We start from the raw sequence: 576716 nt of genomic DNA, 5'->3' as shown, positions 1-576716 counted from the left end.
GAGTCTAAGATGCACACACGAACACAGACACACGCAAGACAGGGAGCATCTCTCAGAAGCGAAGAAGCAGGCTTTTCTATATTTTAAATGAAGCAGGCTTAGAGATATCAGATTGCTTTCCATCATAAGGGGGACTGTCGTCGCTCTTGTGTGCTTGGGAAAACATTGAACATTTTCAGGGAGCCTTTCTACACTGCCTTTACACAAAAAAAAAAAAAAGAAAAGGCAGAAGACGACAGGTTTTCTGGGTAGTCATACTAATATTCATGTGCAGAGGATATTTACTGCATTTGTTTAGATACTAAGCTGTACACAATTCAAACATTCAGAAGCGGAATGTGTCAAATTAACGTAAAAGAATATTAGAGAGAACATTATTTTGACTTCATAATGTTTTCATACATAATGTTTTCTTTGGTCAACTCACCTAAAATAGTAGTTTTGTTTATTCATTTTTATGATATACAGGGCTATGGGGTTATGTGATGGTTAGCTTTGACAATGTGTTAAATCTGTTTGTGGAGTGGTTAATTCTTTTCCGCGTCCATCGTTTAAATTATTTTTTTTCAATAACAGATTTGGTTTAAAAAAAAAGAATAGAGAACGATTAAGGAAGTTGTTATTGGTTTTCCATCTCTACAGTGTACAATAGGGGTGTAATGATTCCTTTTAACACTGATTCAAGTCTATCATAATTTGTGGTTGCCAATACGATCAGGATGTTCCGATTCAATCTGATGTGCCGACACAAAATCGCTCTTGTGGCCAAAAATTCCACCAGTGTGACTCAGAAATAAATACACGGGTACTGAAGAGTGCAGGTGAAGTAAACAAGAATTAATGGCAAATCCATTTACATTGTAGTTTCTTACAGTTCAGCCCCCTGTTGTATTTCCACATAAAATAATCCAAAGGTACATCAATATAATTGATTTATTTCATTCTATAATGGTATAATTTGATTCAATCAACAACTTGCGTTAAACAGATTAATCTGGTTGGATCATAGGAATATAAATCCAATCATTGATAAAGTTGAATAATTGTTACACCCCCCAATACAATAGTATGACAATCATTTAAAAAGAGTGTATTTCATTTTACACTGCGATGGTCCTTAAAAAAAATCAGTTTAACCTTTATAAACACTTTTATATAAATTCATTACTGCTAAAGTGACTTCTAATAAAGCATTTTAAAGTTCTAGAAGTTCCACATATACCACATTCGTATCAGCCCCAGAGGCCTGGATATGAATGGGATCAGTACACAGTGGGTGAGAATGACTCTGGTCCAGAAAAGGGCACAAGTCTCCATACAGGTAAAAGTATTTTTGAAGCGCCTATAAACACAATTCTCAAATAATGTCAAGTTTTAGAGGACAAGCATTTGCAACAATAGTCAGTGGAATCTCAAAAACACAACCTTGTGTTTGGCACGTCCCATCTCCACCCCTTTGTCTTTGCGTCCCCGTCTCTTGCACATTCACTGCTTTTGACGCCCATGATTCAAAGGTCATGGGCGCCCTGGAGCGTGTAGTATCTTAGCACACCTCAGTGGTCCAATGCAGCTCCCAGGTGAGAAGAAATGCTGTGAGCTCAGCATGCTGAAGCAGGCAGGTCTAAAAGTACACAGCGATGCAAGCTAACTTGTTTTGGTGTCATTTTCTTCCATTTTTTTGGATTCAGACCTATTTTTTATCTGCAGGCTGGACCACTTTTGCAGCTCCACAGGACTTTATCAGCAGATATGACTTTTATACTTGGAAACTTCCACGCTTTTTCTAGATTATTGTTGGTAGACCTTTAAGAACTTTAAAGTTGTCCCATAGAGCATTTGACAGAAAACACAACATTGCAGTGTGCTGAAACGATGATGAAGTGACTTCTCTGCCGACCCAGTTGTGTAATGACCTTCCTTGGCTCTGATCCCAGACCCAGTGAGATTAATCTTTTGTCTTCATGTCTGTTTCTCTTACTGGCTTTCCTATGACTCAAAAAATGAATTAAAATAATTGCGCCACAATTGCCAGAGATAACAGATGCGTCCCACATTTTATGATCAGTAAATACCTAAATCATTTAATCTTATGTTATCTTTGCCAAATCTACAGAGACCCCCACCGCACAAAGATTCAAGTCAATTCATGACCAGGGCTGGGAAGGGATTCAGAAATGGAGTTGACCAAAATTAATGTAAAATACAGCAAGGTTAGATTATGTTTTAGAAGGACAGACACCAAAATATTCTCATTCAGTTTAGATGCCACAGAAAAAAGTGTGTTATTTTAACAACTCAGCTTTGGTTGATCTTTATTTCAAACCAATCGATACATTTTTTGATTCACACCTTTTTTTGTCATAACAACATAGCAATCAGACCAATCACAACTAAAGAAAAAACACAAAAGAAAGCAGTGAAAAAAAGAATACATAACTAAAAACAACAAAACTATTTGGAGACCTTTTATCAACTTCATTAAGTCCCTAGACTCACTCATTTACTCACTCACTCACTTATTTACTCACTCACTCACTCACTCACTCACTCACTCACTCACTCACTCACTCACTCACTCACTCACTCACTCACTCACTCACTCACTCACTCACTCACTCAAACTTTATATTGCCCTTTTTAATACTTGGTAATACAATGTGCTTTACATCAACATATGTAATGTCAGCAAATTAATCAAATTAATTTAAAAATAGAGCCAACACATTCCCCAGACCCATACTCAACCTCCAAAACCCCCCACCCATGATTCAACTGATTTTTCTTGTTTTGGTGTTCCATGACTCCAACCTACATGCAAAAAAGGTTAAATATTGTTGTAGGATTATCTATCCTATTGATATGAGAAGCTAAGTTCATTGTCAATTTTCAAGTTTCCTTAAATAGATCTACTCTATATAACTTGTAAGCAGACAATGACTAGACTTGTTGATGGATTAGCCTAGAAAATTAAGAGTGAAATTGCCAGACCATTGATTGACCAGCAATCATGCCCTTGGTTTGTATTGGAGGAGTGAGCTGCCAGTGACTGATTGAAAGTTTTTCATAGATATTAGTCCAAGGGAGGTTTTGAGTTCCAGGCTTGGTCCAAGGATTCTAAGCCTCGTGAGTGATTATTTCAACACTGAAGAAAGACAAAATTTACTGTTGGCTGAGATAAGAGAGTGGTTTAAGAATACTCCCCTGATGACAAATTAGCTGTAGATGCACAGGGTCCCGGGTGGAACCCGCTAGGACCCAATTACACAGGAATTGCGCTCACACGGACACACATACACAAAAAGAAGAAGGAAAGAAAGGGCATCAAAACATGCTGTGAAAAGGTTCAGTAAACAGTTTTTGGTTTGATCAGAGCCGAAGAAGAAATCGTTCATGTCAAAATTTCCCAAGTAACAATTTTTCAATATGAAGTCTATCAAGGGAAGAATGAATTGGATGTGTTGTTAATGGCTTACTATGAAAACTTCAACACAATATTTCATAGTGAAACTCATAGCTTTACCTATTGCTTAAGTTATCATTACAAGAACTCCATCTTCTAATTTTCCGTATATACCGTAATTTCCGGACTATAGAGCGCACCCGATTTTAAGCCGCACCCACCCATTTTCACGCAGTTAAATTCTTTTGTACATACACAAGCCGCGTCAGTGTACAAGCCGCATGCATTACGCAATATGGTCAGCCTGACAAATCGCGTTCTGACTCACAAATTGTGTGCATTTCATTAGCACACTGTGGGAGGACACAGCCTTGCCTCAGACTCATGTTTTTGACTACACCCACATCTGCCAAACACCATGCACCTCTATTCTGTTCACAAGTTCCTCAATTATGGTTTTTTTATTTTATTTTTTTGTTTTTCTTTTACTTATTGACAATCTAGGTATGATACATAAAATTACAAACAGTAACCATATAATCAACATTACATCCCTCAGTTATGATGAGGAAATTTACATCCGCGATCCCCCATTTCCCATGAGTCTTAGGGGCTAAAGGCGGGTCTAACCCGGCTCGCCATACTGTTGTACGTGTTTAAGAATGAGCAAGGAGCAGCAGTGGATGGAGGGGCGAACGGAAGAACAGCTCTCCTTCCGCTTGTGTCGCGGCAGCATTATGGTGGTAACGGGGCTGGTTAAAAAAACACACCAGTAAAATGAAGCAGCGGCGACTGAAAAGCGCGCGCCTCAGCGCGATACGCGCGCCTCCGCGCGGCGCATGCGTCAGAAGTTTCCTTCCACAACAAACACTGTTGCTCCGCGGACGCCTCGAGTAAGCCCTGGCTGCAGCCTGCAGAATGACTCGACGCCTCTGCGCTCCTTGTCTCCCCTTCCTATCTTCTCCGACACCTCTGGCCAGGGCGGCTCCAGGGAGTAGCGCTCCGTCCCCATTGCGCCGGTGGACGGAGCAAATCGTGTCTGTGCAGAGCAATCGGACTTAATACTACACGTTTTGTGTATGAGGGGCGGATGCGTTGTTACGCGTGGGAGCCATCAGACTGCCATCGGCCCCGCAGGTCTATGTGAACGACGAGCAGCAGAACATGTCCCCAGCTCACACAGAGGCTGTGAGCTTTTTAAGCAAAATTCCGCTCAGTCCTTAGAAACAGTTAAAACGACCACGTCAATTTGTGTTTCCAGTCGTGTCCCGACAAAATAAAGGCTGATGTTATTCCCACATATTTACGTGCAGCCCAGCTGCAGATTGCAATTTTTTTCGTCAGCAGCTGACCGGCTTTTCCAAACCCGTTGGTGATGGTGGATTTTTTTACGCTGCCTTCAACAATTGCTTTTAACTTGAAAGCTGCATCATAATGTAGTGGCGATCACGTGCACGTTGGGTCTAATGGCACCAAAGGATTCTGGGATGCGGCCGGGCATGCGTGTTTCTTTTTGTTGAACCATGACTGAAGTGTCTAAGACCTGAACTCAAGTCCATGCTCTTTGGCTGCTTGGCGGTGTGTTGAAAAATAAATGACATTTTGCTTGGAGTTGGATAGAGAATTCGAACCATGCACTGAATCCGAAAGTACGTACATGGCGGCCGCCAATTAAATCCATGAATTAGCCGCGTCACTGAATAAGCCGCAGGGCTGTAAGCGCAGGCAAAAAGTAGCGGCTTATAGTCCGGAAATTACGGTAATTTTTATTATTCAAAGCTTTTGATAGAAACTTTTAGCGGGGCAAAAGGTGTACACTTTATTGTAAACAAATATCATTTAAGCTTTATGTCTCATCATAAGTCTGTTAGCCTTGATTGTTGTAATTCTACTATCCTTTCTTTTCCTGCATCTTTATTAACCTCATCAACTTTATCCTGCCCCAAACTTTTCTTAGACTCATCATGTACCACACAAATAACCACACAAAAAGGTGTTTAAATCCACTCACACAAACTGAGACTCCACAAAGACTTTGTTAAAGGAAACAATTCTTTGCTTGACCTAGCTCATGGGTTGTATTTTCCCAAAAAGCACATAAACACAAACCGATCTACATAAACTGATCCTGTGGACTTTTACAATGTACAAAGTTGCACACTGGGTTGAACTAATCAAAAAGCATGATTACTTTATGCAGGTAAATTATGTATCTCAGTGTTGCTTAAATAAATCTTGTCGGACAAATAGACGAATTCCGACCAATTGTGGTCAATGGTTGATAAATCAGTAGATATCACTGCTGAGTTGCTCTTCCTTATTCCTTTCATCTTTTCCTTCCAAGCTCCTCTCACCTTTTAACAATGGTAAAAGAAGAATGCAGGTTCAAGAAGCTTAAGGAGTTCTAATGTCAGTCCTGGCCATGATGTCCTCTGAAGGAAGTGCCGAGCACCCTACAGTCTGATTAGCATTCCACCACTATCTCCCCAGCTCCTTTTACTTTACACATTTTTGTCTCTACCATTTGTTTTTATACTTTTATATTTTTTATACAGTATATCCATCCATCTCATGTCAATAATGAAGTCAGCAAATATCATTGGCACACTTGTTTGCTAGAGCGGCCTTATTAGATTGAGCCAATTGCTTTTTTTGTATAGAATGATTGTCACTGATTTAAAAGGCTCTCCCCTCCACCCCAAAGTGGGAGTTTTTTTTCTATTCCTCTTTATTGTGACATTGTAGCGACTGTTGGCCCAACCCCAAGACAGTAAACTCTGAACCTGTGATCGCCCTGAGAGCGCTTGCCAAGCTCCTTGGCAGCGAGGCCCCTCTGTGCAACTCTTAGGTTTGAAGATTTTCCTTGCACTGGATGAGACAGCCGTAATGATTGGCGTGCCAATGCATCGCAGCAACATCGATCGGAAAGAAATAACCAGATCGCTCCCTCTTTGAGTCTGGCAGTATAGACAAGCCACAGACTTGGGTGTCAAGAGGAATTGGACTAAAAGATAAATGAATCGGAGTTTTAGATGGATATTTGACTTCTCGTGGCTGAAAAATGCAGAGGAATGATAGTAAATCAGGGGAAATAATCTTGGAGGAGGCAGTATACTTTTTAGAGGCATTGTTTGCTAAAATTATATGGATTTTAATACAGTTTTCCCTTATCTGCAAACTCTATCCAAATAGATTGGTGATGATATTTTTTTCCTTCTGACTATAAACCTTTTCTTGAGTGATGGACAAAAAAGGTGTTCTTCTAACAACAGATCATTACAAGTTGTACTGGATATATCTCATGGGCAAATTGATGCAGGGAATTCCTTTATTGAACTAAAGCGGCAACAAACTTTGGGTTTATTGAATACACCCCAGGTGCTTTATAACCGTCAGACCCCATCAGACAACTGAGGCTCTGAGTCGGGCAACAGAAATTAAGTTTCTTGATTTGAATCCTCTCCAGCTGAGAACAAAGATATATACCTGAATTATGCTGAGAAGAGAGGAATATTGGAAAATATGATGGAAAAGAACGCAAAGACAGCATATGTTAGCATCTTACAGGACTTGATTATTAATATAGGCATTGACGTGGTGCATTGGCTTATGCAAATAATACAAATGCAAAGTCTAAATATTTCCATGTTAGTTTAAAGAACAAGCTTTATGGGAAGCCTCTGCAACACAAGTGCAAGCGACCACTTCGAATGAAAATCTATGCAAGTGCGCGTAAATGCACATTTTAGACTTCCTTGGTCAAAGTCTTTGGTTCACACGTCGCTACTTTTAAGTCAGTTATCAGGCTCTATACGAAAAAACACAGATCTATTGAACACTGGTTGACAATTAAACCAGTTGAACTTTGGCCAATCAGGGTTTGGTAGTGATGTATGAGTAGCCTTTTTAAAGGTGCCAACAGTTTAAAAATTGATGGAGGAGAAATTAGTAATTATGGTTTGTGTCCAGCTGGAAATATAACACCAAGTCGATCATGTATTGATATTGAACTGTGAAAGAAAAAGCCTGGAGCAAGATTTGCAAGATTTGTGCCACTTTGACATTGTGCACCAAGCCTCTTCCAATTGTAAATACATGAGCTAGTATCAGGAAACGACAGTCCAGTGTGAACACCGCATGCTTAAAGCAAATTCAAGAACTCGCGTTCAGAGAGTTTTTGAACGTTCATCACGTAGCATTTACATTTTCCTGAAACTAGTCTTGGTGTTTACAGGTGTTTGAATAAAATATACAATATCCTGACAGACATTAATTTACCTGGGCATTGTTGCTTTATTGTTTCATATATCAAAATAACAATAAATTGTTGTCCTTTTTTCTGTCTGCAAGTTTATATTTACAAATGAGCCCTTTTAATTTAAAAAAATGACCCAATTTGATGGGGACGTCAAAGACATGATGACTAATGCTTTGCCTAGAGACTGCTGCAAGTGATTGGTTTTCTATTGCTTCAGAATCAGATTCATAGATCATGATAAAGTGGTGTGACCAGGACAATGTTTCATTAAAGGCCAGAAAGGGACGGCAGCTCCAAAGTTTTCCTGAAGAGCCTTTTTTTTTCATCTGCAGCTTAATAAGGCTTTCAGATGAGGCTTGGCAGAAGCAAATACAAGGTCAGTGACAAATATTGTCAGAAATAGTGGAAAACTTTTTTTTTTGTTGTTGCCGTTTTTCCAGTGTGGTTTTTGTCCTTCATCTTTCTGCCAACAGCAGCAAGGGTTGCTTGCCACAAGAAGAAAATTCTCAGTTTATCTGTACCTTTACTGTCTCTTGGTGTCTTTAATAAGACACTGTCTTAAGTTCCTGTGTACTCCCTCCTGATCCACATCTCTATTTGAAGGTCCTGCATGGCCTTGCCAAATCAACATCCCTCAAATTGGGTAGTTAAAGGAGCTGCGAGTGCACAAGGGCATTTTATCACCAGATATGCCTGAAATCAATGCCCCCTCTCAAATGGCTGTCTCTTTATGGAACGTCAGGGAAATATGAGTGGAAATGGAGAAGCAGAAGGGGTAGTGGTGTGATATGAGTGAAGGCTTTCATTCCTGAGTCTAACCTCCCTGGTTTAAAATAGACATTAACACAAAGAGCCCCTTTGGTTAAAACTCCCCTTTTCATGGAGTATATTGTGTGCAGTCATGCGAGACGCTGTAACCGGTTTCTGGACATTACAACAGAGAAAGCTCACAAAGTTGAGCTAAGCTTGAGTTTTGCAAACAGCACAACTGAGTCCATGAAGCCTTCTGCTCTTCTTTTGTTTCATAGTGAATCTAGTTACTGAATTAAAAAGAACATAATTTATTTAATGGATTATTAATACATATAATAAGAGACATACTTGAATAGATGGTTTTATTCTCTTCATGTTTTTCGAACATCTCCAACATATAGTGTTTTATGTAAGTAGTCATATGCCACATACACAAATATACACAGACTATTAACTCATTTCAATAACACCAAGAAATTAAGTATTTATATAGCAGCACAACAGAAAACGACTTAATAAAAGAATTGGAGAATGAATAGCTAATTAAGGCCCACCCCAGTAAGAATCTTATATTAAACAATAGTTAATTTATTATCCTAGTTAATTTATTATCAAAGTCTTTTATTGAACCAACATTACCAAATAGAACCAAACATGCAGTCATAAAACAACCTCCCTTATATATTTTCTGAAACAAAATCTTTTAATATTTTTTTAATAGAAACCTTTTCATAATGCATTACCCTAAATTTGTTGTTTTCAACAGCTTAGCCCCACATGCTGAGATAGAAAAACTTCTTATTGTTTTCCTTACCTTATGAATTGAGCTGCTTATCCATTGTCATTATTAATTCAGTCATTCATTCATCTTCTAAACCCTTGTTTGTCCCTTTCAGGGTCACGGGGCTGCCGTTGCCCATCCCGGCCACTCTTGGTCAAAGGCAGGGGACGTCCTGCCTTTGACCAGTCTGTAGCAGGGTCATAAGTTAATAGTTTTGCTGCCCTCTTTATAAAACTTTTATTCACATATACAGTATATACATATACACCTTTTATCTGCAGGAGTCACAAACACAGAGCACTGGATTGCCTCTACAAGTTACACATGTTCTCCACAGTTGCTATTAGATTGTGTGTACTCATGTTGTGCTCAGGATAGCTTACCTTGCTGTTTATTTATTCTTAATTTTAGTTTAGTATAGTTATAGTTTATTTAATCTAAATATTATTTTTATTTATTTAGACTCATTCATTTTCTGTTTTTAAAAAGGCTTTGTAATATGAATTTTCCTTTCTAGTATCTTTTTGTAAGACACTGGTCATCCAATGATTTAAGATATCCTTAGGCCTCTTTCTAATTAATGTTAGGGGACAGGATTTATCAAATAAAATCACAGATCCAATCCTCTTATGGTACATCAATGTATAATGCTGTCTGGTAGTACCTTGGTCCCAGGTTCTGCAGGGCCCCCTATCCAGTATCCAGGCAAGGTATTTGGTGGTTAGTTTGGAGGATCCAAATGGATCCAACACAGAAAATGCTTAATTAAAAGACGCAAGAAAGCAATCATGTCAGCGTTTGAAGTGGCATAGAAATTATGGGCAATATTAAAATTGATCTATTACTGATACAAATCAGACTTATAAAGCAGAGCAATGCAAAAGCTGTTAGTGGTTCTAATTTGTTTTTAAATGAGGCAAAGATGAAGATGACATGAAATGACAATAGTTACAAATCAAAAGATAAATATGATGATTTGAGAAGGTGCACAATCCAACTTAAAACCGGATTGAAAACTGAAGTAGCTGTCGCCGTACCTGTTTTTATGTGCTCAGTGGTGTTGCTGCTACCTGAAGCCTTTACCCTCTGGCCTACAGAGAAATATGTTGACTCATTAAAAACCCATTCTTTATGTAGAGGCCAGTCCCCTAATCCAAGGTCACTGCATGGACTTCGACTGTCAACAAAGTCGCCTATCAGTCATCAGCCTTAATGAATAGGGGGCAGCTTAAAAATAGACACAAAGACATGCAGTTAGAATGCAGCTTTCACAGGCAAAGGTGGCATTGGCACTTGGCAACTTGCACCTCTTATCAGTTCACATGGCAATGCTTTTTCATGTCCAAAGAGTTATCTTTAGCTTGTTGAAGGTTAATATAGTAACCGCGTTTTACTGCATGGAGAACACTATCACCAGTTCATTGGACATTAATAATAGGTACATGGTTCATGCTCAATTTAGGCCAGTGTACAACATAAAGTATACTATTATGTGTCCTGTACTTTAACTGCACATAGAATAGCTCAATCAGTATGCCATTAGTAATATGTATTTACCTATGTTCTTTAAGTGTCATGCTACATTCACACTAGGCTTGGCAAAGCACCTTAATGCTGCCACTTCTAAAGAAAAAGGCTACGTAAACACGCCTGTGTTCATAAACTCTGGCGTTAACGTGTTTTTTAAGTCTGTTTTTGAACTCTACTTACAAAATACACGGCTATTGAATGCAGATTAAAAGTTTAATTAGTTGGACAAATTTGGTAGTGACGTACACGTAGCGACCTTTTTAATTCGCAGAAGTGCCAAGCGTTTGAAAATAAATGGTGAACGAGAAATTAATAATTGCATTTTGTATCTGCCTGGAATTATATGACACCAAGTCTTTCCTATATCGGAACAGAGCTGTGAAAGAAAAAGCCTGAGCCTAAGAGATTTTAACGCTTCAATATTTTGCACCAAGCCTCTTTTGACTACACGCATTCAAGAACCCTCGTTCAGCATATATAGAACTATCTTACTCATTCAATACCCCAAAGAAGATCTCTTTTATGAAAGTCATACAATATCAGGCAAAAACGTTAGCTTTGTTTTTTAAATAAACTGTTTTTTCCCCCAAAAGTTAAGGAAATCATTTAGCAATTAATGGGAATAGCAACTGGTTTTTAAGGGGGCGATACATCCCTTTTGGCACACTTTCTATTTAGAAATGTATGATTACTAAAATTATAATCACTTTGGTCTCTGTATTCATGGTCAGACCATGCCCATTTTTGCACTTGACCTTCATTTTGATCTAGTCTAAGCAAGTGCTGCTACCTGTGTTTTGGGCATTGAATTGCATTATGCCTGTAGACAAAATGATTTCAATCTTGCTATCAAATATGAATACGTTTTTACACCATTCAGAAAACTGTACTTAAAAACTTTCTTTCTTTATCTTTAAATATTGGAATCAAGGCAAACAGAAGTGTTAGAAGCATACCAGAAGCACCAACTAGCACTGCTGAGTTTGGGTTTCTGCCGCACGAACAAGTATCCACTACATATTCAAAATAAAATACCATGTGCTGACCCAGTGTGGATCCCACAATTCACCTCGGGAGAAACTGTTGATCTCACAAGCCCTGCCAAATGGACAGAATTCAGTCCTGCTATCCCTCTGAAACTGGTGGAGCCTAAAGTTGCTCTGCAGGTCTTGCTAAAGCCTGCTGCTTAAGCTAGCGCGCACCCACTGTGCCCGGGCATTAATTCAGAATTCATTATTAAAAAGTGGGCAGCCCTCTTTTTTTTTTTTAAACACGTTTACTCTGCTCACCTCTGGCTACACATGGAACTCACCTGAAAAGGAATCATTCATGGAATGAGGAAATGTCCTTAGCAAGTCTTTTCCTTTGCTGAAACCAGATTGCTCTGTGGGCTTTAGAGGTACAGGGCAGCAGATGGCTACCCCCCTCACAGAGCTGAACCGCTAGCTTGGACCAACAAACATGTTCCCTTGGTGCAATTAAGTCTAGCTGACCCCTCAGAGCCCTCATCGTCAGCAGGGTACATCCGTCACGTACTATCGTGCAAATGCTAACGCCAGTAAATCCTATGTGCGAACCCCTTGCCACATGTGTCACACAGCGCACAAATATCAGCTCCATGTTGATGTGTTTAAAAGTACTGGTTGATAGCATACTGACAGAAGGACATCTAAATAACAGCTCGGAAACAGGCTTGGAAACACGCATTCAAGTGACCAAGTTCAATTAAAAGTCTATGTAAACCTGAACATGTGCGATTCTAGGTTTCCGCATTTAAATCTCTTGAATTCATATGTTTCTCACAAATGTTTTTAAGTCTGTTTTTATGCTCTGCATACAAAATATACATTGAAAATTAAACCAGACCAATCAGGTAATTAGGGTAGTGACGTATGGGTAGCATCCTTAATACACGGAAGTGTCAGCCATTTGAAAATAAACGGTGAAAAAGAGATTGATAATTGCAGTTTGTGCCCGGTCAGAATTAAATGATACCAAGTCTTTCATAGATCGGAATAGAGCTGTGGAAGAAGAAACCGGAGCAAGAGTCATGTGATTTGCATCGGTTTGACAATTTGCACCAAGCCTCTTCTAACTGTGAGTACACACACTAGTGTCGGGTAGTGACAGATCTGTATGAACACCATATGTTAAAAGTGCATACAAAAATCCATGTTCAGTGCATTCTTGAACATGCCTAGTGTGTACAGCTTAACTAAAGTAAAGCAGTTTGCTGTTGGTGAGTCTATATGATAAAAATATGCTGCAAAGAGAAGCACCATGAGAAATGTTCATGTACAATCTAATATTGCCATTTGTCAAGTGCTTTTTTCCCTCATACAGCCCCTAAATCAAATTCCTGCTTTAGATTACAAAAACAAATCACTCAACATTTGCAATCTGACTCTCTCCATATGTACAGCAAATACATCTCTTTATCTGCATGTGCAGACAGCACTGAAGCATGACTATAAAAGAAGCAGCTTCATTTATCAAAAAATCTGTCCTATTTATTGGCATCTCAAGTGTTTGCTAGCAACAAAAATCATCCCCATGCCAAACAGTCCCTGTAAGGCTTGACTGCTATTTACTGTCATGCGCCTCATTTTAGTGTTATGGGTGATTATGATGGGGAGGCCGTGCAGTAGTATATTAGCATGCACTGAATGAGCTGTAGGGCATGATGCCCTGTGACTGCGGGGTAAATGAAAGCTGCTTGCTTATGCAGCTTGACATGAAGTGTATGTGTGTGTGTGTGTGTGTGTGTGGGGGGGGGGGGGGGGGGGGGCTGATATTATGCAGAAATGTAGTCCTACTAAGAAATCCACACGTATTTAGTGTATTTATCAAGCAATATTACTCCATCCATTTTGCATAACTGCACATCAACCTATCAGCAAGAATCTGCCTGGAGTAGGTTTTTATCCTAGTCAATCTTTTTACCCCAACAATCAATCTAAGCCTCTGCTGTCTGACTGAAGCAGAGGAACCTGAGAGCATCACTATGGCTGTCACTCTGTGGCTAAATTACTTTGGTTCCTACTGTCCTGCAGCAAGGCTCGGGTCAGGCGAGGTTATATCTTGCGCCTCTCATCCAATTAGGAAATGAGTTAAAACCCCTCACTTGTGCTGACAGACACAGAAACACACACACACACACATGCACGCACACAGGTTCCAGCCACAACATCTGCCCCATCACCCGCACTATTTCTTAATTTAGATCTCGAGCAGGATAACCGTTCAAAGCACACATACAAACACACTGAAGGATAAATAGACCGTCTGTCTCCCCACTCCCCTTCTGTATGCCACATGGTGAGGACACACATCAATTGATTTGGCATCTCTTCCTCTCCCCCCCCCACCCCTCTCTTTCAGACACATGATCACATACACAAGCCTGAAGTCCCTCCTCTGGGACAAAATCACTTACACACACACACACATATGAATATCGGGTGGCTCGTTGCTGAAGTGGACAGGCCTGTGTGAGATAATGGGCAAACGCAGCCTGACAGACTGGGTTTGGCCATTATTGAATTGCAGTGAAGACTATATTACTTTAGAGTGAGATAAAAGACTACATACAAGACGGATGGGTGGGAGACATCAAACAAGTCTGCGTCCGGATTGTGCCAAGAGTAATCCGGCTGAGGGCAGTGGAGATTTCCCACAGGCCAGGTGCCATTTCTTCTTGAATAACACATATGAGACATCTAACATGAGCTCCATGACTTGTTCCATTTCTCCTGTTTTACCACAGCACATCCTGTGTTTTTTTAATTTATTTCTCCTAGAGGTTCTTTCTTGTTTTAGAACTTAGATGTTATGATTGGAATTCTTCAAAATCGTTTAACTTCATGTGGCGCGCCCTTGACTTCGGGATGTTTTCTCGACTATGAATAGTGAGGGGTCGATCCTCGGGGGAAATACTTGTGATGTTGTTTGGAAGATTTGGCCAGGAATGCAATATGTATCGCAACAAAAGCCATCTGACGCTGCGGGAACATTTGGCACCTTTTGTCATCTGCTGAACTTGTTTGCTGTTAGAGGCGTCTTTGATCTCCAGACAAAAAAACAATGTAAACAGATGCTTTGTGTTTGTTCCCTCCAAACATCTTAAGCTGCAAAAAGGCTGACAGGTGTGATCATGTTGTGAAGTAAGGTGATCATTACTCACTTCAAAGGAGATATTAACAATTATAGGACAATGCACCAAGTACTAGCTGGACCACAACGCTGTCACGGATTTTCGTCTGCACTGCTATGTGCTGTAAGGCGACAGAAATCTTTTTCAGCTGCCAGTGCTGAATGGCATTGGACTTGACAGTGATGCTGGCATGTCATTAATCAAATATATATGCATGAAAATCATCTAGGCATTCCGCCACAGGTTATGCTCAGGTGGCTAAAAACCCTGAGGGAAAATAGGCGTTTTCCACTGAGGTATAACGCAGTACCTGTAGAATGACAGAACAAGGCTGATTCTAACAGAGATGCAGAGTCTACATTAATAAAACATTACTGCTCAACGAGAACATTGATCTATTTAGCATGGTTTGTAGAATTATAATGCAGAATTGTTGCAATTTTAGAGTCTTCCAGCTGTGGATGTGTCAAAATCATTGACTAGGCGCCCTTTAAGAGACACAGTTATGATGTGGATGGGTTTAAGAGGCCGCCCGACATGATTGAAAAAAGATCTTTATTTCAGATGGGCACAGATAAAAAATTCATGCAAACTTTTATGGCCTCAAGAAACAAAAAATGCCATTTGCCCTGTGCAAAGGAGAAATACTTCATGTGTGAAAATCAAGGAGAGTACATGCACATTGAAGCATAGATCTACTTTGCTACTGAGCATTAGTTAAGGTAAATGTCCATTGGTAGGCTTAACTACAACCCACAAGTGTTATTTTATAGATTTTTATAAAGAACTAATAAAGTAAGTAACTTTGGCATTGTTTGACAAGTTATTTTGATCCAATTAAACCTAACGTTGATATGTAGAAATGAAATTTCTGCTGGCTTGTTAGACATGGATTATTAAAGTCCCAAGTAACTCAGAGCCTTATGGTGGATTCAGACTGGAAAAGTCACCTGGGCCTGTCAAAGTCCGCCTAATTCGGTCCGGATTAAGTCCTGAGACCTTTGGTCTGTATTCAGACTGCCTTCAACCAACCTTTCTGTTTTGAATCAAAGCTTCTAAATGAAAGCATGTGACTAAAGATCTGATCAGTTATTGGCCAGGAATTACGAGGGCGTGGCAAAGCAACGAGAGAAAGTTGTAATCCTTCTCGGCATAGTTCCCTTATTCAAACTTATATTTCGCTGACCAATGTTAAACGCCTGTATCGTCAGGTACAACACTTTTATTGCTACTCTGGTATGGCGGAGGCATGCTGCCAGGCGGTAACTGTGGTGACAACGGCTAAGAAGGTACGCTGATAAGTGTTTATCAAATCAAATCAACCTTTATTTATATAGCACTTTTACAACAACATATGTCACTCAAAGTGCTGTGCATAAAATACAATAAAATTTAAAAACAAGATGACAAGACAAACAGTGCGACAACAACCCCCCCCCCCCAAACACACACACACTCAGACATACATATGCACACCATGATAAAAAAAGTGATAAAATGATAGAATGTAGAGACCTGGCTTTGTCCTGAAGTGGGGAAACGATATTTTGGGGACATGTCCACATCAGTGACCCCCCACCCAAGTTCACAGAGAACACTACCACAGAACCCCCCAGTTCCGATCAAAAGAGTGAGACCCGGGAGATCCCATTGCAGCGACCCCGTTCACTGAGAAGGGTCAGTCACCGATGTGGAGGATCCCTCAAAGGAAAACACTGGAGTTACAAATAAAATGTAAAAGGAATAAAATTAAAATATATTTAAAACATGAACAAGAAACAAATAATTGTATAAACCTTAATAGACATATGAAATGGTAAGAGTGACTAAAAAATTATAAATAAATAAATGTATTTATATACACATATAAAACCAATAAAAAGAAAAAATAAATAATTAAAATATCAAATAAATTTCCTAAAATTCAACTAAAGGCTAAATTAAAAAGGTAGGTCTCTTAAGCCTTCCTTTAAAAACATGAACAGTCTCTGCAGCCCTGAGGCTCTCTGGGAGGCTGTTCCACAGGCGGGGTCCGTAAAAACTGAATGAGGCCTCGCCGTATGTTTTACTTCTAACTTTTGGGATAACCAAAAGTATCAGAGGACCTCAGGGTCCGCGAGGGCTCATATTTTAAAATCATGTCAGATAAATATGAAGGCCCGAGACCATAAAAACATTTATAAACCAATAAAAGAACTTTAAAATCAATTCTGAATTGCACAGGGAGCCAATGCAGCGATTTTAAAATCGGTGTAATGTGTTCCCGCCCCCTGGTCCTCGTCAATATGCGTGCTGCTGAATTTTGCTGCAGTTGAAGGTTTGCTATCCTTGTTCTGGGAAGACCATAGAGCAGGGCATTACAATAATCTAGTCTTCTGGTAATAAAAGCATGCATTAGCACCTCTCTGCTGGCAAAAGAGAGACATATATTATGACATATAGATTTTTGGTAAAACAGTGTAGGAAGCAACGTGTATCATGTTAAAAATGGTTTTATGGATTCTGCATTTATCTAAACTAATTTCAATGAGTTGCTGTGTCTCATTGTTGTGGTTGCTACCGCCCTACTCTGTTTATGTAATGCCTGGTTACAGTGGCCGTTTTGGTCCAGTTAGGTTATCCAGGATCATAGAAGGTAGTAGACAGCAGCGGCTCCGTCTTAAAAGGAGCCCATGTGTGTCATACCAAAAGACAGCAAAAGTACCACATGCTTGTGTTTGTGCTCCAACTGATAGTCTACCTCCACACAGAAACTAAATGGTTAAACTATGGAGTTAATTATTAAACTTTGACTACAGAGCAGTGATAAAGACGTACTCATTGAACTCATTGAAAAAAATTGCAGAGAGCTAGGTACAAGTTACATTTGGTCTAAAAGTAGAAATATAGAAAAGGTGCACTACAAGAATGTGTATGAGCACAGCCAGGCTCAGGACAAACAACAAATCTGTGGATTAAAAAAAAACGAAACTTTTCTTTAAAGTGGCAGCTTTTGGGAACAACACTGATGTCCAGCACTTACTAAGAATATTTTTTTTTTAATTCCCTGGACTTTAAAACTGCCATTTGTATGGATTTTAATTGTCTATCCTATTTCTTTGGAACATAAGGCGCTACACTTAATTACTTAATTATTAGGGGAATTAAGTAAAACAAAACAGTCTCATAATGTGGTATGATTACACTACCCAAGAAGCCTAGTGGTGCCAAGAAGCAGGAGATTGTACAACAGGGTTGATGGGAGGTTTTTTACCCAAACTGTGTTTTTCTCCATGTGTGCCTTTTAATCTGTCATATAAGCAGCCTTTGCAGTGAGTTTTAGGCGAAAGATAAGTCCAACTTTATTGACAATAACTCTGAACATTATTCACAAAGAGAACAACAAACAAAACTCGATTTTTTTTAGATCCATATTTTAAATCATAGTATATTTTACTTTACAAGGGCCCTGACTACAGTGCCCAACTTGCTCCAACAATCCATCAAGTGGTGTGGCTTCATAGTTTACCAAAGTTATGCTTAACCATTTGGACAGATTTTTGAACCCAGTATACAAAAAAAACAGTTCCGGGTCAGAAAGTTCAATCAGAATTCGTACATTAGGCTTACGGGCTTATTAGATGAACTGTCCATTTTTGAGTAAATTGAAGGATTTTAAGTGTGCCCCATTGTCTAAAAAAATATGCTAATGTGCCACTATCTTTCATGAGTGCACAGCCGCATGGGATTCAAATTAAGCATAGATAAGACTATTTCTTTGACTTCCCAAATTGTCCTGCAGTTTGTGCCTGACACATTGTGATAGATACATTTTCTGACTGAAACTAAGCTGTGCCTCAACCCATCCTATAAGTGTTGCTCCTGTTAGGACTTTTTGAGGCAAGCGAGTTTCATTGTCATATTTATTTGCTGATATGATTCACTTTATGATAATAATAATTAACTGAGGTTATTAATTTTTAATGAGAGACCTAAATGGTGTGCCCCAAGGGCCTATAACCTCTGCTTTTAATTAATATATGGTGGGTGCACATTAGGCTTTCAATTAGAGTGGGTGGAATTGCTGGGCGATCACTGAACACTTTTAATCCATATGCTCATCAAGAGTGCAAGACTTGGCTTTAATCAAGCACTCCAGACCTTAAAAGAGCAGAACCATGTCCATCAGTCATCCAACGATACTCATATGGCATCAAATAGAAATAACTCAACAAAAGAGAGTATAGAGTGTTTTCCCCAGAAGAGCTTGAGGGGAAGGTGGGAATAATGAGATGCAAATTAGTCATGCTGACAGCCGTAGCGCTGCTTTTACAGAGGACACTGTCAGTCCAACAAGCCAGAGTAAACAGCTCAGTTTCAGCACACAAACAAATGGCTTCCTTTCCGCCAAGATGTGTCTCATTCTGCTGGCTTGCCGCAGGTGTCTTGGTGCCTTTTGTGAGAATGAGAATCCTCTTCAAAAAGGAGACACTTAGTTTACATTAATCTTGGACAAGAGGGTTTGTACATCTTGTAAAATAAGCCCTTTAATAGCATTCAAGGAAGACACAGCACAATGCAGGTAGGTTTTTCAGTCACATATATTTCAGTTGAAAAGATTCCCAAAATGTGTATTTCTGAATTAAAATAAATTATTCTAAAAATATATTATGGTTAATACCAATTAAAAGAAAATGGTTGACTTTTTTATTATTATTTTTAGATGGAATAGCAATCTGACCACTTTGAACCACACTATGATAGCAGGGATAGACTCCAGCAATTCCTCTGACCCTAATCAGGAATATTATTAATTGATAGATGGATTTATTTTGTCTAACACAAATAGGTAAACCTGTTTGATGCAACTTGTATCTGCTATCAGTAGAGCCTTTTAAAAGAGTGTCAAAGTGACTCTAATTTACCCAAAATAGAAGAAACTGAAGAACATATAGAGGATGAAAGGGAAATTTACAGGCATGGCTAAAGCCAACAAATACATGGACAGATAGATGGAAAGGTCTGGGGGGTGTTGTGTAGCCCTTAATGCACACCACCAATTATGGGCCATCATAATCACAGCATCTAGTGACAACATAATCATAGCACAATCAGCTGGCAAATCAGAGGCACTCTGCAGAGTATTGCTGCAACTTAGAGAAGCTGAAATTCACCTATTGTGTGCATCAGGCTGAGAAAGCATAATTATTCTGTTGGTTTTGAGGTACCAACAACCAGGAGATGCTTCATAGTACCCATTAAAAAGGGCAACTGCGATTATTGCCTATAAGCACTTGGTCATGGAGTCTGTCTGGGTTCCAAAAAATGTCTATAGTGATTTGGATGTAGGAGCTTCCAGAAAAGAGCCCTAGAGGGGGAGGTTCATGCATGTAGTCTAGGCGGACCTGATGGCAGTTGGAGTGAGCACCAAGAGTCCAGAGAGTAGGGTTAGATGAAGGTGAATTTGCTTGATTTACCCTAAAGGGGGCATCTAAAAGACAAAGACATTCAGACATCAATTTGATACTGATTTAAGTGAATCTGTATTGATGATTATTCTAATTTCTTTACCACTACTGGTGTTTTTTTCCATACATTATATCCCAATCTCAAAGTCTCTTTCCAATTCTCTTTTGAGTTATTTTGAAAGTGTTTCCAGTGGTTTCTTAACTATGATTATACACGTTAGGTTATTTAGAACATTATTTCTGCAGAGTTCATTAGAAATTCACCTCTGAGTTGAGGGTGGGACTGTTGGTATGGAGTAAGCCCGTCCCCTTCTCATCATCCATCTGTTTACGTGCTCTCCCCCCTAGTTTACAGCTCCTCACAACCCCTAATCTATCATTACCGGTGCAACAAAAAAAGGCAGAGGGATTTTGGAGCTATCCAACCATACAGTTTTGAGCCAGATACCAGCACGGGCGAGTAAAAGAAAGATGTACATGGATCTATTTCTCTACAAGTGAATGCATCGGTATATAGCGGAGCAGGTAGCTTGTGGCCCTCCAACTGTAGGCCCTGTATCACAGCTGCAAGATTTCTCCTACAACATTTTTTCGGCTGCTCCTGATTCACAATGATTTGAATGAATAAATACTCAGAAACGCAATTTTAAGCTTAATTTTCCTAATACATGACCTTCATCGTCAGAAAAATGCCACAAGAAAATGTCAAAAACACCAAAAACATGATTTTCATTGAAGTCGGTCTATAAACGCAAAAAAAAAAGTTTTCATGCTTTTCTTAACCATGCAACTCCTGGTTGCAACTGTTAGAATTTTTCTTTATTGTTATGAAGATTCAGTACCCAGCCGAGATCTGAAAACCATCACAACCAAACACTTAGTTATGTATTCATGCAGTGGGAACGAAAAAAACAAAAAGAAATCTACAAAGAAACAAAAATAACTGTACAAGGATTTTAGTGTTCAGAGGAAAAAAAAAATCTGGTTTTGTGATTCAACTTTGAAAAGGATGGGTTAATTTCCACCATAAAGTAAAGCAACACAACTCCATCTGATCTGAGTGAACTAGAATGTAAATGTTAAGGAAGATTCTCATGTAACTCTGTGCGTCATAGCTCCAAAAAAACTGTCTCCGCCTCTCCATTCACTGCTCAAATGTGTGGATAAGAACAAAATTAATTACACACATTAATTCCAGCTTGCCAATTTTACACACGTGAATCTCTCAGAAAACGTCTCTCTTCAAAAAGCACCCGTCTAGAATTTGAACTAACTAATCTCCAGATGCCTGGGAGAGAAAACAAGCGCTTTGAGGGAATAAGTTACATTCCGTTGCTGCGTTTACACGTATGGCTGAACACAGAACTTCAGAGCTGGCATTTCAATCAGGAGCCATCAGAGGCATCCGTGGCAGATAAGAGGAGCTGCACAAAGCTGCCCTGCTTAAATCTATCAGTGTGTTTATACGGGAAATACACTCAGAAAAAAGTAGAACAAATCAGAGGCTTCACTGGGGTTTAACACAGAAAGTCAGCAGCATGCTTTTCTAATTAGAAAATAAACATGAATGGTGTTTAATGAGTTTGTGGTAGTTCACATTTTGTCAAATCTATTTCCTGTTCGGCTTACATCCGTTTGGTACAAGTTACAGGCATAATAAAAGGAGTCATGGATTGTTGCTCTTACAGAATACCCTCAAACAAACAGTTAAAGTGAAGGGCAAACATTTACATTTTTCATTGCTTCAATAGTAAAATTACCATTCAGAGACTTCCAAATCACTGCAACTTTTGCATTCTGATTCTTGTTTCCAGCAAAGCAAAAATGTGCTTTAATATTGTTAATGTTGAAGTAATATTTGTGTAATAAAATTGACCCCAATTAGAACTTTAAAACTAATGTTGTAAGTGTTATGAAAAGCCCTGTGTTTATTTGTGAATTAACAACTATGGGCAGTGCATGTAGGTGCCATTTAATCACCAAAACATTTGCAGACATTAAACCTTATAGAGGTAGGCAAACCTGTTGCACGTAATGTGTGTTTGCCTGACTTGACACATGAGTTTCTACTGAGCAGTACGGTCCAGTCCTGTATTTTGAGTGTTTCCATTATAAAATGGACACATTATGCCAATGTTTCCAAACATTTAATTTTTGTCTTTCAGTCGGCATGTATCAGTAAAACAAGCCTGCAACAAACAGCAAAGGTGTGGTTGGCACTGGAAATACAAGCGTTCCTTGCCATCTATTCTTGTTGTTAATAGCTTTGCTTTTGCTGTAGATGGACTACTAAGATACGCAATTGCTGTGACGGTCCAACTCTGAGTGGAAACAATAGCCTGAATGACCTAAACGATTCTAAACCAGACCATACCGTATTGTACCCCTCAGTGGAAACAAGACTGTAGTGTTCCTTCGTCCATCGCAGGAAGTTACATTCTAAAAATAACTTGTGATAGGTAAAATCTGCTGAGTTGGCTTATCAATGTTTTAGGTCTGTAAATTCAGCATGACACACTTTATACACTTTTCTTTGACAGGCATGGACATTTTGACACTTTTCTCTTTTGTTTCAACTCTCAAAGTTAAAACCTTCGTAGAAAATAAGTCAAAGATCTGCTTGCGATCAAAGGCTTGTGTAAATTTGGCAAACTGAACGTATTCTGCACAGGAGACACAGCACAAAAAAGTTTGTAAAATGCAGTGAAAAAGTAAATGAAACTGCAAGATCGCAAAAGGTGAACTGGGATATAGCGAAGGAACACTGTAAATCAAACCGACAATTCCCTTTTTCCATGGGTAAAACATTTTAGTTCTCATCTACCATCCTGTAGTGATGAGATGTTTTCCGTAAGACCCATAAAGACATTCTAAAAAGGCTGGCAATGTTTACCTTTGTCATGTGTTGTCTCATGACTGGAGACGCTGAAGTAAAAGGCTATATGTGGTGTTGTTTCCCCCTCCCCTCCTATCCCAAAGCATTAAGCGGAGTTGATTTTGATCCCATCTACATCCTGGTCTACTTAGACTTGCACTCTAACACATTTCTCAATAATAAACACACAACATGCGGCCTCATCTCATTTGGTTTTAGAGAGACTCCCCACATCACAGGAATTTAAATGAGAGCCTCTTTGATGTTCCTTCAGAAATGGTTTCTCTCTCTTAACACAGTTGATGCTGATGGAGAAATTACTACAAGTCTTTGAATGTTTGATATAATCAGAACTTCCACCAGGGATATGGAAGTGCGGGGAAAATAGCCAGATGTTCTTTATTGAACATTATAGCCCTACTATGTTGACATAAGAAATGGAGAGCTCTGGGTTTTTGCTCTCATTAAAGAATAACTTTTGTTTATTTGTTTGTGATGGTGTGCAACACAAAGAACTTTTTAAGGTTTCAGTCATAACTATGTTTCTAAAAGAATCACCCAGACAGTAAAGATTAAACCAAAAGATATTAAAGTATGTTGAGATCAAAACCATATATATATATATATATATATATATATATATATATATATATATATATATATATATATATATATATATATATATATATATATATATATATATATATATATATATATATATATATATATATATATATAACAAAACAAATGCATATTTACAAGAAGCTGTATGCTTAGTATTGCATAAGTGTCTGTTAACACTTTATGTAATAGTAATTATGCATTATTAACAATAATAAAGGGACTCTTATTACAATTTTTTATCCACAGTCCTGCATTAGCAGGACACAGGAACGAACCAGTCTCTGAAGCAAAATATACACCAGAGACAGTTACAACTTCAGTGCTGTCAAGGCCGTTTGAATTTGCTCCTCAAAACTCTTTTGTTATGTCAGATAGATTTCCTGGATGCCTCCCAATATCCTTAAGGCTTATTGGAGTGCTGCATCCATCCATCCAGCCTCACAAAGGACACCCAAAGATATAACAGCTAAGACTGGACGTCTTCTTAAAAAGAGCTTTCACTGAGGCTAACCATGTTCTGTGCTGAATGTTTGCATCTTAACAGGCTTAAATCTTCTTGTGTAACAGTTCATTGATGCAAGCTTGGGAATGACTTCTAAAGTGACTCACTTGCTCATTAAAAACAGGGGCCTAATTATGGGGAGTTGCAAAAGTGTCAACTTTGAGAAAATAACTAATCTGTTGATGCCTTCCTCTTAGTGAAACGTTTGACCTTTGCAAGTCTAAGTGTGCAGCAGGATGATTATGTTTCAATCATAAGTGTGCTCTTCGGTGTTGCTGCAAGGCCGAATCATTGTTTTTCATTTGAAAACTAACACACCCTAAAAATGTATAGTTTATTTTTTAAATTTTGTAGCTGCATTGCTTTATTAGAAGTATTTTTAAAACTAAGAGCAATTTTATAGCTGAACAAACTGCTTCTGGCTATCGTGTGTTTAAAAAAAATAGCATTGTTTATTTCTAAACTAAAGTAAAAAAATCTTTGTGCCCTCATTTTTATGACAAACAATGAATTGTTTTTTGCAGAAAAAACTAACTTCAGTGACTACAATATTGTTTTACTCTATTAGGGAAAACATATATGTTACAAATGGCAGTTGCTGATCTCCTGTGCACAATGTTGGCTTTAAAGCAGGCGTGTCAAACTCATTTTGGTTCAGGGGCCACATTCAACCCGTTTGATACCAAATGGGCTGGACCAGTAACATAAAAGCAAAAATCAGCTTTGTTTTTTGTTTTTTACTCAGTTGGAAAAAAATACCTCAACCAACATGGTAGCCTAATCATTATCATTACAAATTCATTCACAGAGGCCAATGGATCTCAAATAAAATGAATTTCACTTAAAAAAATTGGTTTATTCAATTTTAAACAGACTGAATACATCTGACACTGAAGCAATCTCGATAATAAACTCATGAGGGGCTACGGAAAAAAATGAAACACCTGCCTAAAATGTAAATGTACAAATCAATGAAGAATTAAACTAAATTACACTTGCAAACATTTCTGAACATAAGAATTTTGAGTTAACCTTTCCTTTCTCTCCTGAAACTTCATCAATGTCAGGATTCAGATCCTGTGCAGAAACACATTTACTGTCAAAGCACAATGAAATGTCCAAGAATCTTTTCCTAGTTTGCTGCCTGAATTTTGTGGAAACACCTGCCTTCTTCCTGACCTTTGATGGGGTGTCACAAGTGACCAGACTGACATCACATGACAAGTTCACTTCAACATAGTCTGGCACGTTAACAAAAGAGCTGGCTATGTCATCACCTGTTGTTGTGTCCATCACCTCAAGAAACTCCACTGTGATGGTCTCTTCATCACCTCTTACAAATATGCACAGCTGTATGTATTTGTGATGTTGGTGCTTTCATCAACAGTGACCGAAAATACAATAAATGACTGGAATCCTTCATTTGGCGCCCAAGTCTCCTCAGAGATGTTGTATCTGTAATCGTAATCCTTGACAGACCCATGTTAGCAAAGGTCAACTACTTTTTGGGGTACAACCCTTCTGCAGCCTTCAGCATTTTTCAACAAGTTCACCATCCGAAAATGGTTTGGATGTTTGTTCCAACTTGTTTGCAATCAGGTGTCTGTCACTGCTCCCATCACTGACGTCACGGCTGCAGTAAATGCAGATGATTGTTTTTTCAGTCCAGCTAATAGTTGGTAAATCTTGTCTTTTCTTAACTGCAAATGGTGAAACTTTTCTTAATGGTGAGTCTCATAATGGTGCTGAATGTTATATTCGTTGAGCACTGCAACCTGTTGATGACACACCAAGCATGCAGGTTTGCATTCAGCTCCGTAAACAAATACAACTCTGTCCAATTTTCCTGGAAAGCTTAGCACTCCACTTCAACCTTTTTTTTTCTTTTTGACAACAACTTGGTCATTAGTGTGTCACTACTGATCATTCTTATAGCAATGTAACAGTGGTGATGCTCACTGGGAACCAAATTGCATCTTACCCAGACACAGAGCGCTTAGGTTTTGCTTTTGGCAAATGCAGAGATATGCTGTTTCACCTGTTTAGCTTTTCCTTTGCCCCCCTAGTGGTGGAATTGCGCATTTCGGTTATTTCTTTAAAAAAACACAACTCGCCACAGCAATGGAGTAGAAACGTTTTTTTTTTTTTAAACATCCTTATAATTTTTACTCTTCATGACTGGGCTGGATTGAACCATCTGGCGGGCCGTATCCGGCCGTATGTTTGACACTCCTGCTTTAAAGTGTCCATTTGTTAGAATTAGTTCATGACTATTGCAGAAGAGAAATGCTTCAATCAAATCACAAATTCATTTTATGGACATTTTTTACTCTATTTTTCTTTAAAGTCGAAGCCAAAGTAAAGGGTTTGGTGAGTAAAACAAGTTTATCAGGCATTTCCTGTTCCTCCCACACTCCAAAAGAATCTTTTATAGGTGTCAGAAGTCAGAGCTCTGTCTCCGCCTCTGGTCACCAGCGGGAACTTTTCCTGAGTTTTAACCAGGCTCCCAGCATCCCCAGTGCACACTTCCTGGATGCGGCACAGCTGAGTCACTCATCCATCAACCACAGCATACTTAAGCTCTACACTGAGTGAAGCTCAGTGCCAAGTATTGTTTGTGCCACTCTGCCTTCATTACCGAGCGTTGTATTTGGACCTGATTGTCTGTCTCCTGCCCCTGTTTCTGACTTTGTCTGCCTGCCGCCTGCCCGACCGTCGCCTGGATTTTGATTACCCTGCCTCTCCTTTGAATATCTTATGCCTGTTATTGACCTCTGCCTGCCTGGACCTGATTTAGCTTTGTGGACATTTAGCTGAGCTACTACACCTGATGCATTTGTAGTCAGCCATCTGCCTGTTCTTGTGACAATAGGTCAATTGGTGACTCTAAACTGCCCCTAGGCATGCATGTATGTGCCAGTGTGTGGACCTGTTCAGGGTGTACCCTAACTTTGCCCAATAGTAGCTGGATTGAATCTGTGATCTCAAAAGTGACCGCCCTCAGGTTCCAACGAAATGAAGTCAAATCAGTTGCCATTTTGTTCGCGATATGGACGTCGCCATCTTGGAACCAAACAACGTCAGTAAGCAGGAATTGGTCCGAGTTGGACTGAGTCAACATTTCTATGGCAGCCACTCTCACCAATCAGGAGTGAGTTTAGTTGGAGGGCCACACCCATACCACTTGAAAACCGGGCTACACGAAATCTGTCAAATGTTTCAGCGCTCAGCGTGGGACTACATGCTTTTATCGAGGCATCTGATTAGTCAGTTTATAACTTGAATAACTTACAATCTGAACAGCTTGATTGGCCGGGTTTTGAGTGGGTGGGGCTTGTTTCCGAACTTCTGAATATACAGAAAAACTAATTATGAAAAAATAAATAGAATTAGCAAGAACAAAAAGAAAGTAGCAGAGCAAGAAGGGTTATTCTGATAAATATGACTGAGTAATAGCTGTCAATTTTCAGGCGAAGTCTATGGTATTTTGACTTCTTGGAAGCAGTGGGTACTTCCTATTTGGAATACCAGGGGGAGGGGTCTCTCAGTCCAGTTCTCATATACAGTCAATGGTAAAAACAGAGTTTTTGAAAATTAATAAAATATTATTTTGAGAGCCACACATATAGCAGACTGAGACTGTTGATCCAAAAGTTATTTTTACTGTCCCTTAAGAACTGAATTTATGTATCATTTTCATAGGAAAATGTATATGAGAAGCTTATATGTTGTGGATGTGCATTAAAACTGCTCCAAGATGCTCTGTGCTCCCAAAATAATAGTTGTAGTATTACCATGTCAGCTTTAAAAACTGTGACAGGCCAGTCGAGACTCTGCAGGCTGCAATAATGATAATCAGGAAAAATATGGCTCACCTTAATATTCTCCCATACACAAGTACATAAACTATTATGGCAACTCAGCTTCCCTAATAAATCTACAAGCCCCCAGTCAGTGGCCACCATCATTTGAATGACACTTCCGTGTTCAGGCAGAAATCACATCTACCTCAGCCAAATTGACGTAGAGCAGTTTTCCATATCAGAGGTGTTCTCCAGCCGTCAAGCATGTGTGCATCTGTTTGTGTGTTTGTCGGCGCCGCTTTGTGTGCGCGCGAGAGATCTCATTTCTGTATCGTTTCGGTGGTCTGATGCGTGCGTGGGACTCAAGCCCACAGCGGCGAGTCAATCTGAGACATCTATTATGCACTTCATCAATCTTTTTGGACTCTTGACATTTCACTAGCTGAACAAATTGTCAGTTATCAAAACTCAATTTCAGAAATGACATGTCGAAATACACTCCTCCACCATTCCCCTGAGCCCCTCCTCCTCACTGGCTCACCCTTCCTCTACCCATTCTGTTTTATGCATATATGTTTTAGCATATATCTTTATTTTCCTAAAACAAATTCACACTTATAAGCATGCATGGTTACAAATTAAGCTGATTTCCTGCCGCCTCATGTTTATCCTACCTGGTTAAAAAAGCTTAGAGATGGCAGCTATATGGATGCAAAGATTTCAAAGCTGTTGAAGTTAATCACTCTTGAGCTATCTTTGTTCCTGCGAGCAGATAAGACTGTTTCTAAATTGATTCCGTTATGCTCCGTTGATATTAAAAGGAGCCTGGCTTTGTTTGCCGAACAAAACACACAAATAACCCAGCAGCCGTTGTTTGGATTTTTTAGCTAAATGTGCATGTGTGTGTATATCTAACAAAAGATATGTGTGTGTGTGTGTCAGTGAGGAAGAAAATGAATGAAAAGGAATCAACGAAAGCAACCGAAAGAGGGAAAAGAAGGGGTACTGAAGTGACAGGGTCAACCTTGAGGAAGGATGTGGGAGAAAATCATTAGCAAAAAGTAAAGGTGAAAAGCTGGCAACACTGAAGGGGGCCTAATCCTTGTTCACTTCCGTTAATGAAAGTCATCAGTCATACAGCTATGCATACAAATGACACATGCAAGTGCAATGAAACATGCCCAAAGTATCAAGAATGTGCGCACCTTTGCAGATTCCAGATGTCAAATTCCATCAAAAGTTGAAAAAAAAGGCACCTGCAGCATCATATCCTCTGCAGGTGAGAAGAGCTCTGTTGTTTGTTTATCCACAAAGAAACATTTAGGAAATATTCATTAACATCAACATGAGTTTGATTTTTTTGAATATTGGAATCTGTGTGTTTTTGGGTTCTAAAATAATAAGAGTTTAACTCAGGAAGCCTTAGTACTTTATGCTTTTTTTTTTTTTTTTACAGTCAGGGATTTCTTTGTTGCAAATTTACTATAAACATTTGGTCTTTTGTAAAAGCGTTCCCAGTGGACCTTTAATTATGATTATGCCGTCCTTAGCAAAAACCAGAAAAAACCTGTTTCTAGGACATAGTTTCTGTAGAGTGACGCTAGTTAATAATAATAATAATAATCCATTTTATTTAAAGCGCCTTTCAAGAAACCCAAGGACACTTTACAAAACAAAGGTTAAAAATAGACATTAAAAGCACAATAAAAATAATAGATAAAATAAAAAGTGAATCAGGATGGGAAGGCAGAAATGAACAAATGGGTTTTTAGTTTAGATCTGAAAGTAGGCAGAGAGTCTATGTTACGGAGATCAGGAGGGAGGGAATTCCAGAGTTCGGGAGCCGAGCAGCTGAAGGCTCTGCTTCCCATGGTGACGAGTCGGGCCGGAGGGACAGAGAGCTGAACAGAGGAGGAGGACCGAAGAAAACGAGAGGGGGTTTTGATACGAAGGAGGTCGGAGAGATAAGGAAGGGCCAGGTTATGGAGGGCCTTAAAGGTGAACAGGAGGAGTTTGAATTGGATTCTGGAGGTTATTGGAAGCCAGTGCAGCTGGTGGAGAACCGGGGTGATATGACTGAAGGAGGGGGTTCTGGAGATGATGGAGTTCATTAAAAAGTGTTGCCTTTCAATCATGGGTGGGAGCATCGGCGCAGAGCAAGGCATCAGTATACCTTTGTCCAGGACATGCATGCATAAATAGAAAAGGGGAGGTCATGCTTTGCTCCCACTCCTCAAAAATGGGGTCTCCAACCCTGTTCCTCATGAGCTCCTGCCCTGTTTGTTTTTTAGCTAACTTTGCTTCAGTAAAAACTGGAATAGGTGTGTTCAATCAGTCGAAAACTGTCCAACTAATCAGCAATTACTGAAGTGGGGTTAGCTTCAAAAGAAGCAGGACAGTAGCTGATGAGGAACAGGGTCGGAGATGCCTTATCTTTAAAATGCTGATCAAATCTTCTCTGAAGTCCAACTCTTTGGTCGTCATTAAATTGTTTGTGGAGGCTGGAGACAAGATGGTTTGGAACTGTGGAACTGTGTGGAACCTTGGTTTACTAAATAAAATGTATATGATGACAAAAAAAAACAACTTCTAAATAATAAACCAAACTGAATCATAAGAAAACGTAAACTTGAGCAAACTAAAAGATGGCAAAAAAATCTATCTGAAGATGGACTAAGTAAAACCCAACCCACTCTGATCATCTTTTAATCTAAAAGCCTTCCAATTGGTCTTTTCATTAGGATTTTTGGCCTAAATAAAATAACCTGTGTCATTTTTTTAGAACATAGTCTCTGCAGTGCGTCAGGAGATAATGAAAAATTCACTTCTGAGTTGTGTGTAGGATGGTTGCTAAGGAGCAATGCGATCCCCCCCTTCCCCTCCCTTCCCATCCTTGAAACACATCTAATCCAGGTAATCAGCTGCACATAAGGCAGGGTTTCTGAAAAATCGTCAGGAGGCGGGCCCTCGAGACCTGGAGAAGAATCAAACCAAAATGCATTTGCTGGACATACTGTATGCATCGGTAAATAGAGGAAAAAGAGTATTTATTTTAACACACTTAAACTGTCAAACAAAATATTGTAAGAACATTGTGCAATCTCACGTTTTTTCCCTGTAATAGACTATGGGTAAACCATGCCTTCAATCAGTGTTAAACAAGAGAAACTAATTCCTTGCAGGGAAGAACTGAGATGATCCCAGCAGCTGCTTACGGAATCAACTCCATTTTGTGTTTCTTAATTTTCCCTCAAGCTGCGACAGTGTGAAATTTAATTTAGCATTGCATCTGTCCGTGTAACCTTGACAAGTTTTTGGGATCATTCGATTACTGTAGTCCATTCGATATTCGCCTACTGATCTAAGGACATTTTAATATCTGCAGTCCAAACACGCTGTGTACAAAATGTTCAAGAAAAGCTGCTCAGGTTTTTTTTGTGGTCTCATTTACTTTATGTTTAATTTCAGTTTTCTGTCCTTTTTTGACCGGATTTACCCAATAAAAGGGAACAAAAGACAGTTTTCTGTCTTGTCTCTTTTAAGTATTTCTTTTTTTTTTTTAACACCAAAAATTGGTGGCTCCTGAAGTAAACAACTAGATCAGTAGCTCTGCTGTGGGGACATTACTGTCAGAAGATTTATGATGATCAGAAACCTCATCAGAGGGAGAGGTTAGAAGGGGAGACGGAGAAAAAAAAAAGACAACAAGAAACAGACAGAGAGGAGAAGTTCCAATAATCAGTAGCATCCAGCTTGTATTCCCTGAACAGAACGCCCCGTGCGAAGCTCATTAGCATTCAGTGGACCCACCAGATTACTTGGGGCACTCTGTAATTTGCAATAAAAAATAAAGATGACGGCAAAACAAAAACAAATCTGAGCTGATTTAAATTAGTGAGTCTTCGCTTGGTTAGCCTGTCAAAGCGGTAAATTTCCTCGCACTGTGTGGAAAACTCAGGTTCGAGCACAAGCGGGCGGGGGGGACGACAACGAAATTAATGAGCTGTCTGTTTGTGTGACTTTATTCCCTTTGTGTTTTCACTATTTTGCCTAGACAGAGTATCAATCAGCCTTTGCATTAATGACACTTTGATGCTGAAAATTACTGCATTTAAATGACGCGTCTGCCTTTGAATAAAACGGAAAGGCATTTTTTCTAAACTGCAGATCCCAGAAGGTCTTTTCCCGCCTGAACATTTGGATTGACAACGGTAGTCTTGGACTGCATTGGCCATGTTGTTTTCACAATTCTTCTTTACTGCGCATTTGAGCAAAAATTTCACCCCTGCAATACACTGGAAAACTACCCAAAATTTGCACACTCCTAGTGCCTGGTAAAAGGGAATTTTGGGCAAAGTGACACCCCACCCCTACCCCTAAAATAAAAAACAAATGACATCATACCTTGCAAAACTACCAAATAAATGAATGGGGCCTAAATGTCTTACGGGATAAAAAACAAACAGAAATTCTAAAAAAACTGACGAAACCAAAACGCAAAGGAAGTTCTAAAATCATCATGGCCATTTTGTGGCAAAGTTTGAAATTGTTCAATTTTCACATTTTTGCATAATATGGTAAAAGAAAACGTTTGTTCAAGCAATCTTAAAAAAAAATTCACACACACGCCAAAAGGTTGAGTTTACAACTTCATCCCACTCCTTTTCAAGCAATAAATCAAGCTCTACTTGACTTTATGAAGCAAATGTGATTCAAGTGTCTTTTTTTAGTTTTATTTCGTTTTTTTTATCTATGCAGTTCATCATTTCTGTAATGAGTTTGATAAATCTATGTACATTCTTAATTGCTTTGACTACAATGCTTAAAAATCAATCAAACAATCAACCAATTAATCAATCAATCACAACAAAAGTTTTGTTGGCCTTTTATGTCAGGAAAAACCTTGAGTACCAGCTACAATTTTAAACACATCTTATGGATTTTGATCTATCACCTCCTAACACCTTGAGCATCATTGCAAAGCTGTTTGGGGAAAAATATGTTGGAATTAGACATTTTAGATTTAGAACACCATTAGCAGGACAAGCTAACAAAAGTGACATTTCCCTCTTGCACGCACATTTTTTACTGGAATATTGTAAAAAAGTAATATATGAGTCATTAGGTCAAGCTGAAAGAAACAATGCAATAGACAAAGTGAAGATATTAGGAATGTGAGTGGTTTATAAAAAACCTCAGTTGCCAAGGAAATCCAAAAGTTTACTTTTTACAATTGTAAAAATTACATAGACCTGTTTGTCACCCCCAGAGGATCAATACAAAAAATGGTTGCTATGGAGATAAAGCCAACAGAAAAGTCGGCATTAAAAATACAATGTACAATTTACTCCAATCATACTTTTAATCCTAACCCTTACCTAAAAGTGTTCCAAATTGCTTCCATTTTTTTTATGAAAGCTTAAATGGTAAAAAACGTAACATTTAGGGTTTATAGATGAAATAGTTTTTTAAGTTTTTGTTCGAGCAATATGGGGGGACTTCTGGTTCTGTTGAAGAACTTCTAGTTCTGGATCTTGGTGTCTGCAGCATCGTCCTCCTGTTTTTTTTTTCCATCAATTTGTTATGTCCAGCTCTGATGAGGGTTGCAGGGGGACAAGGAGAAGAAAAAAAGCGTATGCAGCAGCCAGAGAGGTCGGGTGGCGAGGGCAGGGACGGGTAGCGCCTCTGGCCCATAAAACGCCGCTTGCAGCTTTATTCTTGATGGCTTTTTATCTAAATTCTCCTGTTTGAATCAACTTGTTTATCAGAAAAAAACATAGACGCTTCACTTTGTCAGTTTCCCAGCATGCTCCTGTAAACCACACCTTTCACTCCAACATCGCACACCACTCTTGCTGACTCATCAGTCTTTGAGATTAAAAGAAAGCTCAAGTGAGTTTTTGCTATACGGAGGGCTAAACACCACCTGCCTGGTCTAAAACCTGCATAACCTCTTTTTACACTGATGGAAACATGAGACATACCCAGAGGGGAAAACAGTTTTGGAACACAAACCCTCCCAGAATAAAGTTTGCGAATGAAATGTTTGCTGATGCTGCACTAATGTGGCAGATGGTGAGTGAAATTTTTCCCCCTTTTCTGCTGTTTTGTTTGTTTGTATCCCATTCAGCCGTCTATTGACATCAAAAAGTGGTAAAAGTTCCACATGAAGCTTTTTAGGCGCAAGTCACCTGAGACTCTACCCTGCAACAAGGACAGGGTTATACAGTCCAAAATGCCAGCATCAGAAAGCAAAGAGAGGACACACGGTATTCACCGGAGACCTGTGTCTAACCTCTCGGCACGCATTCGTATTAAGCAATTTTCTGATGCTTGTCACATTGTGGAAACATGGGTGTCTGTCTCTCAGCGCTGCATTTTAACCTGCTAAGCTGTTGTTCTCATTTCTCCCCTCATGTTTCACTGGAGGTCGATAAAACCGGTATTATGGTTCACCGAGGGAGACACAAAAGGCTATAAAAATGAAAAAGCTACACAACACAGACAGTAACTGTACAACATCAAGGAAAGGTGTTAGCAGATTAGTCATACTGTCACTTGCTTTTCATGGGCCTGTACAAAAGAACAAAAATGAAGCGTGCTATGTCCTGCAGCACCTTCTTATTTGGGGTGAAAAATGTGTTGGTCCCTTTAAGCAATGGTGCAGAATTCCTGCCCTTATGGCCAAGTTATGAATATCTCAATTTTTCATTTGCAAAATGCTTTTCCTGCCTCAGCTGCTACATTCTAACTTTGTATTTTGGATTCAGAGTAGAGAAAAAGAACATAAAAGGGTAAGTGCAACACCATTACCTAATTCCACTTATGTTAGCTTTGTGTAATTACTGCCATGCATGGCATTAATCTGTCTCTACATCTCAGCAGTAGAGAACAACCAACAAAACCTGCATTTAGAGGATTAAGTCATAGGACCATTAGTATGCAAGCCTCACACTGGGGGTGGACCGACACATTTTATGCTCTTTTTTAGCCATTTTGCCAGATTTAACCATCAGTCAGATTCAATGAGGAAACACAAGAGACAAAAGATGTTTTTTTGTTGTAGATGGGTTAGTTAGATGGTGAGTTAACCTTAACCCTATTGCATAAACGGTCGAAGACTCACGGTATGTCAAAGAGCATGTGTTATTTAGATGTCTCAGGTGTTAAAGGGTTAAAAACAATACTAGAAGTTTTAGACAAACTTGACACTGTGGCCGTTCGCACAAACTGAATGTCGATCACATGTTTTTTACTGACCATATAAACTAAACACCTGAAATAAAAATAAAAAATGCTCGTCAGACGCTTCCAGTTGCAGATTTCAATGTATTTTCTTAATATGTTATACCCGACAATATTATTAGGACTCAAATTCTACATTTAGCTTGTTTTAGGTCATACTCCGGCTTTTCGTACAGTAAGCTTATATCTATTTTCGAATTGATGTATTTTCTGTTTCCTTTCTTTTCACACAGCTCTGATATGGAGCTGACTGAAACAGTTGGACAGCTAGTTCTGGCTTTGTCACCTTCACATAAATCCCTGACATAGCTGTCTGGAGATATTTACAGACAGAGACAGCACCAGGGGACAGCAAAGTGCTGAGGTGAACCTCCTCTGGCCCCCACCCACGTTTTCTATCTGAAAGCGCCAGTATAAACATATACATCCCTATTTGCCAAATGGTAGCTGAGGTGCATGGCTGGCAACAAGAGGACGAGATGCATGAAACAATCCATCATGCCTAGAAACTGAAATAGCAAACCCAAACCTCAGTGGACCTTCTTTTCTCTGGCTAGAAGCAGGACTGTAAGAATGCCATATAGAACCCAGGAGAACCTGGAAGAGTATAGGATGAGAAACAACAAAAATGTGCTTCTTTCTTGTTCCCCAGACCTGGCAGGGATTGTTATTGCCAAATATGTATCCATTACGGCCTTCCTCTGTGCCCTCACATCAATACAGCCCAGAAGAAATCTGGTAAGGTGGCACCTTCCATTGACAAAGCATGTCCAGGTGGGTCGATAGTGTATTAATATGGGACAATGGCGCTCGCCATGAGCCGCTCGCACCAGTAGGCCATGTCAGAGTCGGTAGCACGCCCAAGAGCTGCATGAATGGCCTTGAGCTCCACCGGGGCAGCAGATGCTTCTCGTGTGTGTGTGTGTGTATGTGTGCTGGGACTGTTATCAAGCCCACAAGTCCCAATAACTGACTATCAGACCAAAGAGAGAAGGCGACAGAACAAGGGAGGAAGAAATTGTCCTCAGCTAACAATATTACAATCTGCCTGGGAACACTACAGCAAAACAAATACATCTGGGAAAATGGCCTGCCTGTTCATGGCGATGTGGAGTCAGACACACTTTTATGCTTTAAAAGAAGTTTACTGAATACATGCGCACAGGAGTTTTGTGTTATGCAGCAGTTGCAAGAAATGAATAAAACAGTTGGAGGCTAAATACTACATAACTATAAAATTGCAAACATTCTGCAAACATTATTTTTTAATGATTTTTCCTTTTAAATACCCACTCTGACCAGCTTTTGATCTATTTTCAAAGCATTCCCAGTGGTTTTTCATTTATGATTATTGCGTTTTTAGCTAATAGAAAAAACCTGTATATATTTTTCTAGGAAATAGCTTCTACAGAGCGGCAGAAGTCCATTAGAAAGAAATGCACTAATGAGTTGTGGGTGGGACCTTTGGGATGGAGCAGCCCGCCCCGTCTCCCTGTTACTGCGACTTCTCCGTTGACGTGCTCTCCGGCTAGCTTACAGCCCCTTTCAACCCCGACCTAACATACAGGTGCAACAAAAACGGTGAGCAATATTGAAGCTTTTCAGCCAACCAGTTTTGTGCTAGATGTCAGCTCGGATGAGGAAAACAAGACATACATAGATCTGGCTGGAGCTTGTGGTCTGCCCACTGTATTTTCTTTGACAAAAATATGTTCCTTTTCAAACTGCATTTTTTCATTCCTGATTCACAACAATTTTATTTAAGAAATACTCAAAAATTCTTTTTCAAGCTCAAACTTCTGCAGATCTGTGTGTTCCATCATCCACCAAAAACAAAATTTTCATTGTAGTGGGTCTTAAAAGGGCCTATATCATGCAATATCACTTCTTTTTAGCTTTTTGTGTATTATAATGTTCCTCATTTCTAAACAGTATTTGGATCCATTCACGCATTTCTGAGGCTTAATCTAAAAACCTGCGTTCTAAACACACAAATTCTCACATTGTGACGTAGATAAGTGAGAACAGCCCCTTCCGAGAAGAGTTTGCACTGCCAGCACCGCCCTCAGGCTAACACACACACACACACACACTTTCACCATGGAGCTATAGTGGTGATCGGCAAAAACTCTTTCCCTTTGTATGCACAATATGCACATCCATCTTTGCAAAAGTTCGGATGTTGTTTGTTAACGTAGGTGAGACGCAGAGGCCGGCTCTAGGTTGACATCATGCAATGGGCGGCACCTAGACGGAGCGAAAGGCGGTGCCTCAGAGATCAAGTTGTCTTAATTCCGGGTAGGAAAATGAACTGCAAAAATAATTCTATTTAATAAAAAAATCATTCTTTTAGGTGCCAACGGTGATATGTTATCTTATACACGGATATTGTTTACTGAAAAGGGCTTAAGAATAGCACGGCATAGGCTCTTTTGAATAAAATAAAAGGCTTTATTTTTCATCAAAAGTGTGAAAAAAACTTTAAATAAATTAGCTTAATTGTGGAACCTTTTTTTTTTTTTACACAATATTACTCTCAAGGTCAGTTGTTGTCATTTTTTGTCAGTTCTCTGTGTTTGTATTAGACAATCACATTTGTCCTTGCTTTAACTGACTAAAAGTACTATAAAAAAAACCTGCTTCTCTGATTTAACAAACTGATGTAAAATATGAATCTATTTGCATTTCTTGTACATTTCCATTTTTTTGTAAAACCTCAAACAACAAAACAAATGCTACTTTGTGTAAAGTAATTATCAGCACACTTCTAAATCTAGAAACCTGAACTGACACCCTAAACCATAAACACACATTTTCAGCCCTCCAGTTAAATGTTCTGTCTTGTGTACACATGTCCACACACATGCACGCCCACACACGTGCGGGTTGGGTGATTTACTACTGCAGATGAGGCCCTGGGAGTACCTGTGCCACCACAGCACTCAAATCAAAGCTGTCAACAGGGACCCTGGAGGACGGGAGGCATCAGAAAATATCTCCATGGTTTTCCTCCTCACCATGACCTGTGTGTGTGTGTGTGTGTGTGTGTGTGGAGACGAGATGGTATGAGTGCATATATCTTTTTTTTTCCTTCTAAGGGAGTGTGTGTGGGAAATGTTTGAAAAGATGTGCAAAACCCTATCAGCTGGCTATGTGAGAGATTGGCGGGACGCCAGCAGAGCCCGATTCAACCTCTCTCCCCCTCTGCTCGGCCGTTATATCTCAGGAAATATACGCCTTTGAATGCACGGTGGATGCCGGCTTGTTTACTTTCTAAAAAACCTTAGTAGCTGAGAGGTGTTTTCCATGATACGGCCAGGAAGATTGACTGTCGGTGCTGGTCCACAGTCCAGGTGCATTCTTTACAATCTCTGCTAGCTCGCTGGCCTCCTTTCCCAAACAAAGTCGGACGCAGAAATGCACAGATGCCATTTGCGTATTCATCCGCGGGCTTACATACACATATGCAAATCCACACACACAACTCACACTCCAGCCCATTTTCATCATAATGAATTGGCTGCTCCTCGTGTGCATGATATCTATCCCACTGCTGGATCCAATTTCCATGTTGATGAAACTGAATTTACAGTATAAATTCATCAAGGCATGCCGGTGTGCGAGGTGTCTGATAATACATCTGATGAGTGATTGCACGGGCTTTACTGTGGCATCATCGTTGTAATCACTGTAATCATTTGACCCTTATTTTCGGCTGTTTCGCTAGAGGTGCAACCTTCATGCCTGGCACTATCTGTTTGCATACAGGAGCGACTCAGGCGATGGTGCAAATTGATTTAAAGGAGGCTGGGGGAGAAATGCCTGCCGAGATGCCGTCAAAGTTGGTGCATTGTGTTTGCCTGAGTCGCATCACCTTAACAAGCCACATGTATCGCATAATTAATCCCAAAGATTATCATCAAAAATCCATAAACCAGTAACATGCTTCCACACTTTCCTATGCTAATTATATTTGAAAAAAGAAGACTGAGAACTTTGCAAAATAAAAAAGAGCTGTGATACTGAGGGATTGCAATGAATACATTTGGTTTTTTGGAGGGATAAACTGATATGGTTTTTAGACATCACGGTATGAGAATGTGAGCATGATGGATGACAGGGAGATTTAAGTTGGATCAGATTCTTCAAAAATTGCAAAAGAGGTCTTCCGGTTACACAGAAGACTGCATAGCATATGATGCAACGGATATATGCAGCTTACCCTATGCTGGGATCTAATTTGAAAGAAAGAAAAAAAAAAGAAAGACTGACTACTTTATTACTGATCAGTTTTGTCAGACTGTATGAAATCCATCTCAGCCGATTGAAGTTCCAAGGCTCAATTACTAATTTCTAAAGCCCATTATTTTCTGCCTGACATATATAGACATTGTCAGCCAGACATTTAGGCCTTCAGGCGTAGCTGGAGGACGGTATGAGAATCGACTGCCTGACTTTGATTCCCCTTCAACCAACTTGCTCTTTCTTCCAAGAGCTCTTCTTTTTTTTTTCCTTTTGGCCCATCATTGTGTTTCCGTATCTCAAGAAGGAGCACTTTAATATGAGCATTCATCTTTAGAATGTGTCTGCTAGACTGTGTAACATATTATCACTGTTGGGGACCAACTGTTTTTTTTTTTTTAGCTTCGCCTGTGTGGGGGTTGACACAAGAAAGAGCTATATGTCGAGAGGCCCCAATCTTCAACAGAAAATAGTGCAAATACCAGCAAAGAAATCATCAACACCACAAAGATTTCATTTAATATGAACCACTTCTTCTCTTTAAATTATTGAATGCAATCGTTTCAGACTGTTCTGATGTCTAATTTTGTTCAATTTAACTCTTTCCACCTAAACATCCAGATTTTGGTCCTATCTCTGTTGTATTGCGAGTGTCTTTATTTTATTTTTTTGTTGTTGTATGATGGTGATAGATGGGGCCTATGGATGAGCGGGTTGGGAGAGGGGATGTGACGAAGACTGGCCTTGAAGGAAAGAAAGCGAAAGGAAGATGTGGTCAGGGCAACGTGAACGAGAGGGAAAAGGGAGAATGCATTAAATAAAGGGATGACTATAGTAGTTCGCCTTGAGCTTGGGACCCAACCCAGGCGATAGATTTATCCCTGGGTGGATCCAATGCCAGTTATAAGACGTAAAGGTGACTTTTGAAAAACTGGCTTCCAACAAATCTTTCTGAGTCAGAGATAAGTTTGTCAGTCAGACTTTATGAACTGTGTACCGCTAAAATAGACACTATTGTGACTACGCTAACTCCCAACTTTGTTTGTAAGACGTAAAAAAAATAAAACATAGTCCAACACCATTACATGTTAGCCCCATTAGCGTATTCACTATACCTGTAACTCCCCACCTTGTTGGCAACACATAAAAAAACAGACTGAGACTGCTAAAACAAACATTACTGTGACTGTGCTAATTTCCAAACTAGTTAGTTAGAAAGAAAAAAAAAAAAAACAGTCTTACATGGCTAAACAGCTGTGTACCTCTCAGAATCGATTTGACATTAGTAAGCACAACCAGAATCAATCCATATAAAAGGGGCTCTTGATTTTAAACCACATTGTCACTTTTTAAAAAGAATAAAAGATTTAAGTGTGACTGAAAATACTGTATAACTAATAGGTTTTAAAAACTATTATCTGAGTTACGTTTGCCTGATAGAGTCGGTTATCGATAGTTTTCGGCTGATAGTGGACAGTCATGCCGATAATTCAGATAAGAAAAAAAAAATCGCATTTAAAATGGACCGATAACTAAAAGCTTAAAGTGTCGTCGCTTTCTCACTCCCCCACTCTTTTTACTTATGTCAGCATGGGTGCCTACAACTTGTCAGCTCACCCCGGCCATTCTGCAAGCTTCTGTAGCGTGTAAGTGATGTCATGTCTCTGCGCCTGTGCTAGAGACCTCTGTCTCCAACATGGTGCAGCTCTCACCCATGTGGGCTTATTTTACCATGTCTGAGACCAACGACTCCCTCGCTGTTTGCAAAGTTTGTCTGACAAAAGTGTCACAAAGAGGGAAAAAAAAAAGTCGCTTTAAATATCGGATGAGTATCGGTATCGGCTACAACAGCCAGGAAAATAATCGGGTATTGGTATCGGTTTTAAAAAGTCATTATTGTGCATCACTAATCTGAGTGTTTACCAGGGAAAAAAAACTTGCAAAAAACAGATTTTACAAACTAATGTTTACCATATTTGAAATATTCTGGCATGATGAAAATCATGGGATTTTTTTCAAGGCACGTTTAACAGAGAAAAAAGCGTAACTGCTTGAGCAGAGCTGTCAGAGCACACCATATATCTTTACATCTCATTGGATCCCGCAGATAAATGTGGGGATCTTGAGATGATGGCCCAATTGTAAAAGGGCCTGTGATTTTCTATAAGCATAACAAATGTCCCTCATCTCACCCTGTCAGTGAGGAACCTCATCCATTCAAATCCACTAGCATTTCACTTAAAGCCAAGGAAATGAAGGATCCCACTAGAGATCCTGAAAGACATCCATTACGATGAAAGGTTAGAGGTACATCAGGAGATGTTGACCCCTTCACCCTTTTTTTGTCTTGAGGGAGTGTTAGAGGTCACTGATTTGAGCCCCACTCAGAGGCAGGTGGGGGTCCAGACAGCAAGGTGACAAACATAAAAGAGAAGAATGTCAAGGTTCCTGGTGACAGAGGCAATCTTGAAATGCCATGAGTTAAACACAGCTGGGATGCTGATGGAAGGTTTAGGAGTTATATAAACGTATAATTGATTTGGAGTTTGTAAAATTAAAAAAATACATTTTAACTTTTTTCCCTAAAATAAAATGGGTGTAAAGTCATTTAATGACTATCTTTAGACAGTTTTAAAAACTCTAAACAATTCTAAATATCTGGTGACTGGTACATTTCCATTCACTCATGCATCCATGTTTGAACTGCTACCATCAGGGCGACAATTCAGACACTTCAAGCCACAGAAAGACTAAAAAAACAGTTATTATCCATCATCCATAACCACACCAATAAACCAACAAACTACGGTACTTTTTTTTTAGAAGGGATTAGGTGTGACTAAATGCATCCGTTCTTGAGATTTTTTTTTTTTTTGATGAGCTATCAATTTTTTTTTAGCTGTTTTAAATTGTACAACTGAATGTACTGATTAATTGACACAAAACTGTTGCTGTACAGTGGTACCTTTTCTTGGCTTTTGACAAATGTAAATCAATCTCCTCCATGCCATATCTCCTTTACAGTACACAATGCTTGCAAAGATGATATTTGTTTCCATTCTGTAACACTGGACTTATTGTTCCAAGAGGGTTTAAACTTTGAGTTTTAAAAACAAGAGAGAAAGTGGGAAAATGTTTTTGTCTGCCAGAGGAAACTGTAGAAAGTGTAGCGAGGGGTTTCACAGCCTTAAAACATATGTAATTGTAAAAAATAAAGCTGGCTATTTCACTCATTGTGATATATTTTCAGAACGCCAGTTTTTCACCCACTTCCTGAAATCAGTTTGAGAGTTCAAGTTCATTTAGATAGCTCTGAAATATGTCTTACTAATTATTCTTGGGCTGCACAGTGGCTTAGTGTTTGGCACTTTTGCCCAACAGCTGATTTGAATTCCGGTTGTGTTGTTTATGTGTGAAGTTTGGAGGCAAAAACATGCCTCATAGGGTAATTGGTGACCATTATTTGCATATTAGAACTGGACAGTGTGTTCCAAATAGGAAGTACCCACTGGTTCCAAGAAGCCAAAATCCCATAGACTTCTATTGAAAAATTAACTATATGTGCAAAGCTATTCCTAAGTCATTATAGTTGTCGGAATAACCATTTTTGCTCAGCTACTTTCTTTTTGTTGTTGCCAATTCTAATTTTTAGTGATAGTTTTTTTTTCGGTAGCACGAGTTCAAGTTATAAACTGATCAGTCAGATGCCTCAATAAAAATATTTAGTCTCACATTGATCGCTGAAAATTTTGACAGATTTCGTGTAGCCTGGTTTTCAAGTGGTACGTGTGTGGCCCTCCAAACAAGCTTAATACTGAATGGTAAGAGTGCTTGCCATAAAAAACGTTGACTTAGACAAAGTCGGACCAACATAGAGAAATAGACAGCTATTACTCAGCCCTTTTTATTGGTCAGAATAACCGTTCTTGCTGTGCTACCTTTTTTTAACAAGTTCTTGCTAATGCTCTTTTTTATTGACTTTTTTCTGTGAGAAACTGACCAAACAGATGCCTCAATAAAAGTATGTGGTCTAATTTCCAACTTTCTCAATGTTTGATTGACCAGATGACAGTGATTGGTCCGAGTCGCTCTATGGCAATGGCGACAGTAGTTGCCATAGATATGACTCAGAGCGACTTGGACCAATATTGTCGACTGGTTTCAACATGGCAGCACCCGTATCAGGAAGCAATGGTACTTCCTATTTGCAAGAAAGGAGGGGCTGAGCTGTCCATTTTTTTTTACAGTCAATGGGTGCAGCCTTCCAAGGTGGTCACTTCTGATTGGCGAGAGTGTTCCCCATAGAAGTGATGACTCAGACTAACTGTGACCAATCACTGCTTACAGATGATTTTTGGTTCCAACGCGACAAAATGGCGACTGAATTGACTTCCTTTTGTTGGAGCTGGATGTCAGTCATTTACTATGGAGGGGAAGTCTGTCATCTACTATGGATGACATCACAATCACTTGGTCCAGTTCTCATATAAAGTAAAAGTTGGTGTCTCTAAAATGTTCCTAGGTGTTTGTGGCCCTGCAACTAATTGGAAGAGTAAGGAAAAGTTCATTCGTGCTGAAAAGGTCATCCAAAGTTTGTTTGCACATAACCTTGGAAAGCGTTGGTTATCTGTGCACATGCTACACAAGCAAATCACTTAACTGAATATGCAAATGACAGTAAACAGGATGTTAGTGTCAAAGGGGTGGTGGAAATATGTCACCCAGATGGCAGGTGTTGTAGCATCACAATGACTAACATTTTACTTCCTGTACAAATATGAGGGTTAATCTTCTCTTTTTGATAAAAAAAACATTTGTGTGTGTTTAGAAAAAAAAAAAAGATGAAACCTTTGGGGGAAGGAGAAATCTTTCCAACTCACCCAACCAATAAGCCGACGTCTCTTGGTCATCTCACAGAAAATAGAATTTAGTGGGTCATTTGGTTTGTCTGCTTTGCAACTTCTTACACTTTGCTACAAAATGAGACGAAGAGCTTCGGCACTCTCTGACCTGGTGTCAGCGCTTCTGTGCGTGTTGTCTGATCACTCACGTTAAAACGGGGATGTGCCCTTTCAAATGGGAAAAAATCCCACTCAGGGAAGTCACCCACTGCTTCTCATGCTCCCAACATGATCCAACACAGGTAAGCCCATTACGTCGGGAAAAGGTCACTTTGAGAAGTGGAAATCAAATACAGGGATTTGGGCAGGACCATTAAAGCCACAGATGTTATTAGTATTCATGCAGGGTAGTTTAATGGGGAAAAAAAAGAGCGCTCAGATGGACCATAGTTTAAAATTTGATAGGAGTTGATGTTTCCCCTCAACCCATCTGTTTTCCCCCAGCCTTTAAACTGTTTCCTTTTTATTAAAATGAATGATCAAATATATGATTTCTCATTTTAAGCCCCAACACTGTCAGATTACAAGGTTTTGTGACTCAGCCAACTGATATGGTTTTGATTGGCATAGTTGTGATTAATAGTCAAGCAGGGGAGCTAGCCATGCTGGCCATATGAGACCCTGTCACAAACTAACAGTAACTAAATATCTTCATATTCAGAAATCATGAGGTTTTACTCTCTCCATATGGTTCAAAAATATATAGAGATCTTCAAGAAGGCAAAAGCCCATAGACTTCTATTGTGAAATAACCAGCTATTACTCATTCATTATATTTGTCAGGATAACCATTCTTCTCTGCTACTTTTTTTTAGCATATTCCCTGCTAATCCTAATGTTTTTTCATTAATTTTTTTTTCTTTAGTGCAAATTTTTCAAGTTATAAACTGACTAATCTGATCCTTAAATAAAATTATGTGATCTCACATCAAACGTTCCAAACATTTGGTTTACAGATTCAGATTCTGGGTGTGGACTTCCTACAAGCTCTCTCCTGATTGAGGAGAGTGGTTGCCATAGAAACGATGACTCAGACTGACTCAGGCCAATCCCTGCTTACTGATGATTTCTAATTCCAACATGTCCGTATCGCGAAAAATGGCGTCTGAATTGACTTTGTTTTGTTAGACTGGAAGTATGTCCTTTTCTATGGGGGAAGTCACACTTACTAGGTCCAGTTGGTTTATACAGTCAATGATTTGGAGTGGCAAAAAAAAGCCTGTTTTAGCTTTGTTTTCCAATAAAGTTTTGTTTTTTTAATTCATAGTTTGTGGCCACTAGTTCATAGAAGTTTATGTTAATTTTTCTTTTTAAGCCTTGTGCTATCTTACATGACCCCTCCCTTACATTGACGTGTTCTCCCTACCATGACAAAGGTGGATAAAGGTGGAAAGATTTCATGTGATCCATGGACACCAGTGAAGATCACAAATCATTGAAGAAAAAAGGTTCAGAGCACTGTCTAGTGGGTCTAGATGACCCAACTCCCAATGTTAAAGTGCCTAGGATAGCACAAGGGTTAATATACAGTGTTCCCTTTTTTATTGCAGGAGTTACATTCTAATACTAACACGCAATAGGTGAATTTAGTGTACTACACTTTTCTCAGACAGACGTGGATGTTTTTACCCTCGTCTCTCGTTTAAAAGTTTAAATCGTCATATTTAAAAAAACTTCCAGTATTACAGAATGAAAAAAAAGATCTGATGATGGTATTATTATTATCGGTAATTTGAAAACTCCCGTACAGGAGACGTGGCATGAAAATGATCAGTTGACTGGACTGTGAAAATTGAACCGCGAGATAACGAGGGAACCCTGTGAACAAGCTATTTTATTTATAGCTTTTTTTTTTACATTAAAGTTTTTTTGTTTGTTTTTTAGATGAAAGAAGTCCCTTCTGCCAGATCCAATCCCCAACAACTTTTAGCGCTCGCCCCTATCTTCTCCACCTTCCACCCCTCCACCCAACAATCATCCCTGCGCCCCCCGCCTTCCGCTCCATCTGTCGGCCAATAACCTGCTGCAGCCTGCCATGCCGTTAGCGCACCTGTGCCTGCCACCTCAAATAGAGCTGTTTGACGCAGGCAGGCGGCATGCAACCACACACAAGAACATACACGGTGTCCCTGCACACATACTCTGTGTTCATATGCGTCGGGCAAACAGACGAGCTCAAGGGTGAACCAAATGTCGGAGTGGGACTTTGTTCATGGACTGAGCCGTGCCCTGAGAGTTCCACCGAAAACGTTATTGTGGAAGACGGGACTTTCACAGACCTCTCTGGTGGGCTTGCTTCTCGGTCCATGACTTCAAAGGTACAGGAGAAGTGCTTGGGGCTGCAGCCCTGCTGTGCCATCATTTCGCATGGGCGATGCTTTCACCCACACAGGGCACACGTCCCACAAGGGAAATGGACAGCTTTTCCTTTATTTGTTACAAAGTAATAGCTACAGTCCACAGAGATTTGCCTTTGATTCTCCCTTTCAGGGCCACACACCAACCCGCCCCTCCGACCTTTCTTCAGCCCTTTCCAACTTGAAAAGACTAACCGCAAAAGGTAAACAGATGGAAACATCAGCAAAAGTATTTTCATCAACAAAAATATCTTAGATTGTCCAAATGTTTGAGCAAATGTATGACCTATGATGTAATTGGAAAACATAAGACTATTCTGAACTGTAATATTTCAACCTGCCTTGAGTGAATGCATCCCAGCTGGAATTGAGTGGCACTCTTCCAAAAATGACTGCTCCTTCAGTCAGGGCAAAAGCCTGCCGTTCAAACATCTGTCATGCAGCTCTAGTTGGAAATGATAGAACAGCTTTGAAACTATAAAAACGAAAGAAAAAAAAAAACATCTTTAAATTTTTGGCTGACCACACAAAAACATGTAAAAAAAAGTAGAGCAGAATAAACCACACAATTGTACTAAGATCTGAAATGGTTGGCACACTTTTATTTTGAAAATACAAATTGAAATTTGTAAAAGGACAAATGCATTTAGGATATCAGCTTGTTAATTATTATATGTATTAGTTTATTTTGCGTTCAGCAAATATTTCATCAAAATAAAAGATATTCCTAATGGTAAAAAATTCATGGAAAATATGTCCTCTTGAAGACCTGCAAGTGGTGCATTTCAGTTTCTGCATATTTCCTTTATGGTGTTGTCCCAAAAATGCCAATATATATGGACCTTTCAGACCACAAACTTTATCTTTTAACGTTTTTAAATTTTTCTGTTCTTCAGAGCACAGCAGAATTTCCTTACGCCCTTTATATGTGTCCATTTCTCTACATTCCTGTCAAAAAGATACATTTTCTGAAGGTTTTTGTGAAAAATATTAGTTTTAAAATTGTTAATCAGATTTATATTATAAAGTTTATGTTTTTGTTTTTTGTGATTCAAAACAAAGTAGTCAATTTTTGTTTTTCACAACTTTGTTTGTGTTAAGAACCTCATAGATTTCAGTAATATCATCACTTTTAAGTATTTTTGGAATGTGTTTTAAGATAATCAGTAAAATATATAACAAAAATCTGTTACTTTTAGAGAGACAATAAAAAGATTTTTACAGACTACTGCAGAGAAATTACTAAATCATTGGGTTTAAAAAACAAATGATCCCTTATCCTTGGTAAAACAGTTAAATGTTAAATAACAGATACTTTATCTCTGTGCCTGTTCATACGATCAACAAGAATCAGCTGATTGCGATGCGGAAAAAAGCTTGTTTTTACATTGTCTTTGCACGAGCAACACAATTGCCCAAGTAAATATGTCACTTTTGTAAAGTCAGTGAGATATATTTTAATAAAACTGTTTTGAATTTACTTGCTCAACAATGACATGCATATGTTTAATGAAGAATCATGTTAGCTTGCTGGATTTATTACTTTTGTGTATTAATAGACAGAGTGGGCGTGTCATTTTTGTGTGTGTGTCCTGATTGGATGCAGATGTTTTAAAGCGTCTATTTTTATCATGACGAAGATGCTGGAGAGGTGCTGGGTGCAGAGGTTGAGGAGTGCGGTCCCACAAAGCCATGCACTTTAGTGCAAAGCTGCTGTTTTTTACGCTTCAGAACCTGCTGGAATAACAATAATTGCGGTTGAAGAGTTATGGTGGACAGATTTAAAAGAACACTAGAGACAGAGAAACTAAATGTAAAAGGGTTAAACAAAAATTTTAAAGTATGGTTGCAATCATACACAAAAAGAAAATTATTATTGGTGGCTTTTTAATATTTTTCTTTTTAGGAAGGATGTAAAAATTAAATTAAGTCCCTGACAATTTGTTTTTGTCTCTTGATGAAATATTTATAAAAAAAAAATCAAAAATAATATAGCGCTCTAATAGAAAAAGCGGAAGTTTCCTAATGGGGTCATGGTGAAACTAAATTTAACTGTGCAGGTTGTGGGCAGAAAGAACATGAAGGACAAAATTGAATCACTTTTTTTTCTTTCCTAAATGTTTTTTGCACAAAACCAAATAATGCTCCAAACGGAAGAGTCTGGTTTCTACCTGTAAAAAGTCTGCTGGTTGTTGTCCAGACTGGTCAACCTTCAGCATGGTTTAGTGACCTGAGAGCATCTTTTGACCCTTTAACAATTATCTCACTTTTGAGCTTTGAGGAAATGGGCTGTCCGAAGACGGACACGTCACAGAATCCAGTTGACAGTGACAAAATTGTACTGTCAAACTTTTGTAGGATTGTACAGTTTGGCAGGACCGTGGGTCTGTTGTGTCCCCGTGAGAAAAAAAAAAGACACCTACCTCCAGCTCTCTAGTAGTCTTTCAACTGTGATGTTTCAAAGCTCAGTACTGATCTGGTATCTAATAAATAGAGGGCTAGTATTGTTAAAAGTAACAGTAATACAGGCCATTACCATTATTAAACCTTCAAATCTCTTGGGGAGTTGGGGGATTTGGGGTCTCAAATATAATAGGGACCCGTTCTACCAAAAAGAGATATGATTCAATATACAAAAAGAATAATTCATACAAAATGCTAAACATGAACTGAATAGTTGCATCAAAATACAATTTGCTATCTGAGTAAAAAAAATATTTCTATACATTTTTACAGCTTAATATCCTTAAATTCAGTTTTAGAGACTGGTTTTTTGCTTTTATTGAAATTTTTTTTTTAATAACTGGTTTTATCAATATTTCGATTGTATGATCACTCCCCTCCGCAAGAAGTAGGTCTATTTAAGTTTACTACAGGTGTATGCTGTATAAATTAAACTTTAATGCCTATTTAGTACCCATTTAGTCTTATGAAGTACTTTTAGTATACTTCCTACGTGTACTTGATCTATAGTATACTTTTTTATACTTACTTAAGTATACTAATTGAAAAAAACTTCAAGTGTGCTACTTTTTGCCAAGGGATTATTTGTTCTCTTTTTTTTATTTTTCAGATGTTTCTTGCCACTACAAGAAATATCAATATTTGCATATTAGGAAATCTGATTTAAGCTATAAAGCTACAATAGATAATATTGCTCATTTGTAGGAGTAAAATAACTAACTTGAAGAAGTGTATCAAAATAAAAAAACCTTTATGTTGTCCAGAAAAGGACAACATAAAAATAATGGTGAACTCATAGATGCTATGCGGAGCTAATTGTGTGTTTGAACATGAAACAGCACCGTCCACCACCTTGTTTATCCTAAAAGTAGTCGAATGGGTCTCAGTCAAATTTTCCTTCATGGACAAGATAATGATTTTCAACGTATTGCTGTCTCTGGAGAGTTGTGCCATCCTTCCCTTGAGCTGCGGTGCATCTCTGCGATTGAGTTGTGACAACTTGAGGCCCAGGCCTTGTGCGGACTGTCAAACAGATAATGAAAAGCAAAAGAGTAATGCTTGTTACTCTTGAAACGGCAGTTGGGAGGACATGTCAAAAAAAAAAAAAAAAGTGCGATGTGGACCCATGGCCCCAGCAGCAGTTTCCACACCATTTATGTCTTAGATTAGAAATGTTCTTAAAAGTAAAACACAATTATCAATTGTGGAAATAAACAACAAATAAATAAATTATTGCTAAAAAGGACCCCCCCCCCCCCAGCTGCAATGAAAGACATCATCATCCAATAAGCGTTATCCCATAATACCTGCTCTGCCCTTTCTGGTTTCCGTAAAAAAGAAAAAACAGTTTCAGAAAAGAAAAGTTATTTCCGGAAATTAATATGAATTGTTACAAAAGGAAACAGAAGAGTAATCTGAAGCAGGTAGGTAGTATGGGAAATCGCTGATTGTCGTTGTGATCTTTAATAGGTTTTTGCTTTGAGTGGTTTGTTGGTGTGATTTTGGCTTCTTTAAAAAAACGAATGGCCTTTCTCATCAGAAAAGGAATAAATAGAATTCTTTTCAGAAAGCCAGGATTGTCTCCAAACTTTACTTGATGATGTAATGTCTTCTTCCCTTGTCTTTCTCTTCTGTCTGGGACAGGAAGTGCAAGTGCTCCATGATGAAACCTCCAGGGTATTTTCTTTGCTAATCTCTGTTCCCTATTTACTCTCTTGTTCCCTTTCATCCACTTTGCGTAGTTAAGTGCTCATTGATATTCTGTTAGTCACATGAACATGAAGACCAATAGACTTTTTTTCTCATGGGGATTGGTAAAGTGGTCACTTGCAGATTGCTCCTGACACTGGCTGATGATTATTTAACAAAGCACAGGGCTGATGAAAAGCCTTATGAGTTGGAATGAGTTTTCTTCCTCCATGTGCATCATGCCCAATACTGATTGCTTTTGACATCTTGGTTATTTATTGTGCCATGGCAACATGGAATTACTTCAAACTTACTTTATTGCCTGAATTATTCAATACATCAGCTGCAGGAGTGACACTGATTTTAATGAAGCAGCAGCGTAAACATCCATGTTTACTAAATGTTAATTGATTCTTTAGTAAGTAAACTGATCAATTTATTGTACAAAATATGTGCAGGTTCTTCTAGTTTAAAAGTTGAGAAGACCAACGTTACAATTTGCAGAAAGCTAACAAAAACATTGCTGGATACAAGAGATATTGATATTATTGCAATATCGTAAGAATCAATTTTGTTTCATTTTGAAACAATTTTATAATGTATAAGTTGATTTGTTTACCAACTAGTCTTAGACAGATTGATCTGTCTGGATCATAGGAAAATAAATCGAGTAACCCTTGTGCTATCCTAGGCACTTTAACATTGGGAGTTGGGTCATCTAGACCCACTAGACAGTGCTCTGAACCTTTTTTCTTCAATGATTTGTGATTTTCACTGGTGTCCATGGATTAAATGAAATCTTTCCACCTTTATCCACCTTTGTCATGGTAGGAAGAACACGTCAATGTAAGGGTGGGGTCATCTAAGATAGCACAAGGGTTAAGTTGATTCATCGTTATACCCTTAATATCCTATTCTAGCCGTTTAAAGATTACTGTTGCGCAATAGAAGAAGAGGTCAACTTTTAGAGTCAAATAAATAAATAAAATGCCCCAAACTTTTTTTTATTGCAGACATACTGTTGCATCTATCTAATCTGATAGATTATTTTTTTTTATGGATTCAGAGGAATCTTGCATTAGATACTGTTGACCTGAATCTGAGCAGCAAAGTTCCCTCTGAAAAAGCAGCATGTTACAAGTTATAGAGTACACTTTGTCCCAGTTTACAGAATGCTGCCAAGAGGCTGCAGTATTCAAAAAAGAAAAAAAAAAATATTGGTAATGTCTGGGCAATCCCCAAACTCCTTACTCCTTCTGTCAATCAATACTCTCTTTCATTGGTAGAGGTTGAGCTATCATTAATAATAGCTGACATGCTCTTATAGTGGTAATAAACTTGGGGAATCTGGTATGTAATGGTACAGTAATGGCACCAGGGCAGGGTGTTACACACTCGACAGCTGTTGATGGATAAACCCTAGGTAAATGGATTTGGGCTCATCCAGGAAAGAGGCGCTGCTTTACGTTTCGTGAGCCACTCTGGGTGAACGAGGAAGGCAGAGTTGGCAACGAATAAAAGTGGACATGTAGATGCTGGCTTATCAGATCAGAGACTTGTGGACGCACGAGCAGATTTCACATCGCTTTAGAAGTTTGTGTAAAAAAACAATGAATCTGTCATGGTAAACTGGGACAGCTATTGTCACTGCCATGGGGAGATCAATTTGCTGGTTGGCATATCGTTTTTTGTTTGTTTGCTTGTTTTTTATAACATAGACGATTGGATTGTGAACCTGGGGAATTGTTTAAAAAAAAAAAAGGACTAAACTTTCTCCATCTTTTTAGAAACAAGATAAACACATAATAGTTTGATTGATTTTTGGAGTGATGAGTTGTCTCTTCAGAAAGCAGGAATAAAGCAAGAGGAAAAGTTGAGCATAAGATCAGAGGTATTTTTTACTCTTCTAACTGACAAGCCTGAAATATGGTCTATTCTGGTTAACCAAAAGGAACACATACATTTCTACATTAGAAAGAATTCCCATTATTTCTCTCTGAGCCATGAAAATCAATTCTAAAATGATTGCTTTCAGTGACGATGGGGAGAGGGTGAGAGAACATGGTTGATGTGCCTTTGGCTGGTCCAATAGATAGAAATAGAGGTTGTTTTTTCTCCTATTCCATTTTCTCATGAGACATTGTTGAAATAGCAACTTTTTGACTGTTTTGCTTGACTTTTTTCCCCTCTAGTTCCTGTCTGCATTCAGTGCAGCTGTTGGATTTGTTTTCTCAATGCTTGGACCCAAATTTTGGATCAGGATATGTGCATATCCTGCAGTACCCAATCCTGTGGTTTGTCATATTATGTTTTTTCTGTCCTAAACAACTCCATTTTTCCATACTATTATGCTAAAACTCATTGAGTTTCTCTGTCATTTCATTGAAAACTTCAATCAGCGAATTGCTCAACAAGTCATCTATGTCTTTCTGCTCCTATCGTAACCCTTGTGCTATCCTAGGCACTTTAACATTGGGAGTTGGGTCATCTAGACCCACTAGACAGTGCTCTGAACCTTTTTTCTTCAATGATTTGTGATCTTCACTGGTGTCCATGGATTACATGAAGTCTTTCCACCTTTATCCACCTTTGTCATGGTAGGGAGAACACGTCAATGTAAGGGTGGGGGTCATCTAAGATAGCACAAGGGTTAAGGGGTCGCCACAGCTAATCCTTTGCCTCCATCTAATCCAATTGTCGGTATTTCCCTCATTCACACCAACCACCCTTATGTCCTCCTCAACTACATCATTAACCACCTCTTTTGTCTTCTTTTAGGCATCTTTCCTGGTAACTTCAGCTTGTTTTTTATCAACATATTCACTGTCCTTCCTCTCAAAGTGTCCAAATAATATCAATGTAGCTTCTAAAGCTAGAGACTCAAAAAGTGGCAATCCAGGAATATAGCAATTTTGACACTTTTTAGGTCTTTGAGCCTTTTGACTTTGATCATTAATTTAAATTTTTTCTTGTACAAGAACTGTGCCCTGTTGCTGTCCAACCATTCCTTTTTTTAGGTAAATGTAAAACAAAGGCCTGGGTTTAAATCCCGGACGAGCCCCTAATTGTTAAAACAAAACCCAAGTCCATGACACACACAACTGGATGGATAACAACAAAGTAACAAAGCATAACGATACCAGGGTTTAAAAGTTTATTTGTTTGACTAGAAAATTGCAGCCTTTCTCTTTCACATCTTCTACTTTTTATCAATATCAGCTTCTCCTGTCAATCAGCTGTCTGGGTGACAGCCCTTCAATCAGCTGATTCATTCCAGCTGTTCCTCCCTTCAGCTGATCGTGTCACCTTGGTATGAAGTTTGTCTGTGAAAAATGCCATTCAGGACTTTTCATAACGGGAAAAAAACAAGTAAAAAGGGTCATCTGGACTTAGTTTTTTAAAGTAAATGTTGCATCCTATCCAAGAGGTTTTTTCAATTTCAGAAGATTTAAAAATTGAAAGAATTGGGAATTGGAAAGGAGGTGAAACATTTCCAACTCAGACTTTAACCACACAGATAAAGCCTAATGATGGGTGAATTGAAAAGATAGAGGCAGGGTGGGTTGCTGTGGGGCAGCGGTCGACCTCTGATCAGAAGATTGCATGTTCGTTTCCCACCTGGCCTGCCAATGTGTCGAAGCCCACATTGACCCTGATGCCACAGCGGAGCCGCCATCAGTGTGTGAATGTGTGTGTGAATGCAACTGAGACTGTAAAGTGCCATGGGCTTTCAATGAAGTTAGAAAAGGGCTATCCAAGATTTTCAGTCCAGATGCCATGGCTCAACTTCAAGACATCAACTGGATAAGTGCGAACCTTCACCAGCTTCTTCAACTTAAAAGCTTAGCCCAGATGAACCTTTCTAAACATTTTTCTACTTTGGAGTTCTTTAACAGCGGACTTTTTCACACAGTGATAAAAGAATGGTTCATTCGCACTACACATGTTGAGGCCAGAATTTCCTTTGTTCGGGCAGTGGGTAAAGTAATCTGAATATCAGTGTCGACCGAATAAATCTGGTTAAATTGAAAACCAATGGATAGTTTCTCTTGTATGGGTGCTTTCATACTAGAATAGTTAGATTCATTCAAATTTTAAATATTTGACACTCTCATATGATTTGGTTTAGTTTAGTTTCACACACTGGATTTTCAATATAAAGCCATAAGTAAACCTAACCATGAATAAAAAGTCCTGCAGCTTCTAATCTGGGAGTGATAGTTGATGGACGAGACATTTTTCCACTTGACTCAATAGTGTAGTAGGTTGGTTTTCCTCTTAGCTTTCTGCACCTTCTTGGTGTTTCTTTTGTGCAATGTTCCTTCCAAAAACACAGTGTCAAAAGCGTATTGTACAAGCAAACTGAACCAAATAAGGCGGTGAAAATTGTCAGCAAACTTCATCAATTGAGTCAAGTCATCCGACCATAAGAAGATAAGAAATGTTTGCAAACTGGAAAGTGCGCACAAAAACAGGTTTGCACAGTTGTCAGAGGCAGAGCTACAGGAGGGCATGGGGGGGGGGGGGGGGGGGGCAGTGGGGAGCATCAGCAACAGGCTTTGCCCCCACTTGCCCCTGCAAATTCTGAGTCAATATCATTTTTGACAATGAATGAAGAAATCATAAATACAAGCATTAATAATAGCACCTCAGCTAAGAACTGCTGTTTTATCAATCTTACCTGTGATAAGCATGTAAAAAGGTATTGGTTTGTCAATTTACTATTAGTAACAATAATAAAACTGTCGAAATTGTTTTTATCCTTTTATGAAGACCTTAGTAAAACAGGTCTTTATGGAACCACTTTCAACCAAAGGAGACAGGTGACTACTAACTGACTTCACTGAATGATCATTTTAGTCCTGGATTGGATTTCGTGACTCTGTCCTTCATGTAAAGTAACCCTACCTTGTGCTGCAGAGCCAAGCTGATCTATAATAAGCAATAGTGAATTGCATTTAGAAAAATCACAAGAGACTCCCCTCAGTGAACTCTTTATATTGATACTCTCTCCAGCAGACAATAAGAAATAACGAGAAAATGTGCCAATGAGAAAAAAGTCTTTGGGTTTTGCAGGCCAAGTGTCCTAGAAATCAACAAGGAAGGATTTTGCAAAACACAATTTACATTCAGAGCAGTCGACACAGTTTAAACTGCAGAGGGGTCGTAAAAAGGACAGGCTGAGGACAAAATATAAACCATTTTTTAGGATGTTTTCTTTTTTATAAGGATCTTGGTTGCATTTCTCTCTGTAGTTTCCTATAAACTGTTGTGCCGTTCTGCTTTCTTTTTGACAAAAATGTATTCACTATGTTTTCTGATAATATAACACAATCACATTATGCATACATGTAGGGATGTACGGCTTTGATATTTGAGAATGTTGGTTTTTACACGCCTCCATGCGAGCAAGGTGGTGGCCAATTATTCTGCTACTTAAGCCTCATCTGTCTGAGCATCCCTGGCCCCCGAGCACACTCCAGATACTCTCATCTGTTACACTGCTGGCCACTGACACCCTGAAGGAGCTATTTCTGCCTCGCCAAGGGGGGCATCAAAATAAAAGAGGCCCTGCCAAAAGAAAGAGAAATAAGTGGCAGCAAAGAGATATACACTCTACGTAGATAAAGACACGCTTCAGAAATGCATGCCGTTAAAAAGGGGAGCATTTATTTTGTCAGCTCATGGGGACAGATGTGCCCCCTGTTGAGGGAAATTTTAGGAGATAGTAATGACCACTGTGCAGAATGAACACAAAAACACACATGAGATAGGCTCAATATCCCACCCATGGTCTGTAGTCTCTTCTCCACAGCAGTCTTTCATTCCGAAACTCCTTTTTTTCCTCTCTTTGTAATGAACAGTCAAGGTTTTTTACTTTTAAGGAACACTTATGATGCACAGTACATGTATGTTGCCTCACCTCCTTGGTGGAAGAGAGTTCGAGTGAATTTGTAATTCCCTGGCGGCACGGTTCACTATATATGAAGCTGCGGCGTGTGCCTTTCAGTAGACCTTAGGGAGGAGACATTTATAAACTGAGTACTCGGACGACAGGAGGGGTACCTGCCTTCAGACGCATCACGGTGAAGGGAAAAGCCATCTGCGCTACTATATTATACATTAAAAATTGAGATGGGGGCAACTTTGGTCTGTAACTGACCCCTTTCAATATTTGATAGCAGTGAACTAGGAAACAATAGAGAAAAAAGGAGAAGGTCAGGAGGAGAGGCGCCCAAAAAAACTGCACGCTTTAAGGGGGCTTGGGGTGTTCAACCATACTTTGACTTTACGAGAATAGCAATGATAAAGTACATTAGGATGAAATCAAGCAAAGTATTGTTTAAGTGAGTAATTTTTCATACTTATCATGTAGTTTAAGACCCACTCCAAGGTGTTTTTGGTGATTTCACCATGCTCTTGTAGCATTTCTCTCATGAGTGAGGGTATGTGTGTGTGTATTCCTGACTATGAAAATTGTACAGTCACACTGAAGGCATCAAAACTGTAAATTAACACATGTGGAGTTATATACATAACAAAAAAGTGTGAAACGACTAAAAATATATCATATTGTAGGTTCTTCACAGTAGCCACCTTTTGCTTTGATTACTGCCTTGCACACTCTTGATGAGCTTCAAGAGGTAGTCACCTGAAATCAGAATCAGAAATACTTTATTGATCCCACATGTGGGAAATTTGTTCGTTACCATAGATAATGACAGCATTGTAAACAGAAGAAGAAAAATGAACAAGAATAATATAAAAAAACAAAAAAATGTAACATAAATGTAAACAATAAGGTGGTAAAATTTAAAAAGCTATTTACAGACAGTTCAGATAAGAAAGAAAATGTGCAAAAAATAATAAAGAAAAAAATATTTGCAAAGGTTATTTGTTGCATTGTTAGTTATTGTAGAGTTGAATTGTGTTGGGTATGAAAGATTTCCGGTCTCTGGCAGTTTTGGAGCTCCGCTGTTTGTCCAGAACCGGGTGGAGAGGATGGTCTGTGTTGTCCATAATGGATAAGATCTTGTTCAGTGACCTCCTCTCCATCACTGCTTCAAGTTCCAGTTTGCAGCCAATGACAGAACCCGCTTTCCTGATCAGCTTGTTCAGTCTGTTGGCGTCACTGACTGCAATGCTGCTTCCCCAGCAGACCACAGAGGAGAACAAGGTGCTGGCCACCACAGGTAGAAGATCTCCAGTATCTTGCTGCACACATTAACCCTTGTGCTATCTTAGATGACCCCACCCTTACATTGAGGTGTTCTCCCTACCATGACAAAGGTGGATAAAGGTGGAAAGATTTCATGTAATCCATGGACACCAGTGAAGATCACAAATCATTGAAGAAAAAAGGTTCAGCGCACTGTCTAGTGGGTCTAGATGACCCAAATCCCAATGTTAAAGTGCCTAGGAAAGCACAAGGGTCAAAGCTTCCTTAGGAAGTAGAGTCTGCTGCAGGCCTTTTTGTACACAGCAGTACTGTTGCTCCTCCAGCTCAGTCTGCTGTCGATAGTCACTCCCAGGTATTTGTACTCCTCCACCAACTCTACATCCCTGCCCAGGATGCAGAGAGGCTGCCAGACTGTCCCCTTCCTTCTGAAGTCGATCACCATCTCCCTGGTCTTGTCCTCGTTGAGCACCAGGTTATTCTCTCCAGCCCACTCCACAAATCCGTCCACCAGCCTCCTGTACTCTTCCTCCTGTCCACCCCTTATACACCCCACAACCACAGAGTCATCCGAGAATTTCTGTAAGTGACATGACTCCAATTTGTGCTGAAAATCAGTCGGACAAACTTTGGCCTGTCTGTCAGATAGTCAGTGATCCAGGAGACAGTGGACACACCAGCACCCATCAGCCGCAGCTTCTCACCCAGTAAAGAAGGCTGGATGGTGTTAAAGGCACTGGAGAAATCAAAGAAGGTGATTCTCACCATGCCTCCACCACCATCCAGGTGTGAGTGAGTGAGCTGCAGCAGATGGATGACAGCATCATCCACTCCCAGGCGCGGTCGGTAGGCAAACTGCAGGGGGTCCAGAGAAGAGCTCACCAACAGTCTCACCTGAGCCAACGCCAGCCTATCCAGCACCTTCATCACATGAGAAGTGAGGGCAACTGGACTGGAAATGGCCTTCCAACTGTCTTGAAGGAGTTCCCAGAGATGCATAGCACTTGTTGGCCCTTTGCCTTCACTCTGTGGTCCAGCTCACCCCAAAACATCTGGATTGGGTTCAGGTCCGGTGACTGTGGAGGCCAGATCATCTGGCGCAGCACCCCATCACTCTCCTTGGTCAAATAGCCCTCACACAGTCTGGAGGTGTGTTTGGGGTCATTGTCCTGTTGAAAAATAAATGATGGTCCAACAAGACGCAGATGGAATAGCATGCAGCTGTTAGATGCTGTGGTAGCCATAATGCTTCAGTATGCCTTCAATTCTGAATAAATCCCCAACAGTGTCAACAGCAAAGCACCCCCACACCATCACACCTCCTCCTCCATGCTTCACAGTGGGAACCAGGCATATAGAGTCCATCCGTTCACCTTTTCTGTGTCGCACAAAGACACGGTGGTTGGTACCAAAAGTCTCAAATTTGGACTCGTCAGACCAAAGCACTGATTTTCACTGCTCTAATGTCCATTCCTTGTGTTCTTGATCCCAAACAAGTCTCTTCTGCTTGTTGTCTTTCTTTAGCAGTGGTTTCCTAGCAGATATTCTACCATGAAGGCCAGATTCACACAGTCTCCTTTTAACAGTTGTTGCAGAGATGTGTCTGCTGCTAGAACTCTGTGTGCCATTGACCTGCTCTCTGATCTAAGCTGCTGTTAACCTGCCATTTCTGAGGCTGGTGACTCGGATGAACTTATCCTCCGCAGCAGAGGGGACTCTTGGTCTTCCTTTCCTGGGGCAGTCCACACGTGAGACAGTTTCTTTGTAGTGCTTGATGGTTTTTGTGACTGCAATTGGGGACACTTTCAAAGTTTTCCCAATTTTTCAGACTGAATGACCTTCATTTCTTAAAGTAATGATGGCCACTTGTTTCTCTGTACTTTTTTTTTGCCATAATACCAATTCTAACAGTCTATTCAGTAGGACTATCAGCTGTGTATCCACCTGGCTTCTGCACAACACAACTGATGGTCCCAACCCCATTTATAAGGCAAGAAATCCCACCTATTAAACCTGACAGGGCACACCTTTGAAGTGAAATACACTTCAGGTGACTACCTCTTGAAGCTCATCAAGCAGTAATCAAATCAAAAGGTGGCTACTATGAAGAACCTACAATAAGACATATTTTCAGTTGTTGCACACTCTTTTGTTATGTATATAATTCCACATGTGTTAATTTACAGTTTTGATGCCTTGAGTGTGACTATATATATATATATATATATATATATATATATATATATATATATATATATATATATATATATATATATATATATATTGGTGCGCTAAACCTTTTTTTTTCAATGATTTGTGAACGTCACTGGTGTCCATGGATTACATGAAATCTTTCCACCTTTGTCATGGTAGGGAGAACACATGAATGTACGGGTGGGGCAATCTAAGATAGCACAAGTGTTACTTTGTGGTTCATGCAATAAGGCTACTTAATTTTTCCCCCTGAAAGGAGGAGGTCTACAGTCAAGGACAGGAGCAGGAGCAGAGACAAGCCAGAGGCGAGATAAAATAAGTTAAAGGGTTTTAACAAGTGTTTTAAAGGGTGAATGGAGATTTGAAATAATGTATAGAATTAAAGACTTGTGAATCAAAATTCAAAGGATTCCGTACTTTGCCCTGTTTTGTATCCAGTGATAACTTATCATATCATATTAAGCTAAAAACCTTCTTGTACTGTAGACTTCACCGTAAAGTATGAGTACTAGCCCAGAATGATATTAATATACACTTTTTTTTAACTGTATAAAGCAGGTCATAGAATTTAATGGGAGTAATAACTATATTAAGCTTGTTTTTTATTCATTTATTTTAATTCAAAGAGATTTTAGAACATTTTCTTGGCAACTGGAGGAAACTATTCTGATTTTCATCCTAAAAGAGCCTCAGATTACTTTACCAGCTAAATGGACTCAACGAGGTTGGTCTGTGTTTTAGCCTGTCACACACAAACTCAAACATGTGCTCCTGTCTAATATGTATGACTAAATTAGAGATCAACTGGTTGCACGTGGGGAGAAGGAGCCAGGAATGTGGGAGACAAGTTAATCATCTCTGAGAAGCTTTTTCCATCAACCAGCGGTGACTTTAATCAAATTATGACCTTGTAAAGCAAGCACTTGTCATTTGGGACCCTAATCTCTTCACTAATGACTAATTAGCCCGATCACCTGTTTTTCTTTGCTTCCATTACACCCCCAAGAAAGCTTTAAGCTAATGGAACAAACAAAAGGTGGAGTGAAAAGCATTAAGACTTGTTACATACCAAAGAAACAAAGAAGACAAACATCGATCAAAACCAAAGCGATCTCTTAGACACTGGCAAAACTGCTTTTCAATGTATTTCTGCTATGAGTCACAATGAAGACACCACAAGAGAATAAACCCCTTTATTAGTAAGTAATTAACGGAAAACAGCTGCCAAACCCAGCTGGGGAATGTAGAGATTCACTCCACAGATCCTGCCCACATTCTGCAGTTTTCTCTACAACTACACCTTCAGTTGAAACAAAGTCTTCTGGCACAAAAAAAACTAAAGGCATTTGTTTGTTTCGGTGTTAAATCTTGTTTTGGATTAATTGCTCTAGTTGAAGATTAGGCCGTGCACGTGCAGCATCTTGTCATTTGCAGCCGTTTGCTGAAAAGGTTGGGGAGAGGCTTTTGTTTGTGCCATCCAGCGCTCGTGCAGCTGCACTACTTGGCGGTGGGTACACAAACAGGGAGCTCCCATTCATTAGTCCTTTGGATATCCGAATCATTCTGTTTTTCTCGGGGCCCAAAGCATCTGCCTTCACACCAGTGAGAATGAAGGAGAAGGGAAACACAAGACTTGTAAAAATGGGAGGGAGTCAGCCGGCACAAAAGAGTTGGCTCCTAAGTAAAGCTGAACGCTGCATGCAGAAACAGACTAATCTGATGCAACAGACCTCAGCTTTTCATTGTTTCCTCTGAGATATCTGCGTTTGAAAATGTATGAAAGAAGGTTAGACACACGTGGCAGTTAACAAAAAATATTGGCTGTTAGAAATACATTCATCATCAGTCAGCTTAATTGATCAAGTGCTCACACTGGGAATTTGACTTTAACTTATGCTTAAGCATACAAATTCAAAGCATAAATAGGTGTAAACATGAAGATAGAAAAAAATAAAGACATATACAACATGTAACCCTTGTGCTATCCTAGGCACTGTAACATTGGGAGTTGGGTCATCTAGACCCACTAGACAGTGCGCTAAACCTTTTTTCTTTAATGATTTGTGAACCTCACTGGTGTCCATGGATTACATGAAATCCTCTTTACCTTTATCCACCTGGTAGGGATAACACGTCAATGTAAGGGTGGGGTCATAGGATATCACAAGGGTTAAACTGGTTTAAAAAATGTTATGTGTGGTTTCTTGCTCTGTAACTGGTCAAGAGTTCCTCAGAGTGACAGCTCAGGGGAAGAAGCTTTCTTTGTGGTTTACAGAGCTCTGAAAAGCCAGGTTGAGGGAAGGAATCTAAACACATTGTGACCGGGGCGTGAGAGGGCTTTTGAGATTTTACCAGCCCACTTCCTAACCTTGGAACACTACAGGTTCTTGATGGAGGGAGGGTTGGTTCTGGTGGTTTCTCTGCAGTTTATCCCCGTCGTGTCTGGTTGCAGATCCAGACCGGGATGGATGTGGTCAGGACAGACTGGATTATTGCAGAGTAAAAGATGGTCCGCAGCTTCTGAGGCAGGTTGAACTTCTTTAGTTGAACCTCTGCTGGGCCTGTTTCCAGATGGAGTCTACGTGGGAGGTCCACCCAGGAACCTGTGTGAGTCTGTTGAAGGGACTTTTCGTTTGAGAATTGTAAGTGAAACAGGTGGAGGGGGGTTCTTCCTAAAGTCCACTGCCATTTTCACCTTAGCGTCCAGTTCCCCTCTGCAAGCAGACTGTATGCAGACTTGTCGCCATCATGAATGAGTCAATAAGGGTTTCCACTTGACAGTGTCCAATTTGTATTCAGCAAATTGTCAAAAAACAGGCAAAGCCCTTATACAGTATTTAACCCTTGTGCTATCCTAAGCACTTTAACAGTGGGAGTTGGGTCATTTAGCCCCACTAGACAGTGTGCCAAACCTTTTTTCTTCAATGAGTTGTGATCCTCACTGGTGTCCATGGATTACATGAAATCTTTCCACCTTTATCCACCTTTGTCATGGTAGGGAGAACATGTCAATGTAAGGGTGGGTTATCTAAGACAGCACAAGGGTTAAGTACTTTCATGCTAAGTACACACTATGTGATGCGTATTCAAGAACATGCTGAACATTCTAGGCATGTACAGTTGGAAGAGGCTTGGTGCGGAATGTCGAAGCGGTGCAAATTTCACAAATCTTGCTCCAGGCACCTTCTTACACATCTCTGTTCTGATATATGAAAGACTTGGTATCATCTAATTGTGCTGAACCTTTTTTCTTCAATGATTTGTGATCTTCACTGGTGTCCATGGATTACATGAAATCCTCTTCACCTTTATCCAACTTTGTCATGGTAGGGAGAACACGTCAATGTAAGGGTGGGGTCATAGGATAGCAAAACGGCTAAAGGCATGGACATCATTGGAAGTGTTCAGTTTTCCAAGAGTAGTATTATCAGATTACTCTGGAAAAAAAAAGAAGTACCACACTGGTCCACCTTCATTGAATTGATACAATTTTTTTAGCTCTGTTTATGATCTGATTTGTGTAAGTAGGGTTTTATTGAGCTGATAAGTTTGAGGGGCCGCCACCAATAAGACATGTAATGGTTGAGTCTAAAAATCAGAATAAAATAAGATTGGCTTACTGAATCAAAAATGACTTTTTTTTAACCCATTTCAAATCAAATCAAACTTAATTCCTAAAGCACTTTTCCAACCAAACTAACGCAAGGTGCTATACAGAAAAAACAATCTTGCAAGCTTAAAAACAAAACAAAGACCTTTTCATTAGCCCTTGTGCTATCCTATGACCCGTACCTTACTTTGACGTGTTATCCCTACCATGACAAAGGTGGATAAAGGTGGAAAGATTTCATGTAATCCATGGACACCAGTGAGGTTCACAAATCATTGAAGAAAAAAGGTTCAGAGCACTGTCTAGTGGGTCTAGATGACCCAACTCCCAATGTTAAAGTGCCTAGGATAGCACAAGGGCTAAAAAAGAAGAAAACAAATATAAAACCCACACTGTGCCCTCTAGCTCCCCAATAAAAATGATAAAAATAACACGATTAAAAAAGAAAATCATTAAAACAAAACCCAAAACTTTGCTCTACCTGTCAGATTGCTCCTTCATCTATTCACTATAACTATAAAACATCATAATTCTGCTGGAACTGCACGAAAATCCTTTTCTAAAGCAGTTTTATCAGCAAAATAGACAAATCCAAAATTTAGTTCATTTTCTGGCAAATAAGCCAAAGAGCTAAACTGATGAGTCATGATGGAGTTCTTCAGGGCATGAAAAACCATGTCTCATCTTATAACTTTAATGTTTATATTAAACAGCTGAACGATAATTTGAATTATATTAGTTAGACAGAAAAATACATTTCAAGTTTATACATTTTAGGTTTTCTAATCCATTGCTAAGGCTTTAAGTGATTTTAATTTGTCAGCACCGTCAAAGCACCTCAGGCAGTTGATGGGATGAGATGCTGAAGATCCGGGGATAAAAGTAGATGTATACAACAAAATTTGACATTTTTTCTGAACAAACCATGGCCTTTGGTTCTTTATCTTATAGTGATGAATGAGGTATGTCATATCCCAAACGAAGATATCCCACAGGCCACCACCACTGCTGTAACTGCTGTAATGAAGCACTTCAGAATGATATGGCCAACCCTGATAGAGGTTGTGCAAAATTTCATCTCGCTGAATTTCATTATAGTGCTCGCCAGCAGGTACAAGGACAGGGGCTGTCTTTTTTTTTTTTTTTTTTTTTTTGGTGTGCCTGTGTGTGTGTTTTTGCTAGGTATGTCTAAATCATGACACCCAGAGGGTACCTGCGGGCTGTCTCAGAGGGCAAAAATAAATAAAACATCAGCTTTATCTTCACAGATATTAAATTTGATGAGAAGTAGCAGGGGAATGTGTGGCAGAAACATGTCAAAAAGGATTGTTTGGGGTTCTTTCTGTGGAATAGGGATTAATGATAAAGTTACATAAAAAAATTAAAGATTAAAAAAATGTTTTTATTTTATTTTTAGAGTGTCTGTAAAAATGGGTATTTTTTTACTAGAATGTCTGGGCATCATTTTTTTTAGATCACTTAGCATTTAAGTTTCCCCTTAATTATCTTTAGTTCTTTTGTAAAAGCTTTCTCTGTGGTGTTATAACCCTTGTGGTGTTGTAACCCATCCTAGGCACTTTAACATTGGGAGTTGGGTCATCTAGACCCACTAGACAGTGCGCTGAACCTTTTTTCTTCAAGGATTTGTGATCTTCACTGGTGTCCATGGATTACATGAAATTTTTCCACCTTTATCCACCTTTGTCATGGTAGGGAGAACATGTCAATGTAAGGGTGGGGTCATCTAAGATAGTACAAGGGTTAATTATGATTGTGCCATTTTTAGCCAAAATCACACTTTCTAGGACATAGTTTCTGCAGAGTTTCAGTAATTCATTAGAGTTTGCCTAAATTGTCGGTGGGACTGTTTGCATGGACTAAGCCCGCCCCTGTTATCCATGTAATTACACTCTCGCCAGCTAGCTTACAGCCCCTTATGCTGCATTCACAGCAAGCTTGGAAATGCGCATTAAGTGACCGCTTTCAATAACAAGTCTATGTAAATGTGCATATACATGCGTTTTTTGGGCTTTCGTGTTTAGAACTCTCACGATCGGGCCCTACATACAAAATGCGCGGCTATTCAATGTGTGTAGAAAGTTAAACTTTGACCAATCAGGGACTCAGATTTGGTAGTGATGTAACACGGAAGTGCCAACTGTGTGAAAACTAATCATGGAGGAAAAATTAATAAATTGCTGTAAATATAAGAATAGAGATGTGAGAGAAAAAGCCTAAAGGACGTTTCACAAGTTTTGCCCCACTTAGACATTTCACACCAAGCCTCTTCTAACTATGAGTACATGCCCTAAGCATCAGGTTGCGGCAGTCCAGTGCGAACACACATGCTAAAAGTGTGTTCAAGCTCCCTCGCAATACATCGCAATACATTCCTCAGATCAAAATCTTTTAAAAAATTTTAAGAGCAAGTATAAAACCAGAGGTGACCGGTCATTCCAGGGAATAGCCCCCAGACTCTGGAATGCCCTCCCTCTGTCCCTTCGTGTGGCCGACACCGTCGATTCTTTTAAAAGTCAACTGAAGACACTTTTATTCAAAAATACTTTTAGCTGACTGGTTTTATTGTTACTTTTATTCTATGTTTATTTTTTGTCAATTTAGTTTTGCTTTACATTATATCTAATTGATTGTTTTTCTGCTTTTACTGGATTGTATATTGTTTATTGTTCAGCGCTTTGTGATTTTATCTGTGAAAGGCGCTATATAAATAAAAATTACTTACATGCCTGATGTGTAAGTAGCATTAAAATTACCAACCTAACGTTACAGGTGCAATAAAAATGGCATGCACTACTTAGGTACAGTTTTGAACCAGAAGCCAGCTCAGACGAGCAAAACGAAGACATTCATGGATCTAACATTGTATGCATCAAAATGAAAAAGGATCAGACGTATCTGGGATTTTGTGGCGTGCCAATTGTAGCACCCGCTACAAGCTTTTTCAATTGGCACTTTATCGTCTGCTCCTGATTCCCAAAAATTTGAAAAAAGAAATACTCAGAAATACATTTTTTTAATCCTAATCTCTTCCATCATGAGAGAAATGATACAAGAACATGTTTAAAAGACCAAAACCACAATTTTCATTGGAGTGGGACTTTAAAGATGTTCAAAACATCAGTTGCTTCCAAAACCGTTTTGAAAAGAGGGAACATTATGCCACCTGGAAGGAAATCCAGCTTTAGTGTGCTCACAATCAGTGGAAATTAATTATCTACAATTAACCTTTACCTACTGCAGACAATGTACCTCTGGCCAGGTCACATGACCCATTTGCATGACATTTAAAATAAAGTATCCTGAAGCAAAAAGCTGTGATATGTTAGAAACACCACTTCAAATCTAAATGGAAATCAGGCAGGCACAAGAGGTGGGAAATAGTCTTGTTGAACTGGACCCAAAGAATACAGATATATGCTGGAAAAAGGGGGTCTGCTGATACAACAAACAAAATGATTACACATTTTACAACAATTTCTGGGTCCTGTGGTCATAATCATTTTATCAATAGCCTTCCAGTGGGCAGGTGCGCTGATACAGATGGTTTTATGAAGATCCATTAAAAATAATTTCGCTCATCACCAAGCCCAGGAGGGGCCCAACCTAACAACTGGGAGATGAGCCCAGATGCCTGCTCCGGCTACACCTCACACCCACCCACTATTCCTGATGTGGAACAACCTGTCACCATGGGAACCCAGTGAAAGTGGTACAACCTGTCAAAGTAGCGCTTGTGTACACATGCACAGACACGTGTGCAAGCTCAAAAAAACATGCACTGGTTGTATTTATACATCTTCAGGCTCGAAGCTTCACTGGAAAAAAGCAACCAAAAAAAAAGTTTTGAACATTTGCGAGAATGATGACAGGTGAAAGGTGTTTGATAAATGCAAATGCTTTAAACTCGTGTTGAGTTTATACAGGACTGCTGATCTACGGTTACAGCGATAACAGTTGTGTTCTCCAAAGCCCAAAACAAGAAGTAAAAAAACTATTTCAATGCGGTTGACCTTGGTAGCAAACATCTGATGCGGTTTGATTAGATGTTGCTGAGGGGGTGGGATTATCAAAGGCTACAAAAAAAAAATCAATGTTCTTTTAATAAAGATAACTTGGGTGGGAGGAAGACAGTTTTGCTTGTGACAGCACCTGTCTCTACCTTATCTTCTGCTCCTCAGATCCTGGAGACAGGCAAATATTTTAACTGTAAACACCCGTGGCTCAACAGTCTCCTGTCAGGTTGCTGCTCACTAAAGCACAGGAAGATAAAAAAGAGACGAGCAGGGACTTCTGTTGATTTATTTCAGATTACTCCTGTTTGTCTTTAATTGAGTTTAAATTAGGCATCCTAAAAAAAAGATTTTGCCAGTAACTGTTTTGTCTGATTTCTTAGAGGTCGGCTTCAGACCAGAGCGTTTTTAGCTCAAGCTAATGGGGGGAGTTCAATCCATGGCTGCCTCAAGGGTCGGCATCCTGCTGGTTTTTAACCCTTGTCCTATCTTAGATGACCCCACCCTTACATTGACGTGTTCTCCCTACCATGACAAAGGTGGATAAAGGTGGAAAGATTTCATGTAATCCATGGACACCAGTGAAGATCACAAATCATTGAAGAAAAAAGGTTTCAGAGCACTGTCTAGTGGGTCTAGATGACCCAACTCCCAATATTAAAGTGCCTAGGATAGCACAAGGGTTAAATATTTATATTTGGTGAAAAATAAAGTGGCTATTTGCCTGTGATTAGGGTGGGGTTAGGGTTAAATACGTGTGGGGACAACAGCAATATGCATTTTGTCTGCATAGATTACATGAGGCCAACATGAATTCGTTTTTTGTGCAAATACCATCTCCCCAAAACGAAAGATTTTTACAATAGAAGTGAGCGGGAAATTTTTCTTTGTGAAACTTGCTTCTTGATAAAGTGCAATATTTTATAATTGTCCCAGATGGGGGTTTGGTTTGAACTCAAATGAAATCCCTTGTGCTATCCTAGGCACTTTAACATTGGGAGTTGGGTCATCTGGACCCACAAGACATTGGGCTGAACCTTTTTTCTTCAATGATTTGTATGTTCACTGGTTTCCATGGATTAAATGAAATGCTCTCCACCTTAATCCACATTTGTCATGGTAGGGAGAACACATCAATGTAAGGGTGGGGTCATCTAAGATAGCACAAGGGGTTTTTAGCAGTATATGAAATTAAGTAAGATGAAAATACTTTTTTTTATAAAAAAAAAATAATAATAAAAAAAAAGGTAAACATGTCTCTCCTATGATTGCTTTTTCCTGTGTGTGTGTTTTTTTAAATGTTTGTTTGGTAAAGAAGTTGAAAAATTCCTGTTCAAATACACGAGGAAGTGGCAGGTGAGGCACCAGCACAGACTGCAGCTGATATATGCGCTTTCCTGTTTCCGTCTTTCTATCACCAAAATACGCTTTATTTTAATTACCGGTACTTCCTTCTTTACTTTTTACTTTGAATTTTTCTTTACTTTCTGATTGATGCCAGTTTGTGACTCCTTTAGCCTATTCTTTTTATCCACTAAAAATGTGTATTAGAAACACACTAGGTGAGGCATGTGGTAAATGTCCATGTGTTTCTACAGAAGGAGCGGCAAATGGACTTCCTTTATAAGTAAAAACAAGTGAATAATAGCAGTATTGGTGATTTTTTTCAATGCTACAATTTGTAAACGGAAGGAAAATGTTGAAATGAAATTTTTAACAACACACTTTAATCAAATGCTGAATAAGCTCCTCTGTGGGGTTCATTTGTTTGTAAATCTGACTGATGATCTCAGTTCCTTACCAGTCAGGAACATCACTGCATGTCACTGGTATCTAGTAAACCAATCTGAGGAAGCAATTTAGTTGCAGTGATTTTTCAGAACTAAAATAAAAAAGACGTGACAATGTTGAAAACAACTTATTTTTTTTTTACCCATCTGCCTGGATAAATGAGAATCTACAGACTTCTGTTCAGTTCAGTTTATTAGGAAGAAAGGATCAAACAAAAAAAGAAAGCATTATTTTTTCTTCTTCTACTTCTGCTACATGTCTGGTAATTTGAGCCATCAAATGTTTGAATCCAATCTGGATTTTGGCCCTTGGTAACCATTATAAGACACTCATGTTATCCCAAAAGCTAATTGATTTTAAACCATTATTTTGATGCTATTAGCTTGGGAATGTTTGCTTTAGCTGGACACGCTGAAGGCAGTATTTTGCTCAGGGTTGCTGCAATATGGCAAACATGTTAAAGTCTGTTCCAGGCATACAAGTTCACTTCTGTCAATACCAGTAATTGCCTTTTCATGCAATTTTCTGCCATACTGACATTGTGCTTTTACAACTTTGTGTTCTTACTTGCCTCATGTCCCAGTCATCTTCTTTTTTAGTACTACTTTCTTCCTTCCTAAGTAGTGTTTTTTCCTCCAAAGCTGTATCGCTACATAATTTTTCTTTATGGTTTGCTTTGTTAACCCTTTAACATCTGAGCCTTAGCTCCAGTGTTGACATTCTTTCGATTATTGTAACTCTTCAAACGTTTACACAATTCTAGCGGATTCTGTCGCAGAGAAAAACGGCTTTGCGCTGTCATGCAAAACTTCAGTCAATGGACTAGACTAAGTAGTCTATAAAACCCCTTCATTGGAAAAAATGGTGGTCTCTTTGATGTTGAGGGTCAATGGTTGACAGGTGCCAGGGGCCAAAACACGAGCACAGAGGTCTTTTGAGCCAGTTTACTTTGGATTAAGGTGATGGTGATTTTTTTATTTAAGAAGAACGTAGTTTATGAGCCTGTTAATAGATAGAGCAGTTTCTCCAGCACCCGACAAGGACCTCTTATTTTGCAAGTCTTTCTTTTTTTTGCGTATATTTTTATACAATCACATCATCTTTCCAGTTTCGCCATCTGAAACTTACTGGCAAAATGTCAGCGAATGGCATTCAGAGTGCAATGTCCCCATCCGCTTTGAAAGCAAGCCAAGAGTCTTTGAATTAAGTCAATCATTTAGTCGTAGCAAATTAATTAAAAGAATAATTAAATCATTAACACGTTAAATATGGCAATTAGAGATCTTGTCCTGCATGAGCAGATTTAAGTGAATTTAATGGGGAAGCAAATGGAGCATTGGCGTATGCCAAAAACAATATCTTTATTTAATGCTTTATTCACATTTACATACACTTTGGGAAAATATCTCCTAAATAAAAGCTTGATTGATGTTATGTTCCAACGATTTATTTCAGAAAATGTTCACGGGGAATTTCAGCAAACATTAGGAGTCTCCGTTTAGCAATAATGCATAGAGAAATTTCTGCTCCGAGTATCTGCATATCATTAGAGTTTTTATAATAACTTCGCACAGCACAACTGGCCTTCATAATGGCTGCTGCCCCTCCCTTGCCTGTTGCCTAGCAACTGCAGCATTGCCTCCGGGAGAAAGAGAGGGGAGGAAGAAGGGGGTCAGGAGGGCATCAAGGAATAAAAAGGTTTCTCTGCCCCAACTGCCTGTTAGCTTATGAGCAATTCCCCCTTCGTAGCCGAGTCATAGGGAGTGTTGTGGAGCTGGTTAATTCCATGCTGTGATGGCCGCCATATATCGCTTGTCAACAGACAGGATTCTAAGGCCCCGACCTGCTGATGAGAGATCATTTGAAGAATGGAGTCCTGGACAAATACTGCAATGGTGAAAGTTGAGGTGTGAGCAGGATGCAGATCAGTAAAATTCTTAGGGACATTTTTTATTGCCACATGTTCCACATGCTGCTGAATCCTATTTTACCGAATGGACTGGTGTGCATTTACTTCTGCAAAGGTTAGCCTCATCCTAGACATAGTTTTGTTTCAAATCCGATTGTCTTTGCATTTATTTATCTCATATTTTGGTCCTTCCTTTTATCTAAGATTTCCTATTTTTGTTTTTTTCCTACACCATTGGTTTTGCTAAATGTGTGGTCTAAATTATTTGGAATTTTGTTTGTGTTTACGTCGTCCAGTTCTTTTACTTCCTGTTTTGTTTAATTCAATTTTTTCTTTTTCTTTTAACTTGTTCTGTCCAACAGCTGAGCAAACAGATTACAGCTGAAGGCTTTTTGTGTTGGACAGGTTTTACAATCACAAAAAGAGGTTATATAGCTTTGAGAAACCAGAGTGTAGATTTGTATAAACCCCTTTTTGTCGTATTTTTTTTAATTTTATTTATTTGTTACATTTAGTGTGTGTGGGGAGGGAGAGGGGAAGAATGTGAAGGGGGAGGGGGGGTGGAAGAGAGTAAAAGGAAGAAAGGTGAAAAGGTGGGGGATACAAGCACTGATTTGAATAAGTTATTGTTTTAAGCTGTAACAATTATACCTGATCTGCTGGAAAGACAAATATTATATCAAAGGTGAAAATATGACACTAAGATGAGCGAAAAATATCTGTCCATCAATACACTGTAGGTAAGGAGGAGGGATGAAGCAGACAGGGAGCAGTGTGGTAGTGTGCACGTGCACATGGGGGTGGAGATACATGCATGCTGCCGACGTGAACCGTGTGTTCATAAGGGGAACCAGATCCTACCCAGCCAGACCAGGAGAGGGGAGGAGAGCCCCCCCAGCATCCGGACCCAGGCAGCCCGGGAGGAGGGGAGGAGGGGACCGCCCACCCCACCAGCCAGGCACAGAGAAGGCCCCCCTACAGGGCCCCCCCCAATGCCCAGAGGCATAAGCGAACCTAGTGTCCGGCCCCCAGGCCACAGGACAGGAGCGCTTAGCCGTACCAGGCGGCAGCCATGGGGGCCACCGGGTGTCGGGCACCGAAACAAGGGCCAAGGACGAAGCCAGGGCCCCCAGAACCCATGAGCTGCCCACCACCCGACCGGCGCCCCGTCTCCGCAAGCCAGCCCAGGCACACGACCCGAGCAACCCAGGGATCGCCACGCACCCACAGCCACCCCCCATAACCCTACGACTCTACACACTACACCCCCCCCCCCGCCATTATATCTGAGCCCCCCTCCCCAACCCTCTCAGTGCCCTCCCCTCTCTGTGATGGGGAGGGAAAGCCCCAGAGGGTCCCAGCGAGCCAGCCCCCAGGTCCGTCCCACCCATGCACTCACGCACACATACTCACAATCATCTGGTTATCTTCCCCACCCCCTGCCGCCACGCAGTAACCCCCCCCCTCCCCAGCTGGCCGACCCACCAGCGCCGTATGCCCGACCATTCCCGCAGCCGACAGGATACCCATAAGCCCGGCCGCCCTGAGAGGACCAGGCGGGTGAAGACCGGAGGTGTGGGAGTGCTGTGTGTGTGCTGCAGGTAAAATAGGAGGTCTCCAGTGTGGGGGGCCCCACCGCTGCCAAGCCGCAGAGCCCCCCACTCCGGGGTCCCTCTGTGAGTGGTGTGTATTTGCTGTGTGTGTGCTGCTAGTATGCAGTGTGTGTGTCTACAGAGGAAGTTAAAATTGTGGGGGGGGGGGCAGTGAAAAGTGAGCACGGATGTTTCACGTGCCCCCCTCCCCCCGACCCTCTCCACAAGGCCCTAGATGAATCAGAGTGTCTAATATGCAAGTAAAAAGCGGGGTGGAGGGCGGGTGCCAACGCGAACCCAGAGAGGGGCATCCCCAGTGAGCCCCGCCAGCATTCAATTCTGAACTTTGTGTTCGTTGTTTCTGCATTTCCCACATCTTATTTTGGTGAAGCTCCCAGCACTGCCCCAGTACGGTGGCCCTGAAGTGCAAATTACATCAACAAATCACTCTGTGCAATAAACATGTTAAAGATCAAACAACAATTTAAAAAAAGCAATAAATAAATAAAACATCATTAGGAAATCAAAACAAAATTGTAGGAACTGAACATTTTTTGAAGACAAAATCAATTTATAGAAAAAAAATTATGCTTGAGTTTTGAAGAAGAGGAAAAGCAGAGGGGGGTTTTGCCCAAACAGCGGTAAAGAGTTGTCGCAAAAATTAACAAACTTTTAAAGTTGGTGTGGCCACAAACTTAAAGATATATCTTTTCTGTGAAGATGTTGTGGTGCCAAAGAACTTCTGGTTGATAAGATGAACAAACTTAAACATCCTATCAGTAATGTCCAACAATACCAATCATTTTATTTTATTTTTTGTAAAATTTCATAATTATTTTTTGGAAATTACTTTTGCTTTACCAAGTGTTTTTTTTTACATCTTAGTCTCTGGAATTTTGGTTCGATTTCTATAGTGTCCTGTTCTTTTTTTATTCTTTGTTTTGCTTTTTAACCCTTGTGCTATCTTAGATGACCCTACCCTTACATTGACGTGTTCTCCCCATGACAAAGGTGGATAAAGGTGGAAAGATTTCATATAATCCATGGACACCAGTGAAGATCACAAATCATTGCAGAAAAAAGGTTCAGAGCACTGTCTAGTGGGTCTAGATGACCCAACTCCTAATGTTAAAGTGCCTATGATAGCACAAGGGTTCCTGTGTTTTGCCCTTCAGGGCCACCGTACCACAGAGTTGCTGCTCATTCCCTCTTGAATAGAGATCTTCACTGCTATCATACGGAGAGTAATACAGCAGCCAAACCCCCTTTGCTTTAGCCAAGAGGCTCAGAAATTCACAGAGTGGGTCAGAGATGGTTCTTCCAGCTCATGTTCAGAAATCATATTTTATTATTAGAATAAACTTTGGAAGCCATTTAGACTCAGGTCTACCCAATCCCAACCACGAAATCATACACACTGTTTTTAGAAAGTCCTGGAGTCCACATATTATTGATTTTATGACAGGAGTCTACGGGCCAGTAGAATTTTGAACAAGAGAGGCATTTGGCCCATGGGCTGGACTTTGGACGTGCCTGTTCTAGTAGAATGTCTTTTAGTCAGATAAGAAAAAAATTTAACTTTATGCCCCATCCTTAGGGGTCAAAAAGTGAAGCACAAGATAGACTATGGATTTAATTACCATGAACTCATAAAGTAAGCACTCGTAAACTGAGCAACAAAGTCTGCGTTGTGTGCAAGGTAAAGAAACAGAGAGAAGGGAGGCAGATTTGGACATCCTTTAAAAGCCACAACTTTACAAGATTCTTTAACATGCAGCGGAAATCAGAAATCAAACAAACAGTTTCCAAAAGAATTCCGACACAACAAGGTTTAACTGCTAGGTTATTAGGTTCGGCATGAGACAGTGGATAGAAAAATGCATTCTTTGTCGAAAGCTCCAGGGACAGAAAAATCTCCAAGCGTAATCACATTGCAAAGAAAAGCATCTCTGACAGGGCACGCAGCGCTTTTCACAGGCATTAGTCTAAGCCCGAGGTTTTATATGCTCCGAGACAAGCTCAACCTTGCATTATGAGATGTTAAAAAGCTCTCTGTGCGCCGGGAAGAGGAGCCAGATATAGTAATAGACGGTATATGTATAGTCTCTGGCAGCAGCATCTCCTCGACAGCAAGGCAACATAACATAGAGCATTACAGGCACTCAATACCATCAATGGTCTATTTGTGTAAACATATCAGAGTCAAATGGGAATGATCTCTCCCATCGATCCCTCTCTAGTCTAAATATTTTTAGAAAGGCATTGATTGTATTGGCTGGAGTGTTCTGGGAAGCAGTAGCAGAAAAAGTGGCTTTAGCTCTATAAACATTGGAGAAATTTATAGCAGGGCCTAAAAACAATGCTCAGGTATCAGACAGGTTTGATAAAGGTCTCATTTGAAATGCAAAGAAGACACGTTGTTTACATGAGCTAACATATGAAGGTCTACAAAGACGTTTGACAAAACCCATGTGACATATTTGCAAAACACGGATTCAGCTCCTCTTCAGGCCATGATCTTTTGCTATGTTCTCACTACCCTCAGCAAGGCGCGTTCAAGCAAAAAGTCTGTTTCAGGCTTCCACGTTTAATACTCTGGCATTCACACCTTGCTACACAAGATATTATGACCGTGTTCGGTCTCTACGTACAAAAAACACGCGGCCATTAAATGTGTGTCAAGAGTTAAATTAGTTGAACTTTGACAACTCGATTACTTGAATTTGACACACGGGTAGCTTTTTTTTTTTTTCAAATCATGGAAGTGCCGACCGTTTGAAAATGATAATATAGAAAAGATTATTAATAGCAGTTTGAGTCCGGACAAAATTACATTAAACCAAGTATTCCATACATAGGAATCAGCATCTCCACCACATTTCCTCCATACATGGGAAACGGGTCGGAAAAATGCAGGAGACAGAAACTTCAACATTTAACCCTTGTGCTATCCTAGCCACTTTAACGTTGGGAGTTGGGTCAGCTAGACCCACTAGACAGTGCTCTGAACCTTTTTTCTTCAATGATTTGTGATCTTCACTGGTGTCCATGGATCACATGAAATCTTTCCACCTTTATCCACCTTTGTCATGGTAGGGAGAACACGTCAATGTAAGGGTGGGGTCATCTAAGATAGCACAAGGGTTAATAAATAAATATAAATGTCACAAAGACCAGGGAGCAAGAAAAGATTGACAAAATAGATGACCTGACCACAAAGAACTGAAAAGCAGACACTTGAACACAAATCAAGATAGCTGTGGATAATTGACAACCTAAACCTGGTTTGACTGACAGGAAAAAAAGCTTGAAACACAACCAATAAAAAAAACTCGAGGTACAGTCATAAAACGCTGAGATTTTTTTAATCTCATTTGCAATAAAAACATTTGATACAAGTTGGAGGAAACCACATTTTGCAATATAAGTACCTTCAGTTTGACTAAAAATAGACAACTGATCATGTCTAATACGCTGAGCTCACAGCAAAGGAAACCTGAAGTGATGTAACAGGAGACCTTTTAATGTACGATTTTAATTCTGCAAGCTCAAGGACTCCAAATCTTTTGCAAGAGCAGAGAAAGTGTGTGTTTTCGTAAAGTTGAAGAAATGTTGGTACTTTATGTGATGGAAAAAAGAAGTGAGAATAACACTTGTGCTATCCCAAGTACTTTAACATTGGGAGTGGGGTCATCTAGACCCCACAAGACAGTGGGCTGAACCTTTTTTCTTCAATGATTGTGATCTTTACTGGTGTCCATAGATCAGAGTTTTTCAACCTTTTTTGAGCCACGGCACACTTTAACCTTGATAAAAATCCGGCGGCACACCAGCATCGAAAAAAAAAGAAGGAGAAATTCATTGTCTTTATTGATGTACAGCCCCTCCACAATCTCACAAGCACTTTTGTGACAATTGTGGCAGAAAAAGTTGGAAGTTGCAGCTGTTTTTTCTAAAAGATGTAATACAAGTTAATTTAGAAGATTTAAAAACTGTTTGATTTGTGTTCGTTGTTGTTTTAAGATTTCAAAGGAAGACTCATTGTGCGCTAAGACGCTGTCACTTTAACCCAATGCATCATGGGAGATGTAGTGCAAACAGCCGCCGAACGCCAGACAGACTCTCGTCTCTGAGCTTCATTATTTTGTTCACTCCTTCCACGGTCTGACACCAGATCCCGCGGAAAGCTACACCGCTAAAGATGAGCTTTAGCTGGTATTTTTGTTGGAATAAAGCAACTTTATGAGCATAATCGAAACAAGGAAGTGAGGACTTTAACCACTTCTGATTGGTCAGACTGATGATGTGTGATTAGGCCTCCAAGAATGATTGAAGGAGACAATTAAAGGGGCGGGACTTTTCCGAAAACAGCTGACGCTACAGCTAAATCGCGGTTCCGTAATTCTTATCAAAATGTCTTTAATAGAATCAAATAAACACAAAGAAAAAGTATTTTACGATCTTTTATATTCCTAACTACTCAGTGCTTATCAGGGCCTGTTTGGATGAACACAGAGCTGATATCCTGGAGATGGAAAATGTTTTTAGATCAGTTAATGAAGGCAATTTCTCAGGGCACACCTGAACCAGGGAACACTGGTTGAAAAACACTGCCATTGATTACATGAAATCTTCTTCACTTTTATCTACCTTTGCCATGGTAGGGATAACACATCAATGTAAGGGTGGGCTCATAGGATAGCACAAGGGTTAAGAAATGAACTTATTTGGTATGTTCCACAAGTTCAGAACAGGAAGTGTAGTTGTTATTTGACATAGGCAGAGCATGTCAAAGTTTAAGTCCTATTAGTTATCTTTTACCTGGGGGAGTATATTTGTCTGACATGTGAGATGGGGTCACAACAGCACTCTGGAGTCCTTTGAAGGTCTAAACTGCCAATCCATTCCCAAAAGGCTGAGTGTTCGGCGGTTGGCCCGGATTTCAGTGTCTTTAATGTCACCCAACCATGAAACTAAACCCCCTCCATGTCCCAAGGCTTACACTGGCCACATTGAGGGGCTGAAAATAAGGGCAGACCTTTTCCTTAAAACCAGTCTGAAGTCTTTGTTGACAATTTAAGTCAAGATTCAAGTCTCTAGCTGTCATTTTAAGGCTAATTAAGATGTTAATGCTCTTTAATCTAAAGTTCTGTTTTGGTTGAAATAAGTTGAGCATAGATCGGTCTATGCGGCTTTTTTAATTTTTTTTGACAGAGCTGGCAGTCATTTCACATACACAGAAAACCTTCTTTTCTTCACATAAAGACTTTTGTGATATTCAACAGGACATTTGTAATCTGAATGTTAATGGAAATATTAGTTAATTCCAGTTTTTTAATTGTTTCTTTAGGTGATACCGCTTTAAACCAAATTATAAAGCTAGCTGGCAAAAATCCTTAAGTCTACAAAACACAGAGACCAGCCAGCACTGAAAGCAAACACAATCCCCCCAACCCCACACATACACACGTTTCAATACTACACTAAACAGCCACAGGTACACAAATGATAATGCATGCAGGGAATCAGCAGGACCCTCCAGCTTTAATGAATGCTTTAAAGAAAGAATGTCTGTGCAGGTTATCCATTACCTCCCATTACTATGAAAGTATCACAAACTGGTCATTCTTAACCCTTGTGCTATCCTAGACACTTTAACATTGGGAGTTGGGTCATCTAGACCCACTAGACAGTGCGCTGAACCTTTTTTATTTAATGATTTGTGATCTTCACTGGTGTCCATGGATTTCATGAAATATTTCCACCTTTATCCACCTTTGTCATGGTGGGGAGAACACGTCAATGTAAGGGTGGGGTCATCTAAGATAGCACAAGGGTTAAAGTCAAAATGAATGACTTCAGCATCTCACATTGTCCCACAAAGCCATGGTCAGGATCTAATTGCAAAAAAACGTAACTGATGGCATAGCATTTGTTGTGGGTCACATTTGAAAATACTGGACAAATACCTAAGCAGAAATGCAATGTAGTCAACGTGGTTCATACAATTTGATCATCAAAAAAGGAGCTTTAAAGAGGCAAAGAAAACACTTTCCTGGCAAAATGGAATTTGTTTAGACATAGCTGAAACTAATATTCATAAATACAGCAACAGTGCGCAAGGACCAACTATTTTTTCTATTTTGATTTAAAATAAGAATATACGTTTTTTTTTTTTTAAATGGTGCCTTCAATTTTAGCATTATTATATTTATTGACATTTACAATCTGTAAATGAAACAAAAGATGCCATAAGTGATCATTAATGTTATATTCTAGCTTCCAACACTGCATATTATAACATGCACAGATTTATCATTTTATTATGCTTCTATGACCAAGAGTCATTCGTATGATAAAATGTTATTAACATGCTTGTGAATGACAATAGGGATTAACTTATATAATATCTCAGAAAAACTGTATTCTGCTTCACTGAAGTGTGATGATTAGATGAGCATTTTTTTCTAGAATCCAGTATTTTTTAAACTAATGGTTTGTTACTTTCACTTAGGAGCTCAGAAACACATAGAAAATTAGATTTTCCAGTATGCATTAGGCAACAAACAATAAGACTGTTGGAAGTCATTAGAAAACCTCAACTGCATCATTAAAGTTGAATCACATCTTGTGCATGTGGGTCAAAAATAATGGTGCTATCTGTTTTACTGTAAATATTTTGTATGATGTTTACATTTAGTAAAAGAGTAATACCGAACTGGTGTCCTTTTTTTCTGCCATTTATTTGACTAAATGGTTTAGTGAAACCGTTGGCTGCATGTAGGACGGATTCATAGTAAAGCAGGGACATTTCCCAGGGGGCATTTGCAGGTCTTTGGAAAAGACTCTTCATGCTTCTGCCTGACTATATAGTCACAAGTCTATGGTCTATATATAAGTCTGGTTCCCTCTGTGCTGGTCCCCAGCGCGGATAAAATACAGGGTTGTGTGTGTCAGAAAGGGCATCTGGCGTAAACTTTCTGCTAAACCAACTGTGCGATTCAGTGAAAGCTGATTTTTGCTGCGACTCTTAAAGGCGTTAGGCCGAAACGTGAACAACAACAACAGAATGAGCAACAATAGCAAGAACAGCAACATGGAAGAGAAAGAAAGTCAGAAATTCTAGTGATTTATTTTGTAGCAGATAGTGTGACTGTAAACTATTCCATGACCAAAATAACTAAACTGAATATTTCTAAAGTAGAGAATGAGTATATTGAAGGTTTTCACCTTGTGCTATCCTATGACCCCACCCTTACATTGATGTGTTATCCCTACCATGACAAAGGTGGATAAAGGTGAAAAGATTTCATGTAATCCATGGACACCAGTGAGGTTCACAAATCATTGAAGAAAAAAGGTTCAGCGCACTGTCTAGTGGGTCTAGATGACCCAACTCCCAATGTTAAAGTGCCAAGGATAGCACAAGGGTTACGTCAAAAATTCAACCAGTGTGACTCAGACAAATACCTGGGTGCTGAACTGTACAGGTGAAGTTTCTTGGATTTGTTGCAAAGTAAAAAAGAATTAGTAGCAAATCTGTTTTCATTTTAGTTTCCTGAAGTTCAGCCCACTGTTGTTTTTTCCCACATCAAAATAATACAGAACTTTATTAGTACAGTCTATTTTCACATTGGATTTGAATGATGGACTGATCACTTTTTGCTGTCATCACGTGTGGGTTGTCTGCTGTGATGGAACTTGGTCATTTTATGTTATGGTAAAATAAACCTAACATGTCCATATGGTATTTTCCAATTTTGATTAGATTTTCAATCTCATTTTGAAATCATTTTTTAATGGTATAGGCCTATTCGATTCGATTCTCCCTCAGACGGATCCATCTGGTCAGATCTTAGGAATAAAAATCGATTCATTGTTACACCGCTAATGTTTACATTCAGTAAAAGATTAATACAGAACTGTTTTTCTTGTTTGAAAATGTAAAATTAGTATGCACACCTTTTCTTCCACCAAATGACTGAATGGTCGAGTGAAATGAACAGACTATTTTTTAAATCATCACAAAAAGATCAATTATAATGGGAAGAACCTCTGAAATTCTAATTGTTTATTGTTTTGTAGCAGATAGTGTGACTGTAAATTATTTACCAGAGATGGGACCAAGTCATTGTTTTGCAAATCACTCTTCCAGAGTCAGATATACAAACATTTGAACCAAATATATTTTCCAATTACTGACAGTGTTTCATATCTTATATCAGCATCTTTTTATAAACATAGTAGAAAGACATTGGACTGAGGAAAAAGGTCAAATGTACAGCGGCTCAATTTGACTCCAAAAAAACAAATATTTTACGTTCAACAGTTGTGTTGTGAATACAATTTGTCTTTGCTTTAAATATGACTTTTCCTTGTCTTGAATACAACATTCCCCCTGTTAACTACCAGTAAAAATTCATCATGGGTCACAGGCATAAATGCCTCACAGCAAGAAGGCCCCCGGTTCAAGTCCCGGCTGGGGGACCCGAAACAGAACACCAGTGGGGGACCTTTCTGTGTGGAGTTTGCATGTTCTTCCTGTGCATGCGTGGTTATTCAGGGGGGACTTCCTCCCATCGACCAAAAACATGCTCCATAGGTTAATTGGTCACTCTAAATTGTCCCTAGGTGTGAATGTGAATGCATGGGTGTGGCAGACTGGCGTCCTGTCCAGGTTGGCCCCTGCCTTCGCCCATGAGTGGCCGGTATAGACTCCAGCAGCCGGAGAAAAATGTGACAAAACAGGTTTAGAAGATGAATCGACTCGATTACCAAATTGCCTCAGACAGATATCAATCTGTTTGGATTGCAGGAATATCCATTTCTGTAACGAGTAACGTTACAGTAACAAGTTCATCATCACTTAAATGTAGCTTCTCAATAAAATGCCTTTTTGATCCCGGTATATTTACACTGATGAACCTCCAGAAGTTGGCAAATATGCACCCACTTTTGCATATTTAATAAGCATATCATTTCTAAAGGCTGTCATGAGAGAGCGAGCCTGGCACACTGATGGACATTGACATACATCCATGAGGATTATTTTGGGTGTTGGGTTTGATTTTGTCCCATCCCACCCAGCCACACATACCCACGAGATGAACATCTGAGAAGCCCATCATTGGTTGTAAAACAGTGGAGTCGTAATGTTTGCCAGCCTTGGGGGCTTATTAGAAGGCATAAAAACTGTATGCTACCTTCATTCATATTCTCCATAAACACCCTGCCACATCACAGTTTTTTTTTTACTGCTTCCCAACTCTGTGCAGTTAGAAAATATAAGTCTCCGTGCCACTATTTTGTGCTGCATGATTGATCTGAATAAGGCTGGGATTTGCCTTTCTGTGTAAGTGCAAATTGCAGCGTCAGCTCTCCGCTTGGATGTTGTTTGTCAGGCATAAACTCAGCATGCCGGCAATTTTTATTTCTCTCTTTAGAACAATGTCTGTGTAATGTACAAAAATAAGAGCTGCCGTTGATTACAGTCAAGGGGAGAGAGGAAATTAGGCAAAATGACATTTGCAACTCAGAAATTCCTGTTAAGAAGAAAAAACAACAACAACATATGGTGCTTCTGAAACATTTTTCCATCATAAGAATATATATATATATATATATATATTTCAATTATTCAGTTAGAAGTTCAAGTGCATTTGTAGTCAATGAAGGATTCTGATTTTCTAGCTTCCAACACTGCATATTATTACATGCACAGATTTATCATTTTATTATGCTTCTATGACCAAGAGTCATTCGTGTGATAAAATGTTATTAAAATTCTTATGAATGACAATAGGGATTAACTTATATGATATTTCAAAAATACTGTATTCTGCTTCACTGAAGTGTGATGATTAGAAGAGCATTTGTTTCTAGAATCTAGTATTTTTTAAACTAATGGTCTCAGAATAATGTAGAAAACTATTTTTTCAGTATGCATAAAGCAACAACCATAAGACTGTTAGTAGTCATTAGAAAACGTCAAATGCAGCATGAAAGTTAAAGTTTAATGACATAATAATTGATGATGTGACGTAACAACTCAGCGTACCTTGAACTGAATGCCAAAGCTTTACAACATGACCAGAAAAGAGGGGAAAAGGACAGACAACCCAACATGGTGATATCAAATGAAAACAAAGACTGAGAAAATTTAGAGATTAAATATACTTGCATGAGAAAAAAACCAATAATTTTCCTTCTGGCGTAAAAAAGTTGAAGAACCAGAGAGGCGCACGAGGCTGTTAAGACATCATGTAGAATTACATGCACAGATGATCATGGAAAGTTCAATTCTGCATTTTTTTTACACCATGGAGACTTTTTTATTAAACAATACTAAAAGATTTTGAAAAAATTTAAAATGTAATTATGAAGTTACTTCTCATGAAGTCCAACTGTTCTCTCCAAAGAGTTTTGACAACCTCCTTCTCTTACCACTTCATTTCAGAACTCTGAAAGTCTCATGATGACCAGATGACATTTTTATAATTTTAAACATTTTAAAAATAACTCTTCACATAAATAAATCCTCCACGAATCTTTAAGAACTTCACGTCTCAGTACTGACTATTTATGTGAACTGGAGTGAACATTATAGGAGCCAACAGGTACGTTAGTAACATTTTAGTGTGTGTAGACAGGCCGCCCCTTTTAGATTTGTTATACATAAACCTGACAGTAATGATTATTAACATCCAGCAACTTGTAGCTTTATAATCACCCTCCTACCCCCCCCCCTCTAACATCCCTCTCTCTTCTTCCCTCTTTCCTTTTTTTTCTCGTCCGATCCAACAAAAAACTGTCACAAATATAATTAATATTAATAAAGCTTAGTATAAATTACAAACGGGGTTTATATAAATATGCACCTTGTGAGTCAGAAGATTAATAACCCCTGTTGTAACAGGAAATATGTCCAATACAAGAGACCTTTAGCTCTCATCTGTTTGCTCAGCTGTTGGACAGGACAAGTAAAAAAAGAAAAAAGGTGTCAACATTTATGTGATAACCACTCTTGCCAATCAAGACTGAGCTTGTTTTAAAGACCACACCCCTACCACTTGAAAGGGGGCTCTGTGAATCAAATGATTAGAGATTTTTGTAAAGGCATCTGATTGGACAGTTTAAAACTTGAATAACTAGTAATAAAGAAAGAATGAACATATTAGGATTAGCAAGAAAAGGTTAAAAATTAATTACCTTTTTTTTCCTCAAATGTATGACTTGTGATTAGTCATACATACGTCATAATAACCTATGTTATTTTTCTTGTCCTCTGCATTAGGTTGCAATAGTCACCAGGGTTGAAAAATATTAGGTCTATGATTGTGAAAACATGTATATTAAATCAAAGTTAAGGGTTGAAATGTATAAAACAGTAAATATGATGAAAATCAAAACAGTTTTTGAAAAATAAACAGAACAAATTCAGTTTTTCTGAAGGTCTTTTGTCCCGAATCTCAAGAATCAGTGAGTTCCTAAAAATATTAGAACGACAATCATGAAAATTATTGAAGAAGATCACCTTGGACGTATCAATACGCTATTTGGTTTGATTAAGCGGCACCGACTTAATAGTCTGACTGATGTGTTTATTTTTGGTTTTGGAAATTCTGTGAAAGGTTGTAAAAAAGGTCTGGAAAAGTTATGGAAAACCATTGCTAAAAAAAGTCAGTTGAGATAAACTACTTCCCCTCCAGAAAATCTCCTATTGACGAGAAATAAAATATTGTTACAAAATCTGCTAAAAGGAAACTCAGTCAGAATATTACACTTTTTTTCCCTTTATGAAAAAAGCAGAACATCACAGTTTAATAATAATAAAAAATATATACAAGTTTAACATCAATGCAGCATTCAGTTGCTCTGTTTCCACTAAACAGTGTTTGTCTAAGACTAAAATGCTTTGTAGAAACAACATGATTGAAACTGTGCTGTGCTGCTGTCAAAGTGACAAGTATTTGACACCCACCTGTCAAAATGAAGTGGTGTTGTCACACTACACTACTGTCACGTGCCATGCTAACCAGATTAAGAGTTAGGAGTTAACCCAAGCACGTATTCAGAGTCATTCAGGTCTGCAGATTCAATATTACTATTAAAACAATCACCAGTTGAGTTCTGCATGGGGATAATCTTTAGAAGTGGTGATAAAAAAAAAAAAAAAATGACAGCCCCCATGAAAGATGCAATAAGTACATGACAAGTAGTAATTTCTTCCCCAGTTGCATCATGTGCTAAAAAATCCAACAGGCAACCAGAAAGCAACAACTCCTCATTTGCATTGGAGCTCAGTGCCTCAACAGTCCCTGCTTCCAAAGTAGGTCAGCACAAATGGATGCCTTGAAAATAATAACAAAAGGTGAGCCCTCTCTCGGAGGTTAAAGCTCCACCTTTGTGCTTTTCAGATACTCCCACCAGAAAATATACAGCATCAGCATTCTCTGAATCAGTTTAGCCATGGCATATGAAGGCGTACCTTTGCATTCAGTTTGTGGTGGTCGCCCGCATTCAATGCGAAAACAAATAGACAAAAAAAAAAACGGTAAATATGTAGAGTTTTTGTTGGAAGGCAGTGAGGCTGAAACCGTCATAATGTTAGCGTGACGGCGGCTTCTGTGAAGACCGAGCGCGCGGCGCGGCGCCTCATCCTTTTTCATCAGTGGGTTTTCCCAACCTGAAAAGTGACTTGGAAAACACACTCTATTCCTTCGGGACGTCGTGGAGCTTCGAGCAAAGTGAGCCTCACCTACAAGAGCAAGTCAGGCCACTGCATAGAACACAAGCACTCTGCCATTACACACTCACACACACACACACACACACAAAATTACATTACAGAGTGTCCTCTTTTACTCCCTGACTCACACATAGCAGCACTGTGCCCTTCCTTTCTCTGCCTCCAAATCTCACACATCCATAGAACTTGTGTCAGAACTTCAACAGTTCATGCAACGTCCAGAGACTGAGCTTCATGCACAGTTAACGTCTCCGCTGTCCAGATGATTAACGTTACCCAATTCACATTCCCGAGCGCTGCCTAAATTCCACTCTCCTCCTGGTTCACCTTCTATGCTGAGCTCACTCCTGGGCTTCAGGTAAAAATAGCCGCTCTACCCTGTTCCTCGCTGCTGTCACACAATGTGCCATGCCTCCACTGGGATATAAGACCAGTTTTTTTTTTCTTCTTTCTTTTATATTGAGAGAAAAGCTTGCATGTCGCACAAAGCGCACTGCACTGCAAAATTCTTGGATTTGAAGGGGTGTGCACATACCCATACGAGGACATGACTTTTCTCCTGCTGCTGGAATGAATTCAACATCAAATGATGTGAGAAGTCATCTGTATTCTTTTTAGTCAGCACCATAGATGGAAGAAATCATGGAAGAAGTTAAAAATACAGCTACACAAGCTCTGACTCCTTCGTGGCCTTTGCCGCGCTGGGAAGCCAACAATAATTCATCAGGAGTGGGTTGCGTGCCAACGTTGTAATCGCAACTGTCGCCGTTTTTTAATCAGTCGATTGAAAATGTAGGCTTCGTGTAGCACTCAGATCCATTCAGTTTTTGAATTAAAAAAACGATACAGGAATTGAAGGAAAAAACTGCACGGAACTCTCTTTTTAAACAACAATTGGCTTTCAACAGTTTGACTTTGACAAAGCGAATACTCTGCAGTTTTTCCTCCTTTCTTTTCGGTATAAAATTCCCTCTTTGTGCTGCTGTTCTCTTTCTGGAGCTCAGTAAGACACATTGTCCAGGAAAAGGCAAAGGAAGGAAGTCGGCCTTTTGAACAGCTCCCTTTTGATTCGACAAATTCCAACTGCTGAAGCCTGGAGTAAGCCTCAGCTGAGCATGAATGCATTGTATCGAGGACTGCAGATGGTATCCTTTTATTACTTATGTTGAAATCACCCCACTTCCAGCGAGTACATCCTCCACTGTACTTATTGATGTGTGACTAATCTAGCTTGATGAACTGGAGAAAATGCAAACCTATCCTTTAACGTGGAGAAAGTTGAAGACTCCCACATTGGTGCTCCAATGCTTTCTTGTGCTTTAAACAGCCTTTAGGCTTGAATTTTGGCCCACCAACCCACTCAGTAAATCCTGGGACCCCTCCCAACAAATCTGAGCTAAAAACTGCTTTGAGCTCTTTGGGGCTCACACCAGAAACACACAGAACAGAACAGAACAGAGGTGAGAATTGGATTCAAACATTTCAAAACATCCACTTATTAACATGTTTGCCTAAAGCGTGTGACACGATTATGCATATTAAAGCATTTATCCCTTCAATCTGATTTCTCCTCCAGTTGTCACAAGAAGCAACTTCAAGCAAACCTGTCTCAATTTCACCTTCCATGAGGGATGAAAAACAGCTTTGGGAAGCCGTCCGGAAATCTTGGTTGTCATGACAGCAATGGAGGTGGATGTAAAGCTGTAGACTGAGCAAGCATATATAACGATATAGTCTGCCAAAAAAAAGGAACAATCACAACTAATTTAGAAATGAAAGAAACAGCTATTTGGTTCTTTTTTTTGGAAAGCGGTCCACTAAAAGAAATAAAGATAACAAAAATTCCTTTATTGATGGTCTGTGAATTTACAGCTTTGAGTCACTGTATGCAGGAGTGCACCATTTTTAAGGGGAAACAGTTTACTGAGACTTAAGGCCTAGGTGAAATCAAAGGAAGCAGTAATTCGAGACCAAACAAACAACAGGGGACAGATTTTCAATTAAGCCGCACAGATTTGCAGAACGTGATGTTCAGTGTGGCGCTCCCTACTGTGGCTGAAAACCCAACAAGAAGAAAACCCCAAAAAACAACCTAAAGATTGTGATTACGTAGGGCCCTCTTGCCCTACCCTCCACAGATGTTTAAGATAATCTACAGCATATTAAGAGACGAAGATACTTCTGATGATTGCTTTCACCTTCTTCTGCAGAGCTGCATGGAGACTCCTGTCAGCTGTGTTGTGCATGCAGGCATGCTGCCACTCTAATCAACACTGATTGAGTCCAGGTGCGAGTTTGTCCTTCCAAGTGAAACGATACAAACTTACCAACCAAATTTGTTCCTGCCAGCAAGCACATATTTGATTCCTTTCTTGTTCATTTTTGTTACAAATGTGAATCTTGCATCAGGGAATGTTTCTCTGCTCGTTTCATCCATACTGTTAGTATCAGGCAGTGAAAAACCTTTGGGGAACAATTGCTTATAAACTGACCTCAGGATAAATTGGTAATAGATGAGACAATGAGAGGCGTTGTGTTTTCTGGAGTATAAGTCGCATTGGAGTGTAATTCACAGGAACCCAAAAAATGCGTAATAAAGATGAGAAAACGTTAAAAAGGACTTATGAACAAATCAGCCAACCCTGGCTAAATGCTGCTTCCACATGGAGAGATCAGGTTTATTTATTTTGAAAAGCTGTCCAAAAGCATCGGGAATCACGTCTTCATGTCTGGGTTCAATTGGTCTTTTTAATTTTTTTTAATCTTTACCTTATACTGGCTTTCAGCGATATTTTCGTCTCTCTGTGATCCAGTTTGATGACTTGCTCTCTGCATTAGTCTGACGAGGGAAAAAATAAAAACAAGAATATTAGTGTCTCCTTTTAAATAGGATAAGTACATTGTTCCCCCACTCATTCGCGTTGCAATATTCGCAGTTTCACGTATTCACATTTTTCTTTTCAGTCACGTGACTCCTCCAGTTCATCTCAAAAACTCAGACACCTCAAGACGTATTAGACCCTTGCGTCCAAGTAGGTGTTGCAGGAATTTCTGAGTTGGGAAGCGGAGATACAATATCAGCTTCCATGTCGGCTGCTAAAGAATATTTCACAGTGAGGAAGAGCTGGTTCCACTGGTTCCTCAGTCACTACCAGCAGAAGTTTGTGCCCCTGCATCGAGAAATGGCATCAGCCGATTCAGAAGCAGCCGGAGAATAGTCTGATACGCCAAGGAAGATAATCGCGGAGAATAATTATCATCTGTATGAATGATAAAGTGCCTAGGACAGCACATGGGTTACTACCATTGGGAGTTGGGTCATTTAGACCCCACAGGACAGTGCGCTTTTTTCTTCAATGATTTGTGATCTTCACTGGTTTCCATGAATTACATGAAATCCTCTTCACCTTTATCCACCTTTGTCATGGTAGGGATAACACATCAATGTAAGGGTGGGGTCATAGGATAGCACAAGGGTTAAGTAAAGGCGCTTGCGTATAATACTTACCTGAATGACAGCAGTGGGAATCTTGGCTCCACATTCGATGCTAGATCAGGCTTGGCCTATGACCGTCTTTGAGAAAACACAAAAAGTCTGCTGAGAAGGAGTCTGTTGGGAGAACCAAACAGCTGTGATTAAGTAGAGGGGGTTTCATGGGTGTTTGGGTCAGGAGTCGTCCAGCTCTGGGTGTGTACTTGAGATCATTTTATGTCTTCATGGGTGCATCAAGATTATGTAGGAGGAACACAGAGCATTCTTCATTTTAAAAAGTAACCATAAATTTTGATTTAATGAACTTGGAAACTTTATGTCATTATATACTTCATTATGCAGTTCAAAACTGACTGACCATCATGGGCAATGAATACAGTTTAGCATTTTTGCCCAAGGACGCTTCGACATGTGGGAATGCTGCGATGTTAAACGCAGATCTTTTGCTCTAAAAGCTGAGCTGCACATCAATAGAAACAAAGTCCAATCTTCACACCAAATGACAAAACTATCATTTTGTTGGAAACCAGATAAAAGAATTTCCCCTCTAGGCACCCTGCTGGAGAAGAACAGCTCCTATCCCCTTGGAAATCATTGCTCCACTGACAAACATTTGATAATTTTAGAATTTCTTTTTTTTTACCAGGCATAATTGTGGCAACTGAAGTAAGTTTAAAGCAAATTAGCCTTGCAGGAAGTTGAAACAAAGTGTTAAACGGGGTTAATTGAATCCTAAGCCTTGTCACAGAAGATTACCAAGTCCAAGAAACACCACTTTAATTGCGTTATTACCATGTGGATTAAGGCGTGGGATATTTGTGTCCATTAATTATAGCTTGAAAGTCGGATGATTTTAATGCACTTAAGTCAAGACGATTCTGAACCAAAATTTTAAACTCTAAAGATGATTCACACAATATTTATTCTTTTTGCCAAAACCTATTTAGCCAATTGTGTTCACACTGGACAAGCAGGAAGGGGATTGTTTTTATTCTTCATCGATTGTTTACTAGTACATGTCCGCCATCTACAGTTGAAAAAGGTGTGAATCTTGCTCCAGGCTTTTTCTTTCACAGCTCTATTCCGATTTATGAAAGACTTGTCATACTTCCGACACAAACCGGCACAAACATCCATCCTTCCATCCATCCATCCATCCATCCATCTTCCTCCGCTTATCCGGGACCGGGTCGCGGGGGCAGCAGTCTAAGCAGAGATTCCCAGACTTCCCTCGCCCCAGCCACTTCCTCCAGCTCCTCTTGGGGGACCCCGAGGCGTTCCCAGGCCAGCCAAGAGACGTAGTCTCTCCAGCGTGTCCTGGGTCTTCCCCGGGGCCTCCCCCCTGTGGGACATGCACGGAACACCTCTCCAGGGAGGCGTCCAGGAGGCATCCGGACTAAATGCCCGGGCCACCTCAACTGGCTCCTTTCGATGTGGAGGGGAAGCGGTTCTACTACGAGCTCTCCGGCGTTGACCGAGCTTCTCACCCTATCTCTAAGGGAGCGCCCAGCCACCCCTTGGAGGAAGCTCATTTCAGCTGCTTGTATTCGGGACCTCGTTTTTTCGGTCATGACCCATAGCTCATGACTATAGGTGAGTATTGGAACGAAGATCGACCAGTAAATTGAGAGCTTTGCATTTTGGCTCAGCTCTCTCTTCACCGACACGGACCGATACAGCGACCGCATAACTACGGATGCCGCTGCAATCCGCCTGTCAATCTCACGCTACAGTCTTCCCTCACTCGTGAACAAGACGCCCCAAGGTATTTAAACTCCTCCGCCTGGGGCAGGGGCACTCCACCCACCGGGAGATGGCAAACTACCTTTCTCGGGTTCGAGAACCATGGCCTCAGATTTAGCGGTGCTGACCATCATCCCAGACGCTTCGCACTTGACCGCAAACAGCCCCAATGCACGCTGGTGGTCCTGGCTCGATTACACCAACAGGAGAACATCATCTGCAAAAAGCAGAGAAGAAATCCTGTGGTCCCCAAACCAGACCCCCTCCGGCCCCTGGCTGCACCTAGAAAATCTGTGCATAAAAATTATGAACAGAACCGGGGATAAAGGGCAGCCCTGCCGGAGTCCAACATGAACCAGGAACAGGTCTGACCAAGCTCCTACTCCAGTCATACAGAGACCAGACAGCCCTCAATAAGGTTGAACGGTTAAACGGTTGCCACTTCCGTGAATTATAGGGGACGCCATCTATACGTCACTACCAAATGACTGGTCAAAGTTTGACCTAGTTTAACTTTGAACTTGCATTTTGAGCCCCAAGACATAAAAATATACGCAGCTATACATGAATGTGACAGTTTGAACTCAGAAGGCTGTAACTGGCATTTATTTGTTTTTAACATAGACTTTTCATTGAAAGTGGCCGCTTGAACGTGCGTTGCTCAGGGCAGTGTGAACGTATCTCGAGGGTAACTCAAAGTGAGGATTAAGTGGTTGTGCTGTTTATTTCACCTTTATGACAAAATAATTTTTTCAAAGGGGTTTGTTTAGGTGTACACGTTATAAATAAATATCTGACAGAAATCTGACAGATTTAGAGGTTTGCTTTAGCTCTCAACAAATATCTCCAATTCCTCGTATTTTCTGTATACATCTTTCTTGTTGAGTTTTATAACCTACTTCCCAGCAGGTATGTGTCAACCAGCACACTTCAGACAACTCTCCTCTAGACTAAGCTTACAAAAAGCATTTGAAACTATCTGTTTTTGAATAGATATTTGTAACCAAAAGCAATTGTTGCTGCCAATCAATCTAAAAAAGCTAAGGAAAGTATTTCAACAGTAAGTAGTGTAGTTTCATGAAATGGCAGGTGTTCATAAATGGAAAGCACTCAAATAGTTGCCAAACTTACTTTTAGATTCAAAGTGAGCATTTCTCACAAATGGAAAAACAAAAATGGCTACTTCAAAGAGGAGAAAGCTGAAAAATATGAGCAATGATTTGCTTATGACACAGGGACATATGCACAAACAAATACTGTAAGTCCATAAATCTTTGGCAGTTAGACACTGGGTTGATGACATCTTGCATGTGTTGGATAAGCTCCCAAAAGGCCATTTGGGAGATAAACCCTACAAATATAAATGCACAAATATGATGGAGATTTGTTAAGAAGAAATACAGGAAATTTTGTTATTGGGTTATAATAATAAGACAGTAGTGTGTTGAAGTAACTGAAGTCCAAAGTTCCTGGAAGCGAGGTAGATCTTCCGCATTGAACTGCACCAAAGCTTCACATCTGATACCTCTTTAATTATATTAAACATTAAAACCTATAATTAAACAAAAACTGCTTTTACAGTTCAACCCTAACCGAAAAAGAGAAGATTATATAAAAAAGCGAAACTGCTTATTTGATCATTATATTTCTTTTTTTTTTATTTCAGCACGTTTATTTCTGAGAATACCTTTATTTCATCTTTTCTGTTATTGTTTTTAAATGATAGATGAAAATAGACTTAAGAATTAGGAACTTGGCTTGGTTAGTCACAGAAATGTTTTGTTTTTCTCTCTCAAGGTTAAAATAATTTAAAGAAGCCAATTGAAAAGTCCTTCCATTACGTAAGTATTAAATCTAATCATAGGGGTGGAAATGTCGTGTTTGGGCACAGTGTTAGCCATCAGAACTGGACTAAATGACCCCTCTCAACTCTCGTTCCAAACAAGAAATACCCACTGGTTCCAAGAAGCCCATTTATCAAGAAATAAACCACTATTACTCGATCACTATATTTGTCCCAATATCCACTGACTTTTTTTAAAGTCCCACTAAAAATGGAATAATCATGAGTAGCCCTAGTGCTATCCTAGGCACTTTACCATTGGGAGTTGGGTCATCTAGACCCACTAGACAGTGCTATGAACCTTTTTTCTTCAATGATTTGTGATCTTCACTGGTGTCCATGCCACATGACATCACATCACATGACATGACATCTTTCCACCTTTATCCACCTTTGTCATGGTAGGGAGAACACGTCAATGTAAGGGTGGGGTGGTATTTCTTGCGATAAAACTAATTCAATTTATAAACTGGCTAATCAGATATCTCAATAAAACGACCCCCCCACCGTGCGGAGAGAGCACGGTGGGGGGGTTCATATTACACCTGAGCCGGGGGTGTTCGTGTCCCTGGGAGGTGGGTCCTGGTCCTTGCCCCTGGGCGCTGGGCCCCGCCAAACTTCCAACATGGCCGAGCCTGGTCGGGCCATATTTATAACATCCCTTGTGGGCCGCCCTTTTTTCCCCGGGGTTCCCCCCTCCTGGGCGGGGGCGGCGGGCCCCTGCCTTGCTCCTACCTGGACCAACCGTGGGCGGGGTGGGTGGCTGCCTGGAGTGCGGAGCGGGTCTCCCTTGGGGGGTCCTGGCTCGTACCTGGGGTCGGGGCGGGGGGATGCCCGGAACTCCTGGGTGGTGGTGGGGTGCTCGTCTGGGGCTGTGGGCGTCCCTCTCCGGTGGGGCCCTGCGTTGGGCTCTTCCGGCGCGGCGGGGGGCTGCTTTCCTGGCTGGGCTGGGGCGGCGCTCTCTTTCCCTCTGCGCCTCCCTGCTCTCTGGCTCTGGGGGCCTCGCGGCGGTCCGGCTGGCCCTGGCCTGGGTGGCGGTCTTGGTCGCCCGGGGGGCGGTTGTTCCCTGCCTGTTCCCGTGTGGCGTTGGGGGAATTCCGGCTGCCGCTGCTGCTGCGGCGGGGGTATGGGTGTGGGGGTGGCTGGGCGCTCCTCCTCCTTCTTTTCACATTCCACCATCCATTTTAGAAGAACATAAACACTCACCTGAGCACAGGTGTTGGCTCACCTTTGCACTAATAGTTTGCATGATTGAATGAATGAAAGATTTCACACTAGTTGGTTTAAAGCCATAGGTATGCGTTCGTGAACACTATCTGTTTTGTGTGCATGTTGACATGTGGACATTTTTGCGGCTAGCAGGTGTGTTGATAAAATTTGAGTGTGTGTGAACAGGCCCCGCCCCTTTTTGTACTACATTTGAACCGTACCGTAACGATAAACAACCAGTAAACCTGTCTGCTCTATGCTGCTTCATGGTCTTACCCCCCTTCCCCTCCTATTATCACCCTCCTACCCCCCCCCTCTCTCTAACGTCCCTCTCTCTTCTTCCCCTCTTTCCTTTTCCGTCCGGTCCAACACCAAAGATTTTCAAACATGATTGAAATTAATAAATTTTGGCCTCAATTACAAAAGGGGTTTATTCAGACATACCTTTGGTTTGTCTGAAGATGAATAACCCCTCTTGTTAAAATAAAATATGTCCAACACAAGAGGCCCTCAGCTCTCATCTGTTTGCCTAGCTGTTGGACAGGACAAGTTAAAAAAAAAAAAAAAAAAAAAGATATCTCAATAAAAGTATAAGATGCCCGCAGGCCCCCACGTCGAGCGTTCGAACGGTATAAAAGAGAGATTCTCCTGACCTTGCTTTCAAGTGGAAAGAGTGTGGCCATCCAAAAAACTTACTCCTGATTAGCGAGAGAGAGTGGTTGCTGTAAAACTGCTGACTCAGACTAACTCGGACCAATCAGTGCTTAGAGACGATTTCTGGTTCCAATATCGCAAAAAAATGGCAACTGAATTGACTTCTTTTGGTTAGAGCTGGAAGTAGCTAATTTTCTATGGATGACATCACACTCACTCCATCCAGTTCTTTTATACAGTCAATGCTGTGTTTATTTCAACTATTAAGTCGAGGCAATGCTGCATTGGGATGGGACTTGCAAATGTTAAAACCCACCTATGGGTTTTTTTGGGTAACTGATCTGGTTCCAGTTAATTCCATTTTCAAAACACCAGCCAGAAAAAGGGGTTCACAAAGACCGTAAACATACAATTTTTGTTTTTGTTTGGGAGGGTCCAATAATGACTTACAACTTCGCTCATAATTTTTTTTTTAAACTGCTTAGTGTTATTAATCCAGTCTACAGCAGACTGTAAATACCTATTTATGTGAAGGAAATAATCACGTTTGATTTGTCGGTATTTGGAATGAAGCCATTAAGTACAGAAGTCATGGAAATTATGCTAATTGTTATTGATGCTATTCTATGATTGCTTTATAATTACCATCGATGTGCTCCTCACATCATCTCCACATTTACATGCTGCTCTCTGCATCAGCTCGTTTGTGATGTTGCTACGGAGCTGGGACTGTCAGGATCAACTCTCTTCACCACCTGCAAACTTTGGAGAAGGGGAGCGGTGGGGGAGTATTCACAGGGAGCCATCACAGTTTTGGCCCAAAGAATACCATCAAAGCCTTGTCATGCCGATTAAGTACCGCTTCGTCTCTCTTCTCTATTCACCTTTCCTTTTTTTTTTTCTGTTTCTTTTTTTGGTCAGGTGATGCCCCCTCTGAAAAAGCTCGACCGTCTGCATCCAGAACCTTAACGCTTTCTGTCAGCTGGCTGTCCCTGCGGTCACAGTGGAGATTCATCTTTCTGCTGATGTCCCGTCTGTGTGGCATAGAGTTGCCAGCCCCAGCATTCTTAAAGGCCTGTCATGGCCCGCAGGCACAGAAGGCAGGTAAGTGAAAGTGCCTCAAAGCGACAGTGATCTGTTAGCAAATGGCAAAAAGGCTAAATTAACAAATGATTTCCTTCTGGATCGGATTCCTGCGTTAATCCATCAACAAAATCTATGAACACAAGCCCGCCGTTAAAAACACTAAAATAATGGAATCTTTTAAGTTTTCCCCAATTTTTTTGTTTTTCTAATTAATATGCCACATCTTGGGCACACTCGAGGTAATTAACATTGTTTTTTGCCGGCAACACACAGCAGATGGTGATTGAAAATAGAGGGATGAGTCGCTCAATCAACCACCATTTGTCTGTAGCCATTAATTATCTAGCGAAGAATACATTCAGTCCCCAAAGTTGATAGTTTGTGAAGATGGGAAGGTGGGGAGGGGGTGGAGGGGCACTGTCCTTCTGTTCCTCATTACTCTTTAACGGCAAAAAGTGCTGAAGCTAGAATGCTGAATGGGGGAGATTGCAATCCTAAAAGCACTGCCATCATTTTCTCCATAAGGTGGCTTATGAAAGGCGGCTGGTGGAAACACTAACAAAGAGATTTTTTACTAAATCAAGAGGTTCATTCAGCTCAGATTGATCTTAAAGCGCTTTTGTACACATCAGAAGCAGCAGAAGCTTTAATATGTGGGAGAGGTCCAGATTTAGCTTTGTTTTGCTGATCAAGTCAGATGTGGAAACAGCTTTGAGGGCTATAGCAGGAGGATGCCACAAGCCATATGACTGGAGGCTGATTTACACTGGTCTGTTTGCGGTGCACTCCATTGCGTTAAGTTGACAGAATTATAGAACCTTCATTAATAAATCAGAATGTTTACATCGCCTCAGTCATGTCTGCGTCTAACATCCATCTCTCTGAAACTTAACGCAAATTTTACGTAGGAGTTTTATTTCGAGTCCGTTGACGCATCAATGTCCCGACAAAAAGCCAGAGAACTGGAACCAGTGTAAGGTGTACTTTCAAAAAAAAACCTTATGAAATGTTATTTTAGTTTTGAGATGATAAGGCGATAACAGACTTTAACACCTTTGAAAACACCATCAAGTTTAATCTTAAGGTTCGGACAAGCGCAGAGAGCGTTTGTGGGGTGGCAGGACAAACCATGCCTCTGGGAGCCAGGGGGGACAGCAAAGCCACAAAGACACAAAGCAGAAAATATAAACTAACAGACAGTCTGCACCGCTGAGGGGCCAGTGTAAATCCAGGGTCAGCCATACATACACTTTGAATGAAACAGCAGCTTCCTGCTTACAGCCATCAATGTCACAAAGTTCCCCATTAATGTTCTGGTTCAGGTCCCCCAGCCGGGACTTGAACCGGGGGCCTTCTTCGTTAACCACTGCGCCACCGTGCAGGGGTTAACGAAGATAAAAAGCAAATAAGAACAATTACCTAAAACCAAGTTTCCCAGAACATTTCAGTCTGATCAAATAAAAATATATTTTGTTCCAATTGTAGTTTAAGATCCCTTTCTTTCAGTTTTAACTAGGTTTCGTAAGTTTTGCTCCAACTTTGATTAGTACCTGAGTCTACCAGGTGAAACAACTGGATCTTAATAATAAAAATGAACTACATGTGTATGCTACATACTATATACTATACTACAAACAGACTATTTAAACATATACCCTTTTATAGTATAAATTAATTCCCGAAATTACAAGCCAAGTTGATCCTCAAAGTAAGGACAGGCACTGTCCTTCTGTTTTAAGTCTGCCACGGACAGACTTAGAAAGTCTTTTGTCCCACGAGCCATCAGACTGTACAAGACACTGTCTTAGCACCAGAGAGCTTTTACTATATAGTTGTGGAGATTCCAATGTTCCACCGTATTCCAAAGTGGGATTACATGAAGAGAATGTGGGAAGTACATAGACTAGTGTCTATGAAGATCCTCATTCATCCAGGTTGGTTCCATTGTAGTAGGTTTAGGGGATGTCATCTGGACTTGGTTTTTAAAGTTAGAAGACGTTTCGCCTCTTATCCAAGAGGCCAATATCAATGGCCCTCCAATGGGCTCTCCAATATCACCCATTGTGGCCAATTTGTACATGGAAGAAGTCGAGAGAAGAGCCCTGGACTCTTTCCCAGGTACTACTCCAAGCCACTGGTTCAGATATGTGGACGACACTTGGGTCAAGATAAAAAGCCAAGAAGTGGAGACTTTCACAGATCATATCAACGCAGTTGACAAGAACATAAAGTTCACCAGGGAAGACACAAAGGACAACACCCTAGCCTTTCTAGACTGTGCTGTGATCACTGGACAGGACAGACAGCTCCAGGTTGAAGTGTACAGGAAGCCTACTCACACAGATCAGTACCTTTTATTTGACTCAAACCACCCTTTACAGCACAAACTAGGCGTCATCAGGACATTACAACACAGAGCCCAGGAGGTGCCCACAAGCTCTGACGGAAAGAAGAAGGAAGAGCAACATATCCACCAAGCCTTCCGAACCTGTGGATATCCCAAGTGGGCATTCACCAGATCCCAACATACAGGAAAACAAGACAAGAAGGAACAAGATTTCAATTCCGTATATCTCAGGTCTGTCTGAAAAACTTAAAAGGATTTTCAAACAACATAACATCCCAGTTCATGTAAAACCAGTCAATACCCTCAGACAAAAACTGGTTCATCCAAAGGACAAAATTCCCAGCTACAAACAGAGTAATGTTGTGTACTCTATCCACTGCAAAGAGAACTGCAATGAACAGTATATAGGAGGAACCAAACAACCTCTACACAAGCGGCTTTACCAACATCGCAGAGCCAACCCAAGTGGACCTGAGTCTGCAGTGCATCTCCACCTAAAGGCCACAAACCACTCATTCGAGGACAGTGAAGTCCGAATTCTAGCCAGAGAGAAAGGATGGTTTGAACGAGGAGTGAAAGAAGCCATCTTTGTCAAGAAGGATAAACCTTCTCTTAATAAGAATGGTGGTCTCAGGTTTATTCTTCCATCCATCTACGGCAGTGTTTTGAAACCTAAACAAACCAAACCAGTTCCACCTGAGTCGTTAACCGCTGAAAGAGAGGACCAATGTGGAGAGCGAGTCACTGGCTCTCCAACCCCCAGCTGAGGACAAAGGACTATTAACGACCCGAAACCATGTAGGCTAAGTGGACAATACCGCCAGTTTCAGGTCCGACTCCTCCCCCATGGACGCATATATATACCAGCTCTTAGACCAGCTAATTCAGAATTGACAAAGCCTCTTGGATAAGAGGCGAAACGTCTTCTAACTTTAAAAACCAAGTCCAGATGACATCCCCTAAACCTACTACAATACCTAGAATAGTGTTTCCCAACCCCGGTCCTCGGGGAACACTGTTCTGCATTGTTTCGATCCTAACTTGGTCAAACATACGTGCCTTTGATGACTGTCACTATCAGGCTTCTGCAGAGACTGATGATGATGAGCTAAATCAGGTTTGTTTAAGCAGGCCAACATGGAAAACATGCATGACAGTGTTCCCAGAGGACTAGGGTGGGGAAACACTGACTTAGATAGTTGAAATCTAGTGGGAGCAACAACTTGAAGAGATGAACAAATAGAGAAGCAGTATCTATGCTCTTCCTCATGAAAAAAAGACAGTCCTATCGGAACTGCAGAAAGGTGTCATGAAAAGTTGGTTGTACCTAAGATGTACAGCCAACTTTATACAGCTTTGGCTGCCCGCTTGAAGAGATAGAAGCCTGTTCTCCACCAAACCAGATCACAGATCAGCCGAAAATAGCAAAACCTAAGAGGCTAGCAGGCAGGGCATACATTACACTCAATAACCAAGTGGCTGATAGAGTATTGAGAAACATCAAAGAACGGGCTGTCCCATGGTAACGGTGGAAAATACCTCCCGAAGTAGTTGAGAAGGACAGAATGGTAAGGGCTAAGATAACACATTTTAGCCCTGGAAAAGAAACCCGTTGTGACATCAACGGAACAGAGAGATTGAGAAATTGCAAGAGCTGAGAAGAGAAGGAAAAAACATGGATGGGGAGGGCAACAGTGATTTCAGTGGTAATTGGAACACTTGGGGCTGCAGCCCCCAAAGTGGGAGAATGGCTTCAGAAGATTTAAAAAAAAACAAGAAAAACTGGGATATCTGAGGGTCCTTTCTAAGGACCTCAAGCTGGTTGATGATGATCCTACTTCAATTCTCTTAAGGTTAGTGTACACATGAATAACGTTTTGTACACCTGATGAGAAACCTGAAAGGGTTTGATTTCCTTGCATATAGTAAGTGTATCGTTAAGTGTTTGTAAGGCAAATGTAAGTTCCATGCCTATATGACACTTACGCCACACTAGTAAGGTGGGAGTACATGCGAGAATTCCAGGAACAGAGTTGACACTGATTAAAGGGACTATATCATGTAAAATCAGCTTTTTGAGCTTTTAAGTGTATTATAATGTTCATTCTTCAGCATAAACAACCCCAAAGCAGTGTTTTTGATCCGTTCACGCATGTCTGTTTTCGTGCGCGAGATACAGACATACTGTAGGGACCGGCTCTATGTCGATGTCATGAAATGGGCGGCAAGGAGCAAAACCGGTGCCTCAGAGATCCAGTCGTCTTACTTCCGGGTAGGAAAATAACTTGTTGAAATATCTAAGATTTAATAAAAAGTTCATTTTTTTTGTGTGCCAAATATTATCATATACATGGATATTGTTTATACGGAGCCCGTGCCTTGACATGGAAAAAAATTAATATCTTGTTCCCACAAATTGATATCTTGTTCCCACAAGTTAATATCTGGTTCCCATAAAATAATATTTCGTTCGCAAACTTAATTATTTTGTGGGAACGAGATAGTATATCGTTCCCACAAAATAATTTTCCCTTCCCATGAATTCATTAATTTGTGCGAACGTAATAATTATTTACTTCATAAGTCATTAATGAACACAGATTGCTGGTTCGCCTACCGGACTTAGTTCCTAGCTTTATGAACACAGATGTGAGCAATAGTCAGATTTACAATAGATACCTTTACATTTCTGCCTGTGTGTGTTCAAATCAATTAAATTTTGTCATCTCGATGGGCTTCGTATAGATAATTGAAAAAGTTAAACATAAAATCAAAAGGATCATGAATACAAAGAGTTCAATAGGAAAATACTAAAATGAACTAACAAAAAGACTAAGCTAAACTGGACACCCCTGCCCTTAGACCCCCCCTTCGCGGTAAGGAAAAACTCCTAAAAAAAACGGATTCTGGAAAAAACGAAGAAACCTCAGGGGTGCCCACATGAAGGAGGGATCCTCCCCCAGGACAGACAGGCGATTTACCATAACTCATAGAGAATAATTAACTTATCTAACTCTACAACTGCATATTTATAGTCCAGCAGACGAGCTTCATCCAGCCGGAGTTGGGGGGACAGTTGGGGGCGCGAGTCGAGCCGGAGACAGGATCCACAGCCAGGTGTAGGACCAGGAGCAGAGACGAGGTACACGGTCAGGTACAAGAGTACGGATGAGTCAACTGCAATCTGGAAGCACTCCCACGAGGGGAGTGGGAAAGAGGGACAGTACATGAATCGCACTGCACCAAACGGAGAACTAAATGATAAATAATGATCAAGAATAGAGTGTGTCTCATTACATTGCATGAAAGACATGGAGGATGTTTAGAGATTTATTTGTTTAAAAAAAGCTCTACAAAAGCATCATACTTGTTAGTAGTCACTTTACATCCGTAGGCTAGTAGGCTACATGCTACGTATCCCATCATGCATCACACATACCACATAATGCATCTCAACCAATCACCGTGCCCCTCTAACTGTAGTGAAACAACAGGGCAAACCATTGGCTAATGTAACTGATGGTGCAGTCACTGATGTAAAGTGACTGCTAAAGAGTATGTTAATAAAGACAAGTCCTGAATATTATTATTTCTATTCGACCCTAAACTACAATATTCCATGCTGCCCGAATGCCGGCATGACAAGGAAAAGAGCTCTGCGGCGGAGCTAGGAGCTATGTGCGGTTGGTGAAGCAGGAAGCTTGGGCATCCAAAATCTTTTTTTCTGATTTTCATTGAGACAATAATAGATCGATCATTCTTGTTTTTATTTTCCCCCTCTTGAACGAATGTGGGTCACAGAAACACGGAAGTAGCAACAGAAAGCAGCTTTTGCAGCAGGATGGACGGAGAGCGTACCGGGATGTGAATGAACCCAGATATAAAAATGTGATTACTGATGCTTTTGTGCTTTTTAAAATAAATAAATGTAACCTCTAAACCAGTGTTTTTCAACCTTTTCTGAGCCACGGCACACTTTAACCTTAAAAAAAATCCCGCGGCACACCAGGATCCAAAAATTTAATAAAAAAAATAAAAAAAACGGAGAAACCCATAGTCTGTATTGATCTACAGCCCCTCCACAATCTCACATGCATTTTTTAGATAATTGTTGCAGAAAAAGCTTGAAACTGCAGCTGTTTTTTTCTAAAAGATGCAATAAAAGTTAAGTTAGAAGATGTAAAAACAGTTTGATGTGTGCTCGTTGATTTCAAGACGTTTAACAACAGATCTCCTTGAGCGCTGTCACTCTCACAACCCAATGCATCATGGGAGATGTAGTGCATTAAACGGCCGGCGGAGATCGCGTCTCTGAGCTTCCTTGTTTTGTTCACTTGTTCCACGGTCTGAGATCGGATTCTGTGGAAAGCTGCACCGATAAAGACGAGCTTTAGCTGGTTTTTTTGTTAGAACTGAGCGACTTTACGAGCTAAATCGGGACAAGGAAGTGAAGACTTTAACCACTTCTGATTGGTCAGACTGATGACATGTGATTAAGCTCCCCAAGAATGATTGGTGGAGACAGTTAAAGGGGCGGGACTTTTCCAAAATACAGCCGGAGTTGCAGCTGAATCGCGGTACGTCATTCTTGTCAAAATGTCTTTAATAAAATAAAATAAAAGCAAAGAAAAAGTATTTTACGATCTTTTATATTCCTAACTCCTCAGTGTTTTATCAGGGCCTGTTTGGATGAACAGAGAGCTGAAATCCTGGAGATGGGAAATGTTTAATTTTTCAGTTAATGAGGGCAATTTCCCACGGCACACTTGACCATCTCCCACGGCACACTAGTGTGCCGCGGCACACTGGTTGAAAAACACTGCTCTAAACATCATCCGTGTCTTCCGTGCAATGTGATGAGACACACACAGACGTGAAGGTATCTGCTGTAAATCCAAATATTGCTCACATCCGTGTTTATGAATGCCTTTATGAATGCCTAACGAGTATGTTAATAAAAGACAAGTCCTGAATATTATCATTCCTATTCGACCTTTAACTACAATATACCATAACGCAGCTGGCTGTCCGTCTACCGGCCAGCCAGCTGCCCGAATGCCGGCATGACAGGCAAAAAAGTTCTGCGGCGGAACTAGGAGCTATGTTTGGTGAATCGCTGCGGTATGGCACAGCACAAAGCTTGAGCATTTTCTTTTTCATTTCTTGAATGAATGTGGGTCACAGAGACACGGAAGTTACCGCTGAAAGGGGCTTTTGCGGCAGGACAGAGAGCATTTCCGTGTTTATGAATGACTTATGACATGAATAATTATTTCGTTTGCACAAATTAATTATTTCGAGGGAACAAAATTGTATTTCGTGGGAACGGAATATTAATTTGTGGGAACCGAGATTTATTTTATTTTTTTCATGTCAGGACACGGGCTCCATATATTTACAATAAAAGGCTTAAGAATAGCATTGTATGGGCCATTTAAAGTCTAAAGTGAAGTTTCCAAATTCAACAAATTCAAGTGCCAAGTGTTTTTTGAAGTCCTCAATATATACAGCTGTTTTTTTTTTATTTATAAATTTGAGACCACTTCATGCTACTTCTGCTGACAAGCTGTATGGAGATACTTATTATTTTATGTTCCAGCAGGACTTGCCACCTCCCCATATTGCCACAAGGACCAAGAGCTGGTTTAATGATCATGTTGTCCCTGTGCTTAAATAGAAAATCTAAGGGATGTTGTCAAGAAGATGTGCAACCCAAGACCCATTAACGACATAAAGGCAGCATGGGCTGATTTCCACCATGTCAAAGTGCATTGACAGAGTAAGTCACAGAAAAGGAGGCTCAACCGAGCATTGATGTAGACGAAGTACTAAGTAATATTGGCCATAGTTATCCGAAGCCTGATGTTTAAACCGAGCAGGTTTTTTTGTTTTGTTTTTTAGGTCCCATGAAGCCCATTGATCTCAATATTGTTGTAATATTGGGCTATATAAATAAAATTAAATTTAATATCATATGCTAGTTTTATGAGATACCAAGATTTTGGTTTTCATTAGTTACTGGCTATAATCATTAAAACCACAGCATAAAAAAGGCATAAAATATGTCAGTCGATATGTACTGATTCTGCACAACAACCCAAATTCCCTTTTTGATATGACAAATACTATTGGAACCTTCTCACAAAATTCAACATTTCTAAAAGTTATAGCATACTTTGTCTGCATTTGCTGATTTACTAGTATATTTTTTTATACTTGTAAGAAATATTTCTTAAATAACCGCAAACTTTATAGGGACCAATAAACTTCTGAAGACTAATGGGAAAGAATTAGTTTTATACTAAATAAACAGATGGTTAAAAAGACATGACTCATTGGTTTAGTGAGCCAATTAAAGCTAAATTTTTCAGCTTTAAGGTTCTTACAATCAGAACCAGGGTTGTGTCTGAATTTCCACCCTAACCCTGAATTACTAAAAAAAACTATATAGTGCGACACTATGTAGTGCCGTGAATTTTAACCCTTGTGCTATCTTAGATGACCCCACCCTTACATTGACGTGTTCTCCCTACCATGACAAAGGTGGATAAAGGTGAAAAGATTTCATGTAATCCATGGACACCAGTGAAGATCACAAATCATTGAAGAAAAAAGGTTCAGAGCACTGTCTAGTGGGTCTAGATGACCCAACTCCCAATGTTAAAGTGCCTAGGATAGCACAAGGGTTACAAGCAATTCTGACACCATACTCACTACTTTCTTTTTTTTTAATGGTGGATATGACGTCATAGTTTTCACGAAGTTAAAATTAAATTAAAATGAGCGTTTTCTGACGATTATTTATGAGTCGACGGTCTTCGGAAGATTAAAATGTTAATGGTTTATCAAAATAATAAATTGAAATACATTTTTTACCAAAAAATGTTCCAACGCATTGCATTGTGATCTATATTCGCCGATCGAGTAAGCATCGATGCACACTGGTTTTTCACAGAGATTTCTGGGAAATTTCCAGGGCACTGGATTTGGAAATTGTAGATTTGGACAGGACTACAAAATCTACATCCCCCCAGATCTATTATTCCTGGCCTTTGGCCTTTTCCAAAAAAAAGAACGTTGACAGGACGAACAGGCTGCTCCAAAGCTGACAGTTTGACATACCTGTCAATTAAAAAACTATTTGACAGCATTTCTAATCTTTAACATACAAAAATATGATACGATTGAAATAAAATCCCTCTGAGAATATTTTTGCTGGACATAAAATTTAATCCCAGATATAGAAGAAATTGTATTTAAAAACAGAAGTGTAGTTTTATTTTATGTCAGTTGTCCATGACGACAACTTGAAGTGGAGTCATGGTATCTGGACTTCCTGTCTTCTCCTCCTGAAAGATTTTGCCACTCATCCAAATAGCTTCATCAGTATTTGTTTCATCTGTCTGATTTCTCACACCAAGAAAAGGACACAGGAAGGGTGCCAATACAGAAACAAGAATGCTGTTATTCCGTTTGATGCATATTTCTAAAAAACTAAAGAGGACTTGAAGCCCACAAGCCCATTTCACACCCACCAGCACTCTGAGGGAGATGCTGGTTCACCCCAAAGATTCTACACCTTTCTTTTCTTTTATTTCAGAGGTGTCTGGGCTTTTTCTTTTTTTACATTGTTGTAAATTGTTTCTGACATGCACCGAGTCACCTTAAGGCTGATTTACACTGGTCCATCTGCAGTCTGTCTTTGTTGCGTTGACCCAAAAAGTAGAACATTCATTAATAAGTCGGAATGTTTACATCGCCTCTGTCATGTCTACGTCCCTCCATAAAGCAAGCTATACACAGGAGTTCTATTTCCAATCCGTTGACGTGTCAATGTTGTGGCAAAAAGTCAGAGAAACAAGAAACAGGTCCAGGTTTTGATAAGAAAGACTTCTTTTGTATCTTTAGAATAATAATTATTAAAGTGACATGCCCACGCGATAACACCACCGTCCAATTTCATTATGGACAACAAAAGCTTAATTTTCAGTCATATATGGCATAAAATGCCTTTTACAAGGTCTCAGGAAGGGAAGGGCACGGGGCCTAGTTAATTTCGTTAACTATTCTCAGGTAGGTTTCAAAGTCCACTCCCCCTTGTCTTATTTCCGTGATATTGAGAGAGGCATGTAAAAAAAAAAGGTACACTAGGAAAACATGATTGTTAAAAAAAAAAAAAATTAAAGGAAAAGAAATGTGAATGCTTTTTATCTTAAAATTGCTCTCTGCTTCTAGGCCACTAAATCACAAACAATTTGCACTTTCTTGTCATTTAGCAGGAAACAAAAGCTGCATAATTAGTGCCATTTTTAGGATTTCAAGAGTTTTCAACAACGCAGCTGCAGCTAAATGTCAGGAAAAGAATAGGAAAAACAAAACAGAGCCACAAAGCTCAGCAGCAACATCTGTGTCTGTTTGTCCCAACAGAGAGCCCGGCAACATCAATTCAAATTATCTCCAGGGCTACCACTTACTTCCAACCGGAGAGGAGATAGCTGCTTATCTGCTAGTTAATATGATAATAATAAAGACATATAGCAGATTTAAAAAAAAAAAAAAGTGTTCCTATCGAGATGGGAAGAAGAGGGAGGTGGGGGAGAAAAGGCTGACAGCGAGCAGAGGGACAGTTTCATTTCGTAAAAAGGGCAAGCACAGGGAGACCTCCTGCTGTAATACGTCGGCCGAGCTGAAATGAAAGCCGGCTGCTCTCTTCTCCGGGGCTAAACAGAGCCCTTAATAAAAAAACACAATCACACCCCCAACCTTAAAGTTTAATGCACATTTCGCCCATATTTCTCTTTGCACCTGTTTGGTGGAAGCTCCCTGTCTATTCCCGGCTCCCAGGCTCCGTCGCGTGCCGCAGGAAGCGGGCCTTGATTCAGCCCTAATAAAGCCCAACCGAATATCAAGCACACCATCAAGTCACTATGTTGCCTTAATGAAATCGCCTGCCCCCCCCCCCCCCCCCCCCCAACTTTAGTTTTAATTAACTCGCATATTTACAATGCCGAAGCGAGTCGGGGACGCCAGCAAATGACTGCAGGGTTTTCTCCCATCAGATTTCAGAAGAGAAAAGCTCTAAATTAGGAGGGATTCTTTATTTATTTCCAGAGAGAAACTACAAAGAAACAGATGTGCTGATGCACTCGTGTCATTTCTCCTCGTCAGTCAGCGTTCTCTCTATACTTTGATATGAAGCGACTGCGGGGGGGGGGGTGTCACTTTTGAAGATTTCTTAACTTTTAAATTTAACATTCTAAGGCCTTAAATGCTGTCTGATAGTAATAATTTCCCAGCATCACCTGAAAGAGGTACAACATTGCCTGATAAAGGGACATTCATCACTTCAAGGGATGGAAGATAACACAGAGGCACTCAAAGGATACGCATTTCTGTTCTTTTTTTTTTTTTGTTCAAACACATTTCCCTTTATTGGCATGGTGAGGCTGATGACAATTGCACATAAAAAATAAAGTTCACAAAAAAGTCGTACAATAGGTAGAACCACAAAGGCATTGGTAAGGACTTGGCAGAAGGCAACGTGGAGAGGACACAAACAGGTAACAACCCAAAGCGACAACCCCCACCCCCACACATCCAGAAACGCACACATACCAACCAAAACACACACACACACACACACATATATTATTTGCCAATAAACATTTTGTCCTTCCAAAAGGAAACAAGATTACCCAACAAACGTTTAAGCAGTGGCAAAGTACTCAATGGGTCATATTATTAAAAAGTCTGCCACAGCTGAAATTGGAACCAGGAGGTGTTATAATATATTGCTACTCTATGCAATTTACAAAGCTTTTTTTTTTTCTTCGTTTATTACAATGATTAAAGCCACATCTATCAAATGGGACACGACACCATTACCCAAACGCTATACAGACAGCAAAACAAAGGAGAGAGAGGATAAAAAAAAGAATAAAAAAGTAAAACAATGTCTAATACATAGGTAAAAGGTTTTTTTTTTGTTCTGATTATTCCCTGAACCAATTCCTACCTCTTTGCATCATAAAAATTAGCATTTTCTTGTCTCCTTAGTCAAACTCCATGAAAGGAAGTCTGTGATCAGCAAAGCTTTTACACAAAAGACTTTTTCTTCCTGTGATGGAAGCTGGTTCTCTCATTACTTGGCCTGAGCTAGAAACGGGATATTAATTGAACCAGAAACCGCAAGGTTACCTTTTATGTCACGTTGACGGCGCTGTGATATCTGGAGTGTGAGCACTGTGTGTGTGTGTGTGTGTGTGTAGTGGAAGGAGTGGGGTGCGGCATGCGATACATTGTTGAGTAATTTTTTTTTTTTCCGTCTTCTAGGCTAATAGAAAGTCATTTAAGCTCTGCCAGCTCAGATGGCTGAGAGGCAGATATCCAGAACGGTTTAGGCTGTACTGACTGCTGTCCCGTAAAAGCCATGCACTACACAACAAACAGTTTCAACTCGACACATTTTTACACACAGGGTGGAGTAAAGAGTCAGTCACGTTTGCACAGATGTCACAAGGTAATGCGTGCATAACAATCACATGGACTCAGCTACTGTACATCTTAAAGGGGAGAGCGGGGAGGGGGAGTGGGGACATTCAAGTGTTCACCGCACATGACGTGGGGGGGGGAAACCGCCGACATATTGGAATGGAGGAATCCTAACTACCAGCGACTGGGTAATGGGTCAAGTCCAAAACTCACACAATAGGAGCTAAAATGCAACTCTTAAAAATAATTTATTGCTTTTTATATCCTTATTTTTCTGATTTATTTTATGAGCGCCATTATCAATAATCCTTTGTAATTGTGAATAATAATAATGATTTATATATATATATATATATATATTTATATATTTATAAGTATTGTACATCAAATACAAGATCTTTAAAAAATTCTGGAAAAAGAAATTGTAAACATTTGTTTGGCATTCACGTAATCAAGCATGAGCGGAGTGATGGCAACATGTTTACACGACGCAGCAACAAAATTCCTGCAAAAATAATTTTATTGCTTTGTGTCCTGTGTCTATATGTACGGAAGAAAACCCAGTTAGGTGCTGATGATCGGACTGATAGTGGAGACAAACTGCCAACAGGATAAAGAGTCCAAGGGCCAAACTGATTAGCTGAATGTTTTCACTGTTTCGAAAGGCATAGAAAGTAATACTATCCCAACCAAATCATTTACTGTACACCCTGTCTAGTGATTGCAAGTTAAATAACAAATCAAGACATATAACATAAATAACAAAAAAAACAACAACAACTGAATAAAATCTCATGAGGTACACCATAAAAATGGGGACCATAAATATTTAGATTTGAAATAAATACATAAATATGTTTGTACTGATTGAAAATACTTGACAGCAAAATTGTCTTTTACAGGCAATAAATCAAAAAATCCATAGACTAAATCAAACTATATATATATATATATATATATATATTACTGCATATATTCTGATTGTTTGAGTAGAGAACTTAATTACAAGTGTGGGGAAAGATGGAGTAACCTTTGTTTTTTTTTTACAATCATGAAAAACATGTTAAAAATGCATTTTACATTTTTTTTTATGCAAAAACATAACACAAACACTGATTAACAAACTTTAAAAATGGTTGAATTTTCTTTTCTCCAAGAAAATAACGTAAAAAAGACACTTGTTCATATGCTCCCCCAAAACTGAGCAATCAGACATGACGTTTTTTTTTCTTTTCCCCATTTCTACAATCATAGCATGTCTTCTAAACATCATGTAGGTGTACAATATGTTTTACAGTATTGTAACTACTACAGATCAACATTCTGAATTAAGAAATTTTCTCTTCATTTTAAAAAAGGCTGTGTTTTACAGTGCATAGCTGTAACAAATAAAGAACTTTCATATGTACATAAAATAAAAATATTCTTTTTTTTATTATTTGTAAATACACGGCTACATTTCTCCTTAAATGTAGAGAACAATTTTACCTTGAGAATTTTTCCTCCAATGAACAACTCTTCATACTCTTTGCTTGTAATGTAACAACCAGATTCCAAGATTCCAAACAGCGGATTCCAAAGGAATATATATATATATATATATATATATATATATATATATATATATATATATATATATATATATATATATATATATATATAAATTAACAGCAAAGAAAAATAATCTGGCTAAACAAGCTGCTTGTCTTCCCCCACAAAAAAGATTGTGGGTACTGTAGTGCTTGGAAAAAAACAAATAAAAAGTCCTTTTTTTTCTTCTTTCACTGGTGGTTCTACAGCAGTAGAGTGCATCAAACCCCGTGCACCATGTTTTCAGGTTCCACTGGCTCTCCCAGAATGAGATGTCCCTTTGCAGCTCTTGAGCAGCTATGTTCATGTAAACTTCATTTTCAATATATTCATTTATAATGATATAGGTCTATAGACTTATTCTTACATACTCTATGACAGAGCGTAGAACTTCTGGTAGTCTCGTCTCATCATCAAAGGAGCGAGAAACAAGAGTGAGGTATACAGAGTCCCTCTTTGCGACAGACAGCAGACGCCACTCGACTGGTTACTACCTTCGCAGGCTGCACTGAGCCTCCCTCAGCAAACTGTCAAAATCCATGGAGTCATACTTGCTTTTCGTGGAGGCTGGATCAAAGTCATCCGTATGGGAGTCTGGAAAGGACAAGCAGGGTGGTTAGTGTTAAGCAGAACGGTGTTTCCCTGAAAGGGCAGAAAAGCATACGGTTCACCCTGGAATTCCGAGTGAACCGAGTTCACGGAATATCCTGCCCTTGCTATCAGTGCCCGGTCATGTGTAGCTCCGGTGTTAATCGGACAGTTTCTATGCTGTTATTAAGCCACGGCGTTCTCCTGACACACAAAAGTATTTGTCTTTGACTCTACAGTACGTGCAGCAGTATCAAACTTCCCCAAAATCATTAACAGGAAATTGAAAAGTTGACAGAAATTGCAGGTTAATGCACAAGCCGGTATAGCTGTCAGACTTAAAGGGTTAGCCGTTATGCGTGAGTTGGTGTCATGTGAACCAATAACGACATGCTAAAAAAATATGTCAATAAATAACTGCATGCCTGAGCAGCAACCTCTGGAAAACAAAGCAGGCTTTTTGAACCTGTTCTAGAAGATAAAGTTCTATTTTAATGCTTCACTCTATTACTATTACTATTTGTTTTTACATGTATGTAATTACCATAATGGAAAATAAAAACAAAACAATTCACAAACAAGTTTATCCCAAAAGCCTTGGTTAGGGTTTAAAATGTCAAAATTCATGAAATAACCATTTCAAGTAGTTTGCAATAAAACAAGCAAAGGAAGCTTGACATTTGAGGGGCAGCGGCGGGGGCTAGAACATTTTTAACTAGTATAAAGCAGTAGCAAAAAAAAAAAAATTTATAGAAATTCCTAAAAGATAATGCTAACGATGATAATTCTTGAGAGAAATATGCACTTCTAATATGGAGTTCAAAGAACTATAATTAATGATTTGTTAATCTTTGTTGTTTATTTTACTAATATTGACTCAAAAGTTGGGGGCAAGTGGGGAGGAGGTAATCTTTTTGCTGCGTCTTTGCCCCTGTTGAGAGGCCTTCCAGGCTAGCACATCTTGGATATAAAAAAAGAACAGTTGAGTCTCCATGACTCCCCAATTGATCTTGATTTTTTTTTTCTAGTTCACAAACTCTGAGATATTTAGGGGAAACATAGCAAAACTGAAACCCATGCAGCAAAGTTGCATGAATATAATTTGCTGCATGCCAACTTTCCAAATTCAAACCCCATCAGTTTTCTCCACTCTTGATGTCCATCTCGCAAACGCTTCCTGGTCCATCGAGCTTTTGGGCCACCATTTTAACTGTGGGCTTCCATTAAAAAAAATAACTGAACTAACTGACTAAATTCCCTGACTGGTGAGGGATGTTTGAGAGGGACTGACATCCGTCTCTCTTCTTCCTTCTTCTTTTCTGCCCGGTCCAACAAAAAACGGATACAAATACAATCAATATAAAAAATAAAGTTTAGCCTAAATTACAAAAGGGGTTTATCAAAATATACACCTTGTGTGTCAGAAGACTCATAACCGCCTGTTGTAACAGTAAAATGTGTCCAACACAAGAGGCCTTTTCTTTTTTTCTTGGAGTTACCGATATTGTTAATACTAAAAACATGGTTTACCCTTCTAATGATGCTAACGTGTAGTGTGTGGCAAACAACTTCTACAACTATCGTGAATAAAGTTAATGTAGTCTCCCTTACGTACGAACTTATCTCTGATTCTTTTGTCTCGCTTAATGAGCCTCATATTCTTTGTGTTCAAAAATAAACTATTCATTGGCAGTGCACCTCATAATCCAATGCGCCATATAGTGTGGAAAACATGGTAACCCACTAACCATTAATAATATAAAATGAGATTTTAGGCTATGTCCTTAATGCTTAGCCCTTTATGTATAAAGCAACAAGACAATGGCCCTCAAAACACTGTTAAAACTGAATAATACTTGAAAAATGAGGAAGTAATGGCTCGGCTCAGATGTCAACTTGACTATAATGAGCCAAGGTTGTATACATCTCAGCACCATCCTTAAATGACAGTCGAAAAGCCAAACTCTGATTCTTGTTTGCCAGCCTTCCCTGTCCTTCTTGCTTGTTGATTCCTTGAATCACATGTGTTCAGTCAATCAGAACCTTAAATACCCTGAATCAGCTAATCAGCAGCCAGTAAGGCTGGGGTAGCTGAAAAACAAGCAGGGTGGGTGATCGCAAAGAGTAGTCCTGACAGCTGGGAAGTCTCCGTTGTAGCAGCCTAGATGTGCCTGTAGCTTAAAAAAATCCTTTAACTCTCAATGTATAAAATGTATTTACTCAGAACAAAACATGCATATATATTATAGAGGCAATATAAACGTATGAAGTAAAGGGTAAGGAATTCCAGATGCAGTGTTGGTGTAAAAAGAAGTGGTGTGAAACTGCGTTGCAGAGTCTGTCCGTCTTTCATGTGTCCCGTTTTTCTTGATCAACGTGATAATGCATAAAGAGTGTCTTATCTGAGCCAACAGACAGCTTCACAAATGGGGCCCCTACAGGGCCCAGCAGCACACTCCACAACCTTTGAGAAATGGGAATGACCATGGCAGCCAGGAGACGCCAGTTGTGATCTAATGCAATGGCCGAGGGCTGGATTGTGTCTCGTCGCACACCTTGAGGGATGAAAAATACCCAGGTGCTCTGCTTAAAAGTAATGGACAGTGTCTCAGAAAAAAAAGAAAGGATAAAAAGAGGTTTGGACACCACGCTGTTCAAAAACGCTCCTCTCAATCTTTTTATCGTATGCTATCAGTATAGTGGCGACTGAGATAGCCTGTTTCTGACAAAGAGGCAGCTGAAAGACGCCTTACTATTTCATGAGATGGATTAGTCAGTCCGAGTATAATGTCTGTCCTCAAGGCTTTAGGATTAGCAACAGTTTCTCTGTGTCACATACTCTTTAAAAAGGCTAACGGTTTTAAGCACGTACTTAAAAAACGTGTTGCTACAGCTTCATTTATTGGAAAAAAGTGCACTTTGTCTTGCAAGATAACCATTGACCTTCACCAAACTGTACATTTTAAATGTCTGACCTCACATACTACTGATGAAATGCCAACATCAGAGCCTATATTAAGAGCCATCATCCATTATTTGGAGAAGATGATCTTTTGTGGCTGCACAAATACCTGAAATAATGGGGCATTTTATATCGGCTTTAATAATTGCGAAAAAGACAAATGGGAAGAGAATACTTGGTGTCATCTTTATGTCAAATGTGAGCATCACGCCAGAAGAAAAAGCCTTTATGTCACTGATTTGCTTGCATTATTTATCAAATCTATCACTTCCTCCAACCTACCGTATTTTCCGGACTATAAGTCGCTCCGGAGTATAAGTCGCACCAGCCCAAAAATGCATTATTAAGTAGAAAAAAACACAGATAAGTCGCACTGGACTATAAGTCGCATTTTGACTGGAAATTTATTTGACAAAATCTGAGACCAAGAACTAATAACTTGCACAACCTCACATGGCACAATCATAGCAGACTGTTTATCTCATAATTTCACAGTAATTCTCTCTCATACTTATTTATTTATTCCTTTCAAGGAAGCATCATTGGCCAACTAATACTCTGTTTTCATCCTGTATTTGTAGAAACAGTTGTCATTTTTATTGCATTTCTGAATCTATGAAATCATTGGAAAATAGAATATTATGTTTTTAGCCTTCAAGATCTTACTGTAAAAAAAGGTTTGCTGATTCTCTGAGTCACTTAACATACTCTTGACACCTAACTTACCTCATACATCAAATTGACCCAGGAACATCATCTCTGTTCCTCACAAATGAACATAACAGGAGGGTTAACAATGTATTTATTTCAATTTAGTTCTAATATAAGACGCTGCGGAGTATAAGTCACACCCCTTGCCAAACTATGAAAAAAAGGGAGACTTATAGTCCGGAAAATACGGGTAGTTGGATTTTACTTCAGAGTTGTACATGTCTGGCCAATTCAGTAACTAAGAAGTAATAGTCTACTGTAAATCTGCCATAAGGGTCCTTCTATATCTGAATCCTCTGGAAGATTTCCATTAGACTGGTGGAAACACATCAGTGTCAAGTCTGAATAAACCTCATGAGAAAATCCTCTTTACTTGGAGACGTGCCTACCAAGAGGACAAAATGAAAATAAATGGATTTGTATCGTGTGCTTAAATACTCCTTTGCGACAGTGAATACAATTTAAAACATGTCTGTCTTCACTCCAGTGATTTATTACATAGTTTGCATTTGATCACTTTAGACAAACAATACAGTTTAAAAACTGAAAAGGATGAAAGACCTCTGGTGCAATGGAAATGGCTAAAGGTAAATGTTAAAACATGACAAGAAGGCGGGGCATCCTTGCATGTGGTAAGTGTGTCGTCTAGTATTTGTAAGGATAATGTAAGTTGCACGCACTTATAACATACGAGTAATGCTGTCGTTACACCAAACTGTAGTCCGGTAAAGTGTGTATACTGGTGCAAATGCTGCATGCACAAGTAGTCCAGGTGATATGTAATTACCCGAGGGATCCCTGTAGGATGTCCATACGAACTACTCTCTCAGGCCGCACGTAAGGAGTACGCACTTGTACAGTACACAGGGTTTAGAAGGGTGGAAAAAAAACAAAACTGTCCAACACACCTGCGTCTTATCTAATTCACTTTACGTGTTGTTTAAGTGTTCACTACGCCCAGAGACATGCATGCAGCATGCTCATATAAAAATTGTGCATGAACAATATTACTTTACAGGCTATATCCACCATATGGACAGTTGTGACTAAGGGCTTATTGAATAGGCGTTCTAAAAAAATAAAATAAGCTGAGATAAACAGAATTTTAGGATCAAATAAAAACTAATTTTTATCTTCAGGGGTTTGATCTCATTTGAAATTCTGTCTCTTAGGATCATCAATTCTAGTGGAGACTGCCTGGTTGTCAAGTGAATACTTTGGTTGTTGTGGCTTTGTCCTGAGCAAAATGGGTTCAGATAAAGTGGACTTCCTCAAAGGTAAAGTAGACTCACGTTTGATGAATATCTTAGTTGGCCAAATAAACCTTCATTTTTATCATTAAGACTAGAGAAATTTTTGGCTTTTATGTCCTTTTATTTATAACTACTGAGAATTTAGCAAACTAGTAAATCAGTCAGTACTACAAAGTAAAATTTCATCAGAAGGCACAAATACCACCAATCTCTTGTGGATTATGATTTCCACCACTACATCTCAAAGATTCCTGGTGGAACAGTAATGCACATTATCCGCGTTGCAACATCTAAAGATGTTCTGTCCCCATAACTCGATTAATCTTATGTAGCAAAGTGTTAAATATAAATTCCCAACGGTAAATGGCATCTATAAGTACATACAGTGGTGCTAATGCTTTGAAGAGCAGCCTTCCTTCTGGCATCCTACTCTTAATGTAGAAATCATTCATCTGAAGCACAAAACAGAGTCATCTATATTTCTTTTTATCACAAAGTATCATCTCTAACTTTCATTTTTTCCCAACAACAGGCCTCAAGAGAAACCAACACACAGAACAGACGTTCGCAGGAAGCTGGCGGAAAGACCAGCCGGCGCCACACCTACCCAAGTCTGTGTAATGTGATTTGCAGAACTGCTTTTGTCCACCGAAGCACAGCTCGAACTGAGGATCGTTTGGCCTGCGTAAGGTGTGTCCGTTCTCAAGGGCGGCAAAGGCGTCACAAGTATAGCGGTAGGTGATGAAGCCAAAATTGTCCCTGGTCCAGGAGAGAAGAATTAGATTGTCAGCGTAGCTGCGGGACGGCAGTGACTCAACAGAAGGGCTCGTCTTTGACGAAGATCATGCTATTTATATGCAAAAGAGAATCAATGAAAGCGTGTCTTTGGGCGCAGGAGATGCTCCTTGCCCGAAAGTTTTGTTGTTACAGCAGACAGTTTTGCTCCAGTGCAATCTAGACATTAAGAATACCTGATCCCCGCCCCCCCGCCCTATAAATTATCATGCAAAACCACACGCATGCAAAGTCCTCGGGCCTTACCCATCATCCCTCAAGTTCACTGCACATTCTTCAATTTCTCCGAAGACTTCAAAGCGGCGCTTCAACTCGGTCCGGGTGCAGTCGGACCTCAGTCGCCCCACATACACCACCCTCCTCTCCTCCTGTTTATGAGAAGTGACAACAGACCAGAAGCAAAGGTTTTTTTCTTCTCATCACATCTGTGAAACTGATGCTGATTTTAAGGAACTATTTCACTGCCTGTCTGTCTTTTAACTAGGCCGACTTTTTCTTAAATGTCTATTTTTATCTGTTTTTTACTTATTCGCGCATTTATTTATTTGTGAGCTATTTTTGAAAGAAAAAATGTCTGTTTTACGAAAGTGTCCAGTGGCCCTGAAGGGCAAAACACATCAACAGATCACTCAAGGCAAAAACATACCACAAAATTAAAAAGGAAAACATATAATATTGCATTATAGAAATCAAAACAAAAATCCTGAAAATATAACGTAAAAAAAACCCAAAAAATGAAATTCCAAAATATGAATCAAAATATAAAAAAAACATTTCAGGAAACCAAAGCAATTTCCAGAAATCAAAATGAAATGTTAAAAAAGAAAACAAACTGAGAAATTGGAAGAGGTCGGAATTATGGGACATCACTGACTGGATGATGATGTTTATTTGGTATAGAACTATCATCCAACAGAAGATATTTCTTTAAGCTTCTGGCCACACCCACTGTGAAAGTTTGGTGCTCAACTCTTTACCACAGTTCAGGTAAAACATCCTTCTGCTTTACCTCTTCTTCATCTAATCAGTGATGTCCCATAATACGTACCTGTTTTGATTTCAGGAAAGTACCTTTTTTCCTGATTTTTGTTTGTTTTTTTGTTTCAGGAATTGTATTTTAATTATTAAAATGCAATGTTCCTTGTTTGTATTATTCATTTTCCTCTTATAATTGTCATTGTGATCTTTATTATGTTTTTGCATTAAGTGATTTGATGATGTGATTTGCACTTCAGGGCCACCTTCGTTTGTTTTCAAAACATGGTTTTTGAAATCCTTGAATGAAAATAGAATTGTTCTGTAATTGTTGAGCTCTTTTTGAAAAAATAAAAAAATAGCAAAAAAATAAAAAGTCTGTTTTTACTGGAACAGTTTCTGAATACGAACGCCCCGTCACTCTACATTCATAGTGGTTTTCTTCTGTCTCTGTTCAGCTCACCAAGCAGAAGCAGAACCTTTGATCAAATAATGCCCCCTGTAAAGTTTGGAGCTCCTTTTTGAAGAATCCTCCTTATGTGAGTCTTAAAAAAGCAGGATGGGGACTCAGTTTAAAGCCAGAAAACCTTTTCATTTTTACAGGCCCACAACATAGAAACTGCTCTGATGGTTTGTTAAGGACCCACTCTGAAATAAAATTGTGTTTTTTGTGTTTTTAACATGTTCTTTTGGCATTTCTTCTGATAATAGAGGGCATATGTTAATTACTGAGTATTTCTTTATCATTGGGAATCAGAAAAAGGCAAAAATACTGTTGGAAAAAGCTTGTTGTGACGTAGAAGCTACAGACGGCGGGCCACAAGCTCCCTGCTCTGCTGCATTCTGATGCATCCACTTGTAGACGCAGACTGGAGAGAGTGCAAACAGATGGATGACGGGAAGTGGAGGTGGAGGTGGGCTTACTTTTTGAACCAACAACTCAGAGGTGAATTTCTAACAAACTCTTGCCGCTCTGCAGAAACTGTATCCTAAAAAAAACGTTGCAAGTTTTTGGATTTTGGCTAAAAAGTGCAGAATCATATTTAAAACACCGCTGGGAACATTTTACAAGAAGATTCAAAAGATGATTGGAGTAGGACATCATTATGAGTAGAAAAAAACCCAGATTTCCATGAACCGACCTGAGAGTCATGTTAGAATAATTTAGAAGCCACCTGCACCGGGCTGCAGTTATTGCTTTTGAGCATTTTAATTGCATTGGCTAATCATATAATATAGTTGAGTCCTGGGGCCATCGTCTACCTCTACTATTGTTTATTTATTCATTCATTTACTTGCCATTACTAGGGCAAGTCCACTGAGGCCTGTAGCAGCTTTGAATGCTGCTTTGAGAATAGCAGGAGCATGTATGTAAATGAGTTGCCTTGTGTTAAACTCAAAGTTCACCTTTGCTCATTCGGCTTATATTGTAGCTGAGAACAATACAATTTAACTCCGGATTACCGTTGTGCTTTTTCCATTCGCTGTGTTTGTTTGTTTTTTTTGTACTGCTTGAGACTAAATAAATGCATTTGCTGAATAAGAGGTTTTGTTGCTGACAAGTGATAAATAGGTGGTCTTTTCTTGACGGCACCCTGAGGGCTGCTTTTGTGCAAAGAGGGAAGCTATGGACGGGGAGGGGCAGAGCCAGAGGCTTTCATATCCGTGGCCTCCCAAACCTCGTCTGACAGCTCGACTGCTCATAAATGTTTGACTCCTTGGAAGACGCGTGCGTGCCGAGCCACGTTTGCATTGCTGCATCATTTAATGTGGGCTTTATCAACACGTTGTCGCAGCCTCGCCCCGCTGGAAGTCCTCAGAGACAAAGAGAGCGGCGATAAGGGAGAAACGCGATAGTCTGGATTTTGGAATGCACACAGAAGAAGGGGAAGGATCTCAACACAATCAATGGCCATTTCCTTTTTTCTTTTTTAGCTTATCTTCCTCTTGCTCTGCTAGTTTTCTATTTCCCACTATTTTAACGCTTTACCCCGTGGCGTGATTAATAGGAGTCGACAGTGTTTCCAGTCGACAGATATGTTAAAAATACCCAACCCAGAGATAAAGAGGAAGGGCCTGTAGCCTGAATCATTCAGGAACTCACTTTGTGCGTTTCAGCTGAGAGATGCTCTGGCACATTGAAGGGGGCTGCAGGCTGTCTCGTCCTAAATAATCTGTGTGCGTCTGTGGGAGGTTTCTGTGGGTTGTGCCATGGCAGTGATCAAATGTGGTCTTTTATCAGTGTTTGTGCGGGAAGATGAAGTCAAGCATCAAAGAGAAAAAGAAAAAAAAACTAACAGTGATGGTGGTGGGGTGTGACTCACTATGGCTTTTTGCCGTTGCTTTTCTCTCTGCTCAGCCCTTTCAAACTCCCGCTTCTCGTAATCCAGGCGGTACTCCTCCCTCTTCAGCCTCTCATGCTGGTACTCCTCATAGCTGTCATACCTGTGGAGGAGAAGATAAATATCTGGCATCAATCAACGTCCTCCTTTCCCCCCCCTTCCGTCCCTTAAATGCAACACTTCTGTCCGCGCTTATGAAGAACAATTGCTAGTATCCACCAAGGACTTGTTCCCCGATAGCTGAGAAGTTTGTTGCAAAAGCAAAGGAGATGGACGTGTTAATAAGATGTCTTTCCGCCGGTGCTATGATTACGGAGCCTGCAGGAGAGGCCCGCGGGAGCGCCGGCGAACGGGAAGAGCCAGGCAGCTGCATCTGTCAGCACAACTTCACATGTCATTACTTTCTGCTTAGTTAGGGATTCATCAAGAAGGAAAAGTGCTACTTTCTTTCCCCCCCTCACCACCACCGCTCCGGACCAGCACAAGACGTGTCCGTTAAGTTTTCTACTGATGTGCGACTCTCTGGCTTGTCGGGTGTCATTAGGCACGTGGGTGCCAAATCAGCTCGGAGCGCCGAGGCGCTGTCAGTACTTCTCTGCATACCAAATCGTCCCTTCAAACAGTGACTCGTGGAAAAACTACAGACAGTTGAAGATGCCTCACGACGAAGCCAAAGCATCAATTTAGTACGCAGTTTGAATAAGAAGCTGCAGGATTTTGATCCCTCTGTCACTAGTTCCTATAAAACATGATCAATTAAACATGTTTCCTTTGAATGCTTTGCTACAGTCCCCGTGCTGGTGCAGTTGTCTGAGAGGAAACTTCTTTTTTCCGGTTTTTGCTGGTGACAGGGGAAACTTTCTTTCTTTCATCGACTCTCTTTTTGTTTGACTTCACTTCCTACCATCAGAAATCTGGAGAAATTTGCAGGATATTTTACATTGGTTTCATATCTGAAAAGCAAATTTTAACCACATGTATTGAGGAGGATACTAAAGTCTCAATTTGATCATCATTTTGATCTATTTTAAAAGCATTCTCAGTGGTCTTTTATTTACGATTATGCCATTTTTAGCCAAAAAAAAAACCTGTGCTGTTTTCTAGGACATAGTTTCTGCAGAGCTGCATTTATTCATTATAAATTCCCCTCTGAGTTGTGGGCGGGACAGTTGGTACAGAGCCCACATTCACTTCCCATTATCCATTTAAAAAACAACGATGTGTGTGGACCAGCTAGTCTATAAGTGGAATTTGAATAAAAAAAATACTCAAAAACACAGTTTTAATCCCAATTTTCTTTCGCTTTGTCTTCCATCATCAGGAAAATGCTACAAGAACATGTTAAAAACACATTTTTCATCAGAGTGGGTCTTAAATATTTCACTTAAGTCTACTCACCTTGGCCTGCGGCTGAGAGGAGAGCGTGACTGGGGGCGGGGACTCTTGTGGGTTCTGGAGCGAGAAACATTCAAATCTGTGCTGTGACGCGACCTGACAAGAAATAAAATAAAAAAACGGTATTATTTTTTGGATTTGTTTTTTTCTCAAAAACATGTTTAATCTTTATTTTAGAACTAAACTAACATTTTGACACGGTAGGCTTTTACAAAGCAGCTTAATTCCACATCCTAAACAACTATCTGTGTTGCATAAAGAAGTGGTCAATAGTTTAAATCCTCGTGGCCTGGCTGTAGAGGTTGTACAGCTTGTACTCCTTGAGCCTCTGATGCTCAATTATTGAAGTGCTGCTGAAGAAGGAAGACCTGAATAATGGAATGACAGAAGTTTGAGTGAAGCAAAGGAATGCCAGTTCAAAAAAATAAAAAAAAAGGACAGAAAACTGTAGGGTATAAACACAGAATGGTGCCGTTGGAGAAATATTCAGTTAATATTATTTTTTTATTTATTTTCTGCTTCTTGCAAACTGAAAAAGTCCATGTGGTATTTTGAAAAGCTTGTAGATTTCTGCGTTCGATTCAAGGGCTTCAGGCTATTACAGCATCATTTGCTATCAAGTTGCTGCAAAGTAAAGAAAGAGGTTCTGAATAGAGTGATTCTATCAGCTCGCTGGAGTATCGTGACCTTTCAGTAATCATGTAAACACAGTGAATCACTGCAGTGGAGTCCTACACAGTGAGGCACTCAAAGAACCACTACTGACAATTTATTCACATCATGCTCTGCAAATAGTGTTTGTTCTTTTACCAAAACCTCCCCCGAACCCCTCGACAACAGAACTTTCCAGGGCCTCCATCAAAATCAAAGGGGAGCATGGGAAATGTAGTTTTTTTAGTGTTGTGACTAGGTTCCCAAAGCCTTGTGCTCTCAACTGGGAATAAAAAAAGGAGGTGGGTTTGCCGTGTAGAAAAAAAACAAAACAACTGCAGCTTAAAATAATCATCTGACAAAAAATGTGTGAAAATTAGTGATTTTATGCTTCTCTTTGCCAAATGTAATATACATTATGTTGAAATGTTGAAATGAAGAAAATGAAGTTTAACCCTGTAAAGCCCAATACATCCAAGATTTGACAGATATTTTAACATTTTAGGACCAAAGATGTTTTTTTTACCCTTAATTATAATAATTCTCTAGATGAAATATAAATCCTATCAATTATGATATATTAAGTGATTTGGTCATTTTTTTGCTCACAAACACAACATGGGTGTTCAGGAAGAAGGCACCATATTTAGCCATTCTCTCAAAGTCAATCACATATTTTTAACGCATTTTAACTGTATTATAAAGAATTATTTATCAACAAATGTTGCGTTCTTTTGATGCAAAAAATAATAATAATGAAAAGATGAGTTATTCTCACCATAAACTTGAAAATTTGCTACAACTGCCCCTAGTGGGATGAAGGTGAACTACAGGGAAGAAAACATGGTCCAACTTAATATTTTTAAGGAATGTGTGTCAAATATGAAATTAATGGTTATATAGGATTAAGTTTTAGACATGTATAAGCTTTAAAGTCCCATTTAAATCATCTTTTGATCTATTTATAAAGAGTTCTTAGTGGTCTTTTTTTAATTATGATTTTGCTGTGTTTAGCCTAAATCGAAAAACTTGTGTCGTTTTCTAGGACATAGTTTCTTAGTTCATGTGAAAATTGCCTCTGACATGTGGGCAGGACCGATGGTGCAAAACAACCCCACCCCCTCTTCCCCTCCCCGTTCCTAACAGCTCAGAGCAGGGAGCTTGTAACCTGCCCAGCATTTGTTCTTTTTCAAAAATAAAGTTTTATTTGAATTGGAGATTTCATTTATCTGCTCTTGATTCACAACAATTTGAATCAACACAAATTTTAAGCTTAATTTTCTTTATCATGAGATAAAAATGCCGGTAGAAGATGTTAAAAGCAACAAAAACATGATTTTCATCGGAGTACGTCTTTAGGGAACTTAAAATTCCATTGCGTTTGAACTGCATGTTTATAAAGTAGCTTAAGTGTGTGTGGTCTTGTGCTTTGTTTGTCATCTGAAAGTCAGGAGTCCACTGTATTTGAGTTATCCATCAGCTTAATCACATTCTAAGTGCTGTTTACCTGTGATTAAAGACATGTAAACATCACTCTGTGGGTTTAGTTTTAGAATAAGCCTAATGCTAGGAAAACTGAATTTGACATGTCAGTGGACGGTTCTCACAAACACAACAGCTTAAAAATGCAACACAAACACACAAAGGCAGACAGAGAGAGAATTTACCAGGAGGGGGGGCGTCTATCAGGGGAGCTGGACAGGGAGCGCCGGCGATACCGTGATGACGAGCTGCGGGAGCCGGAGTGGGAACGGGAGCGGGAGCGGGATCCGCTGGTGGTCCAGCAGAAAGGTCTATTGGGTGACAGGAGAAGGGAGGAAGGCGGGGAGAGGGAGCCTCGGGAGGGGGAGCAGCTGGATGGTGGGGAACAGGAGGGAGAGCTGGGAGAGCAGTCAAAGAGTAGGTCCAGAGGGGTTCCCTCCCAAGGGTAGACAAAGCGACTGTCACGGCCCTCGCCCAGCTCTATCTCATCATGGAAAGGCAGAAACCCTGTGTGCAGGTAGCTGGAGCCAAGCAGCTTCTGGGAGTAATAGTCATTTTCTCCCGCCACAGCAGGCTGAGGGGCTGTAGCCTTGTTCCGTTTGCAGTTCGCCTCTTTTTCCTGGCCACCCTGGCTGTGGACGGCTTGTGGGTGGTGGCCAAAGTGCTTGTTGAGCTCTGCTCTGATTTCCTGGTCGCACAGGGGCTTCCGGCTCGTGGCACAGAGTTGTGGTTGGTCCCTCATGGAGGCGGCCCCGAATGCGGGGATAGGACTGGCTTGTGTGAGGGTTTGCTCCCCCGAGCCCCTGCAATGACCTGCTTCTGCTTCCAGAGACACTGGAGTCTGCTCCTTAGTCAAAGGGCCAGGTGAAGCTGAAGATGGAGAAAAAGATGGTGGTGAAAAGGGTGCTGGCATGGCCGAGTCCTTACATTCCAGACGCCCGTTCTCTACTTTGCCAGAACTGGGCATTGAGGCATCAGAAGCACGTGGGGTAAATGTCATTTCCACTGTGGTCACAGTGGCTGTGCCCCCTGCCGCCTTGGAACGAGCTGATGCCTGGCAATAATCATGGTCACTGTGGCCGCGGGGACAGGCCCGCTTGTTGTTGCCAGGGCTGCGGTGCTCCTCAAGGCCGCCCCCTACTGCATATGGAGCAATAGTGTAAGGGAGGGCGGTGGACGCTTTGCTCAGCTGCGCGTAAAGCTCAGTCTGTTCGGGACCCTTCCTGGCGGGGCCCCCAGCTGAGGCACCCGGGGCCAGGGCCACAACGCAGGCGCCTAACTCACTCAACCTGCTTCTTTTGCATGTCAAGGCCGAGGAGGAACATGAGGACAACTTGGTTTTGAGAGATGCTTTGAAAGGATTCTCTTGACTGGCTTTGTGTGGGGGCGTGGTTGGTGGTGTCAGACCTGCACGGGGGAGGGAGAGGCAGAGGTTGTGTGGAAGCAATAAAATGAAAATAGAATCATAATGCAACCTTCCCCCTTGTATTCTCCATCTCCCATCTAGCCTTATTCATCTATAACCTCCCAGGTCAGTTTATGGACAGTGGACACAGATTCATGCATGATTAAAATATTCCCTTTTCGCTGGGCCTAATCCTATTTTATTGCAATCTTGACAGATTAATGTAATGCTTGGTGTAACTTAATACAGCAGTTCTTTAATACAGATGGCTTGCCATTCCCCTATTCTCTGACCTTGAAAAGATCAATTTTGAGAAGAAAAAAACAACAACAACACACAAGGATGGAAAAGGAAAAAAAAAGAAGTCAAGGTAATGTATCAGATGGAAAAAGGAAAATTAAGTGAATGTACTGTCTGCTTCTGTCTGGGACACAACCTCGTTATGGAGAGTTTTTCATAATTGAAAGAACAATTCTGAACCAAACACAGTTTTTCCAGAAGCTTCTGTAATGTTAATTGCATCTGAAAGTCCCACTCTGATCATGTTTTTTTTAAAAGCATCCTCAGTGCTATTTTAATCGTCATTATAATGATTTGATCCAAAAAAATCAATGTCGTTTTCTACGACATAGTTTCTGCAGATCAGCAGGAGTTCATTCGAAATTCACCTCTGATTTGTGGAAATGTTGGTACAGAGTGAGCCTGCCCTCATTTCGCCACATCCCTTTGTTTACACTGTCTCCCGCTAGCCCAAGAATCAGGCAACTCCAAACCTTGAGGGCCGCATCATACCCTGCTCTGGCATGTTCTAACTGACTGGACACACCTGAACCAGGTAGTCAGTCATGACTGGGGCTTGGATGTCTGGAAATCTTGCAGAAACACCAGCCCCCGAGGCCTGGAGTCGCCCATCCCTGAGCTAACCCTCTCACATCGCCAAGCTAACATTAGAGGTGCAACAAAAATGGTAAGCAATATCTGAGCTATCCAGCCTTACAGTTTGGAGCCAAATGCCAGCTTGGACGAGGACAACTAAGTTGCACATGGATCCTCAAGTGGATTCATCAAAATGGAGTGGAGCAGGGAGCTTGTGGCTTGATGACTGTAGCTTCTATGTCACTGCTACAGGCGTTTTTTCAATGATTTGAATAAAGAAATGCACTTTGAAGTGTAATTTTCTTCGAGGTGCATCTTGAAGGACGCCATGGTTTATGTTCAGTTTTGCAGACCTGGTGAGGCTACCATAGCAGGACGGATGCTGTGCAGGCAGGGAGAGGATTTGTTGTCGGTTTGACATTCTCGTCAGATGGCATCCCTACTGCTTTTGCCCTACATCCCTCCATCTCTTCCCCAGATTCCTACAGATTTATAACCAGACAGATGGCAGTTATATGGGAAGTCCTGAGATGAGCCCATTTTATAGCATTGTTAACGCGCTCACACAAACAGCCGCCGCCATTACTCTCATTCCCCCTTCCCCTCCCTCTTTTTGGGTCTCATTTTTTAGTTGAGTCTAGAGTTCTTGCCTTCCCCCCCCTCTCTTCCTTTTGTCTGCTGTCTTCCCCCGGATCAATCTCCATTTCCCTCTTTCTGTCACTCTTCATCTTTCCCCGTTTCCTTGCCTTACACAGAACAAATGTGCCCACACAAAGAGGCACACTTGTCACTAACAGTCTCTCACTGGAGTCAAACTCAGGCACTTTGAAACACCTACGCTTTCCCATCTTCTTTGCCATCCTTATAAAGCACATCACTCTTCCCTTGCCAGTGAATTGCACCAAATGACAGCTATTAGTATCAAATCCAGTGTTAGAATATGCTCTGGAGAGACGACTTGGCAAAGAGAGTGCAAGAGCCTGGCACATAAATTGTGTAACTTTCTGAAATGACTTGCTGTGTTTGGGATGCACGAGCCAATGGGTTATCATCATATTATCTATTATAGATGTGTAAGTAGGACTTCAAGCCCCCTTTTTTCCTCTGTCTCATTGCTCTCAGAGCTCGCGTCGTATAAAACATTCTGTCAAGTTGGGGAAAAAAAAGAGACAGGAGAAAGGGACAGCGGATGGGAGACAATGCCGGGAAAAAAAACTTCTGTTTCAGCAATGAAACGCCATCTGTCCAAAACAATTTGCGTGTGGGATCATAAACTAGCAGCCATTAGCAATAAGGGTGAAATAAATCAGAGTTGGATAAATATGTGCCTCTCAGTTGCAGGTGATGGATGTTGTGCTCACACAAACACCAATCATGGGAGAAAACAATGGAATACCAAAGTGAAAGAGAAGGGTTTTAAAGCTGTTCTTTTTTTTTTTCTCATGCAGCTACGTTGCTGGGACACCATGGAGCGAATAACAAGTCTTGGCTTAAAGAGTTGATCCGGCGGTAAGCTATGCAAATAGCAACACTCAGACCACCTCAGTGTCATGAGATACAGTAATTAAAGACAACACAGCAGCGCAGGATAAATCTATTAGTTTGGCAGAGATTAGGCCTGAACAGATACAGTACAGCCCATGGGGTTGTCGGTGCCATCTGAAGAGGATATTTCTTTATAGAAACTAGGGTGTCAAAATGCTCATAGACAAAGGTGTGCACACTTGGAAAAAAACTGAAAAAGAAAATATGAACACATTTTGTTATGTCTGTTTTAGATACGACTTTAAGTTACTGTCAAAAAAATACATCACAGGGTCATGAAACATCGATTCAACACAGTTCACGTGTGTACTGACTACCACTAAAGGGAATGTCACTGATGCATGTTTTATGAATAACCTTAGTAGGGGAAAGCGAGGTAAGTAGTGCCAATTTCTACTTAAAACGCCTCTAAAGTGAGGGAACTACTATACAGCCCCCAGGTAAATTTTGTGTATATAGTTTAGGATCTTGTGGATCCCTGGAGATAATCACTTTAAATCTCAAATAAACTTTAGGAGAAATATAGCTCTAGCAAAAGAAATAATAGTGTTTTGCCCCTGGCATGGGGCAATACACTGGAAATACACTGTGTGAAATTGTGCCATAGATGTTTAAGAGATCTTCTATATCTCACAAGGGATAATGCTGAAAATGTATTTAATCAATTGCTTTCTTGTTTATTTAGAGTTTCAAAAACATCACAGACCACATTTTTTGGTAATGCTGTATGAAAATATGAACTTTTGTTCCCCTATGATTGTATAAGTAAGTGTGGTGGGTGGTTTAAATAAAGATAGTTTACAACATTAAAGGCCAAAGTACTTCAACAATGGCAGGGCCATGTGAACATGTACTTAGAACAAAATAAAACATTTGCAATTCATCTGGATCGGAATCTCTTCACAGATTGCTGCAAGGGAAAGTCAGCTTATAGCTGCTAGCTGTACCACCAAGTTTGTGAGGTATAGGTAGCTTTTTGAGCACATCCTCTAGGCATGACTCCATTATTTTTCTCAAAATGTGAAAATGGGCTTTCCATTAACAGACCTCTTGAAGGTTTTCTTCAACATTCTCCAGTTGTGCCAGTGGGACCAACTCACCTCAACCCCACCATTTTGAAAAAAATGCCCCCCCCCCCCCCCCCACTGTTTTAACCTAGCATCATGCTCACTGCATAAACTTGTGATGTGGCTTACTAAACCACTAAGTTTTTATAATTGTTTAAACATAGCAATGAAAAAACCTCGGCCATAGAATTCTTACTGTTTAAATGTTTTTTGTGCTTTCCTCTCAAACCATCTGTCTCCCTTTCCTTGGTGGAAGAGTGAAATAGGTGCCTCTTCAAGTCACATTCTATGTCTGTGTTTTTTTTTTAACCCTTGTGATATCCTATGGGGTCCAAATGACCCGATCCTTACATTGACATGCTATCCACATCCTTGTGGATATGCCTATCTATTATCCAAAAAGGTGGATAAATGTGAAGAGGATTTCATGTAATCCATGGACACCAGTGAAGATCACAAATCATTGAAGAAAAAAGGTTCTAGTGGGTCTAGATGACCCAACTCCTAATGTTAAAGTGCCTAGGTAAGCTTAAGGGTTAAATAAGAGGGGTGGCACTAATTGCTCCACACTTTCTTATCTTTATTTTTTGGCATTACTTTATTAATTTCTTGTGGGGATCCATATTTTTGGAAGAGATTTCATAATTCTTTTATCATCAACCTTTTTTGACAAATAGGGACCTTTTCTTTTTTAACACCTAATGAGTGTGGTGGCATGTTTGCTACTCCTGTTTGCAAGAGGACAGACATGCCTGCAGACATCAATGTCCAGAACCAGAAATCCTCACCTGGAACCAGAAGCCCACCAATTTCACTCAAATCTTTTTTTAAAGCATACATTATTTAAGAAATGCATACAAACATAGATAAAAATAAAGTTTAGCCTTAAATTAAAAAAAGGGATTTATAAAAATATATATCTGTCAAAAAAATCATAACCCCCTGTTGTAACAGTAAAATCTTAAAACCTGTTTAGCAGTTGGACAGGACAAGTTAAAAACAAGTAAATAAAGAAGAAATTTTATTTTAACTGGTAACCCTCACACTTACGGTTTTAATAAAAGCTTTTTCAACAACTTAACACTTTGGGGTTAAGTTTAGGGTAAGTTGTATAAATTCCACTTCTGGCTGATGATGTCAGACACCATCTTGGTGTCTCAGCCAGGTCTCTCTCACTTTTTGGACTTTTTTCCACTACTCTTGGGTCTGAATTGATGTGCGAGTGCATTGTTTACACCAGGAGCGGAGGTAGAACAATTTATATGGAGTGGCAAGAGGGGGCAAAAGGGTGGAGCAGAGTGAATAGCCATAACAAATGAAAAGATCAAAAATATGAATTTTATTACAGTTTAATTATTATTAATGTTTTTATTTCATTTAGAAATGTTGCTATTGTTATTTTTGTAATGTGTAAAGAAGCTCGTATTGAAAACTTCTTAAACTTTGTCAATAATGGTACTAACATTGACTCAAAAGTAGGGGGGCAAGTGTGGGGCAAAGCTGTTTGTTGGGGGCACCAGCCCCACCCTCCTTTCCCCCTGTAGCTTCGCCCCTGGTTTACACCATCAGCTGTTGTCACTTGGCAACAACAACTTGACACTGTGGAATCGATGGAAAAAAATAGTTTTTATTTTCTATTTTTTATTTGTAAAAACAAATTATTTCCCTGCTGTGGCATCCAAAAAGTGGAATTCTATTCTATTTTAGCTTTTTAAAAATGAGCCTCAGTATGCATGCGCACTTATTGAATCAAGGTTTCGTGACAGTATATACGCCTGTAACCACATGATGTAGTTTTGACAGTTAACAGGGGAAATTCTGGATTCATAACAAAGACAAATCAGAATCACAAAGGACATATTTAACGTAAAACTAAATGTTGTTTTCAAACTTTTTGCAAAGTTGTGTCCAAAGTATTAATTTGAGCAAAACTTTGCAAAAGTTTCCTTTTGACAGCTATCTTACCCCCTAAACGTTTTTCTTTTTTTTTTTTTTATCTACCCTACATATTTGTGCAGGACATGTTGTGCAAGTCTCTACAACTACTACTACAACCCACCATAAAAGAATAAACTCATTTGCCTGGCAGCACTTGGCAAAAAAAAAACCATCACCGGGTTGTCAAGACACACCAACTGAACTATGTCCCCTAATAACTTTCTTCTGATTATTAATACTGACATTGTTATCTTTATTTGCATTTATTTTACCTGCGCTGACTGGGATTCATCTGTCAAATATGGCCTGAGCCTTAAAAGCTAATCTTTAACTACGATCAGGGCTCAACACCCCAAAGCGTCCAGACTAATGACTTTTCTGCAAATATTCAGTGGTAGATTTGCCCAGGATTGAGTCGTCAGGTGGACGGCTTTATTGGACCGTGCTTGTAAAACGGACCCGGTGGAAAAGAACGAAAACGCGGATTTGGCTATAGGTCAGCAGACTCGCTCGCGTGCAGCAAAACAGGAGGAAATATTAACCGTGCCTGATTGCCCCCGAGCATAACGAGTCCTGCTCTTTCTCTCCTGTGACCCTGAAAGCTTATCTACACAAAAGGGTTAAAAAAAACACTTCAAACAAAGTCAAAAGGACAGACGGATACCTGTTGGGGTTGTTTTTTTTTTTCTCCCAAGAAGTAGAAAGTGCAAAGGACAAACATGAGGTTAATACAAGAATCATTTCGCCTGCTGGTAAATGAATACCCAAAAGTCCCAAATGACTAAAGGGCATTTGCTTTACTTTTACCAACCTTTTTCTTTCTTTTTTCTTAGCAATTTTCAAATATGTAAGTCTTTTTGTTGGCTTTTTCCAATCTGCCACTCAAAAATAGCAGTATGTAATATTTAAAATTAATTTAATTTTTTCCCTCCTTACACTGTCTATGTTGAATCATTTAGCTGCTGATTCCGATTCCTTGTCACGTGTCAGCTGAGTAACCTGCTGGTCGGAACCCATTAAGATCTGATGAAAAGAAGGCATTTTAACTCTCCAGTATCCTAAGAACAGGGAACAATGGGGGCCTTTGCCAACAAATCACGAGGGGATCAGAAAGCCTAATCGATACTCAGGCACATAAAAGACATCTCGTTGTTCTTCACCTTGAACTCTGAACTCTACCAAATCTATCAAGATGCTGGAAATATAAGCATTAACCCATAAAGTGCAATTCATAATTAGTGGCATCAGAGGTTTAGGAAATTAACCCTTTAGCTTCAGCTCTAGTCTTGACATTCTTTGGACTACCTTCACTCTTCAGCCGTGTGAAAAACGCAATTCTAGCAGATTTGGTGTCTTTATGCAACGCTTTGCAATGATAACGTTTTGCCTATTGGGGCAAAGCTGATATGAAAATCTGTTTTTCTCCGCGTCAGAATCAGCTGATTTCCGTTGATCGCATAAACAGCTGAGGTTGAAGAACGTGTTATTTGGGGGTCGCCGGCGACATCTTCAGTGTCAAGGGGTTAAACTGTTGGCATGGAGTAAGCCTTCGCGCACTACCTGTCATCCATTGATTTAATGCATCCCCGCTAGCTCACAGTTCCTAATAACCTTAAACTAAGATTACTGCTGCAACGAACATGGCGAGCAATAATCCGAGCTATCCAGCCAAACAGTTTTCGTCAGATGCCATCTCAAACGTGGAAAACAAAGACATACATGGATCTATTTTTCCACAAGTGGATGAATCAAATGGACCAGAGCAGGGAGCTTGTGCCCTGCCGAATGTAGCACATACGTCACACTTACAAGTTTTTTTCAAACTGCATTTTTTCGTCTCCTGATTCACCACGATTTAAATAAAGACGTACTCAGAAATGTCATTTTGAGCTTAATTTTTTTTTATAGGTGTCCTCCATCAGGATAACAATGCCACAAAAACACGTTAAAAACACCATTCTCATCAGAGTGGGTCTTTAAAGATAGTGAAAAAAAAGGCGGTCTCACCTGGGGTTCCAGCAATCTCCACACTTAATGTGCGTTCAATGGTTTTGTTCTCAAAAGGTGATCCCTTGTAGTCACTGGAAGACAAAAAGAATTAAAACAATTTATTTTTGACTTTTTTGGTAGAAGACTGGTGAGTTTTTGTGATCAAATAAAATGGAAATGAGTTACAAGAATGCCTCCACTGAGAACATAATTTTTTTTAATAGTTTCTGCTAATATAAGTTTTTTTTTTGCTGTGGTTTGGTATTACGTCTTTGCCTAGAAGAACGTGGAAAAACTTCTCAAACTTACTTTGGAGACTCTGGGGTCAAAGGAAGTGGCAAGGTGGTTGGTTTGGCTGCAGAACACAAAGGAGCATGGGTAATTATTAATCTAAGAATGACACTCATGGCAGAAGAGAAAAGGTCCACATTCTGCAACAAGTCAATCTCAAATTGGCTCAACAAATGCATATATTTCTACAAAGACACCAATTTTTAACTGGACACTGTTAACCATTACATTTTTTTTAATTGACCCCATTTAACAGTTTACTCTCTGTTTACTCTGTGAGGCAGGATGGAGTGATGGTTTAAAACGACTCTACACACAGACAGAATGCGCTTGAGACACACACTGTAATGGAGTAAAAAAAAAAAAAACATTGCCACAAACAAGACATATGAAAGTGGGTGAGCCCTTCCCTAGACAATAAAGTCATAATTGCATGCACCAACAGCAGAGGAGGGGGGGAAAAAAAAGAAGGAAGGAAAGGAGAGTCAAGGAAGCTTGTGCAGTTGCCCGAGGCTTTGGCCGACTTGTGCTCCAGCTAAGCGAATGTGGCTTTGGTAGCACGATGGATGCACCCGGGCTCTGAGTCTAAATGTACATAATCAGCACACTCAGCTCAATATGCCAGATGGCTCAGGAATAAACTTAGTGAATACAAGATGTATAGCAGCAAGACAAGGCTCACCCCTTTTCCCACACCCTCCTTTTGGTTCTCAATAACACTGTCTTAGAATCTGACGGTAGCCTCTAGGACTAGCAAAAAAGCATTGGCGAGCAGGCTGTTTGCAGTCATTGGTGTTTATGTTCTCAGAATGACTGTTAGATTTAGGGGTTAGTTGCGGAATCAAACTTGGAAGTGGTTAAAGCAGGAAAAGGAGAAGAGAGAGCACAGATAAGGCCAGTGGGGGGGGGATGCAGTCATGATTACCTAACAACGGGAGGCCCTGGTCATCGGGGTGCTGGTTGAGTGCCTGCCTGTGTGGGTGCCCTTGCCCTTGTATGTTGCAGGGAAGGTTGGGCTCTGCAATGCTAGTATCTGGAATGAGCGGGCTCGGTGGGCCCTGTGAGAGCACCGCTCCAGGGCTGCCCGTGACATGGTCATCATCATCATCAACAACAACACCGTCATCATTCTGGTCAACATCGTCCCCATAGCCTCCCTGGTTTGTCCATCCCAGGTCCAGTCCAAAGCCCATGTCTAGGCCTGAATCTAGCTGACTGACCCAGCTCTCTAGGTCTACCATAAGAGGTGACAACGTTAGCCCCGAGTCGGGCTCTTTGGAAACATTTAATCTATGGTTTCCATGACCAGAGGTCCTTTTGGGCTCCTCGTTTTTCACTTGGGAAAAAGCCTGCCCTTGGCTCGCAGAAGTCTTACCTGCCAAAATGCTCTTATTTTTACGTAAAGGGGTAAATGTGGGTGGAGGGACGTAGGCCCGAAACTGAGAAGGTCTATTTTTGGAGGTGAGCAACTGGCTAAGCAAAGGGTGTCCCAACTTTTCCTCCCTTTTTTTAATTGTCACAGTGACGTGTTGTTTTGGTGCACGGCTGGCGTCGCTACTGTTACTGCGGCCTTGCCTGCCAAAGCCCTCACTAGCCTGAGTGGCACATGCAGCCTCTCGGCAACGCTCACAGCTGTGACTCGCCTCTCGGGGAGGGAGGGAATAAGAATGCATATACCTAATAAACCTAGCAGCTGCCAGCCGGCCCACATCGCCCGGCGGCCTTCCTTCTTCACTGGGAGGCCCGTGCTCCAGTTTGGGGCGGGCATGGCTGCAGGTGTAGGTTCTGTGGCCAACATGGGTGGAAGCACTCTCCAAATCCTCAACCTCGTCATCGTGACTGCAATGCTGCCACTTCCCAGCCCCAACACCAGCCATACTACAGTCACCTGCAGCCCGGCTCTCACCTCGCTGGTGATGCTGCTGCAGTGGCTGCTGAGATGGCAGAGCTGACTTCTTCTTTGTGGTGGTGGTGGAGGAGGAGGAGGAGGATATAGACGACAGGGAGGAGAACGAGGAGGTGGAGGATGAAGATGGCGATGAGGAGGACGAAGAGGCACCAAGACCCAATCCGCTCTTGTCTTTGCTACTAGCACCTCCCCAGGCGCTCTTAGGTTCACTGCCTTTGGTGTGGAGTAGGATGTCATCAGTGGCTGTTAGGTATTTTAGCAGCTCAGTGCAAGGCCGCCTCACCGGGCGGTTCTGTTGGCTGGAGCCCCCTCTTGCCTTGCCATTCCAGGGGCTCTCCGTCTGTAACAACAACAAAAAGACTTTAGAGACTTTTTAAACCGAAAGTTTCAGTTTATAACCAACAACAGAGCTAATTTAGGAAAAAGTAAAATAAAACTAGACAAAGACGGAGGCTAAACGAGTGGCTCAAACAGCCTTAAGCAAAGTAGTAGACTTGGGATGCAATGGTGGGAGTGCCGTCCGCCCATCATCCTAATTGCATGCCCCCCCCCCAGCAGCATCGCGCCACTCTGTACGTGCACCGTGTCCTCTGGGAGTCCTTATTCACTCTGCTCCAGAAATGGATGATTCAAAGACTCGATATGAAAATAGACTGTGAGGAAGGTTGACACACTGTATGTGCAAACATGGCAAGTAGAGGACACACAAATCTGTCTGCGCCAGGTTTTTTACCTCACACAAAAGCAAATTCGGATGCTTTTCATATTTAGAAGATTTTAGGTATTTAGTAAAGCATAACAAATGGAGATTAGGGACATTTTTGCCAAGCGAGAGAAAACAAGAGCTATATCTCTTATGTGGTGGTGACTGCATGATGTGGATTACTGAAATATGTTGGGTAAATGGGCAAAATAAACATGTAGTAATGGCCATAGTACAGGGGTAGAGTGGTCAACCCTTGATTGCAGGACCGCAGGCTCGGTTCCCGCATTGGATAAACAAAACAGACGATGAACAGATTGTTTGAGCTAAGCACAAGAAACGTGCAAGAACCAAAATCGAGGCACAGGTCGACGCTGGTGTGTGCACGCATACCTTGACGACGGCAGGTGGTGGTCTGATCCGATGGTTGCTGCTGGCTGCATGGTTCTGTGCCTTGCCACCTGTGTATTGATTATAGCTGAGCTGGGAGTTTGCAGGTGCCAGAAGGAGCTTCTTCAGCTGCAAATGGACCCAAACAGAACAAGAGAGGTGGAAGGGGGGAGGAGGGAGAGTGTGGGTTATGCAAATGACCATTTACTTTCAATTAGCCTGCGCCTTGTAAGAGTAAAATCTGTAAACTGAACCTGCAGTTGTGGGGAAAAAAAGAGAAAAAAATCAATTACACATTTAAAAGATGCGACAGCTGGAAGGAGTTTATAGTATGCATTAGAAAAAGTATTTTCTTCTTTATTGAACAGGTGTTTGTGTGTACACACAGCTACTCTTCTGTAATGTGATTGAATAAACAATCTCGTGCGTTTTACTAAAGGTCGTTTAGAAGAAACCAGCATGAAATAAATGAGCTATAACGTAAAAAAACACAACTTTTTAGGTCAAAGCCTTAGAAGTGCAGAAGTGCCCACATTTTGGGGTTGCGAGTGCAAACAAAAGCTCAAATAGTGCTGAACTGACACTTGTTTCCCTTTTTTGGCATTAAGATGACTTACACATGGGGGGGTTTAGTGGAAAACCACTAGGAGAGGCAGAGAAAAGACCAATTTTTGTATGTGCGTACACTACAGTATGGCAAAAAAAGATTTAGTCAGCCACCAATTGCGCAAGTTTTCCCACTTAAAAAGATAAGAGAGACCTTTAATTTTCATCAAAGGTATACCTCAACTATAAGAGACAAAAAGCAGAAAATCACATTCTTTGATTGTGTCAACCCTATTTAGCTTTGACATCAAAAGTTTTTAGCCTCATCACTACATGAAGGCATTGACTTTATCTCATTTACATTAGCTTAAGAGACACAGATGACATTAAGAGATCAGGTTTAAGCTTAATTTAGGTTAGGAACGTGCGAAAAAATGAAACAGGATCAACATTGACCAATCAGGGACTTGGCTTTGGTAGTGACGTCCTTTTCAAAACCAGAAGTGCCAAAATGCAAATTGATCACGAAGAAGAAATTAATAACAGCAGTTTGTGCCCAGCTGGAATTCTGTGACACAACGTCTTTCATGTACCGGAATAGACTGGGGCAAGATTTCCACCGCTTGGACATTTTGCACCAAGTCTCTTCCAACTGTAGATGGTGGGTGTGTGCTAGTATCAGGTAGCAACAGTTCAGTGTGAACACCGTATGCTAAAAAAGGAAGTTCAAAAACCTGCGTTTAGCGGGTTCTTGAACGTATCACACATGCTCGATGTGTGCACAGCATGAATGACAGCCGCTTTCTGTCTTTTCTGTTTCTCCGTGATCCAGATTGATGACTTTCTGTCTCGCATTAGTCCAAGGAGGAAAAAAAAATAGAAATAAAATCAGTGGACCGTTTTATTATTGTTTTTTTATGGAAAAAAAGGAAATATCATAAAATTCAAGAGGGGAATGATCCGATTCTCCTCTGTGATGGTTTTGGACTCCACCCGCTGATCGGGTTATCAACATGTCACAGGCCAAAGCTGAATCACTGATTCGGTCTTCACCAAAACTCAGATTTTTGGTCTCCAGAGGCGCCACAACACGAAACAGGCCGCAGCCGATGCCTGAAATGCGCTGCATGACCTGTGATCGCATCTGTACGTTGACTTTACATTAAAACTGGACGCTCCAGATGCACAAATCACGTTGGGTGTGAACGCAGCTTTAGAAAGAAACACAATTATCAGTCGTTTACCTTTATGTCAGCTTTTGCACACTGTGTGAAATAGAAAAATGTAAGAAAAGCCAAACCGATAAAAACGTCCATGTTTGATGGTAATCTGTCATCAAGCTGCAGCAATAACCAGGTAGAGTACATGTGGAAAAGACTGTTTGGATAAGAGTGCGGTGGATGTTACCAAGGAAGGCTCCTCGGGCTCCGGGGTGCGTGGCGAGCCGTCGGGAGAGGAGGGACAGCTCCGATCACTGGCATTGGTCACGTCCCCATCTGCCAGGGCCTCAAATGAAGGCAATCCGTCCTCATCCACCGGGATGCTGTCCAGGGTCTCTGTGAGCACTGCCAGCAAGTTGGCCTCATTTTCTTCATCTATCTTCTTAAGAAGGAGGCAAGAAAGAAGAAACAGGCATAATGAATAAAAATAAATAAATATGGCCAAATAAAATAGGGCATTTAAGTCAGGAGGGAAAGGTGCTAACATGGAGGGAAGGTGGTAGCTGCATGCAAAAGCTTTCATTACTAATTTGTTAGGAAGACTTTTTGCTCTTATTCTTTTGAGTCGAGAAGTCGGACAGTCTTCAGAGGAACCATATTCTGCTCATTCCGTGAGTCAAGCATGTCTCTTACATTTTAGGCACGCAGCTTACTGGGCCAAAATAATATCTCTAGCAAGAAACCCATTACGAGGACTGACAAGTAGCAAAGAAGACAGAATGGGTTGGGGTGGGGTGGCCTTTGTTGTTGTTTAGGGGGAGAAGACGGAGAAACCCAAAAAAAAAAAAAAGAGAAAAAAGTGGAACCTGTCACTCCTCTTCCTGTCATTGCTGGATGAGTGGACTGCCAAGGAGATATTTGCAAGCAATTCTCAGATAAGGAGAATTACGGCCCGCTAATGCTAAATAAACGCCCCATGTTTGAAAACGACGGCTTGACAGCTGATCTTCCGGGCAGGAAATTGCCATCAACATCTCGTGAAAAATAAAGCTTGTTCCTGTCACTAAGCCTCTGACAGAAGTTGCAGCTGTCTGTTTTTATGGATAAAATTACAACTCTGAGTGAGACAAAAAGCAATAAATGTATAGAGGGATTTTCAGGGGAAGCTGTGTGTTGAGTGTTATATGCAGGATAATCGCCGTCCGTTTAGATATAAGGGACAGAAATACATGAAAAATGCTGTCATAGTCCCACACGATCATCTTTTTTAAAAGTGCTCCCGGCGGTCATTTATTTAGGATTATGCCAGTTTTAGCCAAAATTAAGAAAAACTGTGTTGTTTTCTGGGACATAGTTTCTGCAGAGCGGCAGGAGTTGATCAAAAATTTGTCTTGAAGTTGTGGGCAGAACTGTTGCTCTAAATTGTGAGCGGGAACAATTGTAAGCCTGCGCCATTTCCCATCATCCATCTATTTACACCTTCTCCCGCTTGCTTACAGTCCCTAACAACTCCATCCTATCTTTACTGGTGCAACAAAAATGGCGAACCATTTAGCTGTACAGTTTTGTGCCAAATCCTAGCTCGGACGAGTAAAATGAAGACGTACGAGGATCTATTGGTCTACAAGTGGATGCACCAAAATGAATCATCTACATCGACTGTACCATCTACGTCACGGCTACGAACGACATATTTTTGCTCCGGATTCACAGTGCTTTGAGTAAAGAAATGTTTAGAAATGTAATTTCAATCTCAATTTTCTTGAAAAATGTGTCCCCTTCATGAGAAAAATGCTACAAGAACATGTTAAAAACACCCCAAACAGGCATTTTCATCCAAGTGGGTCTATAGGAGTTCGATGAGGGAGCGCCTCACTTGACCGCTCTAGCTTTCATGCACTGACAGCTAACAACAGGGAGGCACGCTTTCGAGCCATAAAAGAACAGTGGACTTCAAGGCAGCACAAAGATAAACTGTGTTTGCACCGCGGGATGTTCTGTGGTCAGTCCAACGAGAACAAATCCCTCTATGCACACGAGAGGATTATCATCACTCAGTGACGGTGTGCCTATCATTATGTCACCGGGGGTAAAACTAGTCAGAAACTTTAAACACAGACAATTGCCAATTCTGCAGGCACGCCCTTTTTGGCCCTGGATACCCTGCTGGATATCAATGCCTTTTTAGAAAAACTGTATTGCTATTTTAATACTTGTTTCATCCAAAAAAACAAACAAAAAAAAACAGGATTAGCTGCCTATCAGTAAAAATGATGTAAATCTGGGGCTAACTGAGCACATTTTCTCATCACATCGTAAGCATTCAGTCATTATTGAAAAAAATAATGATAAAAGATACATATTTCAAAGAGATAACACGATGCCGACTGGGGCCATGCTGCATTGGAAAGCAAATGCCTTGCAGGAAATTGCTCTGTAAGAGGCGGCATGCTGTTTAATTACTTGCAAGAAGCTTCCAAATCTACTGCGCTGCAACCCAGTGCCATAGCAATGCTCACCATTCTCTATCTTCCCAAATCATTACCTGAGCACTAAGCGGGTTGGTATTAACTGCAGATAAAGCCGGAGCCTTGGCTTAGCAAAAGCACATATCCTTTGTGAGAAATTGAAATTTAGGATCATTTTAGATGATCACAAATGAGTCTTTAATGAGCCAGCCATCTGTCTAGGTCCATACTCATCAACTATCCAATCAACAGTGTATTTAGCTGCAGCTTTATCCACCTCTCACATCCTTCTTAGACCTATAAATCTAAATTCAGTAGAAATTGCGGTCTGTGAGAGCCACAAAACGGGGAAAAAATGTGCAAGCTTCATTGTTGTGCCTTGGAAAGGGCTAAGGAAGCTCAACTGTAGCAATGTCAGTTTAAAAAACAAAACAAAAAAAAGTGCCAAAGCTCCCTAAAGAACACCATTCGCAAAGAAATCCCAGAGGGGACTCTAATATTCTGAGAGACACATGTAAAACCTTTAGTTGTCGAGTAGCAACTGCTGCCGTGGCTCTAGTAGAGGCACTCAGGGCCAAGTGGGGATTTGGGAAACTGGGGTAAGAAGCAAACGTCAGTGATGGTTACTACCCAGGAGAGGAAATGATCTAACACTTTTGTCCACCAGGACAAACCTTTCCATGTCAGCCTAGGAGCCCGTGCGACAAAAATCAATCTGCTGCCAATAGCTCGCCCTTTCTATGTAAATTTCTCAACAAGATCCCGCCAACAACAAAAGCCACGGTTCCGAAGGGGCAGGAGAAGCTGCTGATGGCCCGTTTATTATTGATTACAGTAGCTGCTGAAATCAAATAAATAAATGAGGGAAAAGAGGAAAAATTATCTCAGAGGAAGCCACTTTACTCGGCCATCCCACTTAATGGACCTCACAGAATTCAAGAGATCTTAACAGTCCTGGGCTAATTGTGAGATCACTATATATTAACCCCACTCCCATTCTAAAGGGTGACATTTTGCATCGGTTCTACTCCGAATGCTTCAATTAGCTATAAAGCGCGCTGGCAGTGCTTCCATCTACCAAGCTGCAGAAAAGAAAGCAAAGCCCTGTTGTTCATTATTAGGTGAGGCCCCTTTGTTATCAGCCTGGCAGCTTTTGAGAATGTCCTTGCCTTTTACCCCTTTTATTGGGTTCTCCAGGACACCATTGTACTCAAGGAGATACTGTTCACAGAGCTGATAACGGAAGGTGAAGGTGATGGTTTAAGCAAACACTCAGTCCTGCACACTGAGGAAAATAACCAAATTAGATCTACTAATTGCTTCTTAAGGATTTTAATCTCCAGAGCAATTGGTGGTTCTTCTAAGTAGTTATTTATTTATTTATATGGGAGTGAAGGATCAAAGTTTTCTTGAATGTGACTGAATGACAGACCTGATTACTGATTATGGTGAAGCTTTAACTAACTCTAACAACCGATTGCTATTTTTAGGTGAGATACTGCAAGCAACACACCTTTATAGGGGGTGTAACGATTAATCGATTCATATTCTTACTATCCAATCAATCTGGAAAACTGTCCAGTAGCCAGGTTTTTATCTCCGAGTCACACTGGATGAATTTTTGGCTAAAGATGTCCTGGATCTATTTTAGGTCATTGAATCCGGATTATTCAAAATGAACCAATATCGTCTATAAATCGTATCATCAACCGAAATTCATGATATGAATCGAATTGTTGTTAAAATGGATTGTTATAACCCTATTTAAACAATTTTGCCCCGATGAGGTCAAACCTTTCCACATGTCCTTCTGATTCTGTGGGTGGGGGTGGGATGGGGGTGGTGGGGGGTTGAGGTAGGGGCTCTGTGCGCTGTGAGGGTGCTGGTATCAAGTCATCACATCTTGCCAAGAAACGCTGGCCTTGGATTTGATAAACAAATAATGTCATTCTGCGTTATTACCCCCAGCCCCTAGATTTCTAAAGAAATAAATCAAAGTCAGCCTCGCCGTTAAGGCGTTAGTCAGGCCTGACACGTTGGCCGGTCACACAGGCACAACATATGGTGGCGGGAAAGGAGGGAGGAGATGGAGGCGAGGGGAGGGGAGGTACGGCACGATGCGCGGCGGGGAGACAAATCACGGCAGCCGCCTGAGACGTCTGGTCATTTAGCATAAGCTTACTGAGATGGAGAGAGGGTGATTATGGCTTATACAGTGTGATGAAACCATACATAATGCTGTTAAGATCCTCCATGTGATTGTGTGTGTGTGTGTGCACACGAGGCAGCGGGCGCACATCTCTTAGTGTTTCACATCATGAAACTGAACACGCAACCTTCACTCTGGTCAGGATGTAAACTAAACCCACCGATTATTTTCCATGTGGGTACAGAATCAATAAGGCGGTATTCTTAAATAATGTCTTGTGAAAACAGTCCCATGGACTCGCTTTTTATGTTCTTGAAAAAACTGGCCCACAGACTGGCAGTCTAGGATCAATTTTCTGCATTTTGAAGGTTCAAAGATTTATTTTCCACAGTCTAGACCAGTGCGGGTGGGCAAACTATGGCCCAGGAGCCATATGCTGCCTGATAAACTGTTTAATCTGGTCAGCCAAACTGGAATAAATTATATTGATTATAATTATGCTTCCTGTAATTCCGGTGTGTCTCCATAGGTGCCACTCTACAAATAAATGTACCCTTGTCTTGATGCAGTAAAGTTATTTACTTTATGTTCAGGTGGCGTTGGAAGATTTGTTGTTTTTTGTATTTTTCCGAGCCGGTCATTCCGACACTACACGAACGCAGCATCTCTCTAAGTTTTTATTTTTCACTAATGGTAAAAACATACATAACAAAAGCCACCATTTTTAAATAAAAACTCCAAAATGTTCTGTTTTAAGTTATTTTCAATCCAAGGTAGAGCATGTTTTCATCCAAATTCCAAGTTATTGCTTTCTCTTATGAGGTGAAATACCAGAAGTATCTACTTTTGTCAAATTAGAACCCTATGTGACCCACGGGTCAAATGGTTTGCCCGGCCCTGCGCGTGATTAACGTTTAATGCTTGACACGATTATAAAATCAGGATTTTTAGAGACCTTATTTTCAGCTTGTTTATCCGGCTGCAGCACAACTTTGTGCAACAGGATCAGCACTTTGTACCTCACGTTAACCAAAATTGGCAGATCTGAGGAGCTCTTAGAAGTAGCCTCATTAAAAGCAAGCCTCAAAATCTCAGTTTAGAAGAATCTGTGAGTCAGAAGTCAGTGTGGAAGCGGTTCGGCTCGTCACTGAGGACCGGGATGTGTGGGTGGGAGCAGATATCTCTCGAGAGCCATTTGAGGATGTTACAGCGCTATAATAGCAGTTGAGGGTGGGGGTAGAGGGTGGAGAAATGAGGTTAGACTGAACCAAACAGAGAAAGAAAAGTGTTGTTACTCTTGCTGACACAGGGTAGATACGATCGAGACACCTACTCAAGAGATGTCTAGCTTTCAATGGAAGTTAAAAGCTTTATACCTATAACCCTGCGCCAAAACCAACCAAATAATACCAACCGAGGTCAAAAATATTTTTCTCTTAACTTTTGCGCTATAATTTTTGGACAGCTATTAAACTAACTGATCGCATTGGAGGAGGCTCCGTTGTGTCCTGGTGGAGCCTCCCCATCCTCGGTCCTGCTCCAAGCTCCTGTTGTTTTGCTCCTCCAGCCGTTAAACAGATGGTCTGAGCAACCATTTGCTAACACCACCAAATCACACGCCACCGTAATGACTGGACACTCACTCTTTTGTTTTGGCAGCTTCTTCCCAATCTGCTCGGCATGAGGAAACACTGATTGCTGTGATTGCTCCGACTGTGTTTTGCTCCGACGGTCACAGCAGGAGGGGGAAAAAAAACAGAGGTAGGGAGGCTCGGATAAGGAATATTCAGCTAGATGCAGAGATGGGATGAGGAATGGTGCTTCCCTCTGCTTTTTTTTCTCCTCCTAATGGAATGCAAATAGCTATTTGCTTAAGTCGGCAGCTCTGAATGTGCACTACTAAGCAAGAGGCCTTTGAACCTACTGTTAGACTGCTGATAATGTGCTGGTGGAACGCGGGGACAGATTGAGCTCAGAAAAAAAAAGAGGGCTTTTTCCGTAACATTTGCTGGATGAAACACAGGGACGACTTCAGAAAGCAGCTTTTCATTTAAAAAATACACACAGAGAAAAGCTGATCACTTTGATTCTGACATTTACATAGATCTGCGACACCAGTCGAATGGACCAAAATTTCTTGTTATTATCTGCCGCTGACATTGCCTCGACACACACTTTCGTCCGTACGCGCACCTGCACAATGGAGCTCCTGACCTTTTAGGCCGAGCCAAGCCCATTGAGGGTTTGTGGTGTTTCATTTGTCAAAGTAATGTCTTCCTCGGAACAATGCCAAAGCAAGGAGAGCCGGGACAGGATCTACTGGACTACAGTGTTTCCAACAAAAGACACATAAAGCTGTCTTTCTGGAACACTGTCTTATTAAAGTTTCAGTTCTTACAATGATACGAGACGAGGAAACCAATTTCTGGAAAGTGAACAGTTTGTGGGGGATAGGAAGTCAATTCGTAACCAAAAAAATTACCTTTTTCAAATTCTACTTATTATGCAGGCTTCCTGGAACAAGTGAGTGTGACCTCATCCATAGATAATGACTGGCTTCTGGTTCCAATGAAATGAAGTCAATTCAGTCACCATATTTTCACCCGAGTCGGTCTGAGACAACGTTTCTATGGCAACCACTCTCACCAATCAAGAGAGAGTGTATTAGAAGGCCACACCCCTTCGACTGAAAGCGGGGCTAGGGGGAATCTGTCAAACGTTTTGAACAATCGACAAGACCCCCAGCTTTTACTGAGCCATCTGATTGGTCAGTATATAACTTGAATAAGATGATCTACAGAAAAAGTATCATAAAATTTTTAGAATTAGCAAGAATGTGTTGTAAAAAAAAAAAGACAGACTGGTGACCTGTCTAGCGTGTACCCCGCCTGTGACCCCGAAAAGAATACAGCGGGTTAAGGAAATGGATGGATGTTAAAAAAAAAGGTATCAAGGCTGTGTCACACAGCCACTTCATACATTTTCCGCATATGATACAGATAACATTTTGAGCTTTCGTGATACATGCTAGATTTTCATGAGTGTTTCTTGAGTTCTTAAAAATGTATGGGCCGTTGAGAATTACACAGTTTACATGTATTTCAAGATTTATATTTATAAGCAATTATTACGTAAATCTTACTCAACTGTGCCCTGATTCTGCGAGATTCATACGCACATTTGTGGCTTTCCATGACCGTACCACATTTCTTTAACAAACTTTTCATGCATATACTACCAATTTACAACGTTTATCTCGCGTATACGGCGCACGTAACACTAATGAATTGCATAGAAACACCACAATAATCCCACACAGTTCTACATTGATTTACGTGTTCTTTGCGTGGTTTATTCATAGTTCTTCTGTGATTTTAGAACCACGACTTTTCTTACTATTTCCATGTATATTCACTTATAACCAATTTTCATCTGTGCAATATGCACAAAATGTTCGTAGTGGCTGTGTGACACGGTTTATGGGATTTTGGCTTTTTGGGACTTCCAGTTTGGAACGCCAGGAGGGAGGAGATACTCAGTCCAGTTCTCATATACAGTCAATGGATGCAACATTGGCCCTGTCGTGGCACCGACCATTTGCACGAAGACAGTTTGGTGATTAGAGAGTAACCCGTTACTTCTGTGTGTGTGAGAAAAAGCTGCTTCTAGATTAAGGCAGAAGTCAGTCACTGGAGTGTGTGTGTGCTTCTCCTTCGTGTCCTGACTCTCAACATTTTTGTCTCAGCTTTGTATTGTTTATCTTTTAGCACACCTTGAGAAGTAATATATGTTCGTGGGAGGCTGAATGCGGAGGACTTCTCAGGTGTGTTGTGCAAGCGTTACCAAACGTTAGGATGCATACATCTTTAAAAAATGAAAAGCACATCAAAGGAAGTGTACACATAAGTCAATACAATTCCTGCTGGTGGGCATAAGGCTGGGATACAGTGAGAAAGGTGAGGTGGGGAGGTGGATATGAAAGCTCTCCAAGCTTTGCTTTGTAGCACTGTGCTTTGAATCTTGAGCTGTACTTCACTGTAATCTGGGATCTGCTGTCTCCAGAATACTGATATAGGCTTGCTTTTTACAGCTTACCCCCATTTGTGCACTTCCACCTCACCTAAACGCAAAACTGCCAAGCCTGCCAAAACAAACATTTTATAAATTTGCTGTTGATCACTTGAAATTATGGATCGACTGATGTTATATCCAACCATTCAGAGCCTTACAATATTTTACAGGGAAGAAATCTGGATTACAAAAGGAAGTTCTGTGAGCCTGAAAAATGTATTTTTGAAGAAGAAAAAAAACGAAGTTACAGTGCGTACACACCGGACGTGATCCATCCTCATGAATGGGCTTTTAGCAAACAGTGTTCACAATGGGTTTGTTGCTATGCAATACTAGCACATGTACCTACAACTTGATAGAAAATTTAAAACTCTCACTTAAAATCTCGTGAAGCTATATGAAACGATACATGAAAAACTTGGTGTAATATAATTCCAGCCGGACACAGACTGCACTTAAGTTACTCCAGTTAATACTTTCTCCTAGATGATGTTGGTACTTCGATTTTTTAAAAAGGTTGCTGCCCGTACGTCACCACCAAATCAGAGTCATTGATTGGTCAAAGTTAAACTGGTTTAACTTTAAATGCACGTTCAATGGATGCACGTTTTGCATGCTGAGCACGAAAACTGACTTAAAAACATAAATGGCGCCATGTGAACACGGGAGAAGCCCCCACAGAAAACACAGAAGCCCAAAATGAACTCAGACAGTTGTGGAGCTGCTGACATTTCCCCTTTAAGTACGGTAGTCATAAGCTTCAATACTGAAGCTAACGCTCCAGTGTTGAAGCTTTCGACTACCGTACTTTCCAACCGCTTACACAATTGACATATATCAGCTAATTCTGTCGCAAAGAAAAGCGGCTTTGTGCTGTTATCAGTGCAAAACTGATATGAAAAATCCCTTATTTCCCGCGTCAAAATCTGCTGATTCACGTTGATCGTGTAAACGATAGAAGAGTTACGGTCGGTCAAAGACGTTGTTATTTAGGTGTCACCTGTGACGTCGTCTGTGTTAAAAGGTTAACAGAATAAAGGGTTCCCCATTATTTTGAAAGGAAATTCAAATTTATAATCATTGAGTCCAAACCTATCCGCTATTTAGAAGTTGCATTTCCACCTTCTTTTCACATCAAACCAAAAGTTTTTAAGCAATTTTCGTGTTTATGTAAATGCAAAACTTTTTTTTCTATTCAACAAAATCCTAGCAAAGGATTTCACTTTAGACTCTAGAGCTAATGATTGGGCAGCAGGTGACTCATCCAAGCATGAAGTCCCTCATGCAGCAGCCCAGCCTAGGAGAGCCTCTTGAACTATTTGAAGCCTGTGCAGACTTAAATGCTTCGGGGGGTGGGGGTGGAGGGGGGGCGAGCTGAAGCTATAGGCATGGATGATAACACTCGAACTAAGTCTAAACCAGAGGATGCACATGCCCGGACTGCAATATGCACAGCCAAAAGCAATGATCTCAATTACAAAAGTTTGAAAAATTAAGACAAAAACAGATGACAAAACCTTTTGAGGTCCTTACAGCTAGAAATATAGCATGTCGTTGCCCAATTATATACAATAAAAGGCAAACAAAGATATTTTGAGCAAATGTGGATTCATCATCGCTATTAGCAGCGTCACATACCAATATAAAAAAAAATATGTGTTAGTGACATGAAGAAAGGAATCTTCAAAGAAGTAGTTGGATGGTGGTTCAGAAATCAGTTAAAATGAACTCTGCAGGAACAAGATGTGCCAACGATATTCAAGTTCAAAGTCTAAATCCTCCTGAATTGTATGCCATTAGTGTACAACAAGGAGCGTAGAGCAACTTATCAATTAACACAGATAAGATCCACTGTAACACCCCCATGAAGCATTTTCCTGTTAAAATGGCTTTGAGCCAGCGAAAGAATTAACTTCTATGGCGTAGAAAGGTTTTCTAAGGAAACCAGATAAACCAATATATTTGCAGAAGAAAAAACATCTATAGACATCGAGGCAAAAGCCTCTGTCTACAGCCTTAGTCACATGCACCTGTATGGGGGTTGACTTATACAGGTACTGCAGGTTTTTGGGTTGTCGAGGCCCATGGAGGTCGTAGAAAGTAGTAGGGGCATCTGATTCTACATTCACCTTGCCCTCGGTAACACGCATTCAAGCCGCCATTTTCATTGAAAAGTCTATGAAAATGCGTAAATGCATGTGGCAGGCTCACGTTTTAAAAATTCTCACATTCAAGCGGAGCTACGTAAGTTCGTTTTCGGGCTCTACGTACAAAACATGTCCATTTTTGAATGTACATACCCGGTATGTACATAGTAATAAAGGGATTACAGGTGTGTCTTGCAGTTGATTTGAGGCTCTTACAGCCACCTCAAGAGACGTCATGAGAATGGAATTGTCCCTCATGTGGTGAGTGTATCATGAACTATTTGTGTGAGGATAATAGAAGCTGCATGGACTTGTGATTTTTTTGGTTTGTTTTTTATCAGCCAGCGTTTTCTGTTCTCTTTTTACCTTTCCGTGTTTCTCTTTTATGTGTACATTTCATTCATTCAATTGTAGCGCCGGGCATTTCCTTCATCTTTTCCCTTGCATTAGAAAAGGCAGAATCAAAGTGTTCTAGCAATATTGTGTTTGTTCCAGAGCCACCGGTGTGTGGCTTTGGTGGGATGAGAGAGATGGCCATCCACTGGGAGCATGGGATCAGCTGGGGCAGCAGCACCAAACCATGCCTCAATCAGCAGCAGAGGCCCACTGGGACCATGCTTTGAGTGTGCACGCGACTGAGACAGACAGGCAGCCAAGCAGCCACCACCAGACCAAAAGATGTTCCTTTGCTCTTTTTCCAAAAACTCCCCTGAGCGCCCCCCCCCCCCCCCCTCCTCTTTTTTTTCTTCTTTTTTTGGCCACATCACCCCTCTACTTACTACCCTTTTATTTTCTCCCTTCAAATTCTCTCTGCTTCCTTGCAGGCGTTTATTCCAGAAGCGACTGCTGTTGGCCAAAAATATATTTGTTTAGCCGCTGCTGCTTCAACTTCCGATCATCCAAGAACACGTGCTTCGCCTTGGGAACGGGAGGACAGAGAGAAGGGAGGCGGGGGGTGGTGGTGGTGGTGAAGAGAGCCCACAGCAGGTTGAGAGCTCTTGTAGCCGAGTGGATCTGACAGACGCTCCAAGATGACACAAGCTTGGACAGCCTGTATCTGCATCTCTCAACCATGCATCTGCGCCTATTTGTCTACACTCCCCCTCCGTTTTTTTGTACCTTGACACAGCATACTGTTGCTGTGTAAAAGCGCCTCGTGAAAGTAATTGAGGATTTTCTTTCTACCAGAGAATGCAAACAATACATCAGTGCGATAAAAGTGAAGGGGACTTGAGATGGGAGAAAGCACGCGGTGTCTTCTAATAAGACTCACTTGTGGAAATCATATTATACAGCCGAGTATGATAATTCATACACCCTTTGCTGGAACAGTGAACTGGTGCGGGTGGTGTACTCTCAAATGTCAGCATAAATTTGCAAAATAAATGCAACCGACATTCAGCAGTGAGTGGGAGCCGGGACAATAAGGGTTTGGGCTGTTTGTGTGTGTCTTTGTGTGTGTGAGGGCATGACGACGCCTCTAAGAGGGTGTGTGACTTTCCACTCATTTGTATTTTGACTCTCAGGAACAACAGCCTTGTGTAAACATCTATACTCACTACCATAAGCTCAGGTGCGTTTCAAAGAAAACTTAACCCAAACTATCTACTGTATTTTCCACATTAAAGGGCGGAAAACTGATGCCATATATAAGAAGCACCGAACGATAACGCTACATGCACACTGGGTATGTAATGCGCAATCAAGAACGTGCTTAATGGGCATTTTTGGATGCGCCTTTGGCCTAAGGTATTAACACTTGACCATCTCTATCCCATACTAGTGCATGCACCTACAGCACAGTGCTTAACTTGAACCAACACAAATAGTTGGTCTTGTTTTGAAAAGGATGCTAACTATATGTCACTACCCAGTCCGAGTCCTTGATAGGTCCAAGTTCAACTGGTCTAACTTCCAACACACATTCAGTGGCTGCAAGTTTGGTAGGTAAAGCCCAAAAGCAGAAAAACTTGTGTAACGAAGCACAAACACAAGAGTTTTGAATGCAGAGCCATATACCCACGTTTACATGGACTTTTCATCTGAGGTGGTCGCTTGAACACGTATTTCCAAGCCCGTAGTGCAAGCCGTAGTGAATGTAGCATAATGTATCATGAGGTACATTAAGAGTGAGAGATAAGTCGGTCTGCCATTCTACAACTTGTTTGTGACACTGCTACACGTTAGCCATGTTAGAAATGTTAGTATATTCTCAATACCTGTTGCTCCTACTTTTGTTTGCAAGACCTAAAACAAGATACGGCTAAAATAAACATTACTGTGACTACGCTAACTCTCAACCTTGTTATTAACAGACAAAAAAAAATAATTAAATTTCGGCACTGCTGCTCGTTGGTTTTGTTAGCCACGTTAGTGTTTTCACAATACACGTAACTCGCAACTTAGTTTACAATACGTAAAAACACAGACTGATACCGGTAAACCAAACATTGCTGGGACTACTCCAACATCCAACCTTGTTAATAACATGTAAAATAACATGGCCTGACATCGCTACCCTTTCGCTGTGCTAGCGGTCTCACAATAACACCCAACCTTGTTTGCAACAACACAACCAAAATTAATCCATATTTAAGGTGTTTAGATTTTAAGGCACATTGTAATTTTAGCCAAATATAATAAAAGCTTTTAAGTGTGCCCAGATATTGAGGAAAATACAGTAATCTTGTTTTACTCGACAACAGGCGCTACAGCATATGTCCAATAACACACAAAATAAGTAAATCTAAGCGGTGTACTGGCCTTTAAAGACTGAAAACATTGCATCCTGTTTGAGCATAGCTGATATAAATCAAGAACTGCATATGTGTACTCACATGCATGCAGTCTATGTTGAATATCAGCAATGCTTTAAGCCTTGGCATCTTTTTTTACTGCCTACTAAGCCTACAACCTTTTACTTCCAATCCATGGGCTTTGGTTTAGGCTGGCTTCAGTCCAAGCTTCTCCTCGTCTATTTGATGGTCTGTTTCACTACCCATCTGTCCCCCATGCTTCTCCGTCGGTCTTACTTGTCATTTGTTGGCCTTTTCTGTCCATGCGCCTCCCTTTCACTCGTTCTCCTCTATCTGCTCTTGTCCATGTGGTCCACCTGTCCATCTATCATCGGTGTATCTCGCCAAAGGACAGCCACAGCAGCAGCATGTCAAAAGGTACACGAGTGCCAGTTTTCTCTCAGAATCATGCAGACTGACACACAGCCTGCAACAGCTGTAAATTCCTTCATCTGCATATGTGCAATGTGGCCATGACACATAATTGTGCGACCGCCATCAGGGCCGCCACAGAAGAATCTGTATCAGCCAAAACTGAAGAGTCGCTCTTCCATCGTTCAAATATTTGCAACTCAACATGAAATCTGAAAAGAAACCTGTGGTCAAAAAGACATTGGGTCACACTTGTTTGCTATTATCTTTGGCTGAACACTGGGAACTTATTGGACTTACCACCCCTTAACAACTGTAGCCTTAAATAGATCATGGTCTTTCTGGGTTGGCCTGTTTTGAAGAGGTGTCAAAAACGCCAGGCAAGGGGCAATGGCTTCAATGCATTGGTGAGCACGAGTGTGTGTGGGATGTCAGCTATAATACAAAACCGCAGTGCGGTGTGTCCTTCAAATTTGTGCCGGGGACAGTTTAGAGCAGTTAGAGGCCTCAGAAGAAGCTAAAGGCCAGTCAGAGGACAGTGTGGTGATCTTGCAGAAGGGAATGCACATAGATCAAAAAATCCTCCTACAAGCATTTATACGCACTTTCACTGCCTAGGCATAGTGTCAATTTGCAGTATTACCTTGGTGATCAGCTAAGGACGCTTTTACACTAGGATAATTAGCAGACTTGGTTTGACTGCACAGGGAACACCAACATTTTTCACACCTTGCTTTGGTGTTGCTTTCTGAACTGCACTCTGGAAAGCAGGCCAAAGTGCCTGGAAAAGCCATGCAGTTACAAAAACTGGATGTTGGGGGACGTATCACCTGAAAGTAGCTCTGACCAAAAAAAACAACAAAAAAACCAAAAGGAGCATACTAAGCCTCGATTGTCCCTACAACGTGTGTTCATAGCACTAGTTCCAATGAAAAGTCTATGTAAAAAAAGCCTAAGTGTTGAGGTCTTCTGCATTTACAACTGACGTGTTCACATGTCGCTCTGTATCTAGAGCCCGAAAATGGGCTCTAGATACAGAGAGTTAAACCAGGTCACACTTTGACCAAACAGGGACTCAGATTTGGTAGTGACGCATGGATGGCATCATTTTTACTTGAGGAAGTGCCAATCATTTCAAAATTGATGATGAAGGAAACATTAATAATGGCGATTTATGGAATATATCGGAATAGAGCTTTGAAAGAAAAAGTCTGGAGCAAGATTCCCGAAATTTGCACCGCTTTGACATTTCGCACCTCCAACTGTAGGTGACGCACATGCACTAGTATTGGGTGGCAACAGTCCAGTGTGAACACCATATACTAAAAGCGTGTTCAAGAACCCCGGATTAATGGTCTTGACACATGCCCAGTGTGAACGTGGCATAACACTTGCCAAAAGAGAAGTTCTAACGTTTTCGAGATTTTTGTTCATTTGCTCTGTGGACTATTTTTTTTATTATTATTAATAAACAGTAAAAAAAAAATATATAGAAAAGAAACATCAGGTGTCTGACCGTCAAGTCAACTTTAGAGGTTCCCGATATTTTAGAGGACCCAACGACTCAAGCAGGGACATTTAGAAATCAATGATCGGGATTCGTGCTGATCAAAACGGACATAATTTTCTGCTAAATCGCTCAGAACAGGTATATGCAAGACAGGCACAGAAACAAATGCAAAATAAAGGACACACTTTCTTTAAAAGCTGTAAAAGTTGGCTAGTTATTAGCGTTTTCTCTAATCTTCAACTTCTGAACGGATGCCTCTCTGTTATGAGCTGAGGCCAGTTGTGGGGGCTGATGAAGTACAGCTGCAGAGTTAGACCTCTGATCCCTGCCAAGCAGCAAACTTTCCTGTCAGATTAGGCAGGATTAGCCGAGTTCTGCTGTATGATGAACTGAGAACTTCATGTGGTGACTGGTTGGTTTCCAAAAAAGGGAAAGAAAAAAATATGTATTACTTGCTTTGAAACCCCGATTTTGACTGTTTAATTGGAAGCCTTTCCGTACCCTTGACATTATACGATAGCTGCTGGCTTACTGAGTGTGTGAAAACATCAGCCGCTTACTGCAACACACAGAATTCGTGTGGGGGGCAGACACGTGCTGTGGTGTGGCGAAGCATGTGCGCATGCAGACGCAGTCACACACACAGATCTGCAGTGGGTGCTAAGTTCCATTGTGTTTTAAAATGAAACACAAGCACATGCATACATTCTCATTGGTATTTTTATCCATCCCCAGAGCCAATTGGTGGCTGCAAGCCATATCGCTCTTAGACAACAGAGGAGCCACCAGCTAGTACTTAAGGTTCTTTTTTCTTTCTGTGTGTGTGTTGGATGCATGATGATATACGGAGACTCTGGAAAAGGTGGTGGTAGGGAGGGGGTCCAAACATGGAAAGAATGTAGCATCTTATCAACTGTTGCCTGCATGACCACTGAGGGGACAAACACACACACAAAACAGAGAAATATGTGGCTAAACGACAGGGCCAAAGGCATGCACTGCCTCCTTGGACAGGATCTTTTCTCCTGAGGCACAAGCTAAAGCATCCAATCTCAGTCTTTCTTGTCTATCTCTGGCCCTGATAATGGCTTATAATGAACTGGGGACTGGAATTCAGTCCCAAGACCGATGGCTTTATGGCCCTGGCCAGATCATCACCCTCTGTGGACCTGGTTTGCCACCCAGTGAGAACAGAAAGATGAAAACGGAAGAAGCAAAAAAGGGATGGGAGGGCAAAGATTAAAGATCCACACTCCAACCTTTGAGAAGAATTTTGCAATACAGCCTCCACGTCCAGAGTTTACTAAGGCTCATTGTCTCAGATCTGTGCCGCGTTACTGTCTTCAGGCTGCTCAGAGTTTTGATAAGGTAGCCTTCCATCACGGCTAGGAGTAAAACCAGGGGACAAAGGTCCTCATGGCCTTATCAGCCTTCGCCTTATCTCCTCTTTTATACTTTGCGGCGATGTATAGTGCTGTTTGTAAACTGGTTGTACAGTTTGTTTGGGTCGTCAACAAGGATGTGATAAGATGTGGTGTTTGCTCGAAGGATGTTTTTATTTCTTGCTCACCCCTGCGAGTAATGATACCACCGAAGCACATTCCACACAAGCAGCCACTTCCCAAAAGAAAAGCATTGAATGAACTCAAAAGAGCTACTTACCTCAAAAAGATTCGATGCTTCATTCCCATACTGAGTGGAAACGATCTCTGATTGGTCACTGTACCATTTGAGGCCGCCCAGGAAGCTGTCTGCATCTAAATCACTGACGTCCAGCTCTGAGAGGTCAAGTTCAGGGAGGTCCGGGCAGAGGGGCTGATCTTCACCAACCAAGGCAGCACACTGGACAACAATAGAACAAGGGTGATCAGAGGGGTCATGTGCAAATGTAAAACTCAAACTTCCATTTATTTTTAGTCTCCACCGTAATCCACTTCTTATCTCACAATCTTATTGATAAATCTGAACATAAATGAAGCTTTTACGTGACGAGCGCATCATCAAACAGTAACATATAACTTATCTTAATAATTGATTATCAACTGATAACGTTTGGCAAGCTGCAGCTCAGCTGGTTTTGAGGAACAACTTGCAAATGTGCAACCTGTTTCCACTTAGCTTCTGCTCGACCTCCAGTTGGCCACCCTGTGCAAACTGTGATTGGTGACGGCCTCCCGGCTACTAAATATTGCCTTCTGACATTTTGTTATTCACCCAGCCAATGTGTACTGTTTGTAGCAGCTGTTCCTGCTTCCTCCAAACACAAATCATCATCTCCAGTTTGGCTGCGAGGCAGAGGTGTGGACTGGGTTTACAGCCATCAGCCCTGCTCTGTCGTTTTCAGCATCCAACCACACTCTGCAAAAGATTTTTTTGAGAACTTCAAGAGCAAGGGATCAATAAAAGACACCACAGAGTGGAGGCATGTCTGTGCACTCATGCACAAATGTGAATCCAAGCCTGATAAAACGGCTTTATTGCTGCTGTCTGAGATAATGCACGCTCGTAATTTAGTTGACAGCGGATGCAAGCGCCACAGGGAGGCCTTGAGAAAGACATAAGATGGATATCCTCGGGCGAAGCTGAGGGGTATTTGTCCCGCAGACTGAGCAGGCTTGAGAGTCGCTTTCGGCTCAGCTGAGAGAAGGATGCTGTGCCAAGCGGGGTGGGGGTGGGTGGCGCACCCAGACACAGGTGTCATGGTTCATCTGTTCTAAGAATCTGCCAACTTGAATACAGGATGACTTAGACTTTGATGAGGCAAATCCGCAACAGGGTAGAGGGAACAGATTCACTGCGTCTTAGGCTTCCTCCTGAGATGATCCAGTCAGACAAGGCACGACGTAACAGGACAGCAACGCAGCTGTTCGGATATGCAACGGCTGGACTTCCAGTGCTCGATTATAACATTGCTCCCCCCTGGTAATCTAATGAAACAGCGCCGCCAGTCTGACAATCAGGATGCACCCCAGCGCTCCGGTGATTTACGCACGCGTCGCGCGCAGAAAAGCACCTGCTCGGATGGAATTAGAAGAACAGTGCTATGCCCCTGATTTCTGCTCCAGTGCGCGCAGACTTTCTTTCTTTCTTTTTCATATGTGTGAACATGCAAGCGTTGTGAGGATGCGGTTAAACGGAGAGCACCTGCACATGCGCCACCACTTGCAACTGGATCAAGTGGAACAGGGAACGTCCCCGACATTTTTAGAGAAAACAGGGTTCTTTCCCCCTCTTTTCATATGCGATCTGCAGAGCACGCGCGCATGAAAGACGGAATACATGTAGTTAGACCACATACACAGACTCAAACTGAGGAGCCGAGAAATGAGGAAAATGACACTTAAGTCAAGAGATGCGTCTTCGTGTCTGCAACCCAAATAACGAAAGAGAAATATAAAACGAAATAATGATAAGGAGAGCATTAAACGTGCAAACATTGACTAGTCTCCGCTCCAGCCTGCGCTCCTCCGGCCGGTGCCGTTAAGAGATTGTCCTGCGCAATGCCTTCTGTGTTTGGAAAAGCTCTGCTTCTGCCTCAACGCCGCACATCACAGGAGTCCTTATCTTCCGAGGGTTTAGGTGTCAGCCGAATACCTGACTCTGAGACATTTCAGTCGTCGTGAAAAGCCTCTTTGCCGCTGAGCGCACACAGTCCGCGCCTGGACAACTATTCCGACAGAGCAGATCCTCCGTGGGGAGCGCTGCTCCTGAGCCCCACGCACGCACACAACTACACCTTTTAACTCGGAGGAAAAGGAATAATCCGCTTGTCATATATCCCTGTGTTGTGGGTTAGATTCCTTGCATCCACAACCGTGCCCAAGGCGCGCGCAACGCCGGCGAGCCAGCGGACCGCACCGGCGGCAGAGCAGACAGCGGAGAGCGTGGACTCCTCCGACGTTCCGAGAAAAAGAATTGGGGAGGAAGGAAAAAAGTCCAGAGGGATAACAGGATCATGAAAAGAGTAGATTTTTTGTTTTGTTTTGTTTTAAGATGCGCTCACCTCTAATTCTGTCCACACCGAGTCTTGGTTACACCTGTCCCACGCCATCCAGACACTGAATGACGGTCCGAGGGGAAAAAAAGGAAAAAAAAAAGAAAAGAAAAAAAAAGAAGCAAATCAAGTAAAAAAGAAATCCACACACGCTTCCCACTCGCTCGCACACAGGCAACTGCTGCCCCTCGCCGAGAATGAACCGAGGGCACCTGTCTTACAACTGCTTTCCATCACATGACAAAGCTATTAAAAGTAGGCAGGGGAGTGACTCCGCGTCCACTCTACCCGCCAGTGACGCGCGCGGAGCAGGCGGGGTCTGGCTGCTCACATAGTAAAATCCTCTCCGCGCGCACTGCAAAAAAAAAAAACGCCGCTCCAAGCCAATTCTCCATGCGATACATTAAACAATCTTTTTGTCACACAAAAATACTTGAATTATTTTTTACTTTTATTGTAAAAAAAAGAAGAAAAAACATGTTTGCAAAGCTCAGATTGAACCCTTTGACGCTTGAATTCATTTATAAATATGAGAAATAATAATAAAAAAATCCTTATGTTTTTCCTTTATATACTAGATGATAATTTAAATACATTTTGCACTCCAAGTGGTTTAATGCATCAATGGGTGTCAAGGGGTTTTATGATTTCTTTCAGATGCTGGACTTTTAGCTCACCATGATTTTTTCCCCCTTTAAATTTCAGGAAAAAAATGCATCCAGATTTCTTGGAAATGATTTAAAAAAATAAAAGCGCTAAATTTAGGATTCATCTGCAGATGGAGAAAAGGAAAGCACAAAGCAAAACTGATTGAAAACTCCTCATCGACTTTAATTTACTACTGCAGACCGTTATATGATCTGTACCTCTGCTTTTCTGCTCATCAAGGCAACATTTTCAATCATCTGGTAATAACTCTTACCTAAAAATTCACATTTTCAGTGTGAAAAAAGGGTAATTCGGCTCATTTCTTTTTCTATTCAGAGACAATAAAAGGGCAGGTGGGAGTATCAAGCATGTGTACAGTGTCAACAGGATGTGTATAGGCAACAGCCCCTGAGTGAAATGACAACAGAAGCTCTGTGGACATTTTAAACAGAGTGGTTTGTCTGTTGGGGGGCCTGTCAGGTGAACCACATGAGTCACTTCATTACTATCTCTGTATAAGCCTCAGTTATTGTCATCGAGTGATTCATAACTATACGAAACTAGCAGAAAATAATGTCCTGCATGAACATTGTTTTCATAAAATAATCAAGTTAAATCCTGACAATACATTTGTGTAATGAGAAACCCGCTCCATGGAATATGCTAACCCCAATCCAATTTTTAGTCTTGTAAGCCCATTAAGTTCACCTGAGCATGCAAAGAGCAATTGTCTCCCCAAATTAGTCAACCACATACAGTAAGTCTCATTAAACACAAAATTGCATGGAAACCTATAAAAAGGTACTGGGACTGGAAATGTAAATTATGCCCACTGCGCGAGCAAGCCAGCGTGCCATCGTGATAATACATCATGCGAGTGTATGTTTTATGTTTATGGAGGACATTTGTACGGCTAGATCCATACATTTGGCTGATCACACAAAGATGCCACCCAGTGAAGCCAGAGCAGGTGGTGTGTGCAGTGACCTCACACAGCCCAGATGGACGGGCTCGGTGCGGTTAGTAAAATAAGGGCAAACGTAAGCATCATATGGAGCTCGATGGTTGGTGGCTTTGGGACTGTGGCACAGATGAAGCGCTACAGAGTCTTGCAATCAGACCTGGATTTATCCAGCCTCACTGGGACACAGGTAGAATATCAGCCCCTAAAATGTATTGAAAATGTATTAGAAAGCCATCATCATGTCAGTTCATCTCAGGAGCGGAGCTACAGGGGAAGCAATGGGGGGAAGCTGCCCTCTATAGCAAAAAGCCCCCCCTCCCCAATATGGAGTTCATGTTACTATCACTACTGACAAAAATTAGGAAATCACCAATACAAGCTTTTTTAAGTATTGCTAAAATGAAAAAAGGAAAATAACAATATATATTAATGACAATAATTTTCATAATAAAACAGTTTAAATCATTTAATCTCATTTCCACTCTGCTGTTCTCAATAGCCCCCCTTCCAAAGTTTTCTGCCCCCCTATAAAACATTCTAGCTCCACCATTGGGTCATCTATCCATACACCTTTGTCTTATAAATTTTATATTGAATGCTATTCCTGATGCTACCCTCTGCATTTACCGGGATTGGGACAGGCACAAGCGGAACACAGGTCTGTACCCTGTTGAGGCTGCATTTATCTGTTTTTTTCTTTGAATGTCTGTCCGACCATCGTAACGTTTATTTATGTATTTTATTTTATTTTATTTTTACAAGGCAAGACCCTTCACGCTACTGCCAAACTATGTAGCCACAAGAGGGCTCAAGTCGGGGATCCCCTGTGCTCGTCCCCAGCCTGGATAAAATACAGGGCTGTGTCAGGAAGAGCATCCAGCAAACCACCTGTGCAAATCAGTGAATGTGCTGAAAGGCTTACATTTACTTTTCTTTTTATGTTGTTGTTTTTTGTTTTGTTGTGAGGTTTTTTGTTGCAATTTTTACCTCTTTAGCCAATTGTGGATTTTTGCAGGCTGTCACATTATTGGGCATTTAGCCCCCCCATGCGCATGTCTGTACCCGGCCATGCTTGCAATCTCATTAAACTTGTACAACACTGCAGAAGAGACCGTAAATATTGGCATAAAAGGATAAAAAAAAAATCATAGGAGACATATGTATTTAGCTGCATGAAAGTCGAACCACTTATCAGATTGTGCAGTTCATGGTAATTAATACAAAAAAACTCAATGTTAGTTATTTTTTAATTCTTGTATTCTTTGATACTTTTTTCCTTGGAGGCTTTATCCTTATGTATGCAAAAGAGATTTGGAGATAAAACTACAGGTAATCTTTGAAACGCTATAGCTTTTGTTTAAGATGCACCAAGCTGATAATAGATTGCTAAATATGGTGCCACCGGACTGAATGAGAAATAGGTCATTTTTAGCCCAGCCGGCATCAGAGGATAGAGAGGCCAAAGCACTGCAAGCTACAGGACCAACATCACTGAGTGTTCGATCATTCTGCTCTCATAAATGGCCTGGAGTCTTGCTTTCACACCGGCGTTACATTTAGCCCCTTATATAGATATCACCTCTCAAGGGGGCCGAATCTATGGGATGGAGTGTGAAAACTTGTTCGCACTCATTTTTAACATGGCATGCTGTCAAAATGCAGGATGGATTTACCTTTCCCAATCCCTGCTGGGGTTTGAAACATCACAAATACAGTTCAAGAGGAACCAACCAAACTCGACATTTCTGTAACTCAGTATCTTCAAATTAAAAGAATAAATCCACTGTTTGGTTTGGCACAAAGTCTAATGTTTAGGGTTAGACTTTCAACCCAGCAGACGAAAAAATGTAATTTGAAAAAGAGCTTATTTGTGACGTAGAAAATATGCTAGTCGGTTCACAAAGATCCCTGCTCTGAGCTCTCTGCAAAGTGGAGGGGAAAGGGGGCGGGCTTACTCTTCACCAACAGTCCCGCCCACAACTCAGAGGTGATTTTCGAATGATTTACCACTGCTCTGAAAAAACGATGTCTTAGAAAATGAGACAAATTTTTTACATTTTTACTAAAAATGGCACATTCATATTAATAGAACACTGGAAAGCTTTTAAAGTAGATCAAAAGATGATTGAAGTGGGACTTTAAAGGGTAGCAAGGCTGGATAAAAGCATGGGCAATGGGGCGTAATGTCCCCACAAATGTGATGGCCCCCCAAAAAAGGAAAATTAAATGAGGAAATCTTAAAACATAAAAACCAAATAAATCCCAAAATAAACAGGCAAACCAAAAAAATAAATACAACAACTAAATAAAAAAAAGTACAAAAAAGCAAGGATGGACGGACGAGCAAATAGAGACATAGAAAGAAAAAAAAGATACATACAGACTCAACAGGGTTCAAACCAGTGTCCTGCTTGTCCCAAGCCCGGTAAATACAGAAAGTAGTGTCATGAAGTGCATCCAGCGAAAAAAATGTTTTAGAACATATCAAAGGAGAAGTTATATAGACAGATGAACAGCTTTGATGGTTTTCTAAGCATTTTGGGGGCTTGGAGGGATATGACACTCCAACCTCTCAGCAAATCCCCCCCCATGGAGGGGCTGGCTAAATCCAGACCTGAAGGGTAGACTCTCTAGTGATGCCGCAGTATAAAGAGAATATGTAATAGTTAAAAAAAAAAGGTTTATATTTTTATTCTTTCAATAAATGGTGCCGCCCGGCCCTTGTGGAGCATGTGTGTGTGAGCGGAGTGTGATTCATATCACTTGCTTGCATGTCATTGCTCCCAACAGAATCCATCCTAGCATCTGGGCATTTTAATACATGGTGGCTGAATTCATGAAAATTAATTGAGGGCAGAGGTAAAACAGAGAGATCCATCTATTCATGTCTCTTTCAGGACTATAATAAGACAGCTTCTGCTTCATTGTCTGGGTTGTCATTTAATGTGCGTTCATATCTTTGGCGGACAGGTCATTCTTTGCTTTCGCCTGGGACAGCATATAGTCATCGCTGTTGGGAGGCGTGTAACACTAGAAGCGGATATTCAGCTGCTCCTTTCCCACTATATGTTTACATTGCCCTGCACGGTTCTGATTTCCCGCCTCCCTAAGTTTCTACATACCCTCTCTTTGTAGTGCCCTTTAAAGAACCCGTCGCTTTGTCACCCTGCGTGTAAGCGTGTAATCCTTTTCATCAATGAACTCAACTGTGCCATTTAGCTGCTCCCAGGATGGCGGCCACTCATCCCGCAGAGAGTCCGGCCCACATTATTAAGGCAAATGGCATGAAGAGGCTATAGGGCCAGTTAGCCACGGCTGGGACTAGGAATGGAAAATAGCATCAGCCCCATGCAGCGACGGGTAAACACAAAAAGTAGCCTTGGGGGGACGCAACGCTGGAACCCCCTCTTTGCTTCCCTTTTCTTGTTCCAGCTTTGCTTTGAGATTGGTGAGAGTACCTTCACTTATATATTCGAATATACTACACGGCAAAGTGGACGTGGTTTCTCTGTGGAGCCATGAGTTGGATGACTGTTTGGGAAAACCAGCCAGTCATGGAAAATGCATGTAGAGAGTGGCAGAGGAGATCGAGGGAGGGTCTGTGTGTGTGTGTGTGTGTGTGGGGGGGGCAGGCAGAGAAAGCAAGCCTGGTGCGTAACGCATCTCAGTAGCGCTTAACTGGTGCTCCGGGCAGAGACTCTATACGAGGCACTTTCTGCTTTGCTTGGGTATAGCACTCACAAGGATTATTAAAATTCATGGACCAGGAGGGTTTGCACATGCATAAACAAGGCATTGCACACTCCCCATGCTTTGAAAAGCTGCAAACCTCAACTCCGAGACTGCCGTAACAGATGTCCCGGCACTGTAACCAGAGGACACGAGAGGCACTTGTGCACAGCAGTTAAAGCAGCTAAAAGGCCACACGAATGAATCTGTTCTGTTTCACGTTGGATATCCCATAAAGTATGTTTTTAGGTTAAAGACTAAAATTTTAACGCATGACTCACCCAATTAAAATGGTCTTTTTGTTTTGTTTTTTAACACGTTGTGGCAGTTTTCACACCATAGAGTACACATATAAAGAAAATTAAGACTAATATTCTGAGCATTTCATTGTTCATATCATTGTGAATCAGGAGTAGACAAAACAATGCAGTAGGTGTGACGTTGGTACTACGGTCGGCAGGCTATTTGCAGACAGACAGATCCATGCACATCTTCATTTTCCTCGTCAAAACTGTACTGCTGGATAGCTATGATATTGCTCAACATTTTTGTTGCACCGCTAAGGCCAGGTTGGGGTTGTGAGGGGCTATCAGCTAGCAGGATAGTGTGAACAAAAGGGTTGATGGGAAATGAGGGCAGACTTACGCCAACAGTACCGCCTACAACTCAGAGTTGAATTTCTAATTAACTACTGCCAAAAATTCAGAAAATATGTCCTAGAAAAGTTTATTGGTTTTTCTTGAAAAACAGCAAAGTCATAATGAAAAAATGAGTGGGAACGCTTTAAAAATTGATCAAAAGATGATCAGAGTGGGACTTTAATTAATATTTTTACAACATTATTGAAAATAAAATACACAGATAAAAATACTTTTTATTGCTTGGAGCATCAAATTAATAGCGCAAACTTTCATGTGGATATATTTTTTAATAATAAAAAAAAAATCAAATTTTAGTTAAATTCAAAAAAAAAAACTACTGAGATCTCATCACTTGCTGCAGGCGGAAATAGCTGCACCTCTCTCCAAACTGCAAAAATCTCTAGCGAGTCACGAGGACGGCCCAGAGCACAGCAGATGTTGCTTGATTTCTAAAATAATATCGAGGCAGGGCTGAATACCTTGACAACACAGTCCTTGTGTACTCTTAGCACTGGAAGAGTGCCAGGGAAGAATTAGGTCAGCTAAAGTGCATTGTGCCTGGTGGAACTCCATGTTAAAACAGCATCAGGGGAAGGAGAAGGGGATGGGAATGGGAGGGGGGGGTGTTTGGTGACACACAGGTAGAAATTTCTGGAGCAGCACAACCTGCTCCTTTCATCTTTTATTGTTGTATCATGGAAACGTGAGCAGAAACGTTACACCCCTGAGTTCAGACTGCAGCCTAATTATTTTCAGCAATGAAAAAAAAAGGACAAAATAGGGAATGAGGGAGGAAAAATGCATGCGAATTGCAATTCTTTCATACGGCCTGCATATGGGGTGTATAACCACAAGCCTGAAAAAAATCCTTACAGCACAATAAAACTGATTGTATCATCACCTTTTTCCCCTTACAGGCTGCATTTCTACTACTCGTCACATCACCTCCTAAAAGAAGCATGTACTGCTAAAGTACAATAAGAAGGGAGGATAAGAGAAAAAAAAAAGCAGGTCAAGAATGAGAATGCACAGTCGATACCTATTTTGTCCGAGACATCCTAGAGAAAAAACAGCAAAGAGACAAAAGGAGCAGATGGATGGAGATGGGGCAAACGCTGAAAGAGAGTCTGACAGCGACTAACAAAAGCAAGAGAGAGCTGGTGTGAATGATAGAAAGAGTTGGACAAAGATGGAGCATAAATTAGTGGCAGATATGGCAGGAAGGGAGGGAAGATGGAAGCTAAGTACAGGAAGGAGTGATTAGGGACAGGAAGTGGCAGGTTTAACAAAGGGGATGGAGATTGGGGGGCCAGTTACCAACTGAAGATAAACCGCCTCTACCTCAACAAAAAAAAAAAAAAAAAAAAAAAAAAACGGAAAAAAAAGCTGGCCCAACCACAACCAGCATGTCAGATTTCATGCCACTGTATCCACCTTCCCCTCTCCCGTACAGCTTAACATCTTTCTGCTTATGACTGGAATCTGCGTCACATGTACTGTGTTTTCATTCACACACGGCCCCTCCCAGTGAACTCGTTGCCCCCTCGTAACTCGCATTTTGGATGCAACATTGAGCGGTAATTGCACTGTCCTGATAACGATTACAACTGCAAGAGATAATGAGATGTTGCAGGGACGATGACAGACGTGTGTGAGGACGACGTTTGAACTGGACATGATCTTTACATGACCTGGCAGCCGTCCACCAACTCGTGAGCGCGTGTAAGCATAATTCAGATTGTGCTGAGCAACAATGCTGGCTTTTCCTTGTGAGTGGACAACCTTATTGTTTTTGGCAGCTGCACTTTTTTTTCCACTTTTAAAAACCCACTCTGATGATACGGAGGCCCCAGAGGGACATGAAAAATTGTACTGGTCCACACGGAAAGGTCCCCCAGCCAGGACTTGAACCAGGGCCTTACTGTGGGGCAAGAGTGCTAACCATTGCTCCACCAGTGGTTAGCTGAAAATGACATTACGTGAGAAAACGTCCATCATAAAACACTGACCAAATTGATTGAAGGAGAACAGTTTATATGCAAGTTATCTCACAGTCTTTAAAGCAATCCTGGATTGAGTCTGAGGCTCAATGAGCATGATGAGGCCCTTGTCCATTTCAATGGACCAAAGGCTCAAATAGGGGGCCATCGCGACCCCAACCCTCAGCAGATTCGTCCTGTTTGTTTTTCTTGCTCTGCGCAGAGGTCATTCTTGGTTCACCGTCCCCTGGCCCTGTCTGGGGCATCAGCTGATCGCATGTGCCCACCTTCCCAGTTATGCGCTTTGTTTATGATGCTTCCCCCGGATTGTCCTTCGTAGGGCTGGCGGTAGGTTGCACGGGTGTGCACCAAAGTTGGAAAAAGATCATATTAGCCCTTGTGCTATAGATGACCCCACCCTTACTTTGATGTCTTCTCCCTACCATGACAAAGGTGGATAAAGGTGGAAAGATTTCATGTAATCCATGGACACCAGTGAAGATCACAAATTATTGAAGAAAAAAGGTTCAGAGCACTGTCTAGTGGGTCTAAATGACCCAACTCCCTACGTTAAAGTGCCTAGGATTGCACAAGTGTTACTGACGTTGAAAATGCGCTGGGCAGCCCACAAGTTCTCTGCTCGGTTCTGTTTGATGCATCCCCTTGTAGACGAATAGATCCATGTACGTCGTTGTTCTGGCTCAAGACTCTACAGCTGGATTGCTCCAATATAGTGAGGGGCTTTAACCTATGGGGTGTAAACAGAGAGCTCTCAGATACGAGGGGAAGGGGGGCAGGGTTGCCACCCACCAGTGCAAGGGGAATTTCTGATGAACTCCTGCTGCTCTGCAGAAATTAAGTCCTAGAAAACGACATAAGCTTTTATATTTTGTCTAAAAAAAGGCCTTTAAAATAACTCAGAAGATGACCAGAGTTGGTCTTCAACAATTTTCCTGACGCTTGGAAAGAGATTGCTTTCTAAAACTTTATTTTGTTAACGTCTGGTCATCAGGGGCTAAAATCAAGAGTAAGTTTGACTGTCAGGTAATCACTTGAAGCCTGATCCTTTCTGGACCAGTCCCCAGATTCTCTTCACAATCCCTTGTTGTGTGTTTTGTTTGTGCTGCGCGTCCACTGGGACAGTCATCACTGCCACAATAAACAGGATTAATCAGCTCTGGCATTGGGCACTTTGGTCCAGATGACGCGTGTAATTAAGGAGTAATTGGCATGTCATCTGTACATGAGGAAATATGACATGTGCGAGCCAGATGCACACGCTTGTGCAGCCCTACAACAAGCGCCACACCAACAACCGCATCCTCAAAGGCTTTCAGAGAAGAGATAACTTTCATCACACTGCTGACACTCTCACTTTTCTTAACGTCTTTATTCACCGTGCAAACACTCCTTTGCATTGTAATTCCCTTGCCTATTCATTTATTTACATGCTAACACACTTAAACACTAATTTGCTAACTTATTCATTTATTTACATGCTAACCCACTTACTGCAGCTCGTATTCTAAAACTTATTCATTTATCTACATCCAGGATGACACAGTGGCTTCCTTGAGTATTCATTTATGCACGTGGGAAGTCACTTTAACGCTCCCTTGCTTAATTAGGAGGCTCTGTCCTTTCACTTTACACAAAAGAACGGCTTCTTGTTGCAGCATATACATGGTGCATTTGCACCATGGTAGATGGCTAAGATGACTTTTCATGTTTGGTGTCAGCCAGGATGCGGCAATAGATGCGATACGCCCTTATCTCGGCATGTAAACTGCAAGCTACGAGACGCGGAGAACTGAGTTTCACGGCTCACATAGACAATTCTGGGACAAAAATAGAGAGAGGATTTAGATTTTTATTGTTTTTTGGGTGTTTTTTTTAGGGAGCTATGGATTTAAGGCAATTTAATCATAAATGTTTACATGTTTTACTTTTCATCCTATTGTCTTTTCTCCTTTCTATACAATAATGTTTTAGATGCAAACCACTTAATGTATTTTCTGCACTAGAAGGCACACAGAAAGCCTTTATTGTTTTCAAAACATGACAGTGGATGTCTTATAATACGGAGCGCCTTATATATGGAATATTTCTGCTGCAAACAAGATTGGGTGTTATTGTAAAATATGCTAACACGGCTAGCATCCAGTGGTGTTAGACTGTGTTTTTTTTACGTTACTAACAAGGTTAGGAGTAAGTGTACTCGCTTCTTTTTTTTTTTTTTTTTAGAGGTATCACTGTTTTTTTGTATGTTTGCAAATAAGGTTGGGAGAAATTTGACTCTTAATTGTGGGCAGGACTGGACTGTTGGAGCAGCGTAAGCCCGCCCCCTTCCCATCACCCATCTGTTTATGTGGTCAACCCTAACCCCAACTATACATTACAGGTGTAAGAAATATGATGAGCAATGCCAGCTCAGAAGGGGAAAACAAAGACGTACATGGATGTATTCTGCTCCAGATTTCAAACAATTTGATATGGCGCATTTTTCAGATTATTCGTAGGGTTTTTAATTTTACATAGATTGGCCAGGGGTGTGACAAGCAACTGCTAGAGGGCATGTTATGCATTTTTTTTTTTTTGCCTCCAGTGTTTTATACTCTGGAGCGACTTATACACCAGAAAATACAGTACTTGGAAATAAGCTTAATTGTCTATATGGGTTCTCCATCATGAGAAAAATGCCACAAAAGCATGTCAAAAACACAGTTTTCATTAGAGTAGGTCTTTAATAAATCCATTTTTCTTTTATTTTTTTTAGTCTAAGTGCATTTCTGCTGTTTTTAGTCTGTGTAAATGTAGTTCAAGATTATATATACTGTATGTATCACTACTGTTTTGAATTTAATGAAATCCAGATTACCTAAACAAGTAGAGCGAATAAAGAGTGTATGACAGATTTTAAGTTGATAAACCAAAGCAAAAAGATGGAGCTGAAAAGTTTGGGTGTGGAGCGGGTTGCAGGACAAGTGCATCAGCAAAGGTATGACTGCAGCCACAGACACATGGCTGATAACCTCAGGTAGCTGCTGACTGATTTGCAGTTTGCTCTCAACGGTGACAAAAAGCCCAGAGCTTCGCTGAGGGGAGAGAGGGCGGCCATCATGGCAAAGCAAATGGCTCATGGAGCTATCTCGATTGTATTTCATCACGTCAATTTCACGCCTGCGTCGCCAGTTCTTCCGTAATGTGACAAGATAGAAAGCAAAAGGAGAAAGTCGGTGGGGGAAAAGAGATGAAGAAGATTGCCAAGATGAACAAAACAATGACAATAGAGACACATGAAACTGGCAATGATGATCTCAACCGTGGATCTGCTGTCACAGCGAGGAAACAAAAAGGAAAGAAAAATCCTAAAAAGCTTGTATCAAACTGACAGCGCTGCATACTTTGAAAATAGAGTTAATGTGTGTGATATTTTTGCAAATAACGGAATAATTTGATGCTTTTAGAGCTCCACTTTATAAACCTGGCGACGAACAGATTTGTGCCTTTTTATCTTTTACTCCCAACGAACAGTAAAAGAAATAAAAAAGTGGTTTGGAATATTGAAAAAAAAAAAAAAACGTTTCTGATGCACCTTTGTCAGAAATGTTACATCTGTTGGTCAGTGAAGCATTTTAGATCAATTTTATACTAGGAGTGTATGAAGTGATTTCTGTGCAACACTCACTGTTTTGAGCGTAAAACGTACAAAAATGTGTGTGCTCAAAAAATCATTTTGCTCTTGAAAACTTTAAAATACGAGCAGGGAACCTTGTTAGAAATGTGCCACAAAAAGCCAACCGATCACAGACATGGACATGATGGTTGACGCTAATTATTCAGAGATTCTTCCAATCAGGTTAGTGCGCCAGTAAAATAGTTTTGCCTGCATGAGCTTTAAGTGCACTTTTTTGTGTTTTAAGTGCAAACTAATTAAATAAATAAATAAGTTTTACACTCAAAACTGGGAGTGTTGCTTGGAATAATGACACAAAAATCACTCCATAGGGCTTCCAAATTGTCATGTTAATCGCGATTAACTATTTACTGACAAATTAGCGCTTTTTTTTTTAATCGCGTTAATCTCTATAACTATTATGCAAGGGAGAATTCTGGAAGAGGTGTTCGTTATCAAAAATTAAAGGACAAAGCGGAGTCCCGATTGCGTGGGACGGTTGGTTCAGTAAAGTTTATTCATTTCTGATAATGGACACCTCAAACGGCATTATCCCACCCATACCACGGTGACTTAAAAAAGAAATAAATAATACATCAATTATATATTATTTATCAAATATACATTATTTGATTAGTGAGGCAATGCGTTGTCATGGTAATGGCTACGGAGCCTGCAGCGACCTCAAAATAACCAAACAGCTGAAAGGACACTATAGAATCATTCATGTTTTTTTTTACTGTATTGCTGTTAGGATAAACTGTGGTTCATGGTCACTATTTTTTGGATTGCTCATTAAAGTCTTCCTACTGTTAATAGATGTGTTAAATTTGAGCACTCAGGTTTGAGTTTTTTCTTTTCTTTTGCTTAATTGTTTAAGATAAAAAAATACCCCTCGGTGGTACAAAAGTAAGGGTTGGTAGCAGTTAAAATACAAATATCTTGTATTTTGATCTTTAACTGCGCCACAATGTCACAAATTTAAATGAAAATGTCTCAGAATAAGGCATTTCACAGCACATATTAAGTTATATTTAAAAAAAAAATATTTAGATGAATAATTATAAGTCATAATTATTTATTTGAATCACATGACTCTACTTGCTTCTACTTTTTCAGTTTTAAAATGGAAAGTACCTTGCTCTAAAGAAAAAAAAAAAATCAAAATTTTCCCAAAGGTGTTGCAGCTTTTTATCTATTGTACACACAAGTCTGTTTATGTTAGCTGACATAGCAGATGTTTAACCTGAGAATTACTTTATGGCCTAAAGACAAACACATTTTACAGCAGTTTGCATAACTTCCGTCTTTCATCTGGATGTGTTTGAGACAAGCGGCGGATCGACGAAGCAGTAAGACATCAAGGCCTTTTCTGCAAGTAAAACTAGTAACAAAAAAAGTTGATGTATAAAATGAGTTATGTATAAAGACCTAACTTTGAATTCCACAGTCTTATTTTGTTTCTTGGTTGGTTTGAGACTAGACAACAAAGCTCCAACTCATTGGACAACCTTCCAAGCGATATAATTAATGGCAGGGCATTTTTAATTACCCCTATGCGGCACCAGGCACTACAGCTTTTGTTTATCGAGCCCCACTGATACCCATATTAACAAAGTTAGGTTAATGATAGAGGTATTTTACTTAATAGCATTTTTATTACTCCCACTAAGAATGAAGCAATTAATTAACAATGGGCGAATTAAGTTCCCCTTCCTGTAATGGCCTACCAACACAGGACATCATTACCAATCGTCAATATAATTCATAAAGCGATGGCTCAGGTGGCGGGACAGTTACGGGGGGGGGATGAATACCATACGTCTGATTTTTATTTTATTTTAGGAAGGAATAAATTATGGATACAAGCTGTCAGTGGACATGCTGGTGGTGCTGCATGCAGAGTGAACCGTAGGATCAAAGACGCCGAGTCACATAAGTGATTCTGTAAAAAAAAAAAAAAAAAATTAATAAAAATAAGGAAAATAGGAAAAAAGTCTTGGCGCAGGATATGAACAGGTTCCTCTCATTTGAACAGATAAAAGAGTGAATTAAAGATGCACAGAACAACTACAGAAGAGTTAGAGATGGGAAATTGGAGGAGAGCACTGATTGTTGAAGAAATAATGTTGAATAATGGACCTCAAAGACATAGATGAAAGCGCATAATCTTTTAAGCTTGCATTTGAAGGTAATCTCCCATTAAAGAACACTAGCTATTTCTTTGTGCAGGATAAGTGCAAAGACAGCAGAACTGATGTGGGACTATTGGTGTGACTTTGGAACAGAGGGAACCCTGAAGTGGCGCAAGGTGCAATTTCCCATGCGTTGGACTTGGATGTGAACTGCTTTCTTTTTTTTTGTTGTTTTTTTTTTTGAAAGAACTACTAAAAACAGTGACTGCGGAGAAATATAATCCCCCCCCTGCCACCAACCACCCACCACATAAACACACAGAGCCCAAGTACACATGCAACAAAGAGGCAGAGATTAAAGCATTAATTCAGTGAGAGGGAATGGGATCTTGGCATAAATTTAGAGTGAATGTTTTGGGGTTATCTTCTCTGCTGACTGCCGTTTTTACTCCATTGCACGCCACATGCTAATGTTAATCAGGGTCACACCCTGTTTCCTGCAACATATAAGGCTCGAAACTCTTGTTTTTCCCTCTGATAAGCTTCATATTTGCAGCAAAAATAGGTGCGCTTCCGTCGATGAACACGGAAAACTATCAAATGAGTCGTGTGCACGAGTGTATTTTTGTGAATACGGGCGTGTCTCTGAGTCTGGCTGTTTGCAGATCAGACAGTTTGTTTCGAGGAAGAAGCAGAAGAAGGGAGTGCGTCCGCCTGTCACTGCCGCTGGGTGGGGCGTACCTTATCGGGCGCTCTCTTGGCTTTGCGAAGGATACCAGCTGGCAGGCACCGGGGCGCCACAATGCGCCGTGCTAGCATCACAAACCAAGGGGAACGTGTGCTTCGTCGTATAGAAAGCTACACTGGCAGCCTCCAGTCCTCATTAAAAATGCACTAATGCTGAACGCTCCCATTAATTTAAGCATGCTGTATTTAGTGAGTGTAGCCTCGTGTACAGTCTATAAAACACAGCAATTAAAACAGGTACTTTTGGCTTCATCAAGGCCTAGCCGAGGGTAATGGGCCAGAAATGTGAAAAATACCTTAAGCAGCCAAAGGCTCATGTGGCAGCAGCCAAGACACTACATATATCATCAAGCCAAACACGGAGGCGACTTCATTTTTCTTTCTTTTTCAGCTTGATAGTGAAACGAAAATCTGTTTTAGCTGCGATATAAACAAAAACTATCTGTGAGATAGTGGCTTTTCCTTTTAGAGTCATCCTAAAAAAAGGAAATCCATTCAATGTGAGCAGGTGTGACAAATCAGTGAATATGCTGACAATAAAACCGCAAGCACGAGGTTTATTTCTGTTCCTTTGAACGAGATTCCGGCCTGTCCAATGCGAGGTCGAGGCCGCAAACAGCATCTGTCATGACATAATTATGACAGTTGCATGAACTTCTCCAGAGGCTGGGGGTGGGGTGGGGTGGGGGGAGTGCTAAGATGCGGCCCACTGAGGCACGCTTTCAACTGAAATGCGAGTAGGTTACATCGTGGAGCGATCACATGAGGGGCACACCCTCTGAGACTTTGAGGGGACGAAGAAAAGCTGGAGTTACAACTTTTTTTTTTTTAACATCTCTAATGTCTGAAGCAGCACAAATACACCGTTGTGTTGCTTTATTTATACTGCTGTCTCCCCACAAAGATAAATAAATGACAACATGTTCACTTTCATGCTATAAATAATTAGTCTGCTTGTAAAGAATGGCTAAAAAGGATCCAACTGAAATCATGAGTAAGATATACATGTAAACTTTTAACAGGAAGGGTGAAGGGTGAAAACTTTCCGTTTGCACAACCACAAGGAGAGGAGAAGTGGGGTTGGGTCTTTTTTTGAGAATTGCGTTGCTGTGTTGTTAAATATAAGAACTGGAATTTAACAATAAAAGTCAGACGCTTTTTTATAATGTTTTTTGTTGGACTCTATTCAAAGTAGCACATTTCCTGGCAAAAAAGGTCCGGCCTTTGCAAGTAATCACTAAAGGAACAAAAGCAAAAGTCCTGACTTCTTAAAATGGTGAATGCATAGGGACTATGAAGAGACACTTAAAGTCGGCATCACAAAAAGAAACTTGTAAAAACAGGTAAACAGTCAGCCGTATAAGCAATATTTCCTAATGTTTAACTCTGAATCTTTTTGACCAAACACACAATAAAGGAGAGGCAGTTCAGCTGAGGATTCTTAGGGACTTTTGGTAAAGTTACGCAATTTAAAGACCCACTCCTAGGATAATTGTGTTTTTGACATGTTCTCATGCCATTTTTCTCATGATGGAGGACATCTACAACTCTACAGGAGAGAGTTTAAACAAATGGATGACGGCAAGTGGTGGCAGGCTCACTTCAAACCATCAACTCAGAGATACATTTCTCACGAACTACTGCAGCTCTGTCGAAACCATATATCCTGGAAAATGACACAGGTTCTTTAATATTGTCTAAAAACGGCATTATCCTAATTAAAAAAAATAAAAAAACCCGGGAACATTTTTAAATAGGACAAAAAATGATCAGAGTGGGAGACAATTTTGATTTAAAAGACACTTTGACTTAATGACAAGTCACGATACAATGATGAGAAAAGAAAGTTTAGGAATGTGGTCCTCAAAAATGTGCTCAAACATGAATATGTAAAACTGGTTATACTCTAATAATAATAATAATTACCCTTTGTTTACCCTCTACCCCACAGGCAACTGATGTAAACACAGAATTCTGCATCTGTTCAAAAAGCGATTTCACAACAAGAGGTGGCAACACGGCTCAGAAGATAAATCATTTTCTGTATACATGTCCTGCCAAGCAAGATAAGGAGCAAACTTAGTCCACTGTTGTTTACAAGGCTCCTCCTTTATTCATTTTATTTATGCTGGATCATGACCTTGAATGAGATTACTGAGTCAATAACACAAATTCACCAAATTGCAGGCACTGATAAGACCACACTGCAGCGTTGTTTTATAATAAATACTTCCGATGGATAATGAAACTAGGGTGTGATTATGTTTAACAGTAAAACTGTAATGTCTAACTGCTGTATAATGACTAATGGCAGTGTGATTTTAATGAGTGCTCCTGCCGCTGCCATGCACTAATTCAAAAATGATTAGTTACTTCCCTTACTTGCCTGAATGGAAATGCGCGTGATCAAATGAGCGAGTGTGTTTGTATAGTGGAAAAAAGGGCCAGCTGACCAGCATGAGTTCATGGAAAAAAACTTTAATAGTGGTGACAACTTGACACCTTTTGCTTTTTATCAAATAGTTGTTTAAAATACTTAAAGTTAACATTTTAACCAACAAAAGACAGTTTTGATATATGTCCATAAACATAAATGTAGTATGAACCTTTTTTTTTTAAATTATAAACCAGTAATTTAAACAACCAATGTCCAGATATGTGAACAATTCACTGGAACTGATCCATTTAAGTGAACCAAGAACTAAAAGGCCACATATTTTAGTTCAGAATTACACACACACATACACATTGTAAAAGGATGGTAGAATGTTTCCATGTTGGGATTGTCCAAATGTTTGGACCATCTTAATCTATATATCTTGATTATACCAGTGTACCTATAAAAGTGCTGAATGTTTACTTCCACATTCTGGCAAAACTATTTTTCATGCTGGTTTTGCAAGTGACATGCAAGGAATCGATCCTTCTTGTTACTTTTGAAGATTTATACAAGAACACTATGCTAAAAACATATGTAAAACACCTCAGCACCTGTTTAAGCATTTGTCCCACGCATCCGTTCAGGGGTTAACCCATTGAGGTATTTGGGTTGTCTGGACCAGTGAAGGGTCACAGAGAGGAGTGGCTGCATCTTAAAGGAGAGAGCAGGTATGGCTTGAGGCTCGTGCGGCCACCTAAAGGGACGTCATGAGAGTGGAACGTACCATTGTCGTGCAAGTGGAAATTTGTAAGGACAATGTAAATGCACTTATGACGTACAGGTGATGCCGTATTCACCCGTGAGAGCAGTTGTAGCTAAAGCCATAGTGTGTAGATTTTATCTGTCAGTTCTGCAATATTGAGATAATCTAGTAGTCTATATACGCCAGGCCTCCATCTACTATCTCCCGATTTGACACCAGCCCTGAAGTGCCAAATATTGCAGTTCTTCAAAGTACCACTAGAAGCAGGTTGCAAAATGGAGCAATTTTCCATTAAAGTTCCATGTTCAAAAGTTTAACTTTACATCAAAAACAAACATGCAGTTGGCACTGATGAATCTTTTTAACATGTATTGCTTTACTTCCTATCTATGACAGAGCTTCAAACATGACTATGCATTGCTTAATTTTAGTCTTTAAAAGTTCATTGAGCTTAAATGAGTAAACTAGTCAATGTGCTCATCTGACTGTAAATTTCAGTTTTTGCCAAACAGAATCCAATGATAAAAGTCAAAGATGATCTATCTAGTACATACAGTGTTCCCTAGCTATATCCCGGTTTAGCTTCTGCAGTCTCACTGCTTTGTAGACTTTTTTGTTTGTACAACATGGATTTTATTTTAATTTAACACACCGAATTGTGTTCTGCATCCTGATAGACCTTATCAATCAATCTCCTCTGTATATTCTCAACAAAATGCATTGAGTTTACCAAATCTTTTTAAATCTTTGATCGCGAGCAGATGCTTGTTTTCATTCTATTATACTGGACTTATTTTTCTGTGAAGGTTTGAACTTTGAGAGTTTAAACAACAGAAGTGTGAAAATGTTTGTGTCTGTCTGAGAAAAATGTTTAGTGTGTAGTGTGTCGTTTTGCAACCTAAAAACATTTGTAATGTTACTTTGCGAATTTTACCTGTCCTGGGATATTTATGGAACATGTGCCTGTGATAAATGAGAAAACATTGTATACGTGTATAAATATTGATTAAAATAAACTTAGTAACCCTTACTAGACAGCCATCCTTTCAAAGAGAAGTAAGATCTATGTTAAAGTAGAAACACTCTTGAGACTTAATGGTCTGCACATTGGTCTGGTAATTATCTCAGTAAATTCAAAGTAAAGTAAGTTTTGAGTTCCAGAATTTTGTATTAGGAAACATCAAAATACACTTTGTATTTAAATACACTTTGTATACTTTACCTGCCTTGCTTGTATTCAAACCGCCAACCAAAATGTCAGTGAAGGTTTTCATTTATCCAGGTGACATTGTCTTGAAGTTGAGTCATGACATCTGGAGGTAAAATCTTCTATTTTGAAACGTTTCACCACTCATCCAAGTGGCTTTACCCCTGATGACAAGCCATGACTCAACTTCAACACAAGCCGCCGAACGAGCAGCTACCAAGTGAAATGCTTTTGTTTTCAAATCTACTGTTGGAATAATGTATTTAAGTTATCTCATATTTGGTTGTATGCATTCCCTAGTTACATATATAGGTGATATAATAATGTTTGTAGAAATGTGTATGTCCAACTCTGTGTCACAGGAAGGTAAAAGTGAAACTCTTGGGGGAAACCGACTACCGTATTTTCCGGACCAGAAGTCGCCCTTTTTTTCATAGTTATGCAAGGGGTGCGACTTTTTTTTTTTTTTTTTTTTTTTTTTTTTTTTATACACTGTATTTTATCCCACGAAGGGAAATTCTTTCTCCGCATTTGACCCATCCCCTTGGGGAGCGGTGAGCTGCAGCCGAAACCGCGCTCGGGAGGCAGTAGCGTTAAGGGTCTTGCCTAAGGACCCTCACTGGGTGATGTTAACTGCTCGCCATTGATATGGTAATTGCCCCCAGTACCATTGCTCATTCCCCTCCGGGAATCGAACCCTGGTTTCCTGCATGGTAGCTTCCCACCTTACCAACCTATACTCCGCAGCTACTTATATTAAAAATAAATTGATATAAGTACATTGTTAACCCTCCTGTTATGTTCATTTGTGAGGAACAGAGATGATGTTCATGGGTCAATTTAATGTATGAGGAATGTTAAGTGTTTAAGAGTATGTTAAGTGACTCAGAGAATCAGCAAACCTTTTTTTTACAGTAAGATCTTGAAGGCTAAAAACATAATATTCTATTTTCCAATGATTTCATAGATTCAGAAATACAATAAAAATGACAACTGTTTCTACAAATACAGGATGAAAACAGAGTATTAGTTGGCCAATGATGCTTCATGAAAGGAATAAATAAATAAGTATGAGAAAGAATTACTGTGAAATTATGAAATAAACAGTCTGCTATGATTGTGTCATATGAGGTTGTGCAACTTATTATATCTTGGTCTCAGATTTTGTCAAATAAATTTCCCGTCAAAATGCGACTTATAGTCCAGTGCGACTTATCTGTGTTTTTTTCTAATTTATAATGCATTTTTGGGCTGGTGTGACTTATACTCCGGAGCGACTTATAGTCCGGAAAATACGGTATCTTTGTGTCTTCCCAGTCTTCAGCATGAGAACTACGCGTTAGCTGTGTCTAGACCTGAATCGATGGACGCTCTGTGTTAGTTATCCGTGAGAAAAGGCTTTGCAGGACAGAAGATGATGTGGGAAGGCTAAGATAGACATGTCGCACTTAATGTTTTCTAATCGTGCTGCAGGTGTGCTTTCTTGCCCCCCCAGAGCACAGCGCATGTGTAACTTAGGGAAAATCCAACAAACTTAATAAAAGAGGGAGCGACAGAATATGCTCCTGAGCAGAGAGAGATTGTTGCTGGGTGTTACCTCTGTTCATTCTCCTCAAAAAAGGTACATTTGGTCTGTTGCCTTTCTTTCCTTATGTAGTCATTCTGATGTTGCAGGTTGTTCTAACCCGACATCTGCCTCCATCAGAAAGTCGAAGTTATCTTTTGGTTTTCCACAGGCATTTTGGCTTCATTGGTGGGTTGGTTTGAAAGAATAGGGGGGCATTTGAAGTAGTTTGTCTGTGTCAAGGATTGATGTCCTGTATTGGGTTTATGCTGACGTAGCTTGGTGACACCTGGGAGAAGCAAAGACAGATCCCTGTGACCCTAAATAACAAAAGGATTCCTAAATATAGGAATTCTTAAATCTTTTATATTTGTATTTGACAAATTATAATAAGAAACGTGATTCTTATAGGTACAGATTTGTCATTATTCAAAAAACTACATACATTGTTCTTGAAGTCACATTCCAATCATCTTTTGATCTATTTAAAAAGGGTTCCCAGTGGTTTATGAATTATGATTATGCCAGTTTTAACCTAAGTCTGAGTCGTGGGTGGGACTTTTGGCACAGAATGAGCCTTCCATCATTTCCCATCATTCCTTTGTTTATCCTCTATCCCACTAGTTTATAGCCCCTTCACAAACCCAACCTGACATTACCGATGCAACAAAAATGGTGAGCAATATTGGAGCTATCCAGCCGTACAGCTGTGATCCAGATGCCAGTTCAGACGAGGAAAATGAAGACACACGGGAATCTAGTCGTCTACAAATGGATGCATCAGAATGGAGCAGAGCATAAAGCTACAAAGAAATGGTTTTTTAAATGTAATTTTCTTTATATATGTCGTTCATCATGAGGAAAATGCCAAAGGAAAATGTTGGAAACACCTTAAACACCATTTTCATTGGAGTATGTCTTAAAATTAAAGATTCTACAATAGTTTTGGATTTGAAGGCCTTAAAGTGCAATATGTTATAAATGTTCTTGTGTGTTTTAGGTTTAATAACTTCATTTCCACAGACGCTCAAACCAGAACTGCGCCTCAATAGTTTTCAGATTTACTTATCCTGGACTGGGGCAAGGCAATTTGGCTCTCAGTCCATCTGTGCAGTCCCTTGTCTGGGAATGGATTTAGCGATTCTGATCTTTTTTTGTGCCCACGTTCTTTGTGTCCATTGTGAAGACTCAGAAATAGAGAGAAAAAGAGAGGGGGAGGCGGGGAAGGAAAAAAAAACACGTTTGACCGAAGCGCAGTCAATTATCTCCCAGGTGTTTGACTGAAGTGATTGTAAGTGATCGCAGCAGTTCCCACGAGCCCGGGACTGAGACGGGTTGGAATTAGCTACGAACAAAACCCCAATTCAGCAGAAGTGAAGAAACGGCAGTTTTGAATAAAACCAGGCGGAGAATGCAAAAGAAAAGGTTCTCCATCGAAGATAAAGTTGAATCGTCACCGCCCCCATCTTCCTTCATTCCCGTTACACACAGCCCATCGTATAGCCTCGTCTTTTAAACAAACTGTGGGTCTGGAATTGTGTCTGTGGCTCTTCCAATACCTTATTGTCCAGAGGTTAATTACTGGCAAGGCATGAGAAAATTACATTCTCAAAATAAAGCATTATGGCTGAGTCTTCTGCTGGCTTTTCTGTGTTACTCACGGTTTCCACTTAAGATAGGTGAGAAACCAGCCTGTCCGATATCAAGTAACCCCGTTTCAAGTCCTTTTATTAAAGCCACTATTCTGATTCGCAAATTACCTTTCTTTCCCATGCCCCAAACACTATTTCCACACAAAGATTAAGTCAAAGCCTGTACATGAGTTCACACCGGACACTTCTCTATTGATAGCAGAGAATTTCCTTGTGTCTTCTCACATCTCCCCCCTGGAAGAATTCAGTCAGGCTGAAGGGCAGCATTTCTGTGCCGAGAGGCTGACATTTAGAAACGGAGGGGGAGGAAAGTGGTGGATTTCTCAATCGCAACCTGCAGTGGTGTAAGGTAACAAAGATATTTCTAGTCTAAGCTCCTGGAGACAGGGCACATTCTCCAAGTGAATTCTTAACCCTCTGAACAATAGTTAACTGGGCAAGAATTCAACCTCGGCGACCAGTCGGAGTATTAGGCTGCTTGGGTTTGAGTGAACTGCATGATGGGAAGCTCCAGTTCCCAGGAAATGGTTGTACATTTTCCTCCTTGCTGGAATCGTATTTATTCTCGCCTTCCACATGAGATGGTCACGTCAAGCATGGTTTGTGTATGCCGTGCTTTCGCTTGGTCGCTCATGCTGCACGCCAGCTCACACACATCAGGGTTAATAAATATGAAGCTGAGGGAAACTGGCTGGAGGTATCTGCTGAACTGGCAACCCGGAGTCAAGGACCACATCACGTGTGAGCCGGAGCTGCTTTGGATTCTGATTAGCATGCAATTGCGGGCAACAACTCCACGAGCTATGAAGCTTTGACACTGCACAGCATATGCACCCAACCTTGACCAAAAACAATTTCATTTAGGTGGCGGAAAGATTATAAAACACAAAAGAAAACCTGTCTTTTCCTTTTCTGGTTATATATTTTAGCCTTTAAGACAATCCACGTGACTCCCGGTTAACCGTGCAGCCAGTATCATCCACTTTATTGAATTAAAGCAACAGAGATGAGAACCGTGAAGCCCAAAAAAAAACCTCTCCTTCCTCACGAAAAGATCTCAAGGTGCTCTGACTTTAAGCTCCATTTATAAAAAGAGGGGAACGACGGTGATGAGATTTTCATATGTCCCAGGCAAACACCTTTACAGGATGAATGTGAAGCTCCCTTGAATGGTGAATGCCAGGGACAGGCGACACCTCAAGCTGTTGATGGAGTGTGACATGCTGCAAGAGATGGAGTTCCTTTTTTTTTTTCTCCCTTCTCCCCAATGGCGCACGCACTCATTTTCAGACCAGTCTCCTTCATCAAGCTTATGTGTAGTGTCACCTCCCACCATCAGCAGTATCATCCCCTGTCCTCGCCTTTCACACATTAGGAACCTTAATACCATGGCCCACTGATGGTTGAAAATGTGAAATTTACACTTTATTTGTTTCAAAGATTTGATGCAATCTGGCATTAATCCTTTAAAAAGGAAGCGTGAAATTAGATGAAATATGACAATGTGTGCTCACAAATATAGGCTGCTATGTATAGGTTATATAGTCGTTTTGAGTGACCAAAAACTTTTCCCAAGCTTTTTTTTTTTTATGGGTTGTGTTTGAATTTCAAAATCCAGAAATTTACCAAAAGTATCTGCAAAAAAAACAGTGTGCATTAGTGCCCATTACACCGGCAAATATAGACCACAATGTATTGTGTTTTAACATTTTTGCGAAAAAATGTATTTTGATTTCTTTAATTTTTTATAAACCATCTACATTTTCATCATCAGAACATAATGAATTCACATAAGGTCTTTGTAAAATGCTCGTATTTTTTTGGTTTTTGCTTTGCAAAATTGGTTACAGTAGTGAGCATGGTTTCCAAATTGCTTTAAAAATCCAGGGTACTAGATAGTCCTGCAATATATAGGTTTTAGTAGCTAGGGATCAGCGAGGGAATTCTTTCATAGCCCTCTTCTCCTGTCTAACTGATCTTTTCATTGTGGGGTAGCTTAGTTTGAAATATATTCATCCAAATTTCCCCTCTTACTGTACATACAAAAAAGAGAGTGTATACATTGATTTTGTACTCTGGAATATTTTAAATAATCATAAAATAAATGTATAGACAATTTTATGCATTTTCTGTGCACACACCTAGCTCTAAACATTCAACTGTTGACCAATAAATTTATGCTTAACCCTTAAACACCAAAGCTTTAGCTCCAGTGCTGACATTTTTTCTAATGCTGTAACTTTTCAACCATTTACACAATCAACTTAACTCCAGCAGAGAAAAGCAGCTTTGAGCTGATCTGCAACACTTAACAGTAGGAAAGTAGTTGCGCAATCGCCGTAAATCAATTGAATCTGTCACAGAGAAAAGCGGCTTCGAGCAAACGTAAAGTGATATTGGTGTTTATCGGTTTGATATGGTAGTAACGAGTAACGTATTGTTTCCAAGCCAATGTGCAAAGCTATGCAACACTTTACGCAAGTAAAAACTTCTTATTAAATGTTTTTTACTTTATGTTAGTAATGTGTTTCATAATGTTTTGGAGCCAATATGCAAAGCCACGCAATACTTTTTACATTTGTAAAAGTACTTTATGTTAGTAAAGCAAAAGTGTTGCTAGCAATAAATGTATGTTTAATTATATAACAATAAATATAGTTCTCTTGTGTATTTTTTTGCTGATAAACACTCTTAATTCTGTCCTGCAAGTTGTATTATTGCTCTGCCAATTTTTTTTTTATTTAATCTTTGTCACATTGATGGTCAGACTTCACCAGACTCACCGGTTTGAATCCTAAAATGTTAAATAGAAGTTTAGCAGCCTGGTTTGGCACCTCAGATTTCTACAAGCTAGCAAATATGTAATCACCCAAAGAAGAATAAAAGAGTTCTGACATGATGAGATTAAACTACAACTAATCATAGGAATGAGCTTCAACAGCTCAGCTTCTCTGTTCGTTAGTACGGGATCAGCCCTGTCCAATATCTGATCAATTCTGTGATTGGTCCAACTGGGGTGAGACTAGGTGGAAGTAAAGGACCCATGAGCTCTCAGGCCAAAAAAACAAAACAAAAAAAAAAACACGTGTGCAGGATTCACAATTACTGCAAGTGGACTCTTAATTCTGCCCCTGCACTGCCACAAAGAGCTATCTGGGATGTACGCTTTACATATTTTGACATTTTGAGGGAATAATCTTGGACTAGTTAACTCCCAAACCATTCTTATTTACGTGACATCTTTAGTAACCAGCACCCGCTATATTAAACATCTGCCGGTGATTAATATTGAACAGTGTTAGCGGTGCTCGAACATAGACGAGGAAGAGGGAAGGATCCACAGAGACTTGTGAATCAGCTTCAAGCAACAGAACAATGCTCTTTCTTTTGGGCCCTTTGAGCATTTAAGACGACACTTAAAGCGTATACATTTCATGTATAATTGTTTATGCTAATTCTATGCAACTAGATAGCTTGCAATGAGCCTATGTCACATACAAATGAGTTCTCTCAGCATTATTTGCCTGCTTGAAGCTAAAACTAATGCGCAGAGAATAATAATGCAGATTGTGAGCACACTATAATATTTAAACCTGTGGCTTTGAAGCCACAAAGCAAAACCAACTTTCTTCAATTTCTCTTAGCTCATTATGTCCCGCAGCTGTCCTGGACAAAAACAACCAGATTGTTTTCTCAATTCTTCATTCTTACTGCAACATTGAGTAAAAATCGCCCCCCCTCAATATATTGAAAAGCTCAGCAAAGTTTGCACACACCTAGTGCCCACTGAAAATGAATTTTGGCCACAGAGAACGACCCATCCCCAAAAAATATGATGTTATCACAGTGAGAGAAATAAATGAACTGGGCTAAACAAGGAGAACAAGTAGCAAAACCAAAACACACATGTTGGGGATGTCCAAAGAAAGTTTTGACATTTTTATGGAATGGCCACGGGACCCAGAGATTAGCAGCCATTTTGCCCAGGTGTGAAATGCGACAATTTTCACATTTCTGTATGGAAAAGGAACTTTTTTTAAAGCGATCTTCACAAAATTTCACACACACGTCACCAGGTTTAGGCTACCACCACAACTAAAGTTTCGTTGACCTTTGACATTGGTTAAAAGGCTGCCACTTTGAGTAAAAAAAAAACAACTTTTAGTTCCTTTTACAAATTTAAACTCCTCCTGGGGATAATAATCTATCTCCTAACTTCTCGAGCATCATTGGGAAGCACTTGGGATAAAATCTTTGTTTTAAAGTTTGTAGATTTTTAACGCCGCTCACCAAAAGCGGCCTTCCCCTGTCGCTTGTACATTTCTTAGCGGAATAGTGTAAAAAATGTATTAAATAATTCTCAGGCTCTAGCTGAATTAAATTAAATGATATATGCAAACAACATATTAGGAAGGTGGGTGTGGATAACATTAAATCTCCGTTGCCAGGGAAATCCAACAATTTATTTTGCCAATTCTTCTAAAAATGTCATAGACCTTTTCGGCACCCCCAGGACACCAAAAAACCAAATGGTTGCTATGAGATCAAGCTAAGAGGAAAGCCGCCATTTTGGTTTGGTTCGTCTTATTTGTTTCATGCAGGTTTGATCAAAGTAGCAGGGGCAGAGAGGCAGAGTGAGGGGCATGTAGCAGCCAGTCAGCCAGTGAGGGTAGGTCAAAGGGGGGCAGGGACGGGTATGTTTGCACCGCAAAAAGCCTTTTTAATTAGTAATAAATGGACAAGTGTACATTTGAGCTGGATTTCTTCACATAAATGTAAGAGTTTTGTTTTTGTGTAATATTTCCCACATCTTTGAAATGCAAGAACTAAGTTTAAAGCAAATGTTGTTGTTCCCATTTGTGTCTTTTCTGACTGTGATAGTGTGCGTCGTCTCCAAAGAAACAAGAAAACCTCTGCCACGAAGGATGATTGCAACCCAGTGAAATCTGCAGTTTTATTTTGACATTTGGCTGACAGAGATGCGGTGACAAAGACATCACCGAGTAAAACTAAGAGCTTTCACAGCCATCCCCCAAACCTGCTTGTAACATCTTATTTCCAGCATGACCCCAGCGGCAACTTCTGTGTGCTTTAGAAAGCTGCGCTTTGCAGCCACGACAGCGTGAACCCCAGTGACGTGCAGTCAGGAGAGGCAGGTGAGGCTGTGCCTCACCTGTTATTATGGGAAGAAAAGAGAAAAAATAAATTCAATTATTATATTTAATCAGTAATTTCTGCTTTGCAGTCATTTTCCATTTAAATGTACCATTTTTGGGTGTTTTTTCTTTTCAAAATCGCTGAATTTCCGCATTTGCCGTTCAGATACTAAAAAGTGACGTGCGATGAGGCACCAGCCCGCTGAGCCTCACCTTGGATTGCGCAATACCTATGCAGTCAGAGGGTACTGCTGTCTCTCTGTATGTCGGTTCAATCACTTGTACTATATGAGCTGAGTTTACATAATTTAGCAGATGTATATGATGTACAGTGTTTGTTTTTATAAATAACTGTATGTGAGGGACGTGTTTCTTGTGCTGAGCGCTAAACGCCGGCAAAAAAGCCGCTGGGTGAGGCCAGACATTCTTGTGACTCATGTTAGGGGGCGCCGGTGAGCCCTGAGATTATGACGCTAAAAAACAATAGACTAAGTGATAGCAAGCGGCAAGTCATTTTCTTCAGAAGGAGCGGCGTATGGACTTTATTTACAAGTAAAGGTAAGATGATAATAACGTTTGTGCTTTTTTCTATGCTGCAGTTTGTATATGAAAAAAAAACACGTTGAAATGATATTTTAAACAACACACGTTAACTGTTGTCAATTAAATGGTGAATAAGTTACTCAGTATGGTTCATATGTTTGTAAATCTGACTGATGACGTCAGTGCCTCACCAGCCATTAACCTCACCGCACGTCACTGGTGAACCCCCTGATGGCTGGCAGAGCCCTCTGATCTGGCTGCTCACACTCCAGTCCACACTCTGGGGATTGAGGATAAAGGACCTTTTCCTCTTGTCAACCCTGCTTTTTCTTTCTCTCCTCCAACCCCCCCCCCCCCCCCCCCCCCTGCCTGTCCTAACATTCCTTTCGCAGCCTTTGTCTTAACTGCCTCCCTCCATCACTGACTCTTTTTTAACTCCTTCCCTTTCTGCACCTCCTCGCACTCATCCTTCATCATCCCTTGCTTCCCACTGCCAACTGCAGCCAAAGATTTTGTGTGCAGCACCACTCTTTCTCGAGTGTCACACCGGTCAATATTCTCTGTTCAGCAGTTATCGGCCCTCCACACCAGGCCAGTTAATTAGGATTAATAGTCGAGGAGGCAACTTTTAAAGATGCACTTGAATTGAAATAAGGTGCGGGTTATAAGATGCCACTTGTTTGCCTTCTACTTCAAAGAGTGCTTTATTTTTATTAGTCCTCGTGTCCAAGCTTTAGCATTTGTTAGCTGAGCTTATCAGGGCAATCTGGTTGTAAGTGGCGTGTCTGTGGTTTATCTAGCCAATGATGTGGCAGGTCAACAATGGTGCCAGAAACAGAGAGCAGAGAGGGGGCGTCAGCCCAGATTACAAACATCTCAAGGAGCCACGAGAGCCCTTAAGGATGTCAGATCACTGCTTTGTAAGGCTACACACACTGTAAACAAAAGTATCGTTAGGGTCGCTGTCTGTGAAGGTCACTATGAAGTGACACACAATGTTGTGCTTCAGGGATCTGACCAGCTTTCTGAAGATATGGTGCAAAGATCACCTGGTGGCACTATTTGCAGATTGCAGATGTGGGGATTTCTGATTTTCCAATTAAAAACACACGCCGATTATCTTTTGATTTATTTTCAGAACGTTTGAAGTGGTTGTTTTAATATGATTACATCGTTTTCAGCAAAAATGGAAAAACCAGTGTCGTTTTCTTGGACAGAATTTCTGCAGAGTGGTAGTAGTTATTCAAAAATTCAACAGGTCTAATTATTTTTTTTAACCACAAAAAATAATTCATTCCAATATTTAGTTTTGAAGAATTAAATTGCTTTCTTTTTTTTTTTTTTTACTTGTCCGGTCCAACAGCTGGGCAGGCAGATGAGAGCTGACAGCCTCTTGTGTTGGACATATTTTACTTTAACAAGAGGGGTTATTAATCTTCAGACAAACCAGAGGTATTTACAGGTTGTTTATCATTATGGTAAGGTTCAAATGTAGTACAAAAAGGGCGGGGCCTGTCCACACACACACTCAAATGTTATCAACTCACCTGCTGGCTGAAAAGAATGTCCACATGTCAACATGTACACAAAACCGATGTTCACACACGCATACTTATTCCTTTAAACCAACTAGTGTGAAATATTTCAGTCATTCAATCATGCAAACTGTTAGTGCAAAGGTGAGCTAACACCTGTTACAGGTGAGTGTTTATGTTTTTCTAAAATGGACGGTGGAATGTGTAAAGAAGGAAGGAGAGTGCCCAGCCATCCCTACACCAAGACACCCGCTGCAGCAGCAGCGGCAGCCGGAACCCCCAACGCCACACGGCAGCAGGCAGGGAACAACCGCCACCCAGGCTTTCTTTTTTTTCCCCTGACGTTTGTTGACAATTGACCCAACTTTTTTAAAGCTTTTGCTCAATATCATAATTCCACATCTTCTGTTGACCTCAACTCTTTGAAGTAAAACACACTGAACATTAATATTTTTTTACTTAAAAAGCAGTAATCCGACTCCATTTTTGTTTCATGTTCAGCAGGCCCATAGGCAAGAGAGTTATTAGATTTTAATAATTTAAATTTAATCTACTTGACTAACCACAACATACCAAATCTTTGGTTTAGAAACCTCATATTGTTTACATTTCCAATATTGTTCCAGCGAGTCATAATTTAAGTTTTTCACCATCGCTCTAAATTCCCACAGGCTTTTTTTTCTAAAAGAGCTAAAAATGAAAGGAAGCCCAAATATTTATGCATGGCATCAAAAAGGGCCAACATTGCAGACAGCACGTTCTCAAACAAACATTGCTGTAAATGTTGGGGAGGGATTTGGTTAATTGATGTTGTCCTCTTCCCCTTTTAATCACATAAGCCTTGGATGAATCTTAGTTTAATTCGCTGATAGAAGGCCTCTTTTTCCAGCCGTCCTCCAGCTCATGGTGGAAAGCCGAAAGGATCAGGTCTAATCCAAATAGCCCCCCCCCAACACACATAACCATCGTCGGCGCCTCACCCAAGAGTCAGTGCTAGAAACGAGCGTACTGCTCTGGAGGACAGAGAAAGAGCAGAAAAACTGGAAGGTGGAGGTGGGGGACTGTTTGTCGGACCTGGTTATTCCGCTCAGTGAATCCGATCTGGCGAGCGGTGACATGTTTGGTCCGGGGCCATGTCCCATCTGAGCATGGTGAAGAGGGTTGGACTCGGTGAAGGGAACAAGTGTTACAGCTGTCTTATCTGGTTACGTTCAGTTTGCGCTTCTGAATCAGATTGTTACATGAGGGCGGGGGGCTTCTAATTCTTCTCCAATAGTGCAACACCTCAGATTGACCTTTTTTAGTGGTTTCATTAAAACTTAACCCCCCCCCCCCTCATTTAAAACAATGGCTGCTTCTCATTCAACTGTTTAAACATTTTATCCCATCATTATTTAAGGATTCCTTGTTTACTTTGGTCATCAGGCCCCCACGCCTACTCCTTCCTCACTGAGTCATTGTAAAATGCACATTTTGTGTCATAAATTATGTTATGCTTTTGTACTTCCAAAAATCAAACTTTCGTCAGCCAAGGCAAAAAAAAAAAAAAAAAGCCACGTCAGACGCAGACATGACAAGGGTGATTTAAATATTCCCATTGATTATTGAACTTTCTATTGTTCAAACAAAAATAGATTCCAGAAATGAAAAAACATCCAGCTAAAGGCACTATGGCGAACTTTTGATTGGATGATGATGTTTGTCCATCATATTAATTAATTAAATAACTTTTATTAGTAGGCGGACATTGAAGACGCATTTGAAAAAACATCCAAATCAGTGATCTCCCATAATTCCTACCTTTTCTGCTTTTTTATTGTGTTTTATTTTAAACATTTAATTTTGATTTATGAAAATTTGCTTTTGCTTTCTGAATTGATTCATTTCATTTTTTTGGAATTGTGTTTTGATTTCAAATATGTAATGTTGTCTTTTCTATTATTTATTTTCCCTTTGAAATTGTTGCTGTGACCTTTAATTTGTTTTTGCATTGAGTGAATTGTTGGTGGGATTTGCACTTCAGGGCCATGTGGATGTTATCAAAGTGAGTAAATAAAAAAAGAGGTATTTTTTTTTGTGTTTACGGAATGCAAATGTACTTAACGTAATGTTCTCTGACAATACGTCAACACTAGCAGGTCATAACTTTAAACTACTATTTGGTCGCTCAAGTCCACAGACAAACTGTAAGATGCCTGTGATGGTGTGTGTGGTTTACATTTAAAGAACATGTCTTTGTTAGTGTGTGTGCGTGTGTGTGCATGTGTGTGTGTGTGTGTAAATGTGCTAAAATTGAAAAGGTTCAAGTTGACAAACTGCAGACGCCAACACTACGAGAGTGAGAAAGCAAGAGTGAGGTGTAGGGAGGCAAAGCAGAAAGGGTGGAGGAGCAGAGTAAGTGGGGGTGGTGTCTAAATCTGTGAGAAAACGTCTAATCCCTGGATTGCTGAAGCTTCGGAAATCCTGGAAATAGATTAGGGGCTTCGCTGGCCCAGCAGCCTTTAATAAAAAGGCCCGTTTGGCTCCAAAGTCATGGCACAGCACTTGCATAATGTGCAGAGCCGCCATTTCTTGTAATTATCGTTTACCCTATTTGGGAATGATTCAATAAACACTGATCCGCTGTGTTCCACGCATACTGACAAGCCATGGATGGGGCACGCCGAAGCCCCCATGCACGTATGAAGCCCGCTTTTGTCCAGCCACTAATCCAAATATAGAAGGAGGATGATGGACGAACTAATCGAATGAGAAGTGGCCGTATCGATGGGAGAATCTTTGTACAGTGTCTCCCGTGCCGGACAGCCACTGAGCCAGGGATGTTTCTGATAAATTTAGAAAGCTTTACCATCTGATTAAAGAGAGTTGCGACATTACTTCAGACTTTATCTGCTTTCACACATCAGCAAACTTTTTCTTTTCGTTTTCTCCTTCTTGCAATCTGTGCTACCAATACTACAAAGTAATTTTTTTTTTGTGTTTTTGCCCGCCCAAAAGGCTCCAGGAGAGGAGATCCTATAGATTACTGCACCTTCTCAGCGGGGTGGGCCACACATGCAGTGGTAAATCTTTTTTTTTTTTTTTTTTTAAAGGCATGTCAAAGCAAATTCCTTCTTTATGAAAACATGACTAAAAACTGCGGAACAGTTTCCGCGCGGCATACGTGGAGCGCTTTACACACCAAACCAACACCAGGAACCAGTGGTGACGAAAGCGCCCCGCTGAGAGCTTTCACGTCTGAGTGAAAATATAGAACTCCAACATCCCACAAAGACGACATTCAACTGCCAACCTGGATGTACAATCCATGCCTGTGGGAAAATTTGCAGCGCAAAGAGAGAGCATATAAATTATTCAGTACAGTCAAAAAAAAAAAAAAGTTAAAGAAAGCAGGATTTGAGGGAATATCAGCTCGTTTTATTTTTTTTTAAACAGTTGTAGCCCAGGTTTGTTTGCAAAAGTTATAAAACTCAAACAAACGTATGATGGACAATGGTGGTGTGACAGTTTGCTCTTTAGATTTCCAAATTAAATCTCCAGCTGAAGTTTTTCTAGTTGGGGCGTCTGTGGTAGATGGAGAGCCTAATTTTATTTATATATCATGAGGAAAAATGCCACAAGAACATTTTAAAAACACCAAAAACACAATTTTCGTCCTAGGTGGGTCTTTAAGTTAACAGGCCTACTCTGTTGCAAATGGTGACTCTTATGCTACGTTTACACCCAGGCTTGAAAACGTGTGTTCAAGCAACCACTTTCAATGAAAAATCTATGTTTGTGTTGCGCTTCTGCGTTCAAAACTCTCACGTTCGTGTTTTGCTATGCAAGATTTTAGGTACATTTTTGGACTCTATTGTATGTCCAAATCATGCAGTCATTAAAAGCCCGTTGAAAGTTCAACTGGTGGAACTTTGACCAATCAGAGATTCGGATTTGGTAGTAATAATAATTGTGGTTTGCGTCTGGCCAGAATTATAAGTCTTTCATATATTAGAATAATAAAAAAATAAAATAAATAATAATAATCCTAAAGCAAGATTTGCAAAATTGAGAAGCCCCTGGCTTCGGTCTGCAGACCGAGGCGTGTCTCAACGTGGGCGGAGTTAAACGCAATGAAGCACGCCCACTGTTTGTGATTTTCGTCACAGTAAAGATTGACATTCCAAATAAATTAAGTGTCTCAGCTTGATGAAGCTGATCTGGTTTCTTCAGTCAGTAATGATCTGCTCTGTTTAGGAGAAGATTCTCTCAGTTCTCAGGTGCAGCTTCGTTATTGAGCCGGTTCATGATGGAATCGCTTTCTTGCAGACTCTAAATTCTCTTTTCACATTATCAATTAAAGTGAAGTAGTTCCAGATTTTTCTTCTTTTTCCAGTGTCCCTCATGTCTGTATGTTTTTGTGTGTTGATGTTGTCTCTTCTATTCTTTTGTTGCACCTGGTGCTCTATTCCATTCACGCGCTTCTCTGCTGCGTGAAAAGCCAGCTTTTGCTACCCCTTTCCTGCTCAGGACAAACACTTATTGACCAATTATGAGCGGCTTGAAGGGAAAGATGAGTTAGAAAGAGTGAAGGAAGTTTAAAAAGAAAATGGTTCCCAGGAAGAAGCCGGTGTTGTCGTTCCCTTTAAAGAGCAAATCGATCGTTCGTCGCACCAGTCGTATCCGCAATCACATGTCTAGTTCATACTAATCTGTACCTGTTTATGAGAACTGCAATTAACTTCTGAGCGTACTTTTCAAATAACACAAATGTCTCAAGGGTTTATTAATAACATGAACCACATCCTGCTCATTGACTTGCTGTGTCTGCGAAACACTATAATGACGCAGAACAGAGTGGTGTGTTCATCCACTGAGCAGAAGCACGGAATACAAAGGTGAAAAAAAAGAAGTGAATTGCATTCTTTAGTCTAGCGCAAAATATAAGATATCTTTATATGAGATAAGAGCTGTTCTGTTTGAGATCTACACATCACGGTTTTGTTCAGTCTGGCTTTCTTGTTCCTGTAGCCAAAAATAAAAAGGGCTGTGTTTTTTTACTAAAGAAAAAAATAATTCTTCTTAAAGCAGTAGTACATATCCTAAAATCTTATGATCAAAATCTTTTCCTGAGTTAAAACAATGTACATGGCGAGCCTTAATTTAATCATCTCAGGATAAACTCCAGATTACGGTAGGTGGCAATATTGCACGTCGAATGATAAAATTGCGAAGAAAGACCCGGCAATTGTGGTGACGAAGAAGAATCACATGCAGCGGGCGTGCCTCAACGCGTTTAACTCCGCTCACATTAAGCCACGCCTCGATCTACACACTGCAGCAAGGGGTAGTTTGCGAAATTTGCCCGGTGTTGACATTTCACACCAAACCTCTTTCAACTGTGAGTACAGACAGTCCAGTGTAAACACAGTGCTAAAAGCACATCAAAGAGAATCCCTGTTTAGTTCTTAAACGTGCATCACATGCCGTTGTGGAGCTACAGAGTAGCTGCCCCCCCCAGTAAAAAGCTTTGCCCCAAACTTGCCCCTCGCAAATATTTGAGTCAATAATAGTATCATTATTGACAAAAATCAAGAAATAATCAATATAAGCTTCTTTAAGCATTAAAAATAATAAAAGCAATAATTGTAAATAAAATAAAAACAATAATAATAAAATTGTTAAAGCTACATCTATTTAATTCTTTTTATTTGTAACGGCCTTCCACTCTTTTGCCCCCCTTCCAAAGTCTTATGCTCCCTTTCCAGCCCCCACCTATAAAATGCTCTAGCCCTGCCCCTGGAACGTAGCATAGTTACAGTAAAAATGCATGTCAACACTCCTGGCTTACAGTAACAACGGGACTTCTTACATTTAATGGCCAAAGCCCTTGGTAAAACTGGGTGAACTCATAAAAATTGCCCTGTAAGACCAATTATCAAAGAGTGCCACTAAATTTATTTCTTGTCAATCGTAATTGTAGGGACTTTTGTGTTTCTTTTGGCTATACACAGATTAGTAACTCCAGTGGACAAAAAAAAATACTATTTCCAAATTGGGCCCCCCTAAAAAGATCAATCATATTCTTCTCATATTCTTCAGTCAATTTAGAAACCTAATCAATGAGAGACAGGTCACATCAGCGACAGGACTCATAACCTAGAAATAAGTGATTTCTCTTCAGTAAGAGCAGGTGCCTTCCTCCTGTTTTGCTCTCCTGGCTCCGTCCTGTCTTTCACTTTTGGCCAAAACGAGAAAATGTGCTATAAAAGGTATCCCAGATTTCACACCTTCTGGGCCCCTTGGAGATGGAGCGACCAGCTGTCCGTATCACAGCACCCGTGTTCCTGACTACCCCCTACCAGAGAGAGCCGCAAGCAGCCAAAGAGGAAGCTTCAGACAGAAAGAGACAAAAGGGTGGGAAAACCGAGAAAGGTTAAGAAAAAAAGTGAATAAAATAAAACTTTATCATGGAGAAATGCAATTTCCAGTGAAGTATTTAAAAATATATACTGCTTTTGTACTATATGGTGGCAATATAATGGATCAGGGTAACTAAGCCTTGGCTTGTGACCATTTTGTGATATTACCTTTGCTCAAAAGGTTGTTTAAAATAAGACATTCCCTCCGATGTCTTGGTTAAGCTGCCCATAAAGCTCTCCACCATCGGCACACTTCCGCCAATCATATATGCAGGTGCCATAACATTACAGCAGTGTACAGCTCTAGGGCACAATTTTCCATGGACTTGCTGTACATTGGCAGGTGTGAGAGTTGGACCAAAATGCCATAGTTTCAGCTGGGAAGCTGGATATATTATTGTGAAGAGACTCATTACAGGGATTTGGACAGGTGTCCAATGTTTTCAGACAGTGCATGTGCAGAAACAGTCATGAGGAATAATATTCTAAATGCAAATTGCACTAAAAACCAAAGGGAGTTTGTGAACAAGGAACTAAAAAATGAAAGTAGACGCACAATGAGCATTACTTTTGTTTGTTTTTCTGACCAAGTCATTATGCTCATGGTCATTCTCAGAACAGAACCTGGTAACAGGTATTACCCCCCAAAGGACATATGTTATGTTTGTTATTGATTAAGATGTTGGGTACTGCTACCTCTTCAAGATTAAAAGTGTCTCTACTATGCTTCCTGGACACATAATTCCAAAAGTTCTTGAATTTTTTTAGATACAATAATCCCTCGCTATGACGCAATTCACCTTTTGTGGTCTCCCTGTTTCTATAAATCTTTAGTGCAATCAAACTTTTTTTTCTTACAGAGCTTTGTGTGGCTGTGGAGCATTGTCAATCATTTTCCTTCATGCCATAAATCTTTGATTGCGTGCAGATCTTTGTTTTCATTCTATAGTACAGGCTTATTTTTCTTTAGAGCTTTGAAAGAGAAAAGGGTACAAATGTTCATGACTGAGAAAAATGTAAAAAGGGATTTTACAGCTTTGAAACATCTATAATTATTGTAAAGAAATAAAGCGTACTTCATGGACTTCACATATTCTGGGTTATTTTTTTGTAGATAACATCTAAGATAATTGAGGGACCACTACTCAAAGTATAAACTAGCTAGAAGTGGATACACTGTCTTATTTCAAGACAGATGTATCTGTGAAAGCCAAGTGATGTTTTGTTAAAGTTTTATGCAGATCAAGCAAAAAATTCACAACCACAGTGCGAAGTTGACCAATTGGAGGACATCCCATAATAATGGAGAGAGGACATAAATTAAGACCACTTCAAACAGACAATGGTGAGAAGCCAGAACAAAAAGAAAACAGACTGATATCACTAAAGCAAATGTTACTGTGACAAGGGGCGGCGTTTTTTGGCTAAATTTTAGCGTTTTTTGGTCCGATTGTTCCTGCACGTATGAAAGAAAAACTGCGACAAAAGTTTTTAAGTATTCATGTCATCACACTAGTATCGATACTTCGCCTTGGTATCGATGCTATCGATACTCAGATCGATTCGCCCACCCTTAAATGTGACTACGCTAACTATCAACCTTGTTAGAAACACGTAAAAAACACTTTCCCACACCGCTACATGTAAGCCATGTTAGCATATTCACAAAAACAAGAAATCTTGTTGGCGACTTGTAAAAAACCAGATTGACATTCTGACAGAGCGTCGTGTACCTCTCAAAATCGCTTGGCATCAGTAAACACAACCACTCTGAGCAGTGCTTTCAGAGTGTATTTTAATTAACATTTAAACTTAAAATCTTTTTATTTAACACCTAACTCTAAGCGGATGTTTGAGCTACTTTCAAATCAAATATCCCAAAGCTGTGAGTTGGCAGATCAAAATGGATTTTCACAAGGTTTGAAGGATCATGATCCTAAAATAAAACACTATAGAAAGTTTAGTCGCCTGCTTCAAAAAGCTTCTTCTACTGAAAACTAGGTTCATGCTTTAGGTGAAAATGCAGTCAACAGGTTTTCTCAGCATTAACTGAACAGTACTCCTTTTTGTTTATTAATGATGATTTGATCAGTAAGTTGCATTGAAGTTGTGCCCAAACCTGATATCTACTTAATAATTGGAGCAGCTAAGTGAGCAGGCAAAATAGTATGGGAAAGTCAGACAAAACACAGTCATTTGTGACCCAATACAGAAGGCAGCACATATTGTTACGTAGTAACCTCATTGAAGTCTTTACAACACAATTCTAATTCACTTCTTCACCCATACTCATAACAGAGCTGAACTTTGTCTCTATAATTTCCCTATAATGAACATGCTGGAGCCAAAGGGGCAGTTAAGTGTCTTCTTAGTAATTTCCCAGACAACAGCCTCTGCAGTCTTTTTGTGATGAGAAGCTAACCAGTTTCATATTCACCACACACTCACAGGAGTGGCTTTTCTTATCTTAGGCTTGGCAAGAAAGTAAATGAATGGATTTCCCAGAATGTTGGATTATTACTTCTTTGTCGCTGCTTTAAATCTTGAATAACCTTTTTTTTTGTGTGTGTGCCGTGGTGTACCATGGAGAATAACTCTGGCCAAATCAGCGGAGCTTGACGAGATAACAGAATACAAGGGAACAGTCAAATATGTCAATATGTTTCACAGCAACCTTGAACACCTAGATAATAGTTCTTAGTGCCATTAATATTGTTCCTGGTCTATATTAGCAACAAAATGGTTAAAATAGGTACGTTTTCATGCTTGAAAATATGTTTTGCTTCTCTCGCTTTCAAAATAAAAGGTCTATGAAAGCCATTGAGCATGAAAGGCTTCTAATGCTATTTAAAGTCTTGGTTTCAAAGAGGGTTTGACATTTAACTGGGTGATGAGGTCAGCACAGGTGGAAGCCCTAAAAGTTTTAACCTGAAACGAGCAAGGCCATTTATTGATTGAGGAGTGCTCATTGGACTATATCAGTGAATGATTGACTGCATACTAATCCCGCCCATGATTGTGGTTCAGTTGCTTCATTTTACCCTTCATCGCTTTCTGCTGGTGATCATTTATGCTTCATTTCTGACAACAAATTTTCTATGTGAGAAAATGAGGAAAAAAAGGAGGGAAACCTATTTGCCACCCTTTAAATCACGAGGATTAAGTGCATAAATGTGCGAGTGAGTTAAAGGGAAAGTGATAGAAATAGAGAACACAATGCTATTCCAGTCGCATGTGCCAGAAACACTGAGAAATAAAAACAAGAAAAATCTTGTTCTTTTGGTTTCATCTCTGGATGCCAGTCTTTCACTAACATACGTTTTTGAACGCCGTTTATTCTCCGGCGTCCACTGGGGTACCTGAGGTGGTTGTCTCGTTGGATGAGGCTAAAGCCTTCGAGAGGATTAATGGGACTATCTATTTGAATGTCTAAGAACATTTGGATATGGGCCAAATTTCATCTCCTGGATCCGGCTCTTGTATACTTCTCCTGTAGCTTCTGTGATCACAAATGGCAAACAATCTAAGTATTTTCAGTTATTTAAAGGAACACAACAAGGCTGTCCAATTAGTCCTCTCTTATTTGCTTTAGCTATAGAACCTTTATCTATTATCCTTAAATCATCACTTTCTTAAAAAAAAAGCGTCCACAGGGGAGGGGAAGAGCTTAGAGTTTCGTCATACGCAGATGACCTTTTAGTGTGTATTTCTGACCCTGCCCTAGCTGTTCCCCACATTGTTGATGTCCTACTGAAATTCAGGGCTATATCTGGATATAAATTAAACTTCAATAAAAGTCAGTGCTTCCCTCTCATCAACTTCAATTACAAGACACTGCTTTACCGTTTCAGATGTCCAGAAATGGTTTTAAGTACTTGGGAATTCATATCACAAGAGACAGGCAAAGTCTGTACCAAGAAAATGTCCTTGCCTTACTGGAGAAGGTTAAGACAGACCTGAAGAACTGGGAAGTTCTTAACCTATCTCTTGCAGGGAAAGTAAACAGCATAATAATGAATATACTTCCCAGATTCCTTTACCTGTTTCAGTGCGTCCTCTCTCTACGTCCCTAAAAAAAAAAAAACTGGATAAGTTGTATTAAAAATATGTAACTATTTCTTTGTTTCGTTGTATTACATGTATGTAACAATTCTCTTTTTGTTTGCAATTATAACAAATGAAGTAAAAAACCTTTTTTTTAAATAAAAACAGAATTTGTTTGGCAAGTGAAAAAGAAAAATAAAGAAGTCAGAAGGCAAGGATAGAGTGCCAGCATCCCTAATTGTACACTATTAATGTATTCCCTTTACTTTGCAAAGAAATTGAGAGCTGATGAAGCTGTTTTATGGACGGGTAATTGTGGGAGCAACCGTATGTGCTGCCAGTTCATGAGAGGCTACTGATGTGTTGGAAAATACCCTAAAATGTCTGTGCAAAGATTTAAAAACCTGGATGGCAATTGGCATAAGCCAGCTTGTTAGCTTAAGCTTTGAAGCACATCAGTTGATCAGAGCACAAAGTGAATGTTTGTTCCAATCACCTGAGGTGCTTTCTTCAAAAGGCCAGCGGTTCCAGAAGCTTTTCTTCCACACTTGCACTGATTGTAGAGGCTATTTGGAGTTTCTGTTGCTGAAGCTACCCAACTCTGCTGATTTAAGTTGTGCACTCTTCAAGAAGCAGCTAAATTAAAGTGTTCAGTTTCAGGCTTAAAAAAAGAAAACATTAAAACTAGGGGGTTTAACAGTTCATTGATGAATCAATTTATATTCCTACAATCCAACCAGATCGATCTGAGGCAAGTTATAAAATAAATCGACAAAACAATTATAAAATTGTTTCAAAATATATTGGAAAATACCATTCGGATTGAGGCAGGGAAGGTTTATTTTACTATAAAGTAAAAACAACAGAACGGACAAGACACATGTGATGGCAACAAAAAATCATCAGTCCATCATTACAGTCCAATGTGGGACAACACTGAATTTGCAAAGACACGTGACCGTACAGTGTGTTATAATGTTCCATTCAAAATGATTGAGTATCGACTATGAATCCTGTACTGAACCACGAAATATGATAAGAATCGAATCGTTGCTAAAACCCTACTTTAATCCTCCTTTTGTTGACTTTTGTGTCTTTCCATTCTTGCTAAGGTGTCCGGAAAAAGTTTCTGCATCTTTAAAGTCAGTGTTCTTCTAAGACAGGCTACTCCTGCAGTGTGATGTGGTTCAAGATCCTGGGTCCTAACCCAAGACTGCCAGAGTCTTTAAGTGGCTTTCAGATGGAAGAAGGGATAAAGGCTAAGCCCTTAATAGCCATTTCTCTGTAATCTTTCCTATGAAAAGCTAAACTATGGTGGTATTGATTTGTTAGGATGGAGGGGTAAAAACGGACGAGTTGATGAGGAAAGTCCTCCATCAGGATGGGGCATCTCAAAATGTGACAAAGCTGTTCGCCGGTCGGGCAGATAAACTCAGATTAGGCCCATTTTATCCGATAAACGCTGCACAGGTTGCTCCAAGAGCAAAACAAAGACAAACTCATCAAATGCAAGTTGACAAGACACTAACAGTGCTTCTCCTTCTCCCTTTCTCTGCCTTTCTGTTTCCAAATCATACCCAGCACTGATCACATCAAAGAATTTTTTCTCTGCCTCCTCTGCGTTGGCTTTGTGTTGTAGTCAGGCGCTTCTTTTAACAGGCCCTCTATTGTCCAACTTTTGCATAAAATCTCTGAGGAGGTTGGGGAGCTGGTGTACCAGTGGTGTTGGTGCTGGGGATGGTAAAGCGTTGTTGTTCTGTTTGTTCTACTTTTCTTCAGAAACTTGCTTTCATTTGACAGCGGGCTTCATGTGCATTTCCTCACACACATTTCCCCACAAAGACAACACAGCTATTTTGCCTATTTTAGTTATTGTACACGCTAGATTGGTCAAAGTTTAAAACAATGATTGGCAGTACTGAACAAGCTTTGCTGATGAATACACAGTGAGACGCTGTAGAAGAAATGGTAGGACTGGTAGTGTAGAAGAAGAAACATATACATATCAGGAAGACAAGAGCATAGGAGGATGTTCTGCTAAATGTAGTCTGGTTCCATTTCCACAGAGGAAATGTTTCTTCCCTCTACTAGCAGCTATTTATACATTTATCTCTATTTGCATCACAAAAACGAAACATATTTTCACTTGAAAACAATGAGTAACACAACAAACTAGATGGGCTGCCTATTACACATCTATCATCCTGCTACATTTATTTTAACCGTCTTTCTGCTAAAATCATTCAACAATTGGAATATAATTACAGATATGTTTAACAGAGAGATGGTAAGTCTTAAGTTAGGATCAATGCTTGTGACCCACTAGAAGAGAGGGTGAGTTGGTAGAGAGAGGGTTCAAGTCAGTTCGCTGCGATGGACTGCTCGATCAATCAATTGATTAAATGATGCATGAAAGAACAGACAGAGGGAAACATGGATGGATGGATGGATGGATGGATGGATGGATGGATGGATGGATGGATGGATGGATGGATGGATGGATGGATGGATGGATGGATGGATGGATGGATGGATGGATGGATGGATGGATGGATGGATGGATGGATGGATGGATAATTTTTTTTTCCCGGTTCTCAAAGAAGACGCCACGCAGGCATAGAGCAGCTGCACTTCTCAACTCTATTTACCGCATAAAAGCGTAAATATTGAGAAAAGCAATTCCTAAACATGCCACTTAAAAAAAAAAACAGTCATTTCATTAATGAGTTTGATAAATATGTGTGAATTCTTTATTGCTTTGACTACAATGCTTGAAATAAATCAATAAATCTAATCGAATCTAATGAATGAATGAATGAATGAATAAATAATTGAATGAATGAATGAATGAATGAATGAATGAATGAATGAATGAATGAATGAATTCGTAGAATAATGAAATTATTGTGGGGAATTTGATGGCTAAATCGATAGAAGGATAATTATGTATGTATTGATGGATGGATGCATGGATCGCTGGTTGGACAAATGAACAAATAAGATGAATAAATAAGATGAATCATATAAGCACAAATAAAGAACAAATGGACAGATGGATTGAATAATCAATCAAAAGATGGATGGATGGATGGATGGATGGATGGATGGATGGATGGATGGATGGATGGATGGATGGATGGATGGATGGATGGATGGATGGATGGATGGATGGATCAATTGATCAAATGACTGATGGATGGATGATTGATATCAGGGTGGATGGGGGGATGAATACATGGATGGATGATTGATCAAAATATAATAAGGAAGGAAGGTAGGATGAATGAATTAATTAGATGAATTATCTTAGGATACATTCAGAGAACAAATGACAGATGGGTTAATCAATCAAAAGATGGATGGATGAATGGATGCCATATTTCATTGAAGAACTGCTTCCTACTGTGGGTTTTATGCCTGAAAAAATGAAAATATCACCTTAATAATGAATGAGCAGAAAATCTTTCATAATGACCTGAGTAATGAAACATTACAACTTACATTTTGTTTTGTCTTAGGCTTCAGGGTCGATAAACTAAAAAAAATATATTTGTCTTTCAACTTCCAAATGAAATGTCAACACTGCCCAGGGTTAAAAAAAAAGGGTTTGCTTCTTTGTTTCAAATAAATAATCTGTACAAGTATTATATCAGCTGTTTGCACCTCACTGTTGGCTCAAAGCCGAAAACCAAAGGCAACCTACTTTGGTCAGCACAATCTACCAAGCAACAGTGTTGGGGTTTCTACGCAAAGAACCCCTCAAACACACACAAGGAAAGACTGTGATGAGCTTAACACAACCCATAAATTCCAAAGGTAGTAATCCATCAAAGGACAAACAGCATTTACAAAATGACGTTTAGCCAAAAAGCATTACATGTGCTCTTCCTTCACCTTTCCTCTCCTGTCCTCTTTCCCTCCAGCAGTCATTAACCCCCGTCCTGCGTTTATCTTCCACACATAAAGTTCTTGACTCCCTGACCACCAGAGTTTACTCATTACTGCCTGTGTCTGTGTGCCTGCCTGTGTGGGAGAGGCAGGATCCGTCAGAGGGGATCGTCTTTCCAACAGCCAGCAGACCATTACAGTCAATTGACTCGAATCAAAGCCACTCAGTAGACCAAGAGGAGGATTAGCAATTAGCTACCTATCATTTAAAGCTTGTACTCTAATGGACTACACAATGCAATGCAAAAATCTCACAGTTAGTTACAATTGCACTTTAAATCTTTTGGATTAACATATGTGATGGAGTTTGTAGTGGGTTATGAAGCCTCATAATAGCTGTTACTGTTTGTTTTCCATGATGCTAAGATGTTTCCTAAATCAAAAAATGCAAAAAAAAAAGAAAAGAAAAACTGGGACAGAAAAGGAATAAAAATCAGCACATGGAGCAGAGGATCAGGAGTTGTAGGCTCTCATTTATGCACAGTCATGTATTCAACGTTGCGATTGGTCAGGGGTTGAATGCCCCTGTGGTGAAAGTCCACACTAACCTTAGTGCCTCTGAGTTATTGGCTAACGGGGCTGTTTGGCCTCACAGATCTGACCTCTTCCGGACGTCACTACTACCAGGCTTATGCAAACATTGGAGTGGAGCGATGAGCACACAGTCATACCATGCCCTCATACCAGCCGGTTACACAATCGCACACTGATGGACATGAGGGGAGACACGCACGTGCTCAGTAAGAAAGGACAGAAAATCAATAGTGATTGTAAAGCCAGCTGTTTTGGGGGCTCTCACTCCATTGTGAAGTGGAATGGGAGGCTATGCTTTCCCACTCCCATGCCTCACAGAACAACTGACAAATTCAAAGTCTTCCAATCGCTCTTCCCTCTCGCCTGGTCCCAGATGATGACACAACACAGGAGGGGGTCCTTATGCAAATGAGTTAAGCAATCCTGCCACACAGACTCCCTCCACCACACTGCTGCCGCTCATTTGCAAATCCACCCATTATGGAATGATTGCTAAACCTGACCTGAGCCGGTGGGCCGGAGAGCAGTGCTTAATGCAGACGAAGTGAAGAATCTTATGGACAGAGAGGGATGACCTGCCCAACCCCCAACAGCAACCATCTCACAACTTGTTTAAAAAAATGTTAGTTTCAAACAGAGAACACAGCCGAAATAGGAAATATAGTGTTGGAAGTACCAAAATAGCTCAGACATCCGCGACTGAAACCTTCGTTAATACCGTATTTTCTGCGCCACAAGGCACATTTAAAAGCCCTAATTTTTTTTCCAAAAAACAGTGCACCTTATAATCCAGGGTGCCTTATATGAGGTTTGATTCTGGTTGAGTTTACTGATGTCAAAGCAATTTTGAGAGGAACCCGGCGCTCTGTCAAAATGCCACTGTTTTTTAAAAGTTGCAAACAAAGTTGGGTGTCATTGTAAATACAGTTACATGGCTAACGTGTCAGACTGTGTTTTATTTGACATGTTACTAACCAAGGTTGGGAGTTAGCGTAGTCACAGTAACAATTGTTTTAGCTGTGTAATTCTGCCTGTGACTCCGCCCACTCTTCTGGTGATTGTATTTAAGGATCTCTCTCTGAGCCCTTGCTCTTGGCTTGTCTTGTGTGTTGTCTAGTCCGTTGAGCCTATGTTTCCTCTAAGTTCACCTTGAAAACAAAACCTTGGGAATGCTTCAATGTGCCTGTGTTTCTTCCCTGCATCTGGGTATCCTCCTGCTTGTCTAACCGTGACAATAATGTTTTTTTTTTAGCGGTATCAGTCTGTTTTTTGACGTGTTATAACCAAGTTTGGAAGTTATATTTATGATGAATACGCTAATGCGGCTTGCATGTACCATGTTACAAACAATTTCTAAAGTTTCTGTGGACAAAGTTAATAAAGTCTGATTGTTTTTCAGATTTATAACTAACTCTTTTGTCAAGGCACACCTGCACCCTTTGTCGCTCAATGCGCCCTATATTGCTATAAACTGTATATGACATAACAAAAACATGCTGAAAGGCACTACAATATTGCTGCAGGGAAATCACAACACTAGCATTGTTTTGGGGTCAGAGGTTTGCATTTTTCGGATGTCAAACAAGATTCTCTGACAAACAGCTGAAACATAGGTTGTTGATCCTCTTAAAAGAAAGTAATTTTCCAGGCTGTGTCTATTATCGAGCATTACAACAGCAAAAGGGCTGAGTTTTTGTTATGCATATGTCTGTGGAACATAAATACAGGCCTTGAGCTATGCTTGTGAAAATGTCATGATATGGTAGAAGCGGAAAAAAAACAGTTACGTGAAGAATGGGGGAGAACAAAACAATAATTCCAGCTGGCATTTAGACATATGAACTCAAACTGCCTTAAAGAAGTTGCTATTTCGTTTATGTGTTTTGACATGTGCCAATTTTGTTGGACTACTTTAGGCAACAACTCTACCTGTGGCAATGACTCTGTTTTGGGTCCTAACTTGTCGCACTGTGCAAGAGGCATCAGGTGAAGTGCTTGAGGCAGAAATTGGCCCTGTTTAGCCCCGCAGTATGCCTGTTTGTAATTGGCCAAACCACCAGGCGGCCTGTGGCCATTTGTCATTTTGAATAATTGATACAGGGAATGGCCACACCAGCAAACACACTTGGAAGCTGTACAGTGGCACACATTTACATGCATGCTACGCCTCTGCCGTACAGTGGAGCGTTCGCCTGCAGTTCTGTGAATCATGCATGCAGTTTCACTCCCATCAAAACTTGAAAACACAGCCTGATGAACCATTAGTCCAACTAATCAATTTTGAAATGTTAGAAGTGAAAAAAGATACATGCAAATGGAGATTAAACTGCTGAGATAGTCAGTCAAATTAACTTCTCCTTGTTAGGGAGGAGAAGATGAGATTCTTGTCACTTTCCTGATACTACAGGCTCCTTTAATGATTTCCCCACTCTTTGAAAGAGATAATGAATTTTTAAAAGGGAAAGAAGTCAGTTAAAATTTGGGTTCAGCCCACCCTTAGGTATAAATGGTGACATGCCCTTTTCATTGTGAAAAGAGGACGTTTCTGAGTTAATGTTATTTATTTTTGTTTTCCATTTTTTTCCTTCCTTCCTCTGTGTCCTAATTAAGCCCGTTTTGTTTTACCATGTTTTCCAAATGAATGCTGTGATTCTCTATATTGTTATTTTTGTCTCTGATTAAAAAAACACACACACAAAAAAAAGAAAGGTTCAGCGTTGCCTTGTAATTAGTCGGTGAAACAATGCATGACTGCATTATTTTTGGCCTTGGCTTGATTTGGTGTGGCTCGGAAAGCGAGGAAAACCAAACAGACTGATTCTGAAAAGAGGGGGGAGAAAGGCACGGCCAGAACCCCATGTAGAGAGAACATAAGCTGCGTTGCAGGACTGCAGAATTTACTGGCTGGCTTCTAATGCCAGATTAGTGATGGCAAACTATTGCATAGAAATAGCATGGCATCGACATAATATCAGTTTGCATCTATAATGATTTTGTCAATAAGCTGGGATACTTAAAAGGCCTCTGAAAAACCAAAATAAGTTTTGCACTGACGAGGCAAGCATGCTTTGAAAATTTGGGGCTACTGTTTGCACAGTGTACCCCTTATTTGGAGCTGCATTCTAATAATAACTCACTATAAGTGAAAACTGAAAATGTTTTAAGGCTGTAAACCCCCTCACTACACACTTAATACACTTTTGTCAGACAAACATGAATATTTTTACCCTTTTCTCTATTGCTTTAACTCTCAAAGTTCTAAACTTCGTAGAAAAAAAGTCCAGTATTAAAAAACTAAAACAAAGATCTGATCTTGATTAAAGATTTATGTAGATTTGTTAAACTAAACGCATTCTGTGCAGAAAACATGGCACTGGGGAGATTGATTGACAAGTTCTACTGCCAATCCGGATGCAGAACACAGTGCCCTGTCAAAAAAATAAATAAAAAATAGCACGAAAAACTGCATTGGAAAAAAAAAAAGTGAAATAGCGAGAACGTGAAAAACTGGAAACTGAAAAAAAATAGTGTGTTTTTTTTCCAAATCAAACCATACTTATTTTTAAGTTTAAGCCTTTTGATAATGAAACTTGAGCTTCTTTGCTTTAAAATCAAAACAAATTTTGTCAAGGTGCATCAAAAATGCAAATATTTCCAATCCCTGGTTTGTATTATCAAGAATTTTACTCTTAACTTTTACCTAAACCTCCAGAATGGACTGTAGGATAAAAATTCAAAGAGATTTATAACTTCACATTATATGAAACTGATGTTTCAGTCTATCACATAACAGTGACGGCTACAAAAAGAAAAAGAGAAGCATAAAGCAAAAGTGAAAAAGAGGCATAACACTTCACTGATAAGCAACTGGTTGTCCAGAGTAAGGCAGCAAACACAGACAAAACCAAAGCTACATTTGAAAAAATATATAAATTATGAAATCAACTCTTTCAAAAAAAAAAAAAAAAATCAGGTTTCTTTCCTGGTATTATTCCAAAAGGCATCATTTTCTTCTTAACAAGTTTCAGCAAAACAGACTATAATTATGCTTGTTTAGAAATCTTATCACCCAGTGAAAGGTGGGATTTGATCAAACATGCAGAAAAACTGCTGCTACGAAACCCAGAGTTCAGTCTTTGCTCCACAAAAACCTCCAACTGAGCTTAATTACGTGTTGAAAGAGCTGTCCGTTTTTTCCCCCCTAACAAATTTGACCATTAGTGCTGGCCAGTTAGGGCAGTAATTAATGATTACTTTCAATGTCAAGGAAAGTTTTTCTTTAATTAGAGAACAGTTTAATTTAAATGAAAAATCTCTGGAACAGAATAGAAGAAAAAAACACAGCATGTTTTTTATTTACTCAGTTATTAAATTAATGGATTTTAAAGTTGACTGTTTACTAGATTCTACAGCATTGACATAAAAAACACAAAGATAGGATTTTTTGATATGCCTGAAATGCTGTTTTCACACCGGGCATGTGAACTCGCGTTCAGCATGTTCTTGAACGCACCTTAAGCACACAGTGGACTGTTGCTACTGGATACCAGTGCATGTACCTACAGTTGGAGAGGCTTGGTGTGGTGTTTATGCAGTGTAAACCTTGCAAATCTCACTCCAGACTTTTTCTTTCACAGATCTATTCCGATATATGAAAGACTTGCTGTCATCAAATTCTAGTCGCGCACAAACTGCAAGTATTAATTTCACCTCCATGATCAATTTTCAAACAGTTGGCAGTCCCTGATTGGTCCCTGATTGGTAAAAGTTTGACTGGGTTTATCTGGCAACAGTGTTTAAATTTAGAGCCTAAAACCGGTTGTAAAAGCTTGTGTAGCGATGCATGATCCCAAGAGGTTTGAATGTGGAAGTCTAAAACATGTGTATACTTTGACTTTTCAATAAAAGTGGGACCTTGAACGCACATTGTAAAGGCCGGCATGAACACACTGTAACATTGAAAAGAAAACGTGTATATATATATATATATATATATATATATATATATATATATATATATATATATATATATATATATATATATATATATATATATATATATATTTCTAACACTGACTTTATGAATGAACTGGACCAATGAGTGTCATGTCATCTAGAACAACCTGCTTCCAGTTCCACTGAAAGGTTGTCAATTCAGGCGCCATTTTTTTATGATTTGGGTGCCGCCATGTTGGAGCCAGATGATGTCAGTAAATAGTGATTGGTCCGAGTCGGTTTGAGTCAACGTTTCTAGGGCAACCACTTCCGTCAATCAGAGTGAGCGTGTTGGAAGACCACACCTCTACCACTTTAACCCAGGCTTGAGAAAAATCTGTCAATCAAAATTTTTGAACGTTCAATGTGAGACCACATGCTTTTATTGAGGCATTTGATTGGTCAGTTTATAACTTGACTTTTTAGAACTACAGAAAATTTATCATGAAAAGCAATTAGGATTAATAAGAACATGTTAATAAAAGATATCAGAGCAAGAATGGTTGGTCTGACAAACATAATAACTCAGTAATCGCAGTTTTATTTCTCAATAGAAGTCTATGGGATTTTGGCTTGTTTGGAACCCGAGGGGTCACTCAATCCAGTTTGAATATACAGTCAATGATTTCTCCCATGTTCTCCGAGTCCATGTTACAGATGTGCCCGTCTTTCTTCATGTATGAGGTGACATTTGTGTTGACACAGCCGCGCAGCAGCATGCGTGCCACATTCCTATCATGTCGTTGCGAGGGTGTATAAATTTCAGCGTGTGTTTTCTTGACGCACGTCAACACCCCGGCCACATTTGCAATTCCCAGCAGCCTCCCTGGCACATCGTCCCAATCTCTGCCTACTTACACCGCTCTTTTTGTTTCCCTCTGTGCATTGTTTTGGCCTGCAGCTATTGTATCCGTTTAGATTGACTGCTGGTTTGGCTGCACTGCTTGGCTTCAGGATGGGGAGCGGGGTAGCGGAAAAGGCAGAAGATAACACAGACAGACAAGGTCTTGATCATACATCCCACACAACCAGCACCTCTCAAATATTACTTCACAATGAGCGCCTCTTACCAAAACAAATAGGACATGCTAATTTCATTTCCCTTTCATCTTTCTTGTCGGTTGCAATCTTTTTCTCCTGTTTGGAAGTGTTCCCTGTCATTCATTCCTGGTTTTCCCTCCTTTTTTTTAACTTTTATTCCATTTCCTCCCTCTCAAGTTTAGCAGAAAGTAGGACTGCCAGTGATTAGGAGGCGTTAAACAGAATGGACATGCTGTTCCCAAAAAGCGCTTTGTGCTGTCAACACCAGCTTTAGTGCAATGGAATCAGATAAAAAAAAATTAAAAAAAAATCAGTGTGTGGGTATGTATGTGTGCAAAGAAGGAGGAGGGGGTCAATTATAACTGTAGCTTGGCAGCTCCAGCGAGACACATGACTCTCTATCCTACTATTGTAAAGTCAGTGTGCCCTTCAGCTGAACTTTGGCTCATTTGAGCACAGCAGAGTCAGACAGAGCTGAAGAAAGAGGAGAGGAGAGATCAGGCAGCAAAAGGACTGACTCGCAGTGTCAGAGTTAATACCCCACCTCCCATCACCACCACTTATACACTCAAACATGTGCTCCCAAATATTTGGCCACGTTCGTAGCCAGCGATGTGACACTTTGGCAGGGGACAGTGATGCAGGGGGAGTGCGGAACAGTCTGGCAGAGTTGAGGAGAGCAAAAAGGAAGCACAAGAGTTAGACTCTTCATCAGCTGCACACTGATTCCTCTTCCACTTATCGTATTTTTTTTCTAAACAGATTAGCAACTACAGTGTGAAAGCAGCAGAGAATGTGCAAACCGAGGAGGGAAAAGAAAAAAGCCACCGCCTCGGTAGACGTTTCGGAGATTTTTTTCCTAAAAAAAGGATGAAATGTAATAAGACCAACAGTTAGACCTTTTTTTGAAATGCAGCTCATTAGTTTTTCCTCAGTAGATGCACTCCTCACAGCTCCGTTTGTGAGTTTTTTGATCAAGGAGGACACACATGTGAAGCACATTTAAGCTGTCATTTGTTCACTTTTGGACCCCATGGAAAAATAGGGGGGGGGGGAGTGTTTTTCAATAACTTTTGAAATCGATGTGAAATGTAAACTTTCAAACCTGTCTCTATTAAACCTTGGATTACTTCTAATATGAAATAATGATCACGCTAGACTGAAAAAAACATGGAATTTGTGGTGGTTTCAACTGTTGCAGAAAAGCAATCTGGTTAAATAATTTGAATTTCAATGTGCTTTGCAAGATTAAAACTCTAAAAGTAAAAGTCAGTTTCCTGAAACTTATAGCGTCCTCCATCAGCACTCATGCAAAAGTAAACCTATTAAGTGTGTTTGGGAAATCAGTGTCCTCCCTTATGAGTGAAAAATGGATAAACCTGTACGGGGCACACAGGTGGACCAGAAGAAACATCAATTCTTGGAGCGATTGGTGAATCTGTATCAAAATATCCATACACGTTTTTTTCAGTTGGCATGCAGTGGGCAACATGCGAGGGTATAAAGTAAGGGTGAAGTAGGTGAGATGTAGGCGGATCCTGCAGATTTTTCATTTTTTTAACCCTACCCAAATCCTGGGGACTGGGATCCTCCTAGTTCTGGGAAGTCCATGCACCTTGGAGGCTGCTTGCAGTGCAGCCTGACTGTTAGAATTGAGGAAATTAGGCAATCAGAGCAAAGTTTGGGGACCTACGTATCACCTTCACACCCCTTTCGCATTCGTGTGCAGTCAGTAAAGGCCCAGTAGTGGCCCCTTTGCTAGCAACTAGAATGTGGCCTAAGGACACCACACGACAGCTTCACCCGTAGATATAACTTCAAGATACATCTACCAGACGTACATGTTCCCTTTTCAAAAAGTCCCTTGAAGTGGCCATAGGTGCGACAAGGAAACCCCTTGTACGAGGGTCCACTACAGGTGTTGTGGGTTTTTGGGGTGACCGGCTCTGCTAAGGGTCGTAGACATGCAGGTGTGCCTTGCAATTTCTTTGAGGTTCGTATAGCCACAGTAAGGGACGTCATAAAATTGTCATGTGTGTGGTAAGTTTACTGCAAATTATTTATAAGGATACTGTAGGTTGCACACACTTATGACATCATGTAGGTGATGGTGTCATACAGTGACCTTATGCCACATTCTAGTTGTTAGTGAGGTGCATGTACTGGGGTGTGCAGGTGATACGTTGGTGTGCATAGGACACCCTTTGGTCCACATATACTACACTTTGTCTAATTTTCCTAATTCTAACAGTCAGGCTGTACGAAAAGAGTGCACAACTATCACTTCAGCAGTGCGCAGGATTTGGAGGGGGGGGGGGGGGGGGGGGGGGTTGAAAACAGAAAAAAAACAATACAACACGACTGGATCTCCCCAATTTTACCCTAACTTAGTCGAGCTGTGTAAGTGTTTGCTACGACCTGTCACCCACAGCGTGCCTGTAGAAAAATGTCCATAAACATTTTCACTCTACGGGCTCACCAAGCGATCTACAAACTACGTACAGGTTTGCCCATCTTTCACCTGCAGATAGCCCGTATCTACACACAAGGGCAGTTGTGATTAAGGGGACTCCTGTCTACGACCCTCCACAGGCCCAGACAACCCAAAAGCCCCCATAGGGGTGCATGTGACTAAGGCTTAAAGGCACAAATAGGAAGCAGAGGCCCTGACGTTCACAGTTCACTCTAATTTTTAACCAACACTCGTTTTAATTAACATCGTTTTGAAAATCCACTGCTTTAAATTACAGAGGATGAGTGCAACTGATTTCACTAAAACTTTAACAAAGGTTAGAGATTTGTATGGAATTCCTAAATGTATTCAGTTTTGATAAAGAGTTCAACTCAAAGTTGAAAGTTTCTACAAAAGGCCTCAGGGGCAACACATATCAACCATGTCATGTGTCTTTCTGTGCCTTTTACGTGACTCCCCTAGCACATGCTTGCAAAACTAGAGAAATTCTTCCATTCCCACTTTAAATCCGTTCCCCACTTTTCAGTTTGAACAAAATATTCTGCTTTCCTAACATGCTCCAGACTTCATATGACAGGCTGCGAGGTGGCTAACCTCACAGTTTCTTCCCTCCACTAAATTTAATGGGACAAAGAGAAAACTGCATGCATTTCATGCGACATATTTGCAATGTCCATGCATCATCCGCTTAGAGAGAAATCAGGGCAGAGGCATCGAAATTTTAAAGAGGCTGACATTTACTGGGAACGCAGCTGTCGTAAGTGTCTAAATAATCACAGTGCTTGCCTGTTTTCACCGGGGTTTTCTTTCGGTGTGCCTTTTCTCCACGCTCACGAGCAGAAGCAACACGGCTATTAACGGTGCACTTTAGGCTGCCTGCATTTGCAGACACTGGAAGTCTCAGCGATGGGGAGATGGGGAGCAAAACAAGGAAAGACGGGACAAAGTAAAGACTTGACAGTGAGAGTGAGTGGCTATTCTCTCATGCTGACTGACTGGAGTGTCAAAACAGAAGTGAAGTGAAGCAGTACCATAAAAGATTGAATGCTCAGACTCCATATTCCACATGGCGTGTACAGACAGACAGGAACAAACTGAGAGAGTCGAGTCACAGATAATGTAGTTTAATACACCACAGAAAGCCCGCTTCAGGGAGACATTGCTGAGGGAAAATTTCATGCTGCAATGAAGAAAGTAGCTAATGTTCTTTATCATTGGGTTTTTGTCCACTCTGATCAACTTTTGATCTATTTCCAAAGTGTTCCTAGTTGCCTTTTCATGATTATGCTTTTTTTTAGCCAAAATCTTAAAACCTGTGTCATTTTCTGGGACATACTTTCAGCAGAGCGGCAGGAGTTCATCTGAAATTCAACTCTGAGTTATGGGCGGAACTGGTGAAGAGTAAGCCTGCCCTTGTTTCCTATCATCCCTTTGTTTGCATGCTCTCCCACTAGCTCACAGCCCCCAACCTAACAAAAATGGCGGAGCTTTACAGCCATGCAGTTTTTGAACCAAATTCCAGCACAGACGAGGAAAACTGGATCCATGTTTTCTTCGTCTGTGCTGGTTCACAATTTTCATTGCCTACTCCGATGTAAACGGTGGTTTTTATGTTTTTATCAAGTTCTTGCAGCTTTTTTCTCATGATGGAGGACTTATACAAAGAAAATAAAAAGAGCAATTCTGAGTATTTCTTTATTCTAATTTTCATGAATCAGGAGCAGACGAGACAATGCAGTATAAAAAGTATTGCATTTGTTATATATAAAAATACACCACGGACCAGGACTACATCAATGTACGTGTTCCTTTTCCTCATCTGAGCTGGCATCCGGTTCAAAACTACGGCTGGATCGATCCAATTTTGCTTGCCATTTTTGTTGAACTGGTAACGTTAAGTTGGGGTTGTAGGCTAGCGTGTTAACCCTTGTGCTATCCTAGGCACTTTAACGTTGTCATCTGGACCCCACAAAACAGTGCGCTGAACCTTTTTTCTTCAATGATTTGTGATCTTCACTGGTGTCCATAGATTACAGGAAATCTTTCCACCTTTATCCACCTTTGTCATGGTAGGGAGAACACGTCAATGTAAGGATTGGGTCATCTAGACACCAAAGGGGTCCAGATGGATGGATGAGATGGATGATGGAAGTGGAGGTGGGCTTACTTTCACTGAAACAGCCCTGCCCACAACTCCAAGGCTAATTTCTAATGAACTACTGCCACTCTGCAGAAACTATGTCCTAGAAAAAAACACCGATTTTGGGAAAAAAAAAAAAAAGACCAGTAAAATCATAATTTTATGCGCCAACATAAAAAAAAGCCCACAGCGCCAAGTTTAGAAGATGATCGGAGTGGGACTTCAAGTCAAAGCCTTCCTGCCACACTCTGCAGCTAGCGATTCCCAGGCTCTCCTCTATCTACTTCATGTTAGTACCCAATAAAGCAGCAATGCTATAAAATAATCTTAAAAGGGATCATCAAATCGTTATTGAAACTCATAAGCTTGGAATTCTCTGAAAGGACTGAGAATGTGAAGCACAAATTTTCCGTCATTCCACCTGTTCTGCTGTGATGGATGCTCATGCCTTTGGTCACTAATTGGCACTTATGGGGAAATCCTCCTCCACACATTTGGCGCATCACTTCTTCCATCACTCCTCACATGCGCGCTTGTACAAAGCTAGGAAGTGGATTGACCTCATTCGCGGGGCTTGTGGGGCTACATTAAAGGGTCTCCCACTCTCTATCCAGCAGATTGTCAAAAGTGGGTGGTCAGTATAAGTGAGAATCATGACCTAGTTTGGCTCGATCTGTTGGGAATTAAGTGGCCTTTTGACAAGGTTTTTAATGAACAGGACTGTTCTGTGTAGATTTGAACCCCTGCACAATACTTAAACAGCTTCCTGGAATTTCATCACTGAAGTTAAAATAAATGTGTGGTTTGTGCATAGCCCCCTGCTTGAACCTTTGGGAACATCTTACATTCTTTCATTGTTTTTTTTTGTTGTTGTTTTTTTTCAAAACCCTGCAGTAGAATCAAATTCAGGCTACGCCTCTCCGTGTTATCTACGTCCAAACAGCTATACTTTAATCACATTCTACGTTTCAGAGAGCGAAAAGTGTTGCAGAGTTTCAAGTTAGCATGCATGAAGCAGTGCCAAGTGTACGCAGATACCCTCACTCAAAGAGCACACAGCTATAAATCATTTAAAGATCAACTCTTCTCTGAGAAATGCTTCAGATAAAACACAGCCCACCTGAGTCCAGCAGTGCATAGATCAATCATGTATCACAAAAAAAGTGAAGGCAATCGTCGGATAACTGAGGGAGTAAAAAATAGGAGTGTGTGGCTGTCAATGCATGCACTGCATTATGCATTAGGTGTGTAACACAGTGTACAATTAGTAGTTCTTACAAGCGATTGGTAAAAGCACTGAACAATGCCTGTGATGCTGCTAGAACTTGAACATTTCATTCTCCCTATTCTACATTTTCTTATCCTTGGTATTTTTTCCAAAGTAAAAGTGAATCTAAGGATGCGCTAAGGCTGTTTATTCGGTGTTTAAAAAGAAGAAATATTCAAGTAATTAAATAACAGAGAGGCTTAAAAAAGGTTTCTCTGGTTACTGAAGGGTGCACTTGTGTTTAGCTCTCTCATAACCTAATAAACAAATCAATTCAAAGTACAATAAAATATATATTTTTGTTTGTCCTATTAAAACCTGAGTTCGGAAAAAGTCAGAGCTTTTTGAATTTGCGGAGTATAAACATAAAAGGACCTTCAAATCACAGAAGCCATTGTTTTGTTCAGAGCAGAACAGAAATGTTCATGCTGAGAGATTTTATAGTTTCATGCATTAGACGATCCAATAAATAATTTGATTTGCTTCTAGACTTTTTGTCTGGTAATTTTGTGCCACTTATGTTTGAAGTAAGTTTTTGTGAATTTAGTAGGTTCAGAGAGTGTCTATACTACTTCCCTCTTGGAGACCTGATATTAGCTCCCTTCAGGGGCGGTGCTATATCATTTATATAGGGGGGGGGCAGAAGACTTTGGAAGGGCAAATGAAAGCAGTAGAGTAGAAGCCATTACAAATGAAAGGATCACAAATACAAATTGCAAACATTTGTTATTAATATTAAACAGCTGTTCTTTTAGCTGAGGTGCTATTATTAATTATTGAAGAAGCTTGTATTGATGATTTCTTATACTCAGACAATGAAACTAATATTGACCCAAAACTTCTGGGCCCCCTCCCACCTTGCTTCCCCTAGCTTTGCCCCGGATTCCCTATGGATTTGGATGTTCATCCAGCCGGAGGTTATTATAATCGCCATTTCAGCCATTTGATCCCCTTGTGCCAAATATTTTAAGATCTAAAGCTGGCATCAAATTGAATTTTTTTTTTGGGGGGGGGGGTCGGAGAAATTTGCAAAACCTGTTATCTTAAATATTTATTAAGTTACCTGTTTTTTTTTGTTTGTTTTTTTTTTAGTATAAGTTGACATTTATTGCATAGTTTGGCAGGGGATTTCTTGTGGTTTCTTTAAAAATAACTGGCAACCACCACTAGAAGGCGCTGTAGGTGTATGTATCAGTGTTTGCTACATGCAGAAACAGAAGAAAAAGTGCCGCTCAGTTCTAAGAGGATAAAGAATTCAATGGATTAAGCTATTTAAAGTCATAAGAGTTTAGTTGACTTGTTAGCCTTTTCTTTAGGTTATAATTATCTGAATTATTGTTAGAATTTCACACAAATAAACTAGACTCCTACTATGCTTCATTAAGCTAAATATGGTTACGGTGTCTAATCAGTTATTATGATTTGCCTTTCAAGATGAAATGCCCGTTGTTGATCCCTTATTTTGTGCTTATAGAGAGACTAATAGTCCGAAAAATTCTGTATAACTATATAATCTGTTATGGATACAGTTTCGGTTTATGTCATTTGAAAGCCTTTTATTTTCAGTTCAACCGTATTCTGCAGTTATTTTCCAAAAGTAATAATCGTTGTTCCTTTTTTGGAATTTGGTATCGAACACCTGAAAGTAATGCTTCTCTGTTTGTTGACTCAAAAGGAAGCAACTTTTCAACAGTCCTGAAATTAGTTGCATGAAATCTATGGACTTGCTCAGTTTGGACCTGGAGATAATGTTAAAGTGAGTTATGCTGTAAGTGGCAAAGTAGCATCTTCCCTTATCCACTGATGGATGTGAATAGCAGCAGCTTTAATCCTAGACTATCAGGCAGTTTTCAGTTCTTCGATTACTGCGTAGTAAAGAAAAATAACCCATGGAGCCAAATTTAGTGTTTCTTTGATCCTGAAAGAACCAGTGGTCTCATACGGGAGTAAATGTCTACTGATATGCATGTGATAACAGCAAACAAGTATAAGAATAGATTATAAGACTTCAGTTTTATTTATTTGTTGTTGTGGATATAAATTTAACCATCCATCCAAGCATCTTCAAAACCTGGTTAATCCCTATTGGGGTCTTGGGGTTGCTGGAGCCTATCCCAGCTACTGCTAGGCGACTGCAGGGTACACCTTGAATTGGTTGCCGGTCTGGGCAATCAAGCTACATTCACACTTGGCATGTGATGCGCGTTCAAGAACACGCTATATGAACGCCTATTCAGTCTGTGATGTTGCGGTTTAGTTTAACTGATTAAACTTTCAGCAAGCGATCAATGAATGCCAGATTTGTACAAAGGGCCTGCGACCGGACTCAAAAAACTTGCATAGCTACGCGTAAACATGAGAGTTCTGGACGCGGATGCCCAAAATTTAGGTCAACGTCTGCTTAAATAGACTTTTCATTGAAAACGACCGCTTGAACGTAAGCTAAAGCGTGAACACAGCTTCACACATCCACATCTAGATACAAATTATGCGTCACCAATCAACCAATAAAAAATGTTTTTGTGGAAGGATGCAGGAGAATATCCTAACTCCAAGAAGATTGGCCACAGGCAGGATTCAAACCAGGGCCTTCTCACTATGAGGCGAGGGTGCTGACCGCTACACCCCGCAAACTAAATTCAATTATAACCTTAGCGAACAATAACACTTACTGAATAATACTGGTACATCGTATGAGTTGTTGTATTTCCTTATAAACTTTCGTTAAAACATTAAAGACTCAGTCGCAATCTTAAAAGAAAATGAAAAAACAAACAAAACTTATTGATCTTGCATATGTTGCCCTCTTTCGATTTAGGTATTTTTAAAGGTATTTTCTTTATTTAAGTACCAGTTTATAAACTAAGTTTTAAATGTTGACCATTTCCATCCCAGAGTGATGGCGTGATGGTCCAGACCTCCCTGATAATGACCATCAAGCCCTAATGGCTTGATGGTCATTATCAGGGAGGTCTCTATTTAGATCTTAGTTTTTAAGCTCAACAGAGAAACATCAAAGAACAGGTACTAAAGAATTCCATAGCATGGTATTCCAGCTGCATCCGTCTCTCAAAAAAGGAATTCCTGTGAGGATCTTCTTTTTATGACAGTCCACAGCTGCTTGAAATGTGTTCCCCCCCTTGACACTTTGAATGTCAAGCTTCCCTCTGTTTATGAAGACATAGGGTGTAAAGCACACATTAGCATGTTGGACAGACAGCAACAGGTTGTGGGTTAACTTGAAGCTTTGGCTGAAACATAAGATGAGATTGGAAAGAGAGGTTTGGAAGAAAGGGTTCGTTTAGAGAGGTTTCTTGCTTTAGGCTACTATTTTATACTTTTCTTCAAACAACCTAGATAATTGTGATGTTGCGATGCTGAATGCATACTGTTCCTTAACTGCTTTATCTGTATGGGTTAATTAAAATATGATTAAGGTGAATGCGTTAATGTATATCCTAAATCTTAATGAGAAAAAAATAAATCACTTCAGAGCGTAATTATATAAGTCTGCCAATCCCCCTGAGAGGAAATAAGTTATTAAAAAGGGTCCACTTTGGTGGCAGCCATGCTCATATCATTGAAGGTGACTGTGCCAACCTGCGCTGGCATCTTGCCCTTTATCTCTAGGGAACACATTGATGAGCTATTACATGCCCGTGCCAACAAGTATACCACCTCCGGACTCGACCCGAAATTATACCCCCTCAAGCGCAATCCCTTGCCAAAATGCCCTCACGCACAGCTGCCCACGAAGCCCATCGAGAACCGCCCTGTCATCTCTCCACTTCACCCTAGAGGGCAATAAATGAGAAAAATATACATTTTCATTGAGCTACTTAGAGGACCTTGTGCCCTTGCAAAGGCAAAATGAGTGGGACTTCTATACGCACACAATGTACCGTGTTCCGGATCATCTATCTCTGCTCCCAATGAAGGTACCTTGCCTGAGGGTGCAGCTGGGTACTAGAATGGCTTCCTTTGGGGACAGAGCTACTGACACTTCAAGTCACCTTTTCTAGTCCTAATTCCACTTCTCTACTTTCCTCTATTCTTCTGAAATCATTTTCACCCTTTGTATTGCTTCAGATACACAGCAAAAAAAAAAGCTTAATGCTGCATTCACCCTGGCTCGGAAAAGGCGCGTTCAAGCGAGCGCTTCCAATTAAAAGTCTATAAACAAGCGAATATGACCGTTTCTGGCTTCCCCGATCAAAATTCTTGTGTTCATGTGTCACTACACAAGTTTTTAAGTCTGTTTGTTTTACAGCACATGCAGCCATTGAACGCGCACTGAAAGTCAAACCAGATTAACTTTGACCAATGGGGGACTCTGATTTGGTAGTGATGAATGGATGATATCTGTTTTTATTTCATGGGAGTATCAACCGTTAAGGTTAGGGGGTTAGAGATTTGGGAGGGAGAAATTAGTTACTGCAGTTTGTGCCCGGGTGGAATTTATGTCACCAAGTCTTTTTTTAAGATATTGGAATAGAGCTGTGAAAGAAAAAGCCTGGAGGAATATTTGCAAGATTTTCACTGCTTTGCCATTTTGCCCCATGCCAATTATTAGGTAGCATCAGCCCTGTGTGAACACTAGTGAGTATGTGCTAAAAGAGCGTTCAAAAACCCACATTCAGCGCGTTCTTAAACAAGCCCGGTGTGTACGAAGAATTCACTTTCTTCCTATTTCCTCCAAAGTTACGGTCGCCAAAAATGGACTTTAATGTGAAACCGAGGACAACCTAAATGGAGACTTTATCTGACCATCAGTTTGGCACTTAGAACTGCTGTTGAGAGGGCTTTGAAATCTCCTAAACGTAACTCTAAGGTGGTGAGAGGAAGGGAGACAGAGAGGTGGAGTCAAAAGTGAAAGAAAAAAAATGAAGGAAAGATAAGGCTAGTGCACCAGAATACAGAAAGGATAGCGAGAAAGAGATTGATGTTGATGGAAGACAAGGCCGGCTGAAATGACTGTATGGGTTGAGCATGTGGGGCACAGACGGGAGGAAGAGGTGAAGAAATGATCGGTCAGTGAGGACTGGAGGAGGTCAGAGTGTGATTAACCTGCATAGGGATTAGACAACACTTTGAGGGAAGTCTTACAGCTACAGCAGCTGTTTGTCAGGGTGCCGGCTATTTTTCTCTGCAAGATGCTTGTGTTTGTTAATTTAGCTCAACAGATCATATTGACTTTGTGCATTTGTGAGTGTGTGTGCTTGTATTTCTGGGGTATGTACACAAACAAACAAAAAAGTAGTTTTTTCCTATACAGTACATCGTGTTTCCCTAAAAAAATCCTTTATCTTAAATGTGCAGGAAAACGTCAAGCTTATAGCAACCAGATAGTTTGGGGTTTAATGCCCTGACTTAAGGCAGACAATTCAGTTTGCTACTCACAGAGACCATCTAGAAAGTTGCAGATAATTCAATGAACAAAAAATTGAAAATTCCGTCCTGGATTGATAAGGGTTAGCCCAGGACTAAATTCTAGATCATACAACAATAGGTAGGGCTTCAGGTAAGCTCAAAGGCCTTTTAAGCACGGTTATCTTCTTTTCAAGGTTGGGTGCTGTAAAGCAGTGTTGCCAACAAAGCAGATGACCTGAGACGTGTCTACCAAAAATATATCCTAACAGGCAGGCAGGAAAAGACGCATCATATAGACCTCCTTTAATCAGGCAGGAAGATAAGACGCTAGACGCTCCGTCTAGGGAACCACTTTTAACCAGTCAAGAAGAGGAGCACCCCAGAGACCTACATTAACCCTTGTGCTATCCTAGGCACTTTAAAGTTGGGAGTTGGGTCATCTAGACCCATTTTTTCTTCAATGATTTGTAATCTTCATTGGTGTCCATGGATAACATGAAATCTTTCCACCTTTATCCACCTTTGTCATGGTAGGGAGAACACGTCAATGTAAGGGCGGGGTCATCTAAGATAGCACAAGGGTTAAACAGGCAGGAAAAGGAACATCCCAGAAACCTTCTTTAAAGAGTCAGGAAGAGGAGAACCCCAAAGACCTCATCTAATCAGGCAGGAAGTGGAGCATCCCAGAGACCTACTTTAAACAGGCAAGAGAAGAGCATACAAGATCGTCTTTAAGCAGTTAGGAAGAGGAACATCCCAGAGACCTTTCATAAATAGACAGGCAAGAAGGTAAGCAAACTGAAACTTTGGAACAGAGAAGCATAATGTGTTGTTGAATGAGGTTGGCGGCCCAAGTGCAGAAACTGATGTCAAAGTAATTTTAATAATAATGAAGCAAAATACACAAGACTAAAAAGTCAAGGAACTGTATCTAACTGTGAATAAAGGTAAAAGGCAGAAAAACAGAAAATTGACAGGACAAAAGATTTTTTTAGAAGCAACAACATCGATTAGACTAAAATACAACAAGGGAATCCAAAACTGAGATAGCTTCAGAGTTTTACTGCTTCATACAGTTGTTCAAAAAATATGACAGGTTTTCTGGATAACCAACAGGTTCCCATGTACTGCAGCACTTAAGCCCACTTAGAGACAAGTTTATTCCCCCACTTTACTATTCCAACCCAGCTAAGATTTTATGTGATTGTAATGTCTAAAACTACTGTAGGTTTTAAGTAACTAAATAAACTCTATAGTTATTTAATTTATGCACTGAACAGAATAAATCACCTTGTTCTAAAGTCAGAGTGAAGTGACTTCAGTACTCTTTTGCATTTGACTTTAAGCTTCTGTCAAAATTTTTGTGCTTTAATATGCATAGCGATGCAAACAAGTGTCATCCTTTACACATATAAACACGCAAATTCTATCAACAGAGTCCTCCACCATCTGTGGAGCTGCCCATTTCTCTCTTCGTCTTATGTTTTAAACCTGCTGAGGGGCTCTGTGCGATGTCATCTAGTCTTTTAAGACACAGACACACACACACACACACAAACAGAAATTCCCTCCATCACAGTAGGAGACAATGGGCTTGGCTTCCACTCTGATCTCTCCACGTAGCCTCCGTACCTTGGAGATAGGGTTAGCCTAGTATGAGACGGCCTTCCAATCCTTGCGATGCAAACAACACAAGTTCAAAAAACACCTGAGGATGCACTGTCACAGAAACTCACACACAGCATGGGTCAATAACCAGGGTTTACTAACAGCGATCACAGGACTGCTGGATGTGGGAGTTGTGTATTTGTGTGACATTCGATCGGATGGATTCACCTTGTTCTTTGCCAGGTTCCCAGGGGAGAAAGCAAAGGGAGGAGAACAAATCTTTGGCATTCTTTCAAGGATGATTCTGTTCTCTGTCTCTGATTATGATGGTGTTGGCTAACAATGGGCACACCATGTGTCCTGCATTGAAACAATTGCTCTTCCACAGACTCCTGGTATTTTCCATAGACGCAGTGGTGGTGGTTGGTTTTTTTTTTTTTTGTTCTCTTTTCCACAGGAAAAGATTTTCAGTTGGTGCATTACGGTGCCTGTGTCTTTGAAGAATGTGTTTGAGAAACAAAGGAAAAAAAAGAGGAAGCTTTTATTTGTATTGTCAGGGTATAATCACACCACACACAGCTGAATATCCCCTGTGATAAAATCTGATGTGACACCATGAGATAGCAGGGATGATTGAACTCTTGTCTTAAAGAATCAAGTAAATCCATCACCCTTCTGCTTGAGATGGATACAGCACAACAATGTCAAATGACAATGCTTAGGCTATGAGGTGGAGGGATAAGTAAGGCCAGCATGTCTACGTCTATGTCCCTGAAACCTTTCTAATATCAAAGATGATTTATCTCATCCATTCTTTAGCAAAATAAATCTCAGATTTTCTTATCTCTTACTGTGTGTAAGATAACTATACCAATAAAATACATCAAGGCACACTAAAATGACTCATGGGAGTTGGACTAAAAACTCGTTTTTGCTTTTATTTAAGAGTAAACAAAATGACATACAGATTTGGAGATTTATATTTTGTTCCCTTCTTTTAAATCAGAAACTATTAAGTGTTTAAAGTCCCACTCTAATCATCTTTTGATCTATTGTTAAATTGTTCCCATTGATCTTTTAATTATGATTAAACAATTTGTAGCCAAAATCCAAATACCTGTGTTATTTTCTAGGACATAGTTTCTGCAGAGTGGTAGCAGTCAACGAGAAATTCACCTGGGTTGTGGATGGCACTGTTGGCAAAGAGCAAGTCCTCTTCCCGTCATCCATCGTTTTACAGGTTCTACTGATAGCGCACAGCCCCTCACACGTCCAACCTAACATTACTGGTGCAACAAAAATGGCGAGCGATGAAATTCAATGTATAAAAGTATGATTCTCGTTAGAGGTGGATTGTAAGATTAACAAAGTGACGATACAACTCACCATCATAGAATAGATTTCTCTGTCCTGGTATTGTCCTGTCTAAAAAACCCTTCCTAGCATTTGGTTTTGGTTTTAAGACCAGTTCAAAGGTTTGATGTTTTTTTTTTTTTGCATAGGCCAGGGTTGTGACTTACACAACGAAGTGGCTTATATGTGTTGTTTTTTTTCTTCTTTATAATGCAATTTTTTGGCTCCTGTGACTTATAGATCAAAAAAGTACTGCAGATCCCTTTCAATCTTTCCGTGTGGCATCCAGTTTTGAACATTCACTGAGTTTTATGAGTAGTGACAAATTGCTTAACCCCATTTGCTGCTCCATCGAAAACATGAGCTTGTATAAATCCAGCATCTCGTGAACCACAAACAGCCCAGAAAACAGCAGCCTGCATCCATTAGCATGCAATCCATGGTCTATGCAGATGAGAGAAAAGCAGAGCCCATAAAGTCTTGCTTCTCTGGAAGATTCTCCATGCTTGACCTTATGGGTAAAGCTTCCACTAGATTTTGGAGTGCTTAATAAGTAATATTCAGCTAAAGGCCAGCAGCAGGTATTTGGAGCAAGAAATCATTATTGAATGAGGCTCAGACCAAGTTTATGGTCCCAATTAGGCTAGGCTTTAAAAGTCTGTTACTGGTTGGGTGAAAAAGTTTCATTGAGTTTCCAGGCTGCTGGGGAGAGACACTCTGATTAGATATTCATTAGAGAAATGAAATGAGCGATTACCATGGTGGGACGGTGCAAGACTTTGCATCATACTTACACCAGTCTTTATCTCTGGTCTAATCATGGCTAATATCTGATTAAATATACAGTTTTATATACTGAAAATGACATGAATTAGACTTTTTGTACTTAAACATTGAATTTTAATATATGCTGACATTAACACACTTTCTAAAGCTTTCTAATTGTTTTTTCTTTTAAAGAATTTAAATTTCCATCTTATTATGTATAAAGATCTTCTCCCCCTAAAGTTAAAATTTCTCTGATTAACTTTTAATTTTTAAAGAGAATTCTCTTGAAGAAGTTAAAATTTTCTTTATAATTAGAAACATTGGGTAATCCATTTTCTCTTACTGTAGAAAATTAAGAAAACCACTTTTTTATTTTTACAGACTTTGAGTCCACACCTGCACCCCTTTCTTTTATTCTTTCATGGTGTCATTTGTCTTTTGGCGTCTCTCTTTGCCGGTCTTTGTCATACTTCCGATTCTCTCATCTCCTCAATCCCCCATCCACCCAGGAACGGATTCAGTTGAGCCAATTTCATCTTGGTCATGCCTGTTGTTTGCACCGGTCAATTCTGCTTCTCAGGAATGGCCCCCTCTCTTCATCGAGGGCCTTTTCATTTGGACAACTTGGCTTCTTTGCCCTAACCCTGAAATTACTTTTGGGAGTTTGTGAAAGGGGTGATGGGTTAGTGTGATATGGTGCTGTCTTTTCATATTGGACCGATATCCCTGACCAGTGGTAATTCTCTGCTGTTCTTTTTTCTTTTGGTTTTAGGCAGGGATCTGTGAAAGTGTAAACCCACTTAAGTAATTATAAAATGGCAGAGGTTTCAAATGCAACCTTGTGTGTGTTTGTGGTGTGAGCAGACGTTGAAAACCAGTTGCTTCTATGTTTGATTTAACATAAAGGTCAGACTTTTTCAAAGCATGTAGATGATGAGTGAAAGAAAATTAAAACTGTGAAGATACGTTCACAGCACTCTTGGCAACACACGTTCATACAATCACTTTCAATAAAAAGTCTAGGTAAATATGTAAACGCTCATTTCCGGTTTTAGCTCTCAAGACTCTCGTGTTCACGCTTAGCTACCCACATTTTTTAGAGCATTTTTCGTGTTCAATCAATATCTGACACGTCATCGGACTCACGGACAGCCAATCACATAATGTGACGTCAGCACTAATCGAAGGATCCGAACTGTTGTTGCAGGCCGAATGGTTATAATACCTACACCTGCATGGGTACATTTAGAATCTGTTTATTCCAGGAAACTCCACTGGTCAACTTCCTTGGTCCAAAAAGAGTGTATACATGTCTGTTTGGTTGGATTTGTTAGGTTCAATCCCTCTTTTAATGGCACATTATTTAAGTGGAATAAAATCTGTAAACAGAAGCATGTGTGTGATAATCGATGCACCCAGATCATAAAGCTTGGGGGCCTGGCATCCACCACCAGAGGTACTGTGGGTCCTTGAACACACTTTTAGCATACAGTGTTCACACTGGACTATTGCTACAGACAATAGCTTATGTTGCTCCAGACTACCCCCCCCCCCCCCCCCCCATTGTTCCAGATCCAGGTCCACATCTTCTGGGTGTGGCGTCCACAGCTGCTTAATTCTTCGACACTCAGTTTGGATAATTTGTTTACTTCTGTAAAGGCAGATGCCGTTTGGAGTTAGGCTAGATTGTTACTAGTTTTCATGTTCACATCAAAAGCCAACAGAGGCAAATCGTACGAACACCATTTAGACGGAGACCAGATTTTTTGAAGGTGCTTGATCTACCTATTTAGTCCAGACAGGAGTTTGGATCAGTGTAGTCACCCTTGGTCCTAATTGATGCCAAGAACCAAACAACAATTGTATCCTTCATCAGTAAAATCCCACATTAATCTATAAAGTACAAAGATCGGGAAGTCAACACTCCCAGGAGACGTCACTACCCCAAAATATGTCGCTTGAGCTTGTTTTTCACGCTTAGTTTTGCAAAGCAATTAAGCTGCACGCACAAAATGGAGGAAGCTTAAACTCTTGATTTAGTCTGTTGTAGCGATAAACTTATCAGGTGTTTAGTGAAACTGATTTTCTGAGGAAATGTTGCTGCACAGCACATTATGCTCAGAAGACAACAATGGCATACAAAGTGGGACTGGATGTTCCCTTGACATAGTGCTTTAAAGTGAGGACGATGCAGTCAGCAGCTCATTAATGCTTTGTTAACATTTTCCATAATGGGAAATAAATTAGGCGCAAGCAATATGGCAACCTTCTATCTAAGAATATTCTCTCACCTGCTCATAAGCCTTGACATTTTAAAAAAGAGAGACCTTTAACTCACCAATCAAATTTTGCATAAGGAAATAGCATGGGTCGGAATCAGTGACGCTGATCCAAGTGAGTAACACTTCTTTAAAAACACTTCTTTAGGTATTCCAGTGTTTCTCTTTTTTTCCCCCCTTTTGTCTCTAAGATCGCAAATTCAAAACACGGTAAAAAGCTGTCACAATTTTAGATTACAATTTGTGTATTGATGAAACCTTTTATGTGGGAGTTGGAGTACAGTGATCCCTCGCTATAACGCGGTTTACTTTTCACGGTTCCGCTACTCCACGATTTGCTTCTTCTCTACCTGTGCGTCAATAACGTTGCAGTTTAATATGTTCACGTACGGAAAACAGCTTGCCAAATTTACAACCCGTACGTGCAAATCATTTTGCAATTTCGAGTTTCTCTAAAACCCATAGAAAAAAGACAGACAAAAACTGCCAATCACTATGTTCTTCTCCCGAACAAACACAGCTGCACCGCGGGCTTCAAAAGAAGAAAATACTGCAGAGCGGAGCCGGGATGCAGCGGCTCAGTCTGAAGAGCAGTGAAATACACCCGAGTCTCTATTTGTCCCACTGTACTTTGTATTTTTTTCAAAATCATTTTACATTTTCTCCTGTTTAATCCAATCCTCGGGTTGCGGTGGGCGGGGCTAATCTCCGCGATTTGAAGCCTTCTGTTCACATTGATGATTAAAATTATTATTTGACAGTAAAGTACAGAAGTTAATTGTTGAAAAAAAATTTTCTAAAATACTTTGATTTGTGAAACAAATGCTAGAGCCTGTAATTTGATTTGTTCTTTCTTTTTTCAATGTATAATAGAGTATTTAATTGTATAATAATTGTAAAAAAAATAGAAGATTCTTCTTCACGGATTTTGCCTATCACGGGTTCTTTTTGGAACGTAACCCCCGCGAAAAACAAGGGTTTACTGTATTCTAAAAAGGCAGCTGACTGTTCCTCCTTCGTTCGTCATTGACTGTTGGAAATGAGGAAGGGTCACCTCTCGAGAAATAAGAGCTGAAGGGTGAAAAGTTTACACCAGAGCCAAATGCCATAAGCTTTGATGCCTGTTCACACAGAGCTCGAAAACGCATGTTTTAGCTATCACTTCCGATGAAAAGCCTATGTTAAGACATGTATATGTGTATATGCCTGTTTTAGGATTCTGCATTCAAACTCCCACCTTCATGCATCGATTCGCAAGTTTGTTAATCGGTTTTGGGCTCTACGTACAAAACGTGTTGAGAGTTAAACCAGGCTAAACTTTGACCATTCAGGGACTCGGATTTATAGTGATGTCAACATTTCGCACCAAGCCAACTGTGAGTACATGTGCTAGTATCTGGTAGTGACAGTCCAATGTGAAATGTGAACACCGTATGCTAACATTCTTGAACACGCATCAAATGCCCATTGTGTAAGTAGTTAAAGTCCCACTCCGATTATCTTTTTTTAAATGTTCCCACAATAGGATTATGCTGTTTTTAGCCAAAATTAAAAAACACTGTCTTTTCTAGGACATCGTTTCTGCAGAGCAGCAGGAGTTTATTAGCCGTACAGTTATAAGCCAGAAGTCAGCTCAGATGAGGAAAACAAAGACGTACATGAATCTAGTCGTCTACAAGTGGATGCATCGGAATGAAGCGGAGCAGGGAGCTTGAGGCTTGCCGTAGTGCCCTCTATGTCATGCCTCCAAGCTTTTTCCAACTGCATTGTTTTGTCTGCTCCTGATTCTCAATAATATGAACAAATAAATACTCAAAGATCAGATTTTAAGATCAATTTTCTTTAAATATGTCCTCCGTCAACAGAAAAATGCCACAAGAACTTGTTAAAAATACATTTTTCATTGAAATGAGTCCTTATACTTAAACAGGAAGAAGAGCGTAAACACTCGTATTTGCATTTAGGTAAGTAAAGAAGCTAAGGATAGTGATCAATGATATACTTCACGTGGCCTCAACTGGTATTCAAACTCCTAAACAGGGTGTTATCAAGGGTGAAATGTCCTCAAAATGTTATTGGCTGCTACGCCTTGTCATAATCAACTGATTAGCATGCAACAACCATGCTGCACATACAGCCGTTTACCAGTTTACCATATTTTGCATGTGCATACATAAATACCAACCGGTAAAACTGCGCACACTCAAGGGAAATCCGGCCATTGTAGGACCTCCATATGTCATATGCTGACATTATTTTCTTATCATTCCTTGATGCACAGGCGTGGAATTAACACAATTTCCCTCCTGAACGTCAGACTTAGCCTTCTGCAAATCCTGAAATAAACAAACAATAAAGATCTTAAAAGAATAGAGAGGCGGGCTGCAAGGAGTGAAGACCATCTCTCCGTCTTTGATAGGATCCCAATCAGATAGCACACCTGCATGTTTGTCTGTTCCCATCCTCCCACCTGGATGGCTGATTGTTTCAGTAAAGAAAGAGGAAGGAAGTGGGGAGAGACATGGGGAAAGGAGAAGTGTAAGGGGGAGGGAGGGACTAAGGGAGGAGCAGGATGGCATTATGTCCATGGGTGTGGGTAATTGAATGTTAGAGAGTTTTTCTTCAAGCCTTTGTTGTCCAATCAATACAGCAGCTCCCGTGGGAGCTAATCTGAATTAGCCGAAATAGCCTGCTGGCTAACTCAGATGTTTCAACAGAGGGCTTCTTTTTCTTGTCTGCTTGATGCAGGACTGCAGCGTGAGCTCGCTTATGTGTCTATAACAAAGTCTGCTTAGGCAGTCATAGATTTCATCGTTGACTGCAAGCGTAGATCAAGTATACAGTCAAGTGCACAGTTAGACAAGGCGAAATTAGCCTTAAAATCAGTTTTTACTTAAAGACAAAAACTGTTTTTGTGTGTGTTTTGTTCTTGTATCATTTTTCTCAATATAGGAGGGCATATATAAAGAATTTAATAATAAGATCAAGGCTCTAAGTGATCCGGCAACTAAAATGGGCGGGCCAGCATCTCCCTGCAATAGATTCATGTACAACTTCGTTTTTCTCGTCCGATTTGGCATTTGGCTCAAAACTGGACGGCTGGGTAGCTCCGATATTGCTTGCCATGTTTGTTGCACCTCTGATGTTAGCTTGGGATTGTGAGGGGCTGGAAGCTAGCGGGAGAGAGTGTATACAAATTATACAAAGGAATGATGGGACAATAGCAGAGGCTTACTTCCACGCCAACAGTTTCGCCCACAACTCAGAGGGGAATTTTCTGATGAACTCCTGTTGCTCTGCACAAACTCTCTTTATAAATAAAAAACCAAATAGGCTTTTAGCCCTCAAAACGGCATAATCATAATGAAAAGACCATAAACACTTTTAAAATAGATCAAAACATGATCGGAGTAGGACTTAAAAACAAGATTTGTAACTTCTGAAAGCTTATATAGCTACGGTGGCCCTGAAGTGCAAATCACACTAACAAATTCCTCAATGCACAAACTTACTAAAGATCACAACAACAATTGAAAAAAAAGCCATACAAATAAAAAAATAACATTACATTTTAGAAATGAAACTTCATTCAAAAAACCAAAACACAGAAGTTTTGAAAAAACAAAAGTGAATGAAAGAAAAAAACAGAATAGGTAGGTCCCATGCATGGGACATCATTGATCATATACTGACGTTTGATCTTCAAAATCCCCCTTATAATACTTACAGTAGTACGGAACATGTCCACTTTCACGTTATGACCAAGAACCTTCGGTAGAAATGACAAACAAACATCAACATCCAATCAGTAATGTCCCATAGTACCTACCTTTTCCGCTTTTTTCGTTTCATTTTTAAATATTTCATTTCATTTCTGGAAATTACTTTTGTTTTCCAAAATGTTATTTTTTACACAAACTGGAAATGAATCCAAAAAGCAATGTCTAACTGGACCTGCAGTACATTAATAATTTCTTATGTGTTTCTGTCTTTTAACGTTTCATTTTGGGTCTCTGGAAATTATTTTAATTTTATTTCATTTTAATGGAATTGTGTTTTGGTTTCAGAAATTTTGTTTGGATCTCTTAAATGTAATGTTGCTATTTTTTTAGAGATTTGTTGCTTTTTTAATTGTCGTTGTGACCTTCAGTGCGTTTTTTGTTGTCATTTGTTACTGTGATTTACCCTTCAGGGCCACTGTATAAAACAGATCCACAATGCAAAGTAACATGCATCAATATGGAAATCTGTGAAATACTCAGAAAATAGTCGACATCCTCATAAATCTGACTTTACGGCTTAGATAAAGTGTTTATCATTCCTGACTTAAGCCAGAAATTTAACTGCTTTGGTAGTTAAACATCACCCTGCAATAGCAGAAAAATAAACGATACAGATTGTAAGTGATTCCATGTAAACCTCTAATTCTGAGCCATACGGTTCTGTGCAAAATTCTTTTATATTTTCCTCCCAGGAAACCAGGTTTTGTGGTGATGAGAACTATTTATCCAGGACTTATTAAAGTTTTTCTTTGGATGTCGCCCACTTTCTCACTCGTTATTGCTTTATTTCTTTCAATTAAATATCTTCAAAGGACATTATATTGTTTTAGGTTAGATTCCCTTTAATTAGCTGCCTTTTATAGAGCTGTATTTAGTCACAAACAAACAAAAAAAGTTCTAAAAAAGTTAAGGTGAAAAAAGATGAGGTGAAATTGAGTGACAGTTAACTGTAAAACTTTCAGACTCGGTTCAATCCTTTCTTTAGACCAATTATAAAGATAAGAAACGAGGCGTGTCTAAGACTTTTGCACCACACTGTAACTATGATTATGAATGATGCAAGATAGTTTATCAGTGGCAAAGGGGGAAACTGCAGTCACAGAGCTCTACATGGAAAACGTAAGAATTAGCAGGTGTGTTGGAGCACTTGTGTTTGCTTCTTATGGGTTTATATGTGCTTTCCACTCCATCTTTGTATATGCGTGAGCATTAGGAATGAGGGGCCTGCTCGTGCTAATGAGAGGTGCTGGGAGACAGTAATTGAAACCCTGAGGAGAGCGGGAGATGGAATCTGGGCAAGGTGGAGCCATAGCAAACGGAAAAAAACATACTCCCTGTGCTCCTTTATTTGCACCACGGATCTAGGCAGCATGTTTTTCTGGAGGACACGGCAGGAGTGGGAGAGCTTGCTTTCGCTTTTCACTATTCATTTTATCAAGTCACAGCAGCACTGCCAAAAAATAAAAAATAAAAGGGCAAAACATAAGAAACAGAAGCTTGATTTGGACAAACAATTTGGATTATTACTTTGCAAGCACATAATGTAAAACTTTGTTAGTGTGGCAAAAATGTAAGAACAAAACTACTTATAACCCTTTAACACCGGAGATGTTACCGGAGATGTTAACAAAAGTTTTCACTTTTGTAAAGTGTTACATATCAGCAGAAGGCTGCTTTTCTCTGCTTCAGATACAAAGGGAATTACGTTAATATCATAAACAGGTGAAGACTTAAGCTAGTCAAAGTAATGTTAAAGTGCTAAAGCTTGAGAGCTGACAAAGAAGAAAAAGTGATCAAATAATACTAAAAGTTGACAGTGTTGGTATAAAATATTACTCAAGAGTTACTTTAAGTATTTATATGGGACATTTCCTAATTATATCATTCTCAAGCTACTACCCGCGGTCCAGATTTTGTTTGATCCGGCCCCCAATCTCTGGTTATTTTTAGAACGTAACTCCCACAATAAACGAGGGAACACTGCACTGGTACTGCAGATATATGCTTAGCTGCAGCAGAAGACAAAAGAATTGGACATTTTTTCAATATCACTGGATGAGAAACAGATGTGCGGGCACAGAGCAGCTGCTGAGTTTTATCTGTGAAGTTTAGCCCAAACTGAGAGATGTGTGAGGAGCAGCAGTCCTCTTAAAGTCTCACAGGGACTATGGTGGGAGAAGAAAGACTATTTATTAGTTGTATATATTTTATTGGTATTTTTCCTAATTTTTTTCAGTGAGCATTTATTTGTGAATAATGTGCAACATTTCATAGGAACCCAGATTTCATGTTGACTAAATGTTTTTTTCTAGACCGACTTCTTCTTTATATATTTTATTTCTGGTCTATAGATATGAAATTAGTAGTTATTTGGGTAACAAATGCATTTAGATGTAATTCTGTTCCAAGTGAAGAAATGAAATCTATCCCATTGTATTATAATTGTCTTTTAGTAGATTATTTACATTTAATGTTTTTTAAAAGGGTTCAAAGAATACAGGCTGATGGATTGGCCCTTACACCTTTTCACAAAATCTGACCCTCTTTGCAAAAAGGTTTGGATACCCCTGCCTCATACCTGTCATTGGTTTTAAAACTGTATATTATAACTTTATGCAACAAAGGCCACACTCCTCAGTTTATAAAAAAAAAATAACAACCTTGTTCAAATTCATAGGGAGTCAAAACCTTTCAGCCTTTAAGGTGTCAAAAATAGCCCAAACTACTTTTCCATCCAAAAAGAGGCTACATGTTCTCTGTGTACTATTTCAACTTGGCTTTGATAGACACAAGTATGGGTTTACTTGACCTCGGCTGGATCTGGACACTGTGCTGCTTGCTATAGAAGGCTGGGCTGTTGTAACACTGTCACCATGTCATAAGTCACGTCCCTGCATGATGACAGCTTAGCTGCTTTACACACACTCGCACAAATCTGGGAAAGGCCTTGGAAACCATACCTGCTGAGGTTATTTTTGGTCAACGGGTCGGGACTTCTGCTCTTTTTTTTTATATGATGAAAGGCGTGGGAGGAAAAAAAAAGTAAATAAAGCGATTGAGCAGTTAACTAATCAGTTGGCACAGTTCACACTTTAAAAACTGTGTGCACTGCATGTGTGCAATGGATACACATTGCACAAGCACACTCACTCCTGGAAATCTTCCCGGGAAGCTTCAATTGATACTGTTCCCTCTGGCCTAATAGCCTACAAAGTACACTTAGATGCAAACACTGAAACTCAGTGTCCAACCAATACATTATACCTTTCCCAAGGCTGTGATATAGACTAAAGGTAAAACCAGGATCTTCAAAGCAATGCAAATCCACATTTAACAGAAAAAAGTATGAATTTTTTTTTTTTTTTTTTTTTTTTTTTTTTTTAACTTGTCCTGTCCAACAGCTAGGCAAACAGATGAGAGCTGAGGGCCTCTTGTGTTGGACATATTTTATTTTAACAAGAGGGGTTATTCATCTTCAGACAAACCAAAGGTATGTCTGAATAAACCCCTTTTGTAATTGAGGCCAAAATTTATTAATTTCAATCATGTTTGAAAATCTTTGGTGTTGGACCGGACGGAAAAGGAAAGAGGGGAAGAAGAGAGAGGGACGTTAGAGAGAGGGGGGGGTAGGAGGGTGATAATAGGAGGGGAAGGGGGGTAAGACCATGAAGCAGCATAGAGCAGACAGGTTTACTGGTTGTTTATCGTTACGGTACGGTTCAAATGTAGTACAAAAAGGGCGGGGCCTGTTCACACACACTCAAATATTATCAACACACCTGCTAGCCGCAAAAATGTCCACATGTCAACATGCACACAAAACAGATAGTGTTCACGAACGCATACCTATGCCTTTAAACCAACTAGTGTGAAATCTTTCATTCATTCAATCATGCAAACTATTAGTGCAAAGGTGAGCTAACACCTGTGCTCAGGTGAGTGTTTATGTTCTTCTAAAATGGATGGTGGAATGTGAAAAGAAGGAGGAGGAGCGCCCAGCCACCCCCACACCCATACCCCCGCCGCAGCAGCAGCGGCAGCCGGAATTCCCCCAACGCCACACGGGAACAGGCAGGGAACAACCGCCCCCCGGGCGACCAAGACCGCCACCCAGGCCAGGGCCAGCCGGACCGCCGCGAGGCCCCCAGAGCCAGAGAGCAGGGAGGCGCAGAGGGAAAGAGAGCGCCGCCCCAGCCCAGCCAGGAAAGCAGCCCCCCGCCGCGCCGGAAGAGCCCAACGCAGGGCCCCACCGGAGAGGGACGCCCACAGCCCCAGACGAGCACCCCACCACCACCCAGGAGTTCCGGGCATCCCCCCGCCCCGACCCCAGGTACGAGCCAGGACCCCCCAAGGGAGACCCGCTCCGCACTCCAGGCAGCCACCCACCCGGCCCACGGTTGGTCCAGGTAGGAGCAAGGCAGGGGCCCGCCGCCCCCGCCCAGGAGGGGGGAACCCCGGGGAAAAAAGGGCGGCCCACAAGGGATGTTATAAATATGGCCCGACCAGGCTCGGCCATGTTGGAAGTTTGGCGGGGCCCAGCGCCCAGGGGCAAGGACCAGGACCCACCCCCCAGGGACACGAACACCCCCGGCTCAGGTGTAATATGAACCCCCCCACCGCGCGGAGAGAGCACCGCCGGGCCCAGGGAGCCGGCACCCAAGGGACACGGCCGCCATCGCCAAGGGGCCCGCACCCCCCACCAGGGAAGGGGTAGGGGACAGATGGACCCAGGTCCCACCTTCCTTGTAAAATGTGTGTGCGTGTATGGGTGTTTGAGAGGGTGTTTGTGTGCATGTGTGTGTGTTTATGTTTGAATGTATATATTGAAGGGGGAGGGGTGTGTGTACTAAGGGGGGTGCAGTTAAAATTGGCGAGTAGGGCACTAAGGGGACATCTCCTGATTACTCACAGTGATGTCCCCTCACCCTCCACACCAAGGGGCCCTAAATGTCTAAGGTGCGGTTAAAATTGGCGGGTAGGGTGCCAGGAGGACATCTGCTGCTTGCTTGCAGTGATGTCCAAGCACCCCCCCTACCAAGGACCCTACATGTCTAAGGTGCAAATAAAACCGAAAGAGGGGGGGCCCACTCCATACGGCAACCATAGGAGGGGGGCCACTCCCAAGTAGCCCCCCCCCAAGGCGTATCGCAGGCTAGACCCCCCACCCCCTCACCCTAATATGAGGTTATATAAGGAAGGGGGTAAGTTGGGGACAGCTGGTAGACTGTCCCCCGGTGGTCAAACAGCAGAAAAAGTATGATTGATGTTAGGTCTGTCAATAGTCTCATACTTGTGGGTTGATTCCATTGAGGTTGTAATTATTATCTTAGTCATAACTGCCCTTGCAGATGGATACAGGGCGTCTGTGGGTGGAAAATAGGCAAACCTGTACGGGGCAAAGATCGGATTAGGATCATAGACCACTCGGTGAGCCCATAAAGGAGGGCTACACGGTATGAGAAAAACTTGCGATTTGCGATATTAGTGATCAATATTGCAATGACAGTATAACTTGAGATATATGAACAAATAGCAAAACAATTAAATACATCATTTCCATTTCACTGCATCAGTTTAACTCATATAAGAGTCAACTTAACTTAAATTGCACTCCAAATGAAGTTCATCTACATAGGAGGCGGGCATCTAACATAAAAGGTCTCCATCTGACAGGTCAGTGATGTAAAGGGCTCCATCTGATTGGTCAAATGCATAAAGGGATTTATTTGATAGATTAAATACTTCAAGCTGCCATAAGATTGTTTTAGCACAGTTAAGGCTACCATTTATCACAATTTTCTCCAACATTTGTGATATGCGTGTTGCACAGAATGATATAGCAATAACAATAAATTTGAGCTTTTTTGTGCAGACCTACCACACAGCGAAAATATTCGGTCACATTTTTTTCCATGGGATTGTTGCGAGCGACAGGTCGTAGTGACACTTAAACAACACATAAGGGGGAAGTAGGTGAGACCCAGGCGTGTGGTACAAATCTTTTTGTATGACAAGGAGTCTGTTAGTGCTGTTTAATTGATAAGTGCGTTCTTCGTGCACGCCGACTGGTTAGACAATGAGTGCATTGTTTTTGTGTGGGTATCCAAAGGGCATCCTTTAGGCTTTAGTCACTTGCACATCCTGTTTGTGCAGCACAACATACAGTCAGTGAGGAGCCAGCACGTTCGCTATATGTGTGTGCAACTTACATTTGCCTTATAAATACTTCACTACATCAGTATCAGGGAGGCATTGTCTTGACGATAAGTCTTGTCAACTGGACTTAGGGTGGACTTAAGTGGTGCAGGATTCAGTCCACATTTGTATCCTCCAGGTGGGACACCCACATTCCTGCAATTGACTCATGACTATGACTTCAACTTCAAGACACATCACGATAGACTGTAAACCTGAAAAAGTTAAGTGAATTAAAAATTTATGAGGAAACTGATTACATACGAATTTTTAAGTCATCTTAACCTCAAAATGATAAGTTAATCAGAACTTAGAATGTTTGAGATGAATAAAATAAAACAATTCAACTAAATTTAAACTACAACTTTTTATTTAACTAACTTATAGATTCTTTATTTACTGAACTAGCACGTCTAAGCTAAGTCTTATTACGGTACCTCTTCTTAGTCAGGGTCATTCTTACAAAAGAAAAGCTGAGGCAGAATTCCAATGCAAGTTTATTTTGTGTATTTGAACACGATGTGAATGCTAACCACACGTATGACGATGTTACGTCCCTTTTTTTATGACGTCCTTTAGGGTGAGCGGATAAGCCACAAGGAAGCTGCATGATCATACACCTGTGCTCCCTTTAGGGTGTGAACACATCTCTCTACATCCCTCCATCGGCCCAGACAAGCCAAAAACCCGCGCAGGACGCACGCAGATTTTTATTTTTTTTAATTGTGCATTTTTTGATACAAGCACCAAATTTGGCATGAATGTACCTTAGGGCTTTTTCTTTCAGAAAAGCATATAAGCCACAAGAAAAATCCAAGATTTTCAAATATATATAATAGGTAAATAATATATATATATTAGTATTCTGTAGGTACCCCTCAAGTTGAAAGACTGCATTTTGTGCATAAACAGCTCAATTGTTGAGACTGGGGCAAACAGATGTTAAATGTTTTGGAACAATTGAGTGTATGGGCACCATCTTTACAAAAAGGATTTTTCTCCTGGTCGACATACTTTTCTGAAAGAGGGGATCCTAAATCACACTCATGCCAAATTTGATGCTGGTACCACAAAATGCACAATTTGTCTAAAATATCAACCTGACCGACTATGCTAGTATGGGTGCATGTGGCTAAGGCCTTAAATTTGGTCATCCGGCTGCTTTTCTACCAGCTAATTTGATATTTGACATTCATTTTTCAATTCTTTACATCAAATATTTATCACCTAAAGTCATGCCACAAATATTTCTGTTGAGAACTGTTAGTTCTTGAGTCATACTGTACGTTTTTTTAAAAACAATGGATAAACGACGTATAACAATGATAAAAAAAAAAGAAATCAATCAACTCTGGTCAAAAGAGAAAGTGAAATTTTCATTCTTATTTTTCTCATTTCTCCATTGCTATTATCCAGTTAGACATCAAAATTGTACAATCGAATACACCAGGATGTTCTACACATAAGTCCTTTACTCTTCCAAAAACACATAGAAACACCAACACAATGTAAAGGATCAAACTGGGTGCTTCAACACTACAAGCTACACAAATATGTCTAAATAAGCGACGATATGATGTAACTCAACTCCTATGGTCACAAATAAGTTGTACACATAAAGTGTCTTGAAATTACCGCACAAGTGCTAATAATAAAAACGCAATATGGTTTGGAGCAATCGATTTAGCACACGTTGGTCGAAAGACTCTATATTAAGATACTCCAAAATAAAAAAACAGAGTTGCACAACCAGGACACGGAAAGTGCCTACCATATCTGTAACGGTTTCATTTTCAAAAGAAGCTAAAATGACAGGATGAAATATGACTTGTTTCATGAGCAGCAAGACCTTTTTGTTTCAACCACCGTGGCCAAGGACACCAAGTGACTCGCTGGCTCTATCCGGCAGGAGCACGACAACTGCAACACTGTACGAAAAAAAAGACTCATAAAACGGTGACACTGCAATCAACACAAGGGTTAGCCAGCACGTTAAAGGTCTTATGTTCAGAGGACATTTCATGAGTCATAATTCTAGAGATATTTTTAGGAAAAAGGGAGGGGGGGTGCTGGCCAATGTTAGATCCTGACACGGTCACATAAAAAAAAAAAAGCAGACAAAAGGGCAAACCCGCTGGCATTTTTATCACACAAGATGCTTCTGCATTTGTACTGACAGCTATACTGCTGCACGAAGATGTAAATATAGGTTCAATCAAATACCAAAACAGTTGCACATGCAGGAACCTTTGAAAGCTATGGGGGCCAAGTATGAACCAAGCAGTCAAGTCACACCAACAAACCTGGCCCGTGTCCAACAGAGGGGTGAGTGTCTTCCACGCGCAGAACTAGAACACACATTTCTTCATGTAAGTTGATGCATGACGCGAGATGGTGGCCGGCAGCCATCCTCTGAACTCCGAAGCCAACATTCCGTTATGTCTTCTGGGGTAATTTAGGAACCTGCCAGGTGACTGGAAAAGTTGAGGATGAGGACAGCAGTTCAAATCAGTGACACGCACTGAACTCACCCCGCAAAGGTTCCTATGTGAGTAATATACTTCAAATAAATTAACAAATCGGGTGAAAATATTGAAGTATCGGCAAAATGGAAAATAAACATATAGTATCCTTTAAAATATCCACAGTTTTGTGGTAATTTTGTCATAATTTCATTTTGACTTTTAATTAGCTCCATTTGCATGAGCAATATGTTCAGACTACAGTATTTCCTCACTATGTTACAGTTCACCTTTTCGCATTATTGCTGTTTTGCACATTTTTTTCGGTGACATGTAGCATGCTTTTAATTTTTTTTCAAACAACATACTGTATCCCGCCTGATTGACTGCTGATCATGTCAGTCAATCTCCGTGCCATGTCTCCTGTAAAGAACATGTGGAGATTGTCACATTTAACTTAATAGCGAGACAGATCAATCCATGTTTTTTAAGACAACTTCAGTTTGTGATACCAGCACAAAATCTGAGCATCTTACAGAACCTAGTTTTATAAAACTTTAGGAGGGGGAGCTAACGGGGGCTGCTCGATGCTCCATCAGAGGTGGCTGATAGAATAAGCCTATTCAGAGACAGAACAAAATCCCACTTTTATTTTGAAAGTCCACTTGCATGTTAGCTAAATATTTAATTTCCAAACTAAATATTTAATTTTATAAAATTAAATATTTAAATCAAATCAAACTTTATTCATAGAAAAAAAACACTTTTCATACATTGCTCAACTTGTTGCGCTTAAACATTTAAAACAAAAACAAAACAAAAAACAAAAACACAATGTTACAATAAAACCCAACCCACGCTTCACCCTTCCCACTTCCCTCTGTTAAAACATACAACCAACGACATCCAGGATAAAGCTTGTCAAAAATCAGGTAAACAGAGCCTGGTCGGTTTACTAAGTACTGGGGAATTGCTACACACAAAAGGCAGTCCCCATTCAATGCAATTGACAATAATTCAACCCAAACCTCCATCTTGCTTCATTTGAGGCAACCAGGAGTGCCACAGTTTGACGTTCCTTCAGTGGCCACTGGACGCAGGTTTCAGGAAAAGGAAACTCTCCATTGTTTCCATCCTCAAAAGTCAAACTTTACAAAAGTTTTCCAGGCTTTTTTTAAACGTTTACAGCTCTACATTTTGTTTATGAGAACTCTGGGTAAGGGGTCTGTCAAATTATAACTTATGTACCGTAATATTCAAAATGACAATTATAGTTTATTTATTTTTATCTTTATTTCTATGTAGAACCAAAGACGGGTGGAGAGTAAAGAGGGCGGAAAGAGCAGATGGTTCAGCTTTTCTTGGCCGCCTCCTCCTCTTCCTCGATTACGCCATTTCTGCCCGCTCAAAACTGATGAAGAACCTAATCTTTGCTGCTACCTCATCAGTCCAATAAACTAATTAGGGGGAAAGACGGGGTGTTGGGATGAATTTATATGTTTGGCTGCACCACGCCTCCTGACCTGCCCCTGCTGCCACTGCTGAGTACATTAATCAAAGAAAAGGAACATCCTCAACGTCGCCTACTGAGAGAAAGCAGGAGTGGAAAGAGGGAACGAAGAAGACACACTTTCCAAAAGGACCAGTTTACATATTTCATGGCACATTACGGATGTCTTGCCTCAGCTCCACCGACAACTCATTAGGGCCTTTATGAAAGAGGAGAGACGAGACGGGGAGAGACCAGAGAGCATTTCTAATATGCATCTGCAAATTTGCTTTTCTTTGAGATCGTTCTTGAAGCAGTTAAACTCAAAGTTTAAAAAGATTTCCCAGGAGCAACTTTAAGTGCAGCTTTTTTCTCGGAATTCCGACTTTATGTACATTTCAGGTTGTTCTCCTCTCAAGCATGCATATGACTGCACATTCCATCCAATGCATATTAATATAGTGTTCTTATTCAAAGAAGAGTTTGACCCGAGGTTTTCAGTGTTCACACACAGCTTCACACCTCTGCACCCACATTTCAAATCATAGAAATGTCACTGACAGTCATGGTTGTGCTGCAGACAAACAGGAAAAAAAGAAATCACAGAAAAATCCAGGTATACATATGCCATCTAAATATTAACAGGAAATGCATTAATTTTGTTTATAGGAAATTTATTTTTTAGTTGATTAAAATCGGTTTACTGTCTCTCTTTTATGTAAATACGTTAAACAAAATATGTGTGTTTTAAATGAAGGCTTTATTCTTGCAACAATAAAAACTAAGAAAGATTATTAAATATTTGTGCAATTTACTGTTTATTTTAGTTTAATGCTACTATACATATTTTATTTTCAAGTTATGTTGTTTTTTCATTTGAATGTTTATATTATTATTAATATTATTATTGTTAATATTATTATTATTATTACATTATTTTAAATTTAAACTAGCTTCATTTAATCTATAATAAATGTAATACTCTCACTTTTTTGGTGTTTTATAAGTTATAAATGTGAAGATATACCAGAACATTTTGTACATAATGAAAACAAAATAAAACTGCCTTTATGAATGAAAGTCTCAGAAATTAAAAAAAAGAAAGTTTTTTTATATATTCTTTAATTCTTATTTTAATTTTTAAAAACCCACTCTAACAAAAAATATATTTTTGTTGTTTTTAACATTTGATTTGATTTGAAATGGTTTATTTCAAGCAATCAAATAGGAATAATACACAAAAAAAAAAATCCAATCGTCAGTTATACATTCAAACAATAACTAATCAAACTTAGTATAATTAGACATAAAATTATAAAATTAAGTATTGCTTGAAAGGGAGTGGAAGGAAGCGAACTTATATAATCCCAGCCCTGTTCTACTGTAACCATTTTATTATATGATTTATCATTATCCGGTTCCTAGAAAGCACATGACAAAGATGAATTACTTAAATTATTTTGTAAAAAATAACTTTTAGAAATCAACATGGCAATGAAGTATCCAAAATAAATCCAGATTATGTTACTTATAAAAGTCATTGATATGATTAGAAAATAATACTGTATCAGTAAAATAGACACTGTTTCAGGAATTTTCATAGAAAAATGTGGTCAAATATCAAAAGTTAATAATGTGTGCAAAATTATGTTTCATTAGGAAAAATTCATGAATCAGCTTATCAATTTTTTGAAACAAGTGAAGTAATATCATTAAAAGTCAATCAATTTGACAATTTTCAATAATTGATTCATTGATATGATCAAAAAATAATACTATATCAGTAAAATAGACAAAACATTTTCAGGAATTTTCATAGAAAAATTTGGTCAAGTATCAAAAGTTAATATGTACAAAATCAAAAGTTAATATGTACAAAATCATGTTCTCTTAACATTTTCCCGATGACGGATGATATGTTTAAAGAAAAATCTGATTAAAATTATATTTCTGATTATTCCGATTGTTGTGAATCACTAGAAAAAAAGCCTCAAGCTCCCTGCTCTGCTCCATTCCGATGCATCCACTGATATAGCTCGCCATTTTTTAAGCACCACTAATGTTAGATTAGGGTTGAGAGAGGTTGTGAGTTTCCTTTTAAACAGATGGATGTCGGGAAGTGGAGACAGACTTACTCCGCTCCATCAGTCCCACAACAACTCATAGTTGCATTTTTAATTAACTCCTGCCACTCTGCAAAAACTATGTCCTAGAAAATAACACGGGTTTTTGATTTGGCTAAAAACGGCAGATTCATAATAAAAAAAAAAAGACCACCGGGAACGATTTTACAAGTGATCAAAAGCTGATCAGAGTTTTTTTGAAGAACACATCTTCATTCTAACGTTTCAGTTTTTGTGCGGTTGCACATAGTCTGAATAAAACCCCTGTTTTCACAAGTCCATGAAGTCAACACAAATAAAATCCTCTCTAACACGTAAAATAGGGTTTTCACGCCTTAACAGGTCTTGTTTACCGAGAAGTTTCAGGAGAGACATATTTCCACTGTCCTGGCCACCCATGTTGCTTGTGTTGCGTTAAAATGTCAGGTGTGTGGATCGCCTGCGGTTCCACAGAGTTGCAGAACTGCGTGCGCGTGGTCGTAGTTATGGCAGAGGTGGGTGATGCAAACGGAGGGCAGAGAGCTCAGCTGATAGCTTGCTGGTGGCGTGATTGCTCTGGCCTCTTGGCCCACTGAGCAGTGATTGCCACAGCTGGGGCCTCCGGGACAGATTTCTGCAGGACTCCCATAGCTCAAAGCTGACACCTCCCACTAAGTACTGTCTGCCCAGACCAACCTCTCTCCATGCCATTTGTCCTGAGAGATGGAAAGACAGAGGTTTGAAACTAACCTATATCTTCTTCCAGTGATATATCCTTTCTTTTGTCTCCCTTGGCGCATCCATCAATCATTTTCCCTGCTCACTTATTCACTTTGTGTTTCTATCTTTTGCCATGTCTTGCCCTACAATCTTTCCCTACCTCCTGTGCTGTCTTTTTCCATTTGATCCACTTGTCCGTATCAACACCAACCCGCACATCTGCCGTTTCCCCCTCCAACCCTTCCAACCCCTCTGCCCCGGCACTCACATTCACTTATTCGCATCCCTTTCACCACAGAGGGAATAATCCGCTAACTGGTCCATTCATACACATGACATCATCAAATCCCTTCGTTGCCGTTGGCTGGCTTAATCCTGCTCATTCTCTCCGCAGTTCATTACGGAGGCACAAATCCAGTCTGTTTAAAGAGAGTGAAGAGGCCAGGGCTTGGATTGAAGCTTCAGGGAAGGAGAGTGGCAGCAAGAAAAGACAAATTGATAAAAGAAAGAGTATGTGACTTTACTTTCATGGTCAGACACAAGACTTGAACAAACAAAAAAAAGTATATTTGTGGATCTGCGTCGACAGAAGGCTGAGACAATTTAAGTCAATCACATCAAGGGCATTGTGGTAGGTGATACTTTGCTCTCTCTAGAGGATCACAGGCTCCTCTTTGCATCAAATGCAGTGCTGACATGTCGCTCTGTAATAAGTTCTTTGAAGTAGAAGGACTTATTACAAAGGGCAAATCAACTTCACATATTATTAAGCATTGATATTCAAACATCTGAGCCTTTTTCTTTATTTTTTTTCATCTCTAAAAGCCTAAAAAAAACACGTCTTGTCTAAAGTGATTACACGCGGGAGAAAAGGTTGTGACAGCGCTTTCTTTAATAGATGATAGGCTACCAGGTTGGAGAAAAACACTTGGTTCAGATTAAGGGCAATAAATGAAAAACAGCTATTACCAACGGACATGCGTGACATTTGGAGTGGCTCCACAGCTCAGAGGAACCGTGTTTTCTGGGGTCAACAAAACATTCAATCGCAGGTTGACTGTTATTGCTTTCAAACCCATATGAGTGCGCATGGTAATGAATTCATCTGCACCACGTTCAACCAAAACATAGACATGAATTTGTCTCCCCTTAAAGCATACAATGAAGGTACAGTGGAGATGCTGTTCAAAACATCCAAGAACAACTTGTGCCATAGTCACATCCACCAGCAGGGGGTGTTGACCCGTCTGCATGTTTTTGGGTTGTCCGGGTCCATGGAGGGTCGCAGAGAAGAGCGGCTGTACCTTAAGGGCGCCAGAATGTCTTTTTCTTTCAGTTCTCTAGAGGATTGTGTGGCCACCTTAAGAGTAGTCATGGAAATAGAACATACAATTATCGTGTGAGTGGCAAGTGTATCGTGAAGTTTTTGTAAGGTTAATGTACGTTCCACGCATTTATGACATATGGGTGCTGCTTTCATACGGTGCTCTTATGGCACACTCTAGTTGTTAGTAAGGTGTACGTGGCTGCTTCCTGACCAACTGACAATGCTGCACACACATTGCAGGTGATACGTAAGATCCTCGTAGGATGTCAACACAAACCTCACTCTGATTGTTAAATTTCCTCATTTCTAACGGTCAGGCTGCAAGCACACAGCCCGCAACAGGCACACAAAGTTTCTACGACACTTTGAGCTCAACGTACAAAATGCGTGTCCACTGAATGCGTACTGCCAGTTCAACCAGGTCGAACTTTGACCAATCAGGGACTCGGATTTGGTAGATATATGTGGATGGATGGGTTAGAGCACATGTGTAAAACTCAGGGCCCGCGGGCCAAATGTGGCCGGCCATGTCATTTTATGTGGCCCGCAAGAGCATACAATTTTTTAATTTCTTAAAATAAAAAAATAAAAATTGGTGTGTATTTATTCATATCTTGGGGGAATTGGACTTGAAATATCGGATTGGGCAACTCTACATTAGGACTTAACAACTGTCCATATAACCTAAACTGACAGAAACAAATTTAAAAGGATTTATGCTAGAGTGACAAGCAAACATATGTTTTGTATGTAGCTGTAATTGTCACTTAAAAAAGTTATAATAAATAAATATTGAGTTATTTAACATTAAGGAGTAGTTACATTTATTTTTCATTACATTTAGTTACATGTATAAGTTATATCTGGCCCTTTGAGGACAACTGCTATGCTGATGTGGCCCTCAGTGAACATGAGTTTGACACCCCTGGGTTAGAGTATGGACAGTCTGTTCAGAGTGAACACCATGGGCTAAACAGGTGTTCGTGAACGCACGTCAAATGCCTGTTATGCACAAAGCTTTACATGCCTGTAGGAAAAAGGGCATGAACATTTTCTCTCTACAGGCTCAACAAGCTATCACAAAATTGCATGTGGGCCACCCACCTACCCCGTACAGGTTTGCCCATTTTATTTTACACACAGACAGCTTGTATCCACACATAAGGGTAGTTTATCAATTTTAAAGGAAACTGGGCAAGAAACTACGGCAGAGTTCAGTGCAAGACTGGATTGTTTATTTCCTCGAAATGTGCACTCTCAGGGTTTATGCAGCCACATTGTTAACTTCACCCACTTTATCTGCAATTTATAGAGTAGGGGAGGAGAGCATGAAAGGAAATAACTGTAAATGCTATGGCTCTGCATGTGCTGTGTAACAGAAATAGCACTAGTCCAGCCAGATCCAGGTTAGCTATTGTAGGCAAGTACATAGCCTTGGGAATACTAGAAACCTTTGCTTGGGGAGCTGAGTGCGGGGAGTGGAGGGTTTCTTTCTTTCTTTCTCTCTCGTCCTTGCGTGTCATAACTGATGGGATTGCTTTGACTAACGGGCATTAAAGGGGTATTGTGACGCATTGCAGGATCATGAGGTCAACATTCGGTCATGCTGCGGTCAATGATAGGATAAATACAAGTCTTGGCATTCTGTAGATGCATTATGAGTCCTGGCCTGCAAACATGCACTTAGAACGATGTTGTGTGCGTAGATTGGTGAAGGATGTGAGCATGCACTCAGTGATTTGTCTCAAGTTTCGCTGCAAGAATGTGGTAGATAAGACAGAAACCACCACAAAGCCAATACAGTATAGAGATTTAAACGGAAATGTTATCAATGCAGGCTCCAGGTAAACGGTGAAACTCGACAGGTACAAACCGCAATTATTCGTTTCTCCTTTATGATCAATTTTCAAATGGTTGGCGATTGTGTGTTTTAAAAAAGGACGCCACCAATACGTCACCAACGTCCCTGACTGGTCAAAGTTGAACTGGTTTCCCTTTCAGCACGTAGAGTATTTATGCAGAGCCTGCAAAAGGACTTGAAACCTTGCATATGAACGCGAGGATTTTGAATGTGGAAGCCGGAAACACGCTAATGCGCGCATTTTCATAGACTTTTCAATGGAAGGGGTTGCTCGAAAGTGCGTTTCAGTACAATGACATGTAAAAATGTTCATATAGACTGCATGAATCACCTATTGCACAAAGACAGAACAGATTATGTAATTAAAATAGTGAACGGACATATTTTATTTTCATGAAAACGTACAATCGTGAGCACAATATGAAGAAAATGTTTTTGATTTTCATCCAGAATTTATTTCTCTTTCTGTGGTTTGTATGGATCTTTCTGCTTTAGTAAAAAGTGTGTGGACTAGTTGTGCATTATGTCCAGTCTCAAAGAAACTGATGGCTATAAAGGGGGCAAACAATCTGCAGAATGTCTTGGGCCATCACTTACCTTCCATTTTTATGACATCCAGTCAAATGGAGGGGTAAATGCTTGTTAACAAAACAATAGACGGCACAAAAACAGTCTTCGTCATGTTTTGAGTCCATCTCTGAAAGTGCAGATGGTACATTTGTCTGCGGCTAAACTGGCAAGTTGATGGCGAACGGAATAACGTCTATATGTTCCTCACGCCAGCCTCCTTCGTCCCCTCCTCCAGCCAGATGACACACATTGAGGCTGATCTGTCAGTGCGCTGGCATCATCGGGGCAGGACATGCATGATGTGTCAGAGATAGAATGTCACGCTAGGGGCTCTGGGATGGAGAGGAGGATAAAAGAGGGGAAAGATGACAGATGAAGCGAGATCAACAAAAGAGAGTGGTACACAAAAGTGAGATGGGGGGAAACAGGTGGGTTGAAGGTGTTAGGCAGAAAGAAAGAAAGACAAGGATAGAAAGGAGGGATCAAGAGAGGTAAGGATAAGCACACAAAGAAAGATTTTTGAATGCCGGCGATGGCGGCGCAGGAGCAGCAAGGTTCCCGTTTCCCTAGATCACAAAGATTTATAGACGCGCATAAACAGACTCACTGGCACGGCAACATGTTGCTGTGAAGTCCTGCTGGATGTGTGCAGAGGCATGAGTCACAGTGTCCGTATGGCTACGCCACAACACATGTGAACATATTGTGCTGCTTGACTACCTCCATTACAGGAAAGCTGACATTTTCCTGACATAAAAAAGAAGAAGATCTGAGGTTTCTGTCTGGTCGTGTTAAGGGAGTGAGAGAAGCGGCAGCTTTGCATCGCTCCGCTTGGTACAGTACAAGAAAGCAGCCAGCTACAGCTCCTCAACAAAGGTAGACCCTGAAATGTACTCCATGTGGGCTGTTGTGTTTCGCTGAAGACACACAAACCTAGTGGCTGTGTTTGCTAATGTGTGTTAGCAGAGGATATAGTGTGTTAAAGCAAGGCAGAGCGCACGCCAGAGTGTGCGTGTGAGCCGGACCGAGGATTTAATGGGATTTCCAGCTCAGCAGAAAGCTTGTCTCACACCCTCAACATGCTCCGATGCGCGCGCACGCACACACAAACACACACACGGTATCGATCCGACCGCCAGCTGCAGGGTCATTCATCAGATGGCTGGACACACCCAGGTGTGTTTTACTGTTGCCCAATGCTCAGCAGCGTAATCGAGGAGCAGACAAGCATACCACCACAGAGGACTGAGACACAGACATGAAAAAGTAGACCAAACTTTTGCAAAATTTGAATATTAAAATAACATAAAATAAAAAGATTTAGTGAGACAAAGAAAAGGGGGGCAAAAATAATATTTTAGAGTCTAAAAGAAGTTTAAACATGTTGCTTCTTTAACATAAAAAAAGGCTTGAAGTTTTAGAATAATCAAGCTTACAACCAATTTACAACAAAAAGAAAAAAAGTGTGGATAAAAAGGTTTTGGTGGTCATATAATTAGTAACAATTAGTTTTAGCCAAAAAGCAAGAGATTCAAATTTAGCTTGCAGCCTATAAATGTAAGTTAGCATTGGCTTTTAGGACATTTCAGAATAATCAATTTAACAAACCAATTTACAACCAAATAAAAAGAGAAAAGTGCTGATAAAAAGTTTTTAGTAGTCATACAGTGAAGTAACAAATCTAGTGAGGCAAATAACTATTTGAACACCCTGTGATTTTGCGAGTTCTCTCACTTACAAATCATGGAGGGGCTGGACATTTTCATTTTAGGTGCATGACCACTATGAGGCATAATCTAAAAAAAAACTGAAAGACATGGCATGTTTTTTTTCATTTATTTGTTAGCTGCTGCTGCAAATACGTTTCTGAACACCTGTCTAAAAGCTAGAATTCTGACCCTTGAAGACCTGTTAGTCCGCCTTTAAGTGGTCCATCTCCAATCTACTTATTATCCTAAATTCGAAGCATCTGTTTGAGATGGTTAGCTGCATAAAGACACCTGTCCACCCCATTTAAACAGTTGTACTTGGCCAAGATCAAAGAGTTGTCCAAAGACACCTCAGACCCCATTGTAGACCTGTACAAGGCTAGAAAGGGTCACGGGGGCAATTGCCAAGCAGCTTGGTGATAAAAGATCTACTGGTGGAGCAAATCTTTTAGAAAATGGAAGAAGCTAAACGTGACGGTCAATCTCCCTCGGACTGGGGCTCCATGCAAGGTCTTACCTCGTGGGGTGAGGATTCAGGAGCTGGTCGATGGACTGAAAAGGGCCAAGGTTGGTAACACATTAAGACGTCATGGTTTGAAATCATGCATGGCACAGAAGGTTTTAACCCAGCACATCATGGGAAAAAGGGTTAGGGTCAGTTGAGACTTAAATAAAACATTTTGGTCTGAATTCCAATCACCGTGTTTGGAGGAAGAAGAATGATGAGTACCATCCCACGGACTCCATCCCTGATGTGAAGCATGGGGGTGGTAGCATCATGCCACGGCGGTGTTTTTCTGCACATGGGAAAGGAAAACCGCATGGCATTAAGGTGAGGATGGCCGGGGCCATGTATTGCGAGATTTGGGGGGAAAACCTCCTTCCCTCAGTTAGAGCATTGAAGATGTGTGGTGGCATGACAATGACCCGAAGCACACAGCCAGGATAACCGAAGAATGCCTCTGTAAGAAGCATATCAAGGTTCTGAAGTGACCTAACTAGTCTCTAGACCTCAACCAAACAGAAAATCTTAGGTGGCAGCTCAAACATTGTGCTTTTCAGCAACAGCCCAGAAATGTGACAGCTCTAGAGGAGATCTGTGTGGAGGAATGGGCCAAAATCTCCCCTGGAGTATGTGCAAATTGGGTGAAAAACAACAGGAAAACATTTGACCTGTGGAATCGCAAACAAAGGCTACTGTATCAAATATTAAGATAGATTTTCTCTGGTGTTCAAACACGTATTTGCAGCAGTAGTATACAAAGACATTATTTTAAGACATCATGCAATGTGATTTCCAGATTATTTAGACTATATCTCTCACAACAGACATGCACCCAAGATGAAAATGTCAGACCCCTCCACGATTTCCTAGTGGGAGAACTTGCAAAATCACAAATACTTTAGCTAAAAAGTTAGACTTTCAAGCTTAGCCTGCAGCCTAAACTTATAAGTAAGTCATGTTAGTACTGTCTTTTGATGAAAGAGTGAAAAAAAAATCAAGGTATTTTAAGATAATCAAGTTGGTTTTTTTTGTGTTTTTAAAAAGTATTTTTAACATGGAAAATAAGTCAAACAACTGTTTGGTTTATCGCCTGACAGATAGTTAGCCAGGCTGCTGTCTTTGAAGATGACAGTTACATCTTTGAGATGCAACAATGCAACATGACACCCGGCAAGCTCAACCTCTAACCCGGTGGCGAGTTAACAGTTGCCCCTGATTTCAGAGCAGCCATTTCTTGGCCCTGTGATCGTTTTCCCTCTGATTCAATTACCTTGACCTCAACCGGCAATGCAAGCCTCCTCCTCCCAGTCTTGTTCCTGTAGCTAGGGAAGGTTAATTGAAGCGTAATGCAACATTAATTTTCTTATTAATGAGAGTAGGCGACTAGCCGCTAACTGTGAAGAGGGTGACCTCGCAGAGACACTTTATTTTTTATTTAACTTTTTCCTGTAAGACATGCCAAATGATGGATTATGATGTGTCGCAATTTATTATTGTGATTTGAACAGTAGGTGCCCATAGGTGGGAGGTTCACCTGACTTGTTAGCTAAGATTTTATTTAAAAAAAAAAGAACAACAAGGTTGAAAGATATTGACATACTTCATGATGATATTAAATATATTTTGGTAAACTTGACTAGTCTAACGAACATTTTTGGTAATGAAAATCCTGCTTTATAGACCAAATTTGATGAAAATCATGTTTTTGGTGTTTTTATCACAATTGTTGTTTTTTTTCTGAACTTGGAGGACATAAATAAAGAAATCAAGTGTAAAATTGCATTTCTGAATATTTCTTTATTCAAATTGTCAATCAAGAGGAGAAGAAAAAATGAAGATAAAAATGATTGTAGTTGTTACGTAGAAAATAGGCTGGATGGGCCAGAATCTCCCTTCTCCACTACATTCTGGTGCATCCATTCATAGATGGCTAGGATCCACGTACGGCCTCGTCTGGGCTGGCTGCATCTGGTTCAAAACTTACGTTAGGTTGGGGGTGTGAGGGGCTGTGAGCTCAGGGGAGACAGTGTAAACAGAGAGCTCTCTGCAAGGGGGACAGAGGGCAGGATTCGATCGTGCCAACCGTCCAACCCAGGATTCACAGGGGAATTTCCAATTAGGTATTGCAGCTCTACAAAAACTATGTCCTAGAAGAAACAGATTTTTTTTATGGGTCAAAACGGCCTAATCAAAATAAAATAAAACTGGGAACACTTGAAATTGATCAGAGCTTGATCGAAGTGGGACTTTTAACACAACTTGTGTTGCTTATTTGTTCTTCATGGTGCTTATCTTTCAAAAGTTAGATGTTATACTCTGGTGTGTGCAGAACAAGTTGCCTTCTCTTCAATTGAACTAAACAAACACTTGAAATAAATGAATTCTAAAATATTTCCCTTTTATTAAAATTCCTGCTCCTCCATCTTGTGATCCAAAAAAAGGTAAGTTGGCCAAATAATATTCTGCACTCCACAGCTCATCCACTAGCAAAGCTCAACTTCCTCGTTTAATCACAGAGTCTATTAAAAAGGCAATTAAACATCATGCAGGTAATATGTATAATCCATTGAACAAATCCTGGATCAAATATGCAAATGGAAATAATGGAATGTTGATTAGAGCACCATTTTGCTTGCACTATTGATTCAGGAGTGTTAGAGAGACCTGAAGTGGCATCTTGCCTGATTTTTAGGTCTGTATGTGGAGCACAGAATATATATTCTTTCTTCAACTGACACAACATGGGTTTTAAGGCTATTCCATTTGCTCCTAGGCTTTCTGCACATTTAGCAGGGACAGGGGGTTTTGTAAGCAGAGAGAGTGTGAAGGGAAGGCTTGTTGTCTTTATCTCCCCTAAGGGCAAAACCCTCAAAGAAACATAAACCTGCTCTGACACACCCATTTTGGAAAGCATCGGTTTTGCAGAAGCATGACTACAATTTTTGTTTATGTGTCTGTGAAAATCAGGGCAGTAAAAAGGTAAAAAGCAAGGGCTTTTGATTTAAAAAGAAAAAGATAAGTAAAGGTAAAATGGTTTTAATAATTTAGCCTAAAGGCCCGTTCACACCGGGACGAATTTCGCCGGCGATTTTCGCCGACGTTTAACGCCTCGTGACTAAACAAAGGGCACCATTGAGAGTGTGCACACCGATGCGAAAAAACGCCACGCGTAAAAAGCGTCCAAAAAAAAAAACGCCTCAGGTTCGTTTTTTTTTTTTCGACGCGTCGTGTCGAAATCTATTCGACCAATGAGAATGGCGCTTTTGCACACGTGTCTGGAGCTTCTGAAGTTACAGTAAAACACAACTTGGGGGCGCTCAAACACAAAACTGCCTTGCTGAGCACACATACCAGCGAAGAAGATAGACGCCAAGTAGCGTCAACACTGCCGCGAAGAAATAATGACGGACATTCTAAAATATCCCCTTACCAAGTACCAGTTGGAGCTACTGATGCTTGAAATATTCATGTTTTCTTTGTATTATTCTGACAAGCGCGTAAATACTTGCTCTCTTCTTCTGAGTGAAAAGCGACTTTAAGAAGCGTAAAGTTGCGCAGCGCCACCTTGTGTACAGGAGTATTTCTGTTTACATTAAGCGCCATCTAATGTCAGGGACTGAAATTGCATGTTCGCTCGGCTCATCGTCAGCGAAAATCGCCTGGGTGTGAACACAAAAAACGTGGCGAATAACGCCTGGCGAATATTCGTCCCGGTGTGTACGGGCCTTAAAGCTTAATTTTGACTAAATACAAGACACAGAGATCAGACAAGCTCAATGCAATTAGCCAAACTGGGTAATTTATATACTATTTCATAAAGAAAATCTTGGGAGTAAAATCAAAATGACACTCTTGAGCAAAAAAGTAGACAAAGAAAGACAGATTTCTGAGAAACTGACATGTCAAGGTGCTCATTTTCGGTCTATTTGCGGAATCGGATTTGACAGACAGAACACAAAGAAGCTCAACAGGTTAAAAGCAAAAAGAAAATAAAAAAGCAATGGAGACATCTTTTTTCATCCTCCACCTCACTGAAATGGAGAAATAATTTCCACTAGTGCAACCTCATAAAAAGAAAATGAAAAATTAACCGGTATTTTAGTACCTTCGGCTTTGCCGTTTTGTTTTTGTTTGTTTTTTTTAGAAAAAAGATTAAAAGTATGAGAGTGCGTGTTTGAGGGAAAGAAAGAAAAGGAGGGCAAGGCTGGGCGGTTTGGCGACAGAGATTGTACGGGTGGGGGGGAATGGGAGGGATGCTGGTGTTTGTGTTATTGATGTGCAGCACTGGCTCAGATAAAGGATTGGTGGGAGCCAACCAACTCCTATCTGGCTCCCCCAGCCAAAGGCCTGTTTGCTTTTTAGGAGTTGCCATCCACCAAAGTTTGCGTGGCGCGTGTGTGTTTGTGTGTGCATCCCAGTGGTGGGAAGGCGGCAGAATGGAAAGACAGATAGCGCGGGAGCGTAAGTGTGTAAATGCTTTTTTAGAATTAGATTTCGCTTCTCTAACAGCACAATTAATGTACGATTGCAAGGAGAGAAGATAGTCTCTGCCTTAAACAAGGATTGTGGGTAGTAATGGACCAAGTGCAGTGTCACAGATGGAATACAATTACCATAGATCCATGTTTGTCTTAGTTGAAATTAATAAGAAAAATACGTTTAAAAAATGGCCATATTGGCAAAATCTGGGTCTCAAATAGCACCCCTAAATAGCACTTAGGGTGTGCTATTTGTAAAAAAATATATATTCTTTTAAAAGCAACAATGAAAAAAGTACAACTGAGTACTAAGGATTAAAAAAATACAACAAACCGGAAAGCTACATTTAATGTGTTAGTTTGAGAGTTATACATCTAAGCAACTTAAAAGGTCAGAGATCTGGGGCCTCATTTATAAAACTTTGCATAGGATTTGTGTCAGAAGTGGCGTACGGATGAAACATAGGACGTGCGTACGCACAGAAATATTCGGATTTATAAAACCGTGCGCACGCACATCCTACGCATCTTTCCATTAATAAATCACAACCGATTCTAAATGCAGCGCAGCTTTTGCGGCTTCATGACACGCCCATAGTTGCCCATAAATAGTCCGTGAAACGCCCACAAATTAATATTCATGTCTTGCGAGATCATGGCAAACACAGAGATGAAATCAAAAAAACGTAACTTCACTTAAAGTGAAGTAGAAGTTATCGTTGGTGAGGTGGAAAAGAGGAGAAAAATGTTGTTTGGAGGGCACAGTGTGGGCATTACCAATGCCAAAAAGGCACTTGAGTGGCAAACGGTGGCAGACGCCATAGATGCCTTTAGCCTCACAACCTCGGACCGTGGCCGAAATGAAAAAGAAATGGTCGCTTTGTGAAGTCTTAATGTTATTTATGAGAGGCAGTATTGTCATTTTCACTTTCACGTGTTTCTTCCATCTGCCGACGGCGTCGCCGTTTCTCATTTCACCCGTTTTTGTGCGTACGCCTGGGTCAGAGCTTGCGTGAAGGACCACACATTTTCCCGTCAAGTTTGCTTTTTATAAATCTCAACTATTGCGTAGAGAGTGGCGTACGCCTTCTTTTGTGCGTACGCAACGTTTATAAATGAGGCCCCTGGTGATTGGTGTATTGTTCTAACAGAATCAGAATTTCCTTTAGTGTAACAATGAAATTAGGATGCTTTCAGCGTGTTTAAAAGTCAGGATTAGAAAAAATAAAGACATAAAATGTAGAATATAAAAAAGCTGTAATACGTGAAGTTAAAAGTATGTTTATCCATTGTGCTGGTGACGATAGAGTGATGTACCATTGCACGTGTTGATAATTACCAGGCATATTTGCACCTATATAACCATATGCTGAATAATTGGATATTGGACTCTCCTGAAATAAATATTGCAGATGTTGGTAAAGATACACAGTGTTTTTTGTTTTTTTTTAAGTTTTTATTTTTTGTTTAGTAGACTAACAACTCTGTGAAAAAAACACTGTCATAAAAAGCACATCTTGGCACCAAATCTTAACCATTGAGAAACCATTCCTTAAATTTCTATTTGTGTATACTATTTTGTGATCACAGTGGTTAGCCCAAGTTTGGTGATTCAGCATCTCAGATTTGTCTGTTCTGGAAAGGGCCAGTGGAAACTTCTTGTTCAATTGACCCATGTTACCAGAGCTGGCTACTGAGTTAAACACGTTTTAGGAAAAACCAACCAACATCTCTTAAATGGTAAATGGCACAATCTTACATAGCACTTTGGGACCTTCTTCGAAGGCCCAAAGTGGTTTACAGTCACAGTCCCATTCACACACATATTGATGGCAGCTTTGCTGCCGTACACTGGCGCCAACCTACAACCATTGGGAGCAATGTGGGGTTCAATGCCTTACCCAAGGGTACTTCAAGACATATGCAGGAACCGAACCAGCGATCCTCTGATCAAAGGTCGACCACTAATTACTATATATCAAAAAACTACCTTTTTTTATCAATATCAAATTTCAATACCCCATAGAATACTTTTGTCAGTGTTAGATGGCTGGTAAAAGCAACAAGCATAATAGTTTATTTCTTGAAGAGATACATGTTCCCCAAATAAAGCAAGTTGCCAAATCCTTTTCTGTGAGCCCTACTATCACTGCTGAAAACAAAGTTTCATCTAAAGAGTATGAGAGGTGCACATCCCACATAGAAAACTTCCCCAGAAGTTACTTTCCTTGATTGTCTGGTCTTAGAAAAACAACAATTCATTTTCTCCAGGCAGTCGGGCTGTACAGGATGATGCGGCCAGTGTTGTTCTGCCGAGACAATCCCGAACAGACTGAATGCAGCCAATCCCTCCTCCCACAGGGGTGCCAGGAGGCCTACCATTTTTTAGCTTCATAAACAGTACTAACAATTTATTTGGGGCCAAACTCTGTTTAAGAGTGAAGAAGATCGACCAGCTTGTCAGCAGCCGTGACCTCATTCCATGAAACACTAGTGGGATCAGCTTGGGTGTTCTAGTTTGTTCTGGGATGACCAGCTAAACATGACTGATTCATGAAAATGGCTGGTTAAAGGAGGGGGGTGAGGTCCCACAGCAGTGTGACATAAGACCATGACCAGCATGAGAAAAAAGTACCAGCGTGGCAATGGCAGCCAATTTAAAAACTCTTTCCTCGAGTGCAGAATTGCATTCCTATTGATCACTGTAGCAAGGCACATGCAAAGAATCCTCTATTTATAGCAGAAGCCAAGAAGCTGCCATTGATGTTTGAGATTCATTAAATCTTTCATGGGTGCAACCCATATTCCCAGCTCTGTAGCTCAGGCCGCACATGAATGTTCTTTACAAAGGAACCATTTAAAAGGAAAATAGATTTATTATTACCAAGAAGCATTATTACAATAAATAAGGTATAAAAAACACACAAGTTCAAGTTGATTAATGAAAATTGTTTTTTTGGTGTTTCTAACGTATTCTTGCAGCGCTTTTCTCATGATGGAGAACAAAGAGAAATAAGCTTAAGTTGCATTTTTATTTTTGTATTCGTGAATCATGAGAAGACGAAACAAATGACCCTTGAAAAAACACGTCCCTCTTTTTCTCATTTTGGGTGAAAACATCATTTTTAAAGGACCACTTGGAATGCTATTAAAATAGATCAACAGAAAATCAAAGTGGGAATTTAAGTCAAAACCCAGCAAGGAGGTCTTAAGAAATGGTTCAATTGTTTGTGTGTATTGAATTTTTTGAAGTATATGGGTTGAGAAATAGTTACCACATGCACGTAAAATATTCTGTTTAACTCTAAACAGTAAATCAATTGACCCCTACAATCAATCTAATACCAGGATAGAAAGTTCACTTTCATCTAGGACTAAAAGTTACAAAGTTACAGCAACAAATGTGTTATGAGGTACATTTAAAAGCAGATTACACATTATTTTGAAGTTATTTTTAAGTGGGGGTTTAGTGTGGTGTTCAAAAATGTTAGTATGAGCAACGTTCTGATATCTTTTTTTGGCAGTTAATATTTCCCAATGAGTTGCAAAAAAAGAAAGAAATCTTCTCCTTGTGATGTTCTTTTTCTCCTTTCCCTTCCTTGCTGTCTTCCTCATGAGTGATACAGCCTCTGTGCTAACCTACATTTGTTTGACCCTGCAGGGGGCAAACTGACGTGCTGATCCATCAGAACCGCACGACTCCATTCATGGGACGAACCCCTGCCTCTAAAGCAGTTCGTAAAGTCGGTGTCGACAGCTGCCCAACTGTCTTTAAACGCCCCATCGGCCAAGGGCAAGGGCAGATCCACGAACTTGCTACCACTCCAGGTCTATATGTGCACCGTTCTGAGCATGCTCTGTCAAACACAGTGGAGACAACACACCTCTGGGGTGAGCTGATTGAGAACGTTGCCATTTTTTTCCTCATTTTTGTCCCACTCCGATCATCTTTCGATATATTTTCAAAGTGTTTCCAGTGGTCTTTTCGTTACGACTCAAAATCCAAAAACTAGTGTAGTTTTCCAGGACATAGTTTCGGCAGAGCGGCAGGAGTTCTTCAAAAATTCGAAAATGACTTAAGGGCGGGACTCTTGGTGTAGAGTGAGCCTTCCCCTCATTTCCCATCATCCCTCACACCCCCAACCTAACATTAGCAATACAAAAAAAATGGTGAGCAATATCTGATCTATCAACCTGTACAGCTTCGAGCCAGATGCCAGCTCAGACTAGGAAAAATGTATCTAGGCATCTACAAGTGGATGCATCAGAATGGAGCGGAGCAAGAAGCTTGTGACCCACCAATTGCAGTTTGTACGTAACAAATACAAGCTTTTTCAAACTGATTTTTATTTTTATCTGATCCCGATAAAGAAATACTCAGAACTGGAATTTTGAGATTTATTTTCTTTATATATGTTCTCCATCATATAAGAAAAATTCCACCAAAAACATAATTGCAGTGTGTCCATAAGCATAGATCTCCCTCTACCATCTGAACATTTGGAAACCCCATTAACCAGATGCCTGGCTGAAACATGGAGGTTATATTGAAATACTTTCTATCACATGCTTGTTCATGTGACTATCCCATTCAGATTTCCCTTTCTGCTGACAGTGGGGCTGACACGCATGTGCGAGGGCTCCACTTTTCCAGCCCATTCATGGTCTCGCTTTGCAGGGGCAGAGTAGAACATGTCGTCAGAGAGCAGACGGGGGTGACGTCTTTGTGTGTTTGGCTGAGAGAGAGGAGGAGGAGATGCAGAGACCCACTGTTGTGGGTCTAAATGTAGAGCAGGAACAGATACGCCCCACAAAGGTAACACTCAACCAGGGTTAGCCGGCCTTTCAATTCCACTCCGGCTGCCCAGTCATGGGACTGAAACTTCATCCGCTCTGTGGAAGGGAATGTCTGAACAGTATGTTTCAAAAGGAGGTTCTGTATGAGGCAGACGGGGGGTGCACTTTTTCCAACAACCCAATGCCAATCCAGAATTTTGTGTGGTTGAATTACTTTAGTCTAGATCTGCTATTTCATCGAGAACGGCATTAAGTTGCTACCATATCCAGTAATTCATCTTAGGAACATCCTGTTGTAAAAGAATAAACCGTTTTGATATGCAAAGTCACCGGAGTTGTTTGTATGCACGACAATCAACATAATTGGTTGCCTGGTGGTAGTGGCCCCAGCAACAGTTTCAACACTCTAAAGTTTTTAATGTTCACAAATAAACATGTCTTTCACACCAGCGAGGTATTTCATCAACAGATCATTGGGACTGTCCCAACATCTCTCACACATCTCAGGACCAATCTCTATTACAAACCCTGCAGACACTAACTCAGCTGACTGTAACTTTAGCTCTATCACAGGGTGTAGAACCTTCAGCTTTCTCCACTGTAACTTGCTCCTCTGTCTGTCTCAATGTGGAATGCCGTGGGTCACAGCTGGGGCAGCTTATGCAGGTGGCAGGAACAGTCAGATGGTGTGTTTCCATGGCGGCATGAATACGACACAGTCGTATTTTTGCTTTCTAGAGGCTTAGGGTGTGCTATTTGTAGGCCATTCCTCTGTTTCTCATCCAAGCTCACTCTCTGTTGCTACTTTTGGCTCCCTCTTGGGCAAAGTTGTGTCAGCAGTAGTTGCACTTGCTTGTCGTGGCCAGATGATAGATGAAGATTCTTCTAATAAGGAGAACCTAAATGGTGCAGTAGATGATTTGAGTCAGAATAAAAGTGAATGACACAACAATACATATATCACTGGATAATGAAAATGACACACATGATTCTGCTGCAATGGCACTGTTGGTGCAGAGTAAGCTTGTCCCCACCTCCCACCATCCCATTGTTAACACTCTCTCCTGCTAGCTTACAGCCCCTCACAACCCCAACCTTTTACCGGGGCAACAAAAATGCCAAGCAATATTGGAGCTATCCAGCCGTATTGTCAGTTGGGAAAAACAAAGACGTATTTCACACATCACAACTACAATCTTTCTCAAATGGCATTTTATGTCTGCTCATCATTCATGATAATTTGACTAAAGAATAATTTAACTTTAATCTTAATTTTCTTTGTGTCCTCTATCATGAGAATGATAGAGGACACAATGTTTTGTGGATAGATGTGGATAGATGTGGATAGATGCCACAAAAACATGTTGATAACACCATTTTCATTGGAGTGGGTCTTTCAAGGATTAGAAAATGCAGCTTTTTTGTAACTACTGAAGTAAGGAATCCCTAATAGATATTGCTGACAACCTCTTTTGGATGATTAAGATAGTAATGCATAATAAGACTTATGTTCAAAGTAAATATAGTCAATTAGAAGGTACACCCGTATTGCACTAAACCTGCAATCTTGAAATGCCAGAAAAAAATATATTCCTTAAACTGAGTCACAAAAACAAACATCGTTCCTTATTTCATCCACTTGATTCCCCCCCTCCACTTCCTATCACTCTTCAAAGGCGAATGTTGACTCTCACAGCTCCGGGGTGTGCTTGTTCTTCAGCGCGCCTGTATCCCTCGCCTCGTTACGGAGCTTCACAGACAGTATAATTTCAGCCTGACACCGCCTTGAATGTGCCGCTGTCAAGCAGAAGCTTTGCGCACTGCCAGTTGAGGGATGCGGGCTCAAAAATGTCACTTTCATTTGCGGCAAGATGAGAGGGAGAGAAGAAAAGGCCTTGGTGGGGTGGCGGTGGAGGGGTGGCGGGGAAGAAGCCTTGGAACAACCGCTGAAATTATGACAGAAAAATGACCAGAGCCTACAGTGGCTTGTGGTTGTTTGTTTGTATGCAAAAGGAGAAATCAACCACAAATAAAAGAGTTTTCCAGCAGGTATAAGCACACAATCTAGAAAGAGACTTTTATAAAATCACACACACATGATTCTTTATGTGCTAATTTAAGTCTGATAAGTATGTGTGTTTTCAGTTTTTCTCCCAAGATAGTCACGCGCCTGCCTATTTGTGCTCCAGCACAGCTGGCTTTAACTACAAAGTCCCCGTTCTTAGCGTGAGCTCCATCTCTCGGCCTTGTCAGACATGTGGCTGCTGGCTATACACTCACAGGCATGTGCCACAACTGCTGCCAGGCCCGCTGTGGCTTCTGTAGCCTTCTTTCCTGGCATGTTCTGAAGCAAAGCTAGACGTGAACAGAAGTCTCCTCTGTCCTGGTTTACAATTATTAAACCGTGGAACCAGGCCCATATTTAACACTATAGAGTGCAGGTAGAATACTAGGGGGAGCAAGTCTGGGTGTGCTGATAGTTTGGGGTGTCATGACGCTCCGAGCATCTAAAATGCATAGAAAACCATGCTATTGTCATCAGTTCACCATTCCATATATCTTCTCCTTTGATCTATTTGATCTGCCTTATAAGTTTTATGTTGAATCCTCCCTCTGACACTATTCCCTGTATTAACCGGGCTTGGGACAAGCACAAGCAGGACACTGGTTTGTGCCCTGCTGAGGCTGCATTTATCGTTGTTTTTTCTTTTTATGGCTGTCTGACTATCTGTCCATTTTCTGTCTTTAAATTTTATTTTATTGGTACTTACTTATTAACACATAAAAAGAGGTTTTTTCTGAAGTGTTTATTTTTCTGTTTTTGTAAATCGAACCGAAACAAAACCGTGACCCAAAAATTGAGGTTTTAACTGAAATGGAGGAGAAGTGAATCTTCTCATCCCTGCACCATAACCCCTTTTTCCTTTTTGATCTGTTGTAGGATTTTTCAGTCCTGCTTGGGTTGGAATTTCTCCTTTTTTCTAACTTGGAAGCCAACCCTCACCTTTGGTTGATGCAAATCAACGGTTTTATCAAAGACCACTAGAGGCTGGTTGATAGTGGGAACGATTCTCTGTATACTTCCATGTTAATAACTCAGACTTTACACCACAACACACTCGTACTTACTGGATTTTTCGTTTTATTATTTGTTTTATTGGATATCAGTGACACTCTATGTTAGTAGCAGTGAGCATCAGGCTTAAGTTTTTTGCTGTAGAGAATCCGGTGGGTGACATAATAGATCCTCCTGTTCAGTGTACTGTCTATATGTCTATGTCTATATACGTGTGATAGAGAGAGTGAGTAAATGCATGCTCTGTTGGCTGCTGCTGCCCTCCATGATGACATGTTTGTTGACTGGTTTTATTGTGTTGACCTTTTTGGACTAACAAAATCATAGCTCAAGGTTTTGCAAGAAATTTCACTTCATTTCCTGTTTTCAACTCTAGTTGAAGAGGTGGTAACACAATGATTTATTGCGAGATGTAAAGTCTGGCTGGTGTCTATCACTGCTTCACTCTCTACTGGATGTATGGTTTTACAGTTATACAATTGTGCTACTGCAGTCATTGCTGTGTTGTAAGATGTTGGCTCCTTCCTATTGCACCTATTGCTCCTCCCTATTGCTCCAATTGGAGAGGCATTTCAAGCTGCAGTTGTGTCCAAAAAGATTTGTTTAAGAGGGAGCCGTAGTGACTTAGAATTAGCTATGCTTTTTCCCCCCTCCTTCCTCTGCATGTGTTTCCTGTGAGTGAAGAAAACTGGTGGAGACCTCAGAGGCTGTGCGATCAGGCCCCAGAGCCAGCCACCAGGCCTGCATCTAAGCTCCTGTGGATCACTTGTGAGCAGAGCTCTTCCTGGATCACAACCCAGATGAATGTGAACAGCTCTGTATGTTAGAGATTGTGGGAGGTTTGTGGACAGGTAAGACAGGGTACACTGTACACCTAATGTAGCTTTTTTTCTGTTAAACACACTAGGTAAGTTGGTTGGTGCCACCCCTTGTATGTTTTATCACCTCTTTGTAGATAAGTCAGTGAAACTTTTATTTTCTGGTTCTGTTCTAGAGCAGTGATAGGACGTGTTTTGTTTTCTTTATTTCATTCCTTTAGCCCAACCTTGGTCCCTACCTCCCCTTCAATAAAAACCCTTAAATGTTTTTCATTGTGTGTGTGTCATGTCACGTACACTCCAGTCCTAGACCTGTCCGTTTGTGGAAGTAACAATCAACGTGACACTTAAGAGTTTTTGTCTATGCATGACTTTTAAGTAATAAAACTAACGTCTTTTCCAAGCGCTGAAAGCCACGCACTAATGTAAATAACCGGTGACTATTAATAATAATAATAATAATAATAATAATAATAATAATAATGGATTAGATTTTTCTGCGCTTTTCCAGACGCTCAAAGCGCTTACATTGTGTCCATTATTCAGTCACTCCTCATTCATACTTGGTGATGGTAAGCTATGGTTATAGCTAAAGCTGCCCTGGGGCAGACTGACAGAGGCGTGGCTGCCATTTCGCGCCTACGGCCCCTCTGACCATCACCGGGATCATTCATACACATGCACACACCAGTGGAGTCAAGGAGGGTGAAGTGTCTTGCCCAAGGACACAATGACATTTGGCTGGTGGGAGCGGGAATCGAACCGGCAACCCTTCGATCATTGGACGACCCGCTCAATCACCTGAGCCACTGTCGCCCCATGACGTCATCAAGTTGTAGTAACATCCGAATATGAAGACACAACTGCTTGGAGGGATAAATGTAGTGGTAAATGGAAGTCTTAGGGGTGTGAAAGCAATTGGATTTAGCTGTTGTTAAGCCCATGTTCCTCCAAAATGTAACAAAGATTTCTTTAATATTCTCTTAGCATCTCTGAGATACTGACACTTCTGATACATCTTTTTCCCCAGATAATTTAGTCTTGGTGGACTTCAATATCCTTTTAGACAGTACCAGTAAAGCTCGGCCTACACCACTCTTGACAATGCATGTTCAAGTGACAACTTCTAGTGAAAAGTCTATGAAGACGCGTGTATATGCGCATTTTGGGCTTCCTTGTTCAAGCATCTCTGTGCACATTTTTAGGTACGGTTTTGGGCTTAACATACAAAACGTACGGCCAATAAACATGCGTTGGAAGTTAAACTAGTTGAACTTTAACTAGTAAGAGACTTAGATTTAGTAATGGTTTATAAATGGCGTCCCTTTTAAGTCAATGAAGTGTCAACCGTTTGAAAATTGATCATGGAGGAGAAATTAATATTTGTGTTTTGTACCCATACCAAATTATGCGACACCAAGTCTTTCAAATATAGAATTAGGAGCAAGATACACAAGATTTGTATCGCATCGACATTTCGCACTTAGTCTCTTCCACCTGTAGGTGGCAGACAGGTGCTAATATCGAGTAGTGACAGTCCAGTGTAAAAAAATATATTTGCATTCAAGAACATCTTAAAAGTGTGTTCTACTGTAACGTAGCATAACATTGCTATCTTAGATCGTATCCTCTTGGGACAGTTTTGAACTGCAGGAAAATGTCAATTTTTATTTTAAACAACATATTTTGGCTGTCATGTGTTCTGTTGCTGTCCCTGAATATTTTAAAGATGATCCTTTTTCTGTTCACTAGTTTATACCATTAAAAATGTATCTTTTTATACTCAATTTACCATGTACTGCTCCATGTTGTACATGGAAACATCTGATTTAATTAAAATTATATGCAGCTGTGGAATAGTAGTAGACTCTAGTCAGAGGATCGCAGGTTCAGTTCCCGTTTTGCCTGCCCATCTGTCCAATTGTCCTTGGGTGGGCACCATGTGCAGCAGCAGAACCACCATCAATGTGTAAATGTGTGTGTGCATGGGTGAATGGGACCATGACTGTATAGGACTTTGATGTATTTTCAAAAAGTGTTATTCGAGTACACACAATTTACCATTTTCAAAGATCAATATCATCATCCTAACAACCAGACCGACGTTAACTGATTTGTTTAGGGTACGGCCTCCTTCTTAGCTACCATCATCACTCATATCATTCTCTCCTCCCTCATCCCTGAAATAGTCCTTCAGTGTCTCAAAATATCTGCTGTGACTCTCATACTTCTCAAAACCTGGAGCAAGACCCCAACAATCTCTGTCCCGTCTCCAATTTCCCATAACTCTCTTAGATTTTTGAAAAGAAGTTGCTTCTTAGCTACCTATGCCATAATCTTTGTTCCAGTCTGTTTTTTTCCTCATAATTCTACTAAAACTGTCTTATTGAAAATTATGAACAATCTCCTTGTAGCTGATTTTGGTCTACTATAAACTCCCGTCCTTGATGATCTGAGTGTGGCATTTGATAGTATTTGACACGATCCTCCAGGAACGATTACTAGCCATCAGTATTGCTCACAAACCCTCTGACTGGTTCAAATCTTATCTCTCCCTGCCTGCACTCAGTTCATTCAGTTAAAATCCTTCACTTCTCTGTCACTTCTTGATACACCCAGTATGCCCTTGTTCAACATTCATTTCTCTTATTCACTTACCTGCCCTCTCTTGGTTATTTTTTTTTTCGAAATTATTATATTTATTTTTATGTGGATGACACCGTGCTTCCACCCAAATCACCTCACTAATTGCCTTCATGACATAAATTCTAGTTTAGCATTTTCCTAAATTAAGTGATGACAAAACAGAAATGGCACGAGTTTTTCAGTGTTTGTCAATAGCTCCTCCATCAGTCCCTCCTCTTATGTTATGAGTCTTAGTTTCAACTTTGACAGCACACTTTTTTTCACTTCACATATTAATGGCAACACCTGGGCAGCCCAATTCCATCTCCATAATACCAAACCATCACAACCCCGCTTCACCACCCACCTCACAACCATTCTGGTTCACTGGTTCAGAGTCTGGTCTCCCCTCAACTGCAAATCCTAACTGATTACAAGAACTTCAGTCTGTCACAGTGCACCTGTTCTCCAGCAGTTTTTGATTAATTCAGGCTTTACTTGTCTTTACGAGGTATGCCACATTCAAACCACGCATGTGACACTCATTCAACATATGGTGTTCACTGGACAAGCAGGGGACGGGGGATTCTTCTTTTTCGACATAGAAAATCAAGTTACCCTCTTGTGCTTAGCTGATTAAACATGCTAACTCAACTGTAGAGCATGTACATTACATGACAGGAAAAGGGGCAGTGACTACACAGTGATCTTTGACCTTTTGAGTGAACATTAAAGCAGTTAATAAGAAGCAGTATGGCAGTTTTGCCTTGCCTCTTGGTTCCTTCAACTCTATAAACGTTTAAAACAAAGCTGGCCGCTCTCAAAATTACTGGCTCCCCTGAGCCCCAGCTCCATCTTTGGGGGTCATGCTGCTTTTTCAGATGGATGTTTGCGCGTATGAGTGTGTGATTGATGGCGGTAAATGCAGGGGGTGTGGCTGGGCAGAAGGAAACATAATCTCTGGTGAGATGACAGGAAGCTGGAGGAGAAACAGAATGTATGCCATGCTGGAAAAGACAGAGTTGAGGGGACAGCAGGCAAACTGACAGACTGGCTAAATGGAGAGATGAGAAAAGCAAGTGTTAATTACAAACAGCAAGCATGAAGAAGCAGAGGGATTAGGCCAACCACAGGGCACAGAATTAGAAGAAATGGGCAAAAATTCTGCTTTAATTATCTTTGTTGGACTCATAGCATCCACCTAGCTAGGGCTAGTGGTCGTTAGCATTGACAGACCGGACGTCCACTGTAGACGGGGCACGGTGATAGCAATTACTTGGCTAGTGGCAACAAGCTGAGACACAACACATAAAGATAGTGGGTACTGCTGGAGGGGCAGTAGACAGCGAGGGAGCAAATGATTGAAGAAAAGCGGCTGGATATTCACTCCAACCAGCATTAGCATGTCATTAACTTCCTCTCCAGCCCCACACCAAACCCTGACTGGACTTTATGAGCTTATCACATCGAGCAAAAGGGAATAATTACCCAAATACTATCCAGCACAGCCATCTTTAATCAAAGAAGTGTGTAATTACTGCCACACAAATTACTTCAGTTCATTACTAGGAGCCGTAACATGTCTGCCGATGGATTGTTCATCATTCTAGAGTGTATTATTTACTGACGCCACTGAAAACCAGGAATAGATAAACAGACCATTGTCATCAGGGAGGAAAGGAATGAAAGACTAAAGACAAGCATTTTTTTAAAGATAAGTAGGGCTGGGTATCACCAATAATTTCCAGAATTGATTAGTTTTGATTCGCCAGATCCTGGATCGATTAGGTTCTTTAGATCCACTTGATTCAACTTGATTCAATTCTGTATTGACACAGTTTACACATTTATGCATATTTGTATACAAATACAATAATAATCTATATATGTTTTGAAGCAGTTCTTTGATTCATGTAAATTCTTGGATCGATTAATATCGATTTATTGATTTTAATCAACCGAGCCCAAAAGATGAGCCTTAAAAGTGTAAAGTGCTGGGAGGCATTAAAGGCCAAATGAGACGACATTGGACCCCGAAATGACTTGGGGCATTTAAAAGAGCAACTTCCACATGATCAACTCCCTGTTTTTGATAGATCTCATTATTGTGTGTATTAGGGGTGTAGAAATTACTTGATTTTATCAATTTATATTCTTACGATCCAACCAGATCGATGCGTCTGAGGCACGATGTTAAGACCATGTCACACAGCCACTTCGTACAGTTTTGGCATTTTCCACGCATGAAATTTTGATCTTTCGTGATTCGTTAGTGACATATGTAATTCATAAGTGTTTCTTGCCTTCGTCAGTGTGCACCGATTTCCGTCAAGGGTTTTGGCTGACGGGTGAATTCAACTTTGAGCTGTTCAAAAATTTTAATTGTCGAGAATTATGCTGATTTGTGTATTTTATATAGTTTATGTGCAATTATAACGTCAATCTTGCGTAATTGTGCGTGACTTTTGCAAAATGCATGGGGCATATTTGTGTGTTTCGAGGACTGTTCGACGTTTGTCTAACAGACTTTACACACATTTATTACTGATGCATAACTTTCATATCGCATATATATCAAATTTAAATTACGTATTTGAATCACAAGTCACTAAGTGTATACAAGCTTATGTTCTATGTTGAGTTACGTGTTCTTTGTGTGGAATATCCATACTTCTGCTGTGATTTTGATGCAGTTCATTCATGATACTTCTGCAAAAAATTCATGTAAAGACCACAGCTTTTCTCACTTTTTCCACGTACATACATGTAGGATCAATTTTCGTCTGTGAAATATGTGCAAAAGGTTCATGCTGGCTGTGTGACATGGTCTTTAGTTGAATTGGCCTAAACCATTTTAAAATTGTTTTAACAGTGAAACAAATTTATTATAATCAGTTCTGGAAAAAACAATTTTGATTGAGACCTAGTAGCTTTTTTACTATAACCTATAAACGACTAAGTGCCATCATTGTGGACAAGACACACGTGAAGGCAGAAAAAATGATCAAGCCATTATTCCAGTCCAATAAGTGAAAACACTTTGAATTTTGCTAAGACATGTGACCATACAGTGACCATATTAGTACTCTAATAATGTTCCATTTATATTATTTTGATGTGGAAAAACAACAGTGGGCTGAACTTCATGAAGCTAAAATGTAAATGGGTTTGCAATTTATTCTTGTTTACTTGTTTATTTGTACACATTTAATTTAGGCTTGATTACCAGTAACCAGGTATTTATCTTTGAGTCTCACTGGTTGAAGCTTTGGCTAAAGATGTCCTGGATGGATTTTATGTCCGTGAATCGGATCATTCAAAATGAACCAATATGAATAATAAATTGTATCTTCAACCACAAAAAGTAAATATGATTTGAATCGTTAAAATGAATTGTTACACCTCTAGGGTGCATAGATTTATATTTGCATTAATTTACAGACATTCCCAACTATGTTTACAGCAGGTGTTTGTTTCTTTACTCAACCAACTACTGTGGAAAACATTACTAAGCCGTTTTGTTTTTGTCTTGCTTTAAGTGGACACGATGTGTATTTTCCAAGGGTCCGGCGGCAGACTAATCTTTTGAAGCCAGATGTGCTGGTAAAAGGCAAGCCACAAAGCCTCCACCACTAGACGTTTCTGCATTGCTCCTAACCAGATATGATGCTGCATCCCTGGGGGCATTAGCTGAGAGCTTTGCCGGGCTCCAAATAGAACTATGTTCCTGCTCTGGAGACAGCAGCATAATGGAACAGTGTAAGGGAGGAGGACCAGTCAAACTTGTGGTCTATCATGCAAAAACACTAGTACAGCACTTTCAAAGAAATACACATGTGTTTTGGAATGATAGAGGCAACCAAAATATTTAGTTCAGCATTAGTCTTGCACACCCACTTCTCATTAGCACATGTAAGGTGTCATAGAGTCCGGAGCAACAGTTTTCATAAACTTAGATCTACTTGTTAAAGACCAAATCCAATGAAAATTATGTTTTTGGAATGATGATGAACATGTCCTTTTGGCATTTTTCTCATGGTGGAGGACATAAAGAAAATTAAGCTTAACATTCCATTTTTGAGTATTTCTTTATTAAAATCATTGTGAATTAGGAGCGCAGACTAGATTCATGTACGTCTTTGTTTTCCTTGTCTGAGCTTCAATCTGGCTCAAAACTGTACGGCTGGATAGCTCCAATATTGCTTACCATTGCACCGGGACTGTAAGCTAGCAGGAGAGCGAGCATGGAAACAGAGGGCTTTTGACAACGGGGAAGGGAAGGGGGGCAGGGTTGATTCGCAACAACGGTCAAACCCACAATTTAAAGGCAAATTTGCAGAAACTGTGTCCTAGAAAATGCCACAGTTTTTTTTTTAATTTGGGTTAAAAACGGCCCAAATGGATCACAAAAATTTTGATTTGATTTGATTTGAAATGGTTTATTTCAAGCAATCAAATAGAAATAATACACAAAAACAATACAATCATCAGTTGTACATTCGTATAATAACTATTCAAACTTAGGATAATTAGACATATTGATAAATATTGCTTGAAAGGGAGTGGAAGGAAGCGAATTTATATAATCCCAACCCTGTTATACCGTTATTACATGATTTATCATTATCCGGTTCCTAGCTTTTATCAGACAGGATTAAGAATCTTGAAGTATCAATAAAGCACATGACAAAGAAAATTACTTAAATTATTATTTATTTATTTTTTAAATAACTTTTAAAAAATCAACATGGCAATGAAGTATCCAAAATATATGCAAATTATGTTACTTATAAAAGTCATTTATATGATTAAAAAATAATACTATATCAGTAAAATAGACAAAACACTGTTTCAGTATTTTAAAAATAGACCTAAAGATGAGCGGAGTGGGTCTAAAACATACAAATTTAGAAAAAAACATACAAAACAAATAAAATCTACCTTTGCTGGGTGGGTTTTCTGCCTACTGTGAATGATGAGAGCATTTTTTTCTTAGAAAAAGTTAACTGAAATTGCCTTTAGATCTCCACCCACTCCAAATCACTTAATGTTGGGCCATTTGGAAGGCAAGAAAAGCAATGCAGCAACAAGCATGAGCAGCCTCATTTCCATCCCAGCTGAGTGGTGGTAATTGTTAAGTTGTCAGGCAGCCTTTTGTGGCTGCAGACTGAGCTGGCAGAGCTCATCAGTCGAAAATTACAGCAAAGAAACAATCAGCTCCTCTACTGTTACTTAAAAAGAAAGAGTTGCTCAACAACAGGGAGATGAAACCAACAAAAAAAGGAGCTGTTTATCTCACATTTCCTTTCTCCTCTGAAGGAAACGTCCACGGGAATCCGCAAGAAAGATAACGAGGGAGGAAGAAAAAATCCACTCGCTCCCTGATTCCTCATTCCTCTATTATCTGACAACAAATCATTATGCCATCACTACAATTGATCAACAGTCACCTGGTAATTGATATTAACAAAGGAAGGACTGTTTCCATCTCAGGAGTCTCACAGGCAACAGTGAAAACTTCTGAAATGCCTCTTATTTTTTTTTTGCCCCTTTGTGTCTCAGGCAAACAGCTCAGAAAATCAATTAAGGACAGCAGAAAATAACTGATCGCAACAAGGACACTTATTATTGGCCCAATGTTTGCTAAAATATTCTGATTGAGAACAGCTTTGACATCACGGAAAACCACACTGACAATCACTGTCCCCGTGAGTTTGAATTGATTTCATCCATTCATTTATCTTCTACTCCCACTTCACAACAGTTACTGGAGCCTATCAACTGTATATTTCCGGTAAAAAAGGCAGGGTACAACTCCTGGACAGTTTGGTAGTCCACTGGAGGGCCTCACAAAAACACACACACTCACTTCTACTGAAAAATTAGAAAACACAATTCAACAGGGATGTAATGGTTATATTTAACAACGGTTCGATTTATATAATAATTTGTGGTCGCCAATCCGTTCTCTTTTCAGAGTTGGTTCATCGGTTCGTTTTGAACGATCCAACTCAAAACGATCCAGGATCTTTAATATTTAAACAAGGAAAGTAAAACAAGACATTTGCCCTCTGAACAAGACTTTCTTTTCCAAAAAAGGAGAAAGGGATTTTTTGTCGTTCTGCAGTCATGGAAGGTGCTGATCCAGCGGAAGAGGTTAGTCATAGGTACTGTTTGTACAACCCATGAGTCTCTACAGACACTAGAGATGGCCGATTATGTAATAAAATAGCGAAATGGTGGATTTTGCATAACATATGCATTATAAGTGTGTGTCACATTCTAATGGCAGGTGGTTCCAAATGAACTTTGCTTAAGAACAAGGAAAAGGATGCTGAGAGTATGGCATAACTGATAAGGCAAGCTTGCTTTTCTCCTTACAATCCTGGTAAATGGTTAGCTGGGTCACAACAGTGACCTAAAGCCAGTGTAGCAGGACAAACCTAGGTTAATGAGACACTAAGGTCATTTGAGACCAGTTTGGTGCATGTGAACACACTCGCTGGACAGATCTGTCTCTTACTTGCTCCTCTCCTAAATACACTGCATGTAAGAGAGCAGAACCTTTTAGCAAAGCTGTCACTATTAATTGAAGACAATTAGCAAACAGGTGACATCTGCCTGAATTGTGCAGATGTTAAGTAAGATGTGCACAGACTCAACTCTTTGCTTCGGGGCTAAAATATGGCAGAAAATGACAGTAAAGAGCCACAGACCAAAGCCCACCAGGAGTCGTAGCGAAATAACAGGACTTGCACTGAGAGATGTCCTTAATTATGTTATTCTGTTTTTTTTCAGGAATAAAAAAAAAAGGACATGAAGATTCAAAAAAACAAAAACATATTTCTCGGATTAGTTATTATGGTATCCAAGATGTGTGCAGTTTAAAAGAACTGGCTCCCTACTACTAATGCATGATCTTCATGCAGCACTGGTAAAGGTTTGCACTTTCGATTTCTTATTTATATGCCTTTCTCCCGGATATAAAGGGAGAAATTGCATTGTAGTTGCAGCACGTTTAGCTTTATTTGTATTTATTGTTTATTATTTGTTTAGATACATTTTTCTGTAAAAGTTTTTTATGGTTCATTTATCTGAAGCCTTCATACGGTTCTGAAATTAACTGAAACTCTTTAACCAATTTAACACTGCAGATCTTGCCGGCGGCACCTAAATAACACATGATCTTTGATGTACCGTAACTGTTTGACTGTTTATGGGATTAATGTGAATCAGCTGACGCAAAGAAAAGCAACTTTTCATGATGGTAACACTTCCCTACTGTAAAGTGTTGCATACCAGTGCAAAGCTGCTTTTCAAGGATTTATACACGCCGGTGACATGAGCCCGCAAACACACTTAAAAAATTTGCATAGCGAATACGTGAATGCCAGAGATTTTGATAGCGGATGCCCGATACGCGCTATGTGCGCGTTAACTTAAAGGTTTTAGCGGTTGCTCAAATTTCCGTTTCCAAGCCGGGTGTGAACGTAGCATCAGAGTTCACTGGAATTATGTTAATAGCTTAGTAGTCGAAAGAACAACGACACCGGTGCTAAAGCTCTGGTGTTAAAGAGTTAGAACCTCCAAAAAATACTCACTATTCAGTGATACCCTCTACAGCCACTCTCATACCCGATCATGACCACAACATTTCTTCCTGTTTTTGCAAATACATCAAAGACCAAACATCTTTACATTACATTTTCTTTGTCATGGTTGTTGCCAAGTGTAAGCGTGGTGACTGCAACAGACATCAAAAGGTAAAGGTAATTCAAAACAGCCTTAACACTGAATTGGTAATGCCCTGACAGAAAATAAAAGAATGGAGAAAGACAGAATGATACAGACAGAAAGAGAAAAAGAAAACAAGAGAGGGCTTTGGGCCATGTTTTAGTGTAAAAAGGCAGCACATTCTGCGCGCTCAGCTTATCAGTTGCAAAGGTATGCCTGGGCAAAATGAACTGGTGTGATAAATAAAAATGTACTGATTATATTTTTTTCAAAATTTGGTTATTTTAGTCTACTTCTGTGCTGGAACTGGAAGTGCTGCTCTGCAAACACACGCAATGTGGCCTTACAGCTTGAGCTTCACGATATTTCCAGCCTGACGCCTGAGCGCAGGCGCTTTTCTTGTGTGTCACATCAAGTGTACAATATGGTGTTCATTGAGAGCAACATGTCAAAAGGGTTTTAATGCCAATATCTGGCTCCCTTCTATGGTTGGTGCTGAAAATCAATACACCTGCTTTTTCCAAGGAGAGAGTTTTGAGCAAAACACAACGACTCACACATATACACACACACACTGCTCTGCTAGCCTATAGTCTTCCTCAGGACTCTGTCGCCTCAGGGCTAAGCTGAACATGTCCACCTGCAAGAAGGGTCACGTCTAATCTGTTAGATCCAGAGTGACAGGGTCCTCACCCCGTAACCCCTACATGTTCTGTTGTCTTGACAAAACTTATTTTGTTTTGCTATGGTATGAGTCTGGGCTTGACTGAGTGTGTGAACAGTGCTTTCAACGTCAGTCTACTAAATGACCACTTTGGTGGCACGCTCACACTACCAAGTATATTCTGCTTGAGCACAGTTGACCCTCAAAGTCTGGTTCATTTGACTGGTACGATTGCTCTGATTTACAGGTGTTCAGACTACATTTTTCTGGGCTGGATTTTTCTAACAAACTTTCGGCTTCTCATTTGCCAAACACAACCTATTCAGGCAACCTGATAACTAACAGAATACAATACCTTTAAGATTGCATTCCACACTTGGTCTTAGTTCACTTTGACTTGGCAAGCTTGAAGAAGACAGCTGAGGAGGATTTCATTTGACTCCAGGCTGGTGCGATTGCTAAATGTGTCTGACCATGGCACTTTGACATGCTATAGCATGTGTAGTCTTCTTTCAACTTCAGCATAGTCCACAATGTAAGCAGAGTTGGGTAGTAAGTTGTGTTCTATGTGACAGCTTGCTTGATTTCTAAGCTAAAGTAGCATCCTGGTAGCAAACCGTTTATTTATGTTACTGTATTTTCCGCATTATAAGTCGCACGTGTAGTGTACATCGAGCTGAAAAACTGACTTGAAATCTGTCTGAGATCTTTTAACTCCGAAGTCCAAAATGCGCATACATTTTCAATGTAACTGGCCGCATAAACCGCATAAACATTGCGACTAATAATCAGGAGTGCCTTAATAGTGGGTAAGGAATCTGTCAGTGAGAAATGCAACGTTGTGCACAAATTAATACTTTGTGCACAACTGTGCAAAAGAAAATGTGAATACAACATTTAGTTTTACATTTAACATGTCTGTTTTGAATATGACTTTTCTTGGCTTTGAAGACGACTTTTCTTTGTTTTGTGTTCAAATTTACACACCCGCATTTAAGTTTATTTATGAAACAAAAAGAAAACATTTTTTGAATTTTATTGATCCAATAATGAGGAAATTATTTGGATAGCCATAGCTCTGTTGAAAGTTGAATGAAACAGATCCAAATATAGCGACGCATTTTGTCGATGCCGGGCCACAGCAGCCGATTGTGTATACAATGCACCAGCAGATAGTTTCTGACCTAGAAGTGGTGGAAAACAGCTCAGAAAGCAGTACCACACATACCACTCTGTTCATTAGGGGTAAAACAAAAAGTGCATGTCAAACAAAACGGGTTAATGTTAAGAGGACACCCAAACAAAAACAGCTAAGCCAAATCAGAGCTAAAGTAGGCTAACTGGCAGCCGACTGTTGAGGGAGTAAAGAAACAAAAATGAATGTAAAAAAAAAATGCCCGTAGGATCAGAATACCCAACTTTCTTTTTTCTGATTTTCTTTCTTTCTAGTTTCTGTATGGGATGAAGACAACTGTCCTACTAGGGTATCAATAACATTCTAAAAAGTTCAATTCTATCCTATTTTAATAAATACATTTCCTAACCGAACTAAGATAAAATCTATTTTTTTAATAGGCACATTCTATGAAATGTTGTAATTTTCTTGTGACTCAATCAATTGAATTTTTTTAGCATAAAAAAACTGCAAAAGGGTTGTGGGGTCACCCCATTAAAGACATTCTGAACCCCCCTTTTTTTTTTTTTTAACTCATCCAACATAATATTAAAAGTCATTTCTTCTGTTTCTCATTCATGTTATCGTGTATCTAAAAACACTGCAACCAATTAGTCCAAATAACTTTATTCATTAGAGGCTCCATCCTAATGATTAATAAACTGCACACAAGTCAGAAAGTGACCTCGGGGCTGCATGATGGGATGAGGAAAAAATGGGGAGGAAAAATAAGACAAAGGAATAAAACTTGGGGGTGGGGGGGCTGGAGGGATAGGAAAACAAAAGACGGAGTGTGGGAGAGATGACGGGGATTAAAAGAAAGAATGAGGCGGGCCAATCCGGAAAAAGTGGACTACGGCTTGAATATTAGCAGGGACACAAATGAGCTCTCATGAGGCTGCGTTGTCCACTGTGAAATTAGGACAGATCATTTACATTGTGGCAGGTGGATAATCACCTATTAAAACCAATCATATAAATCACCCACCCAGCCCACAGCCATGCGTATAACATAAAAAGAATAAATGACAGAGTAGATGCACCTATAAAACCCAGAAACAAAGCATACACACACACAAACACACACACACACACACAGTAAATAGTCATTCAGGTGTTCAGCAAATGTGTACACACTCGGACAGGCTTGAGCTTGCTATGGAAATCGTGCATAGACTTAGCCGTGTCCCCGCTGCTCTCGAGCTCTCGTCAATCTACACCTGATGTTATCTGTGAGGGAGATTTATTCACTTGCTGGTGCAAAATTTATGACAGACCCCCCCCCCCGTCAGAGGGACACTGGCTAAGAAATTGCTTTGTCGGGGGGAAAAAAAGAAGAAGCAAAAAAGCTGATTTGAAAGATTTACTTCCATCTACACCAAGGATGCATGATATATTCAATCTGTTCATTTGAGTAAAACAATCGTTTCGGGAAGGGACACAATAAGGATGAACTGTGTGCCACAACCCCCCCCTCTGGTAAGCATACGGTGGGGCCTTGGTGTTTTTTGGTGACTCAAAGAAGTGTGCGTGTTATTCTACATACACACCAGGCATGTGATGCACGTTCCAGTGTTTTTTTAACGCATAAACGGGTCTTGCACACGCTAATAGCATACAGTGTTCACACTGGGCTGTTGTTACCTAATTCTGGCGCATAACCTCAGTTGGAAGAGGCTTGGTGCGAAATGTCAAAGCGGTGCAATTCTCACTTGTTCCAGACCTTTTCTGATGTGATTTAAAATGGGCTCCATCCATATTTCACTACTAAATGCTAGTCCCTAATTGGTCAAAGCTCAACTGGTTTCACTTTTAACACACTTTAAGTGTTTTTCTATGTCCACGAACCAGCTCAGTGGCCTTGTGGTTAGAGTGTCCGCCCATTCATTTGCTGTTCATTGGAATTCCAATGAATTGGAATTGGTTGTTCTTCTTTCTTAATGCACCTTTTTGTGAAAATGTCACCCCCGCCACATACTCAAAAACTCATTCAAATTTACACAAACCTAATAACTGATGAAAACAAATTTTGGGCATAGTGAACCTTTCAAAACATTATGACATCACTGTGCCACTATCAGTTTACTATCATCTGTTATATCACAGAGTTTGTAACAGCCTGAAACCTGTGAATTGCCTTCCGTGCAGCTGCGCGCTCCCATCTTCGGGGAGTAAAAAGGGGAGGGGTAGTGGGCTCTGGCAGCGAGGCGAAACGCCCAGATTGTCAAAACTTAGAAACACGCTCCCCCCAGCTTTGTATTCCCCTACTCCTGCACCAGCCCTCCTATTTCCCTTATTCGGCCCATAGCTGAACCCCCATTGGTCCAAACCCCCCAACGACAGGCTGAGCGACAGAACTGAGGGCCAATCAGCATCTCTGCTTGATGCGTTCCATGAACTCCGGAACTTAGAACCCGACCAAACAGCCATCCAGTCCAACTCCGTCCACTACAATAACAATGTTATTAAAAATAATCCCCAGACTTATTTTACTTTAAAAGTGTTGAAATTACATAAAATGAACACATTCACTTGTATTTTTAGTTTAAACATATTGTATGGCTCTCACGAAATTACATTTAAAAATATGTAGTGGTCATGGATCTCTCAGCCAAAAGGCTTCCCGACCCCTGTCTTAGAGCGTTAGTGGGAAGCTACTTGAAAAAAAAATGTTGGTTTTTAAAGTCAGTAGATTTTTAATGGAGTTAGTGTGGTGAGCTTGCAAAACTGGCATTTTGCTGTTGCTTGCACAATTTTCACCAGAAAAGAAAGATTGAATTCATGAACTGTTACATCAAGGCAAACAAAATGACATATAATATGAACATATTAGGAGTGTGAGCGTGGTTGACAAAAATTCTTCATCGCCAAGGAAACCAAAAACTGTATTTTTCTTGATTCTTCTAAGAGGAAATGGTTGTTATGGAGATAAAAATTAACAAAAAAAACTGCAATTTTGAAAATAAAAAGTGTTATTTTTTTTATATACAATGTATTCGTCACTTTCAGCTCTGACCAGTGTGGCAGGGGCAGAGGGGCAGAGTGAGAGGCATGTAGCAGCCGTTCAGCCAGTGAGGAAAGGTCAAAAGAGAAGGGCAGGGGCAGGTAACCATGTAACGCCACTTGCAGCTTTAATTTTTGGTTGTTCTACTTATTCACTGACTTCTGCCTTAAATGTGAACTTTCTGCGGTGAACAATAATAATACCCCTCTCCCATCTCCCCATCCTGCTTTCACTTGATACATACATACATACATGATTAAATTCAATAGTCAATTTATTTAAAAAACAAAAAACAAAAAAAAGATTTGTTTACTTCTTCTGTAGACAACATGTCTGCTCTCAGAATGGGTGAATTACAAGACAGTTCCAACACTGTAGCTACCAGAGAATGAAAACCGATGCATTTGGTGGTCCAGACGTTAGATGTCAGATGAATGAAAAGGTCAGGATTTGATTGAGTAGAAAGCCACTGCTCAAACAAATCCCAGTCTCACAGAGGAGGAACGGAAGTTAGCATTGCAGTCCCCTTGGGTGCCTGCACATACATCAACTCTTCCATCAGATAGGAAAGAGGGGCTTTGTAAAAGATAAGTCAGTCTGTGCCGTCAGGGACAATGGAGGACAATAAATAAAAATAAACAGACAGTTTTCTGCTGCAAAATGACTGGATTTCATGTGTTCCAGTATAAAACAAGAATAATATAAATCAAATGGCATAAAACGGTCCATCTTTCATGGAATTTTAGGGGCAAAAACATAGTTGTGTCTTTAGGAACTTATCAATATCTGACCTGACCTAAAGAGGCACAACACAGGATTGGTGGTCAACATCAAATATAATTTAAAAATCTATTGCTGTTTATCCATAAAGGTGCCCTTGTTTATCTGTGTGTAAGTCAAGAAAGAATAGGATTTAAAAATGATCTGAACTTTTTCTCTTGTTTCCACCCTAAAGTCATCTTTTAGTTTTGTGTGCCAATGTCACAGAAAATCAGACATTTGACACACATTTGGTGTTTTTGTGATTTTTCGAAATGGAGACGTTGACGTTTAGACATATTTTTATGTTTTTATACATTTCTTTCTTTCAGGAAACTTTTTAGTTGATCTTAGTCTAATGCTTTTAACTTTCATTTCCACTTTTTGAGTCCCGTCAGTGTTGGATGTTTTAATAAATTTGTGTTTGGATTTTTGGTTTTACGCTGTCTTTTTCTTTGTTTATCACTGGGATTTTATTGTTAAGGTGCTATATGAATAAAATTATACTTACTTTACTTCACTAAAATGACCTGTGTAGAGGACTTTGAGTTCACATTTCTAATTTTTCTCATTTTAAAACTAAAATATGCCCATAGTATAATATGGCTTAATTCATATTTAAAACATGCATACCACGTTTGATACTATAAGACGGATTAAGCATAAATTGTTTTCAGAAAACCAAATTTAAAAATAGATTAAATTAACAAAGATATCTAATTGGAACAACAATTTTCTGTTAAAGTGTGAGGCTTCCTCCCAGAAACTAGAATTTCCCTGCTTACCAATTGGTGCTGAATAATATGTGGTGTCTGCAGAAAATATTGAGATATTTAACAAAAAAAAAGACAAAAGAGATGGAGCTCTTTAATTCATACCTGAAAAATTATAATAAAAAAAATATCATGTAGGGTCCAATAGCACAATCTGAGCTAGAATTCTTCATCTGGAAATGCAGTAATGCAGTAATAACACACACACAGGCATAAGAACAAGTCCTGAGAAAAACAACTGGTATGCTCATGACCTTCTTCTTTTGAACAATAATGAAATAACACAATAAAAATCCTGAAAAAAGTTAAAAGTTCCTCATTTCATCAAATCAGGATAAACAGAGCAAATACAGATTAATGCGCTTTAGGAAAGGCTCACTGTGTGGCTAAGGTCAGAAAATCAAAGTGGAACTCTGGACAAAGCCTTTAATACCAATTAGATTAAAACAGGTTACAACCTTTGTAAGGGTTGGGTTGCAAGGGTGTAGACCAGTGGGCTGGAGAGTCTACATCACACTCAACTAGATTATCTTCTCCTGTAGAGCCCCCCTCCAATGCCGGTTTCCTTTAGAGTATAACTAATGCTTCTCCTTGTTGTGGCAACAGGGCGATGGTTGGAAACTGAAGGCAAAGGCATTTTCAGAGAAAAATGCGTCACACCTCACATGCTGCTGCCAATTAAAGTGTCTCCACCTAAAGGTGAATTATGGCACAGTTAACTATAATGAGTTGTAAAGGTTTAATATCTCTGTCTGTTAGTCATAAAAGCCAATATAAAGAAGATGCAAATTCACAAGAAACTCTGAAATAGTTGGGAGAAATAATATTGACTGCTGTCAATATACTTTGTGACAGAGAATATCAGTATATAAAACCTCGTAAGACGAATAGCACTGTCTTTAAAATAATTAAAGAAGACTCTCCTTTCATTCTAGTGAGTGACATATTTTAGACTAAGTCAAGGTTAGTATCATCATACTACTACGTCTTCCATGGATAAACTGTCCTGATACAATACCTACCTGCACAAACCGATTTTGCATCTCATATACCTGTCCAGAACCCATAAACCTGGATTATGTGCATAGATTTATTGTATAGAAACAGATTTGTGTAAGTTTTCCCATGAGCTCTTCTTTGTTTACACTTGCCAGCCACTTTATTTGGTACACCTTGCCAGTTTGGACGCCCTTTTGCTTTCAGAACTGCCTTAATCATTGGTTGCCGGAATTAACATGGTACTGGAATTATTCTTTGGAGGTTCATATTAACATGACAGCATCACACAGTTGCTGAAGATTTGTCGGCTGCACAACTATGATGCCAATCTCCCGTAACTGTTGGAGGGCTGTATTTCACGGCAGTTCGGCTGCCAAACTTCTCTCAATTCCACTCAGTGCCTTTGCCTTGTCTAGTTATTCTCTCTTCTGTTCTGGCCGCTCTGCTCTTAGAACAAAATATAAACTCTCAACCACTTTATTAGTACTGGGTTGGACCCCCTTTTACCTTCAGAACTGCCTTAATCCTTGGTGGCATAGATTCAACAAGGTACTGGAAACATTCCTCAGACAGTTTGGTCCATATTGACGGCATCACACAGTTGCTGCAGATTTGTCAGCTGTACAACTATGATGCCTATCTCCCGTTCCAGCTTTATGACATCATGGCGTGTTATCCTGCTGGAAGTAGCCAGCAGAAGATGGTACTTTGTGGTCATTAAGGGATGGACACTCAGGTGGTCTGTGGCATTGCAACAATGCTTAATTCGTACTAAGGGCCCTCAAGTGTGCCAAGAAAATATCCCCTATACCATTACACCACCAGCAGCAGCCTCAACTGATGATACAAGGCTGGATGGATCCATGCCTTCCTATTGTTGACACTAAATTCTGACCCTACCATCCGAATGTCACTGCAGAAATGGAGACTCATCAGACCAGGCTTTGATTTTCTAATCTCATTGTTGTTGTCCTATTGTATAATTTTGGTGAGCCTGTGTGAACTGTAGCCTCAGTTTTCTGTTCTTAGCTAAGTGACACACTGTGTGGTCTTCTGCTGCTGTAGCCCATCTGCCTCAAGGTTAGACGTGCGTTCAGAGATGCTCTTCTGCAGACCTCGCTTGGAACCAGTGGTTATTTGAGTTACTATTTTCTGTCTATCAGCTGGTACCAGTCCAGCCATTCTCCTCCGCTCTGGCATCAACAACGCATTTCCACCCAAGAACAAGCGCTCACTGGAAATTTCTCTGTTTCTGATCATTCTCTGTAATCTCTATAGATGGTTGTGGGTAAAAGTCCTTGTAGATCATCCGTTTCTGAAAATGCTCAGACAAGCCTGTCTGGCACCAAAAACAACAGGAAGCTGCATCAGGAAGATTGATTTGTTTTAACTCTTAAGCTGAAATCTGTTCAGAAAAAACTGCTGTGAAAGTCTAAATTCTAAATCAAAGAAATGTGTTTAAATTGTACATATTTTATGTACATAAAACTGTCAACATACGTGGCAAAACAAATATCTAAATTACATAAAATATATTTCAATACTAAAACAACAACAACAACTCAATGCCACGCACTTTAATCACCTTACTTTCTCCTTCTGATACTCGCTTCAGCTGCAGCCGATTGTCGTGACCATGTCCACATGGCTAAGTGCATTGAGTTGCTGCCATGTGATTAGCTGATTAGAAATTTGCAATAACGAGCAGTAGGACAGGAGTACCTGATAAATTGGCTGGTCAGTGTATATGTACAGAAAGTATGAAACTGTTCTGACCTCGCTTGATGGACATCACATAAGCACAACTCATTTTACTGAAGTTAAATGAAATTCATGACTGTTTTTGTCTGCTTGCCTCCAACTGTGTTTTTAATCCCGTGATCAGGTCAGTACAAGAACAATTAAATCAGATGAATGGTTCCTCTCAGACCTTAAGGTTTTGTCACAGGGGTGGGAGCTTGGCTCATCATTACCATAGGGAGAAGATGCATCATTAATGGATCAAGAAGAAGAGACCCAGTTACCCAGGACCCCAATAAAGTGTGTTAGACCATACACCATTGCCTTTCACTTATGAATAATGCATGACACCCTGCTGATTCAAGGTGTGTCTTAGCAGAGCAGGTAAAAAAATAAATAAAAAAGTCTATGAATATTCAGTGATGGGTGGTAATGAAATCAAAATGTTCAGTATGGGAGTTCGTTTTTAGATCGAGTGTATGTCTGCTGTGCAGAAGTGGTAGACTGTAGTGATGGAGAGAAATGAGCAACTTTATATGCACTGACAAGGCTGAAATTTTGCCCTGCACTTTTAATGGTTTGCTCTGACAGCAGATGGAGATGTCACTGTTCCCGCACTGATGGAGGCCATTTTGTTTTGGCAAAGCAGCAGTGATTTGTTTGTTTAGGAGGACACTGATGGGCAGGGGGGGGGCAAAGGGGTGACCTGTTGGTCAACACTGAGCAGAAATCACTTAGTTGCTTCAAAGGGCTTCAAAATTGAGACGTCAAGGATGGACAAGATGTCGTCAATGTGACACAAATTTTTGTTTTTTATGTACTCATACAAGCAAGCTAACCTCTGTACACGGAAACTTTTCATCTGCAACATTCCTTCGGTTTTCTTGTGCTTCACCCCTGTAACCATAGAGCGCTGGCATTTACAGGGTCCATCCAGTGGCTCAAATACCGAGACAAAGCTTGTGAACAACAGAGCATGATCCCATCATAGACAAATGAGCAAGTCCAAGAAGGTTAATGCCCACCATGTGTGGAACAGGGGGCAGAAGGAGACTGGAGTGTTTGCAAAAAGCACGTATCAGACACCCCGGCAGGCGTGAGGGGATCTATCTGCTGATTAATGCCATACTTTGGCTAATTACCTTCTCGGTGGACGTTGGCTTTAATGACACGAGTCATCAGAATATGTCAGCGTGAAAGGATGGTCAGCCAGAAGAGAGTAACAGGGAGAGGGGCAGGGGGGAAGGGGAATGTTTAGAAATATCAGTGCATCTGGGCGTCAGAAAAAGTCATTGGCTGCACCTTCCCACACCATTAGTTTGATTCCAGCGCGGTGGTCGCTGTACCATCCACATCTGAATAATAACTGTCGCTTAGCTGCAGCCCTTTCACCCTGCTGCCCTTCCCTGAGCCCATCAGACCAGCATTGATTGGGTCCATTTGGTACCCTGTGGTGCTTTCAGTCAAACTCTAATTTACTCAGAAATAAATGGTCTCCCTAATAACAAGGGATCGTGTACCCCAATCATGGAGAATCTGCCTCATCTTCCCACAACAGTTCGCGCTAATGCGGCTAGCCAACACAACCAGAAAATGGACAATGATCTCAAGCTGCAGACGCACCCTTCTTATAAGTTTGAAGTGGACGATTGGATAAGTGTTCTGCACCACAGTGTGGTCATTGAAGCCCCAGTGGAAAAAGTGAACTCTGATGGCAAAGCTAATTTGGATATCCTCTCAACCATGAAATTTGAAAAAGAGTTACTAAATGAGCAATTAATCCCACCGAGATATCATGTACCTGCAAAAACCTAGATGGAGGAATGGAAAAGAACAAAGAAACAGATGGAAATTACCATTTTAACTTCTTCCTAACTGACAACACAACAAAAAGTGTTGATAAAGGACAAAGACTTTAATCACAGTGAAATCAGCCAAACTTTGCATTGGTAAAGACTATACCGGTTTTGTCATTTCTCACTAATGCCATTTAGACTTTTTGTTTTTTTTCCCTCTAAGATTTTTTTTTGTGTTTTTGCGGTGTTCTGTTCTGTCTTATCCATTTTTGCCATTGTGATGGTTACTGGATTCTGTTCAGGGAGGTTCCTATGTTCTTTTCTGAGAAAGATCAGCCACTGGGCATTGCTGTTATGTGCTGTCTATTTCTTCCATATCCTTTTCCAGTACTGATCAGTTTCTAGCCTTGGTGGGTCTGATCAGCTGTTTTGACCCTGCCACTGAGTGCACACTTTTACAGGTTGAGTTGCAAACAGCCTGTTTATCCATCTCTTGTGTACCTCTTTAGGCGGCTGCTCAAGGCTAGGAGCCTTTGTTTGGCAGTGTCCAGTGCTTCAGGTATGGGCATCTGGCTGTATCTCTTAGGTACTTGCTTTATCTTTGTACCTCTTTGAGCCTCTGTCAGCTAACTCACATCCACCTGAGTTGCCTTGATTTTGGCCTCTAACCGTTGCTTTTATGGTGGGTATTGTTTTTTCCCATGGTTGCTCTCATATCCAAGCATTAGGATCACTGTTGCTGAGGTGTAAACCACTTCATTGGTTTCTGTGATTGTTGTGGTAGGAATTGTCCTCAATGCTTCATTCACAGCTTCCAGGAGACTTTCAGGTACATCACTTAACCGTTATAGCTGGTGTCCGGGTTGCTTAGTGTTCATTCTAGACATGATCTTGTCATTCAGGTCAGTTGCTGCCTCGCTCAGCGTATCTGTGGTTATTGGGGCTGTGTACCTAAGCTCAAGGTGGGACAGAGGCGTGGCTGTCAGTTCCTCTGACCACCAGGTCAATTACCAGGACATTCATGCACATTCACACACCAGTGGAGCCACACTGAAGGAAAGGAGGGTGAATTGCCTTGCCCAAAGACACAACGACAGTTGGCTGGGGGGAGCGAGGATCGACCAACCACCGACCCTTCGAAAATTGGACGACCTGCTTAACCGCCTGAGCCACTGCTGCCGGATAACGTGTAGCATGTTGCAGTCTGACTGATGAACTTGTCTCTGACTATTGTGTATCACTTCTTGCACCTTATAGTTTAGTATAAATATTATATATTTATATATGATTTAAGTTTGAAAATAAACCATTCATTGATGGTGCGCCTTATTGTCTGTTGTGCCCGACAGTGCACATTATACAATAAATGCATTTAAAAAGTTTGTTGTGTAAATAGTTCAGCGTCTATGAGAACAAAAACTTTCGTATTTTTTATTTTGTCTTACAAAATATTGGCCATCATTGAATGTGACATCTATTAAATCTGTATACTTTCACTCTTTAATTATGTCTTGGGAGAAGTCCAGCACAGTGCACGGACACATCCGCTATTCGTGCAGTGTTCGGCAGCTGCTGCAAGGCCAGTTTCGTCCTTGAAGTCAGGTTGAACTAGCAAAATACTATTTCAATAACAATTTGTTCAAGACTGTCCCTGTCTGCTTTATTCAAGCAGAAATCCTGTGACTCATTTCTGTCATGCACCGTATGAGCCTACACGCCTCAAACACAGATGCACCCTCACACAGGCTAATAACAAGCAATCATGATAATCTATAACTGCTCTCCAATCTTGTCCCTGGACAGGCATTACAGTCATGTTGCGAGCCAATAAATAACAGCACAAATAAAGAGCTTGTCCATTCTCTAACCCAGTGTGTATGCAAAATAGGTCAATAACACTATCCTGGAGGTCATTGTCGGACCGTTTGCTCTTTTATCGACTGTACTGTAATTCCAAAGGAATTAGGCTTTGTCACAATTCATTGCAGCTTCGGCCTCTGGGTCCCTGACACGAAAGGAGCCTTCTCTGCCAATGAAAAAATCCATTAGTCTGACCAAGTTGTGTGTATGTTTTTTTCTGCCCAGTCCTCAGATTTAAAACATTTAAAAGTATGATTATTTTTATTAAATGTATACATTTTCTTAATCTTTTCTATTTCTGGCTAACCCAGCTATCAAACCTCAAGTTAACACACGAAAACAACTTTTTTATTTTCTATTCTTAAATCTATCCCACAAAACACATCGTAAAATATTTTAGACCTTGTCTTCCATCTGTCCTAGCTCCTTCTGAGTTTTCACTCCCAAGTCTACAAACTGCCTCCTGGTAACAAAGTCATGAACTGTGGACATGTCAGCATTTGTCAGTTTAACGTCATCCAATGCTGCATCTCCTGCCAAAGGGCTGGGAAATGTGGCTTGATGCCCAGCTTAAGAACAAATCATTTGGTTTTTTCACTTCTTTAACAAAAACTGGAGGTGATGGAAGGAAAGAGTAGTCCACGCACATAAACACAACCGTTCATTTTACTGTTTTTTTTATTTTTATTTCAGTCATGTTTAAATCACTTTAACTACACATTCTACAATTTAGTTGACTCTAAAGACCCTTTTTAGTCTTTTTTGGTGGGACTGCCATGGTGCAGAGGTATACCTCTAATCAGAAGATTGCAGGTTCAATTCCCTCACTGCAAGCCTTTGTGTTGAAGTGTCCTTGGGGAAGACACCGAACCCTACATTGCTCCAAGTGGTTATTGGTTGGCGCCAATGTTTAGGCCCCTTTTTTTTCCATCAAAAGATTTACTTTCACCACAACATTGTACTTTAATATCCATGCCAAATTTGGATTTGCAAGTTGTAGATTCATAATTGTCAACTTTGCAGAAATATTACCAATTTTAAGGAATACAAATATTCAAATGTTCTAAAATGGTCTTTGACTAAAACGTTTGCCTTTGTCACTGATCACTACTCTGTGACTGTTCATGACAATGGACACCTAAAAAAGAAGTTCCAGTCACATAGTTCTTCAGTATTGCACTGATCTAAACGCCAGTTAGTAACCGGAACAACACAAACGTGGAACATGGTGGACATACCTTATTCCACAATGTATCACAACAAGATAATAGAAGATATGTATGTCCTTCAAATGGCTCAATGATGGACATACCATAATCTCTATCAAATTCAACTGTCAACTGTGACGTTGCCTTTAATAGTTTGTTGACTGTCTTTATGCCTTGCTTACCTTAGTGCTTGATACAGGGTGAATACGAGTTAAAAAAATATTTTTTACTATTAATAATGAAATAAATTGCTTGTTAATACACATTTAAAGCAAAAGTTTATCATCATGTGGTCAAAAACAAGCAAAAAGAGGTGAGCGTTCCCTCTGAAGTGATGCTTTGTATCACTTAAGATGACATATAGCATATATCCCACTTTCCTTTTCAATGGCAGACTTAAGTCGTTGTAGGCTTGGTAGACATTACCATGACAGCTTGTCGCACCACATATCAAGTAGTCCACTTCTTGCAAAAAAGTTTAAACCTGAAAAATAAAATTAAAGTACTAACAACTGAGTTAATCTTTATTTCCTTTCTAAGTGACTATGGTATAAGCAAGATAATACCCTTTGAGGTGTCCTTTATCAGAAATGTATGGACTTTGCGGAAGCAACTGTCCTCTGCTTTACATCAGACAGTTCATGCCTCTGTGTCATCAAATAATTTCTGATGATGGGCGTTATCCCTATATCATGTTAAATATTAGGTCCAATTTTCTCAAGTACCTTAATTTATTTTTTGACATATTTCAAGTCCGTACCTGCATGTGGTTATGCTTGCCTCTCTAAACCAGTGGCAACACCAGGTCTCTTCATAGGGGTTAAGATAAACCAACAGACTCAACAAGAGTATCTGGGGGGTTTTGAAACTGTATCAAAACATTCCGTTTCTAAACATTTCCAGAGTTCATCTTTTTCCATCTTTCCATTCTCTCCTCTCTCCAGTCCTATCATGATGGCCTAACCATGAAGGAGCCATCTGTCTATGTGCTCATTCCTGCTTTCGTCTTAAGAACCCAACGCTTGGCTCTCACTTACCTTGGCTGTCATGACCGCTAGCTGACGGCAAAAGTGACGGGCGGAGACAAACGTTCCCCAGCTTCAGTCTGTCTGTACCTCCCCCTTTTCCCGTCTCCCGGTACAGTATTACACACACACAAATCCAAGTATACACAACATGTATGCCTTAAAATGTGGATGCTGTGTCTATACCGACAGCCTTCAGAGGGTTCACAAGCAATTGATTTTTTCTTTGTTGCAACAGCTTGACATCCTGACAGGGGACACTGTAAGGAGGAGAGAGGGAGGGAGGAAAGGATGCAGGGAGACAAGGTAAGTGTGGTATTCCCCCATCTGATCATTATGAGTTCCATATCAAATGAAGGTAAGTGAAGGAGTCTTTGACACGGGCCAGTCCACAGAAAGGGAGAGTGGTTATTGTGGATTGAAAAAAGAGGAAGCAGATTTTGGATAAGAATCCAAGCATCTATACTCTGTTACTTTTAAAACCATCCCCAAATTTTCTGCAATTCCTTAAGGACCCACTCCAATGTGTTTTAGATGTTTTTAACATGTTCTTGTAGCACTTCTATCATATAGAAAATCCGCTCCATTTGTACGATGCATTGATGCAACCACTTGCAGGCAAATAGACCCATGTAAGTCTTTGTTTTCCTCGTCTGAGCTGGCATCTGGCTCAAACATATACGACTTGATAGCTTGAATATTCCTTGCCATTCTTGTTGCACTGGTAATGTTAGATTGGAGTTGAGAGGAGCTGTAAGCTAGCATGAAAACGTGTAAACAGGAGCATGTCTGCAAATGGGGGCGGGCTTACTCAGACCAACAGTCACGCCCACAACTAAGCCAATTTCTAATGAGCTACTACTGCTCTGCAGAAACGATCCCCTGGAAAACTACACAAGTTTTTGGATTTCTGTTAAAAATGTCACATTTATAATTAAGGTAACATACTGTAAATTTATCAAAAGATAAATGCAGTTGGACTTAAATGACCAGTGAAGGCTGTTTTAGAATAGAGTTTATGAGTTCGATAATAAAAAGTACATTTAGAGACTTATAGCCCGTTTTCAAAAACACTTTTGCAGTTAATTGCTCAACAAATATCTCAGTTTACGTTGTCCTGCCCCATTGCCCGATTTTGGAACAATGCTTAGTTGGGTGAGTTAACTCTAGTCAATATGGCTAACCTTCTTCAGGCTTATTTTCATTGATCAGAACCCTACAGTGGATTATTGATGAAGTTAAGTCAAAGATGTTAGAATCCAGGTCTCGAGAGCCGGTGTCCAACATGTTTTCCAACCAACCTGCCATGAAGCTCTTTATTGGCTAAACATCCCCCTGATCCAGGTAATCAGCAGCAGTTAATGCAGTTTTTCTGGAAAACAAGCGGGAGGCTTACCGTCAAGGCCTAGAGTTTGACACCCATGAGTTAAGTCTATGAACTAATCAAAATGTAGTGGCAATTAAAATGTTAAGGGGTTCTGAGATGCAAACAGTCTGTATTAATAAAATAAAAAAGGTATGTTGGCGTTTAGAAGTCAGGTAACGGGATAAAAATGAAGAGCACTGCTTCCTACCTGCACATCAATTGTTTACAAATGGGGTTGATCAGCTACGCCAGCCTCCCCACCCTTCAGGCTCCTAATACTCCTCCCTCCTCCTCCCCTCTTCACCTCCACTTATAGGGGCCAAAGCGATAGACAGTGAGAATCCAGTGATGGGATTTGATTGTCAGGAGAAGTGGCAGTTATAAATTTACTCTAAGATAGCCATTTACTGTGACGGTTCAGGGGAATTGAAGTGAGTGCGCTATGGAAGAGGAGATACAGAGAAAAGAAAGATGAAGCTTGAGAGGCATCTCTGGGAGGAGCCAGCTTTGTGATCTTTGTCTCGTATCATCCTTTGTGATCAAAGTGCTTTTATTGGTGCAGCCAACTGACACAAACCCCTCCCTGCCCTTGCTCACAACATAAAACCTTCAAAATCCACAAAATAGCTTCTGTCTCAATTTGGCCAATTTTGGGCTTCTAGCTGGACTCACAGAGAAAAAAGCCTTCTGTTTAGTGTAGTTTACTACAGCATCTGTCTTTGTTTACAATGTCTTCCTGATATTTGGGGGCTGGGGCATCTGTGGTGCAGCCATTTCAGAAGCGACCTTTCCCTACATAGTGGTTTATTCCCTTAATTTCTTAAAAACCAAAGCCTCCATTGGACGGTCCGATCATGGGAGAAGGGTGGATCCAAGGAAGCAGTTGGCAATTACAAATGCAGTAAAGTATTGGGGACATTTCAACGTTTCAACACTTTCATATGAACAGAGTTCCATGTTGACATCAGTCTACAGAGGCAAGGTGCATTTAGGTTTGTTTGTGTGTGAGGGCACGTGTTTGGGGCGGGAGGCAAGATGCTTGACAGGTTCTTAATTGCATTCTGGGTCCAACATGTCGCTTTCGTTCAAGGGTAGTGGAACACACACACATCTAGTAATGTTGTTGGGTCATTATGACTATGAAGGTGTTTTGTTTTCTCCAAACGTAACCAATTAATCCTCAAAAAAACTGCACAGACAGCCGGGCTGCAGCATTTTATGGCTTGCATATCAAAAAAAAAAAAAAGCACCAAAAAACCCATTTGTAGGCCAAGAGATATTCAACGTATGCATTTCCATATTCAACAATTCAAAGGCAAGCCACAAAAGACAGGCATAGACAGTTTTGTTTTGGAATATCACCTCCTGTTACAGCAAACAATCCTGGCATTCCCGGAAAGCTGAGGTACCACACAATAAAAGGTGCAGCCACTGAATAAGATAGGACAATGTAATTACTGCTGGAAATGGCTGGTACACGGGCCAAGCAACAACATTCATATTCATACACTAGTATTACTCACATACATCACATTATATTCTAGTCATCTTTCTGCACTAGACAGAAAAAATAATGGTTTTTATATCTGGAATTCAGCTAACCCAAAAGTGACCTCTTAGCATCCCTTTCTGCAAAGCAATAGCACAGCTAGCTAGTCATTAAATAGCTTCCAACCAGATTCTCATACTGGCCTCAGAGTGAGTAATAATGATGACCCTGTGATGACGATATTAGGCTGTTAGGGAAAATAATTCACTGCATTTGGAAGCAGTTTAAGGGAAGTCGGAGCCAAAGAGATTTTAACATTTTTATAGCCGTCTGCCACATACAACAAACATCCTCTGCTTTGTATGAGCACACACATCATGGTTGATGGCTCACTTAGAAACGGCAGACAGCTGTTTAAACAGTGAAGAACTGTTGGAAATGTACCATCGCTAAACTGGACTCTGTTCCGGTTCTAGAAAAAGTTTAGCTCTTTTTTCGGAACAATGGTTTATTTTATCAAAATATATTATTCAGTTTATTGGTATCTCATTTATATCTAAGGTTGTGTCCAAATCTCTTTACTACTTAGTGCACTGTAGGGCGTTTGCCATTTTTGTAGAGCTGACTACAATTCTGAAATCCTGTGCCCTAGAAATTTCCCAGAAATAACTGCGCAAAAAAAAAAAAAAACAGTTTGCATTGATGCTCACTAGATTGATAAATATAGACCACAATGTTTTCCATTTTTTTTATAAACATTATCTGAATGTATTTTCTTTATAAACCTTCAGTGTTTTCAGAACACAGTGGATTCATAAATAGTCATAGTAAAATGCTCCCATATATAGATTTTCACTTTGTATAATCTGTGATGTCATATTTGCCATTTGGAAAAAGAAAAAAGTAGCGATCAAGTTGTCCAATGTGCGTTTAAAGTCCACTAGCTACTCCTGCAATAACAGTTTTTTTTGTATTTACGTTGGAGGGAGGGAATTCAGACACAGCAATTCCAAAAACCAGGAATCTTGAAACTTCCTAGAAGTCTCTGTGAAAAACCAGTGTGCTTACTAGATTAATAAATATAGACCAAAATGATTCACAACCAAAAGATTTTTTGTAAGAACATTTTATCATTAAATTAATTGTTTTAATAAATTATCCATGCTTTGAGCGTGGTGTCCAAATTGCTTTTAAAATCCAGTGCACAAGATAGTCCCACACTATGTAGTGTTTTTAGTAGATAGGAAGTTGTAAGGAAATTCGGACATAGCTTAAATTGTTGCCGAGTTCATTCAGGCTAGCACAAATGTTTTCATAAAGCAAAATCCGAAAAGTTTTGCCTCAGATTAGCACATTTGATCCTTCCTGTGAGAACAGTCCTCAATCTTTTTTTTAAGTTTTCTTGCCTTTAGGCAAACCAACTCTCTACATTTAAATAATGAAGACGACGGGTGCTGACCTTAAGTAGAAAGCACTTAACTGAAGGCCTCTGTGTTGGTAATTTTGTCAAAACACATAATGATTTAAAGCCTTAAGTGCAACAAAACTGAATTGTCCAAGAAAAATTGCACGACCAAAAGCGCCATCACCTCTAAGTGTGTACATTGTATTAAACCATTTTAGGACAAATCACTAGAATTATTCCATGTTGCTGCAATATAAAATGTCCTTTTTACTGAAATGGAAGTGTAAGGTTTTCTTTTTTCCACATATATTCCTTTGACTAAAATTAGGCCTTGCAGCAGTGCACTTCTTTAGGTTCAAATTAGATTTTCTAAAATCTAACTTCTTTCAGTCTGTTGTTTTAAAGCATTTTTTAGGAGATCAGAAGCACTGAGCATTGTTTTCCAATAAAATCTTTCTTTTTTTTTTTTTTTTATTTAATTACGTTTAACAGATTCTGTATGGCAACATCTTATCATACTTTTCGTCCTGAGCTTTTTGGCAAAGATTAATTAGTCGCTCTGAATTATATAAAGAATGATGACAAACATGTACAGTTGGAGTTTAGAAGTTTTTCTTCTTAAACTCCCACTTCGTTGGTTTAAAGCAACCCCGCCCCCCTTCCCCTCCCTGTTACTGGGAACTTTGTTTACACTCTCTCCCACTAGCTTACAGCCCCTCACACACCCAACCTAACATCTCCAGTGCAACAAAAATGGCCAGCAATGTCAGAGCTATCCACCTGAAGGGAGTCATTGGAGCGGGTTCTTAAAGTCTGTTGAGTCTGGGACACTTTGCAGCCAATTTCAAGGAGATTATCCACGGTTTAATCAACAGCTTACTCAATATCTAAAATACTATTAGTAGCTGCTATAATTGAGAAATCAAGTACTAGGAGATTGTTTAGAAACATTTATCCTTAATGTCTTTGGAGAACCTTTTGTTGTATTTTGTCTGTGCATAGTGTTCAACATTTATTTACTGTTAGTTTTTTTTAAATATTTCAGTGACTGGTGTCTAAAGTGGAAAAGTCTGTGTATGGAGCATGAAAAACTCCTACAACATTGTTCAGTTTCCTCTTTGAAGTGCAGGTGTGTTCAAACAAATGCCCAATGCACACGTGGGGGTTGTTTCAGAGTAAACAAGTGTTCTAATTTTCTCAGCTTCAACATTTTTCCACCGACGGAGCACTTTCCTCTCGGACTGCAGGTGTAGTTGTGGATGCTAAAATAGTTTCCAAACAGGGTTCAGAGCATTCAGCTGACAGGCATTTCGAGGAACCAGGTCCCAGCCAGGCTTATGAAAGCAAAACTTCCTCTGACGATTTGCACTGGTTGACCAAAACGTCTTCAGGGTTGACATGAATTATCTTAGTTATTTCGCAATAGTTACACATTGCTGGTAAACAACAAAATAAAATGCTCAATATATCTCATGGTAGAAGAATCAATCTGATGGATAATTACAAACTTTTGAGTAAAATAGATTTTTAACCTCTTTATTCCTGAATTGATTTCCAATTATATAGTAAAACACAAGTTTTTTATATGTTCAAGGTGATGCTAAATTAGGCGGAGTCCCGGACTCAATAGTATGTTGCGAATTAGCATCATACGGCGTAAAGGGGTTACCCATATGAGTTAAGCCTTCTTTTACAGTACAGTACTTTCAAGGTATTTAAGTAGTATTTACATGGTGCTCTTTGTACCTACTAGGTACTTACAGGGTATTTACATGGTACGTCTTTGGATTCAACTGGGTACTTACTGTGTATTTATCAATCAATCAAACTTTATTTATAAAGCACTTTTCATATAACAGCATAACACAAAGTGGTTATGTGGTACTATTTGGTTCATACTTATGTAGTACCTACTGGGTATTTATATTATACCTGTTGGGTATATTATAAAAAAAAAGGGGAGTTTATTTCTTACTTAACCCTAGTGCCATCTTAGATGACCCCCCCCCCCCCCCCCTTACATTAAAGTGTTGTTCCTACCATGACAAAGGAGGATAAAGGTGGAAAGATTTCATGTAATCCATGGACACCAGTGAAGATCACAACTCATTGAAGAAAAAAGGTTCAGTGCACTGTCTAGTGGGTCTAGATGACCCAACTCCCAACGTTAAAGTGCCTAGGATAGCACAAGGGCTACTGGGTATTTATGTTCTAACCACTGTTTTTTTTTCATGATAACTACTTGGTATTTACATGTTTTGTTAATGTGTCTTTTGTGGTTCTTATTACATGTAAGAACAAGGTGAATAAAAATAAAGTACATTGAATTTACTTCTTAACTTATTGTATGTTTCGTGGTATTTACCATGTGGAACAAAACAGTAAGTAAACAGAAACTACATTTGAAGTTTTGTAAAGAAGTACCCAGAATTTACTTTCTACTTATTTTATTATTTTACATGTGTGTCATGGCGCTCACCATATGTAAGGGGATGAGTTGTTAGATAGTAGCTATTTGGTATCTTATAGTGTTTTTATGGTACTTACCATAAATGAAACCAGAATAAGCACACAGAAAGTACCATTTATTGTATGTGAAGTTTACATGTTAAGTTATAGTGAAGATCCTGGTACTTACCCTTTCTAAAAGAGAGAGTAAGTACACAGAAACCACCTTTTCTCTACAATGAAACTGGACTGTAAAAAAAAAGTCAGTCCTATTTCCACTCTCCTACATGGTACTTTTAGTAATGCTGGGTATGGTCACATGAGTATTACATACCCCTTGTAAGTACCCTGTGAGTACTGCACTGTAAAAGAAAGGTGTGACTAAAAAAGTCAACTCTGACACAAAAATGTCTAATAGTTAGAAGGTCAGGCAACAGGGTAATATTTTGAAAAAAAAGGTCTAAATTAGGGAGCAAACCGAATGAAAAGAGCAGAAAATATTGAGTTAATCCTAAAATGCACTCTAATGCTATTGTTCTGCCTTTAAAGTGTTTTTGTTCTGCCTCCCAGTGCTGTTGAAACGACCCGTTCTGCAATGGTGTACACTTTGTTCCGTCTCTGTTACGCCCCCAAATGCAGACACAGGGGCCCATCGGAGGCAGAGCAGGTGCTATTTGGGAGAGTGGGGACGGAAAGCAGATCCAATCGTGGGATTCAAGTGATGTGTAAGTGATTAAACACCGTTTTTTAAGAGTTTTGTTTTTATGCTGTTTTTTCTTTTTTGCAATGACGGAGAGCTTTTTCGCAAGGAAAAACATACACTAGTTTGATCAGCAACAACTTTAAGGTTTACACAGCTCAACTAATCTTCAAAGTTTTAAAACAATATACATGACAGAAATATATTTACTTGCTTCAGACCAATCTGAGGAACCCAAAGCAGAAACTGGAGTTTGAAAGCTTTTCAGCAGTTTTTTGGCTGCTTTAGGTACAATCATTGATCATTGAACGTGGAGGAGAAATTAATAATTGTGGTTTGTGCCTGGCTGGAGTTTTATGACCTCAAGTCTTTCATATATTGGAATAGAGCTGTGACTGAAAAAACCTGGAGCAAGAGATTGCATCGCTTTGACATTTTACACAAAGCTTTCTCCAAATTCAGGTGGCAGACATGGGCTAAATAGTAGAAAAAGAAGAAGTCCCACCCTGCTTTTTCAGTGTGACCACCATGCTGAATGGGCTAAAGGCGCATTCTAAAACATGTCTTACGTGCCTAGGCTTTGTCACACTTTAACCCTTTAACACCCAAGCTTTAGCTCCAGTGGCATTCTTTTGACTACCGTAATTATTCAACCATTGACTTAATTAATGTAATTCCAAAAGGTTTCTGAGGTGGAGAAAAGCAGCTTTGGGCTGATATATGCAATGCTTTATAGTGTTGAAATGTAAAAACAGTGGCATAAAAAACTGCCAGTGGAATATGATAAATGGTTTTACCAATAATTTGTATTAAAGAAAAAGATTCTTGTCACTAAAACATGTTTTCTCAAACTAAGATTATTTTGCTTTGCAAAAACTTTCTTGATAAGATTATTTTTCTTCCAAAACAGAAAGTAAGAGGGGTCTTTTTACTATTCTTAACCCTAGAGCTCATCACCGGGTGATTTTCACCCGAACAAAACTATTTTCACGAATTTCATTATATCATATACCAGGGAAGTTTCAGATGTCCCAGGAATGGGTGGACCAAAAACCAAGTTTCCAGCATCATTTTATTATTTTTTAAGAATTTTTTGTTCTCAAACTCCTAAATTTTCGGTCATTTTTGAGCATGTTTTTAGGAATTTTAGGAATCTTTTTTTTCTTTTTCGTTTTGTTACACATACCACAGGTGAAAATAAAAATAACAATAATTAATTTTTAATTATTTTTTTAATTAAATAAATAACTAATAATAACAATAAAATAAATAATAAATACACACAAGAAAACCACTCTAATTTGTCATGTTTTGATCTATTTTTTGTGACAATAACTTTTTGTTGGATATATTATATCGGGTAAAACTAACCTGGCAAAAGTGATGGTGTAACTTTTTAAAAGGAAAGTGTTCTAGGTTTAAAAAACAGGTTTTAAAGTCAAGTTAAAGTCCCACTATCTGTCACACACCTAGTGTGTGAATTTTGCTTTCCCCTGGGGGAGCGGTGAGCTGCAGACACAGCCGCGCTCGGGAACCATTTGGTGGCTTAACCCCCCAATCCAACCCCTTAATGCTGAGTGTCAAGCAGGGAGGCATTGGGTCCCATTTTTAGAGTCTTTGGTATGACTCGGTTTGAACCCATTACCTTTCCAGTTACAGGTCGGATACCCTAACCACAAGGCCATTGAGCCACTTTGCAGTGGTTATCAACGTAAATCAGCTGATTCTGTCCCGGAGAAAGCACTGCAGCATTTTATGTCATTCAAAGCTTCACATTGATCACGTAAATGTAAGAGTTACAGGATGTCAAAGATTATTTAAGTGTCAACCAGTTTTAAAGGTTGAAGCACCAAGCCTGGTCTCCCCCACTTTGGGTCCTTCACCACTAGTTTCTGAAAAAATATACAACATTTAAGATGTAAACATTGCTTTAAATGGATTGTTAAATAAGGATCCCATGAAGATTGGAAAAAAAAAACTCAAACTCGTGAACTCCAGCTGCCCTTTTCTTGCAATGGATTCTTCTATTCTAGGGGCGTGAGTCTTGTTTTTCCTTCTTTGCGTTTGAATGAGGATGTACAGGGGGAAGTGGTGCTTGCCCGAAGGAAACATTGGGTTTAAAATGGATCAAGGTGCCGGCACCCCACAGGCTTTCCCAACATGGACCTCTTAGGCCTCATTGTAATTTCATTAGCCGCTGCGGGACAAAGAGTGTCGCATCAACACATCATACCCCAAGGTGAGTAACAGCCCCAAGCCAGCACGTGCACATGCACAGAGCAGCAGGCTTTAGATTTTATGCAAACAAAAATAAACTTGTGCACTTCCTTACTTTCTTGCACTCCTTTTCGCACAGCCCAACACTTTTTTTTCCCACTCGTCTGTGCCCCTGCTGGGCGTTTCTTCCCCTGCTCCATCTCGGGGGAAGTCTAAAGAGCAGGGTTTCTTCTGGGGCTTTCCCTGTCTCCCTATTTTAGATCATCGTTGCTGGATAGGAGGACATCATGAAGGGAGACGAATGGAGACAGCTTTGATATATGGAATCCGCTTTGAAGGTTTCTCCTTTCTTCTCTATAAATAGCTGCTGCATCTCTAAAAGGAAACTGATTGCCAAAAGGAGAAAGCAGGAAAAATGAAAAAAGAAAAAGATCTCTAAAGATTTTGCTGTGTGCACTTATAAATATGCATGTACACATAAACTTGCATTAAACTATAAAATAAAAAAAAGTCTGCTGCCGTGTGCTTGCACTCGACATAAATTTGTTCAGATTCTAAGAGGGACGCCGGAGTTTCAGACAAATGCACACAATAAAATGTTAGAAAATGTATGATCTCTGGAAATACAGCTAGAAAGGCAACACCAATAACATAATACAACTCTCATATGACCACATGAGGAGAATCTCATTCCAAATTGAATCTGTTTAGTGTGTGATTTTAACACAATATCCATCTAGTAACTCTAAAGTGAAAATTGTCACCAATGTGTCTGATTTATTACCACTTTATACCCAAAACTGGTTGAGATACAAACTATAGAACCAAATCTAGTGCATGTTGATGTCATAGAACTCTTAAGAAGGATCATCTTGCATAAAAACCTAAACATTCCACTGTTATTCCAGTGTTTCAAGCAATTTAATTGCACCTGAGCTGCTGTATATCATTATCCAGTAAGTTACTGCCAATGCCTCCACGTAGACACAGCGTTTGTATTTTGTTGGGCTCAGTTGAAGCTGTTCTTCCCATCTTGTCATAACATGACATCCAGTAACAAATGGTGGAAACACAACTAATAATACACTTGTCTTACACACAGACAGTACTTTTTAAAGCTTAGCCAGTCCCCTAAATCCTCCATTTGCAACTATTTTTAAAACTATAATAATAAGGATGAGTTCGTTTTTTCGGTTCTTAGTGTTCTTTAACCCTTCCATTGTGTTTGATCAAAAATGACCTGTTTTCAAGTTTAGGCACAATATGAGAGTTAATGTTATTAATAAATGTAGAATCATAGCTTATTTAAGTCATAGAGGACTATACGCATTATGTTATACACTAAAATTATTACTATGTTTCTAAGAGAAAAGATCAAATGAATTCCCAATTTGTGCTTCATATGTAGATCGAGACAGACGGCAGAAGCTATTATCATTCAACCAGGATAGCCATAAACCTTTGTCTTGACATCTCATGTTTAATATGGGAACATATATCCTGCTGAGCTACAAAGACTGCACATCTGCCATCTGTAATCTGTAAACTATATGCATGACAGAAATACTAGTTCGGAAGCTTTAACCCTTTAATGCTGCTTTGACACTGGGCTCTGAAACACCCCCTTCCGCGTTCAAAGTATTGGCGTTTACGAGTAGCTACGCAACTTTTTAAGTTCAATTTCAGGCTCTACGTATAAAATGCACACATGAATGTTAAAAATTGTTGAACTTTGACCAATCAGGGGCTCAGATTTGGTCGTGACGTATGGGTTGAGTCCTTGTCAAGACAGGGAAGTCCCAAACGTTTGAAGATTGGTAATGAAGCAGAAAGTAATAATTGCGGTTTGGGTCCGGACGGAATTTTTTGGCACCAAGTCTTTCATATATTGGAATAGAGCTGTAAAAGAAAAGTCTGAAGCGAGATTCAAACCCCTTCAACATTTAGCACCAAGCCACTGGGAGTACATATGTTAGTATCAGGAAGCAACAGTCCAATGTAAACTTCGTATGCTAAAAGCCTGTTCAAGAATGCCCTTTTAGTGCATTCTTGAACACACATATAATGCCTGGTGTGTGCATAGCATAACACCAGAGATGACGTTGGCGACACCTAAATAACACACGCTCTTCGGCATACCATAAATCTTTGATCGTTTACTTGATCAAAGTGAATTAGCGGATTCTGACGCAGAGAAATGTGACTTTCATATCGGCTTTGCAAAACATTACAAACGTAAAGTGTTGCATATTAGCGCAAGGCTGCTTTTGTTTGCTTCAGAACTCTGTGGAATAGTGTCAATGGTTGAAGAACTTGGACACTGGAGCATAAGCTCTGGTGATAAAGGATTTCTTTAAATGAATGGGTGCAAATATAATCAATTCTATTTTGTGTGGTTTCTGTTTTTACCAAACAAAACAATCCATTCCGGTGTCATTAACTTCTATCCAATGCTTTTGTCCAAAAATCAAACATAACCATGCAGAAAAGCATGAAAGGCAGTTGTTTTTCCCCTACTCAGGCAAATTCTTTTATTTCCCCACCACACACTAGCTAATCATGAGCAAGCTTTGCCTCAAGTCACAATGGTGGATGATGACACACTTAGAGGCCAGTGAGGAAGGTGAGTGTTGGAATAGACTTATACGTTTGTCACTTTTCTTAGGAATCTTTCCATGCCTCCACCGCCATTAATGACAAATGAGATTAACTGCTACAGTTAAAGGCATTTATAATATTGATCTGGCATATGTCAATAGGCAGCTCTATGATCAAGCACTCCTAATATTACTTTGAGCAGCATGCACATGGACATTAATGCATGCAAAGGGGCCCACATGCTGTCGTTCGGTCTCTAAAAATGACAAAGGGGCGGAAATCAATGGACAGCGATGCTGCAAGGGGAAAGACTAATCTTTCTAACTAATGAAAATAAACACATTAGGAATGGGCAGCGTCACCCAACCTCTGTGTTGACCTCACTCCATCTTGACACAATTAATCCCTCGTTAAGGGGGTAATTGTTTGCCACTGCTCATATTTTTGTTGATCATGGTGGCGAAGGTGCCCGCTGTGTCTGAGACCAGGGTTACGCATTAGAACGGCGTGCACACTCCCATAAATGTGTATGATCACGGTGGTCCTCGAGCAGTTGTGACCTGAGATGCTCAGAGTAAGAATCGATGAGGGGAGGGAACACATCGGCACGGCCGAGAATTGAAATTAATTTTGTGGGACAGAGGAAAGCGTACATGTATAAAGACAGAGCAAGCCTGGAACATAATGTTTGGTAGTTGGGGAAACAGAAGAGGGAAAATGTCTGAAAGATTTTTAAATGGAAAAAAAATTATAGTCTCTTTGTAATTGGTGACAGTCGATAGGACTTTTCCTTAGAGGGGAATCAATCTTCCTAGAGTTTAATGAGAAAAGAATCAGATTTGGTCACTAAAGTTCAAAATGTAGATAAAAATACCCAAGAGGTTGACTCCAATTTAACAGCATTCAGTCAATACTTGGCTCCATTTCCCCGTTGATTTTAGCATGTTGCTTTCTCAATACAGATTTCTGAAAAGCCTTTAAAACAAAAAGTATGTACCAGCTCTTTCATTGGGTACACCTTGCTAGTACTGGGTTGGACCCCCTATTGCCTACAGAACTGTGTTAATCCTTGGTGGCATAAGTTCAACAAGGTACTGGAAACATTCCTCAGAGTTTGGTCCATATTGACATGACAGCATCACACAGTTGCTGAGAATTTGTCAGCTGCACATCCATGATACCAATCTCCCGTTTGACCACATCCCAAAGGTGCTCTATTTGGTTTAGATTTGGTGACTGTGAAGGCCATTTAAGGACAGTGAACTCATTGTTATCTTCAAGAAACCAGTCTGAGAGGAGTCCAGCTTTATGACGCGTTATCATGCTGGAAGTAGCCATCAGAAGATGGTACACTGTGTGTGGTCATAAAGGGATGAACATGGTCAGCAACAAAACTCAGATAGTCTGCGGCATTGGAACCATGCTCAATTGGTACTGAGGGGCCCAAAGTGTGCCAAGAAAACCACACTATAACAGCACCACTACCAGACTGAACCGTTGATACAAGGCAGGATGGATCCATAAGTTCATGTTGTTAAGGTGGAGACCCATCAGACCAGGCAACGTTTTTTCAATCTTCTATTGTCTAATTTTGGTGAGCCTGTGTGAATTGTAGCTTCGGTTTCCTGTTCTTAGCTAAGTTGCACCCAGTGTGGTCTTCTGCTGCTGTAGTCCATCTGCCTCAGGATTGGACATGTGCTTTCAGAGACGCTCTTCTGCAAACCTCAGTTGAAACCAGTAGTCATTTGAATTGCTGTTGTCTTTCTATCTGCTGGAACCAGTCTTGCCATTTTCTTCTGACCTCTGGCATCAACAAGGCATTTCTGCCCACAGAACCGCCTCTTTTTTGGACCATTCCAAACCTTAGAGATGATAGTGGGTGAAAGATCAGCAGTTTCTGAAATCCTAAGACCAACCCATCTGCCACCAACAACCAGGACATATTCAAAGTTACTTTAATAAGCTCTCTTACCCATTCTGATGCTCGTCTTGACCATATCTACATGCATAAATGCATTGGGTTGCGGCCATGTGATTGGCTGATTAGATTTGTCTGTTAATGGCAGTGGGACAAGTGTGCCTAATAAAGTGGCTGATGAGTGTTCATTCCAACTCTGTTTCCATCAGAACCGGTAAAGGTAGACTGTGGTTTCATTATCAAAACCATTGCCTCATGTACGATCAAATGACTGACAGCTTTGCTTTTTTGTGAGGATAACAGGCGTGTTGTCTGAGGTCAGCCTCGTCATGGTGCTTGTGTTCTTCTTTGAAGTCTGGCAGTAGGGTTCAGCCCCAACAAACATGTGAATTTAACCTCTCTGACACGTGGAGCGTGCTGACATGCCCAGCATGGCGCTCTGTGTGCAGAAGAATCAATGTGCAGGCTGCCGTTACTCTCACTACAAACAAATGCAGGGGTGCTGCGCACAAAGCAAGACTTGTGCAAAGCAAGATTTGTGGTTTCATAAGCAAAGGAAAGAGAGGATGTGAGGTGCTGGAAGGAATGCTGACTTATTATTTAACCTGAAAAATTGCTCTTGATCCTATCTATAAATACACTTAATCACACAAAAGATAGACTTCTTTATGTAGCTACATGGAGACCCACTAAAAATTCTGGATCCTTACCTGGTAATGCCTTTCTCTGTGTTTGCAGAAAAAAGTTTAAAAGAAGCTCTTGAAGGACAAGTCTTCACCGCTTGTTCCTCAATTTGACAAATCCAGGCGGTACTAAATGTTGCAGTTTACAATGTAAACAATGTAAATGTGGGTGGGTGGATCCATAAATGAACCCGTCAGTGCTTCAAACTGTACCTTGTCATGTTAAGTTGCCATTTTTGGAACACTTTTCAGTTGGGTGGAGTAAACTCAAGTCCACGTTCTGGTCCTACTTCAGGTTTCACTTTTACTGTGCAGAAGTGAATGTGTGAAGCCACAGATTGGTCTAGTCCGAACATTCCATTTTATAAAATCCAACTTTAGGAGGCTGATTTAAAACAAATTTCATAAAAGTAATTGTTTAGTATTTGGAGGGACTGTTGGTAAGTGTGCCACCAGTGTTGGGTATTTCACAGAGCCAGCCTGTTCACCTCGCTTCTGTAGGTGGTCTCATCGTCGTTGTTGACGATGTCACAGTCACCAAAACAATCACCCTTCGAGCCAACCAAAAGCCATAAAATTTCATAAAAGTAGTTATGTAGTATTAACAGGGACTGTCGGTAAGTGTGCCACCACTGTTGGGTATTTTATAGCCGTACTCATAGAAAATTATCTTGGCAAAAAAGGTATCTGGTTTACATGGCCGTCACAGAGCCGGTGACTCTAGAAAGCTGATCTTAACCTAGTTACTAAAGAGATGTTCCAAAGTGAAAGACAAACTAAAATAAAATTACCTGGAAGTTATTCCGTGTCCAAATCCAGCCAAGCCAAAAGACAGGAACATGAAAAGAAAACAAGAAAAACATCTGTTAGTAGTGAAGATCTATGCCCTACATCAATGTGGTAAAACGGTCTATTTCAGAAACCAAGTGATTGTCACACTGTATTCAAACAGACATTTGTTTGTTTGGATAATGATTTCCGTTTGGTCCCCAATTATTAAAACAAGCAGCTCAATTAAAAGAGGTAATAAACTGCCCGTTAGCTGTCCTTGGACTAAACTGCCTTGACAGCCTGACGTAGTGGGTCATTACTGGACTTGATCGCACCAAAACATCCACTCCCCTCTAGGCACAGTTGTAGAAATGACCACTCAATTTAGGGCAGCCATAATTAAAACACGCTGTGCTTTAAGTTGGCTGCAACACTAAGCAAATTAACTGTCGAAAAATGAATTACCATGCAACTCCAATGAGAGCGGTGATTGATGACAGCTGTCTGCCACTCTTGACAGTTTCTACATTTGACTTTCTAATTAATGTGGGGATTTAATGTGTTTGTTAATTCTGTCAATAACAATTATGTCACTTTCGGCCAGCTTTGCCACACGTGTGTGCTTGATTTTATGCTAAGGTAGCGTTATGTGCCAGAGACACGACCGCCAGATGAGCCCAGCCAACAAATGGGCTTTTGGTTTCCCTTAAAGGACAGGTTATGTTGAATATGCAGAACAAATCACATACATTCCTCAAAACAGCTTTATACAACTGTATGCTTAAGGAAATGTTCAAAAAGGCTTGGGAGATTGAATTTTAACGGTATGTTAGATGAAATTAGGGAACGGATCATGCAACAATAAGGATTACCAGAACAGGATATTTCATTAAAAAACTGAAAATCATGTAACACTATCATACTTTTGTCATATTATCCATACCATGTCTTCTTTTATTTTATTTTATTTTTTTCATAAAGACATGGCCAAAAGAATTCTCATTTTTGCACTTCAAACCTATTTGAGCAAACAGCCCAATAAAAAAACAAGGTTCCCTTTGAATGCTGGGTCCTTGGGAAAACTTGTGTAATAAGGTTACAGTCTGGAGTGGGACAAAGACAAACACCGCTGAGTCAGCACTTCCAGCCCAACTGTGGTTGAGGAAGAAATGAAAGAGATGGATTTTAACTCGCTGCAAGACAAGTCCCTTGCTACCATGCATTCTGACTCTTTCGCCAGGCCCACCACTCCTCAGTATTATTTTGGGGGCGTTGTCCTTTCAGTCACTCCACCACCCTTAAACACAGTGCCGCTGTTGGCTTAAGTGACCCACTTGTTAAGCCAAGTTGTGGTTGCCATTTTATTTTTAACAATTTTTAAAGAATTGTGATTTGGAGAAAATAAAAAATGGGGGGGGGGGGTCTTCCAGGGATTGATCACCTACTGTATTTCTTCACTATTCTCTGCAGAAAAAAAATCCATCTTTTCTTGTAATGTAAATTCTAAAAAATGTGAAAATGGGACAAAAGAAAACAAAAACAAACGTTCTTTTTAATGACTACGTATAGTTCCTGCCTTTGAGTGGAACTCCCTTCGCCCAGTACATGCATCTCTTTAATGCTACCTTCACACCAGACATGTGACACACATGCTAGGATGTGTTAAACATGAGTTCATTAACACGTGTTTAGCTCACTGTGTTCCCGCTGGAAAAGTAGGGAGGGGCTTCTTCCTATTCTTTTTCTGCACGGTGGCGCAGTGGTTAGTGCTCTTGCTTTACAGCAAGAAGGCCCCCGATCAAGTCCCGGCTGGGGGACCAAAAACGGAACAAGTATGGGGGGACCTTTCTGTGTGGAGTTTGCATGTTCTCCCCGCGCATGTGTGGGTTTTCTCTGGGGACCGTCCCACCGTCCAAAAACATGCTTCATAGGTTAATTGGTCACTCTAAATAGTCCATAGGTGTCAGTGTGCATGGGTGTGTGATATGTGTGACCCTGCGACAGACTGGCGACCTGTCCAGGGTGTCCCCCTGCCTTCGCCCATAAGTGGCCGGGATAGGCTCCGGCAGCTCCGTGACCCTGAAAGGGATTAACGGAAGAAGATGAATGAATGAATGACTGTTTACTCGCGCATGTCTGCCACCCACAATGGAAAGAGGCTTGGTGAGAAGTGTCGAAAAGTCTTTTTTTTCACAGCTCTATTCCGATATATGAAAGACTTGATGTTGTATAATTCCAGGTGGGAACAAATCGCATTTATAAATCCCTAGAACTACAACATGAATCGTACTTGACTTCAGCAAATCTAAAAGAAGCAGAATGTTTTAGCTGAATAGTTTGTTGGGTTGGAATGGGCAATGAGGGTTTGTGGTTGCAGAGGCAAGAGAGGAGAAGCCAGCCGCACCTTGCAGACACAGTACATTACTTTTTCATCAGCACATGCACTCCCCTAAGCCTTGGTCCATGGGGGTGTGCAACCTGAATCACAAGTGTGGCCCAAGCCCCCCCCCAAACCTATATGTTACATACAGTGGAAACACTGCTTGGCTAAAGCTGCGATCCCTAAAAAAAAAAAACCTACTGCCAAACAAACAGCTGAGCAATCAGCATAAACACAGCGAGTAGAGTGGAAACGGGAAGACGTGTGGATATTACACAGGAACAGGATCAAAGATGTGCTTCCACCGTGAGGATCTTCATCCCATCACAGGAAGCTGTAATGTGACTAATGAGATTTAATAAGGATGGAAATTAAAGTGTGACCAAACAGAGTAAGCTCAGTGGGGTATTAAAAAGTAAGAGGTCTGGGATGAAGCTGCTGCCACCGATGCAGCGCGACACCACCAACAATCCAGATTTACAACTTAGCACAACAAAACCACGTTGTGCCCTTGGCAAAGTTATCAGTGTGTAATTGCTGCTTACTTTCACTTTATTATATATCTGGCCAACCCGATAAGTCCCGAGAGCCTGTCTGCCCATGTGTGACATCCAAGAATAGCTGTTTAAATCTACAATAATAACACCACCGAGCAGGTAAGATTATGGGGGGTAATTTGCCGTTCGCGCAGGCCGAAGAAATGCTTCCAGAGTAGATATGAGAAGGTCCATTATTGCTACTTAAGAGTAGAAGAAAGCAGCTTCCAGCAGAGGCAGAGAAGTGAACGAGAAGTCAATCAAGACAGGAATGATGTTCATTCTTTCTTCTTCTATAGTGGGCTATAAAAGCTAACGGGCCCAGAAGACCACTCACCCCAGAATTGCCCAGTTTATCTGGTTTTTTTGCCTTTCTTCCTCTATCCCCTTCTCTGTTCCTCTGAAAAATTGCCAACCAGGACAGAGGTGAGGGTCATAAATAAGGAGAATGGTAGTCATTTTCACATGTGAGTGCTTGCATGCACACACATACGTTCAAACATCTTTTTCTACAGTGTAGGACACAGCTCACACATGCAGGGTACCTACTTTAGTCAAGAACCCCAAACGATTCAGTCATTGAGGGGTTACATGATTTTTTTTCCCCTCTCCATTCCGTTGCCACAGGTGGAGAGAAGGGAAATGTGAGTACAACTTCTAAAAATACAGTCCAACAGCGCAGCCGGTGCCACTGCAGAGGTTAAACAACCTGAAAGCTGCAGGCAATCATTCAATTTAAAACGCACCAGGAGCCCTTGGGGCGCGAGGGGAGCAGAACGCATAAAGAAATTTAACAACTCAATGTTTTACGGCCTACAAAAATGGGATCTGAGTACAGGAGTGGGAAGGGGGCGTTGAGAGATCACTGCATGGTCTGTACACATAAACACAAACAGCTGGACAAGGATAAAAAAAAAAAAAAAAGAGGTCAACCACTTCTGCAATATTACTATGCAGCCACAGCAAGCAAGCAAGCAGTGTAGAGAGGAGGACCGTAAATCTTTTTTCCCCTTCAATTTGTCTGCTTAATATGTAAACTTTCAGGGTTATTTTAAAGCTCTTGCTGTTCTATGGTTATATAAACATAATGTAATTTACATTTCCACCTGCATTGATTCTTGCATTCATTTAAAACCTGTTTATTGCAAACACATCCTCTTCCTTTTCCCCTTTTTCTGTTTGAAATTGGTTTGTGACTTCACTGGTTGCCAAAGACACACTCCAATAAAAATTGGAATTAAAAAAAATTAAAAAATTAAAAAAAAAAAAAATTGTGTTTTTATCATGTTATTGTGACTTTTTTTTTGAAGGACAGATGACATAAATTAAGAAAATTAATTAAATTGAATTTTAAATCAAAATGAATTTTAATTAAACTATTAAAATTACATTGAGTATTCAGAATCAGGAGAAGACGACAAAATGCAGTTTGAAAAACAGTGTAATTGTGTTGTAGTGAATACATTGGGTGGGCCACAAGCTCCCTGCTCTGCTTCATTCTGATGCACCCAATTGTAGACAAACACATCCACGGACAGAGCTGACATCTGGCTTAAAACTGTATGGCTCCAATATTGCTTGCCATCTTTTTGCTCTAGTAATGTGAGATTGGTGGTGTGAGGGGCTGTAAGATAGCGGAAGAGTGCGTAAACAGAGAGCTCTCAACAACGGAGAGGGGAACGAGTGGACGGAGTTGCTCCTTTAAGTCGTCCGCAGCAATCAACTGTGCAGTAGAAACAGTCCCAATTAAGGAAAGCTTTATAAAAAAAAAAAAAAAAAAAAAATTTTAAAGAGCACCTAAAAAACATGCTGCAGTTCTAATGGCTCTTCACTTGGGGCAGTATACAAGCTCTGAACCGGATATAAAAAGAAGCACAAGAAAGAAAACTGCCTGTTCCTGACTAATTACTGCTCAGACCTCTACACTACATTTATTGACCCGATATTCTAAAACGTTTTAGTGATTTATACTTATTCGGATTGTGCGGTCCAATCCCAAAAGCATCTGAGTCGAAGGAAAACAACTCTAGTGTGAATCAAGCCTATTAGTGTGAATGCCCCTTTAACTCTTTTGCCGGTAAAAAACACATTTGTTGACGTACCGTAACTACTACCATTAAGCGATCAACTCATATCAGCTCATACTGGTGCAGAGAAAATGAACCATTATGCAACACTTTTACTATTCTCTGGGTCAGAATCAGTTAATTCCCGTTGATTTTGTTACAATATATCTAACATAGAGTGTGGTATATTGGTGCAAAGCTGCTATTCTTCACAACAGAATCAGCTGATTTAAGTTGATTGCACTAACAGGTCACTACTTAAAAAGCGTCGCATATCAGCATAAGGCTGCTTTTCTCCGCTTCAGAATCCACTTGAATTACGTTTGTTGCATAAGTGGTTAAAGAGTTCCAGTAGTCAAAAGAATGTCAACACTGGAGCTAAAGCTCCTATAGTAAAGGGTTAATAAACCAGGAACCAGTCAGACGTCTGCAAAGCTTCACACTATTAAGGAAAATATGGACGAAAAGCAAGGTAGGACAACCCAATATTGCATAAACTAAACTTAAATTCAAATTTGAGAGCCATGTAATGCAATAGCATGTAATGCAAAGTCATTTTTCAGAAAAACTTACATATTGAGGTCAAATTGTCTATTGTAACTATGCAACATTATATCTATAGCTTAAACAGTGTACTTACTAGTTCTCCCATTAGACCACCTTTTTAAAAATCTGGTTTGTGATAAAACTGTTTACTTCAAACAGACATTTATTAACTCAGATAGCAGCCTGGACAGACTTTAACCCCCATATTAGGTCTATAAAACAGAGATAATAATACCAAAAGTTTTGCACTTCTAGGGTAGTATTTTGTCACCTCAGTTCTTATCTTTTGTGAGTCACCAGCTTGTATCAGGTGCACTGGAAATGATACATCTCACTTATGTAGCCTTATGAACTAATGTCTCCCAAAGCACTCAGTAATTCAACAAAAAAGTGGAGTCCAGGACATTTTGTCCAATTGCCTTAAAGTCCCACTCCGATCATCTGTTGATCTATTTTCAAAGACCCCCTGGTGGTATTTTATTCATGATCATGCATTTTTAGCCTATATCAACAAACCCTGTGGGGTTTTCTAGGACATATTTCTGCAGAGCGGCAGCAGTTCATCAGCTATTTGCCTCTGAGTTGGACTGTTGGCACCAAGTAAGCCCGCCCCCATTTTCCATCATCCCTCTGTTTGGACACTATGTTGCAGCCCTTCCTAACCCAAACCAAACTACTTGGAAATTCAATTTTAAACTTAATTATCTTCATATCTCTCCTCTATTATCAGGAAAATGTCACAAGAACATGTTAAAAACACCCAAGACACCATTGTTATTGTAACAAGTCTTAAAATTTCAAGTTTTACAGCACAGATGATCAGATCTATAGGTGAAAGCCAACAGAGTTCTGTGTCACCTCACACACTGGTCTGATGTCTTATGGTAACCAATGATTTCCAATTTAATACAATTTTATCAATTCTCCCTTTTAAAAAAAAACCCTACACAGATGGGAATAAGTCCCTGATTCAACCTGCGATGGCTCAAGAAAAAAAGAACAATCAGGCCAGTCAAAGGCACAACTCAGGACAGCTAGTGACAGGAAAATGCAGGAATTAGAAAATATAAAGGGACAGGCTTATAAAGGCAACACTGAAGAAAAGGACAATGATACATACAGGTAAAGACAGCTACGACAAGCTGAAATCCAAACAGGCAGAGCCAAAGGCAGGCAGGTGGGAAAGCGTAAGGTGTAGTTAAGCCTAGGGAGAACACAGTGCAGCTAAGCAGCAAGAGCTTGAAACAGGAGCGTGTCACAAGCAATGAAGGCAAGCGTACAAGAACTACTGTATTTTTAAAGAGCGGACGGGACTGAAAATGTGGATGGGGTCAGGGGAGGAGAGGCTGTGGCGCCTGTCTGATATTTGCTTTCACATGTGAACATTTGAAGGAAAATTCTGCTTTCTGCTTTAGATATTTCAATATTTCACCCTGCTGCCCTTATTTAATTAGCTCATTTCTTTCAGCTAATATTTAAAATGCATATGAACACCTCATTACTTGTCAGACATGTGGTCACATACCAGAGGCAATAATTTAAAGGGGGGGGGGGTCAAAAAATAGTGTTTGTTGAAAAGCTGACAAAACCTCCTGAAGCTGTAACTGAAATATTTATAAATGTATAACTGAAAGGTTAAGGCAACAAAAACATTTTTGAAAAATAGCTCCAGAAGATTTTAAGGTATAGAGACATTTGTTTTCGTTTGAGTACAGCCTGTACTGTCAAAAACAAGTTTTTAGAGATAGTAATGTATTTCCTTGTTTTTGAATTTTTCTCATGACAAAAAATGGATAAGAAAGCAGGTATACACACACAATATATATATATATTGTATATAAATGAATTCCTTTGTTGGAGCAATGTCTGCTCGGTGCCTGGAATATTGTGAGTTCAAATCCACGGTCCAGTCATAGCAAAGACTTTTTATAAAATGGGACACCAATGCCTCAATACTTAACATTCGGCAGTACTGGGAGGTTAAACCACCAAATGGATCCCATTGAAAGAAATGCAGTGTCTGCAGCTCCTTGCTGCCTCAGTGAATGGCTCCAATGTGGAACATCCAACTGAACCTCACATTTATTTGGTAGAATAAATGTATTTAATCCTCAGACAAATGGTCATCAAAAATTTTATTTACAGACTTTAGATGTAGCAAATAACTTTGGAAAAACTTTAAACCTGTTCTTAAATGTATATAGGTAGTATACTATGGTTCAGATCTGACATGAAAGAGGGGCAGATTGTTCCTTTAAAGTGGATATTTTGTTGAATCTTTGAACTGCAACCTAGATGTCTAGTTTTTCCCCACCACTCAAGTTAAAGCCAAACACACATATGAACTCCCCAGAGTCCTCTCTTTTCTTAGGTACATCATAGTGTATCCACTTTAACTTCATGCATCATTTATTTCTACCTTTTTTTATTTTTTGCTTTCTAGCATCCATATCATCTTTCAACTCAATACCTTCATGTTCTATGCTGGAGATAGATCATCTGTTGTTCCTCTTTCCCACCTTGGAGATCAACAGTTGCAATTACTTCCCATGCTTGTTGTTGTTTTATCCCTGTAAAGTACACTACATCAAACAAAATGACAAAAATTACAATTTTGAGTATGGTAATTAAGATGTTTTTTAAACCCTTTGATGAAATCTTGCATCATCATTTATTTTATGAAATAAAGTTAGTATCAATTATGATAAGTTGGGTGATTAAGTAAGATTTGCTTACATGAACGTTAGTTTAAGATGGAAAAATATTGACTTTACTAATCCATGTCTCAAATTTGACCCATGCATTTTTTACATGGTGTAACTGTAATATAAAGAATTATAATTGATATATTTTGCATTTTTTCAGTACACCAAGTAGTTGTTTTAATGAATACCAATAGATGAGTTACTCTCACTATAACGTTTATAAAATTAGCTGAACTTCCTTTCTTGTTAGCCATTTTGAAATGAGGAGAAAAAGCTCTTCTACTGCCCCTAGTGGAATGACGATGAACTACAGGGCAAAAAACATGGACCAAGTTACTTACAAGGAAATTTTTGATCATGCTAATGAAATGGGGGGGCTCAAAAATGTGTGTAATATATATGATACAAATGGTTATGTAGGGTTAATCAAGTATACAAATCCCTTAGTGTTGAAAACCTTCAAGCCAGTTTGAATGGATATATTTATTACATCCACAGATTCAACTTCCCCCTTGCTCCAGTCTTCATACAATCATGAATTCCTCCACCTGTTCATCTTTGTTTCATCCTTTCCTGCATCTCCACTTCTGGCAGTGTCTCTGCTGGCAGAGGGCCTGACCAAAGGCCTGTTTCTCCGGCAGGCAGCAGACTGCTGCATGCCCGCATTGTGAGCAAGGGATCCATTGTGTCTGTGAGGTGCTCGCCCCTCAATGTGGAAGTGCTCTGAATGTAGACTCCTTAACCAATCAATACAGCAGATGTGCTTAAAACTCTTTCCCTGAAACTCTGCTTTGTCTATGCATAAAAAAATTAGCTAAGTATAAGAAAAGATCGTCTGTACCTCTCCATGTTTCCTCCTTTCCTCTTTCAATCTATCCTTCAGACAAACAGACCTGATTAGAACACTAAGAACAAAATGGAGCCAATTTTTATTGGATCTGAAAGTAGTACAAGGTAACATGAAATCAGGTTGTCTACCGAAATGGAATATATGCTTCCCTGGCAAGTGCAGAGAGTTATGGTTGTTCAGGAAGGGAAATGAGTCATCTCCAAACAGATGAATGGCTTTTGAAGGAGCCTAATAGAGTCCCCTGAAGTGTGCATCAGGTGAATTATCCATTTTAACCTATAAAAGGATGTCATCTACATTATAATTCATTTCTAAACGTGCTGTCAAAAGAGGAAAAGGATCATTTTAATGTTAACTGCAACAGTTAAACGACCTGTTTTGAAGTAATTCAACTTACACTATTGTACACTCGAGGAGAGCAGACTTTTTCAGCCGCTTGGATGCGAGCCACTTGGCAGCTTTTGCCTTTCCTTTTCAGACATTATGGGACACAATCTTGTAGATGCTTCAGTCATTAATTCGGACATACCAAGGGCACTTCGGGAGGTCTGTGCTAGATGAAGGACCCTTTGCAATGAAAGCTAATGTCATAAACCATTCAGTCCTCTCCAAGTTCAAAAATTCTTTCACCTTGTTTTAACCAGTCAAGTGCCTGCAATGCGCTTTGTTTCCTCACTAAACACGTTTAGGTCAATCTGACTGACTCATTAACACATTGTTGATAAATATTGAATTTTCCTTTTAATTCTTCATATTTGTCTTTTAAAAATTGTAGCCAAAACCCAATATATTTGTTGACAAACTACATATTTTTCTGCTTTGAACAATAAATAATGTCACATTTTGTCCTTTAGGCTTTGTGACCCCTGAAACAATCCATCACACAACTGCAGGATGTGACATACTGGCACGGAAAGCATACATGGAGCAGCATCACGCTGGAATAGTGTACAGAAACATGCTTGCAGAGTAGGGACTGGAAACCTCAAGGTCAAAGTTGGAAACCTCTCCAAAAGTGGTACAGAATTAAAAAGAGCAAAGATCCTGCAAGATTTTAGGATTTTCTAAAACTAACAGGATGGTAATGGGGAAACCAACCAGACATTGTAGTGGTGGATGAAGAACAGAGGAAAGCTGTTGTAGTGGACGTGGCAGTACCAAGCAATGGCAAAATAAAGAAGAAGAAATATGAGAAACTGGAGAAAAAACACTTTCCAGGGGTAAGGGGGCTGGACTACAATATGTTCACTTTATTGGCAAGAGTAGCTGCCATTGAAACGATGACTCCGACCCACTCTAACCAATCACTGCTTACTGACGTTGTCTGTATGCCTGTGGTAGAGAACGTTTCATCTATCCACACACGCACGTGGAGTTCCCCAAAGCTCTATTGTACAGCGTCTACTTTTTAAAATAAAAATTATTCAACTAAAAAAAAAGTTAAAAAAGCCGACAAATCTAATGAAATGAAAAACCAAACTCATCCCAAACCACTGAAGTATCTGCTTAAAGGACCTTTATCATGCTAAATCAACCTTTTCAGCCTCTAAGTGTATTATAATGTTAATTCCCCACGCAAACTATCCCAAAGCGGTTTTTGGATCCGTTCATGCATTTCTGAGTATTCCTCTAAAAACCTCCACTCTGAGCACCAGCCCCTTCCAATCCATGAAAACAAGTGAGTTCTCACATTTTTACGTAGATAAGTGGGGAACAGCCCCTTCCAAGAAGAGTCCCCCAAGCTAACAAAAAATAACCACTTTCTCTGTAGAGCTAGCGGTGATTGGCAAAAAACACTTTCATTTTATATGCAGCATCTACATCCATCTTTGCAAAAGTTTGGATGTTATTTTCTGTCGGGGGACAAAAAAATGCAGACACAAACAAAAATAAAATAACTGTCTGATAACTACATGTTATTTTTAAGTTGACTGAACTCAAAAAATGATTTATCTTAAATGAAGCAAATAATAAAGTTAAATCAATGTAAAAAAAAGTTTATCTTATCAATACGTGGTCTTGTCCCCCTCTCACGGTGGAAAAACTATTTTCTGAGCTTCTTCCTCTCTCTGAAACCAACTAACCTTCAACTAAACCTGCTCCAGACCAGGTTATGTTCAGAGCATGAGTTGCTATGGCAACTTGACATACCCTGAAACAGACCTCCATTTTTGGAACCGAAATCTGAGGTTATCCACTTCCTTAGCCACAAATTTAACGAGGTAACTCACATAACCTGCTTTTTGTAATACCCCCCCCCCCCCCCCCAACTCCAGGACTCTAAAAAATTTCTTTTTTATCTTTCTTCATAGAGATTTCTTCTTTTATTGCTTAATTTGAAAGGTGAAAGCTTTCCTTGCACTGTACTAAATAAATACCCCAACATGTTGCTATTTCTGGTGCAAAATATAGGTAAATGTTTTTTAAATTGGTTTGCACGACAAGCTTCAATCAAAAGACTGTGTGTTAATAAATCACTTTAACCAACTTTGATCATCCAATTGAAAAATAAGGTTACAGATGAGTGATATTAAATAAAAAAACCAAGCTCACTGTGGTTGTATGAACATAAAGTCCCTCATCTTGATCAGATCATTGCAAGGTGTGTTGCCTTCCCAGGATACAAGTTTAGTTTCTCCAAATCAGAGGCGTTGCCACTTGGCAATTTGCAACAACAGCCTGATGAGCTCAACCCTTTTCCGTTTAAGTGGTCTCCTGCGGGTTGAATATATTTAGGTATACATATTTCGCCTAAATTCAAACAGTTGTTGACAACTAATTTTGACCCATAGTAGACAGAATAAAGTAAAATTTGGAGAGATAGCGCCTTCTTCCTCTATAATGTCTAGGCCGGATCTCTTTCCTGAAAATGATTGCTCCTCTATGCCAACTCAATACAAAACAAATATTTTCCGTTTGTTTAACAACAAAACCTTGAAAAATTAAATGGCTGGTTTAACTATTTTATTTGCCATCAACATAGACCACGGATTAGATTGTCTACACTGCAGCTACCATGCGCTTTGGGGGGGTTGGACTTTCCTGATATCAGGAGATATCAACTGAGCGGGCGTTTGAGATGCATAGCTGACTGGATTAGGGAAGACGCCTCCTCACTTTGGTTGGATGTTGAAAAGTCTTTCATGACTTGCCCTCTAAGTATTATATTCTTTTTATCAAACAGCTAAAATGTATTAAAAAACAAACTGCAGTAACCCAATTACCATCAATGCAGTTAGAGCACGGAGAATTACACAGCAAATGGAAGGCAGATCAGGTCTACCTCAGTTCTTACTCCAATTTTCAGTAATCCTAACTTAATATCCTCAGGACGTGGCATTCAAAAACTGGTCTGCTAAGGGAATCTGCTCCTGGGGGGAACCTTTATGTCTTTCAGACAAATTATGGATAAGTATGAGATATCAAGGAACAACCTTTTCCAGTATTTTTAAAATAAAGACTTTATTTGCAAAGATACTTCATTGCTGGCCGAAGCGAGCAGCACACATTTGGAGAAGCTGGTGCTGCTCCGTCAGGGGGAGGCCTCCATGAAAGCCTTTGATGCTGGCCTGGGGAGCCTGCTTATTCCAGGAGAAAGATTGAGGGGGTCTGGGAGAGGGAGCTTGGTGTTGTAATAACTGAGGAGATGTGGGATGATATTTGGGACAATGCAAGAAAAAAAGTGTGTAACCGGACAAGAGCAACACATCTAATGTTACTACATGGTGTACATGTTGCCCCGAGCAGCCTCTCCAGATATAGAAGGGATGTCTCTCCATTCTGCCTTAAATGTAAGATAGATATGGGAGATCTTACTCACTATTTTTGGTCCTGTATTGAAATACAGAAAGTGGACCTCATGTTTGACGTGGTCTCCCTCATTCAAGGTCTTCCTAGCTGTAGGATCACTAATATTTATCATAAAAATAATCTTCACAACTGGATTTCGGACAAGACCTCCTCAATATCAGGATGGCAGAGGACAATAAAGGAATGCATCCCTCTGGACTGCTTGTCTTTCAAACTCCAAAACAGATATATCTGAGAAAACTCAGAGGCCATTCCTTGACTACATGAATGTGAATATTTGTGCAATTATGGTAAGACATTTGTTCATTACTGGACTATGCTGGAAAACCTTTGATGTACCTGCCTCATGGAACTGGTATCTACTTGCATCATCATTTATTTTATGAGATAAAACTAGTATCAATTTTGATACATTGGCTGATTTAGTAAGATGTGCTCACATCCATGTTTGTTTATTTTTGTACATGTATACTTTTGTATATGTGTCTGTAATTAACACATCTGTAACATCTGTAATTAAAAGCTTGTTATAAGAGTTAAAAGTGAATAGAAAAATAACAAGAATTCACTTGGAGAGAACCACAAAAAGAGAGATTAGTCGTATGAAACCCTGATGACACAGACAAAGTAGTTCAATGCCAGTGTCCGATTTACTCCCTGGCATCAAATCAATCCAATCACTCCCTGAGACGTCTAGACAAACTCTAATCACTTACAATTCAGAGCAATCACTTTCATCCTGTGATGCATTTCTTTGCTGATAGGATGGGTCGCTTGCAGGGGTGACAGAGCTGCGATCATCCAGCCAGCAATTACAGTAGCACAACAGCTTTGGAGCGCATGACAGTGATTTGATGATCATGTGACAGCGAGTAGCAATACGCTCCTAGTAATTAAAACAGTTTGGTTCCAACCCTTCGCTTTAAGCAATACCAGCCTGTCAATATCAGTATCTTCTGCTGACATTGACTGACCCAAAAGGATAAATAACGTTTGGAGTTCTGACAAAGGACAAGAGTATAGATTGGGTTTTTTCAATACCTTTTTTTTGTATATTTGTCTAAGTTATAAATTTAGCCTGATTTAATCACTAATCTGAAGAAAAGGGAGATCAAAAAAGTTTAACCCATGTGTGAGGGTTAGTAAATTATTAAAAACAGGTGCTTTAACACTTTCAAATTTGTCAGGGACAACCAAAAAGCACCAGAACAAAGCACCTCTGTGGAAATGGCCTGCGTTGGTGGTTGTTGAATCTTTCTATGGCTGCTGGGGCTGAGTATTTGTTGTAACTTCTTCCACATTAAAGAGAGATTCCAAACAAAACATGTATTTTTTGCTGTTTTTAACTCCCCTAGGCCATTAAAGCTGCAAAATAATAAAATATTCTTATTGCCCGTCTCAGTAGAACTGCTGGGATGAGAAACAACTATAGTAAAGCAAATTATAGGAAGGACAACAACTTCTGTGCACTTTGTGTTTTTGTGTCTTTTTGAACCTTTGTTTATGCTAGGGGTATAGTTAAACAATAGATCGGTTGATATTCCTATCTACCTAGAGTCATCTTTCTAAAGCAAGTTGTTCACAGAACCAAATCAAATCGACCTAAAAGATCATTTCAAAATTAAATAAATCAATTATATAGATACTACAAAAAATTGATATATAAAAAAAGGACAGAGTAGAATGTTGTAATAATGTTCCCCTTGGATTATTTTGATGTAGAAAAACAACAGTGAGGTGAATTTGAGGAAACTAAAATGTGAATGAATTTGTCATTATTTTATTGCTTTCTTCTTTGTTTGAACACATTTAATTTGCACTTGATTATCTTGCAAGAAATACAAGGAATCTGGAAAACTTCACTGTAAAGTCTCCAGGTATTCGTCTCTGAGTCAAACGGATGGAATTTTTGGCAAAAGATTTTTGGCAGAAGATTTTAAGTCATTGAATTGGATCCAATCCTTCAAAATAAACCAATATTGACTAGGAATTGTATTGCTAACCACAAATTATTACATGAATCGAATCTTTAAAATGAATCTGTGTTGTGTTTTTAATTTGTACCTGTATTTTTGGTTTAAAAATGTTATTCACTGCATTTAGGCTCATTTAAAAATTTTATGAGCTAAATATGAGCTAAAAATCAATTTTAGCTCATATTTTGATCTAAATGCTTTTAAAAACCCAGTGCTGAAGCCATCATTCCCTTCCATCTCCGTCTTTTGTTTGTCTGATCAAACCCCCCGTTAGACCGCTGGGTCTCCGACTTCTGTTTCTCCATCACGTCTTTCCGGCTCAGCCCTGTGTTTCTTGGGCATTTGGACCTTCAACTGAGGCTGCCTTGACCTCCTGGCTCAGACCTTACTCTGAAAAGAGCTCGTTAGAAGGTGTGAACTAAACCCTTGAATGATTTCCAAGCATGACACAGTGAGGAAGCCAACTAGCAACCCAAGCAAGTCTTCCGATGACTGCGTGTGGTTTAGAGAACAAGACTTGAGTTGAGGGGGAGAATAAAAGGGAAGAGCAAAAACATAGACATTAACTGAGTATGCTTACTCTTTCTTTTGTGTGCACTTGTATTTTGTTGTTGTTTCACAGCTGTTCAGAGCTGTGCAATGAACTGAGGACTGGCTAACTCGCTCCAATTTGTCAAGAGCTCTCACAACTGTTGTTTAGGCCGTGGTTGGGGGTGAGGAGGCCAAAGCCACTGATGCCAGCCCTCCAATCGCAGAGTGATTACTGGGCACTGGGGCGTACAGAGTCGGGGTGGGGTGTCAAAACATGGTGCTGCACCTCTCCAGTTACAGCTCTATAAAGTTATTTTGAATGGTATAGACTCAGATAGGGCAAAATTAAAAGTGATGAATCCGAAGAACAATCAATTCTCATTTTATTTACCCAAGAAAAAGGAAAGTGGACACTTTTTAGGTGGAAGTTGTTTATTTTTATGAAAAATGAAAATATTTTAAAGGTCAATAATCATTTCAACTAAACATAGGACCAACTAGACCAGTGGTCACCAATCCTATTCAGGCCACAGGCCACAGGCCTGACATGAACAACTGAGCGGCTTTCTAAAGATGGATAACGGAGCAAGACTGGGATTTGCACCAAAACCCGAACCCAGAAAGAGGACAAGAATTTCTGTTGCGATCCAGGCCTTAGTTATTAACCCATATGTTGGTTTATGGAATGACCATGAGGAAAGCGGGTCAAAGAGTCAATCTTAAACTTAGGAGGTTCAAGTTGTTAATCCGCATTATTCATATAGACGTTCAACAAGAAAATGACAAAGAAGATTTTGTTTTTTTTCTGGGACAATGTCAGTTTTCATAAACGTTTGCTCATCAAACAGTAGTAAAACACAAATCTCCAATTTCTACTAGTTTTTCTTCCACTTTTTTTTCTATATTCCTTAACCCAGTTAAGAGTTAAGTTTTTTTTCTGCTTGGCATTGAAAGGTTTACCATAGACAAACATACCCTCGACAAAACCTGTTGTAGGGCACAGACATGGCTCGTGATGACATTTCAGTTGTGTCTTGTCGAGGTTGGATCAGGCACTAGAATTTGTTTTTTTCCTGTTGTGTGGCTGGGGTGAACATTGTCTCTGATGTGGATTAGGTGGTCTGACCCGCACAGTGATAAATGGTGAAGTGCAAGAATTGTGAACCTGGACTTACAGTAAAAAAAAAAAAAAAAAAAAAAAAGGGAATACTGTTTTAGTCCGTTTTTATGGGGGGAGGGGGTAGCATTCTTTATAAATCCTTTTAAAAATAGTGTTAGGTGTTTTTCCTGTGTGGTGTGTTGTGTTTGTTGATTGTTTTGATGACTGATTCTTCATTGTGTGTGTACGTTTTGTCGACAGAGTCATCATTGTGACCTCAAATTGAGCTTTTGACTCAAAAATTACATTTTTTGTATATTTAGCTAATGATTTGAAAATAATTTTTTGGTTAAATAAAAAAAATTTGATTAACAATTTTTATCCTAAGTCTTTATAATCCACAATCCCAGAAAAAGTTGTGTTTTTAGTGGGTTCTTGAACAATCTAATTTGGACAATTAATAGTGTTAACGTAAAGTGGTGTTTTAAGTTACATCTACAGACACTTTCAATGGGGTTTATGTTTTTGCAGTCAAACTCGGGCAACATTTTGTTCATGCATAACGTTTTCTGTAACACACATTCTTACAAAGGTCTTGTCAATGTTAAGATTTATTCTGCATCATACATTTGACTTATTCCAGTAGATGCATCTGGTTAGTCAACCAGACTGTTAAAAACTAGCCAGGTTCATGTACACCCAAAGAATAACAGCTCTTTTGGCTGAATTTAAGGGAATGACGATCTAGATTTTCATAAAAGTGGGTCCATTTGCATCTCGCAGTGCCCAACTCTCCAGTCAATTCTGATCTCCAGCCTCGACACACGTTTTCTACTTACAGCAACATATAAACAACCTTTATCATCGTAACTCTCCTACATTCTACTCTACGTCTGATTATTGATTTTATAAAGAGCCGCCCTTCTATTGTGTCACGGCATTTAGATTTGAATTTCTATTCTCGCGGCGACGGCATTCTTCTGAAGCCATGAAACCTCGCTTGCCCGGGAATGAAAGCACAGGGAGGGGAGAGGGCTGCGATAAGACTGTCGTCATTCATTTCAATTTCCTTATCGAGCCTAAGTACCTTTTATGAATTGGCCCTTTAAAGTACACAAATTAGAGCCATCAGTTATGCTTCTATGAGAAACAAGGAGAGGGAAGCTGTGAGGGAATGTAACTGAGCCTCAACAGCGCAGGAGTCACAGGCAGAAAATTAGACCAACTGCGGGGAGGGAGGGGTGCATAAAAACAAGAAATTACAACAAGACTTAATGAAAGACGCAGGGACAACTGAACTTATAGAAATGTCTCTAGGAAGAAATCCCACAGAGGAAAGAATGGGTTCTGGCTCCTTTCAGTGAGGATGTTTTCTCCGTCTGCAGAATAAGCGCCCGCTGAGGGGCTGAGCAAACGCAACCCGGGAAGTAAAACACAAACAAAAGAAAGATTCTAAAAAAAAAAAAAAGTAAACGGCACAGATTATGTTTTTTCAATAATAACTGCGATAAAAGAACAAGGAAAGAAAAGAAAAAAAACCTCATGCATTTAAATATGCTTCTTATGTGGCATGTTTCCTCACTGTCTGAGAGTGTCACCGCGATTCTGGCAGGAGACTCCACTAAACAATACTTCTATACCAAATAGTGTTTGTTTGTTTTACATATGAATAGCCCACTTTATTTCTGGAAGTACACCAATCACTTTTGGTCCATTAAATTCTAATTAGTTCAGATAGAGCCTCAAGCCTCACAGACAGAGATAATATTGTAGTGGCTTAAAGAGAGCTGAAAGAGGGAAGGGAGACTGACAGAGGAGACTGCAACAAGACTGACGGAGACTCAACAATGCAACATAATGGGAGCTATTTTGGGAACGAAAATCACATTCTCATGCCTCATTAACTAATACTTGCTCCCATCTGAAAGTTACCTCTGAGTATCTTTTGGTTTGCTGTAACATAGATCTTTCACTGCTTTTTTCCCTTTAGGTTTACCATAACTGCAGAAAGAAATAGAAAAACAATCACTTCCAGTGGGGCAAAAAAGTTTTTAGTCAGCCACCAATTGTGCCAGTTGTCCCACTTAAAATGATGAGAGAAGCCTGTCATTTTCATCATGGTGATACCTCAACTAGGGGTGTGTATTGGCAAGAGTCTGGCGATACGATACGTATCCCGATACGCGCCCTGCGATACGATACGTATCCCGATACGCGCCCTGCGATACGATACGTATCCCGATATTTTACCGAAACAAGTTTTCTCTTTTTTTTAAATTATGACTTTGAAAAAACTCAACCTGAATTTTAATGTCTTCCACTGTAATAAAATGTTCAAATTCAGTTTATTTAATGATCAAAATGTTAAGCATTGCAATTGTATCTCATATATAAGTTGTGTTTACCAAAGCAAATTCATAGTGCTTTTATTTTGGCAAGTTAAACTATAGAAAGGGAACAGTCAACATTGTCTGATTTAAAATAATATATATATTTTTTAGTGTAAGAAAAAACAAAGAATGAATGAGCCTTAACCAACAAGTTAAATAAGGGAAATAAAATGCTGTTTATTTTCAGCATTAATGTAGCTTCTCTAGTGCTTTTAAACAGTTCAGGAGCCTGAATGGTGCTTTAAAAATAAAGGGTGGGGGACACACGCTGATTGTTTCCAGAAACAATAAAGTGTGATGATGAGGCAGCATGACAGAACGAAGGAAAGTTTCTTTAATGTGACAAAAAAGGGGGCTTTGTTTAAATTTCTGCTCTGTTGCACCTTTGCAGCCACGCTTCTCACACACGCTCAGAAATAATTAAATAAATATCGATCTGGCAGCATTTTGAATCGATACAAGTATTGCCAAATGACGTATTGTGATATATTGCCGAATCGATTTTTTCTTACACCCTTAACCTCAACTATGAGAGACAAAAAGAAAAAAGGAAATCCAGAAAAACACATTGTCTGATTTGTAAAGAATTTATGTGTAAATTATGGAGGAAAATCAATCAGTATATAGTCAAGAACAAAAGTTCAAAGCAATACTATATATCCTTTGTTGACAGTGACAGCAGTCAAACGTTTTCTGTAAGTCTTCACAAGGTTTTCACAAAATGCTGCTGCGGGTATTTTGGCCCATTCCTCCATGCTGATCTCCTCTAGAGCAGTGATGTTCTGGGGCCATCACTGGGCAACACGGACTTTCAACTCCCACCAGAGATTTTCTGTGGGGTTGAGATCTGGAGACTGGCTAGACCACTCAAGGACCTTGAAATGCTTTATATGAAGCCACTCCTTTGTCACCCGGGCAGTGTGTTTGGGATTGTGGTCATGCTCAAACACCAAGCCATGCTGAATCTTTAATGCCCTTGCTGATGGAAGGAGGTTTTCACTCTTGTCATGTCTTCCATTTCCTAATAATTGATTTATTCACAACAAGCTGCTTACCTATTGCAGATTCAGTCTTCCCAGCCTGATGCAGGTCAACCATTTGGTTTCTGGTGTCCTTAGACAGCTCTTTGGTCTTGGCTATGGTGGATTTTGGAGAGTGACTGTTTGAGGTTGTGGACAGGTCTCTTTTATATAGACAACAAGTTCAAACAGGTGCCATTAATATAGGTAACAATTGAAGGACACAGGAGCCTCTCACAGAAGAAATTACAGGTTCGTGAGAGCCAGAAATCTTGCTTGTTTGAAATTGACCAAATACTTAATTTCCACCATGACTCCCAAATAAATTCTTTAAAAATCAGACAGTGTGACTTTATGGACTTTTTTTCTTCTCATTTTGTCTCATAGTTGAGGTATACTTATGATGAAAATTACAGCCCTCTTATCGTTTAAGTTGGAGAATTTGCACAATTGGTTGCTTTTTATTAATTTAAATAAAAATTTTTTTAAAAGTGTTGAAAAAATTAAAATTTGACCTCTACCCAGGGCTGAAAGTAAGCCGGTATAGTCCGTTACTGCGTACCAGAATAAGATCCGGTGGAGGTACGCCATACCAGCTTGAAGATTAGCTGAGTGGGAGCCCTGTTTTCTTTTTCTTTTTTTAATAAACATTCGTTCAGCCTCTCTTTTTTTGCTTTTCTTTTTCTCTTAAGCCACTCCTGACTGGTCAACAAATAAGTGTTTGCGCTCATGTATGGTCGATATTTGATCATTTTGAACGATCCGATTCACTGACTTAAAATCAATTCAGGACATCTCTGGTCAAAACTTCAACAACTGTGACTCAGAGGTTTTTCAGATTCCTTGTATGTCTTGTAAGACAATTACGTTTAAATTAAATGTGTACAAACAAACAAAAACTAATGGCAAATCCATTCAAATTTTGTTTAATAAAATTCAACCCACTGTTGTTTTTCCACATCAAAATAATAACTAATTATGGGCCGATCCTTTTTTGCTGTCATCACATGTGTGTGTGATGGCACTTGGTTCTTTTTACGTTTGAGTAAAATAAACCTATCGTGTCTCAATCCAAATTGAGACGATTATCATCAAGTCATTTAAATTTTGAAACTATTTTTTAATGATGATGTTTGATTTGATTCAAACAAATTGAATCAGACAGATCAATTTGGTTGTATAAAGCAATTCATCGATTAATCATTACACCCCTAATCTGCATTTACTGCTATTAAAAATGTATGTTAATGAAACTTGTTATACCTTCACCTGCCTCTACCCCAAAGCAGAACTGCCCCATAATTGTTCTTATGTTCTTAACTGTTTTTTTTCTTTACCCACATAGCAGTGAGTACATTTTTATCACAACAGACAGAAATAATTGCTTAGACTGCAAACAAAGAGCACCCAAACAGTAATAGGACAGAATTATTCTAGTGTAAAAAAGTGGTTCATGCTCAGCTTAACCAAATCAGGAATATTGATGAAGTATTGTGAAGTTTTTCTCCAAGTAATCTGAATTTTCTTGGAGTGTGAATGGGTTGCCCATCGATCTAAAACAGCCAATAAAACAGCATCAGACTTTGGTTACCCAGACCTGTGAAAACTGTTGCACGGCGTGCCAAACAACCGACCTGATTAATGCCCTGATAATCTGGTTCATAAATAGCAAAGCCGTCTCTGTTTTCTGTTTTATGTATCTGCTTTATGGCAGCAGTAACTGTTGGAGGGCTGTATTTCACGGCAGTTCGGCTGCCAAACTTCTCTCAATTCCAATCAGTGCCTTTGCCTTGTCTAGTTATTCTCTCTTCTGTTCTGGCCGCTCTGCTCTTAGAATAAAATATAAACTCTCAACCACTTTATTAGTACCGAGTTGGACCCCCTTTTATCTACAGAACTGCCTTAATCCTTGGTGGCATCCATTCAACAAGGTAATGGAAACATTCCTCAGACAGTTTGGTCCATATTGACATGACAGCATCACAGCTGCATATCCATGATGCCAATCTCCCGTTCAACCACATCCCAAAGGTGCTCTATTGGGTTGAGATCTGGTGACTGTGGAGGACATTTGAGTCCAGAACTCATTGTCATGTTCTAGAAATCAGTCTGAGAGGATTCCAGCTTTATGACATCACGGCATGTTATCCTGCTGGAAGTAGCCATCGGAAGATGGTACACTGTGGTCATAAAGGGATGAACATGGTCTGCAACAACACTCAGGTGAGCTGTGGCATTGGAACCGTGCTCTGTTGGTACTGAGGGGTACAAAGTGTGCAAAGAAATGAGCCCCCACACCATTACACCACCACCAGCAGCTTGAATTGAAAAAGGCAGGACTGATCCATGCTTTCATGTTGTTGACGCCAAATACTGACCCTACCATCCTAATGTCACAGCAGAATCAGACCAGGCAATGATTTTCCAATCTTCTATTGTCTAATTTTGGTGAGCCTGTGTATTGTAGCCTCTGTTTTCTGTTCTTAGCTAGTGACATACTGTGTGGTCTTCTAGACCATCTGCCTCAAGGTTAGACGTGTTGTGCGTTCAGAGATGCTCTTCTGCACACCTCGGTTTGAACCAGTGGTTATTTGAGTTACTATTGTCTTTCTATCTGCTGGAACCAGTCTGGCCATTCTCCTCTGACCTCTGGCATCAATAAGGCATTTCTGCTCACAGAACTGCTGCTCACTAGATATCTTCTCTTTTTCTGATCATTCTCTGTAATCTCTAGAGATGGTTGTGGGTAAAAATCCTCGCACATCAGCAGTTTCTGACATCCTCAGACCAGCCTGTCTGGCACCAACAGCCATGCCACGTTCGCTTTCAACTGCAGCAGAATGCCTTGAACAGGTCTACATACCTAAATGCATCAAGTTGCTGTCATGTGATCGGGTGATTAGAAATGTGTGTTAATGAGAAGTTGGACAGGTTTGTCTAATAAAAAGACTAGTGTAGTTTTGCCTTAAGGGTTTTGGTAAAACAATGACAATACAAAAAGAAAAAGTATAGTTTTCATGCGTCCACATTTTAATTTTCATCATCTCCAGGAGTGACTGATAAACACAAAAAGAGGTTGCCAGATTAGAATAGACGGCTTGAAACAAGCCATTCCCATGCCTGGGACCAAAGCTTGTCAGCCAATAACATGGGTCACCGCTTCTCTGGCCAAACAGTATTGTGATAGAGCGCTGGGATGCCCAGGCTCAACTAAGAGCAAAGGTGTCAAAGGATAAAAGCTTTCAACACGTCCACGGCAGAAGCGTGGCAGCTCAGTACAAAGAGAACACGGTCTGCACTCTCTAGTCCCAATCCACATCTGGATGGTGCCGTCGCTCCAGGGAAGTCATGCTCTGTCATCCTCCTTCCCACACTTTAACTGAAAAAACACTTGAAAATGATTTCACTCCAGGGCACAATTAATGAAGAGATGGTGGACTGTCCGGTCACCAAATGCTCAACTTTAAACAGGCTGCGGAATCAACAAAAGATTAAAGATTTATCTATACAAAAATAAAAAAGACTGCATGTTTGAGTCATCACTGTCTAAAAAAAAAAAAAAAAGATTCCAATACGGCTATTTTTCCAGAGCTTCACAGCAAAACATTGGAATAAACAATGCCCCTTTATCCTCATTTTAGAAAGCACAATACTCAATCCCACCCATTTGTACAGCTTATGAATATTCTAATTTTAAGCATGAAAACATCCTCTCTGTGGCTGCTGGCAGTTCAGCTATGATTGCGTGCCAGCAGAAATGCAGCTTAACAACAGCAGCAACCTCCGCATGATCTCCCAACTTGACCGCTGTTTTAATTACAAATTTATAATTACAGCTAGTTGGATAAATGTGTCTACTGGGCTTGCAACGTACCGGAACAAAATAAATAAAAATAAAAGGAAAACGTTTGAATTTACTGTTTTGTTTTATTCACGAAACAGAGTTCCAAAATAGTGCATTTAGGGCATCCTAACACATTGTCTTAAGGCTGTGTCACACAGCCACTATGTACATTTTTGCACATATTGCACAGATGAAAACTGGTCATACGTGGAAAAAATGAGAAAAGATGTGGTTTTTACGTGAAATTTTCACAGATGGAACACAAATGTACCAAATGAAAACCACAGAAGAAGTACGAATAAACCACACGAAGTACACGTAAATCCACGTAGAACATGAACCGTGTGTGATTGTTGCAGTTCGTATGCAATTCATTATTGACTAGTGATACATCGGTGGTACGTGCATGAAAAGTTGTGGAAAGCCACAAATTTGTGTACAAATCGTGCAAATATCAGGCACAACTGCACAAGATTTACATAAAAATTACTTAGAAACTACTTAAACTACACATAAATTGAGTTATTCTGTATGGACCAACGGTTTTGAACAGCTCAGAGCTGAATTCACATAATCACCCGTCGAACGAAACCCTAGAAGGACATCTGCACACGCCGTCAAACGCAAGAAACACTCATGAATTACTTATGAATTACGTAGTTTATTGCCACCCTTTAATTCCTGAATGACGTTTGATCCTTTTTTCTTTTTTTCAATTACGTTCCTGAAAAAAAAGGCAGTGACAGGAGCCTCTCAGTGCACAAAGATGCCCTGTGACTTGATGAATGGCCAGCCTTTAATGTTATACAGGGATTAAAGATAACTTCTCAACGATCAGCAAGCCAACATATAGGCAGCTTCTCTTTCACCAGCATAATAAGTTCTTAGCTGCCACTGGTTTAATTACCTCCTTTTAAAACTCATTCCACGTGGACTTCTTATTTTTTTTCCTTTTTTTTTTTTAAAATGGGAGGAGGATTAAGTTGTGGGGGTAGCGGGGTCAGGTATGGCATTGATTACAAGATACCATTAAAGATCAAGGGAGGAGGCACTTAGAGACATTCATCAAGCTTAGATTGAGGTGAGCGTAATGATGCTTCTGGAAGTCATAAATAAAGGTAGATATGCTTCGTCAATTTTGTCACCACTCTGGATCTGAATTGTTTTCTCAATTTTCAAAAAGGTCTGAGGAACAGCTGTTTAGAACTAACAGTAAACAAAGAAAATCCTGAAACTGTGCTTGGAGGATCACATCTTCATAGCCACTCACCAGAGACATTCCCATAGCTGAGAACCTATGATAACCTATGCAGAACTGTGTTTAGACTGTCGGAAAGCAACAAAGACATTTGAAATCTGGATAGAAATGTGGTGCAAAAGCCACAAAATGCAGCCATTCTTCTTTTTTTAGTGACAGCAACATACCATGACAAAGACATACATACTCAGTTAATTCATAATTATAAAAGCATTCTGAAAGGTCTAAAGATTTTCTCATCACATATCTTAATGTGTCCATGGCATAGAACAAGTGGGAGAAACACATGCATTGTCTCCTGTTTGGCTGGGAGACCACAAAGACCATGTGCTTCCAATGCTCGTTTTCTGTATGTCTCTTCATCTCTGCAAAGCAATTCTTTATTTACCAAAATACATTTAATTCATGACGGAGAGGATTTACCAGCTTAAGGCTTAGTAACATCCACCCGTACAGGGTCCAGCGGGTTTATAGGATGTCGAGGTCGGAGGAGGATGAAAAAGAGGAGTGTCTGCATCTTAAAGTGCAGGTGTGTCTTGCAGTTCCCTTGTGGCTCATGTGGCCACCTTAAGGGACATTATGAAAGTGGAACGTACCATTGTCGTTCGTACTGTAATTTTATTGTCAAGAACTGCAGTTACACCCACTGATGACATACGGGTGATCGTACGGTGCGCTTTTGCCACACTCTAGTTGTCAGTAAGTTCAATATCTGAACAAATTATTGTCTGCACTCACGTTTTAAAACTATGCTCTTAAGAAAGATAAAAATCGCATTACATAACTTCTCCCAGTCTGGACCATTGACTGTATAAGGGAGCTGGACTGAGTGGCTCCTTTCCCCTCGCACTCCAAACAGGAAGTGGCTGCTTAAAATTCAAATTAATTTTATTTCTAAAGCACCTTTCATGTAAAGAAAACAGCTAAAGGGGCTATACATAAAAACAAACACGAACGCAAAAACACCAATCCTGACTCATTTAATAAAACAGTGAAATAAGCCCCTTATTATAAAATACACAAAAATAAACACAAGTAAAAGAGACATCACTGAAAAAAAAAACAGCTAAAGAAGAGAGAACCCAGAAGACGCCGTCTCCCCGGTCCTCCTGTTGGCCGGGGTGTCGGCAGCATCTATTCAGCACAAGCAACTCATCCCCAGCACTTCCTGCCCCACAGCCCCCCCAACCCCCGGTACCAGTGCGCCCGATGTGGGCACACCGGGCCAGGCAGCTCGGAGGACCCGGAACAAGAGATGCCAGATGATAAGCAGGGCCAAAACTCTGGGAGCCCGAACACAAACACCCCAGCCAAGGGAGAGAAAACACTCGTAAACAGTCTAAAATGTAGAAGTGATAAATAGAATCTTTAGTTTCTTTTTAAAAATCTCAACAGTGGATGAGGACCTCACATCCTTAGGCTTACTCCAAGAAACCCTTAGATTTCTAGCAACAAAATAAAATCAGCTATTTCTCAGTCATTCTAGCTCTTCTGCCTTTTTTAACATGTTCTTGCTAATTCTAATTTTTGTTCATGATATTTTGTGTTATTCAAGGTATTCAAGTTGTAAACTGGCCAATCAGATGTCACAATTAAAGGTTGTGCTGCCTCGCTGGCCCCCAACACTAAACGTTGATTGACAGATTTCGTGTGGCCCACTTTCTTGTAGTAGGGGTGCGGATTTCCAACAAGCCCATTTCTGAGTGGCGAAAGTTGTTGCCATAGAAATGATTGCTTAGACCAACTCGGACCAATCACTGCTTGATAGACGACTTATAGCTCCAGCGTCTGCTTTTAAAAAATAAAAATAAATAAGACAAATGTTTTAACTTCATTTAGTTGGAGTCAGAAGTAAGTCATTTTTTTATGGGTGACATCACACAAACTCCAGCTCTCGTATACAGTCAATGGTCTGGACAAACCCAGAAAAAGAAATGTAGGCAGGTCAGCTGGCTACTAGAGATTGGGTCCCACAGAAATAAGGTCATGCAACAGTAACCACTACAGTATATTGGATCTTACAACTATTCGAAGAAACCAGTTTCAGGACACCCCTTCAGAGAGAACCAATAATTCTGTGAGACGACAAAAAAGCGTACAAAGAAAACCAACAACTGGATGGAGGAAGCACAAGAAACACATAAGCTGAGCAGGCTAAACCATCTTGGAGGAAAAAGGAGGAAGATTGCAACAAGTAAAATGCTTTTGTTTTTTGGTTCCAACATAAAAGTGGCAGACAACTGAAACAAATAGGAAAAGTAATTTTAAGCAGAGCAGAATGGTCACTATGCGCCCAAGAATATGTTCTCCATTGTTCTCAACACTAATTATACTGCTAAGGTAGCAGAAAACGTGCACGCTGAAACACTTTGCATTGCTTCACTTTGCTCACACATGGCTGTTAAAAGCAACTGTATCACAAACCAGCTCCCCTTCGCATTCTTTTTCTGCCATTGTAAGGCTGTCAAGACTAAAAAGACATAAATTAGCTCCAACTAAATGTTAACTTTACTCGACAGTTCATTGTGTTGTGGAAAAAGAACTACAAAACGCATTAACTGAGAAAAAAAACCAAAAAAACAAAGGGACAACTGGGGAAAGTGTGAAAAGCGCTGACAGGTCCTGTTGGCGGAGTGGAGAGGGAAAAAGTCGACAGGAGAAAAGAAAGTAGTGGTAGCAGAGTGTGTGATAAAGGTGGAGGTAAAGAAAAAGGAAGCTCCTGTAGGGGGTAGGCACAATGGCGCAATAAGCTGGTGATATAAAGTCCTTTTTGCTGCGACACAACTATCCTGAGAATTCGGGTTTTGTTTTAATTATGAGACAACGCACCGTTTTTGCATATTCACACAGAAAAGTACAGTAACAGCAGGTGGGCTGGTCAGGTTTGAGAAAGTAACGCAAAGCAGGAATTAAAGTGGTTCCCTTCAGGTTTTGTTTTTTAATCACAGAAAGGACACAGAGCTGAAGGGTCGGTCTAATCCATCTGAACTGAACAGTTGTCATATAATTTCAACAAATTGTCAAAAAGCTCCTATTCTGTTTTCATTTACAAAGGATTTATTCTGGCATTTGGCTTTTGCTCCTTTACTTAAAGAGCCACTCAGATGAAAATTGTGTTTCTGGTATTTTTAACATGTTCTCGTGCTATTTTTCCCATAAACGAGGAAACATATAAAGAAAATTAAGTTTAAAATTGCATTTCAGAGAATTTCTGTATTTTAAACATTGTGACTCAGGGCAGACAAAAACTTTTACAATAGATAAAAGATGATCGGAGTGGGACTTTTTGGCAATGCATAATCGCTTAGGTTGCATTGGTCGCAAGGCCATCGAAAGGGAATCGCTCAAATTGCTGCAAAATGTCACACAGGCTCATGACAACATTAGACACAATTGGAATTTTACACCCGTAGTACAACCATGCCATTTAACCCATACCCTTTCCCAGAGAAGGCAGAGAAAACTTGACCCAGATAATTGCTGCATTTTAAAAGAAGGAAGGGTTAGACATTATTTCACTCTCACTCTATTCCAAAAAAAATAAACAAAAGCCCATTTTCACTGCATATTTACTTTCTAATGCAACTACAACTTCAGCATTTGAAATATGACTTTTTAGTTATTTTGTATGTTGAGGCTTTTGAAATACAAAAACCTAATGTACCACTTACACTGTCTGCACTAATAATTATCGGTAATAATTGTCTGCACTAATAATTAACCACAAACCAGTTTATATACAGTAGATGTAAGCATCTTTAGAAAAACTTTGCACCTGAAAAAAAAAAAAAAAAAACAAGATTTATAAATAAAAAAAAACAGAATCTAAATATTTAAAATACCAAACCACTGAATTACTGGGGACAATCCAGTTATCGGGCTTGAAAAGTATGAACGCCACTCAGAATTTGATCTGTTGTCGCAGATAGTCGCAAATGAAACCAACCAACCTTAGTATAATAAACGGCACGATTGCGGTAGGGATGCAATACGATTAATGCAATGGCTGATCGCACTGAAGTATAAACCGGGCATTAGAATGTTTAACTCCAAGCTGCACAAGAGAAGTCTGCAAAGCTCAGTCTCCCTCCTAAAACTGCCATGAATGCTACAAAAGCCTTTAGTAGTGGCCATGACCTTACTCTCTATAATTTAGTCATATCACTTGTATTCTAGATTTCCTCATCTAACGACTGCACTGCACACATTCGTGCTTTTTGCAGCACCTCTAGTCTAATTTCACTGTTGTATCCATTTTCTTTCTTTCATTAAATCTGTGCTCTTTGAAGATTGTTCTATACTAGTTCAGATGCTTTGCTGCCTTATTGATTTCTTCTGGCATTTCAGGAGGGCCGTGTGCATGCAGGAGCAGCTTCCTGAACTTTCTATCGCCCAAGTAATGCCTGGAATAAAACCCCAAATCCCCCAAAGAGGAGACTTAGAGGTATGGTTGGAGCAAAACTGAGATAAAGGTGGAAGTTAAAGCCATCTCTTCAGACAGCTGTTGTAGGGAAAGAACTCCAAGAATGGGAACATTTAAAATGCTACTTTTGCTAACTACTAAAAGATATGTTACCGTTTCAAACTCTGTCTTCTCCGTCTGTTTTTTCTTCTCCCGCATCTTGATTTATGCCATCGGTACACAATAGGAACAGTGATGGGTGCCTGAGGTGTAGTTGGAGGTTAGATCTGCTCAAAGGCGCTTTATCCATTGCTCATGGAAGGGAAATTCTATCCAGCTCATCGAAGTTTCATGTAAATCAAACTGTCTATCATTATTTCTAAATTTGACCCAAACATTTCCACAAAGTAATACTAAGGCCCAACATAAACCCATAGTCCTTTCCAGACTTTATTTGTCTGGCCAGTGTATGCGTGCAGAATTACTTCTATTTTCAAAAAATGTCAATTTCATGTACAAATGATGTCCAAACATTTACGAGTTTATTCGTTCTTAGAAAGAAGCTGCGTGATTTTTGCCCCAGCACAAATGGCTTACCTTGTAACAGCACTTTCATGTTATATGGTCCTTTCTCAATTAAAATAGATGTCTGAAAGAAAGATTGAAAAGCATTTAAGAAGCTTGAATGTGCTTTTTATTTGTCCTTAAATTAGAACATTTGTTTTTCTGAATTTTTGGGAAAAAAACTGCAAGAACTAATTAAGGTAATCTGATAAACACAAAGTTTTCCTTGATAAATCAGAGTTCAAATCTTTAGATAACCTGCAGAAACCGAAGTATACTTTCTTGTGTTAGAAGATCAAGAACAAAATTTGCTCAAATTAGGATGCCAAACTTAATAAGCATCTCAAGTGGAGAACGTCTATAACGTTTTCCAAAGGTCCTCCCACTCTACACAGGTGAGTGTTGAGAACAAACAGTGAGCACTTCAAAACCTTATCCAGGAGAAATAAGTTAGAGCTTTTCTTTAGCTGCGGAAAAGAGAAGCTAAGTATGGATCCACGTCAATCATGGGGTACACACCAAGTATACATGAGGAGTGAATGAATAATGGACACATTGTAAGCGCTTTGAGCGTCTGGAAAAGCGCAGATAAATCTAATCCATTATCATTATTATTAATCATGGGTCCCATACTTGGACCCATAATTTGTATTTGAAATACTCTTTAATAAGTGGGTCTTTTTTTTTTTTACTTTTTTGATAGTTATGTTTCATAGGGAAAAAAATATTCTTCTTACTACATTTTATCTTATTACTAAAGTCTTATTACTGCATAGGTTTACTGTGACTTTTACACAAGAGAGGTTTAAACTAGATTCTTTTAAAATGTTTTGTCTATGTCTCTGGTTATCTCTCTCTAGTTTGCAATCGCATACACATAATAATGACTTGCCTCACTTTTATCAATAAATGTAAAAAAGCTCCAGAAACAGACACAAAACACAGCAGCAAATGAAATTACACATCTCAGCGGAAGCTTGAAAGGGCTTTCATAGCTTCTCTGAATGCACTTTTTTGTTGTTGTTGCCATTAGGCCTACAACGTTATGGGGATGCGGAGGTCCCAGGCGGACGTACGTCTTTAATACAAAGCACTGGTGACATCCTAAGCACAGCTAACGTGGTTACAGCCGCAACTACACAGACGAAGAGCCTTCCCAGGATACTCCGCTCAGCATGGCAACACACCACCACAGACGGGGCCAAATGAGATAGTGCCGAGGCCAAATCTAATTAGGGAGGGGGGGGTGGGCACAGTACAAGAGAAAGGGAGACGGCACAGCAAAGACATGGAAGAGAAGGCAAAAGGAGGGGTGGCTAAGAAGAGGTAAACAGTGAAAGGGGACTCACGGGGCAAACAGGAGGAGGGAGCAAAAGAGAAACAGAGCGAGTGACAGAAATAAACCGAGTGTTAAACTGCTGGGGAAAGTGTGAGACAGAGCATAAAGCAGAGAAAATGGCACTGGGGGGGGCTACCATATATATATATATATGTGAGGGAAAGCAAGCTGAGTTGTTTGTGTGCCCCCCCCTCTCTACCAGCTGCTAAATGGGAATCACAGCTAGTTCCTCGACCCTCCCTCTTCAGGAGTTTGGAGTCATTTAAAGAGCTTCTTCTCGTGAATCTTTGGCTAGCGTGCCCTTTGACCTTAGTAAAGAAAGAATGCATGTTGAGCATCTGATGCCAGCAAACTAGTGAGATCCTCTCTCCTTCCTCACGTTTAAAAGACTCACATTGGAATCCCATCCAGTTAGACGTTATGAAGATAAAACGTGTAAAAAAAAAAAAGACTGGAAACAGTTTGAATGATGAGCATGCAGACAGGAACATGACTTGAAATATTGGCCCTAATGATGGTGGCAGTCCTAACAGGAAGGATGAAGTGATTGGATCTCAAGAAATATTATTTCATCTGTCTAACATTTGTCACTTCCAATATTCGAGATCAGACACGGGTGGAGAGAGGATCCTGGTAGTACCTGGTGTAGTGTCACCAAAGTACTAGACTAAAGAAAACTCAAATTATGGAAAAAACTGTCAAAAAGTCAAAGATATGAAGTTGTCATTTATTTTGCATATGCGTGGGCACTCCCAAAATATTAGAGGAACTGGTGGAGTTCATTAAAGAAGTTGAGATGATGTGATCTGGAGCTCAAAATTAAGCATTAAGCAACAATGGATGTTGGATGTTTACAATCATTACAGTCAAGTTTATGAGTAATATAAATCCAAAAGGGGGCAGGGCCTGTCCACACACATTCCCAAATGCCACAAACATACCTGTGGGCTCCAAAAATACCCAAATACAAAACATGTCAATATGTACACAATACAGGAGCTGCTAGAGAGCGAGGAGCTCCTGACTAGCTTACAAGACTTTGTAATGGTGGAAAATGAGAACTGTTGCACAGTCCATTCAGCTCAAAATAAACCCACTGGGCGAAACTCTGGATTCTTCAAATCCAACAAATGAATTCAACCGTTAATACTTATGCGGGGCATATAGCTTGATCTGTCAGGATTATTTTCTTAAAGCATGAGTTTTCCAAAAATAACAATTTCTTGTTTCCATAACATGGAAGCTGCAAAGATTTTGGCTAGGGCTAGGGTAATTTGAGTTGCTCAGAATTCATTTAAAAATATTGCTGTTATTTTTGCAAAGCATAGAGAAGCTTGTATTAATGGTTTCTTAGGCTAGATCAAAATGTATTCCCTATCCCTCTGGCTCCTCCCTATTGCTCCAATTGTTGGGACATTTGGAGCTTTAATGGTGTCTTAACTTGTTGGTTTTTTTTAAGATGGAGCCGTAGTGACTTGGGGCCGGATCTTCCTCTGCCGGTAGGGCAATCCTAACCTTAACTTGTCACAGTCAGAGTACACACAAGGAGTGCCCACTTATCACTCGCACAGCACTAACAGGCTCCTAGTGCAGTGTGCAAGGTTTCAGAGGGTTGTAAAAACGAAAAATTCATACGACCTGCCTGCGTGTCATCCACTTCACCCTTACTTACATGTACTTTAAGTGTTCGCTACGACCTTTCGCCCACAGCATGCCCATAGAAAAAATGTGCACAAACAATTACAATCTATAGTAGTGGACTACAACCTTGACATATTGTGAGGCCCACCTGTATGCCTTAGGTTTGCCCATTTTGTTACCCTCAGAGAGCCCGTATTCTCCCATAAGGGCAGTTGTTACTAAGGGTCTAACTAGTTGATAAAAAAAATGCTACCCTAAATTATGTTAGTTGACTAGTTGATACATTTTGCTCTGAACAGAGGAATGTCTTTGGCTGGACACGATTGGAGCATTCTTGAGTTGCTAGTGGGCATTTGGCAAAAAAAAACCAAAATAAATAAATACTACCCCAGGCATGTTGGCAGAAAATGAACCCAGACAATTACAGAGTTTTCTTATGGATGCCAAAAAAAGCTTAACCAAGACTAATAATGTAAGGAGATGATCAAATAAAAAAGTTACTTGGTGGTTGCATAAGCAAGTGAGTCATGGTCTTTCGTTGAGTTATTTTTTCCACAGAACACATGCATTCTTATGCATAGAGTCAAAAACATAATACATTTTAAGTGCTCATCGATCAACACGAAAACAAAGAAAAACTTTTAAATAAGCCTTGTTTTTTTTTTTTGTTTAGAAAATCACAATTATATGTATCTGACAGAAATATTCCTGAGGCCCATTATCCAAGATGGAACTGTTTTCATCAAGTCAATCAAGCCATCAAATCAACCACAAAGATGTTTTAAGTCTGACACACATAATTTACCAGAGAGGATCAGCATGTGGGCTACATAAGCATCCTCTCCAGAATCTTTTGAGTGTTTGAGTGATTACATTTTCATTTCACTCAAGTGTCCTGTTCCATTTTTGGCACCATCTGCATTTCTATCCTCTTTTCACTGTGCCTAACGTGCTGATGCTAATAAATGATGGATGTTTGGATTGCTGTTTCCCCAATCAGGATGAAGCTATCAGTCAAGTCAGAGGGTCAGCTTTATCCCAACCAGAGACAAGAGTTTAGAACGTCACCTTCATTCATCAAGGTTTGATTACTTTTGGAACGATTTGTGCCTTCGCCTAATAACTTTATGCCACACAATTATTACCCTTTCGGAATCTTGCAGATGCCAGTGTGGTGACATCACAAAGGGTGTCCTGCGAGACTTTTCGTGTTGTTAGGGGCATCTTTGGAAGGATACACCTTGAAATCTTCTCAAACCATTTCACTCTACACAACTGTAGTTCATCAAACAGGACAAATTAATCTCTTTGACACTCTGGCAGGGAGCCCAGGTAAGTCAGGAAATAAAAATCCTTTCTAAACCAGCCTCCACATTTATATTGCCTATGTGACTGTAATCAACTCTTTAGAAATAAGTGTATAAGCCGAATAAATCTTGTGATTCACTGTACAAACACAAATCCCGACTGACACAATTGTGTGTAGAACATGATTATGCATCACTTAGACGTGATAGGAAATATGTGACACAAAACTGGCTTTAAGCACTCAATTTATATACATACAATGGCAACGCACAATGTAGGTTTTACAAAAGATTTATGGATTGGCGTCAAGAATGTATTTTTCTGAGCTGTTACTCTAAACATCAACAACATCCGTAAAAAAAAAAAAAAAAAAAAAACCAGATTGGTTTAAGAAAAGGGTGGGTTGAGGTCACAATGGTATTAAGACAGTTTTTAGGTCGGAATATACCGAACTGTGGCTAGTTCAGACAAGCAAGCATGAAGGCTGAGTGGTAGAGCTGTTCCGATAAAAACTGTGGTTTTAGGGTTTTTAACATATTCTTGTTTATGATGGAGGACATATATAAAGAAAATTAAGCTCTAATTTGGATTTCTGAGGTTTTCTTTTTTCAAATCCTTGTGAATCAGGGTCAAATGAAAAAATGCTGTTGTATAAAGAAACTTAGAAAATACTCTGGTTGGGCCACAAGCTCCATCCTCAGTTCTGCAATGGGGAGGGAAAAGGGGGTCAGGGGTTTGCTTTGCTACCAACAGTCCCGCCCGCAACTCAGAGCTAAATTTGTAATGAACGACTACTGCTCTGTAGAAACTATGTCCTAGAGGCGACAGGTTTTTGATTTGGGCTAAAAACTACAAAATCATGATTAAAAGACCCCTAGTAACGCTTTTAAAATAGAACGAAAGATGATCAGAGTGTCTTTAAGGAACTGAGAACTCATAGATTACATGTCAGGTAAAAAGACAACGCTCCCACTAGTGTAAATTCACTGTAAATTAAAGGAAAATAATAGATTAAAAATATGATGTGCCACTTATTGTATTGGTTTTTAATTAAACAGTTCCTAATTCAGGACTGTTTGGTAGCCATTTTTTTTTAATCCAAAAAGATTGGATCATGGTTAAAACCCCTTAAAAAAACTGTAGTTCCGTCATTCTCCTCAGATGTCAAACTCAGCTCCAATAAGTTTGACTGAATCCATACTCGATCAGTACTCCCCCGACCAGCATTTACTATTTTAGGACACAAAACCAATTGAAACAAATGGCTATCCTGACAACTATGCACACTCAGGTATGGGTCAGTGACACTGTCATGTTGCCAGAACTGCCAAAGAAGTCATTTCTGACTCAACCAAGTATGAGAATGATGAGTAAAATCCACAATACGTTGCTTCTAACTGGAGCTCCGGTCAATCTCTGAGCTCGGAGAACACAAAGCGGCTGCTTCTTCAAAGTCTGCAATTAAACACGTGCAGTACAAAAGCACATTTATCTTCTGTGGCTTATATTAAAACAGCACGCTTTTCATTTGAAAATTAAATTTGCCTACTAAATTAAAGAATGGAAGGCACATAATGGATAATTCCGGATCGTCTGGGGGGGGGGACAAGAGACCCCCTGTAAATGAAAGCAAGGTAGGCTGCGAGGTTTGCTGGATCAAATTGCAGTATTGTCCTATTTCATTGGGGAAGACTTTGTGAGTGTGCTTGTGTATACCGAGCCCAGAGAAGGAACATGGTACTTCATTTTCAAGCTGATTAGATGTTGCCCAGTGGTACTGCCTGCTGCTAGGCTTTTAGAAATGCCTGCACTCACATTCTCCCCCTTCTGTCACACGTGAACACATCATGGGAGTACTATAATCACAAAGAGAAGAAAGAAAATAGGATGATGTAAGCTAGAATTTATGTCATTTGTTACAAATGCACTACAAACTATTTAATACTTGCAAAGATTTAAAACCTCGCTTTTAGACATTCAAGGTGTTAAGACATTCAGGTTTTTAAGTTCCGTTACACCTTTTTCAAGCTTTTCGGGGGGAAAAAGCTGAGAATTTTTTATTATTATTTATTATTTTTATTTTTTTAAATGAGAGTCTAGATAGAATACAGAAATTAGTATTAAAATTAGTCAAAATATTTTTGCTCTAAACTCTTAAAAATAAAAAAAGATAATTGTGATTGTCATTTTTGGATTATTTTAATGACTTATTATAAAATCAAATAAATGTTGATAAGTTAGACTAGTCTAACTTATCAACATTTATTTGATTTTATAATAAGTGACAATAAATTAATTCATTCATTGTCATTATTTTAGAAATAAAGATTTAGACTCATGGTTTTGAGAATAAATGTAAAGGGTAAATTGTGTATACTTATATGGCGCATTACTACCTTCATTAGCTCCGTTCACACCGAACACGATTTGTGCATCGGTTTAAAATGTTAAGTCAGTGTAAAGATGGATTCAGAGGTCCTGCGGCGTGATATAAGCATCGGGCATGGCCCGTCGGTCTGGCAGCAGCACGATTTGAGCGTTTCTGCGCAATTTGGGCGTCACGGTGCGTCTTGAGTTGAAAAATCGTAAGTTTGGCGAGGACACCCTGTTCCGTCAACCAATCAGGGATTCAGCTTTGGGCATGTGACGTGTTCAGTGACATGATCAGTGGGTGGAGTCCATAACCAGCATAGGGAGAATCTGATCATTGTTCTCCTGAAATGTATGGTATTTTTCTATTTTGCAAAGAAAAAGAATGTGTCTAATTTTATTCTTGTAAAAACTCAGCTCATTTTTCCATTTTTGAATGCTTGTCTGTGGAACTCCTGCGTTCTAGTTTTTGACATCTTAAAGGATTTCTTGTTAAGTAAAAATGACTTGCTGCATGAACATTTTAATACTTTCTAGTGATTTTTCTCTTAAGATTCTTATTTTTAGGCTCCCTCTTTTTGCAGTAACAAACCTGAAATAGACCAAGTTAGCACCCTAAAGCACAAGATTCCATTTTATCAGTTCATCTAAAGCTTAGGAATTTCACACACTTAGGTTAGTAAATGAGCCTCTAAGGAGGGATATCAGAAACACAACCACATCCACTCCGAGTGGGACTCTGATAAAAAGGGGCAAAAAGCTGGTATTCATTCAGAATGGAGAAAACAATTATTCTATGAAGTATATAAAAATTATTTTTACCCAGGTAGCCTTTTCTCCTCTAGCGGCATTCTCCTCTCTATAAGTCTCAAAGGGCATTTGAGTAATGCATTTCTATTATTGTACCTTGTGTACTGCCACATTGGTGGCTTTATCAGGAAGTTGTTGTTGGGGCGAGGCTGGAGTGAGATGGAAGGGTTATTTTGCGAGGTTGGCTAGCATTAATCTCTGTCACTTGTCCTCTCTGATTTATACTCCTCCAATAAGCCAGCCTAGTCCGTGGCATCTACTTCAGTTGGTACTTTGTGATAGTGCTCCGTGTTCGGTCTTCGTCCGCACATCCGCTTGACATTGAAAGCTTGTTCTCCAAATCGGCGGAAAGTAAAAAGCACGGTAAAGAATTAAATTTCCCGCACCAGGAACAAGAAAGACAAGATAATGGGAGCCTGGAGCTCCCTCCATCAACCCCCCACGCCCCTGCATGGGGAAAGCCATTCTCCTTAGAGTCTGGTACACCTAATGCGGTTTCTGCTCGACAACTCTGATCAGGAGCAATTAATCTTTCGCTAAGACTTGGAAACACAGTTAAAAGCCAAAGTGTGGATGCAGTCAAACTTTCAATGCAAAAAGTGTTTAATAGAGGAAAAAAAATTAGAGCCCCATCAGAAAGGAGCAGATTGATGAAGACAGAGGTTTAGCTCCAGGCTATCTGATCTCAATATTCAACTGGAAAACTGCAGCGATCACTCCTTCCTGTCGTCCATTAGCAGGCCACCAGCATGGACAACTGTGCCACCTGCGTACCATCTAACAGCACCCCTATCCCCAATCCCACCCTCCGCTGTGGTCCATATAATTCCAAAGTGTTTAATTACAGATGATTTATCACCAAACTGTCACTCGTTAACTGGGCCTTTTTCGTTCTTGCTCCACATGCCGCACCCCTGCTGTGTTGAGGGAACCTTCAAAATCATTACCAGAGAGCTCATTTATATTAAAATGAGTATTACCAGTTAATAAGCTTCTTACATTTTGGACACAGCGTGTGTTACACGTGCGCTTCAGATCGCGTTTGCTTTGTTGTGACTTAGATGCAAGTCTGATGCTTTTGAAGCAGAATATTTATTGAACGTTTGATTCTGCTGAGATTTTCTAGTATATGTTAGAGATGAAGTTGTGTTCCATTACCACTTTTAACACAGGAGCTGTGACAGTCTTTTGATTTCTGAAATTCTTCAACCGTTTATGCAATTAATGTCATTTTAACTAATTCTGATACAAAGAAAATTGACTTTGCACAGATATGCAACACTTCACATCAGTAAAGTGATGTATATTGGTCCAAAGCCAATGAAAAAAGCAGGTTTTCTCTGCATTAGAGTGTTATTTAGGTGTCGCTGCTGATCTCTCTGATGTAATGCTGCATTCACACGCAATTTGCGCATCAGGGGCGTCCAGTTATACTGTAAAGTCACTCTACAGTTGTGAACAGAGGTTCTGCAGCACATTTTGAGCGCCAGGGGTGGTGCAGCATTCAGCCTGTAGCTTGCTTAGGTTAGCCTGGCACATCCAATGGTCAAATATGTGAGCTTTGCCAAAGAAGACACTTTGTGTCAGGAACTCAGCTTTGACCCGTGATGTGTTGATGATGTGATAAGCGGGTGGAGTCCAAAACCAAGCAACGTCATTCAGACGCAGCATCTGCAATAGATGGTGAAGCGTACCATCCTGGGAGAGTCTCCGACTGATCTCATGAACCCTAACATGCAGACGTGATTAGCGATGCTAATAGAAAAATAGAAAAGATTTGATCTTTCAACGCCATCTGTGTCATCCCTTCAATTGTAAATGAGATATACACAGTCAATGCTTCCATGTAGCGATGAGACTAAAAACTTGATCGCTCCTCCTACAGGCGTCAGGAGCATCAGGAAGGCATTTTTGGACAAGTGTCGAAAGGCGAATTTGATGAGTGAATCACGTTTAGTGTGAACGCAGCATAAAAACACTGTAAGCCTGAGAGAATGTTATGACATAATTTAACAAAAATTTAAAGAATTTTGTGTTGAACCTCATTTTGACTTCTGCTTATAGCTGTCAGTTTTGCAAGTCAAGGACCGTAAAGTTGTTTTGCTTGTAGTGTACCACAAATGATGCAATTTGGGATGTTTTATGAAAAGAAAAAACACATTAAAACCTAAGGCGTTTACACGCCACCAATGGTGGTTAAAAAATGTAAAAAAAAATACTAAACAAACTGAAGGGGTACAGCCACAAAAAAACTCTCAAAGCCCAATCCAAGACTCAACAGCATGCGATAGCTTCCTCCCTGTTCAGCCAGGGGAAATAATAATGAGGGTATTAAATACAGCCAGCAGATGAAAAATAATAACATATTGATTGTGCACGTAGCGCTTTCAAAGGAGCATAATGGCCTGATTCCTTGTATTGATCTGCTAGTGGGCTGCAAGAAAAGTAGCAGGACCCCAGTGAGAAGGAAATTGGTGAAGCCATCCCAGGTTTTGTTTCTTTTTTCACACTATATGGAGCTTCATTTGAAATATTTGAACAGATGTGAAATAAATGTTTCTTTAAAATACTTTCGACCCATGTGACTTTTTCTTTCTGTCCATTTTCTGAACCTGTAGCACTGGTTTGCAAAAATATATAAAGTGAAGTGACTTTGTTGCCAATTCTATCCATACCACAAGTGTGTTTGATAGGCATGTTGTTGTGAACTTGGTTTCTCCCAAGTATGGGTTCATATATAGCAAGAATGAGGATTGCCCTGTGATGCAACACCAACACTTCACGCATAGTTTCAGTGAGTTGCAGCATGGTGCATCTCCTACGCTGAGCAGAGATATCATGCAGGATTTTATCCTGCACATTATTTATGCTGTGTATTCATGGAGCACTATGTGCATGTTTGTGGGAAAAAGATGGACAAAATTCAATCTCCGACTTAACACACATGAGCTCTACCCCCTCCCCCTCCTCCATTCCCACAAACTCCTCAAGTGATCTTATTTCTGGCTCAAAGAGACAGAAAAATCTATATCTCAATTTGGTACACTTCAACTCCACTCCAAAAGTGCCCTGAGAGAAAACTGAATTAAACTGAGACAAGCTGATTCAACACCCTGAAAAATGAATTTAAGTAGTTGTTTCTGAAATGTGTATTTGCCATGTGCAATATCAGCGAGAGCAAACGTGATGGGACTCCACAGCAGCCTTTTCGTCTGGAGAAAAGCGTGCTTTCCCAGAATAAAAACGTGCATGCCGGGAAATTCATTAATCATAAAAAGGTGACAGCTAGCCTGACAGACAAGCAGAGGCACAGGAACAGATTTGACTGTGCTTTCTATTCCTCAGCATGTTTGGATTGGCAAAAATTTACAGGGCAATTAAAAGAGCGTCGATATCCGTGTCAGCTGGATTAGGGGCTGGGCGTGAAATTGTCACACCGTGTGTCAGGGGGTGCTCTGTTAACAACTCGGCTCTGTTTTTACCACAGAGTGAAAAGTGGGGAGGCCCCCCAAAGAACGTGAGTCTGGAAGAAATAGCGTCAAAGTCTGAGCAAGGCCGGATTAGATTAGCACACTGGAACAGGTGGTCCTTTATTGGCTCCGTGATACTGTCACGGATCCTCTGAAACAGGATGCTGCACATGCACATTTTCATGCAGATACACATGCACAGGAAATGATCAGGGCGAAGGTGGCAAAAAGCTTTTGTGCTGGATGCTAAAAGGAAATCTCAGCTTGCTCACATCTGAGTCAACTGTAATGTGAGAATGAAGCCCTTGTAGTTTGATGCTGCAGTCACTGAAATGAAAGAATGGAAGGAGGGAAACAAATGGAGTGGATGAATTGTTGTGCTTTGAGCAACGTTGAAGTACAGAAAATCCAGTGATTGTCCACCAAGTAACACAAAAAAAGACACAATTCACCAGGTGACAGAAGGGGAGAGATGGTGGCCATGGTGTCAAAGTATTCTACTCATCCTACATTGACATCATTTATGAGCAATGCTTTCGGCCTAATGCTATGTTATCACAACATGCCTGATGTGAACACAACTGCCCTTACAGCTGGATAAAGATTGTGGGCAATAACCTGTACGGGACAAGCAGGTAGCCTGCACGAAATATCAATGTCGTAGGCTGCTGTGTGAGTCCATAAAGGAAAAATGTTCATTTGCATTTTCTTTCTATGGGTGAAAGGTTGTAGTGAACACGGAAGGGTAATTAGGGTAATTAAGGGTGAAGTAGGCGGGATGCAGACACGTGATACGGATTTGTTATCTTTTCATACCCGGCGCACTGTACAAGGGGCTTGTGAGTGTCATTCCTGTTAACTGCAAGCTACTGGCCCACAACCTGGCAGTCAGAAATGAGAAAGTTAAACAATCAGCATAGAGTTTGTATGTGCATCCTATGGGTGTCCTACGGGCACTTGCGTATGATGTGCACATGGTCAGTAAATTGCCATTACGCGCAGATAGTGTTGCATGAGGGCACCGCACAAAAGCTTCCCCAGTACCTCGTATATGTGAGCAACTTATATTATCCTAACAAATACTTTAAAATACACTTATCACATGCACAACAATGGTACTTTCCATTTCTCATGTAGTCATCTCTTCAAGATACTGCATGAGCATCAAGGGGACTTCAAGACACACCTGCACTCCCCTTAAGATACTTTTCCTCCTCTTTATGACCATCCACGGGCCAAGACAACCCAAAAACCTGCAGTACCAACCTGTAGTACGGCTCAACCCCGCCCCATTGACCGTTACGGGACGATGCAAGACACAGGGAATAAATACAAAAGGGGACAAACAAATTAATGCCTCAAAAATAAAAGTCTTTTTTTAACAACAGCCAAAAACTGCTTGGGTAAAAATAAATGTACCCAATCTGTAGGATGGTAAGAATACATTAATTTTTCAAGGATTTATTTTTAAATCCTTAAAAATAAGGGACATCATATGGAAAAGAGTTTTTTCCTTCTACAAAGAGGCTGTTACAATGTTTTTCATGGGATTTGGATGAAGTCCGAGTGAGTAGTAGGTCTATTGAAAGTAGGCCATGAGAAGTGCTGTTTTTTTTCAGTCAGTACAAGAAGAAGAAACTCTCCAGAGTAGAATAGAAAACCTCTCTTACTTCCATTTCTAAGACTAAATTAAAGATTACATATTCCAGTGATAAAAAATTTTTTTCAAACGTTAATTACCAGACGACGCCTTGCTCAAATTGGTTTTAGATGAACTTTTTTTTTCTAGAGCACTTGGCCTAGTTCCATCAAGAAAGCTTCCTGCGTTGATGCAGCTGCAGATACAGATGACGACTGATATTACATTTGTTTTTGAATCGTTGGTGTGCATCCTCAGTACTTGTAAAGTTTCAGGGGTTTCTTCTATCTAGTCTTAAAAAACTTAGCTGGAAGTCTTAGCCTAAAACTGATTTGTGAAACCTTTCTAAACAACTCCCAAAGAAATAAAAAAATAAAAATAAATCCGACCAAAAATATATCTTGAAAATTTGCAGCGCTAGATTATGTCACTTGGAATTTGCTTACATCTCCATAGCTATCCAAGTTACTCATTTTTTAAATGATTTTTTACAGCAAGCACTCTTTTAGGAACTAAGATGATCAGGGGCCTCATTTATAAAACTTTGCGTAGGATTTGCGTCAGAAGTGGCGTACGGATGAAACATAGGACGTGCGTACGCACAGAAATATTCGGATTTATAAAACCGTGCGCACGCACATCCTACGCATCTTTCCCTTAATAAATCACAACCAATTCTAAATGCTGCGCAGCTTTAGCGGCTTCATGACACGCCCATAGTTGCCCATAAATAGTCCGTGAAACGCCCACAAATGAATATTCATTGATTGCGAAACCATGCCAAACACGGAGAGAAAATCAAAAAAACGTAACTTCACTCCATGTGAAGTAGAAGTTATCGTTGGCGAGGTGGAAAAGAGAGGAATAATGTTGTTTGGAGGGCACAGTGCGGGCATTACTAATGCCAAAAAGGCACGTGAGTGGCAGACGGCGGCAGACGCCGAAAATGCTGTAGCCTCACAACTTCGGACTGTGGCCGAAATAAAAGAAAAGGTCGGACATCAAAGTCAAGGCAAAAAAACGTCTAGCGCTGAACCCCCCCCCCCCACACACACACACACACACCCGTGTCTGCCACGGGTGTGGGGGGGGACGACACCGGAGCTGACCCCTCCTGATGAGAGACTGGCGGCAATAATTGGGGAATCCCTTTTAAGTGGAGTGGTGACTGAGGCGCAGGGGGACACCGACGCGCCAGATGCACTGCGTGACACCCCCCCAAAAGCCCGCAGAGGAAGTCGGAACCGGCTCATAAGCCACTCGTCCTCGTTCTCAACAAGTCTCCTTGCTGTCTAAAGATGCGTTCACTCCGAATTCTTCCATTTGCCACATCTTCTGAGAGCGCAGGATCAGCCATTGTGCGTCATTACGCATTGTGATGGAGCATTTTATTTCCATCTATTTAATTGCATCTGACAAGCAACAGATGTCGGTAATAATCGACGTGGAAATGGGAAATTGTTCAGCGCAAATGTAATTTCTTGTTGCTTTCTGAATGGTTGAGACATACGTTGTTTTATCAAAAACAAACTAAAGGCATATGCATGAATACCATAATTCCGTACCTTATGAAGAAATGTTTTACTATGAAAACAACTTTCCCCAGTAGACAATTAATGCATCTCTCTCTATCTATCCATCTGTCTGTCTGCACCTATATCTGCTCCGCCAGACGGACACATTGACGGGAATGTCAGTTTTGTACATTATTTCGTTCTGTTAACTATATTATTTATGAGGATGAATTGCACAACATGCCAATATTGCAGATCATATTTCACTTTTCTTTTTGCAAATAAGTGTTCATTTGAATTTCTGTTGTAATTTTCATTTGATTTTTTTTTGTTTGTTTCACTGCTGATCGGTCCAACGGGTGTTGGTGTAGGCTGTTAATTGTAAGACTTGCTTTGTGAAGTCTTCATGTTATTTCTGAGAGGCAGTATTGTCATTTTCACTTTCACGTGTTTCTTCCATCTGCCGACGGCGTCGCCGTTTCTCATTTCACCCGTTTTTGTGCGTACGCCTGGGTCAGAGCTTGCGTGAAGGACCGCACATTTCCCCGTCAAGTTTGCTTTTTATAAATCTCAACTATTGCGTAGAGAGTGGCGTACGCCTTCTTTTGTGCGTACGCAACGTTTATAAATGAGGCCCCAGGAGTTTATTCTATTTTACCTAGAAAATAGTGCTTACATTTGTAAAGAAAAGGAACAAAAAAATTGATATTCTATTAAAAATTCTCAAAAATTCATCACTAGTAGTGGTTTGATGCTGCATACACACCGAGAATAGGATGCGCATTCAAGAATGTGCTGATCATGGGTTCTCGAATGCGCTATTAGTGGTGCTCAAACAGTTCTGTCGCATCCCGATACTGGTGCGTGAACCTACAGTTGGAAGAGACATAGTGCGAAATGTCCCAGCTGTTCAAATCTCGTGTAAATCGTTCAAGGCTTTTTTTCACAGCTCTATTTTGATAAAAGAAAGACTTTGTTTCCTACAATTCTGTCCCAAAAACCCCACAATTTTTTATTTTTTATTAATGAATAATTCTTAAACGGTTGGCTTTCCGTGTTTTGAAAAGGAGGCTTCCCATATGTGTACCATATAAGGGTCACTGATTTGTCAGAGTTCAACTGGTTTAACTTTCAGCGCATATTCAAATGTGCGTTTTGTGCGTAAAGCCTGAAAAAGGACTTAAAAACCAGCGTAGCAACACCAAAACAAGCATATTCATTTGTTTACATAGACCTTTCATTGGAAGCAGTCACTGGAACTCACCTTTCTGAACCTGGTATGAGCAGAGCATCAGAGATAAGTAAAGGATAGGGCCAGTAAGAAGTTACCAGTCTGTTTTAGTTATCGTTTAGCGTGTGCAACTCTATTTTGGTGTTTCATTATCTGTTTTTCAACAAAACTAAACTGTGAATATAACAATGTAACAAAGAAAATCATTTTAAACCAAAGGGAAAGAAATTTAGAAATGCCAAAAATGGTCTGAATAATATAACAGTTTTGCTCTGCCTTTCTAGAAAGAAAAAAATGGGAAAAGAAAAACAACTTGGTGCATCAGGAGAAAAAAATAAACATTACTGTTTCCTCCTGAATAGTAGAGAGCTCCCTCACTATTTCACTTTTCACTTTTTGGGGTCTCAGTTTTTTTGGTAATGATTTTTTCACAGGGCAAAGTGTTCAGCATTCTGATTGGCTACTGACCTTGTCAACCCCTCCTCCATACGGTGTCTCTTGTACAGAATATGTACAGCTCTACAAATCTACATAAATCTTCAATGGTGAGTAGATCTTTTTTTTCCATTCTATAATACTGGAACTATTTTTCGATGAAGGTTTAAACTTTAAGAGTTTAAAGAAGAGAAAAAAGTGTGAAAATGTTCATGTTTGTCTAAGGAAGTGAATACAGGAGGGGCTGTGCGGACTTAAAATCTATACAACTTGAATCCTTCTATGGGGATCTCACCTATAACGGGTTAATTTTAGAACTCAACTCCTGCGATAAACAAAGAAACACTGTATCTCCACTATTTATGAGGAATTGATAAACTGTTTGCATTTATCTTTATATACATTTTGCCTTCATGATAATTGATGAAGGCTTCATAAGGGAATCTGATGAAAATGTTATTTTTCAAATACAATCTCTTGTTTGAGTTGATAACTAATAGCTACAATTCTCTGCAAATGGTCTTTTGTCCCACAAGTTTAGCAAGGCGAGATAAAATGAGTCCCTAACCACTGATTTGGAGATAAATTAGGTTTTCAGTCAGCCATGATTAAGGCATGAATAGGCAAAGTGAGATCAGACTTTGGACGTGCAGCATTTAATGCTGCCCACCTGTTATAAATGAGCAGTTAAACGAGTCAAGCACTGGTTGTCCCAGGCCAATTCAAGGGCATTAGCCAACTACGCACACAGATGCACACACTCACTCTACCATCGGTTCGTACCTCTTTTTTTTTTTTTTTTTTTTTGCCATTGCTGCCAAGTGTAAAGAGAAGCTCTGTGCTTGGCAGGTCACCTGCCTGACGGATGTTCTGTGGCTCATTTCTGTATGAAGACAAACTCAAAGAGAACCCTAAAGCAACATTCATCACATGAGATTTGCTCCGCTGCATAAGCAGGACAGTGAAAATCTAGGTGATAATGGATCACAATGCGAAAACCACTTCTTTTTTTTTTTGTATTGAATCATCAATGTTAGGGTAATTAACCTGTGTTATTGAGGGCCTCTTTGCACTGTACGTCTCATGTTTAAAGAGACCATCTCTTAATCCTCTGGCTTCATATTGGGTCAACAAACAGCTTTCTTTCTCAAGGAGTCACTCTTTGTACCTGTAAGCTCAATGAAAATTGAGTTTGTAGAGTTGTAATACATTCTTGTAGCCTTTTTCTCCTGATGAAGGACATATATAAAGAGAAAATTAAGCTTAAGATTGCATGTCTACGTATTTTTCTATTCAATCATTGTGAATCAGGAGCAGAAAAACTTGCAGTTACATACAATCTACAATTGGCGGGCTAAAAGTTCCTGATGCATCCACTTGTAGATGACTTGATGTACTGTATGTCTTTGTTTTCCTCGTCTTAGCTGGCATCTGGTTCAAAACAATACAGCTGGATAGCTCCGGTATTTCTCACCATTTTTGTTACATCTTTAATGTTGGCTTAATGTTAGCTTTTGAGGGGCTGCAAGTTAGAGGGAGAGAGTGTAAACAAAGGGATGAAGGGAAACGAGGGAAATCTCACTCCGCGCCCACAACTAGGACATAGTTTCTGCCGCTCCAAAAACTATGTCCTAGAAAATGACACTGTTTTTTTTTTATTTAGGCTAAAATCAGCATATTTTAAATGCTTTAAAAAAAAAAAATCAGATGATGATCAGAATGGGACTTTAACATGAACTTGGAAGTTTGACATTCAACCACAACGAATGCCTGAAAGTGCTTGCAATCTGCGTGAGTACTCGCTTTTGCCACAAAGGGCTGTCCTCGTTTTTTTTTGTTTTTTTTTAAATAGGCGTATTGCATAACAGCCCATGGAGGACAATATCATTTAAGTGGTACACTGTATGAGAGGTGTAGAACAAGGAACTGGGGCTATCCACGGAGAGGGGCTCCTGTGGTAACACGGGCTAAAAGGTTAAAGCAGCAGGGGGAATTAATATGTCTTAATGACATTATAATGAATGGGAAAATATGGGACATCATTTATTAAACAGAGTCAAGTGTGTCAGGGAAGTGCAAAGACTCACAAACGCATTAATTATCTCATCGTCTCTTTTCCTGGATGCTTGAAGAAAGCGTTGGGAAGAGGTAATGACAGGCCCAGAACGGACATCATCAATTACCACAGGGGGCATCAAGACGACGAGGTCTCAACTCGCCGTTCCAGTGGAATACCGAAACGTCTTTTTATGTTTCTGAAACCGTCGTGGGGAATTTAAATTCATTCCAAGTGACTTCCAGACAAGTCAGGAGGGAAACTCTCTTCCTACTGGATCTAGAGATGCAATGGTAAGAAATAACTTGTTGATCATGTAAAGTGTTGCTTTTGAGAAAATAGTGCTGTATTTTACAATTTACCCTCAGAACACAGAAATGACATAACATAGGTTCTCCATTAATGGTTTTTGACCTGTTACCTGTTTAGTCATTTTTACTGATAACTGATGGCACTTCAAGATTATGTTTTTGTATAAAGGTTTCTTTCAATAGAAACAAACACTGGACCAATAATTTGTGATATTCCTGATAATCCTGTGTGGCAAAAATGAACCCTGAAGTAGGTCGGTTTTATTAACTGGAGTTTACATTACCCAAATGAACAACTTTCAAAATATCTACAATTGTATGGGACTTGGTACGGTAATAAATGTACAGTCTTTCAACCAAACAAAAAACACCCCTAACAATGAATGAATTTGATCTCTATGAAACCAAAACAACACATATGAATAAAAAATACATAAATAAACATCAGTAAAGCTTCTGAGATTAGGCTGTATATTTTTATTTTTGGCTTAAAGTGCAACTCCAATCATCATTGATCTATTTTTTAAAGTGTTCCCAATGGTCTTTTACTTATGGTTGTGCCTTTTTTAGCCAAAATCTAAAGACCTGTGTCAATTTGTAGGACAGGGCTGCATGGTGGGGCAGTGGTTGGCGCTCTTGCCTCACAGTAAGTAGGCCCCTGGTTCAAGTCCCGGCTGGGGGACCTGAAACAGAACATCAATGGGGGACCTTTCTGTGTGGAGTTTGCATGTTCTCCACGTGCATGCGTGGGTTTTCTCCGGGGTCTCCGGCTTGCTCCCACCGTCCAAAAAAATGCTTCATAGGTCAATTGCCCACTCTAAATTGTCCATAGGTGTGAGTGTGAGAGTGAATGGGTGTGTGATTGTGGTCCTGTGACAGACTGACGAACAGTCCAGGGTGTACCCTGCCTTCACCCATAAGTGGCCGGGATAGCCCCGTGACCCTGAAAGGGATAGAACGGCAGAAGACGAATGAATGAATGAATGAATGAATGAATGAATGAATGAATGAATGAATGAATGAATGAATGAATGAATGAATTTCTAGGACATAGATTCTGCAGAGCTCCAGTGGTTCATTAGAAATTTGCCTCCGAGTTGTGGTTGGGAATGTTGGGGCAGAGCAACTCCGTCCCTCTTCCCCTCGCCATTGCTGAGAGCTCAGAGCAAGGGGCCTGTGGCCCACCCAGCACATTCATCATCACAAAAATGCCACAAGATCATTTTAAAAACACCATTTTCATCAGAGTGGGTTTTTAAAGATGTATTTTATACCATTATATTGAAAATTTCTCCACTTTAAACCAGCCTGTAGAGATTTTGAGTTTGCTGCCAATTCTGAAATGGAAGGTGGTTTGAACTTTCAATTACCGCTGGGGCTTTAACTCTAGTGTTGAAATTTTTTTGAATAACCGTTACCCTTCAACTGTTCACGCAGTTAATTTAAAACCAACAGATTCTGATGTGGAGGAAAGCAGCTTTGCGACACTATGCAACACTTAATATAACGCTATTTTTCTCCTCTTCAGATCCATTAGAATTACGTCAACTGCATAAATGGTCCAAGAGTTACTGTAGTTTGAAGAGTGCGTGTTGCTTCGCGTCGCCGGCGACTGCTCCAGTATTAAAGCGTTAAAGCAATTTTCAAAAATCTGAGAGAATTAAATAACAATTTTATCCAACATTTTTAATGATTTTTTTTAAAGCACCAAACTATTGCAGAATTAGATATGAAAGAAAAATTACAAATGTAGTCGTTTGTGCGTTAGTGGTGATTACTTTACTTTTAATTCTTCATGGTTCAAAATGATGAATTCAAGCAGCAGCTCCAAGCGAACTTTGCAACCAACTGATTCCAACAAATTAGCCGATTCTTCATCCAGTAAACAGGAAAATACTGCCAAACCAGACCGACATCCAAGCTTTGAGACTTCACACCTTGGTGTTTATATGTTGTTATGGCAACAGTGACAACCCAGGAACAAAACACACAGATACGTTCACTGTTTTTGGTTTAATAGCTCCGGGGCTTTTCATTTTGTCAGCATTTCGTTATCTGATTCCTCCAGGGTCAGCTGAGTCAGAGGTCGGATGCACGAGGCTTAGCAAAAACACAACAAAGGCTTGGTTTTCGTGGAAAAAGGGTAGTGTAGTTGATGTTGTTGGAGAGACTAAAAGAGTTCCTTCCAAATGTCTCTCTTTACTATTCTGCAGGAAAGCACATCTGAGAGGTACCAGTTTGACCACTTCATCTTGTGTGCCTCCATTAGAAAGCCGTCAAGGAGCACATAAGAAGAAGAATGTTTATCTACCGTTTCCTGCAGATTTTAAAGATAACCAGCGATCAGGGTCAGTGGTCCTAAGATTCCCTTGCAGAGGGAAGTCACGGCCTGGCACAGTGTGGCACAACAATTCCAGGAATGCTCCGTTACTCCGGAATTGAGTAAATGACACTGAAAATTGCAGCAATTATTGCCAACTTAAGGTCTGCCTTTGGGCCCTAGGAGAATTAGAGGAGAAAATACAGACTCTGTCTTCAAAGGCAATTAGTCTTCATATTGTAGTGTGTCCATTCAGCGAGTGTTCTACCCACCCATGGGACGGCACATGTGGACATGGCTAATAGTCTCTGTTAATGAGCCAATCGTTCATTATCAATCTTCTGGGAAGCACAGCATGAGAGCAACATCCTGTTGACACATTAAGAGGAAACGACCACCGCATGCCATACCCAAAGTATGCACAGCACCACCGTGCAACTGTCGCTGAGGGCTGCAAAAGAGCAGCTTGATGTTATGTGTCCTTGTGGAGGCAGCTAAATTGGACAGATTTGCATACACACAAAAACACACACACACACATAGACATTCACACAATTTGAATCATAGCCAATTGTGAAGGGGGGGGGGGGGGGACTGCCCTCTTTGTCCCCGGCCACCTGGTCAAAACACCAACAGATGACTTGTTGCTGAGCTCTCCGCTGGTAATAAATCACATTGACCCCACCCTCAAACACACACAAGTGCCCACATTTAGTTCCTCTCAGACCATCATAATAACCCAGCGTCTGTACACCATACTTGGTTAACAATTGGCTCGAAGGCCACACTTGGCCAAGACATATCTAAATCTGACCCACAGCATCATGTGATGGGTCACAAGACCTACCAACCCAGCCCCAAAATAATCCAGAGAATCCAGAAAATCCTGCATTAATCTTGAAAAAAAATACATACACATACATTCTAAAACTTAACTGTTTATGATTACACCAAGTTAAGACTGTATTTGTCACACAACAGAGGTTGTTTGTGATCTTTTTGACAGTTCAAAAGTTTTGGATTCCCCGTAGAAAATTGTTGTTTAAAGTGCACTTTACCAATAAGGCTTTTTAAATTCAAGCCTTTAATATGAAAAACTAATTCAAAGATCCTCAATATTACAAAGCTCACAATTGTCACAGTTTTTCAAGAACATGGAAAAAAAAAAATATTGTATAAACTAGGGCTTCAGGTGGTAGAGTGAATAGCGCTCTCACCTCCCATCTGGACTTTCTGTGTGGAGTTTATATGTTCTCCTCATGTGTGTGTGGGTTTTCTCTGGGCACTCCAGCTTCCTCCCAAAGTCTAAAAACATGTTTCAAAGGGTAAATTGATTATTCTAAACTGTCCCTAAGTGTGTATATGTATATGTGTGTGTGATTATGTGGCTCTGGAACAGATTGGTGGCCTAAGGGGTTCTCCACCTTTGCCCAACAGTACCCAGGACAAACCCCAGCAGCCTGTGAGCCTGAAAAAGATTGATCTGAAAATGGATGGACGTATAAACTTTTAAAATATATTAGTAATAATCAAACTAGCCTTTTCCAATATCCACAAAGCACATTTAAAAATACATGTTAATATTACTCTGTCATTGAATCTTAGAAAAACAAACCAGACTTTTCTGTTTTAATGTTTAATATTAAAACCAAGAGCGCGACAACATCAATTTTCTGTTGGTCATTTAACACAGTATATAACAACAAGCATCTGTTGCACAGCGTGTTTTCCTTGGGTCTTCAAACGAGGACCACCCATATCTCATGTAACACTACGTCCTTTCCTTAATGTAACGTATTTTTCAGGCTATAAGTCGCTTCGGAGTAAAAGTTGCAGCAACCAAAAAATGCATAACAACAAAGAAAAAAAAATATAGAAGTTGTACTTTTGGGAGATATCAATTTAACAGTCCTAGGACTGAGCGCCACTTCTTCTTCTGCGATGCTTTCAGCAGCAAATACTGATACTCATATCTACAGTGTCCTCTAGTGGCTGTTTAAAAAAATAGACGTTTTATAAATATTCACATATAAGTCGCACCTGAGTATAAGCCGCCCCTCTAGGTAAACTCTGCAAAAAATGTGACTTAATCTCTGAAAAATATGATGTGTTTATCCATCATGGGACCAATTAAAGTTCTATCAATGTTTAATTGGAAGGTAATTAACAGCTTTCTTACTACTATAATTGTTTTTTGCTTGTGTAAGTTTATCACAGAAACTGACCTCTGCATAAACAGAGCAGCCTTAAAGTTTACTCACTGAAGCAACTTTAGATTAGCTGTACACAAATATAAGGTAGCAAATAAACATTTATTAGTCTTTTTGTACTTTTTATTACTTTTGTATCTTTTTTCGCATCTGGCTCACAGCCTATTGTGAGTTTCATTTTCTTCAAAACAGAGGAATCTGTTTTAACAAGCAACACAAGCTTTGAAAGGCCTAGTGAATTCCACCCTGTCTTATTTGTATTCACTTGCTCTTTTTATGTATAGAAAGTCCCTTTTTGCTGCAGTCCTTCAGTCTGGGATGACCTTACAAAGACTGATTAAGGACAGTGGGCCTCTGGCACCATCCGTTTTCCTCTATGTTAAATTAAAAGGTGAAGAAAGTGTTCTGTCCTGTGATGATGGCTTGGGTACATGAATCTCTCCCTGCCAAATAAAAATAATCTTCGTCTTATGGCTCCAGCCCCAGGTTTGTTTCTGCACGTGTCCATTCACTTAAGGTCGTTTGGCGATGTTCTTGACCCCTTGTGCTATCATGCATGAAACTATATCCTTCAGTCCGCTCAAACATCCAAAACTCCCTCTAAATCAGATAGTTTGATCAGATTCTTTGCTCTCTTTTTTTCATGGCACTCCTAACAAAATGACCTGAGCAGGAAATAAAGGAGTTGTCCTGTCAACGCCTGTTTTAAAAGCATCCTCAGAGGGGCCGTGCAGGGAGCAACACAGGGGTGCACTTGCCACCATTGCTGCTAGAGAAGGGGGCTGCTGAGAACTGGGGCAGCAAACTGACTTTTTTATGACTCTGGCAATTAACACTCATGTGAATCATTCAAAAAAGTCCACCGGGATTGACGGAGCCAACACACTGACTTAGTATGTGAGCTCAGAGGGAAAAAAACAAAAAAGGAGGTCTTGTCTAGTCATTATAAATCTGGAATCTATTCCTGTCTGCGTGATGATTGCAGTTTGTTTCTTGTACATGCCATGAAATACAGCTGTGCTTACAGGGACACTGTGTAGATTTTGACAAGATGGAGGGCAGGGGGGGGGGCTGAAGTAATGACTTCACCGTTGGTGCTGGTAACTTACATGACAAATACAACTGTTCCTTTGCTGCTTGCTATAAATGCCTCTTTAGACCCCGGAGCAAAGCGGGGACAAAGACAGATGTTTTTTCAAACTATTACACGCACACAGCCTATCTTTACAAACCTCTGCGCAATCCCGAATGATAAATGAATCTCTGTTCATTTCTAGAACGGCCCTCCAGCTCACAGCGCGGGAGCGAAGTGTCCATCAAGGTTCAGGAAGTGATTTGGGCTTTAAGAGAGCATTCAAAATGACAGGAGTCACTAGGCGGGCAATTTGTTTTCTCATGGGGGGCTGTGTTTGCGGCATGCTGCTTTCCTCAGGGAAACAAGGGCAATCAGCTGTAGCTAAGTCAAGGACTATGAGATCTAGTGACCTCTGACCTTGTTATTGAAATCTCTGCTGGTTTCCAACAGAGAGCTACTATTGCTGCAGAATACAGACAAGTCTTTTACTCCCTGCTGGTAAACCGCTCTTCAAAAACACCATTATTTGTATTTATTCACATCCAGTTAGCAGCACCTTATTTATTACAATACATTTGACTGCATAAAGAGGGAAACAATGTTAAATTACAAGTTTCAGTCAACATCCATGCTTAAGTTGACACATAATTCAATAAAGACTTATAAGACAGTGTTTCTGTGTATTCTGTAAAGACGGCGCTGGCAGAATGGAGGTGTGAATACCGGTGTGACAACAAACGCTTCAGTCGGGAGCTGCTTCATAGAAACACCTAAGTATTAAATAGGAATTTGATAGAACTTTATTGCTGCAACTGAGATGCAACGGGATTTAGAGCTTCAGGGAGAGAAACCTGAATTAAGCTGTTGTTAGAGCTCTCTTCTGCCCACTTGCAAACTAGCACACAGCTATATATTCTAATGCTTTCATAGAATCTGTTAATTGCTTGCTTAAGCCATTATTGAAAAACAGTTGGGATAATTTTTTGAAAAATTTGGATCTAGCCCTGCAACAGACTGGCATCCTGTTCAGGGTGTTCCCAGCCTTTGCCTTATAGTAGCTAGGATAGGCTCCAGCAAACCTGTGACCACAAAAGGGATTCTGTGGCTTCTAAAGATAGATTGATGGCTTCGGACCAACTAAAATCCTAAAAATTCTTGAATACCATTACCTTTTTGACCGTTTGGGGGTTATATTGCATGAATGCAGCCTTGTGTGTGTGTGTGTGTGTGTGTGTGCGTGTGTGTGTGTGTGTGTGTGTGTGTGTGTGTGTGTATATATGTATATATACGTGTGTTTGTTGTCTCTCTTTCTAGTATTTAATGCAGTACATAATTAAAACAGATAAGGCGTTTTATTGTGTAATCACAAAACAGCGATAACTGCGTTTCATGCTCTGCTGTAAACCGTGTAATGGGTGGACATGACGTTTCTAAAGCGCGCCTAGCTTAACCACTGCTGACCACTGGGGACAAAACTCAATCTTCCTTCAAACTAAACACTGCCAGGATTCTTTGCATCATTCTGAGGTCAAACCTAAATTATCTTCAATCACTATAGGAAATACACATGTAAAAAAATAGTTTAAAACAAGTTTCTTCGTAAAGTTTACATCGTAGAGCATTGACTGACCTGGTTGTGTAATAAAAAGCTTGACCTTATAAACACAATCCCTGGCTCCACTTCATCTTTTATTTCCAAATAAAATTCAATTTTTCTATTTCTTTTTTTTCTGCTGGGGGCGGGGTCCCGGGTGCAGCAGTTTATGCAAAGATGTCCAGACTTTCCTCTCTAAGAACACGTCCTCCAGATCCTCTGGGGGACCCTGAGGCCTTCCCAGGCCAGCTAAGAGACGTAGTCTCTCCAGCGTGTCCATGGGGTCTCTGCCCAGTGGGACAAGCCCGGAACATCTCACCATTTAGACAAAAATAGTTTCATGAATGAGTGAATTGACATGGGGTTGGCACTCTGGCCTCACATTGAGAAGCCTTTGGTTCAAATCCCGGCTGGGTCCTTTCTGTGTGGAGCTTGCATGTTGTCCTCGTGCATGCGTGGGTTTTCTCCAGGCACTCCGGTTTCCTCCCTCACTCCAAAGACTGCGGCAACCTGTTCAAGGTGTACCTTGCCTTCACCCAACAATGGGTGCGATAGGCTCCAATCCCGTGAACCCATTCATTCATTCATTCATTCATTCATTCATTCATTCATTCATTCATTCATTTTCTTAACCGTTTTTTTCCCTTTCGGGGTCACGGGGCTGCCGGAGCCTATCCCGGCCACTTGTGGGCGAAGGCAGGGGACAACCTGGACAGGTCGCCAGTCTGTCGCAGGGTAGAATGTCCACAATCACACACCCATTCACTCTCACACTCACACCTAGGGACAATTTAGAGTTGCCAATTAACTTATGAAGCAGATTGAAGGATGAAGGAGATTAAATGGGTTTGGGAAGGCTGGTTGTGTGAATTGTCCATCTAAATGGTATTTCTTTGATAGTAAGGTAATATTTCTGCAATTTCACTCATAACATAATAAGAAACGGAACAAAAAGATGATGAATCCTAGACTCGCTGTTCTAGACCGTGAATTAAGATTGCATTTATAATGGATTTACAAATAGGCTGCAATAATGTAAAGAAAATATTATACAAAATGATTTTACTTTCTAATGTCTCGTACTGCTGACCAATCTAATTTGTGTGTCTTAAATATTTGACATGAACATGACAGAGAAGAGCAGGTGAGATTTGAGCTTTTACACATTTCTTTTTTTTTTCACCTCTGCGTGAGGCTGAAGCAGCGCTGTAGCTGGAGGTGGCACTGAGGTGGTTGATAGGGCAGATGTCTTCTCTGAGCGGCCATGCATAAAGGCTTGGCCTGAGGGATGGCTACCCGCTACGCATCAAGTGCAATTAAACATTGTTAATGCTTGAGCTCACAGACGCAAAAAGATGGTTAAAAAAAAAAAGGAGCACACGCACACATCCTAATGGGTCAGGATGGATGAAGACTGCAGCTCCGCAGCCATGACTTGTTACCAGACAGAAATCAACATATCTCACAATTTCATGGGGAGAATGTAACACATATCTCCAGTGACAAGAGTAATCAGCATTTGGCAATATGCTTTCTTATTCCAAAACCTCCAACTTACAACCTGTAATCTTTAGCTGCTCTTTTAAACAGACTGCTGTCCACGTTCAATCAGGAAATGCTAATTGCTTCTCATTAATATGCAGTGTACAATTTGAAAATCCAGTTTACTGTTCGTAGCTCCAGGCAAGACATGGCTCCGATCTGAATTACTTAGAGTGTAATTTGTTAAAGGAAAGTGACATTTGGTTCAAATCCTGCCTTTGAAAATGTCTGAAATGTTTCCTTTAACCCAAACTTCCCTCCACCTAAATCTAAAGTCTTTTTTTTCTCCACTTTTAATTCCTCTGTCACTCTGGTTGTCTTTTGAGGTCTGCCAAATTAATTCAGCACAGTTATAACTAGATTTGGCAGCGTGGCAGGAATAACCAGCGTTCTGCAGCTAAATCAACATCAGACAGTAGGCTGGCCCTCTGGGGGCGCCGTGCAGTGCTTCAGTGTTCCTCAGTCAAAGCCGTACGCTTCGCCTTCAGCCCCCTATGGACTACCTCTTAATGTAACTGGCATCTTCATTTTGGCTTTACTCTGATGTTACATAAAAAAGGCATCAAATCCCCCTATTTTACCTCTAAAATGTAAAAGGTTTGGGGAGATGGGGGACAACAAAGAGTCAGAGACCAATAGAGGAAAATGGTGTAAGCTGTTAATGCCATGTTAATCCCTTACTAAAACAGCTGAAGGAAACGCAGACCTAGATAGCTGACAGAAGAACAGAAGAGGTGAGTGAGAAAAAGGAAATGGGGGGGGGGGGAAGAAATGCAAGAAAAAAAAAAACCTCTGGGGTCTTTCAACCTGTTTATTTTTCACCCACGTGTTGCTCTGCCAAACCAAAAAGAATTAAGCCAAAAGAAAGAAAAAGGGATTTGAAAACACTTAAATTTCTCCCAAAATGTTTAATATGAAATCACATTTGTTTTAACACACAGATTCCCCAATTTCTTTAGCAAATATGTCAAACTCTGCTATTTACTGTTTCTTTGTTATTAAATTGGAGAAAATACACAATTCCATGACTTCAGTACATGTTTTCTTCTCATAATTCTTTATGTAAAACCATAAAGGTATATACACTGGACAGGTAATCACCAATGTCAAGCAGAGGGTTCTGAGTGATGAAGTTTATCTTCGGCAGTCCTGCTGTTTGATGTATTTTTTTCAGTCTAATTCTGCATGTTTTGTTTAAAAGCGTACTGTGCTGTGCATTCTGATTGGCGGTCGACCTTGTCAATCAATTTCAACTGTGCCATGTCTCCTGTACAGTGTGTGTCCAGCTTGCCACATTTACAGAAATCTGCAATTGAGCATGGATCTTTGTTTTCATCCTGTAATACTAGACTTATTTTTTAAAGAAAGTTTGAATTTTGAGATTTTAAATGAGAGAAAAGTGTGAACATGCTGAAAAAAGTGTATAAAGTGCTCCAAGAGGGGATTTTTAACCTTTAAACATCTGTAATCCTACTTTGTGGATTTCACATATTGCAGGTTGTTTATGGAAATTATCACCCGCGATAATCGAAAGACTACTGTAGTGACTGGAGTTTGTTCCACCTAACTCAACAACATGCTGAAAATGGCCACATGGGTGGAACTATGGACTACCGTATTTTCAACACGATGAGGTCCACCTAAAAGTGTGTCTTACAGTCCGGAGCGCTCAAGGTTTAGTGTTATTCTGAATATACCAACTTGGCTAATGTGTAGTGGTATCAAACTGTGTAGTTTTTTTTTTTTTACATGTTACGAACAAGACTAAAACAAGTCTTTATGTAACTATTCTACTACTATTGTACTATGTACTATTCTACTTCCAACCTTGTCACTAACATGCTTATAACAAGGCTGGGAGTAATTGTAGTAATTGTAGTCACAGTAACACTTGTTTTTGTCTGTTTTTTTACGTGTTGCAAACAAGCTTGGGAGTTACAGGTAATGTATACATTAACACATGTAGCTTGTTACAAACACGGTTAATTAAGTCTGACTGACTCACGGACTTATCTCTGACCCTTGTCTCGCTTAATGTGCCTTATCTTTCGCCTTATAGTTCGAAAATAGACCGTTCATTGCCGGAGCGCCTGATAACCCAATGCACCGTATAATCCCGAAAATACAGTACTTTTGAGTCCACCTATGGGTCAACCATGTATTTTAAAAAATATGCCGAACACAAATTTAAGCTCCAATAAAACCATAGAGACAGAAAAATTTAATCAGTTTGATTCCAATGTGGAAGTTTTAAAATGGTTGGTAGATTTTGGAAGATATGTCAACAAACACATGTGATACATAAGGTGCCATTTCTAAAGTGATGAAATCTTCTTGATCCTAAAATTTAAACACTGAAAAATCCTTTTAGCTACATAAAATAAACACAATTAAAAAAAGTGGTGAGCCAATAGTTAAATAGGGAAGCTGAAGTTATTAGAACGTGAATTTAACCTCCGACTGTCAACATAAAAGCTTATAAGTGCAACTATTAAAAAAATATAAAACTGAAACCTAAAACTGTGTAGCTAAATTATTTAGGCCCACAGCAGCAACTAATTACATATATTTGGTGATCAAGACAGTCAAAATAAAAGTTTTTGTAAAAATTAAGCCAAAAGGCAAACTTAAACTGTGGATTTTGTATTTTATCTGTGTGTTTGTTTTTATGTATTTTTCACAATAAATGTTCCCAAAAAACTGTACCTGTGAAAGGATAGTGCAGATGCTTTACTGGTTCAGTTCTAACTAGGAGTTGACTCAACCTCATACATGTATTAGGGGCCCTAATCTTTTACAGATTGAACAATGAGTTATTGCAATGAAGATGGTAGTTTGGGTATTGATGGTAACAAACCATTAAATCACATGATTATTTCCTACAACCCCAGACTGTGCAAACATTTATTTTGGATATAGGGTATAACATTTGACCATTTTTACATTGGCGTCAATAGGAAAATGCTTTCTTCTAAACCTAGTGGTCTTTTAAGAAACTGCAACATTTGATACTTTGGGTACGCATCATCAGATTCAGCAACTGATTGTGGAAGATTGGTTAAAATGCACTGCTTACAAATTTTTCCTCTGTTAAAAAAGGCCTTTGTTATTGTCCAAATAACGTTGTTTGCCACGATGTACCAAATGCTATTATGTTTTGCCCAGAAAACGTCTCAGATTTATCTGGTGATAAACAGTTTTGTACAAAAATTGTTTTTTGTCAGAAAAAAAAAAACGTATTTCCAATTCAATCATTATCGACTGCTTTGAAAAAATTATAACTCTATACAGTAAGTGACATAAAAACCTAAAAACCCCAACCATTGTGTTTTTATGAGGACATGTGAAGCTGAGCAATATTTCATGAATATTCATGGGCACCAAAACAAACTGTGAAAATGGCTTTGTTAGTGAAACCAAATCCCAGGCTTGTGTGTGAGAAAAGAGCGCGTTCTCTGGAGGGGGGGCTGGATCCCTGCCTGCTAAGACGGTTGCCATTAGTTGTGGTGAAAGCTGCTAAAAAGAGCTGGCGTCAAAGCAGCAATATGGCTGAAATGTTGTTTACCTCTTTGGCAGACAAGTCTCCATGCTGAAGCATCAATGGTGGGTCAGAAATAAACAACTGTGTTTGGCAGCTCCTAATTGAGGCACTAAAGGGGTAAATGTGTTATCTCCTGGTGTGAATTTAATGCCCCAAACTGTTAAGAAACTGATGGGGAAGACTAAGTTCCAGTACAATCAGTTAAGAATAAAGTTAAACACACATTTCAGTTTTAAAAAAGGATTGTTTTTGAGAAATAAAGTGTGCAACCCTGACAAAACTCGATGATGGGGATCGAGTGTTCAGTCCAGGGACTCACTGGCTGCATTTCAATTGACTATGAAGTTGCACAAACTGAATTTGCGATAATAAACCCGCCTAATGGAAACACGACAATTTAGGACAAACTCGCATTTTATCGAAAAAAAAGTTTTTGCGCTTGGTGGTTTTTGAGATGTATCAAAAGTGACATATTTCGCAAAACTAAAATACCACTGGGTGCCTTGGGCAATGCACAGCGGGCGCCACAAGAGGTCCCACAGCATCACAGCTCATCAAAAGGTGTTGGATTCACAGCTCCACTGTAAAATCACCAACCACCATTTATCTGTAGACGCTCCCACGTGTGAGGAGCTTGCTGCTCCACCACCTGATTAAGTTGTCAACATCATCTTTGATAGATGATGATGATGATGATGATGAGCTCTAGTGCCGCGGCAAAAAGCGGAAAAATAAGATAATCTGAAGTCCTTTTTTTTGATGACAGTTATTCGATTACGAGTTATTAGATAAAACAGAGATTTCTCCCTGGTTACGGACTACCATTCTTTTAACGATCGTCAAAAGAATGGTAGTCCGTTACTCTTCAACCATTAACGTAATTAGTTATGTTATGTCTGTAGACATACAGCCTCCTCGTCAATTGTACTTAGATGAATGTTATATTAAAAAACGTAACGTTAAGCAATACAAAACAATATACCTTCAACTCGAGGGATGTCACAGGCAACACAGAAATAACACACGCTCTTTGACCTACCGTAACTCTTTGATCATTTACATGATTGACTTGTCAGTTCTTTCTGACGCAGAGAAAAGCAGCTTTTCATATCGGCTTTGCAACTCTTTGCCGAACAGCATTTCTTCGGAGACAAAAGGTGACTTAAAAAGTGGCTGCTTTTCTCCGCTCAGGACCCGCTGGAATTACATCAATTGCGTCAACGGTTTAGGAGTTAGTTGAAAGATCGTAAACAATGGGGGGAAAGCTCTGGTGTTGAAGGGATAAAGACATACAGCCCTTCATTTATTTATTTTTTAGTACGAAAATCTTAACAGTAAATATGGAAAACTGACAGAAAAACTGTCAGAACATTCCACTTAAATGATCCCCTCCCAAAGTGATGATGGCCCCACTTTTATATCCTTACTAGGCCTCAATTTCTATCGGAGCTCAGGATCCCAAAGGTAAGTGGCTTGAGGAAAGATCTACCATTTGGTGTAGTGAAAGTGATCTTTTCTTGTCCAAGTCTCTGACATTAGATATGGAAAAACTGACATTTTTTCTGTGCGAGTTTTTTGTTTAGTCTTAAAAAATATGTGCAGATGAATGTCTTTTGGAGTCTTTTTCTTATAGGCCACTTCTTTTTTTTTTTTACATTTCTCAGTAGCTAACCATCGAACCCAAATTGTCATATTCTGTTCTTATTTGTGACTAACAATTCTCTTTTCAAGGTCCATCACTTAAGAAGCTGATCTAATTTAGAGTTTTTAGGGCCTGACTGTGTATGTTTTATTTTGATAAACATCCTGTGACATGAATTATTGTCTTTGTCGCATGCTTACTCTTTTTTTTTTTTTTACTTAAATATTCAAATGCAGGCCCACTTACGATGTTGCAGTTAGCCGCAAAGTCAAATTTATCGTAGAATTTTGATCATAAACTAACATTGTTAAAACCAAATACTGTATAAATCTTTACAAAAACCCATGTTTATTTATTTATAGAGATGTAAGAGAAGTTATTCGAGAACCATTTATTAGGTGTTCATTAACAGTTTGGTCTCCTGAAACTTTGTTTACTTCTTAACAGATAAGGGTACTTAAGACAAGAGTCCTAAATGAGGGGAGAATGTGAACGCGGATTAATCAGGGGAAAATTGATTTAATAAGCTTCTCAGCCGTCATGGCTGCCGCAGTCGAACAGGATTTAGGGACGTGCCTGCTTAGATGCACATCTGTTTCAAATCTGATCGTTTTGCCTCCGGAGGCAACTCTCCATACCTGATGGGTTCTGAAGCCACCATTACAATGGGCTCATGCTAAGGACACTCTAATCCTTTTTTTTTTAATCTATTTTAAAAGCTTACCAAATGTTTTTTGAACTAATTTAAAAACCTGTGTCTTTTTCTAGGAGAGTTTCTGCAGAGCGACAGGAGTTCATCAGAAATTCACCTCTGAGTTGTTGACGGGACAATTAGCAAGGAGCAACCCTGCCCCCTTTCCTGTCACCTTCAACTGAGAGCTCTCTGTTTACATCCTCTACCTCTAGCTTACACCAGTTTAACATTACCCGTGCAACAAAAACAGGAAGCAATTTGGGAGCTACTCCAAACACTTCCAAACATGATAAAAAAAAAAATAAAAAACTTCTAAACATGATTGCCAGCTCGGATGACAAAGACGTACATGGATCTAGTCAATCGGAATGGACCATAGCAGGGAGCTTGTGACCCGTCCAGCGTATTTTTTAAATTACAATCTTTTTCAATGGCATTTTTTTTTCATCTGCTCCTAAATCACACTAATTTGAATAAAGAAACACGCAGAAATGCCGTTTTGATCTTAATTATCTTGCTATATGTCCACCATCATGAGAAAAATGCCAGAACACGTTAAAAACACCGTTTTCATAGGTCTTCAAATATATTCGTTTGTATGAAAAAATATGTGTGAGCACCATGTGAGTTTTTGTAACAGAAAAACACCAGATGTCCTGAGCTGTGTGTAGAAGGAATGTGTAATGGGGGTAATCATCTTCTTTTTGGCTTCTAGCAGCTTTGTACTGATCTCTTCCAGGTGTATGTGTGACTCCGTCTGACGAGCATCTGTGTGGCTGGTGTAAACTAAAACCCTACAAAACAGAAAAAAAACATCTGGATCTGAGCAGAACAAACCTGCACTAACAGAATTTCGTTTTTTTTTTTTTATCATATTGAATAATTTGTACACACATAAAACATTATTGTTTTTTCAAGTGATTCACAAAGCCACATTAACATTTTTACAATTCAAATATTTTGCCAAGTATGCTCTTTTTTTTTATAGTTCTGAAATGAAAAACCCTTCTGTTGTGTGGCCAGAAATAAGGAACTGTGGATTACAGTTAACTACAGTGTAGAGCTGAGACAGCAGAGCCGGGATAGAAGGCTCTGGTGGGATGGAGCCGGCATTAAAACAGGACATTCCGACCTTGGATCCATCTCTCTAAAACCTCCATGCATGGGCACCTTGTGTCCACCTCCACACATAAATACACAGTCAGCCCTGAAGCTCTCTTCGAGATAAGCCAATGAGAGAGCGACAAAGGACAAAGGCGGAGGATGTGGCACTTGCAGCCAGGTGTTTACCTGCATTGGTAAATTCATTAGCCCTCAGGCAACTTCTTCAATATTTAACATTCTCAGTTTAGTTCTCCTTTTTTTGTTTAAACAGGCTTGCAAACCAAGTCCAACAATTAAACAGAGTGGCCAAAGGTAATCTATCAGCACTCCAGTCTTACCACTTAATATAGTAGCACTCGATTTGCACTCAACTAAAGGAGGACAAACCTTGTAAAAGCAACAATCCTTTTAAATGGGCAATCAATTTGGCAATGTGACTTTGCGGCTGTTTATTGCTCAGCCATGCTTGGAGAAAACAAGGAGCACGTGGAGGAACACTGGTGAAAGAAACGGATAGGTATGACGACGGATTCATTCCAGGACAACGATAACCAGAACAGGACCAGAGGGTAAATAGATTTTATTTAAAACCCACTCAGGTGACAAAAGGTTTTTTTTAACATGTTCTCGCAACCTTTTTTAAATTTTTATTAGATAGAGAATCAAGATTAAAATTTCATTTCTGAATATTTTTTTAGTCAAATTATTGTAAATTGGACAGGAAAATGCAGTTTAAAAAACAGTGCATTTATGACTTAGAAAATTCAATGTGTGGGCCAAGCGCTACGCATGGGAAGGTAAGGAGGACGGGGTTGCTCTTCACCAGCGGTCCCGCCCACAACTCAGACATGAATTTCTACTAAACTATGAAACCATGTCCTAGAAGACAACACAGATTTTTTTTTTAATTTTGGCTAAAAACAGAATAATCTTAAATAAAAGACCACTAGCACCGCTTTTGCAATAGTTCAAAAGATGATCAGAGTGGGACTTTAAGTTTAAATCAGAAACAAAATATTCACAAGTCCCTTTAGTTATCAAAGCAGGGACTACAAAAGATGAGACTTTCTTCTTTTACACATCTTTCAGATTAAGATCTGAGGAAATTAAAAGCAAAGTGAACCTTGAACTTGTTACATCCCTCATGTCGGTGCAGTTGAGCTTCAGCTTTGTGGTAGAGAACAATCCTGTTCACACAGAGAGCTCTGACTCTGGATGTTTTGGTGGATGAGGTCTTTGGTTTTGCTAGGTGGTACAAGACAAACCATTAAAGAATCAAATCCTCTTTGACACATTTAACCACAAAGTCTCACTCCTAATGACTCATTAAATAAAGGATGCAAAGTCAACCGTTCGCACACTGCTGAAATGAAGACATTCAAACACATCAGCTTCCCCATCACAATGGTACTCAATGTTTGGGGTTACGGTACATTTGAAGTTACACAGCCCTAAATCCATCAAAGCTTTGGTGCAATTTCAATGAAGAACATATCAGGGGTGTAACATTTCATTAAAACAATAGTTCAGTTCATATTATATGTGTTTGTTGATACAATTCATCGTCGATCTTGGGTTAGTTTGAATGATCCGATTCACTAACCTAAACGTGATCTTTATCCAAAAATTCGTCCAGTGTGACTCAGATGTAAAATATTTGGGTACTGAACAGTTCAGGTGAAGTTTTCCATCGCGGTTCGTCGAAACCTTCCCCGGACAAGCTTCGTCTTCGGACCGGCAGCCGCCTTCGCATAGCAGAGCGCGAATCCCCGCAATCACAGAATCACCAAAGGTGGAAGTGCTGCTACGCAGATCTGAGAAACTCTAAACCATCACATGAATTTGTGTTTCCAGTGGTGTCCAGGCAAAATAAAGGCTGATGTTATTCCCACATATTTACATCCAAGATGCTCATTGCGGCATTGCCCGCACGGAGTTTTAAGTACCTTCACGGCTAATGTTTTTAAAACATATTAGCTTAATGCTTAACACTCTTTGCAGCGAAGAAAAAAGCAACTGATCGCACGGATTTAAAAACATATGAGAGATCAGGCTCTTAATAATAATCATAACAGAGATAAAAGCACATTTAGAAGATAGTGTCCTGCAGCTTCCCACTGAGTGCGTGTTGGTTCAAACGTTTAGCATGGCGAAATCTGCTATAGCTGTTGATGGGGCTCCAAAAGATCAAAGGAAACATAACGCTCATAAGTAACTATAATAAATAATTAAACAAATATCCTGACAGCATTTTGAATCAATACAAGTATTGCCAAATCAACTATTGCGATATTTTGGCGAAGCGTTTTTTTTCTAAGACCCCTAGTGTTGCGGCTCCCTGTGCTTTCATTCCTGTGGGAAACTGATCCAAATGGCTCTTTGAGTGGTACAGGTTGCCGACCCCTGTCCTAGAGCGATACTTTGCATGCGTCTGACTTCTAACCACCATCAGTGTCTAGACTTTGGGGTTCATACCTCTGTGGTCCAAATTCATCCCAAGCACGCGAGATGTCATAGACCCAGGACCTAACTGTTAAAGATTATAGACTTATTTCATGCACATTTTTCCTGTAACACAAATAAATCTTTATTCAGATTCCTAATCTCTTTCCATACTAAAGTGTAGTCATGACCCTGTGACTGGGATACATGCTGGCCATTCCACTGATCTTAACTACAGACTACCGCCAGTAGCAGCACTGTCTACAACCCCATACTTTGGAGCTACAAAGACAGGCAAAAATGGTTGAAACTTGAAAAATGTCAAGAACAACTGCAAACAATTTATAAATGCAGTGGTGTAACGGAGTTGTGTAGATTGGAATAATAATTGGATCATTAAATTTACCATTTTCTCTTCAAATGTAGTGATTTGACTGACTCCAAAGTCATGCACTGACAATCCACACACTGTGTTATTTACCCAGCACTTCCAAAAGCTCCACTGCAATTACATAATCAGTGCTAGAGACTGAATATGCCTGTGGCACAAATGAAATGCATAAACATAATAACAATCCAAAGACATTTCCCTCTTTTTTTTCCCCTCGTCTCTGCTTTTCTTTTTTCAGCGTCAACCCCGCAGCGTTGGCTCTGATCAAGCTTGTGAATGTGACTTGCAGTCAGAGTATTAGTATTAGTGATCATAGGTAGAGCGCGCTGAACAGTGTGACAGCCTGCTAATGGCTCTGTCACAAAGGGACTGGAGTTTAGACACAGCTATTATCGTGATCTCAATAAGCGTGCCACCCTACCAGCACGCCCGCTCAGACACGTCCCCCGACATCCATCCTGCTACATCATATGTGTACAGCCCCATGAAATCTAAGCGTGGCTGAAAAGACGGCTTTGCATTCTGCCAATGCTTCCGACTGGCATAGCGGCGCTATGACTATTTTGCACTCGCCTGCCGTACCGTGTCAACTCTTAAAGCCCCTGTGAATCATATTCCGGCCGCTCCTCTAATCCTCTCCCCTCAGTGTATGATTGCATTGTAGGCTCTCTTTCATACCAACAAGCCAGCGATTCCTAAATTGTTCTTTTCATCGTCGTGTACAAGCTACCCATACAAACCGCCTGACTTATAACCTCACTCCTCAAGTGATTTATAAAACAATCCGCACACAAAGTTCCCTGGTATGTTTGCTGGCGAGGCAAGGAAATGTTTTTACAGTTGCAGCAAAGAACTTTTCATTATCCATTCCAAACAAATCAGACTGCAGCAGGCAGAGAATAAATCCACACTTGCAAGTAAATACATGTAGTTGGGGCAGTGGACTGTTGAAAATGCATCAGAACTATGGGTCTTTCTATTATTGTGATATTTATCTTCCTTCCGTAATCAAAAAGGGCAAGGCAGAAGGTACACAGGCTGGAAGATTCATTTGCTCTTCCGGAGTACAGTCCCGCTTAGGAACAAGCTTGTGTGTGTGCATGCACACATACACACACCCACAAAAAGAGTGTAATTGCTGCCCGTTATCATTAAGGGAGAGGGGGATGCACAACAACCTATGAAGGGCGAACCTGAGGATATTGTGCGTGACATTAGACGTCTGTGGGTAAGTAATGATCAGAGCAGTGTGACAGTCCAGCCTTAGCAGCAACAATGGCACATTGTTAGCTGAGCTACAGCGCCCGTGTCCGACTCCTACACACTACTTCATTAGTAACCAAGACCCCATAATTCCACCACAGTAGCAGGAATGTTACCAACTGTGCTTCTACAGAGCTAAAGAACACACTTTCTAAAACAGAAGGCCTTTTTTGGGACTTTTTCGGTGTTGCACACTGATATTTTTTAAAAATGTTTCCCTCTTTTTCTCTCTGGGGTGGTTTATTTTTTCTCCCGCAGTCAAGCAGGTTCAAACTAAGGCCACAAAACCTTGAGAAAAAGATAAAATAGCCTTTAATTGTGGCATAATCCCCACGAATAGAACCCAAGGAGCGGTGGATAATGAGCAATTTTCTTTTAACAACATTAGACAATATAGTTGCAGCGAAGACACCGTGATTAAAGAAGCAACTGCGCTGACTAATGAAAGCAAACACCACTGTACATAAATCCAAACAGTAAATGTCTTTATCCTTTAGTCAATGTTGCTTCTGCTGCTGTGGAGTTCAGCACATTCTCCTTTTAAACTGCAAGTTTTTTTATTCATTTACTGATTTTGTGCTTCTACTTTTTTTTACCGTTTTTGAGCCAAAGTCCACCTTTTTCTTACTAAAAAAATAAATAAAAATCACAAGGTGCACCAAAAATGTAAAAAAAATAAATAAATAAATACAGAAACGTTGTACACAGAGGGGTGGGAATCCAGGCCTCAAGGGCCGGTGTCCTACATGTTTTCCGACCAACCTAACATTGAAGCTTCTTGTTGGCTAAACGCACCTGATCCAGGTAATCAGCAGCAGATAAGGCAGGATTTCTGGAAAACCAGCAGGAGACCGGCCCTCAAGGCCTGAAATTTTGACACCCCTACTATAGAATTTATATTAACAATATATAGTCTTTTTTTTTTTTCAAAGAGTATTGAATAAGAATAAAGAAAACACATAAAATCTTTTATGAGCTTTCATATTTATACGTGAAACTTGCAGGACCTGTTGGGTGATTTTGAATGATTTCCCACAGCACACCAGTGTACCACAACACACTGGTTGAAAAACACTGGTTTACAACAGACTTGGACAGATTTGTATTTCTTAAGGACCCACACCAATGAAAATTGTATTTTTGACCATTTTCTTGTAACAAGTTTCTGATGATGGACATTTCTCTGAAGAAAATTTGGATTAAAATGCGTTTGAGTATTTCTTTATTCAAATCTTGGTGAATGAGGAGCTGACAAAAAATGATGTTTGTAAAAGTTTGTAGTTTTAACATATGACTATAAGCGGCAGGCCTCAAGCTCCCTGCTCTGCTCTATTCTGATGCATCCGTTTGGAGACGACTAGATTCATGTACGTCTTTGTCTTCCCCATGCAGAAACTATGTTCTAGAAAACAACACAGGTTTTTTGAATATTGCCTAAAACCAGCATAATCCTAATTAAAAGAAACCCTGGGAATGCTTTGAAAATAAATCAAAAGAGGATTAAAGTGGGTCTTTAAGTGCTTTACAAAACCCATTTGTGTTCATAGAAAAGTCCCAAATCTTTTTTATTTATTTATTTATTTTTTTAATGGTCCTGGCTCTTCTCCTACCCATACAGTCAGTGGTACTATTATTATTGGGGCATACCATCACAATGGGGCATACCATCATAATTGGGCATACCATCATAATGGGGCATACCACTCTGTCTATACCTTATCGCTTGCACAAACGCACATGCAGTCGCACACCAATAGGAGTGCAGATATGAAGCCGAACCATCCCCCACCAAAGGCAACTGAGGGCTCAGTGTATCGTACAAGGACACTTGCGCATGGCTGCAGTGGACCGGCTTCAAACCGACATGCTTTCAGTTGGGAGAAACATGCCACAGCTGTTCTTCAAATGTTAGATTTAGCAAATTTAATAGTGACAATTTCACCTTTGGTCAATTTAAATCTAAAGTTACCGTAAGTAAGAACATTTTCTAACGGCTGGAATTGAATATTGACAAATATGTCAATATTATTTTAAATAGATGTCTTAATTTGAAATTTCAAATCAAGTTAGCTTAATTACAGCCAAGTAAATGAAAAATAAACCAATACTTAAATGAAGTGTGAAGTGTGTGTAAAACTCCAATTGCTAAATATGAACTTTTTTTGGCAAAATTATTTTCTTGGAGTTATTGTGTGTTCTTGACAATTCCAGAAGCTAGAAATCCTCAAGAACAGTGTTCTGCTTGAGATCACAGTAAAAAAAACAAAAAACTACTGTTTAACCCCAGCCACTTTATAAACTTGTCAGCACTGCAGATAGCAACCCCATGAATTTCAATGTCGAGGCAACATAATTTCATTTTGTTTGGAATAAATAAACCTTTGTTCCTCAGACTGATTATGCTCCCCCTCTGAATCTTTTCAGCTCGACTCCCACTCTGATGAAACAGTGCCCTGCTTAATGATGCTGCTGATTCATATCCGGTGGAGAGGAGAAGGAGGCAAAAGCTCTGGAGCCGCTTGAGTCAGCAAAGTCCCGTTTTAATCCGGCAAAAAATGAGAACGGACAGACTTTTGCTGTCACTAACAAGAATGAACCAAGTTACTTGAAACCTGTAATGAAAGTAAGTGTATGAAAAATAAACTTTTTTTTTTGTAAAAGTAGAAAAGTTCTACATAGTAAATGTGTAATTTCAGGCATTTTCTGGGAGTTCTTGCTTGGTAAGACACAATGAAAATTACTTGCAGGATTTATTTGCGCCCAGAGAATTCTGGTTTGAAGCTGATAAACAAGCTGAGCCGGTTTCAAGTTTTTTTTTTACGGTAATAGGAAACATTTATATGAACTCAAAGTCGGGCTTTGCATCCGTTATTAGAATAGTTAAGACAAACAATAAAAACCTCATTAGGAACATTGAGCTTGTAATTGCAGACAGAGGTTCAATTGCAGCAACAAACAAAACAAAGAAAATTCACCACGGACACGATTATTGCAGCCGATGTTGTCTTTACGATTCTTAAATCGAGTCTTCAGCAGATCTGTCAGCACACAGAGAGGCTCCTGGTGGCTTTCTGGAACAAATCTGTGTCACTGCTCAGTGAACTACACAGAGACAATACTCTGAAAATGAGCAGGAGCATGAACTTAACATGACTTTGGTTTCAGAACAGCAGAAGTGGGTTTGCAAAGCTTTAGGAAGCTGGGGATTTTTGTACACTAACCCCTGCATCGATCCAGATCAAGAACTGGCAGAAAGCAGTGGGCGTTGGGAGCAGAGCCCCTTTGATCACATAGTGGTCATGACTTCTTCAAGAAGTAGCAGTCTCACACTGAAGTCTTGGAACACTGTGGAAGTCCCACAAGGGATTATGGCCAAGTATGTCAATTACAGTATGTACATAGAGACACTCAGGGGTGGAAGTGGCCAGTTTTCACAGCTTTCTGATTTCATCTCAACTGAAATTTGAGGTGAACAACCAAATAGAAAACATAAAAAACAAGAGTTAACCGAATGGCTGCAAATCTTGTTTGTTTTTTTTCATCAACCATTTATTTTTAGCCCGTGATAAGTCTTTAAAGACCCACTCTGATGAAAATTGTGTTTTTAACATGTTCTTGTGGCATTTTCCTCTTGATGGAGGACATAAATTGAGAAATTTAAACTTGAATTTGCATTTTTGAGAATTTTTTTATACAAATTCTGGTGGATTGGGAGCAAATGAAAAGATTTCGTTTTAAAAATATCATATTTGAGATGCAGGAAGTAAAATGGGGGGCATGGGGGTGTAAGGGGCTTTAAGCTAGCAGGAGAGCATGTAGACAGATAGATGATGGGAAGTGGGGGCAGGCGCCAACTGTCCTCCCTACAACTCAGAGGCCAATTTCTAATGAACTATTGCCACTCTGCAGAAACTGTCCAAGAAAACGGCACAGGGGTTGTTGTTGTTTTTTTAATTTTAGCTAAAACTGCATCATCATCATTAATAAACCACTATGCTTACTAATTTAAAGGTTGAGCGGGACTTTAATTTGGAATCAATTAGATTTAAATTAAAATCTATTTAGGCTCCAGACTTTTTACCATTTTCCAAACTGAAAAAATGTTAATCAAAAATGTCTCCATTTCAAATGTCTTTCAGATTGGATCTCAAACAGCTTTATCATAATTAACACATTTATATTCTGTCATTGAGGTGTTGGTTTCAGTTATACTAGAAAATGTTTTGTTTGCCTTAAAAATAACTCTCTCACATTATTTTAACAAAACAAAAACTGTTGCACTTCATGTTAAACGTTTCATCAAACATCAGACGTTAATAATCTTTTAGATTGAAAATGAAAAAATCAATTAAAAGGAAAGGAACACAAAACAACATTAAATGAATTACTTTTCCATCTCTTTATGGAACCTCTGTTTTCCGTGTCAGCAGTAGAAGTCAGCAGTGTTTTCAACTGGCCACCAGATGTCCCTGTTTCTGGTCCTGTTTGTTGCTTTGAAGCTTCAGAGCTTTTTGGGGCTTCATTATAATAACCCTCCTTTTTTTCTTTTTCTTTTTTTTGGTTTTTAAAAAAAAGGTTTCAAGTTTATTTTTCCCACCCAAAGCAATATTAAAAAAGGAACCCTTAGTACTACAGTAGGAAAAGGCTTAATTTGACAGTCTCTCAAAGGCAATATGCAATCAGCTCAATTTACAAACTGTTACAAATGTAATGAAATCTATGGGGGATATAATGGTTGAAACATTAATCCTTAACATCCTTTAAATCCTAAACATTCTTTAGAATACCGTGAATACGCAATCAATGTAAATTAGCTATTTCTGTCATGGAGAAAAGCGGCTCTGTGCTGTTAGGCAAAACTTTAATAACATGTTGCATATCGGTGCAAAGCCGATATGAAAACAGCTGATTCATGATTTTCACGTGATCAGTTGAGGATTTACAATATGTCGATGAGCGTGTGTTGTTTAGGTGTGGCTGAGGACATCTCCGGTGTAATTAACTGATTAAATACATTTTTACAATCTCAATCTATTCAAAAATGTAAGATATCTCTCAAATTTTTTAAAAGTCAAAAAGCATTGAGTGAGTTTTAAATATATAATCCCCTATTTTCCACCTAAAAGTCATCTAAAGTTGACCCAAACACGCTGTTAACTGTCGAAACGACTCACTGGCTCATCACTACTCTTGTAGGAAACAGAGCTGGTGTCAATCAAACGATCAGATCACTGATCTCAGCTGTCTTCCTGTCAAAGACACTGAACCATAGATTAGCTGTGACACCTTTACTGGTGTGTGTATGACAGAGGAAAAACTCTGCACTGTTTTTCAGAAAGAGTAACAAAAGGAGATTTGTGTGAAAATAGATGAACGGCCATTGTGTGCTTGTATGTGGAAAATTCCACTGTAGAACCTGCAACTTAAGAAAAAGCAAACAAACGGACCCAACAGATTCCACTCCTCTAAGCCAAAGACGATTGGCGTGTAGATTCCTCAAATATGTCATGTCACTGTACACTTGGAGCTGATCCAAGACCAGATTAAAAAATAAGATGAAGATTCATCCCCCTACCCCCCAGTTCTGCTCCTCCCAAGTAAACACACTAATCCGCACACTTTGCTGCCTCGTTACTTGGGCTCTTAATTAAAATACAGGCACTTCCCCTTCAGGCAGTTACCAATACTTGATGCGCTGGATTACCGGCGGTGAAGACGGACATAATTTGTTTTTAATAAAACATTGCAGGAATTAAGTCAATGAAGTTTACTGAGATTTGGCTCCAAGGAGCTGATGTCTTGTAAATGTTGAACACAATGCAAACTAACAAATGTTTGGGCATATTTAATAGGCATTTAATTGCTCTTAATATAGAACAAATGACTGTAATAACAAGGATGTCTCGCACAAGTGCAACAACTGCACACAGAGAGGGGGTGTATGAATATGGGACGCCTACCTGTGTGTTTGTTTTCAGGCTGATTTACAGAAAAATGGTTAAATATTATTCTGGGGAAAAAGGTACTTTTAATTTGTAGACATAATTAAGGACTTTATGGGTTGCCACAGTGGAGGATGCATAAAATGACAGCGTCATCACTAATTCAACATGGCAGGCTGGTAGAGCACCATCTGCTGCCCAGGAAGCTGTTAATAAAGGGACAATTATTTTTTGTGAGCCATTTATTGAGAATAAAATTAGCAAATTAATTGGCTGCATGTCTACAGGTAAGAGAAAAAGAGGAAAGTGACGAAAAGGTCAAATCACCAGAAGCTGAGGAAAGCCATCTGATTCAAGAGCGTGTTTCCGCTGCCGCGTTAATGATAATTTCGGGTTTCAATGCGGCTGATTTGAGACAAAAGCTTAGCTTGACTTCTTAATTGTACTTTGCATTTTACTTACACATATTTAGTAATGAGCCGACACATTTAAGAGTGGTGTCTTTGTCTCACCAAAACAAACAAAAAAAAAGGCATCTTCCCAGTTTGTAATTGCAGTGGATCAACAGCTGGCTACGAAAACCTTGCAGTATACCATGAAGCTTATTTATGATCAAAAGTTCTGGAAAGCACAAGTTCAGTTCTCTTTGAGAAAGCTTCCCTTGTTGCCCTCCTACCTCTCCGTCTCCTCCGCATCTGCTTTCACCACATTTTCAAGCTTTTGTCAACACCGGCGTCAAGAATAAATGCGCTCAAATAGAGGCCTGATAATTTTGTTAATCCCCCTTTTCCTAAGACCTTGAGGATTTTAATTCATGGTGATTGTTCTGACTCCCCTTGCTGACGATCAATAAAGCCCGTTTCAGCAGTTTTTGCCGGGTGCAGACACAGAAAGCCCTTGCTGCCTCACTCCTCCTTAGAAGAAGGACAGCCAAACGATCTTTCAAAGTCATGAAATGTGCAGCTGGATATGCATGCATGCAAACAAATGCTGGCAGATGCTGTGAGCTATATGCGTTATATCACTCTGTGACATAGTTGGGTTTCTTTCTTGTTTTTTTTAACAGCGACTGTCGGAAGTATGAGAAAAGTGGTGATATACTAGACACTGAGGAGGGGGACTGAGGAGTGAGGGTATTTATGTCTGATATGCTTATCCCAGTCAACAAATACACCCAACTTCTTCATTTTTGCCATTTGACATGTAAGAAATAATGTCCGACGAGGCGTCTATTACCAAAAATTAATTGATGAGGCGGAGGTGTGAACCGTCTGACGTGAAACGTCAGACTCTTGTTCATTAAAGTCCATTAATTTCTGATAATGGACGCCTTGAAGGGCATTTTTCCGCTTGTACTATGGTTACTAAGGAAACCAGTATTAAATCACATATCAGTACTTTTATTTCATTACTTTTAATTTTTAAATCAGTTTTCACAAGAAGGTAGAGGTATATTGGCTCATGATACGGGATCCAAAGCATCATTTCAAAAGCTCACCTCTAAGCGCTTCTTTTTGTCCAGACAACGAAGCAAAAGGTCGGTCAAAGAATCTTTTATTGTTTTTATGGCAAGAAAAATCCACCATTAACCCTGATCATTAACTCTGCATCAACAAACAGTTTCTTTCATTAAATAATTATGTAATTATTAATCGTATTTACTCTGCATCAACCAGGACGCTCAGCAAGACCAAAGACAGGCAACTAACTAGTTCAAATTATAGGCACCATCATAGTTGATGGTAAAAAAACTGATGAGATACTGACATGTCCATCATAGAGCCATTGTAAAGACTTTTCTACTGTCCTAATGTTATGACAATAACATATGTCCACCTATATTCCAAGTTTCTGTTCTTCCGATTCCCAATTGGCGTTTATGCCAATATAAAACTTTCAGCTTCTTTCATAGGTGTCCATTATGTAAGGTATAATGCCCGTTTATCAGAAATGGATGACCTGTAAGCCTGAACCGTCCAACGCAATTCGTGAAGTCTGTTTATATATCATTTTTTAGTAATTTCTTCTCGATTTCTTCTTTGTTTAAATCTCTTTTACAAAAAGCGGACTATTTGATAAGCGGTGTGGTGCATTGTCGTGGTAATGGCTGAGCCGGCTGTGCAGCGGCAAAGGAAAGTGATATATATGCTATTCGTCACAAGAGATTTCATAAAGCATAATTTCAGAGAGATAGTTCTCCTCTTCGTTTTTGTCCAGATGATGAAGCTAAAGTTTGTTTCAAAGAAGCCACTGTAGTGATATACAACAATTGGGGTATGTGACCGGAACTTGTTTTTTTTTTGGTGTACATTATCACTGTTCATTACCATGTTTTAATCAACACCCAGCAGCCAATCCAAATCTAGCAGTACAGCGATTGTCAAGTTTGCTACTTTAGTTAAGTTTGCTTTCCATGAGATAGGACACTGCAGAGAAGGGAAGTCACGAAAAATGCATGAGAAGTGAAGAAGCAGATGTGTATGATAGCTGTCATTGATGTACGACCAAAAAAATGTCCACTCCAAAACTAAACAAAAATCATTTGAATAAAGAGATGCAGAATCTCCTTTGTTCTCCAGCGTGTAATATATATCCTTTACCAGGGTTTGGCTGGTGGTGTCATCATATAAAGTGTTGATGTGAAAGGATTGGAAGCAATCACTCCCAGTCTCCTGTGTTTTGTAATGAAATGTGCACGGCTGCCTATGCATAACCAGATTTGCAGTAAGCAAGTGCACAAATTAAGCATGCCCATCGCTCAGACAGCGGTACCTCCTAAGTGGCATTTGGAAAATTACCTCATACATTTTATTTGCGGGCATGCTTTGTTCACAGAGTGGTAATTGACAGCGGTGTAATGAAATTGCAAGTAGTATCACTGAATGTGTTTTTAAAGTCAATAACACGAAATGTAATGCCCCACTGAGCAGGAGTTTGGAAATACAATTATGATCAATTTGAGTGCCGAGGGCGGCCATTTTGAATCAGCCTCATACAGAGACAATGGGTGAGTCTCACCCGGTGTGCTCATAAAATAACATGGTCTCCATTTGTGTTTATGGGGAGATTGAACACAGACAAAGCACTTCCATGCTGGGTAACAGCTTCAACTCGTGGCACTTTTGAAAGCATTCAGGCCTCTAAAGGAGAAAAACAAACGTCCTTTTTTAGAGTCTGAATGTTTACAACAGGATGAATGACTTAACATGGCCATACATCACATGTTAAACTTGTATTCACACACAAAAAAAATCAAGTTTGTTTGCAGGTTTTTGTGAGTAGATATTGAAATTTTATGAGTTCCTCTTTGTTTTTCCCTTTCACTCAATAGTCGCTTTTCTAAAACAATTCTCTAAACCACTAGAAAAAATATAGCAGTTTTGGTATATTTTTATGCCGGTCCCTTGAGCAAAGCACTCAGCTATGTCACCTGTTACACTTCATGGCTTCGGGCACTTTTACTTTCTGATTTGTGGAAAAGGCCACACAATGCTATTCTTTTTCTCCCTTTTCCACCAAATGCTTTTAAATGACAGCAAAAAGAAAGTCTGAGTCATGGACCTAAAAAGGAAAGTTTGGGCACATTGACCTGGATTTTTTTGCCTCCTACTGATTGTCAGCTTTGTTGGGCAAATGTGAGAGCCCATCAAATTATTACACATAATTATTTTATGTCATAATATTTTGTAACACTTTTTTACTCTAAAGTAAGGCAATGCTGATTTGGTCCACTTCAGGAATCCGCTGGATTTATGTTAATTGCAGAAACAGCTAAAGAATTACAGTTGTCAAAAAATGTCAACGCCGGAGCAAAGGTTATGGTGTTAAAGGGTGAAGAAAATTGTAATGCAAAAGACTGGCAACTCATTTGCCCAACAGTGAATGGGATAGGCTCCAGCAACCCAGTGACCTTGTAAGGCACATGTGTCAAACTCAAGGCCATGTCATTTTATGTGGCCCGAGAGAGCATAAAAGTTTATTTCTTAGAATAAAAAATAAAAATTGGTGTGTATTTATTCATATCTAGGGGGAATCAGACTTAAAAATATCAGATTGGGCAACTATACAGTAAAACTTAAACATCTGTCATTATAACCTAACCTGTCAGAATCATTTTAAAAGGATTTATAGAGTAACGTGTCAAATGTGTTTTCTATGCAACTGTAATTGTCTCTTTAAAGTTAAAGAGTTATTTAACATTAAGGAGTAGTTACATTTATTTTTCATTACATTTAGTTACATGTAAAAGTTATATCTGGCCCTTTGAGGACAACTGCTATGCTGATGTGGCCCTAAGTGAAAATGAGTTTGACACCCTTGTTGTAAGGGATTATAGTAATTATAGTAATTTTCCCCCGTATAGTTTGGCCGGGGCTGCAACTTATACTCAGGTGCGGCTTTAAATTAAAAAAAAAAAAAAAAAAGCAACACCCACTAGAGGCCACTGTAGGTGTGTGAATCAGTATTTGCTACTGGCAGCAACGCAGAAGAAGCGTCGCTCAGTCTTACATCAGGCTAGGCAGAATTATTTCAAAGTGACACAGAGGAAAAATAATTCAGCATATTTTAAGTAATATAAAGAGTTTAGTTGACTTGTTAGCATGTTCTTAATGTTTATCTCAGCGTTTTTCAACCTTTTTTGAGCCACGGCACACTTTAACCTTAAAAAAATCCCGCGGCACACCAGCATCCAAAAATTAAAAAAAAAAGGAGAAACTCATAGTCTGTATTGATCTACAGTCCCTCCACAATCTCACATGCATTTTTGAGATAATTGTTACAGAAAAAGCTGGAAACTGCAGCTGTTTTTTTCTAAAAGATGCAATAAAAGTTAAGTTAGAAGATTTAAAAGCAGTTTGATGTGTGTTCGTTGGTTTCAAGACGTTTGACAACAGATCTCCTTATGCGCTGTCGCTCTCACAACCCAATGCAGCATGGGAGATGTAGTGCATAAAACGGCCGAAGATCGCTTTTCGGAGCTTCATTGTTTTGTTCACTTGTTCCACGGTCTGACACCGGATTCTGTGGAAAGCTACACCGCTAAAGACGAGCTTTAGCTGGTATTTTTGTTAGAACTGAGCGACTTTACGAGCTAAATCGGGACAAGGAAGTGAAGACTTTAAGCACTTCTGATTGGTCAGACTGATGACATGTGATTAAGCCCCTCAAGAATGATTGGTGGAGACAGTCAAAGGGACGGGACTTTTCCCAAATACAGCCGAAGGTGCAGCTGAATCGCGGTACCGTCATTCTTATTAAAATGTCTTTAATAAAATAAAATAAACGCAAAGAAAAAGTATTTTACGATCTTTTATATTCCTAACTCCTCAGTGTTTTATCAGGGCCTGTTTGGATGAACACAGAGCTGAATCCTGGGGATGGGAAATGTTTTTGATCAGTTAATGAGGGCAATTTCCCACGGCACACTTGGCCATCTCCCACGGCACACTAGTGTGCCGCGGCACACTGGTTGAAAAACACTGGTTTATCTGACTAATTGTTTGTTTGTTGGACTAAAATACTAAATTCCTCCTATGTTACATAAAGATAAATACAATTACAGTAGCGATGTGTGCATATATTCAGTCTATTATTGTCATAATTCAGTTATCATGATTTGCCTTTCAAAATGAAATTCCATTCTTGTTACCGTATTTTGTTTTTTAAAAATTCCAAAAGTCTGATTTATATATGATTTTTTTCTTCTTTATCCTGCATGAATTGCTTTTGTGGCTAATATATGGCAATAATCGTAAAAAAAATACGGTAAGTAAGTTTAGAATATGGATGTAGGACAAAAAACTGCTTTAAATCAAAATTCCCAGTGTTACCTACTTTGTGAAGACAAAATACATACCCAAATATTAAATGTATTCAACAGATAAAATCACGAATTACTTGAAATTTAGGTTAATACGAGAATTAGTGATAAAAAAGTACCCATAATATTTTGAAGCATTTGAAACAGATGTCTGATTATGGAGTTGACTCAAATAAACCAGCCATCGGTTTCAGACTGGTCGGACAACATGATCAGATTGCATGCTCGTAAGAGGGAAGCAAAGTCAGTGGAGACAGGACGATCTTGTTTTTCTCATTAGACGCTATCATCTGGTATCAGCTGACAGAACGGCCGATGGCTCCATAACCTCCACTCTCCACACATCAGGGTTCCCTATAGGTGTCGAGGGTGAACCCGCTGACCTCATCCCTATGGTTACCAGTGCTTTGTTTATCAGATGGCTTCCCTGTCCTTGGAGATATCATGAGGATGGGTGCATCATTTGTTCTCTATCAGGACAAGTAATCTGATGTTGCTGCACTAGACAGCAAGAAAAAGTGCTGATTAGTTCCAACAGCATGTGGGCTTTCAGGGGAACAGTTCAGAGGAAAAATTCTTCAATCTCAGATAAGAGCTCTGACATGAATTTCTATGGTAAGCAACAGGCAACATATAATACACTTATAAATTCTAGCTTTGTGCATCAAAAGCTCCTCAATGAGTCATGATAACCTTTATGTTCAATTTTTTTGAATTATCAGGAAAGAGATGAAAACAAATCAATTCTAATATCTTAAAAATGTCAATGAAGGTCTGTTCACAAAGGACGGCTAGTTTTCACATGACAGAATAAGTAAAGATATATGCATAAGTCATGTTTACAAGAGATTTTAAAATTATTCCTGATGTAAAATTATTAATATTTTGGGTCAATTCAACATTTGATGGATTTCAATTCATCCGTGCCTCAGTGGGACTCAAAATGACATCACAGGAGGACTACAGGTTTACTGGACAGAAGATAAGAATGTTACAGTTCAACATGACCAACAAGGAAAGAAAGAAATCTTGTGGGAAGAAAATTAACGCAAGTATCAAAACCTTTTGGATTCCTTTATTTTTGAGTTCTGTGATCACAGAGGTCGCGAAAAAGCAGTTTCTATTGTTTCTATACCAATATGGCAATAAATGTGATTCTAAAGTTAAAATGAGTTACATCAGTTGGGCAGCTTCTATGACGACAGCCCGTCGTCTTTTATGATGCAAAGAGAGCAATGACTTAGGCGTGTTTATGTATGAAAAATACCGGGGATCATGATTAATCGAATTATATTTCTTTGAATTCTGCTAAGACATGTGACCATACAGTGGGATTTAAAATATTTTATATTTTTAAATATGAAAGGATTTGTCCTTAATTCTCATTTATTTTCGTTTGTTTACATATATTGGATCAACCTTAGGTCAGTGAATCAGATCGTTCAGAATGAAGCAAAATTGACGATCAATCGTATTTTCAACCACAAATTATGATGTGAATTGAATTGTTGTTAAAATGAATTATTACACCCCTATTAATAAATGATGCAAAATTGGGAGCATGCTTTTATTTATCTTTTGTTTACATATAATGAAATAAGTTAAACCAAGCCTTAAATAAAAAGTATTTTTAGAATTTTGTCATAAAACTTCACCATTTCCCAATCATAGGAAATATTTTCTGTACTTCTCAAAATACATCCACAACTAACACAGACAGGTCTTCTGTGCAATATTACAGGCAGCTTTGCAAAAAAATAAAAATAAAAAAATTAATATCAATAATCCCCTATCCTCCTTTATCTGTAAGATATCATATTCACCAATCGGAGATGGAAGAACAGAGAGGCACTGAGATATTCAAGACATTGTGCTTTTCAACCAGTGTGCCGCGGCACACTAGTGTGCCATGGGATATGGTCAGGTATGCCGTAGGAAATTGCCCTCATTAACTGATCTAAAAACATTGACCATCTCCAGGATATCAGCTCTTTGTTCATCCAAACAGGCCCTGATAAGACACTGTGTGGAGTTTGCATGTTCTCCCCGTGCATGCGTGGGTTTTCTCCGGGATCTCCGGCTTCCTCCCACCATCCAAAAACATGCTTCATAGGTTGATTGGCAACTCTAAATTGTCCATAGGTGTGAGAGTGAATGGATGTGTGATTGAGGATTGTTACGTCCCTGGGGAGGGCGCAACAGTACAACCATGAAATAAGACAAGTAGTCAAGGATGATGTATATAAATATGGTTTATAATATTCAAAGACTCAGGCTGCTGCAAACAATTACCTGTGGGGGAGGAAGTGACGTTTGGGTTGTGCCAAATAAATAAACTCAATATAACAAAACCAGGCCTAACTCTGCAACTAAACCCATAAATCAAAAGAACAACAAAAGACTACCTAACTAGTCTAAATACAAACATACAAAACATTACAAGAAATGGCACCAACCCCTTACCTGGTGTGTCTAACAAAGTTCAGCCTGCGTGTGAAAATGTATGGGGCCTCAAACTTGCCTGATCACAACCTCCCACCACGTACCTGAGGAAAACAGCTTAGTCAGAAGCATGCAGCCAAAAGAGAGTCAGGATCGCAGTGAGTGTCAGCCAGAGACAGTTCACCAGACTCTGCCAGGCTCAGCTCCCAGGTGTGCTTTAATAGGCTCCGGCTTCCTGGTAGAGGAGCACCACATGACCAGCAGGCGGCCAGTCACAGCTGATGAAGCTGCAGTCCCAGGTGAACATCATCAGGAAATTAACTGAAGTGAAACACAACAGGATGAAAGCAAAGCAGAGGGCTGTGCCTGTAACACCCCCACCCTTACAAGTCCAGACCACACAAACAAAACAAAAAAAAAACTTGCCTACACAGATCGCGATAAGGCATCAGCGATAACATTTTCAGAACCCCTCTTGTGGTGCATCTCGAGGTTGTAGTCCTGTATGAACAGCGCCCAACGCATAAGGCGCTGGTTGTGGTTAGACATCCGCCTAAGAAATACCAAGGGACTATGATCTGTAAAGACCTTAACTGGTACTGTACTTGAGCCAACATATACCTCGAAATGCTGTAACGCCAGGAGTAATGACAGAGCCTCTTTCTCAATGGTGGAGTACCTCTTCTGATGATCATTGAGCTTCTTCGAGAAGTAGCTCACTGGGTGGTCTATTCCTGAGTCATCCTCCTGTAGGAGAACAGCACCAACACCATCCGCGCTGGCGTCTATCTCCAGCTTGAAAGGTTTTGAAAAAACGGGAGCAGACAGCACAGGAGGACAGCAAAGCAGGGCTTTCAGGCCGTCAAAAGCGTGTTGGCACTCATTAGACCATATGAACGGTTTTAAGGGGCTGGTAAGAGCTGACAGAGGAGAGGCCACAGATGAGAAATTTCTGCAGAAACGTCGATAATATCCGGCCATTCCTAAGAATCTTCTCAGTTCCCGTCGACCTGTAGGAACCGGAAATGCAATAATAGCAGACACCCTTACGTCAGCAGGACACACACGTCCTCCACCTACCTGCTGACCAAGATACAGGATGGTACCCTTACCGAATTCACATTTGGCAAGGTTTAGTGAGGGATGCCGCTGATAAACGTTCGAACACATCCCTCAATGTAGCAAGATGGTTAGACCAGACATCAGAATACACAACAATGTCATCTAAATATGCTCAGCAGTTCCGCACATCACCAAGGACTTTGTTAACGAGTCTTTGGAACGTAGCCGGAGCATTACACAATCCAAAGGGCATTACCGTGTACTGTAGAAAGTGATCTGGTGTCACAAAGGCGGAAATCTCAGAAGCCCTTGCAGTTAAGGGAACTTGCCAGTAACCCTTCAACATGTCCAACTTGGTAACATATGTGGCAGGACCAACTTCATCAATACAGTCATCCATTAAAGGTAATGGATATGCGTCTGGCACTGTCACGGCATTTACTTTCCTAAAATCAGTGCAGAACCTTGGACTGCCATCCGATTTAGTATCCAGTAAGCAGGGAGAGCTCCAGGGACTATGGCTTGGGACTGCAAAGCCATGTTCAAGGAGATAATTCGCCTCCTGCTTCAATATCCCTCGCTTTACTGGATTGACCCGATAAGCATGCTGCTTGACTGGATCGGGCTTGGTCAAAGTAATGTCATGAGACACAACAGTAGTCCTCGTAGGGATGTCACCAAAAAGATCCGGGAAGCAAGAAATGAGCTCTTGGATGTCATTCCTATGACAGTCAGAAAGATGTGATAAATACAGGGGGAGGTTGGACAGTATTTCTGAGTTGTTAAGCCTAGCCACCCCTGGTGTTTTTTCACATAGCCCCAGCCCAGCCGAACTAGACTCTGTAATGGCTGTAGCTATTGGAACAACAGGTGAAACTGAAGAACTAGCTGTGGACCCCAGGGTTTCACCTTCCCTTGAACAATACCTTTTCATCATGTTTACATGACATACTCTAGTTTTCTGTCGACGGTCAGGCGTCTTAAGTACATAGTTTGTCTCACTGAGTTTTTTCTCAACTATGTATGGACCAGAAAACCTGGTAGACAACGCAGAACCGAGTATAGGTAAGAGAAGTAGGACTTGATCACCGGGCTGAAAAGAGCGAACCACTGTTTTTCTGTCGAAGTGTCCTTTCATCTTTTCCTGAGAGGAGGCTAGAGTGTCACGAGTGAGGGAACATGCTTTTTTCAGTCGCTCTCGTAACTCTACAACATACTCAGGGAGATGTCGAACAGGCTTCTCAAGATCCACTAATCTCTCCTGTAGAATCTGTAGTGGTCCTCTGACCTGATGTCCAAACACTAATTCAGCAGGGCTGAATCCCAGAGACTCCTGTACTGCTCCACGGGCAGCAAACATCAAAAAGGGAAGGGACTCATCCCAACTCATACGAGAAGCCAGGCAATGCTTGCGGACCATTGACTTCAGTGTTTGATGAAATCGTTCTAGTGCTCCTTGGCTCTCCGGATGATAGGAACTAGATGTGACATGACGGATATTCAATCCTTTTAATACTTCTTTAAAAACCTTGGACTTGAAGTTAGTGCCTTGATCTGTTTGTATTACTTTTGGTAGACCAAACACAGAGAAAAACTTCACCAAAGCCTTAGTAATAACATTAGCTGTTATTCTCCTCAAAGGGACCGCTTCAGGGAACCTTGTAGATGCACACATGATGGTGAGTATAAACTGGTTTCCGGTTTTTGCCTTCGGCAGTGGTCCCACACAATCGACAATGACCCTCTCGAATGGTTCCTCATGCACAGGAATAGGAACGAGGGGGGCAGGAGGAACTACTTGGTTTGGTTTTCCTGATAACTGACATATGTGACAAGTGCGACAGTAATGAATGACATCCGACTTGAGTCCAGGCCAAAAGAAATGTTTAAGGACACGATCATAGGTTTTTGTAACCCCCAGGTGTCCCGACCACGGGTGATCATGAGCCAGCATCAACACCTGAGGACGAAAGACTGTAGGCACAACCACCTGATTAGTCACTGCCCAGTCCTCACTAGGGTTTCCGCTTGTCCATCGGCGCATTAGTAAGCCATCATTGTAAAAATATGCAGTTTTCATTTTCTCAGCCTGTGTAAGAGAAAGAACAAGCGCATGACATTTCTTAATGGATGTGTCTTCCTTCTGTGCTGCGATGAATTCTTCTCGTGTAGCTGGTAATTCAACTGTCGTAGGACACGATGTTAAAGACTTAGGTGAAACCTTAGGCAATCTGCTAGATCTGCCCTTCACCGAAACACATTCTCCAGCAAGAAAGGAATCAGACAAATCAAGACCGTACTTCTGTGTTTGAGCCCTGGTGACAACACAATGAGGGAAACCTTCAAAACCTGGCTGTGGATTCTCAACACCTAAGTCCACAACAGGGTTTTCTGTCACCTCAGGAGCTGGTACAACCTTTCCACCCGCTATGTCGTTTCCGAGAATGAAATCCACACCTGAAATGGGCAGAGCAGGGAGAACTGCTACTTTAAAGAAGCCCTCAACAAGAGAAGAACGCACGTGAAGAAGATGCAAAGGAGCTGAAAGGTATTTCATGCCAATCCCTTGGACTATTGCATTAGACTTACATGAAGAGCCCTCAGTTAATGGCAATATTCCTTCCCGTATGACAGATTGTGAGCCGCCCGTGTCTCTCAGCATAGTCACCGGCTGTTGGTTGTCTGGATGGCCTGTTTCTGAAATGAAACCCTGAGACACAAAAGGTTTGAAACATGGGTCTAAAGTTTGAGGCTTGTCCATACCTGGCAAACTTTTGAGCAGACCCATGCCTTTAGGTTGAGGTGATGTGGATGACAATTTGCGTTTCAGACCAGGACATGGCAGTAGAAACATTCACGACTACCACGAGGGGAAGTTGATAGTTCTCTGGGCTTATCCTGAGGAAACGATCTAGGCTCCACTCTCAGAGGGCGGGGTCCTGCTAACCCTTCAGAATGAGACCAGAACACAGTCTTATGGGTTAAAACAAACTCGTCAGCCATCACTGCTGCCTTTGAAAATGATGTAACTTTTTGTTCATTGAGGAACACAACGACTTTCTCTGGTAATGAACCCTTAAAGTCCTCAAGAAGAACAAGCTGACGGAGAGACTCAAAATTGTTTTGAACTTCACTGGCCGAACACCACTTGTCAAAGAGAACACTTTTTTCTCTTGCAAACTCAACAAATGTGTGACCACTAGTTTTCTTGTGATTCCTAAATTTCTGCCTGTATGCTTCTGGTACAAGTTCATAGGCACGCAATATAGACTCTTTCAGCACTGTGTATTGTAAGCTGTCAGCAACAGAAAGAGAGGATACAACTTCCTGAGCTTTTCCCACCAGCTTACATTGAAGCAATATGGACCACATGTCCTCTGGCCAGTCAAGAGCTATTGCCACACGTTCAAAAGCTTTAAAGTAGGAATCCACCTCAGACTCACGAAAAGTAGGCACCATCGCTATGTTTCTGCTTACATCAAACCCCCTTTTCCCGTTAGAAACCGCTAAAGCAGTAGCAGTGTCTGCCATCGAAGACTGTGCTGCAGAGTGTTGCAAAGCCTCAACCTCCAGCTGCTTCAGCCGGACTTCCTTGTCCGCCTCAATCTCCATCCTGCGAACCTGCAGGCGGAGCTCATTTTCTGCCCGTCGCTCTCTTTCTCTCTCCCTCTCCTCTGTCTCCAGACGTAGCCGCGTGAGGCGAAGCTTAAGCTTAGCATCCCTGCTAGAACTCCCCAATTCGGGGGACAAAGGATCAAAGCGTGGTAAAGTCGCAGGAGGGACCTCAGCCTCCTCTACCTTTCCTGGAGGCGTGACAACACCCACGGCGTTGCTGTCAACAGCCACACCGGCAGTTTCATCTTTAGAGACAGACGGGACACTGGCAACAAAGACCTTTAACTCCACTAAATGCTCTATAAGCTCAGCCCTGAGCTCTCTTTTAATGGCATGTCTAGACACTGGTATACCAAAATGGGCGGCAACACACAATAAGTCGGCCTTACGACAAGACTCGAGGACTTCGATCCTCGGACTATCAGGGAACGCCTGCAAAGTAAAGCTCATTATTGATTCTACAAGAATACGCAAACGGTAACAACAAAAAAAACCACTTGCTTACTCCAGGGTTGCGTGATCCCGGACGAGCCCCCACTTGTTACGTCCCTGGGGAGGGCGCAACAGTACAACCATGAAATAAGACAAGTAGTCAAGGATGATGTATATAAATATGGTTTATAATATTCAAAGACTCAGGCTGCTGCAAACAATTACCTGTGGGGGAGGAAGTGACGTTTGGGTTGTGCCAAATAAATAAACTCAATATAACAAAACCAGGCCTAACTCTGCAACTAAACCCATAAATCAAAAGAACAACAAAAGACTACCTAACTAGTCTAAATACAAACATACAAAACATTACAAGAAATGGCACCAACCCCTTACCTGGTGTGTCTAACAAAGTTCAGCCTGCGTGTGAAAATGTATGGGGCCCCAAACTTGCCTGATCACAACCTCCCACCACGTACCTGAGGAAAACAGCTTAGTCAGAAGCATGCAGCCAAAAGAGAGTCAGGATCGCAGTGAGTGTCAGCCAGAGACAGTTCACCAGACTCTGCCAGGCTCAGCTCCCAGGTGTGCTTTAATAGGCTCCGGCTTCCTGGTAGAGGAGCACCACATGACCAGCAGGCGGCCAGTCACAGCTGATGAAGCTGCAGTCCCAGGTGAACATCATCAGGAAATTAACTGAAGTGAAACACAACAGGATGAAAGCAAAGCAGAGGGCTGTGCCTGTAACAAGGATATTCTACCCTGCGACAGACTGGCGACCAGTCCAGGGCATGCCATGCCTACGCCCAAGTGACCGGGATAGGCTCAGGCAACCCCGTGACCCCGAAAGAGAAAAACGGTCAAGAAGATGAATGAATGAATGAATAGTTATGACTATGAAAGATCATAAAATACTTTTTTCTAAGTGTTTATTTGATTAAATTAAAGACATTTTGATAAGAATGACGGTACCGCGATTTAGCCGTAGCGTCAACTGTTTTCGGAAAAATCTGCCCCTTTAACTGTCTCCACCAATCATTATTAAAGGCTTAATCACATGTCATCAGTCTGACCAATCAAAAGTGGTTAAAGTCTTCACTTCCTTGTTCTGATTCTGCTCATAAAGTCGCTTAGTTCCAACAAAAATACCAGCTAAAGCTCGTCTTTAGCCGTGTAGCTTTCCACAGAATCCGGTGTCAGACCGTGGAAAGAGTGAACAAAACAATGTAGCTCAGAGACACAAGTCTCTTTGCGTTCTGCGGCTGTTTGCACTACATCTCCCATGATGCATTGGGTTAAAGAGACAGCGTCTCAGCGCACATTGAGTCTTCCATTGACGTCTTGAAAACCTTGTTTGCTCTATGTAAAAGAACACAAACATTACTGTGACTACGCTAACTCTTACCCTTGCTAGGAACATGAAAAAAACATAGCGACAACGCTACACGGTAGCCTCATTAGCGTATTTGTTAGAACATCAAACCTTGTTTGCAAGTCGTGCAAAAAACAGAGTGACATTCTGACAGCACACAGTGTACTTCTAAATGTCCCGTCAACGTGAGTAAGCAACCAAAATCAATCCATATATAAGGTGCTCAAGATTATAAGGCACAAAAAAAATGTACAGTAGGTTTTTAAGTGCACCTAAAAAACGTACTGTAGGAGATGAGAGTTTTTCATTTATTCATTTTTATTTTACTTACATTGATCTGAGTATTGCAAGATTCAACAGAACCTGGACTTTTAAATCTTGACTCTATTTCCCGTTAAATATGGTGTTTTAGGAGACATCAATTTATAATGTCTGCCAAGATGACAACAGGTCTAATCTAGTAAGATTGGACTGACATTAGTATATATTGCTGTTGAGACCATGTCAATAACCTCTCAGCCTGTGAAGGGGGGAGCCACGGGAATCTTTCCATTCCCTGATCCAATTAGCTGCAAACTAAGCCAACTGAACCCGGTTGGCCCCCCGGGCACCTCAAACCACTAAGAGCAGCCAGCCAGGCAGAGGCCAGAAGGTGAGCTGCCACCTAAACTTTTTACATTGATTACAACTAATCCCTGTGGACTTTGTGACGGATTGTGATTCTTGTCTACTTTCTCATGAGACTTCCATGCATATGGTACATATAGAAAGACACCTGTGCCATGTAAAAGTGTTGCTCACTTTTTTTTTTTTGAGTATTTAAATATAGATATTAATACTGAACTGTAGACCTTTTTTTGAAGAATGCAATTAAGTTTCATGTGCAGTTTAATTTCAGAGTAAGCGGTCAACAGCAGAGAGCATAATACCAGCCACCATTCATTCCAGTTTTAATCATTTCTTTTCAATCCAAGTCCCATCAAATGTCTTGAAGTCTTTGTTAAACTTCACAAACACGATCTCTGAGTCAAGCAGTTTAATTAGCTGCTAATGCGCACAGCCTGCCCACAGTCAGATGAGTGCACATCAAAGAAGCAGCCCCCCCTAAAAAAAAACAGCTACTACGCTTTCCATGCATCCATCTTCCAACCGCAAAACCCCATCAAATGTGATGCGACATGAAGGGCTGCCTGCCATCTCTCAGGCATCTGAACTTGTTTTACGGTTCAACGGGCATCCACTTTTTGGGAGTTTTTAACGGCCTGCTGCCCGCCCCCCCCCGAGGACTGACCAACTTTCCTTCCCTCTTAAGCATTAATTTACAAGCGTCGTCCGCTGTCCAATGGGATGAAAGAGCACTTCAAGTAGAGTAAAAATCAACTTGCAGCAAGTTTTGGTATAATGCAAGTACATTTTGCCGGACAGCTGGTGTCTGGTTGAATCTAAAAGAGCAGTTGAGTTTCAACATCAAAGTGCAGGTTAAGTGTGATAAGTGGAATGAGCATATGCCAGGGGGGAGATAATGACTAAAAATGACTTTCTGTCTCCCTTACACAAAGAGAGACAGGGGCACAGCTGCTGTGGAAGATTAATGGGGCTGCCAGATGTAGGGACTCTTGAGAGGGTGACCAGCCTATGTGCTCTTCACCATGCTGGAAGAGGACAAAGCATCTATCAGACAAGCATGAAGCAGACAGGCAGAGGTGTTTATTCATCCCTGATTACTTCAGTATGATTACTTGATAGCAAATATTGCCAGAAATCGGCCAGATTGAGGAACGTTTTGGTTGTAATAATGATATTTTAACAGACATGGTTCCCCAAAAGGCACGTCTGTACTGGTAACTGGCTGTAGATCATTAATTAGACGATGATCTGATTCGATTCACCAATTTAGATCAACAATTAACAAATCAAACCATTCTTACTGAATGGCTGCATAATGTATTTAATTACCATTATTTATACGTTTAGTTAGAACAGAAGATCTGAATCAAGAAAATAAAACAGATAAAAACAAATTGATTTAGAAAGAAATGATATTTATCATTTTAAACTAGGGTACATAAAATTGATCTTATTGGACCCAAGCTTAATAAATCAATAATCAATCCATAAAAGTAGAGATCAATCTTTTAGGTCTTTCCTTTTCCGCTGATCTAAAGCATAACAGCTGTAAAGCCAAAGTCAGTTAGCTTGAGGCTAACATATAATAGAATTTTCTATAGGACACTAAGCTAACGCTCGATCAACCTAAACATAGATCGCTGTCTAAATGAACACCTTTATATGCTCACAGGAATGAATTATCCAAACTCTTTTAAAGGAAACAATTTTTTTATGTAACCATTTGTGGTCTAAAGCACAGTTTTTAGCTCAAATCTTCTGAAATAAATTGAAATACTTTAGCGCAAATCCACCTAGTGGCCAAACTGAAATGCCCTGCAGGAGAGGCAGAACTTTTATTTTGGTAATAAGAGACGGTTTAGAGCCTTTACAATGTTAATGATCTGCACATTTTTGTTGGAGTTTCTCTGTTTGATGATTTAACAATCTCATTAGTTTATTATTTCACTAATAAATTTGACAGTTTGTGAACGGTATCAGACTAACATGAAAATCTTTAAAACATATGGAGATTTACACAAATATGTCTAAATGTTTAAGCTGTGTAAATTCAAAATTGAATTGAATCAAATCAAGTCGAGTGGATCAAAAGAATTGAAAAAGTGAATACATCGATCCAGGCGATCGTGACTCAAATTAGTCCAGGCTCTGGTGAATTGAAACAAATTGATTCCAGAAACTATTGATGATAACAAGCCCTACTTTAAACAATGTTACCCTCAAAAGATTTTCTGTCAACTTCCTGGTTAACTTCAGCTGTAAAACAAAACAAATATCAATTTTGCTTTGCATCATTTTACAACAAATCCAACAAAAAATATTTGGCAAATTTAAATTTTACTGTTTGTGGTGCATCTCAGCTAGCAATTCATACATGAAACAAATAAAATGAAATCAGAGCTAATTAGGTGACATTTTCAAACCATAAGGCACACTTAAAAAATAGAAAATTCCCATTTATAAACTGGTATACCTCAATGCTTTCTGACCTCCAATTGATTTTCTAAAAAAATCTGTCAGTGTCTTAATATGACTTAGGTAAACTATGAAGCTGCACCACTTGATGGATTGTTAGAGAATTACAGTCAGGAACCTCATGGAGAGATATTTACTGACCCAAAACGGTTTGTAAATGAGTTGAATAAAGTTTGAGTTAGTTTATTTGACTTTTTTTCACTTTACTACAGTACTAACTTTTTTAATTTACTGTAACTTTTTAAAATAAAGAGGCACAGTGGAGGGATGTAAAAGAGCCGAGTTTAAGATTTAAGACCCCTGATCTAAACTGTCCATAATGTTTCCAATGGATATGTTTTCTAAACAGACTTTTTTGGTCTTTTGTGGAAATGCAAAAATGTATATAGCTGAACATTTTGCAGACAAGTTCTGAACAAACTTCTCTATTACGCTTACAGACATTTGTAAAATTATTTAAATATTTTTTAAATTGATACTCATTTTATATTCTTGTTTTAGAATCGTCGACTTTAATCATATCAAATATTTTTTTTCTAAACAAATCTAAACAAACTTCAGTGTCACTTTTTTCATTTATGAAAAACACTTTAAATCAAGTTTAATTGATGAAAATGAGAAGCGTCACTAACACTTTACTTTTGAAGATTTAGTTACATCCGGTGACAGTAGTCCATGCGGTTTTAGTATATTGCATTTTAGTGCAATACTTAAATTGTTTTGTTATACTCTGCCTTATTTATAAAGATTGTCACAAATATTTGTCTTTTGGGAACAGATCGCGAATATCTGAGCATTCTGATACTCGTTACATCCATGAAGTAATAAATCACCTTGCACTGATAGCAAACATTTTTACAAAGAACAACTTAATTCTACATTTCTGGTGGTTTATTACAGTTTTACTGTAAATAGCAGACAAACAAGACCATGTATGATGGACAGCAACAAACGATATCTTCTCTCTCTCTATGGTGTGACAGCTGTCTGACCTCTGGGTCACCTGAGAGGAGCAACTGACAGCATCTGTGCAGGACCATCCATACTGCAATTTGTTTTTCTGCTTCCTCCTTTATCAAGGTTAAATGGAACAAAAAACAATCATCTAAGCTCGTGTGAACAAATAGGGAAAAGGTACCTCAATGTCCTATAACAAAGGTTATAAATAACACAGAAATCCAACACTTTCTATGCAATCTTCTCAAAAAGGCAATTAAGTCTCGGAAGGGAAAAAAGAGGAGAAACCTGAAACAAATGCCTAAAAGCCCTTCTGCCAAAACCTCAGATGCAGGGACACCGGTTCCTTGTTCTCTGAACAGAGAGAGTTTCAATTACATGCAGTTTGCCCTTGGTTGGGCTATTTCAATATTTTATGTTGATACATTACCACTGCACCACGCCTTCATTCATTTTCATTCAACGAAAGGAGCTTTGAGCAGAAATAGGCGCTCTATGAAGCTGTGCTGTGTGTTATATTATTGTGTCTGCCTCAAAAGAAAATAGATCATAGAGAAGACAGACTGCCTAATACATAAATGAGAAATACACAATTACTTTTCACATGAATTCCTGCAGAGCCAAAAAAAGACGGCATTGAGATTGCTCTGGCATGGCGTGCACAGAATGAGTGACATGTCTTGTGAATGTTAGCATGTAATTGGTTCAACCAAATGCATGTCCCTGATATATTATGAGGGTGTTTTCCCTTTGTTTTGCATAATACAGAGTATCTGACAATGCTCATAACGGCAGATAATAAGGAAAGACATTTACAGACCACTGGGGACAACTTTGAATGGATCCGACATCATGTGGTACCAAGGTTTACCCAAGAGGTCACCACACAACCTGTGCCATATACAACGTCCACAGACAATGTGACATTTTCATGCACAGGCCACTTGACAGGCAATGACAGATATGAGAGTACATACTTCTTGTGACCTTTATAGCACACTCAAGGATTCGCTTTGAGAATTTTAACCGTAGCGTCTTGAATTTCCTTGGACGGGAAAGGCCACAGAGAAAGTTTGTTCCTGTTTTCTCAAGGTTTCGTTCCCCCAGTAAAGGTTTCATGGAGCTTCTTGGCAGGGAAGGCTGCAAGACTGATTGGCTACTGGGTTTTTATTGGGCACTAATGATCCAGGTGTTGAGGAACACAAGCATCAGGCTTTGTCTTTATTTTTGGTTTATAGCACAGCTGTTTCTGCTGAGCTGACTCTGTTCTCATCATGAGGGCAAAGACATTCAAAGTGGGAGATATAGAACCTTCTGGAAAACCGCAGAGCTATTCTCATGTTCTCAGAGCACTGGGAAGAGATGGGGGTGAGGATAAGGTCACGATGCCTCCGAGGAGGGTTTTACGAGAAGTCAGACATCATCCTTCATCTGTGAAAAGTTTGTGGCTAATGCCATCATTTGGCTCATTAAAAATATTACATGGCGCCCTCCCACACCAGCACCTTGTGCAGGAGCAACGCGTCCTCTAGAAACATTAAAGGAACATGTGGCAGGTCCAGTGGAGTGCCACTCTCATCATTGTAATGCATCTCTGTTCTTTTAATTAAGGGATAATGTCCAATTTCATGACGTTTAGGAGGTTATAACATCCATTAGCCTGCAACAGATGCTGTGACTGAATAGCTAACCATCCTCAAACAGAGCCACATGGGTCCTCCTGGAAGTCAAAAAGCCATCCTGTCCAGCATTTAATGATTCTTCTCTTCCTCTTATCTTCTCTGGAAACTTGGAAGACTTTTTGACTCCTTTTCTTTGGGCATCTCCTGCTTATTGCTGCCTCACAGCAAAAATTCTGTACAGATTTAAAGAATATCACTATTGAACTTTGAACAGCGTATTGCCATGGAACATAAAACTGGCATTTAAAATTTGTGATTGCAATTAAACAAAAGTTATTGCGATGAGAATGTCAAAAGCAGCTCTAATCACTTTTATTGTGCCTCTTAATTATTGCTTTGCACTTTTTCCTCACCAGAGCCAAATGCTTCCTGGGTGCATAATTTCAACCTTTAGCTTCCGTTTCACCTAACGCCAACAACAAGATGAGCAGTCTGCACGCCAACTCTTCCATTTTAGTAGAGCGATCCGGTCTAAGCTTGTCTGCTTTGGACCTACAGCCAGACCTGCTGACAGTGGTGACCCTAATTTTTGAACAAATACCTTGCCAACTAGTTGTGAAGGTTTACTCAAAGCATCAAATGAAATATTGTTAGACACCAGTGAAACCATACTATGAAGTAGTAGTGCATTTTGGCCACAGCGCTTCCTTCCTTTTATGTCTAGTTTTTTTTTTATTGTTGTTGCTTTTAATCTAATGTCTTTTTATTGTTTTTAACTAGTGTTTATATATGTCTTTTTTAATCAAGCACCTTGTGTCTTACAGCATGTTGATGAAAAGTGCACAAAGTGAGTGGTTGGTTGGTTGGTTGGTTGGTTGAAGTATGTATAACATGAATTCACAGGCTGAAAAATGGATCAGGGGATCACCACTATTGTAATATTATGTGTTGTGATTATTTATTCTGTAAAACAAGCATGTCCAATGTCCGGCCACCATTCAAATTTCAACCAGCTTCCAGACTCTGGTCCATAAAAGCAATTATATGTGACCCCTAGCATGTTCAAAAAATTGTGTTTACTATTTCTTGACTGTGATTGGCTAAATTATGTTATAAGCCGTTGTAAACCACTGGCAAAACTGTTGCGTCATTCTTCTGTGACACTTTCTGGCTAGATTCTACAAAATCAACTAAAGAAACAAAGAAAAGTTGACGGTTACTGTGTTTCCATTGACCATGAAATAACGCAAATTGGATTTGCAATTATAAAATCGCCTAACGGAGACAACAATTTTTAAAAAAACTTGCATTTATCACTCTTGGGGGGATGTGGTTTTTGAGGCATATTGAAACTGACATTTTGCAAAACTGCAATGGAAACAGTGTTTTTTGAATTAAATTACTCATGTGACCAACAATCAGATGGCAATGCGCTTCTTGGTAGGCACTGGCTGCAATGGGCTCTAAACGGCAGCGCCACAAGAGGTTCCAGAGCATCACAAGCTAATCAACAGTTGCTCCTCTGTAAAATCTCCAACCATAATTTCCCAAAATACCGTTCAAGGAGCTTGCCACTCCGTGGCTTGAATTAGTTACTGACGTCTCCTTTCACAGATGATGATCTGCATTAGTGCCGTGGCAGAAATTTGAATGCATCTGCTGTAAATCAAAGTACTGTTCACAACCGTCACCATGTTTTTGAATAACTTATTGCGTAAGTTGCTTTGTGTTTATTTGTATATTTATGATTTAATGGACACAGTGTAATTTTTAATTAGAAATTGGGTTTTTTCGACATTTCTAGAATTTTGCTAAAGTAATTTTGGTAAAAACATGTTTGTTTTCTATGTGAAGAAATTAAATCATGCCATCGTAATAAAATGCTCATTAAGTTCATTTGAATTTAATGCTATTAAAAAAGTTCAAGGAACATCAGGTTGAAAGGTTGGCCCTCAAACATTTTGACCAAATCTTGCATTCTTTACAGAAAGTTTGGACACCCCGCTGTAAAATCTTGAGATTTTGGGGGACAAGACCTGCAAAAGTCCCCTTTATATAAACGGACTTAGGCCATCCGACAAAAAGCTTCCCTCCCCTTGGGGTTACACTACCACCCCGCTGTGATGGAGATGAGCTAAAATTGGCAAAGATGGTGCTATAGGTCTTAGGTCCAGCCTGGAAGGACAGGAGGAGTGAGATAGACCGGCCGTCCCCCAGGCAGGGTGAGGGTCTGCTGGGCAGCTGTCCGGTAATTAGTGGCGTCCCTTGTGTTAGCCGCTGGGCATCTGTCGAAACAGCGGCTAACAGAGCACGTGGCCCCTATCCAACCCTGAGGACGCAGTCCGGTTAGAACCATTAGGGTTTATTTAATCACTCACACCTGTAGTTAAACACACACCTGCTCACATCCTATGATAGATGTGACAATTTACGACAATTTGCTTTGAAACATATTACCAACAAAAGAAAGTATCCAAACTCTAACCTCTTCTCTATGAATCTCTTCTCCTTGTGGAAAGTATCAAACAGCCCAGTGCATCAGATGGCAAAGAATATTCTTGGTATAACTCTAAATTACACAAAGGAAAGAAAGAAAGAAAAAAAATCTCCCAGAAGGACCTAAAAATAGTCCTTTAAATGAAACAATGCTACCAGTGCCTTCATGGTAATGCTTTACAGGGAAACGATATAGGACAACAAAGGCGCTTTACTTTTACTGCACTTTGTGTTGCCCTGCCTCTGGCTTTCATAGAGCGGTAAGTGTTTACCACACTCGGCTGAGTAATAATCCTGCTATACAACAAACACAACTGTACCCTGAAGATATAACTACAAGAAGGTTGTATTGGTCAAGTCTCTATTTTTTCCTCTTTTTCAACTCCTTCCCTGCTCCTGAATTTACACTCCTTTTTGTTCTCGGCACTCCATGTTGCACTTTCGATGCTCAAAGTATCTCAGTAAGAGTGGCACGAACTGCCTACGGATACCCTTATCTCATTCTCTCCCTCAAATTCTTCGCTTGATGCCGACACATAAATCGAATTTATCACCATTTACCAAACACCGTCGGAGTGAGTTTTGGAAATCTAAACTTTTTTGGCTTTAACAGATTAATCAAACTGTCTGTTTCATCTAAGGCGGCTTCTGGATTGTGGTGAAATCTCTCCACCATGCTCTACCGCGCAATCCTTCCTCTGTTATCAGTCTCAGCTACCCTCCCCATACTCCAACCCCTGATGCTGTCTTGCATGGTGTATCAGTCGGCCTCACTTGGATTGAGAGCCTAAGTGTCCTTGGGTGAAGGGGGTACCCGAGGAGCTAATGGTTTGCGCGCTATGACTAATGGGGAAAAAGCGTGACAAAATAAGACAAATGGTTTGCACCAACTTCATTACCTAAGTGACAGCTTGACGGTCCTGCTGTATAATATGGTATTTTTCATCTGCGACTCATTTGGAGAAAGGAAAATGACGGCGTGAGCGGGGACGAACTTTTTCACCACATCAAAGCGCTGCTGATTTTATACCTGCCTGAGCAGCAGAAGCAGTTGGGAAAGTTGGAAATTTTCTGAGACGCAGCGTGCTTTGAAATGCATGTACACAGTATGCAGAGCGAATTGTGGATTTGGAGGAGAGATGCAGCACTCTGATGCATTGGAGAGTCTTCCAACATCAAACTACTAGGCAGACTGGCACCTACAGGCTACCACTGGCAGACTGTTTATTTACCTGTTTTTTTTTTCCCATTATACATCTCTCTTAGGGGGGACAGTAAGCATGCTGGCACATGGAAACTTTTCTTCTCCATCTTAGAAAACATACATTTTCGCCAGCAACATCAAAAAACATGTTCACAGCCACAGAAAGCCAAAAACAAGTAAATAATGACCATTTCTTCAGTTTTTAATGATTTCCTCGTTCATGCTGCAGAGTGAAAACTTTGCACTATATAAAGCCACATATGCTTAATATCACAGCACTTAATTTTTCATGAAAGAAAAGGTCATATCATCCAGTGTAATCTCAAGCCTCAGTCCCTGTGTATCAATGGCTGCCCGTCTTATGCAGCGTCATGCATTATTCAGCAAATACTTGGGAGTTATTCTTGGAAGAGTGTGCTTTGCCTCACAGTCTTCCTTTGAATTACACAAATTCCTCTACTGTGTAGCAAAGGTGGTCTAAATAATTCACAATTTGTACTCGTTTTGACGAGAACCCAGAAGTGAATGAATGAAAGAGGGAATAAACAACTTTTGCAGAAGTTTCCATACCAATACAAAATAACAAGACATATGAAAACAGTTTAAATATTGTTTAAATATTTCAAATATTTTTGCTTTTCTTTGAAATAAATGGACACTATTTAAATCCAACTATAGATTTAGTTATTTAGTTTGGTTTATTTTATAAGGCATCACATTCTATACGATTAAATCAGTTTAGCTATTTTTAACAATTTCCAATGATAATAATAAATCAAACTTAGAGAGAATAAACTTGATATTTTGGGTCTAAAAATGTTTTGTTTTTTTCTATTTCTTACCAGGCCACCTCCCAGACTCTTTCCTGTGTAAATGCTGCTGGGCCACAGCTTGCTGCACGCTGCATTAAAGCCAAAGAATCATTGCTTCTTCTGAGGGGGAGAATCCATCAAAACCACCAGGGAATAGCCAGGTATAGCAGATGTCTACCAGTCAGGAAGATATAAAAAAAAAAAAAAAAAAAAAAGTGGTAGTGTTGCAGATTATGTTGTGTTATTATAGAGACTTCAAGTCTTTCTTTTCCCGGTATTTTTTCTCCCCAACTAAAGCTAGCTATATTTGTGCCGTCTTAAAGTCCAGACTTTATCACTATGCCACACACGGTTTCAGCCATTAGCTAATTCTACTTTTTTACCTATTTCGTCGGTAGAAAGCACATACATACTGGAAGGACAATAATTTAGAGCTTAAATTCAGTCCAGTTCTAAAACTTTTTTTTTTTTAGATTATCAATTAAAATAAAAATCACAATTTTTTTTTCTTGAACTTCTAGTAATATATTTTTTTTTGAAAGGTTTATCCGTGTTGTTATGACCGAGTAAAAAAAGTAACTCCAACCAGACAAAACTTGTATTTTATGGAGTGAAGAAGGAGGTAGTCAATGCAGTTAATGTAAGAGAAGACAGTTGAAGTTATTATCTTTATTGTTTAAAAATTATCAGACATTCCAGGCTATAGGATTAACTTAAAAGCCCTAATGTTTTGTAAAATAACAGGGTACCTTAAAATCCACAGTGCTCTGTTTTTTTTCCAAGCTGCAATAAAGGGCAGGTTATATTGTATATAAGCTAACAAGGCTAACGTGTAGCAGTGTCCGACTTTTTTTTTTTTTTTTTTTTTTTTTTTTAAACTTGTCCTGTCCAACAGCTAGGCAAACAGATGAGAGCTGAGGGCCTCTTGTGTTGGACATATTTTATTTTAACAAGAGGGGTTATTCATCTTCAGACAAACCAAAGGTATGTCTGAATAAACCCCTTTTGTAATTGAGGCCAAACTTTATTAATTTCAATCATGTTTGAAAATCTTTGGTGTTGGACCGGACGGAAAAGGAAAGAGGGGAAGAAGAGAGAGGGACGTTAGAGAGAGGGGGGGGACAGGAGGGTGATAATAGGAGGGGAAGGGGGGTAAGACCATGAAGCAGCATAGAGCAGACAGGTTTACTGGTTGTTTATCGTTACGGTACTGTTAAAATGTAGTACAAAAAGGGCGGGGCCTGTTCACACACACTCAAATATTATCAACACACCTGCTAGCCGCAAAAATGTCCACATGTCAACATGCACACAAAACAGATAGTGTTCACGAACGCATACCTATGCCTTTAAACCAACTAGTGTGAAATCTTTCATTCATTCAATCATGCAAACTATTAGTGCAAAGGTGAGCTAACACCTGTGCTCAGGTGAGTGTTTATGTTCTTCTAAAATGGATGGTGGAATGTGAAAAGAAGGAGGAGGAGCGCCCAGCCACCCCCACACCCAGACCCCCGCCGCAGCAGCAGCGGCAGCCGGAATTCCCCCAACGCCACACGGGAACAGGCAGGGAACAACCGCCCCCCGGGCGACCAAGACCGCCACCCAGGCCAGGGCCAGCAGGACCGCCGCGAGGCCCCCAGAGCCAGAGAGCAGGGAGGCGCAGAGGGAAAGAGAGCGCCGCCCCAGCCCAGCCAGGAAAGCAGTCCCCCGCCGCGCCGGAAGAGCCCAACGCAGGGCCCCACCGGAGAGGGACGCCCACAGCCCCAGACGAGCACCCCACCACCACCCGACTTTTTTTTCTGACATGTTACTAACAAGATTGGAAGTGAGAGTAGTTACAGTAACGTCTGTTTTAGCGGTAGTAGTTTTTTTTTTTTTGAAGTGCTACAAACAATAGAATAGAAGACAGAGACTCATTGTCATATGCACAGCTCACACTGACATACGAAATGTTGTTCCAGTACAACCCGAACAAGATCAGACATACAACAGAAATACACATACAGTTCAAAGTTGAATGAGGCGCAGCCATGTTAGACGCACCTTTGCGGCCATGGGTCTACATGGTTTTACTCTGGGGACAGGGGGCATCAGCGACAAAAAAAAACAACAATGTTTGGGTGTTATTGTAAATACACTACCGAACTTGGCACGTAACAATGTTTTTTGAGTTTTTTATTAACGATATCAGTGGGGGTTTTTTATACGAGTTGCAAAACATGTTTGGGTGTTGTTGTAGGGCGGTAATTCGGACACAGCTACAAGCTGTGTCCGAATTACCGCCCTAACCACTATATAGTGCACTATATAGTGCGGTCGCCATTTTGTAGTGCTGTCCGAATCTACAGTTCAAAAATCATGTGCACTAGAAATTTCCCAGAATTCTCTACGAAAAACCAGTGTGGATCGATGCTCACTCGATCGGCGAATATTGCCCAGAATGCACTGCGTTCATACCAGAATGCATTGCGTGTGACCCACAATACACTGCGCTTGAATTATTCGAAGATGGCGGACGGTTGCGCGAGAAAGAGGACTTAAAAATGTAAGTATATTTAAAAGTATCAAGTATCTGTTGTAAAATATATTTGTAAATACGTAAGATGATGTGTTTAATGTGTTATATTCCTCAATCGACAACCTACATTGTTTGGAAGCTCATCAATTTCGGTAATGCTAAAGCTAACGCTAGCGCGAATTAGCGCCGAATGCTAAAAACAAACGCTGTTGATATTACATAAAAAAAACGAGTGAGTTCTAACCGTAGTAATAAGTTATTAACACATTTTTTAAATGTGTTTATGTATGTAGGGACTGACGAGGATAAAGAAAATCTGATCCATCTGTGGATGGAGAAAGATAGCCTGTTTGTTATCAGGCAAGCTCGTGCTGGATGGGAGTAAGAGACACTTGTCTTGATCAGATTTGTATTTATTTATCATTAAACTGTAATCGTTGTCATGTTGGGGTAAAGGTTGTTGTTGAAAGAGGAGAGGAGGATAGAGCACGAAGGGACAAAGAGTGACAGGAGAGTCTGTTAAGCTTACCCGAGTTTAAAATATTGTTCACAAAATGTAACGTCGTCATTGTTTTTGCAATTTGTTTAATAAATGCAGTAACAAAAATGAATTATTTACATGTATTATTTAAATCTGAGCCATTTTTAACAATCTCAAAAGAATTTTCATATAAATATCAAATGTACATATTTACATTTTCGTTTCACATGTTAACATTTATTTTTATACATCTTAACAATAATCCTGGTCTTCTAGAGTCATGTGTGTCACAGTTGGAGCTGAAAGGAAAGCAGAGATCTGTCCTCGCAGACGGACGCCACTTTACCCGTCCTACTGGTTCCTGGTGTGGCTCAACATCTGTGGCTCCCAGCAGTCCCCTTCGCTGATGCACAGATTGTGCAGAACTGAACTGCAGGCAATGATTTTCATTGCAAAGGTTGGTTTTACTTCCAGTGCCGCCAGAAGTATTGCTCTCCTCCTCATCTTCATAATGCCAAATCCTCTCTCCACCACAGAGCATGTCTTGGCGTGGTGCTGGTTGTAACGGGCCTGAACCGCATTCCTCACGGGTTCCCTGTAGGGTGTCAGCAGCATGATGGGATGTGCAATGAGGGATACCCACCATCACCCAAAAGGATCCTTCAGGTGGGTAATGTTTTATTTACATAAATTGGGCTTTTACGTAGAACCTGTGAACTGTGGACTGATCCTCGATTCCCAACAAAAATATCTCTAAATTTGGCATTAGTCACATACAGCCTGCAGTTGAATGGAATAAAAAAGCTTCCTGTTAAAATAACAAGCTGCATTTTCTTTTAGGACCTTTATTCTTATGTGGCAGCCATCAATGCTCCCTACGACCTTTTGGAAGGTGGAAGACTCAGCGAGCTGCTAAAAAACCAGAGTTGACTAATGGCAGTTCATTCCCACTGGATGCTGGGTGACCCTGCTCATCAGCTGGAGGATGCGGTCTGCCATCCTGTGGACAACGTCGCTCACAGTGGACCGTGGCATGTCAAAGGCCAGGTTACCACACCGTAAGATGTGCCACACGCCAGCCAGAAAAGAAACACCAGGACCTCAGTCTCCTGTACACCCCCCAGAGTGTGAGGAACCCGAAGCTGCTCTACCAGATGCTCAATGGTCCTGCGGGTCAACCGATCTGCGGTTCTGCCGGTCTGGTCTTGCGTGGGACTGACCGTCAGCGTGAAGGGCCACGACAGACACCTTTATGTTGGCAAAGCAGTAGAGACGTGGAAGACCCTGTAAAATAGAAAAATAATTATTTCATTGAGAAAATTAAATCTGATTTTTTTGAATGTTACATTTTATTCTAATGTCTTGCATTTTAGTTTATGACGTATTTATAAATGCTGGAAAATCTCGTGTTTTTTTTTTTGGCTGGGTTTTTGGATTTTTATATAAATATTTAAAAATTAAAGTATTTTTGTTTTAAACAAGTGATATGGATTGACTCTGAATAAAAAATACTAAACTTTGATCTCACAAGTGTTTCATGTAGTTAGACTATACAATTCATAGTCCAGTGTTGAAAAAGAATGTTAAACTCTTACCCAGCAGACTGTGTAACCTTGAGCACAATTAGAAACAAATGCTTAAATTGAACTAATAAAAAAACTTTAAGTTTAACTCACAAGTTGTTCATGTCTGGCCAGGGCTTCCAGAGGAAATCTTCTGAGACGTCTGCTTCTCCTCCTTGCTGTCCTGTGATGCTGCATATCTGCTCGTTTCTGGTTTGATCTCACGAAAAACGGTTGAATCATTGCCAGGAACACGGACAGATTCATATATAAAGTTATTATCAGTAATGTAGAAGATAAAACTACAGAAAAAAAATGCTTCCTCGCAAGAGCCCGTAAATCGTTCAGCGGCACAAAAATAAATATTGCCATGGAGTAATAACATGGGGGTTTATTTATCAACTAATACATAAAAGCTACACCAATGTGTTTGTAATTTTATTATTTATAAAACAGCCACGTTTTCCATGATCAGAACACGGCAGATTCATAAATAGTCATCATAAAATGTTTATATTTATTATATTTTTACTTTGACAAATGGGTGGCATTCTCGGCGTTAAATAGAAGTAGTTCCCCTCCAGACCAGGTGGTGGCGGTAATGCGCCACTTTGTTTTCGTGCGGAGCGCCATTTGAAAACACCCGAAAGAGAAAACTAGTGAGCACGGGTGTCCGAATTGCTTTGAAAATTCAGAGAACTATATAGAGAACTATATAGTGCCGCACTATATAGGGTTTTAGTGGTTAGGGGTTAGGGCGGTAATTCGGACACAGCCAGACTGTTTTTTTACGTGTTATTAATAAAAATGGGACACAGCTAATGTGTAACGGTGTCTATTTTTTTACGTGTCACCATCAAGATTGGGAGTTAACATAGTTACAGCAAGGTTTGTCTTAGAAGGATAAGCTTGTTTTGTTTTGTTTTTGTACGAGTAGCAAGGTCGGGTGTTGTTGTAAATACACTAACACGTCTAACGTGTAGCGGACTATTCTTTTTAAGTGTTCCTATAACTCCCAGCCTTGTTTGCCACACATATAAAAACAGACTAATATTGTTAATACAAATGTTACTATGACTACGCTTACTTACAATTTAGTTGTTATGAATACCGTGGTTAATGCATCTAATGTAGCTAAAGGGTAGCATGTTACAAAAGTTTTAGAGTTATCCCGAAGACAGTTAATCAAGTCTGTCTAAGTGACAGACTTATCGACTTTTTTGTCACGCTTAATGCGCTTTATAGTTCGGCGAGTCTTATATATGACATACATTTGAAAATGGACCATTCGTTGTTTATCTGCCTAAAAATCTGGTACACCGTATAGTGCTTTTTTATGATTTTATTATATAAAATGTCTACAACATTTGGCTCCCACTAATTGATAACTTCATATTTACAGTTTTAAGTGAATTCAATGTTTAAAATTATATATTTTTTACAAGTTTTAGATATAATCTTTTTCTCTGCATGGTTGTAACAGAATCCAATTAAAATAGGAGGACAAAATCAGGACAAAGGGGCGTAAAACTATCCAGGACACCTGAAATGAAATATAGTTTAGTGGGCTAAATGGAAACAACAAATCCAGTAGGTGTCCACTCCTTGAAAACTGCATTTCTCTTGCTCACATTCAGTTTTTCTTGATATCTTTTTTTGAGTTCAAAGTTACCTTTTGAGAGACATCCGGACGATGTATGAATTAAAGCTCAAACATAGCATCTCAATCCTCTCTTTGAGCCCCCCACCTAACTGGGGCTTCAGTTAAGTGAAGCCTGGACTTTTCAAAGCTGCAAGGTCACTGCTCTCATGTATAAGTACCTGCCCTTTCTGGACAAACCATGATGCAAGCTGGGAAGAAGATTTCCTTGAAAAAGGAGAACAGGGGTAGTTTATGTACACAGTGGCAATGTGTAAACATCCTGTCTTTCAGAGGCCTTTCCTGAGCTGATGTAGGCACTCAACTGGGATCTGAAATGAGGAGACAGGAGGCTCAACAGGAAAGCTCACAACATCCATTTTCACATCCAAGAAACAGGACAGTAAGAAGTAAATACGGTCTCTACCAACATGCACTTGCTTGGAAGTCTTAAAGAAAAAAAAAAGTGGCAACAGCAGCGTTTCCTCTCAGCATTCAATGAGACAATCAGGAAGCACTTTGAAAAGTTCAAGCAGCAAATAATGGAATATGTCGAAAAGTGTTTGGTAATTTAAAAAAAAAAAAAAAACAGTTCCAGCACATGTACGGACATGAAAATTGCACTTTTATTTATTTTACATTTCCACAGAGAGACATATGCTCCTTCACTACATTGATCTGCATTTACGTAAGACTCTGGTCCACATGAAAACCTTAAGCCATTATCACTTTCCTGCCCTGCTAAAGATCGGATAATGTTCATAAATATGCCAAAGTCCGTTTTGCACAGTGTAACATATCCTGCTTTTATACTTATCTGAGACCTCAGTGTTGACATTGTGTATTACTAAATGAAGGCCATGCCACACAGCCATTCGCGTGCATTTTGCGGTGGTCTTTTAATTAATAATTAATGATTAATTGTGGGATTTTGTGATACATGCGTGATTTATAAATATGTCTTGCATTCGTCATTCGTCGATGTGCGCAGATGTCTATCGAAGGTTTCGGCTAACGGGTCTTCACGTGAATTCGGTTTTGAACTGTATAAACTACTGGTCGATTGAGAATTACGCAGTTTATGCGTAATTTACGTAGTCTATACGCAATCAATGTCAATGTTACACATGCAGGATTTTTGCAAGATGCAAACCCAAATTTCTGGCTTTCGACAACCGTTCTATGTAAAAATCCATGTATGCCTAACAGACTTTGCAAGCATTTGCCACCATGATATGAATTTCATGTCATGTATACGGCGCAATAATCATGCACGATTGCTGTATTGTGTAAGGGATCAACAAATCGGCCAATCTTTCAGCAGTCTATACCGATTGGGGTCTCCTGGTCAGGTCTCTCGCGGGGCGGTGTCCAGAAAGGCGTGGATGGTGGGTCACATGAGGGGACCAGGTATGGCGGGCGTTTGTGCGACTTTAGACGCAAACAGGGGCCTTCTCATTGACCTCCCCAGCAGATTACTTAGAACTGTTGCGAACCAGGGGAATCCAACTGTTTAACTAAAATAAAGCGTCCAGAGGGCCTGAGGAGAGTGCTGACCATGGTGCTGAGGTGATTTTTGCCCAGTGCCCTGGATGTCAAGAAAATTCAATGAAGTGCAGGTTTAGGAGTTCTTTGTGTGGTTAATTCAAATTTCTTCTGTGTTTTAACGTGGTTCACTCGTAATCCATCTGTGAAAATTTCTTTGATAGAACCTCAACTTTTCTCACTTTTTCCATGTATAGTCAAATATGACGAATTTTCATTCATCCATCCTCTAAACCCATTTTGTCTCTTTCGGGGTCACGGGGCTGCCAGAGCAGTTGTGTGACTTTACTAAGAGAAAGATGAACTGTGTTTGTCACACTAAAACAAAGAACTCTGTGTGGAGCACAGTATTTTTAACAGAATGTGCTTTTTTTCCTCTTTTTTTTTCAATCTTGCTCTTTTCAAAGGACACGTCAACAAAGACCGCATTGCTAATCTGTGACAAACTAATGGAACAATGTTTACGCGCCATGAAAAAAGGCAATTAACTTTTTTAGAGAAGACCACAGAGAATATTCACCAATTAAGTGTTTCTCATTACTACTGCAGAACTTGTCATTATCCTAATTTTAGGCTTCTTTGTTTATTTTGTGCAGTGGTTAATGTTTGGAGAGAACGGTTTACTAATCACAAGCTTTGTCCTTTTGATTAACTGTCATTTACTTAAGTGCTTAGGTACCACATTACACAGTACAAGTATAAAACAATCAAAAGGCAATGAGAAAAAAAAATTCTCAGTTTGCTTAAATGTACCTTTCACATTACAGACATAATACACATTTTGTAAAGTGTTCTTATTTTAAAGCTATTCTTTTATAACTCCATAAGTGCTTAATGAAATGCGCATTCTTGAACACCCATATAGCCGATGGTGTTCATACTGGACAAGCAGAGAGGGATATTCTTTTCTTTTTCAAATGTCTATTAACACATTTCCGCTATGGTTGGAAGAGGTTTGGTGCGAAATATTGAAGCAGGGCAAATCCTGTGAATCTCGCTCCAGGCTTCTTCTTTCAAAGCTCTATTCCGATATAAGAAAGACTTGGTGTCATATACTTTAATTCTGGCCAGGCACAAACTGCAATTATTATACTGTCCTCCATTATTAGTTTTCAAACATTTGGCACTTCTGTGAATTCAAAGGGAATCCATATTACAACCAAATCCGTCCTTGATTAATCAAAGTTCAACCTGGTTTAACTTTTAACTACAGTTCAATGATTGCGTGTTTTGTACTTAGAAGCCCTGAAAATGGTAGAATCAAGCACGTTTACATAGACATTTCATTGAAAGTGGCTGCTAGAAAGGCAGATGCCCAGCGTGAACGTGAGCATCACACTTCCATTTCAGCACCATGGAGAGCAACATGAACACATCAATTAAAAGCAGCAGAAATTTCCAGTTTTTTAATATTTAAGAAATGTTCAGAGCCACGGATTTTAGTTGGACAAACTTTGGATGTCGATACAATGACATTCAGAAGAAATGATACTCAACCAGCTCCAGCTGTTCACTGCAGCACTTGTTTGCAAACACAGGTTAATGCAATGGTCTCTTGGAGTCACACAAATATCAATTATTCAGGTATTGATCATCCTTTTAGGATTGCTAATTTTAGAAGGAATTTTTTCAACAGAGCATTTAAAAAGGGGAGTAATCATATCACTTAATTTACGGTTCAAGGTTCCTTGTTCTTCCTCTTATGGGTTTCCAGCTTCTGAAGTGTGCTTTTGATTAACTGTCATTTACTTAAGTGCTTAGGTACCACATTACACAGTACAAGTATAAAAAAATCAAAAGTCAATGAGAAAAAAAAAATTGTTGTTGTTGGATCTGTTTTTCATCTAATCTTACTTCATACGTTTCCTTTTTTGTGTGTGTGTGTGTGTGTGTGTGTGTGTGTGTGTGTGTGTGTGAAACCAACCCACCATTCTAAGAAAGATCTATGCTACTGTAATAGCATGTAGTGTGTATTTGTGGACTGTCCTAATGAAATACAGAAGGCTTTCTCTTAGACTTTTAAATTCTTTAAACGTCCAACGTTCCGTTCAAAATGGGAAGTTTCCCATAAATATGCACTCGTGCCAAAAGGTCTTCCTCATCTTTAGCCCAGAATATATTGCACCTACGATTACCAAGACGAATTGACTATGTTGACCATAAAGCACCATTTTATCTGGAAAAAAAAAGAATGATTTAAATAAGTGTTGTCTTACAGGATATTGCAGCACTTCTGCATCATCTTCAAATGTGGCTTCCTGTTTCTGCAGATGGCACATTAAATTGCGTTTACCAACAGTGATTTCTTAAGGTATTCCTGGGCCCATTTAGTAATAACATTGATACCATTATCTCGATGAATGATGATGTGTCTCTTAAGAATTGAAAACCACAACCAACAAATAAAGGAATCTGCCTCGTCACTTTTTGAACAGAGGTTTCCTTGAGTTCTATGATGGTATGCTCTACAAATATCGAGATTTGCAAAGACGTCACAGATAGACATCTAGGATTACTGCTTTTAAAGACCCATGCCGATAAAGATTAGCTGTTTTTAATATGTTTTTTCTGATGACTGAAGACATATACAAAGCAAATGCCATTTGAAAATATAAACTCATTTATTAGTAGCATCAAATTAACTGCAATTACAGACAAGTTAGCACTTTTTATTTTGTTTTAATTGCATTAATCTCATTTTTACTCCATAACTATTGTTGTGTTGTCAAATATAAAACATAAGTTCAACTGTTTACTTGCATGAAAGTATATGAACACTGAGTCTCCGTGTCCATGCATGCAGCACATCCCTGTGGCTGCTCTGATGTCATCAATATGCGACTCTGTTTTTATTAACAGAGTTAATCCAAAATAACCCCATAACGCCACAACTATTATCTATTATGTAAGGGATAAAGCCTGGCGAGGTGTTTATTATCATATATTAATATGGTACGTAGAAGAGAGAGAGATTACCCCTTGGTGGTGTAAAAGTAATAGTCCTAACCACAACTCAGAGGTGAACATCTGCTAATCTACTGCTGTGCTCCAGAAACCATGTATCACAAAACAACCAGTTGACTGATTCTGGCTAAAAACACCATATTTATAATTAAAAGACCACTTTTAAAACTAGATCAAAAGATGATCGGAGTGAGACTTTAACCTTTTAACCATTTCTACTAAATACACCTGCATTCAATTATTTTTGTCTCTGTCAAGCCAAATGGATCTTCATTTAGTACCTTAGGACTATTCTGTCTGTCCGTCCTCGAGGCTTTATCATTCAAACTCCACCCCATTTCCACCTGGTCTTAAACTTCTCACCTGACACATGTCTACAACCAGTGTTTAGACCAGGGGTGGGCAATTATTTTAAGTCACGGGCCACATTGGGTTCTAAAATTCGATAGAAGGGCCGGACCACGAGCAGATGCATGAAGTGAGAATGACATAACATGGAATGTAGATGAAAACATTTATATTGAAAATTTTGTTCTAAAACAGAATATTCTAGAGTTTTTAGTTTAAAACTTTTGTTCCCATTATAGACCTCCTTTTTGTTGTGAAGCTCTTTGGTACCTTCAGGGAGTTGTGAAGTGCTACATGAATAAAGTTTTATTCATTCATGATTCTTTTAATAAAATAAATAACATCATTTATGAAATAAAGCAATGACCAAATAACACACTGATTTTCAAAGACAAAAATCCAGGAAAAATATACTGATACATTAAAATAAACACAAAAAAACAATAGTCGATCCTCTCCAGTCATAATCCTAATGAAGACTTTGAGGGCTGCGTCACACGTCTCACAGTTTGCGCAGCTGCGCTGTGTCCCGTACATCTGTTTCTCATCCAGTAATAATGAAAAAAGCACATTTCTATGTCTCTTGCTGCAGCTACGCATATTTCTGTGTTACTTTTTCACTAGTACAGAGTTCCCTCGTTTATTGCAGTTACGTTCTAAAAATAATCATGATCGGTCAAATCCACGGAGAATGATTACAGACGTTATGGCAGTAAAACTCCTCACTGCACACTTTTACACTTTTCTTACACAGACATGAACATTTTCACCCTTTTCTATTGTTTAAATTCTCAACCCTTCATAGAAATTAGGTCCAGGATCTTAGAATGAAAACAAAAGATCTAATCGATCAAAGATTTCTGTAGATCTGAAGGGTTTCTGTACAGGAGACACGGCTCGGAGGAGATTGATTGACAGGGTGTCCAGCCAATCAGGACACAGAACAGGGTGGACTGTTTAAAAAAAGCAGCATAATTGCTCTAAAAGAACGAGCTAAACCGGGAAAGATGAACTGCGACGTAGAAAGGGAAGACTGTCTTCTCTTTTATTTGACAGAGATTTTAAAAGGGTTTCAGATCACATTTTGATTGCGAGGTCAGATAAAAAAAAAATTAAAAAATAAACATGGGTCTCTAATATTGTTCAGTGGGCCGGATACAGCCCGCGGGCCATAGTAAAGAGAATTATTCTTTGTCAGACTCTTGCACAATGCCAGACATTGGTATCCATCGCATTATCGCTTACTAAGTTATTCGTTTTTCAAAGCCCTGAATTGTAATAACCCCTCCACTCACTGGAACACAATTTTTTGTCCCCATGTTAACAAAGGTCCATCTTTAACGGGGGCACAGGTGAGAGGTCTGATTAGGAGACGCGCAGAGCTGCAGTGTGAAAACAACGCCGACCTTGTTGTTGCAGTTGGCCATAACCCTACAGACCTCAGAGAATGTAGGCTGTTGAATATCTACATACACTCAGACGCAGCTCATTTCCCCAAAACAAACAGACTCACCTCACATCAAGGGAATACAAATTAACCTAAGATGCCATCCGCAATTAAGCCTAATTTCAATAACGTTCAACATTTCATATTCGTGTGTGCTTTCCCATTAGTGTAATCAAGCAACAACAAATGTTTCCCTGCATGATAATGGCAAGCTGTCTCCTCTCCGTGTGGATAAATTCAGCCAAACATACAAGTACTGATTAAATTTTGAGCACTGTGAGGGGAAAAAAAAGGTGTTGATGTTTACACACCTTCAAATGACGAATCTCCCACTGGCCTCATCTAATAAAAGACTAAAGTGGTATCCCCAGTCGAGTTCATTTTGCTAACCTTGTAGCTTCCCAAACCACAGGATCAATCACTATTCAGAGATTGTATTTTAGTTACAAGGCTGTTAAAAGTTGCGTTGCATTTATAGTTGGTAATTCTTCAGGATGTATTGAGCGCAGTAGATGTTACTAAAGGTTATGGGATTTATACCCCAAATGTATAAAGCAGTAGGTAGCAAGGAAGCTTTCTGAGCAAGCCTGCTTTACGTTCACAACAGGCTAAACGCAAGTTCAAGGGACCACTTTTAGTCTATATAAACTTGGATAAACGCGTTCTATCGTCATTTCCCAAGTTCTTAAGTCCATTTTCCAGCTCTACGTACAAAACGCACAGCCTTTGAACACACATCAAAGTTAAACCAGCTGAACTTTGACCAATCAGGGACTCAGATTTGGTAGTGCCGTTTGGGTAGCCTCCTTTTCAAAACATGGAAGTACCAACAATTTGAAAATTCATCATGGAGGAGAAATAAATAATTACGACACAAAGTCTTTCTTATATCAGAATAGATTTGTGAAAGAATAAGCTTCGACATTTCCCACCAAGCCTCTTCCAACGGTGAATACATGTGCTTGTATCGTGTAACGACAGTTCAGTGTGAACACCGTATGCCAAAAGCCCTTTCAAGAATTTTTGTTCAGCGGGTTCTTGACAATGCATCACATGGCTGGTATGTACTCAGCCTAACATTCTTTCGACTACTGTAACTCTTCTACTACTTTTGCAATTACCATAAAGTAAGTCAAATTCTGATGTGGATAAAAGCGGCTTAGCAGCGTTTTTATGAATCAGCTGATTCGCATGGTGACGTAAATGGTCAAAGATTTTTGGTATGTCAGAGCGTGTGTTATTTAAGTGTCGTCGGTGACAGCTCCGGTATTAAAGGGTTAACCAAGGAGTTGTCACTTCTCACATGTTAAAAAACCTTTAGGGAGCCCAACATCCAACTTTTACTAACATAGAGAACAAAACCATTTCATGATGTGGCTTACAACTTTTTAAACCATAACCACTGCAACCAATAACAAGGGAAAACAATGGCACCCCAACCCCTCCTAGCTTTTTTTTTTTTGTTACTGAACAGACACAAACACAAAATGAGACATGAAGACAGAAATAGATGCACTGATAGATGCTGACTGGGTTTTATGATCATCCGGAGCCCCAGGTATTGATGTCAATTACCAAGGCTTCCATTAGCTCTGGAGTATTTTGAGAGGAGTCAATTTTGGTCATGTCATGCAGTTCAGTTTCACATTGAGGAATGACCCTGGGAACCAGCTGGGTTCAACCAGTACTGCAGCTAATGGCCGTAATGCATGATACAATAAACATGTGCCTTTATAAACCAGCCGGAACCTTTTACTGTGGCAACGGGCTCTCAAATGACACACACTCGACATTAAGTCGAGCCCATAAGAGTGTGTAGCATGGTGTGATTACATTAGCAATGTGTTTTACACTCTGCAGTATAGCTCAATGAGGTGATGCTGAGATAGTAATTACTGCCATTTGCTTTGTGCTTGTGTTGTACAATGAGGGGAAAACAGCTGCTTGTGAGGTCACCTATATAAGGTGTGTGAATTTGTCCATCAAACATCAATACTGCCACCCTAAATCCTTCGTGTGTGAGTGTATTTTTGTGTCATTTTCTCAAATGACAGCACCCGAGGAGTTCTTAGATAACGGCGCAGTCCACCTGGAATCTGCTTTTAGCTACACTGTAGAGATAAAAACCAAGCTCTGACCCACCTCTTGAGGCGAGATTTATTGACCTTCGTCAGTATCTCCAGCCAAGTGACACTGAGCTAGCCCCCAATAGTATTTGAACCAAACTACAAAAAAATATTTGACATGAAAAGCTAAATTTGATTCAGAGCACTGTTTAGGGTGGTTAGGAGGGAAGAGTTTGGCAACATGTATATAAAGTGTGATGGTGGTAGACAAAAGCTGAAATGTGAGATCAAAATGCCTGCAGGAGCTCTGGGGAGCAGTGGCAGTGAATGTATGGGTATATGTCAGTGTGTGGGAAGACGCCAACATAGCGGTGTGAAAGGAAAACTCAAGAGCAAAAGCTTGGCAAAGAGAAGACATGACCTCTAAAGTAAGGAAAGATTGGTCGGGAGGAAGGGAAATGACTAAGTACAAGAACTCGCTTAAGCAAAAAGATGAGGAAGGAATTGAGTTAGCCATTAGAGAGAAGAGAGTTCAGAGAGGACAGCCAAGCAAAGGGCATGGGGAACACTGACGCTAGTGCTGAAGGCACTTTAAACAAGTTACAAAGAATATATCAAGACTCTAAAAAGGCTTTAAAAAATTTCTCTTCGATTTTCACCTGTTGAACGGAACAGGATTCACCTTTGGATGCATTGATTGGTAAATCTGGCTTCACCAGTTATAGCAGCTGGATGGCTCTTTTGGCTGCATGTAGGATTGGCGTACTGGAAACCAAGGTTCTTTTTTTTTAGGGGGCTAGATGTGCTCCATCCAGTGTGGGTTCTCAGGCAAGACCCTTCACGCTACTGCCTAACTAGCCCCAAGGGGTCCAAGTCTGGGTCCTCCTTTGCCTGGTCCCCAGCACAGATAAAATACAGGGTTGTGACAGGAGGGGCATCCAGCATTAAAAGTCTCTGCCAAGCCACCTGTGCGGATATTTGGGTGTCACCGGTAACATCTCTAAACTTAAAGGTTTACCGGGAATGGTGCCTTTTTATGTCACGTCACTGTATGCAGAAAATCTACTAAAGAAGTAGAAGAGGGAGAAAATTTGAAGAATCTTACACTATTTTAGAGAAACTGCACAGAAAATATTTTACTTTTATTTTAACAGAAAACAATGAAGAACCTGCACCAGTCTGAACAAGGAGCCCACTAAGAGGAACCAAGCATGCCAAAGCCTAAAATGTATCTTTCTCCAGCGGTTTTACATTAGAATAAAATTGCATAATGGGGACGCACAAAAGCATGCTTAAAAAGGGCCTTTTAAAAAATTGAAATTAAGTCAGTCGACTGTGACCCAGTTAGTGCACTCGATTTCACTAACATTCTGCTCTTTGACATATCGCAAAATGTTTCTTGTGACCAGGAGGAGACACAAAAGCCTCTTAATGTCCCCTGCAGGATAAAAAAATGCATGTCCACAAGCAGCTGCCTTCACTAACTGAATCTCAATGTTGCCACAAGGGCCATTTGTTGAGGAAGACTGTAGCAAAGTCTCATGAATATAACATGTTACTCGTACAACCAGGTGAACTGTGGTGAAGTTACAAGCCCTGCGAAATGATGATTCAAAACACGGGGCGCCTCGCAAACACCTTGTGAGCCGCAGAAAAACTTCAGCAGGCGGACGGTGGAAGACAGTGGAGGAGTTGAGAAGCAGAGGCGCCTGTATCCAGAAACAATCAAGATTAATAATAAAGATTGATCAAATCAGAGAAAGGAGAGTTTACAGCATTTCATCATATGCTCAAAGCAGCCGCTACAATCCCATTGCCTCCTTCTCCTACCCCCCGCCTCCTATCTAGACACCCAAATATGTATGCATTAAGCAAAGAGGAGCTGAGCAGAGAAGATTATGAATAAAAAAACTGCTGTTGATTATGCATTTTCGGTGTGAATACAATTTACAGCTATCGGGTCCCGCGATGATTGAATGCTGGCTGTTGCCCCCATGGTGGCTGAATGAGAAAGGAAATGAAGAGTGGCACGCATGGAGGGAAGTCGGCACTTTCAGAGGAGGAGAAACTCTGCAGTGGTATCAATTCTAGTCCTGTTTACCTTCCAGCATGATCCATCAGTCAAACATCTGACGAATCCCATATGGATAGATTACACCGCGGCCCGGCTTTGTTGAATGTGTTATATTTATAGCCCCATTAGGGTGTGCGCACTAGATTATGTGCTGTATTTCCATGGAGGGAACCGCAGAGGTACTGCGTTCTGTATCACTTGATAATCATGAAACGAGAGCGAGCCCCCCCCCTCAATATTGAACAGAAACGTATGAAAACTGGAAGAAAAAAAAAGAAAAAAATCAAGTTTCCATTTCAAAGGCTCAAACTCAGATGTGGTTGTAACAACATAACCAGAATGGGGTGCGTGATACCTCACCTTCATCTCATTTCCCAAATTGCTCATCGTTGACGACTCTCCTAGCAACAAAGTCTCTCCTCATCACAGATCCAACCACAGGAGTCAAAGTAACAGGGAGGAATCAAACAGAGACGCCCTTAGAAATAGAACTGAGATTTCAACTATAATTTTGTCTAGAGCTACGTCGCACCACCCTCAGCATCCCCCATTCTAGTGACCACTATCAATAATAAGTTTATGTAAACGCGAGTAAATGTGCATTTCAAAACTCTTGCGTTCACGAGTATCAAGTTTCAACGACTGTTTTCTGGATCTACGTACAAAACACACAACCATTGCGCAGACGCTGAAATCGAACTTTGACCTGGTGACCTGGTTTAACTTTCAGGGTTAAACCAGGTCAGACACACAAATCTCAAGTACAAAACCTTTTTACGGACAGACAACAGTTTTACACCAAATCTAACTTCATAGTGCCAACCATTTGTAAACTGATCAGTTTGTGTCCGGCCGGAGTTATATGACACAAAGTCTTTCATATATCGGAATAGAGCTGTGAAAGAAAAACACCTGGAGTGAGATTTGTGGGATTTGCACCACTTTGATATTTCGCAACTAGCCTCTTCAGCTGTAGGTGGCAGACAGACAAGCGCTAGTAAACAGTAGAAAAAGAAGAAGAAGAAGCCCATTCTTTTTTGTGAAGTGTTCAAAGAAACACATTTAGCGTGTTTTTGAACTCAAGTCTTATCTGAGCGTAGCTTAAAACATTTTTGACAAATTAATTTAGAGCGGCAGATCAACAGGACAGTGTTTGCTCTTTTCTCCTTCAGCCAACATCTCCTTTCAGGCCAACATTGCAAATAAGAAACTGTTCTTAATGTTTTGCCTGATGAAATAAAGGTTTCTATCACACTTCTTCAGGCCCCCAGACATCCCCGATATCCATGTCTGGAGGGAAAAAGGTAAAGGGGACAAGGAGGAACAAATGAGATAAATGAGATGAGCCTCTGTTGTGGGAGAAAGCCTGAGAAAGGGAGGGCAAGAGATGGAGAACAGGGCGCTATTGAAAACTGAACGGTTGTGCATTTACATCTCGTGCTTTAGCTCTTATCTGCTCCAAACAACGCATCTGCTCACAACGACAACATATGAAACCAGACCATTTGGAGAAAGCAGTCAGAGATGGTTAGGCGTCCGTGACAGCGAGACACCTCTTCATCTCCCTCTGTGCAAACGGAGTCCCTCTTCTGCATGGCAGGAGGCGGGTGGCAGCTGGGATTCTGCGAGGCCCTGTATCATTCGCACAGCCACCAATTGTGGGAATCATAATTATTGGCACCCATGTGTGACAATATGATGTTTGTTGAGAGCTGCTACAAGTTTCTCCAATAATAAGTTGCCATGTGGCAGAAAGGGACCTGTGCTGCTTGAATAAATAGACAATGTTATCTCTGTTGAAACTCCAAATATGCAGGAGGAAGAGGTTCAAAAGCAAACCAGATTGTCTATGTAACAACTTTTTCAGAAAGTTTAAGTTTTGTAACAAACATGCATGTTTGCAAATTGCATGTCAGTTGACTGGGTTTCTCTGCCAAAATACTAAATCCATTTGAATTCACTTCATTAAGCATCGTACTTATTGATAAACGATTTTAACAAAATTCAAAAATATATTTATTTAACTAAATTTCATCCAAAAACATCTCTGTTAGGCAAGGCAGGAACCAAACCTGCAATCCCCCGATCAGAGGTTGACCGCTCTACCTCTGCACCATAGCCAACAGAGCTATTTGTAGTTGTTCTTTTTGCTTTTATTCATTGTAAAATGAGTTCAATCAAAACCTGCGTAATCTGAACAATCATATAATAATGCAATAGTGGTTTTACTAAATAGTTTTTTAATTTTTTGGTTTCAAAAAGAAGCTTTTTTAACTCATAAGATCCATTGTAAAGTATTTAGTTAATTCATAACTAAAGGTTTGGGCAGATTCATGCAAACAGTTCTATATTTTTATTCTGATTTTGACAGGATAGTTTGGTCCCCATCAAACAGTCTTTATTGTGGTGATTCACATCAAATCATATATTTATTTCATGCTAACAGCAGCTTGCATGTCAATTTTTTTTTTGTGTTTTGCAGCACAATAATTTGAGGCTAAATTAGTGTAATGGTACAGGAACGATGCACGCAAACTGCTTCAAAGTCAACAGACATGGCTCACATTGTCCACTGCAATCATCTGCAACAATTCTGGCCCAGTGCAATCTCACTGTATTGCTGTGATTACCTTTAATCTCTTGCATTGATTCCCTAATGTCAGTATTACTTGTCTTTTTTAGTGTGCAACCACAGTGAGAGGAAGCTTGCTGTTCATCACTGCTGGAGTGGCGTCTTATTCTGCTGTTCTCTCATCCTTTATCCTCTAGTCTCCGCTCTCCGCCTTCACCCACAATTTCTAAGAAATTAAAACCATATTTTTGGCTCCGTATCAAAGCTTTCCCCCTCCCTCCAAAGCTTCTGGCATAGAACCGGGCAATTTATGACAGCAAAGCTGATTGAACACGCCACTACACACATTCACTCTTGGCAATTTCTTCTAACCAGATGAGAGGTGTTTCTCCTCTCATGTTTGATGTGATACAGGTATGGGTTATGCTTTTAAGAGCCTCAACAAGTGCAAAAAATAGACTAGTACGCAGCAGAAAAACAGACAGAAAAAGGTCAATGTTGATCCATCAGATTGTTTACCCTGCCATTTTTTTTTTTTTTTCAAAAAAAACATTCGCCTTATCTTGGCTTTAATGGAAGGCCTCATTCATAACACAGCAGATAACAGAGATAACCTCCATTTCTCAGCCCTCCTCTTATAATCAAAGTCACTCACCACCGGCAGTGTTGAACTTGCCGCGGATTCGATAGCTCGCCATCCCTCTAGCAATTACAGTTCTGACAGCTCCACTAAGACACGCTTCCCCGCTATAATTACCACTGGCGTATTTATCCGGGATGGGTATCTGAGTGTGAGTGTGTGTGTGTGTGTGTGTGTGTGTGTGTGTGTGTGTGTGTGTGTGTGTGTGTGTGTGTGTGTGTGTGTGTGTAAATGTGCCAGGCTAAGGGACGTTAGGCTTGTAATAATGATCATTGGGGAACGTGATCATCTAACAAGGTCGCATTTTTCGCTAAGTAGGAAGGGAGATCCCCATTATTTTCACTTCACTCCTGTGAAGACAGTATGAACTTGAAAGCTCTGCTAAACAACTACATCTGTTATTTCTTAAGCATTTGTATTGAAGTTTACTTGATAATTATTAAAATAAGTCATGTCAATCATAAAATGGGCAAACCTGCACGAGACAGGTAGTTGAAACCACGAAATGTTGAGATCGTAGAACGTTCGGTGAGCCCTGAGAGCATGAATGTTTTTGATGTTTTCTACGTGCAACAGGTCTTAGCGAACAGTCAAACAATATTTAAAGGTGGAATAGGTGAGACACAATGACGATTTTTCACATATTTTACCTCAACCAGCGCACTGCGCAAGAAGCCTGTTATTGCTGTTCAAGTGATAAGTGAGCAGTCCTTGCGGTTCCCTTCACGCACCCCGTGCTTAAGCTACGGTCACATATGCCAAAATGCCACCGTGAGGCGACCTAAATGCCAGTTTTTCAGAAAATTCAGCAGGTGGCAGCGCACTTGTAATCGGGCAGCGGCAGTTGCATCTTTACGCACCGCACGGCGGCCGCCAAGGTTATGACCGGACAATTTGTTGGCATCGGTCAGCCGCCGCCCTGCCACATTAGGAGGTCGCACAGTGGCGGGAATGTCCCCTCTAATTTTTCATGTGTCTGATCGCACTGAGGACCACTGTGAGCACCCCCACCCCACCCAAGTAACTCTGAGGCTCTCCTTCTGTTATTGCGGGGTACTCATGTAAATCACGTTTGAGCATTTATGTGAACGTCTGAAACTCACGGGAGGAAGAATAAAAAAAGGGAAATAAAGAACGGGTCCCAGCAGACTGCAAGTCCGTTTCCATCATTCATGTTAATGAGCCGTTCGAGACGCCGCATCTCTAATGAATGTGAGTTTGTAACTTTGTTTTTCATGTACATAAAGTAAATAGTAGAGGTATTTATGTACCGTCCGGAGACATTTACAGGTAGGAGACCGGAGATCCGGCTGGGACCGCCTCGCTGTCGCCAAAATTTGTAATGACGTCATCCCCACCTCACTGACTGCCGCCAGACTATAAATAAGTAGCTCCTTATTTAGGACTAGAGTAGGGGCACCATACAACAGCATCAACCATGCGTCATAAGTGTGTGTAACTTACATTCTTCCTACAAATCTTCACAACACACTTACCATGCGGTGCAGTGGTATGTTCCATTTTCATGACGTCCCTTAAGTTGCCACACAAACCCCAAGGGACCCCACCTCTTTACAACCTTCCATGGGCCTGGATGACACAAAAACCCGAAGCACCCGTACTAGTCAACCCCCTCCAGCCTAGGGGTGATGTGACTAAGACAGAGGTGTCAAAGTCGATTGCTCAGGGGGCCAAAATCCAAAGCATGCTGAAGGTCGGGGGCTGAACAGGATAAACTTTTGTTCAACACCCTAAAACTAAAGTTTTAAAACTTCACTTTTTTTAACATAAATATGAATAAGAATAGACTGAAAATATTTTTCTGGAATAAATCAACTTAAACCTTAAATCATTTTTTTCTTCATGAAAATATATCCTGCCAAAATTAAACAAGTTAGATATAAAGTAAACATTAAAAGAAAAAAATGTTCACATTTGTTTTCTTTTATGTCATTTTATATTAAAAATAGTATTACATTTTAAATAAACCAACAAATTTTGTTCTCCATAAAAATGGATCCTGTCAAAATTACACAAATTCAAAATAGGAATATGCTGCATAACAAAACCCGGAGATGTGAATAAAATGTGTGCTTTTCAGAAATAATAAATCAAATTCTGTATTGATTGCTGTCATTTTATTAGAGTTGGACGCCTGGCATCAGATTTTATCACCAAGTTGGTTTATGTTTGATGTGAGGTCCTGTGTTGTGGAGATTCTCAGGATGGACTGCAGGTGCTCATCAGTGAGACGACACCTGTGTGCTGTTTAGTAGTCTTCATCACTAAGAAGAGTTTCTTACACAGAAAATGTGCGACCAAACATGCACAAGTTTGATGCATGTAGACTGCTGTGGGGCATTTCTGCAGAAATGGAGAAAGTAACCCTTGTGCTATCCTGGCCACGTTAACATTGGGAGTTGGGTCATCTAGACCCCACAAGACAGTGTGCTGAACCTTTTTTCTTCAATGATTCTTGATCTTAACTGCTGTCCATGGATTACATGAAATCCTCTTCCCCTTTATCCACCTGTGTCATGGTAGGAAGAACACGTCAATGTAAGGATCGGGTCATTAGGACCCTATAGGATAGCACAGATCCTGCAGTGTCGTACTTTGCTTTAGTGTGCCAAAACGCTGCAGCTCAATCAGCTCCATGTGAATGATACTCTTTAATTACAGCCACATTTGCTCCAAAAATGAGAAACACGGGTTTACCAGTAATGTCAGTAAAACTTTATTCTGCCTCCAGTCGGTTTTTAAAGGCTCTTTTTTGAGAATCAACTTCTTCTCATCGGCAGTTGAGAGGTCTAGTGTTCACCGGGGCAGCTGAAGCTCTGCATCATGGGATCTGTAGCTAATCTGTTACCAGCACTACATTTTGCCAGGCAGTTGAAGCGCTGCATCATGGGATCTGTAGCTAATCTGTCACCAGCACTACATTTTGCCAGGCAGCTGAAGCGCTGCATCATGGGATCTGTAGTTGATATGTTACCAGCACTACATTTTGCCAGGCAGCTGAAGCGCTGCTTCATGGGATCTTTAGTTGATATGTTACCAGCACTACATTTCTCAGGGCCAACGAAACGCTGCATCATGGGATCTGTAGTTAATACATTATCAGCGCTACATTTTGCCAGGCTTTTAATAACAATATTATAAAATGATCTTGCAGGCTGGATGTGGCCCGCGGTAATTTGACACATGTTGACAAAGGCATAAGAAACTAGAGTGTGATGATGGGAGAAAGCTTGACAGGTTGATGAGGGTCAAATGCTGCAACTCGGGAAAAAAAAACCTCTTTCAAAAAATTTGCCCTTGTGATTTAAATACGAGACAAGATAAAAATGACAGTTTACTTCTTGAAAATGACAAAAAAAAAAAATCAGTGAGCTCCCTCCACCTTTCCTTGCATGCGACCCTTTTTGATGAGATCACTTTTGGGCTGATGATTTTGCCAGTCCCCTCAAGCAAATACCATGATTGGTTTAAACTGGCAGAGAGCTAAAACCAGAAGCCTTTAACATCCATTCCCACTCATTGGTGTGTGCCACACTGCAAAAACAGAATCTTAAGGAAGTAAAAGGACCCTTGATTCACGAAAAAATTCTGTCTTGCAAGAAAGAAAGAAAAAGTAATCATGAAAGTTTTTCAATGGTAAAATAATCGTAGTTTACAAAAACATGTCTTAGAGACTAGAATTATTTTTCATAAATAAGAAAAAACTTTTCTTTTTAAACCATTGGCAGATTTTCCGCATATTAGGACACGTCTCAAGAATGTTGGACATATTTCCTGTTCTTGCAGTGCACTTCCTGGAAAATGCTAAAAGCTGTTCATTTAAAAATATTTCTCAACATTTAGTCAGCTTTGTAATTTAATATAAAAACCTGTTTTCATAAAACTTCTATATTTGACGAGCTTGTAAGCAGAAGTCTTAAGTGCAGAGCTGACAGGAAGCTGATGGACAGAAAGAGGGAAATGGAAGAAAGTTTGTGAATTCTCTCCACGGCTTTTTAAGTCAAAACTTTGCTTTATGGCAGCAAATGATGGCGTTGCAGTTTTTGGTGTTGGTGGAGAGCAGCTTTTCCCCTCCCTGACTGTCTGTCACTGCGGCTCTAATCAGGCATCATAGCTTTTTCTCATTAGAAACTCTCCATTACACTCGTGGCACTGAAAGCTATCCAAATAGAGCCGGTTTTGACCCTTTTACGTCCCTTTTTCCTCACGTGCCAAACTGTTGGCAGAAAACTGGTGTGCAGCTGCTGTTCAAAAAAGTAAGAGAATATACATATATTTGAGATTTATTTTTTTTCGGATCCCTACAATTTCTGTCTCAGAGCTCAGTCCTACAGAGTGGCTCTAATGCAGCGTTTCAGTCTCAATTACATTTTAATAGATGGATTAGACATCAAGCCTATTTAGTTTGCATGTTACGCAGCTTTTCTTACAACCAGCCACTAAGGTGCCCAACATCTGACAGCCAGATCTGCTTCCATCAGAATATCCAAGGCAGGAAATACAGTAGAAGATGTCTTTGTTTTCCCCTCAAAACCCCTCAATGCTGAATTTCCCCATAACCTGCAAGAACTTAATCTTAAGAAAGTAAAAAAAAGACCATTGTTTTAAGAAAAAATGTCTCATTTTCTGGCATGCAAGAAAAATAATCTTCTAAAAAAAGTTTTTCAATTTCAAAATAATTTTAGTCTTAAAATCAGAATTATGCCGATTTTCTTAGCCCAACAGGAGATTTTTTTAACAAGATTTTTCAATTTCTAAGAATTTTATAACCTTATGTAAATATAATTTTTAAAGGCTTTATTCACATTTAAATTGAAGTTAGAAGGCCAGTGGTTCTGCTTGACATTAAAACGACTGCACATCTTTTGACAAAATTCGTGTCGTTTTTAATCCGGGTTGGAAAATAACTAATGTTTAATAAGCATTTTTAAAAAATCATTCTTCAGTGTGCCAAAGGTAATATATTATCATATACCTGGATATCATTTAGTATAAAAGGCTAAGGAATACCATGGTATAGGCCCTTTTAAACTCTAAAAATACAACACATTTGCTTAAAACTGGCAAAAAATACTTATTATTGGGCTGATTAATATTCATTTTAAAGAAATTTTATCTGAGTCAGTTTTTAGCTTGTTTTTCTCCTTCCAATGCTTGTGTGGGTCTTTTAGTTTCTAGATTTTAACATCTTAATAAGTAAAAATGGCGTTCTGCATAGACACATTATGTTACTACGGTCTAGAGATTTTCTTCAAAAGATTAGTGTTCTTTTCCTGTTTTAGGCTACCTCTCTTTGCAGTTTTTATCCTAATGAATATAATAACGGAAAAACACAAAACAGAAGATGCTCAAACATCTAACAGTTCCAAATAAAAACCATCTTTTTTTTTACAGCTTCCTTTCTTGCAGAGATTTTGTAGGCTTAGCACTTAGAAGCAGCTGCCACCTGGCTCCATGTTGCCACACGTTATGTAAAACAAGAGCATATTGCAAACAAACAGATTTATGAACAAAATCTACAGCAGCAGATACGCAGCATTGTATCACATGATGCAGTAATCTTTGGAAAAAAAAAAGTATTTATTTTTTCTCCCCTCACCCAGAGTGGGATGCGTGTCTGTATACGCGAGCAGGGAGTTGTGTTATCACTGCAATTCCAGTAATTAAAACATCACTATGCATATGCCGAAGAACTGCTGTCTTTCTCTTTTTCACCTCTGCACAGAGTCTCCAAAGCATCAGCACATTACAAACCAACCAATTTCCTTATATCAGCGTATATTCACATTTGATTCTGTTGCAGTGCTGATGGGAGTTGGAACACGGGTCTCTGTACGCAGGAATCTAAATAACGATATGAAGCCGGGCGCAGACCTCATTTATAATCCAATGCTTTGGCTGAATTCCATTATGAGTTTTTCCCCTTCTTTATTTGTGAGGAATAAGGGGAAACAGATTATAAAAATGGCATCAGTATACAGTAGCTGCTCGGAAAGGGCTCAGGCGTAAAAGCTCCCCAGTGCACAAAAAAGGTAGCTGAAGACAACGACATATAAATCATCTTTTTCTTTAGGGAGGGTAACAATATTCCGGCTTTGCTTGCCATACCTTTATCACAGAATACTTAAACCTGCTACTCCTTATTCGAAACTAAGATCCAAGTGCTTCCTATTAGACAGAGGAAAAAGCTGAGGCTACACATTTCTTTTCGGGTGTTTCAAACCGAGGCAGGCGAAAAATACATAAAGCAATCTCAAAACAAACATGTCACCACAGGCAGGTACCTTAATCACAACTCCAACCAAGCTGACATCTGCAGCAAAACTTAAGAAAAAAAAGAGGGGGGGATTTTTACAGGTGAAGTGCTTCAGCCTCTGAACTTTGTTATACAGACTGCGTTGTCAAAATCACAATGTCAGGAAAGTGATTAGGGGACATCGGGCGGCGTGCGGAGCGCGGAAACCTTGAAACATCTGGAGAATCCCTTGGTGTGCAGCTGGCAGCCGGGCTGGGAGAAGATGTCAGGTCTGAGTGACACGCAGATGTGTGACCTCTTACCCTTCCGATGGTTGGAGAATGAGATAAGTCATTAATCAGAGGCCTCTGGCAGCCCGAGGGTGCAAACACCGTCGTCATCACTTGGTGAGCCCCGCAATCTCCGAGCTAACACATGCACCGAACTCTAAAAATGGGTGCCAATGATCAGAAATATGAACACAGTCGTACGTCCACAGAAAGCAATCTTTCTGCAATCACAAAACAATATATGTGGTGGGAGCCGCACACAGGGAAATGACAAAGAGTTACCCATCACCTTGTCTTTGGTAAAGGCTATTTAATTACTTATCAAACAGCCTTCAATGTCAACAGACTAAATCTGTTTTATAAATCTGCAAGTAACAATTTTTGACTTTTTCCACTTCCCAAGGGGAGGAAAATCAATTTCAATTTAAAGTCCTCAAACCATTCCATATGTATGCTCCGGTGCAGCATACTGTACATCATCTGAGGCGATAAACGGCTGCGTGACAGAGGACTGCGGAGGGGGAAAAGAACATAATTGAAGTTGTTGTTTGCAGTGCTTAGTGAGGCACTTTTTGCCGAGTGCTGCCACAGTCGTGCTATATTGTAGTGTCAACACTCCTAATGAGTTGTTCCGATAATTTCGGAGCGAGGAGGCTGATGAGAGATGGATGAGTGCGATTGTAGCCGGACGTGTGGATGATTAGAGCCACAACAACAAAAACAAAAAAAGAATCTGTCCTGATGAGTTTCTGTTTTAACCTTTGAAAAGTTTCTCAATACTTCAATTATGTTTACAGTTGAGGATGAAATTATTAGCCCCTCTGAGAACTTTTTTTTTCTTTTTTAACAACTATCTCCCAAGTAAAGCAAAGTATTTTCTAGAACAGCTTTTTCTAACATCCTAGCTTCATTTTGAATGCTTACATTATTTTACCTGGCTTTTCATGTCCCCTATACTGCCTAATATGCAATGTTATGATTTCTTTCTTTTTCTACGTCTTGTCATTTCATGTCTGATGTACGTCTGAGATTTATGTACTGGAGAGCAGGAACCTGCTGAAAAACACGTTTTTAAAGGGAGCCAGGTTGGATGGTTTTTTCATCTGCTCCCGTTTCATAAATCAAATCAAAATAATTTCACAAAATCAACCACGATCCAAATAACTATAAGATCAAGATCAAACTGAGGGTTGGCTTTCAATTTACACACAGCATAAAAACATTAGTATGAGTTTTAGCTGTGACCTGAGAAAGCATCATGCCCAAAAACAAAACAAAAATCACTTTAGACCTGAGAAAAAGGATTACTGATGCTCACAAAACAGAAGGAGAAGTTTACAGAGCATTTCCAAATGTCAAGAACTGCACTAAGAAGTATCATCAACAAATTCAATGAGAGCCGCACAGTACAGAACAAGCCTGACAGAGGTAGAAAGCCAGAGATTTCAAAGAACAAGTAAGAGATGTGCCTAAAGACCCTTAGAACAACTGCCAAGACAGGATGACTTAACCAAGTCAGGAATTGTAGTCTCAAGGAACACAACTACTAGATGTCTGCACAGGAATGGACTGCGAGGTTACAGTCCAAGAAAAACACCTCTTCTGCAGAATAGAACATGAACGAAACTCTCTGAGGAATGTTTCAACTACCTTGTTGAATCTATGCAAACCAAGGATTAAGGCAATTCTAAAGGCAAAAGGTTCAGTTTCAGTTCAGTTTAATTTATAAAGCCAAAAATTCCAACACAGTTGTCTTAACGGGGTTCACTAACTGTACAAAACATAAAATAAGCTATAAATTACAATAGCTGATATCTAAACTAAACTAAACAGACTAAGCTATACTGGGCATCCCTGCCCTTCGACCTTCCTTCTTAGTTTACTAGGTGTACCTAATGAAATGGCCAGTGGGTGTAGTTTTGAAAAGATTATATATTTCTATTGGGGGGCTAATAACCTGGTGCTCAAATGTATATGTATAGCACATTTATGAAAGTGTCAGACTACTAAAGACACCTCTTTTCCCCTTGGGTATGAATGACAGTTTTTTTTTTATTCAACTGCAATTTTCTGACCCTTAATCCTAACAATTTCTTTAAGAAGGATTTCCCATCCAGTTAAAACGTCTATATGTTCACACTAAGTGTAAATTTGTTTATTTCACTCTAAATGCTAAAGAGGCGTTCGGTGCTACTCGTACAGCTGGCATGCAAAATCTCCACAAATTAGCCGGAATGACAACTTAGCCTTAAGCTTTGGCGGAATCTCGTTTGAGGCTGGATCTAGAAAGTAATCTGTTTATCACACTTGGCATTAACTTGACCAAAAACAGCTCAGACCATTTTATCAAAGTATTTTTTAGGGCCCGAGCACGGAGTGCAAGGACCCTATTGTAATTCGAATGTTTATTATCAGGGCCCGAGCACGGAGTGCAAGGACCCTATTGTAATTCGAATGTTTATTATTATTATTATTATTAGGGCCCGAGCACGTAGTGCAAGGACCCTATTGTATTTACTCGGATTATTAGGGCCCGAGCACGGAGTGCAAGGACCCTATTGTATCTGTTAGGTTTATTAGGGCCCGAGCACGGAGTGCAAGGACCCTATTGTATCTGTTAGGTTTATTATTATTATTATTCTTCCGACTTTTCCGTCGCCTTTTTGAGGCCTTTAACATACCCCAAAACTCACCAAATTTTGTATACACATCAGGAGTCGCGAAAAATTTCATATTTTATAGGAGAACGGCATAGGTAAACAAAAATGGCTCGATAGCGCCACCTGCAAAATTTGTTTTCGCGAGCACCTCCATATGCTTTATAGTACAAACCTGATTTTAACAGGGCATGTTTATCGGATAGAAACCTACAAAAAAGTCTCTTGGGACCAAGCTGTCAGTCGCACAGGAAGTCTGATATTTTGATGACAATATGTCATTTTTGCTGTATTTTGGTCATTTGCAGGCCTCGCTCTAGAACGAACTCCTCCTAGAGATTTGAGAGTAATGACTCCAAACTTTGGTTTTGTAAACTAGACACATGTCCGATGTTAAATTGCAAAGCTTTTAAGTTTTTATGGATGTTTGTGACCATGGCGGCGCGTCAAAATTGGAGGTCGTTTCGAAAACACGCCATGAAAAGAAAAATGGCCATTACTCAGCCATGCATAATCCAATCTGATCCAAAATTGATGTGCATGATTGTAGTCTGACTCTGAACACATCTGCAGTGAAAAAATCTGGAAAAAGTGTAGCGCCACCTGCTGGCAAGAGGAAATGACATGTTTTACTTGGAGCATCACTACTCCGAGTAGGATGAGCCGACACACCTGAAAATGACGTCCACCTGTTGAAAAGCCATTGAAGTTTACTCTGACAAAAAACCATAACTTTCAATGCGGGGGTGTGGTCGTGACAGAGCGGCAAAGTTGGGCATCTCGCTATGCACACAAAAGTTGCTCTCACGTGCACATTCCTTGTCCAATCTCACTGAAATTCAATGGATATGATGAAGCTTCTATTCTGAACCCATGGATATGACAATCTTGGACGAGCTCTATAGCGCCACCTAGTTATTGCATTGGGCACATTCTGCCCTGTATTTTCTCTTTGCTTTGTCCGATGTGCATGAAATTAAAACTGGAGATACTCAGAAGGGTCCTCTCTCATCATGTAAAGTTTCATGGGTGTACACCTGACGGTGCCTGCGTAACAGGAAGTGGTCGATTATGTGCACCCAAATAATAGAAATTTATTATAAATCAGCCGTTTGTCTCAGGAAGCTGAGATTTCAGAATTAGATGCCTTTAATAACCTCCAGCTTTGATATGTAACACTATAGGGTCTACGAGAAACTTCATCACTTGATTTTTTTAATGAAATTTTGGACTGAACAAAGATTTTTAGCATAAATTCTGTTTAGGTTATCAGCACCAAGAATTCAACTTTCATAGGCATTTATGTGCTACTGCTTCCTAAAAAAATTCAGAATTATTGAAGTTACAGGTGAACTTTTAGACATCATTTCATCCAAAAAGGTCCGAAAACGTCTTTTTAGGCAAAACTGCAAACACCTATTTTTTTGCATAACTTATCTTTCAGCACAAAAAAATTAAAAACGGTAGGGATCTGTGTTTGCTGCCTTCCATATTTTTTTCAGACTTAAAAGTGTAACAGATGATTTATAAAAAATCCTTTTTCATCCAAAAACCTGTGTTAAATCTGTCTAGACTCCAAACAAACATTTTTTTATGGTAACTTATGTTTCAACAATCGACACCAATTTTCACAGACCTATAGCTAAACATGTCCCATAGCTACCTGAATATTTTCATAGATATAAAATGAACTGGTCATTCTAACATCTGGCATTCTAACATCTAACATCTTACATGTCAAAGCCTCTCTCAGCCTGGCTCTGCTGAAGGAGTCGTGTTACAACCCCGCCCCCTCCTGCTGGGACCCCTGCTATGTAAATTAGCAAGCAGTGAACAGAGAGATGAGGAGTAAGAATGGCCATTATTCAGGCATGCATAATCCAAAGACAGCCAGTTAAACACTGAAAGACATATTTTTTCGGTATGTCTTTCATACATCTTTAGTATTAAAAACTCTCCAAGATGAATGTGCCTGACTCCACCTGCAGGTGGATCACAGACTTCCTGACGGACAGACAGCAGTATGTGAGGCTGGGGAAGCTCGTCTCAGATACTCGGACCACAAGCACCGGATCCCCCCAGGGCTGTGTCCTTTCACCCCTGTTACTCTCCCTGTACACAAACAGCTGCACAGCTGGTCACCTGTCTGTCAAACTCCTGAAGTTTGCTGACGACACCACACTCATCGGCCTCATCTCTGACGGAGATGAGTCGGCCTACAGGAGTGAAATAGCCAGGCTGGTGTCATAGTGCAGCGCTAACAACCTGGAGCTTAAGACAGTGGAGATGACAGTGGACTTCAGGAAGGCCCCAGCCCCCCTCCCCCCTGTCATCCTCTGTGACTCCCCGGTGACCTCTGTGGAGTCCTTCTGCTTCCTGGGAACCATCATCAGCCAGGACCTCAAGTGGGAGCAGAACATCAGCTCCATCACTAAGAAGGTCCAGCAGAGGATGTACTTCCTGAGGCAGCTGAAGAAGTTTCACCTCCCTGAAAAGATGCTGGTAGACTTTTACACCGCCATCATCGAATCCACCCTCACGTCCTCCATCACAGTCTGGTTCGCTGCGGCCACGGCCAGAGACAAGGCCAAGCTGCAACGCGTCATCCACTCAGCAGAGAAGGTGATCGGCTGCCACCTCCCGTCTCTCCAGGAGCTGCACATCTCCAGGACCTGGAGGCGGGCAGCCAGGATTGTAGCCAACCCCTCTCATCCAGGACATAATCTCTTTCGGCCCCTCCCTTCTGGCAAGAGGCTCCGGTCCATCAGGACCAGGACCTCGCGCCACAAGAACAGCTTCTTCCCCACTGCAGCCAGCCTGCTGAACAGAACCCCAACTCCCCCAGGTGACCCCCCCTCCCGCCCACCAAAGGACTGTCGGTGCCACTTACAGGCCCCACCATCCCAGCCCATCTGTGCTCCCACTTTAATTCACCTTACTCTACTATATATAGTGTGTTGTTGTTGTTAACTTAATTTTTAACTTATTCTTAATTGCACTATACACCAAGTCAAATTCCTCGTTTTGTAAAGTGCGCTCTACTGAACCTGGCAATAAAACTTTTTCTGATTTCTGATTCTGATTCTATTAATCATTGTTTTTTATTCATTCAAAATGCAATTAAATCAATATTTTATCTTTTTTCTTTTCCTTTTTCTTTTTTTTTTATCTCTTATATCCTTTTTTATAATCAATGTTTGAACTTCTTTTCCTTTCTATTGTCATGGTTTCAGTTTGTTGTCTTTTTTTTCGCTTTAGTTCTTGTTCTGTCTTGTTTGGTTCTGTTTCCTGTTTTATTTTGAAAGGTTTCCTGTCTTGTCATGTTTCTTGAGTTTTACTTCCTTTGGTCCCCATCTGCCCTAATCGTGTTCACCTGTGTCTTGTCTGCCCTGTCTGTATATAAGTCTTGTCTCTGCCTTCCTCCTGTGCTGGTCCATTAACTTCTGCTCATGTTGATCACGTCTTCTTGTCTGGCGTCCATGTCCCTTGCCATGCCACAGTAAGTTTTTGTTTTTAGTTTTGTTATCCTGCTCTGCAGCGCTTTTTGTTAGTTAAATAAACCCACTTGCCCTGAACCCGTTTGCCTCCCGTCTCTGCGCCTGGGTCCTACCTGCTCTCGAGCCTCCCCCCCACACGACATCTATACATCCAATGAAATTAAACTACAAATCAACAAACACAACTGATAACAAATGTCTCTAAAAAATGATGTGTATATTTGCAGAACCTTAAAAACACCAAACAAATAACAAATGCTTCCCAATTAAAGCACAAAAAATGGAACACAAAATGTAAAACCCAAGTTAGAAATTGCAATTTGAAAAAGATACTTTTTTCAGCAGCTTTTCAAAATCAATCACCAATTCTACTCTTCTGTGGATGAAACAAAGAACTCCAGAACAATGAAGCCATTTCTCTAAGTCTCTCTCACCTTCAGTTTTAAACAAGGTCTGTGAAAATCCACCATACATTGGTCACATGAACTCAGAGACCTGCTAAAAGTGCACAATTGTAAAAGCTCTTTTATATAGACAACTGTTTGTTTGCTTAGAGCTCTAAATATAAAAAAAAATGCTTTTCTATCACCTAGACACAGATGGAGAACCATATCAACTGGATTAATAACAGGGTGGCATGTTTAGACAACATGAAGCTGTCCATCACATTTTTGACCTAAACATGTAAACACATCCTTGGCTCTGCGGTTAGGAAATGGTATTTGGGAATCTCTTTATACCAGGAGCCAGCCTGGCCATTGGAACATCGCCACAGTGCCCATCCAGACTGGGACAGCAACGGGGTCCACTTCAGAGCCGTGAGCTGCTGTGTTTAACTCCAGCTGTCCCAGCAAGGTAGACAACTGCAGCAACATCCACTGACCAAGCTGACAAGCCCTGGCAGAAAAGATCCCCACAAGAAAAACACTGGCTCAGGCAGGCTGGTCAAAAAAAAATAGTTTTGCCATTGTCTTGCAGCTCGCAGATCAAGTGGTTTAGTTTTCCAGTAATGTCAGTCAAGAATGCAAGTTCAGATTCACAATGTTCATATTCAGCATATTCAACAGACATCTCCTCCAATAGCACCTTAAAAATCCTGTGCTGTTTTGCTTTGCAGCTGAGGTTGTTTACGATTTTCAGAATAAGAGTCATTATATGTCCAGAGCCAATCACTTCTGCACATAAGGCCTGCTGGTGAATGACGCAGCAGTAATGCAGACATTTTGGAAAGTCTGGGTCAGCTTTACAGTGAGTGATGAAACCTGTTTGTCTATTGATCATAGCAGGAGTCCCATCTGCAGTCACTGCTACCAGCTTTTCTAATTGTACCTTTTTCTGCACAAAAACTCCTTCACCGTGTTATACATTTCAACTCCTCTTGTAGTTGTCTGTTAGGGCAGATGTGTCAGGAGTTCTTCTCTTGTGGAAACCAAAAGCTATGCTGTACTGTTGCCGTCCACAGACTCATCACACTGGACGTTAACCACCTGCACTTTGCAAGATCCCGGTCCAGCTAATTGGCCAAGTTATCAGACATAGCTGACACTCATCTAGACATTGTAGTGGAAATTGAATGAGTTCTATTGTTCTCATCCTTAGGGACAGTGATAGCAATTATCATCATTGCTTGAATTTTTTTCATGCTATATGCAAAAGTCTTTGTCCCTTAAGGCAACAGATTACAGCCCCCCCCCCCCCCCCCCCCCCCCCAGGCTGCTGTCGTATTAACAATAGCTTGGAGCTCCAGAATGGACAAGAAAAGACGACGAGAATGGCTCGAGCAGGGCGTTGCTCACGGGGCGGTCGCTCGTGCCATGCGGTTGCACGTGCTCGGGCCCGCTAAATGCTACTTGTAGCTTTAATTATTATTATTATTATTATTATTATTATTCCGACTTTTCCGTCGCCTTTTTGAGGCCTTTAACATACCCCAAAACTCACCAAATTTTGTATACACATCAGGAGTCGCGAAAAATTTCATATTTTATAGGAGAACGGCATAGGTAAACAAAAATGGCTCGATAGCGCCACCTGCAAAATTTGTTTTCGCGAGCACCTCCATATGCTTTATAGTACAAACCTGATTTTAACAGGGCATGTTCATCGGATAGAAACCTACAAAAAAGTCTCTTGGGACCAAGCTGTCAGTCGCACAGGAAGTCTGATATTTTGATGACAATATGTCATTTTTGCTGTATTTTGGTCATTCGCAGGCCTCGCTCTAGAACGAACTCCTCCTAGAGATTTGAGAGTAATGACTCCAAACTTTGGTTTTGTAAACTAGACACATGTCCGATGTTAAATTGCAAAGCTTTTAAGTTTTTATGGATGTTTGTGACCATGGCGGCGCGTCAAAATTGGAGGTCGTTTCGAAAACACGCCATGAAAAGAAAAATGGCCATTACTCAGCCATGCATAATCCAATCTGATCCAAAATTGATGTGCATGATTGTAGTCTGACTCTGAACACATCTGCAGTGAAAAAATCTGGAAAAAGTGTAGCGCCACCTGCTGGCAAGAGGAAATGACATGTTTTACTTGGAGCATCACTACTCCGAGTAGGATGAGCCGACACACCTGAAAATGACGTCCACCTGTTGAAAAGCCATTGAAGTTTACTCTGACAAAAAACCATAACTTTCAATGTGGGGGTGTGGTCGTGACAGAGCGGCAAAGTTGGGCATCTCGCTATGCACACAAAAGTTGCTCTCACGTGCACATTCCTTGTCCAATCTCACTGAAATTCAATGGATATGATGAAGCTTCTATTCTGAACCCATGGATATGACAATCTTGGACGAGCTCTATAGCGCCACCTAGTTATTGCATTGGGCACATTCTGCCCTGTATTTTCTCTTTGCTTTGTCCGATGTGCATGAAATTAAAACTGGAGATACTCAGAAGGGTCCTCTCTCATCATGTAAAGTTTCATGGGTGTACACCTGACGGTGCCTGCGTAACAGGAAGTGGTCGATTATGTGCACCCAAATAATAGAAATTTATTATAAATCAGCCGTTTGTCTCAGGAAGCTGAGATTTCAGAATTAGATGCCTTTAATAACCTCCAGCTTTGATATGTAACACTATAGGGTCTACGAGAAACTTCATCACTTGATTTTTTTAATGAAATTTTGGACTGAACAAAGATTTTTAGCATAAATTCTGTTTAGGTTATCAGCACCAAGAATTCAACTTTCATAGGCATTTATGTGCTACTGCTTCCTAAAAAAATTCAGAATGATTGAAGTTACAGGTGAACTTTTAGAGAACATTTCATCCAAAAAGGTCCGAAAACGTCTTTTTAGGCAAAACTACAAACACCTATTTTTTTTCATAACTTAATCATCATATATCAACACCATTTATTTTTTTAAATGTAGGGATCTGTGTTTGCTGCCTTCCATATTTTTTTCAGAAGTCCAGGTGAAACAGATGATTTTAAAAAAATCCTGATTCATCCCAAAACCTGTGCTTTTTCCGTCTGGACTCCAAACAAGTGTGTTTTAAAATTACTTATGCTTCAAATATCCACACCAAGTTTAACACGCATATAGCTGAACATGTTTAAATGCTTCTTGAATATTCTTTACAGATATAAAATGAACTGGTCAACTGTAGGATGTCATTTCCTCTTACATGGTTCAGTCTTTTCCTCATGCTGCAGCCTGCTCCTCAATCTTTCCTGTTGCTGGAGTCAAATTTCACCCCCCCCCCCCCCCCCCACACACACACACACCAGCTGCCTGTTTATATGCTAACTAACCCAGAAGTGAGGTGACAATAGTTTAGACACAAGAGGGAGGGCAGACTGCTTTTTCATTTGTTTTGTATGTCTTTCATAGATTTTTATGAATAATCATTGCTTTTCTAGTCATGTAAAATGCAATTAACTTAATATTTTATCTTTTTTTTTTTACAAACAAAACATATGAATGTGCTCCAAAACAAAACCCAACTCTCAGTACAGTTCTACAGATGTAACATAAGACTTAGACAGTAAATGTCTCTTTTATCCTTTTTTAATCAATGCTGCAACTTCTTTTCCTTAATATAAATCCAATGAAATTAAACTACAAAACCAAAAAACACAACCTATAGCAAATTTCTCTAAATAAATTATGTGTATATACAATATGTAGCACTTTTAAACAAAATAATAACAAATCCTTCCAATACAAGCACAGAAAAATGGAACACAAAATTTAAAACCCAAATTTGAAATGGCAATTTTAAAAAGATAATTTTTTCAGCCTGCTAAAAGTGCACAATTGTAAAAGCTCTTTTATATAGACAACTGTTTGGTTGCTTAGAGCTCTAAATATAAAAACAATGCCTTTATGGACGTGGCACGGATGGCACGGATGTTCAGCAGGGTAAACCCCAGGAAAGCGGCGGGACCTGATGGAGTTCCCGGAAAGGTTCTGCGGGCCTGCGCCGATCAACTCTCCCAGGTCTTCACAAAAATCTTCAACCTGTCGCTAGCTCAGGCTTTCATCCCTGCTTGCCTGAAGTCATCCACTATCATCCCGATACCCAAAAAGTCCTCATCCACAGCCTTCCTCACGGACTTCCGCCCAGTTGCACTCACTGCTGTCATCACAAAGTGTCTGGAGCGGCTGCTCCTGGGACACATCAAAGACTCCCTCCCTCCAATCTTCGTCCCCCACCAGTTTGCAGAACAGAACAGATCCACCCCCACTCTACATCGATGGAAACTGTGTGGAGAGGGTCCACAGCTTCACCCTCCTGGGCACCACCATCTCTGCTGACCTCACATGGTCTAACAACACCATGACTGTCATCAGGAAGGCCCAGCAACGCCTGCACTTCCTGAGAAAACTTAGGAGGAACGACGTCAGCCAGGAGCTGCTGGTAACGTTCTTCCGCTCAACCATTGAGAGCATTCTGTCCTATGGCATCACAGTGTGGTTTTCCCACTGCACTGAAGCAGAACGGCAGAGTCTCCAGAGAGTGGTAAAGACAGCGCAGAGGATCATCGGCTGCCCCCTCCCCTCACTGAAGGACATTTACCAGTCTCGCTGCCTCAGCAGAGTGACTAGCATCACCACTAACTCCACCCATTCTGCTTTCCCTCTGTTTGAACTGCTGCCCTCTGGAAGGAGGTACAGGTCCATCAGAACCAGGACAAACAGACTAAGAAACAGCTTTTTTCCACAGGCAATTATCATACGGAATGCACATACGTCCACCAACCACACCTCACTCTAATTTTACTACAATGCGTGCAATATCCTGACTGTCTAACCGGGTCACTGTGCAATAACTTGATATTTATTAAGCTGTGCTCACAGCAACTCATGTAATTCCATTCTATTTTATTCACAAATATTTAATATTTAACAGTTTCTGTCCATATTGTTCATTTTTTGTTAAGAGTTGTAAATACAGTATTTCTTTTTCTATTCTATTTTTATTTTTATTTTATGTAACTCCTTCACTCCAAGGCTGCTGCAATTTCATTGTATCCCCATGTACAATGACAATAAACGATTCTGATTCTGATTATATCACTTAGACACAGATGGAGAACCATATCAACTGGATTGGTAACAGCAACAACCACCGACCAAGCCGGCAAGCCCTGGCAGAAAAGATCCCCACAAGAAACACTGCAGGCTGTTCCATAAAAAATATAGTTTTACCATTGCCTTGCAGATCACAGTTGAAGTGGTTTAGTTTTCCTAAAAAAATTCAGAATGATTGAAGTTACAGGTGAACTTTTAGACAACATTTGATCCAAAAAGGTCCGAAAACGTCTTTTTAGGCAAAACTGCAAACACCTATTTTTTTGCATAACTTATCTTTCAAATATCAGCACAAAAAAATTAAAAACGGTAGGGATCTGTGTTTGCTGCCTTCCATATTTTTTTCAGACTTAAAAGTGTAACAGATGATTTATAAAAAATCCTTTTTCATCCAAAAACCTGTGTTAAATCTGTCTAGACTTAGTATTAAAAACTCTCCAAGATGAATGTGCCTGACTCCACCTGCAGGTGGATCACAGACTTCCTGACGGACAGACAGCAGTATGTGAGGCTGGGGAAGCTCGTCTCAGATACTCGGACCACAAGCACCGGATCCCCCCAGGGCTGTGTCCTTTCACCCCTGTTACTCTCCCTGTACACAAACAGCTGCACAGCTGGTCACCTGTCTGTCAAACTCCTGAAGTTTGCTGACGACACCACACTCATCGGCCTCATCTCTGACGGAGATGAGTCGGCCTACAGGAGTGAAATAGCCAGGCTGGTGTCATAGTGCAGCGCTAACAACCTGGAGCTTAATGCTCTGAAGACAGTGGAGATGACAGTGGACTTCAGGAAGGCCCCAGCCCCCCTCCCCCCTGTCATCCTCTGTGACTCCCCGGTGACCTCTGTGGAGTCCTTCTGCTTCCTGGGAACCATCATCAGCCAGGACCTCAAGTGGGAGCAGAACATCAGCTCCATCACTAAGAAGGTCCAGCAGAGGATGTACTTCCTGAGGCAGCTGAAGAAGTTTCACCTCCCTGAAAAGATGCTGGTAGACTTTTACACCGCCATCATCGAATCCACCCTCACGTCCTCCATCACAGTCTGGTTCGCTGCGGCCACGGCCAGAGACAAGGCCAAGCTGCAACGCGTCATCCACTCAGCAGAGAAGGTGATCGGCTGCCACCTCCCGTCTCTCCAGGAGCTGCACATCTCCAGGACCTGGAGGCGGGCAGCCAGGATTGTAGCCAACCCCTCTCATCCAGGACATAATCTCTTTCGGCCCCTCCCTTCTGGCAAGAGGCTCCGGTCCATCAGGACCAGGACCTCGCGCCACAAGAACAGCTTCTTCCCCACTGCAGTCAGCCTGCTGAACAGTACCCCAACTCCCCTTGGTGACCCCCCCTCCCCCCCCCCGCCCACCAAAGGACTGTCGGTGCCACTTACAGGCCCCACCATCCCAGCCCATCTGTGCTCCCACTTTAAGTCACCTTACTCTACTGTATATAGTGTGTTGTTGTTGTTAACTTAATTTTTAACTTATTCTTAATTGCACTATACACCAAGTCAAATTCCTCGTTTTGTAAAGTGCGCTCTACTGAACCTGGCAATAAAACTTTTTCTGATTTCTGATTCTATTAATCATTGTTTTTTATTCATTCAAAATGCAATTAAATCAATATTTTATCTTTTTTCTTTTCCTTTTTCTTTTTTTTTATCTCTTATATCCTTTTTTATAATCAATGTTTGAACTTCTTTTCCTTTCTATTGTCATGGTTTCAGTTTGTTGTCTTTTTTTTCGCTTTAGTTCTTGTTCTGTCTTGTTTGGTTCTGTTTCCTGTTTTATTTTGAAAGGTTTCCTGTCTTGTCATGTTTTTGAGTTTTACTTCCTTTGGTCCCCATCTGCCCTAATCGTGTTCACCTGTGTCTTGTCTGCCCTGTCTGTATATAAGTCTTGTCTCTGCCTTCCTCCTGTGCTGGTCCATTAACTTCTGCTCATGTTGATCACGTCTTCTTGTCTGGCGTCCATGTCCCTTGCCATGCCACAGTAAGTTTTTGTTTTTAGTTTTGTCATCCTGCTCTGCAGCGCTTTTTGTTAGTTAAATAAACCCACTTGCCCTGAACCCGTTTGCCTCCCGTCTCTGCGCCTGGGTCCTACCTGCTGTCGAGCCTCCCCCCCACACGACATCTATACATCCAATGAAATTAAACTACAAATCAACAAACACAACTGATAACAAATGTCTCTAAAAAATGATGTGTATATTTGCAGAACCTTAAAAACACCAAACAAATAACAAATGCTTCCCAAATAAAGCACAAAAAATGGAAAACAAAATGTAAAACCCAAGTTAGAAATTGCAATTTGAAAAGATACTTTTTTCAGCAGCTTTTCAAAATCAATCACCAATTCTACTCTTCTATGGATGAAACAAAGAACTCCAGAACAATGAAGCCATTTCTCTAAGTCTCTCTCACCTTCAGTTTTAAACAAGGTCTGTGAAAATCCACCATACATTGGTCACATGAACTCAGAGACCTGCTAAAAGTGCACAATTGTAAAAGCTCTTTTATATAGACAACTGTTTGTTTGCTTAGAGCTGTAAATATAAAAAAAAATGCTTTTCTATCACCTAGACACAGATGGAGAACCATATCAACTGGATTAATAACAGGGTGGCATGTTTAGACAACATGAAGCTGTCCATCACATTTTTGACCTAAACATGTAAACACATCCTTGGCTCTGCGGTTAGGAAATGGTATTTGGGAATCTCTTTATACCAGGAGCCAGCCTGGCCATTGGAACATCGCCACAGTGCCCATCCAGACTGGGACAGCAACGGGGTCCACTTCAGAGCCGTGAGCTGCTGTGTTTAACTCCAGCTGTCCCAGCAAGGGAGACAACTGCAGCAACATCCACTGACCAAGCTGACAAGCCCTGGCAGAAAAGATCCCCACAAGAAAAACACTGGCTCAGGCAGGCTGGTCAAAAAAAAATAGTTTTGCCATTGTCTTGCAGCTCGCAGATCAAGTGGTTTAGTTTTCCAGTAATGTCAGTCAAGAATGCAAGTTCAGATTCACAATGTTCATATTCACCATATTCAACAGACATCTCCTCCAATAGCACCTTAAAAATCCTGTGCTGTTTTGCTTTGCAGCTGAGGTTGTTTACGATTTTCAGAATAAGAGTCATTATATGTCCAGAGCCAATCACTTCTGCACATAAGGCCTGCTGGTGAATGACGCAGCAGTAATGCAGACATTTTGGAAAGTCTGGGTCAGCTTTACAGTGAGTGATGAAACCTGTTTGTCTATTGATCATAGCAGGAGTCCCATCTGCAGTCACTGCTACCAGCTTTTCTAATTGTACCTTTTTCTGCACAAAAACTCCTTCACCGTGTTATACATTTCAACTCCTCTTGTAGTTGTCTGTTAGGGCAGATGTGTCAGGAGTTCTTCTCTTGTGGAAACCAAAAGCTATGCTGTACTGTTGCCGTCCACAGACTCATTACACTGGACGTTAACCACCTGCACTTTGCAAGATCCCGGTCCAGCTAATTGGCCAAGTTATCAGACATAGCTGACACTCATCTAGACATTGTAGTGGAAATTGAATGAGTTCTATTGTTCTCATCCTTAGGGACAGTGATAGCAATTATCATCATTGCTTGAATTTTTTTCATGCTATATGCAAAAGTCTTTGTCCCTTAAGGCAACAGATTACAGCCCCCCCCCCCCCCCCCCCCAGGCTGCTGTCGTATTAACAATAGCTTGGAGCTCCAGAATGGACAAGAAAAAACGACGAGAATGGCTCGAGCAGGGCGTTGCTCACGGGGCGGTCGCTCGTGCCATGCGGTCGCACGTGCTCGGGCCCGCTAAATGCTACTTGTAGCTTTAATTATTATTATTATTTTTCTTCCGACGGAACAGTCGCCTTTTTGAGGCCTTTAACATACCCCAAAACTCACCAAATTTCGCACACACATCAGGAGTCGCGAAAAATTTTATATTTTATGGGAGACTGACATGGGTGCACAAAAATGGCTCGATAGCGCCACCTACAAAATTTGTTTTGGCGAGCCCCGCCACATGCTTTGACATACAAGCTTGATTTTTTCAAGGAATGTCCATCAGATGGAAACCTACAAAAAAGTCTCTTGGGACCAAGCTGTCAGTTGCACAGGAAGTCTGCTATATTGATGTCAATATGTCATTTTTGCTGCATTTTGGACATTTGCAGGTCTCGTTCTAGAACGAACTCCTCCTAGAGATTTATGAATAATGACTTCAAACTTTGGTTTTGTAAACTAGACCCATGTCCGATGTTAAATTGCGAAGCTTTTAAGTTTTTACGGTTGTTTGTGACCGTGGCGGCGCGTCAAAATTCGAGGTCATTTTGAAAACACGCCATGAAAAGAAAAATGGCCATTATTCAGCCATGCATAATCCAATTTGATCCAAAATTTATGTGCATGATTGCAGTCTGACTCTGAACACATCTGCAGTGGAAAAATCCGGAACAGGTGTAGCGCCACCTGCTGGCAAGAGGAAATGACATGTTTGACTTGGAGCATCACTGCTCCAAGTAGGATGAGCCGACACACCTCAAAATGATATCCACCTGTTAAAAAGCCATTGAAGTTTACTCTGACAAAAAGCCATAACTTTCAATGCGGGGGTGTGGTCGTGACAGAGCGGCGAAGTTGGGCGTCTCGCCATGCACACAAAAGTTGCTCTCACGTGCACATTCCTTGTACGATCTCACTTAAATTCGATGGAGATGATGATGCTTCCATTCTGAAACCATGGATATGACAATCGTGGACGAGCTCCATAGCGCCACCTAGATATAAACAAATACATTTTTTGTCACATTTTGACCTATCTTTTCTCTGTGCTTTGTCAGACGTTCATAAAATTACAACAGCAGATACTCACAAGGGTCTTCTCTCATTGTTTAAAGTTTCATGGGCGTACACCTGACGGTGCTTGCGCAAGCCACCGCCAAACAGGAAGTGGTTGATTGCGTTGCAGTCAGATAATTAAAAATTCATAAAAAATCAACCGTTTGTATCACGAGGCTGAGATTTCAGAATGAGATGTCTCTTACATATCTCCACCTTAGATATACAGCTCTCGCATGGGTGCACAAAAATGACTCAATAGCGCCACCTACAATGTTTGTTTTCGCGAGCCCCGCCATGTTCTTTAACATACAAGCTTGATATTTACAGGACATGTTCATCAGATGGAAACCTACAAAAAAGTCTCTTGGGACCAAGCTGTCAGTTGCACAGGAAGTCTGCTATATTGATGTCAATATGTCATTTTTGCTGTGTTTTGGTCATTTGCAGGCCTCGTTCTAGAACGAACTCCTCCTAGAGATTTGTGAACAATGACTCCAAACTTTGGTTTTGTAAACTAGACACATGTTTGATGTTAAATTGCGAAGCTTTTAAGTTTTTATGGTTGTTTGTGACCGTGGCGGCACGTCAAAATTCGAAGGCGTTTCGAAATCACGCCATGAAAAGAAAAATGGCCATTACTCAGCCATGCATAATCCAATTTGATCCCAAATTGGTATGCATGATTGTAGTCTGACTCTGAACACATCTGGAGTGGAAGAATACGGAAAAGGTGTAGCGCCACCTGCTGACAACAGGAAATGACATGTTTTACTTGGAGCATCACTGCTCCAAGTAGGATGGGCCGACACACCTCAAAATGACGTCCACCTGTTGAAAAACCATTGAAGTTTACTCTGATAAAAAACATATCTTTCAACGCAGGGGTGTGGTCTTGACAGAGCGGCAAAGTTGGGCGTCTCGCCATGCACACAAATGTTGCTCTCATGTGCCCATTCCTTGTCCAATCTCACTGAATTTCAATGGATATGATGAAGCTTCCATTCTGAACCCATGGATATGACAACTTTGGACGAGCTCTATAGCGCCACCTAGTTATTGTATGGGGCACATTCTGCCCTGTATTTTCTCTTTGCTTTGTCCGATGTGCATGAAATTAAAACTGGAGATACTCAGAAGGGTCCTCTCTCATAATCTGAAGTTTCATGGGTGTACACCTGACGGTGCCTGCGTAACAGGAAGTGGTCGATTATGTGCACCCAAATAATAGAAATTTATTATAAATCAGCCGTTTGTCTCAGGAAGCTGAGATATCAGAATTAGATGCCTTTAATAACCTCCAGCTTTGATATGTAACACAATAGGGTCTATGAGAAACTTCATACCTCTTTTTTTCCTATACAATTTTGGACTGAACAAAGATTTTTAGCATAAATTCTGTTTAGGTTATCAGCACCAAGAATTCAACTTTCATAGGCATTTATGTGCTACTGCTTCCTAAAAAAATTCAGAATGATTGAAGTTACAGGTGAACTTTTAGAGAACATTTCATCCAAAAAGGTCCGAAAACGTCTTTTTAGGCAAAACTGCAAACACCTATTTTTTTGCATAACTTATCTTTCAAATATCAGCACAAAAAAAATAAAAACGGTAGGGATCTGTGTTTGCTGCCTTCCATATTTTTTTCAGACTTAAAAGTGTAACAGATGATTTATAAAAAATCCTTATCATCCAAAAACCCGTGTTAAATCTGTCTAGACTCCAAACAAACATTTTTTTATGGTAACTTATGTTTCAACAATCGACACCAATTTTCACAGACCTAAAGCTGAACATGTCCCATAGCTCCCTGAATATTTTCATAGATATAAAATGAACTGCTCATTCTAACATCTGGCATTCTAACATCTAACATCTTACATGTCAAAGCCTCTCTCAGCCTGGCTCTGCTGAAGGAGTCGTGTTACAACCCCGCCCCCTCCTGCTGGGACCCCTGCTATGTAAATTAGCAAGCAGTGAACAGAGAGATGAGGAGTAAGAATGGTCATTACTCAGGCATGCATAATCCAAAGACAGCCAGTTAAACACTGAAAGACATATTTTTTCGGTATGTCTTTCATACATCTTTAGTATTAAAAACTCTCCAAGATGAATGTGCCTGACTCCACCTGCAGGTGGATCACAGACTTCCTGACGGACAGACAGCAGTATGTGAGGCTGGGGAAGCTCGTCTCAGATACTCGGACCACAAGCACCGGATCCCCCCAGGGCTGTGTCCTTTCACCCCTGTTACTCTCCCTGTACACAAACAGCTGCACAGCTGGTCACCTGTCTGTCAAACTCCTGAAGTTTGCTGACGACACCACACTCATCGGCCTCATCTCTGACGGAGATGAGTCGGCCTACAGGAGTGAAATAGCCAGGCTGGTGTCATAGTGCAGCGCTAACAACCTGGAGCTTAATGCTCTGAAGACAGTGGAGATGACAGTGGACTTCAGGAAGGCCCCAGCCCCCCTCCCCCCTGTCATCCTCTGTGACTCCCCGGTGACCTCTGTGGAGTCCTTCTGCTTCCTGGGAACCATCATCAGCCAGGACCTCAAGTGGGAGCAGAACATCAGCTCCATCACTAAGAAGGTCCAGCAGAGGATGTACTTCCTGAGGCAGCTGAAGAAGTTTCACCTCCCTGAAAAGATGCTGGTAGACTTTTACACCGCCATCATCGAATCCACCCTCACGTCCTCCATCACAGTCTGGTTCGCTGCGGCCACGGCCAGAGACAAGGCCAAGCTGCAACGCGTCATCCACTCAGCAGAGAAGGTGATCGGCTGCCACCTCCCGTCTCTCCAGGAGCTGCACATCTCCAGGACCTGGAGGCGGGACCTCGCGCCACAAGAACAGCTTCTTCCCCACTGCAGCCAGCCTGCTGAACAGAACCCCAACTCCCCCAGGTGACCCCCCCTCCCCCCCCGCCCACCAAAGGACTGTCGGTGCCACTTACAGGCCCCACCATCCCAGCCCATCTGTGCTCCCACTTTAATTCACCTTACTCTACTGTATATAGTGTGTTGTTGTTGTTAACTTAATTTTTAACTTATTCTTAATTGCACTATACACCAAGTCAAATTCCTCGTTTTGTAAAGTGCGCTCTACTGAACCTGGCAATAAAACTTTTTCTGATTTCTGATTCTATTAATCATTGTTTTTTATTCATTCAAAATGCAATTAAATCAATATTTTATCTTTTTTCTTTTCCTTTTTCTTTTTTTTTATCTCTTATATCCTTTTTTATAATCAATGTTTGAACTTCTTTTCCTTTCTATTGTCATGGTTTCAGTTTGTTGTCTTTTTTTTCCGCTTTAGTTCTTGTTCTGTCTTGTTTGGTTCTGTTTCCTGTTTTATTTTGAAAGGTTTCCTGTCTTGTCATGTTTCTTGAGTTTTACTTCCTTTGGTCCCCATCTGCCCTAATCGTGTTCACCTGTGTCTTGTCTGCCCTGTCTGTATATAAGTCTTGTCTCTGCCTTCCTCCTGTGCTGGTCCATTAACTTCTGCTCATGTTGATCACGTCTTCTTGTCTGGCGTCCATGTCCCTTGCCATGCCACAGTAAGTTTTTGTTTTTAGTTTTGTCATCCTGCTCTGCAGCGCTTTTTGTTAGTTAAATAAACCCACTTGCCCTGAACCCGTTTGCCTCCCGTCTCTGCGCCTGGGTCCTACCTGCTCTCGAGCCTCCCCCCCACACGACATCTATACATCCAATGAAATTAAACTACAAATCAACAAACACAACTGATAACAAATGTCTCTAAAAAATGATGTGTATATTTGCAGAACCTTAAAAACACCAAACAAATAACAAATGCTTCCCAATTAAAGCACAAAAAATGGAACACAAAATGTAAAACCCAAGTTAGAAATTGCAATTTGAAAAAGATACTTTTTTCAGCAGCTTTTCAAAATCAATCACCAATTCTACTCTTCTGTGGATGAAACAAAGAACTCCAGAACAATGAAGCCATTTCTCTAAGTCTCTCTCACCTTCAGTTTTAAACAAGGTCTGTGAAAATCCACCATACATTGGTCACATGAACTCAGAGACCTGCTAAAAGTGCACAATTGTAAAAGCTCTTTTATATAGACAACTGTTTGTTTGCTTAGAGCTCTAAATATAAAAAAAAATGCTTTTCTATCACCTAGACACAGATGGAGAACCATATCAACTGGATTAATAACAGGGTGGCATGTTTAGACAACATGAAGCTGTCCATCACATTTTTGACCTAAACATGTAAACACATCCTTGGCTCTGCGGTTATGAAATGGTATTTGGGAATCTCTTTATACCAGGAGCCAGCCTGGCCATTGGAACATCGCCACAGTGCCCATCCAGACTGGGACAGCAACGGAGTCCACTTCAGAGCCGTGAGCTGCTGTGTTTAACTCCAGCTGTCCCAGCAAGGTAGACAACTGCAGCAACATCCACTGACCAAGCTGACAAGCCCTGGCAGAAAAGATCCCCACAAGAAAAACACTGGCTCAGGCAGGCTGGTCAAAAAAAAATAGTTTTGCCATTGTCTTGCAGCTCGCAGATCAAGTGGTTTAGTTTTCCAGTAATGTCAGTCAAGAATGCAAGTTCAGATTCACAATGTTCATATTCACCATATTCAACAGACATCTCCTCCAATAGCACCTTAAAAATCCTGTGCTGTTTAGCTTTGCAGCTGAGGTTGTTTACGATTTTCAGAATAAGAGTCATTATATGTCCAGAGCCAATCACTTCTGCACATAAGGCCTGCTGGTGAATGACGCAGCAGTAATGCAGACATTTTGGAAAGTCTGGGTCAGCTTTACAGTGAGTGATGAAACCTGTTTGTCTATTGATCATAGCAGGAGTCCCATCTGCAGTCACTGCTACCAGCTTTTCTAATTGTACCTTTTTCTGCACAAAAACTCCTTCACCGTGTTATACATTTCAACTCCTCTTGTAATTGTCTGTTAGGGCAGATGTGTCAGGAGTTCTTCTCTTGTGGAAACCAAAAGCTATGCTGTACTGTTGCCGTCCACAGACTCATCACACTGGACGTTAACCACCTGCACTTTGCAAGATCCCGGTCCAGCTGATTGGCCAAGTTATCAGACATAGCTGACACTCATCTAGACATTGTAGTGGAAATTGAATGAGTTCTATTGTTCTCATCCTTAGGGACAGTGATAGCAATTATCATCATTGCTTGAATTTTTTTCATGCTATATGCAAAAGTCTTTGTCCCTTAAGGCAACAGATTACAGCCCCCCCCCCCCCCCCCCCCCCCCAGGCTGCTGTCGTATTAACAATAGCTTGGAGCTCCAGAATGGACAAGAAAAAACGACGAGAATGGCTCGAGCAGGGCGTTGCTCACGGGGCGGTCGCTCGTGCCATGCGGTCGCACGTGCTCGGGCCCGCTAAATGCTACTTGTAGCTTTAATTATTATTATTATTATTATTCTACCGGAAGAGTCGCCTTTTTGAGGCCTTTAACATACCCCAAAACTCACCAAATTTGGCACACACATCAAGAGTCGCGAAAAATTTCGTATTTTATAGGAGATTGGCATGGGCGCACAAAAACGGCTCGATAGCGCCACCTACAGTGACTTTTGTCCCGACGCCCCGCATAGGCTTCAACGTACAAGCTTGATTTTTACAGGGCATGTTCTTCAGATGGAGACCTACAAAAAAGTCTGAAAGGACCCACCTGTCACTCGCACAGGAAGTCTGATATATTGAGGTCAATATGTCATTTTTGCTTCATTTTGGACATTTGCAGGCCTCGCTCTAGAACGAACTCCTCCTAGAGATTTTGGAGTAATGACTCCAAACTTTGGTTTTGTAAACTAGACACATGTCCGATGTTAAATTGCGAAGCTTTTAAGTTTTTACGGTTGTTTGTGACCGTGGCGGCGCGGAGAACTTGGAGGTCGTTTCGAAAACACGCCATGAAAAGGAAAATGGCCATTACTCAGCCATGCATAATCCAATCTGATCCAAAATTGATATGCATGATTGTAGTCTGAATCTGACCACATCAGAAGTGGAAAAATCCAGAACAGGTGTAGCGCCACCTGCTGGCAAAAGGAAATGACATGTTTTACTTGGAGCATCACTGCTCCAATTAGGATGAGCCGACACACCTCAAAATGATGTCCACCTGTTGAAAAGCCATTGAAGTTTACTCTGATAAAAAGCCATAACTTTCAATGCGGGGGTGTGGTCGTGACAGAGCGGCGAAGTTGGGCGTCTCGCCATGCACACAAAAGTTGCTCTCACGTGCACATTCGTTGTCCAATCTCACTGAAATTCAATGGATATGATGAGGTTTCCTTTCTGAACCCATGGATATGACAATTCTGGACGAGCTCCATAGCGCCACCTAGTTATTGAAAAAAACAGTTTTTGTCGCATTCTTCCCTATCTTTTCTCTGCGCTTCGTCCGACGTGCATGAAATTAAAACTGGAGATACTCAGAAAGGTCCTCTCTCATCATCTAAAATTTCATGGGTGTACATCTGACGGTGCCTTCATAAGGCCCCCCCAAACAGGAAGTGGTCAATTGCACTTACTCATAAAACAAAGCTTCATAGCAAATCAGCCGTTTGTCTCAGGAAGCTGAGATTTCAGAGTTAGATGCCTCTTACAAATCTCCAACTTTGATAGATAGCACTATAGGGTCTACGAGAAACTTCATACCGGTGTTTTTCCTATGCAATTTTGGACTGAACAAAGATTTTTAGCATAAATTCTGTTTAGGTTATCAGCACCAAGAATTCAACTTTCATAGGCATTTATGTGCTACTGCTTCCTAAAAAAATTCAGAATGATTGAAGTTACAGGTGACATCTTAGAGAGCATTACATCCAAAAAGGTCCGAAAACGTCTTTTTAGGCAAAACTGCAAACACCTATTTTTTTGCATAACTTATTTTTCAAATATCAGCACAAAAAAATTAAAAACGGTAGGGATCTGTGTTTGCTGCCTTCCATATTTTTTTCAGACTTAAAAGTGTAACAGATGATTTATAAAAAATCCTTTTCATCCAAAAACCTGTGTTAAATCTGTCTAGACTCCAAACAAACATTTTTTTATGGTAACTTATGTTTCAACAATCGACACCAATTTTCACAGACCTAAAGCTGAACATGTCCCATAGCTCCCTGAATATTTTCATAGATATAAAATGAACTGGTCATTCTAACATCTGGCATTCTAACATCTAACATCTTACATGTCAAAGCCTCTCTCAGCCTGGCTCTGCTGAAGGAGTCGTGTTACAACCCCGCCCCCTCCTGCTGGGACCCCTGCTATGTAAATTAGCAAGCAGTGAACAGAGAGATGAGGAGTAAGAATGGTCATTACTCAGGCATGCATAATCCAAAGACAGCCAGTTAAACACTGAAAGACATATTTTTTCGGTATGTCTTTCATACATCTTTAGTATTAAAAACTCTCCAAGATGAATGTGCCTGACTCCACCTGCAGGTGGATCACAGACTTCCTGACGGACAGACAGCAGTATGTGAGGCTGGGGAAGCTCGTCTCAGATACTCGGACCACAAGCACCGGATCCCCCCAGGGCTGTGTCCTTTCACCCCTGTTACTCTCCCTGTACACAAACAGCTGCACAGCTGGTCACCTGTCTGTCATACTCCTGAAGTTTGCTGACGACACCACACTCATCGGCCTCATCTCTGACGGAGATGAGTCGGCCTACAGGAGTGAAATAGCCAGGCTGGTGTCATAGTGCAGCGCTAACAACCTGGAGCTTAATGCTCTGAAGACAGTGGAGATGACAGTGGACTTCAGGAAGGCCCCAGCCCCCCTCCCCCCTGTCATCCTCTGTGACTCCCCGGTGACCTCTGTGGAGTCCTTCTGCTTCCTGGGAACCATCATCAGCCAGGACCTCAAGTGGGAGCAGAACATCAGCTCCATCACTAAGAAGGTCCAGCAGAGGATGTACTTCCTGAGGCAGCTGAAGAAGTTTCACCTCCCTGAAAAGATGCTGGTAGACTTCTACGATGCCATCATCGAATCCACCCTCACGTCCTCCATCACAGTCTGGTTCGCTGCGGCCACGGCCAGAGACAAGGCCAAGCTGCAACGCGTCATCCACTCAGGAGAGAAGGTGATCGGCTGCCACCTCCCGTCTCTCCAGGAGCTGGAGGCGGGCAGCCAGGATTGTAGCGGACCCATCTCATCCAGGACATAATCTCTTTCGGCCCCTCCCTTCTGGCAAGAGGCTCCGGTCCATCAGGACCTCGCGCCACAAGAACAGCTTCTTCCCCACTGCAGTCAGCCTGCTGAACAGTACCCCAACTCCCCCAGGTGACCCCCCCTCCCCCCCCGCCCACCAAAGGACTGTCGGTGCCACTTACAGGCCCCACCATCCCAGCCCATCTGTGCTCCCACTTTAATTCACCTTACTCTACTGTATATAGTGTGTTGTTGTTGTTAACTTAATTTTTAACTTATTCTTAATTGCACTATACACCAAGTCAAATTCCTCGTTTTGTAAAGTGCGCTCTACTGAACCTGGCAATAAAACTTTTTCTGATTTCTGATTCTGATTCTATTAATCATTGTATTTTATTCATTCAAAATGCAATTAAATCAATATTTTATCTTTTTTCTTTTCCTTTTTCTTTTTTTTTTATCTCTTATATCCTTTTTTATAATCAATGTTTGAACTTCTTTTCCTTTCTATTGTCATGGTTTCAGTTTGTTGTCTTTTTTTTCGCTTTAGTTCTTGTTCTGTCTTGTTTGGTTCTGTTTCCTGTTTTATTTTGAAAGGTTTCCTGTCTTGTCATGTTTCTTGAGTTTTACTTCCTTTGGTCCCCATCTACCCTAATCGTGTTCACCTGTGTCTTGTCTGCCCTGTCTGTATATAAGTCTTGTCTCTGCCTTCCTCCTGTGCTGGTCCATTAACTTCTGCTCATGTTGATCACGTCTTCTTGTCTGGCGTCCATGTCCCTTGCCATGCCACAGTAAGTTTTTGTTTTTAGTTTTGTCATCCTGCTCTGCAGCGCTTTTTGTTAGTTAAATAAACCCACTTGCCCTGAACCCGTTTGCCTCCCGTTTCTGCGCCTGGGTCCTACCTGCTCTCGAGCCTCCCCCCCACACGACATCTATACATCCAATGAAATTAAACTACAAATCAACAAACACAACTGATAACAAATGTCTCTAAAAAATGATGTGTATATTTGCAGAACCTTAAAAACACCAAACAAATAACAAATGCTTCCCAATTAAAGCACAAAAAATGGAACACAAAATGTAAAACCCAAGTTAGAAATTGCAATTTGAAAAAGATACTTTTTTCAGCAGCTTTTCAAAATCAATCACCAATTCTACTCTTCTGTGGATGAAACAAAGAACTCCAGAACAATGAAGCCATTTCTCTAAGTCTCTCTCACCTTCAGTTTTAAACAAGGTCTGTGAAAATCCACCATACATTGGTCACATGAAATCAGAGACCTGCTAAAAGTGCACAATTGTAAAAGCTCTTTTATATAGACAACTGTTTGTTTGCTTAGAGCTCTAAATATAAAAAAAAATGCTTTTCTATCACCTAGACACAGATGGAGAACCATATCAACTGGATTAATAACAGGGTGGCATGTTTAGGTTTAAACTTACATCAATAGACAACATGAAGCTGTCCATCACATTTTTGACCTAAACATGTAAACACATCCTTGGCTCTGCGGTTAGGAAATGGTATTTGGGAATCTCTTTATACCAGGAGCCAGCCTGGCCATTGGAACATCGCCACAGTGCCCATCCAGACTGGGACAGCAACGGGGTCCACTTCAGAGCCGTGAGCTGCTGTGTTTAACTCCAGCTGTCCCAGCAAGGGAGACAACTGCAGCAACATCCACTGACCAAGCTGACAAGCCCTGGCAGAAAAGATCCCCACAAGAAAAACACTGGCTCAGGCAGGCTGGTCAAAAAAAAAATAGTTTTGCCATTGTCTTGCAGCTCGCAGATCAAGTGGTTTAGTTTTCCAGTAATGTCAGTCAAGAATGCAAGTTCAGATTCACAATGTTCATATTCACCATATTCAACAGACATCTCCTCCAATAGCACCTTAAAAATCCTGTGCTGTTTTGCTTTGCAGTTGAGGTTGTTTACGATTTTCAGAATAAGAGTCATTATATGTCCAGACCCAATCACTTCTGCACATAAGGCCTGCTGGTGAATGACGCAGCAGTAATGCAGACATTTTGGAAAGTCTTGGTCAGCTTTACAGTGAGTGATGAAACCTGTTTGTCGGTCAATCATAGCAGGAGCCCCGTCTGCAGGTATGGCTACCAGCTTTTCTAATGGTACCTTTTTCTGCACAAAAACTCCTTCACCGTGTTATACATTTCAACTCCTCTTGTAGTTGTCTGTTAGGGCAGATGTGTCAGGAGTTCTTCTCTTGTGGAAACCAAAAGCTATGCTGTACTGTTGCCGTCCACAGACTCATCACACTGGACGTTAACCACCTGCACTTTGCAAGATCCCGGTCCAGCTAATTGGCCAAGTTATCAGACATAGCTGACACTCATCTAGACATTGTAGTGGAAATTGAATGAGTTCTATTGTTCTCATCCTTAGGGACAGTGATAGCAATTATCATCATTGCTTGAATTTTTTTCATGCTATATGCAAAAGTCTTTGTCCCTTAAGGCAACAGATTACAGCCCCCCCCCCCCCCCCCCCCAGGCTGCTGTCGTATTAACATTATCTTGGAGCTCCAGAATGGACAAGAAAAAACGACGAGAATGGCTCGAGCAGGGCGTTGCTCACGGGGCGGTCGCTCGTGCCATGCGGTCGCACGTGCTCAGGCCCGCTAAATGCTACTTGTAGCTTTAATTATTATTATTATTATTATTCTACCGGAAGAGTCGCCTTTTTGAGGCCTTTAACATACCCCAAAACTCACCAAATTTGGCACACACATCAGGAGTCGCGAAAAATTTCGTCTTTTATAGGAGATTGGCATGGGCGCAGAAAAACGGCTTGATAGCGCCACCTACAGTGACTTTTGTCCCGACGCCCCGCATACGCTTTAACGTACAAGCTTGATTTTTACAGGGCATGTTCTTCAGATGGAGACCTACAAAAAAGTCTGAAAGGACCCACCTGTCACTCGCACAGGAAGTCTGATATATTGAGGTCAATATGTCATTTTTGCTTCATTTTGGACATTTGCAGGCCTCACTCTAGAGCGAACTCCTCCTAGAGATTTGTGAATAATGACTCCAAACTTTGGTTTTGTAAACTAAACACATGTCCGATGTTAAATTGCGAAGCTTTTACGTTTTTACGGTTGTTTGTGACCGTGGCGGCGCGTCGAAAATGGAGGTCATTTTGAAAACACGCCATGAAAAGAAAAATGGCCATTACTCAGCCATGCAAAATCCAATATGATCCAAAGTTGATATGCATGATTGTAGTCTGACTCTGAACACATCTGGAGTGGAAGAATCTGGAATAGGTGTAGCGCCACCTGCTGGTAAAAGGAAATGACATGTTTTACTTGGAGCATCACTGCTCCAAGTAGGATGAGCCGACACACCTCAAAATGATGTCCACCTGTTGAAAAGCCATTGATGTTTACTCTGATAAAAAGCCATAACTTTCAATGCGGGGGTGTGGTCGTGACAGAGCGGCGAAGTTGGGCGTCTCGCCATGCACACAAAAGTTGCTCTCACGTGCACATTCCTTGTCCAATCTCACTGAAATTCAATAGAGGTGATGAGGCTTCCATTCTGAACCAATGGATATGACAATCTTGGACGAGCTCCATAGCGCCACCTAGATATTGACAAATACATTTTATGTCACATTCTGACCTATCTTTTCTCTGTGCTTTGTCCGACATTCATAAAATTACAACAGGAGATACTCATAAGGGTCTTCTCTCATCGTCTAAAGTTTCATGGGTGTACACCTGACGGTGCCTGCGCAAGCCACCACCAAACAGGAAGTGGTTGATTGCGTTGCAGTCAGATAATTAAAAATTCATAAAAAATCAGCCGTTTGTATCACGAGGCTGAGATTTCAGAATGAGAGGCCTCTTACATATCTCCAACTTAAATACACAGCACTTGCATGGGTGAACAAAAAACGGCTCAATAGCGCCACCTACAATGTTTGTTTTTGAGAGCCCCGCCATGTTCTTTAACATACAAGCTTGATATTTACAGGACATGTTCATTAGATGGAAACCTACAAAAAAGTCTCTTGGGACCAAGCTGTCAGTCGCACAGGAAGTCTGCTATATTGATGTCAATATGTCAGTTTTGCTCTATTTTGGTCCTTTGCAGGCCTCGTTCTAGAACGAACTCCTCCTAGAGATTTTTGAACAATGACTCCAAACTTTGGTTTTGTAAACTAAACACATGTCCGATCTTAAATTGCGAAGCTTTTAAGTTTTTACGGTTGTTTGTGACCGTGGCGGCGCGTCAAAATTTGAGGTCGTTTCGAAATCACGCCATGAAAAGAAAAATGGCCATTACTCAGCCATAAATAATCTAATCTGATCCAAATTTGTTGTGCATGATTGTAGTCTGACTTTGAACACATCTGCAGTGGAAAAATCCGAAACAGGTGTAGCGCCACCTGTTGGCAACAGGAAATGACATGTTTTACTTGGAGCATCACTGCTCCAAGTAGGATGAGCAAACCACACCTCAAAATGACGTCCACCTGTTGAAAAACCATTGAAGTTTACTCTGATGAAAAACAAATCTTTCAACGCGGGGGTGTGGTCGTGACAGAGCGGCGAAGTTGGGTATCTCGCCATGCACAAATGTTGCTCTCACGTTCACATTCCTTGTCTGATCTCACTGAAATTAAGTAGATTTGATGAAACTTCCATTCTGAACCCATGGATATGACAATTTTGGACGAGCTATATATGTTCATAAATGATCATGAAGCATGATCATATAATCAAGCTTCATAGGAAATCAGCCGTTTGTCTCAGGAAGCTGAGATTTCAGAATTAGATGCGTCTTACAAAGCTCCACGTTTGAAAAGCAGCACTATACGTACGAGAAACATTTAACCACCTTAATCACCCTATTGTGCTGAAAGCAAATTTTTGGACATTTTGACTCAAGCAAATATTTTTATCATAACATCTGTTTAGTTTTTCAGCACCAAAATAAAAAATATTTACATTTATAAAATGAACTGGTCAACTCTAGGATTTTATTTATTCAATCTTACATCCTCAAGCTTTTCATCAGTCTCCCCTGCTGCAGGAGTGGAGTTAGCCCCCCCCCCCCCGGCTGTGTGCTCACATGTAAATTAGCCAGGAGTGGCAGACAGAAAGTAGAACAGTTAGAAAGCCTAGTTCAACACTAAAATACAGCAATTTCCTTTGTTTTGTTTGTCTTTTATACATCCTTAGCACTAATCATTGCTTTTTTATTCATCCAAAATACAATTAACTTTATATTTTATCTTTTTTTTTTTTTACAAACAAAATATATGAATGTGCTCCAAAACAAAACCCAGTCTCAGTACACTCCTACAGATGTAACATCAGACAGTAAATGTCTCTTTTATGCTTTTTTAATCAATGCTGCAACTTCTTTTCATTTCCTTTCAATACATCCAAAGAAATTGAACTACAACGACAACAAACACAACATATAGCAAATGTCTCTAAGAAGATTGTGTATATACATTATGTACCACCTTTAAACACCAAATAAATAACAAATCTTTCTAATACAATCACAAAAAATGGAACACAAAATGTAAAACCCAAATTAGAAATTGCAATTTTAAAAAGATACATTTTTCAGAAGCTGTTCAAAATCAATCACATATTTTACTCTTCTGTGGATGAAACAAAGAAGTCCAGAGCAATGTAGCCACTTCTCCAAAGTCTCTGTCACCTTCAGTTTTACACAAAGTCTGTGAAAATCCACCATACATTGGTCACATGTATTCAGAGACCTGCTAAAAGTCCACAATTGTAAAAGCTCTTATATAGACAACTGTTTGTTTGCTTGGAGCTCTAAATATAAAAAAATGCTTTTCTATCACCTAGACACAGATGGAGAACCATATCAACTGGATTAGTAACAGGGTGGCATGTTTAGACAACATGAAGCTGTCCATCACATTTTTGACCTAAACATGTAAACACATCCTTGGCTCTGCGGTTAGGAAATGGTAATTGGGAATCTCTTCATACCAGGAGCCAGCCTGAACATTGGAACATCACCACAGTGCCCATCCAGACTGGGACAGCAACGGGGTCCACTTCACAGCCGTGAGGCTGCTGTGTTTAACTCCAGCTGTCCCAGCAAGGGAGACAACTGCAGCAACATCCACTGACCAAGCTGACAAGCCCTGGCAGAAAAGATCCCCACAAGAAAAACACTGGCTCAGGCAGGCTGGTCAATAAAAAAATATAGTTTTACCAATGTCTTGCAGCTCGCAGATCAAGTGGTTTAGTTTTCCAGTAATGTCAGTCAAGAATACAAGTTCAGATTCACCATATTCAGCAGATATCTCCACCAATAGCACCTTAAAAATCCTGTTCTGTTTTGCTTTGCAGCTGAGGTTTTTTATGATTTTCACAATAGGAGTCATTATATGTCCAGAGCCAATCACTTCTGCACATAAGGCCTACTGGTGAAAGAAGCAGCAGTAATGCAGACATTTTGGAAAGTCTTGGTCAGCTTTACAGTGAGTGATGAAACCTGTTTGTCGGTCAATCATAGCAGGAGCCCCGTCTGCAGGTATGGCTACCAGCTTTTCTAATGGTACCTTTTTCTGCACAAAAACTCCTTCACCGTGTTATACATTTCAACTCCTCTTGTAGTTGTCTGTTAGGGCAGATGTGTCAGGAATTCTTCTCTTGTGGAAACCAAAAGCTATGCTGAACTGTTGCCGTCCACAGACTCATCACACTGGACGTTAAACCACCTGCACTTTGTAAGATCCCAGTCCAGCTAATTGGCCAAGTTATCAGACATAGCTGACACTCATCTAGACATTGTAGTGAAAATTGAATGAGTTCTATTGTTCTCATCCTTAGGGACAGTGATAGCAATTATCATCATTGCTTGTTTCTTAATCTGATAAAAACCTTCTTCTACTTGATGAGAAAATGAGCAGGTCTAAACGAGGCTTAGATTTAAGAATTTTTTTCATGCTATATGCAAAAGTCTTTGTCCTTTAAGGCAACAGATTATAGTCCCCCTCCCCCCCCCCCCCCCCACAGGCTGCTGTCATATTAACATTAGCTTGGAGCTCCAGAATGGACAAGAAAAAACGACGAGAATGGCTCGAGCAGGGCGTTGCTCACGGGGCGGTCGCTCGTGCCAGGCGGTGGCACGTGCTCGGGCCCGCTAAATGCTACTTGTAGCTTTAATTATTAGGGCCCGAGCACGGAGTGCAAGGACCCTATTGTAATTCGAATGTTTATTATTATTATTATTATTAGGGCCCGAGCACGGAGTGCAAGGACCCTATTGTATCTGTTAGGTTTATTATTATTATTTTTCTTCCGCCGGAAGAATCACATTTTTGAGGCCTTTAACATACCCCAAAACTCACCAAATTTGGCACACACATCAGGGGTCGCGAAAAATTTCGTATTTTATGAGAAATTGGCATGGGTGCGCAAAAATGGCTCGACAGCGCCACCTACAGTGACTTTTGTCCCGACGCCCCGCATACGCTTTAACGTACAAGCTTGATTTTTACAGGGCATGTTCTTCCGATGGAGACCTACAAAAAAGTCTGAAAGGACCCACCTGTCACTCGCACAGGAAGTCTGATATTTTGATGACAATATGTCATTTTTGCTGTATTTTGGTCATTTGCAGGCCTCGCTCTAGAACGAACTCCTCCTAGAGATTTGAGAGTAATGACTCCAAACTTTGGTTTTGTAAACTAGACACATGTCCGATGTTAAATTGCAAAGCTTTTAAGTTTTTATGGATGTTTGTGACCATGGCGGCGCGTCAAAATTGGAGGTCGTTTCGAAAACACGCCATGAAAAGAAAAATGGCCATTACTCAGCCATGCATAATCCAATCTGATCCAAAATTGATGTGCATGATTGTAGTCTGACTCTGAACACATCTGCAGTGAAAAAATCTGGAAAAAGTGTAGCGCCACCTGCTGGCAAGAGGAAATGACATGTTTTACTTGGAGCATCACTACTCCGAGTAGGATGAGCCGACACACCTGAAAATGACGTCCACCTGTTGAAAAGCCATTGAAGTTTACTCTGACAAAAAACCATAACTTTCAATGCGGGGGTGTGGTCGTGACAGAGCGGCAAAGTTGGGCATCTCGCTATGCACACAAAAGTTGCTCTCACGTGCACATTCCTTGTCCAATCTCACTGAAATTCAATGGATATGATGAAGCTTCTATTCTGAACCCATGGATATGACAATCTTGGACGAGCTCTATAGCGCCACCTAGTTATTGCATTGGGCACATTCTGCCCTGTATTTTCTCTTTGCTTTGTCCGATGTGCATGAAATTAAAACTGGAGATACTCAGAAGGGTCCTCTCTCATCATGTAAAGTTTCATGGGTGTACACCTGACGGTGCCTGCGTAACAGGAAGTGGTCGATTATGTGCACCCAAATAATAGAAATTTATTATAAATCAGCCGTTTGTCTCAGGAAGCTGAGATTTCAGAATTAGATGCCTTTAATAACCTCCAGCTTTGATATGTAACACTATAGGGTCTACGAGAAACTTCATCACTTGATTTTTTTAATGAAATTTTGGACTGAACAAAGATTTTTAGCATAAATTCTGTTTAGGTTATCAGCACCAAGAATTCAACTTTCATAGGCATTTATGTGCTACTGCTTCCTAAAAAAATTCAGAATGATTGAAGTTACAGGTGACATCTTAGAGAGCATTACATCCAAAAAGGTCAGAAAACGTCTTTTTAGGCAAAACTGCAAACACCTATTTTTTTGCATAACTTATCTTTCAAATATCAGCACAAAAAAATTAAAAACGGTAGGGATCTGTGTTTGCTGCCTTCCATATTTTTTTCAGACTTAAAAGTGTAACAGATGATTTATAAAAAATCCTTTTCATCCAAAAACCTGTGTTAAATCTGTCTAGACTCCAAACAAACATTTTTTTATGGTAACTTATGTTTCAACAATCGACACCAATTTTCACAGACCTAAAGCTGAACATGTCCCATAGCTCCTTGAATATTTTCATAGATATAAAATGAACTGGTCATTCTAACATCTGGCATTCTAACATCTAACATCTTACATGTCAAAGCCTCTCTCAGCCTGGCTCTGCTGAAGGAGTCGTGTTACAACCCCGCCCCCTCCTGCTGGGACCCCTGCTATGTAAATTAGCAAGCAGTGAACAGAGAGATGAGGAGTAAGAATGGTCATTACTCAGGCATGCATAATCCAAAGACAGCCAGTTAAACACTGAAAGACATATTTTTTCGGTATGTCTTTCATACATCTTTAGTATTAAAAACTCTCCAAGATGAATGTGCCTGACTCCACCTGCAGGTGGATCACAGACTTCCTGACGGACAGACAGCAGTATGTGAGGCTGGGGAAGCTCGTCTCAGATACTCGGACCACAAGCACCGGATCCCCCCAGGGCTGTGTCCTTTCACCCCTGTTACTCTCCCTGTACACAAACAGCTGCACAGCTGGTCACCTGTCTGTCAAACTCCTGAAGTTTGCTGACGACACCACACTCATCGGCCTCATCTCTGACGGAGATGAGTCGGCCTACAGGAGTGAAATAGCCAGGCTGGTGTCATAGTGCAGCGCTAACAACCTGGAGCTTAATGCTCTGAAGACAGTGGAGATGACAGTGGACTTCAGGAAGGCCCCAGCCCCCCTCCCCCCTGTCATCCTCTGTGACTCCCCGGTGACCTCTGTGGAGTCCTTCTGCTTCCTGGGAACCATCATCAGCCAGGACCTCAAGTGGGAGCAGAACATCAGCTCCATCACTAAGAAGGTCCAGCAGAGGATGTACTTCCTGAGGCAGCTGAAGAAGTTTCACCTCCCTGAAAAGATGCTGGTAGACTTTTACACCGCCATCATCGAATCCACCCTCACGTCCTCCATCACAGTCTGGTTCGCTGCGGCCACGGCCAGAGACAAGGCCAAGCTGCAACGCGTCATCCACTCAGCAGAGAAGGTGATCGGCTGCCACCTCCCGTCTCTCCAGGAGCTGCACATCTCCAGGACCTGGAGGCGGGCAGCCAGGATTGTAGCCAACCCCTCTCATCCAGGACATAATCTCTTTCGGCCCCTCCCTTCTGGCAAGAGGCTCCGGTCCATCAGGACCAGGACCTCGCGCCACAAGAACAGCTTCTTCCCCACTGCAGCCAGCCTGCTGAACAGAACCCCAACTCCCCCAGGTGACCCCCCCTCCCCCCCGCCCACCAAAGGACTGTCGGTGCCACTTACAGGCCCCACCATCCCAGCCCATCTGTGCTCCCACTTTAATTCACCTTACTCTACTGTATATAGTGTGTTGTTGTTGTTAACTTAATTTTTAACTTATTCTTAATTGCACTATACACCAAGTCAAATTCCTCGTTTTGTAAAGTGCGCTCTACTGAACCTGGCAATAAAACTTTTTCTGATTCCTGATTCTGATTCTGATTCTATTAATCATTGTTTTTTATTCATTCAAAATGCAATTAAATCAATATTTTATCTTTTTTCTTTTCCTTTTTCTTTTTTTTTTATCTCTTATATCCTTTTTTATAATCAATGTTTGAACTTCTTTTCCTTTCTATTGTCATGGTTTCAGTTTGTTGTCTTTTTTTTCGCTTTAGTTCTTGTTCTGTCTTGTTTGGTTCTGTTTCCTGTTTTATTTTGAAAGGTTTCCTGTCTTGTCATGTTTCTTGAGTTTTACTTCCTTTGGTCCCCATCTGCCCTAATCGTGTTCACCTGTGTCTTGTCTGCCCTGTCTGTATATAAGTCTTGTCTCTGCCTTCCTCCTGTGCTGGTCCATTAACTTCTGCTCATGTTGATCACGTCTTCTTGTCTGGCGTCCATGTCCCTTGCCATGCCACAGTAAGTTTTTGTTTTTAGTTTTGTCATCCTGCTCTGCAGCACTTTTTGTTAGTTAAATAAACCCACTTGCCCTGAACCCGTTTGCCTCCCGTCTCTGCGCCTGGGTCCTACCTGCTCTCGAGCCTCCCCCCCACACGACATCTATACATCCAATGAAATTAAACTACAAATCAACAAACACAACTGATAACAAATGTCTCTAAAAAATGATGTGTATATTTGCAGAACCTTAAAAACACCAAACAAATAACAAATGCTTCCCAATTAAAGCACAAAAAATGGAACACAAAATGTAAAACCCAAGTTAGAAATTGCAATTTGAAAAAGATACTTTTTTCAGCAGCTTTTCAAAATCAATCACCAATTCTACTCTTCTGTGGATGAAACAAAGAACTCCAGAACAATGAAGCCATTTCTCTAAGTCTCTCTCACCTTCAGTTTTAAACAAGGTCTGTGAAAATCCACCATACATTGGTCACATGAACTCAGAGACCTGCTAAAAGTGCACAATTGTAAAAGCTCTTTTATATAGACAACTGTTTGTTTGCTTAGAGCTCTAAATATAAAAAAAAATGCTTTTCTATCACCTAGACACAGATGGAGAACCATATCAACTGGATTAATAACAGGGTGGCATGTTTAGACAACATGAAGCTGTCCATCACATTTTTGACCTAAACATGTAAACACATCCTTGGCTCTGCGGTTAGGAAATGGTATTTGGGAATCTCTTTATACCAGGAGCCAGCCTGGCCATTGGAACATCGCCACAGTGCCCATCCAGACTGGGACAGCAACGGGGTCCACTTCAGAGCCGTGAGCTGCTGTGTTTAACTCCAGCTGTCCCAGCAAGGTAGACAACTGCAGCAACATCCACTGACCAAGCTGACAAGCCCTGGCAGAAAAGATCCCCACAAGAAAAACACTGGCTCAGGCAGGCTGGTCAAAAAAAAAATAGTTTTGCCATTGTCTTGCAGCTCGCAGATCAAGTGGTTTAGTTTTCCAGTAATGTCAGTCAAGAATGCAAGTTCAGATTCACAATGTTCATATTCACCATATTCAACAGACATCTCCTCCAATAGCACCTTAAAAATCCTGTGCTGTTTTGCTTTGCAGCTGAGGTTGTTTACGATTTTCAGAATAAGAGTCATTATATGTCCAGAGCCAATCACTTCTGCACATAAGGCCTGCTGGTGAATGACGCAGCAGTAATGCAGACATTTTGGAAAGTCTGGGTCAGCTTTACAGTGAGTGATGAAACCTGTTTGTCTATTGATCATAGCAGGAGTCCCATCTGCAGTCACTGCTACCAGCTTTTCTAATTGTACCTTTTTCTGCACAAAAACTCCTTCACCGTGTTATACATTTCAACTCCTCTTGTAGTTGTCTGTTAGGGCAGATGTGTCAGGAGTTCTTCTCTTGTGGAAACCAAAAGCTATGCTGTACTGTTGCCGTCCACAGACTCATCACACTGGACGTTAACCACCTGCACTTTGCAAGATCCCGGTCCAGCTAATTGGCCAAGTTATCAGACATAGCTGACACTCATCTAGACATTGTAGTGGAAATTGAATGAGTTCTATTGTTCTCATCCTTAGGGACAGTGATAGCAATTATCATCATTGCTTGAATTTTTTTCATGCTATATGCAAAAGTCTTTGTCCCTTAAGGCAACAGATTACAAACCCCCCCCCCCCCCCCAGGCTGCTGTCGTATTAACAATAGCTTGGAGCTCCAGAATGGACAAGAAAAAACGACGAGAATGGCTCGAGCAGGGCGTTGCTCACGGGGCGGTCGCTCGTGCCATGCGGTCGCACGTGCTCGGGCCCGCTAAATGCTACTTGTAGCTTTAATTATTATTATTATTATTATTCTACCGGAAGAGTCGCCTTTTTGAGGCCTTTAACATACCCCAAAACTCACCAAATTTGGCACACACATCAGGAGTCGCGAAAAATTTCGTATTTTATAGGAGATTGGCATGGGCGCAGAAAAACGGCTCGATAGCGCCACCTACAGTGACTTTTGTCCCGACGCCCCGCATACGCTTTAACGTACAAGCTTGATTTTTACAGGGCATGTTCTTCAGATGGAGACCTACAAAAAAGTCTGAAAGGACCCACCTGTCACTCGCACAGGAAGTCTGATATATTGAGGTCAATATGTCATTTTTGCTCCATTTTGGACATTTGCAGGCCTCGCTCTAGAACGAACTCCTCCTAGAGATTTGTGAATAATGACTCCAAACTTTGGTTTTGTAAACTAAACACATGTCCGATGTTAAATTGCGAAGCTTTTAAGTTTTTACGGATGTTTGTGACCGTGGCGGCGCGTCGAAAATGGAGGTCATTTTGAAAACACGCCATGAAAAGAAAAATGGCCATTACTCAGCCATGCAAAATCCAATCTGATCCAAAATTGATATGCATGATTGTAGTCTGACTCTGAACACATCAGAAGTGGAAAAATCCAGAACAAGTGTAGCGCCACCTGCTGGTAAAAGGAAATGACATGTTTTACTTGGAGCATCACTGCTCCAAGTAGGATGAGCCGACACACCTCAAAATGATGTCCACCTGTTGAAAAGCCATTGAAGTTTACTCTGATAAAAAGCCATAACTTTCAATGCGGGGGTGTGGTCGTGACAGAGCGGCGAAGTTGGGCGTCTCGCCATGCACACAAAAGTTGCTCTCACGTGCACATTCCTTGTCCAATCTCACTGAAATTCAATAGAGGTGATGAGGCTTCCATTCTGAACCAATGGATATGACAATCTTGGACGAGCTCCATAGCGCCACCTAGATATTGACAAATACATTTTATGTCACATTCTGACCTATCTTTTCTCTGTGCTTTGTCCGACATTCATAAAATTACAACAGGAGATACTCATAAGGGTCTTCTCTCATCGTCTAAAGTTTCATGGGTGTACACCTGACGGTGCCTGCGCAAGCCACCACCAAACAGGAAGTGGTTGATTGCGTTGCAGTCAGATAATTAAAAATTCATAAAAAATCAGCCGTTTGTATCACGAGGCTGAGATTTCAGAATGAGAGGCCTCTTACATATCTCCAACTTAGATACACAGCACTTGCATGGGTGAACAAAAAACGGCTCAATAGCGCCACCTACCATGTTTGTTTTTGAGAGCCCCGCCATGTTCTTTAACATACAAGCTTGATTTTTACAGGACATGTTCATCAGATAGAAACCTACAAAAAAGTCTCTTGGGACCAAGCTGTCAGTCGCACAGGAAGTCTGCTATATTGGTGTCAATATGTCATTTTTGCTGTATTTTGGTCATTTGCAGGCCTCGTTCTAGAACGAACTCCTCCTAGAGATTTTTGAACAATGACTCCAAACTTTGGTTTTGTAAACTAAACACATGTCCGATCTTAAATTGCGAAGCTTTTAAGTTTTTACGGTTGTTTGTGACCGTGGCGGCGCGTCAAAATTTGAGGTCGTTTCGAAATCACGCCATGAAAAGAAAAATGGCCATTACTCAGCCATAAATAATCTAATCTGATCCAAATTTGTTGTGCATGATTGTAGTCTGACTTTGAACACATCTGCAGTGGAAAAATCCGAAACAGGTGTAGCGCCACCTGTTGGCAACAGGAAATGACATGTTTTACTTGGAGCATCACTGCTCCAAGTAGGATGAGCAAACACACCTCAAAATGACGTCCACCTGTTGAAAAACCATTGAAGTTTACTCTGATGAAAAACAAATCTTTCAACGCGGGGGTGTGGTCGTGACAGAGCGGCGAAGTTGGGTATCTCGCCATGCACAAATGTTGCTCTCACGTTCACATTCCTTGTCTGATCTCACTGAAATTAAATAGATTTGATGAAACTTCCATTCTGAACCCATGGATATGACAATTTTGGACGAGCTATATATGTTCATAAATGATCATGAAGCATGATCATATAATCAAGCTTCATAGGAAATCAGCCGTTTGTCTCAGGAAGCTGAGATTTCAGAATTAGATGCGTCCTACAAAGCTCCATGTTTGAAAAGCAGCACTATACGTACGAGAAACATTTAACCACCTTAATCACCCTATTGTGCTGAAAGCAAATTTTTGGACATTTTGACTCAAGCAAATATTTTTATCATAACATCTGTTTAGTTTATCAGCACCAAAATAAAAAATATTTACATTTATAAAATGAACTGGTCAACTCTAGGATTTTATTTATTCAATCTTACATCCTCAAGCTTTTCATCAGTCTCCCCTGCTGCAGGAGTGGAGTTAGCCCCCCCCCCAACCCCCGGCTGTGTGCTCACATGTAAATTAGCCAGGAGTGGCAGACAGAAAGTAGAACAGTTAGAAAGCCTAGTTCAACACTAAAATACAGCAATTTCCTTTGTTTTGTTTGTCTTTTATACATCCTTAGCACTAATCATTGCTTTTTTATTCATCCAAAATACAATTAACTTTATATTTTATCTTTTTTTTTTTTACAAACAAAATATATGAATGTGCTCCAAAACAAAACCCAGCCTCAGTACACTCCTACAGATGTAACATCAGACAGTAAATGTCTCTTTTATGCTTTTTTAATCAATGCTGCAACTTCTTTTCATTTCCTTTCAATACATCCAAAGAAATTAAACTACAACGACAACAAACACAACACATAGCAAATGTCTCTAAGAAGATTATGTATATACATTATGTACCACCTTTAAACACCAAATAAATAACAAATCTTTCTAATACAATCACAAAAAATGGAACACAAAATGTAAAACCCAAATTAGAAATTGCAATTTTAAAAAGATACATTTTTCAGCAGCTTTTCAAAATCAATCACATATTTTACTCTTCTGTGGATGAAACAAAGAAGTCCAGAGCAATGTAGCCACTTCTCCAAAGTCTCTGTCACCTTCAGTTTTACACAAAGTCTGTGAAAATCCACCATACATTGGTCACATGTATTCAGAGACCTGCTAAAAGTCCACAATTGTAAAAGCTCTTATATAGACAACTGTTTGTTTGCTTGGAGCTCTAAATATAAAAAAATGCTTTTCTATCACCTAGACACAGATGGAGAACCACATCAACTGGATTAGTAACAGGGAAACATGTTTAGGTTTAAACTTACATCAATAGACAACATGAAGCTGTTCATCACATTTTTGACCTAAACATGTAAACACATCCTTGGCTCTGCGGTTAGGAAATGGTAATTGGGAATCTCTTTATACCAGGAGCCAGCCTGGCCATTGGAACATCGCCACAGTGCCCATCCAGACTGGGACAGCAACGGGGTCCACTTCACAGCTGTGAGGCTGCTGTGTTTAACTCCAGCTGTCCCAGCAAGGGAGACAACTGCAGCAACATCCACTGACCAAGCTGGCAAGCCCTGGCAGAAAAGATCCCCACAAGAAAAACACTGGCTCAGGCAGGCTGGTCAAAAAAAAATAGTTTTGCCAGTGTCTTGCAGCTCGCAGATCAAGTGGTTTAGTTTTCCAGTAATGTCAGTCAAGAATACAAGTTCAGATTCACCATATTCATATTCACCATATTCAGCAGATATCTCCACCAATAGCACCTTAAAAATCCTGTTCTGTTTTGCTTTGCAGCTGAGGTTTTTTATGATTTTCACAATAGGAGTCATTATATGTCCAGAGCCAATCACTTCTGCACATAAGGCCTACTGGTGAAAGAAGCAGCAGTAATGCAGACATTTTGGAAAGTCTTGGTCAGCTTTACAGTGAGTGATGAAACCTGTTTGTCGGTCAATCATAGCAGGAGCCCCGTCTGCAGGTATGGCTACCAGCTTTTCTAATTGTACCTTTTTCTGCACAAAAACTCCTTCACCGTGTTATACATTTCAACTCCTCTTGTAGTTGTCTGTTAGGGCAGATGTGTCAGGAATTCTTCTCTTGTGGAAACCAAAAGCTATGCTGTACTGTTGCCGTCCACAGACTCATCACACTGGACGTTAAACCACCTGCACGTTGTAAGATCCCGGTCCAGCTAATTGGCCAAGTTATCAGACATAGCTGACACTCATCTAGACATTGTAGTGGAAATTGAATGAGTTCTATTGTTCTCATTCTTAGGAACAGTGATAGCAATTATCATCATTGCTTGTTTCTTAATCTGATAAAAACCTTCTTCTACTTGATGAGAAAATGAGCAGGTCTAAACGAGGCTTAGATTTAAGAATTTTTTTCATGCTATATGCAAAAGTCTTTGTCCTTTAAGGCAACAGATTATAGTCCCCCCCCCCCCCCCCCCCCCCCCCCCCCCACAGGCTGCTGTCATATTAACATTAGCTTGGAGCTCCAGAATGGACAAGAAAAAACGACGAGAATGGCTCGAGCAGGGCGTTGCTCACGGGGCGGTCGCTCGTGCCAGGCGGTGGCACGTGCTCGGGCCCGCTAAATGCTACTTGTAGCTTTAATTATTATTATTATTATTATTCTACCGGAAGAGTCGCCTTTTTGAGGCCTTTAACATACCCCAAAACTCACCAAATTTGGCACACACATCAGGAGTCGCGAAAAATTTCGTATTTTATAGGAGATTGGCATGGGCGCACAAAAACGGCTCGATAGCGCCACCTACAGTGACTTTTGTCCCGACGCCCCGCATACGCTTTAACGTACAAGCTTGATTTTTACAGGGCATGTTCTTCAGATGGAGACCTACAAAAAAGTCTGAAAGGACCCACCTGTCAGTCGCACAGGAAGTCTGATATTTTGATGACAATATGTCATTTTTGCTGTATTTTGGACATTTGCAGGCCTCGCTCTAGAACGAACTCCTCCTAGAGATTTTGGAGTAATGACTCCAAACTTTGGTTTTGTAAACTAGACACATGTCCGATGTTAAATTGCGAAGCTTTTAAGTTTTTATGGATGTTTGTGACCATGGCGGCGCGTCAAAATTGGAGGTCGTTTCGAAAACACGCCATGAAAAGAAAAATGGCCATTACTCAGCCATGCATAATCCAATCTGATCCAAAATTTATGTGCATGATTGTAGTCTGACTCTGAACACATCTGCAGTGAAAAAATCTGGAAAAAGTGTAGCGCCACCTGCTGGCAAGAGGAAATGACATGTTTTACTTGGAGCATCACTACTCCGAGTAGGATGAGCCGACACACCTGAAAATGACGTCCACCTGTTGAAAAGCCATTGAAGTTTACTCTGACAAAAAACCCTAACTTTCAATGCGGGGGTGTGGTCGTGACAGAGCGGCAAAGTTGGGCATCTCGCTATGCACACAAAAGTTGCTCTCACGTGCACATTCCTTGTCCAATCTCACTGAAATTCAATGGATATGATGAAGCTTCTATTCTGAACCCATGGATATGACAATCTTGGACGAGCTCTATAGCGCCACCTAGTTATTGCATTGGGCACATTCTGCCCTGTATTTTCTCTTTGCTTTGTCCGATGTGCATGAAATTAAAACTGGAGATACTCAGAAGGGTCCTCTCTCATCATGTAAAGTTTCATGGGTGTACACCTGACGGTGCCTGCGTAACAGGAAGTGGTCGATTATGTGCACCCAAATAATAGAAATTTATTATAAATCAGCCGTTTGTCTCAGGAAGCTGAGATTTCAGAATTAGATGCCTTTAATAACCTCCAGCTTTGATATGTAACACTATAGGGTCTACGAGAAACTTCATCACTTGATTTTTTTAATGAAATTTTGGACTGAACAAAGATTTTTAGCATAAATTCTGTTTAGGTTATCAGCACCAAGAATTCAACTTTCATAGGCATTTATGTGCTACTGCTTCCTAAAAAAATTCAGAATGATTGAAGTTACAGGTGACATCTTAGAGAGCATTACATCCAAAAAGGTCCGAAAACGTCTTTTTAGGCAAAACTGCAAACACCTATTTTTTTGCATAACTTATCTTTCAAATATCAGCACAAAAAAATTAAAAACGGTAGGGATCTGTGTTTGCTGCCTTCCATATTTTTTTCAGACTTAAAAGTGTAACAGATGATTTATAAAAAATCCTTTTCATCCAAAAACCTGTGTTAAATCTGTCTAGACTCCAAACAAACATTTTTTTATGGTAACTTATGTTTCAACAATCGACACCAATTTTCACAGACCTAAAGCTGAACATGTCCCATAGCTCCCTGAATATTTTCATAGATATAAAATGAACTGGTCATTCTAACATCTGGCATTCTAACATCTAACATCTTACATGTCAAAGCCTCTCTCAGCCTGGCTCTGCTGAAGGAGTCGTGTTACAACCCCGCCCCCTCCTGCTGGGACCCCTGCTATGTAAATTAGCAAGCAGTGAACAGAGAGATGAGGAGTAAGAATGGTCATTACTCAGGCATGCATAATCCAAAGACAGCCAGTTAAACACTGAAAGACATATTTTTTCGGTATGTCTTTCATACATCTTTAGTATTAAAAACTCTCCAAGATGAATGTGCCTGACTCCACCTGCAGGTGGATCACAGACTTCCTGACGGACAGACAGCAGTATGTGAGGCTGGGGAAGCTCGTCTCAGATACTCGGACCACAAGCACCGGATCCCCCCAGGGCTGTGTCCTTTCACCCCTGTTACTCTCCCTGTACACAAACAGCTGCACAGCTGGTCACCTGTCTGTCAAACTCCTGAAGTTTGCTGACGACACCACACTCATCGGCCTCATCTCTGACGGAGATGAGTCGGCCTACAGGAGTGAAATAGCCAGGCTGGTGTCAAGACAACCTGGAGCTTAATGCTCTGAAGACAGTGGAGATGACAGTGGACTTCAGGAAGGCCCCAGCCCCCCTCCCCCCTGTCATCCTCTGTGACTCCCCGGTGACCTCTGTGGAGTCCTTCTGCTTCCTGGGAACCATCATCAGCCAGGACCTCAAGTGGGAGCAGAACATCAGCTCCATCACTAAGAAGGTCCAGCAGAGGATGTACTTCCTGAGGCAGCTGAAGAAGATTCACCTCCCTGAAAAGATGCTGGTAGACTTCTACGATGCCATCATCGAATCCACCCTCACGTCCTCCATCACAGTCTGGTTCGCTGCGGCCACGGCCAGAGACAAGGCCAAGCTGCAACGCGTCATCCACTCAGCAGAGAAGGTGATCGGCTGCCACCTCCCGTCTCTCCAGGAGCTGCACATCTCCAGGAGCTGGAGGCGGGCAGCCAGGATTGTAGCCAACCCCTCTCATCCAGGACATAATCTCTTTCGGCCCCTCCCTTCTGGCAAGAGGCTCCGGTCCATCAGGACCAGGACCTCGCGCCACAAGAACAGCTTCTTCCCCACTGCAGCCAACCTGCTGAACAGAACCCCAACTCCCCCAGGTGACCCCCCCCCCCCCCCCCCCGCCCACCAAAGGACTGTCGGTGCCACTTACAGGCCCCACCATCCCAGCCCATCTGTGCTCCCACTTTAATTCACCTTACTCTACTGTATATAGTGTGTTGTTGTTGTTAACTTAATTTTTAACTTATTCTTAATTGCACTATACACCAAGTCAAATTCCTCGTTTTGTAAAGTGCGCTCTACTGAACCTGGCAATAAAACTTTTTCTGATTCCTGATTCTGATTCTGATTCTATTAATCATTGTTTTTTATTCATTCAAAATGCAATTAAATCAATATTTTATTTTTTTTCTTTTCCTTTTTCTTTTTTTTTTATCTCTTATATCCTTTTTTATAATCAATGTTTGAACTTCTTTTCCTTTCTATTGTCATGGTTTCAGTTTGTTGTCTTTTTTTTCGCTTTAGTTCTTGTTCTGTCTTGTTTGGTTCTGTTTCCTGTTTTATTTTGAAAGGTTTCCTGTCTTGTCATGTTTCTTGAGTTTTACTTCCTTTGGTCCCCATCTGCCCTAATCGTGTTCACCTGTGTCTTGTCTGCCCTGTCTGTATATAAGTCTTGTCTCTGCCTTCCTCCTGTGCTGGTCCATTAACTTCTGCTCATGTTGATCACGTCTTCTTGTCTGGCGTCCATGTCCCTTGCCATGCCACAGTAAGTTTTTGTTTTTAGTTTTGTCATCCTGCTCTGCAGCGCTTTTTGTTAGTTAAATAAACCCACTTGCCCTGAACCCGTTTGCCTCCCGTCTCTGCGCCTGGGTCCTACCTGCTCTCGAGCCTCCCCCCCACACGACATCTATACATCCAATGAAATTAAACTACAAATCAACAAACACAACTGATAACAAATGTCTCTAAAAAATGATGTGTATATTTGCAGAACCTTAAAAACACCAAACAAATAACAAATGCTTCCCAATTAAAGCACAAAAAATGGAACACAAAATGTAAAACCCAAGTTAGAAATTGCAATTTGAAAAAGATACTTTTTTCAGCAGCTTTTCAAAATCAATCACCAATTCTACTCTTCTGTGGATGAAACAAAGAACTCCAGAACAATGAAGCCATTTCTCTAAGTCTCTCTCACCTTCAGTTTTAAACAAGGTCTGTGAAAATCCACCATACATTGGTCACATGAACTCAGAGACCTGCTAAAAGTGCACAATTGTAAAAGCTCTTTTATATAGACAACTGTTTGTTTGCTTAGAGCTCTAAATATAAAAAAAAATGCTTTTCTATCACCTAGACACAGATGGAGAACCATATCAACTGGATTAATAACAGGGTGGCATGTTTAGACAACATGAAGCTGTCCATCACATTTTTGACCTAAACATGTAAACACATCCTTGGCTCTGCGGTTACGAAATGGTATTTGGGAATCTCTTTATACCAGGAGCCAGCCTGGCCATTGGAACATCGCCACAGTGCCCATCCAGACTGGGACAGCAACGGGGTCCACTTCAGAGCCGTGAGCTGCTGTTTAACTCCAGCTGTCCCAGCAAGGGAGACAACTGCAGCAACATCCACTGACCAAGCTGACAAGCCCTGGCAGAAAAGATCCCCACAAGAAAAACACTGGCTCAGGCAGGCTGGTCAAAAAAAAATAGTTTTGCCATTGTCTTGCAGCTCGCAGATCAAGTGGTTTAGTTTTCCAGTAATGTCAGTCAAGAATGCAAGTTCAGATTCACAGTAGCCGCGGTTACATGGGCAGAATATCTTGATCGGATCAATGGTCGGGTTAAAATTCACCCGTGCACATGGGCACAGAAAACCTTTTTCCGATTAGAACAAACGTTCCCATGGCTCACACTCTCGTTCGGAATGAATCATTTGGGCATGCGCAGTAGTGTAAAAATCACCCGGATGCGGATATAGGTCCCGTTGTAAACAAACCGCTTCCACAGACATTTATGCAGCAGCTCGGTAACATACGAGACGATCTTCCAAACGTGCTTTTATTAATGTCATGAATATTATGAATTGCCTGTTCGCTCATCGTTATATTTAATCTGTGTGGTCAGTGCTTTTTTTGTGGAAGAATTAAGCTGGACGAAAGCTTAGGACAGACTAACACGGGCTAACATCATTAGCCTGATGGATGGACACAAAATCCAGGACCGTGCGAGAAACGCAGCAATCTGCAGCTTTCTAAGGACTGAGCGACATTTATTTCTGCTCTGAAAGTTCACACAGACCGCCCCAAAGCCACTCTGTGAGCTAGCGGCCCGAGCTCTGTTCGAACACGGTTCCTCCTGAGTCCTGCAGCCGCTAACCCAGAGCGGCGGGACGGCTCGCAGTCTCACACATAACAAAACAACAAAACGCACACGTAAAAAAGCCCCCCCCCCCGACACAAAATTATTAATCCAGCTGCTCTGTTCACTCGGGTGCCAGTGGACCGAGTGAGCGTCAGGGGGCACGAAGCGCTCCTCCTCCGAATCTCCCCCGTGAGGGGTGTAAGAGAGGGGAGAGCCAGCGGGGCGAGAGCGGAGCGGCGCTTTTCACGGGGCGTCCGCAGAGCTGGTCGGTCCCGTGTGCGCTCAAAAGCTTTCTCTCAGCGAAACACCGTCTATGCGTGACGTAAACCAGAGCAGCAGTGACACACGATCGGAATGACCGTTTACATGCTCCACGATCGGATAAACGATCGGTATAACCCACCTATCTCGATCGGAAAGAAATTCTGATCCGAATGAGTCTGACCGGGGCAGAGTATTCCGAACGGCGCGTTTACATGACGCATTTTCTTTCCGATCAGGCGTTCATTCCGATTACTTTTGCCCATGTAAACGCGGCTAATGTTCATATTCACCATATTCAACAGACATCTCCTCCAATAGCACCTTAAAAATCCTGTGCATTTTTGCTTTGCAGCTGAGGTATTTTATGATTTTCAGAATAAGAGTCATTATATGTCCAGAGCCAATCACTTCTGCACATAAGGCCTGCTGGTGAATGACGCAGCAGTAATGCAGACATTTTGGAAAGTCTGGGTCAGCTTTACAGTGAGTGATGAAACCTGTTTGTCTATTGATCATAGCAGGAGTCCCATCTGCAGTCACTGCTACCAGCTTTTCTAATTGTACCTTTTTCTGCACAAAAACTCCTTCACCGTGTTATACATTTCAACTCCTCTTGTAGTTGTCTGTTAGGGCAGATGTGTCAGGAGTTCTTCTCTTGTGGAAACCAAAAGCTATGCTGTACTGTTGCCGTCCACAGACTCATTACACTGGACGTTAACCACCTGCACTTTGCAAGATCCCGGTCCAGCTAATTGGCCAAGTTATCAGACATAGCTGACACTCATCTAGACATTGTAGTGGAAATTGAATGAGTTCTATTGTTCTCATCCTTAGGGACAGTGATAGCAATTATCATCATTGCTTGAATTTTTTTCATGCTATATGCAAAAGTCTTTGTCCCTTAAGGCAACAGATTACAGCCCCCCCCCCCCCCCCCCCCCCCCCACAGGCTGCTGTCATATTAACATTAGCTTGGAGCTCCAGAATGGACAAGAAAAAACGACGAGAATGGCTCGAGCAGGGCGTTGCTCACGGGGCGGTCGCTCGTGCCAGGCGGTCGTACGTGCTCGGGCCCGCTAAATGCTACTTGTAGCTTTAATTGACATTATGTTTTGAATTACTGTTACACAAAGCCTTTTTTTTCCAAACTTTTTCATTTCTCTCCCTCTTAGTAATAGAAAGTCAGACATGTTTATACATGAAATGCCCAGAGAGTATTTGCTCTGAAGGGGTTCCTCCTTGAATCACAATAGCCTTCTTAGGAGGAAGGAGAGAAGAAGGAGAGAGGGGAAGATGGACAAATCTGCTTACTTTAGAGCTTATTGAGCAGAATGAGTCATGCACAGAGATGAAACGTGACTGTAAAGCCAAAGGTAGGAAAGCCTGACAGGAACTGAGAAGTGCGCAGATGAGATGGAGCGTGAGGGGAGGGTACAGGGAGGTGAAACAGACAGCAGAGGAATGGAGACGAGAGGAAACACAAAAAAGAAAAACAGCGGTGGGGGAGGTGGATCATAAGAGTAAAAACACGGAGGAGCAAATACAATCGTGTGTGGGATAGAAAGAGGAACTGCAACAATAAAGGCCAGATGAAATTAGTTCCATCAGCTTCTCGGATTGTCCTTTTTATGTTGTGACCTGCCGCCAGGGGAGCTGGCGCCTCTCGGGAGCGCCGCACAGCCAGGGTTGCTGACACGCAGCACTTTCAATATCACTGACTGATTTGCTCAAGGTGTCACGATTGATGGCAACAAAGCGCAATGAAGAGCAGCCACCCATCGCGTTTTGGTTTCTGCTCCTTTCGCCTCCCCTGGCGTGGCCGATGTCACCGATCTCTCCGGGTTTTGTACATAAGTGTAGAAAGAATGGGTTCTTCCGGGCTCTTTATGAGTGAGCACTTCCATTATACCTGCCCGTCCCTCCCCGCAAAGTCATGACCCAAGTATGGAAAACCTCAAGTCTGCATTGGATTTCCTCTCATTCAGAACAAACAATGCTCAGGGGCTTCCAGGCTACTGGAGCATTAATGACTCAGGAGCCCTTAATTGTCAGTGGGGACCGAGGATCTGTCTCAATAGACCGGGAACAGGGGGCTCTTTTGAATGCAATTGATTATTTATCCTGACCTTCAGTCGTGAAAAGAAGGCAAGACATAAAGAGAATCTTTCCTGAGCAACAGGACGACTTTGTGTCTCTGCTTCTTCATCTCTCATCCGCAGCTCTTCACTACCACCTTCCATTTATCCTTTCCCGAGGCCATGTTGCTCTTCCTCTCTATTCTCCACTGTAAATCCTTGAAAAAAAAAAACCAAAGGAGTCATCCTCATACAGTAACTAAAGGCAAAAGCCACAGTTCTCCCTTGATCACCAAATACTGCTTCTTGGTGTAAAGTTTAAAATTTAGACATGAATGGAAACTTCTGAAAGTGCTACATAAAACAAAACAAAGAAAAAGCCTCCTGTAATTATTAATTCGAGTGTTACTTTCATCAACTTTTAAAAACCTGGAGGATATTAGTTTGGACAAACACTGGGAATAATAAAATGTCTAAGGAATGTTAGACATCTTAGAAATGAATGGACCTTGGAGAAGCAATCGTCCGACGCTTAGTCCATTATTTTCTGGTAATGCACACCTCAAAGGGCATTAGCGTGCTTATACCATGGTCACTTACCAACTAAATATTAAATCAAATATCAGTACTTTAATCTTGTAACTTCTAACATTTAAATTGCTTTTCACAGAATGTGGACTATTTGATACGCGATGTGACGCGTTGACATGGTAACAACTGCAGAACCTACACCGACCTCGCTCTGTCTGGGGAAATGGTACATCAGCTAAAAAAAAACACGTTCAGTGATACAAAGCATCATTTCACAAGGAACGTTCAAATCTTACCGCTTGTTTTTGACCACATGATGACGCAAAAGTTTGTTACAAAGAAACAAAAATCCACAAGTAGTTTCCTTATAGTTCAAAAAATATCCATGATTAACTCTGACCATTAAATGTGTATCAGCAAACAAGTTCTTTCATGAATTAAAAATAAAATTATTGATCAACTCCGTATTTGAAAGACAGATCTTTTCTACTGCCTTGCTGTTGTAATAAAGTGTGGAAGAACGCATGTCCACTTGTGTTCAAAGTTTCTGTTACTCTGGTTACCTTAGTGCAATTATATAGAACTATGTGACCGGATCTTCTTTTTCCAGCTGTCCGTTGTGACTTTTTAATGGACGCCCTGTGGCCAACCAGAATGAGGTATCCACTCGGACCGTGGCATAAAACAATATTATTTACGACTTAATTACCCACATAAGAAAAGGGAAATCCGCCAGCCGTCAGGGAACTTACAAAAGGAGAGACGTGCGTTTGAAAGTCAGCAGTTAAGCTTGTTGACACGTTTTAATCTAAGAAAGCCAGACGCGTGCCTCCCAACCTCTGACTTTGTGGGGAGATGCAAAGGCTGGAGTGTGCTTGAAACAGATGTCAGGCTCTTTTTTTCCAACCGCCCCTTGGAGTGCGATACGGATGCCATCAACATCACAGGCTGCATACATAACAGCATTATTGTACCTGAGCTCAGCTCAATTGGAATTCTTCACCACGTCACGCTGTTTGGGCTCTATCTTAAAACATGCACCTGGCTACGTACGGAAAATAAGCTCGTTACCATCTGAAGGGATATGAGGAACCCTGCTGGCTCGATGCAAACTCACCTTGAAGGGGGGAAAAGAAAAAAAAACATTTTTTTGGGAGGATGTGGAAAACAAAGTCTTGGGGGGAACAAATGATTTTCCATTGATGTTTAATTTGCAGAATTTCCATAATCCATTTGAGATAAGTACACTGATTCTTACCTCAAGTTTTTGGTAACACTGACAAACTTTGATTCAAATAAACATGGGGATGGAGTTTTACTATGACCATCAAACTCTGGTTACAAATGTCTTTAATGGAAACAAACATCCGAAAGTTCATTTTAACATAGGGAAATTATAACTTTGATCTTTAATTATTATTTTTAAATTATTATGTCAACAAGAATGCAAATTTGGTGAATAAAATGCCTGTTTGCTTTGATTAAAAAAAAAAAAAGAAACACGACTACACGCGGGTATACTCTGCTACAATCAGACAAGTTAAACCCTTTAACGCCAAAGCTTTAGCCCCCCAGCGTTGCCCTTGCGACTACTTCAACTTTTTACAATTCCTATTGTGGTATATGTTTTATATATTTTGTTTTTCTTTTATATTTATAATAAAAGCCATCGCCCCAATTTGTTTCTTTGTGTAACTGGATTGTTGTATTCACATTTTAGTGACCACAGCAATCATTAGTGAAGTGGATTTCCCAGCACTGACTTTCAAGTAGAAAACTAAAATAACCTTACTTTAGAGTCTGGTTTTAAATAACTAAACAAACAAATGAGCTGTATGCTCTTTGTTCATTGCTTTATTTATTTTTATTCATGACATTCATGATTAGGGAGCATCATGAATGCCATGGATTTTTTTTTTTTCATTAAGCTTTTCTGACTTTATTGGAGCTCAAATACTTATTTATGTAGTGATTTTTGATTGGCAGGTGGGTGGTCCTGTAGGTGAACTGAAAATGACTGACTAACCCTTAGCTAATGTGTCCCATCCACATCAGGCTTTATTTAAACCTAATAGTTGGTTCAATGTCCATGGTTTTTGTACACATGGGAAGTTGCTGTTCAATTTGCCGAAAATTAAAGAATACAAAGAAGAGAGGAGCAACTGAATGACAAAACAGACTCAAGAGTAGTTTTTGGAGTACAGAAGACAGCTTGAGAGACCGCTGTAGTTAACTTAGATCACCACCATGAACCAATGTTACTAAGATGAGTGAGTTTTAGCCTGGTGTCACCAAGAGTTTTTACCGTTAAAACTGAATAAAAAAGGTACGATATTGGAAAATTTAGTCATTTAACAGCTACAAAAGTTAATTTTCTTAAAAGGTTGGATCGTGAGTGATGAACCAACATCAATAATGGCAATAAACGTTCAATTAAAATCAAGTGGACCTCCAGAAATATACACTAATGTGACTTATTTTTACATTTTTGCAGTTGTGCAAAATTCTTCCAATTTTTTAAATGACTCAGTGGCAAAAATTATAATATTCAAAAAGACTGAAGAGACTTACTGTGAGACTAATTCCTGTGAATTCCAATCAAAGTTTCAATTTTTTTTTTTTTTTTTTTTTTTTTTTTAAATGGGACCCAATGTCTCTTTGTTTTGAGCTGAGCATCATCAAAAAGTTCCAGAGGAAGGCTCACAGCACCCTCTGGGGATGAGTCAAAAGCTCATTTAAATTTAAGCAGCAACAATGAGGTCTCAAACTGTGTCACTAAAATAATCTGCTTTAGTAATATTGTCCAGATTAGTTAGTTATGACTCATAGTCCTTACATGACTGTCTGCAGCATCATTTATCTGAACTGAAAACATATTCAAAGTTATTTTCTTGGCATATTTCTATTTTCTAATATCTAAATGTTAAAGTCCCACTGTGATCATCTTTTGATCTGTTTTCAAAGTCTTCCCAGTGTTTTTCTTTTTTTTTTATAGGATTATGCCGTTTTTATCCAAAATTAGAAATTCACCCCTAAGTTTTGGGCGAGACTGTTGGCTCCCAACCCGATTTCCCATCATCTCTCAATTTACCCACTTTCGATGCAGATGCCAGCTCGGACGACGAAAGACGTCCATGGATCTGTTCGTCTGAAAGAGGATGCATTGGAATGGAGCAGAGCAGGGAGCTTGTGGCCCACCAAGCGTATTTTCTACATCACAACTACAAACTTTTTCAACTGCATTTTTTTGTCTGCTCCAGATTTAAATAAAGAAATACTTAGAAATACACTTTTAAGCTTCCTTTTCTCTGTGTGTCAGAAAAACTCAATTCTCCTGAGAGTGGTAGTAGGCACGCTGATTCCAAAGAAAACAAGGCAGGTTGTTTTGATGACGTTGTATAACTATCTTTAAAGTTGTAGTTTGCAAGTTTTGGGGAGGCTTTATTAGATTCAACATGAGACCAAATGTTAGACACGAAACAAAATGTTAAAATCTGTTAAAAATGTTGATCAGTCGATGAATTTCAACCTTTTTAAGCATCCATTTCCAAACTAATACGCGTTTTTTAAAAAGTTTGTAGAGATTTGTGGCAGTAACCCAGTTGGGTATCTGATAAAAATAGACAAAAAAATGTAATTTTTCCACAGTTTTTTCCTGTTTTGCCTTGAGGAAAAATAACATATTAATATCAATCAGTTAAAAGAAAAAAAAAACACACTGTTACAGATAGTTCAAGCAACTCCTAATGGTTTTATAGAAAAACAATTTAGAAACTACCAGAGAAAAGCTTTTGCATCACTCTAGTACAAACGTTTCTGCGACAGAACAAGATAAGCAAAAAGCATGCCTGGGGGAGATAGCAGAGGTCAGTCCCCTTGTCCATTCGTATTCTCCCCTCCCTCTAGCACTAGCCTTTCATGCTAATTGTAAGATTTAGCTGTAATCCTGCACAAAGTCACAATGTGCCATTTCAGAAAAAAATGTCTTCTCCTGCAAAAACTATGCTCTGTACTGTCCCTATATTTAATGGCGTATAGAATTTCTTGTCACCTCTACCTGGTAGGGGTTGTACACTTACATGGACTTATGCAAATATGGTGAGCTCACCTGCTGTGTTTGTGTGTGAGGCGACACGTGTAGTGCGGAATCACAGGAACAGCGAGGGGCCAAGGAAGCCTGGAGGGTTTAACTCCCAGCAGGACAGGTTAACAGAGTAAAACAGCCTGAAGGTCAATTATTCGGACTCATTTGTTTATTTAGGGTTGAGTGGTGCTACTTTATCAAGGCTAGCCTTGACATTTTTGGATATTTGCCCCCTTAACAGCCCGTGAAAGGTAGTTTTCTCTCAACAATTGATTGAACACACACCTGCTCTGACTGAGGACATGCTGATTACTCAAAAACAGTTGGCTGATCTTCATGAGATGATTCATCTGAGGGTTGAGGGTGTGGGGGGGGGTCGTTGTCTTTCACACAATGAAAGATAACTGCCTAGTTTCTGCTGCCAAGGTCCAGGTCTGCCAGTTAATGGTACGGTGTTCTAATCAGAGGTGACAGAGAAGGAAAAAAAAAAAAGGTCCTGACCCCTATAAAGCTTGTCAAGGGGGAGCTGTCAGTCCGAGCGAAGCAAAGGGGAGGACCCATCGCCTGGCAGTTACTGGCATGATGGGTAAAAACCAGCTCCGCTGTGATGAGTTCGGCATTGACCCACACGCTTATCTCCAATCAAACATCTGCTGCTGATACAGACGGCACAGAGAGGCGTAGGTGCAGAGCTGAACGAAACCCACATCAGTCATGGCTGAGAACATGATGGCCCAGATGAATGAATGTTCAATTAGAGGTCACCTGGACACTTCCCATTGATGTGTACGTGTGAACTTTTCCTGTTCACCTAAATCCTGGTAAAGACCAACATCCAGAAGAATTACGGTACTTTCCCTAGGAGATGAATGCAAAAAACTTAACTAAAGTCCCAAACCGATCGTCTTTTTATCTATTGTCGAAGCGTTCCCACTGGTCCAATTATTCCTCGTTCCTACTGAGCAGTCCGGTCAGGTCCGGGCTGGGTATTTTGAGCGTTGGGCCCCTGCTGGTTGTAGGTCCAAAGAAAAATGGAACGCACAAGTCAGTGTAAACAAGGCTATATTGAGTTGTGGGCTAGACTGTTGGCACAGAGTAAGCCCACCCTACTTCACATTATTACTTTGTTTACACTCTCCCCCGCTAGCTAATAGCCACCACACCCATCAAGCTAACATTACCTGTGCAACAAAAATGTCGAGAAATACAAAGGCTGGATATAGGCATGGGTAAGAGGGCAATGCCCCGCTACATCCTGTGATTGTTCCCCCAAAATGGTCTGGCCTGCAAAAATCCACAATTTACTAATGAATTAAAAATTACAACAACAAAAGAAACACACAAACAAAAAATTCAAGATAATACAGATAAAATGAAAGGCAAAAAATTAGATAGACTGACAGACAAATAAGCAGAAAAACATAAATAGAGGAAGTTCAATGCAACCTCGACAGAGCACAAACTAGTGCAGTGTTTTTCACCCTTTTTGAGCCACGGCACACTTTAACCTTGACAAAAATCTCGCAGCACACCAGCATCCAAACATTTAAAAAAAGGAGAAACTCAGTTGATCTACAGTCCCTCTGCAATTTCACCTGCATTTTTGTGATAATTGTGGCAGAAAGAGCTGGAAATTGCAGCTGTTTTTTCTAAAAGATGTTATAAAGGTTAAGTTAGTTATTCTGCATCCCTGTACAGCTGTACAGTTTTGATCCAGATGCCAGCTCAGACAACTAAAATGAGGACGTACATAGATCTAGTGGTCTACAAGGTGATACATCAGAATGGAGCAGAGCAGGGAGCTTGTGGCTCGCTGACTGTAGCATCTACGTACAAACTTTTTCCAACAGCATTTTTTTTGTCCGCTTCTGGTTCATAATTTGAATTTCAAAAAACACTCAGAAATGCAATTTGACTCTTCATATACGTCCTCCATCATGAAAAAAAGGCTCCAAAAACATGTTAAAAAATACAGTTTTCCTTGGAGTGGGTCTTTAAATGTGATTTTGCAAATGTATTCTCCAAATGTTTTATGCCAAAGCATGACATTTTTTAGAGATGCAATTCAAATTGCCTCGTTGCCCAACCATTTCATGCTATGGCATGATGTTGTAAGAAGATGGTATTTCATCAAACTGTGAAGGGGTTCTTTATTCAAGCCACAATTTCAGGAAGCACGAGATGAAGCAAGAAACAGCTAATCTAAATAAAGACGATTTTTAGGGCTCAGAGATGCTTTGATGGCAATAAGGCAATTTCACAAGTAACATGAGACAATCTGGAAAAAACATCATGTCTCGCTTCGTGAAGAAGCAGCTGTTTTTTAAAGAAGGGTTTCAAAAAAGAAGGATGCTAACTAAAGTCAGGCAGTCACAAAAGATTGTTTTTACTCAAAATAACTTCACATCTTCAGCAAGAGCTTTAAATTTCAATATATTGAATTTGTTAAGAATATATTTTAAGTTTCTTTTTCGTCTCTCTCGTGGATTCCAATAAACATAATTTGTATTTCCCCACAGTGATCCAGATTCTGCTTCACAATCATCTCAATTTAGATTGATTTCGGCGTCTCGTGTAGTAATCAAGTCCAAGGGAATCAGTGCGCAACTTTTCAAAAGACACAATTTCCAAGACAGCGCTGGCAAAATCTTTCATCTTGTGCCAGCATAGGGGGATGCAGGAAAAAATAAAGTAGGCTGCAGTAAACACAGTTGCTTCTGCAGCACAGTCACAGAAGCGGAGAACAGTGCCAGTAAAACTAATGCTCTCCTTTTTCTCCTCACTGTGCACCTGGATCATGACAAAACCTGCTTTTTATAAGGGCTGGATTCGAGCAGCATAGAAATGTCGGATGCATAGTGAAAGCAAAAAAACTAGTGAAATATGATTTCTATGTACTTAAAATGAACTTTTATAAGTATGAATAGGTATTTAGTGCGCTCAGACAAAAAAAATGCTTCCATGTCTATTTCCTTTGAGCATAATACATATGCATTCATCAAACACAGCATTAAAAATCCCTATCAGATACCTTAAGCAATGCTGCTCATCCTAATTCAATGAAATGGTCTGCTGGGAGAAAATCTACATTTTGGTGGTTACATAAATATTAATGCAAAAAGTGGTGCTGACATAAATACTTTTGCAACCTCAACCAAAATGACAAAGACACAGACTCTACTGGTAGGAGAGCAGTGGGACTAAAAATCCTATTTTCCTTCCTGTAAATATATAAGATTTTAAAATTTAAGCTCAACTATGTTAGTATGCAGCCATTTTCTGGGTGATATCCCGGTTGAAACAGCTGCGGGGAAGTTTGTAAATAACATACTGCAGCCCTGTGTGAATTTAGGTCAAACAATTTCTTTCTGTCAACTTTTTTTCAATCGAGCAAATGACATCTTTTTGACTGATGTTTTACTTATTTGCAGATTATATTACATGAAAATTGTAGTATAATATCAAGTCATATTTTTAGTTATTCCTCATGTGCCATGAGGCGTTTTAGCCTGCTTGATAGCCCAGGAAAAATCAAGTTTAAAGAGTTCATAAACACAAACATAATCCGTGCAAGGTCACTTGTAAAATTGGTATGCATGCTAGGAGACACATAGGAGTTTTGATCAGGAGGAGTGCAGGTTCTGTTCCCACCATGCCCACCCTTGTGTCGAAGTGTTCCTGGGTAAGACCCTGAACGCCACATCGCTCCTGGTATTTATAGCCTTATGGTTGCGGAGCCACCATCAGTGTGTGAATGTGTGTGTGGGTGAATAGGACTGTGACTGTAAAACCCCTTTGCCTTCAAAGTAGAAAAGCGCTACAGAACCATTGACCACTTGGGTTGGCGGTTTATGAATGTCGAGTCCAGTAGATACTAAACTTCAACTACAGGCCAGATTTGCATGTTTTTTTAAGTCAAAATGGTCTCCAGACCAATCTTTTGCCTCTTCAGATAAATCAATTTGCAATGTTCTGTCCTGCCATTGACATCATAGGGTACTCAGCGTAGTTCATAACACAGTCGTACTGTTTTTAAGCCCAAGAAGAATGCCTTGGCACAGCTATACCACCAGGCCAAAGCTTCCATGCTCCAGAACAGAAAGAGACCGACTGCAGCACCCAAACAAACCCTCCTTTGTAGTCAAATGTACTTTGCTATGTACTCACCGTCCATGTAATGAGCGTTCAAGGACGCACTAAACGGGCATTCTACAATACACTTTTAGGATACGGTGTTCACGCTGGTCTGTCACCACCCAATACAAGCGCATGTACTCAACCGTTGGAAGAGGCTTGGTGCCGAATGTCGAAGCAGTGCAAATTTCGCGAATCTTGCTCCAGGCTTTTTCTTTCACAGCTCTGTTCCAATACATATCTAAAGTCCGAGAACAGACTTAAAAACTGGCGTGGCGAGAGTGAACGCGAGAGTTTTGAACATGGAAGCTCGAAACATACAGATATGTGCAATTACAAAGACTTTTCATTGGAAGTGGTCGCTTGAACGTGCATTTCCAACCCTTGTATGAATGTAGCATTACAGAGGAGCTACCACACAGAAGAAAGTTACCGTCCTGTTCAGTGGTCAAGCACATTCCATCAATGGTTTCATACTCATTTGAAGTTCTGCGGCCTCCTGATTATCAAACTGCATTGGTTGGCTGGTGACTTTTTTGCTCTTGCAATATTTCTCGATCTCACACCCAGGGATAACTCCGACAAGGTGTTGTCACTGACAACACAAACTATCGTCTCTACATTCTCTGCTCTAGACATGTGGAGATTCTTTGACACTGACAACCAAATGACAGTGCTATGACAACCTCTGTTAGTAGGGTAATGCATGTGTGTGAGGGTGGGTGTGTGTGGGTGGGTGGGTGTGTGTGTGTGTGTGTGTGTGTGTGTGTGTGTGTGTAGGAATCCCAGTAAGGAGATGTTTGATAGAAAGATGATTGAGAGGATAGAACATGGCAAAAGACACGCAGCTCTAGTCCCTGTCAGTTTGAGAGGAGTGTGATGAAGTTGGCGCCTCTGCGAGCCACTTGTTTTTCCCTACGTCTTTAACTCCTACCTGAACACACCCTCCATCCTTTCCCAGTGCCACTTCTCCTCCTCATCCTCCTCCTCCTCCTCACCTCGCCTTGTCCCAAAGCCCAGCACAATACATCAACGGGTGTCCAGACCGCCGCTCTGTAATAACTCTGCCATCTCTGGAGGAAATACTCTGTCACAATGCATGAGACAACATCTTTTTTTAATCAATTGAGTGAAACAAACAATGCACACTGACGAACGGTGCCAACTACCACCAAAAGCACATCAAATGAGGAGTGATGCACAAATAGAAAAGTGAACCACCATAACGATTTGTCTTTGCATATATCGGGGCACAAATGATGAGACAGGAAATGGGGAGACGAAGGTGAACAAAATTTGTGAATCATGCCTGTTAATGTAGTTCTCTGCACTCAATAATTGGACATCACCTTTAAAAACGAAGGACTTTACAAGTAGAAAAAACCAACTGTCCCTCAAGCAGAAGGTTACATTAGAAGACTATGTGGAGAGCAAACGACTTTCATTTAGCTTTACAGCTGACTCGCTTTTATGTCCCTCTGAAAAGTATCCTCACAGCCTAACGGTCACATGGAAGAGAATGAAAGTGGGCGAGGAGGACGATAAAGATGGATGTGAGAAGTGAGTATATCAGTCTACAAGCACAAAGGCTATAATTAATCATCAGCCATGTTATTTCTTATCAGGAGATTATTTAGGAAAGGAAGGAGTGAGATGAAAAAGGTGAAAACTGATTGTTCAGCACAGGGGAGGGTGCACAGGGATTGCCAGGTGATGTTGTCCTGAAAGAGAAATAGAAGTAACTTTTGCCGTCCCATTTCTTGGCTACAAAAAAAAAGACATCATCAGAGGTAATTACAAATATAAAGGATGAAGCAAGATAAAAGGTGCAAAGGAAGAAGAAATTATTTTGATATTTGATATATCTATGCTTGATCAAAAATTGTGTTTTGGGGGTTTTTAACATGTTCTTGTGGCATTTTTCTCATGATGAAGGAGATATGTAAAGAAAATTTAGCTTAAAATTGTTTGGATTGGAAATCTGGGCAGGCTTACTTGGATCTAATGGTCCCACCTACAATTCAGAGGTGAATTCTTAATAAACCATGCATGCTCTGCAGAAACTAAGTCCTAGAAAAAGACTCAGGTTTTTTTTGTTTTGTTTTTTTGCTTAAAACGGCATAATCATAATTAAAAGACCACTGGAAACCCTTTGAAAATAGATCAAAAAAAATTTGGAGAGGAGCTTCTATTTAAAAAAATAAAAATAAAAAGCTTCACATAAAGAATTAGAAAGGCAGCTTTATTTTTCAGGATATATGATGCACTGAACCAACTGCAAACGATTAAATGAAATGTTGCTTTAATTCAAATGTGCTCCAGCTACTCAGTTTAAGCTTAAAACTACCAACAAAAGGTAACTGAAGCAAAGCTGAGCATGATAGCAGTAATCCCCAACTAGAAATAAATTATAATAAGAATACTGAAAAAACTGACAAAGTAGGTAAAAAAATAAAAAAAAAGTATTGAATGTTTATTTAATAAAGTGAGGAATTTTAACAGAACAATTTTAGAGCACGTAATGTAATCTCAGTGGTATGATTAAGAATCTGAATGGATATGCAAGTGGCAAAAGGAAAACAAAAACACTTGAAGTGTAAAATCAATTTGCTAAAAAGAGATCGTCTACAATTTGAATCATTTTTTAAGCACATCTTTGATATCCCACTTCAAACTAGTAACATAGGGATCCATCTTGCATGTAATTTGTTTTTTTTTATTTGCTCAAGTTTTGACTGCAGTGACACAATAGTAGACACAAGTAGTGGTTATTTCAGGTCAACTTTTCAAAGGCCTTTTGGACTGCTGTCGTGCTGCTCAGTTTACACCGTCATGTCTGCATTACAGGGAGCCTAGGTGTGACAGAAGTGGTGCCAAAAGCACTTGGCAGTTTGGATAGGTACCACTTGACCGTTTCACCATCCATATGGGATCAAGCACCCTCTCTAATGGTTCTAATATTGATAGGATGCACATACAGAAGTGCAGAGCCTTCGAAATGTCAACAGTAGCATTTTATGTGCAAATGCCATATGGGTGCAGTGGGCTGGTAAAAAGCTTTTCCTCCTAAGCTACGCTCAGATACTAATACCTCAGCATTCTCTGGTCTGCTTCATTTTTAGTTGCTGTTATGCTAGATTAGCAGCTGGCGCCTCACAGCGCGCAGGTCGTTTGTATTGGTAAAGATGAGGAAATGTACGGGGGAATCTACCAAGACTAGGCTGTTCTGCCCAGACCTTCCACAGTCTTGTTTTTGTGTGGCGGCAAAATTAACGCACTTGTTTCAGAAAATTTCAAACAACGCAATAGCCACTTTTTTAGTGAGGAAACAGGGTTTTAGTGATGCGTGCTGTGACAACATCTGAGAAGTCGGAAGAAGGCACGAGCTGCAGGAAACACTCAAGTTGAGCAGCTTTTGCACACTGCTTTTCAAATGGATTTCTTCGTCTTGTATTTGTGCAAAAGAAATGCACATAAACACAAAGTGTTTGGTGGTGTGAAGACATATTCACAAGGACAACAGAATGTTACATTCCATTTTGTTTCATATCAGATAGTCTTTTCAGTATAATGCTCCTGATGCCTTCTGCTATTGTTCAGCTACCTTTTTTAATGTCATTAGAAAGTAACGATTATTTTATGCATCTCCAAAACCTCTTTAGGTAAGCAACAAAATGTGCTCCTTTTGTTTCATTGCATCACGCTCTTTAACAAATCTTTAAAACATAAGAAATTGTTCAAATTGGCCTATTGGTAACAAGACTTTTTTTTTAAATAGCATTTATCGAGAAAAAAAAAGTTTTTGCAGTCGGAGGAGGTGGTTTTTGAGGCGTATCGAAATAAAAATATTTTGAAAAACTGCGATGGAAACACTTTTTTCAAATTAAATGAGTCACGTGACCAACAACCGGATGGCAAAGCGCTTCTTTGTAGGAACTGGCGGACTTGGGCACTGCACAGCGGCGCCACAAAAGGTCCCACGGCATTGCACAGCTCTTCAAAAGTTGATGAGCTCCTCTGTAAAATCATCACAATTTCCTTAAATCGCTCCATCAAATTTTCCCCTAGGGGCTCACCGAGCAGTCTACAATCCTAAAATGTAGTGTAGGCCACCTGCATGCCTGCAGACACCCTCGCATTCACCTGTAAGTGCAGTTATGGCTAAAGCATAGGGCCAGTCTCACCAACGGTCAGGTTTATAAACACACACACAGTTTGGCATCTAGAGAATTGGGCACCAAGACCAATTATTGCTTCTAAGTTTGCTCAAAAATCTACATATGATGTTATAAATTTGCTGCCTGGACTGACATAATGTAAAAAAGACAGCTTAAAGACTGCCTTTAATGTGGACTCTGAAAGCAGGTCCACTGATGAAGATGGGTAGAGTGAGCCATGGTCTAATAGCTTTGCTCCCTTGGTTTCTCTTTTTTTTTTTTCTCTCGTCATACTCTATAACCCTGTTGACGTCCATGACTCATTTCGTCACTTGTCTCCCACACAAAGGCCGTCTTTGCCTTTTTAGCTCATCAACTAGCTCACTCTAAATTCTTTTTTTTTTTTTTTTTTTTAGAAAAATAAAGTAAAATAAAGTGGGGACGTCGCTCTAACTTTCCTCACAGAACGGATTTAAAATGGGCTAGATAACCTCCGGAGCGCTTACTCTTTCTGCCACGCGCTGCACACTTGTCACTAACGGCAGACGTGCCAGCACCTCCTCACGCACCCACACTGGGTCTGTGATGTGACAGGAACCACTGCATACCGGCGCTGCAAAATTGCAGAATCTTTTAAAAAAAAAAAAAAAAAACGCGAAGGCCCGCAGAACAGCCGTGTTTATCTGCCCCGAGATCTGCAGATGAGCCGACTGATCTAAAGCAAGCAGGGCCCGGGGCAAAATGAGATTTCTAATCCTAAACAAATTCTCAAGCAATGCGGAACAGCAGAGCAAAGCTCCCTTATTTACATAGGTTGGTATCACAAACACAGGGAGGCTCAGGCAGGCAAAATGTCAGCCTTGTTTGAGTGACCTCATAATGCAGATTAACAGCGACATCACCTGCCATTTAAGCGGCAACGAGTAATCCTGCAGGTTAAGATTATTTGAATATCAATGGCTTGTAGGCCCATTCTCACATTCATGAGGATGCAGGGGAGATAATTCATTTTGTGGTACAGGAGGGCAGCGTTAAATTGTCAGTTAGGCAGTCAGCGGGATTTGATCAGTCAGGCAGACACATAAGTAATGATTTTTGTAAAAGAATCGGGAATCAAGAAAAACAAATTTTTCCATGATTATTGCATATTTTAGTACCAAAAACATCAGTTTTTTCTGGTTTTTATCTTGATTTCAGTCAAATCTTTAATTATAGACAGTCAAAGTAAATGTTCACAGGCCATTAAATAGTCAAGTTAACAAATACGTTTAAAGCTCATTGTTATTCATCAAGCCCACAGAGGATGATTCGCAGAGGATACAATTCTGTTTTTAGTGCTGCCTTAATATCAGAAGGGAGAAAATCTGATCTATATGAAATTAATTAGGCCAAGATAAGTGAGTGCACTGAATGCTGGGTAATCAAAGACGGTCTTAAATCATCAGTTGTTTTATAAGACCCCCCCCCCCACACACACACACACACACACACACACACGGGCACACCACGCCGAGCAAGTAGAAAGAAAGAGAACTGGAAATTAAAAATGACCGTCGTTCATTGGTCACCGCTTGAAGTCAGCTGACAGAGCAGAAGCCCGTTGGCTGTTCCTGTTCGAGCTGTTCGAGTCCTCATCCTGGCAAGCCCCCCCAGCCAAGCCAAGATTAACAGCTTTGGCTTCCTCCGTAAAAACAGATGTACTCGGGGAATGCCACGGAGCAAAAAGCCCTCTTAGCAAACAGAAATGGAAGTTAAGACAACAGGCTTTGAATATTGTTGGATCTTCTATCCTGCGTGCATTATATGCAGCTGCTCCTGTGCCGAGACTTGTTGGCGTTTTTCTTATTTATTTATTTTTTAACTCAAGCACACTAGAAAAGTAATTTACCTTAAAAAGAACAATTTAGATCAGAAGTGGTTAACAGAAGCTCCTTTCCTAGCGTCTTTCTTTTCCGCCTCTGGGGCGTCTTTGTTACGCCCTCTGTGCAGTAAAAAAACAGCCTGTTCCGCAACTGTGTCATTTTTTTTTTGTTTGTTTCGTGTTTGATGCCCCTCCAGAGGTACCCTCAGAGTCCAATCACAGGCGGAACGGGTGCGCCATGTACCATCTAAGTAATGCTGCAGAGACAAATGATGCCATGACCATGTTCGGTTAGAAAAAGTGGTTTTTAAATATTACTGACAGTTTTTGACCTGAATTCTCTGGTTGAGGTTTTTTTTTTCCACCTGTGTGTACAACAGTAAAAGAAAACATGTTTGGAAGAGCAAATATCCTTTATTTAGCATTTATATTGGTTTTTAAAGTTAAAGCTCATAAAACCTTTGCAAAAACAGTATTTTAGACAGTAAACAATGGAGATGCGAGTCCATCTGCATGCATGTGTCTGCTGTGATGCATGACCAGACACAAGCACAGCAGCAAAAAAATGTATATGTATAAAAACTATTTTAAAAAAAGCAGGTTTTTCTGTGGTGAAGCCTTTGACTGTATATGAGAACTGGACTGAATGACCTGTTCCAAAAAAGGAAGTACCCACTGATTCCAAGAAGCCAAAATCCCATAGACTTCCATGATAGAGGAATACACATTTGCAACCTTTTGACAGATTCATCTGATCTGCTTTCAACTGGTAGGGATGTGGACTTCCAACAATCTCCTTCCTGATTGGTGCGAGTGGTTGCCATAGAAACGTTGACTCAGACCTACCACTGCTTACAGACATCGACTTGTTTCAATATGGCGACGTCTATATTGTATAAAAATGGTGACTTTGTTTTGTTGGAGCTGGGAAGAAGCCATTTTCTATAGATAACATCACACTCACTCAGTCCAGTTCTCTTATACAAGTTATGTGTGCAGCACAAAGACAGGAAGTCTGATCAACTCTGTCCCCGTTTTTTGTATTCTAGACAAGCCAACATTAAGGTCTTTGTACTCAGGTGTGCTCACTAGAAGCCCATCTTTATTGTTTTTCTTAAATCATTCCAGACTGTTTACTGATTAAGAGTTATAGCGTCATGAAAAGCATATAGAAGGACGTGTCTGTAGTTCTGAGCAATAAGAATTCTAAAAATTCATGCAGCCAAGTTGTCAGTTATGTTTTGTCTGCCTCCCAGATTAGAGAATCCCCCTCCTCTTGGTACCGCAGTTGCGTAACGTGCCATGAATAGACACACATGGGCATCAATGTATGAATTTTTTTCTGTTAAGAATAAATGTTCAAACGTGTCCAATATTTGCCAAAGGACATGATGGGAAAAGTGGTCCTCATTCACATAAAATGCATTCTTCATTGAAGCTTTTACTTCTATAAAACATTTCTGTGTGCATCTGGCTCCTTTGGTGCCTGACGCCTGCATGGATGCCTTCTACAGCTTTCTAGATGCCCCTTACAGTTCCCCGTTGGGGGCAATGTCAATTATTGGGGGGGCAGATAAAACAGACTAATACGAGTCACCATTGTGCTTGAACTGGTCCATTTCAAAACTACAGTGGAAAAAACATTCAGAGTAGTGGGGTGAAACGGTTACAAAACAAAGGTTAGGTGTTTTATCACTCCTGATGGCAGGCCTCTTGTATCATTTAAGAGCAATGCTTTTAAAAGCATGTCTTCTTACTCTGACCTCTGCTAAAATCTGCTCCCCCTTTCACTTCAAAATACCATTTACTCAATCTGCCACAAATATATATATCACCACACACAGCCTCATCAGCTGTTCGTTTGATGGAGGCAGATGTGTAGGATGGTTGCTATAACTTCTGCCAAGCAAATGGAAATGATGCAAATCCGTTTTGCGTCTTTCAACTTGCTTCCAGCTTATAAGTGTAAAGTTGGAAATGCGTGGGCTTTCTTTACTTTTATTCTAAATCCAATTCTAAATCTGGCCTCCTTCAAAATAAAGCCTATACATTAGTCAAAGTAAAAAGGAAGGAGGCGAAACCACTAAATAAACGGCAAAAGAAAAATTGTTTAACTTAGTCGTTCCACGGAAACAGGTGTTTACGCGTTTAAAATACTTAGGAAATATTAGAACACAAACATTACAATTTCAGTGTTATAAATTTAAAAGCCCTTCTGCATAAACAAATTTTCAGCAAAACACAAAAGGTGTAAATGTGACTCTAAACTGCAACCCTAGACAACAACAAAAAATATTACAAAAGTCTATTTTAAAATACAGGGAGAGGAGTCAGCTGGCAGAGTTTTTACACCTTGAGAACTTGGCACTGACTAAGCATCACTGCTGGAGATGGGATCACTTCCCCTCTAAACGTATGCAAAGGTCCAGCCGTGACGCAAGGATGAGTATTTCAGGAGGAAATGTGTGGATTCCCAGAGAGCAACTGGAAGAACACGAGTTCTTCTGTTCCAGTTTTCCAGTAGAGAAGTTATTTTGAGGAATCAGGCACAGTGGAGAGAAATATCACAGGAAAGGTGCCAAAGTGGCTCCATCATAAATATAGTTGCAGCAGTGCTTTTGGCTGGAGAACAATCTAATTTTATTGCCGTTGTGTTGGTACTCGTTTCTAAAAGTAGATCAGTGTCACAGACTCTGACATGTGGATGTCAAAGGTCAATCTGATCATGAGATTATATTACAGTTGTCTGTTGTGATGTGAAGATAATCACTATATGCTTATTTATAGTGGATTTTGACACTGAACGTAAGCCAAATATACAGGCGTACTCAGATATATTAGCTTTAAAGAAATACTTCACATTACAGAGTTTTTTTAAGGCAATGACAAGTAATTGAATACTCGGATAATTATGATCTGTTCCAGAGAACAGACAGAGTACAAATATTTTTGACGTCCAAGATCACTGATTCTTAAACTTTATCAATATAATAAAATGTAGTCAAAATACACTGTAGGTATTTATATTATTGCTCTAAATTAAAGAATGATGATGGATTTTAAGTATTTAGGTATTGTATACGCTACTATCACAAGGCAAATATATTTTCAATGTAAAATGTTTTTCATAGGTGGGAAAAAATCATTTAAAAATGGTTATGAAAATGATTATTTTTAATGAAATACAATCTGAATAAAAATTATATTAAGAATATGAAATGAAAAGTATTTACAACATACATCAAGTATTTAAAACATATATTGAACAGTCAGAGTCGTGGTTTGATCTGTGAATTGTTAATCTTGATTGGAGCAGCGGTAAAGCGGTCAACTCTGATCGGTTGTTCACAGGTTCAGTTCCTGTCTTGCCTGCCCTTGAGCAAGACAATGAACCCTGCATTGCTACTGGTGGTTATAGGTTGGTGCCAGTGTTTGGCAGCGGATTTATCTGGGTAAATGTGAATGCTTTGGACCTTCAAGAAAGGCAGAAAATATATATATGGTGCGATCTATTTAAGTATACTTCTTTCATTGTGTATAAACACAAAGAAAGAAGTATTTTACAATCTTTCATATTCCTAACTACTCAGTGTTTTGTTAGGGCTGTTTGCACACAGAGCTGATATCCTGGGGATGGTAAATGTTTTTAGATCAGTGAAAATGGGTAATTTCCCAGAGCGCACCTGACCATCTCCCACAGCACACTAGTGTGCCACACCGGTAGAAAAACACTGGCATAAAGCAGTTTTTTGCTCAAATCTTCTTAAATAAAGTGAAATGCTTTAGTGCAAGCTCCACCTCCTGGGCAAACGGAAATACCCTCCAGGAGGGGCAGAACATTTGTTTTTGTAACGATGAGCTAGTTTAGAACCTTTATAATGTTAATGAGCTGCATGTTTTTGCAGGAGTTTCTCCATTTGAGAAATCATGGGACACTGTATGGTGTTAAAAATCTCTGGTTTATTATTTCACTGTGGAATTTTACATTATGTAAACTGGATCAGTTTAATAGGAAAACGTTCAAAACATGTTTAGATCATTATTGTATTTCTATGCAAATATGTCTAAATGTGTAAACCGTGCAAATTCAAATTGAATCGAATCGAGAGGATCGAAAGAATCGAAAAAAATCGTTAATCTAATCAATCCAGGCTTTGGTGAATGGAATCGAATCTGGAAATTAGCCCCAAGATATATGTGTAGGTTTATGTATAGGGTGGGTGTTTGTTTAAGAATATGCCATTTTACCATTTGATTTATGAACTGAACCAGATTGCCACTTTCAGAACGATCAATAGTGCTAGTTTTTATGTCACTTCCTAAGTTGCATCCTACTCTTATAAAATAATAGATTACATGGTAGTATTTTATTTCTGACATATGCTTTTTGTTTGTAAATGTAAAGTTCTTAAAGTTGCGCAAGGCATGAGAAGTGCTTGTTTTTTATAAATAAAGTTTGATTTGATTTTGATTTAAAAATAGGACAAGATGGAAAAAAAAAAGAGAAAAAAAACCATACAAAAATCCTGTCGATGTTGCAAATCAGACTCTCAAAGGACAGATCTTATTGTTTGTAAATGGTAAATGTAGATCTTTTGGAGCGTTGTTGCTTGTAAAAGATCTGTCCAAGGCTACACCTACATTGAACTATTCCCGAGCACTGACAAAGTCTCATCAGACAGCTCATCATACAGACATTCTCTACAAAATCTCATCCCATATATCTCTGCTTGAGCCCCCTTTAAAAAAAAAAAAAATCTAACTTTGAGTTTTTATGCGGAAAATAAATTGTGTTCAAGGCTTCAACAGTGTGTATCATAATCAGCCATAACTTTTGATTCAACCCTGTAACTTCATTCAGAAATGTTTATCCCTGGGCCTTTTTGCAGCTAAAACAATGGAGAGTCAGAATGCTGTCAGACAAGGACAAACAGGCGTAGGAAAAACTTTAACGTTAAAGCAATAATTAGCTCCCCTTAGGCCGAAAAGTTTGACAGCTGAGAAGGTGAAACCTTAAAGTCAATATTGCGAGAAGAGAAGAAAAAAAAAAAAGAACTTGAGGGCTACATGTGAAGCATGACACAGTTACATGCAGACTATTAGCTCCTGCATTAGCGAGATCCCTTTACCAGTTAGTGGAAAGGTGACATGAGGAGATGAGTATTAGGTAGATGGTTGAGATGGTTGAAACTATCCAAGTTGCTTTATCTTCCCTCCGTAGTCTTCGTGTGTTTGTACCAGTGTGTGGAAGAGTGTGCTTCGGCTCCACGGCTCGTTCTCCTAATCGGGTGGAAACTCTGACTACTTACAGGAGCAATGAGGGACGTAATGAGAAAGTAATTTTTAGTAATTTCACCAAACCCTGCTTCCATTCTGTGCGATTGTGTGCCGTCTGCGTCATTACCGGCAACATCTGCAACAACTTGCCATGCGTACGCCCCCCCCCCCAAAGAAATTCAGGACAAGAAAGAAGCAGAGGAGAAAGACTGCAAGCTGTTGAGCCACTTTAGATGTGCCTTAAAGAACCCCGAGCCTGCCAATCCTCTGTGCTCATACTGCCTCCTCTTGTCAGAATTGGTCCACATCAAGGTGGCTGTATTCTCAAACAATAAAAGCTCAGCCGAGGTGGGGTTTTTTTTTACCCCCCCCCCCAGCAAGTCTGTCGCCAAGCAGCTGCTGCTAATCTTTGTTAGCAGAGCTCCACTAAACAGCTGACTACAGCCTTTAATCTGGTCCCTCTACAATCATTACCTCCTGAGCCAGCAGGGGGATGGCTAACACAACTGCAGAGAAGTAAACAAACGAGACCCAATTCGTGTCCATTTGTCCGTCGATCTTCTGGTTTTCAAGTCATCTGATTTGACTATTCAATTAGGCGCCAACGTCACCATGGTTTCATCACGTTGCATGGATGCCTCACAACTGTAGCCTGCACCTCCAATCATTGTGTCAGTTTGAAGCAGTGTTCATCTTCCTCGCGCTCTGTTTCCATTCCGTAAAGCTGCTTCTTCTTTATTAACGTATGTGCACTGGTATTCAGTGCCCTCATCAGCTGTCAAAAACCCTACAGATCCGTCTCCGCTGTCTCATTTGAGCATATTAGAACACATTTTACCCCTCAGCTCTCGAGTCCCGCATTTCTGGCTCATCTCTGACATGAAAGTGTGGCTTCTCTTCTTTTTCATGAGCACCAGAGGGAACAGGTAGCAATGAAATCAAAGTCAGGGCAACGTCAGAAGTGTGGAAGGAAAAGCGGAGAAGTCCCTGCACTGCAGACCACAGATTACCACTATAAGGCCGCTGGAGAGCCGAGGCAGCCTCCTGTGAGGACACCCCGGGGAATACGGTACCTGCAACTCAACAATGACATCTGCACATTTTGGGTTTTTTTTTTTTTTTTTGCTTCTCTGAGAGGAAAAATGCAACTTGTTTGGCGATCACAGGGGTTTTGATACTTGCTGTGTTATCAGAAGATGCAGTCCTTTGCCATTATTGTGGCACTGCACTTATTATAGATTCCATTAAGATGGCAGTTAAATTGGATGTCCCCATCAGCTCTGGAGTACCTTGTTTGCTTTGGAGAATGGGATGCTGAGTCACAGAAGTGTTATTAAGTCCATCAGTAGATAACAGATGAATTAAATGAACAATGTGAGACAGATGCTGACTGCCTTTCTTCTCTGCCAACTTTATTAGGAAAATGAGAACTCAAAACACTTCAGCTCAAATCTGCATGTATTTCTACTTATGGAACTTGCCGTGAAGGGAAAAAACATAAAATGATCAATGACTTCATTTAATAAGTCAAACAATGAAGCCGAAAATACCAACTAAGAGAACATTTAGGGGAGATTGAAAAACAAAAACAAAAAACATAAATGAGCCAAAATCTGTAGTTTTAGTTTGAAACTTAAGTTTCTCAATTTTTGTATCTCAAAAATGTTTTTCAAATGGATGAACTTTTAATTTCAATTCATTTCTGACTCCATTTCAAATTCCAATTTGAATCATCACATGCATATACATGAGATAGTTAATATGTAGCAAAATGTACTCAACAACTGTCCAACAGAGCACAAGGCCAGAAAGAATAAAAAAAGAAAAGGATGAAAGTTTAGATGACCAAGTATGAAAAGCCATTTCAATATAGATTATTTGGCAGTTCCCCTGAAGAAACTGATCAAATGAATTCAAATTTACCAATTTGTGAGTCAGCTAAACTTAAACCAAAAAGTTAAATGTGTCAGGTATTGTTATTTTTTTCTTTTGCAATAGGGATTTCAAGTCATAAGTTGTTCTGCTACTTCGCTTTTATTCCTCTTTTCCGCTCAGCTGATCCATTTAGGAGTCATCCATATTCTTAAAGAAGCACACGTACGTAACCTTTTTAAAAATTAAATTAAGTTATCTTGGATAAGATTGAAACATTCCCGAAGCTCAAGTTAAGAAGACAATAAGGAGGTGGAAATGTGTTTTTTATTGGTGGCAGAAGGGTTGCTTTTCAAATATATATAGGAATAAAGTGAAATGTATGTGTCTGCTGCGGCTCTCTGTCTGGCGTCCAGCCAGCTGCCCGGTGTAGCGATCACCTCACTATAGTCATTGGAAACATCAGTGATGCAGTCGCAAAACATATATTATTTATATTATTGCTTTAAACCACTTCTCTTATTTAAAATAAATATAGAACTGGAAGCATTTAAGTTAATTTCCTGTTGAAAATACAGGGTGTGTAAAAGATCACAATTTTTTGAGGGAACGAATTACTAGTAATCACTAGGACTTAGTCTTTTCTTTTTTTTACCCATGTCAGGTTACAGGCTCCGTATCTATTTATCAAGTCGCACCTGAGTATAAGTCAGGCCCCCCATAAAACTATGCAAAAAAACCGACACTCAGAAAAATGCAGTAATATTCTTTCTCCTATACCCCTTTAAACAAAGAAACAAAGATCAACAGCAAATGGTTCCCTTTCATCTGTCATATGCTGTGGGTCAATGGTTTTAAGTGCATATGAGTGCAGGATGGATAAAGCTGTGAAAATGTACCCACAACTGCAGACCTAATTTTACTCTGCGTTTAATCCCCACTCTCGGGTCTGCTGCTCGTCCCACAAATAATGAAATCATTCTGGCAACCTTTAATAGATGAGCAACTCCTGAAAGTTTCAGATATTGTCTTGCATGTTGGGTATTTACGAATTTTCTGTCCCCAGGCATTATGATGAATTGCAACAAATTCCTTGGGATCTTTACCACCTGTATTTATATCTTGGTATGATGTCAACACCAGAATGTTCCGAATTTACACACCTAATTTGTACTGTAGTGGATGGCGCTTTGAAGCTAATGCAAATACATATATATCTTGTATATTTCTCCAGGTTGATAATTTAAGTGATGAGTAGCATCCATTAGCACTAATGTAATTGTTTATTGTTTAACGTTTGTTCCCATAAACCCCAGCGTGACATGCAGCAGTCTAGTGGAACTCCCATGCTACCAATCAGATTAGTCTGCCTCAGCCACTTCTGGCTTCTGAGGCTTTATTTGCATGGCTGAGAAGGGAGCACGTTCTAAATGAAAGATTAGTGCGATTGTGTTATATTATTGTTAGGTTCCTCTCTCAGCTTGGGTTGATTTGTGAGCCTGTTCAGCAGTGTTTCCGGCACACTCCCTTTTTAATGGATGTACTGGGCTTTGAATTGTTGTGCAGTAGAAGCAGTTCAATTAATACCCCGGCACCATAAAATAACTATTGAAATGAAAAATGAGTAAATAAATAAGCACTCGCCTCTGCAGGCGTGGGGAAGGCGTGAGTGTCTGCTGAAATTTATGCTGGCAAATCAGGCGCTTTTGGAGACAACAATGCAGTCAACTATATACATCCAACTGTCGCCCACCAGAAGGACCAGGTAAAAGATGGAACCGTTATCTCTCATGGAATCGACTTGTGATGGCTCATTTGAATATTTACAGCTGCAACTAAGGCAGAAAGAGTGATCTCCTGTCGTTAGGCCGCGGCCCTTTAGTGTAGCATAAAGATGCATCAGAGTCGGCAGTGGTAGCTGGCATTTATTATGCTCAGCTAAAGCACATAGTGAGGTACAGAAAAGCCTGAAGGTGCCAGATGAACCTAGATGACCGTGGGGTGGGATGCTGAATGCCCTTTCGCCCCTGTCAATAGTCATTTCCAGTAGCAGTGATGGAAACTGCGGATAAATATGAAAGAAGTGAAAGAGCCTGAGTAGGACTGTAAGGTTTGCAGAGTGATTCAACACTAAGGAGCAGGGTGACTAAATCATGTCTAACACCTGTGGGGTGAATGTCTGTTGGTAATTTATATGCTACCACATCTAAAAGGTCGTCTTACTCATAGCTGCTGTTTTAGTCACGTTAATTGGTCTAGGATGGGTTGGACTTACATAAAGCGGTTTATTTTTGATATCCACGTCTTTCCTGTTTAAGTACCGGTACCTGACTTGGTCATGCTTGTCTCAGAGATTTTTTTAAGAGCCGTTTGATCTTGAGGAAGGCTATGGTGCAAGGGTGTCCAAACTTTTTGTCCTTGGTGAAGTAGAAATGTTTGAGAACCAACCATCTGCCCAGCATTCTTTGAAATATTTTTAAACCACAAAATCAAATGAAATACTTATTGGTATTTTTTCACACTGTTAGTTTGTCGTAGTTAGCATGCCTTGTCTAATATTCCCTCTTGACGTTGAACTCCTTGAAAACAGCCCCAAACCTTTGTTTGGCGTATTTAAGCAGACTCAGATGTTTCATATTTCACTGAAAAAATATGCCAATTTCCACTTGTCCTGGAAGTGGTGGCCTTCCCTGTCAGCCTTTTGTTTTTATTTACAGTTGATATTTTAGAAATGAGCTAGAAAATGTCTCAGAAGGGTTGAACGACAGTGTTCCCACAAGTTTACAACGGCTTATAACATAATTCAGGCAATCACAATCAAGAAACTGTAAATGCAATTTTTAGGGCCACAATTTTTTTATTTCATTAAAGAAGCCTGCAGGCCGGTGGAAATTTGAACACAGGTCACATTTGGCCCACAAGCTGGACTTCAGACATGTCTGCTATGATATTCGATGGAAATTTTGTTTCTAGTGTTTTTAACATGTTCTTATAGCATTTTTCTCATCATGGATAAAATACATAAAAAAAATTTGCTTAAAATTGCATTCCTGAGTATTTCGTAAATTAAATTATTGTGACTCAGGAGCAGATAAAAATAACATTTAGATAAAGCTTATTTGTAATGTAGAAAAAACTCTAGGTGGGCCACTAGCTCCCTGCTCCAATCCATTCTGATGCATTCACATCTGGCCTGAAACTATACAGCTTGAAAGCCACAATATTGCTCAAACTTTTTGTTGCACCGCTATTGTTAGGTTGGGGGTGTGAGGACCAACAGTCCCGCCCAAAATCTCAGGTGAATTTCTACTGTTGCTTTGCATAAACTGTCCTAAAAAATACACAAGTTTTTTTTTTTAATTTGGCATAAACAGCATAATCATAATTTGAAGAAGAAAAAAACAGGGAATGCTTTTAAAATAGATCAAAAGATGGTTGGAGTGGGTCTTTAAGGTGCTGCAAATTGGTTGAAAGTAAGTTACTTCTTAAAGTACTCCCCAGAATCCCATCAATTTACATTCCCACTTCCCTTTCAGATGAGGCTTGTAGGAAAATGGATGGTGTCCAGAGTGTAGTTCACATGGGTTTCAATTAGTGGTGTCTAAATGAATTAAGAGGTTTAAAGCCATTGCTGTTCTAGTGGTGGTATTAACCTGGTGCTTCTCATTAGCCACCCCTGGCTGATAAAGAGAGCAAAGGGAGCAGCAGTGCAGACAGACACCTCTTGCTGACAACGGGTGACAGAGTGGATCACACTACCTCATGAATAGTAATGGCCGCCAACATGTCCCACACTCCCCCATGTGAGAAGTGACGGATTCCCGTGTCAACAGGGCCCATGGCTGGGGAAAAAGGACTGACAACTGACTGAGATATTCTGGAGAAGGGAAGAATAGAGAGGAGAGGGGGGTGGGAGGAATATCCAGTCCTGACATGAAGGCTGCATCATAAGATTGTTTGTCAGTCAGGGTTGTATTCATTGCCTCCCTGAGAGTAAGTAAATAAACTGTGTTTGCAGGAAAAGGAAGCAAGACTGGATTGTTACCCACTGCCTATGGGGTACACAGAGAGGCTCTGGCATGTCTCAATAAATCAGACTGCGTATGTCCTCTTAATATACTCCCCAAACCATCAATAAAGGAGATGAGAAGCAACTCTCTGCTTTTCTGAGGGGTGATGTCACTGATAACCTAGTGGGCATAAACTCTTCCTGACTGACCAAGTCCTGGCCAATCGATAGCAGCACAGTGCCTCGTTTGACAAATGAACAGGTGAGCAGAATGTCAACTAAACAGCAAGAGTTGGACAAATAACACATTTTCTACGGAGCCCAGAGTGGCAGCACAAACTGTGATGTGCTGTGTCTCAGACAGGAACCACCGAAAGCTTTTCTGAGCAGAGCAGTTGGAGATCCCACTTTACCCAAGTGTGCAGCCTCCAAAAGCTCCCAATTGTCTGGATCAAGCTTTCTTTTGATCAAAATTGCTTTCTTTTCTCATTTCCTGCAAGTGGTGTGGAGCGGGTATCTGAAATCTTGGCACAGAGTCTGTGAATTGTTCATTTTGTTCACAGAGAATTCCAATGGAGCTGGAAGAGATAGTTGGCTAGAAAAGAAAATAGCGTTGCTAGTTAAAGACACACTCCAATGAAAATGATGTTTTTAACATATTCTTGTAACCTTTTGCCACGATGGAAGGCACAAACAAAGAAAATTTAGTTTCAAATTGCATTTCAGAGTATTTCTCTTTTCTAATCGTTGTGAATCAGGAGCAGACGAAAAATTCCAGTTTGAAGAACCCTGTAGCTGTATCAAAGGGGATGCACCCACTTGTAGACGACTAGATCCATGTACGGCTTTGTTTTCCTAGTCTGAGCTGACATCTGACTCAAGACTGTACGACTGAGTAGCACCAGTAATGTTAGCTTGGGGTTGTGAGGGGCGCAAAAGCATGTAAGCAAAGGGATCATGGGAAATGAAGGAAGGCTTACTCCATTACAACTTAGAGGCAAATTTGTAATCATCTACTGCCACTCTGCAAAAACTGTCTAAAAACAACATAAAAATACTTAAGACTACTGGGATAGCTTTTAAAATAGTTCAAATAGATAATTAGAGTTAAAGACTTTAAAGCGGAAACCACTAAAAGAATGTTTACATACAACAACAAAAAATAAATTATGCACAACATTAGGTGCTCCTGATTTTCCACCAGGTCCTTCCTGTCAGTCCTAGTATCCATTGTCCTTCATGGAATTATTAATGATGTGTAATTTTTGTGTATACTTCTTCTTACACCTTTTTACCCTTCACCAACACAAATCTTGCATGGCCAAATAATCCAATTCAGTTGCACAAAAATACATCTATATATTTCCACATTGTGGCATCTCGCTGTTCTCTGAATGCCAAATGACAAACTTTCCCTGTGGCAAAGTCACAGATTAGCCTTTGTCATGTAAGCTCAATCACCATGCTTAAGTCTCTGCAATCTTCACTCCAATTTTCGCTCATGAACTCCCTTGAACTAGTGATATTGCCACAATCTTTTTAGAGTTTTAATCTGGAGAAAAAGCATGGATCTATCTTGGTATTAAACACAAACTCTGATGTTTATATTTAGCAGACTTGACTGCCAACAACAGGTACACAAATTGAAAGCAGATAAACAAGCTTGAGACGTTTCTTTTTCTTTTTTTTCCTCTTCTTTGAATGTCTATACCTCTTTCAACATTCAAAGACATCTGAAGTTGCACTCACCAATGTATGCATTTTCACCACTTGAAAGGGTAGAAATATCTCTGTCTCACACACGCACACAAATTGCACCGTATGCAACAGTGCCACAATGAATAAGCCGTAGTCACATCCACCTGTACGGGTACTTTTGGGTTGTCCGTGTCCATGGAGGGTCATGGAGAGAAGCGGCTGCATCCTAAGGGGAGCACAGGTGTGTCTTAAAGTTACCCTGAGACTCGTGCGATCTCCTTAAGGAACGTCATGAAAGTGGAACATACCATTGTCGTGCGTTGTGGAACATATTGTTAAGTATTCATTAGGCCATCATGAGATATACGCACTTATGACTAATGGGTGATGCTAATAGCGCCCTTACGTCACACTCTAGTCATTAGTAAGCACTATTTCCTTTTCTTATTAAATGCACGCAAATGCTCCATGCCCTGGTGTGCAGGTGTTACGCAAGTGCTCATAGGATGCCAACACAAGCTACGCTCTACTTGTCTAATTTCCTAAATTCTAACAGTCAGGCTGTGCACAGGACCGCGCACTTATCACTTGGCCAGCATTAATGGTCCCTTTGCAGTGTTTGGGGGGTGAAGACTCTGTACAACATGACCGGTCGCTTGCAGCATGCCTCCTGAAAACAAAATGCATAAACAATTTTACTCTACGGGCTCATCCCAATATTTTCTTTGGGACCATCTTGTGTGCACAAACAGGTTCGTCCATTTTTCACCTGCACACAACCCTTATTTACCCATAAAGCTGTGTGAACATCGAATGCGAGTCACACATCTAATTGACATTAGACGCTTCTCTTTGGGCACGCATCAAATTCGCTGCTGGACGGCATTCCAAAAATGTGTTCAAGGCTAGACGCTCCAGTCGCGTGTGGGAGGAGCTGCCGTCAAAGGTTTTTAGTCTCATGGTTACATGGGAGCATTGACTGTATATCTCATCTAGAAGACACGGGTGATGGTGAGAAGTCGGGTTTATTCATTTTGAAGAGCTCTAAAAAAGCATCTGTTATCACCTCTCCATGTCTGGGTTCATGAGATCATTCAGAGACTCTCCCAGTACAGTAAGCTTCACCATCTACTGAATGACCCAGTTTGACGAATTGCTGTCCCACATTAGTCCGAGGAGGGAAAAAATAAAAACAAGAATAAAGTTGGAGGATCTTGTTATTCTTGTCTAACTTCGAGAGTAGAATGATCAACCTCTGATCAACACATCACAGGCCAAAGCTGAGTTCCTGATTGGTTGACACATCTTCTCTGCCTCAGTTTAAGCAATTTAGGCAGTTTACTGTTAGAACCCCCTGTTGTAACAGTAAAATATGTCCAACATAAGAGACGTTTAGCTCTTGTTTGTCCGCTAAGCTGTTGGTTAGGGGTGTGACGATAACCGCATCACCGCAATTTTAATTTACTTATTTTTAAGTATTTTTTTTTTAAGTTCTGCATATGGTGCGTGATTGGAACTATAATAAAAACATTAAACACATTCGCCTTTGCTGATAATTTACTTTTTCTGCAAGTCCTGTGTTCAGACTTCAAGGGTTTCTGGGGGAAACCTTTTATTACTGTTCTCCTTCACTCCCTGCACCGCGCCTCTCCCTACCTCTACGCAGCAGTAGTTGCGGGGGGGGTATTACTGTTCTCCTTTACTCCATAACACTAAACACGAACGCGCACTGTTAGTTTTCGATGAATATCACTACAGGTTTTGTTTGGGAACTATTATGTGCAGCGCAACGTTACAGGTCTGTATAAATAAAGGCGGAGCCTCCTGACCCGTGTTCTTCTTGGGTGTCAGGCTTAATGGCTACTAGAAAGGTGACAAAGTGTCTCCAGTCTCGTTTATTACTGGGCAACATATAATATTCTGAGAAAATGTCTGTACCAGAGAGCACAGGTGAAGGCTCACGTACAGCTCCAGAGCGGTCCGCTGCAGAAGAATCAACACGCACCCCCAAAAGCGCGATGTCAGCACGCTGACACACATACACATAGTCATTCTACAGTACAACACCTATATGGTTAGTTCATTAGTTGGATACGTAGTAGTTAGTTGTTACTTTTATTTGTTAAGAATATTGCGTTGTAATTGTAATTGTATTGTGTTTGGCCGAGACACCGCGCCCCCTGCTGCTTCATCACCGCGGTGATCAAAAATCCCACACTGTCACAGCTCTACTGTTGGTCAGGACAAAGACTTCTGAACCAGCGTGCTGCGATGCCAGTTGTTTAAATTGTGCCGCAGGACCCCTTATCATGTCTGTACATTGATTTAACATTGACACTGGATGCCCCTGATGAGTCAAGTGTACAGTGTGAACGTAAATCAAATCAAACTTTATTTATAAAATAGCGCTTATCATGCATTTCGTGCAGCTCGAAGCGCTTAAACATTAAAAAACAAAAAAAAACACACAACATTACAGTAAAAACCCAACCCACCCTACACCCTTCCCACTCCTCTCCATTAAAGCACATGACCCACGACAATGAATGTTGACTACCAATACAAGTTAAAATAAATAAATAAATAAATAAATAAATGAATAAATAAATAAAAAAGCAAGCAAACAAACAAACAAACAAACAAGGCTTGGCTCTGCTGTGAGGAAACGGCATTTGGGAATCTCTTCATACCAGGAGCCAGCCCGCCCACGGGAGCATGGCCACAGCGCCAACCCAGACCGGGACAACACCAGGGTCCACTTCACAGCCGTGAGGCTGCAAAATTAAACCCCAGCCGCCCCAGCAAGGGCAAGAACTGCAACAACAGCCACCGGGCAAGCCGGCAACCCTGGCAGAAAAGACTCCCACAAGAAACACTGGGGCTAAAATCACAATAAGATACTAAAATTATAAGATTTATTAAAAAAATAAATAAATAAATAAATAAAATAAAATAAAAAACTGAGAATAAGATGCATAAAATGAAATGAAGTATAGTATAGAATATAGCCTATATTAAAACTAATAGAATAATTTAGCAGTTAAAATCAACTGAAAGCTAAATTATAAAGGTGGGTCTTGAGCCTCTTCTTAAAAACCTCTACAGTCTCTGCGGCCCTGAGGCCCTCTGGCAGGCCGTTCCACAGGCGAGGACCGTAATGGCAGAACGAAGCCTCACCATAAGTTTTGGTCCTCACCTTGGGAACAACTAAGAGGCCAGCACCGGAGGACCTCAGGGTCCGCGAGGGCTCATATTTTAAAAGAATATCATTCAAATAAGAAGGCCCAAGACCATAAAAACACTTATAAACCATTAAAAGAATTTTAAAATCAATCCTAAAACGCACAGGGAGCCAATGCAGCGATTTTAAAATCGGTGTAATGTGTTCCCGCCCTCTGGTTCTCGTCAGAACTCGTGCTGCTGAGTTCTGCAATAGCTGTAGATTTGAAATAGACTTTTTGGGTAAACCAGAGAGCAGGGCATTACAGTAATCTAAACGACTGAAAATAAAAGCATGCATTAGCACTTCTGTGCTGGCAAGAGAGAGGAACGGGCGGACTCTGGCAATGTTTTTAAGATGATAAAATCCTGTCTTAACGACATTTTTAATGTGTGGGATAAAATCTAGCTCAGAGTCAAAAAGTACGCCCAGGTTTCTCACACATTGAGAAGGTTTAAAATTATGAAGATGTGGTAAAATCATCTCTCTCTTGTCTTCAGGACCGATGATTAATACTTCAGTTTTGTCCTGGTTGAGCTGTAAAAAGTTTTCTGCCATCCACAGCTTTATATCTAAAATGCAGTTTAAAAGAGTGTTGACAGGTTCAAGGTCATCAGGAGACACGGCGATGTAAAGCTGTGTATCATCAGCATAGCTGTGAAAGTCAACGCCGTGTCTCCTGATGACATCCCCAAGAGGCAACATATATAAATTAAAAAGTATTGGCCCTAAAATCGACCCCTGGGGAACCCCACAACTTATTTCGTGGATTCTTGAAGAGCACGTATCCATACTTACATAAAAGTGTCGATCTGTAAGGTAAGAGTAAAACCACTTAAGAACATTTCCAGAGAGGCCCACTAGACTACTAAGTCTGTCTAATAAAATCTGGTGATCTACTGTATCAAAAGCGGCACTAAGATCCAGCAGCACCAGAACAGAAAGTTTCTGTGAGTCGTAGTTTAATCTAAGATCATTAACGATCTTTAAAAGAGCCGTCTCTGTACTATGGCTTTTCCTAAAACCAGACTGATATTTTTCTAAAATTTTTTGGGCATTTAAAAACTCATGCAGTTGAGTAGCGACACTTTTTTCTATTATTTTACTTAAAAATGGTAAGTTGGATACGGGTCTATAGTTATCCAGATTTTTTGGATCTAATTGACTCTTCTTCAGAAGGGGCCTCACCACCGCCGTCTTACAGGCAGAGGGGAAGACCCCCGTCTGAAGAGAGCAGTTTACTATATTTAAAAGCTCTGACTCAAAGAATCCATAAAATGTTTTAAAAAGTGAAGTGGGAATGGGATCTAAAAGGCAGGTTGTAGTGTTTACTTGGGATAAAACTCGACCAAGCATCTCTGCATCAACCAGGACAAAACTCCCCAGTGTTTCTTCTGGTAAAAACAATGCTGGTGGTCTGTTAAGATCCGTGTACTGCATGGATGAAATGTTTGATCTTATAGCATTGATTTTACCCACGAAGTGGTCTGCGAAGTCCTCACATGCAGCATTAGATGATGGCATGGAGGACTTGATTAAGACCAGTTGTGACTAAGGCCATAAAAGCTACCATGAAACCTATGCAAAGGCTTTTGGTCTGCTCACAAAATGATATGCCTTTGTTTTAATCTTAATGCCACAAACTCTCATTTATAATTATACATATATATTAGAACCTTTTGTCTTTGGTTGACATAAAATTATGGAAAAAGCACCTGCCTTAACTTTATTCCATCACGTCAACTTACGTTTTTGCTCGCCAGCCAAAGATTTCAACAATTTAGTTTTGCATCATTCAACTTCAATCACAGACAGCTCAGTGATGCAGGGCCCTGAACTGACATTTCTTTGATCAATGTCAAGAACATTCTGGTGTACGATCTTATCACAACTTGCGTGCCAACTGGAAAATCATGTTTCAGGGTAAACACGCCCAACAAAACAGAAAATAAAAGTCTCAACTTCCAGCCTTTTTGTACTAACCTGCAGATAGCTGTTCGCTGTTCGTTCATTGATCTTAGCCGCTTTAGAGCAATGACGAGCCAATTACTGATTATTAGAAGTCTTACAAATTTAAGTCATTATTAATCTTTGAGACATTTTTTTCATATCTTATTGACTGGAGGGAATGTCACACCTCCAAAAAATGTCTTTTGAGAAAGAAACCACTCTTGCTAATATTGGATCCCCCTCCCTTTGGATTTTCCTTATCACACACAAAATGTGCAGCAAGGCTGACATATCTTGTTGTGGTTTATCAGACAGCCCTCAGATGGAAGTCTCCCCCCCCGATCAAACTGAAATGAACCATATTTTCAAGCTATTTGTTGTCATCACATTTTGCGGTTCTTCACGTGGATGTGAGATGTGCCTTGTCCCAGCTGTCGTTTTACTAGAGCCAGAAAAAGTCCATGTCTTATGGGGAAGATAAAGCACATTGCAACCGCTCCAAACCCGTGGTGTTTGGGAAAAAAATATAATAAAAATGGTTTCAACAGTTAGTGATCTGTGACCATTGAATGATACTCCTGTAAAGCTTGTGACAAACTGCATTGACGCACACTCTATTAGATAATCTTTGACTCATTTTTGTTTCTATATTTATATTTCTCGTCATTACTGTGAGCTGAAAGGGCGGCAAATTTTCCACTCAATTTGACGGCGGAAAATGACGGGACGCTAATCTGCAAATTTAAAGAGCATATTTAAGTCAGTGCCAAGACATTTGCTCAGGAGTGTAATTTATTATGCATCAATGTTTTTATACCTATATTTATCTCTACATTAATGTGATCACTGCGCACAAACAAGACACGCAGGGGGAGCGTAGGTGTTTGTACACAGAATGAAAATCATAATGCACAAGTAGGTCTTCCTTATGTTGCGGGGACATTAATCTGATGCAGACACACTGCAGGGATCTGATTCCAGTTATGGAACATAAAAATCACATTCAGCATGAACAGTTGCTTTGAGGTTTTAGCTAACAGTTACTATTTGGGTGCTTTTTCAGGAAAGACTGCGTGTCATTGCAAAGCAATGTGACGTGATGGAAATCTGACCAAGTAGATATGTGTGTGTGTGTGTGTGTGTGTGTTGAAGTAATGGATGGATGGATGGATGGATCATTGTGAATTCAGAAAAGCTGAGCACCATTTCCGGCATCAATTATTCAAGTGTACAGCCTGTTTTCGTAATCGCTCCCTATTGTCCGTTAAATGTTCCAAATCACCGCACATTCAACACGAAAGAGGAGCAATTGCTTGCTCAGCAAGAAGCCATCAGATGTCATTTGCCTCAGCATTATTTGGGGGCAATTTTTATTGTTCACCAAAACTAGCAAACTCGACATTACAACAACGATCTGACTCAGAGAAAAATAATGCTTTTCACTGGTTTCATTCCCAAACTGAGTTTAATGGGAAAAATTTGGTCTTACAGCCATGTTGTTGCTACAGAGCTTTTGATAAAGGGGAGGTCATTCCTTTTTATAAGTATCTGGTCAGACATCAAAGCGCTGAGAAAACATCAAGCTCTGATCTAGTAACAGCAGCACTTGAAGGATGAAGATTATCAAAGCTTTTCCAACCTGCCTTGAGTGGAACGAGGTGACTAGTACCAGTATTTTGTTTCCAGCCACTTTGAAGGTAATGCAAGAGCTAAAAGTAGTTTGAATTGATCAGTTGTTTGAGTGTAAATAAAGCCTTTGGAAGGTTGCAGTCCTCTGTGACCACAAAGGTCTGAATCCCACCTCTGATGGCGAAACCTATAAAGATGTTTTTATGTGAGATACAAGTTTAGATAATTGTCTAAAGACAATCAAATGTATCAACATTTCGAATACTAAATAATTGTAGTTATAGTTTTCTATTAGGTCTATTAGGTCATTAGGAAGTATGGAAAAACTATTTCACTCCCACTTCAATGAAAATTGTTTTTTTTGCGTTTTTAACATGTTCTATTCGCCTTTTTTCTGATGACGAGGACACGTCTTAAGAAAATTAAGCTCAAGTTTGCATTTTTGAGTATTTCTTTGAATAGTTGTGAATCAGGAGCAGACACAATAATGCAGTTGAAAAAATTTTGTTCACGTGGCGTAGAAGCTACTACGGCGAGCCACAAACTCCCAGATCAGCTCAATTCTGATGCATCCACATATAGACAAATAGATCCATGCATGTTTTTGTTTTCCTCGTTCAAACTGGCAAATGGCTCAAAAATGTACAGCTGGACGGCTCCAATATTGCTCACCAGTTTTTGTTGCACCGATAATGGTTGGGATTGTGATGGCCTGTAAGTTGGCGGGAGAGCGCCTAAACAGATGGATGATGGGAAATAGGAGCAGGCTTGCTCAGGTGCCAACAGCCCCGCACAATTAAATCACGATTTTCCAATGAAATCCTGCTGCTCTGCAGAAGGAATCTCTTGATTTTCGGGGAAAAAAACAGCATAATAATAATTAAAAGACCACTAGGAACATTAGTAAATTAGATCAAAAGATGATCTGAGCGGGACTTGACCTATGTGATCAGTTACTTTAGTAGAAAGATTGTCAACACTGGAGTCAAAGCTCTGAAGAGTTAAAAGACTAGTTAGCCTAGTAAAACCATAAACATGAAAAAGCTTGAAGTCTGGGAACATTTTTAGTTACAGTAGCCAATATTTGTTTAGGTGTATTTAAACTCCTGAAGACTGAATGCATCATAACAGCAGAATCATTTGTCAGAAAGAAGCTCAGCAGCATCAATCCTCAGTTGAATCACATTTAATCAATCACTTCTGCAATCGCTTTTAATCTTGTCTTTTTGTCACCCCCTTTATTTTGCAGTTGGATTTTGCCCACAGACAGTCAACAGTCGTCTCATTTATTGTCTTGTTTACAGCAAACACTGGGGTTTATGTGCTTTTCAGGGGGGTTTGCTCTTCTGCGTGCGCTGGACGGCTCCTGGTTAAGGAATCAATTTGACTGGACAGCCTTACAAATTGCATAAAGAGACAAACTTGTCCTTGGAGTGTGCCACAATTGATTGATGGCTCGACACACTCGCACCGTAAATCCTCCCGACAGAAGAGACAAATCAGCCGTCAGCTTCTGCTCCCCACCCTCCTGCACTGTTTACCTACAGCCAATATCTTTCTTCTTCTGCCACAAAATGCCACATGATTCAAATGCATTCCAAATAAAAACGGAACATTTTCTTTGAGCCTTTATGTTTCGACACAAAATGACTAAAGTGTTCTTTGGCAGCGCACAAATATGCTTATCGGACACTTTATATGTAAATTTGCACTGAGAATTGAATGACAGGGAGTTTATGTTGTGACACTCTCGGAAAATTAAAAAACGCATCCTCCCGTGTTTGCCGAGAAGATGAGGCTGAATCCCACAACTCTTTTTAAATAAAAAGAAATAAATAAGAATATCAGCCCTGTCGCTGTAATGCGCGATATCATCATCTTGTGATGTGAAAAACAAAGCACACACTTTAAAGTCCAAAGTTAACAGCTCACGAGAGATAACACAGCTTCTCTCGGAGGGGCTGCTGTGCTACAAAAATGGCAGTCTTCCCCGAGGAGGCCACACCACTGTTTGTTTCTGGCGAAAAAACACTACAGGCATCTCTCCAAAGCACCCGCACTAATCAGAAGTGATCCGTTCACATGAGCTACCCTTACCCCTCGGGAAAAGCTGTTAAAAACGAGCAGGCTAGACACAACCATACAAGTAAAAGGGCTTGATGATACTTTGAGAACCGAGCGCTTTAGTATCTTAAAAGGAGTGAAAATGCAACCAAAAAAGAAAAAAATGTGAGCACAACTTAATTACTAAAATATGAAAGATTGCCAGAGGTAGAAATGGAATCAAAAACTTCAAAAATAATCTTGCATCTCTGCTGAGGAAGAAAAAATAAATAAACATTTACATGTTTCTTTGCACACAAGAGGGAAGAGTGCTCAAACTCACTCCCAGCCTAATGAACACATGATGGCTGGATGATACCGGGGAGCCTGGGGCTTGTGTGAGTAAGTGGATGGCTAGGAGAGTTAGGATACGCTCAAGTTGTGCTGCTTTATGGTTGTGTAAGTACACACAAGTGGTACATAAAATAAGTCTTTTGGCCAGAATCCAGCGCTTTAAGGACTCACTCCAATGAAAATGGTGTTTTTGGTGTTTTTAACATGTTCTTGTGGTATTTTTCTAATGATGGAGGACATATATAAAGACAATTAAGCCTAAAATTGCATTTTTGAGTATTTCTTTATTCAAATTGCTGTGAATCAGGAGCATCTATAGATCCATGTATACCTTTGTTTTCCTCGTCTGGCTCAAAACTGTACGGCTGGATAGCGGCAACATTGCTCGCCATTTTGTTGCATCGGTAATGTTAGGATGTAAGGGGCTGTAAGCTAGTGGGAGAGCATATAAACTAAAAGATCATGGGAAAGGAAGGACGGGCTTACTCTGTGCCAACAATTCCGCTCAAAAGCCTGAGATAAAAAATTTTATGTACTCCCACCGCTCTGCAGAAACGATGTCCTAGAAAATGTAATTAAAAGACCACTGGGAATGCTTTAAAATAGATCAAAAGATGATGGGAGTGGGACTTTAATGTCTGCAACCAAAGCTGCTTAAAAGCCAGAGACATAAGGAACCTGTGTAAATCTTAAGCAAAATTGGAATAAAGAAAGGAACCCCCCCTGCAGTAGGCATGTCAGTGTCCTAACTTTCATTCCATAATGGAAAGGTATAAATAATTAAGCAGCCAGTTTCAGTTAATAGCAGGAGACCCAGAGACATGAGAGCGGTCATAGGCAAATTAACAGCGGCATTTTCCAGAACCACAACTCTGTTGTAATGAGGTCTTCTCTCCAGGAATCTCCAGGAATTTCCCCCTTTACTAGGACACAAGCATCCTATTTCCCTCTATGAAATTAAAAGAAAAGAAAAAAAGGCCTCTGCTGCCGCTTAAATGAAAATGCAGTGTGCTCATATTCCCTGTCACTTTAATGAGAGTGATAAACGCTTTGTGGCATAAAGGGCACAAGTCGGATGAATGACAGACGAAGGACAGCTGCAGCATCATCCCTCCATTAAACCACACAAATGGCCAACTGTGGCCCGAGCAGTTAATTAGCCAGAGTGGGCCTAATCACAGTTTTGGAGACGGGGTTCTCCCCAGGTACTACGCTCAACAGGAAGGAGGAGAAACAAGCTGGCTATTAGCTTGGTCCAGCCATAGCTTGTGTGGGAGAAAGAAAAAAAAAAAAGGTAATTTCAGAAATAGTTCAGGTTTACAGTAAACTCGATTCTTAAAGCTGTTCTATGAAAGAGTGAGATTCTTCACATGCTTGTCAAAATTTAAATGGGCCCAGTACAGTTTTTTTTTTGTATTTATTACCTATAAGTATATACTGAAATTGCTCCAAAGATTGCGCTTTTTTTGCAGGAGCATTTCCTACACACTATTTAACTACCTTCACAGTTGAAAAGCAGTTCCAGAACTGCTCGTTGTTAGAGAACCAGGTCCAATCTGACTTAGAAGCCTTTAACATTTTGTCCAAAAAAAAACTGATAAAGTACATTATGAAAACAATTTGGCTTTTGCCTTTCCTACAAAACAAAAAAAAGGCGAGTATGAAAATCTCTGATTTGGTAGGAATCTGTTAATAAAAACGACAGGATGTGTAATAACGGTTTGTCATTTTGATTATTTGCACTGGGTTTAGAGTAATTCAAGGCAACATTATTAATGGTATACTTCAATATTAAACAATTGGATCGAATGTTTTCATTACTGTTCCCCAAACCACAACTACCCCAAGCTAGCCACCACAGGCCACCTTAGCTATAAGGTTCATTTGACCGTCTCTTGTTTCATATTTATTGTATTGTTTACTTTTAGATCGAAAAAGCCATGAATGGATCAAAAAAGCATTTCTAGAAAAAGCTAAATGTCTCCAAAAGCTAACATAAGTCTCCAAAAGCTAACATAAAGTTATTTTTTTTATAAGTAAATTCTGACTAATTCTATTTTTACTTTTAAATGAATGTGTCCACTCTGATGACAATTGTTTTTGGAGTATCCCTTTATTCTTCCCTTTTTTTCCCTATTTATTACTTTTCCTTTTTCCCTTTCCCTTTAGCCACATTGCCGAATGTAGAAGTGTCCTTGGGCAAGACGCTGAACCCCGTGTCTCCTGGCGGTTACAGGTTGACGCTGCTGTTAGGCAGTGGAGCCGCCATCAGTGCCTAACTACCTTCTTACAGCCTAAGAAGTAGTAAAGAACAATATACACCATTTACCATTGATTTAGACTCATAAAAAGGAAGTAGACTGTATTTTTTTGTTTCCCAAAGTCAAATTACAGGTCCAATTTTTTTTTTTGTTAGGGCCTGAATATTCTACTGCACTTTAATCAGAAACGTAGCAAATCAGACGAGGATTACCTCCCCTCAACAACTAAAACAAAATTTTCAATGTAGCTGAACTCCTCATAAATGTCTGACACAACCTGGAATCAAGGGTGCCACAGAAACAGAAGCTAAAAGGCATCATGACTCAAAAAAACATTTGGGATTTCAGCATCAGAAGGGAATTGATGTGTGACCTAAAGACAAAAATATGATGGGAATCAGCAAACATCAAGCAGGCGGGAACCGCCGCGCTTCTCCTGTTAGCTTAAGACAACAGCGGAGGAGCTGACATTGATGTAAACGTACCCCGAGATAAGACACAAATGCACCCGAGTCAACATGAGGCGCTTTTGTATGCATGCCGGGTCCTTTAAAATAAAATCCAGACAGTTTCCATTAAGTAATCTACAGAACAATCAGCCAGCTTGTGCATTTCACAGAGCAGAAACTATCAAAGAGGCAGAAAAGGCTAAGTAAGAGTATAAAATGCAAAAATAAATGAAAGTCAGGTTGTCCTGACTGATGATGTGATGCAGCAAAGATTTTTTTTCCTAACAATTAAAGAGTGGGGGATTATTGATTTCCGATGGTGCTCTCAAGTGACTTGCTGGCTGTCACAATGAGGCCCGGGGTAAGGTGACCATGTCTCTGCTCTGCTTGTGATAAACTTTGCATGTCATCAGGTATAGAGGACACAGTATTCGGTGCTGCATCACACACTGTTGCTCCCACATTTATCTGTGTAAGATTATAGGTCGCTTAATTTAGTAATGAAATCACTGAGGAGTAGGTGAGTGCAGCCGATACAAATAAATAAAGATGCAAAAGGAGGAGGATCTTTTAAGCCCGGTGCTCATAAATCCACAAATTCCACTCTCTGTGCATTAAAAATGTTGTCCAGAAGGGCGGCGTGCTATTATCATGCAAGTCAGAGTGCAGTTTAACAGGCATCATGGGAAGAAGCAGCAGCAACCTAGAAGAGAGGTCAACTCTAGTCATACTGCAGTGATAAAAACAACTATAAATCAGAGCACGCGCTGTCACCTGAGTAGATCCATCATGGAGCCAAACCATGGCGCCTCACACATAAATGCTCCTTCCACAGCCAGGAAAAAAAAAATGAAATAAGAAAAAGGTCCATGCAGATTGATTGGCTCTTTTAAATGAATGGCAAAGGAGTTATGTTGATCGATTCCATGGATAATTGACTGAGTCTGCCGTTAGAGGTGCAGAAGCAACCGCATGTTAACAGTGTGATGTGACACAGCCTGTGGGCATCTTAAGACATGGATACATTATGGAAGCAGAGCCAGGAATGGGGGTCAGCTGACACTGGCCGCAGTTTTTTCCTCCCACTAGAAATATATTTTAAAAGACTCAATTCCATGAGAATTGTGTTTTTAAAGCTGTTCTTGTGGCATTTTTCTGATAATCTGAGACAAAAATTGCATTTCTTAGCATTTCTTTGTTGAAACCGCTGTGAACGAGGAACAAATGCAAAAAAGCCATTTTGAAAAGACCTTATTTGTTATGTAAAAAATACACTGTGTTCTTCTTATGAATCCACTTGCAAACGACTAGATCCATGTGCGTCTTCGTTTTCTTTGTCTGAGCTGCCGCTCAAAACTGTAAACAGCGCCAATAATGATCGCCATTTGTGTTGCACCGGTAATGTCAGGTGGGGGGTGTGAGGGGCTGTAAGCCAGCAAGAGAGAGTGTGGACAGAGAGCTCTCAGATATGGGTGACTGGGAGGGGAACAGGGTTGCTCTGCACCAACAGTCTTGCCCACAACTCAGAGGCTCCAGTGCTCTGCAGAAACTATGCCCTAGAAAACTACTTTTTTATGCTAAAAACAGCGTAATCAAAATGAAAAACACCACTGGGAACACCTTTGCAATAGATCAAAAGATGATCAGAGTGGGATTTTAAGAATGGACCAGAGAGTTCATCACTTGGTACAATGAATAGACCGCCTGCATACACACTGTTTCTGAACCAGACAAAGATTTACTTGCAAGCTTCATGTGAACCAGAAATCCCTTGAAAATACAAAGTGGTCAACCAATAACACAAACTGCTGTGGATCAAACAAGCAAACCAAAAAGCGCCAATAAAACCCAAATGAAAGTAATATTTTCAATATTGTACCAGGTGACCCATTCAGGGTGTACCCCAACTTTGCCAAACAGTGGCTGGGATAGGCTCCAGCAACCCCATGACCCCAAAAGGGATCAAGTGGTGTTAGAAATCAGATGGATAGATGTTTTAACAAGCAGGAACTTAAATTCTGACAAAGCCCTTAAAACGACATAAAACCAATGGGCTAAGAGGAAGTCCAAAAAAGGCAGCTTTCTCACCTGGACTTACTTTATTTATGTACATATGAAGGTCTCCTTTCATAACTGGGAGTTGCTCTTGTGAGGTATTTCACAGACCTTGCATTGGTGGATGTGTGGCCCTTCATCTTTTCCCATCCCATCCATCCTTTTTCACAACCTGCTGAATCCTTTTTGGGGTTGTGGGGTTGCTGGAGCGCGTCCCAACTAGACGCACACCTAGGGAGAATTTAGAATAATCAACTAACCTATGAAGCATGTTTCTGAACTGCGCAAGGAAACTGGAGTGCCCAAAGAAAACGCACCCCTAAGAATGTGCAAACTCCACACAAAAAGGACTCTGCTGGGATTCGAACCAAGACCTTCTCACTGTGAGGTGAGAGTGCTAACCAGAAGACCACTGTGCAGCCCCCTGGTTTCCTTCCACTGAGTCCAAAATAGAACTGGGACATCTTTTCCTAAACCTGAAAGCACATATGAAGAGGAAGTACCAATGTAGAAATGGAATTGAAGTTTCAACTCTTCTTCCCTACTTTTATGGCTGCACATGTGACATTCCCACACATCTGGCTCCTACAACAACCAATGAATGAACACAGCACTGAGCCATAGTAGATAAATGCATGGAAGAGGGCACATCTGGAAACCTTCCCACTGAGTGGGACCGAGACATTGAGCTGCTCAGAACTAGAAGACATCTACAATTAAAACAATCCATGGATTTGCAAACCACAAATCTCTACGTAGTTAAAAGTGTTTGACTTTACATCACAGATAAATGACAGGAAACAAGTTAAACAATGTCCAAGAATAGCCAAATCATTCTCAAGTATAGACCCCCCCTGATAGAAATATGTTGCCGTTTTCATGCCAAGAGGTGGCCACAGAGTGGCAGGAAGGACACCGGTGCATAGAATGCAAAGCAGATTTTAATTATTCTTGGGGAAAATGCAAAAGCCCTTGGCTTGTTTATCACTTTACAGGAAACAGTTTATGATTGCTTTGTAATTATCTCCTTGATAATGTAAAATTTACCCCCCACCCCCATTCCGTCCACTCTTTTTCATAAAACGCTATGCAAAAATGATCAAGCATTCATCATTGAGCCCAAATGTTTTACCTTTTACTTAGGGGAGGTGGAAGGAGGGCTAATAGATTATGGTTAATGAAGCAGCGCCAGCAGTGTTGCAAATAGAACTCGTGAAAGACAAAGGCTGAGGCGCGCCTGTGCTGTGATAATCATTCTTTTGTCTCATGAGGAGCCAAGACTCTAACCTTCACCCAAAGCGCACATCGCTTCCCCTTTGTGAACTTAATGAGACATTATCCCAACTAACAAATGGTGGGTAAGAAAATGAAAGTGACTTTCCAGGTAAAGGCCATTTGCCTGCCCATAGCCAGTCCCAAAGAGTCACTAAAAGAGGAAAACAGCTTATTCTCAACAGCTTGAGGTGTCTTTTTATGGTAGGCCTCCGATGGCCCATCAAATAGTTTGTAGAGTCTTTATATTCCTCAAATATAACAGCTGATCTACTTTTGTTATGTGCCGTTTTGCTGCAGTGCCGTTTATTTATTAGCATGAAATGATTAGAAGAAAGCACCAAAAAAAAGGTAAAGCTTACAGGGCTGACACATTCACCAAACAGGTCAACTTGTAACAATAAATGACACATATCAGTGACTTAAAACCATAAAATCAATAAGGAAATCAATCGGAACCTTAAAAATGGCTTTGACCTGCAGGATCTAAATGTTCTGCGCCATTTCTAAAGAGAACATGATTATTCCGACTCTTGGATAAATTTAAAATTGAGGGGTCAGATCTATGTACCATAGAGAGGTGACAGCGGTGTTACAAAGCTACACCTGAGTGAATCCCTCACCAACTAGTTACTACAGTAAATTTGAAAAGCTAAATTCAATATTCTGACAAATGAACCTGAAGAAATATAACAAAAACAATGAAATAAGACTTGCATTGGATAATTTTTTCAAGACATATGGATTAATAAAAGATGAAGTGAAGGTTTTTTATATCATTAAGATGATTCAAAGTTGCAAAGAGCAACCCACAAACTCTACATAAGAACAGGACCGTGTGAGTGTGACATCACCCGCAGAAAATGGCTTACTTCTGGCTTCAACGCAATGAAATTAATTTGTCAACATTTTTTTGCAATACAGACGCTGCTATGTTGTAGCCAAACAAGATCAGTAAGCAGTGAATGTCCAAATTGGTCTCAGTCAACATTTCTATGGCAACCACGCATGTCAATCAGAAGTTAGCTTGTGAGTGAAAAAAGTGAAAGAGAAAGAAAATTCCATGGACCCTTCTGAGGTTTTCACTTTGATTCAATATTTATTTGAGTTTAGTCCACGTAATTTTCAATTTACTTTTCAATTCCTCATTAATAATAGATATAACACACACTTCCCACATAACAGGCTTATATATACAGAACCAAGTAGGATCTCTCATTACTACAGTAAAATTAGATTTCTACAGCAAAAACTAATGGAGAGCAGTTTTTTAGCACTACAAAAAAATCATTTTAATTTATTAACTTAATATAGTCTAGTTTAAACTCATTCTCTAAGTAAATTTCAGATAATGATTGCTCATTTTAAATGAGTTGCTAACCCAGAGCCACTTGCAGACTTGAAAGACTGTCTGCATCCCTGTCCCCAAACACAGAATATCCATATTGTCATAATCTCTTCATGCAAAGGAACATTTAGACTAAATAAAACCCAGGAAAGTTATAAAGTGGCTGATGGATTAGGAAAACGCTGTCAAATACCAAATGTTGTAGTTGCTAGTTCAGTTTTTTATTTATAATAGTCGAGATTTTCCAATTGAGTGCAGGTTATCAATACTTTAAGTAAAACTATGAAGACTTCACTTAAATGAGAAAAAACACAATAAAAACATTCCTGTAAAAACCATGGAGTGGTGCATTAAAATCCTCCTTCAGGGCAGCACAGTGTGGCCTGGAGACAAGGGACTGAAGACAGCAGCGGCTGCATAAAGAAGGAAGTGACGAGGCCATGTGAGGAGGACCCTGTTCCCCTGCCGGGCCTCCCAGCTCAATTAGCTCAGCTCGTCCCAGCTTTCTGCTGATGGGAAAAATCAGCACACTCCATCGTGGAGTCCTGGGAGTCTAACCTGTTAGTGAATGAATGAGTGCTGCACATTATGGGTCTGTAAATGCCTCACATGCAGATTTTGAGCTCCGGGAGTGTGTTTTTCTTATGTGTGTGTGTGTGTGTTTGGGCTGCAGTGCTCTTTGCATCAAACACCTGCAGAAACCAGACTGCACCAAAACTTAAATACAAAAGTTAGAAATAAGAAAACAACGGTAAAAAAAAAAGCTTATTTCAAAGGATCCACTGTATACAAATAATTTCATATATACACTTAAGAAAAAAAGAAACACAAAGGCCAAATTTAGATTATAAACATTGTACTTTAACTATGGATACATTTTTAACTTTGCAAAAAAGATTTTTACTTCAATCTATTAGTTCACATCCAGGGTTTCGATTTCCAAAATTCTTATTTAACTTTCCACTAAAGACCCACTCAGGTAAAAAACCCATTTTTGGTGTTTTTAACATGTTCTTGTGAAAATTTTTAATGATTAGAGGAAATATATAAAGACAATTTAGCTCACAATTGCTTTTCTGAGTATGTCTTCATTCAAATTGTTGTGAATTAGGAGCAGACGAAAAAAATGCAGTTTAAATAAAGCGGAGTTGTGGAGTAGGCCATACACTGGGCAAGCCAAAAGCTCCCAGCTCCGCCCCTTTCTGCTGCGTTGAATTCTAGACAACCAGATCCATAAGATCTTAATTTTTATTTTATTTTAGCTAAAACAGCATAATTATAATTAAAAGACCACTATTTTAAAATATCTCAAAAGATGATTGAGTGGGACTTTTAAGTATGTTTTTTTTGTTTTTGTTTTTTTACAAAAGTGACATAAAACAAACAAAGTGTAACTTTGAGTGATTAAAACCACTTAAGAGAAAAATGAATTAATGATTTTGTGATTTCCAATGGATTTTTTTTTTAGTCAAGATCAATACGGTAAATTAATTTTCTAAACCCCGCCCAAGATAAAACTTCAACTCTGTCAGCATCTTCAGGGTAAATGTTTTGTCTCTAAAGTCAGGAAAGTCCTCTCCAACACTTCTTTTCCCCCACGAGAAGCAACAACTGCATCATCCTGAAAAGATTTTAGCACATTGTTGTCCAGTGTTCTCTAAACTGTAAAGACACTGGAGCTCGTGTGCAGACATAGTGCATAAATCACTGTGATGGCCCCTAGACATGCTTTCAGGATGTCCCAAAGGTGAAGAAAAAGGGGGGGGGGGGGGGGGGGGGGGGGGAGAAAAAAAGGGCCAAGGTCTAAAGGAGGCAGTTCATTGCTGGATGACAGCATTGGAAGGCAAGAACTGGGACCCTTTGAGAGACGTGATGCACATGCATGTCTCAAAGGCAGAGTGAGATGGAAACGAGCACTCAGTGTTCGTATATGAAATTGCTTGGCCAGCACAACTCAAGGCCAAAATCTATTTAATCACAGAAAAAGGACAGTTCAAAAAGAAAGAAGAAAAAAAAAAGGGAAGACAAATATTTCCTCATAAATCAGATTCTGCCCAAGCACATGTCTATCTTATACCCTCATGGAAGTCCCACCAGGTCCTTCAAAAACACATATACCATATACAAGACGCTCCGGATTTTAGGGAGCATTGTCGTTTGTTGTTTTTTCTTTTCAAGTTCAGGCTTTTAAGTGCGTTTTATGGTGCAGAAAATACGGTGAGAAAGCTGGACAACAAGAAGTTGGAAGCAAGGTAAATGTACTGATGATGCTAATGATAAGGCAGATGAAAACATGAAGGAGAGTAATTTGGAAGAAAGTGGGCGAAGCAGAAACATGGCGTGATTTGTTTTTTCTCTTCCTGGCAGGGGTCCACGCAGACTCGTGCAGGAGGCAGAGCGGGAGCACGCCTGTGCAGAGGTTAAGAAAAGCAATTAATCGGCTGCAGAGGTAATCAAAGGAACCTCCTCCTCCCTCCAGACACCTGGGTGGGGGGGAGCGCTAGAAAGATCAGAGGAAAAAAGTCAGAAGAAAAATGGAAAGACAAACAGAGAGGAAGACGAGGGGAACACTTGTTTATGGACGTTGGGGTTCAGCACTGCAAACCAGGGCCTTCGCTTTCAGGCGGGATTGATGAAGGATACTCAGATGGGAATTCACGTTTCACCTCCTTGGGAGAAGGCAAAGATGAGCTTTTTTTCAAAGTTTTAACCACATTTCCTCTCATCTTGGGTTTGTGAGGTATCAACAAATTGTCATTGGTGAGGAAGAGGAGTTTTCCCCACGCATAATCAATGAAAGGAGTCAGGTGTGCCTGTGCACTCTGCACGGATGTCGATTCAGCCAGCATAAAATCATTTCCAGAAATCCATCCTGTGATTCCATTAATCTAGTGGCACAACAAGCTGAAAATGTAAGCTAGAAAGAAACAAACTCAGATCTGTCTGATCATTAGCTTAAATTAAAATCACAAGCCAGAAGACGGTTTGGTAAAACTTGACTTTCTGGTGCAAATCATTAGCCATTCGGCATGATCGGTTTTCATGTCTGGGGAGGATTCAAAGCGTGTTGCTCCCTCTGGTGGTTCGTGTCTCCGTTTGGAGTACATGTAGTTCCACCCTTCTGCCCTAAAACACTAAACCAGATTTGGTCTGTGCACAGGCTGCAGTGACAAGTCACAGCCACAGCACTAAATGTTAAATAGAATTCAAGTCTGGGTCACCAAACCACATGAATGAGTCAAAAATGAGCAATCCTGTTGACATTTTAAGCACTTTTTTCCTCTTTTCTTCCTCGATTAAAGCAACGTAACGCCAAAGGCGTCAGATGGGTCTGCTGACATGCTGCTGCAGGAATCCAGGCAGACGCTTTTAGCAGGTCAGCAGTGACGAAATGACGGCGCCGTCACAAAGTCTTGATTAGATAACTTTTCATCCATTTCTCTGCAATATGTTGCAAAGCAAGAACACGCTTCTCATTACACTGCTGACAGGCTCTGCATCTGTGGAGCATGAGGTGCTCAGAAGGAAATTCACTTGTTGATTAAAAAAAACAAGAGGCGTGATAACTTTGGAATTACCGTAGATAAGGTCCTTCGGGGATGAAGTTGTGAAAAATGGGAATGCATTTAAATTAACCAAACTGATCACAGACCAAAAGCAAAATGGTAGTTCCTAAAAGAATGAAAAGTTGAAAAGTTTTGCTACAATTTTGGATAAATGTTTTCAAGCCGTGCGGGAAAGCAGGAAGACGAGGTTTTAGTGCAGTAACATATTATAGTAACTCATGCATTTGTCAACTTATATTCAAAATTTAAATATAAAAATAAATAAATATTATATTTCAAAAATAATAACATATTTGAAGTATATACTTCTGTTCCTGTTTTTACTTTTACATTAAATTTACAGCAAAAAAAGTTGAAACTAAATTTGAACTTAGAAATCAGGGGGGGGGGGTTATTTACTATTTTCTGCAATGAGCTGTTTTGTTTTATTTCAGTAAGCTACAGTGATTATTGCATCTTAATGTATTATTTGTCACATTTGATTAAAGTCCCCACTCCAACCATATTTTGATCCATTTTAAATGCGTTTCCACTGGTCTTGCATTTATGATGATGCCGTTTTTAGCTAAAATAGAAAAAACAATGCTTATTTGTAGGACATAGTTTCTGCAGAGCAGCAGTAGTTCAGAGTTGTGGGTGGGAACCTTTGGAGCAGAGCAATCGTGCACTGTCAGGTGTACGACCATCCATCAGCGAATTGCGTTCAGTGTGAAAAAGCATTGGATGAAGCCCATCTGCTGGACTATTTCAACATGTAGTTGTAAATAAGTTAGTAATTTTATTTCTATAGCACCTTTCACAGAAAGAAGTCACAAGGTGCTCCAGAGGTTTATATATATATATATATATATATAAAAAACAGAAGTCAAAAAGCATATACCATGTAGAACAATCATCCCAAGCCCATATAAAAACAGTTACAGTTAAAATGCTTTACGAAAATAAGAAGTTTTCAGTTGACTTTTAAAAAATGTATAGAGTCCAGGGAACACAGTTGTAGAGTTAGATAAGCTAAATCTTCTCTGAGAGTTCTGGTTCATTGCCTGTCCGTCCTGGGGGAGGATCCCTCCTTCATGTGGATATGTGATTTCATGTTTATTACACAATTACCGGTATGAAACCCATTGAGACGACTGTTGTTGTAATATTAGGCTATATAAATAAAATTGAGTTGAAGATTGAATTCGAATGTACATATAAAACTGACTCTATATTTACAAAGATGACTCATAGTAACATTTTGGGTTGTGTTGAATCTGTGTGCACACTTGTACGTTTCTTTTCAAGTTGCTCAGTTTTCTTGCAGCATTTGCACTGATTTGAATTTACCGAGTTAGATATTTAGAGTTGCTTAAAATCTAAATTTAGCTTGTAAATAGATTTGAGTGTCACCTCCTATTCCTAAGGCGATTCATTTAGATTCACAATTTCATTATTTACTTAGGCCTACGATTTAGTACAGTTCAATTTAATATCAATTTATTTTTTAATTTCTTTTATTCCTAAACTATTTTTAATTTTTGGATATAAAAAAAACTTTCTTTACATAAATATTGATTTTGTTTAAATCAAAGTAGATATTTTATTTAAAAACAAAAAGGATTCTTACATTAGAAACCCAAATGATGTTTTTTCCATAAAAAAGAAAGAGAAAAGGTGAATTTAAATCGTTTTGTTTAAACTCAGCCCTACCTCTGATTTAGTTCTTGTGCAAGCGGTGCCACACATTCCCTTTTTATTTTTCATTTTTTTAATTATCTTCCGTGGCTGCTTCTCCCAAAATGAACTCTGTTTTTTGAACTCCTTCTCTGCAGAGTATTCACATCAAACACTGCAGTTCCTATTTTCAGAAGGAAAGCTACATTAAGACTTTAGTTCTGCAGTTATTGTACTGTAACTGGAAAATAAGTAATTCCTTTGAAGATTAGACTTTTATCTGGTGGACTGACTTTTCTTCTCCCCCTCTGGCAGTTTAATATTACTCTCATGAAGGTAATAAAATGAAAGCGTTCTCTCTAAAAGTGTTGTTCTAGCTGGTATTCCCATGAGACTGGTCACAGTCGCGAGCTCACTTTTGTAATCTTCCACCTTTAGTCTTGCTGGCAGCTCTTAGACCACAATCTGAGCTGCAGCCAACCCAAAGTCACAGTCAGGAATGCCCAAACCACGACTAATCGTCAAATTATTTGCATGCCAGGTATCGCTGAGCTTGTTTTCCTTTCTGCAAAAAAATAGAGTCTTTCCTCCAACCTACATGACTAAAAGAAAATTACCCACGTGTGCAGGAAACAAGCGTTTTTGATGGGATGTGTCCATTTCCATCTCCATTCGTCACATGAATGCTCATGTGGGATATGTTTTCAAGCTCGCAGCAAGATTATTCCTGCACCTGGGCTTCGCCTCTCATCTGAACACAAATTGTTTCTTTAGATATCGTCTCCGTCTGCTATAGTCATGGGCGTCTCCAGTCGGGGTGGGTCAACTCATCGCAGAGGCACGATGAAGAGGAGGAGGAGTGGATTTTAGCTGTACTTGCAGAGCCACCCTGAAGAACTGTAAGAATGAGCCAATGCTCACTTTGATGCTGTACGATCTGACCTGGAAAGGGTCGGACAACCACCGTTCATCAACGATTCAATGTCAAACGTTAAGGCTTTCTGATCATCATAGTGTCTTCAAAAGTTCACAGATCACAAAATAACAGCAAACATTTGACAGTTTAGGCTGAAAGTTTCATCCAAACATCTGTTCAAAAAAAAGATCAACCTTAACAAACTGATGCAAACCATCAACTTATCTATCAAGGTTAAAAAATAAAGAAACCCCAAATAAAAAGAAATGTGGAAATATTTGTATTAGAGCTGTAACGTGTATCCCAACACTCTCTATGCTAACGAGCTGTTCCGTGTTTCGCCTTCATGTGATCACGGACCAGTTTTAGGTTAGACTATATTTAACAGAGCGGATAAATGCAACAAAATTCATTCATGGAACATTTATAAAAAACTGTGTTTTATTAATATAATAATACACTTTTTATGAAACTTTATTATTGGTGCCTTTGTAATATTCCTGAGCCAGCGTTGAGCTAAAAGAAGCCCCCCAACCCCCCATGAGAGCGCTGCATCATTACTGTCAATGGCAACAATCCAAAACGTGATCATGTTTTTTGATTACCGTAAATTCCGGACTACAAAGCGCACCCGATTATTAGCCGCACCCACCCATTTTCACGTGTTTAACTAACTTTATACATACACAAGCCGCGTCGGGATACAAGCCGCATGAATTAGGCAACATTGTCATCCTGACGGATCACTTCCTGACTCAGAGTGTGAGTGTGATTTATTAGCACACAGTGGGTGGAGTCAGTTTAGCCTCAGGCTCATGTCTTTGAGTCTATCTGCATCTGCCAAACAGTATGCACCTCTATTCTGTTCACAAGTTCCTCAGTTATGGTTTTTATTTTATTTTTATTTTTTTAACTTATTGACAATGTAGGTATCACACATAAAATTACAAACAGTAACCATATAATCAACATTACATCCCTCAGTTATGATGAGGAAATTTACATCCCCGATCCCCCATTTCCCATGAGTCTTAGGGGCTAAAGGCGGGGCCAACGCCCGGCTCGCCATTCTGTTGTACGTGTTTAAGAATGAGTATCAGCAGTGCGTGGAGGGGTGAACGGGTAAAGCTCTCCTTCCGCTTGTGTCGCGGCAGCGTTATGGGAGTAACAGGGCTGGTTAAAAAACACACCGGTAAAATACAGCAGCGGCGACTGAAAAGCGCGCGCCTCAGCGCGATACGCGCGCCTCCTCGCGGCGCGTGGGTCAGAAGTTTCCTTCCACAACAAACACTTGCTCCGCGGACGCCTCGAGTAAGCCCTGGCTGCAGCCTGCAGAATGTCTCGACGCCTCTGCGCTCCGCGCTCCCGCGCGCTCCTTGTCTCCCCTTCCTATCTACTCCGACAGCTCTGGCCAGCGCGGCTTCAAGGAGGAGCGCTTCGTCCCCATTGCGCCGGTGGACGGAGCAAATCGTGTCTGTGCAGAGCAATCGGACTTAATACTGTACGTTTTGTGTATGAGGGGCGGATGCGTTGTTACGTGTGGGAGCCTTCAGACTGCCATCGGCCCAGCAGCTCACACGACACGCAGTCTCCATCTCACACGGAGGCTGTGAGCGTTTCAATGCAAAACTCTGCTCAGTCCTTAGAAACCGTTAACACGACCACGTCAATTTGTGTTTCCAGTCGTGTCCCGACAAAATAAAGGCTGATATTATTGCCACATATTTACGTGCAGCCAGCCAAGTCACTATGACTCAGAGGTAAATTCACTCCTGAGCATGCGCTGTTCTCTCCGTCACGCAGCTGACCGGCTTTTCCAAACCCGTTAGTGATTTTTTAACGCTGCTTTTAACTATTGCTTTTAACTTGAAAGCTGCATCATATTGTAGCGGCGATCACGTGCACGTTGGGTCTAATGGCACCAAAGGATTCTGGGATGCGGCTGGGCATGCGTGTTTCGTTTTGTTGAACCATGACTGAAGTGTCTAAGACCTGAATCGAGGTCCATGCTGTTTGGCTGCTTAGAGGTGTGTTGAAAAATAAATGACTTGTGTTTGGTGTTAGAGAATTCAAACCACTCACTGTGTCCGAAAATGCGTACATGGCGGCCGCCAATATAATCCAATAATTAGCCGCGTCACTGAATAAGCCGCAGGGCTGTAAGCGCAGGAAAAAAGTAGCGGCTTGTAGTCCGGAAATTACGGTATTTCATGTAAAAACGAATCGACTGAAGGCAGAATTAGGAAGAAAGCGCTTTTTCTGTCAATCTGCTCTCCTTTAGTGAATCTGTCCTTGTTTTCTCAGCAGGTTTAAACTTGACTTTACAGCTGGATAAGATGACCGTTTTCAGCAAGAATACAGAAAAAACTCATTTGTGATTGAAGATGAAACATTTAATGGACGGCATGAAAACGTCAAAAGCAGAGAGCAAAGATTGATTAGAAATCAATACAGGACTTCCTTAGAAAAGAACACTGTTGTTTTTAACTGATGTTTTCATTATATTGTGACTTCCTCTCTGTTTGCATTAAATACCTTTTTTTAAATAACACCTATAGCTTTTCGCTGATCTCTGTTCCTGAATCGAATCAGATCGCCGCCAAAATAACAACCTATATCCTGACTATTACAACTTTTAATGTCATTCCAAAACATACAATAATTAATCAACATACTTAATTTCTTATTGTGGTCTAAAAAACTTACATGTGCATTAATTTGTCCAAATGTTACGTTTAATTTTGAATTTTTGTTTTGGCTCTGTCTTTTTATCCAGCTCCGGCTGAAAAGTGATCCCCCACTAAAACAGCTCAGGCTCCCGACTCTGGAAAAATAAGTGACTCACATGGATCAAATATTGCACATAAGGACGTGCACAAAAGAGATGACATTCCTCTAAACCACTGAGTGTGTCGTAACGTAACTTGAGCTCTTTTTAATTTCTTACAAGTTTTATTTTTTTCTAACTTTCAATACTTCTTTTTAAAGTTTAAAATATTTTTCTTTAAGTTTGCCATTTCCAAATTTGTAATTTTTTTTTAAGTATAAAATATCTTTTTGTTACATTTTGGATATTTTTTCTGATTTTAGTCTTTTATACAATTTATGTGTATTTCCTATAATATTTTACATATATTTTTCTTAAATTTTATTTTTTCAGCATTTTTATAATGTATTGTTTCAAATTTTCATTTTTTTTCCCTTTTATAGTTTTAGATTTTTTTTGTTCTGATTTACTCTTATTACATTTTAAATATTTCTTTTGAAGTTTAAAATATAAATTTATGTTTTAAAGTAACTTTTTCTTAAGGTTAAAAGTTTATTTTTCAAATTTCTTAAATTTTGTTTGAAGTTCTTGGTGTATTCTTTTGAGTTTAAAACTCTTCAAATTTTCCATTTCTTTTATTTTTTTAATTTACACTCTCCTTTTTTCAAATCTACAATCCGATTTTTCATTCAATTTAGGCTCCTTCTTATCTGACCCCGTACTTAATGCCTGGAAACAGTAAAAGGGAACCCATGAACAGTAAATGCTATTCAAACTTTCAGCACCACGGACAGCACCCCCGCTGAGCTGGAAGAACAAGTGGGTGAAGAAAGCCGTGAAGCAGAAGGAGAGAAAACAAGTTCATTTGAAAATCAAGAGGAGGCGTGATCCTGCAAAACTCTGCGTCTGTCGCCTTTAAAAAGTAGAGGCGCTCGACCCAGAGCGCAAAGCAAACCCACATATTTATGCGCACTCCTGAGGCGAGGCCCCGGCTCCCTCCGCTGTTTTCCAGTCACTGTGTCTTAGACTGAATAATGCAGGGCCCTCTACCCAGCGAACAGGCATGATTGGATAATCCAGCCACGAGGCCCTTCTGGGTCAACATTTCCCTTAACTTACTTACTAACTTATTTATTTATTTCGCTCCATCCGCTGGAGGACTTGGGCGGAGGATTTTGTGTGGCGCGCAACAGAGCAAGCAGAGCAGCTTGGAAATTAAGTTTTCTTTTCTATTCCACTTTTTATAAGTTGGATTTTTTAAACACAATGTGAAAAAAACTAAAATGAGTCCCAAAAAAATAATTAATTCATTAATTAAGTTGGTGTTTATGTTGTTTCTTCTTAGTAGTTTTTGGTATCTTTTACTTGATTTGGAGGACTGTACTAGATATATGTTAATCAGACTCAAATAGACTCTAAACAAAAGGCCTAAATCTCACTCTTAAACTGGAATACGGTCCCCTTTTCCCCCCTCTAATTGGTCAAATTCAAAAGAAATTAACTAAAATAATGTAACTTTGAAGTCATCAGTGCTCAAGTTGAACCCAAAATATGAATTAGATCTCCACAATTTAAGTAATTTGAGTGCTAAGTTGATAAAAAGTCAAAATTTGAACTGAAACTGCTGAGACTTAATTGTTATACATTAAAAAAAAAAAAACACTGCTCCCGATGAATAGGCAATTGTGAGTCACGCTTGGAGTTCCTTTTGTTTCCTGTTCCCAAATAACTGCTACATTATGACTCTTGGCGCTGCAAATCAGAAGCTCTGGCTTTAAGAGCCTAATCCTTCTTTAATTTGTGATTACTTGTAATTCAAATGGTAGCCCACTAAACCACAGGAGACTGATTGTTCCTCCTCTGCAACCTGGATGTCGATCAAAGAGCACTAAATATCACATATGCATATCCAGAGCTCCTATGTTGGCATTTATAAAAAATAATTATAATAATATTGAAACAAACTCCAAATGCTTTTGGCAGTATTCGTTGAGTGTGTGTTGCTACATAGCTGGGAGTCCTTAAAACATTTAGATAATTGTTTTAATGGTAGAATCCAGACGCACACACCACTCAAACAAATGAAAATGTTAAAAAAATTAAGAAAGATGTATTTTTCCTTTTTGAAAAGCAGAGGTATGCGGGAGGAATTGGGTAAATATGTTTTCAGGCTTTCTACTCCACCACCAAAGCGATCAGCATTGAAAATGTTTCCCTGAAACTTTTTTTAAAGCGTTCCAAGTGACCTTTCAATTACGATTATGCTGTTTTTAGCTAACCCCGCCCCACTTCCACTCTCTTATACATAACAAAGGAAAGCAGAGAGCTTGTGGCCTTCCCATCATATTTTCTACGTCACAAATATGCTTTTATTTCAATCCATTTGCTCCTGATCCACAGAGATTTCAATAAAGACATACTCATAAATGCCATTTGGAGTTCAATTTTCTTTAAATATGTCCTCCAGCATTTGTAAAATACCACAAAAACATGTAAAAAAAAAAACACAGTTTTCATTGGAGTGGGTCTTTAAAACTTACCTGGAAAACTTTAGAACTCAGGAAGCGATGCTGCCTTCTAATCATGTGGGGGAAAAGCACTTTCAAGTAATGATTTTCAAAATCAATAACAGGAAAGAAACGTTCAATGTTCTTCATTAACATCCAAAATTCAACGTTTGCTTTGCTTAGTTTGTAAAATTGTTTCAACTTTCTGAGCCCGGAGTTTAAAGCCAAGCTATGAAAAAGAGGGAAGGAAACTAGAAAGTATGTTTGTTTTTATTGAGGGTATTTGAACGCACCACAAACAACAATTAAATCAATGATGATGCACCTGTTCGTGCCAACTCTACCAACTTTTTTACACTCTTTTAGAAAAATAATGCTGATAGTAACCCGTTTCCTACTGATAGTTTCGTTGTTGTTTTGTTTATGTGTGCTTAAAAATATATATATATTTTTAAAAGTCGCGCCCTACCTGCTCGTAGCAAGTCTCCCAGGTGAGGTTGAGGAGGCGGGAGGAGAAGAGCTCATCTTCGGTCCGGCCGTATCCGTCCATGGGGGAGCCAGCCGCGTCTGGTCGGGGTGGAGTCGGGCTGTTGCGGATGAAAATGTCGCCGTGCAGCTTTGGCGAGTCTCTCCCGTTAAAGCGTCCCTTCGACGAACGTCTTCTCCCGCTCCTCCTGCCCCGCTCTCGTCTCCGTCCGACGCCGTGGCAGCAATCTAACGAACAGCGGTGCTGAGCAACCTCCTGGGTCACGTGACGCCCAAATTAAAAAAAGAGGAAGTGTTTTTGTTGAGGGGGGGGGGGGGTCTGAGCATGAATCTTTTTTTAATATACACATTATAATTTACTGACATATTTAAGCCTAATATATCAAAAGTAAATAACAAAAAAGCTTTAAAAATATTTTTACTAACTTATAAATCCATAGATATTAATACATCAGTGCTGTACAGCTGAGACAATATTGTTTTTAAAATTCCTGCAACTTTGTGAGAAAATGATGCCTCCACCATAGTCTCAAAAACATACCAAAATTCGCACACAGTTAGAACCTGTTAAAAATGACATCACACACACACAAAACAAAACAAAAATGTTATCACAGCGGGCTAAAATGTCAAAAACCTGCGTGGGACCAGAATCTCAAAAGTGGTTCAAAGAATGAGTTCAAAACCAAATCGCACATGTTGGGATATCCAAAGGAAGTTTTGAAACTATTTCCCACTGTCTATCCCTATCCGTTAGGGGGTGGGGGGGTGGTGTGTCGGTCTGGGGAGGGGGCTCTATTTTAATTTTTGTGGTCATTTTCATACTATTTATTTTGTTTTTTCTTAATGTAAAGCACTTTGTGTTTTTTTTTTGTTTTTTTTAGGAAAAGTGCTAAAGTTTGATTTGATTTGAATTAATTTCATTTGATTTGATTATGGGACCTATCCTCACATGGGTGTCGCTATCTGTAAAAGCTTCTCGATCGGTCCCGGCGAGTGTAAACGTTACCTCAGTTCTACTTTGTGCAAATATTGCTACAGTTTGGTACCGTAATTTCTGTTTGTTTTTTTGTACGTTTGTTGTTTCAAATTTTTAAACTTTGCATTTCATTGTTAAATAATTCAAATAAAACAAAAAGTGTCTATAAGTACACCGTCGTCAAACAAAACAGAAGAAGAAAACATTTGTAGTCCTCGTGTAGACCTTTGCAGGATGGTGCAATCCTGATCCTAAACACTTCTTTTTTTGTTTTATTTTTAGTTTAATCTTCTGTTAACAATAAAATAAACGTTTACATTAAAATAAACGTTTTCATCAGTCTCAGTATTTTAAGAGGTTATTGTTGTTATTAACGTCAGGACACACTCTGACCGTAAAATGCTTTAGCGGAAATAGACACATTACAGACGGAGAAGCCGTTACAAATTACGGTAGGTATCAATAATGGGAAAGAAACCATTTTGTTTGAGAGATCTTTCACGTGCCACCAGGTTAAGTCAACAACAAAACCAAAGTTTTATTGACCTTTGTCAAGGTCAATAAAAGGTAAGAGGCCACTTGAATTTATTAAAAACTTGTAGCTTCTAAAGCTCTTAGGCTGTGTCCGAGTTACCGCCCTAATCCCTAACGACTAAAAACCGATATAGTGCGGGATCAACTAGTGCCCTGGATTTGAAAAGCAATTCGGGCACCACGCTCAAGACTTTTTTCTTCTTTTTTAAACTGCTAATATGATGTCATGGATTTCACAAAGTATAAATCTTACTGATAGGAGCGTTTTGAGACAATCATTTATGAATCCACTGAGTTCTGAAGATGAAAACGTTGATTTCTTTTTAAAAATACATTTAAATACAATTTTTGCGCAAAAGTTGTTCAAACGCAATGCATCGTGGTCTATATTCGCCAATCTAGTGAGTATTGATGCACACTGTTTTTTCGCAGGGACAGGGAAATTTTTAAGGCACTCCGTTTTTAAATTGTAGATTCGGACAGCACTGCAAAATGGCGAATGCGCTATATAGTGCACTGTGTAGTGAGTATTGAAGGAATTTGGACATAGCCATTAAGATTTCAATCTATTTCCTTGTCAGGGCATCACCGCAAAGCTACTTGGGAAAAGTGTGTTCCCTGTTGCTCGCATACTTTTAAACAGGATTTTGTGAAAATTTGATCGATGAGTCGTTGGCTCAAGCTGACAAAAACAATATGATATATGTTATGAACATAGAAGGAATGTGGCTGTGATTAACAAAACAACACAGTTGCCAAGGAAATCCAAAACTTTACATTTGTTGATCCTTCTAAAAATGACATAGATCTGTTCGTCACCCCCACAGAAACAAAAACTCAAATGGTTGCTATGGAGATAAAGCTAACAGAAAAGCTGGCACTTTAAAAAAAAAAGTTTTTTTTTTTTCATGAACTTGTCACGTGCAGCTCTGACCAGGGTAGCAGGGGCAAATTAAGAGAGTGAAGGATGTGAGTCAGGTAGTGGGCCAAACAATGCCGCTTATGGCTGTTATTATTTGTTGTTTTTCTGGAAGATTAGAGTGTGAGCTGACAAACTCCATCAACTTTCAAGACCTCACAGATTGTTTCTCCAAATCTGTCAATCTGCAGGAGTTTCAAAAACTAACAGATGGCAGCACTTTCAGCTAGGAGGCTTCTTCTTTGAAGAACCAACACCAACAAATATATTCAATCTTTAAAGTTTACTTTTGAAATCAAACTCATTGCCACAGTTGGCCCTCAGTGACTCTGCATGCCTGTGGTTACACTGCTACTGGGTTTTGTCTATAGTCTCTGTCTGCTCTCTCTTTATGTCATTGTTGCCTCTCCTTTGAACAGATGTTCCTCTGTTTTTTCTCTTTTTCCTGTCCTCTCTGAGCCAAGCTGGTCATTTTATTATCCTTTCCATCTAGTTCGACTTTCTAATTGCATGCTTGAACTGACGAGGTTTTTATAAGCAATTATTAAAATACAATTAAAATGTAATGAACACTCAGCATCCGTAAATCAAAGAACAGAAGAGTTCTAGCTTTGTATTGCCAGCTGTTATCACTTTTTACTCCTCAGTAATAATAATAATAATAATAATAATAATGATAATAATACATTTTATTTATAAGGTGCCTTTCTAAGCACTCAAGGTGGCTGTACAACATATATACAATAAGCAGTTAAAACAACTAAACTACATACTCATTTAAATGAAAAATATAGAAAAACATGAAAAAGTTATTGTTACAGTGAATAGTTTTGATCTGAAATGGGGGAGTGTGTCAAGTGTTGCGGAGGTCCGGGGGGAGTGAGTTCCAAAGAACCGGATGCCCTGTTCCCCAATTTTTGCAATACACATCTTGAGATTGAATCAAATTTGCAGGAAAACAGTAAGTTGCACTCATTTTACACACTTTGTTTAATATTTTAGTAGCATATTTTTGTTTTTTGTTTTCTTCATCCGTGGTGGCATCTGGCTCAGAACTGTATGCCTGGATAGCACCAATATTGCTCGCCATTTTTGTTGCACTGCTAGTAGTGGCTTGGGGTTGTGAGGTGCTGTAAGCTAGTAGGAGAAAGTGTAAACAAAGGGGATGATGGGAAGCTTACTTTGCGGCAACAGTCCTTCCCACAACTCAGAGGCAAATTTGTAATGAACTCCTGACGCTCTGCAGAAACTATGTCTTAGAAAACAACAAAGGTTTTATTATTTTGGCTAAAAACGGCACACCATCATGAAAAGGCCACTGGAAAGGCTTTTAAAATGGATCAAAACATGACTTTAACTGACCCCTCATTCCACATGCTCTATTTAATTTTACTTCTACCTGTGTTTGGAAAAATATTTTAAAAATAGGTGTGTGGGTTGTCTGAAAGAACTTTTTAAATGCAGAAACACAGCTCTTTATAAATATTTATACTCAAGCTAATCATTCACAATTTACTGATTAAAAAACAGTATTTTGTTGTCTCGACCAAGAAGTATCAGTTACTAAGATCACTTAATTAGCTCTGATCTAATTTGTGTTAGATTTACAGATTCCTAGCTGAGATGCATCAACAACGATAAGTTAAAATGTGTATCTTTTTTTCTTCGTAACCCTTGTGCTATTCTAGGCACTTTAACGTTGGGAGTTGGGTCGTCTAGACCCACTAGACAGTGCTCTGAACCTTTTTTCTTCAATAATTTGTGATCTTCACTGGTGTCCATGGATTACATGAAATCTTTCCACCTTTATCCACCTTTGTCATGGTAGGGAGAACACCTCAATGTAAGGGTGGGGTCATCTAAGATAGAACAAGGGTTAAATCACTTAGCCTTGGAACATCACACTACCGACTACTTGCTGTATTTGCCGCGTGGTCAAGATCATGTGTGACACAGGGTGTCTTATTTTGAAAGGAATTCATGTGAACCTCAATAAGAAGTTAAAAACTATTTTCTATTAAAAAAAATATATATGAATATGTTTTATTGATATTAAAATAAAATAATTGTTAATTTATCATAATTCTTACAATAAACAAGAGTGATATTAGACTTTGTGGCTCCTACCGGTGAGAAATTGGTCTAAATAAGCGTTGAAGGTTGTAGACCCCTGCTCTATGGTCGACTTATACTCAAGTATACTTAATACAATAAACGTCAATTGTACTAGTTTTTGCTTCATGGGCACTTTAGGAGGCAGTTGAACTCAACTATATGGCTCTTAAATGTCCAAACACAAGTCTACCTGGTAAATAAGGGGGAAAAAGAAAAGCTTGGTAAAGTGAAAGTTTGAAATAAACTTATTCTGATGGAAAGAACAGTCTTTCCTCCAAACAAACCAATATCACTCCAAGTTGTGTGTAATCGATGTTCAACTGTGCTGAGCATGGAGAATCTTTCATTGTCTCCGCAACTTTCAAAGCATTTCCAGCCAACAGGCCTCATTTGGTTAGCTGTCTTTTAGCGCGCGATTTATCTGGAAATGAGGCTCACGCGGTTAGCTGGGCCTTTTCTGTGCATCCATCTGCCCTGCTGCTCTGCCTGTTTGATCAAATGTGTCTTGCCACGCATGATCTCCACCCGTGTGAAGGGCAGTCAGTCGATAGGCGTTGCTGCACGTTCCCCCTTTTTTTGTTCATGCAGAAAGACGGGAAGGGAACCCCGCTTATCTCTGGTACGTCCCGCCGGTAGTGTCAACACTGTAAATTATGATAAAATACACCTTGTTCCTGTGCGTTTGAGGACATTTTGGACTCTACTTTGACAGTTGCAGTGAATAATACACGTCACGGTTTAATAAAACAGATCAGGAAAGAAGGGAATGCTGTAAAATGGCACATTGTTTGAGAGATAGCAGCTTTGGAGGTTAAAAGAAAAAAAAAAAGAATGAGGCAAGCAGAATGAAGAGCGGTTTGTTCTTTTAGCCTTATCTGTCACCGTCGACAATAACTTGTCCTGGGCTGTAGATTAATTTAAAGATTATGGGGGCCCGTGTGTGTGTGCTGCAGAGCTCCCTCTTTTACCCCCACGTTTGTCTTTTGTGTGGATATTCATGTCACTTACGCCACTCTGCAGCAGTGGAGCTGTTCTTAAAAGCTACCAATCTGAGAGAACTGTTGGGAAATAAACTGGGTCAAGTAAGTGTTTGTCTCCAGCTGTCCCCACAGGTTGTTTCTTGCACAGGTGCCCACGAGCAGTAGCGTGATTCATTTCGACCTGGCAGCCCATTTTAAACATGCAGTCTACATGCCACATCTCCCCCTACATAACCAATCTATCAAGCCTAACCCGGCAGTGTGAGCATATACTCCCATATCAAAGAGAGGGCTGGAAAGCGACTGTCATAGATGTCATGATTGAATTGTTCCCTTACACTGTCACCAGAGGGGCCATTACTTCAAATTAGCATACAAATTCAAACCAGGACAGATGGATTTGTCACATTCCAGTCGCCATCTACGTGGAAGATTGGCTGTGCTTGCGCTGTGCGATGGAGATAAGACACCTGTCTTGGTTGCCGTTGGAGGCAAGGGGGTGAAGAGACGGACCGGGTGGGTGGAGGTTTTTTCCGGAAACGCTGAGGTGTTCTGCAATAAACGTCCCTACCCGCAGCCTCAAATGATGATGAGGCACCATCCAGGACTCTGTGGGTGGCAGAAGATTGAGCTGTAGTGAGCTGGTGATTCATACTGTTTGGAAACATGCTGAACAATAGCTGTTTCTTTTTGTTTTCAACTTTTGGTGAGTTACTGTCAAAAAAAAAAGAAGGCACGTGTCCCCCTGGGTGCCAAAAGAGGACACGTTTGGGATAAAAGAAAAGCTCAGCACTTCTGGCCCATTGCCTCAACTAACTTCTCAGCTGTCTTTTTTAGGCTTTATTTATTTATGTATTTATTTTTTATATTTTCAATAAGTCCTATGGCATTTTTTTCTCATGATGGAGGACATTATTTAGAAAACTAGGATTAAAAGTCAATTCAAATTGTGGTGAATCAGGAGCAGAGAGAAAAAAAAAGCTTAGTTTAAAGGTAAAATCTACAGCAGGCTAGTAAATCTACAGGCTAGCTCTCTGCTCTGCCCCAATCGTTACGACTAGATCCATGTACGTATGTTTTCCTCGTCTGAGTTGGCATCTGCTCCAAAACTGTACGGCTGGACTGCTCCAATAATCCTCACCATTTTTGTTGCACCAGTAATGTTAGGCTGGGGTTGTGGGAGGCTGTAAGCTAGCAGGAGAGAGTAAAAAAAAAAGGGATGATGGGAAAAGAACACAGGCTTACTCCATGCCAACAGTTCCGCCTGCGACTCAGAGGTGAATTTCTAATGAACTGCCACTCTATAGAAATTATGTTTTTATGTTGTGAAATTATATGATCAGAGTGGGCCTCGCTTCCACTGATTGGTACGGTTTGGTTTGGTTTGGTTTGGTTTAGAATGGTCTAGGCAATTCGGGTGAGCACTTCCACTCAAAGTTGGGCCGTCATGGCTCATGCGGGGTGAAGCCAACAACAACAACGATCTACTTTGTAGATACAAAGACTGTATTGTTGTTTGAGAGAAGGTTGTGGCGGCAGAAAGGAATACAGCCGCTTTCTTTTGTCGCAATGACCTTCAGCCAATCAACAGGTTTCAACATTAGCTCCGCCCTAACCGGTCCATTCCATTTTTTTTTATTAACTCTACAACCAACAGGAGCTCAAAAATCGTACAGTTCGGTCCAGCTTAATAGGTCCATTTTATAATCGAAACGCAAAAAATACCAGACCGGACCTTACCACTAAGTAGAAACGAGGCATTATGATCTACCCATCCAAATCCTGTTCTAATGAAGTAAGCTTTTTCAGTGTTAATGAGCAGTGACATGGATGCTTATGCAGGAACATGGATGCAGGAAGGAGGCGGCTGCTCACACCACAGACTAGGAAAATGCAACTTGGAGACATAATGATTTTCATTTGTAATTATGGCAGCGCAAATCAATGGGAAGTATAGAGCACGAGAAACTGTTCTCACCTCCGGATCGATCCCATATAATTTCCAGACCAGCTCCAACTAATGGCTTTTCTATTGGCCTTACTTCGGAGGAAAGACTAAACTCTTTGGCGCCATTCTGCGGTTCTGCTTGCGTTTCCCAAGCCAAAAAAGAGGACCACTTAAAAAACTTGTGTCCCTCCAAAAATATTGAACCGCACACGCTAATTTTCAGACTTAACGTATTATGCAATCTTGCCAGCTTCATTGTTAAAGTCCCAGTGCAAGTCTGGTATCTTTTGGCTGCCTAGGTCCAGGCACTACAGAGATTGGGGGAATTCTTACATGTGTGTCTTAACATAGTTCAGTATCTTCACTTATAACTAGTGTAGATTTGGGATGTACATTGGTCTGGATCAGAAGATTACCGGAGTGAATTGGGCACCGGAAGGAGTAAAACATCAAAAAGATTTGAAGAATTCAGCTTGTTTTGTATTTTTAGAGGCAAACACAAGACTATGATGGGGGGGGGGGGGGGGGGGGGGGGTCTGTGTAGGTACTTATTTATCCAGGTAGATTCCATCAAAATAGTCGGTAAAAATAAGTGAACCGACTTTTTTTTAAAGTGTGATGGGAAATGAATGGGAAAAAAACAAGTGGTTTTGTCAGAATGTAGAGTTGTGATGAACTGGTAGGGGTGATTGGCTACACATATTGATACATGGTTCACCATTGATATCCAATTGATTAAACTATTCATTCAATCATCTTTTTTTTTTTACGGTAGCGCAGTGGTTAGCGCTCTTGCCTCACAGCAAGAAGACCCCTGGTTCAAGTCCCGGCTGGGGGACCTGAAACAGAACATCAGTGGGGGACCTTTCTGTGTGGAGTTTGCATGTTCTCCCCGTGCATGCTTGGGTTTTCTCCGGGGACTCCGGCTTCTTCCCACTTTCCAAAAACATGCTTCATAGGTTAATTGGTCAAACTAAATTGTCCCTAGATGTGAATGGGTGTGTGATTGCGGACGCTCTACCCTGCGACAGACTGGCGACCTGTCCAGGGCAGTGGCGATTTCTTTAAGACTGCAAGGGAAGCTCGGCTTCCCCTATAATGTCACAAATTAATGGTCAAATATGTACTACAACTACAAACAGACAATTTTATGATGTAGGCCGAAAATGAGCTTCCCCTCTCTGACAGACCAGTAGCCGCCACTGGTCCAGGTTGTCCCCTGCCTTCGCTCACAAGTGGCGGGATAGGCTCCGGCAGCCCCGTGACCCCGAAAGGGAAAAATGGATTAGAAATGGAAAAAAGATAAAAAGATTCAACTACCGGTAACTTTTTGGTGATCCAGTCCAATTCTTTTAGCTAAAATGATGCAATCTAGATATTTCTTATTAAGTTGACATTTAAAATTATAAATGAAAATATAAACAACAAATTATTTTCTTACTGGCACTTTTAATCAACGAAAACAAAACTGAATTGATATCTCACAGGGAGAAATTCACTCATGGCAGCTCAAAGGAAAAAAAAAAAAGACAATTACAGCAAACAAACAAATATGCAGTGATGTGCAGTCAGGCGAGGCTGTTCCCTCACAGCATCAAGATTTCCCAGCATCCACACATCATCAGCCAAGAGGAGCTTACCTGCTTTAAACTGCTGACCTGCAGACTGCAGGGTTAAAGCTGTTTGTCAGAGATCATCCTGTTTTACCTCCAGTACTTCTGGGTAGACAGAGTCAGCAGTGATACAACTGAAGTTTGTGGATCCCTTTTATTCTGCCTTTTTTTTTTCTTTTTAGATCAATGAACTTTACCTTCCACATTAGTGAAGCTCTGACACAAAGCATTACAGCCAGAGCGGGCCTCGGCACAGCAGGAATTTCACACTGATCTGGTTGCGAAACGTTTGCAATTAACATTCCGCTCGTCTCCAACTGTTTCTGAAACTATCAATATCCCAGTAAGAAGCTTTAACTTCCCTGAAGAGTTAGGAGGAAAAGAAAGAAAGAGGTGGATTTGAAGCGCTCGGATGTGCTTACATCTTACAGTCGGATGAGAAGTTTATGGAAAGATTATTCCTTTATTTAAATGTGAGGCAGAAAGAGCTTCATTACCAAGTGGTTTTTATTAAGATGAACAAAAATGTGACACTTTCAGTATCAGAGAACAAATACAACATTACATTGTTGTTGTTTTTTTGCATCAAATAGTTCATATATTACATTTTTAAGCATTTTTTCCACAGATAAATACTAATTCTACCAAACAGAGGAATGAACTTGAATTCTAAACGACAAAATGATTATTGCTCCTGTCGCTCCATAGTTTACAACCTATTGTGGCTTTGAGAAAAAAAAATATCATTTTAACAATCCAGAAAAAATGTGCGACGGAGTATTAAAGCCACCAGGCAAGAATACAAAGAAAATAGACGAAAATAAAGTTGCACAACTATGACAAAAAAAAGTCAAAAATTTACAAGATTAAAGGTGTAAAATTATAGGAAAAGTCGACACGCTACGAGGTTTAACTGGTTAAATTATGAGATTTCTTTATTTTATTTTACGAGCTTAAAGTCGTACAATTATGTGACAAAATTTGTCATTTTATGAAACTAGAATTGTAAAATCATGAGCGAAAGAGAAAATATTGTATGATAAAATTATAATTTTATACGTTTGAAGAAAAACATGTATGTACAATAATTAAAGTCCTAAAATCTATTTTGTTTTTGCCTGTAAAATAAAAATAAAAATTGTAAAAAAAAAAAAAATGTAAATAATAATTTTACAAGGAATGAGCCATGTTTTTTCGGGGAAAAAAAAAAAAAAAAAAGAGTTGGTTGTTGGAGCTTTTATGGCGACATAAGCTTTTACTGTTTGGCTGAAATCTGTGTTTTTTTGTAAACAACAACCTTCTGCCTCGTAAAATCTCAGGTTTTCTTTTACTTCTGAAATAACTATGGTAAAATTTTGACTTCTTCCTCACAACTTTACAACTCTTACTTTTCTCACTAATTTTTTGTCATAATTTTACCACTTCCCTACATAATTGTTGTCTTTTTCCCCCCAATACTTTTACAACTTTTCTTGTAAAATAAAGACATTTTATTGAGATCATTTTATGACTTTATTCCCCTAAAATTATGGCTTTTTTCCTCATAATTTTACGACTTTATTCCTGTACATTTTTAAATTTTTTTCTTGTACTTTAATGACTATCCTCTTAAAAAAAAAAAAAAAAAAATCACAATTTATTTTCTATATATATTTTATATAAGGCTATTCCCTGAAATTTTTGACTTTTTCCTTCTCCTTACTTATCGTAAATTTCTCATTTTTTTCACTATCGACTCTTTTCCTCATAATTTTACAGTTTTATTCTTGTAAATGTTTGACTTTTAAGTTTTATAGACCTTATCCTTATATATTCATTTTTTTTTCTTTCATGGTGCCCGTAATACTCCGTCGCGAAAATGCATCTGATGAGGAGGAAAAAATAGAAAAAGTCAAACCAAGCTGCTGTGGTGGAGAACTCGGAACAATCGATCAGAAACTGAAGACGGTGCTGCAGGAGGATCAGACCCAATTTAATACTGAGTGTATTCCTTAGACGAGAGCTTCGCAAAAATGCGCTCCAGCTGCCGCCTGGCCTCACACTGGGGGAAGTTGCCCAAGTCGTAGTACTGAGGCGCAATTCTCATCAGCCTGTGAAAGGAAGCAGGTAAACATGAGCCACAGAAAGTGTCTTCGTGTTTACTTAAGGGAGGACGGCCGTTTCTATCCATATTCACAGGGCGACGACCGCAGCACACAAAGCAAATTTAATACATTATAGCGCAAGCTCACAGAGGGGAAAAGAAAGAGGAATCGCAGTCGTTCTGCTGACTGTATGAGACCAACCTAAACCCTCTACTCAGCCTGGAGTCTATTTTTGATTAATATTGTTGGGAATTGTCTTCCTTAGTTACTTTCTAACATGAAAACATTTAACCTGCTTCGCACACTCGGTCAGGTACAGTATTTCTGCTGGATATAAAACATTTTGAAGACTTTAAAATGTCTATGGCTTAATAAAAGTAAAAGCACACAATATTTTTACCAAATTGCGTTGAAAAGCTTTAATTTAATCCAAAAGTTCTAAAAAGGTGCAGAGAAATTTCTAAAACAAATACAGTGGAGGAAATAAGTATTTGCTCATTCTGTAAGCTTGCCTACCAAAAATAAAAACTGGGCTGTTATCTTACCAGAAGCAGAACTCGTAATAGTCAATAATACTTATTTTGCATTTAAATTTATAGAAATTCTTATAGAGATAAGATTTCTTGATTTTCTATCTCTCACTGTTCAAATGAACTTACCATAAGGACGACAGACTGTCAAGTTCTTTTTAATTCGGTCAAACCTACATAAATCAGCACAGCTACATTTCATTTTTCGTGGTTAGCGTGCAGAAAAAGTTCATCCAAAACGCACCACTCTGGTTTGACGTCGGTGCACGTGCGGATGTAATTCTTGGTGGTGAGCACAAACTCGTTGTACAGCACCCACTCGGGCTTGTGGTCCAGCACGGTGGAAGGGTGCAGCTGCACCACCTGGTTGTCCTTCACGGTCAGGTAATGGCCCGTGCGCTCCAGATGAGCAACCTGCTTTCAGAACGCGGAGACAAAAAGTGGAAAAACCCAACTCAACGCCAGCTTGAAAACGAGATCCAAAAGCTTTTGGGCGTTTATTAAAATTCAAATACAAATATATTGCTAGAGACAAATTTCCAATCAGTTGGTGAGGAGTGATTTTTTTTTTGGTTCCTTCTCCTTTTGGTCGAGCTGCCGAGGCGGTCGCCATGAAACGAGGCAATCAGTCTCAATGAAGCCCTTCCCAAACAAAGACATGATCGCAAACGCTCTCGACGCTTGAACACGAGCTGCAAATTTGTCTCCAACATAAAGGTTAATGTTGACAAATATTTAAATATTAACACCATTATTCAACTTGTCAGGCTGCGTGTTTCAGGTGGCCCCGAAAATGGCTTCTTGCACAGAGACCATTTCTTTTCCTCAGGGAGACACAAATTAATTCCTTTTTTTTTTTGCGTTTTAAAAGCAAAGCGCCCCACCAGATGTGTGTGTGAACAGTTTTTCGCCAGCTTCCCTTAAAAGTCAGCATAAATATGTTTTTGCTTAAGTGGGTTGAAACAGCGAGAAAAAAAAAATCAATAAAGAGGAAACAGAGCAAACAGACCTGCATGAAAAAGCCAGTGACCAGCGCTCGGCGGATGTTGATGTAATAGTCTCTGCTGCTGAACTCGGTGCTTCTTCGCGGCAGGTTGAAGCGCTCCATGATCCTGGACAGCTGCTGGCGCACGTTGTCGGCAGACATCAGCGAGCGGTAGTTCACAAAGTTATCGTAGCACCACTGAGTGGATTCATGATCTGTGTGGGAGACGCACCATTTCAAAAAAACAAATTATGATGATAAAAGAAGAAAACGCTGCCGCTGGGGCGTTTTTGCAGCCACTCACTTTGTTTAAAGGCGTGATAGACGTTAAGCAGCGTCAGGTGGTCTCCATCGATGTGGGCGAAGCGCAGCTTGGACTCGTCTGCCACCTTCTTGGCCTCCGTGGGTCGTACGAAGCACTGTGGGACTAAACAAGGTTGGTATGGGCCCCAACACAGCCGCCCACAGGGATGAGTTAAACAAATCCCAAAGGGAATAACAAGGCCTCAGCTCAAGAGAGGCTCAGTGAAGTTCACAGGGCAAACTGCGCTGCCGTGTGTGTACACGGAACGCAAGAGGGGTCAAGGGTGAAGGGTAAGGGATGCGCTTCTCCTCAACAAGACTCGATCCACTAACGCTCGACCTGATCCACCAGAGCAAAGTTCACCTGCTATCACTTTATGGCTTTATCGTATGCACCCGTGGAAGGTTGATGGAAGGTCATTAGGAGGAGCGGCTGTGCCAGGCCCCTTAGTGAGTGCGCAGATTTAGTTGGGGTTGAAAAAATATACTAATAAACGTATGACGTGTCTCACCTACTTCACCCCTTAAAGGCTGATTTCTAGCCGTCTGTCTGTGGTAGGTCTCCATTGCGTTTCCAGAATTTATTTTATTAATCAGAATGTTTACATCGCCTCCGTCATGTCTGCATCCGTCCCTCTCCAATGCAACACAAGCTTTAAGCAGAAGTTCTATTTCCAGCCTGTTAACGCGTCAACGTTGCTGCAAAAACGGTAAAAAGGTCTGGGTTTCAAAATAAAAGACTTCTGTTGTACTATCAAAATAAAACTTTATAAAATGCTGCTTTATATTTACGGTAACATACCAACGCGACAACACCGTGGATTACACCAGTGTCCATTTTTGCCAGGGTCAACAAAAGTATAGTTTTGGAGGGACAAAAATATAACATCATTTATGAACCAAAACGTCTATTTTACAAGGACCCAGTGAGGAAGGAGAGGACATGCGGTTCACGAGCAAAGAAAACACGATCAACTACTCGATACAGAGGCGGCAGGAGAAGCTACTGGGGGGAGACAAGCCGGAGACGCAACGGAGACAGTGTAAACTGACTGACTGTCATGAGATGGACTTCCCATGCAACGTAAGGGAGACGATCAGATCTAAGTGTTTAATAGGACCTGCAACATGCCAGTAGAAAAATAAAAGCGCATGAAAATTTTTTGCTGAGCGGTCTACGGTCTCGAAACTTCATGCTAGTGTGCCCTTTTTCCACCCCGCAGACAGGCAGCCTTAGCCTCCTCCCCTCTGACACTTGCTCCGAGCTGCTTAACATCAGGCATGCCTGATTGTGCCTTTAATGGATGAAAGCTGTGTTTATTGAGCCTCATGGTTGGTTGCTGTGACAGCAGCATTCTTGGGTGGACTTCCACTGCTTACTTTAATAAACTCAGCAAAAACCTTCCATCCTGAAACACCTGCTTTTAGTGCGCGCCACGTCCAAGCAGCTAGTTAAATCCATTTCCCTGCTCTGAAAGGGCCTCGCGCTCCCTTCAAAGGCGTCAGGATTCATCTCAATGAGCAGCATTCTGCTTTGGCAAGCCCAAAGTTCAATTACTGCTGTAGCACGCCGCTGCTGCTCCAGCTACACCTATACATTTTGTACAGACGTGTATTTTTTTTTTTCCCTTGCAAACAGCTGACACCACTGACTTCATACTTCACTGGACTTGTAGTCAAGTTCAATAGCCCCACCTTATATGTAGTAAAATGTTCGTACCGAACCTAGACTTTTTGTTTGTAATTTTAACCTATTACGAAAAAGTTTTTGACGTTTTCGGTAGGTTTAACTTAAAACGCCAATAAATGGTGCAAAGCCAAAAACCAAAAATCAGGTGGAGACGCTGTATGACGTATTCCTTTAAGAACTGTCATTTGAAATGTGCAAAGGTCAAATAAAAACAGGTTGTCGTTTCTTGACTCGTTTTGCCAACGCATGAGGAAAAATAGGCTGGTATCTATCGAAGCATGGACGGGGTTTTATATTTTAAATCAAGGTTTCCCTCTTTTTGGCTAGCTTCCTGTGCAGACAGGATAAGCAGGTTTGTTGAGCCATAAAAAGACGTCCAAAGAAAACAGTTTTTAAACTGGATTGGATGCAGATGTTCATTTACCGTAAATGAAGCCGCACCCACTCATTTTCACGTGTTGAGCTACCTTCATACATACATAAGCCGCATCAGTGAACAAGCCGCATATAATCAGCAATGCGGCCAGCCTGTCACAGCATGTCCAGACTCCCAGACTAAATACTGCTTTTAACCCCACTGTGGGAGGAGTCAGCATAGCGTCAGCACACATACTTGAAGATACCCACATCTGACAAACAGCATGCACCTCACTCCTGTTCACAAGTTCCTCAGTTATGTTTTTTTTTTAGTGTGTGTGTTTAGTTTTTTTTAACTTATTGACAATTGAGGTATCATACATAAAATTACAAACAGTTACCATATAATCAACATTACATCCCTCAGTTATGTTGAGGAAATTTACATCCGCGATTCCCCATTTCCCATGAGTCTTAGGGGCTTAAGGCGGGGCTATTCCCTGGGTCACCACACTGTTGTCAGTGTTTATAGAATGAGCAAGGAGCAGCGGTGGTGGGAGGGGCAAACGGGAGAGCAGCTCTCCTTGCGCTTGTGTCGCGGCAGCATTGTGGTGGTAACGGGGCTGGTTAAAAAAAACACACCAGTAAAATAATTTACGGTATTCACCAATTTGATTGATTTGTCCCCCTTAACAGAATTCAGACATTCATTTTAGCCTCATCCTGTTTTGATAGAATATTTTAATACTTTCATTCCAACTTTCTTCTCCATTTTTCATCCAGCAGAAAACAGAAGCAAACAAAAGGGCCTCTAGAGCAGTGTTTTTCAACCTTTTGTGAGCCACGGCACACTTCAACCTCGACAAAAATCCCGCGGCACACCGGCATTAAAAAAAAAAAAAAAAAAAAGGAGAAACTCGGTCTGGATTGATCCACAGTCCCTTCATGATCTCACATGCATTTTTGTGATAACTGTGGCAGAAAAAGCTGGAAGCTGCAGCTGTTTTTTTAAAGATGTGATAAAAGTTAAGTTAAAAGATTTAAAAACCGTTTGATTTGTGGTCGTTGTGGTTTCACGACGTTAAGAGGAGATAGTCGTGCACCCAGACGCTCACACTGTCACTTTAATAACCAAATGCATCATGGGAGATGTAGTTCAACAATCCGCCGAACGCAGACAGACTAGCGTCTCTGATCTTCATGGTTTTGTTCACTTGTTCCACGGTCCGACACCGGATTCTGTGGAAAGCTGCACCGCTAAAGACGAGCTTTAACTGGTATTTTTGTTAGAACTGAGCGAATTTTCAGCAGAATTCAGAACAAGGAAGTGAAGACTTTAACCACTTCTGATTGGTCAGACTGATGACATTTGATTAAGATCCCAAGAATGATTGGTGGAGACAGTTAAAGGGGCGGAACATTTCCTAACAGCTAAAGCTGCGGCTAAATCGCGGTATCGTCATCCTTATCAAAATGTATTGAATAGAATCAAATAAACACAAAGAAAAAAGTATTTTATGATCTTTCGTATTCCCAATTTCTTAGTGTTTTATCAGGGCCTGTTGGGATAAACAAAGAACTGAAATCCTGGAGATGGGAAATGTTTTTAGATCAGTTAATGAGGGCAATTTCCCACGGCACACTTGACCATCTCCCACGGCACACTAGTGTGCCGCGGCACACTGGTTGAAAAACACTGCTCTAGAGAACCCTTCAGCCTACCATGAGGATTGTTTGGAAAAAAAGTCTAACACAAAAGATGCCAAAGGGCCCATCCCGTACTAAAGGCAGCTTGAAATCATCCTGAAAATATAAACATTCTTTTATTTTCAATTAGGAGCCTTAAGCATTACCTGACAACATGGCAGTGATGGTGAGAATCTCATTGGAACAGTTGTATTCACAGCTGGCGATGACCATCTTGGCGAGCTGGGGGTCCAGGGGGAACTCTGCCATCATGGCGCCTAGCTCAGTAAGGTCACCGTCATCGTTGAGGGCCGCCAGGAAGTTCAGCAACTCCAGGGCTCGCATCAGGGTCTCTGGGGCTGAGGAAGACAGATGGAGGGGAGAGGGCTTTAGAAATATTCTGAAACCATAATCAAAAAAGTAATGCTTATAGAATGTTTATAATATAATAAATACCATTAAAAATGCTCTTTAAAAGACAGGACACGAAGCTCTTAAAGGAAAGCAAATGTCTGCCTTGATCATCAATACTAAATTCGGAGATTTAGTCAAATTAAGTATTTTAAAATTCATGTATGAAGTGAATCATTACCACATAATATGCACAATAAATTTGAGAGTAACAATAGAGAAAAATAGAGAGTACTTATAATTCAAAAAGATACGCTACTTTCAAAAAAAACTCAATTTAAAACTAAAATTAAAGAAAGGCGTGTTTCAATAAAGGCCATCAGGTTAGGCAATGACCTTTAACCACAAATCAAAGAGGCTAAATTAATATTTTATTTATATATTTTGAGTTTAAACTAAGGAATCCACATTTATTTATGTAAGATATCTGCTGCATTTCTGTGTTTACCGTTTTAAAACAGGGGAAAAGGTGTACTGATGGCATTTTCAAGTGCCGTAAGTAAAAGGTAAAAAAACAACCAAAAAAAAGAAGTTTTCTTCTGTTTCTCTTTCATTGTCATAATTAAAAAACTTGTGTTGTTTTGTTTTTGTAATTATTCAGAGGAAATGAAATAAATAAAGAGCGCTGTGAATCAAATCAAATGCCGAATGTAATTAGATCGAGTACAAATTACAATCCCACACAGAACTAGTCCTAAATATCTAACTAAAACAAAAAACATTTCAACATTTTAAGACCAAAGGCTTCCCATCGTTTGGTTTAAATCGTGTGCAACCACACTCTATTACCGCCTGATAGCTTAACGAGTAGTTGCATGTTAACTGCAAAATTAGTTTCAAGTGTCGCCTGCGATACACTTTGATTTTTTATTTCCTCTCAAGTGATCCCCCCCCCAAAAAAACTCATTTACAAACGATCTTTTTCTTTCTCATGATAAACAAATATTGATGTGGAGCATCAAAACTCATTTCTACATTTGTTTCCTCTCCACTCTAAGTGAAGGCTGGTTGTGTTACTTTGTCGCAGTGGTGGGTTGTGTGGAGCAGAGTTAAAGGTGAAAAAATAACTGACCTTCAGCTACAGCTTGTATGGTGAACCAATGCCGAAATGTAATCTAAACACAATAGAACTTTATGAACTGACAAAACCCAACTCGCAAGAATCCCATATATTAACCTGCTACTGACTCAATGAGGCAAAAGGGTAAAAGTTCATTAAACAACAATTGTTTTAAAAGCCACTTTCTTGGAAAACGTCACATGGAAAAGGAATTGACCAAAAGCGTTGATAAATTAAATCACTTTTTCTTTCTTCTTTTGGACGTTATGTTTAGGTATTTGGGTTTATTCATTTTTGGAGACGATTTAATTCATTTTTAAAGATCAACCCCTATAAAATGTGTTTTTATACAGCAGCAGTCCCACCCACAAATCAGAGGTGGATTTTTAAAGATGACTGGGGAGATATCTTAAAGAAAAGTAAGCGATCCAACTGATTTGATAAAACCTGTTTAATAACCATCTTTAAGTCGACCTAATTTCCTCCACCTACCGTAATTAGCTCCATCGTTGATTCATAATCTTTTATATACTGTAGTCTATCAAATACTGAAAAAATACTTCTTTTTTTTACTTTTCCCAATTAGACTTTCCAGACAAGGCAAATGTGACGTCTACCCTTTGCATTTTGTGAGAATTTGGGGGGCTAGTATTGGAGGTCAGTCACGTCTCGCTAGAGGAATATAAAGGGAAGGCAATTGCTAAGGTGATAGTGCTGCTATTGATGTAACCAATTTCATTCTCAAAATGGCATTTGCCACAGTGGACGGGGAGAGATGGGTTTAATCTCAGAGGTGAGATGAAAACTATATTATGGTGAGAAAAAAAAAAGGGGGGGAAACGGGGGTGGAAGGGGAGGGCTTGGGAATAGGAAAAAGAAGAAGTGGTGGTGGTCCTCTCCAGAAGATATTAGAGCTCAGAGTCTTTTGGAAAACGCCACAACCTCGCACCTCTATTACGTGTAAACTGTTTCCGATACGGAGCAGTTCCGGTGCAGCTCAGAAACTCGGACAGACACGGCATGAACCGGCCGATCAGTACAAATCACCAACTCCATTCTAACAATACAAAACGCAATTTCAAAGTCACAACACAACCTAAAAATATTTACCGTCTGCAAAAAATGCTTCGTTGATTTAGCTCAACTGAAGATCAACGGCAAAATTGTAATATCTTACAACAGCTGCAGGACCAGAATAACAAACAACAACAGAAACCTTGTTGTTGCATGTTTCCACATTTAGGAGAGAAGTGTGTAAAATAGAAACAAGTGTTTGTTGTTGTCTTTAATGAAATCCGTTTAGGAAAAGCAGGGATACTTGCACACTAAAAAGAGTATTTGGGCTGTATTTGGAAAGATGAACTTTTTACTTGGTTCTAACTTAATTATTTAGTTTGGTGAAAATAAATCATTTTTTTTTAGTTCATTCAACTTAAGAATAACACGTAGTTGTCTGACAGTTATTTTACTTTCAATAAACTTAATTCAATTAAGTTGGTGTAACTTTGGTGTGAAGCTGTCACTTGATGAATCCTGATCGATCCGTTACTGTGATCTGTTATTTGTTTGCTTTTTAATTATCCTCAACCTTTCTTTTCAGTAAAGTTTGAGTGCTTCTTTCTTCATTATCATATTAGTTTGACAGTTTAAAATGATAAAGAAACCATTGTTTTTTGTTGAGTAGCTGGAACTTCTTTGGATTGTTTTTCTTCTGCTAATCCGATGGTCTCTTTCGCTAAAGTCCATGAAGATCTATTGCTAGCTACGTTTTGGGACATATGGGACACTGATAAAACACCAACAGTCCTTGAGTTGCGTTACTGCATGAGATGATATTCTTAAATCTGCTTTTTGAGAAGTATTTGTTAAAAATCAAAAACTACCTTAAGCATAAGTGAAACTTTTAGATATAAATTCAAGTAATTAGAAGAGTTGTGTCTTTTATCTATGGCCATTTTACAAACTTTGAATTATGGCAGCCCACAAACTAGCAAGTCATTCAGAAAGAGTTCTCCAAAACCCTGTGAAACTTTGAAGGACTGCTTCTGGTCCACTCAGTGGAGTAAGCTCTTGATTCAAGCGGATGAGACAATAACTCCCATGTAAATGTGGTGCTCTCCATTGAAACCGTTCATGATTTTCCTAAGAATAAGCTGTGAATCAGTATCCTGTCAGTGTAAATAAATGACACTACATCTTTTTGGAGCTATATTTATAAATCTCTTTCTCAATGTGAAATAAAAGAATTTTAAGCTCGCCAACACTTATTTCAAGAATCTAAGAGGGAAGAATAACAGAGACATTTGATGGAGCTTTAAAGCAATTAGAGGTATTACATGAAGTGGCACCCTCAAAGCTAGCCTACGGCAGTGATGTCAGCAAAATGTGGCTGTCTTTTCTTTTCGGAGAGTATACTGTTTTACTCCAAAAATGTTCAAAAAAAGATAAAATTTTCACTTGCTTACTAATGACTTTTTTTAAGGTGAGTAGGATGGGGGGAAGGGAAGAGGCTGCTGCTGTGACATCATCGCTCTCTGAGAGGAAGAGTACGCGTACCGGCTCCTTATTGACCACACACAAATGCTGCTTGCACAGGGTGTACTGTGCACGTGATATGCATGTGCCTGCAGGATGCCCTCAGAACCTACACTCTTGTCTTATTTCCTAAAAATTCTAACAGTCAGGAGCGCACTCATCACTTGAACAAACTTCCTTGCGCAGTCCGCAGGATGTGGCGGGGGGAAATTTGGAAAAAAGAAAAATCTGTACGACATGCTTGTGCCGTCACACAGATTGTGCATGAACATTTTTGGCTCTAGCTCACCAAGCAGGCTACCACTTTGATGTTTTGTGTCGGCTACATGCGTGCTCCGGACAGGTTTGCCCATTTTTCACTTGCAGACAGCCTATATTCACCAGTAAGAGCAGTTGCGACTTAGTCTTCAGGAGAAGAGAACCGAGTCATGTAGTTACACAGATAGGTGACTGCTATACAGATGTGATTGATACACTGTAGTTAACAGGTTTGACTCAACCCTCAGTAAACCGATCCTGCAGTGCAGGTGTGCTGATTCACCTTTGCTTCTAAAAGTCTTTGATCTGCTCCACCCAATAGTACACTGATCCTGCAGATCCTGGTCCACCAAATGACTCCCCTACCTCTGCTACTGTCATGTATAGCTCCACAGTCTGCTGGCTTTTCCTCCCGTTTTATTTTTTTCACCTGTATTTTGTTATATGCCGGTGATATTTTTGAACTTCTTGAGTGCGTTTAACTTAATAAAGGTCACGACTAACTAAAAAAATAAAAATGTGCGTAGATTTGTGTTTTTGGATCTATAACCGACTTAGTGACAGACACTAGTGAGCAACATTGGAGTCCCACAGAGGACACCATTGTCACCATTTCTGCAGTTTTCATGTCATTCTGCATAGTGCGGCATGCAGATAAATAGTGTAAGGAGTGGAGTAGAAGAGAGTGTGTAAAGGGTGAAGGAAAAACAAGGATGTCACAGGGAAGCAACAGTCTAATCCTAAACACATTTAAGCAGAAAGAAACAAGCACATCTGCCTGCCTCAATACAGAGATGATGGAAGTCCCTGCTGATGTAAATCTGTTCAACAACCTTTTAACTATTTTTAAGAGTTTCTTTATATGTTGTTTTGTACGATTCAGACACACGAACTTCTACTTATTGGGATTGATAAAATGCCTTTGTGTCCGACTGTCACAAATCCAACTATACGTTCAAGACAAGACTTACCTGGAGGGTCCATGAAGTCGAAATGCACCAGGTCATCAATACCCAGTTTTTTCAACTGCAGCACCACAGTACCGAGATTAGACCTCAGGATCTCTGGATAGGTATTGTCCTGTGCCATTAAAAAGGTAGAAATGACAGAAAAGTGAACATTTATTTCTACAAAATTCCTGTTGTCCGCTTATGCATCAGTGATATATCAGCTTGAACAGAAACAGGGAGGCTGGTAAATTTAAAGAACTATTCAACTTGTTTAAAAAGATTTCTATGCAATCAAAAGGAAAAAATAAACTGTCGAGATGAAGACCTATCCCCCAAACAAACGTCATTATTTTGTCCAAAAGTGACTATCACGGATTTAGTTTAGGTAGAAGTTTGGAAAAGCTTCAGTTTGGCAGAACCATTGTTCTTTCAGGAAATATTGCACGACAGAAAAATCTTCCAGCTTCACAGCTGCTCTTAAGCTAAAAGCCTGAGGTATTGGAGAATGAAAAACAAATCAATCATGCGTTTACCCCCTTTATCATTTCAAAAGTTTCCAATCCACTCGGCTTCTCACCTGCATTTCTGTCTTGTAAGCCTTCTCTGTGTAAAGGCGAAAACATTTTCCCGGCCGTGTTCGCCCAGCACGACCTGCCCTCTGCTGGGCTGAGGCTTTGCTGACGGCTGTGACTAAAAGGGATTCCACTCTGATACGTGGATTATACACCTAAGGAGAGCACAGAAGGATTGTTATAGATCAGCAAAAAAATAAGAAAAATCTAACGTGGGAAAAGCGTTTAAATAATAATAACTTCCACATGTACAAGCTGCTAACAAAAAGCAGTAAAAAAATTCGACATTGCATTTATAAAATCTTTGATGCTGTGTGTGACTTGACTCTCGGCTTTTTAAAATGTCAGAGAAAAGTAATAAAAAAAAAAGCATGTCCATCTTTGTCAGCTGGACACTGCTGTGTTTATCTGGAGATTCTCAGGCAACAGCCACAGATGAACACGGCAGATAAAGAGTGGTGGGAGAAAGGGGGAAGCTAACCTTTTGCTTGGCAAATCCAGGATCAATTACAAACACCACACCGTCTATGGTCAGGGACGTTTCAGCGATGTTTGTTGACACGACGACCTGTGAAAATTAGGGCACGTGACTGAAATGACCCACTTGGGGCCTTTGGAGACAACAACACAACTTTCTTTTTGATGTGTGCCTAGTTTGGTCGGGGTGGCAACTATAGTCAGGTGCAACTGATATGTCTTTTTTTTTTTTTTTTAAATCAATAGGCACCGACCTCTGCAGGGTAGTTCCAAAGACACTCAGACACACAATTCAAATAATTTAGTGATTTGAAGTTGACCTTTTAGCATCTTCTTTAAGCTTATCTGAATAAATGGTAAATGGCGTTTACTTATATAGCGCTTTTCTACCTACAAGGACAAAGCGGTTTACAGTCACAGTCCCATTCACCCAGCCACACACACATTCACACACTGGTGGCGGTTCAGTGTCTTGCCCAAGGACACTTCAACTTATGGGTGTGCAAGGCGGGAGTTGAACCTGTAATCTTACGACCATGGGTCGACCGCCCTACCGCTGCACCACGGCCGCTGATAACTGCTGATATGTTGTGCTAATATGCTTGACACCCATTTAATTCCTCTATATTTCATGAAGCTAAATATGGTTCCATTAGTGAAGCAAGCATATAATTAGTATATTATAGTTATCTACTCCGTTAATATGATATGCCTCTCAAGATTAAATGTCTGCTCTTGGTCCCGTATTTTCTCAAATACATTTCTCCCAAAATTATATTGTTCTTCTTTACTCACTTTTTCCTGCTGCGACTTATACTCTGGAGTGACTTATAGTCCAAAAAATACTGTGTATGTATGTATATATTTTAATTGTATTCAAGTGTAAAGCACAAGTGTTCAGGCGGCTTCCATCAGCAGATCTTCAGCTATATGCTTTTCTTAAGGTTTCCTGTCAATCACCGACAGCATATAAGAACTGAACAGTGAGTGTAGAAAATGTATTTCTGCCAACTCTGTAGTCTGGATATGACTACATGGTACGGACCACGAGGAGATCATTAAAAGAATCATTTCTTCTCTTGGCACTAGATAAAAATCACACCATTAAATAATTAATTAATTCAAAATTCTTTCTTTGATGCATTTCTGCATCAAGACTTGCCCAGTAAAATTGTAATGATTAAAGTTAAAAAAAAAATACAAAAAAACCCCGAAATGAGGTCAATTCAGTTGCCATTTTTTTTAATGGTACATATGCCACCATGTTGGAGCCAGACGACGTCAATAAGCAATAATTCAGTCTAAGTCAATGTTTCTATGGCAACCACTATTGCCAATCAGGAGTGAGCTTCTTGGAAGGCCTACCATTGGAAAGCTGGCTACGCTAAAGACATTCAATTGGTCAGTTTATGACTTCACTAAAATGCACTAAACAAAATATCATGAAACAAATAGGACTAGCAAAAACATGTTTAAAAAAAAAAACAAACAAAAGGTAACAGAGCAAGAATGGTCAGACAAATATGACTGAGTAATAGCTGTACAGTTTTTATGTACCGGTACAGTCAATGGTATCAAATTTTACCCAAGATGCAACAAGCATTAACTGCACATATCTAAATGGTATCAAATTTTACCCAAAATGCACCAAGCAAAACCTGCACATACCTACAAACAGGACAGAATGTTCTCGAATTCTCGGCTACATTTCAAAAGAGGCAAAATATTTTGTTGCCTGGTTGAGTGAATCAAGACAAAAAAAGGAGAAAGGCTGACTCACAAACTAACAAAAAAACTGCTATTAACTGAAATAATTGCCTAAAAATGTGTTCAGACAGCAATGTCTGTGTCAGAAAGTAAAACTCTTAACATTTTTCTTTTAAAAACAAATAGATTAAACCAATTCCTTTCAGAACAGCTGCTTTATGTACCAAGTCTTTATGTGGAGTGGTCAAAATATCTGTCTGCTGTGTGCCCGTTGCTTTTGTGATAGGCTCATCATGTGCTCAGTCGATATTCCCCAGCTGCCTTTGTGCTGAGAAATAGAGCAAGGAGGAGGAAAAGGAAGCAGGAAAGAGAGAAAAAGTGCCATGAAAATCTGCTTGTTTCTAAGAACAAGACCAGTGGGAAAACCATGGACCTGCACTCTGTCCCAGCCTCAGATATACAATTATCCCTCGTAGCAAAGACATCTATGAGAAATGACTGATGAATCAAAGCAAAATTATCCAAGCAGTCGCATCACAACAGCAGTTTATTAATATCTCACTGTCAGCAAGCTCGCAAAAAAGGATGACCGGCAGAAGAAGAGGTTTTTAACCATTTTCACAAACTTCTGCTGCTATCTGGCTGATGACTAAAAAAAAAAAACATGGCATCTAAACATGTAAAAAATACAATCTTTAGCCAAGTTTCCTGCCACAGGAATACTTTATTGGTTCAACAACACTTACCATTAGCAGCTGACATGAACTACCCTATAGTGGCAGCCATCCACTTTCCTGGCGGTCTTTGCAATAACATGCCAAGTCCAAACCAAACCACCATTGCAGTCTTCTAAGAGAGAGAAGTCCACTGAACTAATTTTACACCCTCGACTCATATCCTTTGTTGTGTTCCCTTTGACCCCCTTTGACTGCCTTCAGGCGGTGAGCCTTCAAGAGTCGCCTTTTAAGCAAGGCTTTCCTCCCAGCCTGAGAGTTTACCGCCAAATGGCCACTCTGTAACCTGAGAGGCTCACTCCAGCTAGTACACAAGTTAAAAGCTTAGTCCCAACTGCCTTTATAGGTAGATACGGGCTTTTTGTGGGCAAAAAATGGGCAAGAATATACGTAGATTGTAGAATGCACGCAGGTGGTCGCCACAACCTTTTTAGTGAGTCCATAGAACAAAGTTGTTTATGCCCCTTTTTTATCTTTGAGCATGCTGCAGGCGACAGGTCATAGCGAACACTCAAACACATAAAGGTAAGTAAGTGTGAAGTAGGTAGGACGCAGACACATTGTACAGATTTTTCTGTTTTTCAACCCAACACAAAAAGCCGCACACTGCTGAAGGCGTCTGTTAGTGCGCGCCTCTTGCACAACCTTTAGCCGCAGACTGGCTGTTAGAAATTAGGATATTAGACATCACAGAAAAGGTCATATGAGTGGGCATCCATTGGGCGTGCTACAGATATTAAGGTATCACCTGCATCCCCCGTGCAAGCAGCATTTGTGCACAAGCAGCCAGTACGTGCACCAAGGCCCCAAATGACGGCATCACCCGTACGTCACATCTGCATGCAGCCTACATTAACCCTGCAAATCACACCCACAACAATCACATGTCCAATCTTTGTGACATTCCTCAAAGAAACTCCAAGGCACACCTGCAATCCCTTTGAGATACGGCCACCCTTGTCGACAACCCTCTACAGGCCCTTGCAACCCAAAAACCTGCAGCACCTATACGGGTTAACCCCTGTACGGATGCATGTGATGAAGGCATTAAACCGAAACAGAAAAGTTATGACTGCAAAATAATATGACTAAATGACAAATCATTTATTGTACAGCGGCTTGTAGCCGTGTTAAAGTGACTTATAAATAAAGTTGATTTGATTCGAATGTGGTGTAGCATTCTCCTCCCACACAATAGTTCAGTTAGTGTGGATACAAATGAACTAGGTGAGGCCGTCTCTGTCATGCGTGCAGGGTCACAGTCAGTGCTCCAGCAGATGCCACACATGACACCCTCTCACATTTCATGATCATATGGATGGCCTCATTGACTGCATTGATTCTGAGGGATTATCCAGGGCAGGACCATTACACTGAAGGCAGGCTGGCTCCTTCCAGTCTGTTGCAGCACTGAATAATCCAAGCTTTCTTCATCACTAATATCATTAGAGCATCATCTCTACACGTTATTTCTGGGTTATTACCTGCACGAGAAGAAGCACTAAAGCTAAAGGAGCCATCGTTCACACCCTCTGCTGAAGAAAAAAAAAAAAAAAGCGCTGCCTTGTTGACAAATAAAGCCTTCCGTCGACGCGGCCCAGAGCAGCGCCCGACGCGCCGACATTCAAAGCTCATTGAAATGGATACATGAAAGAATCTTAAGTGACATTTGGAGGGGAATATTCCACGTATGCCAGGGCTGCAAATCATAACACTAACTGCAGCACATTTAAGCAGACGCCACGTTTCTGACTCCGGAACGTTAAGTAAGATTAAAGTCTTTGTTTGTAATTCGTCGATTCTTGCCTTGGTTTAAAATGATTAAACTGTTCAAAAATGGAAGATTAGTGGCTTTCCAAGAGAAATAGAGCACTGACGAGATACTGCTTTATGTTAATTGAGGAGTGCCTAATGCAGTCGTTAGCATGCACAGGAGCAGATGTGCCGAACCTTAATTCTTTTTCACTACTTCCTCTTGGGCTGGCTTGGATGACATCTCTACATTTTTCACTTGATAAGTTGCTCAGTCAGTCACTAAGGAGAAGCACATTTACTTCAAGGACAGCAACTTCAGACGCCACCTCTACCAAACCAACAAAAAGCCAACAAAACGTGTCATTCGGAAGCCAAAAAGCAGTTGCTGGGTGTGCACTTTGCTACTTCACTTTTATTTTCTTACAAGAACAGATGGAAATTATGGAAATGTCACTGAAAGATGCTTACCAAGCATCCTCCCCGCTTAATTTCCAAGAGGCACAGTTCATATAGTCTAGAAATTCTGCTTTCAACAAGTTCAGCGGATATATAGGAAGATGAGTGGAAACAGTTTCTATCCCAAAAAGCTGAAATGCTCGTTCGCTGCTTCTTACAATATTCACTCAGATCCCACACCCACAGTATGGCGGTGCAGGTGGAGCTGTTGCTCTACTTGTGAACATATGATCAAAAACTCAGCACAAGGTTTTTCGTACAGATTTTGGGGTATTCCTGTAAAAAAAATAATTTTAAAATAACAAAAAAATGCAAAACACCTTTTCTTTTAAAAATCTGCCCACATTGTCTCATGGATCAACTGAGTCACAGCTGACTTAAAGTAAATAGAATCGCATTTCTATCCTTATTCAGAGCAAAGTACACCCATCTATGCCTCAGTCATGAGTGTCATCAGCAGAAGGAACTCTAAGCTCACCAAAAAGGCTGGAGAAATTCACCAAAAAAGCACCTGTCAGATGTGTTCAGGTTATTGGAATTCAGTGTCTATAGCATCCATCCATTGTCTAAACCAAATCCAGGATCATGAGGTTGGTGAAGCCTACCTAAAAAAAAAAAAAAAGTGTACAGTTTCCCAGTCTGTTCAAGGTCTACCAGTATTTAATATCAAATGTGCCATCACAGGACCACACACAGACAGATGACCATACACTCACATCTACTCCTATGGGACCATTCAGAGTCAACAATTAATTAACAAAAATCAAGATTTTAGACTTGGAGGAAGCCAGAGTGCCTGGCGAAAGCTCACGCATGCACGGGGAGAACATTCAGAGAATAATTTCTTCTCTTGACACTAGACACGCATCACAGCGTTAATTGATTCAAAATTCTTGATGAACCTTGATGCATTTCTGCAACAAGATTAGCCCATTAAAATTAAGAAAAAGAAGAAGAAAAAAAACACCAACCAGTTGTGTAAACCGGTTCAAATATATTTGGATCATCTGGTCAACTGACAGTAAAGAATCCTGATCAAAGCCGTCATGGCTTAAAAAGTTCCAACAGAGAATATCTGAGGTCTGATTTGAACAGCATTCAAGATTGATGGAATCTGCCTCTACTAATTCTTAAAAAAAGATTCTAATAGTCTTTGTTTAGAGTTACATAGTTTACTGTTGTGAACTGCTATATCGCAGTTCACATTTCCCAGACTCGCTGTTTCATGGATTTCTTCTTGTGCAACTTTGTGTGATTTTTGTTAAATAGTTATTGACAATCAACCTGCTCCATGCCGTGTCTCCTGTACAGAAAGATTTTATCTTAATAAGTCTATATAAATCTTTAATCTTTGTTTTCACTATTAACTGGACTTATGTTTCTACAAAGGTTTCAACTTTTACAGTTTAAACAAGAGAAATTTAATAGGTGCAGAAAATATGGTTGAAATTTGCAGATTTCACCCATCGTAGGTTATTTTTAGAAAGTAGCCCCTGTGATAAACAAGGAACTAATACATTGTACATTTAAGCTAGCAACAGATTTGAACGACCGGTTAGTTTGTCAATCGTCAAACAATTCACAATATCTTATTTTGATAAAGTTAGGATTACTTTTACTGTGGTGCTGGAAAAAATAACCGTTTTATATATCGGGAGCTAAAGCAACACAAACAAACAAATAAAAGATAGACAAAAAAGGTTGAGAAGATTTTTGCCGTAAAAACACAGAATATGTAGGTTCTCAAGTTTGCTTATTGGTAGCAAAGACTAAATGACAGAATACTTGCAATAATTCAAAACTTAAATGGATTAAAAATGTGTCTTTAGGCAGACAATAAAAGCACACCTATTTGTGGGGAAATGTATAGATCAAACTGAAAGAGACTGTAGGTCTTTCCTTGAGCTCACATGGTGTAATGCCCCAGTTCTAATTAAAGCAGAGAATTGCATGCTGACAAAAGCAGCATATGTTGTGTGAGTCAGTAATACACTATAGCTGAGAAAAGCAGAAAGAAAACAAGTTTCAGTTTCTATTGTCTAGAAGTCTCACCTAAACCACCTAACACCGCACATGGCAATCCTTTCGTTCCTGCTGTCTTCAGTAACGCACGTTCAAGCAACCACTTCCAATGAAAGGTCTACACTAATGTGCGTTTTGGGGCTCAGGGTTCAAAACTTTCACATTCACGCATAGCTATGCAAGTTTCTGCAGCCTCTTTGGGGCTCTATATAGAAAATGTGCGTTTTATGGTTAAACCAGGTTGAAGTTTGACCAATCAGGGACTTGGATTTGGGGGTGAAGTATAGACTTGTTTAAAAATTGATCACGGAGGAAAAATTAATAGTTGCCGTTTGTGCCCGGCTGGATTTAAATGACTTAAAGGGTGTGTCCAAATTCGAGGGCTGCGTCCTTCAATTATTATTATTTGATCAAATGTTTAATCTTAGAGGTGCAACCATTTCTAATTCCGGGTCCTGCTTCACGGTCCGCCAATGTTGTCAAAAAATCTCCAGGTACAGCCGCAATGCATCTTGGGATATGGACCGCATAGAAGGATACACCAGACCAACCCTTGAAATCGGGGGAAAGAAGGCCGCTTTTGTTGGCCACATTTGAAGGAGTCGTTGAATTTGGACAGCACTTGTCGCGGAGCTGTGACATAAGCAGCCTACAAATGCAGCCCAAGAAGAACGCAGCCCTCAAATTTGGAATTTGGACACAGCAAAAGTCTTTCAAATATTGGAACAGAGCTGTGAACGAAAAAGCCTGGAGCGAGATTCACGAGATTCGCACCAGTACGACATTTCTGCTGTCTATGCTGTCGCACCAAACGTCCCGTGTTGGGCTTGAATGTGGCATTACACTCGTTGTCTCTCCAACCTTCTCTTTTTAACCCTTGTGCTATCTTAGATGACCCCACCCTTACGTTGACGTGTTCTCCCTACCATGACAAAGGTGGATAAAGGTGGAAAGATTTCATGGAATCCATGGACACCAGTGAAGATCACAAATCATTGAAGAAAAAAGGTTCAGAGCACTGTCTAGTGGGTTTAGATGACCCAACTCCCAATGTTAAAGTGCCTAGGATAGCACAAGGGTTAAAAGATACTTTTGGTAGCAATGGGAGGGCTGTACCTTTCTTCCAATGGCGCCATTTGGTTTATTGGGTGGGGATGGCTCAAAAATTCTCTGCTGCTGCTGTGGAGGCAATGTTGAGTACAGGGGGATGATTTTCATATCGCCCACTTCAGGCCCCAGGTCCTCAACCTCCCTCTTAATTCGCTTGCAGGCTTCGTCAATTTCCTGAAATACAAACAAAAAAAATGTGACAATTAATCGCTGCGCTGCTGGAGAATTCAAATGCGAGACACAAACATCTTCTGAAGAGCACCTGCATAAACAATGGAGGTGGATCGCAAGGCAGAAAACGCGGTGGTTCCCCCGCTAAAGTACATTTGTTCTAACTATCGTTCCATCTGATGGAGGAAATTAAACTTGGACGGCCGTATGCTTTGCTGAGCTCCCTATGGCTGCGTTGTCAAATGCAGCAATCATGGGAAACATGGACACACGCCGATGGAAGGCAGAAAACACAGAGCCAGAAAGACTCAGACAGGGTTTATTATTCCACAGTAGTGTTGTAGAGAGGAATGTGATATGAGACTGCAGCATTCATGCATAAACAGTGGCAAATCATGGCAGATCAGTTTAGTGAAGCTGAACGTTATAAAGCTGGTGGGCTGGCAGACAGAGGAAGTGGATTGTGCCAGGAGTAAAAAAAAAAAAAAAAAACAGTAGTGAACACGGTTAGAGCCTATTTACAAAACTGTATTATAATGATAGACAAACTGAACATGTCGCATATTCTTTGGACCCTACAATGAATAATTGATTCATTCTTCTCACTTCTGTAAATAGGCAACCTTACTCTTTGACAATTACTGCGTGTCCTCGACTGCTTAAAGTATTAACTTGAAAACTTTTTTTAAATGCAACTCCATTTTTGTCCTTTTTCCTGAAGATGAAAATCCATTTTCTGGCTCTTCTGCCTGTGCTGTTGCACCACCTGCAGGCCCTAGGGAGCAATGCAGCAACTTTCCATAGGATGAGGACTTTGGAGGGCGCCGTCATCTTAATAGACTGCTTTTGTCGTCAACATTTTAAAGATTGTCCAAAGTCCTTCCTGATGTAAAGCATGCTGGTGTCGTTTAGGACGAAAGCCTGATCCGTCTGCATGTGAGCAGTTATCTGCCCGATATTTCTCCAAGTCCATCTGTACCGCAAATGTGATATTAGCCTGCTTTGTTCTCCTGTTCATCACATTAAGTCAAGCTCCGCTGATGGCCATGTGCCTCTTAATCAACACACTGACAAGTGGAAAACAGTAAATCTGAATGGATCGGTAAAATTAGCCACAGTATTAATAGTCTATCAAGCTTCTGGATGCAGCAGCTGCCACAAAGACACAAACAAACCAGGAGAAAAATAAAAAAAATAAAACAAGTGTGTGTATGGGGGGGTGGGGGGGGGGGCACTTTGCCAAAGCGCTGGGAGCAAGCTGGCTGTCTGTCCCTCGGGGAGATAAAGACAAAGCACGTGCATATTTGTCCGGTGCTGGGAACCTGTCCACCAGCTCTGCCTGTGACCCCAGAAGCAAGAATCTACAGCCAAGCTAATAACCGACACATTCAGGCGCCGCTCTCAACTGACTGGCAAACCCCCCCCTACACACACACACACACGCACACACACACGCGCCAACACCTCCAATTCCCTGTTTTTTGATGTTCGCTGCTGAGGGGGAAGCTTAAATATTAGAACTTATCTTTGCTCTACAGCTGTGATCATTTTTGACTTTCTTGTTTGTAGCTGGTGCTTCAGTTCTATTTGTTTGTGGAAACGAGATCTCATAAAAAATAAAGAAAAAAAAAGAAGAAAAAACAGCTGTTTGCTCTCCTCTGATATAAATTAGACAGATAAAAAGAATCTCTGGCTTTATTTATTTATTTATTTTTGGTGCTTCTAACTCATAACTTTACATCAAAGTTGCTGCGAGACCGAAGAGGTTAAGAATTGCTTGAGGGGGCATGCTTCTGCACCCTTTGAACAAACTTCTCTGCCAGACCTACAACACATTAGCTCCTTTAACCCAATTAGGAGAAGGTGATAATGAACTCACCGTGGGAATGCACACAGTAATGCTGTAGTCTGACACTGGATGCGGGTCGGAATATAAATCAACAAATTACATCTAGCAGCAACAAAAAAAAAAAGAAAAAAAAAAAAAAAGAGAGAAAATGAAAATCTCTTTTGCACTGCCCACAAATATCCTCGGCTTTTTAGTCAGTCATATGAGAGACTATTAATTTTTCTGGCCTTTCGAGCGGCTGGAATACTACTTAATCTAAAATCAATTGCCGGTCCTCAAAGGAAACCACTTCAAACACCGTGCTCCCCAATGACTTTATCACGCTTGTAACAAGCCCGATATCGATCCCGATTTGACAAATGAAAACTGACATAGGTGTTCGGCAACAGTCAAGTTAGTGTCAAATAACAGCGTAATTACTCTTGACAAACACCCAGCCATAATTGTGATTACCGAAGCCACAACAATTCTTTGTTTGCATGAAGCCAAGTCAAAGTAAGCGCCCTCTTCCCTCCATTTCCTTTACAGCCGCCCGCGCGTGATCAAATGATCTCCAAAAACCCCCTTTCCACAAAGCGCCGAGAGACTAATCGTGCCAGCGAATGCGGCGCTGGATCCAACAGGCTTATCCCGTCTACTGATCAGGAGATTGAGACGTTTGTTGGCGTTTTTCTATGCGTCTGTGCCCACCCAGCTGTGAGCAAATTCATCACTTTGGGCACAGACCCTGCCCTCCATTACACATCAGTGAACAACATTTGCAGTGAGGAAGGAAAAAAACATAATAATAATAAATGACTTAATTTCAGAGATTTGTGGCAAGGCCAGAATCTGGGTCACACATGCTGATGGTTTCCAAGCAAACACAGTTAATGTTCAACATTAACATCTAGCAGTTTGGGGTTCTTTATTTGTGAGATTTGCATGTGTGTGCGGTCAAGTTAAGAGTGATTATATAAGACGCTTCCTGCTTTAAACGGCAACAGTGTCTAGGACCACTGATGTTTTTAACATGTTCTTATGGCATTTTTCTGATGATGGAGGACAAATATAACTGAGAATTAAGCTCAAAATTGCATTTCTAAAAATTCTTCAAATCATTGTGAATCAAGAGCAGAGGGAAAAAAATGCAGTTTGAAAAAGAGCATATTTGTGAACTAGAAAATATGCTGGGCTCCCTGTTACTAAACCGGGGGGGTAGTAGCAGCTCCATGCTAACGGTCCTACCCAGAACACAGAGGTGAATTTCTAATGAACTACTGCCGCTCTGGCAATATATTTGTCTAAAAAAAAAACTATTACTATTTTGGCTAAATCGTAACTAACAGACAACTGAGAACCCTTTTAGAATAGACCAAAAGATGATCAGAATGAGTCTATAAACAAGAAAATCGTCCAAAAATGGTTAACCATCTTTTTTATTTATTTTTTTAAAACAAAACTGAATATTTTTTTTTTACTTTAACCTCTTCAGGCCTAGCGTCCTCATACAAGGACACCGCATTGTTGTTTTACTACCACTGTGGTTAACTCTGATTATCTGTGACTATGAATAAAAGAAAAGGCCTAATAAACAAGAGCTCGGGTTTTAAGAGGTTATGGTTAAGGGATTTATTTATAAATAACATATAGAAAAAAAGACATCTTTTAAAACAAACTGAACTGTTAACTTAACTCAATAAAAAATTGAGTTGAAGTTGTACCTCTTGTCCAGTGAGGAAAAGCAGAACGTCACCCTCCTCCTCCTCACACATGTGGAGCTGGATCACTGTGCGGATGGCCGCCTCCAGGTAGTCTCGCTCTGGTTCTGGCGTGTAGAAAATCTCCACGGGGTGCGTGCGTCCAGGGATGGTCAACAGTGGGCAGTTGTCAAAGTACACTTGAAACTTGCCTGCATCAAGTGTTGCGCTCATGACGATGACCTGACCATAGAAACAGGGACAAGTTAGAGCGGTGCACGTTTTACAACAAACCAGGGAATGTGGTATGGACTAGAAAGTACGGCTGTACTTCTAAATTTAGTTAATAATAATGTATTGAACTTGATGTCATATTCTATAAGGAATAATGAAAACACAGCCAAAAAAAAGTAAGCCAGAGTGGAATTTAGTAAAAGATCATTTTTTGATCTATTGCAAAAACTTTCCCAGTGGTCTTTCAATTGTGATTGTGCCGTTTTGTTTAGTCAAAATCAAAACCCATCTTGTTTTCTAGGACATTTTCTGCAGTACTTCACTAGAAATCTGCCCCTTGAGTTGTGGGTGGGAACGTTTGCTTGGCGCAACCCTGATCCCCCCCTTCCCCTCCCCGTGGCTGAATGTTGACACATTCTACCACTAGCTTACAGCTCCTCACGCCCTCAACTTAACAATAGCAGTGCAGCAAAAATGTAGAGAAGCTTAAGGAGCTTGTGCCCCACCCAGCATATTTTCCATGTCACAAATACGTTTGTTTAAATGGCATTTTTGGTCGGCTCCTGATTCACTACAATTCGAATTTTAAAAATACTCAAAAATGCAATTTTAGCTTAGTTTTCTTTTCGTCTGTCCTCCATCCTCAGAAAATCCCACAAGAAGATGTTAAAAACGCCTAAAAAAAACAGTTTTCATCAAAAGGTCTACTATTTAGATATGAAGTTAGGAGTTTGTTGGCTCTTTGGTTTAAACTGTAAATGTTTTTTGTATTAGTCTCACAGCAGTTCCTACACAATGTTATACCTTAGAGCCAATAGAGAACGAGCATGAGGATTCTGATGGGAAACACGTTTTCAATCTCTAACATTTTCAAGGGCCAGCGTCTCTGCATTTCACTTTACGCTCTGTGAAACATCATAATTGCTCTTAATCAAGGCAAATTAAACTTTCAAATTCAGTAAGTGATAGGGATGAAGGAGACAGCAGAGAGAGCGTGGGTGGATGATCATTTCTAATAACCTAGACCTCATCCAACAGACCGCAAACAACAATCTAACCTCTGAATCCACACTGACAAACAACTAGTCATTATCCATCTGCTGAATGAAAACCATATCTGGCTGGCACACTACAGTCTATAAAACTTCTGCCTTCCTCCATGATCACCCCATCCAAACCAGCATTTGCTTTCTCCTTCTGGTGTCTACAACCAACGTTGTCTGACACTGCACAGCTTTTATCTCTTTTTGAAACTGTTAAGCTACGCAAACACGAGCATTGGACGTGCCTTCTTGACTGCGTATTTAGCCTGCGGTGTTTACATTCGACAAGCAGGGAGGGGCTTTGTCTTCTTTTTCTACTGTTTACTAGAGCCTGTCTGCCACCTACAGTTAGAAGAGGCTTGGTGCAAAATGTCGAAGAGGCGCATATCTTGCAATTGGGGCATGAAACTGTTCGGTTTATGGCTTGCCAAGTGGCCTCGGTATGTCTTCTTTGGAAAAACAAACGCAGACGCCGTCAGCCTCGTCACCAGATAAACCAAATCGATAAGTCGCAACCGAATCTGAATCCCTGATTGGTCAAAGTTTGAGCTGTTAACTTGCAGTGCACATTCCATGGCCATGCATTTTGTACATAGAGCCCGAGAATGGTTGTAAAAACCTGCGCAGCTATCAGGGCTCCAGACTAACTTTTTTCAGTAGGAGCACAGTGGCCCCTAACTGAAAATTTTAGGGGCACAACCAGAAAATTTAGGGGCGCATACCGTAAATCAACATGCTAACCAAATCTACTAATTTCCACTGTATTACTAATAAATACTTTAATAATAGATGCAGAAATTACAATGTGCTGTTTCAAATTCAGTGTCACATTTTATTCTACACTTTTGAAGATGCAACAAGAAGGTAAACTGACAGCACCATCGCTGTCATGACAGTACAAATAAGTAAAGAAAACTGATGGAAATTTATCTTTGTGACACCAAATAAGTGCAGCCAAGATGCACAATAACCGTGTTTGAGATCACCCAGGTGAACTCAACGCTGCGCAGATCACCTGGTGTGTGACATATATTTTTGTTTTTGCTCCAACATCAACTGTCAATCATCACAAAAATATCGCGAGAAAGGGGTGGGAGCAAGGGGCAAATCTACCCGGACACAGCTGGAAACTGAACTGACTGAAAGCTGCCCTACAGACCACAAAACAATGCATTATGGGACATGTGTCCTCATTGTTTTTGTAGTAGAGTGATTAATTAAAATAATTTAAAATACCAATTCATTAAAAAAGGCTACATCCATCACAAAACATTAAAATAATCATAAAATATATAATAACACAGATCATACTAAGGGGGAGAAGAATATTAAAACTAAATTGAATGTTAAGGACAACTCCAATTTCCTGTTCTCTTTCAGTCTTGCTGCAGATTCGCTTTCATCTCACAGCCCCCCCGTCTGGTCTCCCCAATGATCCAGGCGAGGTGCTGGTTCATCTCAAACACGTCTATCGTTGCATTTTCCCCACGTATTTTCAGTGAGTCTAAAACTAATGTTATTTTTGCTCGAGCGTGTTTAAAGTTCAAGCCCCGTTAGCTGTCACGCATGTAGGTGTGGGACATTTATTCTCCTCAGCTGACCCGACTCCCGCGGGAGCGGTGTGCTGCCGTAACCGTAACCAAAACCTAAACCTTCCTCCGGGTCTGTGTGACCCAGAGAAAAGTTCAGCACGGACTGCATGTATTTAGAAAATTACGAGCGAATAAATACGTTCTAAAGGAAAGTAAGGAACTCCTTAATGTGGTCTGGGGAGGGGGCTGTCAGGTGTCCTGCTTTCAAACCCTGTCATTGTCACGCCCCCCCAAGAGTCATTTACCCCACTGTGATTGGTTGGTCAGCTCCGCGCACGACAATGTAAAAGTGTCATTCAGACAAACTGGCGGGCTGCAGTAACATTAAACCTTCATATTAAGGCGGGGACCGCAAAATATCATCTTGGGGGCCGCAAATAGCCTGCGAGCCGCGAGTTTGAGACCCCTGCTGTACACTCTGGCACTGGTACACTAGCCGCAGGTCGGAAGAACGAATCAATAGTTCGCTTACCCATAGTTCAGACGCACATATCAGGTTGTGATGATTTGTCTCCGTTTCCTTCCCACAGATGTTTACGCTCACTCGATTATCTCTAGGCCCCTCCCCCTACACGCATTTTAGCCACTCACAGTGGCTTTCCCTATTCTTTTCACACGCAGTGGCCGCCTCACAGACGGGCATCACGCAAGAGTGTACGTGCTCGCGTTTCATGAGTATGTGCGCGAGTGTGTGTGTCTGCCTGCGTGCGTGTGCGCTCGCGTCTCATTGATTATTTCATTGATCATTGACGTGCCCTTTCCACGTTTAATGTATAAAAAATACGAAGGGTGGGGGAGGCAAATCCACTGGTCGCGCATGTGCGACTGGATGTAAAATTCAGTCGCACACTCTCAAATTTTGGTCGCAAAATGCCAATTGCTCGCAGTCTGGAGCCCTGGCTATGCCTAAAAGCCAGAGGTTTTTAAACGTAGAATCCTAAAACACAGACTTGAACGCGCATTGCCGAGGGCGGTGTGAATATAGATTTACACAAACCCTGAACTGTCAAAGGCTGTGAAAGAAAAAGAAAAAGACAGGAGAGACGGTAACTCACGCTTTCCATAAATAAAGAAATTCTTGTAAAATAAATCCACATATCTATATGTGGTTGAAAGGATCGATACTAAAATTATGGAAACAAAAAAAAGGAGATTGGGAATAAACTCAGTTGCTTTCTACCTTTAGGTCGGTCCTCTGGCGGACTATTTCTTTGAGGACGCCCATGAGGATGTCTGTTGCTAATGTGCGTTCGTGGGCCTCATCCAAAATGATGACACCATAGCGCTCCAGCAGGGGATCATTCATAGCCTCCCGCAGCAGCATTCCATCTGTCATGTACCTGGATGAACAAAACAGATGCAGCCAGCTTTGATTATGCAGAACACGGAGGTTTTGACATCACGCTCATCTGAATTATTGGGGAGAATTCTACTTCTATTTGTTCTAAAAATTCACCCAAAACGGGCTAAAAGGAAGCAGATGTTTGAATATGTTCCCAAAATAACAAAAGAGGGTTAAAATGTTTCAATACAAGAATACATTTTGATTTTGGAAGCGTTCTCTTACTTGAGCACAGTCTTGGCAGAGCTGCAGTCCTCAAATCTGATGGAGTAGCCCACCTCTTGACCCAACATGACATCCATCTCATCTGCAACCCTCTGAGCCACGCTCATGGCCGCCACCCTCCTGGGCTGGGTGCACGCCACGGCTCTTTTTGGTCCTTGGAGTGACCGCACCATGTCGACACACCACTGAGGGATCTGCAAGAAAAAAAAGAAAAAAAAGAGATTTACTTAGAGTTAAGTGTTTTTTTTTCCTTTTAATTCACAAAACCAAATAAAGTAATAAATCACACAAATGCGGAGCAGTCATTAGATAGATTAGCTTAAGTAACTGATGCAAAAGAACGTTACAACATTATCTTAATCCATTAAGACCTGATGCAAGATATGGGTAATGCTGATGCACTGCTTAAAGGCAGCTGAACGACTGGGAACCAATGACTGATTAGAACACAATTTATGGAAATGTTTGTTCAGTTTTCATTTTTCTTTTGAAATGTCAGTTGTTGTTTTTTTAAGTTTACTAATAAGCAGAAATGCTTTTATAAAAGGAGTTATATTTAGTTTTTCAAATTTGAAGTTCCAAATTTCATATTCATTATTATTGCAGTTAAAGTTTATCAAATATCACCTTAAATGATATCAAAGAAAGCGACAGGTTGGGAAAAGATGCAGGAATTAAAAAAAAAAAACTTTAAAAATACCAAACAACTGATTTAGACAAGTAGAAGAACAATTTTAAGATGCATTCAATCTGATTCCAAAGAGGTTTCAGTCTCAGGTTCAGAATGAAAACATTCTTGTAGACTAAAATAATAGACTGAAAAATAAAAAAAGGGGGGGTTTATTATGTTATGACAGCTATTGATCTGAACAGGCTAAACTAATTAATTATGAGGTATGGTTTCATCAGACAGATTCTGTGGAAGAGTGCAAAAAACAAAGACACAGCTCCGGAGGGCTCTTTTGGGGACTTTTTATTTTATTTTTTACTAAATGTAAAAAAAGAAAAAGAAATTACAGCTTATTTTACCCAAAGGTTCAAAAGAAATATAAAGTTCTTTGCACTTACAGCAAATACACTTTTGAACAAAGTAAAAGTTGAATGTTGCTCCTTTGAGAGCATGTTCTTCATCAGAGGTCTCCAGCCTTTTTCCGGCCGCGGATCAGTTTAATGTCAGGCATTTTTTTAACGGAACGGTCTAAACGGGGCCAAAGTTTACGTTTAATATTTTTAAGCTTCCAGTTTCTGGAAAATGTACTTTTCTAATTAAAATGCTACAACAAGAAATTAAAAAAAAAAATAAAAATTTTAAATCTGAAAATATTAGTTATGTTTTTACATTTTTATACAGATGACAAAGATTCAATGAAACAAAGTTGTTGATTTGTAGAAGTTGTTTCTGATTAGTAAAAATTCTATTAAAACAAGTATTATAGTTTTTTATAGCACAGAACTAAACCCAGTATCAGATTATCCGATCATCTTTCAGACCGCGGTGAATCTTTTTAGGGACCGTCAACAAATTAAGAAGCGCAGGATACAGCAAAGATTTTAGATCAAACACAAGACTACATGCTTTGCAGAAAGCGATAAATTATAATGAAACATTTCCTCAAGTTATGTTAAAAAGATCAAATTTATTTTGCTTTTTTTTTTAAAGAAGAAAAATGGTTTGAAGTTAATGTATGAATTCTGGACATTTTTTTCAATAGCTCCCAAACCATGTGACCCAAGGAAATTAAAGGTATGTTGAATTGTGGCACCGACATCCCAACATCACACCACTTTGTTTTGCAATCATACATGATGAATATTTTATATGAATTTTTATATTAAAATGTCAGAGTTCACATATGAATTCTGGGGAACCTGTGGGATTTTATTATAAAACTTAATATAAAATGTTCATCGTCTATAAGTGCAAAACAAAGTGCCATGTCTGATGTTGGGATGCCAGTGACACTTTTCGGAATATATTTTGAATTCTAATGTCACATGGTTTGGAAGCTGTTGAAAAAAATATCAGAATATTAACTTAAAACCATTTTTCTAATGAAAACATTGCAAAATAAATAAGAATTTTTAAAACCAGCACGAGGAAATGCTTTATTGTAATTTATTTCTTTTTGCAAAGCATTTAGTCTTGGGTTTGATCCAAAATCTTCGCCATATCATGAACTTCTCAATTTGTTGACGGTCGAGGCGAACATACAACATAATAGGGCGCCATCCGATTAGTTAACAACGTGAAGGGGTCCATCTGATTGGTTAAATGCAGAAAGGGATTCTTTCAATCCATTAAACACTTCAAGCTACCATAAGATTGTTTGGCCACATCTAAGGTAATCATTTATTGCAAATTTGCTGTCTTTTGCGATATGCATATTGCACAGCTTGATGTTGCAATAATGATAAATTGCGATAATGATAAATGATAAATTGCGATTTTGCAATAATGATATATTGTGCAGGCCTAATACCTGCTTAAATTACCTTTGCTGTTGGAATATTCATAAATGTCCTTTTTGCCAGTTTTCACAAATCAGCGACTTTATTTGATTGAATTAAGTTGAAAATGTTCGCAGCTGTTTAAACTTAAACTTTGTGATAAAGATTTTCCCTTTAACGTCTAAGCGGATGTTCACAATTGGACGCTGCCTTCAGCTGTATCTGACCTAAGTTTACCGGTACATTAGAACAATAAACATGAATCCATAGTGTCTGGATCTTCATTGTCTGCATATGTGAAACATTCGAAGGTCAAAGCGAGCAGCTTCTGGTAAGTGGGATGGGAACAACTGTCTCATTAAATCTGTATTTGGAGGTTGTGTCTGTAAATAGCAGCTTTATTTTTCTTTGCAGCCAAAGACTCTTCTTCAGTTTCCTCACTGACTCTTTTCTCCCCAAAGAAATTTTCCAAATGCGTTTCATTGTTTGGTTTTTGTTAGCTTTTAAGTGTTGAACTACTAACTTGTCTGCCTGAGCAGCTGCTTAAAGTCACGTGACGCGTCAAAACAGACGGATGTGGTGAACAGAATCGGGTAGTTTTCCAAAAATAAACTTCCTATAGTTTCAGAATATAAATCTGAAATAATCTAAATTAGCGTTTGTATTTTTCTCTGTCTGTGCACTTGAAAAAATGTGTCAGCAGCGGGGAGAGGAAGGGGGGGTGTGGTTGCTCCATCCCAACAGAGACGATGGGACTTGGTCTTTACAGAAGCATGCTTCTATTGACTATTCTACTTTAAAATTATTGCAAGACATCTTGCAAATGCATCAAGAAATTCTACGATAAATATGAAAAAGGAAAAAAAAAAAAAAACAACAATATTACCTGTGTTGTCTTCCCAGAGCCCGTCTCACCCACGAGCACAAAAGACTGGTTCCGCATCAGGATCTCGGTGAACCTCTCCCTGTACTCCCAGACCGGCAGCTGCAGGCGCTTCTTCAGGATCTCATAGTAGCGTGGCGTGTGAGGCAGGTTGGTAAAAGGGTTTATCTGCTGCTGAATGGGAGATTGCTTAAAATATTCAAAACTTGCGACAGGTGGGCCGCTCGCCACTCTCGGAGAATTCATGTCCCTGTCACGCTCCCGCTCCCTGTCCCTGTCTCGATGCCGGTCATCCCTTTCCCGATAGCGGTCCTTGTCACGCCTAGGAAAGCAAGACCCATAAAAGTTAGCAGCACTTGATGATACATTGGTAAACATACAAATCAATTTATTTTTCAATATTAGAGCAAAACCCCAACAAACCAATATCCATCCTTGTTTTGCCACTTAACATTTTTTATACTTAAAATGCTTATTTTCAATCAGACTTTTACAATATGAACATTGTGGATTTCATTTCTAAGCTAAATGCCAGTTTGAACACAATTGTCTTTGTACGGTAAGAGCACTGCTTAGCAACAAAGTTTTAACATTTAATTTAAAGAAGAAATGTGAAGATAAATTTGAAGAATTACTGTGAAAATATTTACTTTAGGTGTTTTTTTTTATTGCTGTTGTTTCAACTTAAAGACATGAGAAAATGTTTATAATGAGCAGTCATACGATGATGAACTACATCAACTATATCATCTTCCAAAAACGTTTTTTTTTTTGTCCACATTTCAGTCCAAAGTATTTTTACCTTTTTGTTGACAAATATATTGCAGAACACAAAATGATAAAATCATAATATAGCAAGCCATAATTATGATCAGCTTTAAACATCAAGGGTGTAAACAAATGTATATCGCGGTGTATTCAATTCAGTTAACTCCGTATTGCATAATAAAGTCCGCAGAGTTTTTATTTAACCTATAATGATAAGTTAACCCTTCAACAGGAAAATAAATAACATTAAAAATTTTAGTCTCCCACCAAGACTAGTCTAGAGTAATTTTTAAAAGTCTCGGTCAGCACTCATGAATAATATATCTGTGATTCATTTCTTGATAGCTAATCGGTTTTCTTTCACATGTGCCTTTTGTTTGAATTGCAAGATGGTTGTTTGTTGTTTTTACTTTAAAATATTAAGGGGTTTAGCCATGTTAATATCAATATAATCGGACATAAACCCTCAAACGTGAGTTGTTTCGATTACGGTTGGCTAAATCTGTGTTATGCTAACGGTTTGGTTCAAATCAACCTTTATTTATACAGCACGTTTCATACACGGTAACAGAAAATGCTCATACTGGTTAGAAAGTGTAGTAAACGACGTCCTGAACGAGCCAGGCCAGTGGCAGAGTAACTGAAATCATGTGACGCATAATTGTTGGCCATTTATTGTCATGAAAAATAAGTGTTTTTTTATTGTCTGTTACAAATACCCTCAGCGGCCCAAAATCATGCTAGTACTACTACTAGCCTTCGACGTGCAAACATTTGGACGAAAAGACAGGGGCAGCGAGATGTTCTCCTCACTGGACCGTTTTTGTTCGGAAAATAATCATCTTCACATCTAAACGGTTTTGCTTTTTGGACTACAAGACACTGGAATTCGTCTGAAATATTTATATGTTTTTAATCTATACCGATGTACGCTAGCGAAATGGCTACCGGAAGCTCTTACCTCATCTTCGCTTTTCTTGACAAAAATGGGAAACTGAAGTTAACGAGAAACTGATTTACTTGCTGCCAAAATTGTGTGCTGAAGTAAAGATTCCTGCAAAACGTTTTAGCTCCCAAAGCTGTTAGCCCGCAGTGGCTGAAGGGCCAAAGCAGCGGTACCAGGCTGAGGATGATTGGAAAGCAGCAGCTACATGAGACGCCGCCGCTTCCTAATGGAAACAGGAGGATGAGCCCGCCAAAAACATTCCGGCGCAGGCGGAAAGAAAAAAAAAAATCCGGCGCAGGCGCACACCTCTATAAAAAAATAGCCCCCTTTTCATTTTGTCTCATTTGAAAAGCCTTTTTATTAGTTATGTATTTTACACACTATGCTCATAAACTCGCAGTGTAAGTGTTTGGATTTGGGGGGGGGGGGGGTAATTTCCATTTACATACGCTTTAACCTCTCCAATGAAAAGCGTATTTTTTGTGTTTTTTTAATATATTCTTGTAGCATTTTCTTCATAGTACAGGA

The 576716-nt window shown here is 40.2% G+C and overlaps 2 protein-coding genes and 1 long non-coding RNA gene across 15 annotated transcripts; 1 reads left to right on the top strand and 2 right to left on the bottom strand.

The window, feature by feature from the left end:
- Positions 1-110384: 110384 nt before the first annotated feature.
- On the bottom strand, positions 110385-532507 carry ppargc1a (peroxisome proliferator-activated receptor gamma, coactivator 1 alpha). Of its 13 annotated transcripts, none has more exons than XM_078936425.1 (13): positions 532222-532507; positions 154699-154878; positions 137772-137966; positions 135822-135947; positions 133742-135065; positions 132835-132880; positions 132544-132617; positions 123891-125112; positions 121576-121668; positions 120160-120280; positions 117107-117228; positions 116673-116824; positions 110385-111145 (listed from the first exon to the last, which is right to left on the bottom strand). In XM_078936425.1, exons 1-13 carry the CDS (start codon positions 532300-532302, stop codon positions 111042-111044), a joined length of 3840 nt encoding a protein of 1279 aa, XP_078792551.1. In that variant the 5' UTR covers positions 532303-532507; the 3' UTR covers positions 110385-111041. The 13 variants fall into 13 exon arrangements, with proteins under 13 accessions (XP_078792551.1, XP_078792549.1, XP_078792547.1 ...); XM_078936423.1 differs by lacking the exon at positions 532222-532507 and adding an exon at positions 157040-157281; XM_078936421.1 differs by lacking the exon at positions 532222-532507 and adding an exon at positions 156631-156945.
- Positions 402624-404738, top strand: LOC144987249 (uncharacterized). Its single transcript, XR_013651121.1, has 4 exons — positions 402624-402762; positions 403493-403673; positions 403753-403882; positions 404057-404738. It is a non-coding gene; the product is annotated as an uncharacterized LOC144987249 (long non-coding RNA).
- Positions 532508-541815: 9308 nt separating the features above from the next.
- dhx15 (DEAH (Asp-Glu-Ala-His) box helicase 15) lies at positions 541816-576471 on the bottom strand. The gene is made up of 14 exons (XM_004079670.5): positions 576204-576471; positions 574478-574796; positions 571144-571337; positions 570757-570916; positions 566732-566950; positions 563015-563182; positions 555229-555315; positions 554753-554902; positions 554197-554305; positions 549129-549320; positions 545230-545352; positions 544950-545140; positions 544185-544354; positions 541816-543416 (listed from the first exon to the last, which is right to left on the bottom strand). Exons 1-14 carry the CDS (start codon positions 576206-576208, stop codon positions 543299-543301), a joined length of 2205 nt encoding a protein of 734 aa, XP_004079718.1. The 5' UTR covers positions 576209-576471; the 3' UTR covers positions 541816-543298.
- Between the last annotated feature and the right edge of the window lie 245 nt (positions 576472-576716).

The sequence above is a fragment of the Oryzias latipes genome, chromosome 18 (assembly GCF_053564925.1).
Source record: "Oryzias latipes strain Hd-rR chromosome 18, Olatipes_Hd-rR_3.1".
In the NCBI taxonomy this organism is placed as follows: Eukaryota; Metazoa; Chordata; class Actinopteri; order Beloniformes; family Adrianichthyidae; genus Oryzias; species Oryzias latipes.
Note: the sequence above shows the minus strand (reverse complement) of the source record. Positions and strands in the feature narration are given on the sequence as shown.

What these genes read in the sequence shown, in the direction of transcription:
- ppargc1a (XM_078936421.1), bottom strand. Translation starts at nt 156,810, where the DNA reads ATGACAAGCGGATTATTCCTTTTCCTCCGAGTTAAAAGGTGTAGTTGT. An exon ending in CCTCTCAGCCGCAGGCCAAG is followed by an intron (nt 120,281 to 121,575) that starts GTGAGTAGACTT and finishes TCTCCTCCACAG; the next exon opens with GTATGACAGCTATGAGGAGT. An exon ending in ATCACATTACACAGACTTGG is followed by an intron (nt 111,146 to 116,672) that starts GTAGGTGTGGCG and finishes TGTCCTTTCCAG; the next exon opens with ACTCCCATACGGATGACTTT.
- dhx15 (XM_004079670.5), bottom strand. An exon ending in ATGGCGCCATTGGAAGAAAG is followed by an intron (nt 555,316 to 563,014) that starts GTACAGCCCTCC and finishes TAATTTTCACAG; the next exon opens with GTCGTCGTGTCAACAAACAT. An exon ending in CTATCACGCCTTTAAACAAA is followed by an intron (nt 545,141 to 545,229) that starts GTGAGTGGCTGC and finishes TCTCCCACACAG; the next exon opens with ATCATGAATCCACTCAGTGG.